At 46.4% G+C, this 520,147-nt stretch overlaps 1 protein-coding gene across 2 annotated transcripts; it reads left to right on the forward strand.

The window, feature by feature from the left end:
- The first annotated feature begins 69,112 nt into the window (after positions 1–69,112).
- Positions 69,113–362,248, forward strand: MDH1B (malate dehydrogenase 1B). Of its 2 annotated transcripts, XM_086955317.1 has the most exons (10): positions 69,113–69,157; positions 122,351–122,463; positions 136,994–137,128; positions 155,097–155,239; positions 174,465–174,964; positions 216,509–216,650; positions 249,437–249,591; positions 324,248–324,387; positions 354,200–354,698; positions 361,318–362,248. In XM_086955317.1, the coding sequence occupies exons 1-9, from the start codon at positions 69,136–69,138 to the stop codon at positions 354,677–354,679; spliced, it is 1,830 nt and encodes a 609-aa protein (XP_086811443.1). In that variant the 5' UTR covers positions 69,113–69,135; the 3' UTR covers positions 354,680–354,698; positions 361,318–362,248. The 2 variants fall into 2 exon arrangements, with proteins under 2 accessions (XP_086811443.1, XP_086811442.1); XM_086955316.1 differs by lacking the exon at positions 361,318–362,248 and having other exon boundaries at positions 69,122–69,157; positions 354,200–355,079.
- The last annotated feature ends 157,899 nt before the right edge of the window (positions 362,249–520,147 follow it).

A 520,147-nucleotide genomic window follows, 5' to 3' on the forward strand; every position in this document is an offset into this window, starting at 1 on the left:
ACCACCCCTTTTTGTAAATATTTTTGTCCACCCTAAGCGTGGAAGGGTATTCTCAGATGTGAGACCCTTGCTCATTGCACCATCAGGATTCAAGCAAACCGGGCCGAAGACGGCTGTAATGCCAGAAACCGGTCCCCGGGAGCTTGTTCCCTTCCCAGTGTAAGAATTGGCTTCTGTAGTTTGGTTTGTCCTGTTCCCATCATGCACTGGGACAGGAACAGACTGATTTGCATACAGTCAGGTTCTGAAACTGGGATGGTGCAGTGAGCTAAAAAACGGTGTTGGATCTAGCCCTGATCTTTTGACTGGGTGAGAGCTTTCTGTTTAATTCAGAGACTCTGTCCCTCACCACCCCTTTTTGTAAATATTTTTGTCCACCCTAAGCGTGGAAGGGTATTCTCAGATGTGAGACCCTTGCTCATTGCACCATCAGGATTCAAGCAAACCGGGCCGAAGACGGCTGTAATGCCAGAAACCGGTCCCCGGGAGCTTGTTTCCTTCCCAGTGTAAGAATTGGCTTCTGTAGTTTGGTTTGTCCTGTTCCCATCATGCACTGGGACAGGAACAGACTGATTTGCATACAGTCAGGTTCTGAAACTGGGATGGTGCAGTGAGCTAAAAAACGGTGTTGGATCTAGCCCTGATCTTTTGACTGGGTGAGAGCTTTCTGTTTAATTCAGAGACTCTGTCCCTCACCACCCCTTTTTGTAAATATTTTTGTCCACCCTAAGCGTGGAAGGGTATTCTCAGATGTGAGACCCTTGCTCATTGCACCATCAGGATTCAAGCAAACCGGGCCGAAGACGGCTGTGATGCCAGAAACCGGTCCCCGGGAGCTTGTTTCCTTCCCAGTGTAAGAATTGGCTTCTGTAGTTTGGTTTGTCCTGTTCCCATCATGCACTGGGACAGGAACAGACTGATTTGCATACAGTCAGGTTCTGAAACTGGGATGGTGCAGTGAGCTAAAAAACGGTGTTGGATCTAGCCCTGATCTTTTGACTGGGTGAGAGCTTTCTGTTTAATTCAGAGACTCTGTCCCTCACCACCCCTTTTTGTAAATATTTTTGTCCACCCTAAGCGTGGAAGGGTATTCTCAGATGTGAGACCCTTGCTCATTGCACCATCAGGATTCAAGCAAACCGGGCCGAAGACGGCTGTAATGCCAGAAACCGGTCCCCGGGAGCTTGTTTCCTTCCCAGTGTAAGAATTGGCTTCTGTAGTTTGGTTTGTCCTGTTCCCATCATGCACTGGGACAGGAACAGACTGATTTGCATACAGTCAGGTTCTGAAACTGGGATGGTGCAGTGAGCTAAAAAACGGTGTTGGATCTAGCCCTGATCTTTTGACTGGGTGAGAGCTTTCTGTTTAATTCAGAGACTCTGTCCCTCACCACCCCTTTTTGTAAATATTTTTGTCCACCCTAAGCGTGGAAGGGTATTCTCAGATGTGAGACCCTTGCTCATTGCACCATCAGGATTCAAGCAAACCGGGCCGAAGACGGCTGTAATGCCAGAAACCGGTCCCCGGGAGCTTGTTTCCTTCCCAGTGTAAGAATTGGCTTCTGTAGTTTGGTTTGTCCTGTTCCCATCATGCACTGGGACAGGAACAGACTGATTTGCATACAGTCAGGTTCTGAAACTGGGATGGTGCAGTGAGCTAAAAAACGGTGTTGGATCTAGCCCTGATCTTTTGACTGGGTGAGAGCTTTCTGTTTAATTCAGAGACTCTGTCCCTCACCACCCCTTTTTGTAAATATTTTTGTCCACCCTAAGCGTGGAAGGGTATTCTCAGATGTGAGACCCTTGCTCATTGCACCATCAGGATTCAAGCAAACCGGGCCGAAGACGGCTGTAATGCCAGAAACCGGTCCCCGGGAGCTTGTTTCCTTCCCAGTGTAAGAATTGGCTTCTGTAGTTTGGTTTGTCCTGTTCCCATCATGCACTGGGACAGGAACAGACTGATTTGCATACAGTCAGGTTCTGAAACTGGGATGGTGCAGTGAGCTAAAAAACGGTGTTGGATCTAGCCCTGATCTTTTGACTGGGTGAGAGCTTTCTGTTTAATTCAGAGACTCTGTCCCTCACCACCCCTTTTTGTAAATATTTTTGTCCACCCTAAGCGTGGAAGGGTATTCTCAGATGTGAGACCCTTGCTCATTGCACCATCAGGATTCAAGCAAACCGGGCCGAAGACGGCTGTAATGCCAGAAACCGGTCCCCGGGAGCTTGTTTCCTTCCCAGTGTAAGAATTGGCTTCTGTAGTTTGGTTTGTCCTGTTCCCATCATGCACTGGGACAGGAACAGACTGATTTGCATACAGTCAGGTTCTGAAACTGGGATGGTGCAGTGAGCTAAAAAACGGTGTTGGATCTAGCCCTGATCTTTTGACTGGGTGAGAGCTTTCTGTTTAATTCAGAGACTCTGTCCCTCACCACCCCTTTTTGTAAATATTTTTGTCCACCCTAAGCGTGGAAGGGTATTCTCAGATGTGAGACCCTTGCTCATTGCACCATCAGGATTCAAGCAAACCGGGCCGAAGACGGCTGTAATGCCAGAAACCGGTCCCCGGGAGCTTGTTTCCTTCCCAGTGTAAGAATTGGCTTCTGTAGTTTGGTTTGTCCTGTTCCCATCATGCACTGGGACAGGAACAGACTGATTTGCATACAGTCAGGTTCTGAAACTGGGATGGTGCAGTGAGCTAAAAAACGGTGTTGGATCTAGCCCTGATCTTTTGACTGGGTGAGAGCTTTCTGTTTAATTCAGAGACTCTGTCCCTCACCACCCCTTTTTGTAAATATTTTTGTCCACCCTAAGCGTGGAAGGGTATTCTCAGATGTGAGACCCTTGCTCATTGCACCATCAGGATTCAAGCAAACCGGGCCGAAGACGGCTGTAATGCCAGAAACCGGTCCCCGAGAGCTTGTTTCCTTCCCAGTGTAAGAATTGGCTTCTGTAGTTTGGTTTGTCCTGTTCCCATCATGCACTGGGACAGGAACAGACTGATTTGCATACAGTCAGGTTCTGAAACTGGGATGGTGCAGTGAGCTAAAAAACGGTGTTGGATCTAGCCCTGATCTTTTGACTGGGTGAGAGCTTTCTGTTTAATTCAGAGACTCTGTCCCTCACCACCCCTTTTTGTAAATATTTTTGTCCACCCTAAGCGTGGAAGGGTATTCTCAGATGTGAGACCCTTGCTCATTGCACCATCAGGATTCAAGCAAACCGGGCCGAAGACGGCTGTAATGCCAGAAACCGGTCCCCGGGAGCTTGTTTCCTTCCCAGTGTAAGAATTGGCTTCTGTAGTTTGGTTTGTCCTGTTCCCATCATGCACTGGGACAGGAACAGACTGATTTGCATACAGTCAGGTTCTGAAACTGGGATGGTGCAGTGAGCTAAAAAACGGTGTTGGATCTAGCCCTGATCTTTTGACTGGGTGAGAGCTTTCTGTTTAATTCAGAGACTCTGTCCCTCACCACCCCTTTTTGTAAATATTTTTGTCCACCCTAAGCGTGGAAGGGTATTCTCAGATGTGAGACCCTTGCTCATTGCACCATCAGGATTCAAGCAAACCGGGCCGAAGACGGCTGTAATGCCAGAAACCGGTCCCCGGGAGCTTGTTTCCTTCCCAGTGTAAGAATTGGCTTCTGTAGTTTGGTTTGTCCTGTTCCCATCATGCACTGGGACAGGAAGAGACTGATTTGCATACAGTCAGGTTCTGAAACTGGGATGGTGCAGTGAGCTAAAAAACGGTGTTGGATCTAGCCCTGATCTTTTGACTGGGTGAGAGCTTTCTGTTTAATTCAGAGACTCTGTCCCTCACCACCCCTTTTTGTAAATATTTTTGTCCACCCTAAGCGTGGAAGGGTATTCTCAGATGTGAGACCCTTGCTCATTGCACCATCAGGATTCAAGCAAACCGGGCCGAAGACGGCTGTAATGCCAGAAACCGGTCCCCGGGAGCTTGTTCCCTTCCCAGTGTAAGAATTGGCTTCTGTAGTTTGGTTTGTCCTGTTCCCATCATGCACTGGGACAGGAACAGACTGATTTGCATACAGTCAGGTTCTGAAACTGGGATGGTGCAGTGAGCTAAAAAACGGTGTTGGATCTAGCCCTGATCTTTTGACTGGGTGAGAGCTTTCTGTTTAATTCAGAGACTCTGTCCCTCACCACCCCTTTTTGTAAATATTTTTGTCCACCCTAAGCGTGGAAGGGTATTCTCAGATGTGAGACCCTTGCTCATTGCACCATCAGGATTCAAGCAAACCGGGCCGAAGACGGCTGTAATGCCAGAAACCGGTCCCCGGGAGCTTGTTTCCTTCCCAGTGTAAGAATTGGCTTCTGTAGTTTGGTTTGTCCTGTTCCCATCATGCACTGGGACAGGAACAGACTGATTTGCATACAGTCAGGTTCTGAAACTGGGATGGTGCAGTGAGCTAAAAAACGGTGTTGGATCTAGCCCTGATCTTTTGACTGGGTGAGAGCTTTCTGTTTAATTCAGAGACTCTGTCCCTCACCACCCCTTTTTGTAAATATTTTTGTCCACCCTAAGCGTGGAAGGGTATTCTCAGATGTGAGACCCTTGCTCATTGCACCATCAGGATTCAAGCAAACCGGGCCGAAGACGGCTGTGATGCCAGAAACCGGTCCCCGGGAGCTTGTTTCCTTCCCAGTGTAAGAATTGGCTTCTGTAGTTTGGTTTGTCCTGTTCCCATCATGCACTGGGACAGGAACAGACTGATTTGCATACAGTCAGGTTCTGAAACTGGGATGGTGCAGTGAGCTAAAAAACGGTGTTGGATCTAGCCCTGATCTTTTGACTGGGTGAGAGCTTTCTGTTTAATTCAGAGACTCTGTCCCTCACCACCCCTTTTTGTAAATATTTTTGTCCACCCTAAGCGTGGAAGGGTATTCTCAGATGTGAGACCCTTGCTCATTGCACCATCAGGATTCAAGCAAACCGGGCCGAAGACGGCTGTAATGCCAGAAACCGGTCCCCGGGAGCTTGTTTCCTTCCCAGTGTAAGAATTGGCTTCTGTAGTTTGGTTTGTCCTGTTCCCATCATGCACTGGGACAGGAACAGACTGATTTGCATACAGTCAGGTTCTGAAACTGGGATGGTGCAGTGAGCTAAAAAACGGTGTTGGATCTAGCCCTGATCTTTTGACTGGGTGAGAGCTTTCTGTTTAATTCAGAGACTCTGTCCCTCACCACCCCTTTTTGTAAATATTTTTGTCCACCCTAAGCGTGGAAGGGTATTCTCAGATGTGAGACCCTTGCTCATTGCACCATCAGGATTCAAGCAAACCGGGCCGAAGACGGCTGTAATGCCAGAAACCGGTCCCCGGGAGCTTGTTTCCTTCCCAGTGTAAGAATTGGCTTCTGTAGTTTGGTTTGTCCTGTTCCCATCATGCACTGGGACAGGAACAGACTGATTTGCATACAGTCAGGTTCTGAAACTGGGATGGTGCAGTGAGCTAAAAAACGGTGTTGGATCTAGCCCTGATCTTTTGACTGGGTGAGAGCTTTCTGTTTAATTCAGAGACTCTGTCCCTCACCACCCCTTTTTGTAAATATTTTTGTCCACCCTAAGCGTGGAAGGGTATTCTCAGATGTGAGACCCTTGCTCATTGCACCATCAGGATTCAAGCAAACCGGGCCGAAGACGGCTGTAATGCCAGAAACCGGTCCCCGGGAGCTTGTTTCCTTCCCAGTGTAAGAATTGGCTTCTGTAGTTTGGTTTGTCCTGTTCCCATCATGCACTGGGACAGGAACAGACTGATTTGCATACAGTCAGGTTCTGAAACTGGGATGGTGCAGTGAGCTAAAAAACGGTGTTGGATCTAGCCCTGATCTTTTGACTGGGTGAGAGCTTTCTGTTTAATTCAGAGACTCTGTCCCTCACCACCCCTTTTTGTAAATATTTTTGTCCACCCTAAGCGTGGAAGGGTATTCTCAGATGTGAGACCCTTGCTCATTGCACCATCAGGATTCAAGCAAACCGGGCCGAAGACGGCTGTAATGCCAGAAACCGGTCCCCGGGAGCTTGTTTCCTTCCCAGTGTAAGAATTGGCTTCTGTAGTTTGGTTTGTCCTGTTCCCATCATGCACTGGGACAGGAACAGACTGATTTGCATACAGTCAGGTTCTGAAACTGGGATGGTGCAGTGAGCTAAAAAACGGTGTTGGATCTAGCCCTGATCTTTTGACTGGGTGAGAGCTTTCTGTTTAATTCAGAGACTCTGTCCCTCACCACCCCTTTTTGTAAATATTTTTGTCCACCCTAAGCGTGGAAGGGTATTCTCAGATGTGAGACCCTTGCTCATTGCACCATCAGGATTCAAGCAAACCGGGCCGAAGACGGCTGTAATGCCAGAAACCGGTCCCCGGGAGCTTGTTTCCTTCCCAGTGTAAGAATTGGCTTCTGTAGTTTGGTTTGTCCTGTTCCCATCATGCACTGGGACAGGAACAGACTGATTTGCATACAGTCAGGTTCTGAAACTGGGATGGTGCAGTGAGCTAAAAAACGGTGTTGGATCTAGCCCTGATCTTTTGACTGGGTGAGAGCTTTCTGTTTAATTCAGAGACTCTGTCCCTCACCACCCCTTTTTGTAAATATTTTTGTCCACCCTAAGCGTGGAAGGGTATTCTCAGATGTGAGACCCTTGCTCATTGCACCATCAGGATTCAAGCAAACCGGGCCGAAGACGGCTGTAATGCCAGAAACCGGTCCCCGAGAGCTTGTTTCCTTCCCAGTGTAAGAATTGGCTTCTGTAGTTTGGTTTGTCCTGTTCCCATCATGCACTGGGACAGGAACAGACTGATTTGCATACAGTCAGGTTCTGAAACTGGGATGGTGCAGTGAGCTAAAAAACGGTGTTGGATCTAGCCCTGATCTTTTGACTGGGTGAGAGCTTTCTGTTTAATTCAGAGACTCTGTCCCTCACCACCCCTTTTTGTAAATATTTTTGTCCACCCTAAGCGTGGAAGGGTATTCTCAGATGTGAGACCCTTGCTCATTGCACCATCAGGATTCAAGCAAACCGGGCCGAAGACGGCTGTAATGCCAGAAACCGGTCCCCGGGAGCTTGTTTCCTTCCCAGTGTAAGAATTGGCTTCTGTAGTTTGGTTTGTCCTGTTCCCATCATGCACTGGGACAGGAACAGACTGATTTGCATACAGTCAGGTTCTGAAACTGGGATGGTGCAGTGAGCTAAAAAACGGTGTTGGATCTAGCCCTGATCTTTTGACTGGGTGAGAGCTTTCTGTTTAATTCAGAGACTCTGTCCCTCACCACCCCTTTTTGTAAATATTTTTGTCCACCCTAAGCGTGGAAGGGTATTCTCAGATGTGAGACCCTTGCTCATTGCACCATCAGGATTCAAGCAAACCGGGCCGAAGACGGCTGTAATGCCAGAAACCGGTCCCCGGGAGCTTGTTTCCTTCCCAGTGTAAGAATTGGCTTCTGTAGTTTGGTTTGTCCTGTTCCCATCATGCACTGGGACAGGAACAGACTGATTTGCATACAGTCAGGTTCTGAAACTGGGATGGTGCAGTGAGCTAAAAAACGGTGTTGGATCTAGCCCTGATCTTTTGACTGGGTGAGAGCTTTCTGTTTAATTCAGAGACTCTGTCCCTCACCACCCCTTTTTGTAAATATTTTTGTCCACCCTAAGCGTGGAAGGGTATTCTCAGATGTGAGACCCTTGCTCATTGCACCATCAGGATTCAAGCAAACCGGGCCGAAGACGGCTGTAATGCCAGAAACCGGTCCCCGGGAGCTTGTTTCCTTCCCAGTGTAAGAATTGGCTTCTGTAGTTTGGTTTGTCCTGTTCCCATCATGCACTGGGACAGGAACAGACTGATTTGCATACAGTCAGGTTCTGAAACTGGGATGGTGCAGTGAGCTAAAAAACGGTGTTGGATCTAGCCCTGATCTTTTGACTGGGTGAGAGCTTTCTGTTTAATTCAGAGACTCTGTCCCTCACCACCCCTTTTTGTAAATATTTTTGTCCACCCTAAGCGTGGAAGGGTATTCTCAGATGTGAGACCCTTGCTCATTGCACCATCAGGATTCAAGCAAACCGGGCCGAAGACGGCTGTAATGCCAGAAACCGGTCCCCGGGAGCTTGTTTCCTTCCCAGTGTAAGAATTGGCTTCTGTAGTTTGGTTTGTCCTGTTCCCATCATGCACTGGGACAGGAACAGACTGATTTGCATACAGTCAGGTTCTGAAACTGGGATGGTGCAGTGAGCTAAAAAACGGTGTTGGATCTAGCCCTGATCTTTTGACTGGGTGAGAGCTTTCTGTTTAATTCAGAGACTCTGTCCCTCACCACCCCTTTTTGTAAATATGTCTGATAAAAACAACATCAGACAGCCATGGTCCCAGTTATCTGCCATGGATTCAAGCTTTCTGGAATGCTTAAAAACCAAGAAATCTACGCCAGTCTCCCGAAGTATTAGACTAACCATTCATTATGACACAAAGCAACCAGGATCTGCTAAAAATAGCTGTTTCCAAATGTATTCAGTTACCACATGATTGAAGTTCAGTGGTGAAGTGCATTCAGATAGTCTATCACTGCAGAAGAAACCTGAAGTTCCTATATTTCTCATTTTCCAGCTCCTTGGTCTTCAGTTTTTAAATTACGTGGAGAGGAGACTAATCAGTTCGTAGGCACCAGAGGGTATCATCCTTTTTAGGTTGAGCCTATCAGACAGCGGAAGGTGTTAAGTTGCAAAAGACCAATTGGGGGCCTACCAAGAACTCACAGTGGGTTTAGATCCTGCCCATTGCTTACCACTGGTTGCCTTTATTACAAGTCTCATTTGCGTAGTCCTTATTAAATGGCTTTCCTTCTCCCAGCTTGCCCAACTTGTGTTTGTCCATCCCCTGGAAAAATGACTTGTGTGCCATATCTTTGATTGGCTGGTTTCTGTCCATCTACTATTCACTTTTAGAGAAGTGCTCTTTTGTATTTGCTCAAGCACTCAATGATTGGGCATGTGTTTTGACAACTCTCTCCCACATGTGCTTCTCCCACCCCTTTGTGCTGTGTGTTGCTGTCTCCATTGTTGGACACCCCGATTTTGAACGGCCGTGCCTAATATGATTATCGCTCAATGAAATGAAGTGAATTTTTCATTGTACAATCCATGTTTCCTCCTTTCAAAAAAACAGATAATCCCTGTATGTGACCTTTACATACAATATTGTGTATAAATAGGCACTGTGTGAATGTATCAGTATGACTGAATATTTACTGTAGGAATCATGTAGATGATGTAGACTTCATGTATATCATCACTGTACATATTATGATATTGTTCCTCCATTCTTTTATTCTCAAGAATGTTTTTTTATATGTAAATAAAAAATATATTTTTGATACCTAACACATGGGTGTGTATATATTGCTTGTACAAAAAATTACTTAGGTCCAATTTTATGATTACATTTTCTAAAGGTTTTTCCCACATGTCTTCATTGTGTTGCAAACGTTCTTATGTGCTTTTCCACCAGCCAAACGTCCTTCCTTGCTTCCGCTCTGTGCTGCTTTTTTGCTAGTGTGCTTCTTCCCCTGCCCCATGTTGCTCACCTTTGTGTGATGATTCTTTACACTACCCACCACACTCCCTGTTGCCTCCCCGCCCCCGTTACCTGCGTTGCCAACTGTCCTCTTTTTTAGGTCTCGCGACCTATCAATGCGCGCAAGCGCATTGAGCGGAGCGAGAATTCATGTCCTCAAAATCCACGTCAAAACAAGGGCTTTTTGCTGCGGTTTTCTTTAAGTTCACGTGAATCACGTGACCAAACAAGCACGCGCATCAGCCTCCCTCCCTCCCTCCTACTCGTACTTTCAGTTTCTCCCGCCCCCATCCGGCCTCTCTCCAAGCGCATCGCGCGCATCAGCCTCCCTCCCTCCCTCCTACTCGTACTTTCAGTTTCTCCCGCCCCCATCCGGCCTCTCTCCAAGCGCATCGCGCTTTCGCACACAGGCATTCCGCCTGCCACACTTCTCCTCCCTCGCATTCCCGCCCCCCCCACCAGGCTCTCCCGCCCCCATCCGGCTTGTTATTCATTAGTTGCAATTATCAATAAATGTTTGGGCCGGTACTGAATAATTCTCATGGCTCACTCTACCCTTCGTGTCTCCGCACCTTTCTACCACCTTCCACTAACCCCATTTGTGGCTTCCACATGAACATGGTTTCGTCAGCAGTGCGTATTCCTATTCCTCCAAACTATGTACACAAAACTTTTTTTAAAAACATCGCCACTGCCGCTTTAGAAGCGGCTGTTGAGTGTTTTATCAAATGCATCACAATTGAGTCGGTCAAAAACAGTATTCCGTGAACATCGTATAACCAGAAAAGGGAAGGTGAGGATGTATACAAAAATATCGATTAAGTGAAAAGTTAGAACTCACAAAGCCCCTATCGACTCTCGCAGGGTAGTAACATACATGTCGAACAAATGATCGACGCCGCCGCCATTCATTTCAAGGTCCACAGCCACAGGCAGCAGTTGATGCTGAAGGGACCGTCACCGAATTTCTATTTGTTTCTAAAAAAAATTAAGTTTTACTCTTCGCTTTTTTCCCCACACCCAATATATTATTCTATTGTGTTTTCTGACACACTCAACATCTCACCCACCCTTCAGGCTCTCTACTGGCTTTCCAGAGCCAGAAGTTAAGCTTTCAAGACTCTCTGATTCACTCTCATAGGGCCATCTGTGAAAGATGCCTGGCCTTCATCTAGTAATCTATATTGGAACCATAGCTGACAAAGCCTTCTTACAAGAAGAAATGCGTTGGTGGACCCTTGTTCTCTGTACAATCAGCACAACTCTGAATCGGTCTTGCAGCAAATTCACGAAACAGCAAAGATCACCTGTATTTCAGGAAGGCAGTGAAGAACTGATTCATTACAAGATGATCCCACAAGAAGCAGACTGAATCGCCTGCTATCGCTAGGAGTGTGAACAATAAAGAACTCAAAATGCTACATTCAGAAACCAGAACCAATCACCCAAAGTTTCACATGAACAACCACACATTTACCTGTATTTCACTCCCAAGCAAAGTCAACCTTCTTTGACCTCTTACTGCCTGCATTCTGTGCCACCAACAGGCCTAAGACGCAATCTTTGCTGCTGAGAAGAATGCTCCCTTCCGACTTGATGGGCACCTACTTTAGGGTTTTGCCAACTACCCTGCAGACACCATCAAGCACTGGCGTTGCCAATAGGTCTTGCAGTAGGAAAGTTGGAGCTATTGGTTTTGTAAATGACAAAGCCCTTTATGTTTTTAAAATGAAAACAATAATAAAAGGCATTGTTATTTGCAATTGTAATAGCCCCAACTTTCCTACTGCGAGACCTATTGGCAACGCCAGTGCTTGTTTTTTTAACCTTGTTTTTATTTGTTCTTAGGGGGAAGGTTCAGGCAGCAAACTGTTGACTGCTACTCCACCTTAAAAAAGCTCTTTCACACTACTCATTTTTCATTTTTATATACCATTCCAGCTCGAAACGGTAAATAAAAAAAATGTTGCCTGTGTCATTTTGCAGGTGAATGCTTAATGGATCGTGTACACATCATCACGCATACTGCCGCCTAGAAAAAGACGTGGCTCCGGCACATTTGTGTTTATTCTTGCTTTTTTTAATTTACTTTTGGCCATGGTACACAATGTTTTCCCGAAGCTGTACAGCATCACCAAAAGGCATGGCAAAGCTAATAGGTCCCAAATGTGAGACCTAATAGCTTTGACAGTGTTTGTAAGGTCTGACGTTAACCAAGATCTCTTGATTTTATTGAAATTATATGATTAATATACTTACTTGCAAGGGCTTTCAGCTAGCCCTCCTCATCCATTTGTCTGGTTTTATGTCATTCACATTATTCTTTCACCCACTACAGCGTACAGCATGGGGCAATTTACTTCAGACAGTGGCCACATTTACTGTGTGTGACAGCATCCAGCTCTTTCACAAAAAGCACATCCTCACACAAAGTAGTTATTTTCAGTGACACTGAACAGTAGGGCAAAGTGTGCTTTTTGAGACCAAAGGGTAGTATTGCTTTGAGACAAAAAAAATTTGGGGGGATTGACGAGGGCCAAGACAAGGACAAAACAAAAACATTGACAAAGCCAAAAGACTGGCAGCTAATGTCAGACCAATTAGCTTTGCCGGTGGTTGTCTACCATGACAAGAGGTCTCTAAAACAATACATGTAAGGAGGTTTTGATAAGGCACCTCATGCAATCTCTTAGTATACATTTTAAGAAAGCATTCTAGAGAAGAAAGCCTTGAAATCCATTTTGATATCAGAAGGACTTTATGCAATTTAGTCAGTTTAACTGTCAATCCAAGTTTCAGGTACCACTGAAGGATAATAATGTTTAATACAGTCTTCTTGACCGAATGTCATGTTCGGGCTGAGCATTAATTACCCTTGCCTCTCTGCGAGAACAAAAGCCATTGCTGTCCCAAAAGGATGCTTGTAAGTGGTCCTTACGTGTTACTACACTTTCAGAGTTCAGACCAACAGTCGCAGGCTGCTATTTCTATGAGAAACTTGCTAGATTTAAAATAAATGTATAATATGGAACATTTGTTACAGTTATTTCGCATGATTCTCCTAAAGTCGCCCCCTTTTATATACAAAATGACGAGTCATTAGGGCAAACTTTTCAAGGCATTTTCCACCAATGCCTACAAACCTTTACAAAATCGAGCACTCACTCCCTCTTTCTGTTTTCTTGGTTTTATCCGAAAGAGAATATGGAGTTACATTATGAAATATATGGCAGAAAGGAATCTTAACGTAATACTCGACAACCTTACAAAACAAAAGACGATGCCATACTTTCTAGCTCTAGCAAAGTGCCATGAAGCCAGCATCACGGCTGGTTACGCCTCACAAGCTTCATATCAAAGAAAGCAGAAGTCCTCGCGTTTACAGAACTTTAATGCAATTTTTTCATCTTAATCCAAATTGATATCCACTCGGTTTTTATAATGCGTAAGCAAAGTGATTTTTTTTCCCACTTAAAAAAGAACACTGAAATACGACGTCAAATAAAGTATGCAAATCCTCTTTTGTTACTGGAAAGTGTTCAAAATCTACTTCCCAGTTTACACAACTTTGAGTAACATCTGGTGTCATTTTGTTCCTCAAAACTGTTCTGCAGTGTTATGACTTCAACATAAGTGAAATAGACATTAATCAAACTGTTTTTCTGCAGTGGAGTTTAATTCCAGTACCATTATTATAGGGCTCTGGAGCACATCTTCGGGGGTGCATAAATGCTCCAGTGTACCTCATAACCATCAAGGTACTTCTGTTCAGTGCGATCTGCCTCCTAACTTCTGAAAACCACTGACCCCCTCCTGAGACTGCATCTCACACAATAAATTACTCCACTCACATTTTTAGGTCTTGAGCCAGCGCATTCGCTGTCTGTGAGACATTTAATGTGTGGCTCCAGAAAATGCTACCACACGCTTTTGCTGGTGGCGGCCTAGAGCTTGCGGTTACGCGCTTGTGCGCGCGTGCCTCACTCCGCCTCTCTAATGCTCGCTATGCCTCTCCTTCTTCCTCTTTTCTTAAGGCTGTAACAAAATGAGGCTCGACAATACTGCTGAGGGGGGCAGGGGGCATCAGGTGTGAGCGTGGTTGCTTTAGCAGACGATCGGGGATGGAAAGCAAAGGACAAGGACTCTGTCTCTTCCTTACTGCCCAGAGAAGAAACAGGCAATGGCCTCTTCTTTCCTGTGCTGGCAGCTGACACCCCCCCAGATTGGTTTTATTCACATCCAAACACATCAGCCTCACTTTACAGACTTTGCAGTGAAGCACTACTTTTCTTTTCTCGTCTTTCTTTGAACAGCATTGTTGTCCCCAGGTGGGGAAGTGCACTATTCCTGGATGCATTGGCATCAAAGGCATATTCACAGGATAAGCCCCCAGCCCAATTTTTATTTGCTTATTATTTTGATTTCATCATATTTGTGTGGTTAAATTGGGCTGAGAGATAACAACCACCGGGTCCGCCAGTGTCTCCTATTAAAGAAAACAGCATAACAGGTGGCAGAATATCACATTTGAAGAAATTGCTGGTAGCCAGCAGGTTAACCAGTCCCACGACGCGCAACCAAGATGAGTCCACAGGCTTTTGAATGTTTAGAACAATACACAAAACTTTGTAAAACCACCAAAGATGTGAAGGATTTCAATGAAAATTGCGATCTCACCGCAATAAAGTCACTATTGTGTTCTGAAAATTACAAATGTTCACAAAAACAAAGAAGATACAATTCCCATTAAAATAATAGGGAAAAAGCTTGCTGCACAGAGCCGAAGGACATGCGTCTTGTGTTAGCAACCAGTGTGGATTGGCCACCGCCAAAGGTTTTGCCTAGTGGGTGTTTGAAATTAAGCAGCAGGGACTTGCTGCCCACAGAGGCCAACCACTGCTGTGCTTGGCCAATGGCTGTGAGTAGCCAGTGTTAGCCTCCTGCAATGGATTGGACGAAGGCCTGTCTGAAAGCCATGCCACACAGCAGTTTCCCGCTGTGCACAGTAGAAGACTGTCTGAAAGTGTTACCCGACTATGGTGTAATGGGCCATGTTCTGCTGCCAACCGCGCTGTGCACAGCTGAAGGCCTTACGTTGTGGGGGGTTGAAAATTCAGTTAAAAAAAAACATTTGAAAAGTGAGTTATTGTCTTGCCCAATATCACTGAAATTCTCTAGTTTTCTTTAGCAATACACACAACATAACACCATAATACTCACCATTTACCATGCTCAAAGCACAAAACGGCATAGAAACAAAAACAAGCATTGGCATAGCCAATAGGTCTCGCTTTTGGGACCATATAAGTATTTATTTATGCAGCATAATAACCTTGGTGCAACAACATCAACTGTTCTGTGGCTAAACACTTATAAGGTCCCAAAGGCGAGACCTATTGGCTATACCAATGCTTGTTTTACCTGCCCTCCAACCAGACACCAAGCAAAAAACCTTTCCCCCTTTTAATTAATGCCTACTCTCTTCAGGGTGAATAGGACATATGCATTAATCCACTATGTAATGCCTCTGGTTGGCTGAATTTAATTTTGTTTCAGCTGTTGAAAATATAGGAATGTTTACATCATTGCTCTGGCTAATGCGATAATAAAAATATATATTTTTAACTTTTGCCTATCTTTACCTACCTACATCAGATATTCCCCAAACATGAAGTTGCCACTCACTCTGAATCTGCATTCCTGCCTTTCTATCTCAGTCTCTCTCCTCATTTCTCCCTCTCTTCTCAAGAGACTACTCCCATCCTCCCCTACCCAATCTCTGTAGAAGATGGGATTATTTCTTAATTCCCACTCTCAATTTTCTTTTGCACATTTTCCCTACTTTATGTTGTATGTCTTTGTATTTATGAAGTGCAAACCTTGCTGGATAGCAGTGGAGCTCTGTACAGGGGCAGGTCTCAGTGAGGAGACATAGGGAGGCAGGGGACAGAAGGATGAGGCAGAACTAGTGGAAAGGGTGAGAAGTCAGTCTGTCTGAAGTAGTGATCCTCAAAGAGGTGAGTTTTTAGTTTCTTCCTGAAACATAGGAGTATTGATGCTAATCTGGTGTTGGATTGGAGCATAGGCTGAGTTTAGTTGTTTTCTCCTACCTGCAGTGTTTCGCCTCTAATCTGGTGATGTTGGAGTTCCACGTATGGTGATGACCTCTAGATTCTTTTAGTTAGGTAGACAGAGGTTGTTAGCTAGGTAGACCAAGTCTTGATATAGAGAGAGGACGACTGCTAGAAATGTCATTTGAAGACTTCTGTGTCTATGAGAAAATATTACACTTTTTCCAGGAAGGAGAAAGATGGAACCAGACTGTTTTGGTCTTCTTGGCGATCTGCTCTTTGAGGGAGAAATGCAAGTAGAAGGTGAATCTGAGAGATCTGGCCTGGTCTGTCAGTTGCTGTGTTAAGCCCTTTAGGATTTAAGTTGGAGAGCCATGACTACATTTTATAGTTACATTATTTCTTAGAAAACTGTAATTTTGTATTCTTTGTAATTCGATGTTTTAGGCTATGAGCTGATTTCATACACTGTGAAATACGGAAGAGACAATGATGTGAGGTATGAGCTAATAGTAGAGGGACAGCATTACACTTCGGCTCTTTGTGCCCAAGTAAATGGCTTCACTCTACTCAGACCTAGAGTAGGCAAATCCCTCCTGTAGCACTGCTAAGGCCAGAGGCAGGAAAATAGGTAAATCATATTTTTATAACATTATTAGAACCAAGAAAAAAAGAAACTCTGCACAATTAATTTCTGGTGTGACTGAACAAATAAACAACAGAAAAGGACAAAATGAGGAACTGTCACTGACTATTTGTACAAACATAGGTCTAAAATGAATCCTGGGGGGCGTGGCCAAGATTGCGACGGTGTGAGGCCCATTACTCTGTCTCTTCAGCATGATGCAGTCTCCCCGCTGCTTCCAGTAAAGACTTATCAGGACAGAGCACGACAGAGGCAGAGCACAGGAGAAGGCCGGGGGCCCCCATTGGAGAGAGAGCAGCCCGACAAATCATTTGGGGCCAGGAAGACAAGGGGCGATGCTGGTCAGAGACGGGAGCACACAGGGCCGTCCCCATGGTTGGATAAAGTGCCCGGGAGCAATAGGCGGAGTGCGGGGCTCTGATCGTTGCACGGCCAAAAAGATCCAGGAGGAAGTGGAGGCCGCCACTGCGGTGCTACGGAGAGACAGCTAGCGGGCCCACTTTAGCGTGGCCTGTGGCAGGCCATCTTGAGCCGCAGTGCAGCGGCAGAGAAATAGGACCAAGAGGAGGTGGGACCACCAGTGGTGGAGCCCAGAGTAGCAGCTCGATCTCTGAACTGCCAAGCCAGGTCCTCCCTGGACTGGTCCAGGGAAGGCATGGCTTGGCAGTTCGGGCTGGACTGTTCCCATGAGGCACAGGGTCAGACTGATTTCCATATGGCCATGTCTGAACTGGGGTGGTGTGGAGTGCAAAAAAACGATGGATTTAGGCCTAGATCTCTGTACTAGGGTGAATGTATGACATTGTTCTGCATTCTGTCCATCAACTGTGGTTTTTGCATTTGTCACCCCGAGTGGGATGGGTATGCTCAGACGTGAGTCCCATGCTCTCCACACCACTGGATTCAAGCAAGCCGGGCTGAAGACGGCTGGAATGCCAAAAACTGGTCCTCAGAAGCTTGTTTCCGGTCCATGGAAGGCATGGCTTGGTAGTTCGGGCTGGACTGTTCCCATGAGGCACAGGGTCAGACTGATTTGCATATGGCCATGTCTGAACTGGGGTGGTGTGGAGTGCAAAAAAAACGACGGATTTAGGCCCAGATCTATGTACTGGGGTGAATGTATGACATTGTTCTACATTCTGTCATCAACTGTGGTTTTTGCAATTGTCACCCCGAGTGGGATGGGTATGCTCAGACGTGAGTCCCATGCTCTCCACACCACTGGATTCAAGCAAGCCGGGCTGAAGACGGCTTGAATGCCAGAAACCGGTCCTTAAAAGGTTGTTTCCGGTCCAGGGAAGGCATGGCTTGGCAGTTCGGGCTGCACTGTTCCCATGAGGCACAGGGTCAGACTGATTTGCATATGGCCATGTCTGAACTGGGGTGGTGTGGAGTGCAAAAAAACGATGGATTTAGGCCCAGATCTCTGTACTGGGGTGAATGTATGACATTGTTCTGCATTCTGTCCATCAACTGTGGTTTTTGCATTTGTCACCCGAGTGGGATGGGTATGCTCAGACGTGAGTCCATACTCTCCACACCACTGGATTCAAGCAAGCCGGGCTGAAGACGGCTGGAATGCCAGAAACTGGTCCTTGGAAGCTTGTTTCCGGTCCAGGGAAGGCATGGCTTGGCAGTTTGGGCTGGACTGTTCCCATGAGGCACAGGGTCAGACTGATTTGCATATGGCCATGTCTGAACTGGGGTGGTGTGGAGTGCAAAAAAACGATGGATTAAGGCCCAGATCTCTGTACTTGGGTGAATGTATGACATTGTTCTGCATCTGTTCATCAACTGTGGTTTTTGCATTTGTCACCCCGAGTGGGATGGGTATGCTCAGATGTGAGTCCCATGCTCTCCACACCACTGGATTCAAGCAAGCCGGGCTGAAGGCGGCTGGAATGCCAGAAACCGGTCCTCGGAAGCTTATTTCCGGTCCAGGGAAGGCATGGCTTGGCAGTTCGGGCTGGACTGTTCCCAGTGAGACACAGGGTCAGACTGATTTGCATATGGCTCTGTCTGAACTGGGGTGGTGTGGAGTGCAAAAAAACGATGGATTTAGGCCCAGATCTCTGTACTGGGGTGAATGTATGACATTGTTCTGCATTCTGTCCATCAACTGTGGTTTTTGCATTTGTCACCTCGAGTGGGATGGGTATGCTCAGACGTGAGTCCCATGTTCTCCACACCACTGGATTCAAGCAAGCCGGGCTGAAGACGGCTGGAATGCCAGGAACCGGTCCTCGGAAGCTTGTTTCCGGTCCAGGGAAGGCATGGCTTGGCAGTTCGGGCTGGACTGTTCCCATGAGGCACAGGGTCAGACTGGTTTTCATATGGCCATGTCTGAACTGGGGTGGTATGGAGTGCAAAAAAACGATGGATTTAGGCCCAGATCTCTGTACTAGGGTGAATGCATGACATTGTTCTGCATTCTGTCCATCAACTGTGGTTTTTGCAATTAGGACTAAAGCATGGGCTGAAAATTCGTTCCGCTTGCGGAATTTGCGGATCTTCCGCGATTTCGCGATCCGCGAATCTCGCGAAATCGTGGTAAACTCCGCGAATCAGCGGGGACGAATTTTCAGCCAAGCACTTACAGGGTTACAGCAGCAGGTGCAAAACTTGAAGCTAATTTTTTGCAACCTTTTACAAAAGGGTTACAAAGAAATTAACTTCAACTTGGGCACCTGCTGCTGTAAGCCTGTAAGTGCTTCCTGGTGCCTCAAGTTGCCTACTTGCAACTATTCTCTGACCCTGCTCTGACCCTTGAAGCAGGGTCAGAGGATAGTTACAAGTAGGCAATGAGGCGCCTGTCATGAAAATTAAACCTCAACAGGAAGCACTGACAGATATAAAAACAAGCATTTGCAATGCAATAGGTCTCGCATTAGGAAAGTTTGAGCTATTGGTCTTGTAAATTACATTTTTTTTATTTATGTGTTGGTTTTGAAAATAGCAAAATTATTAGCTTTGTCATTTACAATGCCAATAGTTATAACTTTCGCAAATGTGACACCTATAGCATTTGTAATGCAACATGTTTTGTATTTACGTGACTTAGATGTATTGATATTACAAATTACAATGGCTTTTAATGTTTTAAAATAATGAATACCTAAATAAAAGTGATTTTAATTTATAATGGCAATAGCTTAAACTTTTGTAAATAACTTTTGTGAAGATTATGTTCAGTGCATTTTATTGTGACGAAAATCCAAGAACATTAACCTCTTTTTGTGACATTTGTAATAAAGCTTGAAACATTGAGAGAACTTATTTGAACCAGTTGTTGTTGAATGGTCGAGCAGATTGATGCTGGGGTGGCGCTGAGTGGTGCTGTGGTGGTGCTGAGTGGTGCTGTGGTGATGCTGAGTGGCAATGTGGTGATGCTGAGTGATACTGGGATGGTGCTGAGGGATGCTGGGGTGGAGCTGAGTGGTGCTGTGGTGGTGCTGAGTGATGCTGTGGTGGTGTTGAGTGGTGCTGTGGTGGTACTGAGTGATAATGTGGTGGTCTGTCCGAACTTGCTTAAAGTTGATGTGAATGGAAGGGACAGCTGGCTCCCACGTCCTTCTTGCCTGATATTCTTTGTCTCTTCCTTTTCTACTTCTCTATCCCCCACTCTTGAACCCCTTTTTTTGATTGATTTCTGGATAGGTGCAGGCTTGTACCCTATCAGATAGTGAATTTGACCCCCCCTGGTGGTCTTGCTTACCTGTGTATATATTTGAATAAAGTTTTTCAGGCCCGGCTGGGCACTGAAATTGTTTGATATAGCACTGATTGCAGTCTATATTTCATTGTATTGTTCATGCTGTTCATCCTAAGGACCGTTGTTTTCATAAAAAGATAGTTTGCCCATGGTTCCTAGGTACCTTTTGGGTTCCCTTGTTATTATTAAAAAAGAGTTATGCTGTGGTGGCGCTGAGTGGTGCTGTGGTGGTGCTGATTGGTGCTGTGGTGGTGCTGAGTGATGCTGTGGTGGTGCTGAGTGATAATGTGGTGGTGCTGAGTGATGCTGTGGTGGTGCTAAGTGATGCTGTGGTGGCGCTAAGTGGTGCTGTGGTGATGTTGATTGGTGATGTGGTGGTGCTGAGTGATGCTGTGGTGGTGCTGAGTGATGCTGTGGTGGTGCTGAATGATAATGTGGTGGCGCTGAGTGATGCTGTGGTGGCGCTGAGTGATGCTGTGGTGGCGCTGAGTGGTGCTGTGTTGGTGCTGAGTGGTGCTGTCGTGGTGCTGAGTGATGTTATGGTGGTGCTGAGTGGTGCTGTGGTGGTGCTGAGTGATGCTGTGGTGGTGCTGAGTGGTGATATGGTGGTGCTGAGTGATAATGTGGTGGTGCTGAGTGATGCTGGGGTACCGCTGAGTGATGATGTGTGGATGCAGAGCACAGAAAGGCACAAAAAAGCAGTCTAACAAAGGGCAGAAGGGCAGAAAAACAAGGGAAAAACGAGTATAACAGAGGGCAGAAGGGCACAAAAAAAACAGTCTAACAGAGGACAGAAGGGCAGAAAAACAAGGGAAAAACGAGTCTAACAGAGGGCAGAAGGGCACAAAAAACAAGTCTACCAGGGGGCATAAAGGCACAAAAACGAGTCTAACAGAGGGCAGAAGGGCACAAAAAACGAGTCTAACAGAGGGCAGAAGTGCCCAAAAACAAGGGAATAACAGAGGGCAGAAGGGCACAAAAAACGAGTCTAACAGAGGGCAGAAGGGCAGAAAATCAAGGGAAAATGAGTCTAACAGAGGGCAGAAGGCACAAAAAATGAGTCTAACAGGGGGCAGAAGGGCACAAAAACAAGGGAAAAACGAGTCTAACAGAGGGCAGAACGGCACAAAAACAAGGGAAAAACGAGTCTAACAGAGAGAAGGGCACAAAAAACGAGTCTAACAGGGAGCAGGATGAATCCCGCCCTGCGTGTTTGTCCACGAAGATGCCACCTTTTTGTGCAATACCTCTACTCAACTGGAGTACTTTCGACTGTCTAATCATTAAGTGCTCCCTCGTTGGCTAAATGTATAGGGGCAGATTTACAATAACTGGCGCATCCCCAGGGATGCGCCAGTTATTGTGCGCCGCAGCTCCGCCACCCATGGTGCGCCGCATTTACAATGCGGCGCACCATGTGGCAAAGACGGCACAGATGCGTCACGCATCTGAGACGTAAAAGCAGCGCATTGCTGGAGCTGCGTCGCAAGCGTGACACAGCTCCATCAATGCTCTGGGGGGCCCAATCTCCCCAATGCTGCGTCAAGCCTTGCGCCTGCTTCAAGCAGGCGCAGGGTTTTGACGCAGCATTGGCCTAAAAGTGACTGAGTGAAATCTTGTAGATTTCACTCAGCCACTTTTAGGAGGCGTTCCTGTGCAGGAACGCCCTCCCCTGCGCCGGAACGCCTCCTGATGGCGCAGGGCTTTACACCGTGACTCATCTCTCAGATGCGTCACGTTGTTAATACCCAGCACCATGGCGCATCTTTTGTGCTGCTGCTGCTGCGTCACAAAAGTGACGCAACTGTGCCGTAAAAGCAGCGCATTGCTGGAGCTGCGTCGCAAGCATGACGCAGCTCCATCAATGCTCTGGGGGGCCCAATCTCCCCAATGCTGCGTCAAGCCTTGCGCCTGCTTCAAGCAGGCGCAGGGTTTTGACGCAGCATTGGCCTAAAAGTGACTGAGTGAAATCTTGTAGATTTCACTCAGCCACTTTTAGGAGGCGTTCCTGCGCAGGAACGCCCTCCCCTGCGCCGGAACGCCTCCTGAAGGCGCAGGGCTTTACAACCATCAATCAATCAATCAGTGAAACTTATAAAGCGCGCTACATACCCGTAGGGTCTCAAGGCGCTGGGGAGGGGGGGTGCCGCTACTGCTCGAACAGCCAGGTCTTCAGCTTCTTCCTGAAGGAGAGGTGGTCTTGGGTCAGGCGTAGGTCGGACGGGAGGGAGTTCCAGGTCTTGGCGGCCAGGTAGGAGAAGGACCTTCCTCCTGTAGTCGCTCTTCGGATGCGGGGGACGGCGGCGAGGGCGTGGTTGGCTGATCGGAGGTGGCGTTTGGGAGCGTAGAAGTTGACTCGGCTGTTGAGGTAGCTCGGGCCTTGGTCGTGTAGGGCTTTGTGTGCGTGGGTGAGGAGGCGGAAGGTGATTCTCTTGTTGATGGGGAGCCAGTGAAGGTCTCTCAGATGTCCGGAGATGTGGCTGGATCGTGGGATGTCGAGGATGAGTCTGGCTGAGGCGTTTTGGATCCGCTGGAGTCTCTTCTGGAGCTTGGCGGTGGTCCCGGCGTAGAGGGCGTTGCCGTAGTCCAGTCGGCTGGTGACGAGGGCCTGGGTGACGGTCTTCCTGGTCTCTGTGGGGATCCACCAGAAGATCTTCCGTAGCATGCGTAGGATGTTGAAGCACGCTGAGGAGACGCTGTTGACTTGCCTGGTCATGGAGAGGGAGGAGTCCAGGATGAAGCCCAGGTTTCGTGCATGGTCTGTTGGTTTGGGTGCGGTGCCCAGGGCGGGAGGCCACCAGGAGTCGTCCCAGGCGGAGGGTGAAGAGCCCAGGATGAGGACCTCCGTCTTGTCCGAGTTCAGTTTCAGGCGGCTGGTCGTCATCCACTCGGCTACCTCTTTCATCCCTTCGTGCAGGTTGGCTCTGGCGGCGGCGGGGTTGTTGGTCAGGGAGAGGATCAGCTGGGTGTCATCGGCGTAGGAGATGATGCTGAGGTGGTGTTTGCGTACGATGGTCGCGAGGGGGCTCATGTAGACGTTGAAGAGGGTGGGGCTCAGTGATGATCCTTGGGGGACGCCGCAGATGACTTCGGAGGCCTCTGATTTGTACGGTGGTAGGCGGACTCGCTGTGTTCTTCCGTCGAGGAAGGAGATGATCCATTCCAGCGCCTTGTCCTGGATTCCGATGTTGCTGAGGCGCTGCACTAGGGTGCGGTGGCAGACCGTGTCGAATGCCGCGGAGAGGTCTAGGAGGATGAGGGCCGCTGTTTCTCCATTGTCCATCAGGGCTCGGATGTCATCGGTGGCGGCGATGAGGGCGGTCTCGGTGCTGTGTTTGGCTCGGAAGCCGGACTGTGAGGGGTCGAGGGATCCGTTCGTCTCGAGGAAGGCGGCCATCTGCTTGTTGACGGTCTTCTCGATGACTTTGGCTGGAAACGGGAGAAGCGAGATGGGGCGGTAGTTCTTGAGGTCGGTGGGGTCCGCTGTTGGTTTCTTGAGTAGGGCGCTGAGTTCGGCGTGTTTCCAGCTTTCGGGGAAGATGGCGGTGTCGAAGGATGTGTTGATGATGTCTCGCAGGTGGGGTGCGATGACAGCGTTGGCCTTGTTGAAGACGTGGTGAGGGCAGGGGTCGGTTGGTGATCCGGAGTGGATGGAGTTCATCGTGCGGATGGTGTCTTCTGTGCTGATCGGGGTCCAGGCGTGGAGGGTGGTGGTGGGGGGGGGTGGCTGGTCGGTCGTGGTGTGCGTTGGTTGGTTGTTGAAACTGCTGTGTATGTCCGTGATCTTGTTGTGGAAGTATGAGGCGAGGGAGTTGCAGAGGTCTTGCGATGGGGTGATGTCGTTGTTTCCTGCGCTGGGGTTGGAAAGCTCTTTCACGATGTTGAAGAGTTCCTTGCTGTTGTGTGCGTTGTTGTCCAACCGGTCCTTGAATGCTGTTCTCTTGGCGGCGCGGATCAGCTGGTGGTGTTTCCGGGTGGCCAGTTTGTAGGAGGTCCTGTTGTCCGGTGTCGGGTCCCTTTTCCAGACTTTCTCGAGGGCTCGGCAGTTCTTCTTGGAGCTCTTGAGTTCGTCGGTGAACCATGGGGCCTTCTTGCTGCCGGGTCTGCTGGGCGGGGTCCTCAGCGGGGCGAGCTCGTCCGTGCAGATGCTGATCCACTTCGTGAGGTCGTCGGCGGCCTGGCTGGGGTTTGCTGAGCTGGCAGGAGGGTGTTGGCTCAGGGAGGTGGCGAGCTGGTCTGCTGTGATCTTGTTCCAGCTTCTGCGGGCGGTGTGTTGCTGGTGTTGGTGGGTCGTTGTTCTCTTGAAGGTGAAGTGGACGCAGCTGTGGTCTGTCCATTGAAGCTCTGTGGCGTGGCAGAAGTTGATGTCTGTGCTGGATGAGAAGACGGCGTCGAGTGTGTGTCCGGCGAGGTGGGTGGGGGTGGACACCAGTTGCTTGAGTCCCAGGTTGGCGAGGTTGTCGAGCAGGGTGCTGGTGTTGTGGTCGTTGTTGTTCTCCAGGTGGAAGTTCAGGTCCCCCAGGAGGATGTAGTCAGCGGAGGGGAGGGCATGCGGGCTGACGAAGTCGGCGATGTCCTCGCTGAATTGCGTGCGTGGTCCAGGGGGTCGGTAGATCAGGGTGCCTCTGAGGGTGGTGTTCGGGTTGGTGTGGATCTGGAAATGCAGGTGTTCGGCGCTGGTCAGGGTGTTGTCGGTGCTGGTCGTGAGACGGATGGTGTTCTTGTGGATGATGGCGATGCCTCCTCCTATCTGGTTGGCGTTTCGGTCCCTCCGGACGATCTTGTAGCCCTCCGGGATAGCGATGGCGATGTCGGGAGCTGAAGAGGCGTTCATCCAGGTCTCTGTGAGGAAGGCGACGTCAGGGGCTGTGGCGTCTAGGAGGTTCCAGAGTTCGATGGCGTGTCTGTGGACGGAGCGGGTGTTGAGCAGGATGCACTTGAGGTGGGTGCTGCTGGAGTTCGACTTGGCGGGTGCTGGTGCGGGGCTGGTCCGGATGCAGGAGAACTTGCAGGCGTGGCAGCTGAAAGGTCCGTGGGTGTGTCGTGGTGTGGCTTGATGGCATTCTGGGAGTCGGCCGGCGTTGAGAGCGATGAGGGTGGCGGCTGAGTACGTCAGGCGGGTCGGTCGGGGTCTTCGAGGTCCAGGGGTCCTGGCGCTGGGCGCGGTCCGGTTGCGGACGGGCGCAGACGGGCTTACCTTTGGCGCGCCTTCGGCGCACAATCGGCGCGCCCGCTGCGCGTGACCGCTGCGCGTTCGCATGGTCGCCATTTAAGGCGAAGTGCGCGGGTGGGCGGGGCAGCTGGGAGGCGGGAGCAGAGGGAAAGGGGGCGTGGTCAGCGGTGGTGGCGGGAAGCGGGGAGCGGGGAGGGAAGGCGGAGGGCGGCGCGGTAGGCGGGCAGACAGGAAGGAGAACGAAAAAACGGGCACTAGGTACAGACAGCAAATACAGTGGGGAGCAAGCACAGAAGTTGCAAGATAAACAAAACAGACGGCAGCGGCGACAGCCGGCCACGGGGCACAAAGAAACAAGCACAAATGAATTGCAAAAGAGAAACAAAACAGACGGCAGCGGCGTCAGCCGGCCACGAGCAGAAAGAACAAGCACAAATGCTTTTCAAAAGAAAACAAAACAGACGGCGGCGGCGTCCGCCGGCAACGAGGCAGGCAGCGAGGCAGAGGGCAAAGCGGAGTGGCACACGCAGCAGCTGGTGGCCGTGCGGCGCGGGGGTGTCCCACAAGTGGGTCACACTCACCTGCGTCGCACGGTCGCCATTTAAGGCCAAGTGCGCGGGTGGGCGGGGCAGCTGGGAGGCGGGAGCAGAGGGAAAGGGGGCGTGGTGAGCGGTGGTGGCGGGAAGCGGGGAGCGGGGAGGGAAGGCGGAGGGCGGCGCGGTAGGCGGGCAGACAGGAAGGAGAACGAAAAAACGGGCACTAGGTACAGACAGCAAATACAGTGGGGAGCAAGCACAGAAGTTGCAAGATAAACAAAACAGACGGCAGCGGCGACAGCCGGCCACGGGGCACAAAGAAACAAGCACAAATGAATTGCAAAAGAGAAACAAAACAGACGGCAGCGGCGTCAGCCGGCCACGAGCAGAAAGAACAAGCACAAATGCTTTTCAAAAGAAAACAAAACAGACGGCGGCGGCGTCTGCCGGCAACGAGGCAGGCAGCGAGGCAGAGGGCAAAGCGGAGTGGCACACGCAGCAGCTGGTGGCCGTGCGGCGCGGGGGTGTCCCACAAGTGGGTCACACTCACCTGCGTCGCACGGTCGCCATTTAAGGCCAAGTGCGCGGGTGGGCGGGGCAGCTGGGAGGCGGGAGCAGAGGGAAAGGGGGCGTGGTCAGCGGTGGTGGCGGGAAGCGGGGAGCGGGGAGGGAAGGCGGAGGGCGGCGCGGTAGGCGGGCAGACAGGAAGGAGAACGAAAAAACGGGCACTAGGTACAGACAGCAAATACAGTGGGGAGCAAGCACAGAAGTTGCAAGATAAACAAAACAGACGGCAGCGGCGACAGCCGGCCACGGGGCACAAAGAAACAAGCACAAATGAATTGCAAAAGAGAAACAAAACAGACGGCAGCGGCGTCAGCCGGCCACGAGCAGAAAGAACAAGCACAAATGCTTTTCAAAAGAAAACAAAACAGACGGCGGCGGCGTCCGCCGGCAACGAGGCAGGCAGCGAGGCAGAGGGCAAAGCGGAGTGGCACACGCAGCAGCTGGTGGCCGTGCGGCGCGGGGGTGTCCCACAAGTGGGTCACACTCACCTGCGTCGCACGGTCGCCATTTAAGGCCAAGTGCGCGGGTGGGCGGGGCAGCTGGGAGGCGGGAGCAGAGGGAAAGGGGGCGTGGTCAGCGGTGGTGGCGGGAAGCGGGGAGCGGGGAGGGAAGGCGGAGGGCGGCGCGGTAGGCGGGCAGACAGGAAGGAGAACGAAAAAACGGGCACTAGGTACAGACAGCAAATACAGTGGGGAGCAAGCACAGAAGTTGCAAGATAAACAAAACAGACGGCAGCGGCGACAGCCGGCCACGGGGCACAAAGAAACAAGCACAAATGAATTGCAAAAGAGAAACAAAACAGACGGCAGCGGCGTCAGCCGGCCACGAGCAGAAAGAACAAGCACAAATGCTTTTCAAAAGAAAACAAAACAGACGGCGGCGGCGTCCGCCGGCAACGAGGCAGGCAGCGAGGCAGAGGGCAAAGCGGAGTGGCACACGCAGCAGCTGGTGGCCGTGCGGCGCGGGGGTGTCCCACAACGTGACGCATCTCTCAGATGCGTCACATTGTTAATCGCCAGCACCATGGCGCATCTTTTGTGCTGCTGCTGCGTCACAAAAGTGACGCAACTGCGGCGCAAAAGAGGCGCAAGCTGCTTGTAAATCTGCCCCATAGTGCTTTTACTACACTGTAGCTGCGTAAAGGGCCAGAATATGTGTCTCCAGTGACCATGTGTGCCTGTGCCTGTGTTTCAGGCACACATGGTCAGTGGAGACACATCTTCTGGCCCTTTATGCAGCTGCAGTGTAGTAAAAGCACTATACATTTACCCAATGAGGGAGCACTTACTGGATTAGCCAGTACTAGAAAGTACTCACGGGCAAATCACAAAAAAAACAGGTTTCGCGGATTTCTTTTGCGATTTTGCGGGGAAATCCGCGAATTCACAGAACGCGAATTCACAAATTTCGCCCATGGCATCTAATATGCAGGAAGGATTGCCAAGGCTAATAATAACAGCAAAGAAATTTTTGCCATCGTTAAGAGTTTCCTCTCTCCGTGTGCTGAGCAACCTCTGTTGCCTTCCTCTGAACAGTGGTGTGAGGATCTGTCCTCTTTCTTTACAGATACAATTGTGAAGATCCAGGACAGCCGGCGCATAGCATGCCATAATCAGAGGACCTTGCCTTCGCTGCCCTCTTTGCCTTCCCTTAAATTCCCCAAATGTCAATTTGGGGAATTTTCTCCCTCTGCTGAAGTGGACATACTGGCTGTTTTGAGGTCCATGAAATCTGGGTCTCCCACCGATCCGCGTCCGGCCCGTGTGTTAGGAGGGGTGACAGTATTGGTATGTGCAGATTGTTAACCTCTCCTTTACAACTGCTATAGTTCCGATTTGTTGGAAGCAAGCCAAACTATTGCCGCTCTTAAAGAAATCAGGTCTGGACCCATCAGTTCCGTCTAACTATCGACCTATTTCCCTGCTACCGGTGCTAGCCAAGGTTTGTGAAAAAATGGTGTTTCGCCAGTTGGACGCTTTTGTGGAGGCCTCCAATGTTTTTCACCCAGCTCAATCGGGCTTCCGTGCTGCTTATAGCACTGAAGCAGCACTGGTAGAGATGGCAGAGGCTATTCGGGAGTGCCTGGACGAGGCGGCAGAGCGGCATTGGTTTTGTTAGACCTATCTGCCGCCTTCGACACGGTGCCCCATCAGCTTCTTCTCGCCAGGCTGTCTGCTATTGGCATCACTGGTTCCGCCTTACAGTGGCTGACATAATTCCTGAACAATCGGACCCAACAGTTGTGGATGCCGCCACATGCGTCCTCTGCCAGGGCACTTTCTACTGGGGTGCCTCAGGGGTCTACTATTAGCCCCCTGTTGTTTAATATTTACTTGACCCCTTTGATTTTCCTGGCAGAGCAATTAGGTGCAAAAATAATTGCCTATGCCGATGACACCGAGCTTTTGTTTACTTGGCCAGGTGATAATCTGGACACCTCCAGTGTCCAGCTTTGTCTCTCATCAGTCTTTCGTTGGCTTGCATTTGCCCAACTGAAATGCAATGAGGAAAAATCTGAAGTCCTCCTCTATGGTGATTTTCCTACTAACTTTAGAGAACTGCTGTGGCCACCGGACGCTGCTTGCCCTAACTCCATGGGTAGCCCGGCAAAAAATTTGGGAGTGTGGTTTAGTGAAAACCTTAAATTTGAAGACCACATAAAAAAATGAACAGGCGTCTGCTTTGGCACTCTCAAAGCCTTATCCAGATTCTTTCCCTTGCTCCCGAGGGAAGCCAAAGAGTCAATGTCACGTGCCCTTATCCTTTCTCTGCTAGACTACGCGAACGCTCTGTTCATTGGCATTCCAGCTTACCTGATCAAGCGTCTTCAGATCATCCAGAATGCGGTGGCTAGACTTCTTTTTAACATCTCGAGGAGGTCCGGCGTACGGCAATATTTGCGTAGTCTTCACTGGCAATATTTGCGTAGTCTTCACTGGCTGCCTGTGGCTCCACGGATTCTATTTAAATCTCTGGTTCTTTCTTTCAGAGCCACGCATGGTCAAGGTCCTTATTACCTGAGAAAGCGTATTTCCATGTATGTTCCCAACCGCTATCCTTCCAATATTCCAGCGCGCTCGGCTAGGAGGTCAATCTATCTCTGTAAAAGCAGCTAGAGCTTGGAACGCACTTCCACTGCAACTTAGTCCCATCCAAGATATTTTTGTCTTCAAAAAAGCACTAAAAACACTTCTCTTTACCATAGCATTCTAATTTCCATTTCCACCCATTCTGCCTTTCTGCACGAGCTTGCGCCAGGATACTCTAGAGTAGTTGAGCGCGCTATAAAACTTTTTATAACATAACATAACATAACACACAGAGACTCAACCACTGGTAGAGGAATGAACTATTAGTGTCCTTCCCGATCCAGGGACTTTGGATGTTCACTGTTATTGTTTTGGATTTGTTAACCGGTGCCGTCACAAAGTCAATGTCAATGTTTTTCTCCACACATGGGTCATAAGGAATATCACAATGTCCAAGAGGAAGTGCTAGGGACAGGGCTCTCGAAAGCCTATCAGCAGCGAGGTTGGCGACCCTTATGGCGTCATTAGCGGAAGCTTTGAGGGTACTGAGCCTCAATTTTAAGTGCCTGAACAACCCATTCAAGAGGAGGGCTAGCCTCTCATATCTGTAACACTCACAGGCGGATGTCTTTCTAGTACAGGAGACGCACCAACTATATAAAAATTGGAACAGACTCAAATCCCAAACGTTCCCACAGCAGTTCTTCTCCTCACTATCACATAAGACAGCTGAGGTGTTGTTGCTGATCTCCTGCTCTTTCCGTGGGAAGGTGGGGATAAAAGTAGGAGAAAGTAAAGGCCACCTATTGGGATACCGCATCCACCTTGGCGCTCACTCCATAATTCTAGGGTCCATCTATGCCCCTAAAGAGGGTCAGGAACCGTTTTTACATGGAGCTTTGGCGGAAATCATGTCCACACAGTACTGATGGGTGGTCTTGGGGAGACTTACATCTGTGTTCTATAACAAACTTGACCGGACGACCCAGAGGCAGGGAGCAGTGGGGGAGGTTAGTCCAGGGGGGCCCTATGGCTACAGGAAATTAGACTGAAGGATCTATGTTGGGCCACTCACCCAGAGTCAAAGGATTACACCTTCTAATCTCATGCACACAAATCCTTTGCTAGATTCGACTACTTCTTGGGATCCTGGGAGGTTCAGGCAGCGATAAGCTCGGTGGAGATTGAGCACTGTTCACTATCCGATCACTCAGTGGTCCTGCTGGACCTTACCCTCCCACCTCATAGCCAGGGGTCCCGCTAATGGTGGCTATGTAAAACCATACTCCACAGACCCGAGATAGTTAAACAAGGCGATCAGGGATTACCTGGTAGTTAACAACACCACTGAGACCCTGATTGCTATGGTCTGGGATGCACTGAAAGCGGTAATCAGTGGGGAAATTAATCGCCATCCCTGCAGCAGACAACAAAGTTAGGTGAGATAAGCGAACACAATTGCGGGAACTAGATTGCATACACCACCGCACTGGGGCACATAGGGTCTGGCGACAGGAAGCAGTTGGCTGGACTGGATTTAGATAGCGCTGAGTACTCAATATTATGCCTCAACCATGCATTCTACGTGGGGGGGAACAAATGCGGGAGAATCTTAGCAAACAAACTCAAAGGGCAGAGCCAGGGTAATGTGTTTGAAGCATTGATGTCAGAAGAGGGGACTGTGATGGAGGGAGATGAGGAGGTGGCGGCTAGATTTGGATCCTTCTACAAGGACCAATACTCGGCACAAGATTCCAACCTCGCCCGAATATCTTGGAGTATTTGCAGGGAGCTAAGGTGACACTTAACAGCGCACAAGGTGACAAGCCTTGATAACCCGATCAGAATACAAGTAGTCATAGCTGCGATCTCCAGGTTGAAGCCACATAAACCCCCCTAGCCCAGACGGCTTCCTGGCTACTTTCTATAAAACAGTCTTTTGAAACTCTGTGGCCCCTATCCTTACTAGGGTTTTCAACTCAATCACAAGCTTAGTGACACTTCCGCCTTCAATGACGGAGGCCTCGTTGTGGGCGAAGCAAAGCCAGGTAAAGACAAGAGACTATGTGGGTCCTATCAACCCATCTCGCTCTTAACGTTGATGCTAAATTGCTCACAGGGATTCTGGCGGCTCACCTCACTCCCCTCATGCCTGGGTTGATCGACCCAGACGAGGCAGGTTTTATTCCTAGCAGACAGTGCTCGGATAACACCAAGCAAATTCTTCATCTTATTGACAAGGCTACTAGCTCTCAGCGCGAGATGATGCTTTTCTTCATTGACACGTAGAAAGCTTTCAACTGCATTCACTGGCCTTACCTAGCAGCGGTATTGAAACACTTTGGTCTAGGAAAGCTGTTCTGCTTGTGGGTGTTAAGTGGGTATGGGGTACTGAGGGCTTCCGTCAGGGTCAACGGTAGAAGCTCGGATGGCTTCCCCATCCGACGAAGCACCCTGCAAGGGTGCCCCTTATCCCCTCTGCTATTCGCGTTCTACATGGAGCCATTTGCACAGAAGGTCCAGGATGCCTTGAGGGCTACATAAATATGCTTTGGGGGATAGGAAGATCTCATAACTCTATACACAGATGATGTAATTTTTTCCCTTGAAAACCAACAAGAGGCCCTACCGGGTTTTTTAGAGAAGGTTAGGCAGTTTGGGGCAGTCTCAGGATTTAAGATCAACCTTGCCAAATCACAGTCATTGAGTCTCACAGGAAACAAAGAAGTATATCACCTGGACCATTTCGATTCCGATGGACACAGGGCTTTATCTAGTACCTGGGTACCCAACTTGCCCTGAGAATTCAAGGCGTGGTGCCTCTCAACTAATGGAATTTGGTTGCAAGGGTGAAGTCTGATCTAACTTGCTGGCAGTTATGCTGACTCTTGTGTCTGAGACGGATTGCTGTGCTGAAGATGACAGTCCTACCTAGGATCCTATATATTTCCAGACACTGATGCTGTGGCCCCTGCCAGGGAAGCTTCAAACCCTGCAGAGCACTTTTAAAAACTTTGTTTGTGTGTTCCAGAAAGCAACGTGACCGTAGCTGGCGGGCTCTGGCAGAGACATTCTGCGTTTCCCATGAACACTACGCTACTTCCAGACCGCGTAGCTTACATTTGTAGTGGAATAGTCGTGCCCAGAATCAGAAAAGGGGTGGCGGTTCTTGGCTAAGAAGTTAGCTGGATCAGCCCTGTGGAAGATCCCTTTCTTGGGCCGGTCTCATTGTCCTACCAATCGTTACTTATCTGCGATTACAGCACCCACCTTGAGGGTTTGGGAGGAGGTGGCTACAAGGGAGGGTCTCTTATCGTTCCCCTCCCTGCTCACCCCGGTGAAGGAGAACCAGGACTTTACCCCAGGACTGGATTGCGTCATGTTCAACACGTGGAAAAAGTCTGGATGTAGATCAATTGGCCATTTCTTTGACGATGAGGGTCCCATCCCGTTCGACATGTTGAGGGCAGACTATGCAATCCCTGAGGGAGAGCAGTTCTGGTATACCCAGATTCGCCACTGGTTGATGCAGCCAACAGTGCAGAGGGTTGCGCAACGACACCTGACTCAGTTTGAGAGGTGGCTCCTCAGCACGGAATCAGACAGACGCCTTGTTTACCAGGCACGATGTACAGCTGCTAATGGGCCCAGGATAGAAACAGCAGCAAAAATCGCTACATACTGGTATTTAACCCTGGTTCGCCGTCATAGACAGAATCTGGATGGGGAGATAGGTGCTGGAGGTGCTGTGACTCCCCTGGGACACTGGTGCACATTCTCTGGTAGTGCCACAAACCAACACAATTCTGGGAAGAGATTTTGTCAGATATCGTTACACATTTTAACATCCAGCTTTCCCAATTTTCCTCATATCTTGCGCTGGGCCTTCGCAACCTGCTGACTTAACCACTTAAATCCAAAATAGACAGACATGTCGCTTTGGCACTAGGGGCGGCACACCAATCAAATCTGGCTCTATGGGGCACAGATAGGGTCCCGACTAGACAGACCTGGCTACACCAAATCTGGCATTTATTGGGGATGGAGAGGCTTTGCTTAACACTCAAGCTACAGGGGGACACGTTCCGGGAGATCTGGCAGCCATTCATTACACTTCTCTCCCAGGAATTCACATAACTCACCTGCCCTAGGTACCTACAAATGTTGCACCTTACTGAGCTGCTTGGACCGTAATTCAACTGGGGACTACCTCGGAGGGTACACACACGGTAAAACCATTGTGGTAATAGTAGTTTACACAGGCACCCAGGGGGGGGAGGGGTAGGGGTGAGTTAAGGGAGGGGGTAGAGGGAAAGTTCCTTTTCTTATAAGTTGCTCAAATAGCTGACAGTGGCTGAATGTGGACTCCCCGCCAGCTGATGAATAATATGCTTCATACGCTTACAAACAAATTTATACATAAAATGAATCCTGGTGGTGCCCACCAGCATCCACAGCTACCACCAGCTCAAAATAACCATTGTGGTTCAACATGATTAATGCTCAGAAGACTACATTTTTTACGATTTCCAGGTATCCTGAACATTGCACAAATGTAATTTCTTTCTACTTATCAAAAGCCTTCAACCAAAAACGAAGAACTATTAAATGCGGAGATAGTGATGGAACAATAGAAGTAGGTAATTGAGCTCTTCTCCCTGCTTAATTATAGGGAATTTCCAAGTCCTTAGGCTTTGGAACCTTATAATATCTTAAAAAACAAATGATTTTCCCACGGTAAATCACATGGACTTTTTAACTGTAATATATATTAATTCTGGTGAAAATATGCCACCAAATTCAAACTTTCATTTGGAGCAATTATAGTTATTTACTTACCATACTGATATGAATATTATTGAACCCTACGATTTTACAAACCCCCAGGGAGTCATTCAGAATACTGCTGGTGGGCCTCCTCTCCCCACATTTTAACCACGTGCTATATTCACAGTGGGCACATTTAGAGTTGTCTGCACACCTTTTCCCTGATACAACTTCCACTTCCGTGGCGGCAGCCACTCCAGGTTGAAATATGAGCCACTCCGGGAAGAAAAAAGAAAGCATAAACCGGAGTTCTGAAAGGCATGCCAGCATGGCGTACCTGTTAGTTTTTACGTTTTTATAGACAGACCATTAAAGTGGGGTCTTCCTTAGGAAAAATCATAACTAATGACCACACAGTACTTCCAGTGAGTGAGGGCACTTGTGTACTTTTCCAGTCCTGGAGCATGAGGATTACATGGCAGGCTGAGGCAGAAGTAATAATAATGGACATGGTGATGAGTTAAAAATTTGCTAACATTCGTGCCAAGAATTTTAAATTCTATTAAGGACAGGAGGCGAGGATTATGCTTTCTCATTTCTTTACTGGCAAAATACAGCAGCCAATAAGAACACAGTAAAGAAACAAAAGAACTCCATTTCCCATGAGTACACCTGATGACCATAGAGGTTGCATAGTATAAAGGGTACCATAGAGGACAACACTTCCTCTTTCTTTGTCCAGAAACAGTTCAACAACAAGAATAAAGTCTCAAAACCAAAGGATCCATGAAGGAGATCACGAAGAACAGACCACCGGAAGGCAGAACGAAGAAATTGAAGCGGAAGATCTTCCGTGCAAAGCACAAGCCTCAGGCAACAGGGAACACAAATGCAGCACATCATTTAGGATCTGAACCTGAAAGGTAAAACAGAGCCGTAATACAGAACCCACAAAGGTATAAATGCATAGAATAATCAAAATAGGGTGGGAAAAATAAGGCATAAAACAGCATGAAACATAGCATAATACAATTGCATACAAGGCAAATGTTATTGAACAATAGAAATGCAGATATAAACAAGAGTGGGATAATCCTCGCCTCCTGTCCTTAATAGAATTGAAAATTCTTGGCACGAATGTTAGCAAATTTTTAATTCTATGGCAGGACGGAGGCTCCGATTATGCTTGTTCAAAGCTTAGCCACCACAACAGAAGCAACATCCACAATAGGTTTGAAATAAAAGCTTTTAAACACAGACTCCGAAGACCAATCTGCGGCATTCATGATATCATGGAGACTGACACCCAAAGAAAAAGCTTTAGAGGCCATAGCGCCTCTTGCAGAATGAGCACCAAAGAGGGAAATGTCAATGCTAGCCTCAAGCATGAGCCAACGCACCCATCTCGCCAACGTACCAGGAGCCACAGGCTTGAAAGGTTTTTGCAAAGCAATTAACAGTTGACCATGTAAATCTTGCCGAAAAGGTGCAGTACTCACCTCGTAATCCTTGATGCATTGAACCACACAAAGTTGTGGATTATGTGGAAAAGAAGGGTAAGTCACAGAAGACGTGTTACATTTAGTACGCAGAGAAATAACAAAAGACACACCTTCAGGCGAGAACGTCCGACCCGCAAGGCTCAAAGCTCGAACATCTGAAACGCGTTTGCAGGACAGAAGGCACAACAACATAGTCAGTTTAGTCAGTTTAGCAGAGAGTTGCTTGCGTGTCAATAAGGAATTGGAAGGCCATGATTCCAAGAAACGCAGAACAATGGACACATCCCATAAAGCCACATACTTAGGATTAGGAGGTTTTACCATTCAAATGCCTCTGAGTAATTTGGAAACCAAAGGATGTTCCCCAACAGGCTTACCATCGATAGAAACATGCCCAGCTGAAATGGCAGAACGAAAATTATTAACAGTTCTATATGCCAAACCAGACGAAGCAATTGACGCTAGAAAGTTTAGAACCAAAGTTATATCCGCAGAAGCGGGATCCACCTGCCGCTGTGAACACCAACCACACCATAGTTTCTAAGATGACGCATAACGTTTGTGTGTGTTGGGGGCCCAAGCCTCACCGATAAATCTGGCAGCGTCGCTAGATAGGCCTGGGATTTGCCAGCAACCCCCGAAATCCTCCACGCCACCAGACGGAGATGACCCGATAGAACGAGGGGGTGAGGTTCTAGAAGAGGGTCCAGCAACAGATTCCATTTGTGGGGAAGAAGGAGCGGCGACGAGCAGCTCATCTCCAGAAGAACCGGAAACCAAGCCTGGGCTCTCCAAAGAGGAGTAATGAGAATAGAAAGTGCCTCGTGCGGGCCAGAACCCTAGGAATCATCACAAAAGGTGGAAAGGCATAACACAGGAGAGGAGGCCAAGACTGGAGAAAAGCATCCGTGGCAAGGCCTCCGGATCCGGACGTCAGTTGTAAAACCGGGGAAGTTGTTTGTTTCGGCGAGAGGCAAACAGGTCGAGGTGACAACGTCCCCAAATCCAGGACAATGTCAGAAATACCCGAGGATGAAACCTCCAATCGCTGTAATCCCGCAGGTGGCGAGAGTTCCAGTCTGCAATTCCATTAGTTGAACATAGTGATACTGAAGCAAATAAATCTGAAATGTCTTTACATGCTTAGAAGTTTGATTTTGTTTTTTAGGAAGTCGTGCATTGGATAGACATTAAATAAGAACTGGGCTATTTTAAGCTATAGTTAAAGTATATGCAAAACGTCACAGGTGCAATGTCAAATCAAGATGCAAATAATGTCATTTAGAATAGAATGGAAAGTAAAACAATGTATGTTATTGTTGATTTTCAGTTAACCTGACGAAGGGCTCACAAAAGCCCGAAATGCATTGGGTTGAAATAAAGAGATGCTGCTTTAAGCCACTGGTTGTATTGGACCCTATTTACAAAGAAGCCTCGATCGGCACGTGTGAATATGTGAAGTTTCTGAAATACAATTTGATTTAACCGTGGAATAGCAAATGAAAAATATGATAATACTTTTGTGAAAATATGATGATAAAAACATGACGAATTTTGAAGAATGCTAAAATGGATTAACAATGACTGGATTTGGAATCCAAAAATGTGCAGTGCGTCTGGGAGTGGAGCGTTAACCAGGCGCTCCCCACAGGATTGTACTTTGAAATAGTGCATTCAGGGCATGGCACTGCCCAGTTCTGCACGCGAACGGACTAAAATGAATAAAGATTTATGGATTTATTAAAAAAATGATTAAAGAGAAAAAATGCGGTGTGCATACCACCACATTCTTGTTGTAGTATATAAATGCCCCCCGTTGGTTTTGCACCCAAAGACGTAGTAAGATTAAAAGGAGCTCCTTGGATGAGTGATTCCACGTATTTTGAACAATGGGCTTACAGCGGCAGTGGATAACGGAGGCAACTTTGAAGGACATACATACAAATTGTGATATTATACGCACATTTTTAAATAAATAATCATGGTTTAGCTAATGTGAACAGATGCAACATGGGTATTGTAGTCATGTAATAAACGTAAGGAGTTTTGGGCGTTGTACAGCACGTAATGTGGGTGGAGCATATATTGTTTAAATCAAGCTGAGTTCTCGAGATGGTGAAACAGGCAAGATAACCTGATGTTTGTTGCTTCGCAAGGAGTTAAAGATGAATATTTAAGCAGGTACGCATTGAGCTTTGTTTTAGATCGGTCACACGTGGTGGTTAACTATAGAAGAGCGAATGACCGTTGGCAAGCGCCTGTTAATTGAGTTGAGTAAATATGCAGGATATTGTCCACGAGAGAGGGATAACAACACTTGGGGGAAGACGGAAAGCTTTTTTTAAACATAACGTTAACTGCATAAAGCATGAGTTCGGTGCACTTTTGGTAATGAACACGCGTTAGATTTGCTGGGTTCTTGCTTTGATCCAAGGGCACAATGCACGACTTCCTAAAAAACAAAATCAAACTTCTAAGCATGTAAAGACAGTTCAGATTTATTTACTTCAGTATCACTATGTTCAACTAATGGATAGACATTAAATAAGAACTGGGCTATTTTAAGCTATAGTTAAAGTATATGCAAAACGTCACAGGTGCAATGTCAAATCAAGATGCAAATAATGTCATTTAGAATAGAATGGAAAGTAAAACAATGTATGTTATTGTTGATTTTCAGTTACCCCTGACGAAGGGCTCACAAAAGCCCGAAATGCATTGGGTTGAAATAAAGAGATGCTGCTTTAAGCCACTGGTTGTATTGGACCCTATTTACAAGGAAGCCTCGATCGGCACGTGTGAATATGTGAAGTTTCTGAAATACAATTTGATTTAACCGTGGAATAGCAAATGAAAAATATGATAATACTTTTGTGAAAATATGATGATAAAAACATGACGAATTTTGAAGAATGCTAAAATGGATTAACAATGACTGGATTTGGAATCCAAAAATGCGCAGTGCGTCTGGGAGTGGAGCGTTAACCAGGCGCTCCCCACAGGATTGCATGGTATATTCAGACAAATGCCGCTTTAGTGGGGCAATGGCGTGGAACAACGCTTGACCCATCAAGTCGCTGTCCACGGAGCCCATGGGCTCCTCCTCGTCATAGTAATACTCCTCGTCGTCATAGTAGTCTCTCATTGTTCCAACTGAAAGCTGGTATATGCCCGCGAGAGGGGAAAATAATATAAACAGCCCAAAGGCCAAGTCAGGGGAAGTGAAACCCCAAAGCAAGCCAAAAAAGAAAAGTGCAGGCAAACCTGACAGCACTAGAAGAATTTAAGTGTGGAGGGAGGGCTTGCTTCAAGACCAAAGTCACTCTAGGCAAAGCCTATGCACAAGTTTACAACCCCCAATCTATAGTGAGTAAGGGCGTAGGAGGAGGCAACTCGAACTGGCTAAAGGGCATACGCTGAGGAAACCGCACTGAAAATGAACCCCTGAGGTGAAACGCCGGGAAAAATCAAAGCGCGACGTTCACCGAAGGAGAAAACGTAAACAAAGCTGCTGTGCATGCGCGAGAACAGCTGCCAGCCGAGAGAGAGACGCGCGAGCTATGCGCGCGTCTCGCTGCCCCGATCTCCCACTCCAGAATCTGAGGAACAGGCGCTGAAAACGCGAGCCTGCCACGGGAGGTGACACACGCTCCCGTTAATGAACGCCGAACGGGCGAAACCGAAACTCGAAAGCGGCAATGAACAAGCCGACAAAGCGGCGAAAGGTAATACAAATAGCGCACAGTCAAATATAACATGCACAATTGAACAGTAACTATAATAGGGAAAGTGCACTTAACTGGCTGCGAAGCAGCAAAGAAAGAGGAAGTGTTGTCCTCTATGGTACCCTTTATACTATGCAACCTCTATGGTCATCAGGGGTACTCATGGGAAATGTAGTTCTTTTGTTTCTTTACTGTGTTCTTATTGGCTGCTGTATTTTGCCAGTAAAGAAATGAGAAAGCATAATCGGAGCCTCCGTCCTGCCATAGAATCTAAAATGTGCATTAGAATAACATGTATGTTTTTTTTAAAGCCAGCTTGATTTATCTGACTTAGCCGTTAAATGTCTTAAACTAAACTGATTTCCAGGAGTTTTGCTAGGTATTCTGACACAAAGGGCTGGGGTATCTTTTAAACATCGTCAGACAGCATGGACTCAACATAGTCTCCTACGCAGATGTCACCCAGCTCATCCTACCCCTCACCAAGGATCCGGTCACCACCAAACTCAGCTTTCAGGAAGGAATGAAGGACGTTGCATCTTGGACAGCTGCCTGAAGCTCAACTCGGAGAAGACAGAAGTCCTCGTCCTTGGACCCTTCCCCACGGTATGGGACATTACCTCGTAGCCCACTGCCTTCGGCAGCCCGCCCATCCCCACAGACCACACCCGGAACCTCGACATCGTAATCGACCTCTCCCTCTCCATGGCCAATCAGGTCAATGCTGTCGCCTCCACCTGCTTCAACCCCCTCTGCATCCTTCGAAAGACCTTCAAATGGTTCCCCTCCCCCCCCCCGAATCAACAAAATCCGTCACACACGCACTAATAACTAGCAGACTGCACTACAGAAACACCCTCAATGCCGGAATCAACAAGTCTCTGCTCCGCAAACTCCAGACCATAATTGTAAGACTTAATGCACCGAATAAATGTGAATTCCCAGAATTCTTTTCTCAGTGTGGGTTTCAGGATCAGTTTGTCACACTTTATCATATATCTCAGGTCTTGCCAATAAACTCGTTGCCAAAGCATGGTGTTGTTCTGCACCAGAAAGATCATATCATCTATGTGTATTATCATTCAGACTCCTCTTCATCCTAGGTACATTGTCACAGGCTTGAGTAACTTTGTAAAATACAGTGGGGCAGATGAGAAACTGAATGGTAGACTGAAAAATTTCCATTTCTGCCCAGCCAAGCTGAACCGCAGAAATCTGCTCTGCAGATCCCAAATGTGGATCATGAATTAAGTATTCATTAAGTCCAGAAGCGCCATCCATTTTGAAGAACCGGTATAGTAGCAACCTATTTTATTCCCAGTAGTATCTAATCCCTCTTGGAGATCAAAAACAAATTGCTCTAGACCCTGGACCCTGCACGTTCGTCCCCGGACTCCCCTTCAGATACTGGCTCGTCCTCTTCTGACTCATCGTCTTCTGGCCTTGTGGTTCCTCCACCCAAGAAGAAGGCTCGTAAGGAGCACTTTGTGGACACCCCTTCTAATCCTCAGGTACTCACCTTTGATCCGTCGGGTATTGTCCATCCGAACTCCACTTCCTGGCTTCCCTCCCCTGAAGTGGCGGATTGTGTGCAGTCACATATTTGCCGTCCTTTTGATAAAGATGTTCAGGCCCGATTGCGATCGGAGTGTCCACGTCCAGATCTTTCTGATAAGTTAGCAGATACGCCTGACGTTGACCCAACCATGGTGACCTACATGAAAAAATACTCTAAAGATCCCAAGAAGGGTCTGGACAGGTCTTGGAGGTCCTGTCAGGACAAGATGTTGGACCTTCTCGGTCCACTTACAACAATTCTCGATTTGGTCTTCAGGGCAAAGGAATCTGATGGTCTCATCAATCCGGATGAGCTGGTGGGTTGGTCGCAGAGGGCTATCTGTATGTTGGGCAATGCAAATTGCGCTAATTACATTTTTTTTTTTTTTACCGGGGTCTGGGTTTCAACCACTGGTCTAATTAGCCTTAGTTGAGGAGGGTTATTGCAGAGATGTGCATAGAAGTACCCCAATGGGCGCACACATATACTGCTCTCATTGTATATCAGTGAGGATGCTCTTAAGAGAACAGTGGCCACGTGTTGGGGATGTTTAAAGTTCACAACAATGCAATCTCCACTTCCTATTTTTTTACTGCCATTATCTGGTCTAGATATGCAATTGGGAAGCCACAGTTTTTGTTGAGCCATGACACTGTTTTATTTTTAAGTGAGGCGTGCGATTCATCATGAGGTGAGGCAGGGTGGGTAGCGCAGGGTGGGACATTAGTCAAGACCACCACAAATGGTGCACAGTCAGATGGTAGATTAAGATAACGATTGCTCCTATGGGGCCTAATATCTACTCAATGCCTTGGGACTGGATTGGACTGAGTCTGCAGGTCAGCTGTTGCTGGGGAGGCTGGTGTGGTTACTGTTGTTGATGCCCTACTCACAGTGGTAGGTGCTACTACAGTATTACCGGTGTTCAACTGAGTTTTACCACGCACCACCACTGCCTGCCTTCCTTCCCCAGGATTGACCCTTGTACCGGTGGCTGCAGCCCGATAAGAAGATACCAGGCCGCCAAGCCTGGCCACCTCCGCAGTCAGGGTGTCTATCTTAGTGGTTAAAGGTCTGATCACCTCCTCTAACTTCACCTCTAATTTGGACTCAAGGTTTTTTATAAGAGCAGCAAATTGTTCAATATTTAAGTTTGAACTGTCTTCCTTATTACCAGTGAATACAAAGGGGTTGTTCAGTGGGGCATTACTAATTGCAGGTTCTACAACGGTTTTTTTTTAATTCTGTTTCCCACCCCTTTTTGTCTGCGCTTTCCTACAAGTGCGCACCGGCCTTAGGGCAGGTGGAACTTCCTCCAGTTCCTCACTCGATGTATCATGATGATCTAGGTGGACCTCAGCCCTCACCGCAATCGGTGTTATCGGATTTTCTCTAGCTGTGCCATTGGTACTTGCCTCACTCTCAGCGTCCACCGCTATCGGAGGTGGCTCAACCAGAACCGGTGCTGGGGTCCCCTTCCCTAGAGATGCTCGACGTTCACTATTAATCTGGCTAACTTTTTTTACCATGGAATTTTCAATAGTACTGTGGCCAGTGGCAGGTTTGTCATTTTTAGATTTAGACATCCTAAAATAAAATATAAACAATACGTGTTTAGATAACAATGCGACTTATACACAAATATTAAGAAATAATAAAGTCTCACTTGATGAAATATTAATAAGGGGTCTGTTCAGAAGGACCAGGGTCTCGGGTCCAGTCCAGTCTCTTCAGGCCTCTGAGGGCCACAGAGGGCCCGCCCTTTGACCGGGCTTCGCCCGGCGCGTTCCGCGCGCGTCCCGCGGGACGAGGGACTGGCGCTGCCTTTATGCACCTCCTGGCGCTGTTGTGGGCGTCACTGGTGGTGGGAGGGGCTCGGCGGAGCCAAGCCCGGCCGGGAAACAGGAGGAGCAAGGCCCGGCCCTTTGCGGCTGGTGCGGCGCTGCGGCGGAGCAATGCCCGGCCGTGAAGTTTCCTCGAACAAGAAATTGCGCTATTTCGTGTGAGCGCCGCCACTCTATTCTCCTTAAGCTGAACCCCAAACTCACGGATTTGGCTCCATCTGAGTCTGATTAGATACATCTGCAAATGCAACAGCCCATTTTTCTGCCATCTTTTGCACCACTTGGTGCATTAATCGGACCTCCTGTGGTGCAAAACTGATCAAGATTGGTGCCTGAGGCTGTATTAGAGTTCGGATGAATTGCAGGTGAAACTCTTTGTCTGTCTGCAGAACTCACATGTCCTGCATGATCTGTCGTCTACAGTGCAAAAAATACACCACCCTTCTCTATGAACATATCTTCGATGGTAGATCTTTCCTCAACAGTGAAACTTTTGTCATAGTTAATCTTTAACCTGTTGCAAATAGGTGTTTGCTTGGTAGCTGTTTGCCACAGATCCATCCATGGTCAACTGAGTGTCCCCTTCATCAACCAGCCATTACAAAAAACTTCAGAACACTATTTTTTGGGAACGTTGGGCTTTCTCCGGCATCGTTTAGATTCTTACAAACTTGGCCACCACCATGATGAAGGGGTCTCCAAACAATTGGCCTTGTGCAACTGGTCACACTTCTGTTGCTGCCAGGCCTCCATCATACCTAATCACAACCTTGATACAGGCATCTGCAAATAATTGGCATTGTTTAATTGCCGCTATTTCTGTTGCTGACAGAACCTTCCTGGTGAGGGTCTATCTCTATTTTAAGAAGGAAGCCCTTCCTCCTTTTTGCTGACAATGCATAATTAGCGTTAGCGATGCAAAGAAAGCAGACAGCTCTCTGGGCTCAAGATATCTGGGCCCAAGAGACTTCAGGTTTCACTGATCACCTCTGCAAGATCTACGATCTTTGCCAGGGGACCACTGATATCAAGGAGATGGTCCTGATAACCACACCATGCTTCTTGGGGCCTGCAGCATATTTTGCCATTATTATCAAGTGCTTACTGTATTCCATTTCCAGTGTGACTGCTTATTTTCCTACAATAGCCAGATGAGGACATTTTGCCTTGACTTTGAAGGATTACCTATCTGTGTTTAGGTTTTCTCAGGGTTGTAGACATGTACTAGATCATCTTATGTGATGGTGTCCAATCTGTGGATCTCAGGTGAAAAGTAATTGTGAAAAAAAAGACTTCTTACCACAACAAAATCTGGTGGTCAAGTAAAAAAAGAGAGCAAGGGAGAAAAACAAATATTTTCACAAGAGTATAAAGAGCACTGGGAGGTGACCCCAATGAGGAAAGTCGGATTTCCATCAACTGCCAAGAGAGGCCAGTGTCCTCATTTGGATACCCTACCACAACCTCTCTTGATGATCGCGAAAAGAAAGAGGTGTAGAGAAAGAGTTACAAGAATAACCAATGTAGTATTTAGATATAGCAGATATGATATATATATGGTTCGGTGATGGAAAATATTTCTGCAGTGCAAAGTAAGTGAACATTAAAAAGAATTTTAAAGAAAAAATGACTTTTATTCTAACATCTCTTCCAATCCCATTAAAAACGTGTCAAAAGTGACTTTAAACAAATAGGCCACTTATCAGATGTTGGCCAACTAGTTTCAGCCGCATGGGCCACTCGCCCAGGCGTTCTTCAGGACCGAATTCTTAAATAGCTACTGCATAGTTATAATTTGTGCAAATGTCAATACACTTATTCATATACAAAATACCGCGATATCAGCAGGGTGATCTTCCCACCTGTAGGAGAGAATAACAAATGCAAATTGTGAGATACTCGCCTCCTTGCTCTCATATATATGCCATTTCCGTCTTTAGCTGGCTATCTTGTAACAAAACAGTTGCACTCACCTGCTTTGTATGAGGTCTAGGCCTCACCTCACTTGGTAACAACTCAGGAATTAGAGACCCCGCCCTGTAATGAAAACAAAGTCACTAATCACAGGGCGATCTACTATATTTCCAATGTAAGGATTCAGAATTAAAATTTTAAATATTCCAGATACAGATCTGTTTGTTGTATCTTCTCCAGAAAAACGCCTGCATAGACCAATAATTCTTCTCATTGCTGTTAAATATTCTTTTGCTGAAGTTATGTAGCTATGTAAGTATAAATAAGTTAACCTCCCTCTATGGTACCACAAACCATCAACTGTGAGGAAGCCCAGAAGGAGTAAACAAAAAACACTGTACAAAAAACACTGTCTGCTATCTGTAAGTGCTCATCTTCAATATTCGGAGCATAAAGCTGTTCGAATCCCACATGATGAACAGGCTCATATGTAGCCCATCTGTTCAAGGCTTTGCCTATGTGTATGTTACTTTGAGGTTAAAAGTGGTTATTGTCAAAGGCAACCTCCTTCAGGTAGAGTGTTTATTGTGCCCAAAACTGCCGCCATTAGTAAGCTCCTATACCTCCTGTTGGTCTCTTTCTGAATTAAACAGAGCTTGTTAGCGCTTTTCAAACAATCCACCGCTTGTGCTATATAAGCCATGTCATAGTCAGGCTACATCGGATGTTTGAATAGTATGGACTATCACTCGAGTATTTCACAGAGCCCTCCTTGAAGCATGTATATGGAGAAATACCCACGACAACAAACGTGCATTTCGTTTAAAGAGCTAGCGTGATCTACTGCAACAGTGCTACTTATATTACTGAGTACATTCTTAGACTTAGTCGATGGCTCCGGCTTTCCCTAAATAATAAAGACTTCCTCATTCTTGTGTCCTTTGGTCACCCTGTTCCTTGCTGCTCAGCCTGGGTGAATGTGATGTAATAGAATGTTCATGAGTGAATAGTTTGTATGAGTGGTCAGTTGGAATGAGTTATGCTGCTCCCAGTGGGGAACTTTGTTACCATCTTACTTTTAAATGAATAAACCTACTTATTTAATCAACACTACTGGCTACTGGACTGATTACCTACTCACTCATCTCTTGGGTCTGAAACCTCTGAGTGGGTGCTGCTCCTTTGATCTTGATATAAAGTACACCTTTAGACGCTTTGGCTTTAGGGCAATGTCCCACTTTAACTCTGTATCAGTAACTGCAGGTGTGGTGGAATTATTGTGATCACTACCTTTGCCGTCTATGCCACCTCGAGAGTAATTGCAGTTGATGGAGCGGACTTTTAAAATAATCTTTGAATCAAGGCACGCTGTAATGAAACTCCCATAATTTTAATTTACTAATGAGTGTTGCATGTTTTGCACGTTTTTGTATACTGATTCAACCTAGAAATAATGTGCACCTACACAAACACGTGGGTCTAATTATATGTGCTCTTGACATGTTTGTCATTTTGTTATAAATAATACATTCACCTTGTCTTTTGTTTTGTTCAATATTAATTGCAGCTGTTTTAAATAAAAGCATGTGCATTCTTTTAAATGTGCTTTTGTTTATGTTGTGTCATTTTATGTGACTGTGTTATGTTTGTTCTTTTGTACGCAAAGCTAGGTAACATAGACTAATGGGTTATCTTTAGCAAAGGGGGTGGGTAACAGAATAATTATCATTTCTTGTATTAATTATTGTCTTGTGTTTCCTTGCATACTAGAGTCATGCTAAAAGAGGCCTGTGGTCTATTTCTAAAATGGAAGTCTGAAGTCCTGTCAAAGTTGGGCCTTGCACAGCAGCATTCGAAATTGAAAAATATATTCAGCAATAATTCTTTGAAAAGTCGCTCGAAGAAGCAAGACTGTGTGGAAGTAAATGTTCCTTGATAAACAAAGTTTTCATGGCCAAGGACAGGACGAGCAGTGGCGGAAAAGCTTGGTCGGAGCAAGCAAAATGGATATTTTACCTAATGTTGCCAGTCATGGAAAAGCCTGTGACACTTTAAGTCTATGAACAATGCCGCTCTTGAGGAAGCGTGATTTTCTCTATGCGAGAGTCTAATGACTTCATCGGATGACATTTTTTGACCAATCATGCTTCGTGCCGCTCGAATATTTGTATTCTTTTAGTTAGTTTTAGATAGGAAAAAGGTATAAGAATGCCCCCTTGGAAAGAGCACTGGTCGACTCGTTCCTGTCCTCCAGAGATGCTGCCAGATTTTTGACTCACGTAAGATCTATTCTAACTTATGTTTTTCCCTTTAGGTTTCTTAGCTAAGTTAGGGAAATAGGGTTTAGGGAATGAGTTCTATAATGTTTTAGCATTTCACATGCTGATTTGATTTGAAACTGACAGACTAATGTGCCTTTCTAATAAATTTAAGCTGCTTTATTGAAATGCAAATAAAAGAATCAATTTTATGAAACGCTCTTTACTTTGATAAATAAAGTTAATAAAATAGATTTTGAAATGAAAAGCTGGTCTTGTTTGTTTCTTTAAGTTACCATTAGTTAATCCATTGCCGATATTTGACTTAATAAATGTTTATAAAGTGTTCTGAATAATTAGGTCAAATGATTCAGTTGGTCAATCCATGTCTCTGTCATTAATGGGCCTAGTGATAGCTAGAGAATTATGGTGAGTATCATGGTGTAGAGTTGTTCTTATGAGACTGAATTTTCTTTGGCCCGCTGGATCAAATCTTTGGTAGCAGAGTTCGGTTACTATGGTAACTGACATGTTACATGGTAATTACATAGGATACATGTTTAACACATGTTAAGTTTTGTCTAGTCGTTATTTGTTGTTGATAGGTATTTCCAGCAGTGAGAAAAATCCTATGTGCCGGCAGAGTAGTGTAACAGGTGAAGTTACACAGTTCATTTGTTCTGTTTCAAATTAGTGGTACTGAAATATCACTAAGTGTTGTGGACGTACAACACAAGTTTAGGGATTTTTAGGTATGATAGGTTGCATGAATAGTGAGGTTTGCCTATGAAATCGTAGCTCTGAGTATAGGGACAAAGGGCCCGTTTTATAACTCGTTGCGAAAAGAGTAGTAGGATTTTTTCCGAGCTTGTGTGAAGGGTGAGATAGCGTCGTCTATTCTTACTGGCGTTTCTGGATCTCTATTGGCTGGTTAGAGTCCTGTCGAAGATTTCATGTATGCATGAGTAGGGTTTTCCGTTTAAAAGTTGTAAAACTCTTTTGTGAAAATAGCGTTGTCTATTTCACAAGAGTGAATTCTTGAATGTCTGGTAAAACTATCACTTTGTTTAGCGAAACGGACAAATGGTTTGTTTTTCTGTAGTTATTAACTGAAATACATTGAAAAGGATTGTTAAAAAATGGCGCTGTGAAAATATTTTGTAAAGGAGGGGTGAGTTTACGGAGTGACACTAATATGTGCAGCCTTGCTGCAGCGGCAGTATACGTCACAGGGTTTGCGCTGTGATTGGTCGACATACGTCACAGTGAGCGCGCTGATTGGTTCACGTGATCGTGACGAGCTGTTAGCCGATTGGTCCTTTCTAAAAACAGGATTCTAATTGGTTGAGCAAAGTGGTGACGTGGCTTAATCTGATTGGTTTGTTGGTAAGTTTCGCGCACGGATTGGCTAGAGTAGTGGAACAACAGAAAAATATTTACGATCTTTTCTAAATTGTACGGAATCGATTAAAAACATGAGTTATTGGTATAAAGAAGAGAAAAAGCCTTCATGGTTTCAGAAAATGAAAAATTTATTTAATCCTGACACGAAAATTGAAGCGCGTGGTGGAAAATTACTTCATAAATATAAGACACCTGCAGCATATATGGAAGGAGAATATGGTTATCATACTGTTCTCTGGTTTGAAAATTGGATGCTCTATACCAAAGATGATGGTGTTTTAGCCTGGCCAGAAGATGGATCATTTAATGTTAAGGTTTTAAGAAACTTGAGAGATAAAATGATGGCTCTTTCGCCAAGACCCAGACCCACTCAATTTGAAGCTTTAGTTGAATGGGAAGTTGAAATGATGGAACTTGAGAGAGAAAATTGGGGAAAGCCAAGAGGCATAGATAGGGAAACCCACCAAGATAAAGTGCGTCGTTGGAGAAAAAGAGACATGTATGAGGGATTGTATCCGGTTTTAGAAATGGTTGTAGGACAATCAGGTCAAAAGAATTCTCACAAAAAAGGTCATCTTGATCAAGAATTAGATGATGCAGTTTTAGAGGATATGTTAAATAGTCCTCCACCTTATCAGCCAGGTTGTTCACATTCTACCCCAAGGAGTCTTCCAGATATTTCTTCTAGTGCACCTAGAGAGATTGAAGAGTCACCCAGATTCATGAGATTACCTGAAAGAGCGAGATCAGGTAGCAAAACAACTACCCCAAGAGAAAGTTCGAATTCGAGAAATAATTTCCCGAGAAATGATAAAAAGACAGAGTTGCCTGGTGATATACCAATTATTTCAGAATATTTGAAAGCAAAAGGAGAATTAATTCAACAGTTAACAAAAGGCATGGAAGAGGTGACAGTCCCAGTTACAATTGGTCCAGTTGTACCAGTTTTTGACCAGAGTGGAAATAAACATTCTGTTGTAACAAATCCTTTAAATACAGAAATCCAAAAGGTGGCTAAAAATTTTTATTCTGAATTAACAGAAATTCACAAAGACAAAACAATGCCAAATTTAACTTTAAATCAAAGTTTGTCAAATGTCAAACCATCAGCTGCAGAATCAGATTCTGGTTCCATGAATAAAACAGATTTAACACAAATTCCTCAACAAGTTCCTGAGTCTAAACAACTTGATGTTGCAAGATTAAAAGCAGATTTAGAAGAATTAATTATTGGCACAATTGGTACTGACTGTTTGAAGCAATATCAGGATGATGAATTGCTGTTTATTTGCAAAAGCATTCTGTGGAAAACTAAAAATAAATATGAACAGTTTGAAGAAGTGGCTTCTGAATTAGAAATAGATTTGAGTCATCAAAAACAATTGCAAAAACATTACAGAGTGGATTTTACAGAGAAAGATATTGAAAACCTAAATACTACAGGCAGAATAACCCATGTAAAAGAACTAATTGTGTATCTAAAAAGATTAGGAGATTTAAGTAAATGGACAAAGAAAAGAGAAGAAGATAAGAGAGAAAGAGGAAAAGTTTTTGGTGAATTTCCTATGAGGGAAATAGCTGGTGGGGGTTATGTTCATGTCCCATGGACAAGACAGGATATTCTTATCTTTACAAATGATTTTCCACGGCTGAGAGAAAAGCTGGTGGAATGGTACCGTCAGGTTGACAGGTTTATTAAAGTCTCAAAAGTTCTGTGGATTGATCTTGATGGTTTCTTTGACATTGTTGTCCCATCAGATCTTTGGACAGAATGTAAAATTTCTGTCAGTTGGCCCAAAGAAGAACCAGCTCGACATAAAATAACAGGTGCTAAATCTTTGCAATGTGGGGTGCCACAAGGGTCGGCATTGAGTCCGACCCTGTTTAACATCTACGTGGCCCCACTTGCAAGACTAGTAAGATCTCAGGGGATGGAGGTAGTGTCGTATGCCGACGACACGCAGATTATGGTATCCCTGACTCACTCTGTTGGTGAAACTGCTTCTAACTTTAGAGCCTGCATGCAACTTGTTGCAGAGTGGATGATTGCCAACTCTCTAAAGTTGAACGGGGACAAAACAGAGGTCCTGGTCTTTGGCAAGGACCAGGGCATATGGTCAGATGACTGGTGGCCCCCTTCTTTAGGTAGCTGCCCAACACCGACACAATCTGCCAGGAACCTAGGCGTCATCTTTGACACCCAGCTCTCTATGGAGCTCCAGGTCAACAGAACGGTGGCCACCTGTTGGGGAGTCATCAAGACCCTGAAGAGAATCGTACACTACCTGTCCCCACAAGCACGGAAACAGGTGGTAATCGCCCTTGTTGGTTCAAGGCTTGATTACTGTAACTCAGTGTACGCAGGGGCCAACAAGGGTCTGCTCCTGCGCCTGCAGGTCATACAAAACGCGGCAGCACGGTTTGCTCTCGCTCTGCCCTGGCTAGCCTCCATGACCGCAGCGAGGAAGAACCTCCATTGGCTCCCCATCCCCTCAAGGATTACTTTTAAACTCCTTTGCCTTACTTACAAGGCCTTAACTGCAGGTTCAGCTGATGCCCTTGGATCATTACTCTCTAGATATGTTCCAAGTAGATGTCTCCGATCCAGTGAGCTTAATCAACTGGTCATTCCGAGAGCCAAGAAGGCTAGATGGGGGAGCAAAGCTTTTTCCATACTGGCTCCTCGGACATGGAATTCACTCCCCCTGGAAATCAAACTACTGCCCTCCCTGGACCTCTTTAGGAAGTCATTAAAAACGTGGCTTTTTATCAAAGCATACAAGTAGGCCCTGTTTCTTTCTGCGTACAGTTTTTATTTGGACTAGGCGCCTTGACGCCCACTGGGCATAGCTGCGCAATATAAATAAAGTTTCATTCATTCATTCAGGTGCTCCTTCAGACATTGTCATGGATTTCTATGAAAAAGTAATTGTCTGGTTGAAAAACAATTTTCCTCCAAAAAAAGTAGATTTGGTTAAAATAGACAGAACAAACCAAGAACCGAAAGAATCAGTTCATTACTTTTATGAAAGATTACTTCTGGTATTTAAACAATACAGTGGCTATGAAAAATTAAGTGAAAGTGACATGCGCCACTTCATTTACAGGTTTGTTTATGGACTTAGATCTGAGATTGGGGAAATGATTAAAAATGGTATTGTTGGTTGGCAAGCACTCTCAGTTGATGACATCCTGAGAAAGGCAAAATACTGCAGTGATGAGTTAGATGCAAAACAAAAGAAACTAAAGGAAAAGGCAATGTGGGCACAAGTGAAGGTAGCTGAACAGCAGATAGCAACCTTGGAAAATAAAAATTTTCAGCAGAATCCAGGGAAGTTCAAAGGGAACTTTTCGAATAAGCCAAAATTTATTATAAATATTGAAGAACTAAAACAAAAGTTACCTTGTTTTAATTGCGGCGAAATTGGACACTGGAGCGTGAGTGTAAAAATCCTCCGAGAAATTTTAAAAATTCATTGTTAAATCCACAGATGCAGAGTGAGGTAAATCAGCAGCAACAGATACAGCGACAGTTAAATGAAATAAGTCAGCAACAGCAACTACAGCGGCAGTTAGCGAATCAGCAAAACCAATTGATTCAGCAGAACCAAATTCCACAGCCACCCTTGCCAAATTGCAGGAATACACAGAGATACACTCTAGAGACGGGTTTCTGCGGAGCTGAACAGGTAAAAAGGTCACAAAAAGTAAATGTGTCAAATGTCTCTCAGCAATTTTAGCTAAAAGAAAATGAGACCAGTGATTCAGAGGATTACTCATGACGGTGCCTGAGAGAGGAGGAAGAGTGTGTGCTTGGAGCCACTCTTGAGGTAGATCAGTCAGGTCCATTTGTAAATGGTAAAGTGAATGACAAAGATATCACTTTTCTTGTGGACACTGGTGCTACCCGTTCTACTGTTAGATCAGTGGAAATTGAAAATCTTCCTCTCTCGGGTGAAACCATCCAGGTAGTTGGTGTAGCTAATCAACAGATTAAAACAAACCTGACAAAGCCATTTGATGTAGAAATTGGAAATTACAAAGACAAGCACAGATTCATTGTCTGTGACAGTAGTCCTGTTAATCTTTTAGGACGCGATCTGTTTTGCAAGATGAATTGTAAAATCTATTGTTCACCGGAAGGTATTGAGCTTCAGCCTTTAGAAGAAGATGGTCTGTATCAATTGACACTGCTAATGGTTGATGAAGAAAATAAAATGTTCCCTGCTTTTGATAAAAATAATTTACCTGAAGAATTGAAAGAGACAGTGAATTCAAAAATGTGGGATTTAACTTGTGACGAAATGGGTTTAATGAAACATGTGGACCCCGTAAAAATTACTGTAAGACAGGGAATTGATTTTCCAAACATTCCCCAGTACAAAATGAAACCTGAAACTATTGAGAGTATCATTCCTGTGATTGAAAAATTCATTAAGCAAGGTCTTTTGAGAGAAATTGAAAGCAGTCCATGTAATTCACCGATTATGGGAATTAAAAAGCCAAATGGAACGTACAGAACAGTTCAGGACCTGAGAAAGGTTAATAAGATAGTCGTTCCTTGCTGTCCAATTGTACCAAACCCAGCGGTAATCTTATATCAGTTTCCACATGATGCAGAATGGTACACGGTCATTGACCTTTGTAATGCCTTCTTTACGGTTCCACTGCATCCAGATAGCCAACAAATTTTTCCGTTCAGATTCCAGGATCGCATATTAGCATGGTGTCGTATCCCTCAAGGGTATACTGAAAGTCCATCTATCTTTATTCAGTTGTTAAAGAAATCCCTGGAAGATTTAAAATTACCTGGAGAGTCAACATTAGTCCAGTATATAGATGACCTCCTTATTGCTGGAAAAACAAGAGAAAATTGTGTAACTGACACGATTACACTCTTGAATCGGTTGGCAGATGAAGGACATAAAGTGTCACCTGCAAAGCTACAGTTTTGCAAACAAGAGGTTAAATACCTTGGTCACAGGATTGCAAAGGGAATCAGACAGGTGACAATTGAAAGAATAAAAATGATTCGAGCAATACAACCACCGACAACACAAAGGCAGATTAGGATGTTTCTAGGAATGGTTGGTTATTGTCGCCAATGGATTTGTGGGTTTTCAGTAATTGCAAAACCACTGCAAAGATTGACGAAGGCAGACATAAAAGACCCGTTTGTTTTGACAAAAACAGAAATGGAGGCTTTTGAGAAGCTAAAGAAAAGTCTCTGTTAAGCACCAGCATTGGGAATGCCAGATTACGACAACGAATTTGAGCTGTATTGCAGTGAAAGGGAAGGTTGTGCATTGTCAGTTCTCATTCAGAAACATGGAAAAATGAGAAAGCCTATAGCTTACTTTTTAGCTGTTCTTGATCCTGTTGCAAAAGCATTGCCGGGTTGCTTAAAAGCAGTGGCTGCAACATGTGTTAGCCTTGAACAAAGTGAGGGGATCATAATGGTATTTCCTGTTAAAAGTGTCAGTTGAAACTCTTCTTACTAGAATTAAAACACAGCACCTGTCGAGTAACAGGTTGACCAAATATGAAAAAGTTATTCTGGGATCAGATAATGTATCCATTGCGAGCTGTGTTAATCTCAATCCAGCTACACTTTTACCAGATACTGTAGTTTCTGAAATTGACAATGAAGCTGATGATGTTGATCATGAGTGTTTGGATGTTTTAGAATACTGCACTAAACCTAGAAAAGACATCAAAGATGTGCCTTTACCAGAGTCAGACATTGTCTACTTTGTTGATGGCTCCTGTTTAAGAACAGATGAAGGCATTCTGAAAGCAGCATATTCAGTCTGCACAGTTTCTGAAATAGTTGAAGGTTCAACTCTTGAAGGAATTCGTTCAGCACAAGTGGCAGAATTAGTTGCTTTAATTCGTGCCTGTGAAAAAGCAGCAGGGAAGAAAGTTACCATAGTGACTGATAGTCAGTATGGATATGGCGTAGTCCACGACTATGGCCAGCTTTGGTCTCAGAGGGGTTATTTGACCTCTGCGGGAACTCCAATCAGGAATGCAAAATTGATCAAAAGATTTATTGATGGCATTCAGTTACCAGAAAAGATTGCAGTAGTTAAATGCGGAGCGCACAAAAAGGGACAAGATTACATAACCAAAGGAAATGCTTTTGCAGATGAAACTGCACGTTACTGTGCGAAAAATAATCTTTCACTTAATCGGGAAAAGAATAATGACCATATAATGAACTCTCTCATGCTAATATCTGTGGTAGAACCATGGCAGGGAGTGAAAGACTTACAAGATGAGGCAAATGATGAGGAGAAAAACACATGGCTCAAAGAAGGTTGCAGACAGCAAGAGGAAGACGAAATTTGGGTTTACAAAGATGGCAGACCTGTTATGCCCAGTTGCATGATTGCTGACATGGCATGGATGTACCATGGACCAGGTCATTTAGGAAGAGACACAATGATCAGACTGTTCAGGGAGACTTGGTATAATCCAAAATTTAGGGTTATTGCAGAGTCACTTTGCCAACGTTGTTTGATCTGTCAGCAAATCAATCCAAACAGAAAAACAGTTGTAAGCATGGGAACCATAGGACGGGAGGGTGGTCCTTTTACTAGACTGCAAATGGATTTCATTGACATGCCACCACATAACAAGTTGCGATATGTCCTTGTTATTGTCTGTTTGTTTTCAAGATGGGTGGAAGCGTTCCCAACATGTCACAATGATTCAATTACTGTGGCAAAATTGCTTCGAAGGGAGATCATACCTAGATATGGATTTCCAGTAACTATTGAAAGTGATCGTGGCACACATTTTGGAAACAGACTGATTGGATTAATTTGTGAAGCTTTTGGCATTAAACAAAAACTGCACTGTGCTTACAGACCAGAAACATCAGGTGTTGTTGAACAAATCAATGGCACAATTAAAAACAGAATTTCATAAATGTGTCTAGCCACAGGAATAAAGTGGACTGATGCACTTCCACTTGTTTTGATGTCTTTGAGAAGCACTCCAGATAAAAGAACAGGTCTTAGCCCTCATGACATACTCATGGGAAGGGTAATGAGACAAGCTTTTGTTCCAGTTGGAAAACTGTTAGCAATAAATGATAGCTGCTTACAGTAGTCTAATATTGCACTATCTGATGTCATGACTTCTGTATTCCATCAGGTGGGAACAGATGTGATTTCAAAAGAAAAGGAGCAGGCTCATGATCTATTGCCAGGAGACTGGGTCAGGACAAAGGTTCATCGGAGGAGGAACTGTTTGGCACCCAGATGGCAAAAAGCAAGGCAGGTAATATTAGTGACAACACATGCTATCAAATGTAAGGGTCTGAAAAGGTGGGTGCATCCAAGCCACACAGTTCGTGTACTTGCACCTGAAAACCCTGATGAAGATAGTGACGACACTACAGCTGATTCAGATTCAGAAGATGAACCTGAAAATCCAGATTCTGAAGATCGACAAGGAAGTCGACATCTGGAAAATTCAGAAGTTGATCAAGCATCTAATAAAAAAGATCTAGACATCGTTGTTGTTGATGCAAAGAATGATGAAGATGTTCTAAGAAAAAGAACAGAAAAAGAGACAGAGTTGAAAGAGATCAAAGATCAGGAGAGTATTGAAAAGCAGATTGAAAGCTCTGAAAGCAGGAACAGAAATTCTGAAACTGGGAAGTTGGAAGCAATTCCAGAAGAGGAGGACGAATTGCCAAGTACCAGCTACAGAGATGTTGTTCCTAACAGAGTGAAGCTGCCGAGTGAAGAAGTTCCTAGATACAGGATTGAAATCTCTGAAACTGACTCTGATGAAAGTGATGAAGAATCTGAAATAAGAAAATTCAGAAAAAGAACTTGGAAAGCTCAATGTAATGAAATTGAGCCTAAGAAGAAACTCTTAAGAAAAGGTGATATCTGGCCAAAAGAAGACTTGAAGTTCAAATTGGTGAAGAAATCTAAGGAGCAAATTGATGAGATAACGAGTCAAAGGCGTGAATTAGATAAGAAAGAACAAGTTGGAAAGAAAATTTAAGTGATTAGCAGGAAGAGTAAAAGACCATTGAAGCCAAATCAGAAATACAAATCTCCAGAATGGGGCTATATAACTATTCCTCCAGTAGTTGAGGTTAGCAGTAGCAGTCAGGACGATTTGGAAGAAAATAGTGACATTGATTAAGTTTAATTATCTTTGAGTTGAGGTTTATTTTTGGCATAAGGCTTAAGAAATTGTGTTAGGTGACACAGGTCGAAGAAATTGTGTTAGCTGGAACCACTTTTATGGACGCAAGGTCGAAGAAAAGCTGTTAGAGGGTTACTAAATTTTTTTTTTAAAGAGGAGGATATTATTAATTAAATACTAGTTTTAAATTTTTGTTTTAAATTTTTGTTGTAAAAAAAAAGAGAGAATGCCTAATTCTAACAATTCAAGGTGTGTTATACTCAGAAGATGCTGTAAAATGTCTTCCATTTGTGTGATTTTAATTATTTTAGTTTGGTTAATTTTAGCAGTCATCTTTCCCCTTGGTATTAACAAAGAGGACTATAAGGTGAATATGACAAGCAAAGCTGAATCTAAACAAGCTGTTCATGGTGATACAGGCAAAACTAACAGGGTTATTGAGCATAGACCTGAGATCCATCAGGACAGATCTGTTGGAGATTTTTCTACTAATTATTTTTCCAGACTCCTATCGGAGTATGTTAGAGTCATGGATGTTAAAGATTGTTACGTGTGTGTTAAGCTTCCTACTTCAGTTTCTGAAGGGGTCAAGTATAATATGCTTCCCCTTACTTATGGTATAACATGCAGTGTGATAGCTAGCCTGTTTTATAAGACTGGTCGTTTGGAGTACTATTACTCAGACCACGATGAAATATTTGCTAACCTGAAGGACGAAAGTAGTTTAAATAAAGCTCGACCTGCTAAGCAGATGAGGGGATTCTTTCTGGTGACTAATGAACTGACCTACGAGTATGCTTACAAAAATAATTTAACCTGCAAAATGAGACCTGAAGAGAAAACTTTCCTTAATTTAGTTGAGGAGAGAAGAGCAATTTATAAGAGAAATGAGATGCTGAAACAAACAAAATCCAGGTTTTGGCAGCAAGAGGATGAGAAGCTTAATGGTGGATATACTAATGCTGCTATTCACATAGATGATCCAGTTAGTGGAAAATTCTGCATTAGAAGAGATAACACGCTTTACGACAATTATTTTGTTGGTGCTAGTCAATGTGAGGACACTTATCAGATTGTAGGGGGATGGGGATTTAAAGGTGGAAAAGACCCAATTTTCCCAGGAATCTATTTGGTCTGTGGGAACAAAGCATATTTCAGTCTACCAGATCACTGGTATGGTACATTTATTTATTTATTTATTTATTTATTGACATTTGTAGAGCGCGGCGAATACCCGTGGGCGTCTCGGCGCTAGTTAAGGGATGGATCAGCAACTGGGGTAAAGAAGATATACAAGGCTATTGGTCAAATAACCACGTCTTTAGCTGTTTGCGGAATGTGAACAGGGAGGGACTTGCTCGGATATGTGCAGGAAGGGTGTTCCAGAGTCTAGGGGCGGCAACCAGGAAACGCCTGTCGCCCCAGGTGACTGTTCTAGTGCAAGGCACAGCCAAGAAGTTCTGAATAGAGGAACGAAGAGATCGGGTTGGGACATGATGGAGAAGATTCTGTTTGAGAAAGTGGGGACCTTGATTATTGAGTGACTTGTAAACAATACACAGCGATTTGAATTTGATACGGCTGCGTATCGGGAGCCAATGGAGATCCCTAATGATGTTTGTAACTGGTGCGAACTTGGGGATCCCAGCCAGCATTCGTGCGGCTGCATTTTGGATTGACTGCATCTTATTTGTCACTCGGACTTGGGCATTTAAGAATAGAGCATTACAATAGTCCAAGGAGGACAGGACTAGTGAGCTGACCAGTGTTTTCCCGGCCGTGTTCGGTAGGAAAGGTAGTATTTTCCTAATCATTCTCAATTTCATATGAGCTGAAGCCGCAGTTTTATTCGCATGTGCCATAAAATTGAGGCCAGCATCGAAGATGACGCCTAGATTTCTCACTCTGCTAGCTAGCTGGACTGGGCAAGGTACATGTTACCTTGGTCTTGTCTTTCCTAAAATTTTTCATGTTGACAGAAATGAGGAAGGATCATTTGAAATTGGTAAACACCTGAATAGATTTAAGAGAGAAAGCTTCTCTGAGATCATGTGAGATATATTTGGTGCGATAATTCCTATGGTAGGAATCACTCTGAATGCAATCAAAATCAGAAAGGTTTCCACAATTGTTGACAGATTGTCCACTTATACTGCAAGTGGTTTTCAGTTGGTTAACACTGAGCTCGTTGCTACCAGAAGCATGGTTATGCAGAACCGGCTTGCGTTAGACATTCCCCTAGCAAAAGAGGGAGGAGTCTGTGGGATTTAGCATGTTCAGCACTGCTGCACATATATCCCAGACAAGAGTCAGAACATAGAATTGTTGATTAAGAATATCACTGAATTTCACTCAGAAATAGAACTTATGGAAAGTGACAATTTTTCAGAACGTTTAGCTAAAAGATTTGAGGCAATCAAGGAGTGGTTTGCTGAAATCGGCAGTTCAATCATTGGCAAAGTGCTTTATCCTGTAATAATCATTGTTATAGTGACACTTTTGTTAAAAATAAGTTGCATGATTCACAAGAGAAAGAAGCATGTGAGGGAAAAGAGACGCATTTATAAACTCAGAAAGGCTCAAGAGAAGGAGATAGAAATGGATGAATTTCGCAGGGCTCAATATGAGAGCTCTAGACAGACTGGACAGACTGATGAGACAGGAGTTTAGATTTACTAACACAGAGAGAGATCATTATATGACATTTCAAAAAGTAAAATTTAGAATAAATTTTTGGGTTTTGTTTGGTGATTTTTAAATCACCAGATGAGGGAGTTGAAGGAGCCGAGTTTTAAAATAATCTTTGAATCAAGGCACGCTGTAATGGAACTCCCATAATTTTAATTTACTAATGAGTGTTGCATGTTTTGCACATTTTTGTATACTGATTCAACCTAGAAATAATGTGCACCTACACAAACACGTGGGTCTAATTATATGTGCTCTTGACATGTTTGTCATTTTGTTATAAATAATACATTCACCTTGTCTTTTGTTTTGTTCAATATTAATTGCAGCTGTTTTAAATAAAAGCATGTGCATTCTTGTAAATGTGCTTTTGTTTATGTTGTGTCATTTTATGTGACTGTGTTATGTTTGTTCTTTTGTATGCAAAGCTAGGTAACATAGACTAATGGGTTATCTTTAGCAAAGGGGTGGGTAACAGAATAATTATCATTTCTTGTATTAATTATTGTCTTGTGTTTCCAAGCATACTAGAGTCATGCTAAAAGAGGCCTGTGGTCTATTTCTAAAATGGAAGTCTGAAGGCCTGTCAAAGTTGGGCCTTGCACAGCAGCATTCGAAATTGAAAAATATATTCTGCAATATTTCTTTGAAAAGTCGCTCGAAGAAGCAAGGCTGTGTGGAAGCAAATGTTCCTTGATAAACAAGGTTTTCATGGCCAAGGACAGGACGAGCAGCGGCGGAAAAGCTTGGTCGGAGGAAGTAAAATGGATATTTTACCTAATGTTGCCAGTCATGGAAAAGCCTTTGACACTTTAAGTCTATGAACAATGCCGGTCTTGAGGAAGCGTGATTTTCTCTATGCGAGAGTCTAATGACTTCATCGGATGACATTTTTTGACCAATCATGCTTCGTGCCGCTCGAATATTTGTATACTTTTAGTTGGTTTTAGATAGGAAAAAGGTATAAGAATGCCCCCTTGAAAAGAGCACTGGTCGACTTGTTCCTGTGCTCCAGTGATGCTGCCAGATTTTTGACTCACGTAAGATCTATTCTAACTTAAGTTTTTCCCTTTAGGTTTCTTAGCTAAGTTAGGGAAATAGGGTTTAGGGAATGAGTTCTATAATGTTTTAGCATTTCACATGCTGATTTGATTTGAAACTGACAGACTAATGTGCCTTTCTAATAAATTTAAGTTGCTTTATTGAAATGCAAATAAAAGAATCAATTTTATGAAACGCTCTTTACTTTGATAAATAAAGTTAATAAAATAGATTTTGAAATGACAAGCTGGTATTGTTTGTTTCTTTAAGTTACCATTAGTTAATCCATTGCCGATATTTGACTTAATAAATGTTTATAAAGTGTTCTGAATAACTAAGTCAAATGATTCAGTTGGTGAATCCATGTCTCTGTCAATAATGGGCCTAGTGATAGCTAGAGAATTATGGTGAGTATCATGGTGTAGAGTTGTTCTTATGAGACTGAATATTCTTTGGCCCGCTGGATCACAGTGTAATCCAGGTTGCGTCAGAATAGCCCACTTTCCGTGGGTGCTTCACTACTGGTTCTGTGTCATGGGAGAGGATGTGGTCGAACGGCTACAGCTGCCGTCTTTAGAGCTGAGAAAATCAAGGTTCCAGCCTCAGGGTCGACTCCACATCCTGTGATTCTGGGCAAATCACTTAATCTCCCATGCCTACTAAAAAATAAAAATGAATGTGTTCGTAACGTAACTGGTGCTCATGTAAAGCGCTTCAATACCTTCGGGTCAAGTTTGTGCTATATAAATCTGCAACAAAAAAATAAAGTCTGAAAAACAGATCTCGAAGCCTATAAGGGGAGTCTGTTTGGACAAAGGTCCTGCGTGTGGTTCATCCTGTCCTTTGGCATAGGGTTCTTTGTCCCTTACCCCCATACATGCTCACTTATTTTCCAAAGTCAGTCCTGCCAAGTATCATGCATTAGGTGTGAGACTAACGCATTTCAGTGTGGCGCTCCGCATCACCGCACTGAAATACATTGTCGCGCATAATCTGTATAGTTGCTCAGCTATCGCTGCCTAAAACCTATATGGACTAGTGTGGTACCTGGCAGCGTGCCGTCCGTGGCATGCGCACCCTGCTCCTGTAGGTTTGTGGCTCGCAGCTGAGCGAGGCTGCAGGGAGCAGGATCATTGCTACAATGTTTCATTTGTTGATTCTCACGGTGCTGCGAGTCTCTCAGGCAGCCTTACGTCACCCTGAGTTACTGCCCAACGGCTACTACCTAGACATCCGGGACAAATCCAGTTTTGTGAGACATGGCACCACGGGGGATGTCACGTTCTTCTGCCAGAGCAGGAGTTGTTGTGGGAGGATTAAGGCGGCTGGCTATGGTTTGTGGTGGCGCTGCAAACATGGTGCTTGTCCCACAAAAGAGAGCTTCAGCGCTGCCTACTGCTCGCACTGGCCCTGGCCTCCGTGTGCTGCCAGCATTTGTTATATTAAAAGTTTCTGACCCCGTGCCCAATTAAATTATTGCAGAGTGGTACATAACGGAGTCAGTGTCCCTGTAACAGCGGCTGTGGCGTGGGAGAGAGGCCCTGGAGTAATGCTACTGTTTTTCTGTCGGAAACATATCACTGATACCATCCCCAGCAAAGGCTCTGCAGGTTAATTTGAAATTATTACCTTTTGAGGGGCATTATCATACAGAATGTTATTGCGTGACAAACATGATTGTTCTTCCTAAAATGACTTTTCACATTATCGGCTGTATATCACAGTACTGGAAATACTTCCCATGGTTACTTTTTTAGCAATAACTCTTGAAAAGCTGCATTACCTTTGCAGCATATTGGCACCCCACCCAGTGGTCCTCTCCGTTTTCGGCAAAGACTCTGGCACTTAGAAAATAAAGCTTTACAATCTGCTACTTAATGAGCTGTTTGACAAATGGAAGCATTTCTTAGCCAGAACTGCTTTCACATTCCACTTGTCTTTCGCCAACATAACAGACATGCACTCGCTACTGCTGAAGCCCTCCAGGTTTTCTTGAGGTGATGTTGCTACATGCTGCATATCAGCCGTTTGACAATAGCATTCGAGCCTTTATGATACGAACTTGTCGCACTCTCGGTTTGACAATCTTTTATTTAAATTATTCTTTTTTGGGGGTATAAATGAGGCCAATATTACCACAATAGTTGAGTGCATAAAATGAGACAAACGACAATGCGTTGCTTTTCCACGCTAAACCCTGGATAATTCATGTTTTTTTTTAAGTACACAGTTTTATTGTTTCAATTCTGCATCTCTACATTAGCACATATTTTAAACACCTCGAGCAAGTGAGATAAATGCCACTTAACGCCAGTGATTGGTAACATTTTGTTGGCTAGTATTCCAATAGCCTGAGCCCTACAGCCTTTTACAAATACGTAAATAAAAGTGTCTGTTTTCCCCATTTTATTACACTCCCCACGTTTTTCGGTCTTGGCAGTAAATAGTTTTTTTTTTTTTATGTCAAGGGGATTTGCTAGAGCACTATTGTTTCCAGCTGGTGGCATCCGTACATTTCCTAGCTGAGTACAATGGTGAATAGGAGTGTCTTTAATTCCCCCGTGAACTTGACATGTTCATTCATTCTTTCATTTTCGTGGGAAGTTTCAGAGCATACCAGTTAAGAGGGAATCTTTTTACCACCGTAACACTGCAGGAATTTGGAAGCATTGCTTGAAGACGGGGCTTTCTGTTGTGATTGCACCATGCATTTTTCTGCCCCGGTTGTGGAGTGTGATATAAGCTGGCAATAAAATAGTTTTGGAAGTAATTCTTCCAGCAAAGTGTAGTGTTGTAGTCTAGTTTATGCACGTTGCGTGAGCACGCAACGTGCGGCGGCGGCCATCTTAGAGATGCGCGCGCAGCACCTATGCATTGGCGCGAACGCCGGAGCGCGAGACGGACGGCTCGGCGCTCTCTGTGTGTACCACTTGTTAAATAAATACTATAACCGACAAGCAAGTGTCGAATGGTCATTGGGGCAACAAACAACTTTACAATGGCGACGAGACCGGAATGGCAGTGAAAGAAAAAGAACCCCCCCCCACAAGGAAAAAGTACCTAGACAGCCAAGCTGGTCCAATTGACGAACCACCGGCACCAGCAGAACCACAGACCACCTCGACACGAGACTACACGCGGCAGTCAGGACAACAGAGATTGCGGCAGAGCCCATACCCCCAACAAGGTAGGCGACTTCAGCACAGGGGGAGGATATAAGACTGAGAAGGGAGCAAACCGACCAGGACACCCCACCAAGCCGTACTACATAGAGCAGGAGCGCTGGCGACCCCCAGGCACAGCGAAGGGGCAGAACAGAGAACCCCTCAAGCACAGATAGACCATCAAGAAGAGAACAGCGCACTAGGGAGCCCAAATAGCCGTGGTGAAGCCCCGACAACAGAAAGGCGCGAAAGGATGAGCATGCAGACAGCGTCAGCGACGGCCCCCGTGCAGTTCCGACCTAAACCAGGGGAACCGCTCATGAAGTGGGAGGATTGGAGAGACTACATTGACAACTTTATTGAAGTGTTGGAGGACGAGAGTGAGGAAAAGTTCTCCAGCAAACGCAAGAGACGAATACTACTGCACAATCTAGGCCCGGAAGGGGTTAAGGGTTTTCAAGAACTTAGTACCCAAACCACGAGAAAGCACGGACGATGATGTATATGCTCACGCCATTGAGGAGCTGAACGAACATTATAAGCCCACAGTTTGCGTGTCAATAGACAGGTACAATTTCCAGCAAAGGAAGCAACTTACAGGAGAGACGGTAGAGGAATATGTCGCTGCATTGAGGAAGCTGGCGTCCACTTGTAAATACAATACGTTCCAAGACGAATTCATTAAGGACCAGATCGTTATGCACACGACGAGCACTGCAGTTCAAGACAAGCTATGGGCCAGCGGTGACACCACACTACAGGAAGTGATGATAATAGTCAGAAGAGCGGAATTGGCACGGAGGTGCGCAGAAGCGGCGAAAAGAGAAGCGACGGTGAGTCCGATGGTGAACAAGATTGATGACGAAGAGCACCACAGGGAAAACAGGGGCAAAGGACCCCCTTCGAAAGGACCCAACAGGTGCAAGGGAACCCAGGACCACCGGGTAGACAGATGGGGAGCCACAAGAAATTGTGCTATAGATGTGGGAGTTGGGCGCATGAGGCCCACGACAGGAAGTGTCCAGCGTTTCGCGCCAAGTGTATGTACTGTGGAATCGTAGGGCACTATGAAAAGGTGTGCCGAAGGAAATCATCCAAAAGTGTGGTTAAATTCATTGACCAAGGACAAGAGGACAGAGAGGTGGAAGACCATGAAGAGGATGACACGGTACTCTGTATCTATGACCAAGTGTTGAGCGTGGACAACAAAAGGTCGACTAAGCCAGTACTGGACATGACCATTGGTGGTGTACCGATAAGTATGGTAGCGGATTCAGGGTCACCCTATACCATTGTACAGCGGGCAGTGTGGATCGACACCTTCAAGCCACACCTGGGACCTGAATTGGAGAAATTGGACATCAGGCCAGTCACATACAATGGCAACCGTATACCCATGTTGGGGTTCAGCCCACTGGAATTCGTATTCAGAGGACGCATGGCCTACTGCAAGTTGTACATATCGGAGAAAGGCCCATCAGTGTTGGGATGGCTGGACCAAGGTGACCTGGGCATCAAACTTGATCCGGGGGGCAAGGAGCAGATCTTGCACACCGACCTGGAGACATGGCCAGACCTGGAGAAGTGGAAGGCAGACTTTCCCAAAGTCTTTGGAGGCACGGTGGGCAAGCTAGAAAAGTTCGCGCACAAGATTATCCTCAAGGCAGGTGCCACACCGGTGGCCCACAAGTTGCGGAACGTACCACTGGCGGTGCGAGAGGCGGTGCAAGTGGAGCTACAGGAACTAGAAAAGAAAGGAATAATCGAGCCGATCACATGTGCCGAATGGCTGGCGCCATTGGTGGTGGTCATGAAACCCAGTGGGAAAGTCAGGCTCTGCGTAGACCTGTGCGAGCTAAATAAAAACATTGTGGTGGAAAAGTTTCCCTTGCCAAGAATTGAGGAAATGCTAGCCATGACGAGGGGCATCAAATGGTACTCAACCATTGACTTAACATCCGCTTACCATCAAATCGCCTTACATCCAGAGAGCAGAAGATTAACGTCATTTATAACTCCATTCAGGTGCTACCAGTTCCGCCGCATGCCGTTCAGGCTAGCCTCAGCGGCAGCGGTGTTTCAGAAACTTATGCACCAGTTGTTTAAGAATATGGACGGCATCCAGTACTTCCAGGATGATATTCTGGTGATGGGGCGAGACAAATTGGACCATGATGAGAGCAAGGGTTTAACGGCCGAATGGGAGAAATGCCCTTTGGGCATGAAATCTGTGACATACTTGGGACATGAGATCGGTGTGCAAGGCATCACACCCAAAACTGAGAACGTCAAAGCGATCTGTAATGCACCCCCGCCGGCCAACAAGGAAGACGTCAGATCCTTTCTAGGTATGACGGAATACTACAGTAAATTTGTGCAGCACTTCGCAACTAAGACAGACCACATGAGGATACTCACCAGAGACAGCTCAGTGTTCCATTGGACGGAGGAGGCACAAGAGGAGTTTGAGACTATCAAAAAGGAGGTAGTGGGAGCCATTCCCCTGCAAGGATATGACCCACAAGGGAAGACGGTGCTAATTACGGGCGCCAGTGACAAAGGCTTGGGCGCTGTGTTGATGCAGGATCGAGGTCAAGGGGTAATGGAAACGTTGAGCTTTGCCTCGCGCACATTGAGTGACACGGAGAAGAAATACAGCGTCATAGAGAAAGAGATGCTGGCCGTGGTGTGGGCCATGACGAGATTCAGACAATTTCTGCGGGGCACCCATTTCAAACTGAAGACAGACCACAAACCCCTAGCGAAAGTGCTAACGTCCAGTGGCCATGCAAGTGCCACCCCTAGGATCTCAAAGATGACACTGAAATTACTAGAGTTCAGATACGACGTGGAGTACATCCCCGGAAGTCGTAACAGGGTGGCGGACTACTTGAGTAGAGCGGCAGCCATGGAACCAGGGAAGGAAGACCAGGCCGGCGGGGAAGAGATGGTAGCATTGGCTGAAGATCAAGAGAAGGCCATCAGCAACCAAGAGTGGAGCGAAGTATATGACAAACACCCCATTACAGGAGATGAAGAGGTACATAATGCAGGGCTGGCCTGAGAAGAAACACACCAGCGAAGCTCTCAGACCGTTCTATGAAATAAGAGAAGAATTGTCGGTGGATGATCATGGAGTGCTCGTATATCGGGGAGACAAGGTGGTCCCTCCCAAAAGCATTGTAGGGAACTTATTGGCGCTACTCCACGAAGGACATATGGGAATAGTCAAAATGAAATTAAGAACCAAGCAAGGGTATTGGTGGCCGGGCATGGATCTAAGAACAGAAAGATATGTCAGGGAATGTCCGCAATGCCAGGGAGCAGACCAAGCCTCTGCACCCCGCATTAGGAAAATTTGATCCGCCACAAAACCCGTGGGAGGAGTTGTCCATTGATATCTTGGGCCCCATATTGGATGGACTGGGTATACAAAAATATGTATGTGTCATCATCGACAGATACTCGAAGTGGCCTGAGATGAAGGTGGATGAAATCATGGACACGGATACGATCTTAAACTTCCTGGATGACACGTTCCTGAGGGAGGGCATCCCCAAGTCGATCCTGAGCGACAACGGCCCACAATTTACCTCGGAGAAGTGGAAAAATGTCATGGGAAGAAATGGCATCCTCTCCAAGCATACATCAATCTACCACCCAGCAGGTAACGGCCTGGTGGAACGATTTAATCGGGTGGTGATGGGCTTGGTGCAAGCTGCGATAGCAAACAACAAGGACTGGGAAAAGGAAATATGGAGAATGCTGTGGGCCTACAGGATCACCCCCACAGGCACAGGATACAGCCCATTCCAAATCCTAAGAGGCCGTGACCCTTTCACGAAGGACAATAGAGTGTGGAAGGAGAAAACCATAGTGAGCCAATGGTCGCCGGCAGTGGTCCAGGCAAATCTGGAGAAGGCTCAGGCCATATATGCGAGGCATTACGATCAGCGGCGGAACGTAAGGGACACAGGACTGGAAGGTGAATGGGTACGTGTGAAGTTGGCAACGATGCAAAGAAAAGGGGACAGCAAGTATTGTAAACCGCTGCAAGTTAAGTAAGTGTACGATAGGGCTGCCCTGTTGAGCGATGGAAATGTGTGGTCGCAGGACCGCATGGCGAGATGCAACAAAGTGTTACAATGGGAGCAAACAGGAAGAAGAATGGAAGTAACAGAGGATTTGAGAGTTGAGGAAGGTTGGGTCGATGGAGAAATAGACATGCAAGGAGAAGAACCCGGTGAGGAGCGGAGCAAAGGAGGAAGTCCCAGAGCAGAGAAGAAGATCTGCTCAAAGGGGCCAAGAGAAAGCCTGGCTGGGCCGAGCGGCCGGGGAACCAGTGCAGAGACTCCCGTGAGAGAGACCATGGCCACCCCGGCAAGACTTACCCTCAGGGGCAGAGCAGTGGTCAAGCCAGCCAAGTTCCGGGACTATGACATGAGCGACGTACTGTGAGTTATATTGTTTCACTGTTTGGAAAAAGGGGAGATATGTAGTGTTGTAGTCTAGTTTATGCACGTTGCGTGAGCACGCAACGAGCGGCGGCGGCCATCTTAGAGATGCGCGCGCAGCACCTATGCATTGGCGCGAACGCCGGAGCGCGAGACGGACGGCTCGCGCTCTCTGTGTGTACCACTTGTTAAATAAATACTATAACCCACAAGCAAGTGTCGAATGGTCATTGGGGCAACAAACAACTTTACACAAAGTGCTGCTAGTAGAGAAATGTAGTTTGTGTTTAAGCCATACGCTAAAATCACATAGGCCATGCATGCCCCTTTTTGAGACCCTACTTTTTTCATCCCACTTAAACCCCTGATGTCAAGCACTTCCATTTCTGGTGCTTTGCAGCAGTTTTAAGACGTTCTTAGAGTTTCTGGTTCCTCAAATGGGCGTAAATTCTAATATTTCTCTCATCTTCATTGCTTGATTTTGCACTGAGAAAATGTCACTCATACTCCTTGAAATGTCACTCATAATTACACTGAAATTCTGAAAACGTCACACATAGCAATCTGAACCCTTGGCTGCTATGCAAAGTGCGTATGTCAGACGTATCAAATCCTCCTCCTACTGGGACCTGCCTTGGACCTTCCCAGCGGGTCTCTCGTATGGTAAGGCACTCACTGATAGTATTTTCACAGTTTATCGCAACCTCTATTTGTGATGGTAGGAGCACGGAAGAAAAACATCCAAATAACTTATTTGTTGATTTTTTAAATGTCATCGTGCAACGACGATCCCTCTGAAAGTTGTGAAAGGAAGCATAATATTGACAAAAAAGAAAGACAAATGGTAAATTAGATAATTGAAAGCGCGCCTTTAAACGGCCAAGGAACACGTTAAGAACGTCGCCATCTTGTAATTACCTTTTCGCTCAGTAAAATTAATCTTTTTACACGATATCCTGCAGACATTCAAAATAATTGTGCTTTATCTATCATGATTCAAAACACACTTTTAAAAGCAAACATTAAAAAACAATAAACAATTCTTAAAAATATATTTGCGTAATATACGTTGCATATGCCTTAACAACATTCTCAACAAAATAAAAGCATTATAAAGAGTCTCTTTTTATTTTAGTTTTAATTCATACGGCTTTTAGGAAAAAAGTGTCCCCAGATCGGCCGCCGACAAATACCAGTACGGAAATGGCCGCCTGCTTATGCTTTCTTTTTTGACACACTTATTTCGACAGGTCTCGTTTTACTTAGGCGTCTCGTTGCTAGGCAACGGAACACTCAATGAAGCCCAGGCATCAGGAGAGGCGTTATGGCCAAGTTTGTGTTAGCAGGTAAAAGGGTCAGTGGGAGGATTTTCCAGCCTGCCAGACGGGGAAAGCAAACATAAATGCCCTGTTCGCGTCTCTCACTGTTCTCAATTTAATATTTGTTTCTTTATTTTATTGTTTGGATTTCATTTTTTGACAAACCTACATCGCGCTCCTACAACTTAGCGTCTCAGGCGGTACTAAATTCTTAGGGAGAGGTTAGGAGGTATGAGAGGAGAAAAACTAGATTGGATTTTATTTGCATGTGTCCATTGTTTCTGTCTATTGCCAGTCACTGAAGCGTTCTGATGGTTAGTGTTAAGAAAACTGCAACAAGTTGAAGTAAGAAGGAAGCAGTTTATTCAGTCCTGTCCTCAAGCACCAACTCAGTCTCAACCTTCTAAGGTGAGCTCCTCACCAACATTCTAAGGTAGGGACAGTCCATGGGTATGGGTAGGAAGAGAAGGTTGGGGGGGGGGGGAGAAAGGAGGAACATACCAAGTGTATGATTAATACATTGTATGGAAAATATGTAAATCCAGTGACAGATTACAACAGTTAGCATGCTACTGTGAAGAAATGATTGTGTGAAAGGGGGTTGTATTTGATTTGGGCGCAGGAAGGGTACTAAGTCTGTTGTAGCCGCAGGTCCCATGCTAGTTTTATTGTTATTCAGCACAAATTACTTTCAACCACCTACTACTCAGTGGTGGATGTTGTGGGGTTGGGGGTTGGAGACTGAGGGCGGGGCGAGGCGAGGCGGGCGGGGGATGGGACATGTCGGGGGTAACCTGTGCACGACGTGCCCATACGTTTTTTTACATTTAGAGAACAGCAGTTCCCCTACTTTTTTATTAAGAGACAACCGTCCCATTACTGTTAATTCCGAGAGTTGAAATGCTTCAGCTGAAATGACAAGGCAGGCATTCTCCTGTGCTGTGTTAAACTGAGGGAGGGGCAGACAGTTAAAAAAAGCCTTCTAGCCAGTTAAACAAGCATTGGCATAGCCAATAGGTCTCGCCTTTGGGACCATATGTGTTTAGCAATGCAACAGTTGATGTTGTACCAAGGATATTGTGCTGCATAATTAAATACTTAATAAGGTCCCAAAGGCGAGACCTATTGGCTATGTCAATGCTTGATTATATTCTTTTGTGTTTCTGTTCTATGTAAATTCAGACATTAAATGCAGTAATTGTGTTCCCCATCTGGACTTGTATTAGATTAGGTATATCAAACATAGGTTCAGGGGGGTAGATACATGCCAGACTTTCAGGGTAGGCACATAAAATACAATAAACCTAATGAAGCTTGAATACATAGTTAGCTTTTAATCCGAAATCTGGCATGGGTTCAATCCTCCTTCACATTTGATGGGCACCCCTGTTTAAAATTGAGCAGAAAAAAAGTCAGTAATCGGTTATCTTTGTTTTATCAACTTCAAGAGGATGAAAGGCTGGATCAATCTTGTCATGAATGATCTGTGATATGAAAGTTACTCCCAGATTTCTGGAGCAGGCAAACTAAACCATAAAACAATCTTGCTGAAATTAGAACTTGTGACCTATAGACTGCACATATCTGTGCAGTACATGCAGAAATCCATCGAGCTACTTTATGAGTATATGAACCTGTCAATAACAAACTTCACACAGATGTCAGCAGAAAGCATGTTAACTCACTGAGCTATGTAACTGGCATTGAAACACATAAAAACATTATATACAGATCACTGCAGCATAGGCATGTTCTCTTTGGTAGTGTGTAAAAAAAAGTCATGCCCCAAAGGAGTTTGTGATAGATGTATGACCCTACAGTGTGAGCGAGTGTGCATCGCGGGTTCTTGTCATATGGCCTATCTGAGTAGGCTGAAAGTACGCTGGAGTCAATATGCTTTTTTACAATAGTTGAGAGGACAGTTTTAGGGAGAAATATTACTGAGTTGGGTAACACACTACACATCTGTTATTCAGAGCCTTGATGCCCATGGGTGAATGTGTGCTTTAAACTAAATATTATGTGGAATGTGAATCCATTCTAAGTCTATTACAGCATGCACCTCACCTGGTTGTTTTGTAATTTTGTTTCAGGACATACTTTCTGTTTTCATTTTCTGTTCATGTTTTCACTCAATAGAGTCCACTTCTGCCTTCCTCCAGACTAGGCCCTGTTTTGAGCCTAGGCCTGAAAGTGCAAACACTAGCCTCTTTCTGCATCCCACAGAACGACCTCCGTGTATTTTCCAATGGCCCTTTATGTTTCTTTTGTTTTATAGCACATTCAATGAGGCCTTGTGTACAATGTTCTGCAATAGGCCATGATCTAGGCTCCGAGCTAGAAGGTAAAATATATTATACTAGCAGCCCGCCCGACGTTGTCTGGAGCAGAAATACAATGTGTGCAAAGGTAGTAAGGGGGCAACACCGCTGCAGGAGATGCGCAGCAGAGCAGCCAGCACCGGGAGCAGCAGAGCCGGGGAAGGAGCTGACTGTAATCCGGAAGAGCCGTGAGGGGCGGAGGAGGGAGCGCGGCTGAGAGCCGAGGGGAGCGAGCTGGGCCGAAGACAGGCAGCGGACGATGCGGCTGAAGGTGGGCGTAGTATGCTGGTGATCGGCACGTACCTGGGGCTGGTGCTGCTCTGGGCGTCCATGTCCCCCAAGTTGACGGACGAGTCCGGGGCCCCTGTGGCCGGAGAGTGGGTGAGTGCAGCACGGCGACGCAGCGAAGGGGGCTCAGGGAAACGGGATCTTGGACCGCCGATGAGCGTGTGAGTGCAGCATGGCGATGCAGTGAAGAGGGCTCTGAGAAACCGGATCTTGGACCGCCGGTGAGCGTGTGGGTGCAGCATGGCGTTGCAGCGAAGGGTGCTCTGGGAAACCGGGTGTTGGACCGCCGGGCGCGCTGATGCCGGGCCCCCAGCGTTTGCCACACCCCCAGCACAACGCATACACGCCCACAAGGGACTACTTTGCTGGCACAAGTCTTTTAGCTTTTAAATGTATATGGTGGCCGTCTGCATAGCCTATGTCCTTCTGCTGCAACTGCCCTTTCCAATGCTGTATTGGGTGTTGTGATTGGTACTGTTGTTACTGAGATTACCCGCCTCAAAGGTTTGGGCTCTCTATCTTTATAATAGTAGTATAGATAGATAGATAGATATAGATATAGATATTCTGTGTCATTAGAGGTTCTGTTTCACAAAATGCCTCCATTGTGAATCTTCAAGGGAGGGAGAATTTTAGATATGCTCTTTCTTTTTGTCATTATAGTTTCTATTACTGCCCTGACCAATCCCACTTGGATTTTGTACTAGAGTTCTGACATGCGAGAACCAGAGAAGAGGATATGATTGATGCCATGTGAAATATACTGAGACTGAAAGTAAGCATTCGGTTTTCAGAGATGCAGTGTTTCCAGTCAATATCAATGTTATTCGCCATAAAACCCTTTATAGGCTTCATTTACGATCAATTTCTTCAAATATTAGCCCTCTGATACTAGCAAAGCAATATTTGGTGAAAGGTTGTGATACTAGTGAAGCAATATTTGGTGAAAGGTTGTGATACTAGCAAAGCAATATTTGATGAAAGGTTGTGATACTAGCAAAGCAATATTTGGTGAAAGGATGTGATCTGCATTATGGGTTTATTTTTTGGTTACTGAGGCCCATGTTTGGTCCCTGTCCGACTCTGACCCTGGATATTTGGTAGTCGACATCAGTGAGCCTTCTTTACTCCAAGCTATGCCACCCCAAATCTATGCAATAGGTTAAACTGCCTGGGACTGCTGTAAAGCCAGTCGGGGCGAGCCATTACTCAGAGGGCCACAGTGAAATGGCTCCACATGTTCCTTCTTACTCCTTCCCAGTCATTTGTTTGCCTCCATGAACTTTTTAATGACATTGGAGACAGCCTAAAGGGACTTTGAAGTGTTATTAAACCAATGTGTGCAACGCAGCGGGATTATGGCGCGGCCTAGAGCCCCAGCGCATGATGGCAGCCACCGCTCTGGGAAGCTGGTTTTCGTTTACCTCCGTGTTTTGGATGTCTTTGTCAACGGCTTCCCGCTGGCTTGGGGTGGGAGGCGCCTCATGTTTCCCTTGGTTTAGTCATATGACGCCTTTGCACTTTCTTTGCCCAGCACTCCCGTTTTCTATAAATAACCCGTTCAGACTAGCACGTACCTATTGGGAGGCTGCCAACCCAGAGAGGCCAATTAATCAACGCTATAATGGCGATCAGGGGTGTGAAGGGTCTTCTGCGAGTGCCCAGCTGCGTGCCCACTCAGCTGCTCCGCAGCTCGCTGCCCTGAGTCTTATTAAAATCCCACGGTGTTGAATGGCGGGTTATCAATGCTTTAATGTTGCTGAAACGTTCTCCGACAGGTTCCAAGGTTACTGCCGTGTGACCCAGGAATGGTCCAGGAGTGCCGTGCTGAAGATGGCACGCCCCCTTCCCGCATTCAGAGTGTACAGTGCTGAGGGTTTAGCGACATGGACAATGAGCTCACGCCTTAATACACATTTTGTTGACTGTCAGACTGCCCTGCCAATTTAAAGCCTGTTGGGATACTGTCCAAGAGTAAGACAGTGTTTCTATGAAGCTGGGATGTATCTATTAATAGTACTGCATGTGCACGGGATCCCAGGAATGCTAGGGGGTCCGGGCACACCTAATATAGCTGTTTTTCTCGCCACCAAAACACTAGATGTAACCCATTTACCTGCTTGCCCTGTTGTGCGTGGCACCTTTGCTATGTCACTATCGTGAGACTCAGCTCCGATTCCGCTGGCTGCATGACACAAGACAGAATTACTAGCACTATGGAAGTAGTTTACTCTCCGTGACAAACCAATTGTATCTCGGTACATGCAATACAATTTGGATCACGATGTCAATTTCCAGAAAGAATAAAGGGTTGTTAGTGGATAACCTGGACTCGGACAATTTGGCGGTCACGTGACATGGAGAACAAGCGCGCGCCTCTCGCGGCAGCAGGGGTAGGGGAGAGAGGAGGGGGCCTGCGCCGGTTTTCCTTGCTGGAGCGAGCAGCAAGGCGCAATAATTGCTAACAAATGGCACCGCTGCTTGCTCCCGCAAGGGAATCGCCAAACGTGCATGCGTTGCCATTGGAAGCAATGCAACGCGTGCAGGTTTTTGCCTGTAAACGTGTAACGATGGCTAAAGGACTTTTTCCTATGCAGCGCATGCACGCTGCGTAGGCGAGACCTAAAAAGCCTTCTTGCCAGGGCGCCTGCTTGCTGAAAGAAATTTAAATGTACACAGCTGTATATGTAAAGTGTGATTGGAAGCAGTTTTGGCTTTATGATGGAATTACTTGAAGCTTCCTGATAACTAAGCATGGGCGGAAAATCCGTTACGCTCGCGGATTTTGCGGATTTTTGGTAAATTCGCAATCCGCGAGATTCGCGAATTTCCCGCAAAATCCGCAAATTCGCACGCAGCGGATTTTTTTTCTTTGCGGTGTAAGTTCGCAATTGCGAACATGTAGGTGCGGCGGGCAGCAACAATCTCACACTCGCAAAATTACAAAAATTGCAATTCTGCACAAGAAATCTACTAGCAAGCAGCATAGACCTTCTGAAAATGATGATTTTTATCAGAATAACTCCTCAGGTTGACATTTGCCTGCACTTTTTTGGATTTGAGGCCTTTTGATTTTCTTTGGATAACTTTTGGATTAGAAATCAACTTTCTCATATAAGCTTGGTGGGATGGTTGCTGTAATGCTGTTCTGCAGAAAAACGAGTTTTGCAAAAGTGAAAGCAGGTTCAAAAGTTCAAACTCATCATTAGTAACCGTTCCCTGTAGTGCTTCCTGACAAGGGCCCCTCCAGAGTTCAGTTGCTAGTTGCAACAATTCTATGACCCTGCTCTGACCCTCACAGCAGGCTCATAGAATAGCTACAAGTAGGCCACAAAGGTCCTGGAAAAAAAATTGCACTGCAACAGAAAGCAAATTACAGATAAGGAAGCAGGTGCCAGACTGGAATTTTAAAACAGTGACACATTAATAAATCAACCCCAAATTAATTCATGTCAGTTGAAGCAGGCAGGTGTGCTTGCGTTTTCCCCCCATAATCTACAGTGATGATGAACCAGAGGGTGGCATAAGGGATTGATGTACCATAGGGTGGCATGGGTGAAAGAGAGGAGGCAGGGGTGAAACAGAGGGTGCTGGGAACCTGTGATGATGAACCAGACGTAGAAACAACATAATCGTGACCGTTGCGAGCCGACATGTAAGTTCGCAATTGCGAACTGTTACAAAACCCTTGCGAACTGTCAGAAATCCTTGCGAACTGGCAGAAATCCTTGCGAACACCAAAAAAAACAAAACGCAAATTCCCAGTTCAGTTGCTAGTTGCAACAATTGAATGACCCTGCTCTGACCCTCACAGCAGGCTCATAGAATAGCTACAAGTAGGCCACAAAGGTCCTGGAAAAAAAAATTGCACTGCAACAGAAAGCAAATTACAGATAAGGAAGCAGGTGCCAGACTGGAATTTTAAAACAGTGACACATTAATAAATCAACCCCAAATTAATTCATGTCAGTTGAAGCAGGCAGGTGTGCTTGCTTTTTCCCCCCATAATCTACAGTGATGATGAACCAGAGGGTGGCATAAGGCATTGATGTACCAGAGGGTGGCATGGGTGAAACAGAGGATGGCAGGGGTGAAACAGAGGGTGCTGGGAACCTGTGATGATGAACCAGACGTAGAAACAACATAATCTTGACTGTTGCGAGCTGACATGTAAGTTCGCAATTGCGAACTGTTACAAAACCCTCGCGAACTGTCAGAAATCCTTGCGAACTGGCAGAAATCCTTGCGAACACACAAAAAAAATCTGCAAATTCGCGGATTTTGCGGATTGCGAGTTCGCAAATTCGCAAAATTCGCGAACGCCAGATTCGCAAAATTCGCCCATGCTTACTGATAACACATTTATTATTTTTGAGTGGTATTGCAAGGGAGTTATCAGCTAAGTTGTCAAGTGTTTGCTTGTAAAGGACAGTTAAAAAAAAAGCACTACGTACAGTCTGGGTGTTACTGAAATCTATATTTTGGAAACCTTTTTTTATCTTCAACCTTTTTTTGCATTTTGTAGCAGTCAATGTTCTATTGTGTGTAAAGCAAGTTTTAAATAATGACTTGCATATTAACAGTGATTTCTGTTACAGACTGGGACCTCATAGCAGTAACCATTCCAAAAGTCACTATTCTGTTCTGTGGCTCTCTGCAGTACATTAACTAACAGAGGTTTCATAATGTGCAATAGTGCATTTCCCACTAATTAACTTAACTTGCATTTATTTTTCATTAAAGCAGTGCTTTATTTAATATGAAGTTACCTGAAGGTGAAAGACTGTAAAAAGTTTCTGAATATTTTCTTTTTCGCCACGCTTTTGACCCCCCCACACTTACCCTGCGCCCATTTGTGCGCTGCATTACAATTCCCATACTTTTTGTAATGCACTTCTGCTGCTACTACTTACTGTGCTGAATAGTGCTGACAGAAATCCACATGTATGGTCTGTATTACAGTAATTCCTTAAACACGTTACTGTTGCTCTTAAAGAATATATAATACTTTACAGTGTTCAGTTTGACACTGGTAAATAATGAGAGCAGGACCTACACGGTGTATTACATTCCTCCTAAATGCCAGCTACAAATAGCTGGTCTCCTTGGGCATTGATGCCTGTCCACTTCAGTACTAAGAGGTTTGGATTAGGTCGGATGATTGTGATTGCATGATGCTACAGACCTGTATTGTTGATTTAGATTGCATGGTGCCCTCTTATGGCTGCTCTCCATGTTCAGTGAAAAGGCAGAAGAGGATTGTATTATGATGCCTACCATAATAAGAACCCCCAATTGGGTGTAAAGTACAGCTACCACACTACTTAGTGTGATACATAACATTGGAGGCATTTGTCGTGCATATTCTACTAGTTATAGTTCGTCTTGCTGATTATCTCTCCGCTGTTACAGGTTTGATAGCAGTTGTCATCCAATAGTGAGGTAAGCCGCATGGAGGTAGTAAAGTTGGACCAGGCGTAACTTGGAGGATGTTGGCAAGGTTTTAGGTGCCTTAAGGGCGTCTCGTAAATCTGCATCTTCCAGGGGACCCAACCACCCCTCCCAACGAGCCCGGAGACAGTCTAAGGACGCAGGACCATTGTTCAGCAGTGACTGGTAGATGCGGGACACTCCTCCCCCCCCGCCCCCCCCCCCCCCAGGTTTCCCATCATCACCTGAACCTCCAGGGGACTGAATTCTGGGAGAGAGGTGGGGGATGGAATGTGGGTGTGGAGGGAAGAAGGGTGTGACATTGCTGTAGGTCAGCGAAGGAGCGAATGTGGTCTCCCACCCACACGTCTCCAAGCACCGAGAGCCCAATGAGGTCCCAACGAGGGAATCCCTGCAGGGAAGAGACCTCTCGCAACCAGGTCCCAGACCACAGCAGTGTCTGCCTGGTGAGCTTCTGGTCCCATTGCAAGTGGCGAAGGGCTGTACGCCAGGCCACGAGTACCGTCCTAGTGACAGGGGGCAGAGCCTGCGGCACCGGGCAACCATATAGGAATGGCTGAATCTGTGGGGGTCCATGTTCCTAAGTTTCTTCCAGTAGGCTGGGTCGGACCAGCCACCTGCAAACCAGTCGTGGATCACAATAAGTCTCGTGGCCAGGTAGTAAAGGTGGAGATTGGTCACCCCCATACCTCCATCAAAGGGGGGGATACGACAGTGCGCCAGGGACATTCGCGGCCTCCCTCCTCCCCATAAGAAACGGGTGAGGACGCCATCCAGTTCCCGGAACCAACTACCCAGGAGGTGGACGGTGATGTTTTGCAAAGTGTAAAGGAAGCAGGGAAGGATCATCATTTTAAAGAGTACACTCCTGCCTAGGGGGCTATGGGGAAGGGTCTGCCATTTCTTGAGGTCTGCCTTCATCCTGGTGACTAAGGGTGCGACATTCAGAGCCCATTCAAGCTCCGGTAGGAGGGCAACCCACACGCCTAGGTACTTGAAGGACTGCCTTCGTAGGGGGATGGTCCTATGCCAGTCAAAACATGCCCGAGAAGGGTGCAGAGGAACCAGGGTTGATTTTGCCAGATTGAGGCGAAGCCCAGAAACCCATTCGGTAGCAGGGAGTACCTCCAGGCACCTAGGGTCAGAGCGGTCCGGGTCTGCCTGGTAGAGCAGGATGTTGTCCGCGTAGAGAGTTATCTTGTCTACTTGACTCCGATCCCAGGCCCAAGCCCCGGATGAGAGGGTCTTGGCAGATGACCGCCGCCAGGGGCTCCATTGCCAACGCGAATAAGACCGGTGAGAGCGGGCACCCCTGACGGGTGCCCCTCCGAATTGGGAAGGTGTCAGAAGCTCACCAATAATGAGGACACGGGCCCTGGGGTTACTGTAAAGGACCTTGATCATGCGGCGAAGGGAAGGCAAAAGCCCATCTGTTCCAGCACCTCCTCGAGGTAATTCCAATCCACCATATCAAAGGCCTTTTCAAAGTTTATGAAAAGTAGTGCCAGATATGGGGTCAGGTGGTGTCGGCGGGCCATAGCCAAATGGAGGCGACAAACGAAGTGGCGGGTACCCCTGGCCGGCATGAACCCGCAATGGTCGGGATGGACTAAGTCCTGTAAGAAGGGGCCAAGTCGTTGGGCTATCGCGGTGGCAAAAATCTTAACCTCTGTATTAATCAACGAAATTGTACGGTAGTCTGCACAATCCAGGGAGGGCTGTTGCATTTTTGGGATGAACACTATAGTGGCCACATCGGTTTCAGGCGGGAAGGACCCCTCTTCCACCACGTGATGAAATAGTTTTACAAGGTGGGGGACCAATTCATCGCGGAAGGCTGCATAGTACTCTTGGGGATAACCGTCAGGCCCGGGCGTCTTGCCTGGGTGTAATGATGAGATCGGCCAGTGAATTTCTTCTGGGGTGAGGGGGTGGTCTAAGGTATGTGCAATCTCCCGGGGGAGGCATGGCAGTCGCGAACCGGTCCCGTCCAGCAGGTCCGCCAGAGGAGTACAGGGGGGCGAGCCTCATACAGGGTCACGTAAAAGCCAGCGAAAGTTTGCGCGATGGCCGTGGACGTTACGTGGTGAACCCTACTCCGGACCGAATCTCGGGAACGATACGGTTAACTTTGGGATAGGACACCAGGTTGTGGAGAAGCTTGCTGTTCTTATCGCCCCACCCATAAATACGCGCCACAGAGGAGCGCCAGAGCATTTTAGGGGACTCGAGCGAGATCCGGCGAATCTCCTCACGGACCAGTGCAAGTTGTCGAGAGGAGTCATCGTCGCCGTTAGTCAGCTGAAGTCTTTCTAAGCGTACTGCCTGATTCTCCAGCTGCACTAGCTGGGCGGTCCACTCCACCCGTTTCGCGTGGACTAGTCCTCGAGCCACACCCCAAACGACGGCCTTACCGGCCTCCCACAGCGTCCTTGGCGAGGGAACCGAGCTCGTGTTAGTAGAGAAGTAGTGATGCAATTCCTGCCCGAGGGACTCCACCAGCGCAGAATCCTGCAGGAACCAGGCGTTCAGCCGCCAAATCGCCCGTGGACCGACAGTGGGGGTGCCAAGGCGGAGGGAGACAGGGGAGTGATCCGAGATCCCCCTGGGTAATATAGTGACCCCAGACAGCAATTAGCAGTCGGTGGCGGGCATCAGAATTAGGTCTATACGGGAGTGGGTGTGGTGAGCCCCCGATGTGTGGGTGTATTGTTCCTTGTGGGGGTTCCAAACCCTCCATACGTCACAGAGGCCCAAGGCCGAAGACCAGCCAGAGAGGGCCCTCGCAGAGGCAAGACGATTTAGCGACGGGGTACCCGTAGCATCCCGTGCAGGTTGCGGAACAGCGTTAAAATCACCCCCAACAACAGTGATGCCCTGTGGAAAGAAGGAACCCACCGGCGTAAGGCACCGTAGGGAGGACGTCATGAGTGCAGGGGGAACGTAAGCGCATAGGAGGTTCACATGGTGTCCCTCAATCGTCCCTGAGATGGCCAGATAGCTACCCCTGCGTCAGTCTCGGCTCTAGCCAGGGTAAAGGGAAGCCCCTTCCTAAGTAGGATGGCCATCCCTCGGGAACCCCCCGCCAGACCCTGTCAAACTGTTAGCGAGCTAAAAAATTGCATGGTGATCCCAGGAGGTGCGTTTCTTGGAGAAAAAGGATGTCAGGCGTGTGGTGGTGGGCAGCACGGAGAACAGCAGCGCGTTTGATTCTGTCTGGGAGGCCGTTAAAGTTCCAGGAAAGGATGTGGAGAGGCCTATTGAGGGTGTAGGACATCTAGCGGAGTGGCATGTGGAGGAGCGGATATAAGCTTGGGTTCGTGTTCAGTCAAGGGGAATCTACCCACCCGGGCCCTGGGCCTGAAGATGAGGGCATGGGAAGTAGTGATCTGCTTGCCAGCGGCAGGAACATCGAGGAACGCGCGGCTACCAATGAGAGCAAAACACCGCTGCCTTTAGGCGGCTAAAAACAACAAACTGATAGGAGACAACAATCTCCTCCCTTTCCCTCGCCCCCCAACTTCCCCCACCCTACACCTCTGAAGTGGAAGCATCTGTCGCCCTGAAAAAACCCAACCATCAACTACCCCACAAAGATGTGAATCGCTAATCTAAAACGGTTAGCAAAAAGTGAACAGGGACATGGCTGACTTGGACCCCCCTCCATGTACACAGGTGAAATGCTAAAAGCTGAGTTCAGAAGATAATGAGCATACAATAACAGAGTGTATCAGTCCCGGGACTACACTGAAGGACCAGACCCCAACCGGACCACTCCATAGAGCCAGGTCGGCCTCGGCCCGTGGGGTCAGGAGCAGTTATGTTGCAAAGAGTCCCCCATGGGCGCATTGGAAGTTGCACAACATGTGGCGCCGGTCATACTCCACCGTCCCCGCCGGATCCGCAGATCACGGGTTTTGGACTTGGCCCTTCTGGCAGGTTCACCCCTAGACTTTTTGCTTTTAATGGTGACCTGGTGATGGTGATTTTTGGGTTGTGCGCACTTTCACTGTGTCCCAGTGGAAAGTGCGTGCGCACTCTGAGTTCGTGGAGTAAGGTTGGCCTGCCCTCCCATAGGAATGCATGGGGAATGTCTGTGTCCCTGGTAGTTACTGATGCGTGAGGTGTGCATGCTCGAATTTGGTATGTGCAAACTCGTGTGATTGAATGCTTCGCAATGATGTATGTGGCATGCTTGTGTCTTGTGCGGAAGTGCCACTTCTAGGAGTTGGCATATTAGTGTAAAATATGCCTGGAGTGTGATTGGCTGGCGCTGGCTGGTGAGCCTGGCTCCAGGAAGGCTGGATGGGTCTGCCCGGTGGTGAGTGGGAGATTAGCATGCTGATGGCTGGGGAGGAGTGCACCTGTGTCCTGAATGAGGCTGGGTTTTCCCCAGACAATGCTGGCTCCGCCCCCTGTGGTGCGACTGATGACCCTAGCCCTGCCAGTGAATAGAGTGAGGTGATGAGCACATTAAGGGTGCTCCAAAACCAGCTGCGACTGGTTTCTCCCCCACCCTGCACCTACAGACAAAGGAATGTGGTGTATAAAAATGGGGCTGTGTCCCCACACAAACGGTTCTCTTCCAGGATCCTGCCTGAGGGGGCTGCTGCTGTTGCTGGGCCAGAGGACCGCCACTTGGACTGTCTCCCTGCCTGGAGACCCAGTGAGCTGGCTCTGGGCCCAGCCTTGCCCCCTGCCTGCTTAAAGGAACTTCTGTGCTGGTCCCTGGACTTTTGGGGACCTGGTAGCGCTTTTGGTTATCCTTGTGGCGCTTAAGAGCGCTTGATCCTGCCCTCCAGCGCCTGGGAGCGTTGTGCTCCTGTTCCTAGCGCTGGGAATGCTGTGTTTGTCCTTGGCGCTTGAGAGCGCCTCCCTAGTGCTTTGCCGGTGCCCACCCGGCATTTGACTGTTTTTTCCGATCTGAAAGTCCCCTGGCAGGTGACCACCCTGCCTGGGATATTGCCGCCCTAATATCGAGTGCCCACCTCGATTTATTGTGATTTTAATCCAGCCGGTGCCCACCCGGCATTGCCCCTCGAAAATCACCGCCGCCGGCCCAGGGGATCCTCTGTGAAGCGCTGTCCCGCCTAACTATCCCCAGGGCCACGCTGCCATTGGCGGCCTCAGAGGAGAATCGCCGCGCTGCCATTAGCTGCCCCCGAACAGGAAGTCGGGCAGATTGCAGCGTGACGGGGCCAGGCCCGCCACGACCAGGAAGCCGGAAGCAGCCACTGTGTCATGCCCGGGGCTCCCAAGTGAAGGGAGAGCCCTGGGCCTCTCGCCAGCCCCAGAGGAGGGAGAGAGACCTGCCACCGCCGACCGGAGGCCGAGGAGAAACTGCACCGAGCCTCGCGGGCTCCACCTGCAAGGGAAGCCTGTCTTTGCCGTTCCCGGGTGCGGGGCTCTCAGAGTGAGGGAAGAGCCCCGCGGAGAAGGCCCCCTATGCCTGGAGAGTCCCCCAAGGATAGCCCGGTAAGTGTAGAAGGGCTGGGGGACTCCCTCGGGCAATTTGTTCGTGCCGGCCAGGAAGGAGTGAGGAGCCCAGAGGGGCTCAGGTGGCATCATTGTTGGTGTAGAGTCCCCGAGAGGCTCAGGGGGGCAATCATTTCACTAGCACGGAGAGGCTCTAGGTGCCCAAGTTACTTCGAGTCTCCAGGAGGGAGACTCCAACGGTGGGGGCCATTTTGTGTACAGAGAGCCTAGCGAGGCTCAGAGGGGCATCTTGGCAAACTCGAGTCCCCAGAGAGGGTACTCCAACATGGGGCATAGTCTTAATTTGAGCCCCGAGAGGCCCAGAGGCGCCATTGTGTATAAGAGCCCAGAGAGGCTCTAGGTGGCAATTAGTGTTCTTGAGCCTGCGAGGCTCCAACGTGTTGGCCCTCATGATCTACACAGCTGCCCAGAACTTCGTGGGCAGCTGCAACGTTTAGGCCCCTGATACTAGGACACAGGGCGTCCTAGCCCTAGAGAGGCCAGTTGGCCTAGGGACTGCCACAGGTGGTGGCTTATGGGATTTTTGCGCAATTGTGTTCTTGATACACCTCTGAATGTTTGTAGGCCTCATGTGTTTTCCTCCTACACCTCTGAATGTATGTTATGCATCATGTGTTTTCCTTCCTTACACCTCTGAATGTATGTTATGCATCATGTGTTATGTGCTTATACCCCTACAGGTATTGTGATACTTAGGTGGTTTTTTCTCCTAGTGCAGGTGGTGCTAGTGAGGTCCTGGTTACCAGTGGTTACTGGTTGTGTGCTTTATGTTCTATTTTGTGCTACATGATTATTTGGTGTTTAGCTATCTCCAAGGGCTTGATACTGAGCTCGCCCCCTGACCAGAGTCCCAGGACCAGTGGACTCTATTGTGCCTTCCCTGACAAATTGCTGGGACTTGTCTGATCTCCCTTGGACTCCTGGAGCCTCGCTGAAGTTGCCTCGCTCACTCCCCTCGGCATCTCGTGCACGGCAGCCCGTCCAAGCCTCGAGCAGCGCCGCTCTCCCCTGAGCCGCGCCGCTTCGCTGGGACGCCCGCATCCTGCCTTCCCCTCCTCTTCTGAGCCGCACACATTGGTCGCCCCAGAGAAACGCTTGTAGCTAGCCGGCCGCCCGCTCAAGCCTACTAAGGAGGTCACTCGCATTATCCCGCGCAACCAGGACGGAAGGTACTGTCCGATAGGCTCTATGTTCTAAGTTCTAGGCCTACAAGTATTGTATTCTAAGTTCTAAAAGTGCTGATTCCTGACAGTGGTCCAGGTTGCCCTGTCTTGTACATATCCCTTGTAAATTCTGCCGGTGCCTGTTGGCACATTGTAAAGTGTGTGTTTTATCTAATGTGTTTTGGTGTAATACAAAGGCTATTTTTATATATAACCTTGTGTGGAGTTTCCTTTGTGGTGGGCCTTGGGTGTTGTTGCTTGGGTGCGTGCGGAAATACTTAACTCATATTGCCTCCAAGTTTAGCCTTGCTGCTCGTGCCACGTTACCTAGAGGGTGAGCAGGGGTTATCTTGGCGTGTGACTCCCTTGCCCTGACTTAGGAGTGGTGGTCTCTGACTGACTTTGGCGCAAGCCCTGGCCAACCAGGGATCCCATTTCTAACAACGGGGCTCCCAGACAGGTCCGAATCCGACATGGCCCCTTGTAGTTTCCTCTGGTTCGGGGACACTGCCCAGATCAATCAGTGAGGAGGCCAGGGTGGGGGGGGAGGCTCCCTGATTCAGAGCCCCGGGCGGAGAGCGCTGGGGCTGCGCCTCCGGCGAACGGGATTCTCCTTCCCGTCAGTTGCCCCTCTTCTGGGACCCGGTGCGTCGCCGCTGGGACCTGGGCTCGTCCTGTCTTGGCTGTGTCGGAGCCCTCTGTGCAGGAGAGAGAGTCGCCCCTGGCAGGAGGGGACGCTCCTCTGTGAGCCATGTCCAAGCTGCCTGGGGGTTTCGAAGAAGAATGTCTTTTCCTGGAAGATCATCTTGAGCCTTGCTGGAAAGAGGAAACCATAGCGAAGACCCATGGCCCTGATTTTTTGTTTCCCTTCGTCATAGGATGCTCGTTGGGTTTGCACCTCTCGGGAGTAGTCCGGAAAGACCATAATTCTGGAGTTCTGGAAATGCAACGGTCCTAGCTCCCTGGACGCCCCCAGAATAACATCTCTGTCCCGGAAATTGAAGAGTCTAAGGATGATGGGGCAAGCAGGGACCCAGGCGGGGGTTTGGGAGTGAGTGAGCGGTGGGCTCGTTCCACCGCAAACCAGGGGGAAAGCTTCTCTTTGGGGATCCAGGAGCAGACCCAGGTCTCTATAAAGGTGGCAGTACGACCCTTCTCCACCTCCTCCGGGAAGCCCAGGAGGCGCAGGTTGTTTCTCCGTGCCCTATTTTTGGCGTCCTCGGCCCTGCGGTGCAACTCCGAGGTCTGCGTCTGAAGGCGGGCCACCTGGGATTTGAGGGTGCCTACGTCGTCCTCCACTGTGGAGATACGGGATTCTGCTTCTGTGATGCGTTCCGTGGCCTTGCGGAGGTCTTGGCGGATGAGGGCCACATCCACCCGCACCTCCCAGATCTTATTCTGAACAGAGGCCTGCGATGTACTTATCGCCTGTAGGATGGTGGAGAGATCCCCTCCGGCAACTCCAGGCTCCGCAGGCGTCCCTCCACCTGGGTCGCAGTCAGACTTATTGAACTGGTCCACTTTAGTTTGGGTTGGAGGATCGGGGTTCTGAGTGTTGCGGGTTCTGCCCATACTGTAGAAGCTCAATGCGTCCCGAGGGGGGGCGGGGAGGAGGCCGGCGTCCCGGTCCCAGCCTCCGCCACCCGGCGCAGTGGCCGAACCCTCCACCCGCGCACCGCCAGTGAAGAGATGAGGCAGCCTTCCAGCAGGGCCCAACAATCGGCGACAATGGCAGCTCCAGGCAGCACCAATGGCCCCAGAGCACCTCCACCGGTCTCTAGCCACCGGGCTCCAGGCTCCTCGGGAAAAATGAGGGGGGGATATGGTGGCCTACTTGCCCCCGCACCGAATCGTGGTAATTGCGCCTGGCGGCCCAATTAAAGATATGGAGCCGGCCACCGCAGCGGGCCACCCGCTGCCGACTGGTATCTTGGGGCCTCAGAGGATGGAGCACCCAGCCGCTCCCACACCCGGGTATCCACCGCAGGCGCCGCCGTGCACCAGAAGGCACCACCGACCGTGCCCGTCTTCAGTGACCACCGCGCGTCCAAGGCGCAGCAGACGCAATGAAGCCAGCAGCCCTCCGCGCCCCGGCACAGCGTTCCCAAAATGTCGGGGCACGATAGTCAGCGGCGGCCAGGCGCGAAATGAGTCCCACCGGGTCAGTCCCCCCGAGCCAGGAGCGAGGCGCATACCTCCGATAGTGATACTCCACACAATGTCCTTCGAGCCTCAAGGGCGGCCAGCCTGTCAGGGCACCACTGCAGTTCAAAGCCCTCCTATTCACGTAATGGGTGAGGACACGTGTGTGACTTCAGCAGTAGAAGGCCGTGCTCAGGGAAAGCTCTCAATCCCTACTCACTCCGCAGGGAGGTCCTCCAAATGTGACTGTTTGACTTCCAAGTGCTCCCGCTCGAGGAAGCGGTCATATAGTCAGTTTTTGGAAACCTGGACTGTTGTTGTACCTTTCTGTTTGAGACCATTAACAGTTTGGGAGCCAATGGGCCTAAGTGTGTGGCCATCTTCGATTTTCTAGTGAGTTGCTGCCTTCAGAAAGGCCATGCCGCCGATTCCAAGTTCATATCGGGCCCGCACATCCAATCAGCCGCTGCCCAGGCATCAGGGCCTCATGCAGCCCACACGTCTATCTTGCGCCGGGCACTTCGCACCACAGCAAGTCCGCCAATTCGCGCAGGCTCTGCCCACACTCACCGCGAGCTCCTCCGCGGGTCCGCTGCAGCGCGGGTCGGGCACGGCGACTTAGAGTGGCCCAGTAGTCTTCCGCCGCCGCCCGCTGACAGCCACACAGTGCGGGAGCGCCTCCTCACCTCAGGCGGCCCCAAATGCGGGACTGCCAGCCTGGCGAAGCCGCCGTCACCCCCGGAGCTCAGGGCGCACCTCCCCGCCTCAGAGCGCCTCCGCCAGCACCAGGAGCCGCCTCCCCGCTCTCCTCCGGGCCCGCAGACAGGGGAGGCGGGCCCCACACAGCAGCCCTGAGTCACAGGGCGAAGTCGTCAGGTGTCGTCACAGTGCACACCTGCCAGGTGAGTCTCGGGCAGCGGGGGCGAGCCAGGCGCCGGACTGGCATGGCTAGGGCTTCAGGCCCGGTGAAGGGACAGCGAGGCGGCCACCATCTTGGACCTCCAGGGCCTCGGGGGAGAGGGGGATGGGCAGAGGCAGCAGAGACACCGGGCAGCCCCAAAAGGGAATCTGGGCACAGCAGACAAGAGGGGTTACCGCCGCAGGCAGGTGTAGAGGCTCGGGAGCAGCTGAGAGCAGGTGGATTCAAGGCGGCTGACGGAGGGGGTCCGGAGCACTCTTAGAGTGCGACCACCATCTTGACGCCTCAGGCCACGACCCGTGATTCGAAATATTTAAAGTGATAATGTAAGTAGTGTAAATAAGAAAGTTTCATGGTCTCCTTTACAAACATTTCATATGTGCTTATATGCAATCCTTTGTATCTATGTATGTATGTGGTACATCTATAGCACAAGCCTAGCCAAAAGGCAGAGGAGTGCTGCACAGGGTCAAAGAAGAGCACAAAGTCAATAACTGATAGGAAAGATAACTGGTTTGTGGATTGTTAATGCATTGTGATGTAGTGTTGAGATGTTCTTTCAACTCTCCTAAATTGAAGCAGTGTTGAAGCGATTCTGCTGGATACCAGGATATTGTTCATGATTCTGGGTACATGGATGGGAATGGCCTACTGCCTTTTATTTTCATTGTTACACTTCTTAGTCTGAAATCTGAGTGGTTTGGCAGCAGGTGTGCTGAGAATCACTAGAGATGGTGAGCCTATTTGCAGAATAAGTGTGGGTGCTGGTTGTGATGGTTTAGTAAATGATGCAGCTGGTTTGGAAGATAATGTGACCCAGCAAGGTGAACCAATGGCATTCCATCAGGATGGGGGTGGTATGATCACATGTTTTAAGGCCCTGATGGTGCTGTGGTGTGTATGTTGTCCTCCAGGGTTACCAGTTTGGAATCTGGAAGGTAAGTATGGAGTTATCACCATCCATATGCAAGAGTACAAGGGTTTGAATAGCAGTTCTGAAGTCGCATTCTGGAAGAAACTAGCTTTTTTGAAAGAGAGAGGTAGTACCAGGCTGCCTTTGATTTGTTTTAGCAATGTACTGCTTGAGGGTAAGATTGCTGGCCAGGGTAAATCGAAGTGATTTGGCATTCAGTCAAAGTAGGTGCTCAAAGTCATCCAGGTTCATGTAATTGAGAAGCTTTGTACTGTTTCTTGTTTGTTTTTCTTGGCAGGGTTGAGCTTCAGGTAGGAGCTTAACATCCACGTCTGGATGTTATGGAGGCAGTGTGTGGGCAATTGGAAGTCTGAAGAAGAGGCAGAGCTGTGTAGAATATCAGACATTACAATGCAGTGGTTTACCCCACATGCCTACCTCGCTCCACTGCTGGCATTACAGCATGTTGAATTTACCAAAGGGTTAAAATACCAGGCTGGGCTTTTACCCTGGAATGTAGTTGTAATATATAGAAAAAAGGAAGCAGGGGACTAAGGGTAGTTCCCAAGCTTTAGGTAGAGGGCAGCTCCTTTATTTGGAGCACTCTACACCACTAACACAGTTCACCACAAATGTCTGTTTTTCAAGCTTTTTACTTTACCAATCCTTATTTCGAAGATGAACTTCATAAAAGATACATACAATACAAGTTTAAAGCCTTGGTAAAAATGGACTTAAAAGTTTAAAATGCTAAAGGTTAAAACATCGGGAACACAAAAGCAGAGTTTGTAAATATAGAATTCGCATAGTGCCAATCCTGTGGAGCTAGAAAGTCTTTTGCCATTTTTTCAGCAAAGTCTTTTAGAACAGGATAAGCTAGTGCCATCCACTCTGTGCTGATACATGAGAACTGCTTTTACCCCACTCTAGGGTCAGTTTACAGCGTTGGATTGGTAAAAATCCATTAAAGTCAACCTAATAAAAGTAGTTCTCGATAAATGTGTTTCGCTCTCATTACAGCCTGTCAGAGACATTGCTTTGTTCAGACACCCACTATAAGTGCTCCTTTATGTGTAGCAGTCTACAACACCATCAACACTTCAAAAATGTTCACCTCAAATGTCTGTTTTTTTTAGCAGAGTTTTAAGCACAGGATAAGCATAGTGCCACCCACGCCTAATCCTACGCTTAAAGACTTAGGGCCAGATGTAGGTAATCCCCGATTACCGATTCTTAAATACAGAATCATACCGATTCGGTATTTAAGAACTGGCAATCGGGATGTAGGTATATTTACCGAATCAATTACCGAATCGGTAAGATAAGGCCGCCTTGAGGCCCATAGGAATCAAAGTCAATTACCGAATCGGTAAATACCGATTCGGTAAAATTACCGAATTTACAAGGGGGACAGGGTGTCACTTTGACACCCTGTTGGACCCCTGATTCTGGCTTGTGTGCAATGTGACACACATACATGCCCTTAGGGAATCTATGTGTCCCACATAGCACAGGTGTACATGCACAGATGTGCATGTACACAGGAATTCGTTATTTACCATGAGATAGTATTTCATGGTAATTAACGAATTCTTAAGGGCCTGTGGCAATATTTTAAGTTCCAACTACATCTGGAATTACCGATTCGGTAAATATACCGAGTTAAATTTACCGAATCGGTAAATTTACAGATTCGGTAAAATTCGGGCCCCCTACATCTCAAAAACCAATTACCGGTCGGTAACGGACGAAAACGGCCGTTACCGACCGGTAATTGGCGACCTACATCTGGCCTTTAAAGTGCTGCCGGTGTAATAGCTGTGGGTACCATCACATCCCAACTGCAGCAGCCTAGGCAGAGCAAACAATGCTACTCCCAGACAGGCGCAAGCCTGCTTTACACCCTTACCTCCCACTGACACTACTGCTCATGTTTTAAAAAGGTAGAAAATGTCAGTAGTTTTCTCCTCGAGATGGTGAAAATAGGCGCAGACTCAATATTCCCGGGTCTGAGCAATTATTCCCCATTCTGGAGGAAAATCGCAAAGTAGCCAGTTTTGACGAAGGGATAATGGCCGTGATTAGAGAATCCAGCCCTCACCCATCAGCGCACCTAAAATCGGCTCGTTTATAATCAAGCCTTTAGAAGCCATGCTGACATATCACGGCGTATGCTTCTAGAAATATTTTCAGTTGAGATCCAGGATTAAACGTTTCTTCAATAGTACAACTTAAAATGTCTTCAGAGTAATATAATTTCAGTTCTGATACTGATCGTTATAAAACTTGTCAGCTTTATAGTCTATCACTCGTTCACCCAAAAACGAGCATTACTAACAAAATGTGTGTGCGTTTAGAATGAAACTATGAGATTGTTCCAGTGATAAAGTAATCAGCAGTTCACAATACATAAATGAATCTATTAAAATAATTGTATTTAAAGTCCTCATGGCAACTTGTTGCAGTGATTAAACCTAACATACAGGATAGAGGGATACAGATCTAAGACGGTGCTGATTCCTGAACTGAAGGACCTGGTGATGATATACACTCTAGCTTTGTGAATAATGTGTTTTTTTAACTTTTAGGATTATCACAGTTTTTAATATATATTTTTTAAATTATGAATTATCTGCATCTTGATGATATGTTGAATGCAATTCAGAATTAAATAATGGTCTCAATATCATCCATATCATCTACTAATTTTTACAATGGTAATTTGCAAGTCCTGACAATAATCTTGTGAAACATCGTTGGCTGTTTCTCATGTAAAACATTTGATTTTGAAAGAAAGACCATGGCTGTCTTTAATGAGACAATGAACAAAATATACGCATGTGCCGCTACTTATTTGTCTTAGTTATTTTCTCCAAAACATATGACCTAAAACACCATGTTTTGTGTGGATTACCACTTTTTATTTATTTTTAACTTAAGTTACCTTGTCACATTTCTTTTTTTGGTATCTGAATTAACCAAGTTCACATTTTTTAAGACCTTATGTACACAAAAAAAACATTTATATAACATAGACAGAAACATTGATTACAAAATACAGTTCACACTATGTTAGACCATTCAATACTGCATTCATTCATCAAGCACACCACCACAAACAACAAAAAAAATTACACTTTTGAATAGACACTGGAATAAAATTCTTCGCAGTTAAGCCACTTTCAACTAATATTCTCAAAAGGAATAAGTTTAGTAGTTCTTAGAATCCTTTTTGTTTTTTGGCTTATAACAAGGTCTACACGTTTCAAACTCGTGTAGTTATGGAGTTATCATCAGGACCATTGTCTGTGAAAAGAAGAAAACTTTCTTTTAGGTGTAATCTTTTCATTATATGTAGCGGCCTGCTCCGACAAAAACCTCTGCCTTCTTACCTCTAAGTATAGACTGGGAGTGCTCTGAATCAAAAAAGCTCCCGACGTGAACCAGGTTATCTGTTGAGATAATGTATATCTAATTTTTTTTTGTGTACATAAGGTCTTAAAAAATGTGAACTTGGTTAATTCAGATACCAAAAAAAGAAATGTGACAAGGTAACTTAAGTTAAAAATAAATAAAAAGTGGTAATCCACACAAAACATGGTGTTTTAGGTCATATGTTTTGGAGAAAATAACTAAGACAAATAAGTAGCGGCACATGCGTATCTTTTGTTCATTGTAGCTTGTGGCAAGCTGTGCCGTTGGGAGCCCATACCCAGTGGTGATTGTTTCATTTGTCTTTCATGTAAAGCATTATCGTTTTAAAAACAAAAAAATAATTAAATATAAAGAGAAATTGAATGTATAATAAAGAAATAAATTAAAATTAGATAATCAAGAGTGTTGACATTCTAAATTTGGAGGCAGCAAGGCTTACATTTAGAGGTGGCCAGGGGTCTCAACTGTGACCCCTAGCCTACCCCTTGTTACCCATGGCTGTGGATTGCAACCTCTGGCCTCATAGTTGGCAAAATCAGTGTCAATGCACAAGTTAAGCTTACTTAAGGGGCTCCACTCTCTTTATTTTGTGCCAATTTTTTATTCTACTATTCGTGATGTTACTGTAATAAAATGAAATACAGTTATCTAGACTTGGAGCTTCCATGGCCGTTGGGATAAGTAAAATTGCTTTTAGACGTCTGTTGTGTGCATGCATGTGTTGAGTGTGTTTATGTGAGAGAGAGCATGTGTATATGTGAGTGTGTTTGTGTGCATATTGGGGTAAGTGTGAGTGAAAATTAGTGAGAGTTAGTGACCGGTAGTGAGTAATGAGTGAGGCGGAGTAAGAGTGATTTCAAGTGAATGAGTACGACTGAATGAATGTGAGGGAGTATTGGAGAGAGTGAGTGAGTAAATGCTAGTGTGCATGAGTGAGAGAGTGGTATTATGCTTGCAAATCTGCTGATTGCCCTGGCATCATTTTTGTCTTAGAGGCCCCAATGCAAAATACTGGCCCTGGCATACTGGAAGCAATTCATAGTATGACAGACACTTGTGAAAAAATACTGGCACACGGGATCTAATTATTGGTATAATGAGCACCCATAGTAAAGATCTTGTAATGGCATACCAGAGGCAATTCTTGGTATATAAGAAATTCTGTGGTAAAATGCGGTTGGCATACTTGAGGAAATATTTGGCATTGAGGGCATCCATGGCAAGTTGTTGGCACTAACACATTGGAGGTAACTATTGGCATGAGGGAGGACAACCATGGCATATGGGACTGAGACAACCATGACAAAATGCTGACATAATATACTGAGGTAATTTTTGCCAGAAGAGTCAACCATGGTATGTGGATTACATTAATGGCTACATTCTGGGTCTGATATATTGCGTAGTATTTGTGGGTTCAGGGGGACCAATGGCATATGGAGTCAGGATGCACACATGAGAAAAATGCTTGCCCTTCCCCCATAGATGTAATCTTTGGCATATGGTGCCAATATACTACATTTTGAAAAATCCTACGAGGGTCACTGGACTTCACCACATATCTCCTGGGCATTATTTTACCGTCACGCTGCTGTACGAGTCCTCCCGCCGCCGCCTTCACCATCACTGCAGCCGCTGAGCGGAGGACTCGCTCTCCCTCCAACCCCTGCGGCGGGCGCAGGCTGCTCACGTCACCAGAGCGCCAGGAGGCGCTACAAAGGCTCTCAATACCCGACGGAGCGCGCAAATCCTACGAGGGTCACTGTACTTCACCACATATCTCCTGGGCATTATTTTACCGTCACGCTGCTGTACGAGTCCTCCCTCCGCCGCCTTCACCATCACTGCGGCCGCTGAGTGGAGGACTCGCTCTCCCTCCAACCCCTGCAGTGGGCGCAGGCTGCTCACGTCACCAGAGCGCCAGGAGGCGCTACAAAGGCTCTCAATACCCGGCGGAGCGCGCAAATCCTACGAGGGTCACTGGACTTTACCACATATCTCCTGGGCATTATTTTACCGTCACGCTGCTGTACGAGTCCTCCCGCCGCCGCCTTCACCATCACTGCGGCCGCTGAGCGGAGGACTTGCTCTCCCTCCAACCCCTGCGGCGGGCGCAGGCCGCTCACGTCACCAGAGCGCCAAGAGTCGCTACAAAGGCTCTCAATACCCCGCTTCGCGGGACGCCGGGCGAAGCCCGGGCAAAGGGTGGACAGTCTGAGACAGTCAGAGACTGTCTCAGACTGGGCTGGGCCAGGATCCTTGTTTGTTGCTGCCGGGGTCCATCTGTGGTATCCTTCTAGTAAGACCTACAGTTGTCAATTTCTTTTGTGGTACTTTCGTGCTTTCGTTCTATTAGCAACCGATATTCATTGTTTGCCCTAAGGTTACCTGTGCAAGCCTGCTACTATCCCACCTGGAGTAACATGTCCAAGCAAAAGTCTTCTTCTGTATCTAATACCATGGACAATTACCTAGTGCAGGTTGTGAGTAAAATCAATAGCAGGCGAAGGATATCGCTGGGCTTGAGTTCTCCACCCATTGCCTCCACACAGAGCTCTCTGCCAGAACCCACCCTGGTAGAAGTCCCGATACAGGTGCATAACAGTGATGCTCTAGATATTGAGTTTCTCCCTGATGACAATCTTGACCAAAATATACCTATTGCTGTTAATCTAGACAATGATTCCGCAGATCACTCAATCATGGTAGAAGATAATTCCCCCTCCCCTGTGTCCGTGCCTGCAACTATAGCAGTCAGAGCATGCAGAAAAGGCCAGAGTAAACGTGGCGGGTTACGCTCTAGTAGGAAAAGGACAGCCTCTCCACCCAAAAATATGGCTACAAAAGAGGCAAATGGGGAGTATGGTGGGAAGGAGATATTGGAGGATGAGCAAATTAAAAAACTAGTGAGTATGATCGATTCCAAGATCAAATGCATCATTAAACCGTTGGTAGCCAAAATTGACCAGCTAACAGCTGAGGTTAATAGGCTAGGGGGACTCATAAACAAGACTGTGGAAGAGGTGGGTAATATATCAATTCTAGTTTCAAACAGAGTTGAACCAACTGTGAATGTCCTTGGGGTAGGGCCAGGGGGTAGGGATAAAGTGGTATCAAATCCTCCCCCTATTCTGCACCCAGTGGATAAAGAAGTGCAGGTAACAGTCAATGAAGACCCCCCATTAAAATCCACTGGGACGGGTTTAGAGAAAGGCCCGGTCCAACTCATTGTAGAGGCCTCCCCCTTGTCCTTGTCCTGGCCAATGTACCTCCCTTAAAGCCATGTCAAGTGGAATCTACATCCTCCCTGATCAGTAAAGCATTCCACTGGCTATCCAACTACATGATGATATCCCCATGGGGTAAACAGCAGCTAGCCTGGGAAATTACTATGGCAAGAAGGGTGGACTGGATAGGGAACGTTGTGAAAAAATGTAAAGGAGATTGTGTAGTTCTGCATTTTTTAAGCCCAGAAGTACTCCCTGATGTCTTGAGAAACATATTTCCCCCACAACGCAGAAGCACTGACATCATCCCGCTAACTCTAGATTTTTTCTATCGTAGAGGCAGTACAGGGAATCCAAGTATATTAAAGACAAAGTGGAACCCGGTGACAAACAAATGGGGTAGGGTTGCCCAACATAGCGAATGGGGAATCAGTCTTGAAAATAGATATGCAGCACTGTCAGACTTGAACAATTGTAACTGACTTGAGAGGGCAGACAGTGTAGTGTTCAATGAATCAGCTGAGCTAAAAAGAACATATATTCCCATAGACAAGGGGATTGGTCTTACAAATGTTATTTCCATGACCCCAGGGAAAAGGGTAGATGATCCAATTCCTTTAGTAAATAGAAAGGAGAATAAATACTCTGAGCCACAGTCTGTCCCCACCTTGTCAGTATCATGTTCTGTTCCTGGTCCAGTAGCACCCTTACCCGAACCATCAGGTCATCATTGTATTAATATTGAACCAGAACCAGGGCTGGAGGCTGTAACCCAAGGTATATTAATAACTCAGGCCCTCTTATGCTTAGCAGCAGATGAAGTAGATGAAACAGGGTTGTCTTTTCTTTCCTGGAATATTGCTGGAATTACCAACAAGTTGTCATCACCAGAATGGTGTAACTTTATAGATCAATCTGACATTCTTCTGTTCCAGGAAACATGGTCATTGACCCCAGTACATCACCTAGGGTTTCTTAATTTTCAAATCCCAGCTACAAAAAAATCAAAGGGTCGCCCATCAGGGGGTCTGATAATCTGGATCCGCCAAATATTATGTTGTAGAATCCAGCAAAGGAGTTCTCCATTAGATGATATTTTGTCAGTTAACCTTACATGGGCTAACGGACAGGAGGTGGCTATTTTCAACATTTATGCCAGGGGAGTAGCTGGAGGTCAAACATCAGAAGTAATTGCCGCTCTTGACCTTGAGCTCGAGGCACTCCCAACACAGTTGTATTCTATTGTGGGGGGTGGTGATGTCAACACCACATTTGAACCGCTTGGCCAAGAAGACCAAATCCTAGCAGAAGGGGAGGATAGCAAGTGGGGTATCCCCCATCTAGAATTACCCGTAGTCAGAAGATGGACAGCGACGGCCATCCAACTGAAGGCTTATGTCTAGCAAGAGGACTCAGAGCAGCTAATGGACGCACCGCTTCTGATCGCCAGGGGAACAAAACATTTGACAATGGTAGGTTCTCTAGTCGAATAGACTATTTCTTAGTGGACATTAGAGAATGGCATAGGCTGACAGATATGGCTGTAAAAATCAGGGTTGAGAGTGACCACAACCCTCTCTGTATGGTCTTTAAAGCAAATATGGGGTTAAGAGAACCAAATCAAGGGGGTGGCAAAGTCACCTTAGATATTGTATCCTCGAATAACCTGCGCCACATAAAATAGGGTAGATTAATTGAGAACCCAGAGAGGTTGGAGGATCTTAAAAAAGTGGTGGTTGAAGAAGTGGGTAAGATAAATTCAAATACTACCAATCAAAACTTTCCTGAGATCATGCTTGAGGCTCATATGAACTTTTTTGCCAAACTTCAGGAGTTTTTCAAGAAGCCCACAAAAATCAGACAATGTTCATAAAAAATTACCCAAAATGGGATGGTACGATAAGTCCTGTAGAGTAGCCCGCCAGAACCTCAGCACCGAACTCAGAAACAAGAACATCCTAGGTGTGAGAAAGGCGAGAGATATATATAGGAAGGCACAAAAAGAGGCCAGGAAACAGTGGGATGAGGTCCACTGGCGTGATCTTAAATCCGCCTGTGCTGCAAAGAATCAAAGTCAATTTTGGGCCCTGGTCAAGTGGGATAGAGGGGGGGGGGGGGGGGTGGCACAACCCCCGCAAAACAATGTTGCTAAAAACCAGTGGGTAGACTTCTTCAAACCACAATACGCTTGTGATCCAGCGGAAGGAGAGTGTATACTACCTTCTACAGTTTTTTTACCAATGTCAGCTATTTACTAAAAAAGATGTTAGCATAGCGCTAGATTGTGTGGTAGGGGGCTGAGCCCCAGGAATGGATGGCATACCTGCTGATGTGTTTTTAAGTGATCGATTATCTTGGTGTCAGTACTTTGAGTGGCTCGCTAATTCTGTGGCCAGGGGTGCACCAATACCGACCCCATGGAAGGGTGCAGAAATAATTCCAGTTTTTAAAAAGGGAGACAAATCATTACCGAGTAATTATAGACCTATCAGTCTCATAGACTCTGCCCAAAAGTTAATAGGTCGACTAGTGCAAAATAAATTGCAAACTTGGATAGTAGAAAAAGATATTTTATCCCCTTACCAAGCTGGTTTCCGTCCCTGTACAAGTTCAGTCGACCAGGTCTTTTTTTTCATAGCTCTTTACTGGAGGAACGTGATGCTAACTAATGGGACTCTTTACGCTGTTTTTGTAGATCTAAAATCAGCTTTTGATTTGGTCCCTCGTTCTAAACTTTGGAGGGTACTCGCTGATGCTGGGTTGGCCCCGGAATTGCTGATGCTCCTTGTCCGCTTACATGAGAACAATTATGCTAGAATCAGGTGGGGGGCTCAGGGTGAGGTGACGGACACATTTCCTGTCGAACGAGGGGTCCGGCAGGGGTGTGTTCTGGCACCCACACTGTTTTCTATTTACATCAATGGCATCGTAGACCATCTAAGCCGTTCTCGCACCGATGCTCCTGTTCTAGCAGGGGCACGCGTGCCAGTCCTCATGTTTGCGGACGACACGCTTATAGTTTCTCGAACACCGAGTGGGCTCCAGAAGGCAGTTAATGCTTTCGGTGAGTTCTGTCAAACACGTGGACTTGAGATAAACACCTCCAACACCAAGTTCATGTGCTTGAACCAGCGGAACACCTTCAAGGGTTCAATCAATTTTAATGGTACTCCCCTAGAACAGGTTGAGGCTTTCACGTATTTAGGAATATCCCTCCAGTGTAATATGAGTTGGAAAAACCACATCGATATGGCTGTTTTAAAATTCCACCAGCTGGCGGGTGTAGTGGCTCTTAAATATAAAGCCTCGCTAACTAAGCCAATCACCCCTGCTTTAGAACTATATGATATGAAGGTGATCAGTGCCTCTTTATACGGCTCGGAACTTTGGGGATTCTCCAATTTGAAACAACTAAAACAGGCGGAAAACAGGTTTCTACGTCGTCTTGTTTGGGTTCCCCAAAGTACTCCAACCGTTCCACTGGCATACGACCTTGGCAGGAAGAACATTGAGGATCTGGCACGGCTGCGACTCTTATTAAACTGGAGACGCATCATGACTACCCCTGAACTTGTGCATTATGCCACTGCCCTGAAGGAGATCATCAGGGCAGATCGCTTCCATTTGATCCCGTGGTTAAAGGAAATAAGAGGTTTGCTTATCAAGCTGGAATTAGACCACCTATGGAACTCACCCAATGCCGAAAGCTTTCCATCAAAGGTAGCATTGAAAAAAATGTATTGTGAAAAGGTATGGTCGACCGCTTATAGTATTGGATCCAACACAAATTTAACAGGACGTTTCTTGGATATTAAACCCTTACCATCTTGTGAGCCATACTGGAACATTATTGAACGGCCGTTTGATAGAAAATTGTATTTTCAATTTAGAACCAGGACCCTTCCTCTAATGGCATTTACCCGCAAATGGTCAGCTATTCAGGATGACAAATGTCCCCATTGCAAAGACAAGATTGAGAATATTGCTCATATACTGTTTGTTTGTCCCCTTGATGTAAGCCCAAGACGGAAGTGGATAAAACCTGTGTGTTTAAACCTAGGCACACGTAGGTGTATAGAGGCGCTAAGAATCCTGGAATCAGACTGCACACCCTGCATGGCGATTGCTGTTGCAAAATTTTTAGGTTGGACATGGACTACACGCACCCGCACTTTACAACAGTTAGACACTGCTCGATGAATTAACTGTCACCGTTTATTGTAGATCAGTTTTTAAAAATTCATGCTTTATTGAACTATTTTTAACCATCATGTATAAATTGTCTTCTTGTTTGTAATATGACAGCACTATGGTTTAATGAGTTTTTTAAAAATAATTAATGTAACTTTGTAGTATTTATTGTGTAGTGTAGGATGTATAATTGCTTTTATGACTCGCTGTCAAATAAAGCTTGAAATTTGATTTGATTTGAATTTGAGTACGACTGAATGAATGTGAGGGAGTATTGGAGAGAGTGAGTGAGTGAATGCTAGTGAGCATGAGTGAGAGTGTGGTATTATGCTTGCAAATCTGCTGATTGCCCTAGCATAATTTTTGTCTTAGAGGCCCCAATGCAAAATACTGGCCCTGGCATACTGGAAGCAATTCATAGTATGACAGACACTTGTGAAAAAATACTGCCACACGGGATCTAATTATTGGTATAATGGGCACCCATAGTAAAGATCTTGTAATGGCATACCAGAGGCAATTCTTGGTATATAAGAAATTCTGTGGTAAAATGCTGTTGGCATACTTGAGGAAATATTTGGCATTGAGGGCATCCATGGCAAGTTGTTGGCACTAACACATTGGAGGTAACTATTGGCATGAGGGAGGACAACCATGGCATATGGGACTGAGACAACCATGACAAAATGCTGACATAATATACTGATGTAATTTTTGACAGAAGAGTCAACCATGGTATGTGGATTACATTAATGGCTAAATTCTGGGTCTGATATATTGCGTAGTATTTGTGGGTTCAGGGGGACCAATGGCATATGGAGTCAGGATGCACACATGAGAAAAATGCTTGCCCTTCCCCCATATATGTAATTTTTGGCATATGGTGCCAATATACTACATTTTGAAAAACAAATTGGGCCAAATCCCGGAGAGCATCACATTTAATTGGGTTGACACATTGTAAGAGGACTTTGACATTTAATGAGTGTTATTTCTGACTGTATGGCATTTTACCAAATGTTATGAAAGTTGTGCTGCAAATTGGACTATTTGACCTCTTTTTTTTCTCAAGCTTTTCTGAGGGGCACCCAAAACCATCCTACAAGAGATCTGGCTCAGCCACTCACTGCAATTCAGTGGTAGTATTATACGCAGGAACTTTCAAAGCTCATGTCCGCACCCTAAAATAGGTGTTGTCTAAATAGACATTTGTCCATATTGTGTTATTAGATTAATCATTCGGTTATTATGGAACTACATCAATATAATTTATTGTGATGTCATCAGGGTTAATGCCACATGACATACCTCCACTCTTTCCCATGTAACTGAGATGCACCCACTCGGATCCACGGTGCAAAGTTTTTTTTATTGCTGCCTGAATTACAACGTCAACGTGTTTGGACTTAAAAAGCTTTTTTCACAATGGTTGATGCCATTTTAACCACTCTATAAATACCTCTTGCTCACCCTCAAGTGATAAACATGTAAAAAATACTGCCCAAATAAATTGAAAACAAATACATTCTACAAAATAATTACAAATCCTAATAGTAATTAATTGATCTTAATTATAACATAATAGTGATTCATATTATCTATCAGACAATGTTTTTAATATAAGGGTTCTCCTGGAACATGTATCACAAAACATTTAATCATGCCCCAGTAGTTAGTCCTTCAGTCGTTGAAACCCTAAAATCTTTATCCAGTGAGCTAATCCTTATTTACCATTCTAAGGCTAAGAGAATAATTCATTGTAGGTCCATTCCAATACCACGGTCCTCAGCCAGCCTGCTACTGAGCAATATAATTTTTTCAGAAGTTCAGTCCTCAATTTCAACAGGCAGCAAATTTATAAATTACAAATATTCCTACAAAAATGCAATTTGAAAATGGGGCCAAGATTGCCCATTGCTTTAAAGCTTGTACAACAATTGGGAGGGTTTTGTTCTTGGATATCATCTTAATATATAATTGTGAAACTGCATCACCTCTCTCTCAATTTTTTTATAGTAAGTAATTAAGTAAAAAATGCATAGAGTGCACAAATGCTATGGTGTCTTGGCGCCGAGTGTAACAGGTAACATATATTGTTTCGGGGAGTGCAATGCTTCATTTCCCTATGGGAGAAATAGCCAGGTCTTAAGCATTTTCCTAAACAGGGGTCTAATAGGTAGTAACCTACTGGTGACCGGCAGTTCATTCCAGATCTTAGCCACCCAATAGGAAATACTTCTACCCCACCATCTGGCCTTTCGGATTTTTAGGAACTGCACTAGTCCTTTGTTGGCAGATCTAAGATGGTGCTGCAGGGAGTACCATCGGAAGAGTTTCTACATGTCAGATAACCAACTTTATTTCATTTATAGGTAGCGAGTTCCATCCATACATGACAAATATTAAGAATTGAGCATTCAGATCTGCAACACCATAAATGATGACCCACGCAAGGGTCAACCTACTTAGAAAGATAGTCGATGATAAGCCCACCATTTTCCCCAAACCTTCTCATGTTTTTCAGGTATGCTATGGCTTCATAAATGGGTTTTTCTTGCTGTGCGCATCAATCGACTCTAGTGCGCCACACTTAAAGCGAGGGGCATGTAGATTGTTCCCATAGGCGAGCAATCTCCCTCTTGGCCACCAAGCAGGTCATGCCTATAAAGGTTCGCTCAGCACGGGGACCTCCCAGCTCTTCCACCAGTTCCAGCAATGCTACCCTGAGGGATAACTCAATTGGGCACCCAAGGACCTCTGAGATCTCCTGCACTAACCAACCCACAATGGTTCTGTACTGCTTTGTACAATCTAAGTGACATTCCCAAGAAACACAATTGTCAAGTACTTAAGTTAATTAGTAGTTCAATTCATGGGATCTTGTGCAAAATGAGAACATTAACACACGTCTGGCAAGGGAAGCACATCTGCTTCAGCAGTAGTGATAATAGACACCCTTAGTTAGTGCCTCTGTGTAATGTAAAAAAAGCTACATTATTCCATTTGTTATTACGAACCCTCCATATTATCATATGTATGCTTTACTAAAATATTTATATTTTCATTAAACCTAAATCTAATTATTTTATTAACCTAATCATAACTTAATAATTAACACAATTAAAATATTTTCTGTGTCCAATGAAATAGGTATAATGGATTAATTACTATCCACTGTGAAGTGGAGAATATTTAATAATAGCCTTGCATTTATTTAATCCTCTCTGCCCCTCTAATGAACCTCATTTGTTGATGGTTTATTAATTTTCACACTAAGTTTTCTTTTTTTAATGTTTAAAATATTTTATTGAAGTTTCATATTAAACAACAAACAATGACAATGCAGACAAAATATTATGAAGCCAAAATACCTAATTACAATGCACAATTTACAAATACATCAAGTGAACTACAATAGGTAAGAAAGAATGAGTATTCATTCATAGAAAACATAAAAAGGAGAGGAGGGAGCCATTTATAAATACTATTGTAATAACTATAAATAGAGCTACTATAACATACAGTTAGTGTAATATAATATCAATAAAAAAGAAAAATAAGCTATAAATATACAATTAGGAAGATAAATATGCATCAACAGGTATCCAAAATGATTAAAAAAAGTTAGTTATGATTAATCCCATTCAGAGACAACTGAGCTCCTCTTCTTGTAAAAATAACCCATGACCACAAAGCATGAACTGATAATAACGAAACATCCTTCCAACAAAAAGTAATGGATTTTAAAGCAGCTGAAATTAGGAAATTAAAAAGTTTACCTTCTATGTCAGTTACATTTTGTGAAAGAACAACAGATTTGCATATTAACAGTTTGTAAGAAATATCATCTTGGATACTTAATATCTTTTTTATAATATTCCAAACATCAGACCCAAATTTATAAAACTAAAGGACAATCAAAAAGCATATGCTGCAACGATCCAGGATGTAATTTACAATGTCAACAAGTTGCGGATTGAAGAAGTTTAGCACAAAATAAATACAATGGAGTCCATAAACAATTGAATACAATATAAGAATTAGCTTGATAAAGCGAAACAGGTAACCAACCAGAAATACCATTAAGCCAAATATCTTTCCATGTATCAATAGACCTAGAAATAGAGAGTTCATTATTCCAGAATACTGAAATCATATTTATGTTGTTTCCTAGAGAATTAGATAATTTTTTATATAAAATAGAAACACCATGGGATGAAGTGAAGACCGTTTGAATATAGACTGCTAAATCTGCTTTAACATTAGACGGAATAACATGAGGTAGAGTCTAGAACTGAATTACACAAATACTCATGTTTGATAAGTTCAGATTTAGGTCAACTAAATATTGTTTGCAAAGCCTCAAATGAAATTAAAGCATTGTTGGAATAGATATCTTTAAGATAAAAAATACCAGCATTAATCCATGAATACCAGAAACTGATATTTCTATTTAATTTAATAACATTACTATGCCATAATGACAAATCTTCAGTATTAAACACTAGAGATAGAAAATGTAATATAAATCATTAAAAATGAGTTTAGTGGATTTAAAAATAAAATATTTGTGAAAAAATGCCAATTTATTAGTCTAGGTTAACAAGGTGGGTAGTGGAAATGGATTTATTATTGATTTCTCTATATGAAGCCAAGTAGGAGGATTATTTAAAGAGGAATGACTAAACCATATGGAACTTAATTTTAAGATAAAGGCTTTATGATAAAGAAAAAAGTCAGGTAGTCCGAACCCTGAATTGCATTTGGGCATTTTTAATTTTTTATAACCAATACGAGGCAACTTGCTTTTCCAAAGAAATTTGGAGAGAATTCTGTCAACATCTTTATAAGATTTTAATGAAAATTGCGTAGGAATCATGGCAAGGATGTAGAAGATTTTAGGAGCAATAGTCATTTTAATAGAATCTATTCTACCCCACGATGAGAGATGAAGTGAAGACCATTTAGACCATTTATCTTTTATATAATTTAAGATAAAGTTACAGTTCAATGTTCATGTTGATTTTATGGATTTTTTAAAGCAACACTTATTGGTAGTAATGTATAGGAGGCGCACCTCACACACATGTAAAATCAGGTCGGGTCAAAAGTAATGTATTCAAAGGTCACTATAGATATCAAAAAACACCATTTAGGGTTGGTGCCACTCGGGATGGATATGCACCCTACTACCTGGATGCTCAAGTTCACAGATCCTGCATAGCGTTTACTGTGAGACACAATATCTATATACACATATCCCGGCACTCCAATAGTTAACTTTTATAGTCTACATTTAATGCAAAATGCTTTGTATGTTACCCCAAATATCATTGGCAATAGACAAAGTTAGGTTCTCAAAATAAAGTGAATTTTAATTCAAAGCCGTATTTGAGACATCATATTTTGAGAGATATCCAAACATACAGATACATACAGTATCATATCGATGCTTTTGTAGTTAAACTCTATATTTAGGATCATTGGACGTAATAAAAAGTCTCTCAAATTTCGCAATTTGTTTTTCTACATTTTTAATATTTTCATTAAAGGTTTTATTTTCATAGGCCATAATAGAAATAGTTACACCTCTAAAGTAAGCTTCATAAGCATCCCATGGATTGACCGTAGAAGTGGAACCTTCAGGGTGAGTAAGAAATAATCTTGAATGGCAGTTAAGAGTTCTGGTTTATTATGTTCATTAAGAACGATTCCAGTATTCATTCGCCATCTAGATTGTTTTGTAAAAGTTGAATTTAAATTCAACACAAAAGATATCAAAGCATGATTTGAAATATCAATGTTACCAATCTTAGTAATCACGGATTGACTTAATTGTGTGGAGACTAATAAATAGTCAATCCTAGAATGGGAATTATGTGGGTTGGAAAAAAATGTAAAACTTTTTTCTGTAGGGAAGTAAAGTCGCCGAATATCAACTAACTTAGTGGTTTGAATAAATGATTTAAAAGCATGAAAAACCTTAGGAGGGTGATATTTAGTACTAGATAATCTATCTAATAAAGGATCAGCAATAACATTAAAATCACCTCCAACAAATAATGGAACTTACTCAAAATTTGGCAATGTAGTTTTTTGCAAAGAAAATAACCACACCATTTTTTTCCCATTAGCAGACGAGGAGACAATAGTATCAACCCACTTTTTCTTCATATAATTTAAGATGTTGTCGCAAATATGAGTCTCCTGAATAAAACAAATATCTGCTTTGCAACTACCTAAATAAACTAAAATTTTTGTACGCTTAACTGGATGACCTAACATTTAATGAAACAACTTTAATATTGTGAATATTGGCCATAATGGAAAAGGGAAAAGGAGGTCAAGAAGAGGAACGGAAAAAATAGAAAAAGAGTATGAGAAAATACTAGCTCCAGAACAAGTAAAAAGAAAGGGAAAAAATAAAACAAACAGAATACATAAATGTCAAGAATGAAAGCACACACGCTTTACAAGCATAACCGGAGCCGTTGGAGCCCAATGCAAGAATAAACCATCAATTTGTCAGAAAATACGTAACTTACAATATTCAAGTATTAGAGTCATAAGTATCCATTGAGTGCTGTGATTGTTGTTCCAAAAATCGTCTTAATTCTTCAGGACGATGAAAAGATTTTGAAAGATTATCTTTCCAAATACGCATTGTTGAAGGATCAAAAAGACCATATTTGACACCAAGACTTCTTAGTTGAGGATGAAGAGCAGTGAATTCTTTGCGAATTGAAACAGTCTCCTTGGCAAAATCCTGATGAATAAATATTTTATTCCCATTGACGGTCAATGAAGGGATTTCTCGTGCTGCTTTCCTGATCAAAACCAGATGGTGATGCCAGAGAACTTTAAAGATCATTTGTCGAGGTTTTGTGTGCTGAGGGTTGCGATGGGAAGGAATCCTGTGTGCCTTATCAATTTCAAATTTTTCTGAAAATTTGATTTTTAGGAAGCCAGGAATAATATTTTCATTGATAAACTAGCCATTTCTTTCTGCACAGTTTTAATCTCTGACGCATTTGAAACTGTATTAGCATGAAGTGCTTGAAATTCTTCCAGAATTAAAGTTAAGGAAGGTTGAGTTGACTCTACCACTTTTGATTTAATTGGCGGAGGTGAAACCTGCTGTCTCCTTTTATTATGAAAATAATATTTATTATCCATTTTCTTGTAGTTAGGATTACATTCGTAAATGAATATAAAGATTGTATAAAATATAGTGGTAATTGTGAAGAAAACCATAATATGGGTGGTGCAGCAGCTAAAATGGTCTGTGGGAGTGGCTAGGCCCAAGCCAGGCCCTTTTCTGAATGTTCAATCCGCCCCCCCTGACAAACAATCCTGGCAGTACCTGAAAGGCAGAGATGGGGTCAGAAGCTTGAAGAGGAAAAACACCACTTTCATCCTTCAAAAACATGAAAAACAACTTCACATCACAGGTACAGGATTCAGCAATGGAGCAACCTAATTTTAGCAAAAATTCTGACAAAATGTTGTAGTTTAGAGGCAAAAACGGGCGAAAACATGCTGGAGTTCACCAGAGGGTGGCCATTTTGTATCTCCCTCACACTAAGGGGCCATTAGGATGGCGGTCGGAAATCACCCCGACCGCCATTGAAGCCGAAAACAACCACCCGTTGGCACCGTGGAAAAACCGGCGGTCAAATTAGGAACAACCACCTAAAAAGAACGACCGTGGCGGAAGCGGGCAAATAAAAAATGCCCGTCGCAGGCGGTGATGTCTAAAATCCGACCGCTGAGGTCGGAAACGCAGCTCAGAATCTACAACCTGCTGCAAGCATAGCGGAGACACCGCATGGGAAATTAAGATAGCCCCAATGGACACAAGGTACGATCCGCTGTTTCCGACCGCCGCGGTCGCACACTGCAGTGAATGAAGAACCAGCGGAAGAGCTGCAGCACAGTCACCTCAGCGGACGATCCATACAAAACATGATGGACAATGCCAAAAGCCCATAATAATGCTAATTATTGCACAAATCAAAGTAGACATGCCCCCAAAAAAAACAAAAAACATCCCAATGAAACAAATACATGCCAAACTGAAACATACAATTCCCAGGACAACACCCACAACACACCTGACAGCAAATCCCCATTTGGACACACCCACATAGCGGAGTATAAAACCAGCCCCTTCACTGACCACAATCCTTTGCAACACCCCCAGAAGAGAAGGGCATACACCAGATCTGAGAGTAGAGGCAAAAGAACATAGCACACTCAACACCACCATCACCACCATCACATCCGCACCAACAAGCCCCCAGCACATAACACACCTCACACACCAACACCACACCCACCACCCACACCTCTGCATCCACAAACACTTTGCACACCACACACCATGTCCACACATAAAATGCCCAAATTCACAGAGAGTGAGTTGACAATCATGGTAAATGAGATAGTCCGAGTGGAACCACAACTGTTTGGTAGCCTGGTCCAACAGACACAATTAGCCATGAGGACGCAAATGTGGGAAAGGATAGTACAAAGGGTCATTGCAGTAGGGACCACCCCGCGATCCATGAAGAAGATCATGAAGTAGTGGCATGACATCAAGAGGGTTGTCAAAGAGAGGAGGAGCAAGAACGGAGAGCTGGTTAACCAGACTGGCAGTACATTCACACCATGGAGAAGGTACTTGCCATACTGCATCCAGAGAGTCCCACCGGAGTATCCGGGAGAGTGGAGGCTGGTAAGTACAAACATATGTTAACCAACACACTGATATGTACTGTCTTGCACAACCAAAAACCCACACCACCCAAAACATATCCCATCCATCTGCACCACACACCCAGAAAACCCTGTCTCACAGATCCAACCTTCACTCACTCCCATGTACCCTAAACGTAGCTAGCAAAATTACCATGGGCACATGAGCATAGGCAGCCTGTACTACTACTCTCACTATGCCCCCTGGCCCACATCCCAGCAGGATGGAGCACTCCCTCCCACCCACAAGCAGTTGGAAGCCATTGCATTGTTCACCTAACAGGTGCCTGGGAGGGATTTTGGGAGTAGGAGGCCTGTACCACTACTCCCACCATGCCCCTTGTCCCACACCCCAGCAGGATGGAGCATACCCCCTCCCCACCCAGAAGCATGTCAGCCATCACACTACCCAGATCAAACTCACAGGTATGTAACCATCTTCTCTGGGAGGGCTGTTTGGGGGTGGGAAGCCTGCACTACTATTCCCACCATGCCCCCTGTCCCACACCCAAGCAGGATGGAGCACCTCACCCCCTACACCCAGAAGCACTTGGAAGCCATTGAATTGTTCACCAAACGAGCAAACAGGTAGGTAGCCATCTTGCCTGGGAGGGTGATTGGGGTGGGAGGCCTGTACCACTACTCCAACCATGCCCCCTATCCCACACCCCCACAGGATGGATCACTCCCCCACCCCACCCAGAAGCATGTGTCAGCCATTACACTACCCTCATCAAATTCACAGGTACGTAGCCATTTTCTCTGGGAGGGCTGTTCGGGGGTTGGAAGCCTGCACTACTACTTCCACCATGCCCCCTGTCCCACACACCAGCAGGATGGAGCCCCCCACCCATCACACCCAGAAGCACTTGGAAGCCATTGCATTGTTCACCAAACGTACTAACAGGTAGGTAGCCATCCAGCCTGGGAGTCTTGTACCACTACTCCCACCATGCACCCTCATACCCCAGATGAGCAAGATGGAGCACTCCACCACCCACAAGCACATGGAAGCCATTGCAGTATCATAAACCACCTCACCTAACAGGTAGGTAGCGATCTTTCCTGGGAGGGCTGTTCGGGAGTGGGAGGCCTGCACTACTACTTCCACCATGCCCCCTGTCCCACACCCCAGCAGGATGGAGCACACCCCCTTCCCACCCAGAAGCATGTGTCAGCCATCACACTACCCTCATCAAACTCTCAGGTAGGTAGCCATCTGTTCTGAGAGGGCTGTCTGGGGGTAGGAGGCCTGCACTACTACTCCCACCATGCCCCCTGGCCCACACCCCAGCAGGATGGAGTACTCCCTCCCACACACAAGCATGTGGCAGCCATTGCAGTGTTCACCTTCCCCTAACAGGTAGGTAGCCTGTACGTGCACCCACACATTTTTCAGTAATGAAATGCTGCCATATGGCAACACCAGCCCTCTCATTGCACAAAAATGCACACCTACCCCGCTTAACACGCACAGTGTGCACACAAGTAAGCAAAGGGAACTGTCACAGATAACAAAGATTCGCACACCAATGTACATGCACAATGAAGACTGAGGAGCACAACCATGCACAGCACACACTGATGAGTGCATTGCCATGTGGCCCAATCAGCAAGGACCATTTCAATATTTAGGACGCATGTGTGGGCTTATGAATCAAAATATGTACATGACATGAAAAAGTCAGGCAGTACAATACAATGCCCAGTCCATGACCAGATGTGACGTCTGCAAGGTCAGACAAAACAACAAGGAGATAACAATGACAAGATGATGTGCTGGTCCCTACATGTCCTTACATGGCAAAAAGTCCTGGTGAACATGATTCCATTACGATTTGCATGGTATGCATTGATACCTCATAACATGTACAAGTAATGTATGTACCTCTGCACCAGATGTGCACATAGAAAACGATGTGATCTGTCAATTGTGTAGGGTACCGACAGTGGATGACACACAGCTAACATAATGCCTGCAGAGTGCACAACAAATACCATTCCCCATCTAATCCACAGGTGACCAAGAACTAACTGCTGAGGGCAACACCAACGAGCAGCAGAGCCATTCTCCCCCCCCTGAAACATGGACTCTTGGATGTAGAGTCCCAGGATTTTCAGGACGATGAGCTCGTGGACGGCCCATCTGGTGTGCCAGGGAGCAACAGGTCCCAGGACCCCCTCCTCCCCATCACCACGTCTGCTGCAACACCAACTGCATAGCAGACCCCTGCTATTACGGCCTGCGCGTCCACCTCCACCGCCACTACCACCACCACCAGTGCCACCTGCAACACCCTCCCTGTAACAGGGGAGGTCCACCACACACCAACAACTGAGGATGGCAGGGAGAGTGTGCGCGGACCCAAAGTGGCGAAGCGACAGGTCCGTAGCAGCAGGGCAGGTGGGAGGGCCAGGGTCACCCATCCCTGGAACACATCACCAGAGTCCTTGAGGCATACGAACAGGCCCAGGGACAAACCGGCCGGTCGGACTATCTTCTACGCGAGCTCATCCTGCTGATGAGGTCCATTGACACACGCATTGGACAAATGGTGGACCTCATGGGTCAGCAAGTGACGTTACTGAGGGACAGGCCTGCGTCCCAACCAACACCTCCGCCACCTCTGTTTTGCCGCAGGATGACAGTTCACCATCCAACCCTGCGGCCACGGAGAGGGGTGAGTCCTCAGACGCAGCTGGCACCACAGCAGGGCCCACCCCAGCCAAGCTACCAAGGGGCCGTCCGAAGAAGAACCTGGAAGTCTCTGGAGGCAAAGCACCAGCCAAACGCCAGTCACGGTGCCAGCCCTGGTGGCAGCCATCTTCCCCACTGCATTGACTGTTTGGACTGTCCTCCCCTACACTTCCTTGTGAATGGCACTTGTCTGTTGGACTGGGTCACCACATCAAAGTGGTATCTACTCTTACATCTCATTTACCATCACTGTCAACTCACTGCCCCATCACCACCTCCATGTAAATCTACGCACCCCCTCACATGTCAACTTTGTAAAGAAAATACCTTGCACCCTGTTTTTGGGTCAGATGTGTCTTTAGTGCAGGATGTTCAGTCTTCAAAAAGTCCATAATGTATCTGAAGTATGTACTGTATGTAGGCAAGGATAAGTCTGAGGCACCTAGGGAAACACAACAGAACAACATTCACTGGTGTGAGTGTGGCATCACAGACATTACACTACACCAACCATCTACATAAACCAACACGCAGACAACACAATCAGCAAAAAGTATCAACATACACATCCCGTATACGTTCACAGATGACATGTCACAGTCACATATCCACACACAGGTGACTTTACATCTGTCTGTTTAAACCATTCGCCCTTCACGGCAACAGCAATCTCTCCAGACAATGTATATGTTGGACTTCGTCACCCACCTTCAAGTGAAGTAGCGGGTGATGAGCTGTTGACGCATGTCACCACCTTCATCTTCTCCACTGTCCTCATCACTAGAATCAGGTTGTTGTGCAAGCAAGGGCATTGGGTCCTCGTCTTCATCCAGGAGCAGGGGAATCTGCTTGCGAATGGCCAGGTTGTGGAACATGCAGCATGCCACTATGATCTGACACACCTTCCTAGGCGAGTATGCCAGTGCACCTCCGGTTTTGTCCAGGCAGCGGAAACGTGACTTCAGCACACCAAAAGTACGCTCCACCAAATGACGTGTCCTCCCATGGGCCTCATTGTATCGGATATCTCCCAGGGTCCTGGGATTCCGCAGTTGGCTCAGCAGCCATGGACGGCTGGGATATGCAGCGTCTCCTAGGAATGACAAATACACATTGCAGTGTTGCACAGGCAGAGGGCAGCAAGTCACACACCCAGTACACCATACAACTAGGCATACTCACCCACAATCCATGCACGCTCGGGTAGCAGATTAGCCATCAGCTGGGGCACAATGCTGTTCCTCAGGACGTAGGAGTCATGGGCTGATCCGGGGAATCTGGCACACACATGCGAGATGATCATATCTGCCAGGCACACCACCTGCACATTGATGGAGTGGTAATGTTTTCGATTACGAAAAATGTGCTCACTTGCCTGTGGTGGCACAAGACCGACATGTGTGCAATCTATGGCACCAATAACATCGGGGATGTGCCCAAGGAGATAGAAGTCTCTCTTCACAGCTGGCAATTTAGCACCCCTGGGGAAATGTATATATTTGTCCTTGTAGATCATCATGACGGACAGAACATCACTCAGTACCATGCTGAACATCGTTTGAGACATCCCACCAGCGCTGGCCAAGATCTTCTGGAACGATCCAGTGGCAAAAAACTGAGGGCTGCCATCACTTTATGAGTTTGGGTGAAAGCTGTTGGATATGTCTGGCGAGGCTGCAGGTGGGGCTCCAACATATCACAAAGGGTCCTCAGGGTGGCTCTATCTAGACGAAATTTACGAATGATCGCCACATCCTCCATGTCCTCCAGCAGTGTCAAGTGACGAATCAGATTTGGCCTCCTCCTAGTTGGGATGAAAGGGGACACATGTCAATGACAACCATCAGGAGATGGCCGCAGCATATCCTGTACAGGATGACACAGAAAAAAACAAAGACTGACTTGACAAATGAGTGACACACCAGGTCACATGGGTAGTCGTTTGAGTCACACAGAAGGCACACCTCTCTATTTTCAATACACAAGTGCCTCAAACACCACCTAGGTCAATGTGAATGCACATAGTTTCAGGGCCACATTTTACATGTGCACGCCTGGGAGTATGGCATCCAGCCAATGTGCGACAAATCAACACTACTGTCTCATACTCATCTGCTGTACCTGTCACACCTCAATGCATCATTCAAACTTGGCACACATCCACAACACAATGAGCACAGTTGGCGGTGAACTGACAATTGCATGTATGAGCAGACAGAAAAGCACAAGTAAGTAACTACAACATACAGTGAGACAAGCCTTGTCGAGGTCATCACTGCCCCACAACACATTGATTAATGTACACATTGTAGAGTCCGCTACAACACTGTTCTGCCTCATCAACCATCTAATGCCTTTGTGACATGTTAGGGACAACAAACCAATGTACGTCACACATACACAACCATGGCACATGTAGGCACCTGTGGAGTCAATAGAACATTGGCATTGTGTGCACGATGATGTGGCCTTCACCATGTGGCCACTGTGCCCTTTTGAAGTGTTCCCGATGGACGTTGCCATTGTATGTGCCCCTAATCGCAGTAGCTATCGCCTGGCCCCAGCAGTGTCTCACCGGCACCACGCCTGACACATGTAAGGTAGTCATTGGCATGGAGACGTGCCCAAATGGCGCTTGGCATGCTCCGCCACCCAAATCGCGGTGCCTCATGCCATTGTATTTGCCCCAAATCACGGTAGCTACCGCCTGGCCCTGGCGGTGTCTCACCGGCACCCCCCCTGACACAGGTGCGGTAGTCATTGGCATGGAGACATCTCCAAATGGCGCTTGGCATGCTCTGACACCCAAATCGCGGTGCCTCATGCCATTGTATGTGCCCCAAATCGCGGAAGCTACCGCCTGGCCCTGGCGGTGTCTCACCACCATGGAGCATTCCCTAGAGCCAATGGCAATGATGATTGCGGTGGCATGCTGCAATTTTGAAAATCGCTGTAGGCGTGCTCCGCCACCGCGGAGGAGGACATTGGATGCTTTTGAAAGATGCACCATCGTAGTAGCGCACCCCGGGCCCCTGCCGTGTCTCACTGCCATGGAGCATGCCCTAGAGCCAGTGGGAACAATGATTGCGGTGGCATGATGCAATTTTGAAAATCGCGGTAGGCGTGCTCCGCCACCACGGAGGCGAACATTGGATGCCTTTGAAAGATGCACCATCGCGGTAGCGCACCCCGGGCCCCTGCGGTGCATCACCGCCATGGAGCATGACCTAGAGCCAATGGGAATGATCATTGTGGTGGCATGATGCAATTTTGAAAATCGCGGTAGGCGTGCTCCGCCACCGCGGAGGCGGTCATTGGATGCTTTTGAATGAGGCAGACCTGGACAACCAATTGCTGCAGCTTGGTACCTAGAAAAACGACCACAGGGGGCTATATATGTGTGCGAGTGAGCCTCACATTTCCACTGCTCCCAGAGCCTGTTGCCTGGGACCCCTCATCTGCTGCTGCCTACAGGGACTGCTGCCTGAGAGCCCTCATCTGCTGCTGCCTCCAGGGACTGCTGCCTGAGACCCCTTATCTGCTGCTGCCTCCAGGGACTGCTGCCTGAGACCCCTCATCTGCTGCTGCCTCCAGGGACTGCTGCCAGTGACCCCCCACCACCCAATTCCACCACAGGTGTTCCATGTCCACAGGGATGGCAAGTACAGAGAAGATCTGTGCCAGTCCATTCACAAGCGAAGAGCTGGAGGTACTGGTGGACGAGGTGCTCGCACAGTACCCAAGGCTGTATGGTGCCCCAAATGTTGTGGTAAGTAACCAAAAACGGAGGTGTAGGGCAGGGGGGGCACACATGTAGTTGGACTGCTGCAGTATATGCCTGACGGTGTGGGGTTGTGTCATGCACTGACAAACAAGCTGTCTTCAGGAGGAAGGAGTGTGTGTCCCAATGTCACAGGTTTCCCTACCTGCAGTTGTAGGTCTGAGGGAATTGTTTTGAATTGTCAGCCAGACAGTGACACAGTATGTTGGCCATGCAGGTGCCAGGACAGTGATTGCTTGGCTGAATGGCTATGTGTTCCCCTGTTGTCCAACTCAGTGTGAGCCCAGATGCTCTGCATAGTGCCCGCCCACCAAGATGAGATCACATCACTGCACTTACTGTGTCCTTACTCTTGTTTTTTCACAGTAAAATCCAACTATGCACCATCTCAGCCCTGTAAAATTGCACACAACCACACTTGTGTAGTTCTATATTGTGTTTGTGAGTCCATGTCCCCCAAGCAACACACATGACATATTGATATATTCACAGGGCATGCACATTGAGTGCTGCACAGTGAGCCTACCCACAGACACAGCTCGATACGTGATATATGTTGTGCCCAGACATGCATAGGACTGGAGATGTGTGCTTGCCAAATAGGGGGTTCAGTGCTGTCATCCTGCATGTGTGTGAGATGTGCAGGGACTCTGTATGCCCTCATAAATGCATGCAATCACATCAGCTTAGCCCATGCAGAGTGCCCATGTGAAATGTACCCCAGGGTGGGATGGACAGAGATTAGATTTGGTGATGAGTCTGTACATGACACTGTGTCACTGATCATTTCCTCCTCTTGTCTCCCTTGCCTGCAGCTCAAGGTACACCAGCGTAAGGCCGTGTGGAGGGCCATTGCAGCAAAGGTGCGAGCTCTGGGGGTATCTAACCGACGGCGCACCCACTGCCACAAGAGGTGGGACGACATCAGCCGGCTGGCAAAGAACGTGGCAGAGATTACCTTGGGGCTGCTTACTCGCACTGGGCGGTTGGCACGGCGCAGCATGACACCACTGATGGGCCGCATCTTGACAGTGACTCAACCTGAGCTGGATGCACGTCTGTAGGAGCATCAGCAGCAAGGCAGGGGTGAGTATTTGGGGAGGGTGATTTTGGCTGGGAGCGGATGCATGTGTACATGGCCTGTGCCAGCTGTGGCTATGTGATGTTTGTGGAGTGGTGCAGTGCATTGTCTTGTAAGTGGCTCCTGGGATGTGTGCCAGTGTCATGCATTTGCCCAGACTGTTCTTACTTACAAAGGTGATCCTCCCTGCTGGAGATTCCCATTGCAGTATGCATTATGCTCCTCATGGTTATTCAGCATTGGGGTAGTCTAGGGAATCGCTTTGGGAGAGAACAGCAGTGTTCACAATCTGAATGTGACTACATCTATGCGTACATTGCATGCACCATGGATGTTGAGGCCTACACATCTGACAACAATGTGCACTAGTCCTTGGGCCCCAGAGTACAACATGGTGTTTGGCATGGGCTATTAGCCATTGTGAACTGTCATGTCATAATAGGTGTCTGTGTTGTCCCCTCCTGTTCCCTCAATGTCTGTCTTTGGCAACAAGTGGTGTGCCCACATCATGTCCGTAGGTGTGGGCATAGCAAGTTGTGTGTCTGAAAGACTTCAGCCACAGGCAGGGTGTTGTGCTCTGTGGCCTTAACATGGCTCAGTCATGACAGATGATCAGGGTTACATGCAATGTTGTGGTCTATGTTGTGAGTTGTTGCAATGTGATTGTAGAGTGTGGTGTGCGACCGGTAGATTTGGGCATGTTTTGTACTGCATTAATTGCATTGCTATGTCCTGTTGATACCACTAACCTGACCCTGCATCTCTCTCTCATGCAGATTCGTCAGTGGTCACGGAGGGACACAAGCCGGACACCAGTGGGGGTGAGACTAGCACTACAGCTGCACAGGAGCCCAGTGACACAGAGGTCACCAGTGCCTCAGAGGGGGACCAGAGTATGCAGGAGGAATCCCTACCTGAGACACAAAGTACCACATCATCTGATGCCAGAGGGGTTGCATCCATGTTGGCGGACACAGGGAATGGAGAATCTGCATCATCTACTCCCACACAGCGGCCAGTGCCCACCATCCCATCCACTTCCCTGGTGCTGCCTGTCGGTAAGAGAGGACGAGTTACATTCACACCTGGCACCGCTGCCCTTGCACCTGTCCCCCCTGCTGCCCTCAGTGCGGAGTCTGTTGACCTTCTGTGCCAGCTTTGTGTGGGCCAGACAGCCCTCCTCAATGCCTTCAATGACCATGACAAAAAATTAGCCCAGGTGGTTGCTTACAAGGAGGGCATACACTCCGATGTGGGTGGGCTGCACCGTACTGTCCTGGCTTTGTCGTCCACAGTGACGTCTGCCCTTCAACAGGCACATACTCCCATTCCTGCTCCAAGGCCTTTGTCCACCCCCCAGTTAGTGGCCACATCTGATGATCGTGACCACGGTTCCCATGCGTCACAGTCACGATACAGCACAGGAAGCTCCCAGCAGAAACAACCCAAGCGGGCCCGCCCGCAGACACCATCCCCACAGAAGAGCAAAGCCACCCCAGAATGCAAAGACAAGAGCCAATCAGGGAAAGGCAAGTCCCAAAAAGCAAAGAAGCAGACCTCAGGCTCACATGCCTCAGAGGCATCCCCAGTTAAGGACTCTCCTGTCCCTAAACCTTCACGCAAAGCAAGGCATGCAGTTTCTGTGCCCACTGAGGAGGTCTTGTATGGCAAGGGTACACCTAGGAAGGGCTCAGAGCCACATTCCCCCACCCCTTGACTCCCATTCCAAGCCCAGTGAAGCAGGTGAAGGAGATCACTGTAGGGGGTACCCCTGGCAAACAGGTGAAGGAGGACACTGTAGGGGGTACACCTGGCAAACAGGGGAAGGAGGGCCAGAGGCGGAGCCAGACGAAGCGTTCAGCAGGATACAGCACATCACCAGAGGGAGTGCCAGTGTCTGCACCTCATGCGGCTCTGTTGGTGTGTGTGCCTGTACCCGTTCCCATTAACTCCAGTACAGGGAAGCCATTCCGAATTCCCAAGAAGTGGAAAGGCACCCCTCAAACCTCTCCCACCCAACACTGTCTCAGGTCTGCATGACTCCACCTCCACGTGCCACTACACCACCTGGTCCAAACAGCCCTCTGGCTTGCCAAGCCACTGATTGCCCTACCTCACCTGGGCCGCTCTCTCCCCAAACAGGTGCTCCTGATGTCCCCGACACACAGCCAGCTCCCAGCCAGCCTGACAGCCAAGTGTGAGTGCTAGTCCCCCTAATATACCTGGTCTCTCTCACAGGTGGGCCTGTTCTGCCCATTGTTACCCCCCTGACTGTGTTGCTGCCCATTGAAGGGTACAGCTGCACACACTCCCTGTGCAGATTCTCATGGATATGCTCTGCACTTTGCCATGCCCACTGTCCTTCCTGTCCTGCCCTTGCCTGTGAAGATTCTCATGGATATGCTCTGCACTTTGCCATTCCCACTTGCCTTCCTGTCCTGCCCTCGCCTGTGCAGATTCTCATGGATATGCTCTGCACTTTGCCATGCCCACTGGCCTTCCTGACCTGCCCTCACCGGTGCAGATTCTCATGGATATGCTCTGCACTTTGCCATGCCCACTAGCCTTCCTGTCATGCCCTCGCCTGTGCAGATTCTCATGGATATGCTCTGCACTTTGCCATGCCCACTGGCCTTTCTGTCCTGCCCTTGCCTGTGTAGCCTCTCATGTACTCACTCTGCACTTTGCCATGCCCACTGGCCTTCCTATCCTGCCCTCGCCTGTGCAGATTCTCATGTTCTCACTCTGCACTTTGCCATTCCCACTGGCCTTCCTGTCCTTCCCTCGCCTGTGCAGATTCTCATGGAGATTCTCTGCACTTTGCCAAGCCCACTGGCCTTCTTGTCCTGCCCTCGCCTGTGCAGATTCTCATGTACTCACTCTGCACTTTGCCATGCCCACTGGCCTTTCTTTCCTGTCCTCGCCTGTGCAGATTCTCATGTACTCACTCTGCACTTTGCCATGCCCACTGGACTTCCTTTCCTGCCCTTGCCTGTGCAGATTCTCATGGATAGGCTCTGCACTTTGCCATGCCCATTGGCCTTCCTGTCCTGCCCTCGCCTGTGCAGATTCTCATGGACATGCTCTGCACTTTGCCATGCCCACTGGCCTTCTTGTCCTGCCCTCGCCAGTGCAGCCTCTCATGTACTCACTCTGCACTTTGCCCTGGCCACTGGCCCTGTTGCTCTGCTGTGTTGGACTATTCCCTGTCCAGCCTCTCATGTACTTGCTGTGAAGTTTGCCCTGGGCACTGGGCCTGTTGCTCTGCTGTGTGGGACTATTCCCTGTGCAGCCTCTCATGTACATGCTGTGAATTTTGCACTGGACACTGGCCCAGTTGCTCTGCTGTGTTAGACTATTTTCTGTGCAGCCCCTCATGTACTTGCTGTGCACCCTGAACTGCCCCCTGGCCCTGTTGCTCTGCTGTGTTGGACTATTCCCTGTGCAGCGTCTCATGTACTTGCTGTGCACCCTGAATTGCCCACTGGCCCTGTTGCTCTGCTGTGTTGGACTATTCCCTGTGCAGCCTCTCATGTACTCACTCTGCACTTTGCCATGCCCACTGGGCTTCCTGTCCTGCCCTTGCCTGTGCAGCTTCTCGTGGATATGCTGTGCATTTTGTGTCTTTCTCTTCTCTACTGTTGGTGCCTATCTATGCAAAATGTGAATAAAGACAGTCACTCCTGTTGTCTGTTTTGTCAGTGTCCTTACTAAATAAAGGTATTTTGGTGTGTGCATATGTTTGGCTGTGCCCCATGCTCTATGTGGCACTTCAACATTGCAAAGGTATTTGCTCGCCTACTCTTTTTTCACAGGGGTGACAGGGACTTCAGTTCTTTCTGACATTGATACTTGTGGCATCTGTGGTGTCAATTTAACCTGTGTTGCAGTTCTCATTTTCCAGGCTTTCAATTGTTGGCTACATTGTTCACATGTCAGTTCGGGGGACACTGACAGCACAGAGTGTAACTCTGTGCACAGGTCTGCATGCAGGCTGGGCAATATCATCATGTATGTGGCTTATTCCTGTATGTGTGCCCAGCTGTGTATGTCAATGGTCATCTTGTGATGGCCCGCCATCCTGGTCCCATGGCCTACATGAGATGTGTGCTCTTGGATTGTCAAGACGTGTGCAGTGTGTTGGTATGTCAATGCTGTTCTGTCTGACTCCTACTTGTTGTTTGAGTCACTTGTGAGTGTGCAGGGTGTGTGACTGGCACATCAGTGTCGTCTTTGTTTGATCATCCATGTGTCTTGATTCTGTTTGTGTATACTGTGCAGACCTGCTGTTACACACTGCCATTGTGTTTGTGTTTCTCAGGCATTGCAGGCCCATGGTGCCTTTTATCCTCCTTTATGGCATGGTGTGTGTGGTGTAATGCCATCACCTATGTGTGCTTCTTGTACGTACTCTTTGTGGGGCTAGAATCCCTCTTATTGTGTTTTGTGCATTCCTGCCATGTCCACTGATGATGTGCAGTACGCTTCACTTGGATGTCGGCTGTCCCCTTGCTTTGTGTGTGTGTGTATGTGCCTCCTCATCACTTACTTTGTGACACTGTGCTGTGTGGTGCATTTGTTTGGGCTAGGGCTATGGACCACTCAGGTTCTTTCCCTGATTGTTCCTTTGTGGTGTTCTTGTGCTGTGTGGCAGTCATGGTTGCTCATCTGCTGTTCAGCTGTGTGTGCTTGCCAGTGCTATGATCAATTTGATTGCACCATTGTGTCCCAGATCTGTGCATCTGTTGTGGTTGTGTTGGATGTATGTGTGTTGGCTGTGTTGTTGCGTCACTTCCTGGGTGTGCTGTTGTGTTTGTGCTGATTTGTGTTGTATGGGTTGGGGTTGTGTCACTTATGTCTGTGTGTGACTGGTATGCTTGGTGTGCACACACTGCTTGTTGTGTGTATGGTGCTGTGTGTATGTGGCCTTGACTTTGCCTGATGTGCATCCCCTGATGTCCTGCAGTGTTTGTTCAGTTTGTTTGGCCTGTGCATTTGTAGTTGGTTTGATGTGGCTGTGTTGTTCTATGATGATGCACTTCTTTTGTGATTTGTGATATGTTGTGTGTGCTTTGTTACTGAGTGATGAGGTTGTGCACTTCTGTTGTGTCTGTGCTCACATTGCCTTGCCACAGTTTGGCTGAGAGGGTATGTCTGTTTTTGTTGTGGTTCTGTGAGTGTTTATTTTGGGTTGTGTGTTTGTGTGATGTTTTTGTGCAGAAACTTGCTGTGACATCCCTGTGTGTGATGTTTGTGGCTACACCCAGGGTGTGTGTTTTTTGTGTGTGTATGGACTGGCAATTATGGGCAGCCTTCAGTGTGTGTGGCACTGGTGCTGTGTGAAGCTGTTGTGAGGGGGGTTTGTGTGTACATTCCTCCTTGTGTTTGTCAGTGATGTAGTATGTATATGGGCCCTGTGTGTTGTGCTGGTGGTGTACTCCTGTTATGTGGTTATATGCACATGTGGCTGTTCCCAGTTTGACTTCCAGGCCTTCCTTTGTTCCGTGTGCCTTTACCTGGTATGCCTTGCTGTCTCTCTGTGTTGTTGCACTGTGGTGCCTGTGGTTTGACTTCACTGACTGTACCAGCCGTGTGTGGTTTGATGGCCTGAGGGGGGGTATTCTGTGTTCCTTCTCTTGCATGTGATGGGCACATGCTTGTTGTGTGTCTCCACGGCCTACCATTTGTGTACATCCCACTTTGGCTTTCCTATTTGTTGGGCTCCATTGCTGTTGGCATTTGCAGTATGTGGTTGTGTGTCATTGTGTGGTATGTATGTGTGGCTATGCAGGCTGTGTGTCCATTTGTTCCTTGTATGTGTTTATTTGGTGCTTGTACTAATGTTTGTTTCCATGTGTGTGGTGGTGTTGTGGTAAGTGTGTTTCCCTGGCCCTGTGCTACTGTGCTGTGTGTTGTGTGTTCCTGTGCAGCAACTCCTGCTGTGGCTGTCTCCCTGGATGTTTTTTGTATGGTACAGGGTGTGGTTTGACCAGGCTTGTTGTTGTGCATGAGTGTGCACTGGATGGGCACATGGCATATTCCTACATGGGTTGTGCTCATGTGTGGTGGTGGGAGGTGTGGCCCTGGGGTCTTTGTGCCCTGTCCATGACTGGGACTGGCCCTGCCTCCTTTCTTGTGTGCATGTATTCCCTTGTGTTCTCCGCTGCGGTGATGTGACCAGGACATTGCTGCATGATCGCGGAAGATGTGTGTCCAGGATGTAGAGTGGTGACTTGGTGACAGGTGGGTCATGTGTGGGTGCCCTTGTGGATGTGTTACTGCCCCAGCAAGGTGTCTGTTGTGGATTTGGACCCTGTGTCAGCCTGTTGTGTGTTGTGTGTTGTATTTGTGTAGTTGCGTACCTGCGGCGGCGACCAAAGCGGGCCATGAGTTCATAGTGATGCGGCAGGAACAGCACCGGGAACACGTGTAGAGCGGGGTCCATGGCGTCGTGACCGGGTGGAGGGGACCAGGACTCTGGTTTGGCACTCCGCTGTCGTGCTTCCGCCGTCTCTGATTGTGCGGCGTCTCCGCTGCTGTGTGTCTGCTTGTTTGGAGCTTCCTAATTGGTGGAGCGGGGCGGTCGTCATTCCGCACAGAGGTGAGTCTCAATTGGCTCACTCCGCCGCACTTTGATTAGCGGTGCGCGTGGCACCGCGGCGAACGGGAATTGACCTAGGTTTGGCAATACTAATATGGTGGTCGTCTTTACCGCTGCTCGCGGGTGGAAAATGCATTTTTCGGCATTGTCAGCACCACGGTGGTGCCACCGCCCGACATCCTAATGGACCCCTAAGTTTTCCGATCTGGTGGTCGATACATCAGTGTTTAAAAGGGATATAGGTCTGTAGTTTGCACATTTATTTTCAGGTATTTCCTTCTAATGAGTGAAAGTTATGAAATCCTTGCAAACTGATTCAGGCATTTTAAAGTTTAGTAGGCTTCCTTCATATACCTGGCATAACGCATTCATTAAAAACCCTGGAATGTAGAAACAAGCTCCACTGGAAAGTCCTGAAACCTATTCTGCAACGCGTTTATTTTTAAATGTTATTTTATTTGATTGTATATAGTATACGATCAATGGTTCTGAAAATGTCTGTAAGTTTAACCAGGAGCAATATCTTTGTCATAATAATCATTGTATCGTAGACAGCGGTAAAACTCAGTGTTGCAGTAAAAAAATGGGCAACCAAGACATATTTTACAACCCCCAAAATATCTCACTTCACCCGATACTGTTTTATCTACCTTTTTCATTCTACAGTCATATGATTCTGCCAACATATGTGTCTCTGCATTTTAAGATCTCTAAGCACATTATACAGTACATTCTGAGCATTTCTTTCATTCCCAGGGAAGGCAGATTGTCCATACTTTGCAAAGGCCGAACTTCTTGCCGACTATCTTCAGAAAAACTTGCCTAACTTCAGAATACATAAAATCACACAGCACCCCGATGATTGGGAGGTAAGGTTACTTAATTGAAGCACTTTAGTTGTTCAGATTCCTGAAATGCTCTCTCTGGCTGTTATTCTCTATGATCTAAAACGGAGGCTTGTTTTTCTTTGGTCCTCTACCTTAAGGCAAAGCTCCCCTGGGTAATCTTTTCTATACCATTTATTTAAATCAATGCTTCCCAGGTAACTCTTAGCGTCAAAGCTGCTCTTCGACACTTGTAACAACAGAGTATTTGCTCCTGTCGTGGTGTGTTTGCAATATGCACAAGAGATCACTTTGTAATGGTTGCATGTTATGTCCCCCAAAACATCTACACCTCCTCTCACCTATGTTTGAGTACGATGTTGAAGGACAAGCTCTTTTTAACATGTTTTGTCCGTTTGCTGCGACATAAGTACCTTAGGGGGCCATGCATATTTGCGAGGGCTCGAGTGTTCAAAAGTGTGTGTGATGATAGGGGCTGCTCAAGTTTCCAGCACAGACCACGACTGGTGGCCAGATAACAACCAAAAGCACATTCCTGGGGCGTGTCTAGCAGCCGACGGTGATGGCCGTGGACTAAAGGAGCTCCCGTCTCCCTATAGTTGATACTGAGCTATCCGCAGTCATCCACGACTAGGGAAATTAGCGAAACAACCAAAAGCACATTCCTGGGGCGTGTCTAGCAGCCGACTGTGATGGCCGCGGACTAAAGGAGCTCCCGTCTCCCCATAGTTGATACTGAGCTATCCGCAGTTATCCACGACTAGGGAAATTAGCGAAGCAGTGTGGTGCTTTACCCCCAGGCCCTATCGGAGACTCCCTAGACCTAAAACGGGAAAGAACGGTGCGCGGTCGGCGCGGCCCCACTCTCGGAGCCTCCTAACTGCGGGAACAGATGGCGACTCCCCGTTGTTGAAAATCGCGCACGGGTGCACTGCAAGGCCCGAGTACCCCGCGCCGAGGAAGCAGAGGTGCGGCGGATCGGCCATGGTGCCATTATATGCGGCGGGGGAGCAGAGGTACACTGTGGAAGGGATCGGCGCGCCCCCCGGTGAGCCCAGGAGAGGCGGGCCTACGCGAGGCCCCGGCGTCGGGGTCTAAACGGGGGGAACTGACTCGGAGATCGAGCCCCGTCTAGGAGGGAGCCGGTGAGTGGTGACGGCCGCCATACTTCTTTGTGGGCCCGCGAACTGGAGGCAACTGTGGGGGCAGAGACAACTGAGGTATGCTGCAGGTGCCCCGCGCAGCCACATGATCCCGGGTTCCCCGCTGTGCGTCCCGACCGATGCTTGGCCCAAATTGAGAGCCGCTTTTGAGAGACGGCCTTGCGGCAGGAGCGTGGTGCCCCCTCGCCCCCAGATTTTGGAGGATTTGGCTGATTTGGTCTATGTTGTGACGCTATACCGGTGGCCGAGGGAGCAGAACTCTAAGCAGAGTTCCGGTATGATAGTCAGACAGCTACATTTCGTGAATTCAGCTTGATGGCTATTTTGATGGGCACTATAATACCCTGTCAGGGTGCAGCCAAATGCACATATTGATGCTTAAGTTGGGGCCTATTTAAGAAAGATATTCCGCCACAGGGAAAACAATACAACGCGCCAGTTTGAAGATCACCGGGGAATATTGCAGGCTGGAGGGTGCCTGTGTCAGCAGCTACTGGCTCAGATAGACAGCGGAGCTTCAGAGACCTGATGAATTGCAGAGGCCCTGGATTGATCGCCGGCTATAGGGGGAACACCCCTGAGGTGGGGCCAGGAGCTGGGAGGTGACGGCCGGCTGTGGTGTCGGGTGGCATCCGGTGCGCTTTCCTCCACGGCTTGTGGCTTGCACCTACGGACGCATTTGGAGATCAGAGTTGTGTATGGAGGTATCCGCGGGTGTCAAGCGACAGGTGCGGAGGAGGAGGGGATTGATTTGTCTTCCCTGGCAATAGGCGAGTACATCCACTGCTTGTGATATATCCCAGGGGCACAGTAAACAAGGCCTGGTGGTGGATCCGGGGCTAGAGCGGCAGGCCGAGAGGGGGACGTGCACACTTGCGTTCTTGCCCTGGGTCGGACAAGTGGGGTTGCGTCCATACAGCGGCCGAGATACCATTGGGAAGATTTGTGGTGGCTTGAATCATCTCCTGCTCCCCCACCTGCGTCAAGGAGTGGTGCTACTGACGCAGTGTCAACATGGCAACTAGGGAAAAGGGCCTCAGAAACAATCCCCAAAAGCAACTGGCTAAATTTGCATGGGCTAAAACTGGCGAGATGGGCGACTCCCCGAGATCCGACAAAGAATCTGACACGACACCACAGGTGAAGCCCCTTGAACCTACCCTTCATGATGTAATGGCGGCCATAGGCGGAGTACGAACGTCCGTGGACTTGGTAACAGTGGAGGTTTCTCTCCTCCGAGCCGATTTTCGCAAAATGGACGAGAAAATCAAAGAAATTAAAATAGTTACTACAGCCCTCCATACAGACACCTCTGAGCTGCAGACGCAAATGCTTGAACTACAACGGAGGCAGTACAAAATGTCACAACAACTAGACGATTACGAAGGAAGGGCCCGCCGCAACACTGTTTGTATTTTGGGGGTTCCGGAAAAAACAGAGGGGCCTACTGCGGATCTATTTCTGTAGGACCTCATCACGAAACACCTCAAGCCGCAGACTCTGTCCTCCTACTTTTCGATTGAAAGTGCCCATAGAGTGCCAGGAGGCAGGCCGAAACCTGAAGCCCCCCGAGACCTATTATAGCGCGAGTGTTCAATTACCGCGATAGGGACATCATCGTACAGACGGCACGCTCGAACCCCCCTCTGAAGATAGAGAACTACGAGGTCGCCTTCTACCCTGATTTTACGGCTAAAGTTCAGGCACAAAGACGCAGCTTCCAGGCAGTGAAGAGGGAATTGAGAGACAGAGAGGTCAAGTATGCAATGCTTTTTCCTGCAAAACTGAGGGTCGAATCGGATGGTAAATTCTGTTTTTTTGATTCACCGGAGGTCGTCTGGGAGTGGGTGAGGGCTGGTCGACAGTTGGGAAGCAGAGGAGAGACCGTCGGAGCCGCCCATGGTCAGGAGTGGCCGGACAATAATCTCCGGACGATTACTCCAGCCGCCTGGAGGAACAGGACTGAGATTCAAGAATCTTGGGCATAGTCGGCCCATGCTAGGACACTCAAGACAACGCAAGTAATGGGGTTGAGGGGGTGGGGAGATGGGGGTTTCTGCTTAAAATTGTGTGATTTGTTATCGAGAAGTTACTCCGAAGTACAGATACGCCCTGTTTGTCTATCTGCATATATTATGGGTGAACTCCGATGTTTACCGAGTGGATGGCTATTCTTTCAGTTTCTATGACCAGACTCATGGGGGGGGGGGTAACTTTCCCCGTGCACTAGTACCTTTCTGGGGAGGGAGAAAAGCACTCTGCCAAGTTTGGGGGTGGGTAGTTTTGAATCCACGAGCAGGGGGGCAGGGAGGGGTGAGCGGGTGAGGGTGGGGGGAGTAGGGTTTCTTTCAATGTTGTCGGGTTTATTGATGATCGGACTGACTTGCTATGATGTTTGAATACGTTAGTGAATGTAGAATTGCATAGACTAATGTTGTTTATTAATGATCGGACTGATTTGCTACAATGTTTGAATATGCTAGTGAATGTAGAATTGCATAGAATAATGCTGATTATTTCCTATTTACAATATGGTAATGGTATATTGAAGGTTGAACGACGGTTGCCATGTACACAATATGATGTAGTCTCCTACGCAGAGTTGATCCGTAGACGGGGACGTGAGGTAAAATACAGACATGGGGAAGGGTAGTGAATGTACTTTAACTGTGATGTCCTGGAACGTTAATGGGGTGGGGCATAAAATTAAGAGGGGCATAGTGCAACACTACCTAAAGAGACGTTGCCCTGCTACAAGAAACACACCTAGTGGGTCAGATAGCCAAGGCCCCTACAAGATGGGGATATAGACTCTTGACACACTCGTAATACACAACGGGCTCTAGGGGCACGGCAGTCCTAGTGAAGAGGTCCACACCCCTAATAGTACGCAAGACGTGGACGGATAGAATGGGCAGATTTGCGGGGGTGGAGGCAAAATGGGATGGGAAAACTATCATCTTGTATCAGTCTACCTTCCACCTGCGGCTTCCAAAACGGCTTTGGAAGACATAGGCACCTATGTAGCCAGTCTTCAAGAGGGGGTGCTGATCATGGGGGGAGACTACACCTTGACGATAGACGATACGGAGTACCGACACCCACCTGGGCCCCGGGACAGGGCTAACAACCAACTACCGGATTTCATACAAGCACTAGGCCTCGCTGATGTGGGCCAGGCGCTCTACCCCACTGACAAACAATATAACTTCTTCTCCAACGCACACCGCAGCCTCTCCCTTATTGATTGCTTTCTTACACATCTGTCATCAGTGTGTTCATTTGCACAATACACCGTATTGCCTAGAGGGATTTCAGACCACTCTCCGATCTGCACACAATATACACATTGGGAATGCCAATCCACCGCCACCCTAATGATCCAACCATGGTTACTACGTAACTCGGATTTTCGAGACGAACTCCGCACACAAACGGGGAACTATGTCACTGAAAATATGAGTTCAGTGGACTCTGCACAAATAATATGGGAAGCATTTAAGGTGGTTATCAAAGGGTTGGTCCGGTCGTTAAAGACTGGATACCTTATTAAGCAACATGAACTCTTGGTCAAAGTGGAAAATGAACTCCTGGAAAGGGAGAGGGAACATTCGCTTACCCAATCGCCCAATACAAGTCATCGGCTGTTCCTGAAGCAGGAGGAATTCAGGATAAAGGCTAGGGAGCAGGCAGTGGCCAAGCAAAACGCGATACAACACAGATTATATGAACTCGGGATAGAACTGGCAGGACACTGGGTTGGCTGGAGAGACAGGAACAGGGATCCAGATGGGTCCAGATGCTGATGACCAGGGATGGGGATGAGGTAACACGCCCGGATATAGCGAACTTATTTGCAGATCACTTCGAGAAGGTATATACACCCTCGACAGCCTATACAGCTGACTACTACCGTCAATTACTTCAGGACAGTAACGTTCCCTGTCTATCAGACATCGAGAGGGACGCGATGGATGCCGACCTCTCCACGGAAGAGATTGGCAAGGCCCTGGGACAGCTCCACAATAGTGAACAAAATTCATAGGCAGTTCAATCGATAACCATTACATCAACATTTTTTCATCAGGAAACAACTGATAATAAAGAACTCAGTGTAAAGAGAATGGGTTTGTTAGAACGTACAAAGTTTCATTTTATTCATATTTTTGTTAAAAAAGAAGAAGAAATGCATATTGATAATGAATTTGAATACAGAATCTGTTAAACAGTTAATATTGTACATTCATGATTGTTGATATTATATTGATCACTAAACCATCATAATCAATCAAGAATACGAAAATATGATGCTGGAAACATTAAAACAAGAACTAGTGCAAAGTGGCTGTGAGATGGAAATTCTCGACGCGCGTTTCAGCACCATGGGTGCCTTCACCAGGAGTTTATAAGGCAAGGGGCTGCCCAAAGAAATGGGATAGGAAATGATCACACTGGAACAAATATAGGGGCGATCTGTGTGTCTCACCCACGGTTGAAATGGAACTGCGTAGACAGGAGAGGATGATAGGAAATATATCCTAAGCAACTATGTATAATGTTGAACTGAAATTTGCGGATAATGTACAAGATGTCGTTCAATCAGGTAATGTACTTTTGATTGCCTTCAATAAACAAAGTTTAAAAAAAAAAAAAAAAAAAAAAAAGCACATTCCTTCTCTGTGCTGGGTTTATAAAATAAAAATGATCTATGCCAGAAGGGGAGGAAGCTTTTAAACCAACATAACATAAGGGAAGAAAATGTACGTAGGAGGTTAATATTTTGCTTTACAAATTCACTTCATAGATAGACTTCTGACAGAACATATGCCGGAAAAGGCCACTTCTTTGACTTACAGGAAACTCATTAACAACCTCCCAGACACGACGTCCACATTACAACAGAACTGGGCCAGGGAAGTAGGCACCTTCGAGGACTCCGAATGGCAGGAGGCCCTCTCCTCCCCCCCGGGAAACAGCTATTCCCTCTAGGTTAAAACTGGTCCAACTTAAAATACTACATTGTACGTATTATACTAGAACGACATTACACAAGATAGGGAAAGCTACACATAAATTCTGCCTACGAAACTGCGGGGAGGAGGGAACGTTCTTCCACACTATTTGGGACTGTAGACACATGGCAACATACTGGATGGCGGTAATGCGCACAATTTCCCAAACTATGGATATCTCCTTGTTGCCGGAGCCTCGTCGCTGTTTACTAAATGTGTGGGAACCCAATGATCTAAACCACCGGCAACAGGACTGGGTAATGTTGGGCATGATGATGGCGAAGTGCAATATCGCCATGTTATGGGGTTCAGTAGTACTGCCAACACTTAGAAAATGGTGTAGAGACATGGATGAGGCGATGGTGGCGGAGAAAGCTATCTTCATCCACCGTGGGTGCCCAGGGAAATGGAGAAAAATCTGGGGGGCTTGGAACAAGTTTCGGGGTTATATTTGCGAGCCGCCACGCATTGAGGGGGAGGAGGTTGACTCAGACTAGAAGACTCTGGCTGTAATGGAATGATGAAGTGTTGATGTGTCAATGCGCTTGTTTTTTAATTTTAACTTAAAACTGAACAAAATTGAGCTGTGCCCGCAATAACCGCACTATATGATGCACCAACTGTATGTATCGCTGCTCCGATTGTTATGTTCATATAAAATAAAAAATATTTAAAAAAATATATATACTCTTCATGGCCAGTACATAAGGGATGCTACAGGCCTACATAAGAGCTGGCGGGTAAAGCCATTAAATATGTTTTATAGACATTAAAATAAGAATTTCACACCTGTGTGCAACACTATACTGGATGGAAACTGGTAGACTGTGTCTGGCGCAAGCGCAGGTGGACATCTTTACTAAAGCATTGTGGTGATTCCTTGTAGTGTGGACACATTCACTACACACAAAGCCCTGAGAGGCTCCTGCTCATTCTTCCCCCACTCAAGGACAGTAAAAAGGATTGCTTGTCTTCAACACACACCTACCAGCTATACCTCCCTCCTTGGTTCGCACAAGGGTGGGGTCGGGTTGAAGAGTGGTATCCTGGAACACTGTAAAAGGGCATAGCCACATTTGTGACTTCCTGTATGTTGATGCTAGCATGTTGCCTAACATGGTTTGGGACTCCGTGTACAAGTAGATCAAGTTCATTTACCAGTTTAAATAAAATAAAGGGCTGGGCGAAGCCAGCTATATCAGGCATCATCTCTGCGAAAAAATAAGATATTTGCGTATCACTATGCTCCAAACTTTCACCTGTTCTTTTGGTTTATAGAAAGTTGTGCTCCATTATCGCTGTTTTAACTCCTATGTACAGATGTATTCCCAAATGTTTGGTTACTTGAGATGTAGTCTAGTGAGCTTGACAACAGCAACATTTTCTGGTGGGCCAACTAATGTATGTACTACCCTAGCTGGGTGTTTATTATTTCGATAAAATGCTAAATAAAGTAGCATCATTCCCATCTTGATAGTTTTGATGGTGCTGTATTGAGGTCTGAATTGGTTGCTAGTGTTGAACAAACATTTGCAATGCAAACGGTCTCGCCTTTGGGACTATATGTATTTATCTATGCAGCACATTAGCCTGGGTGCTGAAACATCTACTGTTCTTTAACATGGAGGGAAAGTAAGCACCAAACTGTGTGACACGGCAGGTATGTGAACACATGGAGAGAAATATTTCATTTCAGCGGGCATTTCTTTATGTGGAATAACAGCAGCTCACCTGTGTCATCATAAGATGCCTTTTACACCATGAACAGGGTTACTAAATTCACATCTTAACTTATGCAACAAATATGTAAAGCTTTGCAGAGAAAGCTTTCTTTATGTGGACCATTTTTTTTTGTTTTGCAATAGATTTTACTTTATTCTTGAAAATCAAACAAAATTGGTGAGAGGGTGCAACACACGTTTTACTCCCTTTAAACCCTTCAGTGGAACCATCACACTGGCAGCTAGCTGCTCTGAAAGCTTGAAGATCTCCAGACAGGCTGGAGGAATCTCTAAATTGGTCAAGTGGTCCACTTACAGGGAAGGAAGACCATCGCTACCGACCAAGGTCCAAATTACCCTCTGGGAATGTAGGGAAAACATTTCTTTCAAAACACACATTTGAACTGTAATGTTGATCTGAGTGCATAAGTGATGTTTTGTTATATTTGATTGAGCTTTTGTGCAGCTTGTACGCTGAAACGGCTTCATGGTAGGTTATGAGACTACACTGTGGAACAGACAAACCCTCTGCCACATGCATTGTCACTGTACACTGCCAGTATGACTTTGTGAATGAAGTACAAGTGTGTTGACAGGAAAACAGTTTCTTCAGTCAGCATACCATCTGGCTAGCATGCCTCACAGTTGAGTCTGCAACTGACTCCAGTATTGTCATGACGAAAACTCCCAGAATTCCAAGGGGAGAAATGGGAGGGGCGAAGGGGAAGGTAGCTTCTAAAACATTAATTACAACAGTTACCTTAGGCAGTGAGATGGAACTCAGATTGAGAGAGCAACACAACGAAAGACTGATCTACATCTGAAAGTTAAAGGAAACTTCTCCGATTCCGGAGCTTCCTCTGCTTTTGGAGGCGAGAGTCTGTGTTTTCTCCACCGTACCAAATGTATGCTGGAATAAGTCACTTTCCAGATGAATCACTCTCGCAATCAGAGGGATTTCCATTACCGGTTCTCCCCATGGAGCGCTGCTCGTCCATACAGCGTGCATCGTTGGAATGCATTGTTAGTCCGCGCATTGCTAGACCGTCCGCGCCCTTCCCCCAACCGCGATATCTCTGAAAAACATGAAATCCCAAACCAGACACATTTTGTCAGAACCCTGCAATAACAAAGGCTCAGAGAGAGGCAAGGCCATGGCAGAAGCACAGTGTGAGCTTTGTTATGGCAGAAGCTGCATCGAGTCGCACTGTGAAAAGTCGAGCCGGCAGCAGAAATCAGCAGCACCTCCTTTGCGCGCATCATGATAAAGTGCGAGAGTGCATGTCATGCGTCACCCCGAAAGCACCCCGTCCTCATCCCACAGACGTTGTTGCTAACCTTCCCTCTCAGCTCAGTGAACTGTGATTATGATCTAAGCTGTGCTCTTTCCATTAGATCCACAGGAAATTTACGTTTTACAGCACCCACCCAAACAAAGAGTCTAACCGCACTAAAACCATGAATACCAAGAGACCTGATTCAGGCAGAAAACTCATGATGAAGTAAACAACTATTGGCAATGCAATAGGACTCGTATTTAAGCAAGACCTATTACATTGAAATGGGGAGTGTGGGCGGGCACGAGCATGCCTAGGAGGCTGTGGGAGGGGGGCAGGGGCCCCAAGAAGTCATGAACTGCGGGAGGGAGGGTAGGGAGGGACGGGAAGAAAGAAGTCTGGCCAGTAAAGGGGCCGGTAGCCATGGAAGAATACAAATGACTGACATGGCTGACATGAGGAGGGACTATCAAGCTCAAAACCAATCGAAAGGCAGCATTTATAACCTAAGCCAATGAAGAAGATAGGCTGGAGAGTGGGCGGAGCTTCCACAAAGCTTCCACACTATAGTGTATACTGCATGGCTCACAAAGCGATGGCAGCGCATTTGCGCTGCAAAGCTAGGCGAGACCGAAAAAGGCCTCTCTTCTTTTCACAAGGGCTAGTGCTTCCTGGGTTTCATAGAACCCACATACCTGCACTAACAATTCTTGGTTGACTTACACCAAAAAGTGCATATGTTACAGCAGCCAAGCTTTTTAATAATTGCTCCATTCTGCTTATGTCAGCAGTTTATGTATGTAGTTGTTCCCAATCAAATTTCGGACACCACGTTTGCCAGAGAGTGTTTGGCACCGAGTTGATACAGATGCTTCGGGTTTTCTTACCAGTCTTTCTGTTTTCTCTTTCACTATACAATGAAGTTCCTCCTTGAATGTCCATCGACCCCTAGTGGCTATTGTAGTGTTGTGTTCTATTCACCCTGTCCTTTACTTACTCCTTCTGCTAGAGGAGTGCATTGGTCAGAATCGGCCTTGTGCCTCCCTGTCTGCAGGTGTGCTGGCCTCTTCATGGTAATTCTCCAAAGTACAGAGACAATCCTGGGTTTGTCCACTGCTTTGAGGGCATCTTCCTTGAATGAAAGAAACTAACTTATGACATCCGTTACATTCCCCAAACCCATCTGCCTCGCACTCGCCAAACATGTCTCTTCTGCTCCTCCACTGTGAGAGAAGCCCCCCAGTTTATTTGTGTTCATCAGCCAATCACTGGTGAGTTCAACGCCCTTGGTCCAGCCTGAATCTGTAGAACTGCTTGCACACAGCTGCAGGACTCATTTGCTCAGTGGTTGTGACATGCCATCAGCTGCTCTATGAGGGAGGCCCCCCAGAGACTTCTAACTGTGAAAAGGAAGCGGAGCAACCTATTAAACAACTGTATAGTCTGGAAATCCTAAGGGCTCATGTCTTCCCAATAGAACAGTTCATAAAAATGGGCGTATAGTTTGGTGATTGGGCTTCTTTAATGTGGCTGCAAGATCTCAGGCAATCAAGTATCACAATAATTATTTAAACATACAGGCGATTTGAACAACGTTGCTTCTGCCTCCGCCCTTCACTACTGAATCTATAAGTGAATGTTCTGCACGTGTGCTTGTCCTTAGGGATGGATGGCCGCACCTTGGCACCATCTGTCAACAAGGAACTACTGTAATGTACGTGACACAACAATGTATACTTAAGCCCCAAACGCGATGACCTCACTAGGCGCTGGAAACGCCTTTTTTAGTTTCACAGAAAGGGAAGAAATGTTAATTTTTGGACCGTGTCGTGATTGGCCACTTACCAAAACCCGCTAGCTGAGGAGGGAAAAAATGAGTGTTTCAACTTTGCTCGTTCATAGTGTGTGCCTACTTTGAAGTGTGAATGCCAGGAATGAGGCATCTATCTCAAACAAACCACGAGCCTAATAAAAAAATAAAAAAAAGATTTATTTTAAACTATTTTTGCTCCGTGCCTAATGAGGAGTGGAGCAGGAAAGTTGTGCTTTGGACCATATTTCATAAATTAAATGTATAATAGTTTTGCCACTTAAGTAATAAGAAACGGCACAAAGTAATATTTATTTTTTAAACTTTTTTGATTCTTCTGAAATGCACACATCATCCATCGCCTGCAACCCACTGGTCGGTGAGGGCTAGCTTTAGGAAGAAAGAACCCCTTACCTCCACGTCTCCATCCCTCCACCCTTTTTATCACTGTGGTAGCTCTTCAAGGGGATATAAAGAGCTTGCCATTCAAACGCAATGAGTACCCGTTAAATCAGTGGGATCTATAATTCTGCAAAGGACGCCCAGCGGCACCCGTTGATGGTATCTGATGGTTTGAGACCTAAGGCTCTCAAAAATTTCGGGAGCTTCAACTTCCTATACTCTCTAGTCTAGAGAATCAGGTTCATAGCGGACAAATTGGTTTCACACCATATATTTGTGTTCTATGGAGAAGGCAATCCTTTTCATGGGAAGTATTTTCAATACCATAGCTGTGGGGCTTCTTTTTAGCCCCACTTCAGTGGCAACAGCCTATTCTCCTTTTGCATTTGCTTCATTGTCTTCAAAATTATCCTTTTTCACTCAAGCTTTTACACTTATCCTCCTTGGTTAGCCTAATCCCTTTGATTCCTTCTTCAACGTTTCCTCGTGCAAGGGAATGCTAATTTCCCAGGTTTCATATGTCTTGGTGGGCTCTCAGAACCTCTCTTCCCAAAGACACGACTGAAGCATGGTTCATTTCTAGCAGTTTATTATCTTCCAATGCATTTCGGACCTCATTGGTCCTTCGTCAGGGAACAAACTGCAAATAACAATGGAACATGTCTTACAAACTCATTTTAAAACCATGCATATGTTACATTTTCTGTCATTTACCCTCCATATCACGCCTGGTTACCACTAATCTACAACTAAATTGGTTCTTCGATTACCCGCCCTTTCCTGTGCCTTTCAACAACTCCCCTCTGGGTTCTCACTCAATATTTTCCCATTTACTTTAACCATTCTGTGGTTTCAACCCCCCTCGCAGCCTACTCGCACTCTGCTTCGCTTATACTGTTAATTTTGACCTCCTTCTGCCAACCTCGAACGTCTCCGTCCGTTTCTCCCGTTATTCCCACTTCACTACGGCATGCCTACTCGTTTCTATATCCTCCCTTCCCTTTGGACTCCCTTCTGTTCTTTCCCTTTAGCCGCCGCTCATACCTGCTGACTGGAGAACATCCTTCTTTCTTCGTGAATGCAAAAGCCCACTAATCCTCGTTACTCCGAGCTGTTTTAAATAGAAACCTCACTCCCTCCTTGCTATTGACCCACCCCTTCCTTAACCCGCCCTTTTGTTACACTTCCTCACTACCTTCTAATTAAACCCGCAACTACATCTCCCACAATCCCCAGCACAAGGCGTCTCGAAACATAGTTCAAAGTCTTATGCTTCCACATCGACCGAAACAGTTTGCAGCATATCCAGTGTAAAGACAGTCTTTAAAAAATATTATCCATTCTTTCTTGTACGTTATTTGTCCTCTACATCTGACTTGTGAGCATAAACTCGCTGGGATGAACCAAGTTCTTCCTCCTTGCACGTGTCCGTCTTTTCTCTGATCATTTTGAAACTCAAATACGTTGGATGCAAAACCCCACTGGGCTGAACATTGACATCTACACATAAACACGGGTTGCACTCCGTTTTTCTTCCACCAAGATTTCTTACTTTTTTTCATCGCTTTTTATAATCCATATTTTAACCCATGCGGCGTGCTCACTGCTTTTCGGGCCAGCCCACACTGCACGTGTTGAACATAAACACCATAGCTGTGGGGCTTCTTTTTAGCCCCACTTCAGTGGCAACAGCCTCGAAAACGTTGAAGAAGGAATCAAAAGGATTAGGCTAACCAAGGAGGATAAGTGTAAAAGCTTGAGTGAAAAAGGATAATTTTGAAGACAATGAAGCAAATGCAAAAGGAGAATAGGCTGTTGCCACTGAAGTGGGGCTAAAAAGAAGCCCCACAGCTATGGTGTTTATGTTCGACACGTGCAGTGTGGGCTGGCCCGAAAAGCAGTGAGCACGCCGCATGGGTTAAAATATGGATTATAAAAAGCGATGAAAAAAAGTAAGAAATCTTGGTGGAAGAAAAACGGAGTGCAACCCGTGTTTATGTGTAGAAGTATTTTCAATAGCCTGCTCTGCCTACACCCAAACCGAGGTCTTCTGCTTTCCCTATAGAGCTACACAGCCAATATATTCTGTCCCCCCCCAGCCCCTTAATGATTTGTGAGACTTCCCCTGGGTATTGTATTCCAGGACTACCCCTGGATGCCTAGGAGTCTGGACTACAAAGGCTGGTTCGATCTCAGCTAGCATAGGTCACATTCGATTTGTTCCCTTTCATTATCTTGTCCTCGATTGATAACGGTTTGTGAGATTTTATATTGGGTTTCCTTGGTCATTGCATTATGCACCAATGTGTGCGTCCTCTGATAGAGGCTTTCCCAATTCCTAGGAGATATGGGCACACCAAGGTCCCCTTCCCATTGTTTCTGGCCCGGTGTTTTCACAGTTGGAATGGGCACCAGCAAATATTTGTAAATAGCAAATATCACCAGTCTATCCCAAGATCCCTCCTTCTAAAGTAAACATTTTAAAGAAAGATGTCACAAAGCTTGTGGAAGAATCAAGTACTTTTCAGCCTTATTATCAAGCTATATACTGCACAATTAATTTGCTGTACTGTGCTCAGTGCAAACTATTTTGAAATATGGTGTAATAAACACACCTACCTTCATCGCCTCTACTACACCATGAGCTACTACATCAAGAAAATAGTTGAGAGTGAGCGCCATTTTATTTTTTAAATACCGTAAGGGATGGTTAAATAAATAGATAAACAAGGGAGAGTCTCGGGGCTCCATCGAATGCACTGTATTTCCCCGCAATGTGATGGAGGTGATGAAGTGGTCTGGCGATTTAGTGGCACGCATTAAAGTAGCAAACAAGTCTTCTTTGCTTATTGCGTAAGCAATACACACGGCGTAAAATACAATTATTCATTTTCCTCCTATGCAAAAAAGCTGTCTTCTGTCTAAAAGTGGTTTCAGATGACTTTGTGTGCATTTGGACTCCTGCTATGGTCTTGCTATGATTTACATATTTGGCTGCACGCAGTACATTGTTTTTTTGCGTTTAATGTACTTTTCAAATTGTTGTTCTAGATGCTGGCATCAATAACGCAGTGTCTTGTTGCTAGTAACCTAGACACACACTTTGCAGCAGCCACTGGTCTTTCAATAGTGCCTTCTCAGTTTAATGCTTTGAATTAATGTTTCATAGCTCTGGCTTCAAAACACGTGTGAGAAGAATGGGTGGAAGCACACACGTTCTCCAATTGTTTGGCGAGAATTGGTGGACAGAGGTGGAAAGGGCTTACTGCTGGGAGGATTTAATGAATTCATGGAGCATGCTCAGGTAAGAAACATTGAAAGAAATGTACTTGGGTGCAGTAAAAGGGTTCTTCACCTCAACTTCACAATATCAGCTTCATGCACATGTCCAAAGCAGCTCAGGCATGCCACATAGCCAGGAGCACTATGCCCACCCTTCACCTACAGAGCGACAGGTATCTCGTCAGCCTGAGGGATTTAGACGGCAATGGCAGTAACCTCTGGCTACACGTCTTCCACACTAAATTCATGCACTCTCAGTGGTTGACATTGCTATCCATCCATCTAGCATGACTACCATTAGCCCTTCTATAACTGAAATATATACTGAAACGGAACATCACACAATGGACACAACAACATCAGAGATGGCTAGAACAGAAAAAAAACATGATCATATGAAGACTGAGATCCCTGTCTGTGAGGATACCCCTGAATTACCTACAAAGACATGCCAGGCAACTCACAGCGCTACAAGATCATTGGAGTAACAGAAGCATGCTATGCAAATACCCATAACATAATATCTCTCTCCATCCTTTAGCGCAGCCCAAACTTCACATGATTCATAGACACTGCAAGTCATTCCCCTATTCTTGTAAAGTTGAATTGGAATTCTCTTGCTATTATAATTAATCTCAACAAAACTGATATTCGGTTGTATAAGAAATGTATATTGCAATCCAAAAAATCTAAAACTTTAGTGAAAATGGTATGCATCTTGATGGTATCTGTGAGAAACAAGGGCTCTTTGCAGTGTTCCCCCCCACTTTGTGCCCCCATTTTGACTACTAGATGCTGGCTTTCTGACTCTGATTACGCCCTGGGCCCTGCTAACCAGACTCAGGGCCTGTGCTCTGATTAAAAGTACATGGTGATTAGGTATAATTAAATGTAGGTTGTCAGTACCAACTGTATGTTCCTAGTATATGATAGGGCATGTGGGTTAGAGGCCCAGTAGATTTACTGCACTTTAGTGTGCACTGCGGTTCTAGGACAATTGTTTCCAGTCCAGGGAGGACCTGGCTTGACAGTTTGGGCTGGACTTTTCCCATGAGGCACAGGGTCAAGAATGATTTGCATATGGCCAAGTCTAAACTGGGGTGGCATGGTGAGCAAGATAATTATGGATTCAAGCCAGATCTCTTGACGGGGCGAATGTTTTGATTTGTTCTGCATTCCGTCCATCAGTAGTGTGTCATTTGCTTTCTCGCCCTAAGTGCGCCCGGTATGCCCAGACGTGTGTCCTGGGCTCACTGTGCCACTGGAATCAAGCTATCCTGGCTAAAGAGGAGTGAAACCCTGAGACCGTTCCTAGGATGCTTGTTTCCGGTCCAGGGAGGACCTTGCTTGGCAGTTCGGACTGGACTGTTCCATGAGGCACAGGGTCAAGACTGATTTGCATATGGCAAGGTCTAAACTGGGGTGGCATGGTGAGCAAAAGAATGATGGACTCAACCCAGATCTCTTGACTGGGGGGCAAATGTTTTGATTTGTTCTGCGTTCCGTCCATCAATTGTGTGTCTTTTCACTGCTGTGTTTCCTGCTGTCATTTTAAATACAGCCCTGCTTTGCAGGGCTAAATATTAGTGCTTTCTGGGTCAAGAATATGCCACACTTTGGAGGAACTTGTCATACTTGAAGGTGGCACCCTGCACCCCATTGGTCAGGGGGGGTGCACCCCTGCTTGTAACCCCAGAAGCACGGATTAATATGGAGAGCTGCCCAGATCCCTGCCTTGAAACTGTAGGAAAGCAGGATCTGCTTATTATGGTTACCCTCCCTTTTTGCTTGAAGTTGCACTGTTTTTGACTAGTCTGACTGGGATCCTGCTAACCAGGACCCCAGTCTATCTGCTTTCTCCTTTAAATTGTCATGCATGTACTTTGGTACAGTCCCGATTGGATACTGGGGTACCCGGCTTCATGGAAACATATCGTGTTTGATATCAAACACCTTGGAATTATACCGCCACACCGGTAACCGGTGTGGGAGGTATGATTCCACCCTTCTGAAGCGAGCTTCGTGAGGTCACTGGTCTATCCGGTGCCAGTCTTCTCGACCTGATTCAGAAAAGGGGGTGGTGATGAACAGAGTGTCTGAATTAAGCAGACCACTCTTACCCAGTCCAAAGATCAGGGCTTGATCCATCACCGTTATTTAGCTCACTGCACCATCCCAGCTCAGAACCTGGCTATATGCAAATCAGTCTGTCCCTGGCCCAGTGCATCATGGGAACAGGGCAGACTAAACTACCAAGCCAATTCTTCACCAGAAAGGAGACAAGCTTCCGGGGACCAGTTTCTGGCATTTCAGCCGTCGTCGGCCCGGCTTGCTTGAATCCTGATGCTGCAGTGAGCAAGGGACTCATGTCTGAGTATACCCTGCCACACCTATAGTGGCCAACAACGATTCAGAAAAGGGGGTGGTGATGAACAGAGTGTCTGAATTAAGCTGACCACTCTTACCCAGTCCAAAGATCAGGGCTTGATCCATCACCGTTATTTAGCTCACTGCACCATCCCAGCTCAGAACCTGGCTATATGCAAATCAGTCTGTCCCTGGCCCAGTGCATCATGGGAACAGGGCAGACTAAACTACCAAGCCAATTCTTCACCAGAAAGGAGACAAGCTTCCGGGGACCGGTTTCTGGCATTTCAGCCGTCGTCGGCCTGGCTTGCTTGAATCCTGATGGTGCAGTGAGCAAGGGACTCATGTCTGAGTATACCCTGCCACACCTATAGTGGCCAAAAACGATTCAGAAAAGGGGGTGGTGATGAACAGAGTGTCTGAATTAAGCAGACCACTCTTACCCAGTCCAAAGATCAGGGCTTGATCCATCACCGTTATTTAGCTCACTGCACCATCCCAGCTCAGAACCTGGCTATATGCAAATCAGTCTGTCCCTGGCCCAGTGCATCATGGGAACAGGGCAGACTAAACTACCAAGCCAATTCTTCACCAGAAAGGAGACAAGCTTCCGGCGACCGGTTTCTGGCATTTCAGCCGTCGTCGGCCTGGCTTGCTTGAATCCTGATGGTGCAGTGAGCAAGAGACTCATGTCTGAGTATACCCTGCCACACCTATAGTGGCCAAAAACGATTCAGAAAAGGGGGTGGTGATGAACAGAGTGTCTGAATTATGCAGACCACTCTTACCCAGTCCAAAGATAAGGGCTTGATCCATCACCGTTATTTAGCTCACTGCAACATCCCAGCTCAGAACCTGGCTATATGCAAATCAGTCTGTCCCTGGCCCAGTACATCACATATCGTGTTTGATATCAAACACCTTGGAATTATACCGCGACACCGGTAACCGGTGTGGGAGGTATGATTCCACCCTTCTGAAGCGAGCTTCGTGAGGTCACTGGTCTATCCGGTGGCAGTCTTCTCGACCTGGACAGCACAAAATGGATGCTGCGGACCAGAGACACATTTCTGCCCTCCTGCTGCTGAGCTAAGCTTGAGCAAGGAAAGGCAGCACAATAGGCATCCTGTCACATGGATTTGTGACCACCTCCCAGACAGGATTTAGTGTATTGGGGCTGGGTGGGTGCACGCTGAGACTGCTTGAAAGTCTGCACCTGGGGCACATCTGGTGTCCCTGTGCGTAGTCCAGTTCAAACCAGTTCTGGGGGCCGTTGGCTCCTGCTCTGGCGCAAAACTGGACAAAGGACAGGGGAGTATTATCCCCCTTGTCCTGACCTTCCCCTAGGAGGGTTCCCTGAATCTATCCAACCCTCTCCAGTGAGTACAAAAGGGCTTAGCTGGCTGTAAGACTTTAGATTGTTACGTGGACAAGATTCTACAAGAGGAAACCACTGACCTTCGACCGTCTGGACACGCTGGACTTCACTGGACCTCGGCTGGGCTCATCTTCATTCCCATTCTGTCTGAAGCTTTGTGTGTGCCCTTGCTCCCTAAGGCTCCGTGCAGGACCTCATGTGCACTAAGGACAACTGAAGAATCTCCCTTGGGGTGAAGGAGTCACTCCCCTGCATATGCAGGCACCTAAACGCCACTGTGACCGGTCTGCAGCTCCTGAGCTCCTGAGCTCCTGCGGACTCCGAAGACTTCAGCAACACAGGAGGTGGGTTATGTTATGTTATGTTAAATTAAATTTATTAAGCGCACGTACGCCCGTAGGCTTCATGGCGCTGTGGAAGACTGGCAAAACATAACATGTGACAGAAAGAAAAATTAACTAAGGATAAGCTTGCTTAAAGAGCCAAGTTTTAAAAGCCTGTCTAAAGGCTAACAGATCTTCGTGGAGTTACAAAGGTATATAAGGTCGATCTGCCCTCTCAGCCAGTTTGAGGCCAGTATCCCTCGTGGGGACTGCATAACCCGTACTCCTGTGCACCGCGACCATTTGCAAGTGCATATGCTTGTTGGCGATTCCCGAGCTTGTGCACTGGACTCCGTGTAATCCTGACCTTGAGCAGTCTTTGCACCTAAGAACTCCAGCCTCCTCGCACCGAGTGCACCATGGGCTGGAACTTTGCAATTTTGCTCTAGGTCCCCTCACAACTCCTGGTCATTCGGCCTGTGGGCCCTCCTGAGGGTCATCTTGATTTCTTTTGGGCTTTCCGGGTTGCTCCAGACGTGCCCTGACTTTCAATTGCTTGATGAGTCTCCTGGACCTTGCTGGTCCATATCGTTACCTGCTTGATCTTCCTGCATGGGTGGCTTTTGCTAAGGCTTGTTGGTGCTCCAGCCAGACACTGACCTCTCAGCACTCGACATCCTTCGCGGAACAGCTCACATCTGGCTCCTGGTTGTCCTCGACAATTCCTGGTCCCCCTGGCTGCAGAGTCAAAAATCCCTGCCTCACACCTGAAGCGCCTGACATCGGTGTGCATTCGTCTACCGAGCCCTTGGTCACTCTGAAGTGACCCAGACTCTATCCCCTCTGCTTTCAGGTTCCTTCCTTCCCGAATCCAGGCTTAGTTTCCACCAGACCCTTTTCACCTTCACAGCAGCAGTACTTCTTCACAGCCCTCCATTGAGAATGACTGCGATTTCCGGCACCAGTCCAGACCTATGCACCCGGCTCCTCTGGGATAGGTAACTCTGGTACTACGGTATCCACTGGTGGGGTGGCTCTCCAACCTCTTATGTCCCAAAGAGTTTGTTCGAAGTCTTCCTAGAAGGGTCCTTAAACTTGAAATTTCCAACCACGACTTTCTCATAGAGATCCACGGAGCATGCAGTTTCCTCACTGCACCCGTTTCCTCACTGCACCTGTCCTCTGTTGGGTCGCTGTGTCATCACCTTGGGTGGTGCCTTGGGGTCCCAGGTATTCTACTTGCACTAGGCTCTATCTCTAGTCAAATCTTGATTGTTATACCACTATTTTAGTATATGGTTTGGTCTCCCCCTGGAGCCCACTGTGTATTGTGCTACTTACAACAGTTCAATTGATATCATATTGTGTGCTTTGTGTTCTATCCTCGTGTAGAGGATAGTAGAGAGTGTTATATTAATAAATTCATATTTTTGTACAACTACTGTGTGGTACTCCTATCATTTGATTAATTCGGGAGGTGATAATCTGGTAAAACAAGCTGATTCACATTCCTTCAAGATTAAGCCTGAAGGCTGCTCTCCACAGCTACCAGTAGGATAGCTTTCTAACGGTTATCTTTGAGCTCAGCAGTGGACTCACTGAAAGGAACAGCTTAAAAGATCTCCACTTGCATCATCTCCACCAAGAAGCACCCAGCTGGCAGGGCCGTACAGGCCATAGCGGCCACAGGGAAATCCCCCGGTGCGCCGCACGGGTGGGGCCGGTTTTGGGCCCCTGGGGGCTGTTTTTGGTGGATGTATAATGTTACAACGCAGGCTATTACAACGCCTGCCTTTACAACGCGGTTTTTACATCGCATACCTTTACAACGCATAGCGCTTAGAGGTGCTGGATAGTGAAAAGTATAATTTTCTATTCCAACTCCAGTCCCCGTGGACACTAGGGAAGGTGTTGGATAGAAAATTAAACTTATTTCCTATCCTAGAGCGCCCCCTAGCGCAATGCGTTGTAATGGTTTGCTTTGTAATTACCGCGTTGTAACGGAAGTGCGTTGTAAAAGTTTTGTTGTAAAGGGTGTTTACCGTTTTTGGTACAGGGCCGCTTTCGCAGCATAGCTGCAAAATCGGCCCTGTACCAAAATCGGCCGAAAACCGGCCCCAGCAAAGTGCTCAGCGGCCCCTCCAAACCCCACCCCCCGAGTGGGGAGGGGGGGCCGGCCGAGTAATTTGCCGGGGCCGGTTGTGGTTCCCAGTCCAGCTGGACAGCTTTCCGTGTATTTTTAAGGATTTGGCCATGTGTGTTGTGGGTCTTGTTGTACCAACTTCCCAATGAGCAACTCAGAGAATCTAGAACTTTGGAGAGGTGTTGTGGACCTACCAAGACCCAAATGAAATGCCAGGAGTAGAAGGGGATTCCCTGCTGGAACCTTGAAATGCACAAAAGAGGACTGCACTCAAAAGGACTGCACCTGCAGCACTCACAAGGATTTACAACAAAAGGGCTTTGCCTATCTTAATGGATAAGGAGTGGACTGCCTGATCATAAACAGGTAGAAAAGTGCTAGAAGGGTTACCTGAAACATCGACAACGAGGACAAATCCAGCTGAGAAGCTTTACTTGGATTTTACTTGGATTGACCAAGTGCATTATGGAAGTTGTAGTCTCAGACCCCAAGAGGCAAACCAGAGCTTCTAAACCCTTGGCTGGTGCTTTGGACAACTTTCCTGTATCAAGAAACACTTCTGGAAGTAAGTGTAAAAGTGTTACATCACAGATGCCCTGGACTTTTGACCTTGTCCCGCTCCAGCATGACCTTTTTAACCCTGCGAGTGCTATTTGGTTCTAAGCGCTAGTTTTACTTTTAATCTTTAAAAACTCACATCTCTTGTTCCTTACATTGGAGTTTGGTGTCTTTCTAATCATAAAAGTATTTCCTATAGTTATATATTAGTGTTGGATTTTTATTGTGAGTTTTGTCTTACTTATTTAATGTATTCGTCTTTTTATTTGCTTTACACACCCGTCTCCTAAGTTAAGCCAGCTACCCAGGGTTGACCAAGGCAATCATTTATTGAAACCTTGACTGGACCTTATATTGTGTTTATGGCCTTATTACTAGTGGTAGGTACCCACCTACACCTACTAATAAACCACCTTCCAACATTTGGTGATCAGCCGTAAGGATAGTACTTGTGTTTGACCACACCATATGTGTATTTAAGTGAAGATATTTGAAAATCCGCTAAATTGACCTAGAGAAAAATTTATTTTGATTCATTTTTTAATTACGTCAAATTTGGATTTTTCTAAATGTTTCTTGTGTTCAATTGGTGCTAACATTTTTTGTGACCCAAAATAAGGGATACTGTGGAGCTTCATCTGGTTAACCTGACTAAACTCGCTGTAAATAAGCTTAGCATACAGGATAGTGCTTGAGGGCTGCAAGCTGCTAATGAAATGAGAAAGCAGAGATGGTTAGGTCCCTTAAGGCCTGGGCAGTTACAGCTCAAGATAATGAAGGGGAAGAGGACCCCACCAACAACTTCAAGAAGGAAGCAAATGACAACTCACCCATAACTTCTAGTACCAGCTTCAGGCTCCCAGCTAGCAGAGGGAGGGGAAGCTCCCCCACAGTGGAACCTGGGCTTTCCCTTGCAGAGAGACAGCTTCAGGCTCAGCTAGCATACATATCTATCGAAGAGATGAAATGGACTTGGTAAATAAGAAGAGGGCAAAGGGGGAAGAGAAAAGAAATGATGGCAGTGAAGATCAGGAAGGTGATGAGATGTCCAGGGGTGATGGGTTTGACCACAAGCTTCCCATGGGAATAGTGCCTACGTATGTAGAGGGTTACAACATTGGGAAATGGCTGACTGCATTTGAAAGGGCCATTAAGATGAGAAGGGTCCACTCCAAATACTGGGGTGCTCTCCGGTGGGAGATGATCCCAGTAGCTGGGAGGGATATAATCCTAACCCTAGAGGGTGATAAGACAGAACCCTACTCTCACTTGAGAAAATGTATAATCAGGAAATTTGGTCTCAGGGTGAAGATCAGGGACACCTAGAAAGTAAACACACAGTCCTGGGTGGACTTTGTAGACATCTCAGTGAAGGCATTAAAGGGCTGGATTCAATTTAACTAGGTGAGTACAATGAGGGGCCGTACCACTCATTCCTAAAAGAGCACATTCTGACTGTTAGAACTGGGAGTCTCTAGTTGGCAATGGTATACACCTTTGACCAAATAGGGACCCTTGCTTCTAAGTCCAGGAAAGGGGATTACACTACTGGATAACCCCTGCTCACCCCCTTGGTAGCTTGGCATGAGCAGACAGGCTTATCTCAGAGGCAGTGTGTTAAGCTTTTATGAATATGCACAGTAATACAGTGAAAACACTACAGATGGGACACCACACATGTTTTATAAAAATAAGTATTCTTTATATAGACTTAACACAAGAACACAAACGACAAAAATCCACAATACTGTACTTAAAGTTGACTTTAAGATGGAAGATGTTGACTAATTCAAGTTGATGGTAAATGCGACAAAGTTCTCACAAAAGTACCTGGATGCGTAGCGCAAAACAAACAAAAGGTTTGCAGGAATGGAGATGCGTTAGTTTCTTGCTTCGGGGTAGATGATGTGTCGCGCCTCATTGCTTGCGCAGAGATGGGGATGCGCCTCAGTCCTTACCAGAGGGGAGGTGATGCGTAGATTCTCGTGATGCGTTCCGGTTGCGTTGCGACAAGATGGAGCTTCGATGCAACGATCCGGTACGATGCGATAAGATGGCGCCCTTGATGCGATGATGCAAAGACAATGCATACACGCCCTGGCAGTCTTGCGACGACTCTGTACTTTAGAGCCACGATAGGCCCTGCAACACTCTTTTCCAATGATGCGACGGCAATCCTCTCGGTGGCGGCACGCTTCTCGGGTGATGCGAAAGCAGACAGATGCGACGAAGACACGCTTCTGGGGAGATGCGGTGGCAGCATGCTTCTCCGGCAATGCGACGACTACAGCTGCGACGGCGACACGCTTCTTCTCATTGCATCGTGCTTCCAGCTCCCAGCAACACGTAGGCTTCTGCAGATAGAATTCCCAGCAAGGAAATTCAGAGGGGAGCTGGTGGTGAAGTCTTTTGTCCCTGAGACTTCAGCAGGAGGCAAGCACAAGTTCAAGCCCTTGGAGAAATATTCTGCAAGATGATGAAGTACACACAAAGGGCCATATGTATCAAGCAAATTCGCATTTGCAAAGGCCGAAATTTGCGAATGCGAATTTGCTAAATGGAATGTATTAAGCAAAATCTGGTGCAAAATAAGGAATCGCAAAATTTGCTATTCCTTATTTTGCAATTGCATTTAAGGAATCACAAGTTTTGCGATTCCTTAAATGCAATGTATGTAGGAATTTTTTTTAGCAAAATGCCCTTAAGGAATCGCAAATTACCACCAACTTCTAGTTGGTGGTAATTTGCGAATTCCTTGAAAAATGCAAATTTTTACATTTTTCAAAGTGCCATGTGACACACATACATGCCTTTAGGGCATGTATGTGCACCACATGTGCACCCATGCATATTTCAAGGGTGCAACAGGGTGTCCTTTGGACACCCCTGCACCCTTGAAATTATTCCAATTTGCGATTAGCAAATTGCGAATCGCAAATTGAGAATAACTTCCTATTCATTCCTATGGGCCTCCTGGCCCATAGGAATGAATGGGAAAGTATCCCTTAATTGCGATTCGCAATTTGCTAATCGCTATTAAGGAATTCTAAGAAATCTCAAAATAAATGCGATTTTGTACATACATACCCATCTGCGATTGTCAAATAGCGATTTCTTAAAAATCGCTATTTGAGAATCGCAAATGGGTATCTTGATTCATATGGCCCAAAGTTCTTTCTCCTCTCCTTGGCACTGAAGACACCGCTGTAGGCCAACCCAGCAACACCGGACACTGGAAGGGGGGCAGTCTACTCCTACAGCTTCCTTTGGTTCTTCCCCTTGGCAGAGGTTTGTGTTGTTGTTCCAGGAGTGATCTAAAGTCTTGGGGTCTGGGTCCCCATATTTATACTACTGTTCTCTGAAGGCAAAGAGACCTTTGCACAGTCCAAACCAGTTCTGGTCAGTCCTGGAGGACTCTGTTTACATGACTTTTTCTTTTCTTTCACAGTGCAGGGCAGAGACATCAGACGCACCACAGGAGGTAGAGCCAGCATTGTGGAGGGAAGGCACAGCCCTATTAAGGTCCCAGATGCAACTCCTCCAACCCATCTGCATGTAGATCTCTCTATTCAGTCCTGTGCTGAATCACCCTGTCTCATGAGATCCCCCAGCCCCTGTCACTCACAGAACCAGACACACAATACACAACCTAGCAGAGGCGGGCTTGGATGGTTAGGCAAGAAAATACCTACTTTCTAAAAGTGGTATTTTCAAACACAGAATGTTAAAACCCACTTCACTCAATCAATCAATCACAGCATTTATATAGAGCACTACTCACCCGGAGGGTCTCAAGGCGCTAGGGGAGGGGCGTCCGCTACTGCTCGAACAGCCAGGTCTTGAGCTGCTTCCTGAAGGCGAGGTGGTCCTGGGTCAGGCGGAGGTGGTTCGGGAGGGAGTTCCAAGTCTTGGCGGCCAGGTAGGAGAAGGGCCTTCCTCCTGTGGTGGCTCTTCGGATGCGGGTGACGGCGGCGAGGGCGTGGCCGGTCGATCGAAGTTGGCGTGTGGGAGCGTAGAAGTTGAGGCGGCTGTTGAGGTATCCTGGGCCTTGGTTGTGTAGGGCCTTGTGTGCGTGGGTGAGGAGACGGAAGATGATTCTCTTGTTGACCGGGAGCCAGTGCAGATCTCTCAGGTGTCCGGAGATGTGGCTGCCACGGGGGATGTCCAGGATGAGTCGTGCTGAGGCGTTCTGGATCCGCTGGAGTCTCTTCTGGAGTTTGGCGGTGGTTCCGGCGTAGAGGGAGTTGCCGTAGTCCAGACGGCTGGTGACGAGGGCCTGGGTGACCGTCTTCCTGGTCTCGGTGGGGATCCACCGGAAGATCTTATGTAGCATGCGCAGGATGTTGAAGCACGACGAGGAGACGGCGTTGACTTGTCTGGTGATGGAGAGGAAGGAGTCCAGGATGAAGCCCAGGTTGCGTGCGTGGTCTGTTCGTTTGGGTGCGCTGCCCAGGGCGGGGGGCCACAGGAGTCGTCCCAGGCGGAGGGTGAAGATCCCAGGATGAGGACTTCCATCTTGTCCGAGTTCAGTTTCAGGCGGCTGCTCATCATCCACTTGGCTACGTCTGTCATCCCTTTGTGTAGGTTGGCTCTGGCGGTGGCGGGGTCGTTGGTGAGGGAGAGGATCAGCTGGGTGTCGTCGGCGTAGGAGATGATGTTGAGGTTGTGTTGGCGTGCGATGGCTGCGAGGAGGCTCATGTAGACGTTGAAGAGGGTTGGGCTGAGCGAGGAGCCTTGAGGAACGCAGCAGATGACTTCGGTGGCCTCTGATCTGAACGGGGAGAGGCGGACTCTCTGTGTCCTTCCGGCGAGGAACGAGGTGATCCATTCCAGTGCCTTCTCCTGGATTCTGACGTTGCTGAGGCGCTGCACTAGGGTACGGTGGCAGACAGTGTCGAAAGCCGCGGAGAGGTCTAGGAGGATGAGGGCCGCTGTTTCTCCGTTGTCGAGCAGGGCTCGGATGTCATCGGTAGCTGCGATCAGGGCGGTCTCGGTGCTGTGGTTGGCCCGGAAGCCAGACTGCGAGAGGTCGAGGGATCCGTTCGTCTCGAGGAAGGCGGCCAGCTGCTTGTTGACGGTCTTCTCGATGACTTTTGCAGGAAACGGGAGCAGCAAAATGGGGCGGTAGTTCTTGAGGTCGGTGGGGTCGGCTGATGGCTTCTTTAGTAGAGCGCTGAGTTCGGCGTGCTTCCAGCTCTCCGGGAAGGTAGCGGTGTCGAAGGAGGTGTTGATGATGTCCCGCAGGTGGGGTGCGATGACAGCGTCGGCCTTGTTGAAGACGTGGTGAGGGCAGATGTATTTTATCATTCTGAGTTCAGGCATACTAAACTTGAATTTCTACCATGTTCCCTGAGTCCGTTTGGATTATAAAATGTATTAATTAAACTGCCCATTCTGGCCTATGGGGAACAGATAGCCTTGCAATAGTGGAAAACAAAAGTGGCTGTAATTCACTATTAGGACAAGCACACACACCAGGGCAATGCACTCTGCCCTTGGGCCTACCATAGGGGTGTCTGATATGAAGAAAAGGGAGGGTTTAGGGACTGGCAAGTGGGTGCACTGGCAAAGTCGACATGCAGTACTGGCAGTACTGGACTGCCCATAGGGTCTGCAATGGCAGGCCTGAGACACACTTTACAAGCTGCTTCTGTGGGTGGCACAACCAGTGCTGAAAGCCCACTAGCAGCATTTGATTTACAAGCCCTGGGCACACATGGTGCACTGTACAAGGGTCTGACAGGTAAATCAAATAACCCAATCATGGAGTCACTAATCAATACATCAATTTAACATAGGGAGCACTTGCACTGTGGCACTGAATAGCAGTGGCACAGTGCCCAAAGCATCTAAACCAGCAAAACATATCAAAAACAGAGGAGCCAGTCAGAAAAAATGGAAGGGAGACTCACACCAATGGTCCCAGGTCTAACACTGACTCATTGTGTACAAGGGAAGTTACACTAGTATCTAGTAGACTCTAAGCTGTCTGGTCCCTGGGAACAGAGGGAGACAGCTGATGAGTGGGTGAGAAACCAGGTTTTCAATCAGCACCATGGGGTAGACTCCAAGAAAGGGGGGTTAGGCCTACAAAAGCCAAACGAGGGATGTGGTAAGCCCACCACAGAGACTCCCTCGGTACCCCAGAAGTCTAAAAATAGTGAAGTAGATCCCACCTCCACTCTGATAAGCAGAGGCAGGGGGACCCAGGGCTCCAAAGATATTTGGACAACAGGGTGTGCTTTGACTGTCCGCCGACAGGGTACTTCAGGGGTGACCCTGCCTGTTCCAAGAAGGTGATTCGCACTGGGCTGTCCATTGTAGCCGTAGTGGAGGACTCCTCATATGAGGAGGTCCTCATAGCATTGTGGTGGGAGATAGGTCCAAATGGTAAGCTGATGATCCCTGAGGGTGGAAGAAGGCACTTCAACTCCATTCAGGTGAATGGGATCCCTGCCATTGGCATGAGACATAATTGTGCCAGTCATACCCTAGTGAGTGACAGGTTGGTGCCGAACGACATATATGTGCCAGGAGAGACAAAAAGAGTGATGGTAGCCACAGGTGATGTAACAACCAAACCTGTAGCCTTGGTCCATCTAGAGAGGGAGGGCACATTTGACTGGTATAAGGTGGTAGTCTGTTCTAGTTTAGGCACCATGACCTTGTTGGTAATGGTGGGGTTGCTCAAGTGTTGGGTAACGTCTGTGGCTAAGCTAGGTGTTACCATAGCAGAGTGAGGGATAGTGGAGGTGGGCACTATACTACTCAAACTAAAAAGGGAGGAAGAAAATGAAACAGCTGTGATGTAGTTTCGGTTTCAATTGGGTCCTGTTACTGTAGAGATAGGCCAGCTTCCCAAAGGAAGTGACCTTGGCAGTGAGATGTAAGGCAGAATAGGCATTGCAATTGTGCAGCCTGGTTTCTTTACTTTCTTCCTCACCTGACAGAACAGGGAAAGTCTGCCAGGGTTGGGTTGAGTCTCCTCGGCTGTTGGCTGGGGGCTGGTGGGTGTACAGGTAAGAAACCAGGGCTGTTTGCAGTGTCCCCCCAACTTTTGCCCACATCTTGACTTCTTGATGCTAGTTATGTGACTTTGGTTGCCCCCTGGGCTCTGCTAACCACACCCAGGGATTTTACTCTGATTAAAAGTACAGAGTATTTAGGAATCATTGAAAGACTACTCATAACCTACTTGTAAATCCCTAGTATATGGTAGGTGATGTAAATGTTGCTCAAATATGAATTTATCTTAAAGAAATAAAAAGACAAGAGGCGTTTGGAAAACCAGGACCAAGTTGGTTTCATGAAACGCAGTGGCCGGGAGAACCTCAACAAAATGCGTCTGGGGAAAGACTCTCTGTGTACAAAGTTTTGGCTGACATTATGTACCTCTCGTGAGGTACAATAAAATAATTTCTGCATTCTTGAAAAAGCATCTCAGTCATAAATTAACCTTTTGGTCATCTGGTAAAAACACATTTGGCTCTTGACCTCCGGGAGAGCTTTTGTGGGCCGGTGTGTATGTGCTCAGATGCCTGGCATGAGGAGCGTGTGATCATTACAAGTGATGTACATGTTGTGTCCTGATTGGCTGAGTGTTTCTATCTACATGTGGTATTTTTGGGAAACAGAAGCCTTTGGCCAAACGTGTTTTTTTGGAGCCAATTTCCTCTGACCTTTTTTTGGTGCAACTATCTATCTAAGGGAACGATCAGGGTTTTCCCTGGGCCCGTTTGTCTTTGGGTTAAGATAGACCCCACCTGTGACCTGTTATTCAATAGGCGTGGGTATGGGCTGTAGGACCTGCCTGAACTCTAACTCTGGGTTTATGGGGCAGTCACCTTGGATAAATTTGACAGCAATGATACAAGTTCACTGGAACTCTTAAAAATAATATAGCAGTCACTGATATAATTGTTTGGGACATTCTCAACATTGTGTGTACAGTTGTCATAGCGTACACAGATATTGTCTTTAGTGATATTGAAATATTTATGCATTCCTAGATCATGGCAGTTACCGGTAACAACATTGCCATTTTTACATCTATTAAGGCATACATTGACAGTTCTACTGCAGGTATCGCCGCTGTTGTGGAGGCATAGATTATGGCATATATTGACATTGCATTTATTGGCATTGACATTTTATGTGGGCACAGATTATGGGTTACTCTGGCATTGCATTTATTGGTATTGCAGTTGTTGGGTTGCATATATCATGATATTCGTTGACATTGTATTTACCCATTTCAGCTCAGATTTCTAGTCTAGTAGATTTAATTCAGTGTGCACTACTGAGTTGGCTGCTGTCATTTTAAAGACAGACCTGCTTTGCAGGTTGCTTTTAAAATAAAATGATATGCAAATTCGATTTTGGCATCAAAGGTACTTCCAAATTCTTAAACTATTGTATTTTTACATATAGGTCACACCTAAGGTATATCCTAGGTGCCCCCAGGGTAGGGTTCCATTTAAAAATATGCAGGGACATTTTATAAGATGTTTTATATGCCCTGGTGAGGGAAAAGCTGCCACTTCCGTTTATCCCCATTGTAGCACATTGGCTAAATAGATTAACATGGGAATATTTTAATAAATTATAACTATTGACAGGAGTGAGCTTAAAATATAATTCAAAGACTTAAAAGAGTAGTTATGATAAATCCAACCACTTGCCATTGTTAGATTTATTATAACTGTTATAGAATAGCAGTTATAGAACTTGCTTTTCTGATGTGACAGAATCGAGCCTTCCAGCAGCCTCTCCTGATTGGCCAACTTTTGACCGGCTGAGCAAAACCGCTCTGATGAGGTGTGACGTGGCCTTACAAAGACAAAGGACATCTGGTGGGAGGAGATCTGCAGCTGCAGAGTAAAAGGCAGGATGAGGGTGTATTAGCCAAACTGGTTTTCAGAGAGGGAATGACTCATTCTCACCCCCACATTCTGCACCCCAAGCCAGACAGGAGACCCAGTAATTGAAGTAGCGTAGGGGCTGGAGGGGACGTGTTAGGGAAACGTAGCCATGACAGTGGTCCCAACTTCCCAAGGAACAACTCAGAGATTGTGGAATCTTGGATTGGTGTTGTGGACCCTCAAAGACCAAAAGAAACGTTTGGAGAAGAAGCACTGCGCTGCTGGGCTGTTGGACGGCACAAGAGAGGACTGCACCTGCTGCACTCATAAGGCTTCACAACAAAAGCGTTTTGGCTGTCTTGAAAGATGAGGAGTGGACTCCCTAATCAGCGACAGGTAGAATAGTGCTGGAAGGGCTACCTGCAACATCAACAAGGACAACTCCAGCTGACCAGCCTCACTTGGATTTTACTTGGATTGACCAGGTGCATTGGGAGTGGTAGTCTCAGACCCAAAGAGGCAAATCACAGCTTCTGAACCCTTGGCTGGTGTTGTGGACATCTTTCCTTTATCAAGAAACACTTCTTGAAGTAAGTGTAGAAGTGTTACATCACGGGTGGGGTCCCGGTCCAGCGCAACCTATTTTTAACCCTTTGAGCACTATTTGCTTCTAAGTGCTAGTTTTACTCTTAATCTTTAAAAATTCATATATCTTTTTCCCTACATTGGAATTTTGTCATTTTGGGGTCATTTTTATCCTAAAATATGGCTTATTGTTAGAAATTGGTGTTGGATTTTTATTGCGTGTTCTGTTTTACCTATGTAATGTATTGGTGTTTTTAAATGCTTTACTCCTAAGTTAGGCCTGACTGCTTGCAGCCAGCTACCAAGGGAATAATTTATTGAGACCCTAACTGAACCTTTTATTGTGATTGTGGCCTTCTTATGAGTGGTAGGTATCTACCTACACCGGCTAATCAACCTACTAATAAACCACCTTCCAACAGTATAGTTGTGACGAGTCACTATTCCCCCAAGATTAACCTTTCATGTGTCGTTCGAGGCAGCCCGTCTCCCCCATATCAATCACACTTCTGGGTGTTCACTCAGACCCCTAATGACATATTCCTTTAGCTGTTGGTTAGTGTCAGTCGTAGGCCCTATATACACTGCTTACCCCGTCATTGTCTCATCTTTTGTCCAATATCTGTTCCCTCCTCTTTTCCTCCTACGCCTCCTGTTTTTCCTTCTCTCATTGTGCTTTCTCGTCCTTGGTAAACAGCACTTAAAAACCGACCAAGAAGAAAGGGAAATTGACATGCAGTAAAGTGCTTCTATCCTTACAGCAATTCTGTAGCCCGTGTTTTTTTAAAATTTTAATCATGGCTTCGGGAAATGATCAAACTAGTAGCATCAGAATGCAAAATGTAGACCTATGATTGATCAGTTGTTGTTATGTGACCTCAACCAGAATGATTGGGGCTCTATTCCTGCAATAATACCTTGTCTGAACTGCGTTCCAGTCAGAAGCTTAGTGAAGCCAATACTGTCGCAACAACGCCTTATTTGAGGAGCTTAAAAAGGTGGGGGCAGCTGGACAGTGGTGCACAACATGGGCAATCTCTAAGCTTGTGAGATGAGTAGAAAACAGGCCTTTTCGTTTCTCAATTAAAGTGAAGTTTACCCACATTTTGCCACTGGGGAAAAGGCCAGGATGTCAGAGTAGGATAGGAATACCTTTTTTGTGACTCAATTACCCTTAGTCCACAGTACTTTCTTATTATCAGCACTGTCCCTCCAACAGTTCATTCTCACGTCAGACTGTTCATACAGATTGGCTCTTTTTAGTGAAAGAAAAAGCTCAGTCATAGATATAGGGGCGTCCTTTGTAGCAGACATTCATGTGTGGTTTCTGCGAAACTCTGCATTAACCTCTCTGCAGGCAGTTTTCGAACCCACCTCTTGGCGCAGCGAGCCTCAGCGAGTTAATAAAGGGAAGGAGCTTATAAACTCCTGGTAGTGGAGTGATGCTGAAGATAATGATTTTTCTTTTATCCTGGGCCTTCCATGCTTATCTGGAGATTAACAGCAATGCTTTGGAGGCAAGGGTATGGTGGAGTTGAGGAAGGAAGATAAACCTCCGTGGTAATATCACTTCACAGTGAGTAATATTCAAGCACTGTATTACTTCGTCTGAAGTCCTAACAGTAGAAAACAACTAAAGCCACCATAGTCTTAATTCAGGATGTTGAGAATAAACCCACCAAACTGCTGATACAGTCTCCTTTCCTCATTAGTGCTGTTTCTTACATCGGGATGAGTCTTTTTTGCTATCATATTGTTATCGCCTTGTATTTTAGCATTACTACTTCAACAGCTCCAACATGATGACAGATTTGATGCTGAAGATTGGTGAAGAGAATCTGAAGACCCATATAGAAATTCAAAAGGAAGAGGAGGAGCGCCGAAGCCTGATTAAACCCCTAGAGGTCTGGATAACCAGGTGAGTCTTTGATGGTTTTCCAGTCAAGTTTAGTAAATCGAAGAGGAGCGTGCGTTGATTGATTGAGTGATGGTGGTGTAAGAATCGGTGGTGCTGGTGCCAAGGATGTGACCTTGGCATCCAGAACAATGGAATTCTTCTGTCCTTGGTACTTCCTGTGATCATACTTTTACAGTAGTTTTCACTTTGCACATATCATGAAAGCACACACAGATGTGTTAGTGGGTCGAAATTGTAGCAAACGAACAGGATTAAGATTGCCATGAATTACCGTTTCCCTTTTCTAGGATACCCCCAGAGTCAGTCTGGGCTCCAGATTTTCATCCACGCCTTTCATTGGTGAGGGGGGCTTCTTGTTGCAGCTCAACCCCTGTTAGTCTCCAGGGGAGCCAGGACTACTGGTGGCAGACATTAAGGACACTAATAGAGGGCATGAGGCATGACCGAGATCAGAGGAGACTGACAACTATTGAGCAGTGTCGTAGAACTCAAAATCCAAAGCGAAGAAAGTGAAGGAACAAGAGGAAGAACTCCAAACGGGAGGAGAAGCATTGCCAAACCAGCATAACATAGCGTCTAGAGGCGTCCAGAGGAAGTCAGGTGGCACCTTAATGGAATATCTCAGTGACTAGTCTTCAGCCCCACTAGACCTGGCCTCTGAAGCCTGGGGTACATAGGGGAGTGGACTATGGAAATCACCAGTATACACCCACAATTTACTCTAAAATACATACAGTTTAAAGCAGGCCCTGTGCCCACAATAAATTATTTACTTACTTGCTTACTATTTTCATACTTGGGTGAGTCCGATTTAGTCTTGCATCTCTCTAAATTATTTGAAGACCTTTTTAGATAAATACATGCGTTGGAGCAATGGATACAGCACTTCTCAAGGTAGGTCCAGTATATATGAGTATCAAACATAACCAACCACGGCTGGCCATGAAAGCGGAGAAAGTCCGGGGACCCTGGAGGACACCCTTAGATATATATTGAATAAATAGAAGAAGGAAGAACTCAAAACTATTTACTGGTAGCAAAAATTAGTAGAGCAGGTTTATGTTGCATAATGTAGCAGTTCTGAAAAAATGCAGATTGTCTGAACAGAAATGAAGATCTTAAAAAACATTTTTAGCTATTATGCTTCATCTCAACAGTCCATAATCACAGCTGAGTTTGCAGTACACACCTAAAGACCGAATATAAATTCGTTCAGAAGTTGATGTTTAAGCTAGTCTCTGATAGGAATGCCTCCTTTTTACTTTTCCTCCAGCCTTGTTGATCCAATCCTTAAGTGCCCGGTGCAAGTACAAGAATATAAAAACATTTATTGTTTCTCCTGGGCATGGTTGCTTGTCAAGTTAGCAACACTCCCTACAGTTTGAATCATTCTTCACGTAAGGCAACAGATAATCCAGCTAATTGGTCATCTTTATTATTGCCTCCTACCTCCCAAAGCAATCTAGTTCAGCTTAAGTCCTCCACAATGGTGGGGTCTGACTAGAGTATAATGTGATGTTTTGTTTTTGATTCAATGTTCTTTATTGGATTTGCATTTTTCCAACCTTAAAGTTCTGTTAAGATCAATTTTTAGGCATCTTTGTTACAAAAACTATATAAGCCCATCGGGTTGGTTATGTTTTTCTGTTAGAAATTTGGGTCTCTAGTTGGCAGAGGTAGGTACATTTGTCCAAATAGGGACCCTTGCTTCTACTCAGGGTAAGGGGGATACACACTTTAGATAACCCCTGTAAGAAAGTGGCTCTGTATATACTGTACCAGAGTCCACAGCCTCCTGCGGTATGGCAGATCTAAAACTAGATATAGCCTTACTCTCCAAAGTGGTAGCTTGGCCGAGCAGTAAGGCAGTACCAGAGGACAGTGCAAAGCATTTGTTGTACACACTCAGCAAAAGGTTTGACACACTCAAGAGCTGAACTCTAGGCAATTGTTTTGTATCAAAAGATATAGGTATTTATTTTTAGAACCAACAAGGTATCAAAATATACTTTCTCAGCATAGATTACTTCAGTTAAATACTTTTCAAATAGGCAATAGTCTCTTTGAATACAATAGTTACAGTTTGTTACAATAGGCAACATAATTTCAAACACAATGCAACATTGAGCTCAATGGGAATTTTCAGTTAAATGCAATTGATTACTTTGTAGATTACTTTTCTAACCACAGGAATTGATCCTGGATTCAGTCCTGGAACATGAGTTGTAAACAGATAAGCAAAAGAATTTTGGTTACAGTACTGATTTTTAAGGAATATTATTGTATTTTAAAAGTTGACACTTAGAAACTTTTTCAGTTGAAATTACCAGTGTTACCCTATGGAAGGAAATTCAGTTTGCAGGTAAGGTAGGTTCGCGTTACTTTGTAACCCAGTACTGGACCCCCAGGTTCAGCACTGGGACCTTGGTCTAAAACAGATAAGTAATTACGTTTTGGTAGTTGGTACGATTTTTAAAGAATATTTGTAGTTTGCAAAAATCGACACTGAAGAAATTTCACAGAAAAAAATCAATGGTTTCCTATGGAAGAAAATTCAGGTTACTGGTAAGTACAGTTAGGATTCCTTTTTTACGGTTTGTACTGGGCTAAAAGGTGCATCACGGAGGTCCACACTTAAAAGAATTTCCAAGTGAAACCAGTTAATGTTAGCCAATGGAAGAAAAGTGAGTTATCGGCTTTTAGGTAAGTACTCGACTGGCAGAGTTAAGGTTCTGGGCATAGACTCAGGGGTCTCCCGGAGTCAGGTAGGTACAGTTGGTACACCCTCAGCGGCACAGGGAAAACCGGGTGCAGAGGTAGTTAGGCCCAATGTTATTGAATGAGAGGCAGGGGGCCTTCGGTTGGTGGCTGCTGGCTGGCAGGCCACGCGGCTGTGAGAGCTGGGCTCCTGGTCACTTGCCCAGGGCAAATGGGGGAGTAGGGTAAGGCAAAGGTTGCTCGGCCAGGAGCACTCGGACGGCTGGGTGCAGGGTGCTTTTGAGCCATCGAGCGCTCAATGTTATTCAGTGGGAATCGTGAAAGGTTTAGCAAAGACTGCAGGCTCAGGGACGGAGGATTTTTGGGAGTGACCAACACTTCGAGGGGTAAGTTGGGATCCTGGAGCTTAGGTGGGCACCCTGGAGTTGGGCACAAGGGGCCGGGGGCGCCGGGTGCAGGGGTGTCTTTTGGCGAAGGAAAATCTTACCCTCTACTGGTCGCGGTTGGAGGGGTCCCTGGTTCTGAGTCTGCAGGCGTTGTCTGGATCGTCGGGGAGGGTCCTTGGGCATTGGATTCCAGGTCAGGATCACCGGGGGGACGTCCTCATGGTGTTTGTCCACTTGGGCACAGGCCGGGCTCGGCGGGTGCAGAGTGGGCTGTGTTCGCGGTTCCTGGCTAGCACCAGGGGTTTTGCTGTTGGAGCAGAATCACTGCTCGTGAGAGTCCCAGTCTCTAAGTGGGTCAAGGCAGGCAGGTCCTCAAGGTTGCTATCCGCAGGAGACGCCGGGATTTAGCAGGAGCAGGTTCATGGATCAACAGGCCTGTAGGGCTGGGGCCAAGTCAGTTGGTGTCGTCCTCTTGTTAGCAGCTGCAAGGCAGGTCTTCTTCTTCTTGGTCTTCTTTCTTGTTTCGAAATGGGGATCTGAGGAAGGAAGATTCAGGGTGCCCCTAAATACTACATTTAGGGGCATTACAGGTAGGGTGAGGGCAGGGACTAATAGGTCCCTGTCCTGGGGTGGGTACACCCCCTAACCTGCTCCTCTCCTGTGGGAGGGGGCAGGAGCGTAGCTGTGAGTGGATAGGGCTCCCCATCCTCAAGATGGCGGTAGCCAGGGGTCGTGCCTCACCTCGCCTCCTCCACCTGAGGGGTGGAGTTGGCACAGGCTGGCACACCCCCTTTCCTGACGTCGGGTTTCCCGCCAGTCTTCCCGCCAGAATGGGGTCAGAACTGGTGGGGTCCAGTTGCTGAGTACAGCAAGTGGCCTGGAGACGCTCACAAAGGTGGCATTCCTTTGAAGCTTCCCCCTTCCCATCCTGGGCGAGGAGACCAAGCACCTCGCCCAGGATGTGCGTTGTTGCAGGCCCAGGAGAGTGGGGTGCTCTCCACCCAGGGGTCCAGCAACATGTCTGCTGTGTGGCAGCCTAGGTAGCCTCTCAGACAAGACGTGGATTGTAGGTTAGGTTTCAGGGGGCATCTCTAAGATGCTGTTTGTAGTGTATTTTACATTAAATCCCACACTGGCATCCATGTGGGTTTAATGTACTGAGAAGTTTGATATCATACTTGTTAGTCTTCAGTGTAGCCATTATGATGCTGTGGAGTTCGTAATGACAACCTCCAAGCACCATATACTCTTAATAGCATCCCTGCATTTTCAATGTCCAGGAATGGCCCTGGGTACTGTAGGGGCACAGGGCTCATGTACCTGTATCCACACCCCTGGCATAGGGCACCCAGCTACAGGGGTGACTGATGTATGCCAGGGCAGTGGGGATGTGGTCATAGCACACGTGGATGTGTGCCATGTCGACTCTTTGTTTAGATCTGCACCAGGACACTCGGCCTGCAAAGGCAGTGTGTGTGCATGTGTGTCAGGGTGCTGGGCCCCTTAGGGTGGCACAATAAGTGGTGCAGCCCTTAGGGCTCTTCTCTGGTCATAATGCCCTGGGTACCCATGGTACCATTTACTAGGGGCTGATATGTGGACAGAGATGCACCTGATTGGCAGGAGCCCAGGGCACACTCAGTCAAAGCACATCAGAAATTCTGCAAAAAGTGGGTGCATACCATGCAAGAAAGATGGCACTTTCTCACAACCCCTGCTCACCCCTGGGTAACGCGAAATGAGCAGAAAGGCTTATCCCAAAGGCAATGTGTCAAGTATTTGTACTCAAAACAAACAGTAATACAGTGGTAACAAAACAACAAAATCCAATATACATGTAATAAGAATATGACTTTTCAAAGTTTTGAAGCAACATGGTCCATAGAAAACTATGAATGCGTGATTCTACACAAAGTACCTATAGATGCATCAGAATTCACAAGGCCAAGAAGCCGCAGAAAAGGGAAGCATCTAGAAACAAAGAGATGCGTCAGTTCCTGAGTCCTTGGGAAGGTGATGAGACCGTTCTGCTGCACGTAGGAGAAGTGATGTGTCGAATCCGGACTGTAGTGGAAAGTGATGCGTCGACTCCAAGATGGTTCTGGTCTGTGGGTGATGCGTTGCGAAAACTTGCCGTACATGTGCGATTTGTGGAAATCCTGGATGTGTTGGCAATCGATGCGGCAGCAGCAAGCGGTGCTGCATCGGTTTCTTCAGCCTTAATCCCACAGTGCTTTGGTTCTTGCAGATTTGACAGGCGCAGTGTCGTGTCTGCAGCAGTGTGGCGGTGCGTGGAGATTCTTTTCGCACAGCGGTGCTACGTCAGAAAAAACAGCCGCAAGAAGGGTGATGCGTCGATTTCTCAGCTCTTCAGGTTTCTTTCAGCTCTCAACCGCTGGAACAACCTACAATACTGGAATAGGCACCTCCTGGCACGTCAGAACTCTCAGCAGCAGAGTTCAGGGGAGATCGGAGTGAAGTCTTTGTTTCCCTGAGACTTCAGAACAGGATGTCAGCACACACATGCCCTTGAAGATTCTGCTTCAATCAGGTTCACAGCAAAGTTCCAGTGTTTGCCCTTTCGTTGGCAGAAACAGCAACTGCAGGCCAACCCCACACAACACACAGCAAAGGAGCAGTACGCCTCATCACAGCTGTTCAGTTCTTATCCTTGGCAAAGGTTCCTCTTGAGTACAGAAGTGATCTAAAGTTCTGGGGTTTAAGGTCTACTACTTATACCCCATTTTGTCTTTGTTCTCTATGTGCAAGAGTCTCTTAGCCCAGTCTAAACCAGTCCTCTCCTCACTGGTCCAGTATGACCACAGGGGGTGGAGACAGCATTGTGCAAAGGAAACAGGCCTTATTCAGGTGCAAGGAAATCTAGTCCCACTACTATAAATGCAGCCAAGCCCCATTCAGCTCTGAGTCATCCAGGAAGTGCCAGGCACACCTCAACACCCTGTACCCTGCAGTGACTGTCTACAGTTAATGTGTATCCCCAGCCCCTGCCATTCCAAAACCAATCACTCAATCCACAAGCAGGCAGAGGCCCACTGAATGGTTAGACAAGAAAATGCCTACTTTCTAAAAGTCACATGAACTGTAAAGGGGTAACCCTGTGTCCCTCAGAACCTGGGCATTTATGAAATGAACTACAACTTGTTCTGTCAGGAGGGTCAAGTACTTAGCATTCAGTAATGAATATGCACTTTCTAAAAGTGGCATTTTTAAACACACAATTTAAAAACCATCTCTCGTAAAAGATGGGTTAATAAATTCAGAGTTCAGAGAGCCTAAACTTTATTTCTGTATCTTGTCCCAGTAGGAAGTTATACTTGTAAGATATTACAAAGTATCTCCCAGTCTATCCTGTGAGCAACTACATACCATACAGTTGTTCTACGGGATCTGTTCCCGCAGGTAAGAAGCCAACCTATGGAAGGAACATATTTAGAAAAACATAGGGGTGTTATTGAGACTTATCTAAACCTCACCTCAACTATGTAAGATCGTGCCTCATCAGTTGCAGCAGGAAAAGGACACACTTAATGTTGTGTCTAAATAAAAAGAAGTTTACAGGCAGTCATTAGCAGGTATGTTAGAAAACCGCCGGTCCTACTCGTGTATTTAAAATGACCCCTGTTTATCTTAGTCTAGGGCTCTGGTGCTAGCTCGGAATGCACTGCAGCTTGTGGGCGGCCAAACTGGGTCGGGCCCGGTACTGCAGTGCAGCTGAGGACCTTTGTGAGCCCATGTGAGTAAGCAGAAGGATTCAATAGCAGTAAGGACTGAGTTGTTATCTCTACAGCACTAGTCGCCACAACTGCTTACCTCCGCTGCTAGTAGGAGACATAGGAAGAATTCTCAAAGTGTATTCAGTACTCATCTGCTCCAAAAAGAAGCCCAGTGGGTGACCTACCCTGCACCGCTGCATCCGGGCTGGTAATGTCCCTCGGTGTGGGCTGGTTTTTATACCTCTCCTGATTGCAAACAGGGGCTGGACGGAAACTCAATGGTTTTCACCTGTGATGGAGCTAGTCATGCGGCGAATAATCTAGATGGGCAGAAATGAGGAGTATTATGTCGCCATCTTGGAGTGTTTCATATGCCTTGGAAAGGCACTTGTTAGATCAAGTGTGATATGCATATTCGTCGTAAAACGGCCAAATTTCCTAGTAATTGGCAGAAATTGGCACCCCACCAACAGCCGCTGGTTATTGGGTTGTAAAGCGGGTCTTAGATGATAAGTTCATATGTAATTTGGTGATAAGGCCGGAAGTATAATGATTATTGTCGGCCATCTTGGAGGGGCTAGGATGCTTCCCCAAAGCCTGCGTCTAATATGGTTTAGCATTGCAACCAGTCCCTTGTTTAAGGATGGGCATCTATAATGTCGTCATCACCCAATCTCATAGAGGAACGTGTCCTCTGGTGTAACAGGTGGTGCATTATTTATTATTGTTTCTTCTTGCCTGTTACGAGGGGTATGTGCGCATCCTATTATTGAGCGCATTGTATAAAAGCATGTCGGCCTGCGGTATGGAAGCCGCGTATTGACCTTTTTTAAGGAAGCCGCGTGTTGACATATGTTACTGGTACACCTCTCAATGGTCATTGTGTTAGGGAACACTGTGCTCGAAAACCAAGTAATCCGCTATTTGCAAGGGTCTCCCACGGGATATCATCGTTGAGTCCCTGCTGGTCTGTGCCCAAATGGTGAACCCATCTTTGTTCCATTCTAAAGAGGGTTGAGTGTGTAATAACAGGGTGGCTCTCTAGTACCACCCACCATACACTTTCTGGGGGTGTTTCTCTTCTTTAAAATGTGTGTAAGTCTTGTGGTGGTTTTTGACAACAAATGTTGCTTTTATGTTAAGTTATTCTTGTTTTAACTGCTCTCATGTCATCCCTATGTATTGTTTGTTACACTGGTGTTAGATCTGGGGGTCTCTAGTTGGCAATGATATTCACATTTGTCCAAATAGGGACCCCTTCTTCTAAATCAGGATAAGGGGATTATACTCCTTAATAACCCCTCCTCACCCCCTTGGTAGCTTGGCACGTGCAGACAGGCTTATCTCAGAGGCAGTGTGTTAAGCATTTGTGAATATACACAGTAATACAGTGAAAGCACTACAGATGGACACAACACAGTTTTTATAAAAATAAGTATTCTTTATATAGACATACACAAGACTACAAACGACAAAAATCCACAATAATACACTTAAGATTGCTTTAAAGATGATCAAAGTTACTTAGTTCAAGTTGATGATAAATGCGACAAAGTTCTCAACAAAGTACCTGCATGTGTAACGCAAAGTAAAGTGAACAAAAGGCTCGCAAAAAGGGGAGATGTGTTGGTTCCTTGATCCGGGGGAAATGATGCGTCGTGCCTCAATGCTTGCGCAGAGTAGGGGATGCGTCGTAATCCTTACCGGCGCGGAGGTGATGCGTGGATTCTCGACCTGCGGACCCGCTGCGGTGCGCAAGATGCGCCATGATGCGATGCGATGATTCGGTTTGCGATGCAAGAAGATGGCGCCTTTGATGCAGCGATGCGATGACGATGCGTAGGCGCCCTGGCAGCCTTGCGACGACTTTGTACTTCGGAGCCGCGACAGACCCTGCGACATGCTTTTTCAGTGATGTGATGGCGACTCTCTCGATGGCGTCACGCTTCTCCGGTGATGCGACAGCAGGCAGCTTCGATTAACACACTCTTCCAGGGAGACGCGGTGAAGGCTCGCTTCTCCGGCGATGAGACGATTTCAGCTGCGGCGGCGACACTCATCCTCTCGATGCGTCGCGCTTCCAGTTCCCAGCAACACGCAAATGTCTGGAGTCAGAATTCCCTGCAGGGAAATTCAGAGGGGAGCTGGAGATGAAGTCCTTTGTCCCTGAGACTTAAGCAGGAGGCAAGCACAGTTCAAGCCCTTGGAGAATATTCTGTAAATGATGAAAGTCCTTAAAAAGTTATTCTCCTTTCCTTGGAAATGAAGTAACCACTGCAGGCCAACCCAGCAAATAGCGCACTGGCAGAGGGGCAGTCAAACTCCTGCAGCTTCCTTGGTTCTTCTCCTTGGCAAAAGGTTTCTTGTTCCAGAAGTGATCTAAAGTTCTTGGGACTGTGTCCCAATATTTATACCCCAAAATCCTTTGTTCTCTGAAGGCAGAGAGACCTCTGCCTAGTCCAAACCAGTTCCTGAGCACTTTGTTTACATGACTCCTTCCTTTCTTTCACTGTGCATGGCAGAGACATCAGACGCCCCACAGTAGGGGGAGCCAGCACAGGGGAGGGAAGGCACAGCTCTGGATCACTTTCTTGACAAGATTCCTTCTCTCCTTTCACGGTGCAGGGCAGAGACATAAGACAACCCACAGGGGCTAGAGCCAGCATTGTAGAGGGAAGGCCCAGCCCTATTCAGGTCTCCTCCCTCCCATCTAGCTGCAGATCTCTCTATTCACCACTGGGCTGCCCCAGCCTATCTCCTGGAATCCCCCAGCCCTGTCACTCGCAAACCTAGACAAGGAATACACAACCTAGCAGAGGCAGGCCTTGACAGTTAGGCAAGAAAATACCTACTTTCTAAAAGTGGTATTTTCAAACACAGAATATTAAAACCAACTTTACTTAAAGATTTATTTGATCATTCTGAGTTCAGGCATACTAAATTCGAATTTCTACCATGTTCCATGAGTCAGTTAGGATTATAAGAATGTAACAATCGAACTGCCCATTCTAGCCTATGGAGAACAGGTAGCCTTGCAATAGTGAAAAACTAAAATGTCTGTAATTCACTATTAGGACATGCTACACACACCAGTGCATGTCCTACCTTATACTTACAATGCACCCTGCCCTTGGGCCTACAATTGGGGTGTCTAATATGAAGCAAAGGGAATGTTTAGAGACTGGCAAGTGGGTGCACATGCCAAGTCGACATGGCAGTACTAGACTTCACACAGGCCTTGCAATGGCAGGCTTGAGACACACTTTACAAACTGCTTCTGTGGGTGGCACAACCAGTGCTGAAAGCCCACCAGCAGCATTTGATTTACAAGGCCTGGGCACACATGGTGTACTGTACTAGGGGCTGAGAGGTAAATCAAATAACCCAATCATGAAATCACCAATTAGAACATCAATTTAACATAGGGAGCACTTGCACTGTGGCACTGAATATCAGTGGCACAGTGCCCAAAGCATATAACGAGCAAAAACATATCAAAACAGAGGAGGCTCCCAGTAAAAAATGGAAGGGAGACTCGCACCAATGATGCCAGGTCTAACAACGGGCATGTGATCAGATAAACACATCTGGCTGTGTAACAGTTTGTGTGTTTTGTGATCCTCCAGATGTAGGAGTTGGACAGGGTTAGCTCCTTGGTGGGTGTTGTTTGAGGGCACACTGTGCATGAGCCACATGGATAATGACCCTGGACCGGTGGTAGATCCCATAGTGATCTCTGCTCACTGGTGTTTGACGGTTTAGGTCTGGTGTGGATAAGTATATCCTTGATGTTTCTAGTGCGTTTAAACGCAAACCGAGGTTTAGAGATCTCTAGGGAACCTGTGTTGAGAATCCTCCAATGTTTGTTAGTAATCCTCTTTATTTTGTTAGAATCTGGGGTAAAGGAGATGACACATGTCAGTGTATCCTCCAGCAGAGCGTCTTGGTGATTATTCCTGGCTCTTTTCTTTGATGTCGTTATTTGCTTGGGTGGGTACTGTCTATCCAAAAGATTCTTAGATAAGGACTCTGCCTCCTTTTTGGAATCCTCAATTGAGCTGCAATTTCGCCGATTACGCGGAAACTGGCCAAATGGAAGATAATCTCTCAGGGCCCGTGGGTGATGACTACTGTACAGCAATAAGCTGTTCCTATCTGTTAGTTTTTTTATACATGGTGGCACTTAACTGCCCATTGTCAAGTCTAATGGTGAGGTCCAAAAAAGGTATACTATTGGGGGAGATGGTGTGTGTGAATTTCAGATACTCAGTCTTAGTGTTTATCCACCTGCAGAAGTCTTCACATGTGGACAAATGCCCCCTCCAGAAGATCAGAATATCATTGATGAACCTCTTCCACAGTCTCAGGTTATCTTTGAAGGGTTTGTTAGAGTGTTGGATGACCTCCTCTTCAAAGGCTGCCATGTAGAGGCAGGCCACACTAGAGGCAAAAGTGCTCCACATGGAAGTACCCTGAGACTGTTGGAAGAGTTGTTTGTTGTACTTGAAGAAATTTTCTGTGAGTGCCAGTGCAGGTCATTGCATTATGAATGTCACTGGTGTGGGTGATGTCCAATCTATTTCATTGAGAACTGATTCAATGACTGTAAGTGTCTCTCGCTGAGGGATGTTAGTGTACAGTTGTTCTACGTCTAAGGTCACGAGTAGGTTAATATCTTCCATGTTTCTCAATTCCCCTATATTACGTAGGATGTCAGTGGTGTCCTGTATGTATGAAGTTGTTGACTTGACCAGTGGCTGGAGGAAGTGATCACAGAATTTTGAGAGAGGCTGCAAAATGGAACCTATACCCGAAACCACTAAATTACTAGGAAAGTTGGCCATTTTACGACGAATATGCATATCACACTTGAGCTAACAAGTGCCTGTCCAAGGCATCTGAGACGGGTCAAGATGGCCCACATAATACTCCTCAGTTCCGCCCACCTAGATTGTTCGCCGCATGATTAGCTCCATCACAGGTGAAAACCATTGAGTTTCCGCCCGCCCCCGTTTGCAGTCAGGAGAGGTATAAAGACCAGCCCACACCGAGGGACATTACCATCCCGGTTGCAGCGGTGCGAGGTAGGTCAACCACTGGGCTTCTTTTTGGAGCAGGTGAGTATTAAAGACGCTTTGAGAATTTTTCCTACGTCTCCTACTAGCAACGGAGGTAAGTGGTTGTGGCGACCAGTGCTGTAGAGATAACAACTCAGTCCTTACCGCTATTGAATCCTTCTGCTTGCTAACATGGGCTCACGAAGGCCCTCGGCTGCACTGTAGTACCAGGCCCGACCCAGTTGGGCCACCCACCAGCTGCAGTGTGTTCCGAGCTACCACCGGAGCCCTAGATTATGATAAACAGGGGTCATTTTAAATACATGTGTAGGACGCGCGGTCTACCTCGCATCCTGCCTTGCCCATTAGCGCCACTGCACGGATTTGTTAGCGACTAAACGGGGCCACAAGAATGATTGAATTCCGGTTTTGTTACATACCTGCTCATGACCGCATTTAAACTTCTTTTTATTTAGACACATTACGTGTGTCCTTTTCCTGCTGCAACTGATGAGGCACGATCTTACATGCTTGAGGTGAGGTTTAGATAAGTCTCAATAACACCCCTATCACAGCCTACTTCCTCACCCCTGCTGGTTTTATTGTATTTTAAGTCACAGCTGTGCTATAATCATACCAGCAATATCACTGCACACTTTTATTCTCCACGTTTGAAAACTAGAAGTATCAAGCTACATTGATCAAGCCGTAGCTGATCTATATAGAGGTCATGTATATACTTAATGAATTATTGTCTGATGTATGATGAGCAATGCACAAATAATGGGAAACATCCTTTACGACGCAACTTTTACCACGCAGTGCCTTTACAACGCAGGTTTTTCAACGCAAGCTAATAATTCGGTAAAAATTACCGAATCGTTAAGATTCGGTAATTACTGAATCGGTATTTACCGATTCGGTAATTGCCATTCATTCCTATGGGCCTGGTGGCCCATAGGAATGAATGTCAATTACCAAATCGGTAATTACCGATTCGGTAAAATAGGGAAAGAGTCAAGGGTGGCAAGGTGTCACTTTGACACCCTGTTACACCCCTCAATAGTGCTTGTGTGCACATGTGGCACACATACATGCCCTATGGGCATGTATGTCTGTCACATGGCACAGGTGTAAAAGCTAATTATCCTGTTTTGGACTACCAGATGTCTCAACTCACGAAGCCCGCAAAGTTCCCAATTTTTTATATGGTTTAAATTTACTTGGAGACCTATTTGAGTACATTATTTAAGCTCAGATATTGGGAACCATCGGAGCCATATTTTTTAAATAGGAGCAGAAGTCTTGACGCATATTCTCTTAGTGTCTTATATCTAGTCCTCTTTGGAAATTTAGCAGTTTTCAAAAAAATTGGAATTCGAGAACCTGCCTCTTGTATCATCTTTTCAAGAAAAAAGTTATCTCTAGACTGATTAACCCTCAATAATCCTGCCACTATATAAAAAAAAGCTGCTTCATAGTAGGTCTTTAAATGAGGTAGAGCCAAACCTCCTTGATCTACTGAAAGTTGTAAATGTAAATGTAAATGTAAATGTAGGTGTACTTATATAGCGCAACCTGTCACCCAAAGGGCATCCTGGCGCTTGCTTAGGGAACCCGTCCTGGTATTCCCCTGTGAGAGGCCCCGGCAGGGTGTCCACAGGGTGAAAGCCAGGCATCCCGCCGCGAGGGGCCGTTGTGGAGATTAAGCAAGCTATTGCCCAGAGTTGCAGAGTGAGACCCCGTGAGTCGAGTAGGCACCGGAGCGAGAATTGTCGAGGCCGTGGAATTTTTGAGCCCGAGGCCCGCTGAGGCGGGGAATCGAACCCTGGTCCACGGTCGATCCCAGCATCCGGGTCTGCCGCCTCTAACCACTGAGCCACACTTCTCCACATTTTATCAAACCATTTTAATTGGGATGGAACCTCCCTGGATTTCCAGTTTTGGAGTATTAAAGATCGAGCAACGGCACATGATATAAATTCCGCTTTATTGAACCTACTCCTATCCTTGCATATACCAAACAAAGCCACAGGTAGCTCGACTCTCGATGCTTTATTGCCCCAGATAAATCCTCTCAGCATTGTTTCCAGTTCTTTAAAGAAACATAAATACATTTTAGTGGGAACGTTACTAAACAGAAATAGAAGCAGCAGCAAAACTGACATTTTTATCAATGATACCCTGCCTATTAATGAAAGAGGAAGTAAAAACCATTGATCTAAAAGTTTCTTAATTTTATTCTTCATTCTAGTATAATTCAGGACAAAATGTTTATGGTATTCGCAGGTCACGAAGATACCCAAATATCTAATTGGGTCCCTTCTTGCGGCTTGGGCCTGCAGATAAATAGGAAGAAAGTGTAGATCGATATTCAAAGAAAGGACCTCCGTTTTTTTTGCATTGATTTTATAGCCCGTTAACTTTTCATAGTCTTTGAGCTCGCTCATTACACTCTCGATATTCTCCTTTTTAGCTGTTAAATATAGGATAATGTCATCAGCAAACAACTTTAGCTTTGACATGCCGATGATAGGGGGCTAAATAGCCGCATTATCCCTAATCTTTACCACTAAAGGTTCAATAAAAAAAGTGAAAAGCAAAGGGGACAACGGGCAGCCCTGCCTAGTCCTCCGATTTACTTTTATCTTCCCGGCCTGTTTAGCGTTAATTATTACCTGAGCCGAGGCTTCCTGGTAGATATTATGTAACATCTCAATGATTAAGGCCGGGAATCCAAATTGGCCGAGAGAGTATAACAGTGCTGCCCAGTTGACCAGGTCGAAAGCCTTTTCTGCGTCAACCATTAAAATACAAGCTGGAGTCAAATTAATATTAAAATAGTCCAATGCCTGTATTAAGAACTTGGTATTGTCCGCCATATAATGTCCTGCAATAAAACCAGTCTGATCTTGGTGTATTACTTCCTGGGCAGCAAGTACAAATCTTTCCGCCCATATTTTCATGAGAAGTTTATAATCCGAGTTTAATAAACTAATCGGCCTGTATGAGTTTACGTCATCTGGGTTTTTATCTTTTTTAACAAAACATATAATTTTTGATTCTTTAAAATCCACAGGTACATGCCCACCTAGTCTAATATAATTAAAAAAAAATTTCAGGGGTACTACTAGTTCTTTAGAGAAAACTTTATAAAATTCAATTGGATACCTATCCTGGCCACCTGCCTTTGCCCAGGATGTTGCTTTTATACAGTCTAGTATTTCAGCAGTGCTTATTTAGAGCCCAATTTGATTAAACCGATTTTCCGGGATTCTAGGGAATCTCTATATTTGCAAAATATTCCTGGATAATTTCTTCCTCTACCTGGTATTCCGTAGAGTAGATGTTCTCGAAATGGTCTAGGAAGATCCTTGAGATCTTATCTCCATCTACCTCCTCCTGTCCGCTCTGGGGGTCTCGAATTTTAACTATCTTTAATGACTCCTGCCTCTTTCTCACAGAGTTAGCCAGTAATTTCCCTACCAGCTGGCTATCTTGATATACATTTTGCTGGTAGGCTTTCAAACTATTTATCCCCTCCAGAATAAAAAAATCCCTTAGAAGTGCTTTGGCCTGTTCCAGTTGATTTGGGCGCTGTTGGAACTGTAGGGCATATTCCTTCTCTACGGCAGATTGTAGCTTAGATATTTTTAGGTTTGTTTCGTTCGCCTATGCGCTAGTATAAGCGATAATCTGGCCGCGGGCTGCTGCTTTAAATCCACCCCATACTGAAAAGGGTTCAGCTGTATTATCATTAATTTAAAAATATTCTGTGATCCACTTTCTGAAGCCTGAAACCCAGTCCCGATTTTGGAGCAGGGTACGATCCAGCTGCCACCTGGGACGCTCCCCATCCCCTACTCTAAATACTAGCTCAAGTTCAATTCTGCCATGGTCGGAAAACTGATTGCATCCAATCTGAGTTTTAGAGATCTGAAGAGATCTAGATATGAAAAAAAAAATGATTCTGGATGCTGTACGAAACCGCTGGGAATAGCATGTAAAAAATTCTTTATCTGCGTTCCAGCAGCTCCAGGGGTCTCTTAATTGGTATTCAAGTAAGAGCGCTTCAAAAAACCGATTTGTTTTAGGTTTTAGTTGCTTCTTTTTGTTATTAGAAGTATCCATTTTCTGGTCTTGAATATAATTAAAGTCCCCTCCTAAAATAATCTGTCCTGGGGCCCCCCTTAAAACTTCATAAATTTCTGTCAAGCCTGAAATGTCATCAAGGACGGGGCCGTAATAGTTCACAAAATTCACTACTTTCCCTTGCAGTTTTGCTGCTACCCATAACCACCTACCCTTGGAATCTCTTTGAATCTGTAAAAATTCCCAGGCCAAATTTCTCAAAGTAAATAGCGACTCCTCTCTGGGCAACCCCTGCTGATGAAAAAAAAACATGTGAGAAGTATCTCGGTATAAACAACTTGGGGGCATTAGACTTGAGATGTGTCTCCTGGAAATAGACCACCTGAGGATTAAAAGATATTACCCACTTCAAAAGGGCCCCATACTTCTGTTTGTTTAGCATTCCATTAGCATTAATTGACAGGATATTGCATGTATTAAATTTCATCTACCAAATATCTTATGCTTGTTAAGTACCTACCATTAAAAATTGAGAAAATGCTATACCTACTGCACATGTTCCTTTTTACTGCATTTACCCCTCCCCCCCACCCTGCCCTCGAACGTGGAAACTCCCTTCCCTTCCTCGCTGTCCTCATTCCTCCCTCTTCTTCTGTTCTGGGTGTCATCTTGCTACACCCTGAGTGACCTGTTAACCTGGGACCGCCCCATTCTGAATAATATATTCGATTGCGCTGAGAAACACTTTGCTTTTACCCCCAAAAAGAGATTTTAAAAAAACCTCAAGAAGGATAAAGCATTGCAAACCATGGCTTAATTTTTCAAACACTGGCCCCTGTAGAAATCTCCTTAAGGAGAGATTGTGCCTCTTCTAAGTCGGTAAACATATAAAAAATTCCCTTGACCGGAACCTTAAGCTTAGATTGCTGTGCAATCAAGGCTTGAGCACCGTTTGCTTTGAATAGATGCAAGATTTTAACAAATTATTTTCTCCTTCTTGCAGCGGCTGCTGTCATGTCAGAAAATATCCGGCATTTTGATGTTTCAGACACCGAGAACTGCCGTTGTTGATAGGCTCTAGAAAGAATCCTCTCCTTAATCCGGAAATCGTCGAAATTCAATAGAATAGTTCTTGAAAATGTTGAATTCACAAAGCGTTGTGCCGGGACCCGATGAGCTCTCGTTATGGTCAAATCCCCCTCTAATTCAGGTAGAACTGTTTGCTGAATAAAAGAATTCACCCACTGCAGCGTATTGGGGCCTTCTACTGCTTCCGGAACCCCTACGATCTTTAGATTTGATCTTCTAGAGTGGTTCTAGAGCTCCTCCAGCTTGTTTTCCAGAGCGCTCTTCTTCTTGCTGCCTCCTTAGCTTCACCTATGACCAGGTTCATTTGATCTTCAAGGACAGAAATCCTTGCCTCCGCTTCCTGTAATCTACTAAGGAACGCCAGCATTGATTTCTCAAATTTATCCATCCTTGAATGTAAGGCAGCTATCTTCACTTGCTGGTTATTCATTATTTCACGGATTTCATTGAGGATCAAGTTCAGCATTTCACGTACATCTAGTTGATATCTCGCCTCAGTTTCCGGGAGACTGACTTTTTCTACCATGGAGTCAACGTTGGTATTTATGTTTCTCCCATTAGGACTCCGCTGTATATCCCCTCCTTCTTCTACTCCAAGTGTAGTTCTGCTTTGTACACTCGATATTTGGGAGGAATCTTGCACAGTCTCACACTCATCTCCCACCTCATTTAAAGATATTAGGGGTGATTTCGGTAGGGATGAGTGCAGAAGTTCTTTTCCTTGTTCATGGCAATGTGTCTTAGTCATGCTCGTCAGACTGTGTACACCTGTATCTTTGGCCAGTGAATTGTTAGCTGGCGTGGCAGCAGGAATTGGAGCTATAGGGGATTGTGTAGGCAGAGATTTTGGAGTGGTTTTCTTTGCAAATAGTGGGAAGTCTCTCATCTCCTTCCCTCCAGTAGCACTCTTTTTTCCCCTCATCATTCTGAGTTGGAGTTACTACGGTAGTTACTAAGGTAGGTGTTGGCACTTTTGCTACTAATTCAGATGGTGCAGGTATATTTAAAATGCTTTCACCATCCACAGCTGCATTTTCAGACTCTAGAAATTGCGGGGAGGTAGAGGGAATTAGTGACTCATCTTCAGAGGTCTCCAGCATAGTATCTTCAGCCTAGGTCTCTTCCCTATTCTTATTTTTACCTTTATCCTTGGCCACCTTGCGTGAAGCCTTCCTGGCTAAGACAAAATGGGTCTTAGTTTTCTGGTGGGCTGTTTCAGCTTTACTAGGTTTTTCAGCCCCTTCTCCCTCCTCCTGAGGCTTGCCCATTGTGCCCCTTAATTTAGCAGGAAAAGCAACCTTCCCCTCCTCAAAATTTTTCTTTTTTAATTCTGTCATACGTTACTCACAGACCGCAGTCCACATATGCTCCTGGATTCCTTTTCCAGCAACAGCGTCTTCAGAGTTTTAGAAAATCAGAGCCTCTTTCTCTCGGCTCAAACAACTTCCACCATCCGTGTGAGCAGAGCTGGTCAATTGAGGCCAAAGGCACACAGGCAGAAGTGCTCGAATTCGCACCCCTGCTCTTCGAGACCCAATGCTCAGTGCTCAGTTCACCCCTCCAGGCACCAGCAGTTTCACCGGTCAGTTTAGCGCCTTCAAACACCCCCGCACAACGCGGGACATCGTTGCTTTGGTGCCGCGAAAAATCACTCAAAGCTGTGGAAGCTGTGTAATCAATCGCCTCCAGCATCTCCTCACGGTTTGCTGGATACCATCACCTCGGCACCACGAAGACCCGCACAACGCCGTAACTCCAGGTCGCAGCAGGTCCCAGCAGAAAACCAGTCTACTAGCGCTTCACTGCCGCCATTCCAGGGGCGTGGTCACAGGTCACGGGAGGCTACACGGAGGCGTGTTACTCCGTAGCCATCCCTTCATTTTGATTCTTCATATTCAATCATGATTCAAATCTAAATGGATTCGTATACACATTTAACTATGATATTTCACACTCAGTTTGCGGTAGAATAATTTAAAAAAACGATCCTTGTTGGGGTTACGTCTATTCACCAACCATTTAGCTGAAACTGTGGCCACTACTGGTGCTTGAAAACGTTCTACTGACTTTTTATCGGAAAGTTTAAATGATTTAATTAAAGCATAAAATATATTTCATTAGTAACGTAAATGAACTTTTCTATTCGCAGTGCATCCGCCCGATCATGCTACAGCCTGCTGCCAATGCTGGCCAGTGGAGAGATCTTTGGTATGGCCCAAGACATCAGCATCCATCTGCTCGACAGCAGTGATTGCGAAGACACCTTGCAGGCTCTCGTGCTAGAGGCGGAGGACCTGGCGTTCACTCTTCTGCGGAGCGTCACCATGCACACAGTCTCCGAGGAGACCTTCCGGCTCGCAGACATCATCATTGTGCTCGATGACGTCCCCCTTCAAGAGAACCAATCGGTTGAAGACAGTGTCAGCCTATTGGCAGACAGATGCAAAGAGTACGGCGACCTGATTGAACGTAATTCTAACGCAGGAGTGAAAATCATAGTGGCGGGAGACACCTTTGTGAACCTCAAGGCCCTTCTCATCATGCGCCACGCCCCCTCCTTCCCGAAGCACAATGTGATCGCTGCAGCAACGCTGCTCGAATGGGAAGCAAAAGCTCAGTTGGCGAAGAAGCTTAAAGTGAATGCTGCAGGTGAGCACTCTTCAGGTGGAAAGCAGGAGTGTTAAAGTGGTAAATTGTAGCTTGGTCCAGAATACAAGAGATAACCTTTGTCACATATTTAGGACTTGTTAAAGCTCCTTTACACTGTGGACACTGAAGTGCATTCATGGTGCAGAGGGACCACGATAGTCAGAAGCTTTGATGGGCGGGGCCGGTGGCCAAAATATTTGTGGAGTTAGTTTTGTTTCTATTTCAAGAAGCAGCTGGTGATTAGGAAGACATGTACTATAGTGGAAATTGAAATATGCTATGTGTTGCCATCTAGTGGTGATGCCGTGTTGGGTGCATTAGAAGAGAAGTCAATACAGTTTTATTATTGAAACCTGCAGCAACAGGACAGGGGCTCCCCAAGTGAGAAGTGGGAAGTGTTTTGGTGTCATGCGTGATTGACCAATGAGGTGGTCTTGTATTGGAACATAGCACCTAGAAGTGACATAAACAAGGTAATGTAGGAGAAAGATGTCCAAGTTATCGAGTATTTAGCATTCATAATTTACTTGGGAGGTCCCATGTTGATGGATTGCCTTATATTTTCGGACCATATCCATCTCCTTTGAAGCACAACATGACAGGCACCACACGGTGCCTACAATGTTTTATTCTGAAACGCAGGGGGGGTACCAGAGGTACCCCCCATGTGCACCTACCACCCCTCCCTTCACCCTGGGAGCCAGCAACGGGCCCCCACAGCAAGGACCGTTTGCCATTTTGTGGCGGCATTGCGGCCACGGAAAGGCATTCCCCTCAGCCCATCATAATATGGCTGGCGGTGTCTGATAGACATCGCCGCCATATTAGACCTTTTCCTCTGCAGTCGCAAGCCGACCGCGGCGGAAAAGCGGCGGACGGGCTTCCCATCCGCCATGGCCCCCCGCCATTGTAATATGGCGGGGGAAATAGGTGCCAGACGGGCAAGGATGGCGGATGGATCGCCACCGCCTGCATGGCGATGGCGATCTGTCCACCATCCTAATCGGCCCCTTAGGTGACCCGCAGAGGATTCTAAGGTGACTATCCAGAACCTTTAGACACTCTCAGGCAGAGTGTGCTGTATTGATAGTGAATAATTTCATGTAGAGATCCTGTGGCTTTGGTCCCTCTTTTCCAGTATAATTGTTCGAAATGGGGTTTATGGTTGGCTAGAGTATGCACCTGAGCCAGGCAGAACCTACCACTCGAGTCAGGGCAAAAGAGTTACACACACAAGATAACCCTTGCGCACCCCCCTGGTAACTTGGCAGAGCAGTCAGGCTTATCCCAGAGTCACTGTGTAAAGCTTTTGCGCAACACACATTTACAAACCAGTGACACACTAGACACTTCACAAAAAGAGACTCCACACAAGGTTATATAAAAATATCCTTTGTATTGTATAGAAAACATTTTAGACCATAATCACATATATCATTAGGCACTCGTCATGATGTCACATAGATCATATAAACCACCTTGCCAACAGGCAATTGTCATAACATTACAAGTTAGTGCAATCCAGTAAATACGTGGAGGTTGCACACGTTATAAAAATAACACGATCGCTGCACATATAATGTATACTCTGAAATAATACTCATTATCCCTTCATGGTATGGCATAAAACTACCTCCCACTGGGAACCTGAAATGCAGCATGTAAGGGAGCATAAACATGAATCACCACTACAATATGCAACACTACTTCAGGGCATACAATGCCGATTAGGGATTAAAACGATACCCACACACCAACATTCGGGCATGTAATGCAGCAGAAGCCAATGACAGTGCACAAAGTGCTGCAGGTAGTGAATAAGTCCTAAAACTCCTCACATGTCGCAGTAAACAACACTGGCCACAGCACTGTTTGAGCCTCTATTACATGTTTTATGGTACATGAAACTCAAAATGTAGGGCCCAGGAGCACCTGCGCATCTACAACCGTTATGCGGAGCACAATTCAGCAGTCCCTTACAGCTGGTGTGGCAGAGAGATTCCTGCTTCGGGCTTCAGGAAACCAGGCGGGCTGCACTCTCCTTTGGTAGGTTGCTAGGCAACTTCCACACTCACCTCACAGAAGTCACGAGCAGGAATGGTGCTTCTCACTCCTCAGCTCTCCCCTCCCTTCCCTCCAAAATAACTTGGCCAGGGCGGCTGCACGAGCTGCTAGAGAGAGACAAAAGCGCCCTTCACATGCTGTGAAAAATGAAAGGAGAGCAGCCTTCATGCGCTTTAAGAATAAGCTGGAAAGCACCCGTCATGCATTGATTTTCCTGCAAAACACGGCAAGTCACTCAGCCCTGGGAGACCACTGGGCGCCCGGGAACAGGCTGCAGACCAGCACACAAGGCAGTGCAAAGTGATAGTCCCTCCAGCAGCCCAGCAATCAGCAACAGATCAACTCGGCAAAGCAAGTAGTCCAAATGGTGATCCTTCCTGGCAGTAGGACAGTTCCTTTTGCAATGGGCAGTTTGTAGAGCGAGCAGCTTCTGGTTACAATTCCACGCAGTGTATAAAGTCTTGGGGTCACATCCCCTGTACTTTTAGTCAAAAAGTATTTTTTCTGGTGGTATTTAAAACACTTTTTAGAAGTGCATAATACCCCCATTCAATCCCAAACCCAGGCTCCAGACACACAACAGGGGGCCGGAGACAGCATTGGAGAAAGTCAGACACAGCCCTATTCAGGTGCAGGTAAACTCCGCCCATCACTCTAAATGCAGACCAGGCCTATTCAGGTGCAAGGGAAGCTCCTCCCACCACTCCTCTAAATGCAGCCAAGGTCTATTGAGCCCAGTGCTGAGTCACCAGGAAAGGTAGGACACATCTCAACCCCCTTTGTGACGGTCTAGAGTGAATGCACATCCAATGCTCCTGTCAGTCTCAATCAGACGTTGAATACAGAACCAGGCAGAACACAAAGAGTCATAAGCACACAGAAATACCCACTTCTAAAAGTGGAATTTCTAAAATAGTAATAACAAATCTGCTTTCACCAATAAGCATGATTCATTACTACTTTCCAAACAGACCAAATATGGCCAAGCTACCCCTTTCTTATCATAATTACCACTGAAACATATATGAAGGAATTCCCAATGCAAACCTATGAGAGGGCAGCCTCACAGCAGTGATAAACCAAATAGGCTGTTTGTCACTACCAAGACACGCCATACTTTGAAGGCATATGTCTTACCTTTTACCTACACAGCACCTTGCCCAGAAGGCTACCTAGGGCATACCCTAGGGTTGACCTTTGTTTAGTGAAAGGCGAGTTTCAGACGTGGCAAACACTGTAAATGCAACGTCACTGCAGCAATACACTATACGTGCTGGCTCTGCACTGGCAACGGTCTGAGACAGGTTTGAAAGGCTACTTCGGTGGTGTTGAAAGCAGCGCTGCAGGCCCACTAGTAGCATTTAATTTACAGGCCTAGGTATATGGGATACCACTTTACAAGGGACTTACAGGTAAATTAAATATGCCAAAGAACTGTGGACCAATCTTACTAAGTCTGCAAGAGAGAGCACATGCAGGTTAGCACCGATTAACAGTGGTAAAGTGCCCAGAGTCATAAAACCAACAAAAACAGGTCAGACAGGAGGGGTGAAGTAATCTTGCTGAGATGCTTTGGCTCCCTTGTAGTTTTTGTTACAAGATGCATGCATCTAGGTACAAGTTGCAAGCTGTTGGTGTGCTCTTGGTACTATGGAATTGGCCTGCAGTATCTGACTGTACCCTAGGGAAGATAGGATTAATTGTGTAGAAGGTGCATTTCATAATTTCAGTAACATGTTTATTTAAGTCAGCAGATATAGCTGTAACATGTAAAGTTGAAAAATCAAGTACGGTAAGGGGGCAAGGTAAAGTTTAAACAGGGGGAGTGGAGATTGGAGAGATGATCAAGGCTTGTGGGACACTGCAATGCTTGGTGTTGCAGAGGCTTCACCCAAAGGGGGATCGCGAGCCGGCGCCATAACCCAGCGTCGTGCCCTGGACAGAAGGGGGCGGGGGACCAAAGTCTCCGCGCGAAGCAGACAAAGGGCAAAGGAAGCCCACAGGTCCTCCCTCCCCCCGCCAAAGGACTAGGTTTGCGCCAAGCCCCCCGGCCAATGGAGGCCAGGGCGGGATTCGAACCCCCCCAATGGGGGTTAACAGCGCTAGAAGGAAGGCACTGTGGGGGGCATATAAGCGCTGCTCCCCCAGGCAGGATCCTATCTACAAGGAGCGGGGAACCAAAACGCGGGAGCTTACGATCTTGTGAGCTTGGACGGCAGACCAGCAGAAGCGGTGACTACCCATCGACGCCGTGCAGAATGTCGTGCTGAGCAAGCTTAGCCCCCCCCACACGACGGCAGGAGCGACAAGTGGGGCCGGGAGGCAACAAGGAGCCCACCGGCAGTGAGAGAAGACCCGGCGGGTGCCTACCCCGCTGCGAGCCGTGGAGCCACTGCCGAAGCCCACCTGGCAGCGGGAGAAGACCTGGCGGGTGCCTACCCTGCCACTTGGTTCGAGAGTCCCGCCGGAGCCCACCCAGCAGCAAGAGAAGACTCGGTGGGTGCCTACCCTGCCGCGAGCCAAGGAGCTAATGCCAGAGCCCACCCGGCAGCAGGAGAAGACCAGGCCGGTGCCTACCCCCGCAAGCCGTGGAGCCACTGCCGGAGCCCACCTGGCAGCAGGAGAAGACCGGGCGGGTGCCTACCCTGTCACAAGCCGTGGAGCCACTGCGAAGCCCACCCGGCAGCAGCGGAGCGCAAGTGACACGACCAGCTGCGGGGAGAAGCACAGCGGAGTCCCCTAGCCGACAACACTGCAAGCGCAAAAATTCACCTCGCGCTGGGTCCTGGGAACGCCCGCCAGAACCATCGGTGAGGGGAGAGGCGTGGGTGCTGCCGAGCGGGAGAGTAGCTTCTTGCGGCCTGCTCATGGGCATTAGCGCACGGTAACCGAAACTGCCCTGAGAAGACACCGGGGATTTTGGGCAAACGCAGGACAGGGCACAGGGCACAGGGCTCCTGGTGAAGGGAACACTTGTTTGGTGCAGATAAAGAGCGGCAGCACCCCGCAAAAAGAACAGGCGGCAGCACCTCCCCCACAAAGAGACTGGCAGCAGGGCAGGGGAGCAGAAAACAGGGGAAAAGACTAACAAGGACAGGTTGTTGCACAAGGAGGCGGCAGCACCCCGCACACGGAGACACCCACGACTAGCCACTACCGGACAGCGGGGGCAAGTTTGGTGCAGAGCATTGGCGGCAGCACCCCGCCCATAAGCAAACGCCCGGGGACAAGTTTGGTACACATCATTAGCGGCAGCACCCCGCCCAGAAGCACCACAGGATAATGGCAAAAAAGGGGAGCACCCGGAAAGGGCAGGACAACCTACAGGACTTACTGAGACGGATAAGGGCTTCCTCAGAGGTGCACAGGAAGGATTGGCTGCAGCCTCACTTTGGGCTCGACCCAGGGTAGGAACAAGTGGATAACAGTGCAGCGATGGGGCTCCGCCGATCAAGAGGAAAAGGAGGGCAGCAGCGAAGCTCGCGGACACGGCAAAACCCGGGAAGGCCTCACAAGGATGAGCCCAGCTACCTGCAGCCATCGCGGCGGGACCAGACCTGGGGACCAAGGACACCGCAGCTAATGGTGAGCATATCAGCGCAATCATTCAAGAATGTAGCAGGACTATGGCGCCTCTTTTGCTGCAGGGGTTGGGGGTGCAGGGTACGGAACCAGCAAAGGCACAGGCACAGGCAGCAAGGAGTCAGGGGGAAGACGCCACAAGCGCCCAAGGGGAAGGGGAAACCCCAGGGTTGCCATGGTACTTGCTCAATCCCGGCCTGGCGCGGCAACGCCGGATAGGAGAACAGGCCGCAGCAGGAGCAATGGGGGAAGTGGAGGCACCCACGGCGGCGTGGGGGAATCCCCATCCAGTTAGTCTACCCAACCCAGGGAGAGAATTACCCGATACCTACGCACGGCCCTCGCCAGGCCCAGAGTCCCTGACCACCAGGGCCACAGGTCTAGCAAGCCTCATTCCATTAGCTGTTAAAGAAAGAATATGGAGGAAAGAATTTATAGACATCTTCTCATTACTCGAGATACAGCTGGAAGGGCTAGACTTGACAACCTGTGACAAAAAAGAGGAAGATAGGAGGGAAAAGAGAAGGGAGCAGAAGGAGAGGACCTTTGACAATTGGTTGGACGCATTCAGGATCATGGCATGCATCATAGTAGAGAAATTCCCGCGCTGGGCATCCGACCTATGGCTGTATGAGGTAAACATACACAGAGTGCAGAGGCAGTTCCAGGGCGACGCGTGGCTAGAGTATGACAAAGGATTCAGGCTAAAAATGCAGACACTCCCAGAGATGGAGTGGAACAAGGAGGACATGTCCGGCTTCAAACACAAGATGATGGTAGAGAGGGAGGTCAGGTCATGGGGTGGGAGGAGCGAGCATTCCTTTGTAGGGTCCTTTCAAAGAGGGAAGGGGAGGCCCTCCCAAAGACACAAACATGGCATCACGGGGAGGGGAGCACACTCCAGCGGCCCGCCAGCGATATGTTGGAAATTCAAAGCAAACAAATCCACATACGGGGCAACGCAAAACGGGATCAAAAGGAGAAAAAGAAGCAGTGACCCAAACATAGGGGACAGCGGGGGGATGACAGGGCAAGAGAGTGCCTCACTAGCATGGTACCCCATCAACACGATAAAACTACGCATGCTAGCCAACGGGTACCATAACAAGACAGACGCAGAGATATTAGTACACGGTTTTGAAAGCGGTTTTCCAATCCCATTCACAGGCCCCCTCCCCCCCCCCCGGATGCGAGAAAAACCTAAAATCGGCAATGCAGCACCCGGGGGTGGTGACTACAAAGATCGAGAAGGAGAGGTGCTTAGGCAGTATCGAAGGTCCCCAACCCGCCGAAAAAGGCAGGGACTTGGTTATCTCACCATTAGGGGTAGTCCAAAAAAAGGAGCAGGGCCATTTCCGCTTAATCCACCACTTATCATTTCTAGACGGTATGTCAGTTAATGATGGAATCAATTCGGAGGTTTGCTCAGTGAGCTGCTCCACAATCGATGACGCTATCGACTTAGTGAGGGCGACGGGCCGAGGGACCCTCATGGCGAAAGCAGATATCGAGTCAGCATTCTGCTTACTCCCGGTCCACCCCAACAGCTTCCACCTGCTAGGTTTCCAGTGGGAAGGGAAGTATTATTATGACAAAGCGATGCCAATGGGGTGTTCAATATCATGTGCATACTTCGAGATATTCAGCACATTTATCGAATGGGCCCTGCACCACATGCACCCAGCGGTTGGGAAAATCCATTACCTCGACGACTTCCTGTTCACCGGACCAGCAGCATCCCCTGAGTGCAGCTATACCCTGGAAGCATTCATAGACCTAGCAGACGAACTAGGGCATCCCACTGTCAAAAGAAAAGACTGAGGGGCCAACCACGAGAATAACATTCCTAGGGATCGAGCTGGACTCGGTCGCCGGTACGTCCAGACTCCCACCTAAAAAAGTGGAGGACTTCCGGCAAGACATAAGGAGCCTCCGCGGGCGCGAGATAGCTACCAGCAACTTATAGGGAAGTTAAACTTTGCAGCCAGGGTCATCGCAGCAAGCAAGGTCTACGACAGGCGATTAACACAATTGACACGCAGCCTCACCCAGAAACACCACCACGTCAGGCTCGGGGCCGAGGTAAAGAGGGACCTGGCTATGTGGAACACATTCCTGACAGATTTTAACGGGCTGCTGATCTGGAGGGAAGGTTGGGTGACCAGCAAACAAATCGAACTATGCACTGACGCATCAGGGAGCACAGGTTTCGGCACAATCTTGAAGGGGAAGTGGTGTGCAGACAGGGCATTACGGGCAACATTACCTACCTAGAATTATTCCCGATCATAGTGACATTAACGATCTGGAAGAACGAGCTGCGAAACATGAAGCTGACGCTATGGTCAGACAACATGGGCGTAGTGCAGGCCATTAACAGGGGTTCAGCCAGGTGCCCAGACACACTGCGACTAATGCACCGACTGGTTACTTTGCAGTTGGAGGGCAACATAGACCTATGAGCAAGGCACATCTCGGGGGTGGAGAACGAAATAGCGAACGCCCTATCCAGAGACAAGATGAGCAAATTCAGGGAGCTGTCGCCCGGGGCGGAGCGAAACATGACCCCCTTCCCGAAACAGCTGTGGGACCTGGCAGGATAGAATTATCGGAGCTGGTCCTCCACGCGCTCACCCCGGCAGCAGCAAAGAGATTTGAGAAATACGTAGCCACAGTGATGAAGGTGGGGGGCATCCAATCGCTAAGCAATGAAAGGGACACGCGCAGGGCAGCGGAGCTATTCATCAGGTGGGCGTACAAGGGCAAGAGATTACAGGTCATGGGCAGAGGGCCACCTGGCATTTTCCACGGCCTTCTTTGGGGCATTCCGCCTCAGCGAGTTAGTAGCCCCGGCTAGAGAGGGCCAGGCAGAGCAGGGCCTACAGGCAAGCGACATAACACGCAGGGCAGGGGGAGTGGAGATTATGCTAAGACGGTCAAAAACAGACCAAGCAGGTAAAGGGACCCTAGTGAAGCTACAGTGCATTACCGACCAAGGTTGCTGCACGGTGTGCTGCCTGCTGGCCTTCATGGCAGTGCACCCCGCGGGTGGGGTGGCCCTCCTCACACACAGAGACAGCACTTATCTGAGCAAGTTTCAATTCACATCAGTCATGCGACTTGCACTAGGCAGGGCTGGCTTCCTTCGAGAAGCTTTGGGTCCCATTCATTCCGGATAGGGGCAGCCACAACGGCGGCGCAACATGGAATGAGCGAGGCAGGGATACAGGCAGTAGAGAGATGGCGGTCACAAGCATATAGGACTTATGTGAGGCTCCAACTGCTATGACCGGAACTGCGCAGCGGAGGCGTAGGGGCCGCCCCCCCTCGCAGCAAACAAGGGAGTGACTGGTCGTTTTCCCATGACAGGAAGAAGACCGCTCCTGGTTTGGGTGGTGGGGCACTCATTTATCAGGCGAATAGAGGCATGGTGGAAAATCAGGGGCCGCACGCTAAGAGACCGGCCGGCACACACATACATTTGATGGTTTTCCCGATCGGGAATGAGATGGGACCAACTGCCGGCCACCCTTAATGACCTACGGAGGGACTCAGGGTGGCACCCGAATGTGCTAATCATACACCTTGGGGGGAATGATTTGGCCAGTGTAGGGCGGAGAGCACTCCTCCACGGAATTCAAAACGATCTCACAAAGGCGGCCAGCGCATTCGGGCACACTGCAATTTTCTGGTCTGAATTGATCAGCAGCAGGGAATGGCGAGGGGCGGAGTCTCACAAAGGCGTGGAGAACTTGCGGAAAAAGTTAAACCTCACAGTGAGCAAGTTCTGCAGGGCGAATGGCCTGGGAGCCATCAGGCACGGGCTCATTCACCCGGGCTGCCCGTAATACTATGCCTTGGATGGGGTGCACCTCTCGGACGAAGGCATGGGCATGTTTTGGAACAATCTTTGGGGCGCATTGGCGGGCTGCCAATAACGAACCCAGGGCGTAGTAGGGGGGAGCCGCGGAGAGACGGCAGCCTCCCCAACGGCATGGCGAAGAACTACGCCAATATTGGTTGGCACGGAGGCACACCAGAGTGCGGTGCGCCAGAATATGTCCACTCGCCTTCAGATGCCGCACGGCTGAGTGAGTTGGCCTAAGGACATCGACTCTGGGATGCCTCACGGCTGGGTAACTTGGCCTACCAAAGGAAGGGGTAGCAAACGGAGACGGCCCTCGCAGCCCAGCCCCCGCCAGATGGCAGGGCACAACAAAGACGGACAAGGTAGCGCGTCGGCCTAACCCCGGGACAGAAGATACTCCCTTCCCGAGCAAAAGGGGTGCAGAAATCCAATCTACGCAAAGAAATGGCCCAGAGGGGCCACAAAAAAGACAAAACCAAGGAACTGTGTGATGACGTAATATGCAAATGCAAAAGTAGATACATGTTTCCTTGTATTCCTAATAAGCTGCGGCCAACAAATGACCACAAAAGAGACAAGTATGTAGTTGGCCTTTTTTGCGGGAGATGGGATACCGGAAACAGGAAAGATGTGTTGCATGTCTATTGGAGTGGGGCAGAGTGCGAGGGTTATAGAAAACCGAGGTGAAATGGTTTATTGTGGTTATGCTTTGTCTGTCTACGACATAGGAGAAGGCCCATTTTAATGTATATCCTTGTATGCTGATGTTTTTTAGTCTCTGTAGGAGTGTTCTTTGGTGAATAGTGTTCAATGCTGTGAATAGATGCATAAGTAATAATACAGCAGCTCCCTTTTTGTCCATTGACAGCTTCCGGTAATTCCAGGTGGTTCCCAGTTCTGTCTGCCTGCCTCTTTTTTTGGTTGACCTCTGTCTGAGTAGATTGTTTCTCTCTGAAAAAGTGCAGGGCTGGGAAAACGCTCTCTCTACCAGTATTAGGAAAACAGCGTGTTGGCGGTGACCATTTAGTTGCCAGGGTTTGAAGGATCATGGTTCTTTTTGTTTGCGTAGTACTCTACTCAAACAGTACTTCAGTTCAAGTGTGGGGAAAACACTGTGTCCAGAGAATTGTTTAAAAATATCTCTTGCCATGGATCTGGCACATGTATGTACAAAAAAATCCTTTCTAAGGAACTTAAGTAAATTACCTGAGAGTACCCCCATGAAACCCCTTTTTAATGATCTAGGGTTATCCCCAATAGCGCTTATAGCATCCTGTCCAGTTTTATACTGGAGGAGGATCTGGACCACGCCGGAACTTGAGATCTTCGCTATGGGCTTGCTTGACATCATTCGTATTGACATCTTTCATAAGATCAAGTGGCTAGAGCACATTCGGGGTCTCCTGACTAGCATGGGTCTGCGGGATTTATGGGAGGCTCCTTCAATTTCAAACTTCCCGCCTAAGAAGACCCTAAAGACTTTGTATTGGGAGTTTGTGGCCTCTGGGTCCTACAGTACCATAGACCCAGGGTCTTTGACTGGAATGTTTTTGGATATCAAAGATATACCAAAACTGGAACCCTTTTGGGACGTTATCTCAAAACCTCTTGATCGTAAATTCTTTTTTCAATTGAGGATTGGGAGTCTGCCGGTAGGGGCATTCACCAGTAGATGGTCTCCGGGGGCTAAGGCTGTTTGTCCATCATGTTCAGCTCGCCCGGAAACTATTGGACACTTGCTATTTGAATGTCCAGTGTACACAGAGCCAAGGAGAAAGTGGCTTCGCCCGATGTGCAGGTTAATGGGTACTGACCAGGGGTCGGTGGCAGTTCGTATTATCCGTTCCTGAACTGATATGACAGTTTACACAGCTGTGGCAAAATTCATGGGCTGGTCCTGGGTCATCAGATGTAGAATGCTCAAAAACTAACATGTAATCATTGTACCGAACCTAAATTTTTATTCATGTGTATATTTATCCAATTTCTAAGTTGAAATGGTTTTAATTGTACTGAAATCAAATCTTAATTATGTATTATTTATTTAACTCCATATTTCCAATGGACTGAATTGTAATTAGTGAATGTATGGGTTTTATGTATAAATATGAACTATTCTTAGATTTTACTTGTCTGAACTTTGATTGCACCTACTGTTAGCTTTTATGACAATCGTCGAATAAAGCTTGTTTGAACTGAACTGAACTGTACAAAAAATGTTTTCAAAGATTTTTGCTGAAGCAGAGTCTATTGGTGATCCAGTTGTATTGGGTGCTTCGATGATGCCATTTAGTTTAGGGACCGATAGCTGTTTGAATGTTCTGAATAGTATTTAATTATTCAGGCCTTTGCCCTTCTGGTTATGTCCTTTGTATTTTGTGCAATTATTTTGTTAATGAGGTTCTCTTCTAGTTAATTTAGTAATATTTATTGAAGATATAATGCCAGATATCTTGTCAGGATTGTGTAGTTTAGCGGTTGTATTCTAGGTAGCAGCATTCTGTAAGATTCTTGAGTGGTTAGTTCCCAGGGATGCATTATGCACTGGCTATGGATATCTACTATTGAAGCTTCTTTTCACTCTGATTGCCATTTCATGTTCCCCATTTGTGATTAAGAAAATTCCTGTTACCTTGGCTAGTCTTTGGAAGGTGAGTATCACATCTCCAAGTTGTATCCTGCTGCATATGTTGGTCTCCTAACAAGCTGATGGAAATTGAGTGCCTCAAAGTTTCATATGATGAACTTTGATCTGGATGGCCAAAGCGAATGCTTATAGCTTCAGGCATCCATAAGTTGCTGTAATTAAAGATGGTCTTCCACACAGTGATAGTTAATTCATTCTTAAAAGTCATTTTGTTTGGAGGTTGTCTGTTAATAAGGAAGATTGAAAGCAAGCAGGTATAGCCATTGTTGTACCCCGAGTACCAAAAGGCGTAGGTGCACAAAGTGTAGAAGGGAGACACTACACACAAGATTCACAGTGCTTTTCATTGCACAGGCTGGTGCTGCCTGTATTCATTTTATACAAGTATGATTTGTGTATGAAACACCTATTTACATAATTTTAACTTATGGCAGGCATCGAAAATCCAACTTTGCAGAATTTTGTTATTTATTAAAACTGTAACTCATTAGTAAATCTTGTTTGTTAGTAAATATGCCACAGAAGATTTCAAAACATTTTTTTAATTTCTGCCTCACATTTTGTGCTTCCAGAATGGATCTAAAAGGTTCTAGGCCCAAATTGACTATAAGTTATTTTTTCCAATTCAGAGAAGAGTGTGAATGGCATACATCAAGGACATCCTAGAGAACAAAAAGGCTATTGGGGGCGGCTGCCGACTGTGAGATTCTTGGCAGGAAAATAGGTTGAGATTAATTTCAAGAACATCCCCTTCCACTTAACTCAGCGACATGAGAGGAGAGGTGAGAGACGCTATGTGTTTATGTAAAGGGAGAGCAAGAACTATGCTTATGTTACATCAGGGCTATAGTTTGGGTTTGTGTTTGATGCTGGCTTTCTCATTGTCAGATGGCCTCCAGTCACCTAGGAGGTCTCCTCGGCCAAGAACCACTCAGGGTAGGTTTTCCACTACTGAGGAGAGGGAGACTCATTATAGTAAGGTAGCCCATAGAAGGGGATTGTTATGTTGTAAATTTACACTGAGTGGATTGAACTGATTGCGGGCTGTTTCTTTAATAGGGTTATGTCGCATCACCAATCACTAGTCAAAGACGCTCACGAGAAAAGCTCCCACTCCAGATACTTCAGACGAGAAGGAGAGATCTGCTGCTCCCTGGCTGGGAAAATAATTAGGCTTTCGGTCCTTCTATCCCTTCTGCCAAACTTTGAAAGTGCTACCCTCAGGTCATAATCTTGAACCTCCATGCAGATAAAGGAAAAAAGGGCATCTTTTCTGAAGAACCAGCTCCACATTTTAATTGGACTTTAACTGTGGCCTGGGTATAATGAGTGGTAGGCCCTATCACTCATGCTAAATCTGCCCTAGTTTCCTAAAAGCTGACTCGAGCTGTCTGGGAGCTGTAAGAGTGGCCAGGAGGAAGATGTACAGCTTCCTGAGGAGTGTGGTTTTCGGAGATGTTTTGACATCTGAATTACAAGGACAAGGTATCAAGGATTCCCTAGATAGGCACAGCCCAGGTAGACAGATTTCTTCATTCAAGTTGCATGGAGCTTTCATTGCTACTTTCATTGCAAGGATTGCAAGACCAGATGGGAGAGTGCCTATGTGTGGTGTATTTCTGGAAGCAGCAAGGTTTACTTCAAGAAATAAGATTTCCTCTGGGTTCTATGGAGAAGGTACCCAGCCCCATAAAGCCATATTTGTCTAATGAAAGGTGAAAGAGGAAAGGTTAGTTTAGTGATTAGAGCATTTCATCAGCTAAGATGTTCAAGATTGTTCTGCTATCAGATTTTGGTGCCAAAACCCAAGGCTTCGGTGGGAACTCAAATCCAACTTATGCAGTAATGCTGGAGTAAATTTAAGTTCCAGAAAATAAGATTACTTCCTGATTACATTGAGACAGATAATTCTCTTTTTGAACAGTGATCCGGATTATGGTAAGTGTAAAGTTTACCATGTGAGTTAATTAGTGAGTGCGAAAAAGTACCCACCTCCAGCTATTTTTTCCAAGTACTTATCAGTATGTCAATACTCTTGATAGTTATTTATGGGTGGGAAATGCTTGGAAAATACCAGGACTTGCTGATTTTATGGATAAAGCACCAAAATGTGCATGCTATGCCCAATATTGAAGAGCTTAACCCACTATAGAAAAACATTTTGGCACCCATTAAATTCTGCGCCTCGGGGTATTAAAATTAACATTTTCAATAACTATTGCATCCGGGACAACAATTATTAAGGCTGATGTGTGAATGTGCATGTCAGCAGGAAGAGGCAGTCAGCTGGTTCCGGCAGTGAAATGACCTTGGTGACTTCTGATTCCAAGTTGGTCTTAATTGGAGCTTTTGGGTTTAAGTAATGAGGGTGACAGTGTAAACCCAGATTTCGCTTGACCACACTGGAGAACTTGGACTTCCACTAAACTAAGGCCAAAGGTAAAACTCTTGTACAGGGAGAACCATTAGACTTTATCTAAAAATCACAGTCAGTCATTTGAGTTTTACATTGCAATTGTTTTTTTGTTTTTTTTTACTTTTGCAACAATTGATAACACTGATTGATGTTTATCATTTTGCTGTTTCACTTAATTTTTTTCTTGCTTTTAATAAATTGTTTTGGGAATTTTGCAGTTTGATTTCTTGACTTAAATATAGTTTAGGTGCTACTTGGATAGCTTACTCACATATGTCTATGTGACTAGCTTATTGTGTAAGCCACAGCTACCAAGGGTTAGCCTAGCATTCTCTCTACTTCTTATCTTTGAGAGTGCATAGTTGCTCCTGCCACTGTAACTGTCCGGGCTGGGAAAAAAGCAGTGCGTACCTGTGCATGTTCCCATCAGGCTGTGTACTACAGCCTGGTGGGGAGCATGCAAAGTGCGCATCACTGTTTGGCCAGCCCAAGATGGCTTCCCAAACAGTCATGCACACTTAAGTGCCCATCACTCTTCTCCTTGATGGCTGACAACCAAGCACTGCCCCTAACCCGGAAACATACAAGGATAATAACATAGTGTTATAATCATTTTATTTTTCCTTTTTCCGCTGCTCAACATGCAGTGGAGCGATGATCCTCTGCCTTAGCGGAGGAGCTGCCTCTGTGTAGCGGGAAGGACACGATACCCAGACGGTAAATTCCCTTTGTCTATGCATCAGAGCAGCTGAAAGAAAAATCCTCCCAATGGAAATAAAACAAACATTGGCATAGCCAATATATCTCGCTTTTGGGACCTTCTAAGTATTTAGTTATACAGCACAATATCCTTGGTGCAACAACATCAACTGTTGCGTGGCTAAACACTTATAAGGTCCCAAAGGCGAGACCTATTGGCTTTGCCAATGCTTGTTATTTTTTGTTCTTGGGGCAAACCGGGCTAGTGCCAAGAGGGTCAAGGGGGAGTGGCAGGCAGGTGAGGAGTGAATGCCAGGAGGGACAAGGGTGACTGTCAGGCAATGGTGGTGAAGGGTGAGTCAGTAAAGCATAACAAAATACAAGTAAATATAAAGAATTCTTACAGTTTATTAAAGTTACAAATGTTAAAAGAAAAGTGGTGCCAGTGGAACCCACTTAACACAAATAAAACATTAAAAGAAATGTTTTACTTTTTGACTTTCAATTTTGCCAGCAAGATTGAGTCACAGAGACAGAAAAGACAGTAAGACATAAAATTAGTACAATACTTTTTGTATATTCAGACTCTATTTAATAAACTGTAAGAATTCTTTATATTTGCTTGTATTTTGTTATGATTTTTAACTGACATACCGGTTCTTCCGGTTAACATTTCTCAAGGGAAAATTTTGCTTTACTGGTTTGCCAACCCCACTTCCCTTGACTACAGTTAAGGGGTACCTCTCGTATTCACTTCCGGTGAAGGGTGAGTGCCAGAGAGGTGAGGAGTGAGTGCTAGGGAGATGAGACATAAGAGTCAGTAGGGTCAAGGGTAAGTGCAGTGAAGGGGGAAGTATGAGTACCAGGGGTTAATGGTAGCTGACAGGCCAGGGGGTGAAGGGCTAGTGCCACGGAGGTGTAGGTTGAGTGAGAGGTCAAGGGGATGAAGGGTGAGTGCCAGGGAGATGAATGTTGAGTGCCATGGAGGTGAGACGTAAGAGTCAGGAGGGTCAAGGGTGAGTGCCAGGGAGGGGAAGGGTGAGTGCATGGGGTGAATGGTAGCTGCCAGGCCAGGGGGATAAAGGGCTCGTGCCATGGAGGTGAAGGGTGAGTGCTAAGGGGGCGAGTAGTGAATGCCAGGAGGGACATGGGTGAGTGTCAGGGAGGTGACAGTTGAGTGTCACACAGAGTCAATGCTGAGTGCCAGAAAGGGAGAAGGGTGAGTGCCACGTGCGAGGAGTGACTGCCAGGCCTGATGAGTGAAGGGTGAGCTGCAGGGAGGTGAGGGGTGAGTGACAGACTGCAAACAGTAGTGAGCTGGGGTCAAGAAGGTGGTACGGAGATCATCACCCAGTGTGTGCCAGGCTTGGACGCACCAGTGCTAGGCCAGACTTGGGTGGATGCAAGAACCTCTGAAAGGCGGGTGCCAGGTCACTCGTTACCTTAAGACAGGAGTGGGGTGCGCAGGAGAGAGTAACATCTTCAAACAAGAAACTATTCAAAATCCTGAATACTCCACTTTATGGTCTTGCAACCTTATGTGGAAAATAATTAGCAAATGAATGGGCTTCCGTAGCGGGCTTGCAGCTTGTTACAGCAACTTTTTGTGATAAAGTTTGCATTGCAAATAAGCCAATGCTAACACAATTTAAATTAGTAACGGTAAGACTCACAATGAAATAGAAACAAGTTAAAAAACCACCCCAGAATTGAACCGAGGAAGCAGAATAATAAAAATGGGGGCAATATTGGTCTCCTTTTCACAGCTGACAGTCAAAAAAACAGAGTGTTGTGGAGGACTCGGATTCTGTGGAATCCGAATTTTAAAAAAAGTCAACTTTTCATAAAACATTTTGTTGCGGTTGTGTGTGTGGTTGTTGTAGTGTGGTTGTGTTTGTGGGTGGTTGTGGTTGTGTGTATGTGGTTGTGTGTGTGATTGTGTGTGGGTTTAGGTTTGGTTGTGTGTGTGTGTGGTTGTAATTGTGCGTGTGGTTGTGTGTGTGGTTGTGTTTTTTGTGTAGTTGTGTGTGTGGCTGTGTGTGTGGTTGTGTGGTTTTGTGTGTGGTTGTGTGTGTGGTCTTGTGTGGTGTGTGTGTGTGGTTGTGTGTGTGTGTGGTTGTGGTTGTGTGTGTGTGGTGTGTATGTGTGGTTGTGTGTGTGTGTGGTTGTGTGTTTGTGGTTGTGTGTGTGTGGTTTTGTGTGTGGTTGTGGTTTTTTGTGTGTTTTTGTGTGGTTGTGTGTGTGTGGCTGTGTGTGTGGGTGTGTGTGTGTGGTTGTGTGTGTGGTTGTGTGTGTGTGTAGTTGTGTGGGTGTGGTTGTGTGTGGTTTTGTGTCTGTGTGTGTGGTTGTGTGTGGGGCTGTTTGTGTGGCTGTGTGTGTGGTTGTGTGGTTTGGTGTATTTGTGTGTGGTTGTGTGTGTGGTCTTGTGTGGGTGTGTGTGTGGTTGTGTGTGTGTGTGGTTGTTTGGTTGTGGGTGTGGGTGTGTGTGTGGGTGTGTATGTGTGGTTGTGTGTGTGGTTGTGGTTTTTTGTGTGTTTGTGTGTGTAGGTTGTGTGGATGTGTGTGGTTGTGTGTGGTTGTGTGTGAGTGTGTAGTTGTGTGGTTGTGGGTGTGGTTGTGTGTGTGGTTGTATGTCTGTGTGTGTGGTTGTATGTCTGTGTGTGTGGTTGTGTGTGTGTCTGGTTGTGTGTGTGGTTGTGTTTGTGGTTGTGTGAGTGTGGTTGTGGGTTTTTGTGTGTGTAGGTGTGTGTGGTTGTGTTAGTGTGTGGTTGTGTTAGTGTGTGTGGTTGTGTGTGTGTGGGGTTGTGTGTGGTTGTGATTGTGTGGTTGTGTGTGGGTGTGGTTGTGTGTGGTTGTGTGTTTGTGGTTGTGTTTGTGGTCGTGTGTGGGTTGTGGTTGTGTGTGGGTGTGGTTGTGATTGTGTGTGGTTGTGTGTGCAGTTGTCTGTGGTTGTGTATGTGTGTGTGGTTGGGTGTGGTTGTGTTTGTGGTTGTGTTTGGGTTGTGGTTGTGTGGTTGTGGGTGTGTAGTTGTGGTTGTGTGTGGTTGTGTGTGTGGTTGTGTGTGGTGTTGGTGTGGTTGTGTGTGGGTGTGGTTGTGTGTGTGGTTGCGGGTGTGCTTGTGTGTGGTTGTGTGTGTGGTTGTGTGGTTTGGTGTATTTGTGTGTGCTTGTGTGTGTGGTCGTGTGTGTGTGGTTGTGTGTGTGTGGTTGTGTGTGTGTGGTTGTTTGGTTGTGTGTGTGGTTGTGTGTGTGGTTTTGTGTGTGTGGTTGTGTGTGTGGTTGTGTGTGTGGATGTGTGTGTGGTTGTGTTTGTGGTCTTGTGTGGGTGTGTGTGTGGTTGTGTGGTTTGGTGCGGTTGTGTGTGAGTGTGTGGTTGTGTGTGTGGTCTTGTGTGTGTGTGGGTGTGTGTCTGTGTGTGTGTGGTTGTGGTTGTGTGTGTGGTTGTGTGTGGTTCTTGTGGTGTGGTTGTGTTTGTGGGTGGTTGTGGTTGTGTGTATATGGTTGTGTGTGTGATTGTGTGTGGGTTTGGTTGTGGGTGTGTGTGGGTGTGGTTGTGTGTGGTTGTGATTGTGTGTGTGGTTGTGTTTTTTGTGTGTTTTTGTGTAGTTGTGTGTGTGGCTGTGTGTGTGGTTTTGTGTGTGGTTGTGTGTGTGGTCTTGTGTAGTATGTGTGTGTGGTTGTGTGTGTGTGGTTGTGTGTGTGTGTGGTGTGTGTAAGTGGTTGTGTCTGTGTGTGTGTGGTGTGTGTGTGTGGTTGTGTGTGGTTGTGTGTTTGTGGTTGTGTGTGTGTGGTTGTGTGTGTGGTTTTGTGTGTGGTTGTGGTTTTTTGTGTGTTTTTGTGTGGTTGTGTGTGTGGCTGTGTGTGTGGTTGTATGTGAGTGTGTGGTCTTGTGTGGGTGTGTGTGTGGGTGTGTGTGTGTGTGGTTGTGTGTGTGGTTGTGTGTGTGTAGTTGTGTGGGTGTGGTTGTGGTTGTGTGTGGTTTTATGTCTGTGTGTGTGGTTGTGTGTGTGGTTGTTTGTGTGGCTGTGTGTGTGGTTGTGCGGTTTGGTGTATTCTTGTGTGGTTGTGTGTGTGGGTGTGTGTGTGTGTGTGGTTGTGTGTGTGTGGTTAGTTGTGGGTGTGGTTGTGTGTGGGTGTGGTTGTGTGTGTGGTTGCGGGTGTGCTTGTGTGTGGTTGTGTGTGTGGTTGTATGTGTGGTTGTGTGGTTTGGTGTATTTGTTTGTGGGTGTGTGTGTGGTCTTGTGTGTGTGTGTGTGTGGTTGTTTGGTTGTGTGTGTGGTTGTGTGTGTGGTTTTGTGTGTGTGGTTGTGTGTGTGGATGTGTGTGTGGTTGTGTTTGTGGTCTTGTGTGGGTGTGTGTGTGGTTGTGTGGTTTGGTGCGGTTGTGTGTGAGTGTGTGGTTGTGTGTGTGGTCTTGTGTGTGTGTGGGTGTGTGTGTGGTTGTGTGTGTGGTTGTGTGTGGTTCTTGTGGTGTGGTTGTGTTTGTGGGTGGTTGTGGTTGTGGTTGTGTGTATGTGGTTATGTGTGTGATTGTGTGTGGGTTTGGTTGTGGGTGTGGTTGTGTGTGTGTGTGGGTGTGGTTGTGTGTGGTTGTGATTGTGTGTGTGGTTGTGTGTGTGGTTGTGTTTTTTGTGTGTTTTTGTGTAGTTGTGTGTGTGGCTGTGTGTGTGGCTGTGTGGTTTTGTGTGTGGCTGTGTGGTTTTGTGTGTGGTTGTGTGTGGTCTTGTGTAGTGTGTGTGTGTGGTTGTGTGTGTGTGGTTGTGTGTGTGTGTGTGGTGTGTGTGTGTGGTTGTGTGTGTGTGTGGTTGTGTGTTTGTGGTTGTGTGTGTGTGGTTGTGTGTGTGGTTTTGTGTGTGGTTGTGGTTTATTGTGTGTTTGTGTGTGGCTGTGTGTGTGGTTGTATGTGAGTGTGTGGTCTTGTGTGGGTGGGTGTGTGTGTGGTTGTGTGTGTGTGGTTGTGTGTGTGGTTGTGTGTGTGTGTAGTTGTGTGGGTGTGGTGTGGTTGTGGTTGTGGTTGTGTGTGGTTTTATATCTGTGTGTGTGTTTGTGTGTGTGGTTGTTTGTGTGGCTGTGTGTGTGGTTGTGTGGTTTGGTGTATTTGTGTGTGGTTGTGTGTGTGTGGGTGTGTGTGTGTGGTTGGTTGTGGGTGTGGTTGTGTGTGTGGGTGTGTATGTGTGGTTGTGTGTGTGGTTGTGGTTTTGTGTGTGTTTGTGTGTGTGTGGATGTGTGTGGTTGTGTGTGGTTGTGTGCGAGTGTGTGGTCTTGTGTGGGTGTGTGTGTTGTTGTGTGTGTTGTGTGTGTGTGTAGTTGTGTGGGTGTGGTTGTGGGTGTGTTGTGTGTGGTTGTATGTCTGTGTGTGTGGTTGTATGTCTGTGTGTGTGGTTGTATGTCTGTGTGTGGTTGTGTGTGTGTGTCTGGTTGTGTGTGTGGTTGTGTTTGTGGTTGTGTGAGTGTGGTTGTGGGTTTTTGTGTGTGTAGGTGTGTGTGGTTGTGTTAGTGTGTGATTGTGTGTGGTTGTGTTAGTGTGTGTGGTTGTGTGTGGGGTTGTGTGTGGTTGTGATTGTGTGGATGTGTGTGGTTGTGGTTGTGTGTGTGTGGTTGTGTTTGTGGTCCTGTGTGGGTTGTGGTTGTGTGTGTGTGGGCGTGGTTGTGATTGTGTGTGGTTGTGTGTGCAGTTGTCTGTGGTTGTGTATGTGTGTGTGGTTGGGTGTGGTTGTGTTTGTGGTTGTGTTTGGGTTGTGGTTGTATGGGTGTGGTTGTGGGTGTGTAGTTGTGGTTGTGTGTGTGTGTGGGTGTGGTTGTGTGTGTGGTTGTGTGTGGTGTTGGTGTGGTTGTGTGTGGGTGTGATTGTGTTTTTTTGTGTGTTTTGTGTAGTTGTATGTGTGGCTGTGTGTGTGGTTGTGTGGTTTTGTGTGTGGTTGTGTGTGTGGTCTTGTGTAGTGTGTGTGTGTGGTTGTGTGTGTGTGGTTGTGTGTGTGTGTGGTGTGTGTGTGTGGTTGTGTGTGTGTGTGCGTGTGGTGTGTGTGTGTGGTTGTGTGTGTGTGTGGTTGTGTGTGTGTGTGGTTGTGTGTTTGTGGTTGTGTGTGTGTGGTTGTGTGTGTGGTTTTGTGTGTGGTTGTGGTTTTTTGTGTGTTTTTGTGTGGTTGTGTGTGTGGCTGTGTGTGTGGTTGTATGTGAGTGTGTGGTCTTGTTTGTGTGGGTGTGTGTGTGTGTGGTTGTGTGTGTGTGGTTGTGTGTGTGGTTGTGTGTGTGTAGTTGTGTGGGTGTGGTGTGGGTGTGGTTGTGGTTGTGTGTGGTTTTATGTCTGTGTGTGTGGTTGTGTGTGTGGTTGTTTGTGTGGCTGTGTGTGTGGTTGTGCGGTTTGGTGTATTCTTGTGTGGTTGTGTGTGTGGGTGTGTGTGTGTGGTTGTGTGTGTGTGGTTGGTTGTGGGTGTGGTTGTGTGTGTGGGTGTGTATGTGTGGTTGTGTGTGTGTGGGTGTGGTTGTGATTGTGTGTGGTTGTGTGTGCAGTTGTCTGTGGTTGTGTATGTGTGTGTGGTTGGGTGTGGTTGTGTTTGTGGTTGTGTTTGGGTTGTGGTTGTGTGGGTGTAGTTGTGGGTGTGTAGTTGTGGTTGTGTGTGTGGTTGTGTGTGGTGTTGATGTGGTTGTGTGTGGGTGTGGTTGTGTGTGTGGTTGCGGGTGTGCTTGTGTGTGGTTGTGTGTGTGGGTGTGTGTGTGGTCTTGTGTGTGGTTGTTTGGTTGTGTGTGTGGTTGTGTGTGTGGTTTTGTGTGTGTGGTTGTGTGTGTGGTTGTGTGTGTGGATGTGTGTGTGGTTGTGTTTGTGGTCTTGTGTGGGTGTGTGTGTGGTTGTGTGGTTTGGTGCGGTTGTGTGTGAGTGTGTGGTTGTGTGTGTGGTCTTGTGTGTGTGTGGGTGTGTGTGTGGTTGTGGTTGTGTGTGTGGGTGTGTGTGGTTCTTGTGGTGTGGTTGTGTTTGTGGGTGGTTGTGGTTGTGTGTATGTGGTTGTGTGTGTGATTGTGTGTGGGTTTGGTTGTGGGTGTGGTTGTGTGTGTGTGTGTGTGTGTGGGTGTGGTTGTGTGTGGTTGTGATTGTGTGTGTGGTTGTGTGTGTGGTTGTGTTTTTTTGTGTGTTTTTGTGTAGTTGTGTGTGTGGCTGTGTGTGTGGTTGTGTGGTTTTGTGTGTGGTTGTGTGTGTGGTCTTGTGTAGTGTGTGTGTGTGGTTGTGTGTGTGTGGTTGTGTGTGTGTGTGGTTGTGTGTGTGTGGTTGTGTGTGTGGTTTTTGTGTGGTTGTGTTTTTTTGTGTGTTTGTGTGTGGCTGTGTGTGTGGTTGTATGTGAGTGTGTGGTCTTGTGTGGGCGTGTGTGTGGGTGGGTGTGTGTGTGGTTGTGTGTGTGGTTGTGTGTGTGTGTGTAGTTGTGTGGGTGTGGTTGTGGTTGTGTGTGGTTTTATGTCTGTGTGTGTGGTTGTGTGTGTGGTTGTTTGTGTGGCTGTGTGTGTGGTTGTGTGGTTTGGTGTATTTGTGTGTGGTTGTGTGTGTGGGTGTGTGTGTGTGGTTGGTTGTGGGTGTGGTTGTGTGTGTGGGTGTGTATGTGTGGTTGTATGTGTGGTTGTGGTTTTTTGTGTGTTTGTGTGTGTGTGGTTGTGTGTGGTTGTGTGCGAGTGTGTGGTCTTGTGTGGGTGTGTGTGTTGTTGTGTGTGTTGTGTGTGTGTGTAGTTGTGTGGGTGTGGTTGTGGGTGTGTTGTGTGTGTGGTTGTATGTCTGTGTGTGTGGTTGTATGTCTGTGTGTGTGGTTGTATGTCTGTGTGTGTGGTTGTATGTCTGTGTGTGTGGTTGTGTGTGTGTGTGTCTGGTTGTGTGTGTGTGGTTGTGGGTTTTTGTGTGTGTAGGTGTGTGTGGTTGTGTTAGTGTGTGATTGTGTGTGGTTGTGTTAGTGTGTGTGGTTGTGTGTGGGGTTGTGTGTGGTTGTGATTGTGTGGATGTGTGTGGTTGTGGTTGTGTGTGTGTGGTTGTGTTTGTGGTCCTGTGTGGGTTGTGGTTGTGTGTGTGTGGGCGTGGTTGTGATTGTGTGTGGTTGTGTGTGCAGTTGTCTGTGGTTGTGTATGTGTGTGTGGTTGGGTGTGGTTGTGTTTGTGGTTGTGTTTGGGTTGTGGTTGTATGGGTGTGGTTGTGGGTGTGTAGTTGTGGTTGTGTGTGTGTGTGGGTGTGGTTGTGTGTGTGGTTGTGTGTGGTGTTGGTGTGGTTGTGTGTGGGTGTGATTGTGTTTTTTTGTGTGTTTTGTGTAGTTGTGTGTGTGGCTGTGTGGTTTTGTGTGTGGTTGTGTGTGTGGTCTTGTGTAGTGTGTGTGCGTGGTCGTGTGTGTGTGCGTGTGTGTGTGTGTGTGTGTGTGTGGTGTGTGTGTGTGGTTGTGTGTGTGTGTGTGCGTGTGGTGTGTGTGTGTGTGGTTGTGTGTGTGTGTGGTTGTCTGTGTGTGTGGTTGTGTGTTTGTGGTTGTGTGTGTGGTTGTGTGTGTGGTTTTGTGTGTGGTTGTGGTTTTTTGTGTGTTTTTGTGTGGTTGTGTGTGTGGCTGTGTGTGTGGTTGTATGTGAGTGTGTGGTCTTGTGTGGGTGTGTGTGTGGGTGGGTGTGTGTGTGGTTGTGTGTGTGTGGTTGTGTGTGTGGTTGTGTGTGTGTAGTTGTGTGGGTGTGGTGTGGGTGTGGTTGTGGTTGTGTGTGGTTTTATATCTGTGTGTGTGGTTGTGTGTGTGGTTGTTTGTGTGGCTGTGTGTGGTTGTGCGGTTTGGTGTATTCTTGTGTGGTTGTGTGTGTGGGTGTGTGTGTGTGTGGTTGTGTGTGTGTGGTTGGTTGTGGGTGTGGTTGTTTGTGTGTGTGGTTGTGTGTGTGTGGGTGTGGTTGTGATTGTGTGTGGTTGTGTGTGGCTGTGTGTGTGGTTGTATGTGAGTGTGTGGTCTTGTGTGGGCGTGTGTGTGTGTGGGTGGGTGTGTGTGTGGTTGTGTGTGTGTGTGGTTGTGTGTGTGGTTGTGTGTGTGTGTGTAGTTGTGTGGGTGTGGTGTGGGTGTGGTTGTGTGTGGTTTTATGTCTGTGTGTGTGGTTGTGTGTGTGGTTGTTTGTGTGGCTGTGTGTGTGGTTGTGTGGTTTGGTGTATTTGTGTGTGGTTGTGTGTGTGGGTGTGTGTGTGTGGTTGGTTGTGGGTGTGGTTGTGTGTGTGGGTGTCTATGTGTGGTTGTGTGTGGTTGTGGTTTTTTGTGTGTTTGTGTGTGTGTGGTTGTGTGTGGTTGTGTGCGAGTGTGTGGTCTTGTGTGGGTGTGTGTGTTGTTGTGTGTGTTGTGTGTGTGTGTAGTTGTGTGGGTGTGGTTGTGGGTGTGTTGTGTGTGTGGTTGTATGTCGGTGTGTGTGGTTGTATGTCTGTGTGTGTGGTTGTATGTCTGTGTGTGTGGTTGTGTGTGTGTGTCTGGTTGTGTGTGTGGTTGTGTTTGTGGTTGTGTGAGTGTGGTTGTGGGTTTTTGTGTGTGTAGGTGTGTGTGGTTGTGTTAGTGTGTGATTGTGTGTGGTTATGTTAGTGTGTGTGGTTGTGTGTGGGGTTGTGTGTGGTTGTGATTGTGTGGATGTGTGTGGTTGTGGTTGTGTGTGTGTGGTTGTGTTTGTGGTCCTGTGTGGGTTGTGGTTGTGTGTGTGTGGGCGTGGTTGTGATTGTGTGTGGTTGTGTGTGCAGTTGTCTGTGGTTGTGTATGTGTGTGTGGTTGGGTGTGGTTGTGTTTGTGGTTGTGTTTGGGTTGTGGTTGTATGGGTGTGGTTGTGGGTGTGTAGTTGTGGTTGTGTGTGTGTGTGGGTGTGGTTGTGTGTGTGGTTGTGTGTGGTGTTGGTGTGGTTGTGTGTGGGTGTGATTGTGTTTTTTTGTGTGTTTTTGTGTAGTTGTGTGTGTGGCTGTGTGGTTTTGTGTGTGGTTGTGTGTGTGGTCTTGTGTAGTGTGTGTGTGTGGTTGTGTGTGTGTGGTTGTGTGTGTGTGTGTGTGTGTGGTGTGTGTGTGGTTGTGTGTGTGTGTGTGTGTGGTTGTGTGTGTGTGTGGTTGTGTGTGTGTGGTTGTGTGTTTGTGGTTGTGTGTGTGTGGTTGTGTGTGTGGTTTTGTGTGTGGTTGTGGTTTTTTGTGTGTTTTTGTGTGGTTGTGTGTGTGGCTGTGTGTGTGGTTGTATGTGAGTGTGTGGTCTTGTGTGGGTGTGTGTGTGGGTGGGTGTGTGTGTGGTTGTGTGTGTGTGGTTGTGTGTGTGGTTGTGTGTGTGTAGTTGTGTGGGTGTGGTGTGGGTGTGGTTGTGGTTGTGTGTGGTTTTATGTCTGTGTGTGTGGTTGTGTGTGTGGTTGTTTGTGTGGCTGTGTGTGTGGTTGTGCGGTTTGGTGTATTCTTGTGTGGTTGTGTGTGTGGGTGTGTGTGTGTGTGTGGTTGTGTGTGTGTGGTTGGTTGTGGGTGTGGTTGTGTGTGTGGGTGTGTATGTGTGGTTGTGTGTGTGTGGGTGTGGTTGTGATTGTGTGTGGTTGTGTGTGCAGTTGTCTGTGGTTGTGTATGTGTGTGTGGTTGGGTGTGGTTGTGTTTGTGGTTGTGTTTGGGTTGTGGTTGTGTGGGTGTGGTTGTGGGTGTGTAGTTGTGGTTGTGTGTGGTGTTGGTGTGGTTGTGTGTGGGTGTGGTTGTGTGTGTGGTTGCGGGTGTGCTTGTGTGTGGTTGTGTGGTTTGGTGTATTTGTGTGTGGGTGTGTGTGTGGTCTTGTGTGTGTGTGTGTGGTTGTTTGGTTGTGTGTGTGGTTGTGTGTGTGGTTTTGTGTGTGTGGTTGTGTGTGTGTGTGTGGTTGTGTTTGTGGGCTTGTGTGGGTGTGTGTGTGGTTGTGTGGTTTGGTGCGGTTGTGTGTGAGTGTGTGGTTGTGTGTGTGGTCTTGTGTGTGTGTGGGTGTGTGTGTGGTTGTGGTTGTGTGTGTGGTTCTTGTGGTGTGGTTGTGTTTGTGGGTGGTTGTGGTTGTGGTTGTGTGTATGTGGTTGTGTGTGTGATTGTGTGTGGGTTTGGTTGTGGGTGTGGTTGTGTGTGTGGGTGTGATTGTGTGTGTGGTTGTGTGTGTGGTTGTGTTTTTTTTGTGTGTTTTTGTGTAGTTGTGTGTGTGGCTGTGTGTGTGGTTGTGTGGTTTTGTGTGTGGTTGTGTGTGTCGTCTTGTGTAGTGTGTGTGTGTGGTTGTGTGTGTGTGTGTGGTGTGTGTGTGTGGTTGTGTGTGGTTGTGTGTGTGTGTGGTTGTGTGTTTGTGGTTGTGTGTGTGTGGTTGTGTGTGTGGTTTTGTGTGTGGTTGTGGTTTTTTGTGTGTTTGTGTGTGGCTGTGTGTGTGGTTGTATGTGAGTGTGTGGTCTTGTGTGGGGGTGTGTGTGGGTGGGTGTGTGTGTGGTTGTGTGTGTGGTTGTGTGTGTGTGTGTAGTTGTGTGGGTGTGGTGTGGGTGTGGTTGTGGTTGTGTGTGGTTTTATGTCTGTGTGTGTGGTTGTGTGTGTGGTTGTTTGTGTGGCTGTGTGTGTGGTTGTGTGGTTTGGTGTATTTGTGTGTGGTTGTGTGTGTGGGTGTGTGTGTGTGGTTGGTTGTGGGTGTGGTTGTGTGTGGGTGTGTATGTGTGGTTGTGTGTGTGGTTGTGGTTTTTTGTGTGTTTGTGTGTGTGTGGATGTGTGTGGTTGTGTGTGGTTGTGTGCGAGTGTGTGGTCTTGTGTGGGTGTGTGTGTTGTTGTGTGTGTTGTGTGTGTGTGTAGTTTTGTGGGTGTGGTTGTGGGTGTGTTGTGTGTGTGGTTGTATGTCTGTGTGTGTGGTTGTATGTCTGTGTGTGTGGTTGTATGTCTGTGTGTGTGGTTGTGTGTGTGTGTCTGGTTGTGTGTGTGGTTGTGTTTGTGGTTGTGTGAGTGTGGTTGTGGGTTTTTGTGTGTGTAGGTGTGTGTGGTTGTGTTAGTGTGTGATTGTGTGTGGTTGTGTTAGTGTGTGTGGGGTTGTGTGTGGTTGTGATTGTGTGGATGTGTGTGGTTGTGGTTGTGTGTGTGTGGTTGTGTTTGTGGTCCTGTGTGGGTTGTGGTTGTGTGTGTGTGGGCGTGGTTGTGATTGTGTGTGGTTGTGTGTGCAGTTGTCTGTGGTTGTGTATGTGTGTGTGGTTGGGTGTGGTTGTGTTTGTGGTTGTGTTTGGGTTGTGTTTGTATGGGTGTGGTTGTGGGTGTGTAGTTGTGGTTGTGTGTGTGGGTGTGGTTGTGTGTGTGGTTGTGTGTGGTGTTGGTGTGGTTGTGTGTGGGTGTGATTGTGTGTGTGGTTGCGGGTGTGCTTGTGTGTGGTTGTGTGTGTGGTTGTTTGTGTGGCTGTGTGTGTCGTTGTGTGGTTTGGTGTATTTGTGTGTGGTTGTGTGTGTGGTCTTGTGTGTGTGTGTGTGTGGTTGTGTGTGTGTGGTTGTTTGGTTGTGTGTGTGGTTGTGTGTGTGGTTGTGTGTGTGGTTGTGTGCGTGTGTGGTTGTGTTTGTGGTCTTGTGTGTGGGTGTGGGTGTGTGTGTGGTTGTCTGGGTTGGTGTGGTTGTGTGTGAGTGTGTGGTTGTGTGTGTGGTCTTGTGTGTGTGGGTGTGTGTGTGGTTGTGTGTGTGTAGTTGTATGCGTGGTTGTGTGTGGTTGTGTGGGTGTGGTTGTGGGTGTGGTTGTGTGTGTGTGTGGTTGTATGTGTGTGTGGTTGTGGGTATGGTTGTGTGGTTGTGTGTGTGTGATTGTTTGTTTGTGGTTGTGTGTGTGGTTGTGGGTGTTTGTGTGTGTAGTTGTGTGTGGTTGTGTTAGTGTGTGGTTGTGTGTGTGGTTATGTTAGTGTGTGTGGTTCTGTGTGTGTGGTTGTGGTTGTGTGTGTGGTTGTGTGGTTTGGTGTGAGTGTGTGGTTGTGTGTGTGTGAGGGTGTGTGGTTGTGTGTGTGGGGGTGTGTGGTTGTATGTGTGTGTGGTTGTATGGGTGTGGTGTGTGGTTGTATGTGTGCGTGTGTGTGGTTGTGTGTGTGGTTGTTTGTGTGGTTGTGTTTGTGGTTGTGTGTGTGTGGTTGTGGGTGTTTGTGTGTGTGTAGTTGTGTGTGGTTGTGTTAATGTGTGGTTGTGTGTGGTTGTGTGTGTGTGGTTATGCGTGGTTGTGATTTGTGGTTGTGTGTGGTTGTGGTTGTGTGTGGATGTGTGTGTGGTTGTGTGTGGGTTGTGGTTGGGTGTGTGCGTGTGGTTGTGTGTGTGGTTGTGGTTGTGTGTGGTGTGTGTGTGTGGATTTGTGTGTGGTTGTGATTGTGTGTGGTTGTGTGTGTGTAGTTGTGGTTGTGTGTGTGGGTTTGATTGTGTTTTTGATTGTGTGATTGTGTGTGTGGTTGTGGTTGTGTGTGGTTTTATGTCTGTGTGTGTGGCTGTGTGTGTGGTTGTGTGTGGTTGTTTGTGTGGCTGTGTGTGTGGTTGTGTGGTTTGGTGTATTTGTGTGTGGTTGTGTGTGTGGTCTTGTGTGGGTGTGTGTGTGTGTGTGTGGTTGTGTGTGTGTGGTTGTTTGGTTGTGGGTGTGGGTGTGTGTGTGGGTGTGTATGTGTAGTTGTGTGTGTGGTTGTGGTTTTTTGTGTGTTTGTGTGTGTAGGTTGTGTGGATGTGTGTGGTTGTGTGTGAGTGTGTGGTTGTGTGTGGTCCTGTGTGGGTGTGTGTGTTGTGTGTGTGTGTAGTTGTGTGGGTGTGGTTGTGGGTGTGGTTGTGTGTGTTGTTGTATGTCTGTGTGTGTGGTTGTATGTCTGTGTGTGTGGTTGTATGTCTGTGTGGGTGGTTGTGTGTGTGTGTCTGGTTGTGTGTGTGGTTGTGTTTGTGGTTGTGTGAGTGTGGTTGTGGGTTTTTGTGTGTGTAGGTGTGTGTGGTTGTGTTAGTGTGTGGTTGTGTGTGGTTGTGTTAGTGTGTGTGGTTGTGTGGGGTTGTGTGTGGGGTTGTGTGTGGTTGTGATTGTGTGGTTGTGTGTGGTTGTGTGTGTGTGGTTGTGTTTGTGGTCGTGTGTGGGTTGTGGTTGTGTGTGTGTGTGTGGGTGTGGTGAGTGAGGTAGTGTGGCTCACTGGTTGGAGGCGGCAAACCCGAGAGCAGAGGACGGCCCGGGACCAGGGTTCGATTCCCGGCGCGGCAGGTTTCCGGACCAGGGTCAGCGGACTTGATAATTCTCTCTCCTCGGTGCCCACTCTGATCAGCGATCACACTCGGCAACTCTGGGCATTAGCTTGCCTCATCCTCACTAACGGCCCCACCAGACCGCCGGGATGCCTGGTCTCACCCTGGAGATACCCATTAAGGGATCATCTCTCAGGGAAGCCAGGAAGGGTTTCGCAGCGGTCGAAGCGCCTTGGGACCCTCCGGGTAAGTAGTGCGCTATATAAATGCCTATACATTTACATTTACAGTTGTGGTTGTGTGTGCAGTTGTCTGTGGTTGTGTATGTGTGTGTGGTTGGGTGGGGTTGTGTTTGTGGTTGTGTTTGGGTTGTGGTTGTGTGGGTGTGGTTGTGGGTGTGTAGTTGCGGTTGTGTGTGGATGTGGTTGTGTGTGGTGTTGGTGTGGTTGTGTGTGGGTGTGGTTGTGTGTGTGATTGCGGGTGTGCTTGTGTGTGGTTGTGTATGTGGTTGTTTGTGTGGCTGTGTGTGTGGTTGTGTGGTTTGGTGTATTTGCTTGTGGTTGTGTGTGTGGTCTTGTGTGGGTGTGTGTGTGTGTGTGGTTGTGTGTGTGTGGTTGTTTGGTTGTGTGTGTGCAGTTTTGTGTGTGTGGTTGTCTGTGTGGTTGTGTGTGTGTGTGTGGTTGTGTTTGTGGTCTTGTGTGGGTGTGTGTGTGGTTGTGTGGTTTGGTGCGGTTGTGTGTGAGTGTGTGGTTGTGTGTGTGTTCTTGTGTGTGTGTGGGTGTGTGTGTGGTTGTGGTTGTGTGTGGTTCTTGTGGTGTGGTTGTGTTTGTGGGTGGTTGTGGTTGTGGTTGTGTGTATGTGGTTGTGTGTGTGATTGTGTGTGGGTTTGGGTTTGGTTGTGGGTGTGGTTGTGTGTGTGTGGGTGTGTTTGTGTGTGGTTGTGTCTTTTTTGTGTGTTTTTTGTGTAGTTGTGTGTGTGGCTGTTTGTGTGGTTGTGTGGTTTTGTGTGTGGTTGTGTGTGTGGTCTTGTGTGGTGTGTGTGTGTGTGGTTGTGTGTGTGTGGTTGTGTGTGTGGTTGTGTGTTTGTGGTTGTGTGTGTGTGGTTGTGTGTGTGGTTTTGTGTGTGGTTGTGGTTTTTTGTGTGTTTTTGTGTGGTTGTGTGTGTGGCTGTGTGTGTGGTTGTGTGTGAGTGTGTGGTTGTGTGTGGTCTTGTGTGGGTGTGTGTGGGTGTGGTTGTGTGTGTGTGGTTGTGTGTGTGGTTGTGTGTGTGTAGTTGCATGGGTGTGGTTGTGTGGGTGTGGTTGTGTGTGGTTTTATGTCTGTGTGTGGTTGTGTGTGTGGTTGTTTGTGTGGCTGTGTGTGTGGTTGTGTGGTTTGGTGTATTTGTGTGTGGTTATGTGTGTGGGCGTGTGTGTGTGTGTGGTTGTGTGTGTGGTTGGTTGTGGGTGTGGTTGTGTGTGTGGGTGTGTATGTGTGGTTGTGTGTGTGGTTGTGGTTTTTGTGTGTTTGTGTGTGTGGTTGTGTGGATGTGTGTGGTTGTGTGCCAGTGTGTGGTTGTGTGTGGTCTTGTGTGGGTGTGTGTGTTGTGTGTGCTGTGTGTGTGTGTAGTTGTGTGGGTGTGGTTGTGGGTGTGGTTGTGTGTGGTTGTATGTCTGTGTGTGTGGTTGTATGTCTGTGTGTGTGGTTGTGTGTGTGGTTGTGTGTGTGTGTCTGGTTGTGTGTGTGGTTGTGTTTGTGGTTGTGTGAGTGTGGTTGTGTGAGTGTGGTTGTGGGTTTTTGTGTGTGTAGGTGTGTGTGGTTGTGTTAGTGTGTGATTGTGTGTGGTTGTGTTAGTGTGTGTGGTTGTGTGTGGGGTTGTGTGTGGTTGTGTGTGTGGCTGTGTGTGTGGTTGTGTGTGAGTGTGTGGTTGTGTGTGGTCTTGTGTGGGTGTGTGTGTGTGTGGTTGTGTGTGTGGTTGTGTGTGTGTAGTTGCGTGGGTGTGGTTGTGTGGGTGTGGTTGTGGTTGTGTGTGGTTTTATGTCTGTGTGTGTGGTTGTGTGTGTGGTTGTTTGTGTGGCTGTGTGTGTGGTTGTGTGGTTTGGTGTATTTGTGTGTGGTTGTGTGTGTGGGCGTGTGTGTGTGTGTGTGGTTGTGTGTGTGTGGTTGGTTGTGGGTGTGGTTGTGTGTGTGGGTGTGTATGTGTGGTTGTGTGTGTGGTTGTGGTTTTTTGTGTGTTTGTGTGTGTGGTTGTATGGATGTGTGTGGTTGTGTGCGAGTGTGTGGTTGTGTGTGGTCTTGTGTGGGTGTGTGTGTTGTGTGTGTTGTGCGTGTGTGTAGTTGTGTGGGTGTGGTTGTGGGTGTGGTTGTGTGTGGTTGTATGTCTGTGTGTGTGGTTGTATGTCTGTGTGTGTGGTTGTATGTCTGTGTGTGTGGTTGTGTGTGTGGTTGCGTGTGTGTGTCTGGTTGTGTGTGTGGTTGTGTTTGTGTGAGTGTGGTTGTGTGAGTGTGGTTGTGGGTTTTTGTGTGTGTAGGTGTGTGTGGTTGTGTTAGTGTGTGATTGTGTGTGGTTGTGTTAGTGTGTGTGGTTGTGTGTGAGGTTGTGTGTGGTTGTGATTGTGTGGTTGTGTGTGGTTGTGTGTGTGTGGTTGTGTTTGTGGTCCTGTGTGGGTTGTGGTTGTGTGTGTGTGGGTGTGGTTGTGATTGTGTGTGGTTGTGTGTGCAGTTGTCTGTGGTTGTGTATGTGTGTGTGGTTGGGTGTGGTTGTGTTTGTGGTAGTGTTTGGGTTGTGGTTGTGTGGGTGTGGTTGTGGGTGTGTAGTTGTGGTTGTGTGTGGGTGTGGTTGTGTGTGTGGTTGTGTGTGGTGTTGGTGTGGTTGTGTGTGGGTGTGGTTGTGTGTGTGGTTGCGGGTGTGCTTGTGTGTGGTTGTGTGTGTGGTTGTTTGTGTGGCTGTGTGTGTGGTTGTGTGGTTTGGTGGCCAGCAGTCCGTCAACGATGAGTTCTTCTCGGTGTCTCTCGACTCCAGGATACAACTGCCCTCCTGCTCTGGAGCTGCCCCAGTTATAGGTCTGGCGGCCTTTGATGTCCGGACCCTCGCACTTGGAGGTCGGAAGGTCTGGGATGAGGGAGTCCAGACACCCAGCAGGGGGGTGGAGCCAGCGCCCGGGGAGGCTGGGGGCGATCGGCACCTGGCGGGGGAGAGCCATCGACACTTCTTTCTCCCATTGACCTGCCAAGTGGTCCGTTCACCTCCTGGGTGGATGGTGGTGCCGGGATGTCGGGGCCTGGCCAGGCCCAGGGTTGGGGTCGAGCTGAGGCCGTGCGGCCTCGTGGTGCAGTGTCCAAGATGGCAGCTGGGCTGGGCAATGGTGCTGACGGTGGCCCGGGCCCGGGATACAGAGATGTCCGGGAGTAGGAGTCCCGTAGGGGACGGGGTGTGGGTTGCTTCTGTGGGTAGCACCTGGAGAGCTGATGTCCGGGCTCTGCCATGCGGGGAGGGAGCGAGCCCTTCATGTGGCCTGTCCAACATGTGCGTGTGTGTGGCTGTGTGTGTGGTTGTTTGTGTGGTTGTGTTTGTGGTTGTGTGTGTGTGGTTGTGGGTGTTTGTGTGTGTAGTTGTGTGTGGTTGTGTTAGTGTGTGGTTGTGTGTGTGTTAGTGTGTGGTTGTGTGTGTGTGGTTGTGGTTGTGCGTGGATGTGTGTGTGGGTTGTGGTTGGGTGTGTGTGTGTGGTTGTGTGTGTGGTTGTGGTTGTGTGTGGTGTGTGTGTGTGGGTTTGTGTGTGGTTGTGATTGTGTGTGGTTGTGTGTGTGTAGTTGTGGTTGTGTGTGTGGGTGTGGTTGTGTTTTTGATTGTGTGATTGTGTGTGTGGTTGTGGATGTGGTTGTGTGTGTGGTTGTGTGTGTGGTGTGTGGTTGTGTGTGTGGTTGTGTGTGTGGTTGTGTGGGGTTGTGTGTGTGTGGTTGTGTGTGTGGTTGTGATTTTCTGTATGCTTTTTGTGTGGTATGTGAGTGTGTGTGTGTGTGTGTGTGTGTGGTTGTGTGTGTCTGGTTGTGTGTGGTGTGTGTGTGGTTGTGGGTGTGGTTGTGTGTGTGGTTGGGATTGTGTGTGTGTCTGGGTGTGTGTGTGGTTGTGGGTGTGGTTGTGTGTGTGTGGTTATGTGTGTGGTTATGTTTGTGGTTGTGTGTGTGTGGTTGTGGGTGTTTGTGTGTGTAGTTGTGTGTGGTTGTGTGAGTGTGTGATTGTTTGTGTGGGTATGTTAGTATGTGTGGTTCTGTGTGTGTGGTTGTGTGTGGGGTTGTGTGTGGTTGTGATTGTGTGTGGTTGTGTGCGTGGTTGTGTCTGTGGTTGTGTGGGGGTTGTGGTTGTGTGTGTGGGTGTGGTTGTGGTTGTGTGTGGTGTTGTGTGTGGGTCTGTGTGTGGTTGTGGTTGTGTGCGGTTGTCTGTGGTTGTGTATGTGTGTGTGGTTGTGTTTGTGGTTGCGTGTGGGTTGTGGTTATGGGGGTTGTGTGTGTGGGTGTGGTTTTGTGTGTGGTTGTCTGTGTGGTTGTGTGTGTGGTTTTGGGTCTAGTTGTGTGTGTGGTTGTATGGTTGTGTGCGGTTGTGTGTGTGTGGTTGTGTGTGTGTGGTTGTGTGTATGGTTGTGTGTGTTTGTATGTGTGTGTGTGGTTGTGTGTGTGGTTGTGTGTCTGGTTGTGTGTGTATGGTTGTGTGTGTGTGTGTGGTTGTGTGTGTAGTTGGGCATGGTTGTGGTGTTGTGTGTGTGGATTTGCGTGTGGTTGTGATTGTGTGTGGTTGTGTGTGCGGTTATCTGTGGTTGTGTATGTGGTTGGGTGTAGTGTTTGTATGTGGGTTGTGGTTGTGTGGTTGTGGGTGTGTGGTTGTGGTTGTGTGTGTGGGTGTGGTTGTGGTTTTGTGTGTGGTTGTGGGTGTGGTTGTGAGTGTGGTTGTGTGTGTGGTGGTGGGTGCGGTAGTGTGTGTGGTTGTGTGTGATCGTGTGTGTGGTTGTGGATGTAGTTGTGTGTGTGTGTGTGTGTGGTTGTGTGTGTGGTTTTATGTGTGTGGTTGTGTGTGTGTTTGTGTGTGTGGATGTGTGTGTGGTTGTGATTTTTTGTGTGCTTTTAGTGTGATCGTGTGTGTGGGTGTGGGTGTAGTTGTGTGTGTGTAGTTTTGTGTGTGGTTGTGTGGTTGTGGGTGTGGTTGTGTGTGTGTAGTTGTTTGTGTGTGGTTGTGGTTGTGGGTGTGTGTGTGGTTGTGGGTGTGGTTGTGTGGTTGTGTGTGTGGTTGTGGTTGTGTTTGTGGTTGTGTGTGGGTGTTTGTGTGTGTAGTTGTGTTAGTGTGTGGTTGTGTGTGAGGTTGTGTTAGTATGTGTGGTTCTGTGTGTGTGGTTGTGGCTGTGTGTGTGGGGTTGTGTGTGGTTGTGATTGTGTGTGGTTGTGTGTGTGCGTGGTTGTGTGGGGGTTGTGGTTGTGTGTGGGTGTGGTTGTGTTTGTGGTTGTGTGTGGTGTTGTGTATGTGGGTCCGTGTGTGGTTGTGATTGTTCGTGGTTGTGTGCGGTTGTCTGTAGTTGTGTATGTGTGTGTGGTTGTGTTTGTGGTTGCGTGTGGGTTGTGGTTGTGTGGGTGTGGTTGTGTGTGTGAGTTTGTGGGTGGTTGTGTGTGTGGTTGTGGGTGTGGGTGTGGTTGTGGGTCTGGTTGTGTGTGTGGTTGTGTGTGGTTGCGTGTGATTGTGTGTGTGGTTTGATGTATGGTTGTGTGCGGTTGTGTGTGTGGTTGTGTGTGTGTGGTTGTGTGTGTGTGGTTGTGTGTATGGTTGTATGTGTTTGTGTGGTTGTGTGTGTGGTTGTGTGTATGGTTGTGCGGTGTATGGTTGTGTGTGGTTGTGTGTGTGTGTGTGTGTGTATGGTTGTGTGTGTGGTTGTGGGTGTGGTTGTGGGTATGTTTGTGTGTGTGGTTGTGTTTGTGTGTGGTTGGGTGTGTGTGTGGTTGTGTGTGTGGTTGTGTATGGTTGTGGGTCTGTGTGTGTGTGGTTGTGTGTGTGGTTGTGTGTGTGTGTGGTTGAGTGTGTGTGTGTAGCTGTGTGTGTGGTTGTGGTTTTGTTTGTGGTTGTATGTGTGTGTGTGGTTGCGGGTATGGTTGTGTGTGGTTTGTGTGGTTGTGGTTGTGTGTGTGGGTGTGGTTGTGTGTTTGGTTGTGGTTTTGGTTGTGGTTGTGTGTGGTTGTGTGTGTGTGTGGTTGTATATGTGTGCGTACTGTAATCCATGGAAGTTGTGTTGCGTGTTGGGAGCCATTAAATTAAGCCCGATACCAATTTGTATAGTTGGTAGGCATGGACGAGCAGAGTAAATACGTGGTCGTGCACGGAAGAGACTACAAAGTTTGAGACCAATAAGTTTATTCATAAGACTAATAATAATAAGACTATTTTGATGCAACTCGAAAAAGTTTGCACACCATGGTAATTTACATTTGGATTCAAACGAAAGTGAAAGTGATCCGACGGATGCAAAGGGGAAAGCACGGGAAATAAAAACAAGCTACTTAATGACCTTTGACGAAGGAGACAGATGGCGGCTACGCGCGTGCACGCTCGTGTCAATGCAAGCAGTTGCCAGCAGTAGCACTTTGAAAACTCACCTACTAAATGTCTCGGACAGGCAGCACATGCGCTGGATCAGGCGAGACCTAAAAAACTGCCCATTTCCAAGGATTTTGAAACAGTAGACGGCTACAACCATTCAGGAAGACAAAAACTGCTGCACATGACATGATTTTCAGAACTGCAGTCATGGCACAGAAGTTCATGCCGAGTAGCTGGACGTGAAGCGCCTGTCCCACCGAATGGTAGGCTGGCAGCAGCTGCAAGAAGCACAGTGGAGATAAAGAAGAAGTAGGGCAGTAGTGACAGGCAAACAGGTGGTGCTGCGAAAGCGCCTGAGGTCCAGGAAGGAAAGGTAATCTACCACCCGTGGACCTTTTGGTAGTGAATGAGCTAAATGCCCTTTTGCAGGCACGGGCACCTCAAAGTATCAAGCTGAAATGTTTTACTCTGACGCACAAAGACAATGCACGTGAGGAGGGATGCAATCTGACCAATAAATGCTAAAAAGGACAAATACAGTAATACGTGTCACCCCATCACTCATAATGTAAGGAACCAATGTCATGACATGATCTAAGGTGTAAGGGAAAACTAAAAATAGGCTAAAAGTCAAGCGGGAACCAGAGCAACTGATGTCAGAAGTCCTTCCATAACATAAACCACTGAGCCTGAAGAAACGGCACTCCGGATCATCAGAGAGGGCCTGTCGGTTGGCACAGATCATGTGAAATGCATCACTGCACACCAAGGTGCAGATCACATTAAGTCTGAAATTGATCGCTCTCACTTTTCCACCTCAAAGTGACTTGTGTTATCGCTAATGGAGAAAACAAGATTTACTCCAGTTTATGAATCAACCCACCCAACAGCCTTTTCTCTGTGTTGTCTGTGCTTATCTTTTTAGGAATTAACCAAATTCGTTGGTGCTTTTGTAAAGTGAAAATGAAACTTTCTTTTAGGTAACATGAGTTTCCATCGTTTACAATTACAATGGCAGCACATTTTGTTTGCAGTTAGTTAGCTTCATTGGATTATCAAATTTGTTTATTCATGGATCGAGTTTTCCTTTGTTAAAAAGAGTATTTCACAGGTAAACTGATTCCTAAACAAACACGCATTGGCATAGCCAATAGGTCTCGCCTTTGGGACCTTATAAGTGTTTAGCCAGCGATATTTACTTTGCCTATGTCTTTAAGCTGTGCTGTACAGAAGTGTTCAGCATGCTGAAAAGTTATAATAAAGAAGTGTCAGAAGCATTTTTGTTACCTTATATGTGACCAAGAAGCATTATATACAACTGACTGACCATATTAAAAAAGTATTAACAATAAATAGTGTCTTGAGTTTTTTTGTCCTTTCAATACTGGCAACTTCTATCTGCCTGTCGCAATGGTTGCTTGTTATGGGTTTTTTTAATGGGGGGGAGGCGGGGTGGGCATAAAGACTCAGAGGGTGAAGGTTGGGAAATAGTACTTTTATAACAGTCATGGAGAGGCAGTCAGTCAGTCAGTCAGTGAGAGAGTCAGTTAGTCAGTGTGAGAGAGAGTCAGTGAGAAAGTCAGTCAGTGAGAGAGAGAGAGTCAGTGAGAGAGAGTCAGTCAGTGAGAGAGAGTGAGAGAGTCGGTCAGTGAGAGAGAGAGTCAGTTAGTGAGAGAAAACGTCAGTCCGTGAGAGAGAGAGGGTCAGATAGTCAGTCAGTGAGAGAGAGTCAGTCAGAGAGACAGTGATTGAGAGAGTCAGTCACTGAGAGTGAGTGAGTGAGAGAGTCAGTCAGTCAGAGAGTCAGTGAGAGTCTGTCAGCCATTGAGAGAGTGAGTGCGTCAGTCAGTGAGAGAGAGAGATTGAGAGTCAGTCAGTCGGTGTGAGAGAGAGTGAGAGATTAAATGAGAAAATAAGTCAGTGAGAATCAGTCAGTCAGTGAGAAAGTCAGTCAGTCAGTGAGAGAGTTAGTCAGTGAGATAGAGTGAGAGAGTCAGTAAGTCAGTGAGAGTCAGTCTGTCAGTGAGAGAGAATGAGTCGGTCAGTGAGTCAGTCAGTCAGTGACAGAGAAATTAAGAGTCAGTCAGTGAGAGAGAGCGAGAGTCAGTCAGTCAGTGAGAGAGTCAGTGAGTGAGTCAGTCAGTCAGTCAGTGAGAGAGTGAGTCAGTCAGTGAGAGAGAGAGTGAGAATCAGTCAGTGAGATAGAGCGAGAGTCAGTCAGTCAGTCAGTGAGTCAGTGAGAGAGTCAGTCAGTCAGTGAGAGAGAGAGTCAGTGAGTCAGGCAGTGAGTCAGTCAGTGTGAGAGAGTCAGTCAGTGAGAGAGAAAGTGAGAGAGTCAGTCAGTGAGATAGAGAGTGAGAGAATCAGTCAGTGAGTGAGTCAGGTAGTCTGAGAGAGAGATTAAGAGTCAGTCAGTGAGAGAGAGTCAGTGAGAGAGAGAGAGTAAGTCAGTCTGAGAGTCGGTGAGAGTCAGGGGAATTGCCGATTAAAACATTAATTTATAGTTCAAAACTCATGCATCTGAATTCTAGAACCTTGTAACTAGACAAATTTTACAAGAACATTTAATATAGGTCTTGCAAATGTTTTGCCAGTACGGATTTGTAAGCTAAGGCTGAACGGTTTGTTGGACCTGTAGATAAAAACAATTTGTTTTTATGTAGTGCTTCTTAACTGCAGCTCTGCAGCTTATAAGCACTGTGGGAAGCGGGAAAGGGTTTACCCAACTTAAATGGCTGAGTTAGTCTTGGTATGATTTGAACTTGTGCCCTGCAGATCACCACAGATGTTAGTAGCGGGAGATAACTCGCTGAGTAATCTTGAAATCCTGAAAACGGGGTTAGGACTATAAGTCAATACCTAGACCAGCCAGGCTGACTTTTAAACACAGAGGCCGGCGGAATGCATGCTAGTCCATCACACAGACCTAGGGCATGAACTGTGAGTTTAGCGAAGCAAGACAGGCGCATAAGTGCCCCCGTTTTAGAATTAGGTACTCATGGAAAATAGTCCACTTTTTTCAGGCCGTGCTAAATTCAGAGGAGAATCCACGCGTGCGGATCCTCCTTGTATTACCACCCAACTTCAATTCAGGCCACAGTTTGCCTGAAAAGTACCACTGGTAGCCACGTGGATGCGAGCGTCAAGGCTGGCGCGGAGCATGGTGCGTGTCTGTGTCACCTCAACAAGAAATCTAAAAGGGAAGGGGGCATTAATTGGCACGGAGCTAGAAGTGAAACACTCTGTTTGTATTTTGTGATATTCCTTGAATTTGAGCAACACATCACTACCCACCCCTGGCGTTTACATTTGGGGCCATAGACACTGTTTGTCTTATTTTAACACATGCCACAAGGCTAAGCAGGAAAGGTTCTCTTCCTTTGCTATGCAAATCCCAGGGAGTTAACCGGGTTGCCTGTGGGATTTGTCAAGCTGTGCAAAATTAACTCTATTCTGAGAATTAACGCCGCTAACCTAGGTGTTATTTCAACCAAGAACAAGGAGCCAAACCAATTGTGTGTGAGAGCTCTGTGGGAGGGTGTGAAAACATGGAGAGCAGGTTGCCATTAAATTGTGTAGGGTGGCGATGACGGGTTGGAGAAACACCGTGTCTAGAGCTGAGATTGGGAAAACTTGCAAGTGACGCTGTCAGCGAGTTGTAGGTAAACATGAAGTATGCATGTCTGAAACAGGAATCTTCTGAGTTAAATGGCATTTTCGAATTATTTGTTCGATTCTTAAGCACAGGTAGGCACAGAACAGCGTCATTAATCCACAGTGCCTGCAGCCTGTTTGCGTGTGGCATTTGTCCACTCCTTCTAAGCGAACGGTCGCCTCCTGTGAGCGTTCGTGCACACTGACCAGGTTGTCGGATTGTCACCTTAATATTTTGAGTTTTTCCTGCTGAGGTTGTACGAGGAGACATGCTTTCAACAACTGGATAAACTGTAATGAGCAGTCTGTCACGAAGAACCATTATCTTGTGTAGGGTGGCGATGACTGGTTGGAGAAACGCCATGTCTAGAGCTGAGATTGGGAAAACTTGCAAGCGCACTCGTGCTTGTGCTGGCAACCACCTTGCGGGAGCAAGCAGCAGCGCGCGGGCCATCTGTTTTCAATTAGCGTGGCTGCGCGGGCCACTGCTCGCTCCCGCAAGGTGGATGCCAGCACAAGCTCGAGTGCTTGAAAAGAGCTGACCAATTTCTAAAGGTCATGTCCTAGAGCAGTGCATGCGCGCTGCCTAGGCGAGACCTAAAAATCCGTCATAAGTGTTGCACTTGTGTCACTTCATTTTTTCCCTGTTTCATAAATGTTCATATTGTCCGGACTTTATCAACAACATTGTGCTCCATTCCACAAACAGTACATTTTCTCCAGTTATGCACCAGAGCAAAATTCATGTCATTTTCTACATGTTGTTTTCAGGAAAGTGGAGGGAGACCGTGTTGTATCCAGTGTTCAACAGTACACTGTGCGCTCATCAGTCGTATCAATGCTGTGTGCCTTGGGCAATATGAGAAAGTTGTAGTTATTAGCAGGACTGACATGTGTTAAACCGAGTCAAACTATTCCCCAAACCAGTGGTTCTTAATGTTTTGACTTCTGAGGACCACACTAAATCATTACTGGAATCCGGGGACCCACACTGAATCGTTGCTGGCATCCAGGGGACCCCATTGAGTCATTACTAGAACATGGGAACAGCGGTCAAAACATTTTCAATGATATTAACCACAAAACAATACACAATAAATACCGAAACGAGCATTTGTCGAACAAATACACAAATAATGGATTGTTTTATTTAATTAACACACAAATATATTAAAAACAAAATTCAACTTTTATAGTATGGTTGGAATTTTTGTAAATTCAAGTGATGCCATTCACCATCCATACTATAATTTGTTTAATGGTCCACACGGCCAAACACTGGAATCACCTCCCACGAAGACTGAGGACAGAATCGAATCACCTTCAGTTCAGGAAATCATTAAAGACTCTCCTCTTCCCTCAAACATAATTCTTTAGACGGCTGAAACCCCTGGAGATGCAGGTTAGCGCTGGGATGCTCATTGGGTTACTACGCGCTTTACAAAACCTTTAAATAAATAAATAAATAAATAAATGCACTGCTACCACGAATCAATCTGAGGATACTAACCTAATATTTACCCTCCAATTTCTTCCTTCACACTTACAGAGCGTTTTTTAAATTTTCATTTTTACATTTTGCTTCTTTATTTGCATACACTTTATTAATCTGTTGATATTATTTCATTTTCTAAGCAGTTGCAGACCCCCTGAATAGGCTTTGTGGACCCCCAGGGGTTCCTTGACCACAGGTTAAGAACCACTGTCCTAAAATATGCACCTACTCCCAAAGTGGTCTGAGTTGACAGTAGGTTGGAAAAGAGTGTTTTACAAAAAACACAAATAAAAGCATTAGCTAGTTTGCTTTATCCGTCAATATCATGTGTTTGCGTGCCACCTGTAGCTGTTTCAGGTCGTGTTCTGTGTACTGATTTTGTTTCATTCACCTTTCACTTCGGGAGAACACTAAGTTTGTTTTTTCTATCTTCTTTCTGACAGTGGTGAAAGATGTCATTGTGTGGGGCAACATCAGTGGTGTCAACTTTCTAGATCTGCAACTTGCCAAGGTCTACCACTATGACAGTGCTATTTGGGGTCCTCCCAGCTACTCCCGCCCCCTTCTAGAGATGATTTTTGACAGGTACAGTACTAAACCTTGCATGTATAATAATGGGATCACAGGTTACCGACTGCACGTCTGCTGCAACATCTAGCCTACAACATTGGGGTTGTACTCTTGAATAGGTGACACAGCATCCAACAGAGGTATTGTATATTTGTGGACAACTTTCTGAGAACACAAATATTTTAAATGTATTTAAGACACTGAACATGAGTTTTCTCATTTTATACAAGTGAATATTAAATTAAACTGAGCAAATATTGAGTGCATGATAAGTTCAAGTAGGTTAATAATGGTTGTAGAAGACAGCCACATAGGCTTGCATAATTTGCAGAAACCCATCATTTATCTTGTAATGACACCTTCATGTGTTTTAGAGCAGTGTAAAAGACATCTTTTTAAACAAAAACTCTTTTTATTGTTATTTTCATTTGCAGGAAAACATAACAGGTTCAATCTAATCCATACGACATAACATGATACTGACATTTTTCAAAAGAGCATAGGCCATGGAGTACAGATTACATCATAGATTATTCCATTAATCACACACCTTGTAGATAAATGATATTACGTATATCTCTTTGCATTCAATATTGATATTTTGCCCATGTCCATCCTTCCATTTCCACGACCAGCCCCATTTTTTTCTCTCGCTCCTCTCATATCTCCATCAATGGTTATTTTGTTGACGCCTGTGAGTGTGGGATTCTTGGTTTCTGCCGCTGATGTATTTGAACGTTATAATAATTACATTCTTAAAGGATCCCATATGTCACACGGGCGAGACGTGGGTGGCATTAGCTCAGCATATGCATTCAGTTTTTCCTGACAAAATATAAGATCATTTAGTCAGTTTTTGAACTTGGGTTCCCTTCCCCTTCCCCAATTACAGTCAACCCTGCGCTTGGCCAGGAGCTACCCCAAGGAAACATATCTTCTGATTGGACCCTCCAATCAGAGGATCGGTTAGACGGTTCTTAGATTCCTTGCCCTCAGTAGTCACAGACCTTGCTGCCACCTCTGCTAATTTCACACTGCTGGGCGATTTAAACATGCACTTTGATGATATTGGGGACTATACGGCCCAAGAGCTAATTGCTGATATGTCCGCACTACAGTTAGCTCAGCTTGTCCTACTACCCACACATACTAAAGGGCATTTGCTGGACCCTGTATTTAGTAACTGCCCCGATCTGAAGGCAGAACTCCCCATTGCGCTCCCGTGGACGGACCACTGGTTAGTCCCTCTAACCTGGAACACTCATAAACCCCCTGCTTTGATGCCAGGGTTACGGGACGCACGGAACTGGTCCAAACTCTCATTAGACAAGTGGGCCGCCGAGCTACAAGCCACAACACCATCTATTAACGTAGACCCCTCGGTAGCTAATGATGAATTCAATAACTGGATAACCAAAGCATTGAACATCATACTGCCAGCTAAGACAACTCTGGCAAAGAGATCTAGGACCTCGGCCCCCTGGTACTCTGAGGAGCTCAGGGATATATTAAACGCAAGTGCAAAAGGCTAGAAAGGAAATGGCGTCTGGGTTATACTGACCTAGATAAAACCCTGTATAGGAAATCCATCAGGGATTATAAGAAGGAAATAACGAAAGCACAAGCCTTGTACTATACACAAAAGATTTCCGAAGCCAGTTCCAGCTCTAAGGAGATATATCGGATTGTAAAAAGCCTCACTAAACTTCCCCAGCCGCCCGTAAATAGTGATGACTTACAAGCCCGATGTAATGATCTAGCGGACTTTTTTCATAACAAAGTGGATCTCATCTACTCATCCTTCTCAACCATCATCCCAAATGCCTCAGTAGACATCTTGGCGTATCCCAAGCAGAACACAACAGGCAATCTGTCTCCTGTGCTGGAGGAGTTCCCTTTGTTGCATACGGACCTACTGGCCACTTTAATGGCGCAGGTCAAGTCAGGCTCCCCTAGTGATCCTGCCCCTCCGAGCTCTTTAAAGGCTGTTAGCCATACTATCCTTCCTGTTTTGTTGGAGGTACTTAATGCCTCAATCTCCACTAAAACGATCCCACCAGCTTGGAAAGAGGCTAGGGTGAGGGCACTGGTGAAGAAACCCAACATGGACATTAATAACTTCAGTAATTACCGTCCCATTTCCCTGCTCCCTTGGATCAGCAAGATACTGGAGAAATACATTAACAGTCTCCTCACTAATTTTCTAGAAAATAATCAGTTGCTTGACCCCTCACAAATGGGTTTCCGTCCCAAACATGGGACGGAATCTGCCTTGTTGGCAGTTCTGTAGGAAACAAGGAGTATCTTAGATCGGGGAGGATCGGTGACAGTCATCCTCCTCGATCTGAGTGCCGCTTTTGACACTGTAAATCATGAAATCTTATTGCAGCGTCTCTATGACATCGGGATTCAGGGAGGAGCGTTGAAATGGCTCAGGTCATTCCTGAGCGATAGAACTTTCCAGGTCTTTGAGGGAAACACTATCTCCACTAGCAGACCTTTGGGCTGTGGAGTCCCGCAGGTCTCCTCGCTTAGCCCGACGTTGTTTAACGTCTATATGAGGCCGCTGGCGGGGATCGTCCGTCCATATGGTATTAAGATCATCACCTATGCGGACGATACCCAGCTGGTGGTCTCTCTAACGCGGACGGAGGGCTCTGCAGCCATGGCGGATCTGGCGGGTTGCCTGAGTGAAGTGAACAGCTGGATGACCCTGTCTTGTCTCAAACTTAATGGGGACAAGACAGAGGTCATGCTGTTGGAACACTCGGCCCCATCCTCGGTGGGCCCGTTCTGGCCAGCCTGTCTGGGCCCCCCCTCCAGCTCCCAAGAATTCCATTAAGAGCCTGGGCATTAGGCTGGATAGGTCCCTAACGTTAGACTACCAGGCTGTCAAGCTATCTGCCACCTGTTTTGGCCTTCTTAGAATGTTGAGGAGGATTCTCCCCCTGGTACCATTCAAAGCCAAACAAACTGTCGTACAGGGATTGATCCATTCTAGGTTGGACTCCGGAAACGCACTCTACCTTGGAGCCCCTGACTTCACATTGCGGAAATTACAAGTGATTCAAAACTGTGCGGCCCGGACCCTACTTCAAATCCCCCGTAGGCTCTCAGCCAAACCTGGACTAATAACACTGCACTGGCTCCCTATCAGGGACAGGATTAGTTTCAAATCCCTCTGCATTGCCCATCAATCATTCTGGAAAACTGGTCCAGCAATCAATCGTCCCCTGATTACTCCCTACCTCTCCAACAGACAGCTACGGTCCGCCAACGCGTTTCTTGCTGTCGTGCCTAAGGTTAAACGGACCAGATCGGGAGGCCGTTCTTTTACCTTGAATGTGGCCAAGCTGTGGAACACTCTACCCCTCCACTTAAGGTCCAACTCAGACCTAACTTCCTTTAGGAAACATTTGAAAACTTTTTTATTCAATAATTAGGTCTTCACATTCTCTGTGCCATCCGCCCAACTGTAAGAACACCTTTCAGTCATAGCGCTAGGACGCCTCCGGGCAGCTATTCGCGCTTTATAAAACGCATTTTCATTTCATTTAATTTTCACATCCTTTGTGTATCCCAGTATTGTGATGAGTGGCGTGTCAGGTATATGTGACCCTGTCATCTGATCTAGTGCCACAAGCAACTCAGCCCAGTATTGTCGGACAGGGGCGCATTCCCAGGCCACGTGTAAAAATTCAACTCCCTCCCTCCGGCATCTATCGCACTTGTCATTGCCTCTTAGTTGGAAGTGCATTAGTTTTGCCGCCGTGTAATAAAGGCAGTTGTTGGACTTGGCCCTTATGGCAGGTTCACCCCTATTTTTTTTGCTTTTAATATGTGACCTGCTTAGGTGATTGTTTTATGCTTCTTTACCTTTGCTAAATGTTACCTACTTAGGTGATTGTTTTATGCTACTTTACCTTTGCTAAATGTGACCTGCTTAGGTGATTGTTTTATGCTTCTTTCCCTTTTCTAAATGTGACCTGCTTAGGTGATTGTTTTATGCTTCTTTCCCTTTGCTAAATGTGACCTGCTTAGGTGATTGTATAGGTCCTGATAAAAAGGTCCTAGTTCCCTGCGTGATTTTCCTAAGGTGGTTAGGGTTGCTTAGGAGGTATTTACCCTTTACCAGTGATTACTGGTTGTGTGCTACATTTACTATTTTGGTGCTACAGTCATTACATGTCTATGTGCTAAGTGTTATACCTACAAGTATTACTCCTACAAAGTGCTAAATTACAACAAGTGCTAATTCTAAAAAGTGCATACCCCTGACAGTGGTCCATGTGGCCCTGTCCTGTACATAATCCCCTGTAAATTCTGCCCGTGCCTGTTGGCACATTGTAAATCTAATGTGTTTTTGCTATAATACAAAGGCTATTTTTTATATAACCTTGTGTGGAGTTTCCTTTGTGGTGGGCCTTGGGTGTTGTTGCTGGGTGCGCGCGCAAACGCTTTACACATCGCCTCCGAGATTAGCCTTGCTGCTCGCGTCACGTTACCTAGAGGGTGAGCAGGGGTTATCTTGGTGTGTAACTCCCTTGCCCTGACTTGGGAATGGTGATCTCTGACTGACTTTGGCGCGAGCCTTGGCCAGCCAGGGATCCCATTTCTAACATTGGTGGCAAGCGGTGTGGATTGGACTTGCGTTTGCGCTGTACCACAGTGGCGACAGGCCGCACTACAAAACTCTACATTTTTAGATAACCACATTTTGGGGATTATTTTTTTTTGGTGAAGTCCAGTATTTCTTCTCCTGAAAGGTGTCATTTTGTAATTGTGTCCAGTACAGTTGTTCCCCGCCCTGCTCCCAGAGTTTGGTACCTGTGTCGCTTATGTTCAGGTTGAAGTACAAGAGACTTAGGAAACTGTCTCACCAGTCTTGGGAAGACTTTTGAGGATGAATGTTGTGGAGCACTGTTTGATTGGGAAAAGGCTCACACGAAAGACGAGTCTGACGGATTGTTCAGCATGATTGTTAAAGAGCACTTGCTCAGTTATTGTTCATCAGGATTGCGCCAACACCTGTTTGGGTGTGGGTTGTCTACGGCATGGGAGCTTGTAGCGGAAGCAGACCGCTGGTAAAGTGTGAGAGGTTCTCTGGAGTCATTAGTGAGTGATCCAACAATAGTGGGTCAGGTGTCCTCCAGCCCAGCGTGGTGGAGGAGGGTGAGAGTAGCCCAGCTAGGTCCCAGTGCAGTGATGAGGGTGTAGGGGCTTACTACCTGTCTCAGTGGAGCAGGAGTGAGTGTGTGACCGAGAGTCCCCAAGCGCCCGAAGCCCTACCGCAGAGCCTGGATGGTTTCTTATGGGAACACCAGGATGGGAACCTAAGCTTACCTGTTAGTTCACTTGAGGGAGATCTCCTAGTGTGTAGAGGACCTGGAGCATCTGTAAGCGGAGCTTCTATGGTTCTAGAGTCTGGCAGTACCGCTCCAGTAGGGAGGGTACAGTAGTCCCGCGAAAGGAGTGATTGGGGAATAGTATGTGAGTCCCCAGAAGTCCTGGAGTGCCAGGCATTTATTCCACCAAAGGTTTTAGACCGGAGGTTGGAAGGCCAGTTTCAGGATCAGCCTGACCTGAAGGGTAGGACTACTGTAATCAGTATCCTGACCAGTTCTTCTTCCAGAGGTACCTCCCCGGTTGGGAGGGAGCAGGACTCTGGAAGGGGTGCAGAGGGTGGGAGAGCCCACCTCTGACCCCGGTGCAACCTGAGGGGTTAAACCCTAGGTTGGGAGAATGGTGTTTTTAGGGTACCCCTCGCAGGAGGAGGAGGAACCCTAGGAGAAGAGGTAGGGGGAGGAGAGCCTTCCCTGAGACTCCCGGTCCGCTTAAGATTGAAGACCCTAGGCTGGAGAACCAGTGGCAGTCTAGCCCTGTCTTGCAGACAGGAAGAGTGGAGAATGGCTTTTATGTGCCAGGAGTTACTACCCCCACTTTGTGCCTGGCAGACTTACTCTCTAATTGTGGTAACGGCTGTACTGATAAAGGAGAGGTTGTGAATGTAGTCTCAACAGGGATTCAGGAGGTGCAGCTTGCATGATTACGGTTGTTCCAATCTGAAAGGAGCCAAAAGGTCAAGGTAGGCCAGCATGGAAAAGTTATGTCAGAAGTTTATATAGGGGAGGGAGTACTTACTTATGAAGCCTGAGTGAAGGCGCAGATACAGGACTACTTCCGACTGGATGTAGTACCATGACGTGTAGGTCCAAACTAATTCTGGGACTTAATCAAAGCCGTTTGCGCAGTCAGGGCTGTAGAGAATGAGAGAGAGCCATGGAGGTCAAAAGGGGTCATGCGTGTAATGGAGGATGGTGTGAGTGAGTAAAGTAGCTGCTTACTTGAGCGTGCCTTAGTTAAAGCGTAGAAGGCAGAGTACTCACATTGTGAAGAGACTTCAGTCGATTATGAATTCTGAAAGGAACCAAGGCAGGCAGTAAGTTACGAAGCCTGCAAGCCTAATGGTGATTGAGGGGCAGGAGGAGCGGAAGCGTTGCTACTTACTAATTCAAGATCCCAGGGAGGAATGGAACACCTTCCTGGTAGATGCACAGCTGATGACTGGACTGCAGCGACAGAAATGTCAATGCGGGGGGCGTTTCTTAAGTAGCGGGCCCTGGGTAGTGACATCGCCTAATTAGTTGGGCAGGGAGCTCGCATGTGTGCTGTCAGCGAGCCCTGCAGCAATTGCGGTTATTATTGCAAATGGTGGTCACAGGCCGTTAGGGGCGCGTCTACTTTAGCTAGGTTATAAGGCTACATTACTGTCATGGAGGACTCGGCAGAATGGTCCAAATGACTAATGTACACATTCATAGCAGAGAATTTCAACACGTATGGTTAATAAACACGTAAACATTAAAGAACGACGCCGAGTTCTGGATGCAGCAGTGGTAACACAGAGTTTTGTAACATATTTGGATGGAGTACAAAGGTCTGTATTTTGTCCAGTTCGGCGCTAGGTACAGGTATTCCATTCATCAATGGGATTCAGTCAATTCTTAATAGTCTTGCAATTGAAAATCCATTTACACTGCAAGCTGTTGAGTATTGTCTGTTGGTTACCTCCCCTTGTGTTGGGATGGAGACTTTCAATCACTTTCCAGACAATCTCGTTCTCAGAGTGTCCTTGTTGTAGAAAGTGTTCCACTGGAGGTGCATTCATGATTTTGCAACGAATCCTGCTTTTGTGCTGGGAGATCCTGGTCTTGATTTTTTGTGCTGTTGGGCTGATGTGGCGCAATTTGCATGGGCATGCAGTGCAGTGATATACACAACATCAAGCCTTCGTTTAGACAGAGGAGCATTTTGCTGGCACTTAGAGGTCGATCTATGCCTGAATTCCAGCTTAGTTGATTCCTGTTTACCTCATGCGAGGGATGCTGTCTAGCTCTACACCAAGACAGGCAACTTGATGACACCGACTCATAGGTAATGGGGAGTTAGATCACCGTTCAGGGATTTGTCAGATTCCCTCACCCTAGACATGATAAGTTAGGATGCACTAGGTAGGAGTACAATATATTACTGTACTTGTATGCAAGCATATATTTCCTGTAGTCAGCATAATGGTTGAACTGTCTTTTTTTACCATTCTTGTAATGCTAATCACATTATTCTGTTTCTTTCTATTTATCATTGCAGCACCAGTATTTTATTCAAGAATCAGAATGCTTAAAAAAAAATGTAAACTCTTTTCTGTGCATTTCTTGTGTATCTCCCTGGGTATGAATAAGAAACAAGGTGAAAAGGTTAGAGAGCTGTTACCACGATTCCTTGGGGAGTCAGCATTGTCATGTTCTGAGGTTGCACATCCATTTGTTACCCGGTGGTGCACTATGAGCTAGCAGGACTTTGCCAACAAATCCGGACGGTGTGGGTGGAATCAGTCTCGCACAGTTCTGATGGTTATGTTGTTCATCAAACACACAGTTTTACTTGGGAAAGTATAAGCCATACAACACTTCTACTCTTTGTTCCTGTTCCACTACTTGACCGGTCTGAAATGTGGTATGGTATCTCTGCTGTAATTTGTACAGGTAGGACCTCTTTTAAAGCTGGGTGGTAATAAGATACACACTGAAAATTGACAGTTGGTTAGACCTCTTTTCTTTCAGATGCTTCACCTCATTTATATCAGGGGAGTGTGGTTTTCCTGATTATAGAGTCTCTGTCAGTTCCACTATTGAGAAAAAGGTTGCACACACCTGTGACTGGCAGGAATGACATCAGAGGGGAGTTCAATTTAGGGCATCCCCTCTAACGCCATTTTGACCAGTGTTCTGTCTGGGTCTGCCATGTCAACTTTGCCGGAAGTGGACAAAGAACCTTCGTAAAAGACCACCACATGCTAGGAGAAACGCCCTGTGTTCGTAGGCATACGTTAACATTTTCTCTGAAGTAAAAGATTATCTAGTCCTTCTTGAAGAATTGATGGTTATTAAAATTTAATACATATGTCCCAGATGTCGCCATAAACTTGCTGCATGTTCACCGGCCTCCCTCCTTCTAGCCTCTGACTCAGTCTCCACTGCTATTGCTCTGGGTGAGTCTTAGTCACTCTATGGTCCACCAGCTCCTGATGCCCAAGCGTGGAACTTGATTCTGTTGAGTGCTGGTTGAATGCTAGTGTGCCGTCTTCTGCTCTCTCACTCAGACACTGTATCTCAGCAGTGCACTGCTAGCAGCCACTGGCGGCCGCTACTTAACGGGGGTGGCGAGGGGAGAAAGTTGGAGGGTAAATGGAAAAAAATACATACCTGCAGGCCAGCCACCGCATCTTGGTCTTGTTCAGCTCTTCGGTCGACTCCAGGAGCAGGAATCGGGAACCAGGAATCACACAGGCTCCCAGACTCCCCTAGCAAATCATGACACTGCGTTACAGAGGGACTGGGAGGCTGTGCATGTTCGTCCGGCCAGGCTGTGCAATACAGGCAGTGGAGAAATTGCAAAGTGCACATGACTGTTTGGCCGGCCCAAGACGGCCGGCCAAACCTCCATGCTCACTTAGGGGCCGATTATGATGACGGACAGACCTGAGTCCGACCGCCACCATAGAGTAGGAGGGAACCTCCGCATGGCCTGCGGAGTTCCCTCCTGTGCAATTAGGATGTGACCGCCACCCTGGTGGTCACATCCTCTATTTTTACCATTGCGGCGGGTGCGGCTTCATGCTGCATCCGCTGCAATGGTGCAAATGCATACATTGCATTTGTATGCAGAAAGCGGCAGGCACTGTGCGGTGCCTGCCGATTTCTGCATACAAATGCAGGGGGGTACCATAGGTACCCCCCATGTGCACCACCCACCCCCGCTTCACCCAGGGGACCCGCAACGGGTCCCCGCAGTGAAGTTACACATGCTTTTTCACGACGGAAAACCCGCCGCGGAAAAGCATTTTTAACAGCCCATCCTAATATGGATGAAGTGAAGAAGTGTGGCTCAGGGGTTAGAGGCGGCAGACCCGGAAGCTGAGATCGGTCCTGGACCAGGGTTCAATTCCCCGCCTCGGCGGGTCTTGGGCTAAAAATTCCACGGACTCGATAATTCTCGCTCTGGTGCCTTCTCGACTCACGGGTTCACACTCTGCGACTCTGGGCAATAGCTTGCTTAATCTCCACAACGGCCCCTCGCGGCGGGATGCCTGACTTTCACCTTGTGGATACCCGCTGGGGCTATCACACAGGGGAATATCAGGACGGGTTCCCTAAGCAAGCGCCGGGACACCCAATGCGGGTAGCTGTGCGCTATATAAGCTCAACTACATTTACATTTACATTTACAATATGGCTGACGGTGTCTGAGAGACATCGTCACCATATTAGAGCTTTTCCGCCGTGGTTGTAAGCCAACCGCGGCGGAAAAGCTGCGGACGGAAACCAGGACCCACCAGCCATCCTAATGTGGTGGTGGGTCTTTGGTGGGTCCGCTGCGGTTTTTCCGCATCCTCCGGGCCGGCGGTGGCTTCCGCCGGCCCGGTGGATGCAGAAAAACCGCAATCATAATAGGCCCCTTTGAGTGTGCTCACCACTCCTCCCTCTACTCTGGACAGCCAAGCCTTGCCCCAACCCGCACTTAAGCAGAAACGAGAAAATAACTTGGTAATAAGATTGCATTATTGCATCATTTTATTTTTCTTTTTTAAACTACTCACAGAGCAGTGAGGTAGCGCTCCTCCGCCATAGCAGAGGAGCCGCCACTGCGAGCGGCATGCTCTTTCTGCTTTCCTTCTGCTTGTGTTGATGGTGGCAGCTCTTCTCGGGCAGCTTCATTCAATGAAGAGACTCTCACTCTGATTGAGCAGGATTTGATTGGCAGTGACAGCAACGTGAGGTGGAGACTAGAAAGCCCTTCTCAGAAAATGGTTCTTAATTCAGACCCTTCTCAGTAGGGCGGACTGGCAGTATCGGGCATCAGGCGTTTCCCTGGGAGGCTGGAAGGGTGGGCCCAGTTTTGTTACTAGGGGGTGGTTTTGCAGCAGTGTTGCAATATTTATTTTATTTTATTTATTTTAATTTCTTCTATAGCGCAGGAATCAATCCCGTGAGGGTATCTCCGCGCTTTGCTAGCTGAGGAATATTCAGATAGAGCAACCTGGGAAGTTATGTGGATAGGAATGCCTCTTGGTAGAGAAGGGTTTTCAATGCCTTTCTAAAAGACAGGTGATTTGTGGTGGTTCTTAGGTCAGTGGGAAGACTGTTCCAGAGGGCGGGACCAACAGAGGAGAAAGCACGGTCACCGTGTCTAATTTTCTTTGTGGTGGGAGGTTTTAAAAGGGCTTGATTGCATGAGCTGAGGGACCTGCTGGGCTGGTACAATTCCAGGGACTGGGATAGGTATTTAGGACTTACTCCATACAGGCATTTATGCACCGTGCAACAGATCTTAAAATTGATGCGCTGCCGTATGGGGAGCCAGTGCAGTTCTTTCAGCAGGGGCTTAGAAGGAGTCCTAGCGGGTACACCCATGACCAGTCTTGCAGCCGTGTTCTGGACTACCTGCAAGCGGCCTACAGCATCTGCATTAGCTAATGTAAGCAGGCCGTTACAGTAGTCCAGACGACTAGTTACCAAGGCCTGTACAAGAGTCTTTCTACATGTGGGCGGGAGAAAAGGAAAGACACGCCTGAGCAGACCAATGGTGTGAAAACACAGACCCGCAATATAGTTTGTGTGATCTTTTAGGGTCAGTTTTTGATCCAGCTTCACTCCGAGATTTTTAACGTGAGGTTTGGGTGCAGGTACTGGGCCAAGATCAAGTGGCCACCAGTCGGGGGACCAAAGGATACTTGCTTTACCAAAGAGCAAGACCTCTGTTTTTGTTACCTTACACTGGAGGCAATTCCTCGCCATCCAGTGTGACACCGCTCTCATGCCCTCAGCAAAGTTCTCCTTGGTTTTGAGGCCAAGGGAGCTGAAAGGGTAGAGGAGCTGGGTGTCATCGGCGTAGGAAACCGGTATGAACCCATATTTCCGCACAATCTCAGCAAGGGGGGCCACATAGACATTAAACAATGTAGGGCTGAGGCATGAGCCCTGTGGCACCCCCTTAATGAGCCCCCTTGAGATGGAACTGAAAGGGCCCAGGCTGATAGATTGTGACCTCCCGGAAAGGAAACTCTCCAACCAAGATAGTGCTACGCCTCCGATTCCTACTCCTTTCAACCGGCTCAGCAGGGTGTTATGAGACACGGTATCGAAGGCTGCGGACAGGTCCAACAGCACTAGAATCATAGAGCCCCCTTTGTCTTGTGACATTTTGATCTGATCTGTAACAGAGAGGAGGGCCGATTCAGTGCTGTGGTTGGGCCTGAATCCAGATTGGGATTGGTCCAGGCCCCCTGTCGCTTCGATAAAGTTGGAAAGAGTGGTGTTAACGTGCTTTTCTGCCAGTTTGCTGATGAAAGGAAGGAGAGAAATCGTGCGAAGGTTGGAGAGTGCGGACCAGGGCAAGGTGGAATTTTTACCTATGGGGTTCACTACCGCTTCCTTCCAAGCGAGAGGGAGCTGACCTTTGGTAAAGGATAGGTTAAGAAGTTTCTGAATATGGGGACCTAGTATCTCGATTAGCGGGGAGATGAGTTTGGCTGGTATTAGGTCGGCGGGAGAGCCGGACTTAGTTTGGTTAATGAGTGTGGTCAGCTCTTTAGTGGTAATTTCTGGAATATCCAGGAGAGTTTTTCCAGAAGTCGTTTGCGAGGAGGTTTCAAGGACATTAGTTTCCAAGGAGTCTGAGACAGAGGTGATTTTTTTATATATACCTTCAATTTTATCCTCAAAGAACTGGGATATTTCGTCGCATAGTTCTTGGGTGAAGGTGTCAGGGCTTTCACATACTTCCGGGCTGGTGAAAGTTTGAATGATTTTAAATAACTCTCTTGTGGAGTTGCCAGCCTCTGCAATTTGAGTGGTCAGACTAGTTTTTCTAGCTTTTTTAATATTTTTGTAATAGGAGGACATAGCCTCCAGGTAGCGGCTCTTATCCTCCCTGTTGTCCGTACGTCTCCATAATTTTTCCAGTTTTCTGCATCTCTTCTTTTCAAATTTAAGGTCTTCCGTATACCATATTTCCCTTTTCGCAATGGTGGGCTTTTTTGCATTTTTCTGAGGGGCTAGGGAGTCAATAGCTGTCAGTAGGGTGGAATTAAACAAGGAGAGAGCAGTGTCGATGTTGTCGAGATTGGCGAGTAGAGGCTGTTCCCATGTTTGAGTAAGTTTGGGAAGAGTAATTTTGTGCCAAGGCCTACGTTTAATAGGGTGAGTAGCTGGGTGGTTTTTGGAATTAGATAAGTGTGGTATGGAGAAGTCAATCCGTTTGTGGTCCGACCAATTGATATGTTTGGGGGGATAGCAATGGACATTGGGTTGGGTAGTAAGAATCAGATCCAAAGTGTGACCACCCGAGTGAGTAGGGCCACTATTTCTAGGATGTAATCCTAGCAAGGCAAGATTAGTGAGGAATACATTAGTATCCTGATGGTCAGCAGTGTCAATATGGAAGTTAAAATCTCCCAGTAAGATGAAGTTTTCATTAGCTTTCAGATGGGGGGCTAATAGTTCAGTGAGGGTAAGGGAGAAACCAGCATTGGGTCCAGGTGGGCGGTAAACTAGGGCTCCTTTCCATTGAGTTTTTGAATTTATTTTTAAATGAAAGATGAGTACTTCCATAGTAGGGAGCATCACTTGTTCTAGGACTCTAATATTCAGGGTGTCTCTGTATACAATAGCGATCCCACCTCCTACTTTCACAGGGCGGTCAAGGCGAAGGATTTTATATCCCATAGGTATCCCAAGGGTAATGGTAGGGATAGTGTGGGGTTTCAGCCATGTTTCAGTTAAGAAACAAATCTTGGGTTGAGTATTATAGATAGTGTCCCATAGTTCAATACAGTGTTTAGGGAGTGATCTGACATTTAGCAGAAAGCTATCCCAGCTTTCCTGAGCATCAGTATTCTTTGTGGGCCGTCCGGAGATAATATGGGTGTGCGTGGCTTGAAAGCCACATTTAATACAAGAAAAAGGACCCTCAGGACACAAGAGCGTTATGTTTTTGCAGCAGTGTTGCCGCGGAGGTTGGAGTGCCCTAAGAGCGTGTGATGCATACCTGATGCGAGGAGTTGATACAGCGCGGTCCATAATGGCAAGGGCAGGGAGAATGGCCCCTGGCCCCGTCCTGGCGCGGACGGGCGCAGACGGGCTACTCTTGGGCTAGTCTTCGGCGTTGTCTTCGGCACCCCTGCGCGCGACCGCTGCGCGCTCGGAGGGGGGCGAGGGCTAAATAGCCCCGGTAGACTCAGCTGCTAGAGCGCTAACCGCCAGCTATTTTTTCAGCTCATAAACCACTCTCATGCAACTACCTGCCAATTATATGCAAATGCCTATTTTAGTCACATAGTTTGCTTTTAATGGGTTATTCACAATTGTCCCTAGATTGGAGTGGGTGCTATGTGTTAGATTGAGGCCCTAACATAGGTGCGCTGTTTCAGAGGCACAAATCCTTCGTGCCACAAAGACAGGCAGGCCCTTTCACCCACTTATGGCCCTTTCACCCACATTAGCCCTCTCTTCACAATAACGAGCAACAGAGGCTGTCCCTTATCTGACGTGTGATCTGGGCGCAGAAGACGGTCCATCCTGAATATGTCATCCCCATTTCCAACAGTGACTAACCTACGTCACAACAAATTCTTAGAAATAGACCCTTAAGCTCTTGGGATTTTCCCTAGCACAGGATTATTGATTTCTCCAAGAACTCATTAAAAATGCATGAACCACTATTCCCTAAGGGTTCATTCCTAACGTCTTCCTCTCACCCTATCACCCTAGTAACAAAAGTGGTTCCCTCGGGGCTGGTCCTAAAAAATTGCCAGGACTGTTTATCAGTGTGGCCTGGAACCTCCAAAGCAATGTCATTGCTGCTTGCTTCCTTTCTACTGCAGAAAACATAGTATTCTCACGCAGCCCATGTCAATGTTGAAATACTAGGAATTTTCAAAGATAGGCAAACCATGCGCTTCACTTCTATGACACTCAGTCAGTCAACCTCAATGTTTCTGGGATGAAACTGCGTGAAGTATCGTTCCTCTGGGATGTCTAGATTTAACTTGCAATGCTGGGCTTTCCTGGCTTGAAATATTTTGTTGTCACTATGAATTACAAACAAATGAAGTTAATGAATGGACAGTTTAAAATATTTTTTTTGACAATATTTAAAAAGAAGGGACGCTGTCAGCAGTCCAATAGTGGCAACTGCATGCACAGTTTGTTACTGTAGAACAAACCACGCCTATAGTTCAGCCTTCCTAAAGTAAAATTACATACTTGTCTGATAATATTAAGTGATGCATTCAGAGCAGGGAGCTCTGTTGGTCTTTAAAGCCATCACTTTTTAAGACATAAACAAATGCAATCTATTTAAGTAATTAATGTTTAGAGTATTTGAAAATGACGTGAACAATGATAGGGATCAAACTGATGCCTACATACATGAATGGTATGGCTTTGTAGTGTAGTTCCTATTTCCCTTATAGGTTCTGCGCATTGGAATAACATACACAATAGGCTTGGCTTAGGACTGAGGTCAGTATGCCCCATTTATATTAAACTTAATTACTGTGTACCAGCTAGCTCAGAGGCCACTAGAAACTTCTTGAAGACAAGAAGGGAATAGCTTCTGGCAACCACATTACATAAATCCCTGACTCCTCAGGATCGTGGAAACAATATACTACTTTTTATTCAGTCACTCATCTCAGAGGACTACATAGAAGAAACAGTCGGGTGTGTTTACAATAAAATTTATTGCACAGTTGTTATTCTAGTACTGGTTATATGTGCTGCGACAACTGTTGGACAGTAGCAGAGAAAATATGGCCAGCAGTGCAGTTAAATAAAAAGGCTTTGTATAGTTCTACCATTTTGCAATAGTAATGAACACATACATGAAATACAGAATGCCTTAAGATAAAGCCGATACCCCTATGATGCCTAACTAGATGTACCTAAGTTTACTAGTATGTGTGTAGTTCTTAGAGAGCCAAGAATTCCCCTAGGTTTTAGTCTAAACCCATAACCTTAGTGGGACTTCATCCTGATCTCGAGCTGGACCCTCCAGGATGGGTGGATGGACTTCTGCCAGCTGGTGCTGTGGCATGACGCAGGTTGCAGTGTCTCAGGTCAGAGTGTCGGCATGGAAGTCTCGGTCTCCTCTGCTTTACTTGGGCAAAGGGAGGTATATTTATACCAGACAGGTGCCCTGGAATGTTAGTATTGACGTAAAGTCGGTCAGAGGAAGACGTTAGGTATGAACCCTTAGGGAATAGTGGTTCATGCATTTTTAATGAGTTCTTGGAGAAATCAATAATCCTGTGCTAGGGAAAATCCCAAGAGCTTAAGGGTCTATTTCTAAGAATTTGTTGTGACGTAGGTTAGTCACTGTTGGACATGGGGATGACATATTCAGGATGGACCGTCTTCTGCGCCCAGATCACACGTCAGATAAGGGACAGCCTCTGTTGCTCGTTATTGTGAAGAGAGGGCTAATGTGGGTGAAAGGGCCATAAGTGGGTGAAAGGGCCTGCCTGTCTTTGTGGCACGAAGGATTTGTGCCTCTGAAACAGCGCACCTATGTTAGGGCCTCAATCTAACACATAGCACCCACTCCAATCTAGGGACAATTGTGAATAACCCATTAAAAGCAAACTATGTGACTAAAATAGGCATTTGCATATAATTGGCAGGTAGTTGCATGAGAGTGGTTTATGAGCTGAAAAAATAGCAGCTGTTAAAATATGTAAAATTACTATAGACTCTGTGGAGACAGGAAAAATCTATAGTGTCATTAAAAAATACTCTTTAGAGTCAGCAGTTACTTACAAAGTTTATGTTTATAAAATTGAAAACTCTTACTTGCTGTTCAACAGACCATGCTTTCTTAAGAAAAAAATAAAAGGTCAATTTAGAGGGAAAGCTCCAAGCACTCAGTGAAAGTTGAAACAATAAGAGAAAAAATGTGTTTCAGGACATGTTTTTCAAAAATAGAGATAAAAAGTGCTGGCTGGGAGACACAACATTTTCGTTGCTAGTTGCTTCAGGGAACAGACCTTTTTAATACCTCACAGAATAGTTGTTGGAGCACAGAATGAACAGTGCTGCCAGTTGCTGGTTCTGCGGCAGCCGGTGTAGTAATCAATACCTTGGTGCTGCTAAAGGAAGCAAAAAGACACCCACTGGATTTGCAAGGAATGCTTTGGTTTGATGGGAATACGCTTGGGACACAGGCAAGCATGGGATTCTGCAGTTCCAGCCTGGTGGCAAATGCCACTGGCGTTTTCCTTTGGAAGTGTCAGACAGATGATGACCACGCATTCCTCACTGCAAAAAACAGGCATCAGAGAGCAGGTATGTTGCAGTCTTTTCAGACTGGTCTTTTAAATATTAGAAACGATGAGAAGCATAGTTCCTGTTCGAGGTATTCCCAAGGTGTATCACACTGCTTGTATGTGAAAGATAAAATGTATCAAAAAGGAAAGAGGGGCAGTCTGTATTTAAGAGTGCTATTTTGCAAAAAGGATAAAATATTATTTAGCTGATGTGAAATGAAAAATAAAAGTGCTGCACAAGCATGGTTTTCAGATTGCATTAAGCATTGAATTTTACAAAGGAATATTTTTTTTCTCTACGGTCAGTGTTGGGGCTTCTAGCCAAAAAAAGGCACAACTTCCTTACACTGTAGGATTTCACTACCTCTGGATGTTATCTGTAAATAACATAGGTCTGGCCTATGTATCCGAAAAGCCAAGAAAACAGCATTCAAGGATCGACTTGACAACAACGCCCACAACAGCAAGGAACTTTTCAACATCGTCAAGGAATTTTCCAACCCCTCGGCCAACTCCAACGACATCACCCCCTCTCAAACCCTCTGCGACTCCCTAGCCTCTTTCTTCCACAACAAGATTGCAGACATCCACAACAGCTTTGACAACCAACCCGGAAACCAACCCACCCTACCATCTGCTGACCATCTTCCCCCCGTAAACACCCTTAACGCCTGGAACCCAATCTCCACTGAGGAAACCATCCGCCTGATGAATTCCATCCACTCTGGATCCCCCACAGACCCATGCCCTCACCACATCTTCAACAAAGCAGACTCCGTCATAGCACCGCACCTCCGAGACGTCATCAACTGCTCCTTCAACTCCGCTACCTTCCCAGAAGACTGGAAACACGCTGAACTCACCGCCCTTCTGAAAAAACCAACAGCGGACCCCACCGAACTCAAAAATTACCGCCCCATCTCGCTTCTTCCATTCCCGGCCAAAGTCATCGAGAAAGCCGTCAACAACCAGCTCGCCGCCTTCCTCGAAGCCAACAAATCCCTCGACCCCTCACAATCTGGCTTCCGAGCAAAACACAGCACTGAGACCGCCCTCATCGCAGCAACAGACGACATTCGAACTCTACTGGATAATGGAGACACAGTCGCCCTCATCCTCCTCGACCTCTCTGCAGCATTCGACACAGTCTGCCACAGCACCCTTCTACAACGCCTCAATAACATCGGAATCCAAGGAAAAGCACTTGAATGGATCACCTCGTTCCTCACCGGAAGAACCCAGAGAGTCCGCCTTCCTCCATTCAAGTCCGAGGCCTCTGAAGTCATCTGCGGCGTACCTCAAGGATCCTCACTCAGTCCCACCCTCTTCAACGTATACATGAGCCCCCTCGCGGCCATCGCCCGCCAACACAACCTCAACATCATCTCTTACGCGGATGACACTCAACTGATCCTTTCTCTCACCAATGACCCCAGCACCGCCAAAACTAACCTACACGAAGGAATGAAAGAAGTCGCAGAATGGATGAAACAAAGCCGTCTGAAACTGAACTCAGACAAAACAGAAGTCCTCATCTTAGGTACATCCCCCTCTGCTTGGGATGACTCCTGGTGGCCGGAAGCCCTCGGAAAAGCACCCATCCCGACAGACCACGCACGGAACCTTGGCGTCATCCTGGATTCTTCACTCTCAATGAACAGACAAGTCAGCGCCGTATCCTCTTCCTGCTTCAACATTCTTCGCATGCTCAGAAAAACATTTCGCTGGATCCCCTCCGAAACAAGGAAAACAGTCACCCACGCTCTGGTCACGAGCCGACTGGACTACGGAAACACCCTCTACGCAGGTACCACCGCCAAACTCCAGAAGAAACTCCAACGAATCCAAAACGCCTCAGCCAGGCTCATATTAGACATCCCACGCAACGAACACATCTCTGGTCACCTTAAAGACCTCCACTGGCTACCCGTCAATAAGAGGATCACTTTCCGACTGCTTACCCACGCACACAAATCACTCTACGACATCGGACCAGATTGCCTCAACTCTCGACTGTCCTTCTACACCCCCTCCCGCCAACTACGTTCTTCCAGCCAAGCCTTCGCCACTGTACCTCGCATCAACAAGACCACCATGGGAGGCAGATCCTTTTCATATCTGGCTGCTAAAACATGGAACTCACTCCCTGCTTACCTTCGCCTCACCCAGAACCACCTAGCGTTCAGAAAGCAGCTTAAAACGTGGATATTTGACAAATAATCCTCCTCCCCTTCCTAAGCGCCTTGAAACCCTCTGGGTATGTAGTGCGCTATACAAATTTTATGACTTGACTTGACTTGACTTGGTGACGTTCAGTAATCATTTTTTTGACAGGTATTTGTGTCAAAAGGCCAAACCACCCATACTTCCCTAACTGGGTCTGTCCTGTAGTGTTGTAAATGGCATCTAATGTTACCCCTGCTGATGTATGTCAACTATGCCACCCCCGTGCAATGGCGTTTAGTGGTGTTTGGCAACGTTCCTATTGGTGTTTAAACGACCACATTTCTAGATGCATTAAAATTGTGTAGGAGTTGATATCCAAATTGATGGTAACAGTTACAAAGCGTCACAATAAGAATAAATCTGTAACATTTCATCATCTGAAAATGTAGCAATTATTCCTAAAACAGACAGCATATTATTCATTGTACCAGTAACCCAATTTTCAGAAACATTTACTGCAGGTAATGACATCACTGAATGAATGATAAAATGAAAAGTTCAAAATACATTATTCAGAATTAAAAACTGGATGATTAAGTACATCATTTAGAATACAAAGGCTTGTTCAGGCTGAATACATTTATCAATCTCTTTTGCATTTCAATTGAAAATGGAAGTGGCTTTAGTTTCAGTCTGTTTTGTAGAAAAGTGTCCACTAAGAGTCATACTAAAAGCTAGATCTAAGCAAGGCCAGAACAGAAAAGATGAACCCAGAAATACACCATAGTTCTACTCATGGTGAAGCCAAGTCTGTATCTTTTGGAAAAAAGAAAAGTTTCAAAAGTTTGTACTTGCATGTTTGTTGTTTGTTTTTGGGTGGCTGTTGCTTCCTATCCACGTGAAGCCATGGAAAGCGAATCACATTTAATGAAATAGGCAGTAGCTGTATGATCAATTGTTGAAATTGCATTGTATTTAGTTGAAGGTATTTGTGCTGTTTTTGTTGAAAAACATTAAAATGTTGAAGTTAATAGTTGATGTCTTTGCTGAAAAACTTTCAGATGTTGAAGTTAATATTTTATCTTTTTGTTGAAAAATATTGATGCATTTATTATTTGGTGTTTTTGTTGAAAAAACTTTGAAGCTTTTAATATTTGATGCTTTTGTTGAAAAACGTTGAAGCTTTTATTATTTAATGCTTTTGTTGAAAAACGTTGAAGCTTTTATTATTAGATGCTTTTGTTGAAAAATGTTGAAGCATTTATTATTTGATGTTTTTCTTGAAAAACTTTGAAGCTTTTATTATTTGATGCTTTTGTTGAAAAACGTTGAAGCATTTATTATTTGATGCTTTTGTTGAAAAACGTTGAAGCATTTATTATTTGATGTTTTTGTTGAACAAACATTGATGCTCTTATTAATTGATGTTTTTGTTGTTGCTTTTGTTGAAAAACGTTGGTGTACACATTTGTTTTTGGCCAAATTGCAACTTGAGTGTTGTCTTGACTTTTATTTTGAATTTGAAAGGCTGGTTTAAGGAGAACTAGTTCCATTGCATTGTAGAATAGTCCCCCACTCCATGGATTTGATTTCTCAAACCTGATGAGCTTTTCAGTTAGAATTTCTTGAATAGTAGTGAGAGGGACGTCTACTACTGTGGAGTTCACGAGGCCTACTGCTCAGTATTGGCCACACAGTTTTTGGTTGATTCTTTCATTTGAAATGAATCTGGTGCTTTAATCACAGCAGGATAGGGCAAAAGTAAAGTTTATGTTCCTTTCACTTTAAGGACTACCACATGTATTTCTGTATGAGGGGCCAAATTCCTTTGTGTCGGTGATCTTTTCCTCTCTCTGCCCAGATCCCCTACTTTTGGGATTCAGACAGGTCTTGCCGTGATTACCTCGACTTCCCAGTGGCGGCCTGTTTCACTTTGTCAAAATCTTTGTTTTTTTCATTGTTTCCTTTAGTTCCTGTAAAACAGCCAAACGATCATAGATACAGAATGGTTTTCATCCGCCACTGTGCTTTCACATTTATGATCAGGTTCCCACATTCGTAAATGGAGTGACACCTCCTAGAGAGCTTCTTGACTGAGTGTGTGTTGCCCCCTGAATCCATATAGGTGTTTGACCCCACTAATGTCCCACCTAATACCCTAGCTGTTAAGAATTTCTCTATGCCCCATTCCTTCCTCTCCTCTACCATAATTCCCCCAGGATGGCATTGGAGAGGAGAACCGCAATACTACGTCCATCCCTTCCATGGCCTCTTAGTAGGCTCGAGAGCCAATTGTGGAACCACAGTCAGGCTGTAACGTTGATTGCGTATCTCCTGTTATGTACTCTCAAATCTTTCTATTACAGTTGTGAACCTCAGCCGATTGCTGAGGCCATACCTATTGAAAACTTGAGCACGGATCTACTGCCACCAAGATATATTTTTAAGCCACCTCAAAATTTGAGCGGCCACAGTGGTCCTGTTACATGACACGATCAAGTGGACAGTCTGATGCTGCCTAGCAATGGGACCTGCGCTGGTCTTGTGATGGTGTAGCCTGGCATTTGTTTGCAGATGTTGCAGTTCAAGACAAAGCCAATAATCTGACTTCTGATCCCTGGCCACCAACAGCACTGTTGCAATGAAGAAATAGTGGCTATGACCCCTGAATGCGCGGAGCCCAAGCCCTTGCGTGTTTTAAATGATTAATTCCTGCCTACTATCCATATTTGGAAATACTCCATCTCCCACTCAAGGAACCTGAGCATACGGAATGTTGTTTGCACCTAATTTGTAGGAGTATTTGAGTGGAAATTTCTTAGGCACTGCTGTGCTGCCTTTGCGCGAAGCAATTACAGTCATCATATTCTAACCGTCTATTCTCGTTGTTGGACGAGTGTGCGCAGCTAAGAAAGCTTTGTGAACAGCCCCCTTTGTGGCTTCAACAGCCACTGAATTCCCTTCAACGTGCACGCCATCACGTTGATGACTCAGCGTGTTAATCACGTGAGTATTTGGTAGGTCGTTTTTCAACTCCACTACCTGTTCACTTAATTTTTGTGTTTAATTATGCCACTTTTTTCATCTTTAAAATCATTTTGTTCCCAATGGTGTAAATATTTATTATATCATTGCACACAGTAAAAGGAATCACACACAATGAGTGTGGGGAATTCTTGATCCGTGTTTACAAGTGCAAGTATCAGGGCTTTTAAAGCTGCCAACCAAGCCGTGCTATTGCCTAGAGGTCGTTTTTTGGTGCAATGAGGACGGAACTTGCCATTCAGCATCTGATCTTTAACAAAGGCGGCCGGTGGGGCAGACCCATCAGTGTACATTTTTAAAATTCATACTGATGTAGAGGCAATATTTCATTTGGTAGATGGTGTTCTTTTTCATATTGCAGGAATGCCTGTGTTTTTAAACTTGGATCAAATCTGCTTTCAAAGTCTGATGCAGCAAAAGAAATAGCCCTTTGTATCCATCCTGGATGTAAGGCTTTGGCATTAGGAATGCTAGCCCCGGTACTCGGGTGACGACAATAATGCATCTTCCCATGAGCCAGTGCTTCTTTCTTTTGCTACAGCAGTCTGAATGGTTGTCAGAATGTTTTCTGTTGAATTAAAACTCATTTCTGTTTTTGTGTACAGATGAGAATCGTTTGTGATTGATACTGTTTCACCTTCATTAAAGGTTTAATAAGTATACCCGCATCGACCCAAAATGATACTGAGTATCAAGTGTTGCAAGTTTACACGTGTGTGTATGTATTTTGGAAGCAATAATATCTTCCTGGAGTGAACAAAGAATATTGGTGTGTTCTTGTGTCCAGTGTTTGACGGAAAAGTCCGGTTTGAAAAAGGTCGTAGAAAGGTTTTACTCTTGCTGCGAAATCCAACATTTATGTTCTACCAAAATCTAGGAATCCCAGTACTGATTGGAAGTTGTTTGATGCCTTTGGAGGCTGGAGCAGCGCACACTTTTCTAAAAAGTTAGCTGCTAGGCTTTTCCCTTCACTTGAAAGCTCGTATCCCAAAAATAGGACACAGAGGTGGGCGAATTTTGATTTTTCAAAATTAAATTTGTAGCCCTCAGAGGCGAATCCCAAAATAATGGTGCTAACCCTGGTCAAGTGTTTCCCCAATAGGTCGTCCGTTAGATAAATATCATCCATACAGGACAACGCTTCTTCATCAAAGTGCTTTAGCAATTCAGTAATTCTTTCAAGAAAATACTCCTGAGCTGTTCTTATACCCACTGGGGGAAATTACAATAATTGTCGCTGGGACTCTAATATACTAAATGCTGTTAGGTACCTGTTTTCAGGTGCTATAGTTTGACAGAAACATCCATTTGAGACAACAAGTGTTGTTTTGTATTTTTTCCCGCATAATGTTATTCATTAATGAGGCACTATCTGCATGTTGGACAGCATATTTCTTTTTGCAAGTGTTCAAGTGTCTGTAAATGAAAACTAGACGAAATGTATTATCAGGTTTTGATAAGTGATGCAAGGGATTGTTCATTTGTGAAGTGCATTTCAAATGATCTCCTGGTATTCAAGTTGATCTAAGATCTCCCTGACCTGTGTTTTTAGCTTCTTGCTTAATAGGATATTGTCTTTGAGCACGTGGTGAAACTATTAACGGGATCACATGGTGGGTTGAGTCCTCATCCCATCCAGCGCTTTTTTTATACAATGCTGGAGCTTGGGCTACTGCCCACTCCTGTGCATATGTATGTATAAGGTGAACGGGAACATGGTTGGAAAATGCAGGAAAAATATACTTTCTCCCTTTGGGCGCTCCCTGACGGATGCTGGCAGCTAATCTTGTTCTGCTAACAGTATGTCAAAACCAGACTATAGGTTCTTTGTAAAGAGACCTTTTACTTTCCTGTGTTTGTCCTCCTACATGCGGAGTGCTAGATGGTAGATGGTGTTCTTTTTCATATTGCAGGAATGCCTGTGTTTTTAAACTTGGATCAAATCTGCTTTCAAAGTCTGATGCAGCAAAAGAAATAGCCCTTTGTATCCATCCTGGATGTAAGGCTTTGGCATTAGGAATGCTAGCCCCGGTACTGGGGTGACGACAATAATGCATCTTCCCATGAGCCAGTGCTTCTTTCTTTTGCTACAGCAGTCTGAATGGTTGTCAGAATGTTTTCTGTTGAATTAAAACTCATTTCTGTTTTTTTGTACAGATGAGAATCGTTTGTGATTGATACTGTTTCACCTTCATTAAAGGTTTAATAAGTATACCCGCATCGACCCAAAATGATACTGAGTATCAAGTGTTGCAAGTTTACACGTGTGTGTATGTATTTTGGAAGCAATAATATCTTCCTGGAGTGAACAAAGAATATTGGTGTGTTCTTGTGTCCAGTGTTTGACGGAAAAGTCAGGTTTGAAAAAGGTCGTAGACAGGTTTTACTCTTGCTGCGAAATCCAACATTTATGTTCTACCAAAATCTAGGAATCCCAGTACTGATTGGAAGTTGTTTGATGCCTTTGGAGGCTGGAGCAGCGCACACTTTTCTAAAAAGTTAGCTGCTAGGCTTTTCCCTTCACTTGAAAGCTCATATCCCAAAAATAGGACACAGAGGTGGGCGATTTTTGATTTTTCAAAATTAAATTTGTAGCCCTCAGAGGCGAATCCCAAAATAATGGTGCTAACCCTGGTCAAGTGTTTCCCCAATAGGTCGTCCGTTACATAAATATCATCCATATAGGACAACGCTTCTTCATCAAAGTGCTTTAGCAATTCAGTAATTCTTTCAAGAAAATACTCCTGAGCTGTTCTTATACCCACTGGGGGAAATTACAATAATTGTCGCTGGGACTCTAATATACTAAATGCTGTTAGGTACCTGTTTTCAGGTGCTATAGTTTGACAGAAACATCCATTTGAGACAACAAGTGTTGTTTTGTATTTTTTCCCGCATAATGTTATTCATTAATGAGGCACTATCTGCATGTTGGACAGCATATTTCTTTTTGCAAGTGTTCAAGTGTCTGTAAATGAAAACTAGACGAAATGTATTATCAGGTTTTGATAAGTGATGCAAGGGATTGTTCATTTGTGAAGTGCATTTCAAATGATCTCCTGGTATTCAAGTTGATCTAAGATCTCCCTGACCTGTGTTTTTAGCTTCTTGCTTAATAGGATATTGTCTTTGAGCATGTGGTGAAACTATTAACGGGATCACATGGTGGGTTGAGTCCTCATCCCATCCAGCGCTTTTTTTATACAATGCTGGAGCTTGGGCTACTGCCCACTCCTGTGCATATGTATGTATAAGGTGAATGGGAACATGGTTGGAAAATGCAGGAAAAATATACTTTCTCCCTTTGGGCGCTCCCTGACGGATGCTGGCAGCTAATCTTGTTCTGCTAACAGTATGTCAAAACCAGACTATAGGTTCTTTGTAAAGAGACCTTTTACTTTCCTGTGTTTGTCCTCCTACATGCGGAGTGCTATTTCATATAACTTGTGTGGGACGCTCATTCTTTTGTCTGGCTTTTCCACCGTGATGTAATCATTCAATTTTGCTGTCCAGAAATTCCTTCAGGTTCTTGCAAGCTATTTTTACTTCTGCCGCTCTGTCTTAGCATTGTTTGAGCCCAATCCCCGTTCAGAAGTTGAGTCCTTAGTATTCTTTGCATGCCTAACTTTGAGACCTGCATACTTTCTTCTTTTTTTTGTTGTTTTATTTTTTTAATTGAGTTATGGCTTGTCTTCTGTTTTAGAAGAGTCCTGAGCATACTTGTCCCTGGACTACTTGTGTTGTTTGTTGAGAGGAATGTGTATCAGTATCCTGATACCTGTCAGGTTTCCTAATATCATCCCTATTCTAAAGGTTATACCTCTTTGCGGAGGGTTCCTGTTGAGGAGACGTACATCGGGACTGAGAATCTTTTCTGAAAAAAATAGTTTTTTTATTATTATCCCACTTCGTTTTAGAAGAAGTAGGTGTTTGCTTAGAAGTGTCCTTCTCAGGACTGCCCATTAGCTGTGGTTTTAAAAGCTTTCCCGCCCAAACTGTCCCTTCCTAGTTTTGCATATGCAGTTTTAATTATTTGGGGAAGTTCTTGTGGTTGGTCTATAAGACTGACCTCTCTTAGGTGTTGGCGGATCGCCACTGAAGCTGCTTCCCCTTTAATGTTAGCTAGTATTATTGTTGATACCTGGTCATAATTACCTAGAAATTTCATACCTAAGGTCAGAACTTGTTCTGTATCTGTCGTAAGACATCTGGAATTACCGCTAAGGAAGGAATACCATGAGTTCTGGTATATATGGCAGCAAAGACTGTACCCCAATTGTTGCAGTCCTCTAACTGTGGTGTTATCCCTATGGGCAAACAGAGTGTTAGCATTACATACTTTCAAATGGTGTGGTATTTAGAAATACTGCTTCTTACTGGGTGATTTTCTGAGCTACCCAGAAAGGAATCCGTTCACGTTTCTTGGGCAGTCTACCCATTACTGTGTGTGTGTTTTGTGGAGTGATTTTAGTAGCAGTGCTCTGTGTAGGAGCTGTATCAATTGTAGCTACTGTGGGCTGGACACCTAGTGTCCTCATGACGAGTTGCGACATGGCTCTGTCAGAGTTTTACCAACTCTTTGTGTTGTAAGAGCAGTGCATCTTGTTTCATTATATCAATGTCAGAATGTGGTGTGTAGGGTTAATGTTGGTCATGTAGCTCCTGGTCTACCTAGTGGACCAAGCCTGGTTTTATTTATTTGTTGTAGGGCGCCATTAAACCAGAAATTGTGGTCCTGGTCAGTGAGCGGAATCTTAATCTCCGCCAATGGAGTGTAGACCGCTGGAACTTTTTCATGTATGTAAGAATTAAAAGTCTGAGTTGTTGCATTCACTGCTGGGAATGTAACCCAAGAATAGAACACATCTGTTTGATAATCTCCGTGTGCCTCTATTAATATTACTGTACCTCCTTGGTGTGTTAAACCATGTCTGAGGGGTTTTTGTGTGATTGTATGCCTGATTTCTGATGGATTCCTCACCTTTTGAATACCCCCTGCGCCAGCATTCTGCTGGAAATTCTTTCCTAGCTCTCCCCACGCCGATGAGGACGTCACAATGGGCCGGCTCCGCACGCGGCATCGCGTGACGTCACCGGAGCCACAAAAGGACCTCGTTGACGTGATGACGTCAGTCCCTTTTTTCCGCGCCGTCAACGCCAACGGATTTTCTGGGCTCTCCATTTTCATAGAGAGAAAATTTTGTATCCTTGTTTCTGTTTCTTTTGGAAATAGCTACTTCGAAGAAAACAGGTTTTAAAACGTGTAGGGAATGTGACGGGCACATGTCCATTACGGACCCGCACAAAGATTGCCTTTGGTGCCTTTCCTCGGACCACGATGTCGAGGAGTGCAGAAGCTGTAGGAAAATGAATCCGAAAGCGATCAAGGACCGGGAGGCCAAGTTATTTATGGCCAAAGCTAAAAAGGAGAAGAGAGGAAGGAAAAGGGCGAAGTCTTCGTCTTCGCACACGTCGAGGTCGAAAAAACATAAGAGGTCCAAGAAGAGACACGCTTCACGACATCGCTCTTTGAAGTCAAGAGCACCGATGTCAAAGACGAGGTTGCGGTCGAAGTCGAGGTCAGTGACTCCAGTTGAGCGATCTCGAAGAAAGCATTATATTTCTCCTTCGCTTTCTCCTAATGTGACGCCGGTATCCTCTCCGAAGCCGGTGGCGTCTACAGTTTCTGATGTCTCTTCTCATCATGATGATTCTCCGGCTCCAGCGACTTCTTCGACTCCGGGTGAGTCCTCTCCAGTCCATGAGACTTCCCCCGTGCGGGCGCCGACCCCGGCTCCGCAAGCTCCAGTTCAGCCTCAGGTGACACCCCAGGTGCAAGATCTTTAGGCCTCCAGGTGCAGTCTAGAGGCTATGGCTATAAATGATATCGAGGATTTGGGAGATCTGCTTCCTTACGTGGACGACAGCAGTCCCAGCAGAGTCAACAACAGCAAAATCTTTTGTACAAGTCTTACATGGGAAGAAATAAAAGAGGCTTCAGAGGAGCAAATCGCCAGCCATCTTCTTCGTCCTCCTCTACCTCCCATCCCACCACTGTTGATACAACAGGAAAGCAGCTCTAGATTCCCCATCTTGGAACATGTTGGCCCGGTTGGAGGTCTGGTGTCCCACTTTCTACAAGATTGGAGACTGATCACTTCCGATCTTTGGGTCTTGAATCTTGTAGAGAATGGGTACGCCCTCCCTTTCTTGGAGTTTCCTCCTCCCTACCCTCCTCGCCAGGGTGGGTGCTCAGACGACCACTTGCTGCTTTTACAGCAAAAGCTTTTGCTTCAAAAAGGTGCAATAGAGGTGGTTCCAGAGCAGGAAAGGGGTCAGGGTCAAGTATTTTTTGATTCTCAAAAAGGATGGTTGTTTGAGACCAATCTTGGACCTCAGAATTTTGAACCTTTACCTCAGGCAGGAGAAGTTGAAAATGTTGTCCTTGGCTCAGGTTCTTCTTGCGTTGCAACAGGAAGACTGGATGGTGTCCATCGATCTGCAGGATGCGTACTTTCATCTTCCCATCCTGAAGTTGCATCTGAAGTATCTCCGGTTCACGGTAGGATCGCAACACTACCAGTTTGCGGTTCTCCCGTTCGGACTTACTTCAGCACCTCAAGTCTTTACAAAGGTGATGGCAGTGGTAGCGGCTCATCTCAGAAGGTTAGTGGTACCTGTTTCCCCCTACCTGGACGACTGGCTACTCAAAGCGGAGACTCTAGAGTTGGTGTCGCGCCATTTGCAAGTAACAACTCAGCTGTTGTTCAGATTGGGTTTCTCGATAAATATACCCAAATCTCACCTGGTGCCATCTCAGCGCAGCCTGTTCATAGGGGCAATACTGGACACGTCTGTATGTCAAGCTTACCCGCCTCCACAGAGGAGTCTCGACATACAAGAAATGATTCCTTTGTTTCATGATGGAGCGGTTGTTACAATCCTGAAGGTTCTTCGCCTGCTCAGTCTGTTCGTTTCCTTCATTCTGTTGGTCAACCATGCACGCTGGCATTTGAGGGCACTCCAGTGGTGCCTCCGCAGGCAGTGGTATCAGAGCAACGGAGATCTCGGGGAGAAGATCAAAATCTCCAGAGAAGCTGCAGCGGCACTGTCTTGGTGGAGTGTGCAGGGCAACCTGTCTCAAGGAAAGCCCTTTCAGCCTCCTCCACCGGTGGCCACGGTTATCACGGATGACTCCACTCTAGGGTGGGGTGCTCATCCTGGGGATCTGGAGATCCCCCAGAAGAGAGGTTGCTTCACATCAACCTGTTGGAACTGCGGGCGATACGTTTGGCGCTCAAGGCCTTTCTCCCTTCCCTTACCTTTGTGGTCGGTCGGTTCAGGTTCTGACGGACAACACCACAGCGATGTGGTACATCAACAAACAGGGAGAAGTAGGGCCGTTCCGTCTCTGCCAAGAGGCGTTGCGACTTTGGTCCTGGGCTCAGGGTCAACGGATTTGTGTGTTTCCAAATGTCAGAAGGTGACATGTTTTATTTGATTCATGTTTAAGTATAAAGATGAGAAATGCTTTATGCTAGCTTTTTCTTTTTGCCTTAATTATGCAATTGTGATTTTGCATTTGTGCAAGTATATATTTGATATGTTATGGATATATTTGAAAATGTGTCGGTCCGCCCGTCTGCCTTGGTGGCATGGAAAAAATGGGTGGAACTGACGTCATCACGCCGACGAGGTCCTTTTGTGGCTTCGGTGACGTCTCGTGATGCGGAGCCAGCCCATTGTGAAGTCCTCATCGGTGTGGGGAAAGCTAGGAAAGAATTTTCCGCAGAATGCTGGTGCAAGGGGTATTCAAAACGTGAGGAAAGAACCTTGTTCTTTGGGTGCAAAATGTATTGCATTTGCCTTCTCTTCGTTGTTTGAGACCTGTGTCCTAGTGACAGGAGCAGCTTCCTCGACAGACATTGTTTTCTGAAAACAAAATGTCCTAAAAGGTTTTAAGATAAGGTTTTAAAAAGGCACACTTGTTCGGGAACTTTTTCCTTCAAGCTTGATTAACCAACAGCCAATACATAGGAAGTTTGCCTACTCAGCTGTGGCAGAATTTTGTGCCTACCCACTCCAGGCGTCTCTGGCGTTTTGTGAGTAGGGTCTCTGAGAATAAGCATGACTGAACTACTCAGATTCTACTGTTAAATAAGTGCCACATTCACGTTGGGCGCCAGGTAGTGTTGTTCCTATTTCCCATATCGGTTCTGCGCATTGGAATTACATACATGATAGGCCTGGCATAGGACTGAGGTCAGTATGACCCTATCATGTATGTTAAACTTAATTACTGTGTACCAGCTAGCTCAGAGGCCACTAGAAACTTTTTGAAGACAAGAAGGGACTAGCTTCTGGAAAGCACATAACATAAAACCCTGATCCCTCAGGATCGTGGAAACAATATACTACTTTTCATTCAGTCACTCATCTCAGAGGAGTACATAGAAGAAACCATTGGGTGTGTTTACAATAAAATATATTGCACAGTTATTCTAGTACTGGTTATATGTGCTGCGACAACTGTTGGACAGTAGCAGAGAAAATATGGCCAGCAGTGCAGTTAAATAAAAAGGTATTGTATAGTTCTATCATTTTGCAATAGTAATAAACACATACATGAAATATAAAATGCATTAATATAAAGCCTACACCCCTATGATGTTTAACTAGATGTACCTAAGTGTGTAGGTCTTAGAGAACCAAGAATCACCCTAGGTTTTAGTCTCTCCCCATTACCTTAGTGGGACTTCATCTTGATCTCGAGCTGAACCCTCCAGGATGGGCGGACGGACTTCTGCCAGCTGGTGCTGTGGCATGACGCAGGTTGCAGCGTCTCAGGTCACACTGTTGGCATGAAAGTCTCGGTCTCCACTGGTTTACTTGGGCAAAGGGAGGTATATTTATACCAGATAGGTGCCTTGGAATGTTAGTATTGACATAAAGTCGGTCAGAGGAAGACGTTAGGAATGAACCCTTAGGGAATATTGGTTCATGCATATTTAATGAGTTCTTGGAGAAATCAATAATCTTATGCTAGGGAAAATCCCAAGAGCTTAAGGGTCTATTTCTAAGAATTTGTTGTGACGTAGGTTAGTCACTGTTGGACATGGAGGTGACGTATTCAGATGGACCGTCTTCTGCGTCCACAGCACACGTCAGATAAGGGACAGCCTCTGTTACTCGTTATTGTGAAGGGAGGGCTAATGTAGGTGAAAGGGCCTTAAGTGGGTGAAATGGCCTGCCTGCCTTTGTGGCACCAAGGATTTGTGCCTCTGAAACGGCGCACCTATGTTAGGGCCTCAATCTGACACATAACAGTTTGCCCCTTTCCTACATGCCTTGTCTGCTGTCCAGAACTGTAAACAGAGATAATGTTTCCTTAATAGCGGGCAAGGAGTGGTGGCTCCTCGATATGGCGGGGTAGCGTCGCCCCACTGCTTTTAAGCAGTGCCAAGTATAAACATGAAATTATAATAACTTCGAGTTTTTATCATTTTATGCTTCATATCCTGCTGCTTTGCGGGCAGGCAGGTGGGCAGTGCTGCTCTGCTCTCGTAGCTTTGGGAGGAGGGGTTTGCCCATGCCTAACTGCGCAATGACTGTTTGGTTGGCCCTCTCGCCTAAACCAGTCATGAACTCTTTCCCCGTTCTCCATGCAGGCTGCATTACAGCGTGCATGGAGATCATACCCACCCCTCCAGCCCCAGTCACGGTGCTCAGACCAATCACAATGATTTGCTTAGGGGAGGGAGCCTGGCTTCCTGTTCCTAAAGTCAGGAACAGAAGAGCAGGAGCAGAGACGCAGGACCCGTATTCAAGGTACGTTTATTTAGTATTTTTTACTCCCACCCCCGTGCGACTCCCTCCCACGACCCCCCCTGAGATCCTCCGTGCTCTCCCTCTTCACAACCCCACGCGTCTGCCCCCCTCTTCACCCCCCACCCACGAGCCATGTCGGCCGCCACTGCGGGTCAGACACATATTGTTTTAAGGTGCTGGAAAAGAGTTAGAGCAGCTTTATGTTCGGGTTGAACAGATCTTTGGGTGCAGAGGAATCAATGCATCAAAGGTAGGTGGTGGTGTGGTGCACACAGTCTGTGTGACGCTAGTGTGCAGCTACTTCGTCTGTTTGTGTTGCAAAGAGAACATATTTAGTAGCCTCGACATAACCAGCCACAAAACAATAATCATACAGATGTAATTGACCCCCAGGTCATGTTATGCACTTTCATGGAATGTCAGGGTTCTCCTGATGTCATTTCCAGTGCTGTCAGTGGGGCTGGTGATTACATTAGGCATCTAACAGATCCCCAATATATGTTTTTCATTAAAGATATACCCTATCCTTAAACTCTATGTTAAAAAAAAGACATGCACTCTTCAAGTAACAAATGCTAATAATGTCACATCTTCACCTTCAAATACATAGATAAATATCAATGAGTATAAGAAACAACCATAATATTAACGTGTATTGCAAAACCCAACTACCATAAATCATAACGCCATGTTTCCTTATTGTGACTGCATCACTTCTCCCAAGATGTTAAATATGGTACTACATCAAATGTGCTACATTTGTAAGGGCTTGCTTTCTTTTAATTTATTTAACGTGATTGTCATTCAAATATGTGCTGAAATTATCACAAAGCAATGCATGTGTTTATATTTATTTTGATGTGACCACTTTTCTTGGCAGTAAGTGGCTGCAGAATGAACTTCTCCCTCAGTGGACATCTCGGAAAGAGCACCGGAGAGGCATGACAGCTGCCTACACCACCGCCACCGTCTTGCGCTACTGGTACCATGGGTCTCCTGCTGGGGAGATCGTTTCCTTAGGGGTGATCAGTGAAGGTATTGTTGGTCACTGTATTAAGTCATGTAACCGTTTATATACTATTCCTCTTAATGTGTTTAGGTTCTCTCTGCTGGTTTGATGTAAGCCGTTCCAGCGTTTATTCGCCAGTCTGCGTTTTATAAAGGACCGAAGATTGACTCCACCACTTTCGTTTTTAAGAAACATATTTTTCAGAATATCGTCTTACATAGATTAATATTCCGTAGATCACTTCCACATGGATATATGACTTTAGCACACAAAATATTTTACCACGCATCCTTTATCTTGCATGCCGTTACCACGAATAGTAAGTATAATTAAGGTAAGTAAAACCTATATATACATATATATATTGACTGAATAAACATAGGTTACAGGAACGTTATAGTTGGTTCAGATTTTATACACACAAAACCCTAGACATTCAGCAGTTATAGTTATCTCAAGTAACTATAACTCATGCCCTAAGGTAACTATAACTCATGCCCCGCCATGCAGTTTGCTCATCAATAATTTTACTGAAAATGTTGCAGTGATAATATCAATAATATTGTTGAAGATGGCATGAGTAATGCAATATGTGGGGTAATTAGCAGTGCATGGCAAGAGCACGAGTTATAGTTACCTTAGGGCACGGGGTCTCTAGATATGCATAAATCTTGTTCCTTTAATAACTCCAACACTGGTAGACACATCGCCACTCACCGTGGCACTGACCGATCCAGCGGGTCAGCAGGCCCCGCACCACAACGCCACTTCCTCATACAAGGACACCGAAAGAGAACTCCGAAACGCTGCTGGGGGGACTACAACCCCCAGCATCCTTAGCGCTGTCAAAATGCCCTAAATTGGAGACGTCGGCCCACTCCTAAAGCGCACAGCCACTCACCGTTGCACCGGCAGGTCCTGTGGGTCAGCGGGTCCAGCACATCAATGCCACGACCTCATACAGGGACACTAGAGGAAATCCCGGAAACACTGCTGGGGGGACCAAAACCCCCAGCATCCTTAGCACTGCCAAAACGCACTTTATTGAAGACGCCCGTCGTAGCCCGGAGGAGGCTGGGCTGGGCCCCCCTTCAGACAACTGGCCTCTGGGACTTGCCGCACTCGCTGCCACAAGGTACTGTGCCTTTATTTTATTTTGAGGACAACCCACCATTGATCTGGTGATATAATGGTCAAATATAAGGGCCTCAGTGACTAACCTGGGAGAAGAACTGTGGGGACACTGGATGCTTTCTTAACAAGGGCAGAGTCTGTACTTACGCACGAGATACAGATAGCACAACAGCAGCTTTTGCTGGGGTCTCTGATTTCTCAGAAGCGCTCTACCCTTGATAGTATTCCTATGGATGGTGACAACTTAAGCACGTCCCTAAATTTGCCCACAGTCCCTCTGCCAACCGCACTTGAAGCCTCCTCTCCCTCCCAGTGGAAGTAGCAACGGGCACCAACATTGTCACCAAGGTCCAGATGGACAAATCCCAGGCTGTAATTAAAAGTGAGCCACCGGTTAAAAGGAGGAAAACTGGAGGACCCCAAAAAACTAAAATTCTCTAAATCCGTTTGAGCGGGCAAGAACAGAGGGACTGGAGAAACTGGGTCTGGACAAATCGACTCTGAGAGTACTACACCAACTTTGACTTCAACATTGGCCCTCGGATTGCCTGTTGATACATGGAAAAGATTGGAGTCTCTGGTTACCGCGCTCCTGGAACCACTCTTAACCAAACTAATACAAATTGAAGAGAGACTTCAAAAAAACATTGAGCGCGCAGTCATAACTAATTCCTCCTCTACCCTCTCTTAAGGGCCTGGCCGGGGTTTTGTCACAATGACAGACCCAGGGCCAGGGGTGGGGGAGGGGGCATCTCATGATTCCACCAACATAGAGAAATACCTCATGCCATCCAAGTATTAATATAGATGTCTCTGGCTCCATCTCTCAATAACTTCCCCACCCACCTCTTGACTCCGCATCAACCTGCTAGAAAAGTCCCGACTAGCTCAGTGACTAATTTAAGGGTAAACTTAATAGAGGATAGAGAAAACAATGACATAACAAAGCAACACTGACCAACCGTGGGGACCAATGTGGGTCTATCGGTTAGTCCTTATCAACTGCTTCACCTCCCTCCAGCATCCTCTCCTCTTGTACTAGTTCTGGGAAATGTCCAGACTCTTAAGGAGAGACAGCTTGAAACCAGGGTCCAAAAGTTGGACAAATCCTTACACTGGCTATCCCGCTACACACTTCTCATGGACAAAGGGTGTGCCCCACTGGCCATAGAAATCATTATGGCTAGAAGGGTACCCTGGTTGGGCTCAGACAGGAAAACATCAGACGGTGACTGTGTAGTAATAAATGTGAACAATCATTATGTATCGAGATTCATTTTAGATCAACTGCACAGACACCCCAGAGGGGTATACAGATTGTGGGACACCCGCTAGATCACTTTTACAGACTCCCTCCATTCCCTCCTCTAAGACCCTAGAGCAAATTCAATAGGCAAATTATCGATACCTATATCCAAGTGTAATAGGGATGTTGTAGGGGTAGGAGTCCCCGTTACAAACAGATTTGCGGTACTCTCTGATTTAGATCATTGAGACTGACTACCTTCTTTCACAAGTCAGGTGCGTGCTGAAGAGAACTCTGTACCCTCTACTCTCCCAGTGACTTCTAAACCAAATGAGATCAAACAAGAACAAAATAGCCCTTTCAGAATTACCTCTTGGAATGTGGCAGGTATCAGGAGTAAACTGGGTAACGTGCACTGGCAAAAACTATGGCAGGATAATGACACTGCCTGCTTTCAGGAAACATGGGCCACGGAACCTGTTTTTGTTAATGGCTATCAGTCATTTCAGACAAAGGCAACCCCAACAGCAGAAGGAAGACCTATGGGGGAGTCTTTTAATGTTAATTCCAAATACATTGATACCAAAAATAAAGAAGTTTGATAGCAGAAGCCCTTTCTTTCACCTCCTAACTCCTTGAGTTTCCCAAGGAAGGCCCCTGGGTTTTGATAAATTATTACAATAACAATTTTGGTCCAAAAATGCACTCAGTTGTAGATGAGGTAAATACGTCAATCGATGAAAGTAAAAAAAAGAGATGGCGCACTAACCATAATTTGGATGGAATTATTTTTTTAATCACCCATTTGGCACAATCAAGATAATCTCTGCGGCCTGGTAGAATTGGTGGGAAATCCTGCTTTTCACTTCTCTCAAAGTAATTATGGAAACAGTCTTAATACTGCTCTGTTTACCAGGAATATGGCTATAGTTAGCATTTGGAATAGCCTGGAGGATTCTCCCTCTAAAACTTTCTGCCGTGAAGCTCAGAATCCACTATTGATTTTATAATGGTTCCCAACTCTATTGAGGGTAGTTTTAAACACCCAGTTGCCCAATTTACTAGCTTTAGCGATAACGCTATTTTAACCGGTTAATTAACTCTGAATGCTAGGGAGAAGGTGACATACCAGAATGTTGATCTCCATATATTTGCCAGGAAAAACAGCTACCAAGTAAAATGAGCCCAAATTGACAAGCCCAAATTCATCCCCGAAATAATAAAAGCCAATCAGACGACTATTGGTAAATGTCTAGATCTAAGATCAGTTCCAATAGCCTTAGTCTCCTCCGTGAAGATTCTATTAGAATACATAAAGGGGCACATACCCGCTGTTAGAACTGGGATCTCTAGTTATCAATGCTATACACCTTTGACCCTTGCTCTAAGTCAGGACAAGGGGATTACACTCCTAGATAACCCCTGCTCACCCCCTTGGTAGCTTGGCACGCGCAGACAGGCTTATCTCAGAGGCAGTGTGATAAGCATTTGGGAATATACACAGTGATACAGTGAAAACACTACAGATGGACACCACACAGGTTTTATAAAAATAAGTATTCTTTATATAGTCTTAACACAAGACCACAAAAATCCACAATACTGTCATTAAAGTTGACTTAAAGATGATAAAAGTGGCTTAGTTCAAGTTGGTGATAAATGCTACCCAGTTCTCAACAAAGTACCTGGATGCGTCACGCAAAACAAACAAAAGGCTCGCAGAGTGGGAGATGTGTCGGTGCCGTGATTCGGGGGAGATGATGCATCGCGCCTCAATGCTTGAGTAGAGTGGCGGATGTGTCTTGATCCTTACCGGTGCAGAGGTGATGCGTAGAATCCCGTTCTGCGGCCTGGTTGAGATGGGCAAGATGGCGCCTATTAGATTTGGGGATCTCTAGTTGGCACAGGTAGGTACTTGTGACAAATATGGACCCTCTCCTCTAGTCAGGATAAGGGGATTACACTCCTAAAATAACCCCTGTTCACCCTCTAGGTTGCGTGGCGCGAGCAGTCAAGGCTTATTTCAGAGGCGTTGTAAGTTAAGGAATTGTGACCACATACAGTTACCCAGTGACAACACTACAAATGGACACCACACAGGTTTTATATCAAAAATAAGTAAACTTTATATAGAGTTACCACAAGACCATAAACGACAAAAATACATAATATGATTACTTTAAGATGGTAGATTTAAGCTTCATTCAGTTCAGTTATTAGATTCGACACTGTGAGTCCATGTACCTTAAGTTGCGTTGCGCTTCCACGACAAGCAATGTCGCAGCAATGGGAAATGCGGCAAAGTTCAGATACAAAGAAATAAAGACATGAAGATCTTCCAGATGCGGCACGCTTCTCGGGATGCGAGAAGTTCTCAGTTCGATGCATGGCCTGCAGTGGCGACACCCTTACGATTCGATGACAACAGCTCCAGTGGCGACACTCTTCTCCCACGATGCGTGCCGCTTCCGCTCTTGGTCGATGCGGTGCAATGTGACAGTTCCAGCGGCGACACCCTCCTTCAGAGTTGCGACGGCAGGCACTGTGATGGCGACACGCTCCAACCTCGTTGCGAGATTCTTCTCCTGATGCCGTGCACTGCGACAACTACAGCGGCGACACCCTCCTTCGGAGTTGGGACGGCAGCGATGGCGACACGCTTGCTCTTCGTTGCGGCACACTTCTCTCCGATGCCGTGCAGTGCGACAGTTCCAGCGGCGACACCCTCCTTCGGAGTTGTTACGGCAGGCACAGCGACTGCGACACGCTTCTTCTCGTTGAGTCGCGCTTCCAGCTCCTTGCGACACGCAGTTCCTCAGAAGGCCCAAAACAGCAGCAGGCACTTCCACAAGAACTCTGGGGAGCTGGGGGTGAAGTCTGTTGTCCCTGAGACTTCAGCATGAGGCAAGCTCTTTTCCAAGCCCTTGGAGATCCTTCACAATTTGAAAGCAGAGTACACAAAGTTCCTTTCTCCTTCCTTTGGCAGTAAGGCAACCACTGCAGGCCAATCTCCCAAGCTGCACTTCAGCTTGGGAATAGTCTCTCCTCAGTTTCTTCAGGTTCCTCTCCTCAGTAAAGGTTTCTTCTTGTAGTCCAAAGTGATCTAATTTCATGGGAACAGGGTCCCAATATTTATACCCCAAAATCCTTTGTTCTCTGAGGGAAGAGGCCCTTTGCCCAGTCCAAACCAGTTCTGAAGCACTCTGTTTGCCAGACTTCTCCTTTCCTTTCACAGTGCAGGGCAGGCACATCAGACGCCCCACAGGAGGTGGAGCCAGCATTGTGGAAGGCAAGTACAGTCGTGGAGCACTTTGTTTACAGGACTTCTTCTCTTCTTTCAGTGTGCAGGGCAGAGACAACAGCCGCTCCCCAGGGGGTGGAGCCAGCATCATGGAAGGCAGGCACAGCCCTATTCAAGGTTCAGGTGCACCTCCTCCCTCCCATCTAGATGCAGATCTCTCTATTTAGCACTGGGTGACTCAGCCTGTCTCCTGGAATTCCCCAGCCCTGTCACTCACAAAACCAGACATAGGAATACACAACATAGCAGAGGCAGGTTTGAATGGTTAGACAAGCAAATACCTACTTTCTAAAAGTGGTATTTGCAAACACAGAATATTAAAATAAGCTTTACTAAAAGATGTATTTTATTATTCTGAGTTCAGGCATACTAAACTCGAATTTCTACCATGTTCTCTGAGACAGTTAGGATTATAAAATGTAATAACTCTAACAGCCCATTCTGGCCTATGGAGAACAGGTAGCCTTGCAATAGTGAAAAACGAAAATGGCTGTAATTCACTATTAGGGCATGCCACACACATCAGGGCGTGGTCTACCTTATACTTACAATGCACCCTGCTCATGGGCCTACCATAGGCGACTGATATGAAGAAACGGGAAGGTTCAGGGGCTGGCAAGTGGGTGCACTTGCCCAGTCAGCATGACAGTACCAGTCTGCACGCAGGCTCGGCAATGGCAGACCTTAGACACATTTTACAAGGCTGCTTCTGTGGGTGGCACAACCAGTGCTGCAAGCCCACCAGCAGCATTTGGATTTACACGCCCTGGGCACACTCAGTGCACTAGACTAGGGTCTGACAAGTAAACCAAATAGCCAAACATGGAACCACTGATTAATACATCAATTTACAATAGGGAGCACTTGCACTGTGGCACTGGATAGCAGTGGCACAGTGCCCAAAGCATCTAACACCAGCAAAAATACATGAGGCAACAGCAAAAAATGGAAGGGAGACCCACGTCAATGGTGCCAGGTCTAACAGCGCCTCGATGCGATGCAACACTCCGGGCGCCCTTGATGCGACGACGATGCGTTCACGCCCTGGCAGCCTTGCGACAACTCTGTACTTTAGAGCCGTGACAGGCCCTGCGACACACTCCTCCAGCAATGCGATGGCGACCCTCTCAATGCCGTCACGCTTCTCCAGTGATGCGACAGCAGACAGCTTTGACGAAGACAATCTTTCTGGGAGATGCAGCGGTGGCACACTTCTCCGGCGATGCGACGACTACAGCTGCGGCAGCGTCACGCTTCTTCTCATTGCGTCGCGCTTCCAGCTCCCAGCGACACGCAGGCTTTTGTAGACACTATTCCCTGCAAGGAAACTCTGAGGGGAGCTGGAGGTGAAGTCTGCTGTCCCTGGGACTTCAGCAGGAGGCAAGCACAAGTTCAAGCCCTTAGAGCAATGTTCAGCAAGATGATGAAAGTTCTTTTAAAGTTCCTTCCCCTTTTCTTGGCAATGAAGCAACCACTGCAGGCCAACCCAGCTAACAGCACACTGGCAGAGGGGCAGTCCAAAACTCCTGTAGCTTCCTTGGTTCTTCTCCTTGGCAAAAGGTTTGTCTTGTTCCCAGAAGTGATCTAAAGTTCTTGGGTCTGCGTCCCAATATTTATACCCCAAAATCCTTTGCTCTTTGCAGGCAGAGAGGCCTCTGCCTAGTCCAAACCAGTTCTGGAGCACTCTGTTTACATGACTCCTTCTTTCCTTTCACAGTGATGGGCAGAAACATCAGATGGCCCGCAGGAGGTGGAGCCAGCATTGTGGAGGGAAGTCCAGCCCTATACAGGTCCCAGGTGCAACTCCTCCCTCCCATCTAGATGCAGATCTCTCTATTCACTACTGGGCTGCCTCAGCCTGTCTCCTGGAATCCCCCAGCCCTGTCACTCAAAGTCCAGACAAGAAATTCACAACCTAGCAGAGGCACGCTTGGACAGTTAGACAAGAAAATACCTACTTTCTAAAAGTGGTATTTTCAAACACAGAATGTTAAAACCAACTTTACTAAAAGATGCTTTTTATCATTCTGAGTTCAGGCATACTAAATCCGAATTTCCACCATGTTCCCTGAGCCAGTTAGAATTATAAGATGTAACAATCTAACTGCCCATTCTGGCCTATGGAGAACAGATCGCCTTGCAATAGTGAAAAACGAACATGGCTGTAATTCACTATTAGGACATGCTAAACACACCGGGGCATGTCCTACCTCATACTTACAATGCACCGTGCCCTTGGGCCTACCATAGGGGTGTCTGATATGAGGAAAAGGGAAGCAATGGCAGGCCTGACACACACTTTACAAGATGCACCTGTGGGTGGCACACCCAGTGCTGCAAGCCCACCAGCAGCATTTGATTTACAAGTCCTGGGCACACATAGTGCACTGTACTAGAATCTGACAAGTAAATCAAATAACCCAATCCTGGAGTCACTAATCAGTACATCAACTTAACATAGGGAGCACTTGCACTGTGGCACTGAATAGCAGTAAGGAAGGGGTTAGAGGCATGCAACATAGGGAAAGCCCCAAGCCCGGACCAGGTTCCAATAGATTTCTTTAAGGACAACTGCGACGTGTGGGCTCCACTACTAACCATTGTTTTTAATAGTATAGCCATACTAGGTCCCCTTCCTGCCTGGAAAACAAGTATAATTGTCCCAAGGGTGATAAGGGATGCCTAAAAAATTACAGGTCAATATCACTTTTAGAGACTACAGCGAAACCTATGGGCCGATTACTTTTATCTAGGCTAGAAGCTTGGGCACTAGACAATGAATTACTGATGCAATCTCAGTATGGGTTTCAATAGGGAAAAGGCACTGTAGATCAGTGTTCAAACCTTTCACTAATCATGGATAAACAAACCAGGACTAAGGGTGGGAAAATCTATCTTGCCTTTATGGATCTTTCAGCAGCATTCGACTGCATTTCCAACTCCAGGCTCTGCTCTATAATGGAAAAAGGGGGATTGACCTCCCAATGATTGATTTTATTCGGCAATTATACACTGACTCCTCCACGACGGTCAGATATGGGAAAAATGTGAAGTGCACTCGGCAATTCAAGATTTTAAGGGTGATAAGGCAGGGCTGTGTCCTCGCGCCGTTCCTTTTTTCCATCTATACGAACAGCGTGGAGAAGGCCCTTCTGGGCGCAACCCTTGACCTCCCTGTGTGTGATTCCACCCAGCTCCCAATTCTGGCTTACGCACACGATGCAGTCTTCATTGCCAGAATGGGGATAGGGCTGCAACGTCTAATTACCGCCTATACAGCCTTCATGGGTTCTCTGGACTTGACAGTTGTCAAGACTAAATTATTAGTAATTATGGGGTGGAGTCCGACAGAAAACGCCAAATTTTTATATGGAATCTGGGAAAATTGAGGTGGTGTAGTCTTTCCCCTACCTTGGGGTACTCTTTGATCAAAATCAAACCTGGTCACGGGTAATTGTCAGAAGGGCCATGTGTATAGACAGGTGCTTAACAGCGCTAAAAGCATTTATGTCTAGGATGGGTGCCAAATCTTTAGCTGTTATCAAAAACATTTACTATGTGAAAACTAACTCTGCGGCTACTTATGGGGCGGGTGTTTGGGGCATGGCCCACGCTGACCTACTACAATCCTCTGAGAATAAATGTTTCCAATCCCTGGCCTCTCTTCTGCAGTCCATTTCAAATTATATATTACATATGGAGCTAGGCCTACCGTACATTACGGATACAATCAGATTGGCCCCTATCCTTTTGTGGCTTTCCATTTGGCGAAGGGACACAGTGCCTTTAACTCAAAATATAATAAGAGACTGCCTGAGGCTTGAAAGCTTCAAAAGGATTAGATGGCTAAACTATGTCGAATTAGAACTAACTGCGATGGGACTGAAAGATTGATTTAAGGACCCAATGGCCTGTAGACTGATGTCAAGACAAAGGTTTGTGGATATATTTATGCAGAAGGCTCAATATACACGTAGGAAAAAGAACTATATGGAAAAAAAAGTCACTCCTTGCCTATCAACCACTTCCTACTGTTTTAACAGGAGGATATCTTATCTAGAGGAGGTCTCCATACCGCAACATAAATTTATATTCTGGCGGTTCCGCTTAAATTTGTTAGCACCTTTACTAAGGTTACCGGCAAAAAGGTTTAGTCCCTCAGAATTGACCCCCTGTGCCTGTGACATGAATTCTTCTCAAACTGATCTCCATCTAGTATTTTTCTGTGGATATTACCACAGAGAAAGGAAGAGTATATCGCACCGATCTTAAGGAGACATGACTTTAAACAATGTAGGGTCGCACTGTTCTTTTTAAAATCACTCTCTTACCACTTAGTCTGCTTCTTGGTAGCATCATTCTTATGGGCCTGAATGAAAAAACGAAAGTCTCTGGGACTATAACTGTTTTTGGTACTTACTGTTAGAGGCGGCAGACCCAGAAGCTGAGATCGGTCCTGGACCAGAGTTCAATTCCCCGCCTCGGCGGGTCTTGGACTCAAAAAATTCCACGGACTCGATAATTCTTGTTCCGGTGCCTACTCGACTCACGGGTTCACACTCTGCGACTCTGGGCAATAGCTTGCTTAATCTCCACTACGGCCCCTCGCGGCGGGATGCCTGGCTTTCAACTTGTGGATACCCTGCTGGGGATATCTCACAGGGGAATACCAGGACGGGTTCCCAAGGCAAGCGCCTTGATGCCTTCGGGTGATACGTGCGCTATATAAATCGCAATACATTTACAATACATACATTTTACAATTTTATAGAAATTTTAATTATTTATTGTATTTTAGCCTATATTTAATCTGGAACAGTGTATGCTTATATTTTATTCCAGAATTAACTTTGTAACCTTTTTTAATAAGTGTTTTAGGAATTATGAATTATTATTGTACATTGTATGTGGGAGTAATTTATAGTTTACTGTTGTAGTATGCACTTTTATGATGTTACTTGCTAATGATCGAATAAAGTTACTACTGAACTGAACTTCAACACTACTGAACAGATTTACACCACATTACAAAAAGACCTCTTTCTGGACCAACATCTAGCTTTCTGCCAAATTTGGTGTAATTCCTTTCAACGGTTGTAAATTAAATTGGGAAAATGAGTTTTGAAACCCCCATTTTTCTTGGCCCCCGCTTGACGGATCACCCCAAAACTTTCCAGACAGCAGCTGAAATGATTGGCAAACTAGTTTTGAAAATTTTGTGAAGATTTGTCAAAGTTATTAGCAAAATAACACAATAGCACAATAACTACCTACTGGGGATTTATATATATATCCCTAGTCGGTAGTTATTATTAGGACATAGTAGGATATATATAATTTATACTTTTTTATAAATTCAGGAACCGCCCTAAACCCCCCCTAAATGAAAGTCTCCTGCTGCTAATTTTGTATTCCTTTTGGTGTCCTGGTGCCCACCCGGTACAATGTGTTTATATTGAGGAGGGGGCTTGTGGGCCCCCCTTCCTGAGCCTTGACAGGCTGGGACCCCATCCTCTGGGGGCTTCGGTTTTTATAAAGGAGAGGAGAGTGCACAACTCCCCTACTAGAGCCTTTACGGCCCTGGGGGCCCCATCCCGTGGTGCTTTTCTGTTTTTTATTGGGAAGAGGGCACGCCGTCCCCGTCCTGGAGCCTGTATGACCACAGCAAACCCATCCCTGGCGCCTTTCAGGGGAGGGGGTGTGCAGCCCTCCTTCCCTAGCCAGGGGTGCCTTGTGGACCCCATCTCCCAGAGCCAAAACAAACATCTAAAGAGGAAAGGGTGCACGTTTAGGGAGGAATGAGGCCCCGCCTAAGCCAATATTGGCCCCAGGGACCCCACCCCCTGGGGTCTTTAAGGGTAGTTTGGCATGTTGCCCTTCTGCCCGAGCCAGTTGTGACCCCATGGAGCCTATCCCCGTGGCCTTATGTGGTACTCCCGGTGCCAACCCAGGGCACACTATGCTGAGGTCCAGTGGCCATGCTGGTTCCCCGCATGCACCCATCCTGGATGTTACAGGAGCCAGCATTGCTCCAGTCAGACAGGAGGAGCTGTTCTTGCTCCGGCCGGGCAGGAGAAATCTGAGATACAAACGTCCGCTCCCATCTGGCAGGAGCATTTGAAAGCTTCTGCCAAGTAGCAGCACACACTTTTATCTCCCATCGCTATTGCATGCAGGGAACCTACTGTGTCTCAGGGGTGGGCTGCTCGAGACACAGTCATTGAGCCAGCCCTGGGGAATCTCACCAGTCTCCCCTATAACTATCTATGTCGGCCCCCGAGGATGGGGCCTCAGTGAAGCTCTGGGAGTGGGCCGCGCGTCTTCCTTCCCTTTTGTATTGCACCGGGCCTCTGGAGATAAATTCCCCAGAATCGTGATCAGTTTAGGTAGGGGGCCGTCCACCCCCTCCCTTACTATTACATTTTGGCTGGAGTTCCCAGGGCCTTCTCTATATTCCTCCTTCGGGTGCGAGTTGACCCACGAGAAAAAAGCCCCCCCTAGGCCAATCGGAATGCTCTATTTTTTAAACTGGGTTCAAGGGACTCTCACAAGTGTCCCTCAAACTCAACCATCCAACTATACAAATATTTTTAACCTTAATTTCTCAAAAACAACTGAACGGATTTCCATGAAATCATAAAATGCATGCTTTCTAGGCCAAGATCTAGTTTCCTGCCAAATTTGTTGTAATTCCATTCTGTAGGTTTTGCTGTTTCGCGTCCTAAAAAAAGTCTATGGAAATAGTTTTTTTGATTTTGCGTTTTGGGACCCCTTCAATCTCACCTGGAAAGATAATTCCATGAAGAAACTAGCCAAAAAAGGCTGTTTTTTTTTTAGAAAGTTTTGTGAAGATTCCTCAATGGCCGTTCTGTAATAACAGACCCATAATACCTCAAGCAATCCTAGGAGTAACCAGGCCTTCTTCACTGATCTTTGTCCCGGGCTTTTTCCCATAGACAGCATTTTTATTCCTGGGGTGCAATAGCAGAATTATTCCTCAGTATCCTCAAAACCATACACCATTGCAGTCGCCCAGCAAATCTCCCACTTTCCCCTTGACTCACTGCAGCATTGATTTTCATCAGAGCACCTTTAGTACTAAGTATTGTGGGAGTCCCTTCACTCACCAGTTATATCCTTTTATTAAAGTGATGACATTTTAGATGTGATAAAAAACGTCTGTTAAAAAAATGAAGCTATCGGGATCCTCTTTGCTTGAGGCAATATATTACACTATATTAATCAGCTGAGGATACCTATTCTGGAGAACTGTTTTTAGAACGGTTCTTTTTGGCCCTAAACTTTGCAGAATGCTATTTCAGAATTTTTAGAAACAATAACAAATCTATAAATTACACTACTGGACTCCCATAATGAACAGATTCTTTGCGTGAATTACTTTCATGGCCTTTGAACATACTAATATGACAAAGTCATCACAAATGTTATGAGGATTTTCTAAAGCACCAAACACACATATTACAAAGCCAATTAGTACAAGCATGTATGTATGTATGTGGTATATTAATAGCACACACTTAGACAAAAGGCAGTGGAGCACTGTAAAGGGTCAACGGCACATTACAGACTAAAAGTGATTGAATTGGCATCTTAGTTCTGGAGGCAGACATGGACTGTTACTGCACTGTGATGTAATATTCTTTAAAGAAGTTCATCTTCAGCTCTTTCCTAAATTAGAGCGAGTGGGGTTGAGTCTTGATGAATTTAGTGATACTGTTCCAGATCCTATTTGCATAAAAGAAGAAAGGCTGATGCCTTGCTCTTTCTTTTTTTTAATACTCATTTGCCTTCAGTCTGATGTTGTTCTGGCTGTGACTGTGCTGAGAGCCACCGGAGATAGTGAGCTTGTCAGCCAGCTAGGAGCGAGGGTGTTCAGACAAGATAATATTGTAAGCAATGCAGCTGATTTTGAAGGTGGCTTGGGCTGGCAAAGGGAGCCAATGCAGTTCCATCAGGATGGGTGTGATGTGGCCATCAGTGTTCATGCTGTAGATGAGACATGCTGGAGCATGTACAATGAGCCTCTTAGAGGTCCAGTGGGAGGTTGTGGAGTAGGGAATTGCCTCCATCCAGATGCTAGGGTGTAAGGGTTAGAATGGCAGTTATAGAGTCGCTTTGTGGTAGGGAGGGTTACACTGTCTTTACTCGAGACAGCTGGTTTCAGGCTGTCTTTGATTGCTTAGCAATGTGCTCCTTGTGGGTAAGGTTTGTGGCCAAGGTGAATCCAAATGACTTGGCATTGGATGAAAGTTGGGACTTGGAGCTGTCAAAGTATGTGTGATTTAGCCAGGTTTGGACTAATTGCTATTACAATTGTACATTCTCATACCGATTTATCACATTTATTTGGAGGGCGGGAAGGGAAAAAATTGGTTTGGCCATTTAGTCTTCCACTAAACCCACATCTGTGATTTCTTGCCCTTTTTAGGTGTATAGCATAATATTTTTTTGCGATAGTTGGTTCCTGAAATGTATCTGGTTTTGCACAGGGGCGGAGTGTTTCCAGCTAACTTGTCTTTGAATTATAAAATGTGTTCACCTCTGTCTGAGAGGGTTTACTGGGATTTTTTTATGGCTCAATATTCATGTGAAGTTGTACTTTATGAAGGAAGATGCTGAGTTGGGACTTTTCTGAAAAAATATCCTTGCTCAACAGGCTTTTGATCATGATTCCTAAGGTAGAGTACTTACTCCCTATATACAAGGGAGTGGATGTAAAACGAGGAGGTGATCGTGAATTAGGTTTGGTAAAAAATTTAGAAAATTAATTTTATGAGCTGGTAGTAAGGTCCTGAAGAGGATGAACCTTGTATGCTATGATGTATGGAAGATGTTTTAAAGCTACAAGAATAACAATCATTTGCAATGCAATAGGTCTCTTATTTGCAAGAGTTTAAGCTATTGGCATTGTCTATAACAATGCCTTTTATTTATCTCTTTTGAAAACCAACAAATAAATAAAAAGCATTGTCATTTTCAATGCCAATAGCTCAATCTTTTGCAAATGTGAGATCTATTGCAAATGTGAGACCTATGCATTGCAAATGCGAGGTATGTCCAGCTCACCCGCTACCTTGAAGACAACAGCATTCTGGACCCCTCCCAGTCAGGTTTCCGCAGCAACCACAGCACCAAGACCGCCCTCATCACCGCCACAGTCGACATCAGGGCCCTGTTGGACAGCGGCGAGACGGCGGCCCTCATCCTTCTGGACCTCTCCGCCGCCTTCGACACCGCCTGCCACAGCACACTAAGCACACAACTCCATGACGCAGGGATCCGAGACAAGGCCCTGGACTGGACCTCCTTCTTCCTCTCTGGAAGAACCCAGAGAGTCCGCCTCCCCTCATTCCGATCCGAAGCCTCCGAGATCATCTGCGGCGTCCCGCAGGGATCCTCCCTCAGTCCGACGCTGTTCAATGTCTACATGGCGCCTCTCGCACGCATCTCCAGACAGCACAACCTCAACATTATCTCCTATGCCGACAACACGCAACTGATCCTTTCCCTCACCAAGGACCCCCTCACCGCAAATCCAACCTCCACCAGTGAATGAAGGCCGTCGCCGAATGGATGGAGCATAGCCGCCTCAACTGAACACAGACAAGACGAAGATCCTCATCCTCGGGCCCAACCCCTCAGCATGGGACGACTCCTGGTGGCCCGCATCACTGGGGACACCCCACGCACCCATCACCCACGCACGCAATCTGAGAGTCATCCTCGACTCCAAACTCACCATGACCAAACAAGTCAACGTCGTCTCCTCCACTTGTTTCAACACCCTCCGCATGCTCCTCAAGATCTACAGATGGATCCCGACAGACACAAGGAAAACTGTTACCCAGGCCCTAGTCAGCAGCAGACTCAACTACGGAAATGCCCTCTACGCTGGAGCCCTGACCAAGCTCATCAATCGGCTGCAAAGAATCCAGAATGCCTCTGCACGCCTGATCCTCAACGTCCTGCGCCGCAACCACATCACGCCCCACCCGAGGAGCCTGCACTGGCTCCCTGTTGACAAAAGAATCTCCTTCAAGCTCCTGATCCACGCACACAAGGCACTCCACAAGACCCGCCCAGCCTATCTCAACAGCCGACTCCTTCTACGAACCCAACAGGAAACTCCGCTCCGCATGTCTCTCCCTGGCTACCGTCCCACGCATCCGTAAAACCACAGCCAGAGGCAAATCCTTCTCCCACCGCGCCGCCAAGACCTGGAACACCATCCCCCTTATCCTACGACAAAACGAAGACCTTCTATCCTTCAGGAGACAACTGAAGACCTGACTGTGTGACCAGTAGCAACAGCAACCCCTCTCCCCCCGCTTCAACGCCTTGAAACCCTCGCAGGATTGTAGTACGCTTTACAAATTATTTGATTGATTGATTGATTGATTGATATGTGAAGGAGGCAGACAGAGTGGCGGAAAAAAAAGGCAACAGTAAATGAAATACAGTGTACAGCAGGGAAATGGAGCACGGGGATCAGAAACACCCTGTTCTAGGTGTCATGGGTGATAGTTGATTTATCCTGAAGCAAGAAATGTTATATCTGCAGCTCACCCTAATAGTAACAAAGTCCCCTAAAGTTTCCAGCACTTTGCTTGTGCTACTATGGGAGACCTCTCTAGCATTTTATGTAAGCCTATGCAATCAAATCGCAGATTTTTTTGTAGATAAGATTGCGAATATCCAGAAAGACTTCCCTTCTCCTCTAACCACCTCCAAAGAGGTAACAGATAACTATCCTCCGCTCTCTAGTTTTAAACCCGTTTCCCTTCAACAAACACGTAAGGCAATTCTGGCATGCAAATCAGGAGCCCCCACCGACTCTTCCCCTCCCAGTATCCTCCATCACTTGATTGATACTGTCAATCCCCTCATCAACACCATCATTAATGAATCTTTTGAATCTGGGATAGTGCCCAATGACTGGAAGAAAGCCATTGTGAAGCCTCTGATGAAGAAGCAAAACAAATCCCCCACTGATCTTACCAACATGCGCCCCATCTCGTTACTACCTGTTCTGGGTAAGATCACGGAACAGTTAGTACACGGAAGAGTTAAAAACTTTTGTAGAGGCACGTAACATTCTGCATCCTCAACAGTCGGGATTTCGTTCCGGTCATTCGACCGAAACAGCTTTAGTTGAACTAGCTGACTCCATCAAGTTCCTGCAGGATGGGGGCAAGCAGGTCGTCCTCATCCTGCTTGACCTAACAGCAGCATTCGACACTATCTCACATGTCATCTTGATCAATAGACTGCGAGAGATCGGTGTGACAGACACAGCTTTGGGATGGGTTAAATCTTTCCTATCTAACAGGTGCCAAACTGTGTCCTTGGGTCCCTTTCTGTCCAGCGAGAAACCAATAACATCAGGTGTTCCTCAGGGGTCCATATTAAGTCCTCTCTTCTTTAACATCTATATGGCTCCCCTTCTCGCTGTGATAGAATCTCATGGGATCCTTGTCACGTCATACGCTGACGACACACAACTTGTCGTCACAATTGACAAAGAGTATGCGGGCGCAGAGTTGCGTTTCCAAAACTGTCTCTCGGACGTTTTCCAGTGGCTTAACAAAAATCACCTAAAATGTAACAGTGCCAAGACTGAAATCATCCCGCTGAGTAGAAACCTATCTTTCTGTCCGAAAGAGTGGTGGCCCGTAGGATCTGAGGCCCCCCCCAGCGCGGTACCTTCAGCACGGAACCTGGGCGTGCAATTCGACTCATCTCTTTCTTTCGATGACCACGTCAGGATCACTGCGGGACGTTGTTTTGCAATTATAAAATCCCTACAAAAATTCTTTACTCTTCTCCCCACCGCAGCTCGAAAATCAGTCACGATAGCTGTAATACTCTCCCGCCTTGACTGCTGCAACGGACTAATGGCGGGAGTGAAAAAATCCACCCTAAAAAAACTACAAAGCATACAACATGCAGCTGCCAGACTGGTGCTGGGACTTCCTAGAAGGTCATCAGCTTCAGCGGCGCTGAATACCCTCCACTGGTTACCTCTACATAAAAGGATTCTTTTTAAACTTCTCCTTACTGTCTTTAAATCCCTGAAAAATACAGGACCTCATTATTTTGCAAAGCGTTTTACACGTTACAACCCCTCACGTTGCCTGAGATCCTCCGGTACAAATCTTATTACCATTCCACGATTCAAGTACAAAACCCGGGGTGGAAAAACTTTCACCGTACTGGCAGCAAGGGCATGGAACAACCTTCCAATTAATCTTAGGCTAACTGACAAGGAGAGCCTCTTTAGGAAACTCCTAAAGACATGGGTGTATCAACAACCAGACACCTCTGTATTGGCAGCCATCTAGTCTCAGTCTTTTTTCATTACGTTTTCACTTAACTACCCCCTGCACGTCAGCTTAGCGCCAAGATGCTCCTTTGGAGCGAATGTTTGCGCTCTATAAATACTCATAAATATCAAATAAATATCAAATTTTGTCAGCTTTAGTACTGTTGGTCTTTAAGCTCTTTCCTATTATCAGCATTCATCATCCTTGCTCCCTTCGCAGCTTGAGGTATGTGCATTGACCTCCAGATACCAGTGGAAATGTGGCCTGAAAGCCAAAGAAGCGCCTGAGAGCAGATTTGGGTCATCCACACAGCGGGATCCATACATTGGCGACCAGCATATGATTTTAGTACTAGAGCTGCATCAGAAGGAACTATACCACTGGCCCTGCAGTCTGTGTACTGCGTGGCAGACTAGTAAAGGTTTGCCAGAAATGGATTTCATTTGTATGCTTTTTGTAGCATCCATATCGCGATGGAATGGTTCACACCTGAGAGAAAAATCCCCTAGTAGAATTTGTCTGTTATTAGCTATTGACTGTAATGAACGCTGTATTGCCAGGTATTTTACAGGAGTTTAACAGACTTGGTTGGTGGTGGCAGCACCAGAGGGACACTTGCTGTTGCCAGCCCATTATGAAAATAATGGCCTTTTCTTTGTACCAAGCAAGAAGGAAGTAAGAAGGTGACAATGCGTTGACATCATAAGCACAAACACTTGTTACATACCATTGTAGGACACTTACCTCTTCTGTTGAATGCAGTTTTGAGCAGGTAAACAAGACACAAGCCTTCTCTGCTATGGGAAGAGGGATACATGTGTCTCTCTGGGTACAGCGGCCAATAAGTCTCTCTTTTGATTGTCGAAAATGATTTTTGTTTGCCACATCTGAAGGTTTTTATAATTGTTGCTTTACATTTGGTCAACTACACTTATTCTGGGAGAGGGGTAAACGGTTCTCCAAATTTAAAAGATGCTTTCCCTTTTCTGCATTTGCTGCAGTTGCATGGGTAAGATCAAAGAGACAGGTGGCAAGTTTTATTCAGTGAAGTGTTTCCAAGAAATAGCTGCATATTGCCTCATGGGTACCTCAAGGATGCCATTACCAAACTATAGATGACTTCCAATTGTCATAATATCAATAACCATGAGGTGGGCGCGGTTTTTATAGTCGGTACTGGATTCTATGAGCAGTGCAGGGCCCTCTCTAGCCATCTAGTGTTAGGTTTCTAATATTAAACGTTGTTTCTTCAAAGTCTTACTTTCTGTTGGAAGCATGCAGCGAATTACTTGTAATACTTGATTACTTTGGTCGGCCCTTCATAGGGTCTGTAATGTATGTTCATTGCGGTGCCTAGGTTAAGGTAAGTATTCAATGTGTAACGCTTTTCAGTGCTGGCGCTCACCTGAGAAGGTGCCTGAGGCGTCACCATGTCTCTCTTTTTTTAGTACACCTTTCTTTATTGAAATTTTCATTATACATGAAAAGCAATTGTAATGAAAAACAAAGTACTCCTCAAAGTACTGCACTCCAACATAAATACTATAGTAATTGGAATCCCAAAAAGAACTTAAAGAATGAATAAGATTAGAAAAAAAATCCAATAAGGAACAAAAGAGCTATCTCGTATACCAAACACAGGTTAAGCAATGCCTGAGATAACCTATTCCCACACATAACATACATCTCACAAATAACTTAAGCCACCAACCTCAAACATCTCATCCCAGATAATAAACAAAAGCACTCCAATCACCTTCACCGTTGATCGGATAATAGAAGTATACTACACAAAGGAGGAAGACAGTTAAAATTTACCTAAGCTCGAAAACGGACCCCAAACCTCGTTGAATACTTGGATTTGATTCTGAACCTTGCAAATCCGGCGTTCATTCGTAGCTAAATGTGAAAGTTCAGTTAGCCATTCCTGATGTGTGGGTTCCTGTGCTGTACACCACTGCAATAAAATGCATATCTTGCGCTGGGAGTCAGTTGACTTGAGAGCTGATCCCGCAACTGGATAAAGTACTACCCAAGTGTCTAGGGCCATCTCCCTCTCAAGAACAGTTTGAAGATGTCTGTGAGGCAATGCTATGTCTCTTTAGATCTTTGTGGAATCCCTCTGGCATGCCTTTGGGTCCCAAGGAGCTGAGAGGCCTTCCATCTGGTATACCGCTGGTGGATTCGCCATCGGCACTAGTTGGACCCTCTGAGCCCATAACGGTACCTCCGGCTCTGTTTCTGACCCCTCCTTCGGGGATGTGATACACACCGGTGCCTGGAACTTCAGCGTCAGTGACAAATCCTTCAATGCCTCATTAGGATATACCTATAGTATTCTCTTGGTTAGACCGAGTTGGCGCCGTTCTAACCTTGGCCAAAGCTGTGCCTAACTACTGTTGAGAGGCCGCTTACCCCACTTGATCTGTCACCTCCACAAGGGAGAACACTCACCTTGCACTTGCTTTTTGGCATAGACTCAAACAACTATTACGAAATGTGTGATATTTTTGCTCAGCTCTATCATGAAAACAATTAGTGCAATGACTTCCAGGAGGCCAGCAGCCTCGATACTTTCCCTGAATCAGGTTTTTATCTCACCTTCTAGCCCAGCCAATGTGAATCTGCTCCCAATGCCATGCTCATGTGTAAGGTGATTGAAGTCCTTCATCTCCATGACCCCACCTTGGAGGTTAAAATGAATATGCTGACGGAAGACCTCCAGTCGGGGCAAATATCTTCTGAGCCCCTTCTGCCATTGAATAAGGCATTAACTGATACCTTTTTGGGAGCCTGGGCCAAACTGTCCTGTGGCCCACCTGTTAACAGACTAATAGCGAGATGCCATCGCCCTGCCCCTGCAACCCTACATTGCTATTTCAGCACACTGCTCCCGAAAGTTTGTGGTGCAAGCGTCCATGAGCGGATTTAATCCCCAAACTTTTCTGACTACTCCCTCTGATAGGGAGTCCAAACATATGGAGACATTTGGGAAGCAAGTTTTGTCTTCCACATACTTGGATCTTCATTTAGTAAATGCCAGCTGTCTCGTGGGATGCTACTCCCACACCCTTTTGCTCAAGCCCTCCTCAGGTGTCCCTAAAGATCTCTGACATGTTCTTGCCCAGGGCATTCAAGCGTTGGTGATGAGGCCAAGTTCACAATTTGTTGTTGCTTCAGCACCACGTATTCCATCAGGCGAGTCATTGGAACTAGTGGTGCCATTTGCCACCATACATTGCAACAATCAAATTGGTTCTCAGGCGTTGTCTAGTCCTCCCTTATAGACATTCCCTTTGAAGGGACTCGGCTGTTTAGGGAGAAGGCTGATTTGTCTTTAGAGTGATTCAAACACAACAGGGCCACAGCAAGCTTTGTGGGCTTATCCACCCACCAGCCTTGCCATCCACACTAAGTACACCACTCCTTTTTCGGCTTTTGCAAAGCTGTCCCATAACGTCAGTCTGTTCAGCCTCAGTAAGGTCATGGTTACTGGACCATGATTTAATCTGCGTCAGACCCATCTCCCTTGCCCACCTAGAGCTCACAGTGGTGACTGATGCATCGCTTCTGCGTTGGAGTGACATCTGCGAGAGGTGAAGATCAGATGCCTCCAGTCCCAGCTCCATATCATTCTTCTGGAGCTGATGGCTTTCCACTTAATGTTGAAAACCTTACTTCCATCCATCAAGGGGAGGCTAGTTCAGATGCTCCCGGACAACCCCACAACTGTGTGGTCCTGCAACAAACAGGGTTCGTTGGGGTCACAGTCCCTGTGCCAGGAGACCCTATGCCTTTGAAAATTGTTAAACCAACTAAGAATTTTCTTGGTGGTGAATCACCTGGTAAGCTCTTTGAAAGCCAGGGAAAGCAAACTTAGCCATCGACTCCTAGCTGATAACAAGTGGTAATTACTCTTGGAGGCGATGCAAGGTCTCTTCCGTAAATGGGGTAAACCTTGGCTCGATCTATCGCCACTGCAGAGAACGTGCAATGCCAGCACTTGTGGACATTGGAGTTTCCAAGGCGTATCTCACTCACAGCCAAATTCAACTTTGAGTGGAACTCTGGACTCCTGTATGCCTTTCTGCTGACACCACTCCAGTACCGAGTACTCAGGAAGACCAGGAGTGACCAGGCCAATTCATCCTAATGGCTCTGGATTGGGCATGGTGACTATGGTCTCCAGAACTCCTGGACTTGAGCATCTGTCCTCCGATCAGGCTGCCCTCAAGGAGGATCTGCTGACACAGCAGCAGAGTAGAGTTCTGCTCCTGAGCATTCACAATCTCCACCTCCATGCTTGAAAGTTGATTGTCTCCAGTGGAACACCATCAGCCTTCCTCCGGAGGTGGTTGATATCATTCAGGCCTCCCTTGACGAAAACTGAATACACCTTTCCTTGTGACAAATTTGTGGTTTGGTGCAGTGTGCCTGATTGACCCCCTCCAGCCCAAGTTATATGATGTTGTGTCGTTTTATTGTCCCTCACCCCTACATTGCTTTGCCCTGGGCACAGATAAAGGATACCTTATGGTTTTTTGTGACTGCTGGATCAGCGGTTATTATTTAAGACTCCATTTATGCGTTTCTTGAAAGGGTTATTTGTTTTCTCTCGCTTCCTAGTCATGCCACACTGGGACATTACCTTGGTCCTTAAATTCCTGATGGATACTCCCTTCGAGTTGCTTAACAGCTGCCCTGTGTGGTTTTTCACCCTCAAGATGGTGTTCTTCATGATAATTCGCCATGACCTGTGTGTGAGCTTCAAACTTCTTGTGTCAATCTGCCACATTTTTTCCAGACAAGCTGATATTGTGGACAAGGGCATATTTCTTGCCTAAGGTTCTGACATCGGTGAAAACGTTGGTGTTCTATGCTTCGCCACACCCCTCTAAGGAGAAAAAGAGATCCCTCTCTGGGAGCGCTGAGCTTTTACATCAATTGTAGAAAAAAATCACAGGGTAGAGGATCAGCCATTTGTGGGGTTCACTGGAGCAAAAAAAAGGCAAGGTTTTGCAGAAGAGAACCATTTTTAGCTAGATCGTGCTCTGTATTAGGATCTGCTAAATGTTTGTCAGAAAGAAGCCTCCGCAAGGACTCTGTGCTCATTCTACTGGGGCTATAGCTGTTGCTTCTGCTTTGGCCCACAGAGTCCTTGTCCTAGACATTTGCCAGACTGCTACTTGTGCGTCCCTCTATACATGGATGAAGCACTATTTCTTGGACAGTCAGGTTCACCGAGAGGACCATTTTGCCTGCTCTGTCCTACAGGACTTTCAGGTTTCAGTCCATTCACAAACCCACCTCCAAATAGGTGCTCCTTTGGTATATATTCAAAAGGTAAGAAATCTGTGGCTAGAAGTCTCTATCAGAAAGAGAAGGTGCTTACCTTTGATGACGCTGTTTCTGATAGAAACTCTATCTAGCCACAGGTTCCTCACCAACCTTCTCATCCTCCCCTGTCTGTGAGTATTGTCTACCTTTTAATCAGATCCTAAGTCTAGGAATGAGCATACTGGTCTCATCAATTTTTTTTGGGGCTCTGCTTCTGGGGGCGGACACCCTCAAAAGCAACTGATGTCCGTGCTCCACAGTGACACCTAAGTTGCCCCACACCTCTTCTCCAGAGCATCTGTGCGAAGTAGAATGGCGCCTCCCACCGGCACACAGAGGTACGGCTGAAATGTTTCTGGATCTAGTCTGGTACCTACGTAATATTCAAAAGGTAAAAGGTCAAGGAAAGTAACTTGTTCTTTCGTTATGTAACTTAAACATTACATTATAGTAAAACAAAGAAAGAAAGGGCATAGCAGCTGCTTCCCAAACCTCATCACCATTTTTTGTATGGTACTATCAAATTTGACAAATTTGACATTCATTTCAGCTGTAAAGCCCGACGCATTGGCATTGCCATTGCTTGTTTTATGTTTCTGAACTATATCACCTGCAACGTACACCCAATCATGAACAACAGTGAACGTTAGTGTGACAGGAGATCACCTTGTAATAATACAAATGTAATTCTTTTCTCTTCAGTCCCCTCACTCATTGCTCAGTTGGAGTGTAGTTCACATGCTGCATCTGCCCAGAGAACAGCATGCATTCAATGGGGGCATTAGGTTAAAGTGACGTACCATAAAAATTACAAGAGGATATACCTACCAATAGCCCCAATACCAATTACCAAATAACCAGTCAGTTGGCAGTGAAGAAAGTTCAATCGTTTATTATGCAAAATACTCTATAGAGGAGCCTCTCCAACCCTCACCCATCAGGTGCGCGGAGGAGACTGCTGACTTACATTCAAAACAGCACATATATACTTTCAGTACAGTACATGAAGTCACCGTAAATGGAAAAACACTACTTGGCCCTTGGGCCTCGAGGAAGGACCATATATGGCACACATGATTAGTTTAAAGCTCTGCTTAGTTATTATTGGGAAGGTCAGGAGGGGTGACTCCCTTTCGTCCCGGTGCCTGGGAGTGCAGGCACAGCTCCTTCAGGAATGCGCTTATCGCACCCAAAGCCTGATGCGACCTTGAGTCCCAGGACAGAAGAAGAATGGTGTGCATTCAGCTGCTCTCAGTATCTCAACCAGAAAAGGGCCTGACAACTATTGGAGAGTAACACGTGATCACTGCTCGGGCCTGGCACAGGCAGAGGAAAGATGGCGTCCGTATGGTTCTCGGCCTACTCGATGCAAACATAACACACGAACAGCATATACCCTTATTAACTAGCTAAAACAGATATAGGTTAGGCATTAGGCATATAAACCGCAAAGAGTATATAGATACATCATGCTAACACAATATATAGATATGGCTAATTCTGCTAATATAGGGGAAATTGGATTTTTATCCCTCAGAACCACCCTATTAGCATGATCTAGCTAAGTAAAAGAGAAGTCAATCTTCAAAAATCCCTTCATCAATCTGCATGATATCCTTTATTTCCTGCTGAACTAATTGAGCTGCTGCTGGAGAAGGACTAGTTACAGAAGAGGCAAGCTTAGCAGCACAGTAAGAGCAACAAGCAGGCCCACAATGTATACAGAGACAACCGGTGAATATGATACCAGCTATACCCGCTAGCACCATCAAGATTTTTCATCCCCAGGTGGACAAAAGACCCTAAAACCAACCAGATAAGGACCAGGTTCCAGTATCTGCATGCACTTTAGAGGCCAAACGGTGTAATTTTTGAATGGCCAGATGAACAGAATGGGCGGAGTCAGAGATATATACACAACAGGAGCTGCCGATCATGTGACATGCTCCTCCTCGGTTGGCCAGGATAACATCTAAAACCATTCGATTCTGAAGCGAGACGAGTCTCGTCACTTGAAGTTCTACGGTTAGATTGGTTAATATACCAGCAGTGGTTAATATACCAGCAGTGGTATTGATCACCCTTTCGACTACTCTAGGCAGACACCTCACTTCCTTACTGGTAATGATGGGACCCCAGATAGGAAACACCCCCTTCGCAATGTCAATAAAATGTTGCCCAGGAGTATCGGTCTGATCTATATCGGTGGTATCAATCTCTCTCTTATCTCTGACAAGTGGCAGACTCCGCTTATCTAATCGATGATCGTTATGATAATTAGAGGGGGCTATGTATCCTGGAGGATACAAAAAGGACAAATAACAACTGCCAGCCCAACCACGGGGAAGCCACGTATATGCATTTTCTCCACAGACGAAATAGACATTAGGGGGAGTCAAGAATGGAGGACTACCGAAGGTGCGCAGCCGATAGGTATAATTAAATTGACTTTCTCCTGCTGAAATGCATCCTGTCCCTGATTACAGAATGTTGAAGTACTGTTTAATATGGGCACTGGGATGGCTTTGTCATCTGTAACATTTCTTTCCTGTAATTGCTGAAAATACTGGGTAAAATTAAACTCCTCAAAGTTGAGTATTTCATTTTTCAACCAGGTAACATTTTCATGTTCGGTATATAAATTCATACAGGCATTTGGATCTAATGACCCCTCCCCTTCATTTCCCTGCGGGTCAAAACCTTGATGTACTTCTCTGTATGCTAGGATCATCTCGTAGTCTTTTTCTGTATACCATTTAGTATCAACAGTATAATGCATGTACATCATAGATAACAACTTAAACCAAGCTTCACAACTTCCTAAATATGATAATGGCAGAGAGATAAATAGATCATGTTTGTGCATTACAGAGGGCAGAAGGCTGCGAACCCAACAGTTTGTTGTATTTGTAGCACTATGCGTTTGATGAAGCATTTCAACAAATACATTTTTAGTATAAGAGTGACAGTGCCTTTCTTTATGCGGGGCTAAAGTATAAAATAAATGTTCTGGGGCGGGGTAGTTGTTCCCAGGACAGCATGCATAGGATGACGAAATTCCAAATATACAAAAACACTCATTAATATTATTAATAAAATCGCTATTGTGACCACAAAGGCTACTTTGACACGCATGGTCCAACTAGAAAAAATAGGCATAAATGTAGGGTGATAGGGGGGTGCAAGAGGACCTTTCTCTTCATGAATAAAACGGGCAAAAGGGTAAATGCTAGCTAAAAGTCAAACAATAAACTCGGGCAATGCAGTCCAACCTGCCAGAGGGTGCTTCTTTCCTGTTTCCTTCTAGAGCCTCACAGGCAGGCTCTTATCGTTCATCACAAAGAAAACTAAAAAAGATCCTCGCGTGGGAGTTACGTTGTCACTTAACTCTTGAAGAAAACACAATCTGGGCCCCTTTTTCAAGAAATTCAGTCTTTCTTTCTGAACAGAGCAAACAAAATGTTCCAGGCTCTCAACGTGTTCAGTCCAGTGTCTCACTCAGCACCCCAGAAAGGTGTCTAACAAACCCTATAACTCAAGTCTTTCCCTATCTCCTTCCAACTTCATATGGGGTACCGTGTTGTTTTCTGGGCCGCAGATTGTATCAAACATGGCCAGGCGTTTCCTGATCAGAGAATAAGACAGAGGAAGGTACATCTGTTGCAATAGGAATATCATGAAACTTTCGTTCCACTGTAGGAGCAACAGAATCTGTGGCAATTACTGGTGCAGATGACGAAGCCCTTTCTGAGCCCACTGCTCCTCCTCCTTGTCCTTCTCCAACTTCCAGGGCATCAGAAAAAGGGACAAAGCAAGGGACTCGTTCGCTTTCCTGAGTCAAAATTCCTTCCTGGTTCCGCTGATCATAAAAAAGCGGGAGAGGCAACTTTTTAATGTGGAAGACATGTATCCAATGGCTCTTGCCGTCCACGTTGTAGGTCTTGGGACACCCCAAACATTGGCTAGTCATCCGAAGACGACCTCATGCGGTGACAAGCCAGATCGGGAATGTGGGGTAACTCGTAAACACATCAATGCTAATGGTAGTGCATCGGGCCACTTCAGCCCAGTACCCTTTTGAATTTTGGCAAGTTTCAATTTCTCAGTATTCCATTATATTTCTCTAACAGTCCAGCAGACTGGGGGTGTCCTGCAGCATGAAACTTCTGCTTGATTTGCAATCCATTACAAACATGACTGATAAGATCTGCATTGAACTGTCCCCCGTTATCTGTCCAGATCACCCGAGGTAATCCATAACGTGGGGAGAACTCCTTTATCAAAGCTTTTGCTGTTGCCAGAGCAGTTTTTTCTTTGGTCGGGTAGGCCTCACCCATTTACTAAAGGCGTACACCACGACCAGGACATACTTCAGATTATTCACACGCTCCAGTTGGATATAATCCATTTGGAGCACCTCAAAAGGCAAAGTTGGTGGTGCAAAGTTCCCACTGAGAACAGGCTCCCTGCCTCCAGGATTGTGTCATAAACAAACCATGCAATATTGAACCAAATGAGTAGCAGTCTTTGGGATATTAGGATTATTCCACACAGGATCCAAACGTGCACAGATGCCTTTTGCCCCGATGTGTGCTGTACCATGTGCCATAGTTACTACAGCATTAACCAATGCATTGGGGAACAACCATCTCTGTTTTTCCGTCAAATCAACCCAACAGTTGTTTTCATCTAATCTCCCCACTTCCTTTTCCCAGTGAGCCAGTTCAGCAGGAGTAGCTTCTTTCTGTATCTCTCGGACACTCTCCATAGTGTTGTCAAACATCTCTGTTTCTGCAACCCACCTAGCAGAGGTAGTTACAAACATCAAAGACATTTTGGATTTCGCAGTTTCCTTTGCTACCTGATCGGCAAAAGCATTTCCCTCACCTACTGCATCTACTACTGCCTTATGTGCACTGCATTTAACTACAACCACCTTCTCTGGTAATGTCAATGCTGTTAATAATCGTAAAATCAAAGGGCCATTTTGTATTCTTTGACCATGGGAAGTGAGAAAACGCCTCTCTGCCCACAGCCGGCCGAAACTATGAGCCACGCCGAAGGCGTATTGTCTATCTGTGTAAATGTTTACTCACCATCCTTCACTCAACTCACAGGCCCGCAGCAATGCCACTAACTCAGCTGCCTGTGGTAACTGATTGGGTACTCGAGAAGCCTCATCTACAGTCCGGAGGGTCGTAATCGCATATGCAGCTGTTGTTGTGCCATCTGGTAACTTAAAACAAGAGCCATCCACATACAATTCCCCCTGGGGGTTAGATAGAGGAATGTCTGTGAGATCTACCCATCCCTTCGTGTCTTCTACGGTCCGAAATATACAATCATGTACGTGATTATTTTTCTCGTCCGAAGGGAGGGGTAGTAACGTGGCAGGATTCAGAGTGGCACACCGCTTAATTTTAATATGAGGAGCAAACAAAGTCAATTCGTATTCAGTAAGACGCGCACCTGTAAGTTGCTGGGTCTTCGTTTTGTTCAATAATGTGTCCACAGCGTGCAGTACCATCACTGTGAGGTCAGTGTTCAGAACGAGCCCTTCCGACTGTCGAATGGCAACTGCAACCGCAGCAACAGCCCTTAAACAGCTCGTAAGAGCTCTGGCGACGTTATCCAACACCGCCGAGAAATAAGCACAAGGTCTTTGCTTACCACCAAATCCTTGTGTTAACACAGAAAGCAAACAACCGTCCACCTCGTGTACATAAAGCACAAAAGGTTTTCGGTAGTCAGGAGTACCCAAGACGGGTGTAGAACAAAGCGCAGATTTTAAAGAGTCAAAAGCTTCCTGACATTCATCAGTCCAGGGTAGAGGTTCATGCACATCTTTAGTGGTTAAGTACAAGAGAGGTTTAGTCAGAAAAGAAAAATTAGGAATCCATTGGTGACAGTAAGAGGTTATACCAAGAAATGCACGAATATCACGCTGAGTATGAGGTACAGACATATTAGAGATAGTAGTCACATGTTCAGGGGTTAGTCTCCTCCCCTCTTTCGACAGTAGATGACAAAGATAAGTCACCTCCTGTCGACAATATTGGAATTTTGAGAGGGATACCTTAGTACCATTGGCTGCCAAGTGAGACAACAATTTAACAGTGGCTTCCTTGCAGCCTTCCTCAGTATCAGAAGCCACCAACAGATCATCTACATACTGGAGGAGCACATTACCAGGGGACAGGGTGAAATCATCTAATACTGTTTTCAAAGCTTGGCTATAAATGCTAGGTCTCTCAGTGTACCCCTGGGGAGCGTGACAAAACCGGAAGCTGGGCCCAGATAAGGAGAAGCCGAAAATATGACGGCTATCAGGATGGATCGGAATGCTAAAGAAAGCATTTTTTTGATCAATAACTGAGAAATACTTGGCAGTGGGAGGAATCATAGTGAGAATAGTAGTGATGTCAGAAACAACAGGGTACTGCGGCACCACTATTTTATTAATTTCTCGCAGGTCAATTACAAAACGGTAAGTATCGACATGGTCACGATCACTTCCAACAGGGGCCTTTTTCAAAATTAGCAATATAGGACTATTACATACATTGGCTGCCGTTTCTTCCACTACTCCCTTATCAATCAGGTCCTGGATAATAGCGAGCAGAGCCCTTTCACCAGCCGGTGAAATTTTGTACTGAGGTATACGTGGTAAACGAACATTTGGTTACAGAGTAATAGAAACTGGCGAAGTCTTCAATCAGTATCCCCGGTCGCCCACAGAGTCGATGGGATAGCAGCAAGCTCCGGAGGGAGGGGCTCATTTTTAGCAAAGCATTGCAGTGTATGTTTACCAGGAGGTTGTATGGTCAAATAAACACCATCAGGGGAACAATGAATCTTTGCATGCAGTTTCTTTAGCAAATTCAACCGTAATAGATTTTCTCCGCAATGCGAAGGTAACAAAAACGGAGTCCACTGTGACCGGACCAATTGTAAACGGGATAGGTTTATAAATGGGGCTCACCACCGGGATTCGAGAAAATCCTACCGAAACATTATTCCGCCCGGACAGAGCAGCCTCTGGGACCAGCGAACGAACAATAGAGCTATTCATTGCACCCTTATCAACTAGAAAGTTTTCAGAAGTCCCCATCAACCGCCCTCTCACATATGGCCCTTGCTGAACGGGTACCGACACCTGGCCCCCAATCTGTCCGTGGCTGTCCTATGTGTAAACATACCCATCGGCTCCATCAATCACACATTCTTCATTATAATACTGCCTTCCTCTCGGATTATCAAAGTAATTCTTCTCTGACTCACCGTGCGTTGCTTCTTCTCTTCACATATCACTTCGATCCACGCCACCTCGGCCTCTCCCTCTCCCTCTTACTGCCCCATTCTTAGCTAACAACAATGGACACTGAGCTCGCCAATGCCCTTCCTGTTTACAGTAAGCACATTGGTTTATTCCCAAAGCAACAACTGAACCGCTGCCTCGTCCTGTTCCCGCCCCCCTCGGGACGGATCCTCTACCGCCTCTGTCTCTGCCTCGTCCCCTGATAACTTGCTGTAGCAATACTCGTGTCTTAAGATCTATTGCTTTGTTTTCTGACTAATCCTTGCTCTCATTTTCCCTATGCTCATAATAATGAGCCATACTCAGTATAACCGAAGGTGTGGAAGTGGTCCAAGTACTCTCAGCAGCTTGTAGCCGTGCGGAGATCTCGGGCAACAGATTTGTCACAAAATGATTAACAAATAATCGTATACCACCTTCCACTGACAGGTCCTGTCCACTAAAGTCAATAAACATACCTTCAAATCTGGTGAAAAAATCAGAAACACTCTCGTCCTTTTTCTGCTTACATGCTGTCAATTTGTCCCAATCTACCTTATGGGGCGGAATTAAGGAATGCATGTAGGTAATAATCCGACCTGGCAAAGCCAATATTTCAGATTTAGGTTTATCACCAGGCTTTCGGTCCTTGTCCCATTCTTTAATCTGATCCCAAGTATCTCCCAACTCTGTGGCATGATTTTGATCATGCACCTCTGATCATGCACCTGACGCCACACATCAACAGGGACCAGTAAACCAAAAAATAACTCCATGTCAGCCAGGGTAATAGCGGCGGAAGAGGCGGCCCCGGTGAGCTCTTTATAGTAAGCAGTAGGATTTTTACAGGGATCAGGAAGTTGCGACTTCAGGGAAAGGACCTCCCTCTTTTTCCAAAGGATGTAGACCCATTGCTCCTGAAATCGTGCCTCCACACGAGCTCTAGTTTCCTGATCCTGATCATTTCTTAATTCTGGTATTTTGGGATGATAAATAGGATGAACTTCCCGCATAGGAGGCTGGGAATCCCAATTTGGACATTTCAAGTGCAGCCGCCCTCGATATTTGACTAAAGTCTCGACATTCCTGTACACATCTTCCAATCCTAGTTCAAACTTATGAGCCCGGTCCAGAATATCATACATCACTTGAGGAGCGCTTCCGTCCGGGAAACACTGTTCCCATAAGGAAATAAGACATGTAGCCATATGCTCCAGGGCGAGTTGCTGCATAACAGGCTCATAATCTCTAAGAGTACTCCATATATTAGTTATAGTATACACGGCATTCCGCATCCATTGGGACGCCTGATCCGTAACCATCTGTTTCTCATCTAGCCCTACTGCTGATCGTGTATACAACCGTCGTGCGCCAAGATTTCCCGGAACACGAGAAGGAGTTGGGTCAGCTAGGGTGAGGGTCGTGCTCGAAGACTGAGAAGCCCAGGCTGGAGTTGGGGAAGACAAAACAACTGTGGACATGGTGGGAGAGGACAACGCATCGGGCATTAGAGTAGCCGATCCAAATGCTGGGGAAGACAAAACAGAAGTTCCCAAAGGGGCGGGGGAAGAGGATACAACGGGTGCCGAAGCCATTGGGGCCGAGGCAGGAGTCAAAGAGAACGCTGGATATATGCGTTGGGGGGCATAAGGGGGAGGCGGACGCACATCTTATAAATCCTCTATTTCATCCTCTGGCTGAATTGTCTAGTCGTGCAATCAATATTTTTCTCAGTCTGATCTTTATTATAAGCTATAGCTTTCTGTGTAATCGTCTGACCTCCTTTTATCTTACATAACTTCTCCTCCCTAATGGGTCTACGCTTTGCTTCTTTTTGCCACATATTTAAAGAATCAAACATGGCCTGTCGACTACGTTTGGAAAATAATCGATCCTGCAAATAATGTATTTTTTTCTCATCAAAAGAACCGGTTAAGGGACATTGCAGTTCCACATTGTCTTTAGTGTATTTATGCCAGAGCGTATTAAACAAAATGGGTGAAATACCATGTTTAACATACATATCATAGCTCGGGCTACCCTCTGGTGGGGCAGGCTGACTTTCATCCAACCGCTTGCCTTTCCTGCAGCAACAACATCCAAAACATAATTTACTAAAGCACGGCATCCTTATTCACTGGCAGTTCAATCTCATTCAGGAAAACGATCTTTCAAACATGGCCATGTTCATACATTCTCAACATTCCATTCACCATTCGAAATCAAAAATACAGACAAGACAATACATACATAAGTATATTCAAAAGGAAAATTTCAAAATGACATGTCTTTTCCAAAACAGAAGAACGGAGCCCGTCGACTCCCGTTCATGGAGAACTAATCAATTCAGATTTTCCAGACCAACAGATACCAAAATCAGGCAGTCCAGAGACTACCAAGAGACCGTCAGACAGGGGTTAACCACAGACCGTCCTACAGACCATCCCGCAATCCTCCTGGTTTACCCTCAGGGCTATTCTGACTAAGCCCGCTGAATTAGCGTCGTTTCAGATGTGTCTCAAAGGCCACGGGCTTTTCCGAGAGCAGTCCGGCCGGGTGTGCACCTCACAAGCCACACCAAGGCGTCCGATCGATGTCTCTATTATTCACCAAACAAGTCAGTGGAGCATCTGCCCATGCAGCCACAATGCTGCCCCTTCAGACCCCCAAAGTTCTCCGTGGTACACCGACTACCAAATCCAATACAGTTAACTGCTTCAAAGCACTGCTCAACAGCACGTTCCCAAAAACACCAATAACAAATCACTCACCTGGTGTATGCAGATACAATTGAGTATTCTCCACTGCCAACTCCTGAGGACCAACACGGTCAGCCCCTGTGTTACGGCCGTAGGACTCCGGCGAAGAGTCACTAGCAGCTGGGGCTCCCTGACCGCGAGAGCGGAGTAAGTCAGAATCTCTGGGCAGTCCATCCACTCGACCAGGGCTCCCCTTTCTTTGTCCTTTCTACCCAGTTACGGGAGGACGACGAGTCCCACCAGAGTTGCCAACTGACGTACCATAAAAGAGAAGTGGAGAAGTGTGGCTCAATGATTGGAGCGGTAGACCCTGATGCAGAGGTCTAGCCCGGGACCAGGGTTCAATCCCCTGCCTCGGCGGGTCTTTGGCTCAAAATTCCACGGACCTGATCATTCTTGCCTAGGTGCCTATTCCAATCATGGAGTCCCACTCTGCAACTCTGGGCAATAGCTTGCTTAATCTCCACAATGGCCCCCACAACGCTAAGGATGCCTGGCCTCCACCTTGGGGATGCCCAGGAGTAGACGCCTCACAGGGAAAGCCAGGATGGGTTCCACAGCGGTATTCGTACAAGCGCCTTGAAACCCTTGCTGGGTGAGTAGTGCGCTATACAAGTATCAATTTACATTACATTTACAATTTACAACATAAGAGGCTATACCTACCAATAGCCCCAATACCAATTACCAAATAACCAGTCAGTTGGCAGTGAAGACAGTTCAATTGTTTATTATGCAAATTACTCTATAGAGGAGCCTCTCCAACCCTCACCCATCAGGTGCGCGGAGGAGACTGCTGGCTTACATTCAAAACAGCACATATATACTTTCAGTACAGTACAATAAGTCACCGTAAATGGAAAAACACTACTTGGCCCATGAGCTTTGAGGGAGGGCCATATATGGCGCACATGATTAGTTCAAAGCTCTGCTTAGTTATTATTGGGGAGGTCAGGAGGGGTGACTCCCTTTCGTCCCGGTGTCCGGGAGTGCAGGCAGGGCGCCTTCAGGAATGCGCTTATCGCACCCAAAGCCAGATGTGACCTTGAGTCCTAGGACAGAAGAAGAATGGTGTGCATTCAGCTGCTCTCAGTAACTCAACCAGAAAAGGGCCTGACAACTATTGGAGAGTAACACGTGATCACAGCTCGGGCCTGGCACAGGCAGAGGAAAGATGGCGTCCGTATGGTTCTCGGCCTCCTCGATGCAAACGGAACACACGAGCAGCATATACCCTTATTAACTAGCTAAAACAGATATAGGTTAGGCATTAGGCATATAAACCGCAAAGAGTATATAGATACATCATGCTAACACAATATATAGATATGGCTAATACTGCTTATATAGGGGAAATTGGATTTTTATCCCTCAATGGCCTGTCAGCCTTTAGTTGTGCTGCTGGTGTCGTTCACAATTTAGATAAGCTCACACAATATTCATTTGTGGTTTGGAGTGTCTGGAAGTGTGAGCAATGGTATTTTGCCTTTTTATGGCAGCATAACTTTTTTTTGGTCAGCTATAGCATTAGCTTGCCTATGGACTCGGCAGCCATCTTAAGAGTGCCTCCGTTTTACTCCATTGATGCTTTGGAAATGTAAAGAGCTTTTTATGTCTTACAGTGAAGAGATGAGAGGGCCAATGCATCATGACACTCTTTGGAGGCACTGAGGGCCAGGTGTACGACCGTTTTTTGTGGTCGCAAAGGGGTTTTAGGACTGTTTGCGACTGCAAAAAATGTGTGGTCAATGTACCGATCATATTTTGCGAGTCGGTAATCGATTAGCGACTCCCTTTTAGGAAGGGGCGTTCTAAGGGTGTTCATTCTTAATAGCGACTCCAAAACCTATGTATGAATGTTTTGCAACCACCATTGCGGTTGCAAAACCTTTATCGTTTACAACGCTTTTAAAAAGGGTGGTAAGCCACTTGCAAACAAGAAGGGATCTCCAGGGGACCCCTTCTCCTTTGTTAATGGGTACGAAAACAATTTTTTAATGCAGTCACTTTTCCTTTAACACCTTGGCTCCGGCTGGAATTCCGCGCCGGTGCTGGACATCAGCACCGAAAGGGTTAAGGAAAGCAGGTTGCATTTTTTTTTAAAAACTGCTTTATTGACAAAGCAGTCTCAGACATGGTGGCCTGCTGTCCACAGCAAGTCACCATCCCTGGGAATGCCAACCAATCCCAACGGGGTCGCAAATTGCGACAGCCTCATTAATATTCATGAGGCATGCAATTTGCGGAATCACAAACAGTGTCTGAGACATTGTTGTACATTGGATTTTGTAACTCACAGATTGCGACTCGTTATTTGTCACTAATTGCGAGTTGCAAAATCCACCAGTCGTACATCTGGCCCTTCGGGTCTTATTAAGAGTTTGGCAGACACTGTATTTTGCCAGAAATATGACAGAGTACCATGCCATCCAAGCTCTAGGCCTACCTGATCTATTTAGTCAGATGAACCATCATGTTTCCATTTCCTCTGTCTCTGCCAGCAAACCCCTTAGAGCAACAGCCACAAGGCATTGGGACTTTGATCTAAGTACCTGTTGAAAGATGGTTTAATAATAGGTGCAGGTAGGTATCTACAACAAGTAAGAAGAACACAATCACAAATAAGGCCCAGTTAGGCTCTCAATACATTATTCCTTGCTCAACTCTTGATAGCTTGACTGTGAGCAGACACTCTTAACTTATAAGACAGCTGTGTAAAGCATTTAAAAACACCAATTCATTAAATAAATAAGACATACCACATAATAAAAATCAAATACCATTTTATAAGAATAGGAAATAATTCTCTGATTAAAATTACACCAAAACAACAAAACTACAATGTAGGAAACCAAAGATCTGACTTTTTAAAGATTAAAAGTAAAACTAGCGCTTGGAGCAAATAGTTCTCAAAGGGCTCAAAAAAGTCCTGCTAGACCGGGACAAAATCTAGAGATCAGGCCTCCCGTGATGTAACACTTTTCCTCTTCCTTCCAGAAGTGTTTCTTGATGCACCAGCCAAGGGTTCAGAAGCTCTTGTTTGCCTCTTGGGTTCTGGGACTACGACTCCCACAGTGCACCTGGTGAATCCAAGTAAAATCCAGGTGAAGCTTGTCAGATGGAGATGTCCTTGTTGTTGATGTTGCAGATAGCCCTTCCAGCACTTTTCTTCCTGTTGCTGGTCTGGGAGTCCACTCCTTATCCTTTAAGACAGGCAAAGTACTTTTGTTGTGAAGCCTTGTGAGTGCGGCCGGTGCAGTCTTTATGAGTGCAGTCCTCTCTTGTTCAGCAGGGCAGCCCTTCACCAGATATTTCTTTAGGTTATTTGACACCAATCAAAGGTTCCAGAACCTCAGAGGGGCTCCTTGGGAAGTTGGGACTATAAGATCTGCAATGCACCTGGCCATATCCTTGAAAGTCTACTGAACGCAGCCCAGCTGGCTTCTTCTTGGTGGAGAGAATGCAGGTGGAGCTTGTTTAACCTGTTACTTTCAGGGAGTCAGTCAAAGTCCTTCTTTTGCTGAAGCCCAAAGTATGCAGCAGGGGCAGTCCTTCAGAGTGCAGTGCACTTGATGAAGGTCAGGGATTCAGCAGGGCAGTCCTTCTTCTTGTTTCTTCCAGGTAGGGATCTGAGTTACTGGTCATTTTTCGCATATTTATCCATGCGCCTTGGTTGACAAGCAGGTGGGCACCCCTGACCAATGAGTTACAGGTTGCCACCCTCAGGTATGACTCTTCCAAAGTGTCTCCTTTGTCTGAATGTAGGTCACTTCACACCTCAGCAAAACCCTGTCAAAGGTGGTCAATTAGGAGAGGCTGCTACAAGACTGGATTTTGGCACAACAGAAAAGCAAGTTCCATAACTCTTATTTTGTCATAGTTATAATAAATTCAGCCACAGCAAGTTGTTAGATTCATTCTTACTATTCTTTTGACACTCTGAAGTATTATTGTCGCTCACTGTCAATAGTTAAACTTTAATAAAGCCTTCCCATATTAGCCTATGGAACTAATGCACTACAATGATAAAAAATAAAATGGGCAGCTTTCCCTCACCAGGGCTGATAAAACATATTTTATAATGTCCCTGCTTATAGTTAAAAGGCACCCTACCTCTTGGGTACCTAGTTGAGACATTAGAGGTGACATGTAAAAATAGGGAAGTGTAAGACTTTGGAAATACTTTTAATTCCAAAGTCGAATTTGCATATACTTTTTTATTTAAAAGCAGCCTGCAAAGCATGGCTGGCTTAAAATGATAGCAGGCTACACAGCAGTGCACACTTAAGTTCAATAAACCTACTTGCCCTACCATATACAAGGGACGTACAGGTAGATTGCCAGTACCAATTGTAATTATACCTAATTACCATTTACCTTTTACACAGAGCCCAGGGCACAATCAGAGTCAGAGAACAGGCATCTAGTAGTCAAAATGGGGGCAAAAGGTGGGTGGAGACTGGAAAAAAAACAGTTTTTTCACAGTACCCAAGTCTGTCTGCTATATTTGGTGTGGGTGGTGTTCTGATATACTTCTGCTGTAAGAGTTTGTTTTTGTAAAAAACAAAACACTTGCTGAGCGGCCTCAATAATCATGGCAGCCGCTCAACTGTTGCAGTGCCTTCAGAGGAGCTGCCATGGCGGTGGTTCCTCGGGAGGCACAAAGACCTCTGTTAGGCAGGTAGAGCTATCTGAATTTGGGAGGTGGTCATCTACAAGGGTGGGGAGGTTATGACTTTCGTTACCCTGGCAGGATGGCAGGCTAACCGCCATTTTCTATACTGTTATTCTTAGGGCTGAATGCAGCACCAGGCAGTTTTAACGTGTTGGGGCATATTTTTGTTTTACACTTTTTTTGCACATTCAATATTTCATGTGCATTATTAAGTTCTGGAGAGTTTTTGATGGTATCTTCTTTGTGCGCCTTAATATAAAGTAATAACTGATCTGCATGCAAGGTGGAACTATGAAGTTCAGATGATCTAATATTTGTCAGAAGGGCACACGCCCTTTACAGTGGTGTATTACATTAGGGCCATCAATCAGCGATCAAGAGCATTTATATAGCGAAGTAAAGGTGCACAGAAAATGACCACGAATCAATGTAAGCAAATGGAGAGAAAAGCCTGCACATTCACAATATATCATCACAAATTGTAGTAGCTTTGGTACGTCCGGGGGACTACAGCTCCATTGAGGGAACCAAGCATGATCTAATATGACTATCATGTGGAATTGGCACAATATACACAGATAAATATTGGTAATCGAGAGTGAGAATAGACTCTAGAGTAGATGTGAATTGTCATGGGAGTGTTCGAATAAGTATGTCTGTAACAGGCCCAGATGTCTCTTGGGCGGGAGGATCTTGGGAGCAGTTCAGCATAGGTACAGAGTTGATCTTGCCAAAATATCATGTCTGACAGCCAGTCTTTTAATTTAGGCGCTCATCCCCTTCCCCATCTGCAAGCTAGATGTCGCTTAGCCATGGCTAGGCTGAAGGAGAACATTTACGGTGTTGGATTGGGATGTGCTCAGTATACCCCAGCAGGGCCACGAGGGGGGATCTTGAAATGGGCAGCAAGGTCATAGCTTCTAACGCTGTGAAGACGTGACTCTAATATGTGTGTACATCTGAGCATTCTCAGGCTAAGTGCAGAAAGTCTGTGTTGTTTATGTTACACCTATCACATCTATCTGTGTCTCTCAACCCAAATTTGTGAAGCTTAGCCGGTGTATGGTAGCTGCGTTGCAGAAATCTATAATTAATAATTCGGAGCCGGCTATTGGAGGAAATCTGTTCAGTCTGTTTAGAGCAAAACAGCCATTGCGTGTCAGTGATGTCTTGCCCTAGTTCCAGTGCCCCCTTATTGCGCGCCTCATAAGGGGGGTATTCAACGTCACTATATAGAGTGCGGTAGAGCGTGGTGACAAAATGTGAGGCAGTGGGTGCCCGTAAAATATGATGTAAAGGAGCCAGTGTTGCAGGTTCAGAGAGATATGATGTTTTGCTAGCCTGGACCTCGTGACGGAGGTGAGCATACAAAAAGGTTTCCATTGTGGATGGCGGTGGATCAGGGCACATTTGTTGGAGTGTGCGAAATTTCCCATGAATGTACAGGTCTCCCCAGCAGTGGAGGTTTCTTGCGCTGGCTACTTTCCTGAAGATGCCCTACTGTAGCAGAGATATATTTGGATGATAAGTGAGTGGTAGGAGAGGGGAATACAAGCAAGGTGTATGCTAAAGATTTTGGCTACAAGACCAGGCCATGATCGTGCAATCCACTGAGGAGGGGCAGCGCATCCGAAGGGAGGTGCTAGATAGGAGGACCCCATCAAGGGGGATAAGATCAGCCAACCAGTGTTCAGTGGCTATATGGGGAGTATAGCGAGGTTGATGGAAGCAAAAGTGTGCATAGTGTGCCTGGGCGCAAAGATAATGCAACTCGAAATTGGGTATGTCGAAGGCCCCTTGGGAGTAAGGTCTCATCAATGTATCCCATTGCATGCGGGGTTGCTTGCCGCCCCAGACCAGGCGAATCAATTCCGACCTCAGCAAGGGAAAAAAATGCCTGCCAGGATCATAAGGAATGTTAAGGAAGAGGTATAAAAGTGTAGGGAGGATCACTATTTTGATAAGGGACACACGACCAGCCATAGTTAATGGAAGGGCAATCCACCGAGTAATACAGTTTGTGATGTGCTCTATTGCACATCCATAGTTCGTCCTCATCAGCTCGTCCGGATCCGAACAAACGTGGACACCTAGATATCTGACATCAGCCTCACTCCACTTGAGTGTATAGTCAATATCAAAAGGAATAACAGAGTCTGTCAATGGGAACATCTCTGACTTAGTCCAGTTGATATGGATACCCGAGTGGCCGCCGAATCTGACAAATTCTCGCAATAAGGAATTGAGATTATGATATGGTTCTTTAACATAGCGAGTCACATCATCCGCGCAGAGCGAAATAAGTATCGGACTTAGTAGACACCTAAGGCCTATATGATTGTAATGCTGCCTAAGTCTTGCCGCTAGGGGCTCCATAATTAAGGCAACAAGGAGGGGAGAGAGTGGACATCCCTGATGTGTGCCGCTGGATAAAGAAATGGAGGAGGAGGTGCGTCCGTTGATCGGGACTTTCCCTGTTGGTGTAGTGTACATAAGCCGAATCCACGAGAGAAAGCCTACGGAAAGACCCCTACTCTGCAAAATGGTGAAAAGGTAGTCCCATTCAACTGAGTCAAAAGCCTTGGAGGCATCGAGGAATACCGCCTATAACTTCAAGCGGGGTCCACAGCTTGTAGAATGGAAAATAACGTTCTAAGATTATTGGATGTGGCTCTCCATGGGATGAACCCAGACTGGTCGGGGAGCACCAGCTTGTCCATCAGTAAACAGAGACGGTTTGATAGCAATTTAGCCAGGATTTTAGTATCCGTATCTATATTATATTATTATTATAAGGGATAGTGGCCTATAAGATTTGCACCGATCTGCAGGTTTGCCCGGTTTCAGCCATGATGTAATCAGCGCTTCTCTCCTAGATGTGGATAAGATCTGCGCCTCCTGGGCCTCTAGGAAAACCTCCTTTAGCACAGGAAGCAATTGGTCAATATATGTTTAGTAGAAGTCAACGGGAAGGCCGTCAGAGCCCGGAGCCTTCCCTGACGCTATTTGCATTATAGCTTCGCGTAGCTCGTCATCCTCAAAGGGTGCTGCCAAGAATTCATGCTGAGAATCACCTAGCCAGCCAAGAGTTATATCCTGTAAATAAGGAGAAAAACCAGGGAGAGATAAGCGGTGTGAGCTATATAAGTTTTTATAATATGTGACTAAGACATTAAGTATGTTAAGACTATCTCTGTGCTGTTCCTCGTTTTCGTCTATCACGTCATGTATATAGCTCGAAAACCTGGGTGTCTTGATGGCGCTCACCAATGCTCGACCGGGTCTCTCACTCTCCCCATATCTACGGGCAGTGAAGTATTTGCCTCTGAACCTCACCTCCCTAGACGCTGTGTCAGTATAGTCTGTGAGTTTGTCATGAAGAGTGACCTGCTGGGTATTAGAATTTGCCACCGACATATTGGTTTCCAGTTGTTTTATCTCTATTTCAAGACGTCGCAGTCTATTCCAAATGTCTCGAAGTACTCCAAAACTTTTTGATATACAGATGCCCTTGACCGTGACTTTAAAAGCCTCCCAAAGTACGGCCATGTCGTCGACAGACCCCTTATTCCTATCGAAAAAGGAGGTGATCTCGTCTCCCAGTTCCTCGTGAAACACGGTGTCTAGCAATGCCTCAGGTATGAGTCTCCAGCACCATAGGGTGGTGATCGAGTTGGGGGGTAGCAATTCAAGGTACGCCGGTGCGTGGTCAGAGTGTGTGCGAGCTAGGACGCCACACATCAACAGGGACCAGTAAACCAAAAAATAACTCCATGTCAGCCAGGGTGATAGCGGCGGAAGAGGCGGCCCCGGTGAGCTCTTTATAGTAAGCAGTAGGATTTTTACAGGGATCAGGAAGTTGCGACTTCAGGGAAAGGACCTCCCTCTTTTTCCAAAGGATGTAGACCCATTGCTCCTGAAATCGTGCCTCCACACGAGCTCTAGTTTCCTGATCCTGATCATTTCTTAATTCTGGTATTTTGGGATGATAAATAGGATGAACTTCCCGCATAGGAGGCTGGGAATCCCAATTTGGACATTTCAAGTGCAGCCGCCCTCGATATTTGACTAAAGTCTCGACATTCCTGTACACATCTTCCAATCCTAGTTCAAACTTATGAGCCCGGTCCAGAATATCATACATCACTTGAGGAGCGCTTCCGTCCGGGAAACACTGTTCCCATAAGGAAATAAGACATGTAGCCATGTGCTCCAGGGCGAGTTGCTGCATAACAGGCTCATAATCTCTAAGAGTACTCCATATATTAGTTATAGTATACACGGCATTCCGCATCCATTGGGACGCCTGATCCGTAACCATCTGTTTCTCATCTAGCCCTACTGCTGATCGTGTATACAACCGTCGTGCGCCAAGATTTCCCGGAACACGAGAAGGAGTTGGGTCAGCTAGGGTGAGGGTCGTGCTCGAAGACTGAGAAGCCCAGGCTGGAGTTGGGGAAGACAAAACAACTGTGGACATGGTGGGAGAGGACAACGCATCGGGCATTAGAGTAGCCGATCCAAATGCTGGGGAAGACAAAACAGAAGTTCCCAAAGGGGCGGGGGAAGAGGATACAACGGGTGCCGAAGCCATTGGGGCCGAGGCAGGAGTCAAAGAGAACGCTGGATATATGCGTTGGGGGGCATAAGGGGGAGGCGGACGCACATCTTATAAATCCTCTATTTCATCCTCTGGCTGAATTGTCTAGTCGTGCAATCAATATTTTTCTCAGTCTGATCTTTATTATAAGCTATAGCTTTCTGTGTAATCGTCTGACCTCCTTTTATCTTACATAACTTCTCCTCCCTAATGGGTCTACGCTTTGCTTCTTTTTGCCACATATTTAAAGAATCAAACATGGCCTGTCGACTACGTTTGGAAAATAATCGATCCTGCAAATAATGTATTTTTTTCTCATCAAAAGAACCGGTTAAGGGACATTGCAGTTCCACATTGTCTTTAGTGTATTTATGCCAGAGCGTATTAAACAAAATGGGTGAAATACCATGTTTAACATACATATCATAGCTCGGGCTACCCTCTGGTGGGGCAGGCTGACTTTCATCCAACCGCTTGCCTTTCCTGCAGCAACAACATCCAAAACATAATTTACTAAAGCACGGCATCCTTATTCACTGGCAGTTCAATCTCATTCAGGAAAACGATCTTTCAAACATGGCCATGTTCATACATTCTCAACATTCCATTCACCATTCGAAATCAAAAATACAGACAAGACAATACATACATAAGTATATTCAAAAGGAAAATTTCAAAATGACATGTCTTTTCCAAAACAGAAGAACGGAGCCCGTCGACTCCCGTTCATGGAGAACTAATCAATTCAGATTTTCCAGACCAACAGATACCAAAATCAGGCAGTCCAGAGACTACCAAGAGACCGTCAGACAGGGGTTAACCACAGACCGTCCTACAGACCATCCCGCAATCCTCCTGGTTTACCCTCAGGGCTATTCTGACTAAGCCCGCTGAATTAGCGTCGTTTCAGATGTGTCTCAAAGGCCACGGGCTTTTCCGAGAGCAGTCCGGCCGGTTGTGCACCTCACAAGCCACACCAAGGCGTCCGATCGATGTCTCTATTATTCACCAAACAAGTAAGTGGAGCATCTGCCCATGCAGCCACAATGCTGCCCCTTCAGACCCCCAAAGTTCTCCGTGGTACACCGACTACCAAATCCAATACAGTTAACTGCTTCAAAGCACTGCTCAACAGCACGTTCCCAAAAACACCAATAACAAATCACTCACCTGGTGTATGCAGATACAATTGAGTATTCTCCACTGCCAACTCCTGAGGACCAACACGGTCAGCCCCTGTGTTACGGCCGTAGGACTCCGGCGAAGAGTCACTAGCAGCTGGGGCTCCCTGACCGTGAGAGCGGAGTAAGTCAGAATCTCTGGGCAGTCCATCCACTCGACCAGGGCTCCCCTTTCTTTGTCCTTTCTACCCAGTTACGGGAGGACGACGAGTCCCACCAGAGTTGCCAACTGACGTACCATAAAAGAGAAGTGGAGAAGTGTGGCTCAATGATTGGAGCGGTAGACCCTGATGCAGAGGTCTAGCCCGGGACCAGGGTTCAATCCCCTGCCTCGGCGGGTCTTTGGCTCAAAATTCCACGGACCTGATCATTCTTGCCTAGGTGCCTATTCCAATCATGGAGTCCCACTCTGCAACTCTGGGCAATAGCTTGCTTAATCTCCACAATGGCCCCCACAACGCTAAGGATGCCTGGCCTCCACCTTGGGGATGCCCAGGAGTAGACGCCTCACAGGGAAAGCCAGGATGGGTTCCACAGCGGTATTCGTACAAGCGCCTTGAAACCCTTGCTGGGTGAGTAGTGCGCTATACAAGTATCAATTTACATTACATTTACAATTTACAACATAAGAGGCTATACCTACCAATAGCCCCAATACCAATTACCAAATAACCAGTCAGTTGGCAGTGAAGACAGTTCAATTGTTTATTATGCAAATTACTCTATAGAGGAGCCTCTCCAACCCTCACCCATCAGGTGCGCGGAGGAGACTGCTGGCTTACATTCAAAACAGCACATATATACTTTCAGTACAGTACAATAAGTCACCGTAAATGGAAAAACACTACTTGGCCCATGAGCTTGGAGGGAGGGCCATATATGGCGCACATGATTAGTTCAAAGCTCTGCTTAGTTATTATTGGGGAGGTCAGGAGGGGTGACTCCCTTTCGTCCCGGTGTCCGGGAGTTCAGGCAGGGCGCCTTCAGGAATGCGCTTATCGCACCCAAAGCCAGATGCGACCTTGAGTCCTAGGACAGAAGAAGAATGGTGTGCATTCAGCTGCTCTCAGTAACTCAACCAGAAAAGGGCCTGACAACTATTGGAGAGTAACACGTGATCACAGCTCGGGCCTGGCACAGGCAGAGGAAAGATGGCGTCCGTATGGTTCTCGGCCTCCTCGATGCAAACGGAACACACGAGCAGCATATACCCTTATTAACTAGCTAAAACAGATATAGGTTAGGCATTAGGCATATAAACCGCAAAGAGTATATAGATACATCATGCTAACACAATATATAGATATGGCTAATACTGCTTATATAGGGGAAATTGGATTTTTATCCCTCAATGGCCTGTCAGCCTTTAGTTGTGCTGCTGGTGTCGTTCACAATTTAGATAAGCTCACACAATATTCATTTGTGGTTTGGAGTGTCTGGAAGTGTGAGCAATGGTATTTTGCCTTTTTATGGCAGCATAACTTTTTTTTGGTCAGCTATAGCATTAGCTTGCCTATGGACTCGGCAGCCATCTTAAGAGTGCCTCCGTTTTACTCCATTGATGCTTTGGAAATGTAAAGAGCTTTTTATGTCTTACAGTGAAGAGATGAGAGGGCCAATGCATCATGACACTCTTTGGAGGCACTGAGGGCCAGGTGTACGACCGTTTTTTGTGGTCGCAAAGGGGTTTTAGGACTGTTTGCGACTGCAAAAAATGTGTGGTCAATGTACCGATCATATTTTGCGAGTCGGTAATCGATTAGCGACTCCCTTTTAGGAAGGGGCGTTCTAAGGGTGTTCATTCTTAATAGCGACTCCAAAACCTATGTATGAATGTTTTGCAACCACCATTGCGGTTGCAAAACCTTTATCGTTTACAACGCTTTTAAAAAGGGTGGTAAGCCACTTGCAAACAAGAAGGGATCTCCAGGGGACCCCTTCTCCTTTGTTAATGGGTACGAAAACAATTTTTTAATGCAGTCACTTTTCCTTTAACACCTTGGCTCCGGCTGGAATTCCGCGCCGGTGCTGGACATCAGCACCGAAAGGGTTAAGGAAAGCAGGTTGCATTTTTTTTTAAAAACTGCTTTATTGACAAAGCAGTCTCAGACATGGTGGCCTGCTGTCCACAGCAAGTCACCATCCCTGGGAATGCCAACCAATCCCAACGGGGTCGCAAATTGCGACAGCCTCATTAATATTCATGAGGCATGCAATTTGCGGAATCGCAAACAGTGTCTGAGACATTGTTGTACATTGGATTTTGTAACTCACAGATTGCGACTCGTTATTTGTCACTAATTGCGAGTTGCAAAATCCACCAGTCGTACATCTGGCCCTTCGGGTCTTATTAAGAGTTTGGCAGACACTGTATTTTGCCAGAAATATGACAGAGTACCATGCCATCCAAGCTCTAGGCCTACCTGATCTATTTAGTCAGATGAACCATCATGTTTCCATTTCCTCTGTCTCTGCCAGCAAACCCCTTAGACCAACAGCCACAAGGCATTGGGACTTTGATCTAAGTACCTGTTGAAAGATGGTTTAATAATAGGTGCAGGTAGGTATCTACAACAAGTAAGAAGAACACAATCACAAATAAGGCCCAGTTAGGCTCTCAATACATTATTCCTTGCTCAACTCTTGATAGCTTGACTGTGAGCAGACACTCTTAACTTATAAGACAGCTGTGTAAAGCATTTAAAAACACCAATTCATTAAATAAATAAGACATACCACATAATAAAAATCAAATACCATTTTATAAGAATAGGAAATAATTCTCTGATTAAAATTACACCAAAACAACAAAACTACAATGTAGGAAACCAAAGATCTGACTTTTTAAAGATTAAAAGTAAAACTAGCGCTTGGAGCAAATAGTTCTCAAAGGGCTCAAAAAAGTCCTGCTAGACCGGGACAAAATCTAGAGATCAGGCCTCCCGTGATGTAACACTTTTCCTCTTCCTTCCAGAAGTGTTTCTTGATGCACCAGCCAAGGGTTCAGAAGCTCTTGTTTGCCTCTTGGGTTCTGGGACTACGACTCCCACAGTGCACCTGGTGAATCCAAGTAAAATCCAGGTGAAGCTTGTCAGATGGAGATGTCCTTGTTGTTGATGTTGTAGATAGCCCTTCCAGCACTTTTCTTCCTGTTGCTGGTCTGGGAGTCCACTCCTTATCCTTTAAGACAGGCAAAGTACTTTTGTTGTGAAGCCTTGTGAGTGCGGCCGGTGCAGTCTTTATGAGTGCAGTCCTCTCTTGTGCAGCAGGGCAGCCCTTCACCAGATATTTCTTTAGGTTATTTGACACCAATCAAAGGTTCCAGAACCTCAGAGGGGCTCCTTGGGAAGTTGGGACTATAAGATCTGCAATGCACCTGGCCATATCCTTGAAAGTCTACTGAACGCAGCCCAGCTGGCTTCTTCTTGGTGGAGAGAATGCAGGTGGAGCTTGTTTAACCTGTTACTTTCAGGGAGTCAGTCAAAGTCCTTCTTTTGCTGAAGCCCAAAGTATGCAGCAGGGGCAGTCCTTCAGAGTGCAGTGCACTTGATGAAGGTCAGGGATTCAGCAGGGCAGTCCTTCTTCTTGTTTCTTCCAGGTAGGGATCTGAGTTACTGGTCATTTTTCGCATATTTATCCATGCGCCTTGGTTGACAAGCAGGTGGGCACCCCTGACCAATGAGTTACAGGTTGCCACCCTCAGGTATGACTCTTCCAAAGTGTCTCCTTTGTCTGAATGTAGGTCACTTCACACCTCAGCAAAACCCTGTCAAAGGTGGTCAATTAGGAGAGGCTGCTACAAGACTGGATTTTGGCACAACAGAAAAGCAAGTTCCATAACTCTTATTTTGTCATAGTTATAATAAATTCAGCCACAGCAAGTTGTTAGATTCATTCTTACTATTCTTTTGACACTCTGAAGTATTATTGTCGCTCACTGTCAATAGTTAAACTTTAATAAAGCCTTCCCATATTAGCCTATGGAACTAATGCACTACAATGATAAAAAATAAAATGGGCAGCTTTCCCTCACCAGGGCTGATAAAACATATTTTATAATGTCCCTGCTTATAGTTAAAAGGCACCCTACCTCTTGGGTACCTAGTTGAGACATTAGAGGTGACATGTAAAAATAGGGAAGTGTAAGACTTTGGAAATACTTTTAATTCCAAAGTCGAATTTGCATATACTTTTTTATTTAAAAGCAGCCTGCAAAGCATGGCTGGCTTAAAATGATAGCAGGCTACACAGCAGTGCACACTTAAGTTCAATAAACCTACTTGCCCTACCATATACAAGGGACGTACAGGTAGATTGCCAGTACCAATTGTAATTATACCTAATTACCATTTACCTTTTACACAGAGCCCAGGGCACAATCAGAGTCAGAGAACAGGCATCTAGTAGTCAAAATGGGGGCAAAAGGTGTGTGGAGACTGGAAAAAAAACAGTTTTTTCACAGTACCCAAGTCTGTCTGCTATATTTGGTGTGGGTGGTGTTCTGATATACTTCTGCTGTAAGAGTTTGTTTTTGTAAAAAACAAAACACTTGCTGAGCGGCCTCAATAATCATGGCAGCCGCTCAACTGTTGCAGTGCCTTCAGAGGAGCTGCCATGGCGGTGGTTCCTCGGGAGGCACAAAGACCTCTGTTAGGCAGGTAGAGCTATCTGAATTTGGGAGGTGGTCATCTACAAGGGTGGGGAGGTTATGACTTTCGTTACCCTGGCAGGATGGCAGGCTAACCGCCATTTTCTATACTGTTATTCTTAGGGCTGAATGCAGCACCAGGCAGTTTTAACGTGTTGGGGCATATTTTTGTTTTACACTTTTTTTGCACATTCAATATTTCATGTGCATTATTAAGTTCTGGAGAGTTTTTGATGGTATCTTCTTTGTGCGCCTTAATATAAAGTAATAACTGATCTGCATGCAAGGTGGAACTATGAAGTTCAGATGATCTAATATTTGTCAGAAGGGCACACGCCCTTTACAGTGGTGTATTACATTAGGGCCATCAATCAGCGATCAAGAGCATTTATATAGCGAAGTAAAGGTGCACAGAAAATGACCACGAATCAATGTAAGCAAATGGAGAGAAAAGCCTGCACATTCACAATATATCATCACAAATTGTAGTAGCTTTGGTACGTCCGGGGGACTACAGCTCCATTGAGGGAACCAAGCATGATCTAATATGACTATCATGTGGAATTGGCACAATATACACAGATAAATATTGGTAATCGAGAGTGAGAATAGACTCTAGAGTAGATGTGAATTGTCATGGGAGTGTTCGAATAAGTATGTCTGTAACAGGCCCAGATGTCTCTTGGGCGGGAGGATCTTGGGAGCAGTTCAGCATAGGTACAGAGTTGATCTTGCCAAAATATCATGTCTGACAGCCAGTCTTTTAATTTAGGCGCTCATCCCCTTCCCCATCTGCAAGCTAGATGTCGCTTAGCCATGGCTAGGCTGAAGGAGAACATTTACGGTGTTGGATTGGGATGTGCTCAGTATACCCCAGCAGGGCCACGAGGGGGGATCTTGAAATGGGCAGCAAGGTCATAGCTTCTAACGCTGTGAAGACGTGACTCTAATATGTGTGTACATCTGAGCATTCTCAGGCTAAGTGCAGAAAGTCTGTGTTGTTTATGTTACACCTATCACATCTATCTGTGTCTCTCAACCCAAATTTGTGAAGCTTAGCCGGTGTATGGTAGCTGCGTTGCAGAAATCTATAATTAATAATTCGGAGCCGGCTATTGGAGGAAATCTGTTCAGTCTGTTTAGAGCAAAACAGCCATTGCGTGTCAGTGATGTCTTGCCCTAGTTCCAGTGCCCCCTTATTGCGCGCCTCATAAGGGGGGTATTCAACGTCACTATATAGAGTGCGGTAGAGCGTGGTGACAAAATGTGAGGCAGTGGGTGCCCGTAAAATATGATGTAAAGGAGCCAGTGTTGCAGGTTCAGAGAGATATGATGTTTTGCTAGCCTGGACCTCGTGACGGAGGTGAGCATACAAAAAGGTTTCCATTGTGGATGGCGGTGGATCAGGGCACATTTGTTGGAGTGTGCGAAATTTCCCATGAATGTACAGGTCTCCCCAGCAGTGGAGGTTTCTTGCGCTGGCTACTTTCCTGAAGATGCCCTCTTGTAGCAGAGATATATTTGGATGATAAGTGAGTGGTAGGAGAGGGGAATACAAGCAAGGTGTATGCTAAAGATTTTGGCTACAAGACCAGGCCATGATCGTGCAATCCACTGAGGAGGGGCAGCGCATCCGAAGGGAGGTGCTAGATAGGAGGACCCCATCAAGGGGGATAAGATCAGCCAACCAGTGTTCAGTGGCTATATGGGGAGTATAGCGAGGTTGATGGAAGCAAAAGTGTGCATAGTGTGCCTGGGCGCAAAGATAATGCAACTCGAAATTGGGTATGTCGAAGGCCCCTTGGGAGTAAGGTCTCATCAATGTATCCCATTGCATGCGGGGTTGCTTGCCGCCCCAGACCAGGCGAATCAATTCCGACCTCAGCAAGGGAAAAAAATGCCTGCCAGGATCATAAGGAATGTTAAGGAAGAGGTATAAAAGTGTAGGGAGGATCACTATTTTGATAAGGGACACACGACCAGCCATAGTTAATGGAAGGGCAATCCACCGAGTAATACAGTTTGTGATGTGCTCTATTGCACATCCATAGTTCGTCCTCATCAGCTCGTCCGGATCCGAACAAACGTGGACACCTAGATATCTGACATCAGCCTCACTCCACTTGAGTGTATAGTCAATATCAAAAGGAATAACAGAGTCTGTCAATGGGAACATCTCTGACTTAGTCCAGTTGATATGGATACCCGAGTGGCCGCCGAATCTGACAAATTCTCGCAATAAGGAATTGAGATTATGATATGGTTCTTTAACATAGCGAGTCACATCATCCGCGCAGAGCGAAATAAGTATCGGACTTAGTAGACACCTAAGGCCTATATGATTGTAATGCTGCCTAAGTCTTGCCGCTAGGGGCTCCATAATTAAGGCAACAAGGAGGGGAGAGAGTGGACATCCCTGATGTGTGCCGCTGGATAAAGAAATGGAGGAGGAGGTGCGTCCGTTGATCGGGACTTTCCCTGTTGGTGTAGTGTACATAAGCCGAATCCACGAGAGAAAGCCTACGGAAAGACCCCTACTCTGCAAAATGGTGAAAAGGTAGTCCCATTCAACTGAGTCAAAAGCCTTGGAGGCATCGAGGAATACCGCCTATAACTTCAAGCGGGGTCCACAGCTTGTAGAATGGAAAATAACGTTCTAAGATTATTGGATGTGGCTCTCCATGGGATGAACCCAGACTGGTCGGGGAGCACCAGCTTGTCCATCAGTAAACAGAGACGGTTTGATAGCAATTTAGCCAGGATTTTAGTATCCGTATCTATATTATATTATTATTATAAGGGATAGTGGCCTATAAGATTTGCACCGATCTGCAGGTTTGCCCGGTTTCAGCCATGATGTAATCAGCGCTTCTCTCCTAGATGTGGATAAGATCTGCGCCTCCTGGGCCTCTAGGAAAACCTCCTTTAGCACAGGAAGCAATTGGTCAATATATGTTTAGTAGAAGTCAACGGGAAGGCCTTCAGAGCCCGGAGCCTTCCCTGACGCTATTTGCATTATAGCTTCGCGTAGCTCGTCATCCTCAAAGGGTGCTGCCAAGAATTCATGCTGAGAATCACCTAGCCAGCCAAGAGTTATATCCTGTAAATAAGGAGAAAAACCAGGGAGAGATAAGCGGTGTGAGCTATATAAGTTTTTATAATATGTGACTAAGACATTAAGTATGTTAAGACTATCTCTGTGCTGTTCCTCGTTTTCGTCTATCACGTCATGTATATAGCTCGAAAACCTGGGTGTCTTGATGGCGCTCACCAATGCTCGACCGGGTCTCTCACTCTCCCCATATCTACGGGCAGTGAAGTATTTGCCTCTGAACCTCACCTCCCTAGACGCTGTGTCAGTATAGTCTGTGAGTTTGTCATGAAGAGTGACCTGCTGGGTATTAGAATTTGCCACCGACATATTGGTTTCCAGTTGTTTTATCTCTATTTCAAGACGTCGCAGTCTATTCCAAATGTCTCGAAGTACTCCAAAACGTTTTGATATACAGATGCCCTTGACCGTGACTTTAAAAGCCTCCCAAAGTACGGCCATGTCGTCGACAGACCCCTTATTCCTATCGAAAAAGGAGGTGATCTCGTCTCCCAGTTCCTCATGAAACACGGTGTCTAGCAATGCCTCAGGTATGAGTCTCCAGCACCATAGGGTGGTGATCGAGTTGGGGGGTAGCAATTCAAGGTACGCCGGTGCGTGGTCATAGTGTGTGCGAGCTAGGTGAGTGGCATTACAAAGGGTGTCACTCGCCTGGAGAAAACCCAGTAGTCCAGTCTAGACCAAGTGGAGTGTCCTGCCGTATATAAGGTGCCCTCCCTGTGTGTGGGTTGGACGTATCTCCACGCGTCAACGAGTCCATGCTCCTCAAACATGCCAGATAAGGTCTCCCAAGTGTTGGTATAATGATGCGGGAATGGATTTGAACGGTCCGTGGATGGGCAAAGTGCGGTATTGAAATCCCCACCACATATGACATGCGTGGAGCCCATTTTTTGTATTTGTCCCCGGAGGGTGGCTAAATAACCAGGATTTTCTGTGTTAGGGCCGTAACTGCAAGCTAAGTGACAGATTGTGTAGCCAGTATACCCCAGATTATACAGCTTCGGCCAGACGAGTCATTAAATGTTACCCCCAATTTGAATGGCGTATTCTTCTTAATACGTATAAGGGTGCCACCTGAGTATGTGGAGTATGATGAGTATACGCATGTAGAGGCCCATTTCGTGCCAAAGAAGGGAAGACGTCTAGGGTCCACATGTGTTTCCTGAATCATGGCTATTTGGATGTGGTGCCTGTTGAGGTATGCTAATACCTGTTGGCGTTTGCGGGGGTCGCGGGGTCCCCTAAAGTTCCATGTGAGTAATTTGAGACAGGGAAGGTCAGCTTGTGTCATCCCTGTAAGTGTAGCGGTGTTACGTGTTGATGTTGCCATTGTCGGAGGACAGTGTGTCTGTTCACATAGTGATGGCCCTGTCTAGCTGCACTTATCAAACGTGTATGAGAACAATGAAATAAATCCCTCCCCCAAACCCCACCCCTCTTTAACGAAACACTGTGAAAAATAGACCCCGTAGGAACGCAGCACAACCCATTCCAACGCCACCCACCATGGCACCCCAAACGTGCTGGCATATCGTAGTCCACCCAAAAAAAACAGCTATGCAATTGCATTTTGTAACAGTAAAGAAAAAAAAACAATGACATACGGGAGCTCCCATAGGGGGGCGCCAGGGGGCAATACTCCCTTCCGGGGCCTAACTCTATCTGCATCGCAGTCCCTGGGTGTCAACCCATAATGGGAAAGAATGGCGCAAGGGGGAAGGGCGCTTGGCCAAATGGCAGTTACAACTACTTTACATGTAGCAGGCAATACAAGATGTAGTCTGGGTCCCAGTCAATGAAGGAAGTTCGCAGGGCACTTATCAGCTCATGTTTCTGTTCAGTAGCGACAGCAGTGCAATAGCCATGATGGTGAGAAGTTATCCGTAACAAGGTAATGGCGCGGGCATTGGCAGCGTCGTAGTATACAGTCACCATGAAAAGGGAATAGCAAATTTGGCACATGTCAGATGATCATCCAGCATATGGTTAGCCAACTGACAGGGAAGGCGATCTGGAGGTACAGTCTCGGAGTGGAGAGCGTCTTGAGATGGTCTTTAGAAAATCATCCACCTGTTGTGGGTTTGTACAGAAGACATGTTTCTCATTGTGCATAATCTGAAGCTTTGCAGGGTATAAGAGAGCATATTCTATCTGAGCTTTCCGGAGTTTCTGCTTAACAGTGAGGAATTTCCGGCACGCCTCCTGCACCGCCATTGTGAAGTCCGGATACACAGTAAATGTATTTCCTTTGAAATGCAGTGGTTTTAATTCACTGGCTGTCTTAAGTGCTATGTCGCAATTTCGGTAATTTAGAAGCCTAGCAATGATGAGCCTCGGGGCTTCCCCTGGGGGTGGTCATGGGGCCAAGGAGCCAAGTGGGGCGAGAAAGAATCCTCATCAAAGTTGACTTTTAGGAGACGCCCAACATAGTCCTCCATACGTCCTGTATTTTTGCATTCAGGATGCGAACGTTGTTGCGACGGCTTCTGGCTTCAATGTCCTCATTCTTAGCCGCAATGACTTTTAGAAGTTTATCCATTGGAGGACCTGAGTCTGCATCCGAGTGGTGACATCTTTGTTCTCAGAGATGCAGCGTTTAATTGCCCATCATGCTAGTTGACCTTTTGCACCAAGAAGTCTAGTCTATTGTTTAAAGTGTCCATTTTCCCGGATAAGTCCTATAGGCTATGCTGTACTGCCAGGAGCAACGACTTAACATCATCCTTGAAGGTGTGCGGGGAGGATTGCGTTTGGTCCATAGCTACAGATTCAGTGTCGTCAGTGGTGGACCTCGTCGCGTTTTTTTTAAATCAAAGGTCAGGTGTGGTTGACGTCCGTCAGGTTTCTCCATCGCGGTTAGTCCCATGGCGCAAAGGAGCAAAAGCCAAATAGTTACAAGCAGGCACAGCTGGTGAGTTTGTAAATCTGTACAAGTGAGCAACAGACTGGGCTGTCCGCGGAGAGAGAAGACTTGTCTGGAGGCACTGGGTTAGAGTGAAGGGCGCCCCAGCACGCTATTGTATGTGGTCTTTCATCAATTTGGATTCACTCCCAGGGCAGAGTATTGCATGAAGGGGGACTTCCAGTGGAGATCAGCCAGTCCGCAGATCTTGTGGAAGGTTGATGGCCCTTGGACCGCAGTGTGGCAGCGCAGAGAGGCACCACCGATTATCCCCCCGTAGATTGCAATGTGTGCGCGAGACAATACAGATGAGGTGCCCAACAATGATGCAGCAGCAATAAAAATGGTGTCAACAGCAGCGGCAAGGTACAGCAGGAGCCAGGGCAAGACTGCAATTCACAACAGGCAGTGTAGCAATCCCTGAAGGAGGGCACAGGAGCCGCGGCAGCAAACCCAGAGATTACAAGCGGCGCTGAGAACGTGGAGGATCAGACAAGCTCCAGTATGCGGCACAGTAGGGTAGCCTCGCTGATCAGCGACGGTGGCGCCAAGAAGACAGGAAATCGCCCTCAGGGCTAGTACTCGCGTATCTTGCACAGCCCCCAAATCTGGTACAGGGGTCACGTCTTGCAGCAGTGGATAGTGTCCCTGAAATGCCACTGACCGCGCTCTCTCAACGCCGATGGCAGGCACAATTCACTGGACCTGGGGAGGTAACGGCCGATACAGGCAGAGGACGGCAGGAGAGGGCTGCAGTGCAGCACGGAGGTTGCGAGCCAATCCAACTGGGAGACAAAGTGCTCACTGCAGTTTGCCGCAACTCCCGCTTCTGCTAGCTTTTTAACCTTATCTTTATTTTAATTTTAAATCGCCATAACCTGGCTTTTGGTCACGCTTCGCGCTAGTGCTGCAATTTGCGCAGACGCGCCTGTGTTTGGAGGGGAATATTAGAGAGGCTTACTTGCACGATAATTTGTGGAAATCCCACCCACATTTGTGGGATTTAGTCAGTGGGCTACTTTGAGACTCGGGAGGCATACATCGCGGCGCTAGCCGCCATCTTGGGTGAGTGGGTTGGGAAAGTGGACCGGTGACTAGGCGCCATCTTGGTTGGCGGGCTAGACGATCGCATAGGCAGTCTCCCGCGCTCTGCTTCCGCATCTTGGTATTTAAGGTGAGCCCTTACTTCTGCAGGTAGATCTTATAGAACCTGCACGCACGCTACCGCTTCTGCTAGCTTTTTAACCTTATCTTTATTTTAATTTTAAATCGCCATAACCTGGCTTTTGGTTACGCTTCGCGCTAGTGCTGTAATTTGCGCAGACGCGCCTGTGTTTTTTAGGGGAATATTAGAGAGGCTTACTTGCACGATAATTTGTGGAAAACCCACCCACATTTGTGGGATTTAGTCAGTGGGCTACTTTGAGGCTCGGGAGGCATACATCGCGGCGCTAGCCGCCATCTTGGGTGAGTGGGTTGGGAAAGTGGGCCGGTGACTAGGCGCCATCTTGGTAGGCGGGCTAGACGATCGCATAGGCGGTCTCCCACGCTCTGCTTCCGCATCTTGGTATTTAAGGTGAGCCCTTACTTCTGCAGGTAGATCTTATAGAACCTGCACGCACGCTACTGCTTCTTGGTTGGCGGGCTAGACGATCGCATAGTCGGTCTCCCGCGCTTCACGGTGATAAATAACTATGGAGGACCCAGCGCGCAGGTTTAGCGCGCAGCGGGCGCGTCGTAGGCAAGCCGGAGGTGCGCCAGAGGTAAGCCCGTTTGCGCCCGTTCGCGCACAGGACGCGCTGGCGGCTGGAAATGCTGCCTCGGTCCCCCTCACGACCCTAACACATACCAAAGAAGATCTATTAGTCCAGTCCCCTGTTGTCACGGGAGAAACTCTTCCTTCTATTACTGCCGAAATACTCAATTCTCTGGTCTGCGGCCTGCTGAATATGCGATCTTTATGCAGGCATCATACAGAGATAGCGCTACTCATAGAACAGCATGAGTTAGACGTCTTATTCATGACTGAAACATGGACGAGGACAGATAGTGGTATAGAACTGGGACAAGCCTGCCCCCCAGGATACAAGATTAGACATAACCCTCGGGTTGGGGCTAGAGGAGGAGGTGTAGGACTGATTTATAGGGACTCACTGGACTTCCCCAGTTTGAAATCAAGCAAATCAAGGATTTGATGGGGTTCTCTCTGAAGGGACAGGGTGGGGTACTATTAACTGGTCTCCTGTGTTATAGACCTCCGGCTGGCGGTACATCGGCTGTGTCCGACCTTACCGACCTAATATATGACCTTTTTAACTCCCATGCCAGACTGATGATACTGGGGGATTTGAATATGTGGCCTAATGGACCTACAGACTCAGCCTTTACATATCTTACACAGGCTTGCCGCAATATCAATCTAGAGCAGTTGGTTCTTTCTAAAACTCATCAGATGGGACATGTTTTGGATTTGGTATTTGGTGACGCTGGCCAGGTAAAGGTTAGCAATATCCTTCCGCAGTGCTGGACGGACCACGCCCTAGTCCTCTTTTTGGTGGCTCTCCCGACGGGCTGCTCTAAAACTAGTAACACAGGAATGGCCAGGACGGGGAGACAATGGTCCAGGCTTCTGAGAGGCGCAATCCTTCCAAAGCTGCTTGCTGAAGTTTTTCAGCTGGCAGACAATGCGGATGAAAGCTATAACGCGCTCACCCAGCAAATTAAGACCACCTTGGATAGGCTGGCTCCGCTAAGAAAAACGCGAGACAGAACAAAAACTGCCATGCCATGGTTTTCGAGGGAACTTCTTCAACTTAAACAGCAGTGCAAACAGGCGGAGCGGAGATGGAGGAGACATTATCTGGCATTGGATAAGATTCTCTTCAAACAGGAACTGGCAGCCTACAAAGCACAGATTAAGTGTGCAAAAGCGAGGTTTCTGGAGGAGACTTTACTGTCAGCCTCAAACAAAGCACAAGCTTTGTTTAAAATTGTCAACGAGCTGTCACGACCGGCCTGTGCTACCACCGCCATCCCAGCCTCTCAGCTACTATGCGATTCATTGGCCAAGGCCTTTGAAGACAAGATCGCGACCATCCTGAGCAACCTAAATCCCACGACACCTGGGGCTGCTCACTTTCCTATATTGGAGTTGGAGGCTGGGAAAGCCAGGCTGGAAAGTTTCCCTCTCCCGTCTTTTGCAGAGTTTGGTGTCCTAGCGGATAGTGTATCCTCTGTTTCCCCCCTTGATGTACTTCCGCACAAACTCTGGAAAGTCTTTTGGGAAGAGTTGTACCCTCCTCTCCACGCAATTTGTTGCCAATCTCTTAGCTCCGCCCAGGTTCCGGACAGCTGAAAATTAGCAGTTGTTTCTCCATTACTGAAGAAAGAATCACTGGATCCCTTATGCCCCGCTAATTACAGACCTATATCATTACTTCCCTTTCCGATCAAGATCCTGGAAAAACTGGTCACAAGACACCTGTCCAGCTGTTTGGAAGTTAATGAATGTCTGGATGCGGCGCAGTTTGGTTTCAGACCAGCGCATGGAACCGAATCAGCCTTGGTGACTGTTTTGAGTGACCTTCGTTCGCGTGCCGACTATGGACGAGCAGCTTTTTTAGTGCTGCTCGACATGTCGGCAGCGTTCGATACGGTCAGTCATGCCATCCTGACCAGGAGACTGGAGGAGGTTGGGGTGACGGGCCTGGCCCGGGATTGGCTTGTCTCATACCTGGCCAATAGACATCAGGTGGTTGCCCTGCCCCCCTTTAATTCCACCGTTAAAAGGGTTGGTCAGGGAGTACCCCAGGGCTCGGCCATCAGCCCCATTCTTTTTAATCTGTACCTCCACCCCCTGGTCAAGCTAATCAAATCACTTGGCATCTCAGTCACAACTGACGACACCCAGGTTATTTTCTCCTTTGAAGGGGAGAATGCGGTGTCCCTGGAGACCTTTCACCATTGCATGGTCACCACGGCAACATGGCTGAGCAACAACTCGCTGCAATTTAACAGCTCAAAGACTGAGGTGTTACACTGCTCAGTGGACCGGGTCCCTCGATCTCTACCTCAGGACTTCTGGCCCCCCTCCTTTCAGGGCACGGCGGCAGCAGCTACCTCGGTTCGGAATCTGGGAGTGACAATGGAACCGAGTCTTCAACTGGACGGTTTCATTGACAAAACAGTATCCACCTGTATGGGCCTGTTGCGTTCTCTCAGGAAGATTCTTCCTCTGCTCCCCATCAATGCTAGACCAGAAGTAGTGCGCAGCATCATTCTAAGCAGACTGGATTACTGCAATGCACTACTTCTGGGGGCACCTGCTATGGCGATAGGTAAGCTACAAAGAGTGCAGAATTTCGCGGCTAAGCTAGCACTCTCTCGCCGCTGCTCTGACTCATCTTCTGCAGCTCTTAGAGACTTGCATTGGCTCCCTATCCCTCAACGGATCGAATTCAAGGCGCTATGTCTGGTCTTCCGGGTTCTGCATGGCTCGGGACCGTTGCCCTTACAGGAGATGTTCACTTGGTACACCCCCGCAAGAGCTCTCCGTTCTGCCTCTGCCTATTTGGCGGTTGTTCCTAAGTTCCGGAGAAAGCGAATGGGTGGCCGCTCGTTTAGTTTCACGGCATCTAAGCTGTGGAACGATCTGTCACTGTTGCTTAGATGCTCAGGAGACCTCCTTTCTTTTAAAAAACTATTAAAAACCCATTTGTTTCCTAGGTCAGGATAATTGCTCTATGATCCTTCTTCGATCGTGTTTCAGGACCTGTTTGATCTCAGCGCCAGGATGCCCGTCGGGTGACAGAATGCGATTTATAAGTGTGTTATACAATACAATACAATACAATACAACTTCTGCCGCACCACCGTCAGAGACAGATCTAGGGCCCCACAGATGAATGGATACGCTGCAATATCCGGAGCAGTTTCTGCAAGTGAGTAGCAGAATCGGCGCGGCAAGGCCATGGCCGGGGTCCGATGATGTTGAGGCCCAACACCTCGTGGCAAGCTGTAGGGCTCGAGTAGACACAGCAGCCGCTCCAAGACTCCAGCAGGCACGGCTGTCTCACACCTCACAGGTCGCACCTCGCCACAGCAGGAGCAGGGAAGCCCCGGGAGCCACAATTCTTGCCCTGCAGGTAGTGGAGTGTTCAAGGGCCAATTAGGCTGCAGCAAAGATTATGCCGCCATAGTAGAAGTAAGGATAAATTGCGGATAAGTTCACCAAGCTTCCCGAGCCTCACAGGCGTGCGGCCATCTTGGATGTGCACCACCTAGCGCCCCCCCCCAAATGTCACAGAAATAGTGCTACATTTAAACTTTATCACGTCTTAACTCTTTTAGGTTGCGTCAACACAATTCATTCCTATTTTAAAGAATTGAGGGAGGATCCACACATCCTTATAGACCATTTTAGATGTTTTATTAGTTGCTGAGAATGTATTGTTTCCCTTTCAAATACTCCTTGCCAAAGGAGAACTGTGAGGCAAAGAACAACACTGCTGTATATTTTGAGGAAAAGAAACGTTTTCTTCTTCAAAAATGGATTCTGGGCTAGAAAATCAGAACTGAAAATATCCCCAAGAAGAGTAGCAAGAAAAAAAAGAACAGGAAATTGGTAAGCTTAATGTTTCTAGATCACTTCGGAATCCACTGCATTGAAGTTTTTCACCATTCCAACGGGAGAAAGAACTTGAGCTCCAAATATTCCGCTTTCACTATTCAAGAAAAAGCTGAGCAGGGGCCTCGAAAGGGAAATGTAGTTTTGGGCCCACATCAATGCATACGCATCCTAATGCACGGGATGAAAGGCAGTTCATTGTCTAGAAATTGAAGATGAAGAAGATGCAGAGGATAGTACACCTGCCGCAACCATGCCTTTGGCCTTTCCTGATGTAAATCAATTACCTGAACTAATTCTACAGAAAGAACAGGAAGTCATCGATCCCTATTATAAAGCAGTGGTATAGTATTGTTTGGCGCAAGTAGGGCCATGTCCTCTCGTGAGCAGAACCGGGATGCTTGCCTGAAGCAACTTTAAGGACACCAGAAGGTTTGCAAACATTTTATTTTCTTCAGGTACCCCAGTTCCTTGTTCCCGTTTTCAATTTTTTCAAAAAAACTCGTCATAAAGCTAGGACTGCTTTTGTTTTCCCAAAAAATGAAAATCTTGAACTATTCTGATGGATACTTCTAGCTGCAGACTTGCCACCTTTAGAATAATTCCAGGTACTCGATTGGCTGGCTCTAGATTTTCCACAGCAATTGCTCTCACATACCAGTAGTTAGTCATGTCGGCTGCTGTGATGGCTTCATGCCGCCACAGAAGTAACAGCATTGAGCTACATAGAGGCACCACACCTGCTCACTTATCTCAGTTTCTTTTCTTTCTACACCTTTCAACGCAAATCGAGAGCACTGCTACCAACCTTGTCTATTGCACCGGCTCCAAATTTCAACAATACATGTGTTTCAGATCTCAGTCATAGTTCTACTTGTTTGTTTGTGGTGCCATGATTCTGGTCATGATTTAAAGTCATGGAGAAAATGTGCCATCATGCACCTGAAGGCGTTCAGGGTGTCTGGGAAGTAAAACTCTGCATTTGAGACAGTTATTCAGTTCCCATTCAAAGTTGTAGGACTGTTTTTGCTATAAGTTGCAGGGCCATTTCAAGTCACACCACAAGCTCAAGAAGGCCAAGCAGAATTCGTCCCCCTCTTACAGCTCTAGAACAGGCATGGAACCATGCAGTGGGCCTCCCAAGGGCCCTTTTCTGCAGATGTCCTTGGAGTCAATTACAAGGATAATCCTGGCATGCCAAGAGTTGGCCTTGCAGTTGTCGCCCCCAGCAGCTGTAAGAGATCTTTAAATATCTTTGAGTCGATGCCGGCTCCCTCTTGCCCTTTTGAGCCTTGGAGACCACCAGTCTCACTTCTGCTGGTGGTCTGCCCCCAGTGCCAACTGACCCCTGTGGACTTACTCCTGGTTCATGGCAGTTTCATCCCACAATTCCATTCCAGGCACTGTTGCAACACCAATCCATACTGCACAGGTGCTGATCCTTACTCCAGCAGCCCCCATTCCGATCAGGTCACTACTTCGATTTCAGACACTGAGTAAATATCAGTCCCCTATAGGCCTGTTTCACTTTATAAAATCACCAATGCGCAGCCTCACACAATAAATACTCCACAGCCTTACCCTTGATGCCAGTGCTATGGGACACCAAAGGCACTGCTTGGCTCCAATTCAGGCACAGTTTAGGGGCTTTAGAACATACAATATGATAATGAGGAGCTGGACATCTTGAACCTGATCACTGTACTGATCCTGGATGGAACATGGACTTAAAACATGCTATTGGGTTGGACACGTCCCCTAAGATCTGAATAATTTAAATCTCCAGCGTCCACCCATTGACGAACGTGCCTCTTTTGCAATGGCTGTATGCAAGGCAGCTGAAATACTTGATTTAGGACTACCAATAGATAAAACAAAATCAAACCGGTTGACGGAAATCTTTCAGCCTGCTCCTTCCTCATCTGAGCCCTTACGGCCTCCTAATGTGTCCCAATCAGATACTTATTTGCAAAAACAGTATGTATTCGAATTTCATAAATCAAAAACTGATTGGCCATTATTTATTCAATAATATCTGTACACAATATGCAACTGGAATGTTAACAGTGTGAACGTGACGCAGAATAAAACGGTGCTAAGTTTACAGGTGCTAACTGTTGTACTTGGCCCTTTTTGCAGGGTCATCCCTGAACTTTTTTCTGTCCTGTTGTTGGATGTTTTATGACTCTGGGCACTTTATCACTGCGGATCAGTGCTAAAGTGCATATGCTCTCTATGTTAATTTGATGTATGGATTAGTGACTCCATGATTGGCTGGTTTGGTTTATTTGTCAGACCCTAGTACAGTGCACTGCGTGTGCCAAGGGCTTGTAAATCAAATGCTGCTGGTGGGCTTGCAGCACTGGTTGTGCCACCCACAGAAGCAGCCTGTAAAGTGTCTCAGGTCTGCAGTTGCAGAGCCTGTGTGCAGTCTGGTACTGCCACATTGAATGGCAAGTCAACCCAATTGCCAGCCCCTAAACCTTCCCTTTTCGACATATTAGCCAACTCTATGGTAGGCCCACGGGCAGGGTGAATTGTAGGTAAAAGGTAGGACATGCCCTAATGTGTGTGGCATGACCTAATAGTGAATTACAGCCATTTTCGTTTTTCCCTATTGCAAGGCTACTTGTTCCCCATAGGCCAGAATGGGCAGTTTGATTATAATATCTTATAATCCTAACTGACTCAGGAAACTAGCTAGAAGTTCGAGTTTGGTATGCCTGAACTCAAAATGATAAAATACATCTTTTAGTGAAGTTGGTTTTAACATTCTGTGATTGAAAATGTCACTTTTAGAAAATAGGTGTTTGATTGCCTAACTGTCTAAGCCTGCCTCTGCTAGGTTGTGTATTCCTTGTCTGGAGTTTGAGTGACATGGACTGGGGGATTCCAGGAGACAGGGTGAGTCAGCACAGGGCTGAATAGAGCTATCTGCATGTAGATTGGTGGGTGGAGTTGCACCTGGGTCTAAATAGGGCTTCACGTCCTGTGGTGCGTCTGATGTCCCTGGCCCCCACTGTGACAGGAAAGAAGGAGTCTTGTCAACACAGTGCTCCAGGACAGCACATAACTGGTTTGGACTGGGTACAGGACCCTCTGCCTTCAGAGGACAAAGGATTTGCTAGTATAAATATTGGGACCCAGACCCAAGAACTTTAGATCACTTTTTTGAAACAAGAAGAACCTTTGCTGAGGAGAGGAGCCAAAGAAACTGAGGAGCAGACACGTCGCATCACCGGAGAAGTGTAACGCCGCTGCGGCTGTTGCCATCCCATCCCCCGAAGCGCCTCGCATCACCGGAGCAGAGAGTAGCCGTCGCAGCAGACACTGACGCATCACCGGTGAAGCATGTCACAGGGCCTGTCACGGCTCAGAAGAATCGTTGAGGCGCCGCACGGCCGTCGGGCATGCACGCATCGTTGTTGCATCAAGAAGAAGACGCCATTTTATTTCATTGCACCGGATCTTCATCGCATCACAGCGCTACTGCTCTCATCGCCACGGAAGCACAGTAAGAAGCCAACCCCCCCCCCCCAAGCAGAGAAGAACCAACGCATCCCCTACGCAGCAGTAGGGACCCGACGCATCACAGTTCCTGCATGCAAGGAACCGACGCATCACCATTCCCTGCAACACTTTCATTATATAGCGTTATGCATCCAAAGGTACGTTGAACTTAAAGAGTCTCATTTCACATCTAAAGAGAACTAAGCTCTTTCTACCATTTTTAAAGTACAGTATTGTGGATTTTTGTCGTTTGTGGTCTTGTGTTAAGTCTATATAAAAATACTTATTTTTATACTATAACTTGTGTGGTGTCCATCTGTAGTGTTGTCACTGGGTTACTGTATGTGTTCACAAATGCTTTACACACTGCCTCTGAGATAAGCCTGTATGCCTGTGCCAAGCTACCAAGGGGGGTGAGCACGGGTTATTTTAGGAGTGTACCCCATTACTCGGTCTAGACACAAGGGTCCCTATTTGGTCAAAGGTACCTACCTCTGTCAACTAGAGAACCCCAAATCTAACACTGACAATAACACCAAATGTTTCACAAGCACCATTAATCGAATAACGAGTCAAGACAAGTAAAAAAACAAGACAAAACCAATTTCAGGCGAAATAAATAAAATAAGGGTCGGGGGGAGGAGACGGGGAAAATAAATGTAGGGATAGTTTCTTCCAGAAGTGATTGTAGTAAATATAGGGATAAATGTAATAGAGCCAATAATATGCTTTTTCTATAGATGTCAAATTTGCGTCAATTGAGGTTTAGAATTTGTAAGTTAAAATCCTTGTGTGACTGTGTGAGAAATTGTCTAGTTTCAAGTTTTTAGTAATGCCTTAGTCATGGGATTGAGTGTGCCCAAGAAAGGAAATTTAGAAGCATGTGTGTTCTCAGTCCCAAAACGTTTTATCAAGGATAATAATTCTAGCCTGGTCCATAAAAGGGTGTCTTGTAGCTTGTTTATAATGTAAATCAGTTGCAAGAGATTGAGGCTCTGTGATGCAGTATGGCCATGTAGTTTTCATGGTTTTACACGTGATCTGTCACCATACCACAAATAAAGTTTATTATCTTGGCGATTCTACTTATCTAGTCTAGTCTAGTCTGGATACTTGTATTGCGCAACATATCACATCCCAAGGGAGTCTCATGGCGCATGCGGACGGTCCTGAGATGGGAGAGTGAGTCAGAGGATGGAACTAGCAGAAGAGCCATGTTTTCAGTTTTTTGCGGAAAGTCATGTGTTCTGTTGTTGTACGTAGGCTAAAGGGAAGTTCATTCCATAGGGATGGTGCCCTGAAAGAGGAAGCACGACCACCATTTCTGGCTGTTTGAACTCTGAGCGGCGTGAGCTGTGATTTGGTGCTTGATCTCAGCTGTCGACCAGGCAAATACCATGTCAATTTTTGGGTCCAGTATTTTGGTCCTCGAACGTACATGTTTTTATGAACCAGGCACATGGTCTTGAAGATAGTTCTTTTGTTAACAGGCAGCCAGTGTAGGGTTCTCAGGCATGGCAAAGAGGGGTATCGTCTGGGTAGGCCTAGAATCAGACAGGCGGCCGTGTTTTGGACGACCTGCAGTTTCCTGGTATGGCACTCGTTTATGGCGAGAAGCAGAGAATTGCCATAATCAAGCCTGTTTACGATGAGGCCCTGGACCAGAATTCTGCGTGCTTCAGTTGGTAACCATTTAAAGACCTTACGTAGGCTCCGCATAATTCCGAAACAGGTGCCCACCGTATGGTTCACTTGGTCTCTCATGGACAATTTGTTGTCTATGCGGAACCCTAAGTTGCGGACTGATTCCTTTGGGACAGGACATTCCCCTAATTCCGTAGGCCACCAGTCTTTGGTCCATGTTCATTCGCTCGCCCATACCCAGAACATAGCTGAATCTAGGTGCTATCACCATCTTGACGGTTTGTACCTTAACCAAAAACAACAGCTGTAGTGATTTCCCTTTTCAAAATTAGGCAGTTATTTTAAGCATTAGGTGTTTCAGATTGTCCACACCATGCCTGGCAGTCCAATGTATTACAAGTTGCGCTTCACCCACCTAAAAAAATTTCCTGTAGAGATGCCCTTGTTGGAGTCCGCAACATTGGTAGGGCTTCTTATTTAAACCAATTACTTTCATATCTATTAAAACTGGAGAAGTACTCTTTCACAGCAATGAGGGACTGAAGTTAAGTTTTGGGGTATGCTAATGTGAGCAAGATGTCTTCAGTGTATAATCGGGCTTCTGTCTCCCATAGATCAGTTTTGATTCCTTTAATTGCAGACGTCTTACTAAGGGTGGCAAATGAAAAAAGAAAAATTGATCGACAGGATGCAGAACAATGTCATACACTCACCCCAGTACAGAGATCTGGGCCTAAATAAATCGTTTTTTTGCTCACCATGCCATTCCAGGTTGGACCCAGCCATATGCAAATGAGTCTTGACCCTGCACCCAATGGGATATGTCCAGCCCGACTGTCAGGCCAGGTCCTCCCTGGCATGGAAACAAGCATCCTAGGACCGGTTTCGGGCTTTCAGTCCTCATTAGCCAGGATAGCTTGACTCCAGTAGCATGGAGAGCCCGGGGCCCACGTCTGGGCTTACCCATCCCACTTAAGGTGACAAATGCAAAAAGAACAATTGACAAACAGAATGCAGAACAATGTAATACATTCACCCGAGTACAGAGATCTGGGTCTAAATCCATCTTTTTTTGCTCATCATGCCATTCCAGGTGGGCCCAGCCATATGCAAATCAGTCCTGACCCTATGCCCAATGGGAACAGTCCAGCCCGAACTGCAAGGCCAGGTCCTCCCTGGAATGGAAACAAGCATCCTAGGACCGGTTTTGGGCTGTCAGTCCTCATCAGCCACGTAGCTTAACTCCAGTGGCAGTTCGGGCTGGACTGTTCCCATGAGGCACAGGGTCAAGACTGATTTGCAAATGTCCAGGTCCAAACTGGGGTGGCAAAATAATGATGGATTTAACCCAGATCTCTTGACTGGGGGTGAATGTTTTGATTTTTTCTGCATTCCATCCATCAATTGTGTGACTTTTGCTTTCCCTTCCTAAGTGCGCCAGGTATGCCCAGACGTGGGTCCTGGGCTCACTGTGCCACTGGAATCAAGCTATCCTGCCTGATGAGGGTTGAAAGCCAAAAATTGCTCCTAGGATGCTTTTTTTCCAGGCTAGGGAGGACCTGTCCTGGCAGTTCGAGCCAGACTGTTCCCATGAGGCATTTAGTCAAGACTGATTTACAAATGGCCACCCCAAACTGGGGTGGCATGATGAGCAAAAGAATGATGGATTTAACCCAGATCTCTTGACTGGGGTGAATGTTTTGATTTGTTCTGCATTCCGTCCATCATTTGTGTGTCTTTTGCTTTCTCGCCCTAAGTGCGCCAGGTATGTGCAGACGTGGGTCTTGGGCTCACTGTGCCACTGGAATCACGCTATCCTGGCTGATGAGGGTTGAAACCCGAAACCGGTCCTAGGATGTTTGTTTCCATTCCAGGGAGGACCTGGCCTGGCAGTTCGGGCTGGACTGTTCCCATGAGGCACAGGGTCAAGACTGATTTGCATATGGCCAGGTCCAAACTGGGGTGGCATGATGAGCAAAAGAATGATGTATTTAACCCAGATCTCTTGACTGGGGGTGAATGTTTTGATCTGTTCTGCATTACATCCATCAATTGTGTGTCTTTTGCTTACTAAGGGTGGGAGGCAGTGGTTTGATAACTAATATAAAAAGTAAAGGTGAAGGAGCAGCCCTATACTGTTCTCTTTTGAGTCTGGAACTGTGCAGATATGAACTTCAATTGTTTCATAGTTTCTAAATACAGTGTGCGGACTTTGAATATGATTTTTTCTGCCAGGTTGAGTTCCTCTAAGACTTGAAACAGGTAGTTTCACTACACCCAATCGAAGTCTTTCTTCACATGGAGAGAGTAGGACACTATCTGATCCGTGTAGTCCCTGGAGATCCATAGCAGATGGGATATGTACATAGATGGTGTCTCGATGGTTCTACCAGGGCCAATCCACACCTCTGCCTCGTGGATAAAGGAGAAAATATGTTTATAAAGTTAGGTTGCCAATATCTTCATGTACATATTCAGTACAGATACTTTGGACCAGGGGTCTTCAACCTTTCTGTAGTGAGAGCTACTTATAATCAGTGAAAATCATCATCAGCTAATATAAGCGAAGCAACTCATGTATTTTTTCCGAGAGACACCCCACGCCTAGCTTCACTGACTATAAGCCTTGTATAGAGTGGTTCTCTACCGCGGCTTACACCCGGGCCCAGGGTATGACTCTGTCTATTGGACTGAAGGTCTAGCTTCTTTGCCAGTGGCAGACACTGCCTGCAGTGCCCAGGTCTGTGGTTGCTTACCATTGGCTCACACTAGTTGCAGGGCCCACACCCTGATGTCCTTAATAGTGGTTCATAAGTTACAGGGCCTGGGGCTGTGGTTACAGGGGTTCAGACCTTGCTCCCCCCAGGCCTGTGATTCCCTACCAGTGTCTGACACTGTCTGCAGTGTCTGGGACCAGTGGCTCCTTACTATTACCTCACACTCTGCTGGGCCCGGGCCTGTGGTTCCTTAATTAATCAAACAGCATTTGTGCAGCGCAGCACTGGCCCCTCTAGGAGTATATCAGCACTGTGGATGCGACGTCTCGGACGAAGATCTAGGTCTTTAGTTTCTACCTGCAGTCCTCCTGGGAGGATGGTGGGGGAGGGCGGAGCCCTGGAGATGGGAGGGGAGTACGGCAAGAAGAGGGGGGAAACAGGCAGAAAGAGGCATGATAAAGGTGAGCGAGGGGCAGAATAAAGGTCAGAAATTAGCAGAAAGAGGCAGAATAAAGGTCAGAAACTAGCAGAAAGAGGTAAAATAAACGTCAGAAGTGAGCCAGTGGTTTCTAACTAGTATCTCAAACCTTCCTGTCCTGAGGCTGTGGTTCCTTACTGATGTTTGGCACTGCTTGACAGTCTCAGGTCTTGTTGTCCCTTAAGGGTGCTGGTAACTTGGCCCTCTGCGCCAGTTGACCACCTAACGGGATGCTAGGCCTCAGGGGTTGCCAGGCCCTGGGCCTTTGTTTAAGGGGCACGTGTCCCTCTGTATCTCCTTCTCGGCCCAGGAGCGGCCTCCCCAGCTCCTCAGGCCTCAGCTAACCCCACAGCCACCTGCAGGAATTACGGGCCTCTGCTACAAGTACCATTGCCAGCTCCTCCCTTCAAGAGGGCACAGATGTCTCTGAATTACACGCTGGCCCTGTGAGTCGCCAGCAGTAGCACCAGGCATGGGGTCTCTCCCCTGTGTTTGGCCACTCACACGCAGAGCGAGGACTTCTCCACCAGGAAAAAGTGCAGGCGGGAGGAAGGGAGAGGACCGTAGGGGTCCAAGTTGTCCCAAAAGTCAGTGCTAGAATGGGAGAGAGGGACAGAAGTGGCAGTTTGGGGTTGGAGGGAAGAGCCGGGGCGTTGGCACTTCAGGAAAGGGCAATAGAGGCCGGGCAAGAAGGATGGCTTTGGAGGGAAGGAGTGGGTAGGCGAGGGTCATGAGTGGTGCCTCGAACTAGGGGTGAAGGGGGCATGGGGTGCTTGGGAAATACAATAATTTCTAGGTTACGTCCAGAGTCTTCCCCTCACCCCAAATTGGGAGCATTCCAAAGATGTAAAAAAAAAGCATGACTCTGAGTTTCTTGTTGACTGCAGATCCTCTCAAAAACACTTCTTGTAGCCCTGGCACTAGCTGCTGCTGGCAAGCATTACAATAAATCATAAAAATAACTGGCCCCCCTGTGGCTTATGTTTGCAGCAGATAAATGAGCCACTTCTGTCACCAGCACTCTCTCAATGCCCTCTGCCACTCATTCTGGTGAGCCTGACTGTCTCTTCCAGTCGGTGTGGAGCTGATCAGGCCAGCCTCCCAGGGTTCATTAAGCCTTTCCTACTATGTGGGTCAAATTAACTGGTGACAGACTGGAAAAGGCAGGTGGTGTAGGTTCCAGTAGCAATTCAATACTACTTTTGCCACCTCCACGCTTTCCTGCACCGACTGCTCGGCTCTGCCACACCTGCTTCTCCGCTCCAGAATTCATGGTACTGGATGAAAAGCTAGGTGCTAGGGTGTGAAAGGAAGGTGGTTATATGTAGGCCCCCTTGGCCTTTTTACGTTTGTCCTGCTCTGTGTAATGGGTGTCAAATGGCCACTGAGCGTATTGTGCAGGGCCTGGCCAGCGTACAACTTTGAGACTATTGGTCTCACCCCACTGCAGACAAAGGCTGACCTCTAAGGACATTAGATGCACAGAAATGGTGGGTTGCAGGAACTACCCAGCACCACATCCTCTGCTGCGCACGGCCATAGGTTGCCTGTTAACGTTGCTGCTCAGGGTCTGGCGTGCAAGCTCTGGGGTCTACCTCAGCTATGTGCAGTCAAAGGAAGTACACAGGGACACAAGCTGACCTAAGGCCCCTCACTGTGTCTTTGTTTCATGACTTGGACTTTGTGGGTTACTTAAAGGGTCTTTATCGAGCCCTAAAAGGGCATACTGTTTAATTTTTAAGGCATATAGGATGCCACAAGAAAGATTCAGTACTTGATTTTTGTGTCTTCAGATTCCTCGTTATATCTTTGTTGAATGAAAAGGGGACATTCAGTGAAAAGAAAAATGGTACAGTTCTGTTAGAAATGGAGGTCTCTAATTGGCAGTGGTTTGCACCTTTGTCCAAGTAGGGACCTTTGCTTTTAGTCAGGGTAAGGGAGTTACTCCCTTAGGCAACACTGCTCACCCCCTTGCTAGCTTGGCACGAGCAGACAGGCTTATCTCAGAGGCAGTGTGTAAAGCATTTGTACACTCATACATTAACACAGTGGAAACACTACAAATGACACCACAACAGTTTAGAAAATGGGAAATGTTTATCTAAACAAAACAAGACCAAAATGACAAAAATCCTCCATACATATATCAAGATATTATGAAAAATAAGTTAATCACAAAAATAAAGCTTGTAGCAACAAATAGCTCCACCTGGGGCTATTACAACTTCATACGAGCTGAAAAGCCCAAAGTACGGTGCAGACTGCGAGGTGCACGGAGTCTGGCCCGGACTCACACAGACCCCAAAGAACAGTAATTTGGTAAACGATGAAAACAAAGACGGTACATGGCGTCATGGAGGTGATGCTTCATTGGCACAGTGTGGTGTTGGTTCCTTATGACCACAGGGTAGGTGAGGCGTCGGTTCCTTACTGCAATTCAGGGGAGGCGTCAGTTCCTTACTGTTGCCAGGGAGGTGACGTCGCAGTGGCGTCGAGGTGTCAGTTCCTTGCGACAATGTGGGGTCCATGGATTCGGGAGGTCACCCACGTCAGATATTGGCTCTGTGGTGATGAATCATCGGTGTACGTGAGGTGAGGCTGCGGTGCGTCGTGAGCATCCCGAGCTGTGCCTTCAGCTCCGGTGCAGGCAGCGGCCTCTGTGATCGTGTTAGAGTCGGTACAGTGCGGCGGCAAGCATCGGGCTGCAGCGTAAGTCAGGGGGGTGTGTTGTGCACTTCATGAGCAGTGCCCACAGCTTCATTGCAGGTTGGTTGTCGCACACTGTTGTCGGTGTTGCTATTTCCCTCTGTGGCAGCTGAAACAGCAGTTCCAGGTGCAGGAGGACAGAGGAAAGGAAGTGTTTGTGTCCCTGAGGCTTCAGAATAGTAGGCAATCTCTACACCATGCTCTTGGAGATCTTCAAGCAGGATGCACAACACACAGCAAAGTCTTGGTCCTTTCCTTGGCAGAAACAGCCATTGCACTCCAACCTCACACAGGACACAGCAAAGAGGAAGTACTTCTTTAATTTTCCCAGCTCTTCTCCTTGGCAGAGGTTTCTCTTGAGTGCAGAAGTAACCTTAAGTCTGGGGTCTGGGCCTCAATATTTATCCTCAATTTCTCTTTGTTCTCTGGTGACAGAGAAGCTCTGTGCTCAGTCCAAACCAGTTTTATCCTTTCTGGCCTAGCTTCCTGACAGGAGGTGGAGACGGCATTTTGTAAGGCAGACCAGGCCGATTCAGGTGTAGGGAAATCTCCTCCCACTACTATATAGGCAGCACAGGTCTATTCTGCCCAGCCCTGACTCATTCAGGAAAGCCAGGACACACCACAACCCCCCCATTGGCTGTCTGAGAGAATGCACACCCCCAGCCCTGGTCACTCCAAAGCTATACAGTCAATCCACAAACAAGCAGAAGCACCCTGGATGGCTAAGCAAGAAAATACACACTTTCTAAAAGTGGTATTTTCAAACGCACAATATAAAAATCATCTTTACGAAAATATGCATTTTTATGGTTTGAGTTCAAGCATACTAAACTACACCTTCCTACCTGGTTCCAATGGGAAGTTATACTTATAAGATGTTATAAATAAACTCCCATTTTCACATATGGGACAGATAGCCTTTCCATAGTGAAAATCGAAATAGACTATATTTCCTTATCTGGATATGTCACACACACCAGTACATGTCTTACCTTTCACATGCACTACACCCTGCCCACAGGGGTACCTTGGGCCTACCTTAGGGGTGTCTTACATGTAAGAAAAGGCAAGGTTGAAACTGCGTGCAGGCTCTGCAGTGGCAGGTCAGCGACCCTTTTAAAAGGCTGTTTGCAAGGCTTGCACAATCAGTGCTGCAGGCCCCCTATCAGCATTTGACTTACAGGCCCTGGCACACACAGTGCACTGTACTAGGGGCTTAGTAGTAAGTCAAATATACCAATCATGAAAACCCCAAACCCTAAACACAATGTACATGGGGAGCATATGCACTTTAGCACTGATCAGCAGTGATAAAGTGCCTAGAGTCATAAAACCAACAAAAACAGTTGAGAAAATGGAGGCCAAAAGACAAAAAGTCTGGGGATAAAGCCTTATGAAAAAGCCAGGTCTAACAAGTTCTCTTTCCCAAAGCCAGCAAAAAATGACAATCCCGGAATGTTCATTTGCTTGGTGTTGATGGTTTTTGAGACCTACTCTATTTTATTTGTCTCTTTTTTTTTACTTGGGTGTATTAATATGGCACAAACCTAGTTACGAAATGCTTCAAAGCACTTTCAGCGGTATGAAGGAGGGTTTCTGCTTTATAGTGCAGAGGAGAACGAGTACTTATAAATGGCTATGCAATTGGAGGAGAAGCTTACAAATGTATACATAGAACATGGGTCCGAAAGCGAAGGGAGGCCTTTTCTCAAAAAGAGGAAGCCAGAAAGGTTGTGTTATTGTAGATATTTGCTGTAAGCTCAATAAGGCTCCACCAATACCATAATCTGCACTAGATACACGGAAAAGGCATAGCATATTGCAATGTTATTCATTGGATGGCCACCTATCTCCTCTTAGGGCCTAATTTGGATTGCTGTCGGACCACAACCGATGGTTTGTCGGTTGTGGTCTGACCACCATCTACTGCTGCGGTCTGACCGACGCATTACGATGCGTGTGGTCGGAGGCAGCAGTCAAAGTGATCCACTGACGCTTTCCAGCGGGCTGAAGGAGCCCATTGGTCGGTTGGAAACTTACCATATCCCTTAAGGGCGAAATTTCTGCAGTCGGGATTATGATGTCGGTTTCCGACAGCCATTCCATGTCGGCCTTTGTGACATGGAAAGGCTGTCGGAAAGTGATATTGGGGGCCCTAGCAGGGCCCCTGTCCCTCTGCGCTTCCCCATTTGGGCCCGTCCCTGCACCGTGTGCAGTACCTGCCACACGGTGCAGGGATGTGCGCAAACTTGAATTTTTCAATGGGAGCTTGTGCTAAAGGCGTTTTCAGCTCATCACACAAGCTCTCATTGACAAATGGAAGTTTCCGTCCTAATTGGGGTGTAGGAACACCCAGCCTGTGGTCAGACGGTTCCTTCCATCCGACCAACATCATAATCATGGCCTATGTTGTAGAGAAGTGGGTCGCTTCATACTAAAACTGGATTGTTTTGTTATTAGTTAAAATTTAACTAACTCTCCTACATCATTCATAAAGAAATCCTTCAAGAAAATCGGAGATGCTCTATTGAAAGATGTGGTAATGCTAATGTCTCCCTGCACCACATTGATCTAAAGGAATGAATCAGAAAAGGCCTGATAACATTAAGATGTTTGTTTTTCTATTTATTGGTTTTGATGGTGCCGTTGCCACGGAAACCTGTTGCTAGTATTGCTTTCAATTATTGTTTTTTGGACCAGTCTCTTTCAGCCATGGACTTGAGACTTTGTCAATTACATCTTGTAGAATATTTATCTTTCACCTAATACTATTGGCTGTTTGAGTGTATTCTTCTGCCTCTTTTTGAGTGGTTACCTAAGGGACGACTTCACAACTGCAGTTGTCGGTGCGCTCCCGTTGACTGCTTCCTGATTGTGTCACTATAATATTCTAATGCTAAATATGTAGCACATTAAACCAAGACCCTATGGCTTTGTCTATGCTTGTTTCATCAGTTCAATTGCTGGAGGGTAAGCAGAGCTCTTTGTAGATGCAGTTTTTTACGCTGACTGTTCTATCATCAGATACTATTTTTACTGCTCTCTGTAACACAGATATAGTGTCAAAATGAAATAATTATATGGCTTTGTTTGGAATTTTCCTGATTATTTACTGGTAAAGCATCCAGGTACTTCTCATGTTATCAGCCTATGAAGTCCTCGCTGAGAGGACTAATTACATTTCCGTTGAACTCAAATGAGACATTTGTGTTCAATGGATTGATAAGCCAGAGGAAGATTCATTTCTTTAATCCTAATGCCAAACCAGGCAGTTGGTCCAGCAACGTTTCAATCTTGTATGTAGGCGTGAGCGTTATTAATCCAGAACAGAGTTATTATGAGAGCCAGAAATGTTCATATGGTGCTCTTCATCCAGCTATACATTGTATATATTGTATTCTTATAATAGGTAATTAAGAATATGTCTTCCATATCTCTATTTTGTCTTCTTTGTTGCAGGACAGTTTGGTATCCCTGAGGACATTGTCTTCTCCATGCCGGTGAAGTTTCAGGATGGAAGATGGGAGGTACTTTCGGACATGGCCATTTCAGATGAGATGAAAGAAAAGCTTCTAGAAGCAGCTACTGAACTGATACAGGTATTCCAGTTATGGGAAAATTAGACCATAAACCTCTTCGAAATAATATGCATTATTGTTTTTTTTTGTTTTTTTTTAATTTTTGAAAACCTTTATTCGTGCATATTAAAAGAACAAATACGGGCCTACAACCTTCAGGCCGGCCACGATACAATTAAGCACTGATATAAACATTACGGCCCCTTTGCTTCAACGGTCAAAATTAGCAACGATTTATGAATAATACACTGGAGAGACCCTCGACGCCAGGGGGAGGAGAAGTGAAGGTTAATTTTAAAGTTTATTAAAGCAATTTTATCAGGGAAAAAGTCAGTGAAGAGTAAGAACCAAGGAGATTCGAGTCCGCACGATATCTTCACCACACGGGAGAGCGGCAGCATCATTAAAACAGCAATGGAAGTAAAATCTCAGGCAGTGAGGCAATGCAGTTCTACAACAGGATAGTCACATCAGCAATTACGCACCCCTCCAATGCCGCCCCCACTCAGTCAACCCCACGCCCGGACCCAGAATCGAAACAAGTATAGCGCAGAAACATAAAAGGAAAAAAAGGCCCATAGAACTAATTAGAAACAGTAAATTACCCCCCCACCCTACACCAATGCGGAGGCTACGGCCTGCCCCCCCCCCCAGCATAGTGCCTGTCGCCCAATAAACCCGAAATATAGACAGGAAAGAGAGTAAGAATAGAATAAAGAAAGATAAGAAAAACATTACACCTATGATAAAGGGGGTAAGAAAAGAATAGGACTATTCTAATCTAAACTCCCAAAAAGAAGAAAGTGGGGAGGAGCCTACGTATCCTCAGAACGCCCTAAACCCTCGGCCATCTATAGCTTCCACACACTGAAAACCCACTGCACCAAAAGCGGTCGTGTGAAAATGAATTGTCACAACATTAGAGATGAAGGAAGACAGATCGCGACGAGCGCGCACAACATATACATACAGTTCCAGTCCCAGTCCAGCCCATCCGTGAAACCATGGCGATATAAATCAGTCTAGCCCTGGCCCGATTGCGGGCTTGAGATTAAGCCAGCCCCTACATGAAGGCCCCGCATCCCGTGCAGACAAAGACAATATGGCCGCTTGGGAGAAGATGGTTAAATAGGATCACAAAATGGCCACCGACCATCTGTAGAGGTCCCTTTGTCCACCACATAAAGTCCCAAATTGGCATTTAAAGTACAGGAGTTCCACAGGAAAGAAGACGAAGGCCACTGTGAACGAGTCCTCGAGGATGTTAGGTGCTGCCCAGCTGGATACTCTTGCAGACGCGGTGAGGCAGGCAACAATGAAGCAGGCAGCAATAAACGGGGAAACAAAGTATCCGCAGTTGAGCTGGAGAGCGATTGATCCTGGGTGCCGGGAAAGCCAGTTGCAGGCACCAGTGTAGCACGATCACATGCAGTCATTGTGTCCCCGCAGGAGGACAAGGGCACTGGCAGACCCACGCCGTGTTGGTGACAAACGGAGCGCTCACGACCCGCAGCCGACAGCATGGAGTCAAACTGCTCACTTAGCGCCTGCAAGCCAGCACACATTTGTAAACGAAAGTCCCGTAGGACAGCCAAAACGGAGCCGCATGTCAGTGGAAGCTGCACCCCCACATCAGCAGCAATCCGGGACGGCACTGTGGAGCTGGTGTCTGGTGGAGGGAGGGCGAAGCAGGCAGCGGGCAAGACCGGGGTATCACCCCCCAGCCGCGGGCAGGCAAACAACGCCATGTTTACCGCCGGACGGTACAATGGCCAGGGGGGGGGGTCGCAGCAAAAAGTCAGTTCTCCTCAGGTCTGCGCCGCCGCAGGGAACGCCAACAGTCGCCACCCTTCCCTCGGGTTCCCTTTGCAGCCAGCTAGACAGTAGAAGAAGGGGGTCAGCAGCCTCCCACAGCGCGGTCCACAGATCGGGCAGGAGACCCGTTTCACCGGGGCTTACCTTACAGCCCCAGCCCTTCAGGCGCAGGGTGCAGGAGGTGTCTGGCCGTCCCCCCCAGGCACAGCTGGCGGCAGTCCGTGGTGTGGGGTGAGGTCGGGACCGCGCGGCTCGGGTTGGCGCTAGCGGGTCCGGTGACTGCGGAGCTTCCAGGGGGCCGGCAAAGGCAACAATGGAGCAGGGGTCCAGGGCGGAGAACAAAAGCACCAAGAACTCCGGCATCCGGGCGGGCAGAGACTTCGGGGAAGCGGCGGCGTGGACAGCGCGTCGTCGCACACGTTTCACCTCGAGAAACGGCGAGGATAGTAATCAGGATGATATTACGGGGCCAAGGGCCGACGGAGCCGGGCGCTCAAGTGTCTGCTCCGGTCGCCATCTTGGCTCCTCCCCCCATGCATTATTGTTTTAATCCATTTATTGAGTAACCCTCATCAGGCTTAGCGGGTGTTAGAGGCCTGCAGCCAAAACCTATGTGGTGCCCTTTGGATGCTGCTTCCATTTTGGCCACATGTGATAAAAAGAAAACATGGCGTCTGGCACCTGGTAGTGGGGTAGTGGTGTGGCCACAATCAATCAATCAATCAATCCATCAATGCATTTGTAAAGCGCACTACTCTACCGTGAGGGTGCTGCTACTGCTCAAACAGCCAGGTCTTGAGTAGATTCCTGAAGTTAAGTAGGTCCTGGGTCTGCCGCAGGTGGATGGGGAGGGTGTTCCAGGTCTTTGCGGCGAGGTAGGAGAACGATCTGCCGCTGGAGTTCGCTCTTCGGATGCGGGGGACGGTAGCGAGAGCGAGGTCAGCTGAGCGTAGTTGGCGGTTTGGGGGTGAGTCGTCTGTTGAGGTATGCCAGTCCGGTGTTGTGGAGTGCCTAGTGTGCGTGGGTGAGGAGCTTGAAGGTGATCCTTTTGTTGACAGAGAGCCAGTGCAGGTTTCGTAGGTGAGGTGTGATGTGGCTGTGGCGAGGGACGTCGAGGATCAGGGGTGCAGAGGCGTTCTGTATGCGTTGTAGTCGTTTCAGGAGTTTAGCTGAGATTCCTGCGTAGAAGGTGTTTCCGTAGTACAGTCTGCTACACATGCTGTTTTATTATTAATGGAGATTGCAGGCTTGTTTGCAATTCCAAATCTATAAATGTTGCTGAAGGAGAGCGTCGTGGCCCTTGAAAGGTTAGAGCCTGGACTACAATGCCCCATCTGCTCTCTGCCCCATTAGCAATGGCCCTGACCACTTTTTAAGTGTATTTGTCGGGAATAAGTCCAATTATGTCCAAAGATGTCTTCAGTTATCGGTCGTAGACTGCATGATGAGTAATGGTGAAGGGAAACAGTGGCATTTTAACATAATTAACATACATAATGCTGTTAGTAAACTACAAAGTCACTTTTTTTGCATCTCTTTCCATTCTTGAAGCAACAACCACTTGTGTCTGTGAGAGAGTTTATTGATATTGCACCTTTTACTGGCTCTGCACTGGTACATATATGACTTGGCCAGTTAAAACGGATTGCAGCTGTAAGGCTTTCGCTGGCACATTAGTTAGCAAGCTATAAGTTAAAAATAAAGATTACTGTCAAACCAGATCTTCATCTAAATCATAAGGATAAACCACAGCTTGCTTACTTCTGCTCTTATTGTTTTTGGGTGTCAGAATCAAATCAAAACATTTCAACTACCTTTAGGAGAAAAAAAAAGTAGTAGAGCCGTAATCACTCAGTCACAGAATCGCCTATCCAGACATGGTTTACAAATCTGCTGCAATCGCATAAAAAAGCACGGCAGACTTTGCTAATTTTAAAGTCTTTGCCCACTAATGGGAGGGAGACTATGTCTCACGGAGATAAAGATATTTGTTCGATCGCCAACCAAAACAAAGACTGCAAACAAGCAATCAAAATGCTACGAAAATGCACTTTGATCTTAATATCTGAATAATGTAAACCGCACGAAAAGCATGTTTTACAAACGCACTGAACAACACAGTGATTCAAAGCTGAAAATGTAGAGCAGATACAATACAAAAGAAAATTAATAGAAGGCAGAAATTAACATTAATAAGCGTTTGAAATGCAATAGGTCTCACATTTGCGAGAGTTTAAGCTATTGACATTGTAAATGACAATGCCTTTCATTTATGTTTTAAAAACTAACATGTAAATAAAAGGCATTGCCTTTTACAATGCCAATAGCTCAAACTCTCACAATTGCGAGACCTATTGAAGTGTAAATGCTTGTTCTTCCCAGCATCTGGTGAGCTGTGAGGCGCGAGCCCTGGCAGGGGCAGCAGGGCCGGACTGGGAACTAAAACCAGCCCTGGCAAAGTGCTCGCCCGCCCCCTCTTCCCCCCTCTCCGAGGGTTGGCGGTGCCGCTGAGCTCTTTGCCAGGGCCGTTTTCCGGCCGATTTTGTTACAGGGCCGAGTATGCTGCAAAAACGGCCCTGTAACAAAATCACCCCCCAGGGGCCCAAAACCAGCCCCCACCCATGGGCCGCACCGGGGCATTGCCCGGTGCCCACTACGGCCAGTCCGGGCCTGAGGGGGAGGCAGAGCTGTCCGGCAGCTCCTCCTCTGACGCCTGGAGATGCAGAGTGCGCGCACTGCAGGGGCTGGCAGGGGCTGCAGTGTGCATCTGTGCGGCCGTCTTTCTCAGTTCCTTACCTGCAACATGCCAAAGACAGCCGGGCTGCAGAGGAGACAGGCAGGGGGGCAAGAGAGGCAGGGAGACGGAGCATCACCGAGAGACCGAGGGGGGGGGGTAGGGGGGTCAGCAGCAAGAGAGAAGGGAGAGGAAAAGCAAGGGGAGACAGAGGGAGAGGAAGGTAGAATGTACAGAGAGATAGAGAGAGGATGGAGACAGAGCGCCGACGAGAGGGAGAGCGCGAGAGGGAGAGTGCAAGAGAGAGGGATGAGAGAGACAGGGACTAAGGAGACAGCGGGAGGGAGGGCAAAGAAGGCAGAAAGATAAAAACGAAAGAGAGGGAGAACAGTCAGGTTAAAGAGGCAGCAAGAGGGTAGAAAGAGGGGTTGACAAGTGGAGAGAGAATAAAAAGTAAAGAAAGAGGTAGGAGAGGTCGGGAGAGGAGAAAGAGGGGCATGGCAATATAGAGTTAAAGGAGAATGTTCACGTCGGAACATGGAGAGATAGCGACAGTATAGATAAAAGAGAAGAGACAGGTGAGGGGAGAAGCAAGAATAAGGAAGAGAAAAGGGAAGGATGAGAGAAAAAACAGAGTCAAATAGATAGGGAAGAGACAGAAAGAGGGGCAGCAAAGTAGCAGTGGATAGGTGCCAGGGGGCAGGGGTGAAGAGAAGGAGAGATAGAAAGTGAGAGAGGAGGAGGGACAAAAGGGAGAGATGGGGAGAGAAGTGGCTTAGAAGCGAGCACTAGAAAGGAATGAGTAGTTGGGGGAAGGGAGATGGTCCGTGGACTTTATTTCCCTGTTAAAACTTTAGACCGATTCGCCCTGCGGACTGCTCGGGTTCCGGCCTCTACCTACCCTTGCACTATTTTTATCCTTTGCCTTTGACCGTCTCCTGTATTCTGATTTGGCGTTCAGGCGCGTCTCACCTCTTTTGGGCGCTGGACTATATGAAGATGGTGTCACCTGAAGGGGCCAGCACCTTGGACCCAGGGCCTGCCTGCAGGGGAGCCCTACTGCTGCTGATTGTGCCTGGCGGCTGTAGTGAAGTGGTGGTAAGCCTTGCCATGCCTTAAATACAGCGTGAAGCATTTTGTAAGCGGGGAAGTTTAAAGGAGGTCACCGAGCTGCGTGCGCACATGCAAGCCTTTGTTTACAGGACAACGAAAGTGCCTGGGGACACCCTGTGCGATAACGATGCCACCGCTCCTTGCGATACTAAAGAGGTGACCAGATCTCTGGCAAACCTCAAAGTCCCCAGGCCAAACTTTTAACGAGACTGGGAAGGGTGGAGGTATAGAAAAAACCCAAGAGCGGACGAGATGCAAACAGGGTCTCCAGACGTGAAAACAGGAAGTTCGGCAGCATCACGCCTGTGATGGGGCGGGACTTCCGCCTTCTGCGGGAAGTTCGCGTCCACGGAGTGCCTGGCAGAGAGCAGCAGTGTTGTGGTGGGACTCCCATGCCTGAGGGAGAGCCCTACAGTGGCGGCAGACGTGGCGGCCGATGCAAGTGCGGGGCTCCCATGAGTGAGGGAAGCCCCGCGTGTGCCAGGTAATGCAAAGCGGAGGAGATGAGAGCAGAGGAGTCCTGAGGCTGACGGAGTTTGTAGCAGCGACAACAGAGCCCGGTGAGTGGGGCTTAGTTGTACCGTGGGGGCTGGTGCGTATGTTTGTTTTGTAGTGATTGAGTACGCTTGCACTGGCTGGCGGCTGCTATGTGTGTATGTGTGTGTGTGCACGTTCATAGGTTGCTTGCCTAGGCTACTGGGGTGTGTGTGTGTGTGTGCGCGCGCGCGAGAGAGAGCATTACAATAATGCTAATGCAGGAGGCTGACTTGCCTCGGAAGTGGGACAGGAGATGTGCACAGCGTGTGGCTGTACGTGCGCATACTACACCAGCTCAAATCGCCAAAAGCTAACATCTCCTTTCCCACTTCCAAGGCAAGTCCCTAACAATAGAGCTCGCTGGCGACAGCGCTTCTCGCGGCGTACGCCAGGCTCGACCTAAAAAGAAAGGAGCACACATATAAAGGCAATAAGGGAGGGGATGGAGCCTTACGGCTAGAGCGATCGACCTCGAAACTGACGAACCGGTTTCGAGTCTCTGCAGCGACGCTCAACATCCTGTGATTTTGGGCAAACCACTAAATCTCCCGTGCTTAACAAAAAAAAGTGTCAATCTGTATAAAAACTGAGGCCGGCCCACTCGACCGAGACCGTTATCACCGCTGTTATGGACTCTCTCCGCGACAACGCGGATAAGGGAATCCCTCAGGCTCTGGTCTTATTAGATCTTTCAGCCGCGTTCGACAAAGTCGACCACGCCATCCTTTTGGACGTGTCAAACAGGCAGGTATCCGGAGCGCTGCCCTTAATTGGGTCAGGTCTTTCCTTAGCGACCGTACCCAAGCAGTTCGTCTGGCTACTTTTACTGCCCCTACAATTCAGACGACCTGCGGGGTGCCTCAGGGGTCATCGCTGTCTCCCCTTCTGTTTATTCTGTACCTTGCCCCCTTGATTCAGTCCTTAGAAGAGTTTCAAGTCACCACATTCAACTATGCGGATGATTTACAGCTTATCTTCTCGATCAACGGTTCCCCTAACTCAATCAGGGACTTTCAGGATACCATGCTACATATCCGCCATTGGATGGATACTAATCATTTAAAGCTGAACCCCTGAAAAACGGAAATAATCCTCAATGGAAAAAGCCAAGTACTTTGGGGCCCTCAATATTGGCCCCCGGAGTTGGGTCTTGCATCCCTCCCTTCGGCATCTGTCAAGAGTCTGGGAGTGGTTATTGACAGTAATCTCACATTAAAAACTCAGGTGGACATGGTGGTATCCTCGTGTTTCTACCAGCTGCACAGGATAAAGAAAATCAGCCGGATGTTGACCAAGTCGGCCTTGATCCAGGTGGTGATTGCTTTAGTTCTGTCTTGACTGGACTACGCCAACTCCATTTATCTGGGTCTCCCCCTGTATCTCGGCAGACGTCTTCAACTGGTTCAAAACCAAGCCACCAGACCTATTCACCACCACCCCCGTTGGCAGTCTGCCAGGCCCATCCTGAGGCAGCTTCACTTGCTTCCTTTCTCCCAGCGAGTGCAATTCAAAACTGCCTGCATGGTCTTTAAGTCACTCCACACCTGCAGCCCTCAGTTCATTAACACTCTCCTGTCTAGGTATACCCCCTCCCGCTATCTCCTCTCTGCTAGTCTCCATCTACTGTCTACGCCAGCTTTTAAGCTTCATCGTCAGGGCGTACGCAGGTTCGCTGTGCTTGCCCCCAAGCTCTGGAATTCCCTCCCTTTGGGGATTCGTTCTTGCACGGACCTCCTAGTATTCAGGAAACAGCTCAAAACCTGGTTTTTCCATTCAGCTTAGGTCCTACCCTTTGCCATCTGGGTCTTTCTGTTCAGTCAGCGCCATGAAGCCTCTGGGCGTACACACGCTTTATAAAAGGTTATTAACATAACATAACACAACAAGTGACATTTGAGTATAATCAATGAGCAAACGCTCGCAGTAATGTATAATTACCGGTGCATCATAATCGGTCTAGGTGAGAGTAGAGTCAAGAACACTCGGCGTGCCTGTGCCAGGGCGCCTAAAGAGTGTCTCTGATCTACAAGCTCTAAATATATATATATAAACTCTAAATATATATATATATATATATATATATATATATATATATATATATATATATATATATATATATATATATATATATATTCCCGAACAGTCCACTCCAATTACGGCTAGACATAAGACCAGCACACCATACCTTCGGCTTCACAAGAGTTTATTAAATTAAAGCCCCTACCCCCACAACAGACGCGTTTCGCCCGGAGGCTTCGTCAGTGTTCACCCGTGTGACATTACCAAACGCCATTTAAAGCTCACTCGTCATAGACATGAATGACGGCATGTTATCTTCAATTGCAATGTGTAGCAGCCATCTTGTAATGTGCAAATAAGCAAAAATTCAACATTTCATGGCGTAAACATCAAATAAAGTGCTCAGTGCAATTTTAAAAACATGAGGTGATCAATGAATACAATTTTCTAAAGTGCATGCAAGTTATTATATATTGGCAAACATCCAAAATTCTGCCTATTGTGCAATAGTGCTCTTTCTCATTACAGCTTTGTTGTTGTTACATATTGGCAGAATTATATCCCCAAAATTGAGCCCTGAATGGGCTTATACACCCTTTCTCATTTTATTCCAACATACTGCCCTGGATGGGCTAGGGTGAGAAGGGGAAGGGAAGGGAGGGAGTTTTCGTATTATTGGATGCGAAGATGTCATAGAGAGTACAGAGAATATAGAGATGCAAGGCAGTGCCTGAGGAGTCTGGAAATTGTAAAATATTATACAATGCTTAAGGTCTTATTCCAGATGTATCCACATCTCCTCATTGTTGTTCAGACCCCAGGGGACTGTGGTCTTTAGCCCGATTATGTATTTTGACTCTAAAGTCCAGAGTCTTTTTTCTCTGTCCCCACCCCTCTCATTGCGTTCCACTTGATCTATGCAGTAAAAGCTTAACAGGTCCCTGTCGCTTTTGTGGAACTCAGCGAAGTGTCTCGCTACGGGGTAGGCCTTATCCCTGTTGGTGATTGCGCGAAGGTGTTCTAATATTCGCATTTTTGCAGGCTTGATCGTACTGCCTATATAGCGTTTTTTGCAGGGACAAGTAAGACAATAGATAGTATACTCAGAATTGCAATTGAGTAGTTTCTTAATACATCTCTCGGGTTCATTTTCGTCAGTTTTCCCTGGGTAAGTTTTGGTTAGCTTACTATTTTTACATGCCTTGCATGCTCTGCACGGAAAGAACCCCGTAGATTTTGTGATTTGGCCTTCTGTAAAGCAGGGCAGCCACGGCTCTGAAAATATGACATTAACTCACCTGGATTTTAATTTCTGCAAGAATGAAAGTTTGAAAAGCGCACCCACTGGGGAATATTGGCGCACGAACTACAAGCACCATGAGGCTGCAGTAGCGTCCCGCCTATCAGAGCAGGTGTTATGAATATAAACTGTCCGTGTGCAAAGCGAACCTTTTGATTTCTTTCTGCTGCCACTGAGGAAAGGATGCTAAGATCCTGAAACGCGTCTGGCTTTAATCAGAGATGTCAATTTCTCGAGCAAGTTGACTGCTGGCAAGTTGTTTGAATAAATAATGAAAGACACTTTATGAAATCTTCCGATGGTTTTCCTTTTTGGTGCGTCCTGAAGTGTTGGATATATATATATATATATATATATATATTACCTACTGGCGGTCGCCAGTAGGTAGTTATAGTTAGGACCTAGTTTCCATAGGAAATCCTCAACATTCTATTTGGAATAACTTTGGCCCTGGTTGAAGAATCTTAGCGAATTTCTCAAAGAAGATGGCTCGGTCCGCTGCGCTCCTTCCCTAAAAGTTTGGGGGAGATTGGTCAAGTGGGGGCTGAGATAAAAGGGGGGTCCCAAAACGTGTTTTCTCCATGTTATTTTCCATAGGACCTTTAGACTCGGCTACAGGTCGAACGGGTGAATGGATTTATAAGGAATTTGGCAAAACTGTACAGTCCGGCTCGCAGATTACGCTTTTTTTGGAATGGTGTAAATCCGTTCAGTAGTTGCCGAGGAAATTAAAGTTAAAGTCAATTATATATCTATACGCGCGCACGGGTGCGCGCACTCAAGCGGCTGCGCGCGCGAGCGGAATTTTGCTGCGTGACGTCTGTTAACGTTCGATTCGAAGGAAATCAGGAAGTGTTGACCGCCATTTTGTCATTGCGAGTAAATATATTGTTGATTTCAAAGCGTTGGAACATGGAAAGGGGAGAAGGTAGAGATTGTTTTGCTGCGTAGGTTTTCTCAGGGTGTGCAGTAAGGCCCTTAAAGGCGAAAATATATATATATATATTTTTTTTTTTTAAGTTGCGTGGTGCGCGCACACCTTTTTACAAGAGTGTGAAAATGGAGATAAATCAGAAGTTTGAGTGCTTAGATATAAGGTGGCTCTGAAAAGAGCCCTTGTGTTAATTGAGTGTTTTCTGCATTTATAAGTAAGTACCGATGCAGAGCCTGATGTTGCAGAGGAAGATTCTGTTTCCCTCATTCGTGAAATGAACACCGTCTCTCCTATAGACATCTTGCATGTGGTATCGCAAGTTGTTGTGGTAAATAGAACCCATGCTATAATCTCTGAGGAACGCAGAAACAGATTTATTTACATGTCTCCTTGCTTTCTCAAATTGTGCACAATGTTGATTGGACCAATTCCATTTCTGTCTTTGGCATATATTGGAATATACCAAGGCAGATCGAGGAAAAAGTGTCATCAATTGTCGAAAGGTGTCTTTTAGAAGCATTTCCAGACCTACCCCAGTGATTGTGCCTAGATCGTTCCCACCACAGTGCACAATTATAAGGTCTGGTTCTGGGAGATTCATAAAAGTTTTCACCAATGGAATCAATTGGTGACATTTCAATCCTCTTTTGGAAATCCATGTTATGTGTACATTTGGTAAGCTGAGGTTGCAAATTCGTCTGCTTACTGCATATTTTTCACTCCAGTGAATATAACTGTGTCCTATTAGCCAGACCTTTATTTTCAAGGGATTTGTAGTCGTCCTCCGATCGGTTCTGGAAGTGGAATGGTAGTTAGAAGTTGAAATTCTAAATAAAGAAAAAGGAAGAGGCTGGGTGTGGTTTAAAAAATAAAAATGCTTGGTTGATTGTAAGAAGTGGAGATTGAACAGTACGTTGCATGTTAATGTTTATGTTAAACGAAAAGTACTATTGGGTGTGAAAAAAAAAGACATGTAACAGAGCTGTGGATTGGCAGGTGTTTCTGGAGGGAAAACCGTGTTGTTACTTTGCTGTAGAACGTTGAGACATGAACTTTTGACCTCTGCCTTCAGCCAGGTGCAGGATGAGGTGTTACCATGGAAACAGCCAGAGATGGCAGTGGGTGATGGGTGACTTTTATGTGACATTGAAAATATTGTGAGGGAGAACCAACTGAAATGTAAATGCTTACGTTACGCGCTCCGCGCCGCGGATTGCTTCCGGGAAGCTGCGCTTCGCGCCTCGCGCACCGGAGCACTTCCGGGTGCGCTAACGCGGCGCGTCATATGACGGATTACGCAACAACGCGATACGTCGTTGGGGCTCCACTGGAACTGATCGAATTGGTAGTCTACAGTGTTTCTGGATGTTTCAGACTGAAGCTGGCGTCAGCATGAGAGCACCCCGTGGCTACGTCGTGGCCATTCCGCGAGCAATCATGGCAGTCGCTCCCCACCGGAAGTCTGCAGGAGTCGGGGGCCTCGGTAACTCTTGTAGAATCTTCAAGGCTGAGGGGACACTTTTGGGAATGGGGCTCATGCCATAGCAGTCAAGCGTCCGAGTTCCAGGGTTGCCCAGAGCCATCCTTGCAGGCCAGGCCCAAGTCTGTGGAGTCGACCGCCATTTCCTGAGCTCCGTGGCAGCCGCCTGTCGCTGTATCGGAAGAGTGGGTGCAATTCAGCCGGATGGCGGGTGAGACGGTGTAATAGCAAGAGCAGGCGTAATTCAGCTGGCCGAGCGAGGCACTGTGCCGCAGGAGCAGGCGCAACTCAGCTGGCCGAGTGAAGCGCTGGGGTGTAGCTAAGAAACCTCCACCTGGTGAGGTGGGAGAGGCTCGTTCGCGCCGCCTTTCCCTTCCAGTGCACCCCACGCCGTCTCCTGGCGCAGGTATATGTGATGGTCGGACCAGGGCACCGCAGGACGTGTCTTCAGGTCAAACGGATTGTGGGACAAGGTCCAGAATGGAAAAGGCATCAAAAGGCAAGAAGTTCCGCCTGACCCCGGGAGCCGGCCGCCTATGTCGGGGGCGATCTCAGGCCATACCAGGGGAACAAGACTTGGGGAGGGGGCAGGAGCCAAGCGCCCCCTCCGAGTCCGCATTTCTTGGACCCTGAAGTATGGCACTCAACATCCAGAACTTATGACATTTGTGCAAGGCAGGGACATCGAAGCCTCTCAGGGACCAAGCATATCCAGAGTCCTTCCTACAGAAGGTGGTGGGGGTGGCGGCATTAGCAAGGCATCCCCCCACACAACTTGTCGGACCCTGAAGTATGGCACTCAACATCCAGAACTTATGACATTTGTGCAAGGCAGGGACATCGAAGCCTCTCAGGGACCAAGCATATCCAGAGTCCTTCCTACAGAAGGTGGTGGGGGTGGCGGCATTAGCAAGGCATCCCCCCACACAACTTGTCGGACCCTGAAGTATGGCACTCAACATCCAGAACTTATGACATCTGTGCAAGGTAGGGACATCGAAGCCTCTCAGGGACCAAGCAAATCCGGAGTCCTTCCTACAGAAGGTGGTGGGGGTGGCGGCATTAGCAAGGCATCCCCCCACACAACTTGTCGGACATCACCTCAGGATGTACTGGGTGTTCAATTTCAGAATTGAAACTACTAAGAAGCAATTAGAAGTGTTGTTTTCATGTTGCAGCAGGCTGCCATGTAAATAGTTATTTAATAAAACGTTTTATCCTGTTACTTTGCTGGTGTGTTGTATATATTTATAATATTTGCATAGTGTTTGTCGTTATTTTGGGCGGGGTGGGCGGCGGAGCCGAGCTGTGTTGCAGCCATCATGGCGTCGAGCTCGGTTCCTCTCTCTAGTTTCATGTTTTTCTAACGATTTATATGTTATAGTTTGCTAGCACGATACAGCGGATAGTCCGCATTTTATATATATGTCCTTTTTATTAGGGGGGTCCTCCGGTGGAGTCGGACGATCTACCTGTAATAAACGGTCCGGGTTGAACCAACTACCAACAAACTGGGCAGAGATAGGCATGACGGGTTACAAAGGGGACAAAAGTGTGCACTATCTATCCTTCACTATCTGCAAAAACTAAACAGAGTATTGCGACTCTGTGCTTATTTGTGAACAGAGAATGACCCAAAGAGAACCAATTTCGAACAATCATAGGCTATTGGCAGTGGGCAGAGAGGCCATGACACAGAAAATGGCTGTTACTTACGTGCATGATGGGGCCTAAAAGGGACTAGATGGCGTGGCCACTGTTTCGCGACTTTCACTTTACTTTTAACAATGGCTGTGGTGAACATAAATGAACGCCGCTTAAGTATACCTATTTTTTGTCATTTTCCACAAAAAAGCTTTTGATATTTGCTATTAAAAAACCAAAGAAAATCACTGAAAAAACCATAGGTTATAGACCATATATAGTTAAATATCTGAAGTCCATCTCTGCGCTCGATGGAGATACAGGTCGTCGATCAGAAGATGTGCTGGCCACCTCTAATGGTAATAGCGTGGCCAGGGCTCTTGTCGTTGCCTCTGCAAATTGCAGAGGGTGCACTTGTTTGACATGCCGCACCATGGTATGTATGGAAAAGGAATATTTTTTCTGCTGGATTTCTTCTTGAGAGAACCAAGTCACATATCGTGCAGGTTACTTTTGGTGCATTCGCTTTCTTTTGATCTTCAGGATAAGTGAAAAATTGCCAGATGAAAGATTTATTTTTTCTTATTAAAGGTAGTCGATCATTTTGGTCAGATTCGGAAGATGAATGAGATACGGTAGACATTTCACCAAAGTCTTCCGAAAGATGTAGGACGTTGTTCTCTCTTGAGAGTAGAAAAGATAGTGAGGGAAGTGGGTGGAGTGCTGCGTGTAAATTCCAGAATTGAAACTTTTAAGAACCAATTGAAAGTGTTTTCATGTTGCAGCAGGCTGCCATGTAAATAGTTATTTAATAAAACGTTTTACCCTGTTACTTTGCTGGTGTGTTGTATATCTTTATAATATTTGTCGTTATTTTGGGTGGGGTGGGCGGAGGAGCCGAGCTGTCTTGCAGCCATCATGGCGCCGAGCTCGGTTCCTCTCACTAGTTTCATATTTCTCATGAGGGGTTGTTCCTAATTTTTCTATTTTAGCGAGGTCAAAAAAAGATCCCATCAGTGGCCTACTGATTTTGCTCGATTCCTTTAGTTTTTTCTAACGATTTATATGTTATAGTTTGCTAGCACGATACAGCGGCTAGTCCGCATTTTATATATATGTCCTTTTTATTAGGGGTGTCCTCCGGTGGAGTCGGACGATCTACCTTTAATAAACGGTCCGGGTTGAACCAACTATCATCCTGATTTTGTATATCTTCTGAGCTGGATTTAAGCACACAATTGTTAAAGTATGAAACGTTTTATATTTCTGAAAAAAATACCAAGGTGTGTACATCCGGTAACGCACGAAAGTTTAAAAAGACATTCGGCTCCTTTTACTGAAAAGTTTCATAAGAATAAAAAAAGAAGTCTAGGTACAGTCTCTTTGACGTACTATAAGTTCTTTGAGGGGTGTATGAAGAAATTCAATAAGTTCAAATTGCAAAGTTTTCACGAAATATATAGGCAGGTGCGCGCACTCGGTCGCGCACGAAAGCCTGGAAATGCGATATCCATTTTATTGACAACTGTTGCCGAGAGTGCGCACACCGGGTCGCGCACGAAAGTTTAGTAAGGCTATTTTTATTTACAGACAAATTTTAATGTGTTTAAAAAAAGGCAAGGTACAGACTTTCGAATTCTGTATCGCTTTACAAGGAGTCTCTATGCAACTTGAACAGTAAAGAAAACGGCTTGTTTTCGAAAAAAATATTGCCAGAACTTTATTGACAAAAGTATAGGTTGCATACACGACATTTTTCTGAATTAGCATTTTAAAAACCAATGAAATTCACAGAAAAAACCATAGGTTTTACACACGTTATAGTTAGGAAGTAGCATTTAAAAAACCTATGAAATTCACTGAAAAAATCATAGGTTTGACACGTTATAGTTAGCTGGAAATTTTACTGATATAAAACCAATGAAATTCCACGTTATAGTTAGTTGAACTCACTATAACTTGCGCGTGCAATGCACTGCTGATGACGTCACATATTACATCACTCATGACATGGTCAGTGACATCACTCATGACACCATCCAGTGAATATGTGTCTTTCTGGAAAATAAATATTAGTGAGTAATGTTTAAATATTTAAATATATATATTAGTGTTTCACTTTGTGTATAAGTGGCTACATGTGTTGGTAAGTAGCTACATGCGTATGTATATGGGTTATTAGATGTTTCTCTTAGTATCTGTATGAGTGTCTATATGGTTTGGTGGGGGTATTACTTAGCACATAGATGCATGAGTGACTGACTCTCTGTTTGTATGTGTTTTGAAGACAGCATATGTGCAGGACTGTATGGGTGGATGAGTGTGTATATGTGTTTGTTAGTGAGTGAATGACTGTCTCACTAGTGTCTTTATCAGTAACAACATATGTTTTAATCTAGTATATGTGAATATTGATGTATATAAGTGAGTATATGTGAGAGTAAGAGATTGTAAGAGTTCCTGTTTAAATAAGTATGTGTTTCTATAAGTGATTGTTTAAGAGAATAAATATGTGTAATTTTCAATAGAAGTAAGGTGGAAGTGTGTGTATAACTCTATATTCAAATAAATGGATGTTCAATAATTTATTTGCACGTGTGAGTATGTGTGTGAGTAACTTTTGGATGACTGTCTGTGTGTAACAGGATGTATAGGTGTATCACTTCATATGATGAGTGAGTATATGTATGAGTGACTATATAGAACTGTTGGTGAATGAGTGGATGTGTATATAGATGGTGGAATTACTGAATTACTTGTTGTAACTGATATGGGTATCTCCATTTTTTTTTAAATTTCAGTTTCTATTTTTGAATATGTGTTTCAAGGGTTACATTACACTGAAATTAGGTCTGTTACTCTGTCACAAGGATGGTGTCATCAGTGATGTCATGAGTGATGTAATATGTGACGTCATCAGCAGTGCATTGCACGCGCAAGTTATAGTGAGTCCAACTAACTATAACGTGGAATTTCATTGGTTTTATATCAGTAAAATTTCCAGCTAACTATAACATGTGTCAAACCTATGGTTTTTTCAGTGAATATATATATATATATATATATATATATATATATATATATATATATATATATATATATATATATATATATATATATTTAGAGTTTGTTTGTAAAAAGTACTTCATTGAACACAAGAGTAAATACTACACACAGACTAACAAATAGGTGCAGGCTGGTAGCTGGGTCTAGTTCGCCCTATATAAAACACATATATATATATATATATTCACTGAAAAAAACATAGGTTATAGACCATATATAGTTAGGAATTAGCATTTACAAAACCTTATTTTACTCACACAAACCCATTGAAATTCGCATATATAGTTAGTTACACTAACTATATATAGTTAGTTACACTAACTATATATCGCGCACCCGCAATCCACTGCTGATGATGTCACATATTACATCATTCATGACATGGTCAGTGACATCACTGATGACATCACTGATGACATCTCAAATGACATCACTGATGACATCACTGATGACATCTCAAATAACATCACTGATGACATCTCAAATGACATCACTGATGACATCACTGATGACATCTCATTTGACATTACTGATCACATCACTGATGATATCATTCATGTGATAATACGATGAACCTCTTCAGACTCTAATATAACCTTAGATACAATCAGTGTAAACGGACACTCACAGACTGTCACAGACTGTCACTCATCCATGGAGTTACTCACACACCTAGTCAGTCATGCAATGATGAATGAATGATGAATGAATGAATGAATGAATGATTACCCATTTCTATAGGTCATGGTTACCCTGAGGCATCCCAGTGCTTACGTGGTCCAGTCATCACCATTAATTTTAGCAGAATAGGAAGGTTTTCAGCATTTTTCTAAACCTGAGATGGTTCTCCTCCAGGCGGATAGCATCTGGAAGATTATTCCAAAGCTTTGCAGCCTGTAGAGAGAAACGTCTGCCCCCGGTGCGCGATCTCCTGATCCTGGGGATTGCCAGTAGATTCTTATTGCTGGATCTCAGGGTTCTGCATGTTTGATAAGGAGTAAACAAGGGTGCCAGAATGTCTGCTCCGGAGTTATGCAGGGCTTTATGAGCAATAGTCATTGCTTTAAATTCAATTCTTTGTTGCACAGGCAACCAGTGTAGTTGCTTCAATGCTGGTTTGGCAGAGGTTCTGCGTGGGATATTTAGTAGCATTCGGGCAGCACAGTTTTGGATGGTCTGAAGGATCTTGATTGTCCCTTTAGGGGCACCTAGATAGACTGCCTTGGAGTAGTCTAATCGTGATAGTATCAGGGATTGTACTAGGATCCTTCTAGCCTCAAAGGGAAGTAATCCTAGGATCTTTCTGAGTGCTCTCATGAGGGCATAACCAGTCCCTGCTACCTTCCGGGCTTGGACCTGAAAGTTGAGGGCTGGATCCAGCCACACTCCCAGGCTTTTAATTTGCTCCTTGGGGGTTGGAGGCTGCCCCAGGGAATCCGGCCACCACATATCCACAGAGGTAGGTGGTTTATGTCCTAGAATCATGACCTCTGTTTTAGCTCCATTAAGCTTCAAAAAGGAGTCATTCATCCATTCCTGGACTTTGCTAAGACAAGAGGAGAGATTGTTATAAGTCGTCTCCTGCCCAGACAAGGAGATGATAAGCTGAGTATCATCAGCATATGTTACCAATTGTACTCCCCAAGGTTGCACCACCTCAGCCAAAGGTCTCATGTAAATATTAAATAGGGTCGGGCTGAGGGATGACCCCTGGGGAACACCACATTGGAGCTGTATTGGGGCTGAAACTATATCATCCTCAAACACTGAGAAAGTCCGATTGGAAAGAAAAGAGCTAAGCCAGTTCAGGGCGGTCCCAGTGATACCTACATCACTCAATCTCTGAATGAGAATCATGTGATTAATGGTATCAAAGGCCGCACTGAGGTCTAATAATAGTATGGCCGCGCATTTCCCTTCGTCCAGAATCTTTCTGGTTTCCTCAATTACTGCCACAAGGGACGTTTCAGTACCCTGTTTACATCTAAACCCGGTCTGGGTGTAGTGCAGCAGATTATTAGCTTCAATGAAGGTAGATAGAAGAGAGTTGACATGTTTTTCAGCAATCTTGCTAACAGTTGGCAACAAGGAAATAGGGCGATAGTTGGAGCAATCGTCGGGGTTAAGGTTGGGCTTTTTTAATAACGCTCTTACTCTTGCTTGTTTCCACATAGGTGGAACTACCCCAGTGGTCAAGGATGTATTAATCACATCCTGTATCACGGGGGCCACTGTGTCTGAGACAAGCTTGAGGATGGTAGGTGGGGCTACACCACTAGGTGACCCAGATTTCAGATTGCCCAAAAGCAATTGGGCCTTGTCGCCCTCCAGGGGAGAGAATTCATTAAGCGTAGGTAGGTCTTGTACCAGGGGGGGGTTGGACCTATTGCAGTCACCTGTGGCAGTCACCTGAAAGGATGCATAGATGTTTGCAACCTTTGTGGCAAAGAAATTTGCCAAGTCCCTGCAGCGCGGGAGTGCCATAGTTGAGTCCATAACGGGGGTGGGAGGGGTAACCAAAGCTTTAAAAAAGAATCAATCACACCTCCATTTCCTCAACTATACAGTTATACACACCTTACTTATTCAAACATATACTAACACATATTTACTCTCTTATACAATCCCTGATACAAGTTCACAATGATCCATACAGCCACTCACACATTCACTAGCTCTTATGCACAGTTATTTATATATGTCAACTCTCACATGTACTGTGTTTTACATATGTACTTACTTTGACATGTAGCACTGAGATATCATTCACTCACCAATACACTCATGCACACAGTCAACCGCCCATACAGCTGTTTCCACATGCACTTTTGAACCCATACATCTAGTGAATCAACTGCTCACACATCTATGCACAGAGTCATACACCTCCCAGCCACCCACACACACACACTCAGTCTCCCATACAAATACTTGGGCAACCAATCAATAACCCATATAGTTACTCATATAGCTACTGATCAACACATGCAGCAGTTTACAGAACAACAGACATAATGATGCACAAATTAAGACAGTTTAGTCACTAACCCATGCACTCAGTGAGACACATTTAATCACTCACTCATACAGTCAGTCATGCACCTACTAAATCCTTCATCCAGACACTTATACATCCACTCATTCTTCAATATGTAAGACATATTTTAACTTTACAGAAACATACAGTCACTGGATGTTGTCATCAGTGATGTCATCAGTGATGTCACTGACCATGTCATGAATGGTGTAATATGTGACATCATCAGCAGTGGATTGCGGGTGCGCAATATATAGTTAGTGCAAATAACTATATATGGGAATTTCAATGGTTATGTGTGAGTAAAATAAGGTTTTGTAAATGCTTATTCCTAACTATATATGGTCTATAACCTATGGTTTTTTCAGTGAATATATATATATATATATATATATATATATATATATATATATATATATATATATATATATATATATATATATATATAATTTCTATGGCAAAATGAAACCCCTCATTTTGTTCCTTTTCAAATTAAATGTATTAAGTGTTACCACTTTATTCCAATCAAGGTGACTTCAGGTGTGCCATACTTTTGTCATAAGTAAGACTGTTAGCGTTCTAGTTGTTCTTTAGAACACTCTTGGACATTCTGTCATTGGGCTATAGTTGGGCTACATCTGGCTGATATTTGGGCTACATTTGTTATTTTTTGTCTCTGGTGGCCATCTTTGGGCTACATTGGGCTACATTTGGGCTCTAACATATATATAGCCCAATGTAGCCCAATATATGTTTTTTAAAGTAAATTTTCGGAAAAACCACTGGAGCATATATCTTGAGACATAGCAAAGGCACATCGGGGTACCAGTCCCTACAATTTTGCCAAGTTTGGTGGAAATCCATTCAGCCGTTCGGGCTAAAAGTGAGTCCAACCGCCCTATGGAAAACTCAATGTTAAAAACACGTTTTGGGACCCCCCTTTTATCTCGGCCCCCGCTTGACGAAACCCCCCCAAACTTTCAGGGGACGCTCAGAAACAAAGTCAGCCAATTCCGTCCATCAACGCCAAAGTTATTCAACATAGAATTTTCAGAAATCCCTATTAAAAAAAATCCTAACTATATATACCTACTGGCGACCGCCAGTAGGTAATATATATATATATATATATATATATATATATATATATTCCAGCAGCCCCTCCACACGAGAGGGTAAATGAGTCGCAACCTTAGTCAGTTTTAAAAATGCATTTATTTTTCTTTTCAAAAGCGGCATGGTTCTGTTTGGCTCCAATGCATTTCGCTCACCACTGTGAGCTTCGTCAGGGAGAAGGCGCAGCAGGAAAGGGTGATTACAGCTCACACACACGGCCAGGAGTGTGTCGGTGCTTCCGTTTGTTTGATGTAAATATATAATTTACCGTCGTAATTTCTATGCAGATAAGTACTTAATTAATAATAACTCAATCGGAAAGAAAGAAGACAGAGTCCGTGGTGTTAGAGTTCTTAGGGGTTTTATTCCTTAAAAAGGAATGGTCAAGACCAGGATATCATGTTCTTCCCACCACAGGGGTGGAAGAAGGGATAGAGCACCGTTTTATTAACAATACATAGCTTATATACTTATTTTACATCATTGGAAGTAATAGAGTAGGCGTAACAGCTGAGAGTAGACAAGATAACAGCACCCACGTGTTACTAGTGCGTAATCAGAAGGCGTGGTCTAGGCGTAACTGAAGGTGTGTGCTAGAAACGTCACAGATAGGTGTCACAAAGGGGTGGCACTAAGCAGAAAGTTGCAATGTCAGCAGAAATCAGAGGCTTGGATGCGCGCGCAGCTGCATGACGTGTGATTGACGTGAAACTGGAGGGTGCAGGGGGTTTGACATTTGCACTGACGGAAAGAGACAGAAGTCTGGCATGTCAGATCAACTTGTGCTTCTATCATATCTGATATCTGGTGTTTAGGAACTGAGCTATCTGGGCGGAAAGGTCTCTGGGGCAGAAGCTATTCTATACTGACTGTGAGTGCGTGTATAAGCGCCTGAGTGTCTGCATGAGAAGCGTGGGGGCATGGGCCTTCCATGGGAGCATGGTAACAGAGGCTATGAATTACTTGCATGGGGACAGGCCGGCCCTTTGGCTCTGCAGCTGGGGAATGTTTACTGAGGCTAGTAGGCAGGAATGTATTTTCGAGGAGCGGAACAGATAACTCGAAGGTTGTAGTCAGTCTTGGCAGGCAGCAGGCTGAGCTAAGCGTGGTGGGCCGCGCTAGAAGTAAGGCAAAGTTCACGGGTACAGAGGCAGCCTGGGCTGAGGCTTTCAGAGTCAGGAGGAAGGAAAAGGCTCGATGGCAGAGATTCTGGGCCTACTTTGCCAGAGCTGAAAAACATGTAGAGTACACTACAAAAAGACATTGGCATAGTATACTTAGGAACGGGCTATCCAACCCATTCAGGGTGGGTCTGAAAGAGGACATGTTAACGTTGGACGCAAATGTATTTGCGTCTTCATAGCTGGCACAGGAGGGAAGTTACATGCACTTTAACTCGTACATGGAGACGGTGGGGTACACGCTAGGGAACACAACTTGACCAAAATTTATATTTCCTCATGTTAACCCCTTGTTGGGTACCGCATTTCAGCTGTTCTTTTCAATGCTGCATGCTGGGCCATGTGGTTTACTGCAGCCTTCCGTGCGTGTTGATTTGAATTTTGCGCCTTCAATGCCACCCGGAAAAACCCTGACAATGTCCTTTTCTAACATCATCTGGGACCCTACCATAGTCCAGTCTATGGGAGCACCTCACGCCCTTCGTGCTTCACACGTTCAGCAAGGCGGTCCAAGTTCGGGTGTGAATGGCGCTCTTTGAGGGCGGTGCGTTTCTCTTGGGCCGGACCTTGGCCCATATGTATTCCAGCAGCCCCTCCACACGAGAGGGTAAATGAGTCGCAACCGTAGTCCAGTTTTAAAAATGCATTTATTTTTCTTTTCAAAAGCGGCATGGTTCTGTTTGGCTCCAATGCATTTCGCTCACCACTGTGAGCTTCGTCATATATATATAAAATTATTTACTCTTTTCTATATATATATATATATATATATATAAGTATGTATATATATATATATATATATATATATATATATATATATATGAGTAAATACTTTACTCTTGTTTGCCCTAGTATTTTCGAACACAGATTTCGCACAGAGGACATGTCTCTGCTTCCACTGCCTACATCTCCGGACTTTATGGGGTTTGATCTCTTCTTGATCTTATGTTTATTACATTGTCTCAGCTTAGGAACTCATACTTTTACAATGGATATTTCTTCACACCCCAACAAGTTGGGTGCACTAGTTATAAAGTGACCAAACCTGCTTTTGGCACTAGAAGAAGTGGTCTTGCATGCTCCACCTTTCAGGCCTACGAGTTTTATAATTTACTATATCTCTACATCAAGAAATCATTCTTGCATTCTTGTTACGGGTTCCATCCAGTACTAAGGAAAGCGATTGTCATTTGTCATATTTTTATAGTACTATCAGGTTCAATTCAGTGTAAATTGTTCCTTTTATGGCTTCTGATTCGTCATGTGTTACTTTTTCCCAAGCCATATGGGAAAAAAACCCTAAAGCTTGATGCGTCTCTGGTATTGGGCTTGGTTAAGTGAACCTTCCACTTTTAATCCACTGTTGCTCTACCTACAGGATGATGAATAAGGTGGCTCTTTCTTTCTTTGCCTATTAAGTGATTTTTGTAGCTGCATCCTCGTTGACTTTTGGGTCTGCTGTGTTGGCCTCGCTCTAATTCCATAGTGGTTGTAGTTTGGATATTCAAAACTTTGTGCACGGTGCCTTTGACTTTGTGTGTTTTTTGTGTGTGTGTTTTTTTTCCACTTCATACAGCTTCAAATGATAAAGATATCGTTGTGGTAGAAGGACAAAGTGGTAATGCTCAAATTACTTACTTATAATCTTTAGTAGAAAGAGTTTCACTCTACCTACTCACAGTCCTACTACTCTCCTGTTCTATATGTAGTAAGTAGGGTGGCACATTGGTCCTATACGCACTACCTGTCAAACTCCAGGTTGATTGTGGAAGATTAGCCTTCGTATTCCTCAACTGAGGAAGGGAGAAGTTAAGGTTTTTCATCTAGTCCCCACCGTCACATGTCTTTAATTTCTATATTTCTTTTTAACTGGGGCAGTTTTTTGCCCACAAATAATAAGGATTGCGGCAAGGAAGAAGAGGCTCAACCTAATGAAGGAGAGGGCTGAATGTAATGAAGAATACTGGTAGGTCACCTAGGGGCACATGCATCATTGTAGAATTTGCATTTCCTAAATTGCGAAAATTAAGGAATCGCAATTTAGGAATTGCAAAATCCTATGCATCAAGAAATCCTAAATTTTTTTAGGATTTCTTAATTTTCGGAATTTGCAATTCCTTAATTGCGAATCGCAATTAAGGAATGGCATTACATTGATTCCTATGGGCCTAGAGGCCCATAGGAATCAATGCCGTTTTGCATTTCTATTTTTGGGAATTCGCAATTTGTTGATGCATTGCAAGGGTGCAGAGGGGGGTCCAAAGGACCCCCCCCCCCTGCACCCCTGAAATGTATTTTAAAGTGCATGTTTCACACACACATGTCCTAAGGACATGTGTGTCTGTAACATGACAATTTCCAAAATGCATTTTTGTGCTTTTTTTCAGAATTTCGCAAATTAACACGAGGGTCAACCTCGTGTTAATTTGCACTTCCTATTTCAAAATTCGCATTTTAAAAAAAATTGATGCATTGCATTTAAGGAATCGCACAAATGAGATTCCTTAAATGCATTTGCATTTTTAGGAAATGCAAAAAAAAGCGAATTTTGAAAAATTGTTTCATGCATCCCAAAAACGTATTTAGGAAGCGTAAACGGCCGAATTTACCGATTCGCACCGTTTGCACTTCCTAAATAGGTTGATGCATGTGCCCCAGAGATTCTGCAATACGCTTTTATAAGAGGCATACCATTTGATCACACCACACCATTGCTACATCTACATTGGTTGTTTTTAGAATTTTGGAATTTATTATTTCTATAGCCAAAGTGGGTGTCAGATGTTCATTCTGTACAGATATCTTAAAGATTATTAACATTTGAGGTGCTTGTGGTTCTAAATTCTTTAAAAGGCTATTGATTTGGCTCTGTCCTTTTATTAAAGCTACAATTCAGACATATATTTATTGCTGGCTCCGTCTGCCATCTTATGAACCAGGGCATGGCTATTAGTGCAGGTATTTGTCACTTAAAATAGTTTTCTAACGACCATAATATCAGCTGGATGAATAAATAAGCTGCAAATGTTGTAGGGGCTGGGAGATTTTACTCGCATAATGTCTTATAAAGAACAGGCTAAGACTTTGCATGAAAATGCAATTTTTGCCAAAGTGTGTTGCAGAGTTTTATCTAAATCATTATATTCAACTTTGTTTTCTGCCACCTGTATATCTATCTAAAGCCGAGGGGAGAATAGGCAGATGTGGTCGAAATAGGGCCCCAAGTCACTGAATGACATAAATAATCAGTTTTTTGTTGGTGGTGATTCTTCCAAGTTAGTGTAGTTATCCAAGCAAATAATTTCTCAGTGGATAGTGACTTCCAGCACTTGTAACGATGGAACGACAACCGGGCGCCGCAGAAGGACTACAGGTCCAAGGAGGAACCAGATCGACAGTTTCGGTCTTTTTCTCTGCCAGGCGACCCAAGGAGGCTTTGAACAGCTAAATACTGTCAAAGCGAGAGGGAATCCCCTTCTCACCCATATAGCACCTTAGTGCGTGCTACACATAAAATCTAAAAACACTCACTGTAAATTAATTTTATAACACAACACATACTCACTTGGTCCTGAGGAAAGCCTGTTTTAAATTAAGAAAGGCCAGGCTGAAACATGTAGACCACACAGGACACTGGAGGTCATAATCCATACTCCACCGTGTCCGTCTGCCTTTTAATGTGCCAACAGATACCCAGTTTTATTAAAATAGTTTTTACCCTCGGGTGCTGGGACTTTTGTATGTCTTTTTAATCTTCACCTTCACACTCACCACATTGCACACTCAGTAATTATACCAGCTCCGCAGTAATCTGGCGTCGAAGCACACCCGGGGCACGTTAGGTGCCACTGTGGTGGGCCCGATGATGAAGCATGCCACCAACTAGGTTGGTGGGTGAGGGCTTTCTAATAAAACCTACTGGTTTTCCTTGACATACGTACTCCATTGAGTCTTATCTGTAAAAACTTAGCTAGTCTTTCTTGATTTTTGATATATAAAAGTGGGGATTCAGACTAGCTTATCTAGTCCTCCCTCTCTCCTTTGATTTAGTGATATTAAATAGATTTGTAAGGAAGTATTTCTGCCGTCACCGCACAAGGCTCCTGAACATTATTTCCTTATCACTGGGTGGGAGGACGTTGTTTTAGCACAGCTTATGGTAATGCATAATGTTATGTGAGATATCAGAGTTTTCTCGTTCGAGATCCTTAGCAGTTGCTGGGGGACATTTTCAAAGCGTAACAACTCTGTAGAGGATATAATATGTTTTAGAAAAGGAAGTTACCTACTGTTCATGTTTATTTAAAATAATTGATATTTATTTGTTTATTTATATAGAAGCTTATATAGCGCACAGCTACCCCCGACGGGGGCGTCCCGGCGCTTGGACAGGCAAAGGAAGGAGTGGACTCAGTGGAATTTAGTCGCTGGAGGAGAGCCAAGTCTTAAGGTCTCGGCGGAAGATGGTTTTTGAGTTAGTAAGTTGTAGTGTCAGGGGTAGGCTATTCCAGATTTTGGGGGCGGCCACCGCAAAGGCTCTGTCTTGCGCGTCGAAATGGGGGGCTTGATAAGGAGTCGCAGATGGTTGGATTTAACAGCCCGGTTAGATTGGGCAGCCTTAGCTGAGCTCTCAGATAGGCCGGGACTGTATACCGTAGTGCTCTAAAGACTAAGACCATAGATTTAAATTGGATGCGTTTAGCCACTGGGAGCCAGTGTAGCTTCTTCAGATGGGGGGAGATCGAGTGACAGAAAGGGATATTACGCGTTCTGGACCGTCTGCAAATGTCTAATCAGGAAGGCCGGAGCCCCTCCGTACAGACTATTTGCGTAGTCTAAATGGGAGGTGATAAGTGTGTGAATAACGGTCCAACGTGAGTTCTGAGGGAGGAAGGGGAATATTTTCCGGATCATGTGGAGTTTTCCAAAACAGGCTGCCGGTACTTGGTCAATTTGATTTTTACATGAAAGTTCAGTGTTGAATCTGACCCCTAGCTTTTTCAGATAGGGGGAGATCGAGTGACGGAAAGGGATATTACACGTTCTGGACCGTCTGCAAACGTCTAATCAGGAAGGCCCGAGCCCCTACGTACAGACTATTTGCATAGTCTAAATTTGAGGTGATAAGTGCGTGAACAACGGTCCAACGTGAGTTCTGAGGGAGGAAGGGGAATATTTTCCAGATCATGTGGAGTTTTCCAAAACAGGCTGCTGGTACTTGGTCAATTTGATTTTTACATGAAAGTTCTGTGTTGAGTCTGACCCCTAGGTTCCTAGCCGATGTCACAGGTTCAGGAGGTGGGGACAATTCTGAAGGCCACCAAAGGGAAGAAGGGGGAGTGCTGGATTGGTTAAAGAATAGCACCTCCCTTTTATCAGAATTGAGCTTGAGGGTGTTGAGGGCCATCCAGGAAGAGATGTTGCGCAGGCAACGTTGAAAGTTAGAGAAGGTAGCTTTGGAGCGGTCCCTGAATGAGAACACTAATTGGGTGTCGTCAGCGAAGCATGATCACACAGACTCAGCAGGCTTCAACTACTTGAGCTAGGGGGATAGGTAAACGTTAAAAGGTAAAGGGCTAAGTGCGGAGCCCTGTGGGACACCTCAAGTCAGCTGTTTCTCACTGGAGACAAAAGGCTGCAGGGAGACTAATTGAGAGTGGTTAGTTAAGAATGATGTGAACCAGGATGGAGGCGGGCCTTGGATCCAGAGGCTGAATAGTCTCCCTACCAAGATGTCATGGGAAACCGTATTGAATGCTGCAGACAAGTCAAGACGCACTAGCATAGCTGTCTCGCCTATGTCTATGCATTTGCCGATGTTTTCCGACACCTCCAACAGTGCAGTCTCGGTGCTAAAGTCTGGTCTGAAGCTGGACTGAGAGTCATGAAGGAGGTGGTTGGCTTCAAGATAGGTTGCAAGTTGCTCCTCGACTATTTTTTCAAGAACCTTCGCCGGTTTAGGTGGAAGGGAGATTTTGGTGATAGTTTTTAAAAATCGGAGGGTCTGCATCAGTTTTAAAAAAAATAGGTATCAGCTTGGCCTGTTTCCAGGCAGAGGGAAAGGTGCCGGACTGTAGTGAAGTATTCCAGATGGAAGTCAGCGGAGAAATAATAAGGGGGGCAACTAAGCTAAAAAGTGACGCAGGGCAGAGGTCCATAGGCTAACCAGATTTGCAGGAGAGCCATTTTTGAAGAGCAGCTTCGTCGGAGATCATGGAAAAGGAGGTGAAAGAGTAGTCATTGGAAGGTTCTGTGCTAAGTTCAGGGTGTTGCAAGGAGGGGTTGAAGGTAGAGTATTTTATCGTGAAAAACTTTAAAGTCAGTCGCAGAGCTCCTGAGTGGGGGGGTTTCTACTGGATAAGGCGTCAGGCTTAACAAAACCTTTTACAATTTTAAAAAGGGTTTTGGATGAGTTGCTGCCCGAGTTGATCTTTTTAGCATAGAAGTCTTTCATTTCAGCACGCTTTAATCTGTGAAAGTTCTTGATAGCAGCTCTATAGGTGGCTTTTTCCTCTATACTATAGGTGAGTCTCCAGCTTTGCTCCAGTTGTTTGCACTGGCTTTTAGCGGCATGTAGTGCGGAGGTGAACCATGGGGCGGAAGATTTAAGTCTGGAGGAGATAAGAGGTCGGATAGTGGTAACCTTGTCAAGTTCAGAGGAGAGGCAGGCGTTGAAGCCGGTAACATCAGGATCCACGTCCCCACTAACCCAAGGTAGAAAGTTGCCTAGGGCAGAGGCACGGGTGGAGCAGGTGACCTTGCACCATTTTCTGTAGTGCTACCATGGAGATGGGGGGGTGCGGGTTAGGAGTGAGATGAAATTAAATATAAAAGGGATCAGAAAGTGGTCTGACCAGGGGAGCGGCAAGGGAGTGGTAGTGAGAAGTTTGGAGTTGTTCATAAACAGCAAAGCTAGAGTGTGGCCTGCCCGATGGGTGGGACCTTTCACCCTTTGCTTAAGATTAAGGCCATTCATAATTTCTAGAAGATACTGAAACTGAACTTTCTCTGCACATCCTGTATTTTTAGCCTGCCCGCCTTTCTTTGGTTACTTCCCATTGGTCGTGGATGACTTCCTGACAAGAGGAATCAAAGAAAGTGAAAGAATGAGTGAGCCAGCACCATATTAAATATATTTCCAGTCAGTTCAGTACGGTAACCACATAAGGCTGTGGTTCACTTATGATTCTCTCCAGTTTGTTAAAGGTTTCTAGAGTTCCAATTTGGATAGCTAGGAATATCTAATAAGGTAAAATTGAGACATAGAAAGCACATGTTCATTAGCATTGAGGCTATTGAAAGTACTAAAAGTTTTCGTCTCCTTTACTTTGATGCCTCTCTTGAGCATCCCTGAACTGCTTCATCATTTCGAATTTGTCCCACAACTTGTCTCCGCGTTTGATTAAGACATAGCCAAAGTGTTTGAGAAACTAACAGATGTTATTTTAAATGAACATTTGTCTTAAGAGGTATATAATGGTGATGAGTAAAAATCAAGTATTAATTGTTTATTAGATAATATCAACATATTTCATAACAGATTATTCTGTTGAAATAGCCTAGTATTAGTTGTCCAACTGTAATTGTCTTAGAAATTAACTCTTTCTTTGCCAGCAACTGAAGGCTATAAACTGTTTTCTTTACCTATGGACTATATTGTGTGGTGCTACTGGATTTGGTAAATTGTCAGCTCTGCTGTATTATTTCCATGATTTTCCATTGTGCTGTGCTTTACAAATCTTCAAAACAAATACATTAAATTGGCTGTCAGTGCTTGGTTTGGTGTCATATGTTGACTATAAAAATTGCACATGTGCATCAGATTGTTGTGACATTGAAATCATGCTTTGTTCACAGGAGAGAAATATTGCACTGCCGTCTCCAGAAGAAAGTGAGCCTTTACCTGAGCCTGAACAAGCAAGCGATACACAACAAGAAAATATTTTTCCAGATCAGCAGGAAGCTGGCTTAGCATTGACAGAAGACCTTGGCATACCAACACATTCAAGCAGTTTTCTACCTGTTTCTCAAGGGAGTGCCGTTATAACTTCAAAAGAAAATGTCCATGAAACTCAAGACGATGGTATACAAGCAGTCCAGAATGCAAGTGTTGTACTAACTCAAAAAGAAAGTACCCAACCAAATCAAGAAACTGCCCTGTCGGTTGAACAAGAAAGTCCCTTTCCAGCTCAATCACAAAGTGCCCTACCAATTCAGCAAGAAGATGCCTTACAACCTGATCAAGATGGTGGCCTACCAACTCGGCAAGAGAGTACCATACCAGTAAAAGAAGAAAGCAAACAATCAATTGATCAAGATAATGAGTTAAGAAGTTAACAAAACAGTTTCTATTAAGGTAATAACTTGTATTCAATTTAGGGGAATTCATGAAAAATCCCTGTTCACTTATATATCAAATGTCACTTCATAATGAGTCACTGAGATGGAAGTTTACATCGCATGTTCACCGTTTGTTTGGTCAAAGGTGTCATTAGATCATACATTTTGTTGACTACTGCATTAAATTAAAACACTATTTAAGTGCATAGGTGATAATTTACAGATCAGAGACTAAACAACTTAGAATATAAATAACCACCAAGCAGATATAAAGCTAAGGCTACAAAACAAACAACTTTGTTCGCCACCACTATTTACCAGTCATATCAGACCAACAGCATTATAATGCTGAGCTCCAGTATCCTGTTCATGAAAATAAATATTGCATTCTACTTTTCTTCAAATCGTTTGTGAAATCATGTTTTTTTAGTTTACATATTGAGTACACTTAAGGACAGTAGTGCACTGGTATGTGAATTAACTAACAAACTTTAGGTTTAAATCAATAAACATGTAAAAAAGACATCTTAAAGCCTGATGCACTAAAGGAGTTTATAGTCACAAAACCTACATGTACCAGAATTGCAAAACTCAAAGTCACAAACTACATTGTGTATCTCAAATGTATTTGAGAGGTGCAATGAACAAATTGTGATTCCTTATGAATTGTAGTAATAGGGGTGTGAAATGGATGCACGCATTCCTAGTAATTAACAATGAAATGCATCACCAGTTTGCTGTCAATGATCACTAGCCATTAATTGATCACAAACTATGAATTGGATAACAAAAACTGAAAGGGTATGGTATCCATTCAAAAAGTGAAAGCTATTGTAAAATCTCTGCCTGCATTAGGGAAATTGATTACATTGATTAATGTTCTCGATTAATAATAGTAACATGAAGATTCTCACTCAGAGAATATTTCCTATTTCGAGCATCACGTCTTTAGCCCTTAATGTTGTGAAATACATATTACACTCATAGGGCAGAGCATTTGGAAGGCTGTGCATTCGCAGGTTTGAGTTGGATATTAATAAATGATTCAGGTCTGTTTGCACCATCCACTCTGAAGGCTGATTCGAGGGCAAGGTTGATCTGTTCTACAATTGGATTTGGATGTGTATCTGCGGTGTGAACCTACCCAACCACATGACTTATTCACGGCACCATTTCATTCCCAGTCTTTGCATTCAAATATAGAAGATGTCCCAGATTATTATTCTTGGGTGGTATCAAACCACAAATAATTCCGATTTATACCAATATTAGAATTTGGAGTATCAATATTATTGTTTGTCTGAAAATACAGCTGCTCTAATTAGCACATTTGCTTTTGAGAATCAAATGGGACATACATTTAATTTTTTGAGATTACTTATTTTTGTGGTCAATCTAGCTGAGGCCTTCAAATTGGGACATTACCACTGTTTATTCCGTACTAGCAGTAAATAGCCTCGCTCATTCCCATGAACTCACCAATGGGCGGGCTGGTGCTACCCCTTTTTGTTCTTCCACCTCTGCGGACTATCTCGTTCGTCTGAGGGGCAAGAGAAATCTACTGGACGAGACAGATCTTTGGCATGCATCATCTCCTGTTCTCGAGATATGTAGATAAGAGCTTGAAAATCAGATTTTTGTATGCAAGCGCATATGTTGGTGGCTTAATACTTGCAACAAAGCTTACCAAATTAAGCTTGTGCACGAAATGGGGCAAATGGGTAGGCTAATAAAAGATTGCTAAAGTTCTGATTTTCATGGGAAAGGCCAACTAGTTATAATTACGCATGCTTCACATATTTTGTGTAGTTTCTGTAAGTAGACTTAGGGTGTTTGAAATGAAACCTGGGTACCTTTGCACACCTCTACACATTTTCAGGATTTGGCCACATTATATTCTGATATCTACACACAGTTAACAGGTGAAGTAATTTGTGGAATCAGCCAATAAATAGCAATATTGGCCACCCTATTTACTCATTGAATAAAGATGTTTTAAATAATGTGGCAGCTTTTTATTCCTAAGAATAAATCATTTTCTTTATTTGACTGACACAATGAGGTTCGTGTAATAGTGACTGTAGTATGAGGTATCTGAACATCAGAGATAGCAAGATGTTCATTTTAGTTACGTGAAGCAAATGTGAATGACATTTTATTTTAGGATCCTTCAATTTAGTTATGAATATAAATATATGTATTCCTTTAGACTTTTTGTTGATATCTTAGATTTTGATAGTCAAGTGGTGGTGATTAGTTAAAAGCACAATGTTATATCAACCTTTACCAGTTTAAAGTATATTAGGTTTGGACAATTTATAATAAAGGTCTTTATACCAATAACACCCTTGCTACGCAAGCAAACCATTCATACATTTTCTAATACCTGATCCTAATATAATGTATTAATAAAAAAATACACATAAGAACGACCTATTCAATTCTGCTATTCTTTACAATGTATGTATTTGTTTAATAACACATAATTGTGCTTCAAGTATTTAGCCTGCATTTAAAAGACTAAGGGCCATATGTAGGAAGCCTAATTGCGGTCGCAAATGCTGAAATTCACAGAATTTCAGCATTTGCAATCGCAATTAGGGCAGTGTGGTATGCAGCACACAAAAACCCACATGCAAAATAAGGAATTGCAAAATTTGTGATTCCTTATTTTGCAATTGCATTTAAGGAATTGCAAATAGTGATTCCTTAAATGCAATGTAGGAAGCACCCAAGTAGTGCAGATTTTGGCTTAAGGAATCGCAAAATACTACCAACTTCAGGTTGGTGGTAATTTGCGATTTCTTTGAAAAATGCACTTTTTGGCATTTTTCAAAGTGCCATGTGGGTCACATACATGTCCTTAGGGCATGTATGTGGGCCACATGTGCACACATGTTAATTTCAGGGGTGCAAAAGGGTGTCCTATTGACACCCTGGCAATCCCGAAATTGCATTCTCAATTTGCGATTCTCTAATTGAGAATCGCAAATTGGGAATGTTTTCCCATTCATTTCTATGGGCCTTCTAGCCCATAGGAATTAATGAGAAGGTATTCCTTATTTACGAATCTCAATTTGCGATTCGCAAATAAGTAATAATTGGGATTCGCAAAAATGTGCTAATCCTACCTACATTTTGTTTTGCGATTCTCTAATTGCGATTCTCCAAAAATCGCAATTTGAGAATCGCAAAACAAAAATTACCTACATAAGGCCCCATGGGCCTAAATTAGATCTTGGCAGACGGCTTACTCCATCACAACAGCGATACCTATTTTTCTGACCTTGTTTTCATTGTCTATAGGATTGTGGGCACTTTACCAGTCCTGATCAGTGCTAAAGTGCATATGCTCTCTGTATAAATTGTGACAATGGTTGGCTATTCATGATTGGCACATTTGATTTACTGGTAAGTCCCTGGTAAAGTGCACGGTGTGTGTCAGGGCCAGTAAATCAAATGCTACTAGTGAGCTTGTAGCACTGGTTTTGCCACCCACATGAGTCGCCCTGTAAATGTGTTGGAGAGAAAAGAGTAAATTGGGGAGAGGAGTTGGCCTAATGGCTAGGGCGGTCGACCTCGGAGCTGGGGAACCAGGTTTATGGTTTGGCAGTGATGCTCATCATCTTGTGATTCTCGGCAAATCACTTAATCTCCCAGTGCCTAACAAAAATGAATGTGTCCTTGTGTAGCGTAACTGGTGCTCGTGTAAAGCGCTCTGATACCTGATACCTTCGGGTTAAGTTTGTGCTATATAAAACTCTGTATAAAATATATATATATGTGTCTCAGACCTACCACTGTAGTGTCTGCATGCACATGTAAGGCATCCCTATGGTAGGCCCAGGTACCTCCACGGGCAGGGTGCAGTGTATGCGAAAGGAAGGACATGTACTGGTATGTGTGACATGTCCTGATTGTGAAATACTGTATATTTCGTTTTTCATGATTGAAAGGCTACCTGTCCCATAGGCTTATCATTGGGGTTGCACTGTAACATTATTACATGTGTAACTCGTAATAGGGACAATATAGAAAAACTGAATTTAGGCTCTCTGAACTCAAATTTTATTAATGCACTTTTTGGTAAAGCTGGTTTTTAAATCCTGTGTTTGAAAATAACACTTTTAGAAAGTGGACATTTTCTTCCTTTATCATTCTGTGTGCCTCTGGCTGTTTGTGCATTCAGTGTCTGGTGTTATATTTACAGGGAATGTGCATTCACTCTAGACAGTCACTGGGGGGTTGAGGTGTGCCCTGCTTTGCCTGGGTGACTCATTGCAGAGCTGAATACAGCTGCTCTGCATTTAGTGTTGTGAGAGTAGTTTTGCCTGCATCTAAATAGGCTGTGCCTCCTTTTTCACAATGCTGTCTTCGTCCCCTCTGGTCATGCTGCACCAGGGAGGACAGGACTCGTTTGGACTAGCTTCAGAGACCCTTACATTAAAGAGAACATTTTGGTGTATAAATATTACACCTAAAACCCCGAGACATTAGATTGCTCCAAAAAAACAAGTGAACCCTGCCAAGAAGAATGACTGTGTGAGGAGCGCTGCCTTTTCTGAGTGAGAGATAGATTGGCCTGCAGTTGCTGCTTCTGTCTGTGGTGGAGAAAAAGGACTGACTCTTTTTGCCCTGCTGCGCTGTCCTACTTGGAAAGAATCTCTAAAGGCTTGTGTGTGCTTGCTCCTGTTGGAAGCCTCAGGAATATCAAAGGCTTCATGGAAGAGATCTATGCCAGATTTAAAAGTAACCTGCCTGGAAAGAAAACTGCAGAACTGTGTGAGAAGCACTAGCCCTGATGCTTGTGGGGTGGGATGGCCTGCAGTTATTGCTCCTGTTTGGGGAGTAGGAGGAAGGCTGGATTGTTCTTCCGCCTGTTTATTTTAAAGGAGTGTGTGGAACGCTTTAGGGTGCTTCCCTCGCCATTTTTTAGTGACTAAAAAGTGAAAGCGCTTCTTATGCAGACCCAGCGCTTGGGAAGCGTGTTATGCCTTTTTCCTGCTGGTGAAAGGCAAACGCTACGAATACCTAAGGGATCAGCTCTTGGCAGATCCTCCTTTTGTACGTCGGGGAAAATGCTTCCTGCGGCTCAGGTTGGAAGCGCGTGGTGAGCCCTGACCTCAGGCCCAGAAACTAGCTTAGATCCTCAAAGGATTTCCCTGGCCTGCAGAGAGAAGCCACGGCGGCAAAGGGCCTCTGGCATCTCCCGAAGGACACTGTCTGAGCCGAGAGCGAGGTGGGCGGACTTGTAGCAGGGACCGGTGTTCCCCATTGCATCGCACTCAAGAGTGCGGTAAGCGCAAGGTATGTAGTTTTAAATTTTTTTTATTTGATGTTACTTATCCTGTCATCTGTCGACTTCCCCGACTGTCTCCCCGCCTGTCCAACTGCTCTTACCTGTGCCGGCCGCCACTGAGAATATCTAATACAATATTTAAAAGCATCTGTGGATTGTATATTTGAAAGAATACATCTCCTGTTCCTAAACCTTGGGAAGGAAAACTTCCTAAGGCTGCGCTTGGGTGTAATTGCGATTAAACTCCATCTTCCACCATGGTTAAGGAAAGGAGGAATTTTGACTTGTCGTCTATGCGGAAGCGGGAAGGAGGACATTATTCATATAATTTGCAACTGTCCCAACTTAAAGGATATAAGATGTACTTTGCTACGTCCCTTTTTCACGTATTACGGCAGGCAATGAAGCAGACGTCCAGCTTAACAGTCGGCTAACAAAATTTTTTGAAACGGTATCCAAGAGACTTAAAAACCTGTAGTTATCCGAAATACATTAAAGATAAGAGTACAAAGGGCTTCTGGAGGGAGCTTTTAAAAAACAAAAACTTTATAGTTGAACCAGTGGTTTGTTTTTTTACTTACTGCCCAAAGGTGGAATGCTTCTCATATGTAAAATTAACTTTATATCTTACTTTAGTTGCACTCGCACTTTAATTACCAAGCTTCTAACTTGAACAATGGACCTGGTTAAGCTGTGTTATCTGGCTTGGGAATTAATGGTAGTCATTGTCAGTTCCACACTACCTGAGATATAAGAACTTATGAGTACTGCTTTTAAAGCAGCTAATTGTATAACTTGGGAATATTTTATCGATGATCCTTTTTAATGTTGCTTTTAAATATAATAATTTGTGTACATTGGGAATTTTGTATTGTTATGTATTTGCAAAGATTTTAATTAATCAGGCAAAATAAACATTATCTTATCTGTTACTAAACCAATAAAAAGAAAAAACAATGAAATCAAGGTAGTGTATTCTTGAGGAATGTGGTGGTAAGTGCATTCAATGTTAAAACCAGCAGACAAGAAAAAGCACATTGTATGTTTGGTCTATTAAAAATGTATGTTCTCTTATGACGGGGACAGATAGTTAATGTGAAATGCTCTTTCAAACATTATGAAATAGATCGATTTTAGTCATAGACTGTGAGGTGGAGGTAAGACCTTGTTACAGAAATTCCATTTGCTTAGTGTTTGTTTAGTATTATTGATGTATCTTACTTTAACCATGCATTTATTCCGATATATAGAAAACTAAACAAATGAGTTTTTGTAAACAATGAAGACGGTACAAATGTATCTAACTCTAATGATAACAGTTATTTTTGTGTTTCAGAATCCAGTGATTTGTCCAGTGACTACAACAAACTATTGAATTTAGAAGAGTTCGATGTGACTGTCACTGTCTTACAAATCAAAGGCATTACATGCTCTATAATAGTTACCTGTTACACAAATAACTTCTCTCTTATACTTTCACATGACAGCCTTGAACAACGAAATCCACTCAGCTATCAGTATTTATATTTCTTGTTATTGATACGCTGATGTTGTTTTTTCCAATAATCTATACTGTATATAGAGTTGGATGGGTTTCTCAGGTACTGTATTTTCTATCATAGGCCACTTTTATTCCATCTTGAAAAAACCTCATCTGAACAGATTCTGCCAAATGTTGTGACCGAAGATATGTGTTTCAGAAATTATGATTATGAAAGACTCGGTATTGGGAATAGTTGTCATGGACTCGTCCATTTCATTTGGAAAGCTCCAAACTGCTCAAAAACAACAGGCAATTTATGAGTGGTTTGTACTGAACGAATGCGTATGACATCATATCTTAAAATCTTAATGTTAAGGTAAATCGTTGGTGTTGGTATTATCCTTCATTTCTCTGGTGTAGTCTGCTGTCTGACATATTCCTGGTGTGATCTATGATAAATGCCTGCAATAAAATGTATTGGCCTTTAAAGTCAACAAAACAATTTTCCTTTGTTTAGACATTCCGTACACAGAATGCTCCTTGTTATCTTTGTAGGTGGAATCGAGATGTTGCTCCAAGCAATTGTCAGGTGTCAAATGTTTCTTATTACTTTTATTCCAACTCAACATTCTGGCTTTTTATGTTGGAGTTTCGCTTTCTCTTGAAACAGTGCATGTGCATAACCGTTAAATTAAAATTGCAATCGCAAGTGAGTCATATTGTTCGAATTTATTCACCTTTTCAAATGACCAGCAAAATTAATAAAGAAACACACAATTTTAAATGTTCTTTTTCTCTTTTTACTCACTATTTTATTCACTCAAAATAATAATCATTTGTACCACACACACACACCGATTTACAATAGCCACATTTAGTCAGAATAGCAAATTTATGAGGTACGTGATAACTGTGAAATTATATAAACAGCAAAAAAACCACTTTGTTTATAAACAACATAATTGGCATTTTAGTTGCACACAACCCTCATCTTTGTATCATATTCCTCCCAAAACCTCACCCAACCTGTTTGATGATCTGTTCCTTCCCGGTATAATGCAATGAGCCCGCATACTTACACACCCATATTTGTTAGTGCATACAGAATTGCTCAAACTGCCCCTCCCCCATATTATTTTAATGTCTCACTCTATATATTAATTTTTCATCCCCATACACCTTTTTATGTTTCTTAATGATTCCGGCTCCACTGGCGCATCTTTGTCTCTCCAGTTGCCACAATCAAATCCATATTTATCAAATGTTTAGTGCTACTTGCTAATTCCAGATCATATCCCATTCTTTAAAGTACTTGTTGAGGCCCTAATTATATATATTATCTTATCTCCTCTGATAATATGTACATTAGCACCCTACTAACCCCTTACACAACTCTACAGATCAAAACCAAGCACAAGAAATTGCCTTTTTCCATGACGGATCTTAAAGAAAAATTATTATAATAGGGCTACATGTCTTCCTCCACAATGTTACCATTGCATATGCCATTTCGTGAGGTTATCAGAACTGGGACCTGACAACTATTGCCACGTCTTGGGATGCCATTTTTATTATATGTAATTCCTCCTGGCATAATTTATCTTGGTCCAACTCCTTTGAGTCTTGTTCTGGAAATGCTATATACTAGTAGTGTTTTTAAGTCATTTTATAGTCTTCTAGCCAGCGCTGTTCTTCTAGCGTCATAATTCTGATCAGATGGCATCCTTCCAATCCCTTTTTTTTGTTGGATTTTGAAGCGTTTCCCTGGTAGACTTATCATACACCCTAAAGCTTTTAGTGTTGCACACTAGCATAAAATTACCATTAGCGCAGTAGATGGAAGTCACCCAAGCAACTGACCCCCATATGCCACTTGTAAAAAATGTGTGTTTCCCAAACCCACCTTTCTCCCCTTATGGATGGTCCATTTTATGGTTCAAGCTGACGATCATCTACATTACTTGCTGCAATGACCTATAGAAGGATTGCCTGTTTGGTAACACCAAACCACCATCATATCCTATCTCATACACAATTTTCATTGACATCCTCGTGTTCCTTCCTGCCACGAACACCTTGAGATAGCTTAAACAAATTCTTCCAATTGTTCATAATTATTTTACCAGTATCACAGAGAGACTATTCTGCAACACATACAGACATCTTGATAAACGTACTACTTTAAATAAGGCTCCACCTTCCGTTATTAATAGTTTGAAGCTTTGCCGATGTTTTCTGTCTTTCCAAAGTGTGTCAAATAGTTTGCGAGAACCTCTGCTTCTATATGTATCCAGAAGATTAGCTTGTATGAGGCTCACACCCCATGTCACGTTCGTAGCCTTTGTCAGGTGTCTCAAGAAACTCTTTGCTCCTCCAACCCATTCAACATGCCCCGCATATATTCATTGACCTTCTTACTCTTCGTTTTTAAGAATTCTGGTAAATAGTTTGAACTTGATGATTCCTGATAGATTTAAGTTTCTCCATAGTCTCACCAAATAATTCCAACATTTCTTACTTCTTAAATGCCTCCGTTTTTTTCCTGATTTAAATCATTCCTTGCTAAATAACTAGTTCTAGTTTTCAACAAATACGTCTGCTAACTGACATGCCCTGTCACCAGGTTACCCTCAGCATTTGTAAATGTGCTTAGGCATACTGTCTGATACCCAACATGTGGATCAATCTTTCCACCGTGTCTCCAGTCATATATGTGAGATTGAGATGAAAGCCTCCTCATTCTAGGCACATCATTTACCCTATTCTTCGAGTACAGTTCATCTGTTTCCAAACTCCTTAGCATGCTGCCCTCCCAGTCCACACATAATGTATTTCTATTTACAAAGGGGTTGTCTTCACCTCTGTTATATTCCAAACTTGCCATCTACTTCATTCTAATGTTCGCCACCTCCTACTCTGTCGAAGCGGATTATAGACCTCCCAAAGTATTGGTTGGGACTGTATTGAGCAATAGTTTATTTGAGAATACTTCCATGTTTCCATTCTCAGGTACTTAACATTGGCCACATCCACCAAATACCATATCTTCAGGCACTGCAAACCTTACCACACCCTTGGACTTGGTCCACCTCATCCATTTAGAAAGGTACCTAACATACGTCTTATTAATATTGATGTGTATCAACCTTTTCAACCATAGCATTCAAATCTAGGCGTCAGACTGGATCTGTACATTTTCTAGCAGTATGCTTGTGTGCTGGTAGGTGGCGTGCTGGTGTCAGTTCAATTCTGTTTGCGCTGTTTGTTTGCCATTTTACTCTTCACAAGGCATCTTTTCCAAATTTAGATATTCGAATACTAGTGCGCAAGAGAAAATGTTGCCCCATGAAACCACAGGGTTCAAGCGTGTAGGGACTGTTGCATGAAAATGTCTGCAACTGTTCTCCACCAGATTTGCTTTTGGTGCTTGGAGTCAGACAACAACTCCAGTACCTGTAGCAACAGCACCTTGATGAATCCGAAGGCCACCTGGGATGGTAAGGTGTAACTGTATGTTGCCAAACACCACAAGACTCCGCACTGTGACCGGTCGAAGGGAAGGTCCTGTTCCCGCTAACGAAGTTGTCCCCGCAGCAGATCTTTGTCACATTCAAAGTCATTGAGTAAGTAAAAAAAGAAGCATAAATGTCCAAATGGGACTCTGCTCCTTCCTGCCACTCTTGAACTCTTGAAAAGACGCAAGGGCGTAAATGTGCCTCTTGGTCTTGCTCACAAACTCAATCTCTTTCTGAGATGGTTCCGGCTTTAGTCCCAGGGCTGACTGAGTTCCAGGTACTTCAACGATACTGTAGCAAATCCATGCATTCTGTGAAGGCATGCTGCATCTCTTGAGCATGCTGCTGTATTCCTCTGGCCTGCCTGCACCAAGGACCCACGAGGACTTCAACTGGGAAACTGCCAGTGGGTCTGTACTCGGAGCCAGTTAGAACCTTTGGACCCGTTTCTAGCCACCACTCTGGCTTCACTGCTGACATCTGCTTGCGCCCCACCCTTATGCAAGCCATTCAGAATGATTGCAATGCAGCAAAATACAAAATTTGCTGTAGGTTAGATACAACCCTCAAAACATGGATATTCAGAGTAACCAACAGCCTATGCCTATCTTTAATTTAAGGCCTCAGCGAGCAAGACTTTCAGGAGTCTCCAAATAGCGCCAGGAGGCTCCTTCCGGAGCGACAGTTTGCGCTTTATAAATGTTCACTTACATTACATTACATTACAACAGATTGCCTTGGTTTTGGCAATCTGCATTAGTATGGTACTCAGGCGAATCGTCTGGACGAGATCTATGAGCTTCTTTGGGAACTTCCAATCCTACCAAATGGACATGCCCTTCAATGGTTCTGACTTCTTCAATGGGAAGGCAGATTCACCCTTTAAACACTTTAAAGAAAATAGGGCCACGGCACCCTCCTTGGGTCTGTCTGCTCCAATGTGTTGGTTTCACCAGCGGTTTCGCCCCATCTGAGGCTATGGTAGGGGCTTTCAATAGCACTAGCACCCACACATTCATTCAGCCCAGCAGATCCTACAGCCTTTTGTGGCTGAGGCCACATTGCCCTCAGGCAACGTGGACAAGGGAAGCGAGCAGCCCAATCCCCAGTTGCCCCAGCTGCTGCAGCAACAAAACCTCTTTAGTGAGATCTTCCGGACACACAGCCGCCCTGTCAGAGGCAGGAACTGGCATTTTTTGTTCCAAGGTGGCAAGCAATCACTTTGGACAAGTAGGTCCCACAATATGTCAGTCAGGGTTATACCTTCCCATTTATTTCCACCCCACTGTACCTTCCACTGCATTCAGGATGGCTGATGGAGGACCACCTGTACATTTTATTACAGGAGGAAAAGGCCCTTCTGACTAAAGGACCCATAGAGTGGGTGCCAGTATGAGAAGTTGGATTGGCCTGTTACCTGTGGTTCACAGTAGGGGCAGGAGCATTTTCTGTTGGCTGTGCTCCCCTTTGGCCTCACCAGTGCCCCGTCGGGTGGTGGTTGTAGTGCACCTTTGGAGCGCATGTTTTCTAGACTTCACATACCTCTATGTGCCCCCAGGCAGTCATTACCCACCTCTGAGTTATGATAAACCTCTTAACATCATCAGGGTTCACAATCAAAATGCCGAAGTCTCACCTGACTCTTCACAAATGCTGCCCTTCTGTGCTTCTCCTACTGAGGAGAAGAGTCTAGGTCATTCAGGCTGTGATTCAGATGTTTTAGTCTCTGTCCTGGAGTGAACATGACTTTGCGACTTTTGGGCACCTGGTTTCCTACATCCTGCTGGTAAAGCATGCAAGATGTGCCCTATGGGCACATCATCAGGGAGATCTGTCCGACTATGTCCAGATTGCAGAGGAGACTGCAAAAGATCTGCAGGGCTATCTAATGGACCGTGATTGGGTCAGTGGCACCCCCCTATACCTACCACCTCCTAAGCTATCAGTGGTAACCGATGCATCGCTTTTGGGTTGGACTGGCCATCTCAGACAGGTGGAGATCAGCCGCCTATAGTCCCTGTTGGAAGCCCGGCTACACATCAATCTTCTGGAGTAGCAAGTTATTTGCTTGACATTGAAAGCCTTTCTGCCATCCGTCAAATGGAGGCTAATGCAAGTGCTCATGGTCAACACCTCTGCCATGTGGTATCGCAAAAAGCAAGGCAGGGTGGAGTTCTGGAGCCTTTTTCAGGAGTTGCTATGCCCCTTGAAGTAACTGGGACACCAGTGGATTTTTTCAGTGGCCCAGAACTTGGATGGATCTTTAAACACGAGGGCAGATGAACTCAGCCACTGATGCCAGCCACACCCAGAGGCGGTGCAACGTCCCTTCCATGATTTCTCCGCCTCCATTGAGAAAACGTTATGTGAGCATTTTTCTGCATTGGAGCTCCCAAGACAGCTCACTCTTGAGGAGACACATTCGTCCTAGAGTGGAACTCTGGGCTCCTGTACCTTTCCTGCCCATGTTCGGAATAAGATCAAAAACAACCAGGCTCAAGTCATCCTAGTGGCACAAGATTGGGCAAGGAGATTGTGGTACCTGAAACTCCTGGGCTTGAGCATCTGTCTGTAGATCAGTCTGCCTCTTCAGGATGATCTTTTCTCACAGCAGAATGGCAGAATTCTGCACCTGGGCATGCATAATCTTCATCTCAATGGCTGGAGATTTAGTGGAAGCGTTTGATCTTATTCAACATTTCTCCCAAAGTGTTTGATTTCATTCTAGCAGCCAGGTACCCCTGCGCAAAATCAGTATGGTTGGGGGGGTGTGTCCAAGGTGGCTGCGGCATAGGACGTCTTCCTCAGAGCTCCGCCGGTCTACAGGACAAGGCTATACACCCGCGGGGCACCGACGTCCTGACCCGGTTTGGGCGACACCCTGAGGTCAGCCGGTAACCGGGAGAGCCCCCGGATTGCGGTGGGGGAGGAGCGGGGTTGGTATTGGAGCATGCACCGGCGCACCAGCCTTACGCTGCTGGTGGGGATCGGGTCTGTGGCCTAGTCCGCTGTCTTGTGGGCCCCTACCGGACGGCAGGGCAAGTGGATTCCAGACCCTCCCTCACTAGAAGGTCCGACCATCCATGAGTGCGTCCCTGCACCACGTGCTACGGCCTCAGGGGAGGGGCCGACAGTGCCCGCATTTGACAGCACACGAGGGGCTGGGCCCCTAACTATCCTTGCGCCTGTGCTTACTGTGGCTGTTGGAGGCCGTCTCAGCCTCCGGTGTGGCGCTGTGATTGGGGGATGGGGCTATCCGGCTGTGCGGTGTACCCCGCTTTGTGCGCTGGCTTGCAGGGCCCGTGGGTGTCACCACTGGAGGCAGTTCCCTGGCCTGGGAGGCAAGGGCTCCGCTGCAGGGCCTGCTGCGGCCCGCTGCTGCGGACCAGCCTACCTCGGACGACATGTAAGGGGCTGAGCCCCCATCCACCTCTGCCCCTGCAACTAAACATGCTGACGGGTGCGCAGTGACTAGAAGATAGCCCCATACACTGAATTGCCCGGGATTGTAGAACCAGTGGGTGTGGCAGCTGGCGATAGACTGTGAGACCACGAGGTGAGGGCCCCGTTGCTGGACCTGCTACGACCCGTGGTCACGGAACGGCCCCCCTTAGACCACCGGTTAATCATGCCGCACCTGCACCCCCCTCCTTTCTATGTCCTAGCTGTGACATTTGGTGTGGCCCCCTCGGCTGGAACCCTCTTTGCCTACTCCCTTGGATGCCTGCGCGAGCGGCAGCCTGCGGACAGAGGGCGGAGACAGGAGGTGCACACTATTGAGTAGCCAGTGGAGCAGGAGAAGGCCCGTGTGAGGCCCAGTGCTGTGCCGAACTGGGCCATGTCGGGGGATTGTTGGGGCATGTCCCCTAGACTGTTGGTGTCTGCTCCTCCTACTCGGCCTCCCTTCACTGGAAGCGAGGGCCCGGGTTTGCGTCCTTCTGCAGCACACGCTTGGTGAGCCGGCCCGCCTCCCCCTCCCTGGTGATTTACCACCCTAAGACTGGACACAGCGCCCTAGACCAGAGCTCTCCTGTGGCCCCCCTGGGTTGCTGCGGTGGCTGCGTGTGGAAGACCTATGGGGGACAATCTCACACAGCTGGGGGCCACCCGCCTGTCACTTGGAGCTACACCCTAGGGCAACAGAAAAAAGACTCCTCCATAAAGGACATCTTCGCTCACACGACCACGAAAAAGATGGACCCCTGCTGAGATGGATAATCATGCTGATGGGCCTGGCAGCAGTGGAGGAGGATGCAAGGAGTCCCCACCGACACAGGCCTTTATAGAACGTCAGTTTGGCACCCTCCGCGCAGACTTCGCAGTGCTAAAACGGGACATAGCCGCAGACATCAAGGGGCTGCGACAGGAAGTTGCCGCCCTCGACCAAAGGGAGGAGGAGATAGAGTGTCATCATCAGGAACTCCTGGAGCTTCGCGACCAGAATGTAAAATTGCGGTACCAGATTGAGGACCTTGAGAATAATTCTCGACGCTCCAACATCCGCATTAAGGTGGTTCCAGCATGGGCCATCTCAAGCGATCGTGGCCAGGCTTTTCAAACACATGGCGTTCGCATTTCAGGATCAAGTAATAATACTCGACCGTACACATCGTTTGGGTAGGCCAGCGACCACCCCTGGCAAACCCCAGGACATTCTCACATGTCTCCACTACTATACCCAAACGGAAGCAATAATGTCTGCGACCAGGGATGTGAGAGTCCTGGACTTTGAAGGATATAAAATTGGACTCTACCAAGACCTCTTACCAACAACGCTGCAAAGCAGCAGAGCTTTGAAACCACAAACTGACTTCCTCCGGACCCAGGAGATTTGCTACAAGTGGGGACACACGCTATTCCGGGGATGCCGGATCTGCAGTAGGCAGACCCAACCGAGTCGGGAGAGGTGCTTGTCCAGAAGGGGGCCAAAGAATCTCAATAAGCCCACAGAGGCCGATAGCAGAGAGGAACGTGCCCAGCTTCTCCAGCATCTGCAGCATGAGTGTGAGGTAGGCACCACTGCCAATGATCATTGAAATGTTATATTAAATAGTATCCTGTGCACGGCTGATCAGAAGTGGTCCTACATTAGGAAAAGGACTGACCCTGACCGGTGTCCAACGTCCAACGAGATGGCACGTCACTGCAGACTCCCGAGCTGCTTTTCCCCTTCTTCTTTCTAGTCCTATGCAGCAGCAACACAGACCCTAACCTCATGATTAGTTCGACCCCCTGTTGGGGGATATGGTTGGACTTATTGGTTGTGTTGCAGACTGTTTTGTATTTTTACTTATCTCTTTTCCTTCTCTCCTCTTCCTGTAACGTTCCAATTTGCCTCTTTCCATGGTGGAGGGGATGCAGAAATGTGGGGTACCCGATTGTGCAGGAAACAGGTGGCGACGAGATGAGCAATGGTGTCGATACTTAGCTTCAATGTCCAGGGCCTTAACTGCCCTGCGAAGCGCCTTCCGATACTGTCCATCCTTAAAGACACTAAGAGTGACATATGCTTTCTGCAGGAGACTCGCCTGGTCCAGCAGGACTGGCGGAAGATGCAATTCCACTGGTTCGACATGCAATATTTCTCCTCGTGTAACTGCAAGGGGGTAGCTGTCCTGCTTGCCACACACTTTGCAGGAAGAGTGGAGGGGATCTTCATAGATGTTCCAGGCCGCTTAATGGTGCTGCACATACAGGTCCGGGGGTCCGATACACGATAGCTGCTATCTATGCCCCTAATGATAGACAGGAAATGTTTATTAAGGATGCCCTGGAACAATTGATCTCCACGCCAGTGCTGGGGATGGGGGGCGATTTTAACATCACAATGGATGCTCACCGTGACTGATCCCATCCCAGGATGGCCAGACTGGGGGACTCACCTCGGCTACAAAAGAGTGGAGGATTGAGGCGGGGCTCACAGACACCAGGTGCCATATGCACCCCACAGAGGTTGAATACACGCACTTCTCCGACACACCAAACATACACCCGAATTGACTACTTTCTGACCACACCAGGGTTAACAAGGGCTACACTAACCACAGATATTGGAGCCACCGCCCTCGCAGATCACTCTCCTATTAGCCTGCGTTTCTGCCTAGCACCGGGAACCCTAGCTCCCCAGCGCTGGCCCCTCACACGTAACTTCTCACATATGAACAGGTGCGTTTGTCCACTCTCACAGCACTGACCACCTTCCTAGAACACAACAACACCGCTGGGACAACTATGGAAACACTCTGAGAGACGCTAAAGGTGGTCCTGCGAGGACACTTCATAGGTGTCGTGACAAAATACAATAGGGAAAGGCGGGATAAGCGAGCACAACTGGAGGGCCAGGTCAAAGACTTGGAAGCAGCACACATACGCTCAGACATGGTGATGGTCATACGAGAACTATTGACAGCTCGTAAACAGCTGCGGGCGATAGACATGGGACTGGTGGAGTTTGCCTTGCTTCGGTTGCGCCAAAGGTATTATGCTGGTGGAAAGAAGGCGGGATGCATGCTGGCCCATCGCTTTAGGGAACAGGCAGTCGACAGAAGGGTATCAGAGATCCGGGTAGCCGATGGTTCCTGGCAGGAACACAGACGAAGGTATCGCACACGAATTCAGAGCGTTTTATAAAGCATTCCATTCAGCGAAACCGCTACGAGACCCGGACGTCGAAGCCTACTTGTCTATGGTATACCCAGCTGGGCTGGATGTACCTATTTATGGTGCCCTAGAGAATGATATTACAGCGCAATAGGTCCTCGCTATCATACAGAGGCTACAACCTCACAAGGCGCCCGGCCCCGATGGCTACTGCGAGAGTTCTACAAAACATTGCCTCCCATCTGGCCCCGATTCTTGCATGCCTATGCAACTCCTTAGACAAGCAAGGATCCCTCCCGCAGTCTATGTGTAACGCCACTATCACTGTAATTCCCAAGCCCGGCAAGGACCCTAAGAGCTGTGCTTCATATCACCGGATATCCCTGTTGAACGTGGATTCAAAAATCTTCACTAACGTGCTGGCACAGCAATTGGCGCCCTACGTCCAGGGCATAGTGGACCCGGATCAGGCGGGGTTTATCCCTGAACGCAGTTGCAGCGATAATACAAAACCGTTATGCCATCTCTTGGGCAAGATTCAATGCTCTCAGATAATAGATCTGGTGCTTACGATGGACGCCAAGAAAGTGTTTTGATCGTGTCCACTGGCCATACCTGTATTGGGTTCTGGAGCGTGCGGGATTTGGACCCTGACTGTGCGGGTGAATACGAGCTTGCTATCCAGCCTCACAGGCTGACATCTATGTCAACAGTATACAGTCCCCCACTTTCTCCATTGAGTGCGGAACCAGACAGGGTTGCTCCCTTTCCTCCCTTCTCTTTGCGCTCTACATGGAGCCACTAGCTGAGTGCATACAGGGCAATCCAGAGGTGGCTGGAATCCCGATGGGAGGGAGCACAAGATTATACTATACGCGGACTATGTCCTTCTGACCCTCATGCAACCGCCTACCTCACTAGCGGCGGCTATGACGGAGATCACATGCTTCGGGCTTGCATCGGGCTTCAAAATAAACCCACAAAAATCCCTGCTACTGGACCTAACAGTAACGGAACCCAGTCGTGCACATATACGCCAGCATTTCCCATTTCTCTGGGCCGGCAATAGTATCCCGTACCTCGCATGTAGGTCTTTCCCACAGTCAAAGCCACCGCAGACTATAACTATGGCACCATACTTACACTGATACGGACTGAACTCGGCAAATGGAAAATCGCAGAACCTTTCCTGGCTAGGACGGCTGGAAGCAATCAAAATGACGTTACTCCCTAAGCTACTCTACGTTATGCAAACTCTACCAATGCAGCCTCTGACACGGGTTCTAGATAAACTACAGGCTCCAATCTTGTACTTTATTTGGGAAACTAAAAGAGCGAGAATGTCCAGGCCACAAGCCTACCTTTCCTTGGCGGAAGGCGGGTTGGGGGGTTCCAAACCCTAGCAAGTATTATAAGGCAGCCCAACTGCGCTACATGGTAGAATGGTCTCGCACACTCACAGAAAAACACTGGTGCTTCATAGATCAGGCCATAGACGGGATACATATCTGGAAGGTGCCCTGGCTACCTAAACAGTATAGGCCCCCGAGTGTCTATGCCTCGCCCGTTACATGAGCGACGGTGGGAGTTTGGAACAGGGTGCAGCAAAAACATAATCTTTGCACCCCATATCCCTGCCGACCCCCCAATAGGTAACCCGGACTTCCCCCCAGCGTTAAATGGCGCAGATTATAAGGCATGGCAAGAAGCCAACTGTAAGAGAGTGAGGGACCTGTTCAACCTCGATGGTTATGTTATGTTATGTTATGTTAATTTTTTTCTTCTATAGCGCTCGGCTACTCCAAGGAACATCCCGGCGCTTTGGCGAAGAATATCAGCAGGAAGAACAACAACATAACAGCTAAAACGCAGACTAAGAGAGAAAAAAACTATTTAGTAAAAAGCCACGTTTTTAGGCCCTTCCTAAAAACAAGAAGGCTGGTAGCCTGTCTCAGGGACAGTGGTAGTTCATTCCAGGCCCTCGGGGCTAGGTAACGAAACGACCGGCCTCCCATTCTTACGCGCCTAATGGCAGGAACTGTCATTTTGGACAAGCAGGATGACCTCAGGGTCCTGCTAGGTTGATACAAGGAAAGGCGTTTCCCAATATACTTGGGGCCTATGCCATGTAGAGCTTTGAAGGCCAGTGTCAGGCTTTTGAAGAGGATCCTCTTTGGAGTAGGTAACCAATGTAAGGTATTCAGTAATACAGTGGCACCTGCTCTTCTCGGGAGTCCATAGATGGCTCGGGCTGCCAAGTTCTGTACTACTTGCAAACGGGTCAAAAGATACTTCGGTAGACCCAAAAAAAGAGCGTTTGCGTAGTCTAGTCGTGATCCAATCAAGGCCTGGACAATTATTTTCCTATGATGAAGTGACACTAAAGGAAGACATTTTCTTCCCTGAAAGGCCCAAAATATGTGGCCCAAAGGACAGTTCACTGTCCACTATCACTCCGAGGTTCTTGGCCTTGAAAGACACACTGTCAGGAGGAAACATATCTTGTGGCCACCAAGATTTCCAATTTGGCTCGGGTGCGCATCCAAAGAAGAGCAGCTCCGACTTATCGGAGTTGCACTTCAGGCCATGACACCTAAACCACTCAAAAACAGCACCAAGACAATCCCTGATCTGTATGCCTTCAAACGTCCCGCCCCTGTCACATGTGAATAGGAGCTGGGTGTCATCGGCGTAGGATATGATCTGGGCGCCAAAGGACTCCGCCACCACCGCCAGAGGGGCCATAAAGATGTTAAAAAGCATGGGGCTAAGAATGGAACCTTGTGGGACCCCAACCTCTAGCTGTGTCATATCAGTGGAGAAAGGGGGCGCCCAGATCGTTTGCCGGCGGCCGGCCAGAAAGGATTTGAACCAGTTCCACACCGTTCCACGAAGGCCACATTCCCAGAGTCTTAAAAGGAGGCCATCGTGAGGAACGGTGTCGAAAGCCGCCGACAAATCAAGCATGACTAACATGGCCTTTCCCCCAGAGTCGAGCACATCCCTGATGGCGTCAGTGACCTCGAGTAAAGCCGTCTCCGTGCTAAAATTTGCACGGAAACCAGATTGAGATGCGTGCAAAAGGTCGTTTCCTTCGATGAAACTGGAAATCGTCCTATGCACGTACCTCTCGGTCACTTTCGCCAATGCAGGGAGGAGGGAGATTGGCCTGTAGTTGGTATGAATGAGGGGGTCTATGGCAGGTTTCTTGAGCAGTGGTAGGATCATGGCGCGCTTCCATGCCTGCGGAACCACACCTGTAAACAGGGAGGAGTTCAGAAGAGGGTTCAGCAAAGCATTTAAGGCAGGTGCCACTTTTCCCAGATATTTAGCCGGGCACAAGTCAAGTGGTGAGCCAGATTTCAAACCTGACAGAAGATCCAAAGATGTGTTGAGGCACATAGGGGGGAATTCAAAAAGAAAAGGGCCCTGACCCTCCGAAAAGGATGACGAGGATGAAGGACTCAAATCCAGCTGTGGGCAGGAATAAGAAAGAGAGGCTTGAATAGTTGTAATTTTACTGACAAAAAAGGTGGCTAGTTGTTTTATCCAGGGTTCTGAGTGTGTATGAGTAGGGGTACACATGGCAGGAGATGTAAAATCCTGAACCACTTTAAAAATCTTTTTGCAGGTGTTCTCAGCCTCATCAATACGGCGCTCAAGATAGGCCTTTTTTTCTTCCCAGATCGACTTGTGGTAAGCTCTGGTAACCGCTCTAAATTTCAGTCTTTCAGTTGGGTCGTAGACCCGCCTCAAAGCTCTCTCAGCCTTCTTACAGTCCTGCCGTAGCGTCCTCAACTGGGGAGTAAACCACGGGGCCGACGCTCTTCGCTCACCTAATTTAGGCTTCTTCTCGGGGATTAAGGTCTCAAATCTGGCCATAAGCCATTTTTGGAAGAGAACAAGATTCTCCTCTAGGTTGTCCAAAAGAGGACATGGAAAAGTAATGAGAGCCTCAGATAGCATATCCACCGAGAGCAAATGAAAAGGCCGCGAAGTCCGCGTGGCCTCTTTTGTAGGTCTCACCCGTGTAAGGGCGGTAGCGAGCAAAGAAAAAGAGATTAAAAAGTGGTCAGACTATAGTACTGACTGTAAGGAGGATACGTTAATAGGTTTCGTTGAAAAAACCTGGTCCAAGGTATGGCCTTTGTTGTGTGTCGGTCCTTGAATGAACGGAAACAGCCCTAACGGGGCCGTGATATCAGTAAGTTTCATGGCATCAGGGTCAAGTTTGTTGTCCATGTGAACATTGAGATCCCCAAGTAGGATACAGTGATCTGATCTGAGAGATGGAACTGAGAGTGCTACTTGTAATTCATCAAAAAAAGGCCCAGTGGGTCCCGGCGTTCTATATAGAAGAATCCCTGTACAAGCCTGAAGGGGAGAGAGATGAAGGGTGAACCCAAGGGCTTCGCATCCCTGAATATTCTCTACCGGAAAGGTCGAGCAGGGGATGTTTTTATTCACAATAAGCGCTACTCCTCTGCCCAATACTCTATCCCTCCTGAAGATGTTGTAATCCGAAGGGATGGCGTTGGCTAGGTCAGGGGCAGAGCAATCGCCCAGCCAGGTCTCTGTAAGGAATAAGCATGATACATTGGAATTCTGTAGCAAGTTCCAGATATTAAGGCAATGGCAGTTCAGAGACCTGGTATTAAGAAGAAGACACTGAAGGTGAGCAGATATATTAGCCTGCGAGGATCCATTGGGGTCCGGAAGACGCCAACCACACTCCGAGCAGCCTTTTCTGAGAGCCCGGCCGCCAGGGAAAATATGATGGCAAAGGCCTCGAGGGAGGCGTAGAGTAAGAAGATCTGCCGAAGTATAGGTGATCATACTTACAGAGCAGCACAGAAGTGCGACCGAATGAGAAGAAGCCAGCCGTCCTGCCCCGTCCGCCACCGAGACGCTGACGAGCGCAGACGGGCAGGACTCTGGCGCGACTCAGGCGCAGGGAAGGCGCATCCCCTACGCGTCACCGCTGCGCGTTGAAGAGAGTGGAGCTTTAAGTAGGCCGGCGCTGCCTGTAGGTCCAAGCGCCGAGACCCGCACCAAGATGGCGGCGTCTGGCTTCAAAGAGCTGTCCCAATATGGCGCTCCCACACCTACCCTAGATCGAACCCGCAAAATAGCGGTGGGTCTGGTTGTATTTTAAAGTGCAAGTAAGGGGCCGCTGCGGCACTGTTTTAAAAACCGGGTAGAACCAACTAAACATACAAAGTAAATACAAAACAGGAGATTTTAAAATAGAGCATAAGCGCTCGCGAAACGCGCGACTATCCTGCAGCAGCAGCGCTATGCAGCCACTCTGCCTGAGGACACCTTTTCCAGGCTGCCCCCGCTTCTGGTTCCGCCTTAAGTAGGCCGGCGCTGCCTGTAGGTCCAAGCGCCGAGACCGGCACCAAGATGGCGGCGTCTGGCTTCAAAGAGCTGTCTCAATATGGCGGTCCCACACCTACCCTAGATCGAACCCGCAAAATAGCGGTGGGTATGGTTGTATTTTAAAGTGCAAGTAAGGGGCCGCTGCAGTACTGTTTTAAAATTCGGGTAGAACCAACTAAACACACTAAGTAAATACAAAACAGGAGATTTTAAAATAGAGCCGAAGCGCTCACGAAACGCGCGACTATCCTGCAGCAGCAGCGCTATGCAGCCACTCTGCCTGAGGACACCTTTTCCAGGCTGCCCCCGCTTCTGGTTTCGCCTTAAGTAGGCAGGCGCTGCCTGTAGGTCCAAGCGCCGAGACCCGCACCAAGATGGCGGCGTCTGGCTTCAAAGAGCTGTCCCAATATGGCGCTCCCACACCTACCCTAGATCGAACCCGCAAAATAGCGGTGGGTATAGTTGTATTTTAAAGTGCAAGTAAGGGGCCGCTGCGGCACTGTTTTAAAAACCGGGTAGAACCTACTAAACATACAAAGTAAATACAAAACAGGAGATTTTAAAATAGAGCAGAAGCGCTCGCGAAACGTGCGACTATCCTGCAGCAGCAGCGCTATGCAGCCACTCATATTCCAGACCTATTACCCCTCCCACACTCAGCAAAGTGGCAATATCTGGCCGTATCACATGGGGTCACTAGCCCATTGATTCAGCTGCATGCAGGCAGACCACTCCTGCCTTTTGAGAAGTGGCTGCTTACGCGGAGCTCTGATAAGAAGCTACTATCAGACATCTATGCATTCCTGACACAACCCGTGCGCCCTGTACACTCTCCCCCCAGGGCCAGATGAGAGATAAAATGCTACTACACATTCACAAACAAGGAATGTAGCGACATCCTCCAAAGCGCCCGCTCGTCTGCCCTCAATACAACCAATAAGGAAATGCTCCTTAAAATAGCCCATTGCTGGTACCCAACACCAACGAGAGTAGCTGCTTGGGACCCCGGAGGGACGAGATGTGCTGGCGAAAATGTGTGTAAAAGGGTACCCTTACCCACCTCCTATGTCAATTTCCCCATCTTGGCTCATTCTGGTCAGAGGTGCTGGACGCGGTTGACATCATGTTTGACACAGAGATACCCAAACTCCCCACCTTCACACTGTTGGGTCTCCCTAATCCGCTCACCTACCCGCTGAGGTCCCTATGACACAAAGTCATAACCCTCATACTGGGGGCCGCAAAACAACTACTGTTGGGACTGACAAGATCCCTTCTCATTAGGACTGGCTGCACAAAGTCTAGGACGTCCTTGGAATGGAGAAGCTCACGGCGGTAGCTACACAACAACTACCGCAATTTGATCAAATGTGGCAGCCATGCATAGCATACCTGGCAGACAAATTCCACAAATTGCCATGCACCCAATACCTACGAGTGCTACGCCTTACCCACACCGAACGTAACACACAGCAATGGGCAGCACCCACTTCCTAGACATAACAACATTACGAGAGCGAGGAACTCATGCTTCCCCCCCTCCCACTCCTTCTTCTCTTGCCCCTTTCTCACTTTTCCCGTTTTAGTTTGCATTCAAGAAAGAGGTTCTAAAACTTGTAAAGTTCAATATTATTATTATTGTTTTTTTTACGCCAAACTGCCGTACATGTATCTAAATGCACGCCCGCCGGCCGGTGGATGTAGGCGGCTTGGTGCAGTATTGGGAGATCTACCTACTTCAAGCCAAACTATCTGGAGTGCCTAGAAATGCTCTGCTCTGGTCACAGTTAAAGGTTATTTGTCTGCTCTTTTGGCTACAACGTGGTGTTGAGAACTCAATCTTTCCTTTCTTCTGAAAGTGGCGGCTCCTTTTTATGTTAGGCAACATATCACCCCCCAGCTTTCTTCCTGCCACCTCTCCCCTCTAAAGTGGAGGAAAGACCTAATCAGCTGGATCGCAAAAAAGCTCTCAGCTTCTGAATTCATCATACCAGGGAGCATTGTGTGGGCGAGCATCTGGTTGTCGCATTAGCTGGAGTGAAGAAGGGCAGATCAGAAAAGGACCATTTCTCACTGGATCGCTCTTGGCATCAAAATCTGCTACGCAGTGGCTAAGAAGCGACCCCCGGAAAGCGTTCCTGCTTATTCTACTAGAACTAAAGATGCTACCACAGGATTGGCACGCAGAGTGCCTGTTTTGGACAACTGCCAAATCGCTATGTGAGCATCACTCCACACATTCAAGAAACACTACTGTCTGGACAGCCAGGTCCGATGAGAGGGGCACTTTGCCCGTTCGGCCCCGCAGGAGTTTTGGTTTGAGCCACTTCACAGGTTCTGTTTTGGTATTTATTCAAAAGTAGAGTAATCTACAGTTAGAAGTATCCATAAAAAGAACATGTTACTTACCTTCAGTAACAGCCTTCCTGAAGACAATCCTAAAATGAAATTATAAAAGTTTAGTATTAATGTACCATGTCATTTAACAGCACAGCTAGCACCAGTGCAAAACTTAACAAGCATTTGCAATGCAATAGGTCTCGCATTAGGAAAGTTTTAGCTATTGGTATTGTAAATGACAATTTTTTTATTTGTGTTGGTTTTGAAAATAGCGAAATTAATAGTTTTGTCATTTACAATGCCAATAGTTTTAACTTTCGCAAATGTGACATCTATAGCATTTGTAATGCAATATGTGTTGTATTTACATGACTTAGATGTATTGATATTACAAATAACAATGGCTTTTATTTTTTTTAAATAATTAATACTATAATTAATAATTAATAATAAACGATAACAAGGGTCAAAACCAAGCAAACAATTATATTTATATCTGGAAACACATCTTGCATTGTAAAAAAGAGCACAACAGCAACTTAATGAATAATGAAAAAGTTAAAAAAGCGCCATGACGCAGCCATGATTAACTGCGTAATAGTGTTATTTTTGCAAAAACAGCAGGGGGGTTTGGGTCTGGCAAAACAACAAGAATGAGGAGGGTGGGTAACAAGAATGTGCAGCAGACATACACATTGTATTCTTTGCCATCTGACATGGTGGTCAGAGTTTGATATTCCCCCACATCCTCATCCATTGAGTTTGTGCCACACTGGATGTAAGACGGAAAATTGCCGGCTCGCCATGGCTACTTTATTGGGTTAGGGTCGCCGTCCTCTTGCACGGACTACAGTATGAGGAAAGAGCACAGTGGACTCTCTCTGATCTAGAGCTGTTGCTTCACACTCGGATAGGCATAATGTAGGTGTGGCCTGCATTAGCTCCACCAGTCTAAAAATTGTCACTCACTAATCCACATATGGGTAGGAAGCGCTATACAAATATCTTAATACAATACAATACCTTGGATACTATGCCTAATGCGTGAGCACCTTCCCATGTTGTCTTTGTTTGATCCTCCTCCGATTCACACCATGGGTGCATACATGGCCACGCCTTCATGCCAAGAGCCCGAACTTTATCGTGTAAGCCCACTCTGTTGCCAAAAATGCCCAGTATTTTTCTGTACGATCTCCTGTTGTATCTTCTCACATTGACTCTGCACGCTGATCATCTCCCAATAGCATTCAATAAAGCACATCGAAAGAGAGCCAACTTTCCCACTGCTTGCAAATAAATGTATCATTTGCAGTGCAGTAGGATCCCAACACTGGAAATTGGAGTGATTATGGAAATCATATGCAATAAAAAACAAAACAAAAAAAAACTGTATTCTGGGTGTTAACGACGCTAAAATGATGTTCACCTGTTGTACAGTTTGAGAAGTCTCGACCTATGGTAATCATATCCAAGACGCTTATTGCATCTGGGGCCGGCCCATTTGTTATTTCTAGGAAAACAAGCAATACACAATACGGGAGCGGCAACCGGAGTCACAGAGTGTAACAAGAGCTGCCTTGACCCCCTCCACCCAGGTGTCATAACTTAATCTCAGCACGCCTACCAAAAATGAATGTGTTGTTCTGTAACATATGTGGTATGCATGTAAAGCACTCCAATACCAACGGATCGAGATCGTACCTTCTTAAAAAAAAAAAAAAAAAATGACAATTCTTTTCCAGGTCCGGCAGCGGGGGCATAGTGCAGTGTTATTTGCCCGACTGACAATTCTTTTCCAGGTCCGGCAGCGGGGGCATAGTGCAGTGTTATTTGCCCGACCCTAGTGAAGACAGAGCAGGCGCCACTGGGAACCAGCAGGACAGGCACAGCAAGTAATACAAAACGCAGGGGTGGCAAAGGGAGTCACGGAGGTAGTGACATCGGCCCTGACTCCGCTCACTCAGGCGTTATGAAGAACTTAATCTCCACGCGCCGACCGAAAATGAATGTGTCCTTTTGTAACGTTTTTTTTTTTTTATAGAGGCTTTTATAGCGCGCTCTGTTACTAAGAAAATAGTATCCTGGCGCGGGAGAGGTGAGAGGCAGAGCAGAGTGAATCCAGTGTAAAGATAGGAGTGAGAGCCCTATACAGTGATGTTAAAAAGGTGGGTCTTCAGTCCTTTCTTAAACACAGTGATGGATGGGGCTGTTCTTAGATGGAGAAGAAGGGTGTTCCAGGCTCTCGCAGCTCTGACAGAGATGGATTGGCCACCAAGCCTGCTGTATTTAAACTTTGGTACAGTCATTTGGTACAGATTAGTTGACCTGAGAGGTCGGTTGGGAACATACAGGGAAAATCTTTTTCTCAAATAGACTGGACCGGTTTGATGGACAGCTCGATATGCGAGGACAATGATTTTGAATAAGATCATGTGAGCGACTGGGAGCCAATGAAGGGTGCGAAGAGGTTGGCGGACACTTGAGCTTTTGGGTATGTTAAACAAAAGCCGCACGGCGGCATTTTGAATAACTTGGAGACAATGAATCAGGTAGGCCGGTAGACCGCAGAAGAGGCCATTCGCGCAATCCAGTCTGGATAATATAAGGGCGCGAATGACAGTCTCCTTGGCCTCTCTCGGGAGCAAAGGGAAGAACCTGTGTAATGTTTTGAGTGTGGAGAAGCAGATCCCAGTGAGTTTTTGTAGATGATCCTCAAATCTGAGGTCATTTTTAAACCAGACTCCTAGGTTTTTTGCAGTGCCGCCGATGGATTTGGGACATGGCAGATCGGCAGGCCAAAGAGAGTCGCTAAAGTTGTCTGGAAAAGAACCATACAGCAGGATTTCTGATTTACTTTCGTTACATTTTAGTTGGGCGAGAGCTAGCCAACGAAAGACAGATGATAGGCAGGATTGGGCTCCCGACGTATCCAAGTTATTTTTTGGCCATGTGAACAGAAGTTGTGTGTCGTCGGCGTAGGCCATAATTTTTGCTCCCAGCTGTTCGGCGAGATAAATGAGAGGGGTCAGATATATATTAAAAAGCAGGGGGCTGAGGGTAGAGCCCTGAGGTACACCAGTTGTGAGTTTTTGGGGAGAGGAGGCAAAGGGCGGCATCCAGACTTGTTGAGATCTATTATCTAGAAAAACAGAGCCGCTCTGCCACCTCCATCCAGACAATCCCGGATAGCCTCGGATATTTCAACTAATGCCGTCTCTGTACTGAAGGCTGCTCTGAAGCCTGATTGCGCTGGATGGAGTGCCCGGGAAGTTTCTACAAATTTGTCCAGCTGTGTAAAAGCAACAGTTTTTGGTGCGTATGTAAAGCACTTCAATACCTATGGATTGCCGCTGACCGCGCAACACGCAGGGGAGCATGGGCGGGACAGCGCCCTAGTCCCACACGACAGGCGAGCAGAGCCCTTAGCGTGGCACCCCTCCCTGAGCCATCCTCTATGCGCTATTAGCCAATTGTGAGGGCTCACCTGGGGATGGGGGCGTTCCTTACTTAGCTCGGCCTCTCTTCCCGCGCCAGGATTCCCTTAGGCTCTGCGCTTATCGTCGTGCGTCGTGTACATCGTCGGGTGATCTCAAGGTACATTGCTGCTACTTGGCCTCCCCCTGGCCCCGTCCCTGGGCATGACCAGGTTGATGGGGCCCAGTGGTGTCGACCACGGGGGGGGGGGGAGGGATGTTTATAGTAGCGGTTCGCGGTCAGGGTAATGAGCCATTGGTAAGAGTGACCGGGCGGGTTGGGAGCGCGAGGCGGTTTAAAGGGTCTTGGCGGCATGGCGGACGGCGTTGCATCCACCACGCCAGCTATTTCACGTTTGTGGGCGCACGCATCACTCCACAAGTCCGACTCAGCTTGTTTTTTTAAACGGTCGATGTATTCGTTGTACGAAATTCCAAAAAGAACGCCAAATTGCCGCGGCTATGTCGTAGTACATCCTGGCAATTTGTAGTGCAGCCTTCCGGGTAACAAGACTAACGCGGTCGTGCGTCAGTCTTAAAAAAGCCAATTAGTAATACGGCCTTTTCATTCGGTGGGGGGTTTAAGGGCCAAGGAATAGCGCTCACAATTGCAAGGCGACGCCGCAGCCCTTTACGTATGCTTTAGAGCCACACTGCATGGCCATGGCGTATTGCAGCGTTCCGCGTGGGTTTTGATTCAGCTTTGGTGTTAAACGGCCGGTTTATTGGTTTGTACGAAATATCAAAAATAGCGCCAAATTGCCACGGCTATTTTGTAGTACATCCTGGCAATTTGTAGTGCAGACTTCCGGAAAACAAGACTAACGCGGTCTTGCATCAGTCTTGAACGCCATTTTGTAATACGACCTTTTCCGTTTAACCGCCTCTCCGGCTGGGCTGGTCGGACGCAAGGGTCTCAAAATGCACAGTTACTCCGGGCTTGCCATTAATCCTAAACAAAGACTGCCAAAGTATTTGCCAAGCACGAGCTCGTAAGCCTTACGCTAAATCTTATCTCATGTTAATGCTTCCTGCTAATTCAAATATTCAGCTAGCGTTAATATGCTCCATGTGTATGTGCGCAAACGGGAAGAGCTGTCGTACTTAAAAGTGGATTCGCTATTCCCATGGCGGCAATGCATAAATAAACACTGCCCCATAATTCGGCCCCCCTTGCTCCATGAGTCTGTCTCGGTGTGAATGAGTGTTATATATCGATCAAGGTCTTAGCTAGTGCCACACCATAAATCACAAGACATCGTTTGAGGGATCGAGATGCGACACGTATAATATCGGTGTCTTGTTTCCACTCCAGTCGCCACGGGTTTTAACAGATAGGGCAACTGGTGCGCATAGGATGCAACGGGTGTTGTCCAATTGCCCTTGAGGTTACATCCCGGAAGCAGGGACTCGAGTGCTTGAATAGAGGTGTCACACACCTCACAACTCTGGCTACGTACGTTACATAAGACCTCAGTCAAACCCGTTGCCTCGTTAATTTGAGAACCTTGATTCTACCTGGCTTTACTTTCCTCAGTCTCGTTTCATTTCGACGAGGCCCCCTTTGTAGGGATTTGGGGTTTCGCTCCGAGCTGGTTTGCCTGAGGTGCTACCACGCCTGCGCAACCCGAGCCCCGCACCTTCCTGACTCACCCGCTCGCTCACTTGTTCAGGGCGGTTTTGTTATTGAGAGGGGGCACGACACATCCGTGCACCATGTGTTCGTACTAAGCCTGCCTGCACCGCCCTTAAAGCACAAAGTCCAACTTTCGTGAGTATTGAGAACATATAAATGTTACCTCGGCCATTCGGTGCTGTATTTTGGTTTTGAATCGGCACATTACCCGGTGTCTATATAGGACCCTGGAACCGTTCGTGGGAAGGTAGCCTAGTGAGTTCGCATGACCTGCAATGACAAACCATAACACTTTATCATTTTAAGAGAACCGACTAGTTGCCATTACAGTTTTGTATTCAGCTCTTCAAATGACAAGTATACTGAGCTTAGACACAGTATGACGACACTGCCTCGGCCTGTAAGGTAGCGAAAAGAGTCGGCTTACTTGTCCCACGCGCCCGAAAATGGTAGTTGCTTCTCCTTCCGCCATGATTGCACCACCGATGTGGAGGATTAGCGGATGGCGGAAAATACGTAGTGACTAGAGCGGGACCTCACAGTTCCCTCGAAGTGATCTCGAGCCGTGCGACTAAGGCTGCAGTACCGCCTAGGTGCTGTATGAATGTGTTATACTTGTAGTCAGAATATTAGTGACATTTGCAATTTTCCTTGTGCTGCTCATTGTGCAGTCTCTTTTCCTAGTGCTTCTCCCGGCGTAGTCTCTTTTTCTTGTGCTGGTACAGTCTATTTTTCCTTGTGCTGCTCTCAGTGCAGTCTCCTTCCTTGTGCTGTTCTCAATGTAGTCTCTTTCCTGGTGCTGCTATCAGTGCAGTTTCTTTCCTTGTGCTGCCCTCGTAACAAGCATTGGCCATGCAATAGGTCTGACCTCGCGCTGCTGGAAAAGACAAACAATGCACCTGTGCGCTATTAGTAATTTAATCACAAGCCGGTCTGGCTAGACGCTTCGGTTCCCCAATGACGAGGGGGTTTAGGGCATGTAACGTTAGTCATCGCCTAGGGTAAAATGTTACAGCATGGCAAGTTCGAGTGCACGTGCAAGACGTTGGAACAGAGTGCAATGTACACAATGAGTAAATGTTTGTTCTTTCAGATCACGCATGAAACACGTCGGAAGGATTAGCGGCGCATAGGAGGAAGGAGTAGATCAGCAGGTAATATAAGAGTACGAATAGTACTAGGCAACTCAAACTGACTCCTCAACTAAGGGTCTTTTTGCGACAGCGCGTTGGGCGAAGGGACAGTTTGATCATGAAGTACAATTTACACATGAGTAACGCGGTGTCGTGAAAGGCAATTGCACATTGATTAACGTGGTGTGGTTTTACGGTATTTAAGTGCAATTTACACACAAGCAACGCGGTGTCTTTCAATGTACTTGCACATTGTAGTAACGCAGTGTTGTTTTACAGATTGCGCTCGGGTACACGTACAAGGACTGGCAGCGGCGTAGGATTGGACAGTGATCAGCAGGTAATTCATGGGGTGCACGCGTCGGTTGGTGGTATTGAGAGGGAGGTATTTGCCAGCATAACGGATGCTGTTGGCAGCTGATTCTGCTAGGTACGGCAAGATCCCACGGGTGGTCAGTAGACGCAGCAAGGTGTGGCACAACCTCATGTACTTTCTGATCCTTAGGAACCCGGAAGGGTAGAAGCCATCTCAATGAGCACCCGCAGCGCCGCGTTGCCACAAGATGGGCTATGGGCGGAATTTCTGGCAGTCGCGCAGGCTAAAGGGCCCGCATGGGCACAGGGTTTCATCGAGGCGCGTAGGCTAGAGGAGGCCGGCCGACCTGGGGCCACCGAGGACGCTCCATGCACTTCGGGAGAGGGGACGCGAAGGTCCACTCGCAAGCGGAAGCTCACCCGAAAGGAATTCCCGGCCGTGCCGGCACGAAGCAACCATCCGGCGTCGCCACCCCCCGGCCGTGGTGCCCTTGGAAATACTGACAATACTTGCCGTGGTGCACGAGTCAGCGGCGGGAATAACAGACTTGACCCAAATGGGTAAGACTATGGACGATATGATGGGCTTAATGGCATTGTTTCAAAAACATTTAGACGCCATGGCAGCAGCACAAGAAAGGCTGGCCCCCCCTTCCGAGCTAACAACAGCTGATCCAGTGATGCAAGTATGGGCTCAGCCATTGCCAGCGGGGCCACGATTGCCAGCTGGACCACCAGTGCTGCCGCCTGCCACCCCTGTCACCCCTCAGAGTGTCACCCCCATCACCCCGTCACCCCGCAGAGTGTCACCCCCATCAACTTTCAGAGTGTTACACCAGTCGTCCATCAGAGTGTTGCCCCCTCTGTTCCACAAAGTATCGCCCCCATTATCCCTCAAGTTGTCACCCCCCTCATTCTGCAGATTGCCGGTCAAACACCTGCCATAGACGGTGCGGCAACGAGCGCGGCGAATGGTACGATTAATGGCGGGGCTGGCTCAGCGGGGCTGGCTCAACCTGCTTCCGGTGGGGCCTCCTCGGCACAAGTGGGGGCGTTACAACCGGCCGGCCCGGGTAAACCTGGCATGAAGTCAAAAGGCGGCTGCTCCCTGGCCAGACAGGTACCCCAAGCTGCCAAAGAAGGTATATGGAGGAGGGAATATATCGATATTTTGACACTGTTAATGCATGACAACGCAGGTGCAGACACAAGGAGGATGGGGAAGAAAGAGGAGGACAACAAGGTTAGATATCAGCGTTGGCCTGAAAAGACTATTGAGAACTGGACTGAGGCGTTTAACATACTAGCAGCAATCATAGTACAGAAGGATCCAGCTCAGAGTGAGGCCCTGATGGAGTACGCCAACTCCATCCAGCAAGGGGCAAGGGAATCCGGAGGGATGGGCTAGTTCTGGTACGACCAAGAATTTAGGAAGACCATGGCTGGCTGCCCAGACATAGGGTGGGACAATACGGACATCCAGCTCTAGTTTAAACATATGTGCAGGACAGGAAATAGTAAGAGGGAAACTTTTTATAAGACACAAAGCGAGGGTGACACTAAAAAGTGGGAACATGAACAGAAGTGGGAACAGTTTTCAAGGCGGTCTTTCCAACGGCCCTTTCGGGGGGGGCGGGGGAGGGGACAGGGAGCCGGACCGAGACGTTTTAACTCAGGAACCTGCAGAATGTTCAACAATGGGACATGCACCTGGGGTAGAGCGTGTAAGTTTGCCCATGAGTGCAGCAAATGCGGTGCCCAACACGCAGCAATCGCCTATACCAGCGGCCAAAACCCCCCCGCCACACCACAGGGAGCGGATGGAGCACGAAAATAGGTTACCTGAACAGCAGAAAGGACGGACTGAGCACACCAATAAGACAGGCAACAATTTACCTTCACAGCATAGAAACCAGTCGGAGCACACCAAAGGCCTATCTCCCATAGTGTTGCAGAGCAGGGGACGGACTGAGCACATCAATAAGACAGGCAATAACTTACCTACACAGCAGGGAACAGGGACGGAGCACACCAAAGGCCCATCTCCCATAGTGTTGCAGAACATCTTACCACTACTCAGAGTGTATCCATTTGTAAGGGAGGGAATGCTATTGGTTGATTTTTTTGGGAACGGCTTTAGGATACCTTACAGAGGCCCCCTGGGCTCCAGGGACGCTTTGAATCTCAAATCGGCCAGGGACTTACCACAGGTGGTCAGTGACAAGATCAGGAAGGAGGTTGATCTGGGGAGGGTGGCAGGGCCATTTTCTTCACCCCCTTTAGAAAATGTTTTAGTCTCTCCACTAGGAGTGGTTCCCAAAAAGCAGCACGGGGCATACAGGTTGATCCATCATCTATCCTACCCGGAGGGCAATTCAGTCAATCATTGGTTAGAGGAAGGGGCGTGTTCGGTCTCCTATTGCTCACTGGACATGGCCATAGACTTGATTAGGAGGACAGGCAAGGGAGCGTAGTTAGCCAAGGCAGACATCAAGTCAGCGTTCCGCCTCCTACCTGTTCACCCAGACAGTCAACACTTGCTGGGTTTCAAGTGGGAGGGGGCATTCTTTTTCGATCGCTGCATGCCCATGGGCTGCGCAGTCTCGTGCGCCTACTTCGAGGCATTCAGTTCCTTCCTCCTGTGGGCCCTCACGGCCAGGCATGGTATTTCCCAAGACACCCACTACCTAGACGATTTCCTGTTTTTTGGCAGGGATGGTTCCCAGGAATGCGCAGAGGCCCTGCAGGCCTTTGAGGAGCTGACGGAGCAGTTAGGTGTTCCCCTAGCCCCCAGGAAAACCGAGGGGCCGGCACAGATTCTGACATTCCTGGGCATAGAACTCGATACCATTAGAGGGGAATCCAGACTCCCAGATGACAAGGTTCGCGACCTGAGGCAGGACATTAGTTCAATGGTTGGGAGGAGTAAGGCAACACTTGAAGCGGTCCAGAGTCTGTTGGGTAAACTGAACTTTGCAGCGCGTGTCATACCGGCAGGCAAGGTTTTTTCCCGCAGGCTGGCAAGGGCTATGGCCAGCGTGAAGAAAAAGCACCACTTAGTGCGCCTGGGTCCGGGGTTGAAGGCAGACCTACAGATCTGGGTTTAATTTTTGAGGAATTTCAATGGCACAGTGATATGGAGGGCTCCCTGGGAAAGCAGCCAAGGCCTCTGTCTGTTTTCAGACGCATCCGGTAGAGAAGGTTTTGGGGTGATCTTTAGAGAGGAGGGGTGTGCCATGAAGTGGCCTGATGCCTGGCGCAAGAAAGGGGTGACTGCTAATATAACTGCCCTAGAACTGTTTCCCATTGTAGTTGCACTGCATATATGGCCAGAGGGATTGGGCAACAAGAAAGTGGTGTACTGGTCGGACAACTTGGCCGTGGTCCAAGCTATCAACGGTCTGACTGCCAACTGCACGTTAGTCTTAAACTTGCTGAGGGAATTAGTCAGGGCTGGGTTATGGAATAACATCGAGTTTAGGGCTAGGCATATCGAAGGTGTTAAGAATGTGGCAGCTGACGCTCTCTCTCGCTTTCAGTTGCCACGATTCCGAGAGGCCTGGCCACAGGCAAGGGAGGCGATGACACAATTTCCGGCAACTCTATGGTGACTCCTTCAGTGGGGGAGCGGTTCAAGAGGATGGGACAACGTTCTCTGGCCCAGGCCACCAGAAGAAGATATGCGGCCCAGCTGACCAGTTTCCGTGCATAAACTATGTCCCTGGGAGCAGCGGCCCTAAGTCCTATAGAACAGGTGGAGACTTTTGTGGTATAGGCGAAGGAGGCTGCCAAGGCACATTCCTGGGTGTGCGGCCACCTGGCGGCACTCAAACATGAGACCCAATTAAATGGAGACGAGGACCCCACGAGTGCATTCAAGATTAGGGCAGCATTGAAGGGATGGGCTAGGGACGAGGTCAGGTTCCCCGACAGAAGGGCAGGAATTGAGTTACCCGCCCTTCAGCGCATGCTGGACGTGGTGCCGTCCATCACGAAGTCAGCGTTCGAAGCTCAGCTTTTCTCAACAGCCTTTTGCTTAGCGTTCTTTGGCGCCTTCCGGGCTAGCGAGCTAGGGGCCAAGTCCAAATTAGATGGATCAGGGAGGGCCTTGGACATGATGGATGTTTGTGCCAGGGATTCCTTGGTACTGTGGTTACGCAAATCCAAAACGGATCAGGTGGGGAAGGGAGTGTCCATCACGTTGCTGGCACTAGAGGACTCCAGATACTGCCCAGTCGCCACGGTCGGGAATACCTGAAGATTAGGCCACTACTGGCAGGTAACTTCCAAATACATGCTGACGGCTCACCACTCACTAAATTCCAGTTGGAGCGGGTAATGGCCGCAGTGTTGGCCAAGGCTGGTTTGTCTGCTACAGGTCAGAAATTTTCCAGTCACTCATTTAGGATAGGGGCAGCTACCGCCGCTTTCTGGGCGGGGCTAGGCGAGGATGGCGTTAAGAGGGTAGGGAGGTGGTCGTCCTCTTGCTACCAGCGTTACATTCGTCCTTGAATACTTCTGGCCACAATAAGGGCCATGCCTGTGACATGTGACATATGTGAAAGAAATGCCATACTTGAGCGACAAGCATTGTATTTATAGGCATATCGGAAGTAGATCTTGTAGTATATATATGTATGAAGGATCACGTTTGCAAGTGGATTGCAGTGTTCAATTTAAATAAATCATTGTAGTATATATGTTATGAAGGATCACGTTCTTCGTGTGGAGTGCGGTGTTCACTTTAAATAAAGCATTAATGAACAGCGTGGTCTCCTCCCTTTGTTAGTATAACCCAATGGTGTCTTGTTTCTTGCAGCCGAGTGTTGCGTGTGGGTGATGGGCCATTCTTACATTCCCAGGCTGGAGCAGTTGGCGTTATCCAGAAGATGGGATCCGGCTTTAGCAAAGACACAAATTCTATGGTTGGGTTTCCCTGGAATGAGATGGGGTCAGCTGCGGCGCAAGCTTGAACAATGTCTAGCAGTGCGGGCGGTCCTCCCAATATCCTCATTATCCATCTGGGAGGAAATGATCTGGTCACGGTGGGGAGGAGAGCCCTAATGGAAACCATGCAGAGGGATGTGACGGCAATAACAAACCGATTGGGAGCTACTGAGTTAATATGGTCAGAAATTGTCCCTCGCAAGGTTTGGAGGGGAGCTCGATCAGTTGTGGCAATAGAACAGGAGGGTCAATAGGTCAATGCAGAAATTTATGGAGAGGAGGGGCCTGGGGTTCATTAGGCACGCACTGATACAAGAAAGAACTGAGGGGTATTACGAGAGCGACGGGGTACACTTGTCTGGGCTGGGTATGGATGTCTTCCTCCTAGACATACAGGAGGCTCTGTCAGTGGCGGGTTGTAAGTAACTGGGTAGGTGGGGGGCTCTGTCATCAACGTAGGCCTCCTCCAGAGCTGTGGCGGAGTACAGGGCGATCTGAAAGCAGATGGACAGTAAGGGTACCTCTGCGGCAGAAGGATACAGTCTAGATACCTCTGCCTGGCACAGTAAGGGTGCCTGAGCCAAGCACCTGGAGCCGAAGGAGGTCCAGGAAACAGCGTTGGTGCCCCGTTAGTCCTTCGGGCGGTTGGGGGGCCTGAACCGACCAGGGGTGTGCCTCATCGCTCCGCCCTGACAGGGGGGGCGGGAGTATAATGAAATGGTAATTACTGCACCGTCAGAGCATCGACTCGCCGTGCAAGATGGCTCCTTAGGCATGCGGGTCAGCGAGGGGCTGCCGCATTGGATCGCCTGTAAGATGACCCACCTTAACAACTACCTGTTTGTACGAAATAAACCTGCAGCACTGCTTTCCCACAATTATGTCTCATGAGTTTCCTTCGGTATATAAGTGTGTAAAGTGCAATGCGGAGCGAGCGCTGGCGGTGTGGGCACTATGCTGCTGACCGCGCGACACGCAGGGGAGCATGGGCGGGACAGCGCCCTAGTCCCACACGACGGGCGAGCAGAGCCCTTAGCGTGGCACCCCTCCCTGAGCCATCCTCTATGCACTATTAGCCAATTGGGAGGGCTCACCTGGGGATGGGGGCGTTCCTTACAGTATAAAATGGCGCAGCAACTTGGCTCGGCCTCTCTTCCCACGCCAGGATTCCCTTAGGCTCTGCGCTGATCCCACCCTGACCCATGACCCAGCTGCAGAGCGGCAGGGTGAAAGTTGTGAATTTTTAATGGTCATGTTTTGTGTTCCAGGCGGAGTCACAGGGCGATCTGGAAGCAGATGGACAGTAAGGGTACCTCTGCGGCAGAAGGATACAGTCTAGATACCTCTGCCTGGCACAGTAAGGGTGCCTGAGCCAAGCACCTGGAGCCGTAGGAGGTCCAGGAAACAGCGTCGGTGTCCCGTTAGTCCTTCGGGCGGTCGGGGGGCCTGAACCGACCGGGGGGGTGCCTCATCGCTCTGCCCTGACAAGGGGGGCGGGAGTATAACGAAATTGTAATTTACTGCACCGTCAGAGCATCGACTCGCCGTGCAAGATGGCTCCTTAGGCATGCGGGTCAGCGAGGGGCTGCCGCGTTGGATTGCCTGTAAGATGACCCACCTTAACAACTACCTGTTTGTACGAAATAAACCTGCAGCACTGCTTTCCCACAATTATGTCTCATGAGTTTCCTTCGGTATATAAGTGTGTAAAGTGCAATGCGGAGCGAGCGCTGGCGGTGTGGGCACTATGAGTTCACGCTATATACAAACAAGGCTTCTGGACGCTGCTTAGGGGAGCAGAGAGAAGGAGGGACGCGCAGCAGGTACATTTTGCCATTCTGTGCCAGCGTTGCCTCTGTATTGAAGAGTAATTGCATTTATTTATCGTTTCATGCACCTGACAGGGCGCCGAAGCGTCAGCTAGCAGAAACCCAGCGTCCTGCACACACTACGAGAAGCCGCAGCCTCCCTCTCCCACCCATACTGCGGCAGGCAGGCCTGCTCCGGGCAGCTGCTGCAGTGATGTGCAGGAGTCCTCTGCCCGCCCCCACCTTCTCCGGGCAGAGCATTGATGTCAATGTCAAGCCGGGCACACACAACGAGGCCGCCGCAGGCACCACAGTCTTGAAGCTATGTGAGATAGCATGACAAACATTTGTCTTACGGGCTTCCTCACAAAGCGCATTATCTTTAGCATGTTCTGTGTAAAGGGGATTCAGAGTTGTGACTTCCGTCTCCATCTCTGCCAGCTTGCACCAACCCTCATGTACTGTATTGCAATCAAACAGTGGGGCTGAGTTTTTTTGTGTAATGCTCATTTAGGGTGACAGCTGACTCTTCCAGCTGTTTGTGTTGAGACTCAAAGTCTGTCAGTGTTCACCTGGGATCTCTTAGTTTTGACTCTGCAATGCCGGTTGATTGCAAAACTGACAACTTCCTTACATTGTTTGGACAAAAGGCCGTGAACAATAAAGAAACAGAGCTGCTCCAGCAACAGGAAGGAGGGGGCCTCTCAAGGTTAGGGCGACCAGAAACAAAGAGCACGTCAGCGAAGCTTTTATCAGCGCCACGCGCCTCTCTGCAGACTCCCCCTGCATTCCAGAGAGGCACGCGACGCGATCCGGTCTGCCATGCCATTCTGTGGAGACAAGACCTGGCCGCGTGCACAACGTTATCCTATGGAGAAACGCTGCGCGGGGCCAGGTCTTGTCTCCCTTCGTGGTTCTCAGACTGCTGAGACGCAGACTATAGTTCTCGCTGCGAGAACGCGCTTTCAGCGCGTTCGTCGTAGGCGAGGCCTAAAAAGGATACTGAAATGAAAACAGCAAATTTCAAGTGACAACCTCTCCTACCACATATTCTGATTTAATTAGGGGCACTAGAGATCACACGGCAAGATGGAAGTACCATAGTGCAGCTCTGCCGGCCGGGAGCCTGCATTCGTAAATTATCCTGCATTACGGCTCACATCTACACTGAACTTGAGGGGCCTGTTGTGAAGGAGGGTGCTGGGGATTTGTGTATCCTAAAAGCAGAGAATGGCGCTCTCTAGTGAATACAATTTGATCTGCAAGACTGTGCTGCGTATGACCCCTGTTGCAACAAAGAAGGCAGCCGCGTGATCTGCTGAGGTATTGGACTGCTGGCAGGGCTGGATTGGGAACCAAAAGCAGACCAGGCAAACTGCTCGGCCGGCCCCCATGAGGGCTAGTTTCGGTTGATTTTGTTACCGGGCCGAAATTGCTGGCCCCTAGTAATGAAAACGGCCCCAGGGCCCAAAACCAGCCAGCACCCTGGCGGCCCACTTGGGAAACACAGGGTGCCCGCTACAGCCATTCCAGCCCTGACTTCTGGGCTGAGGCACCCTATCACTCCTGTGGCGGACCTGTGGCTGGGAGTCACCGCTGCAGCCTGGGTTGCTGCCCCAGGCAAAACATTGGTGAAACCTGGGTGGCCTGCGGTGTTAGGTTGCAGTGGCAGTGTCGCTCGTTGCGAGAGGGGTGGCAAGGTGGTAAATGGCTGTAGCGAACTGCGGCCTTGTTGACTGGCTGTGGCAAGGGCTGAACACCATGACCAGCAAAGAGGCAGTGAGGAGCCCTGAGGCCTAGCATTTAAGAAGTCCCTATTTACTGAAAGCCTAGTGACATTGCGAGCTGCATCGTGTTTCATTGAGTCAGCAGCAGCGAGGGGCACTGCTTGGCCAATACTACCTAGGCTTGCCGAATATTGTAATTAGTGCAGTATTTCATACTTCCTACCAGCTGAGAGCAAGGAGAGCATCCAGCTGGGGGTTCTGTGCTTTGAGTCCTGACACCAACCTGCGCTTTGCAGCTTACTGCTGTTCTTGTGTCTGAGGTTACTTATCGCTCTAGGGCAGGGGTCTCCAAACCGGTCCTGGAGGGCCGGATCCATGCCACATTTTTAAAATTACTACATGTATCTCAATGGGGATATCCCAAAAATCTGGAATGGATCCGGCCCTCCAGGACCGGTTTGGGGACCCCTGCTCTTGGGGGGTCACATTGCTTGTTACTGAGGAGTGTGGCTGGCAGTATTCAAAGCGACCCCCTGCCCCCATTGAGCTGCTGAGTTTCTTGTTTGTCTGTGTATACTAAGAGGTTCTGTTAGAAATGGGGGTCTCTAGTTGGCAAAATAAGGACCCTTCTTCCTAAGTCAGGGCAAGTGGTCTACCCCTTTTGATAACCCCTGCTCAACCCTGTGGTAACGTAGCACGAGCAGTTACCACAAGCAGTTAGGCCTATCTCAGAGGCAGTGTGTGAAGCATTTATGGTCACGTACAATAAGGCAGTAATGACACCACAAAAGAATACAACTCAGGTAGATATAGAAAGTGAATATCTTTATCTAACAGTTTACTCAAAACTCTCAAAGCATTTCAACAACTTCAATTCACGTCAACCCGTAGGGACTCAAAGAAACAACTACGTATTCACCCAAAGCATGACACTGACTGAGTTCAGGGCTGGGGCCTATGCGACCCGTTGTGCACCAGATACCCGCAGTTGGAAGGGAATACAGCACTCAGCTTCTGGAAGAAGCCGAGACAGTGACAGGCGGACTCCCAGCAACCACAAGTCTTGGAGGCTGAGGTCCGCAGCGTGCACTCACAGTGGTTCGGGCACTCGGGGAAGGCGGGCGCTCAATGGCAGCAGCGTGCGGCTGCGGTGGCCTGGGCTGGTGGTGGCGATGACTCTCGTCGCGCAGCTCCGTGGTGGGCTCACAGTGGCAGCAGCTCTCTCTTAGCTGCGCGGCCCACAGAACAAATCCCAGGAATGCAAAGTTGTCAATGGTGTGGGCGCTCAGTGGCCACAGCTCTCTCTCAGATGCGGCGGCCCGCAGGGCAAATTATGAGGATGAAAAATAGCACAAGGTGTAGTCACTCAGCGACTACAGCTCTCTCTTGACTGCGGCAGCCCACACAACAAATCACGATGATGCACAGTAGCAAAGGGTGTGGGAACTCAGCGGCTACAGCTCTGTCTTGGCTGTTGCGGCCCACGGGACAAATCACGATGATGCACAGTAGCAAAGGGTGTGGGCACTCAGCGGCTACAGCTCTCTCTTGGCAGCGACGGCCCACGGAACAAATCACGATGATGCACAGTAGCAAAGGGTGTGGGCACTCAGCGGCAGCAGCTCTCTCTTGGCTGCGGTGGCCCACAGGACAATCACAATGGTGCACAGTAGCAAAGGGTGTAGGCCCTCAGTGGCTACAGCTCTCTCTTGGCTGTGGCAGCCCACGGGACAATTTACGATGGTGCACAGTAGCAAAGGGTGTGGGCCCTCAGCGGCTACAGCTCTCTCTTGACTGTGGCAGCCCACACGACAAATCACGATGATGCACAGTAGCAAAGGGTGTGGGAACTCAGCGGCTACAGCTCTCTCTTGGTTGTTGCGGCCCACGGGACAAATCACGATGATGCACAGTAGCAAAGGGTGTGGGCACTCAGCGGCTACAGCTCTCTCTTGGCAGCGACGGCCCACGGGACAAATCACGATGATGCACAGTAGCAAAGGGTATGGGCACTCAGCGGCAGCAGCTCTCTCTTGGCTGCGGCAGCCCACGGGACAAATCACGATGATGCAAAGTGGCAAAGGGTGCGGGCAATCAGCGTCAGCAGCTCTCTCTCAGCTGCGGCGATCCGAATGACAAAGGAGGGTCTCGACCTGGCGGGCACCACAGTGGGCGCTCAGCGGCCACAGCTCTCTCTCAACTGCAGCTGTCCACACGGATCCAACAAAAGGGTTGAAGATACAGATTTAGGCAGGCTCTCAGTGGCGGCAGCTCTCTTCTTAGCTGACTAAGTTCAGGGCCGGGCCTATGCGACCCGTTGCGCACCAGATACCTGTCGTTGGAAGGGAATACAGCACGCAGCTTCTGGAAGAAGCGGAGACAGTGACAGGCAGACTCCCAGTGACCACAAGTCTTGGAGGCTGAGGTCCGCAGCGTACTCTCACAGTGGTTCGGGCAGTCGGGGGCAGGCGGTCGCTCAGTGGCAGCAGCGCGCGGCTGCGGCGGCCTGGGCTGGTGGTGGCGATGACTCTCGTCGCGCAGCTCTGTGGTGGGCTCACAGTGGCAGACGCTCTCTCTTAGCTGCGGCGGCCCACAGGACAAATCCCAGGGATGCAAAGTTGTCAATGGTGTGGGCGCTCAGCTGCCACAGCTTTCTCTTAGCTGCGGCGGCCCACAGGGCAAATTACGTGGATGAAAAATAGCACAAGGTGTGGTCACTCAGCGGCTACAGCTCTCTCTTGACTATGGCGGCCCACACGAGAAATCGCGATAATGCACAGTAGCAAAGAGTGTGGGCACTGAGCGGCTACAGCTCTCTCTTGGCTGCGGCGGCCCATGGGACAAATCACGATAATGCACAGTAGTAAAGGGTGTGGGCACTCAGCGGCTACAACTCTCTTGGCTGCGGCGGCCCACGGGATAAATCCCGATGATGCACAGTAGCAAAGAGTGTGGGCAGTAAGCGGCTACAGCTCTCTCTTGGCTGGGGCGGCCCACGGGACAAATCACGATGATGCACAGTAGCAAAGGGTGTGGGAACTCAGCGGCTACAGCTCTCTCTTGGCTGCGGCGGCCCACAGGACAAATCATGATTATGCACAGTAGCAAAGGGTGTGGGCACTTAGCGGCAGCAGCTCTCTCGGCTGCGGCGGCCCACAGGACAATCACAGTGGTGCACAGTAGCAAAGGGTGTGGGCACTCAGCGGCTACTGCTCTCTCTTGGCTGTGGCAGCCCACGGGACAATTTACAATGGTGCACAGTAGCAAAGGGTGTGGGCCCTCAGTGTCTACAGCTCTTTGTGGGCTGCGGTGACCCACGGGACAAATCACGATGATGCAAAGTGGCAAAGGGTGCGGGCACTCAGCGGCAGCAGCTCTCTCTCAGCTGCGGCAATCCGCATGACAAAGGAGGTTCTCGACCTGGCGGGCACCCCGGTGGACGTTCAGCGGCCACAGCTCTGTCTCAACTGCAGCGGTCCACGCGGATCCAGCGAAAGGGTTGAAGATACAGATTTAGGTGGGCTCTCAGCGGCGGCAGCTCTCTTCTTAGCTGACTGAGTTCAGGGCCCGGGCCTACGCGACCCGTTGTGCAACCGCGTGATAAAGGAGGGTCTCGACCAGGCGGGCACCACGGTGGATGCTCAGTGGCCACAGCTCTCTCTCAACTGCAGCGGTCCACGCAGATTCAGCGGAAGGTCCGAAGGTGCAGATTCAGGCGGGCGCTCAGCGGTGGCATCTCTCTCTCAGCTGCAGCGGCCCACACAGATCCAGTGAAAGGGTTGAAGAGACAGATTTAGGTGGGCTCTCAGCGGCGGCAGCCCTCTTCTTAGCTGACTGAGTTCAGGGCCCGGGCCTACGCGACCCGTTGTGCAACCGCGTGATAAAGGAGGGTCTCGACCAGGCGGGCACCACGGTGGATGCTCAGTGGCCACAGCTCTCTCTCAACTGCAGCGGTCCACGCAGATTCAGCGGACGGTCCGAAGGTGCAGATTCAGGCGGGCGCTCAGCGGTGGCATCTCTCTCTCCGCTGCAGCGGCCCACACAGATCCAGTGAAACGGTTGAAGAGACAGATTTAGGCGGGCGCTCAGCGGCTGTAGCTCTCTTTTAGCTGCAGCGGCCCGCACAGGTTCAGCAAAAGTTTAGAAAGTCTCAATTCTGATCCAGGCGGGCTCTCAGCGGCGGCAGCTCTCTCTTAGCTGCAGCGGCCCACACAGGTTTAGCAAAAGTACCGAAGTGCCCAGTCCGCGGTCCTCAGAGTAGAACTAGAGGCTTCGGATTACTCGACCGAGGCCTCACCTGCAAGCGGAACTCCTCGCACAGGAATCCGAAGGCGGACAGGGTGAAGTCTAATGTCCCTGAGTCTTCTGCAGGAGGGGCTCTCGATTTAGGCCCTTGGGTAGTTGCAAAGTCCTTTCCTCTGTTCACTCGGACAGAGTTTCGTCTGGACATCCAGAAGGAACACACTTGGCCAAAGTACCAGCGCAGCATTTTATACCTAAAAAGTGTTTGCTCTCTAAGGTTGCAAATCACTGACTCCGGTCAGAACCAGTTCCGTGGTGTCGGGGAGCACTTGGTTTACGAGGTGACATCATGCCCTTTCAGAATGAGGGGGTCTGCTATCAGACACCGAGTTGGAGGTGGAGCCATCATTCACCTTGCCAGGCACTGCCCTGCTCAGATCAAAGAGTCACCCCCTCCCCATGCTCTGAATACTGATCTCTCTCTCCAGTCAGGTCTGACCCAGCTGGCCCTGCTGCTCCAAAACCAAAAGCCCAATACATATACGTGCAACAGCCTACAGTAAAGCTGAGACAAGAAACTACCACGAAAGGTATTTCAAAACATGTATTATATAAAAGGTCCTTACTAAAAGGTGCCCTTCAATGTCCTGAGCATATACATATCAAACTTGAGGGTCCTATCAGGTTCCTAGGGCCCGATAGGATATTAAAAAGCAATCTTTAACCGGCCCATCCTGGCCTATGAGAATGGATCGTTTCGGAGTAGCGACAGTGAAATGGAGGGTAACTCACTATTGAAACAGGCTACACCGATGTAGGTATTATAGTTATCCTTATTCATACAGTCATTTATATACAAGGAGCATTCGCACTGTGGCACTGAGTAGCAGTGGCACTGCGCCCAGAACATCTAAATCCAACCAATATAAAAGACAGGGAGAGTAGAGAGGAAGGGAGACCCACTCCAATGTTGCCAGGTCTAACAGGTTCCTTTCCTGGCCCCTTGCACTCTACTCTGCTATATTACGTGTCCTGCCGAAAGATGGGGAAAACTGACAGAAGCGAACCCGCCTCACGTTGGAATCGAAGTGTGCTACTAAATACCAACAAGATGTCCTCTCAGACCATGAGCAGGACTCTGAACCCTAGGGCGCATCTGCGCTAGAGACCCCGCTTATAGCCATGCAGCAGAGTCTCCAATCTATAGATGGCAAGATCAATTACTGAATTGTGCATGGATCATATGTTGGCTAAACTCTACAAACAGATGACATGCATCATGGTGGCAGAAAAGTTCATATTGACAGCTGAAGACCACCTGCAGTCTGTGACCATGAAATGTTTGATCCTGGAGAAGGTGTTTGCTGTTATACAGGCTAAAAATATGGACCTGGAGGCAGGCTCCCTCCATAATAACTTGTGCATTATTGGTATCCCAGAGTCCACCAACATCGGCAAGATGGAACACTTAGTAGAAACCATGCTGAGTGACATATTTGGCTCTGAGACCCTGTCAAACATGCTGGTAGTGGAGAGGGCACATAGGTCTATTATGGCTTGACCAACACTGGGGGGCACCTCTGCGTCCAATCATAGCCAAACTACTTAATTGCAGACACATTGATTGAAGGCCATACAATATCAGGGCAACAGCAATGCATTCTTCCTTGATTTCATGGCAGCAGTGCAGGCTACCTGGAAAGAATTTCTCCCCATTAAAAAGAGATTACAGAAGGCGGAAATACCAAATGCATAGACCATTAAAGGGCGCAGAAAATATTTGCAACACCTAAAGCAGCATTAGACTTTGCGAAGAAACTTGCCCCAAAACTCTGTGAGCACAATCAGAGTTGGATGATAATGATAACTAACGGGTGTGACTTAGCGCCCAGCGGAGATGGCGGCGTTCATGTGAGCGCTCCGTGGTCGCTGGGGTGAAGGAGCGGTTCACGGACTTGTTTTTTTACCGGAGATGACGGAAAGACCCTTCGGAGAGGTCCAGGAATGCTCCGACGCCCACTTCGCTGCTTCTGGTGACTCCCTTCTCTACTTCTGCTGAAATTCCTTCATGACGGCCGCAACCGCCATTTTGTGGCTCTGAGGCTCGTTTCCCGAGCGGCGCTCTCCTTACGGCAGCGATTATAACTGCATCCCTTTTCCTTCCCCAAACAAGGTTGGCCCTCATTTCTTCATGCAATGCCTTCATTGTCTATTATGCTTTTACCATTTCCACAACACGCTGTTTTATGGTGTTTTTCAACTCAGTAGCCAATTTGAACTGTATGTTACTTTATGAAGATTCAATATTTTGACCAGCTGAACTTGATGCTGAGCCTTCCTCCTTCATATAAAGCTGGCTATTGCTTCCTTTTCATATGTTTTTTGTGATTATCGCCTCACGTCCTCATGATACAGCCAGGTTTGCCTCTTTCAATTTTGGGTGACCACTATATTTTTCTCTAACGTTCCTCTACATGTTTTTTTTTCCTTGCGTACTCCTTCAGCCCTCACTGACCTCTCTTGTTACTTCGTGCTGCCCCCACGGTTTCAGAGGTCCAAGTGCTAATTTTTCTCTCCTGTGGGGGTCTTTAACTTATGGATAGAGGCACAAAGGGTCGTGCTAACAAGACTCCACGGCGCACCTTTATTAAGAACTCAAAAGTGTTTTCTGAACTGGCTCATTTTGAAGCCTCTCAGGCATCTGTTGTCCACATGTCGCTGTCCAGCGCGGAACATCCTGTGCAGCCCTCAGGAAAAGTCACCACGAAAAGGCTTAAAAAGGATCCTCCTTCACCGTCTAATTCCACTTCAACCGTATCTATGGAATTATTATTGGAGGAGATACGAGCCCTTCGTCCTTTTATGGAAGAAACGAACGCTAAGCTGCAAGTTCTAATTTATAACTGGTCGCAGATGGACGCTAGAGTTACGTTGGTGGAACGCAGTGTCTCTACTCTCCAGGAATCATCCTCCAAGGTCACCCATATGCACTCGCAGATCTCTTCTCTCCAGAAACAGGTTGAGGAGCTTGAAACCCGGAATAGGCGTAATAATGTACGCATCTACGGCCTGGCGGAGGGTTATGAGGGGAGTGATCCTATTGCCTTCTTCAAATCCTTTCTTCCTAAACTCCTGCATCTACCAGAGGACACTTTGCTCAACATACAGCGAGCCCATAGGCTTGGCCGCGCTCCTTCACCTGCTTCCACCTCTTCAAGACCAAGAGGCGTCATCATGTATTTCTTGGAATATACCGACCTTCTTAAAGTCCTCTCAGCGGCCAGAGCTTCCCCCCGCCTTACATGGTCGGGACCCACCTTGTTTTTTGCGCAGGATTACGCTAAATCTGCAGCCAGTCGCCGCAAAGCTTTTTTGGATATGAGGCCAGAGCTGCGTTCCATCTGCACTAGATATGGCCTCTTCCACCCTTGTTTCTTCAGAGTTACTCACAATAATAAGACAACGACTTATGAGGATCCTGTGCGACTTCGGAGCTTCCTGAATTTCTGCAATGCAGCCGACATGGACACCTCTGGTTCCTCCTCCGCTTTCCTCCATGACTTTCTTGAGTTGCGGTTATTTTCTTCTAGTTCAGTTGGTTCATGCTAGTTTTGTCATACTAGTTCTGTTTTTCTCCAATTCCCCTTGTTTATCCCTCCCTTGTATTCGTATATGATGTTTATTCATGTACCATCCTTATTATGTACCCTTCTTTACTTTTTCATTTCCTGATGTTTTCCTCATGTCTCCACAGAATTCGCTTTTTGTTCCGTGACGCTCCCCCGGCTTGACGGCCCGCTGACAATGGACGTCCTGACTTCTCCAGTTTGCTCTACCCCCCTCAACCTTTCGTTCATTCTCCCTTCTGATTGTCCTCCCTCGCTTCCCTCCCTTGTTAGTACACTCTCCTTCTTTGCCTAACATGTTTGCCTTTCCCTTTTTCTCCCTCTCCATGTTCTACTCCCTACTTAACTTTGGTTCACAGGTGTCACCTTTCTTCTATTCGCTTCACATTTCTACTACTCATTCTCTTCATATATTTCTTTACTCTTTGATTGGGTTTTCCTTTTTTATTTATCTATTTGGATACACTTCATTATAATGTTCTTCACCTTTGTCTTTTGCCTTTGCTCATATTCTTCTTTTTTCTCTTTCCCCCTATTTTTCTTTTTTCTTCTGCTCATTGTTCTATATTTTCCTTTTTTTCTTCTCCTCTCGTTCATAAATTTGATTTCTCTTTGCTCAGAATATCTCAGCAAATACTTTTTTTTCTACTTCTTCTCCTTTCCTTCCTTACTTTCTTCTTCTCACTTTCTTCCTTATACTTCTCTCTCTTCTCCTCCATTTACGGCATTTATGATCATTTCTTTCTCCTTCACTCATCTTTTTTCATGAGCTTTCATTTCGAATCTACTTCTTGTTTTCATTTTCTTCTATTTTGTCTATTATGTCATTGAAAATCATTACATGGAATGTTAAGGGCATTAATTCTCCAATCAAACGACAAAGAATCTTATCTCATCTAGCTAGATTAAATGTTGATATTGCATTTTTACAAGAAACTCATTTATCTGATGCAGAATCCGTTAAACTTAAAAGAGGCTGGGTGGGTGAGGTTTACTATTCCCAGGGTGATGGCAAACGAAATGGAGTAGCTATTTTATGTCGGAGAACTCTCTCCCATTCCCTGATTACTCAGGAATCGGATGCTGAAGGCCGGTGGATACATGTTAAACTATCTCTTAATGGTGTTCCAATTTCTCTTCTGAATGTCTATGCCCCTACAGGTGGTGATCCGGCTTTTTGGCATGACCTTTCTCACCATATCACCAGATTTGTTTATGATAATTTCATCTTGGCAGGTGATTGTAACCAACCTCTTGATCCCTTTCTCGACAGAAATTCCAAAACTCCCTACACTCCCTAAACTCTTTGCTCAAGCCATCTCCCAGCACAAGCTCATTGACACCTGGCGCTTGTGCAATCCGTCGACAAGAGAATTTACTTTTTATTCCCCATGTCATCATTCCCAATCTCGGATTAATTATATTTTTGTTACTCACAATATTGCCTAGACTCCTACTAATGCCGAAATTGGTCCAATTCTACTCTCGGATCATGCCCCTACTTTAGTGCATCTTGATATCCTTCCTAAGCCTGTTGGCCCTATGAGGTGGCGTTTTAATAATACCCTTATGTTGGATCCCAAATTCACTGCTTCCTTTACTACATTTTTTGACACATTTTTTCTGTTTAATGATACTCCTTCCATTTCAAAACACACCATATGGGATGCTTTTAATGCTGCGGCCAGAGATTTTATAATTGGACATGTGGCAAAGAAAAGGAAAACTGCCCGCAAATTTACTATAGATCTTCTTCGAGACATTAAGAAATTGGAGCACGCTTATTTTACTTCCCACTCACAAGACAGTTTAACAGCCCTGGTCAAGGCCAAAATGGAATTCAACACAAAATCCATAGAGGATGCTTCCTTATATTTATTGAAATCTAGTGCAAAGTTTTATGGAGGTAGAAATAAAGCCGGGAAAATCTTAGCCAATTATTTGAAAGTCAAGCATAACAAATTGAACATTGAATCCATCTACGACACTCAGTCTACTCTTGAACACAAAGACGCAGATATTCTCACTGAATTCTCCATTTTCTATAAAACCTTATACTCCTCTGAAACCCAACCCTCTTCCCAATCTCTTGATCATTTCTTTTCTACCATACACAAGCCAGACCATTTCCCTCTCGATCTTTCTCGCTTAGAACTAGACATTTCCCAACAAGAATTACTTACAGCGCTCCAAACCCTCAAAAAAGATAAAGCTCCTGGACCAGAAGTCTTACTGTTGAATTTTTCCTTCATTTCTCAAAGCTCCTCATCCCAAAATTACAGTCTCTTATAGACACATTTGTTACCTTGGGTGCTTCCTCAGGTTCTTTTTCTGACGCCCACATCTGCTTTATACCCAAGGAAGGAAAGGATGCTCACTACTGTAAAAATTACAGACCCATTTCTTTGGTCAATATTGACTACAAGATATTTGCTAAATCACTTGCAACACGTCTTGACCTTTTACTCCCAGATCTCTTAGGACAGGAACAATCAGGCTTCGTCAAGGGTCGATTTATCACTGATAACACTAGACTCTTGTTTAATGTATTATAAAAATCCCATAATTTATCCCACTCCCTCGCAGCAATTGCTCTAGATGCTGAGAAGTGTACAAAAATGAGGGTCCCTGTGAACCGTATATTATTCACATTTATTAAAGCAATAGTAATAAAGCAATAAACACACTGTAAATTAATCACAATGAGCAAATAATACAATTTATAAATTTTGGTAACAGTGCCCCAAAGGAAAGGAAGTGAAATAGCGTGATGCTGTGAGAAAGGAAAGGAAGATTGGGAAATGATAATAGTCGTGACAAATAAGTATATCCAATTTCTTAAGATTTATACACACTAATTGGCTTCAGGTCCCTGAGCCCAAGAAAGGGTTCATAACATATCCCATTAGTTATAAAAATTGTCTATATTGACACTGGTATGTAAATATCCAAAAAATGCGGGCGGTGTCAACTGAGGAAGAAAGGAGGTAGCCGTCGACGTTTCGACCCCACGCTACAGCAGTAGGTGTACTTGTGGCCTTACATCGGGGTCTTCATCAGGACAAGGGTGTAAACGAGGTGCACTACAATTTCATGGTACGTAGAGGTATTTTCATACGGTAATCAATTGAAGGAATCCACTTTTCATTCATCAAAATCTGAAGGTAAAGCACAAGTGGCGTCTAATAATCTCAGCGTATTGTCAACCAATGGTGGATAAACGAAAAACCCCGACCTAATCGGGGCACTTGGGATGCGTCGTATTTGAATCAAATCGCTCTCATCAAGGGTATTTAATACCGGCGTGGAATTCCTACGAAGTTCTCCGTAACGGGAAGAGTAGCCTCTCTGTGTGCAAGGGTGTAAACCCCGTTTTCACCCTTGTCCTGATGAAGACCCCGATGTAAGGCCACAAGTACGCCTTCTGCTGTAGCGTGGGGTCGAAACGTCGACGGCTACCTCCTTTCTTCCTCAGTTGACACCGTCCGCATTTTTTGGGATATTTACATACCAGTGTCAATATAGACAATTTTTATACCTAATGGGATATGTTATGAACCCTTCTTGGGCTCAGGGACCTGAAGCCGATTAGTGTATATAAATCTTAAGAAATTGGATATACTTATTTGTCACGACTATTATCATTTCCCAATCTTCCTTTCCTTTTTCACAGCATCACGCTATTTCACTTCCTTTCCTTTGGGGCACTGTTACCAAAATTTATAAATTGTATTATTTGCTCATTGTGATTAATTTACAGTGTTTTTATTGTCTTATTACTATTGCTTTAATAAATGTGAGTAATGTTTATACAGTTCACAGGGACCCTCATTTTTGTACACTACATAGCACCCAGGTCCCTTGTGGATTTTCTTGGGTAAACCCCCCCCCCCTTTTATCAATCTAGATGCTGAGAAAGCATTTGATAGGGTTGAGTGGACTTATCTTTTTCATACCCTTAAATGGTTCGGTCCCAAATTTATTTCTTTGATTTCTTTACTGTATTCTAATCCCCGTGCGGCAGTTTGCGCCAATGGCCTAGTCTATTCCTTTTTTGACCTGGGGAGAGGCGTGCGTCAGGGCTGTCCTTTGTCCCCTTTTCTTTTCAACCTGGCTTTAGAACCTTTTTTTATCCAAACTTCGCCAAAACCCCAATATTCATGGCTTTCAAGCTTTGGATTCTCAAGTTAAGCTCGCCGCATATGCTGACGATATTTTACTTCTTATCTCCAACCCCGTTGAATCTATCCCTTCCTTCCTTGCCGGAGTAAAAGATTATTCCCAGATATCTGGCTACAGGATCAACAATGATAAATGTGAGATCCTACCCTTGACGAAGTACACCTTTAAACCTGATTTTAGCACTTCCAATTTTACATGGAGCTCTTCACACATTAAATACCTTGGCCTACACATTACCCCCTCTATTTCAGGCACAGTCTCCCTCTGTTTAAATAAATGCATTCAAAAATTATCGATTTAACATCTAGATAGCATCCTCTCTATTTATCATGGTGGGGCCGCCTAGATTCAATCAAAATGAGGTTATCGCCCATAGTCCTCTACACTATTTCTAACATCCCTGTCTCTATTCCTTCTAAATTTTTCAGGAAGATCAACTCAATTTTTATATCCTTTCTTTGGAGCAATAAAAAACCTAGAATGTCTTTAGCTAGGCTTATACGCCCCAAATCAGAAGGCGGAGTTAATTTCCCAGATTTCCCAGCCTACCACAAGGCGTTTTTGTTGCGACAGGCTTCCTTTTGGATGCAAGACACGATCTCTCCTTGCCCCTTATGGGCTAAGCTTGAACGCTTTTTTCTTTCCCCCTTTTCCCCTGCTGAATATCTTTCATTCTCACGTAAACCCTCTTCTATTCCCACTCCCATTCACAAATTCACCATTAAATTACTTCTATCTTCTTCTCCTGCTCCCCCAACGACCGTTGCTGATTTCCTCACCTCTACCATTTGGCACAACACCTCCCTCTTGATTCGCGACAAACCCTTTTACTGGAAGTCGTGGTGGCAAAAAGGATTAATATGGGTTTCCCAATTATTCTCACACTCTTCTTTCAATCCCTTCCCTACACTTCGTACCGACTATGGTTTGCCTGCTTCTTTTGCCCACAAATACCTTCTTCTTAAAGAGACAGTAGTGGCCACTTACAACCGTCTCCTGCTAACTCCTCTCCCCTCTCCTCCTTCACTCACTCCCACTTCACTACTTCATTCCTTTTTGCGCACTATTCCTAAAGCCTCCTCTATTTACAAGCACCTTCACACCAAAAATACCGTTAGACCCAAATCTAAAGTGGAAGAATGCTGGAAACACGATCTAGCCACATCTTGGCCCATTCCTTTTTGCAATAAGATCTGGAATAAGATTTGCAAATCCTCTAGAGCAGCAACCTTGACACAATCCTTGTTCTTCATTTACAACAGACTTCTTTTCAAGCCATTTGACCTCCATAGGCGCTTGCCAGCCACTCCACACATCTGCTGGTCATGTTCCTCCCCGCAAGCAACTTTATTACATATGCTGTTCCTATGTACATTTGTTCACGACTTTTGGTTGCAAGTTTGGGCCCAAATTAATGTAATTTTCCACACATGTATTCTTTTTTCATACACTAACATTTTCTTGGGTAGTCTTTCTCCTTGTTGGGAAGATATTGATCTTAATACTAGGATTATTGATTTTTTGTTAGCTGTTGCGTTTCAGCAGACTACAGTCAACTGGAAGAACTTCTCTAATATTTCCTTTAAGGCATGGTGGTATAATGTTTGCCATAATCATAGACTGGACACTGCTTTTGTTTTTCCTGCTCACATGGCTGCAAAACGTATGGATTTATGGCTTCCTATTACGCTTTATCTTAATGTATGTGCTAAACGCTCATTTCACCCGCGTCCCTCACAGCAAGAAGTCTTAAAACCTCCTTAAATGCCCTCCTCATTCCATTTTTCCTTCAATATCAACTATGTGTATTTCCTTTTGCATAATCTTATTACTGCAATTATTGTTTCCACTTTATTTAGTTTTTGATGCTCATGATTAGATTTATTATTGTTTACAATGTTATTAGGCTCACTGCTTACTGATGTAATTATATTTTATATTCTTTTTGCATTATATATTGACACCTTTTTCTTTTCTCCTTTTACCAAATACAATTCTTTTTTGAACTTAAATAATGATAACTAACTCACCATACTTCTAAAGACATCAGGACAGACTTGTTAGTGGTCAGATTTGCCTCAGTGGTTGTTGGCACGCTGCAGGGAGTGCACATTACATGAAGTGGCACCTCCCATTGATGCCAGGGGAACACCTTGTACCAGTAAGCCATAATTGACATTGCCTTATTTGTGACCTGTAGATTACTAGACCAACTGTTCCGTGGAATATACACCGTCTGAATGGCCTGTATGGATGTGTGCAGCTCCTCTTGGCACTTCTCACCCTTCATACAATGTGCCACTACCTAGCCGATATACTGATGTTACTCCTGGCTACCTCTGACCACATGGAGGGGTTCTGGGCCTCTTCCTTCCCCTACGAGGGTACACCCCACATGCCTTTATACTGTGATACAGCACTTGCTATTGTGAGCTGTGATTTATTTTAGTACATATGTCTTTTTCTCTTTTAGGTAGTCTGGATGTCTTTGGCATGGCACAGATGCTGAAGGGGTTGGGGAGAATCATTGTAAACTATTTTCATTGCCACCAATGTGACACTATTTGCTGTTCCGATTGAACATTCTGTGTACAGTCTCTGAAGATGTTTGGCTCAGTAAATGGCTATGAGATGTTCCCATGATTCTGACCGCAGTTCATATTTCTTTCCTAACATGAAAAGTCAGCTTAACAACCACAGGAAAACACACCAGGTACTCCCCTACTTAGACAGGCATCATGTTCAAATTGCTTTCTTACAAGAGACGCATCTCACACAGCACACAGACAGAGTCATTGGCGCTCATTGAATGGGTTTCGGAGTGGCCTCATTCTACTCCTCATACTTTGGGGGAGGGGTACTACTATAGATCAAAAGGGTGTGCCTTTCACTATCACCCTTTTAGAGACAGATAACCGTGGCCTCTATGTGATAGTACAGGGGAGCATTTATGGTACCTTGGTGACCCTAGAGAACTCCTACGTGACTACTACAGATGATCCTACAGATGATCCTGAATTCCACATACAGCTCTGGCTCCGCCTGCACACGCTACAGCCTTCTGCGATCATATGGTGTTGGGACCTCAACACATATTTAGATCCATCGCTCGACCGGTGTGCCTCAGCAGATTGGCAGGGAAAACACTCCACCCAGGTTCTCCGTGAGGGAATGGAAGGCTTGTTTACTTGTGGAGATTGCGGAAGCCAGCAGGCTGAGAGTGCACTTAAACTCTTTCAGTACAAGGCTCATGGTCTCAATTGCACTATTGGCTGATGACCTGGGAGGTGAGTGCTTGTGCGGTGGATGTGGACATATGCTCAGAACGCTGTCTGATCATGCACCAGTGTGTCTTTTGGTTTCAATCTGTACCCTCACACCAACACATTTTGCACAGCACTACTAGACCCAGTGTTGCAGGAGGGATTACACACAGCAATACTTGAATATTTTGAGAAAAATGTGCACTCTGTGACCGAGGCAGACACCCTTTGGAATACATTTAAGGTTATCATGGAGGAGGGGTGGGTGTATAGGCACATAGCCAGGTGCCTTGAGGGCCATTTGGACACAGCTACAGAATATAGAACATGACTTACTGAACCTGGAGCGCACTTTTGAATCCACACCCAGCCTGCTTGCTGTCATTAGGGACCAGATCACGAACTATACATTCAAGGTGGTACAGGAAATGTGCCACCTTTCCCACTGATTCGTTGCTGGAGAGGGAGGTGTCCCGGGTCACAATTGGCTACCAAGTTGAAAGAGCCCTGGGCATATACACCTATTGTAAACGTAACTACCACATAGGATTGGACCTGTTATGACACACCTCCTGTTCTGTCCACATTTACAGACTTTTATACCCATCTGTACGAAGCCCGAGACTTAGCTCTGGAGGCAGAGATAGGAGATGGTTTGGACGATGTGGCCTTGGTGGGGCTCTCCCTGGGTCAACGGGAATACTTAGTGCAACCTATCATGGTGGATGAGATCGACAAAACCATACGCTGGCTCACTAATGGAAAAGCCCCAGGCAAGGATGGCCAAACGGGCACATTTATAAGGAATTTGTTGAGATAGTGGCACTGCACCTTCATGCAGTGTATGAGGAGGTATATGCTAAGCAGGCATTGCCCCCATATCCCTCATTATCACATTAATAAAGCCCCACAAGCAGTCTGATTGCTGTGAGTCTTATACACCATTATCGTTGATCAATGCAGATGCAAAAATCCTGGCTAAGAAGCCACCAGGCTCCAACCGCTTCTCAATAGTCTGGTCCTTCAGTCCGGCTTTACACCTTCAGCAGGGCATAATTTGTGCACTCTGTTTGCACTGCTACACTAATTAGATCCCTCCATGCAGGCGGCTACTATCCTGCTGGACGTCACCAAACCATTTAACTCAATTGAGTGGACTTAAATGTTCACGGTACTGCATCTTAAGGGGACCCCGCAGACCTTTCTGTGGTGGATACGCCTATTGTACACTAGTCCGTTGGCATGGATGTTGATAAATGGTAACACATCAGAGGCAATACACATATACAGGGGCACACAGCAGGGATGCCCTTTGTCACAGCTACTATTTGTGTTGGCTCTGGAACCTCAGGGACGTGTGATTGGTCAGTAACATGCCACCTCTGCACTATGATTCCGCCTGCGACCGCTAACCATTTCTTTATACATGGACAACACAGTGTTATATGTAAGGGACCTGGCCACACACTTGGTGCCGGTCATTTGGGAGTACAGGTGCTGTGAACATTATTCAAGTTTAAGCATTAACTGGTCAAAAAAGACTGTCTGTCTTTCCTTTGACTCCAGATACTGTGCTGCATTCGCTGGACTTTCCTCTGGAGTGGAGCACAGACCCTGTCAAATATTTAGAGATTTGGGTACAGAGACCTAAAGTTGGGTATTTGATGTAAATATGTAAATGTGTAAATGTATTGGCATTTATATAGCGCACTACTTACCCGTAGGGTCCCAAGGCGCTTCGACCGCTGCGAAACCCTTCCTGGCTTCCCTGAGAGATGGTCCCTTAATGGGTATCTCCAGGGTGAGACCAGGCATCCCCGGCGGTCTGGTGGGGCCGTTAGTGAAGATGAGGCAAGCTAATGCCCAGAGTTGCCGAGTGTGATCGCTGGTCAGAGTGGGCACCGAGGCGAGAGAATTATCGAGTCCGCTGACCCTGGTCCAGAAACCTGCCGTGCCGGGAATCGAACCCTGGTCCCGGGCCGTTCTCTGCTCTCGGGTCTGCCGCCTCTAACCAGTGAGCCACACTACTTCACAATATGTTAGCGGTCATTTCAAAACTCGAGGACCAGGTGGCTCGGTAATCTCGGCTACCCCTCACACTGTCAGATAGGGTGATGGTCATGAAAATGACAGTACTGCCCAAATTTCTCTACCTCTTTACTAACATACTAATTAGTCTGAAATGGAACTTTTTCAAATCATTCAGATTCCACATGAGAACTTTGGCTTGTGCAGGAAAACAGCCTAGAATCAACTGGTATACATTCACCCTCCCATAGGATCCGGACGGATTTGGTGCTCCGGACTTATACCTGTATTATCTGCGTGCACAGGTGCCGTGTTGTATTCTGCTTAGCTTCTTCTGTGTTAGCCTTCTAGATTGTTCAAGTGTTCTTCCTGTGATGTCTTTCTCTGTTCCACGATCTGGCAGTTTGTGCTTTGGCCAGATAGGTTACAGACCTGTATTCTTCTGTGCTGCAATAAATATACCTATTGCTTACCCCCAACGTGTGAGATTGCTGTCTTCACTTACTTCATTTGGCGACTTGGCTGTGGATGCTTCTGGCCATTCTTCAAGTCTTCTGGATTGCAGCGGAAATTGAATTTCACGGAAGTACAGCGCTCTGTTTCCTGATAAACCCGGCGTGTCAGGCGGTAAAAGAATGTGACGTCCCTTCAGTACTCTCATCGAGCGGTACGGCGAAAAACGAAGAAAATTTCATTTTTTCCATTTTCTTTGGTGTTGGTAATGCCATTGCCCAGATCTCCCGACGTCATTCCTGTGTTGCCGTAGCAACTGCTCCGCGGTGAGTCCATTGTTTCCTTGTCTCTTAGCAACTGAGTGTCTCCCGCACCCGGCACACAGCATTCTTTGGTATCTTGGCAACCAGTTGATGTCTCGCGTCTTCAGCACAAAGGCAAACGTGTGACGTTTGACGCTGACGTGACATCTGACCATGGCGGCCATCTTTCGGAAAGCGTATCGGCTTTCGATGGTCTGAGAGAACACTGTGTCTGGATTTGGTATCCTAGCAACCAGTTGATGTCTCGCGTCTTCAGCGCAAAGGCAAACGTGTGACGTTTGACGCTGACGTGACATCTGACCTTGGCGGCCATCTTTCGGAAAGCGTATCGGCTTTCGATGGTCTGAGAGAGCACTACGTCTGGATTTCAGTTTAAAAGTGGATTTTACTCGGCCATTCATCTGAATATTTTCTCATCTCTCATCCTATCAACAGTAAGCGCGCACTTCTCTAATGTCTCTCATGGTTTAAATGAGGTGTTAGTTACTTTAAAGACCACTGATTCTGGCGAATTACTTTCAAATGCTGACCAGCTGCATAATATAATCAAATTAATCGGAGTATTTCATGACTTGTTAGTTTCACCTCAACTGTGACTTTTTCACTTATTTTAAATTATTTTTACAGAGTACTGTTCTTACATTTGTTTGAAGATTTTTGCTGGCATATTTTCTTGATTGTACTAAATATGGCACAGCCAGTCAATGTTGCTCTTCCTCCTCAATTCCTCAGTGAACTCGGAAATCCATCTACCGCATGGGAAGATTGGATTGCAATGTTCAATAACTATATAGAGGCGTTAGATGGGGAGGATTTTTCACCCAAAAGAAAAAAAGCTCTTCTCATGACAACATTAGGAAAGGAGGGACAGCGCATTTTTAAATTTTTGCCACAAGTTTTATCTTCTGATTCATCCTCATCACTAGATGAGTTTAAAGAAGCAGTCACAAGATTGGAGACAAGATTTGGAAAAGAAGAGAATTTAGTTTTACAGAGATTTAATTTTCTAAGAACAAACAACTTGAGGATGAGAGCATCGATGATTTTGTTGCGCGTTTGCGTGAATTATCTGTTAAATGTAACTTTGGGCATATGGCAGATGAACTCATTAGAGATCAGCTTATAGTGCAGGCGAATAATCGCAAAATACAGGAACGTTTATGGGCTGCCAAAAACCCTACTTTGAAAGTGGCGATTGAATTAGCTAAAATAGTCGAAGAAAGCGAAAAGTGCATGAAGGAACTACAGAAAAGTGGGTTAGAGACAAAGGTTGCTGAAATTTCGCATAAATTAGCCAATAGTGATGACAGTGACAGTGAAGCGGCTGCCATCGCTATTGTAAGAAAAAAAGGTTATGTGCTACAAAAGAAAAATGTTTCACATCAACTCTCTAATAAGCCTCGCTCCAAAATGTGTTCAAGATGTGGTAGTTATTCACATTCTTCTGAAGCAAAATGTTGCTTTGCGAATAACAAGGAGTGCTTGCAGGGTGGTAAGCTTGGACACTTTGCCAAGATGTGCAAAAACAAATCTAATTCAAGGGTAACTGTTGTGGATGAGTTTAGTGAGCTAAAGCGTGATGTGAACAAAATTCTGGTTTTGTGTGATTCAGTGTGTTCTTGTCTAGGAAAAAGAGAACGAGTTCCAAAGGCTGATTTCATTATTGACGATAAGTCAGTCAGCTTAATGGTAGACACTGGTTCAAAGTGGACCATCATTCCTGTGTCTTTATTAAAGAGTGTGTGGGGTGACAGGCGTCTCCAAGAGTGTGACATCTTTCCCTCTGGGTATCAGGGAGAGAAAATTAATCTCCTTGGTTACTTTGAAGGGAAGATTGCTTTCAAAGACAGATCCTCTTGGGGTAAGGTTTACATATCTGTCGATGGTCCTGCCATTCTTGGTCGTTCTCATCAGTATGACCTACACATTGTAGTAAATCCAAGGGCTGAAGAACCTGTCATGATTGTAGACAATCTCACTGTCAATGATATTCTTTCCACTTATGTCAATGTTTTCAGAGAACAATTGGGTGAGCTGCAGGGGTACTCACATCGTATTGTGTTGAAAGAAGGCAGTATTCCTGTTCAACATAAGGCCAGGCGGGTGCCTTTCGCTTTCCGTAAGGAAGTAAAATCTGTTTTGGAAGAAATGTTACAAGGGGGCATTATAGAGCATGTAGAAGCCTCGCCTTGGATTTCCCCTGTTGTGATTTCTCAGAAGCCTGACAACAAGATTAGGTTCTGTGTGGATTTGCGCTCGTTGAACAAGTGTGTAGTGGCTGATGTGTTCCCGTTGCCTAATATTGGGGAATTTATTTCCACTCTCAAAGGTGCCAGATTTTTCAGTAAGTTAGATCTGAAGCATGCTTATCACCAGATTCGTTTAGAGGATGCTTCCAAACATCTGACAGCGTTTGTTACTGGGGAGGGGACTTTTCAATTCACTCGTTTACCATTTGGGCTAATTTCAGCTGCGAGTGTTTTCCAGCGTATGGTTACCGAGGTGTTTAAAGGTCTAGACAAGGTAATATACTTTCAGGACGATATCCTGATTTTTGGGGATTCTCTTGAGGAACACAACAGTATCTTATGAAGTGTTTTGTGCAGAGTGGCTGAGGCTGGACTCACTCTGCGCAAAGAGAAATGTGCGTTCTTGGTCAAGGAGGTTGAATACTTAGGTTTTTGCTTGTCTGCTGAGGGTATTAAACCGAAGAGAAACTTGTTGGAAGCCATCGAGTTAGCTCCTCCTCCTGCTGACAAGGAACAGCTAAGATCCTTCATGGGATTGATCGAATTTTATGCTAAATTCGTTAAAGATTTCTCAACCAAAACTGCTCCTATGAGATGTTTGTTAAAGAAGGGGGCTAGGTTTTTGTGGTCTGGTGAGCAAGATTCTTGTTTCAAGGCGATCAAACTTGAACTTAAGTCTGCAAATGTTCTTACTCCGTTTGACACCTGTCGCTCTTCTATATTGATGGTTGATGCAAGTGGAATTGGCCTAGGTGCGGTTCTTCTCCAAAAACACGGTGGGGTGGAGAGAACTATAGCTTTTGCATCCCGACCTTTGACTGCGTCTGAATTAAATTATTCAGTTATTGAACGAGAAGCTCTTGCAGCAGCTTGGGGAGTAGGCTATTTTAGAACGTTCTTGTGGGGTTCTCGATTTGTCCTTCGCACAGATCATAAACCTCTGCTCAATGTTTTGGCTCCAGGAGGTACTGTTAAGGGCTCACCCAGGTTGGCCAGATTAGCCTCTCGTCTTCAAGACTATCAGTTTGAAGTAGAATTTGTTCATGGCTGGAAGAACGTCCAAGCCACTGCTTGTCTCGTCTTCCGGTACAGTCTATTGGATCACCAGGTTTCTTAGAGGACGATGCTGCTGTTGCTTGCTTGCAGGATGTTTTATTCTTGGGAGAGGGTTCATTTTCTGCTGAAGAATGGTCTAAGGGCATGGAGGAGGATTCTGTCTTGAAAGCTGTAGTTGACCTTGTTGTCAAAGGGTCCAGAAGAGAGAGTACCGTTGAGCCTTCTGTTAGGCCTTTTCTCCGAATTTTGAATGAGTTATCGTTATCTGGCAAGAATGTTCTAATGAGGGGTGATCGGTTTATTCCTCCTCATTCTTTGAGGAGTAAGATTCTTAACTTAGCTCACGAAGGTCATTTAGGGCAGACCCTCACTCAAAGACGTGTGAAGGAAAATTTTTGGTGGCCTCTGATTGACTCTGATGCTGTGGAATGTGTAATTAGGTGTAGTTTCTGTAAGGAAGGGGAGAAACGCCCCAAAATTGTAGGCTCTCGTTCTATTGGGAACATTTCCTTTAAAAATCTACCTTGGCACAGTATTTGCCTTGATTTCATTGGTCCAATGAGTGAAATGCCTACCAATCAGCGTTTTGCTGTTGTGGTAATTGATTGCTTTTCTAAGTGGTTGGCTGTTCATTTTATGAGGGAAATCACTACTGACTCCACTATTGCATTTCTAAAGAGTGTCTTTGTCGATGAGGGTTTTCCCTCAGTGTTGATTACCGACAACGGCACTCAATTGACATCTGCCAAAATGGCTTCTTTTGTTCGGGAGTGTGGTATAGAACATCATCGTACGTGTCTGTACAATCCTGAAAGCAATGGTTTGTGTGAGCGGGTTAATCGTCTGGTTAAAGGCGTGATTCAAATGTGTGTTGCATCTGGATGTTTCTCGAATGAGCGTGTCCAGGAACTTGTGTGGGCTTATCGCTCTACCCCTCACAAGCATGGAGAAAAGTCTCCTTTTGAGCTGATGTGTGGTCGTCCTCCAGTGTCGAGGTTGACTCCCTCTTGGCTGAGACATCCTGACAATTCGTCTTCTTCACCTAACTTGACTTCTTCACCAATCTCAGCTGGTGATCTTGTCAAGGTCAAGCCTGGCCGTTGTTCCAAAGGTCTTACCAAATTTAGAGGTCCTTTCTCGGTTAAGAAGGCTTTTCCCCATTTTTTCCTACTTGACAACGGTGAGAAATGTAACTACAGGAGGGTGGCTCTTTACCAAAAAGGTGGGAATGTTTCCAAAGGTGGGACTGTTTCTAAAGGGATTTCTGCAAATATGTGTGATAAGAGCTGCAATGGTTACTCATTATTTTCTCACAATTCTGATGTTTCTTCTCCGTCTCATGTACGGGGGGAGGTGGGTAGTGGTGATGCTTCAACTTCTTTGTGTAGTAATACTTCAACTTCTTCTTCTGATGATGCTCTTGTTGCTGGTTCCTCTGTTTCTGTTCCTGTTCACTTAGCTCCTCTAAGTGTCAGTCTGAGGAGTCCTCGCTCCCGTCACCCTCCAGTTTACTTGGATGATTACATTCACTGATGGTTCTTTTGCTCTTTTGTTTCTTCTGTTTTCTGTTGTTTTCTTTTATTGTCCAAGGGGGGAAGATATGTTGTATTCTGCTTAGCTTCTTCTGTGTTAGCCTTCTAGATTGTTCAAGTGTTCTTCCTATGATGTCTTTCTCTGTTCCACGATCTGGTAGTTTGTGCTTTGGCCAGATAGGTTACAGACCTGTATTCTTCTGTGCTGCAATAAATATACCTATTGCTTACCACCAACGTGTGAGATTGCTGTCTTCACTTACTTCATGCCGTTTGCCCACTACCGAAACTTACATACAATCTTTAGCGATAGAAAGGAATGACACATATTCCATTCTCCTCAAAGCTATTTTACCACACAATCGAATGGACATGGCCCCCGAGGAGATTAACACCATCAATTGCACTATGATGGCGTGAAAGGCCCTTGGCACATGTGCAAAAAAGACCCCATTATATGCACTTCTACTGCAGTGTCACCCAGCCATTTTGGTCCCACATGCGACCAGAGCGATCGCCATGCTCGGGAAAACAGGGGCAGTGTTGAAGACAGTGAGAGATGATTACCCAAGGGAGAACTTGGTTGCCCTGGCCGATGTATTGCAGTTGCGGCGCAGGACCCCGCTCCTGACCTTCACAAACTATTGCCTTCAGTCTTCCCTGAGGGAGTTGAATCCCCAATTCCCTGCTGGACCTCCTGCGTGCTCCAAACTCTGTTCATTAGCACTACATGTAGAAGCCTAACTTCTAAGTTGTACAACACATCACAGAGATACAGGCCGGCAGCCCCAAATATGACCTTAGACAAGTGAAACGCCATGCTGGATGCACCGATGAGCCCGGCAGGCTAGGGTTTTTGTTGTGCACTAGCAGGTATGCTCACATCCAGTTGTAACCTACACATTATACATTTCAAATATTTGTAGCAAATATATTATACTCCTGTTAAATTGTTCAAATGTGGGCTCAGAATAGATGTGAACTGTGTGCGGTGTGGGGCCTTGGAGGTGGACTTCATGCACGTGGCTTGGCTGTGCTCTCCTATCCTTTACTTCTAGGAGCAGGTTGGGAAAGCTCTCATTGATATGGTGATGGAGCCGGTGGAGTGCACCCTCAGATGTTCTTGCTTGGCCTATTTAAGCCTCTCTAGCCAATCGTAAACTGGTGGCAGTGGCCCTGCTCTTAGTAAAGAGGAGGATGGCCATAAACTGGGGGGAAATACAGTACCAAAAACGAATCAGTGGCTCAATGACATGACTTACTGCAGAGACCGAATAGAACTGGTTGCAGAAGAACTACCATGACCCTCGAGGCCGAAGAACATTTGGAGCCTGCTTACAGCGTACTTATTGTCGATCCCAGATGTGTCGTCGTAGTAGGTAGAGATATCCTTGTACTCTAGAGCCCAATGACCAGACTTCAATCTGCCTGAGCTTGTGTGTATGGCATTGTACGGCATATGTGATGAATAATACTGCATACAGCAAAAAATAATTACTCCAGACAGGCTTAAATTCACTTATCAAAAAGTTTAATTTACTGTATGACAATTGAACAAAAGAGAGATTTCTAATGTTTTCCAGTTCCGAAAATCTACACATTCTACAAAGCTGTGAAATGTGGATGATGGATGTGACATTTAGAACACGTTCTTAACCTTTTGGATACAATTATACTATGCATAGCAAATAACAAAATAACAACATTATTTTAGCATGCTCTGCACTCCCAATTTACCTTGATGCTAGACCTGTCAGCCATAGGGTGGTCTACCTCCCCAACTTTTTGCCTTCCTCCCTTCTTCTGACCTCGTCGTTTCTGGCATTAGGACTCTGTACACTTTACCAGTGCTGAACTGTTTGTACACTCTCCTCTAAACATGATAATATTTGCCTTTCCCCAATGATCATATTTAATTTACTTATAAGTCCTCAGTAAGGTGGCATTACCTGTGCCTGGACCCTGTAAATTAAATGCTGCTAGTGGGTCTGTAGCACTGATTTTGCCACCTCCTTAGTAGCCCTTTGAAAATGACACGTCTGCCTTTGCAGAGCCTATGTGCAATTGTAAACTGTCAATTTGACCTGGCTAAATAACCGTTTGCTTAATTTTTCATGCTTAAATTTATCAGCTATAAATGGATATGGGGAAATATCTTTGTGGATTAGGACAAGTAGACGGTGTACACTCAAAAAGGATTTACCCTGCTTACTTCTGAATGCAAAAAGATTAGTAAAATCATAACTATTGAGAGAGCGCAATTTGAATGAAATGTATGAATACGCCATATTTACAAACCAGTTGCGTAAAGTTAGCTAAGGTAACTAGAGATATGAGAATATGTATCCGCATTTACTCACGATTGCTTTGTTAGATATAGAGAGCACATATAGAGTGTGGGCTAATATAGAAATGTGTGGAAATGCTTAGAAGTGTTAGATGTGTTAATCAGGTTCCACGTTATGTAGCTGCTAAATGAAGAAGGATGTAAAATGTAAAATGAAGAAACGTGCAGACCACATGGCACTGTATAAGAACGAAATGTACCATTGCATCTTTCACGTAACATGGATTCAATATTATTCAATGATTTTTGCTTATATGCTAAAGGCTATGTTTTATAGAAGTGTTCTTGTATAACCAGAGTGTGGTGTGTTAGCATATTATTTTAAGTTAAGAAATAAGGGTTCACAGGGTGCAGGCTACTGCACCTAATTTAGTAGGCCTGGAGAGATAAAGTGTCTTCTTTGATCTGCACGTGTTAGTTAAAAGTCAAGCCTCGTTAAAATAAATTGCCAATGCTGGTCGAAGTTTTATGGCCTAGCCTGATAAGGGGAGCCTGGAATTTGGGGCCCTGCTTCGGAGTGTCTGTTTGCAGGTGCGAGGGGGGTACCAATCAAAGAGCTTGATGAATAGAGCTCTGTTCGAGGAGATAGGCTTGGGTCCGGAGGAGTCTACTGGAATGTCATGGGGGTACCAGCATGCTGGAGACGGAGCCTGGGAAGCAAGGTCAACTTTAACAGACGGCCCAAAGAAGCGAAACTATGGAAAAAACCAGAAACAAGACCACGTGAATTGTGTACGTGGTGGGCGTCTCAGAGGGGCGTTCCACCCATACTGTGATTTTGTATTAGGGACAGCACCCTGGGGAGGAGACAGAGCAGACGGCCTGAGGACCCTAAGAGAGCGGATGGGTAGGATGACTGCTATGCATAGGGTTTCATCTAAGACTAAGAGAAGTGTGTGATCTTCTCTAGAAGTCACCACGGCTGACACCTTTTTAGGTAAAGAACTTGCTAAGTAGGGATGTCATCTAGGCTAGTGTAGGGTCAGTCTAACCTGATTTGTTTCTTTTCTGTAAATGACGCTCAAGATTCATCTTGTGTCTATGATATTTAACTTACTGATTTTTGAATTGGTTTTGGTAGTTTTCTTCTGTCGATTAAGATCTCTCAGAGAGTTCATGTTCATCTTACTGCCTGTGTATCTTTTGAATCTTATATTGAGATGTTTGTACCTGCAACTAATTTTGGCTTTATAATCAATCTTTAAACTTATCCGGAGTAAGTGGTTCTTTAGAGTTGTGTCAGTTTGGGCTGGTTTGACCTATGTAGGGTTTGCCTTTTACTCAATGACAGTCAACAATCGATCCAAAAGACTTAAGTGAGATAGGAGTTAGGGTGATCTGATAATTGATCAAAAATCTCACGTTCCCAGTTGGTAGCAGAGAAAGATGGTTGGCTTCTTGAGGAAGGCGACCTAGATTAGGTCAAGATTACCCCAAGGCCCCTAGTGATCGACGACCAGAAGAAGAGCCACCTGCCGAAGAAGGTGCTGACGGTGCGAGAGAGAAAAGCAGCAGAAACGGTCGAAAGTGAGTATAAGGGTCATGGGTTGTCAGATTGCGGTGTTTATGTTGTACCTGTGTTGTAATGTCAAGCGGAGTTGAATGCCTGTAGTGTGATTGTGAGACGGTTGTGAGCGCGCGCAACCTGGTGAAAATCTTAGGTTCAGAAGAGGAACTTAAGTGGTTCGGGTGTATCGGACATCCAGAGTAATTGTCTACCATTGTGAAGGGGGTCATGAGGTACCATTGATCGGGGGAACGTAAGAGTGAGTGTATGAGTAACGGACGCTGGTCGGACGTTTACTGTGTGTAAGTAACCTATCAGTTAAGGCGATCGTCTGACGGAAGACGTTTCGTCGGTTGAGGTGACAATTACAGTTAGACTGTGGACGTACAGTCAGGAAAAGTGATCGCTTGGGCGGAAGTAATCATTTTTTCGGGGTATGAATGAGACGCATGCATGACCGGGAGACGAGCTGAGAGAGGAGGGGAACTGCTGCAAAGGGGACGAATGACGTCAGAGCGAGCCGCGCTGGGATAGGCTGGTTGACGCGAGCCGCGCTGTGATACGCCGGTTGGGATTGGTGAATTGTCATCAGGAAGTAAACAAAGGAAGAGAATTAAGGAAAATTGTAGATTTTGAACATGAAGTGTTTTAAATGTCTAAGGGCGATCTTTAAGAGAGACAGAAGGAATTCTTATGACGGGGAAGAGGCCCCGCCGGAGGGTACACCAGCTCATTATATGGCTGTGAATGTTGGGTTACATACTATACTGTGGATCTCTGAGTGGAGCAAGATAACGGAGGGAAATGAGGAACTGACGTTCCCGAAATACGGAACGTTTAGGCTGGAAGCATTGAACCAGCTGAAAGCAGTAATGCTTGCGACGAGACCTCTACCCAGACCAACACAGTTTGAAGCCCTTAAAGCATGGTTCAGGGCGGCGTACGATCGGAGCTTGAACAGGCGCCAAGAAAGAGTGAAACGATCGGTAAGAGCAGTGCAGGATGCCAAATGGGATGAAGAAGCTAAAAAGTGGAGAGTGCAGAGAATTGAAGCAGACAAACTGTATCCAGTGATAGAAGTCACAGGAGAAAAGAAACCCCTAGTGGAGGACGATGAGAGCGAGACAGATGACAGCCTGATAAATAGGTTATTGATGGACAGACCACCTCCGTACAATAGAGAGGTTGAACGTCCCGAGCTCCAAAAGGGGGACGGGACTGGTAAAGGGGAACATAGACCGCTCCCTGTAACAGATTGGGAACCCAACAAAGGCGAGGAAATACCTCAACCTAGTCCAGTGCAGAGAGTAGTCGGAAGGTTCGTGGTACAAAAGGTGCCAGAAATGGAGCATGCTAAATCCTACCAGTTACCAGACGCTCTCCAGGTACCTGTTACCATAGGTCCTGTAGTGTCGATCTACAACCCAGAAAGAGCACGAGAGGAAGAACAGGTACGATTGGACAGGGAAAGAGCAGAAATGGAAAGCAGGAACAATACGATTAATTCACAAAGGCAGTTGCTGGGACCAAGAGGTCGGAGCACACCATTGGATTCGGTAGTGGATCCCATAATAGATCAAGGGGGCCAGAGAGGGCAGATGGATCTGAGAGGACCACGGCCGAAATCCTTTAGGGAGTTAAGGGAGTACTTGAAAGAATGAGATACGGCTGTAGAAACTCAAAACAACAGGTTAGGAGCGGAAGCGGAATGGGGAAGCCGAGAGAACGGAACCCTGTCTCAATGCGGGGCTGGCGAAAGCGGTCCAGAGTGGGACGGGAAAAGTCAGGACGGTAAAGGAGACACTCGCCACATCGGGAGTGGAAGTAGACAGGAGCATGAGTATAGGAATGCAGGATGTGGAGGGGTGCCTCGCCCCGTTCTCAGTGAGGGAGATCGAAGAACGCAGGAGTACGGGGACAGTTACAGGTGCACTCACCACACACCGGGCGAAAATGTACAACATTGGAGTCGCGGCAATATGGAGAGTCGCGAAGGGTCTCACCATGCATCCAGTGATCACGGACGGGATCGCGGGAACATGGAGAGCTGTGAGGGACCTTATCATGTACTGAGTGACACTAGACAGCAAGGGAATTGCGAAGGCTTACAGAATAGTGCAGGACCTTCGAAAGATTAATAACATAGTTGTTTCGTGTTGTCCAGTGGTACCCAATCCATCAGTGATATTGTTTCAGATACCATTCCAAGCTGAGTGGTTCACAGTGATAGACCTTTGCCAGGCCTTCTTTTCAGTCCCCTTAGATGAGGAGAGACAATATCTTTTCGCTTTTAAGCTGGAAAATCGCGTTTTAACATGGTGTCGTATCCCACAGGGGTATACAGAGAGCCCATCGATTTTTAACCAGCTGTTGAAGAAAAATCTTGAAAGTCTAGTACTGCCACGGAACTCGGTTCTGGTCCAGTACATAGACGACCTACTTGTGGCGTCAGAAACTGAGGAAGCTTGCAAATTAGACACCATCACCTTACTGAATCACTTGGCTGAGAACGGACACAAGGTGTCTCCGAGCAAATTACAATACTGTTTGACAGAAGTGCAGTACTTGGGTCACAGAATTGAAAAGGGAAAACGAAAGGTGTCACCAGATAGGATTGAGGCGATCATGAAAATGAATTCGCCCACGACACAGAGAGAAGTCAGGATGTTTTTAGGAATGGTTGGTTATTGCCGGCAGTGGATAGCTAACTTTTCACTGAAGGCAAAACCTTTACAAAAGCTGACACACAAGGAGGTGAGTGATCCGGTACCATGGGACAAGGATTGTTTGATGGCATTCTTGCAGTTGAGGGAGGACTTATGTCGTGCCCCTGCTCTAGGAATGCCGGATTACGAGAAACCATTCTTACTGTACTGCTGTGAAATAGAAGGTTGTGCATTGTCAGTTTTGGTCCAAATCCATGGAAATGCCCGTAGACCAGTTGCATACTTCTCGGCTACTTTAGATCCAGTAGCCGCAGCGTTGCCAGGATGTCTCAAATCCGTTGCGGCAAGGGGTGTCAGCATTGAGCGTTGCGAGAACATTGTAATGGGACACCAGTTAGTGGTGTATGTGCCTCATTCTGTAGAACTGTTAATGACCAGGACCAAGACACAGCATCTGACCAATAGCAGGCTCACGCGCTATGAGCAAGTCATTCTGGCTGCCGAGAACGTGACCCTCAAGAGATGCTCTGTTCTGAATCCTGCCACTTTGATGCCACTTCCAAATGACATTGATGATGATGTATGTACATATCATGACTGCCTTGATGTGACTGAACTATGTACCAAACCAAGACCAGATATCGTGGATGAGCCCTTGACTGACCCTGATGAAATATTCTTTGTTGATGGCTCATGCGTAAGAGACGATATTGGTCAGCTGAGAGCAGCTTATGCCGTTTGCACCATTACCGGAGTTGTGGAAGCCGCTTGCCTGGAAGGAGTACACTCCGCTCAGGTAGCTGAAATCATTGCATTGACACGCGCCTGTTTAGCAGGTAACAAAATTCGAGTCACCATTTACACCGATAGCCAGTATGGTTTCAGGGTAGTTCATGACTATGGGCAGTTATGGTCTCAAAGAGGTTACATGACCTCTTCAGGTTCACCTATTCGAAATAGGGAATTTGTTCGACTGTTGTTGGAAGCACTGCAAGGTCCGGCAGCCATTGCCGTTGTAAAATGCACTTCGTTATAGAAAACAAAGGCGCCTAGCTTATTCAACATAAATGCAATACAGTATAGGAACACAATGGAAAACTATACGATTTAAGGTTTCCTGACCCAGCCGGGAAAGGAATTTATTCTCAAGAAGCAATGTCCAATATACAGTACAAAAATAACATGACACAAGCCTGTGCCGTACCGAAAGAGGAAAAGGAAAATAGGAATAGGGTGAAAGGGGTGTTTTTCAGGCAAAGGAAGGGAGCAAAGACAGGGCACTGTAGATAAATTCAAGATCAATAGCAGTGTCGCCTGGAGTGGAGTGTACACAATCTCAATTGACAATATTGTGAGTGTAAACCCACTCATGGGTGTCGACGTTTCGATCCCTATTGCTCAACTAGATGCATGGGATCCTCATCAGGACTTTAACAATAAACAAAGCATGCCTGAATCAAATAAAGCATGTTAGGTGAAACAAAAAGATAAAGATTTTTTTAAAAAAGGTTACCACTAAGGAGTAGTTTAAAACTTATCTGCCCACGTTGTAACACAGTCGAAATCGCAGTGTGTGAACCGGTGCAAGGTGCTTGTGCCAGGTAAGAGAACATAACAATGCTGTTTTTAAAGTATTTGGAATTGCAGTGGCATGCGTGGATATGCTGCGTTTAACGGTTTGTGCAGTGATGGTGATTGTTCCAGTTCGTCTTATGATCTAATGGGATTCACATTGTGCAGTGATGGTGCAAGTTTTCAAGTTGTTCTGGTTATTAAGTGGTATCGAGTGGATAAGTGGCTGGGGGTGACTCTAGGAGTCCTTTTGTTGGATTGGTTATAATGGAGAAGTAGTTCATACCTCTGTTGTTCGAGGTAAGAAGCCTCACATTGGAGGTTTCCTGCACTTCTAGGTTATGGCGGAAGTAGTCGCGCCAGGCTGGGGACACAATTAAAGACGAGTTAGTTGGGAATCTACCTCTTAATTGGGCAGTGAAAAGTATACATACTAAAACATACCACGGGGTTGTATGTCTTGGAGGTCCTTAATGGGGTCCAGTCACAATGTTAGTTTTAACAATTGAAAATAAAACTCATCGCCCGTTTCCGTTTTTGTCTGGTGACCGCACTGAAAACAATTTAAACGTTATTACCATAAAAGGGTGACAAGGATTGGATTTACTTCAGAGTGTTTAAAGCCTTGGGGCTCCGAACAATCGTAGTAGGAGGGTGTCGAGGGACCTACCTTTCTCCACTCTGCGTGAGAGCGAGGTACGGGATTTAAAGTGTAGGCATCAGTGGCCATACACTCAGGGCACCAACAATGTGGTGTTCAGGCTCTGAAATAAATAAGGGAGGTCGGATCAGTGCGCGGCTCCATAAAGGGGCCCTGACTAGAGACTGCTTTTAAGTTGTAAAATGCACAGCTCACACTAAAAATACCGATTTTGTGTTGCAAGGCAATAGGTATGCCGACGAGGTTGCACGCTACTGTGCAGAACAAGGATATTCCTTTACGGAGGTGGAAGTGAGTGGGATTCAGGAAAGGACCGAATTAACCATGTTGTTGGAAACTGTAGACACTTGGGATGAGTTAAAATGCTTACAAGAGAATGCACCTGACTTCGAGAAAAAGACATGGGAAACTGCAGGTTGTACAAAGAGTGAAATGGATTTTTGGGTCTCCGCAGATGGGAGGGCAGTGTTACCAAACGAACTAGTTAGTCCAATGGCAAGGAGAATACATGGGCCAGCACACATAGGTAGAGATGCAATGGTGAGGGTATTCAGGCAAACATGGTACAACCCCAAGTTTAGAGTAGCGGCAGAAGCAGTATGTCAACGTTGCGTGATCTGCCAACAACTGAATGTAGAAAAGAGAACACCAGTCACATTGAGTCACATACGGAGGTCCGGGGGACCATTCAATAGGATGCAATTAGACTTTATTGAAATGCCAAGGTGTAACCGCCTCAGATACGTCCTGGTGGTTGTCTGCATTTTTTCGAGATGGGTTGAGGCTTACCCCACACGCAGGTGTGACACACTCACAGTAGCAAAATTGTTGCTTAGAGAACTGATACCGCGCTTCGGGGTGCCGGCCTCTTTGGAATCAGATAGGTGAACACATTTCAACAGCGAAATTGTGAAGATGCTTTGCTCAGCCCTAAATATAGACCAGAAGCTGCACTGTAGTTATCGACCAGAAGCTTCAGGAATTGTGGAACAGATCAACAGCACGATCAAGTCCCGAATTGCCAAAGTTTGTTCATCGACATCCTTGAGCTGGCCTGATGCACTGCCACTAGTCCTTATGAGCATACGTAGCACACCAGACAGAAGGACAGGTCTCTCTCCACATGAGGTGTTAATGGGGAGGGCTATGAGACTGCCATCAGTCCCAACTACAGCACTGTTGAACATCACAGATGATTTGATCCTGGACTATTGCAAGGGACTCTCTGACGCCATTCATTCTGTGTCTCTTCAGGTGCAGGCCGCTGAAGTTCCATCGTCCCAAGACTTGTGCCACGACCTGTGCCCTGGGGACTGGGTCGTGGTGAAGAAGCACGTCAGGAAGAATTGCTTAGACGTGCGCTGGCGTGGGCCCTACCAGATCATACTGGTAACGAACACTGCAGTGAAGTGTGGAGGCTTGCCCAGCTGGATCCACGCCTCACACACCCGAAGAGTTCCAGCACCTCCGGAAGAAACAGCTCCTCCCTCGGATGAAAATCCAGCTGAGAACGGAGAATCCACAGGGGAGACCAGTCAAGCTGTAGAGGTGCCAGAAGAAACTGGGAGTGTGTCTGACCAGGCCGAGGACGGTCAATACACCAGCGAAACTGAAGTTGCCACAGAAGGAGAAAGTAGCTGGGAGTACGAATCAGACACTGATCAAGCTGCAAGTGGTCAAGAGTCGAGTGCAAGAACAAGGAGCAGGAGAACAAGGAGTGGAGAGGCTAGCTGGCCGGAAAGAAGGAGAAGGCCAAGCCTGAGAGCAAATCCAGAGAGGACTCTTGTTCCAATTTCTGAAGACTCAGACCTAGACGAAGGTGCAGTGGACTCAGACTCTGAGGGTCCAAGAAGATCAAGGAGGGTACGTGTGCCCTGCAGAAGATACGCCACTCCTGAGTGGACCTACTTGGCGGCAGATGTCTTGGGGACAGAGATCCGGGAGGGTGAGGGAAGTGCAGGTGACCAACCTTGATCCAATCGTAACGGTGGAAGTAAGACTGTTGACACCTGGAATTGAGACCGAAGGGTTGTTAACGTTCACTCTCCCCGTCCCTCTGTATTTAAGCAGGATCAAAGACCTGGTGCTGAACAGATTAGAATTTCCAACTTTGGGTCACCCAGTACCAGAGCACGAAGAAACCATCCTTTGTTTAGAATTACTGGAATATGCTATTAGAGCCGCTGGAACAAGAATCATCGTAGATACCTAATAGACTTTGTAAATAAACCAGAGAGAAAGGATAACCTAGCGCCTAGTGGAAGAAGAAGAAAATTAGGGACATTTTCATTTAGTGGACGGAGAAGGGCTAGGGTTGTCTGTTGTTGAAATTAAAAAGACTGAATTGCAACAAAAAAAAAGACTATATCAGCTTCCAAAGTGTGGTTAACAGACTGAGAAAGCAGAATGAAAGCAGAGTGAAGAAATCAAAAGAGACTTTTCTGAAAGAAACTACACTGTTTGATATCATGGAGGCCGGTGGTCCGAACCGCAAGGCAAAATGCATAGTAGGCACACTTATAGCAGTAGTGATTTCCCTTATAGTCATAGTAGTTACTGTATCATACATAGTGGGACATGCGAGTGTAACAAAGGCAACAGATGCAAAGCCTGTAGCGACATCGAGACCTGCTGTTGCTGGTAAAAAGGAGGAGGACAATGCAATTCAGGAGAAAGCGTTGCTGGCAGCAGAGGCCCGTAGGTTACATGTAGATGAGTCGCAGGGAAATTTTAAAACCAATGCTTATGCCAAACTGTTATATGAATACATTGACGTCATGGAGGCCAAGGATTGCTATGTCTGCATGCAATTGCCGGCTTCTGTAGATGAAGGCATTCGATATCATCACCTTCCATTGACTTATGGTATTACATGTAGTCTATTGCTTAGTATATTTTATGGACGAGATAGTTTTGAGTATTATTTCTCGAATTATGACTCAGTGTTACCAGAAGTCCCGAACTATAAGCAGATGAACAAGTGGGACTATTACAAGAAGGAAGATAGACTGGCGAAATTCTTCCTTCCTTGGGACACACTAGATACACCATATGCACGCAGAAACAATCTAACTTGCAAAGTGTCAGATATTGAGAAGAAGTTTATAGGGCAAGTTGATGACCGTTACAGAAGGCAAAAGATTCTGAAAATGTCAGGACAATGGAAAACAGATTGGACCGAGGAGGAGAAGGCACACAAAAGGAAGGGTAGTAATGGTCCAATAGCTTTAGATCGAACACAGAAAGGAAAGTTATGTTTACACAGGAGTAAAACTTACTATGAGAATGTGTTCGTAGGTGAAGTCAGTTGTGAACATGCTTTCAGATTAGAATACTATACAAAGGATTTCTTAAAGGGAATGCAAGTGATTCCTAATGTATATTTTGTATGTGGAAGAAATGCCTTCGTGAAACTACCTGACAACTGGTACGGTTCATGTTATTTGGCAATTGTCTTCCCCAAAATATATCATGCCAAGGATTTAGAGGGAAAAGCTTCAGCAAGGGGGAGAAGAGACGTAGGCGATGCTGAGGTAGTGGGAGATGTATTTGGCGCTATGTTCCCTCTTTTAGGATTGATACTTAATGATGTCAAGATCAGGAGATTGGCTACAGTAAAAGACAGATTGTCTGCAAGTACTGCAAGATCGTTAATGTTGGTGGAAGGAGAGATGCAATCGATAAGGGCAATGGTTCTTCAGAATCGTCTTGCTTTAGACGTTCTGTTAGCCAAAGAGGGCGGAGTCTGTAAGGCTTTGAAGGTCCAGGAATGCTGCACTTACATTCCAGACAATTCAAAACCTCTTGAGAAGGAAATACAGAATATAACCAAGATACACCAAGAGATTGAGGACCTAACAAGGGTAAATGTCTGGGAAAAAGTAGGTCATGGGATGGGTAAAGTTGGAGGTTGGTTTGCCAATCTCGGGAAGAGTTTTGTCTGGTATATTCTGAAACCTATCATCATAATTGTGATTTGCATAATCATATTGTGGGATTTAGTGAGACTGTACCAATGGTATAGGTCGAACAGATTGCAAAGGTCTATGAGAGAGCAGGAGCAGAGGTTAGCTGCTATGCAAGATCATCAATACAGGAGTCTGAGGGCTCTGGAAACGGTCAAGAGAGTGTTATCCTCTCCGTCCTCAGGATCAGCTTGTGGTACAAGCAGGCCACCTCCAGATCTATCCAAGCCCTGAATGCTGTAATAGCCGTGGGCTAGAGAAGGATCAGGTGAGGGCAAAAATAATAAACGGGAGGGAAAGGAAGGGGACTGCAGGGAGGGAGAGCTGTGAAGACAGAAAAACAAACAAAGGATTGGTGTCAAGTCTCATGAAAGTACTCTCTTACTCAAGCTACCAATAAGGCTATACCATGCTATACCTGTATGAATGAAACTGACCGCCCGAACTCAGAAGATGCCTCTCTATACTGAGGTTACGTCAATCAGCCTGTGCTTGCCTTTCCCTGTGAACACAAAACTTAACAGTAAAACACCCCCTAAGACCCTGCAATTAGCAATACCTATATGGGGAAAGAAGTACACTACGTACCCTAATCTTTGTGCTTCAGAGTCCTGAAGAAACGTAGACCAGGTTCTAAGGAATGCGTAGTACGCATACAGTAACTCCCACAAAGTAAAATAAGGGTTACGTCACCCAAAAACAAAGGAGACAAAGGTTACCTGAAGGCAGGTGATTTCAGGTGGTGTAAACTCTTCTTCTCAGCCTGGAACTAAATAAAGTAGACCCTCTGCAATAGCCGGTGCAAGAAGGCTGTCCAACAGAGGATCTGGTATTTCAAATAGCGCGAAAACAAACAACTGTTTCCTCCGCAATAGCCGTAGCAAAAAGGCTCGCCAACGGAGGAAACGGGAAGAAGCAAAAGCGTGTCCTCCGCAAGAGCCTTTAGCAATGGGGGCTCGCCAACGGAGACACGCGCACAATACTAGGAAAACACAATGACTGTCCTCCGCAATAGCCAATGACAAGGCTCTCCAACGGAGGACAGAACTGAAGAAACACTGCCAAGAATACAAAACAGTCCTCCGCAATAGCCGGTGACAAGGCTCTCCAACGGAGGACAGGACGGACGCAACAGCGCCGGAAATCACACACCTGGCACACCTGGGTGAATCCGAGATACCGAGGTTACCAAAAAGCTCAGAAGAAACCTCACCGCACAGTCGACAGGAACGCCAGGAAACACGAACCGGAATATCCGACACCGGCTCCAGGAAGTAGCGTCTATTTATGCTCCGCCTCTCGGCCGCCAAGCCTTCTGGGAAATGTAGTCTTTTCCCCGGCGGTACCCGTTGGTTCCTTGCGGCGCGATAAACTCTGACAGTACATCCCCCCTCACCTAGAGCGCCGAAGGGGACCAGGGCGCTCAGGGAAACGGCGATGATAAGCAGCCACCAGGCGCGGGGCATGAACACCCGATGCAGGTTCCCACGAGTTCTCCTCGTGACCGTAGCCTTTCCAGGCCACCAGATATTGAAGGCCACGGCCACGCCACCTGGAGTCCAGAATCCCCTCCACCTCGTATTCCAGACCTTCAGGAACCAGCAAAGGGGGAGGGAGGCGTCGCACCACCGCAGCTGCAGGCTTGAGCAGGGACACATGGAAAACCGGATGAATACGCAGATGTCTAGGTAACAGCAACTTCACTGCCACTGGATTGATGCGCTGCACCACACGAAAGGGACCTATGTATCGAGGGTTAAACACACTGTAATGTCTAAACCTGAAGTTCCGGGTGGACAACCACACCCAATCCCCCACACGATACAAAGGACCAGGACGACGTCTTTTGTCAGCCGTGTTCTTATAAGCCACCTTGGATGACCTCAGGGAGTCCTGCACCTGCTCCAGAATTCTTTTGAGTCGAGAAACCCTTCTGGCGGCTTCAGGCACGGTCTCCTCTCTGTACGGCTGCACAAAAGGGAGAAATCGGGGATGATGACCATAAGTGCAGTAAAATGGCGATACTCTCGTGGCAGAATGTGTCGCATTGTTGTATGCCACCTCAGCAAGCCAAAGGTGCTCCACCCAATCTCTTTTCTCCTGAGAAACATAGCATCGCAAGAATTGCTTCAACGTCTGGTTGAGGCGTTCCGTCTGTCCATCGGTCTGGGGATGGAAGCTCGTGGACAACGCTGTCTTGATGTGGAGAGAGGAGCACCACGCCTTCCAAAACTGGGCGGTGAACTGAGAGCCCCTATCCGACACTATGACCGATGGTAGGCCATGCAGACGTACGATATGTCTCATAAGAAGCAGTGCCAATTGACCTGCTGTCGGCATCTGAGGACAAGCAATGAAATGTCCCATCTTAGTTAGATAATCAATGACTACCAACACTGTTGTGCAACCCTGATCCCTGGGAAGACCTACCACAAAGTCCAAAGATATACGTTCCCAGGGAGTAGAAGGGGTAGGCATGGGCTGCAGTAGTCCTGCAGGCCGACGATGATCAGACTTGGCGCGAGCACAAACATCACACTCAGTCACCCATTTTCTTACATCAACCCTAATAAGTATCAGCTCTCCTATCGAATACCTTTGTGAACTCTGCTTGGAATGCGTCCCAGTCATGTAACATTGGGTCGTTTCTCTGAACCATGGGAACCGCCCATTGAGCCGCATCTCCTACTAAATACGAGATGACAAACGCCACCTTTGACTGATTGGTAGGGAATGACCGGGGTTTGCATGAAAAATGCATCAAGACTTGCGTCAAAAACACTTGCACTGATCCAGCATCGCCGTTGAATCGTTCTGGATGTGCTAACGGAATGCTAGGGGGTATCTCCACCACCACCGAACCGGCTGTACCAGACCCTGAAGCCCCAGCACTAAAGGGGTTTTTCTGGATGTTATCCAACCGGTTCCGTAATTCAGTGCTTTCTTGTCTGGATGCTATCAATTCAGATTGCACCACGACTAACGCTGCCATCACCTCGTCCAGGGTTGCCATCACCCTAAACTGATCGGGAGGACTAAATAACTTGGGTCGGATATTCTGTTATCCTCTCCGTCCTCAGGATCAGCTTGTGGTACAAGCAGGCCACCTCCAGATCTATCCAAGCCCCGAATGCTGTAATAGCCGTGGGCTAGAGAAGGATCAGGTGAGGGCAAAAATAATAAACGGGAAGGAAAGGAAGGGGACTGCAGGGAGGGAGAGCTGTGAAGACAGAAAAACAAACAAAGGATTGGTGTCAAGTCTCATGAAAGTACTCTCTTACTCAAGCTACCAATAAGGCTATACCATGCTATACCTGTATGAATGAAACTGACCGCCCGAACTCAGAAGATGCCTCTCTATACTGAGGTTACGTAAATCAGCCTGTGCTTGCCTTTCCCTGTGAACACAAAACTTAACAGTAAAACACCCCCTAAGACCCTGCAATTATCAATACCTATATGGGGAAAGAAGTACACTACGTACCCTAATCTTTGTGCTTCAGAGTCCTGAAGAAACGTAGACCAGGTTCTAAGGAATGCGTAGTACGCATACAGTAACTCCCACAAAGTAAAATAAGGGTTACGTCACCCAAAAACAAAGGAGACAGAGGTTACCTGAAGGCAGGTGATTTCAGGTGGTGTAAACTCTTCTTCTCAGCCTGGAACTAAATAAAGTAGACCCTCTGCAATAGCCGGTGCAAGAAGGCTGTCCAACAGAGGATCTGGTATTTCAAATAGCGCGAAAACAAACAACTGTTTCCTCCGCAATAGCCGTAGCAAAAAGGCTCGCCAACGGAGGAAACGGGAAGAAGCAAAAGCGTGTCCTCCGCAAGAGCCTTTAGCAATGGGGGCTCGCCAACGGAGACACGCGCACAATACTAGGAAAACACAATGACTGTCCTCCGCAATAGCCGATGACAAGGCTCTCCAACGGAGGACAGAACTGAAGAAACACTGCCAAGAATACAAAACAGTCCTCCGCAATAGCCGGTGACAAGGCTCTCCAACGGAGGACAGGACGGACGCAACAGCGCCGGAAATCACACACCTGGGTGAATCCGAGATACCGAGGTTACCAAAAAGCTCAGAAGAAACCTCACCGCACATTCGACAGGAACGCCAGGAAACACGAACCGGAATATCCGACACCGGCTCCAGGAAGTAGCGTCTATTTATGCTCCGCCTCTCGGCCGCCAAGCCTTCTGGGAAATGTAGTCTTTTCCCCGGCGGTACCCGTTGGTTCCTTGCGGCGCGATAAACTCTGACAGTACATCCCCCCTCACCTAGAGCGCCGAAGGGGACCAGGGCGCTCAGGGAAACGGCGATGATAAGCAGCCACCAGGCGCGGGGCATGAACACCCGATGCAGGTTCCCACGAGTTCTCCTCGGGACCGTAGCCTTTCCAGGCCACCAGATATTGAAGGCCACGGCCACGCCACCTGGAGTCCAGAATCCCCTCCACCTCGTATTCCAGACCTTCAGGAACCAGCAAAGGGGGAGGGAGGCGTCGCACCACCGCAGCTGCAGGCTTGAGCAGGGACACATGGAAAACCGGATGAATACGCAGATGTCTAGGTAACAGCAACTTCACTGCCACTGGATTGATGCGCTGCACCACACGAAAGGGACCTATGTATCGAGGGTTAAACACACTGTAATGTCTAAACCTGAAGTTCCGGGTGGACAACCACACCCAATCCCCCACACGATACAAAGGACCAGGACGACGTCTTTTGTCAGCCGTGTTCTTATAAGCCACCTTGGATGACCTCAGGGAGTCCTGCACCTGCTCCAGAATTCTTTTGAGTCGAGAAACCCTTCTGGCGGCTTCAGGCACGGTCTCCTCTCTGTACGGCTGCACAAAAGGGAGAAATCGGGGATGATGACCATAAGTGCAGTAAAATGGCGATACTCTCGTGGCAGAATGTGTCGCATTGTTGTATGCCACCTCAGCAAGCCAAAGGTGCTCCACCCAATCTCTTTTCTCCTGAGAAACATAGCATCGCAAGAATTGCTTCAACGTCTGGTTGAGGCATTCCGTCTGTCCATCGGTCTGGGGATGGAAGCTCGTGGACAACGCTGTCTTGATGTGGAGAGAGGAGCACCACGCCTTCCAAAACTGGGCGGTGAACTGAGAGCCCCTATCCGACACTATGACCGATGGTAGGCCATGCAGACGTACGATATGTCTCATAAGAAGCAGTGCCAATTGACCTGCTGTCGGCATCTGAGGACAAGCAATGAAATGTCCCATCTTAGTTAGATAATCAATGACTACCAACACTGTTGTGCAACCCTGATCCCTGGGAAGACCTACCACAAAGTCCAAAGATATACGTTCCCAGGGAGTAGAAGGGGTAGGCATGGGCTGCAGTAGTCCTGCAGGCCGACGATGATCAGACTTGGCGCGAGCACAAACATCACACTCAGTCACCCATTTTCTTACATCAACCCTAATCGTAGGCCACCAACACCTACGCTGAATCAGATCCATAGTCTTATCTAACCCAACGTGTCCAGCACTGGGTGAAGCGTGACACCACTCAAACATTTGTTTACGCAAGGATTCAGAGGGCACCAGCATCCGTCCTTGGTTGATTGGAAAGCCATGTTGCAGTTGCCATTCAGGATGTGTCTGTAGCCATCTTTTCCACTGATCCGTTCTAATCCCATATCGAATACCCTGCAGAAAGGCATCAGGTTGTATGCCACAAACCACCTTGACAGGGTCCACTATAGAGGTTTCTGCTCTGGCCTCCGAGACCTTTGTAGATGATTGACGAGACAAGGCATCCGCCTTTCGATTGTCTGCTCCGGGTCTGAAAGTGATAATGAAGTTATATCCCGAAAAGAAAAGCATCCACCTCAACTGTCTGGGGGTTAAATGTCTGGCTGCTGACATGAACTGTAGATTGCGGTGATCGGTATAAACCGTCACCACGTGCTTTGCCCCCATAAGGAAATGCCTCCATTCAGTGAACGCCTGCTTGATAGCTAAGAGTTCTTTCTCGGCTATGCAATAGTTAAGTTCCGCCCCCGTAAGTTTATGTGACATAAATGCCACGGGATGCAATTGTCCTGTGTTTTCATTTCTTTGTGAAAGAATGGCTCCGGTAGCTACCTCTGAAGTGTCTGCCTCGACTACGAAAGGGACATCAGTATTGGGGTGTGTCAATATTGGAGCTGTGACAAACGCTTCCTTTAAAGCAGCAAACGCCTCCTGAGCCCTCATATCCCACATGAACCCTTGGTCTTTTTTCAACAGTCTAGTTATGGGAGCCACCACTTTCGAAAACTGGTTAATAAAACGTCTGTAGAAATTGGCAAATCCTAGGAAGCATTGGACATCCTTGACGTTTCTTGGACTTGGCCAATCTCGTACTGCTTGGATCTTCCTCTCCGCCATTTCCTGTCCCTGAGGGGTAAGCATAACCCCCAGAAACTCAACTGTAGTGACGTGAAAGTCACATTTGGACAATTTGCAATAGAGATAGTTTTTTTGTAGTATCCTTAGAACAGACTTGACATGTTGTATGTGCATGTCCTCTGATTCTGAATAGATGAGGATATCATCTATATATACAAAGACATGTCTGTCCAATATTTCTCTTAACACGTCGTTCAGGAAAAACTGGAATGCAGCAGGGGCATTGCAGAGCCCGAAGGGCATGACCAGGTATTCGAATAACCCATACCTGGTCTGGAATGCTGTCTTCCATTCATCCCCTGCTCGCATTCTAACCAGATGGTATGCTCCCTTTAAGTCTAATTTGGTGAATACCTTGGCTTTCTTCACCTGCTCCAGTAAGACGTTTATTAATGGCAAAGGGTATCTGTTCTTGATTGTTACCGCGTTGAGGGCTCGAAAGTCTACACAGGCTCTCAGATCCCCGTTAGCCTTAGGGATGAAAAACAAAGGGGATGCTGCTGGCGATCTTGAAGGACGTATGAACCCTAATTCTAACAGCTTGTCTAAATAGGATCTCAAGTAGGCGTTCTCTGGCTCTGTCAGTGCATACAGCCGTCCCTTAGGGATCACCGCCCCTGGAATTAACTCGATTTGGCAATCGTATGGCCTATGTGGGGGTAATTCTTCCGCTCTTACTTCGTCAAACACCCCTTCGAAGTCCTGATATGCCATTGGGAGAGACACTGCCTTTTCTGCGGCCGTGGCTATTACACCCCCACCGGCCAAAGCAAACGAAGGACATTGTGCATATTTAAAACAATGCTCTTCACAATGTGCAGAATTCATCGAAATATTGCCGGTTTCCCAATTGATGTCGGGGTTGTGTCTTTTCAGCCAGGGAATGCCTAAAATCACCCCATACTGCGGTGCCTCTATGGTGCTGAAAGACACTCTTTCTCTATGACGACGGAATCTCATCTCAGTTAAGGCCGTTTGATAACTTATGGGCCCTGTGTTCAGTTTCCTCCCATCTACTGCAAACACATCAGTACCGTCTTCCTTGTGGATTAGAGGAATGCCTAACCTTTCTGCTTCTTTCATATCCATGAAGAAACCCGTAGCCCCGGAATCCACCATGGCCTGTGTATGTACCTCAATCATGCCTATCATCAAGACTATCTTAACGAATAGATGTTGCGCTCCTACTACCATACTCAACATGGAAGGGATAGTAATCTGACTCCAGGGAACCCCTTCAACACCCCCAGAGCTCTTCAGTTTTCCGCCGGTTTCTCAGTGGCCGCTGACACCCCCCTATTCAAGCGAAATTTGGAAAATTTGGGTTTGACAGGGCATTCTCTAACATAATGGCCTTTTTTGCCACAATAAAGACAAAGGCCCAACTTGCGCCTCTGTTCCTTTTCAGTGGCGGTCAAAGCGGCACGAACTGCTCCTATATCCATGGGCTCAGCGGCATGCGATACCGAACTATCCGGGGTCTTTACCGCCACGGAAGAGGGAACTGGTCGGTTCTTTGCTCCACCACCCCCTTTACGATTCTTCATCCTATGGTCTAGTCTTAATACCAAATTAATCAAATCTTCACATGACACCGGTTGGGGGTCGATTTGAGCGATTATGTCTTGCATTTCTTCGGTTAAGCCCTGATGAAAGATAGACGCTTGTTTGGCTTCCGGCTACTTAGTTTCAGCAACTAAGCGTCTGAAATTATTCAAATATGTTACCAGGTCTTGATTCCCTTGACGTAGGCCTAAAAGTTCTTTATCTGCCGTATAAGTATCAGCTCTCCTATCGAATACCTTTGTGAACTCTGCTTGGAATGCGTCCCAGTCATGTAACATTGGGTCGTTTCTCTGAACCATGGGAACCGCCCATTGAGCCGCATCTCCTACTAAATACGAGATGACAAACGCCACCTTTGACTGATTGGTAGGGAATGACCGGGGTTTGCATGAAAAATGCATCAAGACTTGCGTCAAAAACACTTGCACTGATCCAGCATCGCCGTTGAATCGTTCTGGATGTGCTAACGGAATGCTAGGGGGTATCTCCACCACCACCGAACCGGCTGTACCAGACCCTGAAGCCCCAGCACTAAAGGGGTTTTTCTGGATGTCACCCAAAAACAAAGGAGACAAAGGTTACCTGAAGGCAGGTGATTTCAGGTGGTGTAAACTCTTCTTCTCAGCCTGGAACTAAATAAAGTAGACCCTCTGCAATAGCCGGTGCAAGAAGGCTGTCCAACAGAGGATCTGGTATTTCAAATAGCGCGAAAACAAACAACTGTTTCCTCCGCAATAGCCGTAGCAAAAAGGCTCGCCAACGGAGGAAACGGGAAGAAGCAAAAGCGTGTCCTCCGCAAGAGCCTTTAGCAATGGGGGCTCGCCAACGGAGACACGCGCACAATACTAGGAAAACACAATGACTGTCCTCCGCAATAGCCGATGACAAGGCTCTCCAACGGAGGACAGAACTGAAGAAACACTGCCAAGAATACAAAACAGTCCTCCGCAATAGCCGGTGACAAGGCTCTCCAACGGAGGACAGGACGGACGCAACAGCGCCGGAAATCACACACCTGGCACACCTGAGTGAATCCGAGATACCGAGGTTACCAAAAAGCTCAGAAGAAACCTCACCGCACAGTCGACAGGAACGCCAGGAAACACGAACCGGAATATCCGACACCGGCTCCAGGAAGTAGCGTCTATTTATGCTCCGCCTCTCGGCCACCAAGCCTTCTGGGAAATGTAGTCTTTTCCCCGGCGGTACCCGTTGGTTCCTTGCGGCGCGATAAACTCTGACAGTACATCCCCCCTCACCTAGAGCGCCGAAGGGGACCAGGGCGCTCAGGGAAACGGCGATGATAAGCAGCCACCAGGCGCGGGGCATGAACACCCGATGCAGGTTCCCACGAGTTCTCCTCGGGACCGTAGCCTTTCCAGGCCACCAGATATTGAAGGCCACGGCCACGCCACCTGGAGTCCAGAATCCCCTCCACCTCGTATTCCAGACCTTCAGGAACCAGCAAAGGGGGAGGGAGGCGTCGCACCACCGCAGCTGCAGGCTTGAGCAGGGACACATGGAAAACCGGATGAATACGCAGATGTCTAGGTAACAGCAACTTCACTGCCACTGGATTGATGCGCTGCACCACACGAAAGGGACCTATGTATCCAGGGTTAAACACACTGTAATGTCTAAACCTGAAGTTCCGGGTGGACAACCACACCCAATCCCCCACACGATACAAAGGACCAGGACGACGTCTTTTGTCAGCCGTGTTCTTATAAGCCACCTTGGATGACCTCAGGGAGTCCTGCACCTGCTCCAGAATTCTTTTGAGTCGAGAAACCCTTCTGGCGGCTTCAGGCACGGTCTCCTCTCTGTACGGCTGCACAAAAGGGAGAAATCGGGGATGATGACCATAAGTGCAGTAAAATGGCGATACTCTCGTGGCAGAATGTGTCGCATTGTTGTATGCCACCTCAGCAAGCCAAAGGTGCTCCACCCAATCTCTTTTCTCCTGAGAAACATAGCATCGCAAGAATTGCTTCAACGTCTGGTTGAGGCGTTCCGTCTGTCCATCGGTCTGGGGATGGAAGCTCGTGGACAACGCTGTCTTGATGTGGAGAGAGGAGCACCACGCCTTCCAAAACTGGGCGGTGAACTGAGAGCCCCTATCCGACACTATGACCGATGGTAGGCCATGCAGACGTACGATATGTCTCATAAGAAGCAGTGCCAATTGACCTGCTGTCGGCATCTGAGGACAAGCAATGAAATGTCCCATCTTAGTTAGATAATCAATGACTACCAACACTGTTGTGCAACCCTGATCCCTGGGAAGACCTACCACAAAGTCCAAAGATATACGTTCCCAGGGAGTAGAAGGGGTAGGCATGGGCTGCAGTAGTCCTGCAGGCCGACGATGATCAGACTTGGCGCGAGCACAAACATCACACTCAGTCACCCATTTTCTTACATCAACCCTAATAAGTATCAGCTCTCCTATCGAATACCTTTGTGAACTCTGCTTGGAATGCGTCCCAGTCATGTAACATTGGGTCGTTTCTCTGAACCATGGGAACCGCCCATTGAGCCGCATCTCCTACTAAATACGAGATGACAAACGCCACCTTTGACTGATTGGTAGGGAATGACCGGGGTTTGCATGAAAAATGCATCAAGACTTGCGTCAAAAACACTTGCACTGATCCAGCATCGCCGTTGAATCGTTCTGGATGTGCTAACGGAATGCTAGGGGGTATCTCCACCACCACCGAACCGGCTGTACCAGACCCTGAAGCCCCAGCACTAAAGGGGTTTTTCTGGATGTTATCCAACCGGTTCCGTAATTCAGTGCTTTCTTGTCTGGATGCTATCAATTCAGATTGCACCACGACTAACGCTGCCATCACCTCGTCCAGGGTTGCCATCACCCTAAACTGATCGGGAGGACTAAATAACTTGGGTCGGATATTCTGTTATCCTCTCCGTCCTCAGGATCAGCTTGTGGTACAAGCAGGCCACCTCCAGATCTATCCAAGCCCCGAATGCTGTAATAGCCGTGGGCTAGAGAAGGATCAGGTGAGGGCAAAAATAATAAACGGGAAGGAAAGGAAGGGGACTGCAGGGAGGGAGAGCTGTGAAGACAGAAAAACAAACAAAGGATTGGTGTCAAGTCTCATGAAAGTACTCTCTTACTCAAGCTACCAATAAGGCTATACCATGCTATACCTGTATGAATGAAACTGACCGCCCGAACTCAGAAGATGCCTCTCTATACTGAGGTTACGTAAATCAGCCTGTGCTTGCCTTTCCCTGTGAACACAAAACTTAACAGTAAAACACCCCCTAAGACCCTGCAATTATCAATACCTATATGGGGAAAGAAGTACACTACGTACCCTAATCTTTGTGCTTCAGAGTCCTGAAGAAACGTAGACCAGGTTCTAAGGAATGCGTAGTACGCATACAGTAACTCCCACAAAGTAAAATAAGGGTTACGTCACCCAAAAACAAAGGAGACAGAGGTTACCTGAAGGCAGGTGATTTCAGGTGGTGTAAACTCTTCTTCTCAGCCTGGAACTAAATAAAGTAGACCCTCTGCAATAGCCGGTGCAAGAAGGCTGTCCAACAGAGGATCTGGTATTTCAAATAGCGCGAAAACAAACAACTGTTTCCTCCGCAATAGCCGTAGCAAAAAGGCTCGCCAACGGAGGAAACGGGAAGAAGCAAAAGCGTGTCCTCCGCAAGAGCCTTTAGCAATGGGGGCTCGCCAACGGAGACACGCGCACAATACTAGGAAAACACAATGACTGTCCTCCGCAATAGCCGATGACAAGGCTCTCCAACGGAGGACAGAACTGAAGAAACACTGCCAAGAATACAAAACAGTCCTCCGCAATAGCCGGTGACAAGGCTCTCCAACGGAGGACAGGACGGACGCAACAGCGCCGGAAATCACACACCTGGGTGAATCCGAGATACCGAGGTTACCAAAAAGCTCAGAAGAAACCTCACCGCACATTCGACAGGAACGCCAGGAAACACGAACCGGAATATCCGACACCGGCTCCAGGAAGTAGCGTCTATTTATGCTCCGCCTCTCGGCCGCCAAGCCTTCTGGGAAATGTAGTCTTTTCCCCGGCGGTACCCGTTGGTTCCTTGCGGCGCGATAAACTCTGACAGTACATCCCCCCTCACCTAGAGCGCCGAAGGGGACCAGGGCGCTCAGGGAAACGGCGATGATAAGCAGCCACCAGGCGCGGGGCATGAACACCCGATGCAGGTTCCCACGAGTTCTCCTCGGGACCGTAGCCTTTCCAGGCCACCAGATATTGAAGGCCACGGCCACGCCACCTGGAGTCCAGAATCCCCTCCACCTCGTATTCCAGACCTTCAGGAACCAGCAAAGGGGGAGGGAGGCGTCGCACCACCGCAGCTGCAGGCTTGAGCAGGGACACATGGAAAACCGGATGAATACGCAGATGTCTAGGTAACAGCAACTTCACTGCCACTGGATTGATGCGCTGCACCACACGAAAGGGACCTATGTATCGAGGGTTAAACACACTGTAATGTCTAAACCTGAAGTTCCGGGTGGACAACCACACCCAATCCCCCACACGATACAAAGGACCAGGACGACGTCTTTTGTCAGCCGTGTTCTTATAAGCCACCTTGGATGACCTCAGGGAGTCCTGCACCTGCTCCAGAATTCTTTTGAGTCGAGAAACCCTTCTGGCGGCTTCAGGCACGGTCTCCTCTCTGTACGGCTGCACAAAAGGGAGAAATCGGGGATGATGACCATAAGTGCAGTAAAATGGCGATACTCTCGTGGCAGAATGTGTCGCATTGTTGTATGCCACCTCAGCAAGCCAAAGGTGCTCCACCCAATCTCTTTTCTCCTGAGAAACATAGCATCGCAAGAATTGCTTCAACGTCTGGTTGAGGCGTTCCGTCTGTCCATCGGTCTGGGGATGGAAGCTCGTGGACAACGCTGTCTTGATGTGGAGAGAGGAGCACCACGCCTTCCAAAACTGGGCGGTGAACTGAGAGCCCCTATCCGACACTATGACCGATGGTAGGCCATGCAGACGTACGATATGTCTCATAAGAAGCAGTGCCAATTGACCTGCTGTCGGCATCTGAGGAAAAGCAATGAAATGTCCCATCTTAGTTAGATAATCAATGACTACCAACACTGTTGTGCAACCCTGATCCCTGGGAAGACCTACCACAAAGTCCAAAGATATACGTTCCCAGGGAGTAGAAGGGGTAGGCATGGGCTGCAGTAGTCCTGCAGGCCGACGATGATCAGACTTGGCGCGAGCACAAACATCACACTCAGTCACCCATTTTCTTACATCAACCCTAATCGTAGGCCACCAACACCTACGCTGAATCAGATCCATAGTCTTATCTAACCCAACGTGTCCAGCACTGGGTGAAGCGTAACACCACTCAAACATTTGTTTACGCAAGGATTCAGAGGGCACCAGCATCCGTCCTTGGTTGATTGGAAAGCCATGTTGCAGTTGCCATTCAGGATGTGTCTGTAGCCATCTTTTCCACTGATCCGTTCTAATCCCATATCGAATACCCTGCAGAAAGGCATCAGGTTGTATGCCACAAACCACCTTGACAGGGTCCACTATAGAGGTTTCTGCTCTGGCCTCCGAGACCTTTGTAGATGATTGACGAGACAAGGCATCCGCCTTTCGATTGTCTGCTCCGGGTCTGAAAGTGATAATGAAGTTATATCCCGAAAAGAAAAGCATCCACCTCAACTGTCTGGGGGTTAAATGTCTGGCTGCTGACATGAACTGTAGATTGCGGTGATCGGTATAAACCGTCACCACGTGCTTTGCCCCCATAAGGAAATGCCTCCATTCAGTGAACGCCTGCTTGATAGCTAAGAGTTCTTTCTCGGCTATGCAATAGTTAAGTTTCGCCCCCGTAAGTTTATGTGACATAAATGCCACGGGATGCAATTGTCCTGTGTTTTCATTTCTTTGTGAAAGAATGGCTCTGGTAGCTACCTCTGAAGTGTCTGCCTCGACTACGAAAGGGACATCAGTATTGGGGTGTGTCAATATTGGAGCTGTGACAAACGCTTCCTTTAAAGCAGCAAACGCCTCCTGAGCCCTCATATCCCACATGAACCCTTGGTCTTTTTTCAACAGTCTAGTTATGGGAGCCACCACTTTCGAAAACTGGTTAATAAAACGTCTGTAGAAATTGGCAAATCCTAGGAAGCATTGGACATCCTTGACGTTTCTTGGACTTGGCCAATCTCGTACTGCTTGGATCTTCCTCTCAGCCATTTCCTGTCCCTGAGGGGTAAGCATAACCCCCAGAAACTCAACTGTAGTGACGTGAAAGTCACATTTGGACAATTTGCAATAGAGATAGTTTTTTTGTAGTATCCTTAGAACAGACTTGACATGTTGTATGTGCATGTCCTCTGATTCTGAATAGATGAGGATATCATCTATATATACAAAGACATGTCTGTCCAATATTTCTCTTAACACGTCGTTCAGGAAAAACTGGAATGCAGCAGGGGCATTGCAGAGCCCGAAGGGCATGACCAGGTATTCGAATAACCCATACCTGGTCTGGAATGCTGTCTTCCATTCATCCCCTGCTCGCATTCTAACCAGATGGTATGCTCCCTTTAAGTCTAATTTGGTGAATACCTTGGCTTTCTTCACCTGCTCCAGTAAGACGTTTATTAATGGCAAAGGGTATCTGTTCTTGATTGTTACCGCGTTGAGGGCTCGAAAGTCTACACAGGCTCTCAGATCCCCGTTAGCCTTAGGGATGAAAAACAAAGGGGATGCTGCTGGCGATCTTGAAGGACGTATGAACCCTAATTCTAACAGCTTGTCTAAATAGGATCTCAAGTAGGCGTTCTCTGGCTCTGTCAGTGCATACAGCCGTCCCTTAGGGATCACCGCCCCTGGAATTAACTCGATTTGGCAATCGTATGGCCTATGTGGGGGTAATTCTTCCGCTCTTACTTCGTCAAACACCCCTTCGAAGTCCTGATATGCCATTGGGAGAGACACTGCCTTTTCTGCGGCCGTGGCTATTACACCCCCACCGGCCAAAGCAAACGAAGGACATTGTGCAGATTTAAAACAATGCTCTTCACAATGTGCAGAATTCATCGAAATATTGCCGGTTTCCCAATTGATGTCGGGGTTGTGTCTTTTCAGCCAGGGAATGCCTAAAATCACCCCATACTGCGGTGCCTCTATGATGCTGAAAGACACTCTTTCTCTATGACGACGGAATCTCATCTCAGTTAAGGCCGTTTGATAACTTATGGGCCCTGTGTTCAGTTTCCTCCCATCTACTGCAAACACATCAGTACCGTCTTCCTTGTGGATTAGAGGAATGCCTAACCTTTCTGCTTCTTTCATATCCATGAAGAAACCCGTAGCCCCGGAATCCACCATGGCCTGTGTATGTACCTCAATCATGCCTATCATCAAGACTATCTTAACGAATAGATGTTGCGCTCCTACTACCATACCCAACATGGAAGGGATAGTAATCTGACTCCAGGGAACCCCTTCAACACCCCCAGAGCTCTTCAGTTTTCCGCCGGTTTCTCAGTGGCCGCTGACACCCCCCTATTCAAGCGAAATTTGGAAAATTTGGGTTTGACAGGGCATTCTCTAACATAATGGCCTTTTTTGCCACAATAAAGACAAAGGCCCAACTTGCGCCTCTGTTCCTTTTCAGTGGCGGTCAAAGCGGCACGAACTGCTCCTATATCCATGGGCTCAGCGGCATGCGATACCGAACTATCCGGGGTCTTTACCGCCACGGAAGAGGGAACTGGTCGGTTCTTTGCTCCACCACCCCCTTTACGATTCTTCATCCTTTGGTCTAGTCTTAATACCAAATTAATCAAATCTTCACATGACACCGGTTGGGGGTCGATTTGAGCGATTATGTCTTGCATTTCTTCGGTTAAGCCCTGATGAAAGATAGACGCTTGTTTGGCTTCCGGCTACTTAGTTTCAGCAACTAAGCGTCTGAAATTATTCAAATATGTTACCAGGTCTTGATTCCCTTGACGTAGGCCTAAAAGTTCTTTATCTGCCGTATAAGTATCAGCTCTCCTATCGAATACCTTTGTGAACTCTGCTTGGAATGCGTCCCAGTCATGTAACATTGGGTCGTTTCTCTGAACCATGGGAACCGCCCATTGAGCCGCATCTCCTACTAAATACGAGATGACAAACGCCACCTTTGACTGATTGGTAGGGAATGACCGGGGTTTGCATGAAAAATGCATCAAGACTTGCGTCAAAAACACTTGCACTGATCCAGCATCGCCGTTGAATCGTTCTGGATGTGCTAACGGAATGCTAGGGGGTATCTCCACCACCACCGAACCGGCTGTACCAGACCCTGAAGCCCCAGCACTAAAGGGGTTTTTCTGGATGTTATCCAACCGGTTCCGTAATTCAGTGCTTTCTTGTCTGGATGCTATCAATTCAGATTGCACCACGACTAACGCTGCCATCACCTCGTCCAGGGTTGCCATCACCCTAAACTGATCGGGAGGACTAAATAACTTGGGTCGGATATTCTGTTATCCTCTCCGTCCTCAGGATCAGCTTGTGGTACAAGCAGGCCACCTCCAGATCTATCCAAGCCCCGAATGCTGTAATAGCCGTGGGCTAGAGAAGGATCAGGTGAGGGCAAAAATAATAAACGGGAAGGAAAGGAAGGGGACTGCAGGGAGGGAGAGCTGTGAAGACAGAAAAACAAACAAAGGATTGGTGTCAAGTCTCATGAAAGTACTCTCTTACTCAAGCTACCAATAAGGCTATACCATGCTATACCTGTATGAATGAAACTGACCGCCCGAACTCAGAAGATGCCTCTCTATACTGAGGTTACGTAAATCAGCCTGTGCTTGCCTTTCCCTGTGAACACAAAACTTAACAGTAAAACACCCCCTAAGACCCTGCAATTAGCAATACCTATATGGGGAAAGAAGTACACTACGTACCCTAATCTTTGTGCTTCAGAGTCCTGAAGAAACGTAGACCAGGTTCTAAGGAATGCGTAGTACGCATACAGTAACTCCCACAAAGTAAAATAAGGGTTACGTCACCCAAAAACAAAGGAGACAAAGGTTACCTGAAGGCAGGTGATTTCAGGTGGTGTAAACTCTTCTTCTCAGCCTGGAACTAAATAAAGTAGACCCTCTGCAATAGCCGGTGCAAGAAGGCTGTCCAACAGAGGATCTGGTATTTCAAATAGCGCGAAAACAAACAACTGTTTCCTCCGCAATAGCCGTAGCAAAAAGGCTCGCCAACGGAGGAAACGGGAAGAAGCAAAAGCGTGTCCTCCGCAAGAGCCTTTAGCAATGGGGGCTCGCCAACGGAGACACGCGCACAATACTAGGAAAACACAATGACTGTCCTCCGCAATAGCCGATGACAAGGCTCTCCAACGGAGGACAGAACTGAAGAAACACTGCCAAGAATACAAAACAGTCCTCCGCAATAGCCGGTGACAAGGCTCTCCAACGGAGGACAGGACGGACGCAACAGCGCCGGAAATCAAACACCTGGGTGAATCCGAGATACCGAGGTTACCAAAAAGCTCAGAAGAAACCTCACCGCACAGTCGACAGGAACGCCAGGAAACACGAACCGGAATATCCGACACCGGCTCCAGGAAGTAGCGTCTATTTATGCTCCGCCTCTCGGCCGCCAAGCCTTCTGGGAAATGTAGTCTCTTCCCCGGCGGTACCCGTTGGTTCCTTGCGGCGCGATAAACTCTGACAGAGAGGGAGCCTTGCAACAAGTTCTGTTTAACTCATTCAAATTGGTGTACTAGTGATGACCCCTAGAGGTCATCAAAGGGGGGAACTGAGAGAGCGCAATTTGAATGAAATGTATGAATACGCCATATTTACAAACCAGTTGCGTAAAGTTAGCTAAGGTAACTAGAGATATGAGAATATGTATCCGCATTTACTCACGATTGCTTTGTTAGATATAGAGAGCACATATAGAGTGTGGGCTAATATAGAAATGTGTGGAAATGCTTAGAAGTGTTAGATGTGTTAATCAGGTTCCACATTATGTAGCTGCTAAATGAAGAAGGATGTAAAATGTGAAAAGAAGAAACGTGCAGACCACATGGCACTGTATAAGAACGAAATCTTTCACGTAACATGGATTCAATATTATTCAATGATTTTGCTTATATGCTAAAGGCTATGTTTTATAGAAGTGTTCTTGTATAACCAGAGTGTGGTGTGTTAGCATATTATTTTAAGTTAAGAAATAAGGGTTCACAGGGTGCAGGCTACTGAACCTAATTTAGTAGGCCTGGAGAGATAAAGTGTCTTCTTTGATCTGCACGTGTTAGTTAAAAGTCAAGCCTCGTTAAAATAAATTGCCAATGCTGGTCGAAGTTTTATGGCCTAGCCTGATAAGGGGAGCCTGGAATTTAGGGCCCTGCTACGGAGTGTCTGTTTGCAGGTGCGAGGGGGGTACCAATCAAAGAGCTTGATGAATAGAGCTCTGTTCGAGGAGATAGGCTCGGGTCCGGAGGAGTCTACTGGAATGTCATGGGGGTACCAGCATGCTGGAGACGGAGCCTGGGAAGCAAGGTCAACTTTAACAGACGGCCCAAAGAAGCGAAACTATGGAAAAAAACAGAATCAAGACCACGTGAATTGTGTACGTGGTGGGCGTCTCAGAGGGGCGTTCCACCCATACTGTGATTTTGTATTAGGGACAGCACCCTGGGAAGGAGACAGAGCAGACGGCCTGAGGACCCTAAGAGAGCGGATGGGTAGGCAGAGAGGACATGACTGCTATGCATAGGGTTTCATCTAAGACTAAGAGAAGTGTGTGATCTTCTCTAGAAGTCACCACGGCTGACACCTTTTTAGGTAAAGAACTTGCTAAGTAGGGATGTCATCTAGGCTAGTGTAGGGTTAGTCTAACCTGATTTGTTTCTTTTCTGTAAATGACGCTCAAGATTCATCTTGTGTCTATGATATTTAACTTACTGATTTTTGAATTGGCTTTGGTAGTTTTCTTCTGTCGATTAAGATCTCTCAGAGAGTTCATGTTCATCTTACTGCCTGTGTATCTTTTGAATCTTATATTGAGATGTTTGTACCTGCAACTAATTTTGGCTTTATAATAAATCTTTAAACTTATCCGGAGTAAGTGGTTCTTTAGAGTTGTGCCAGTTTGGGCTGGTTTGACCTATGTAGGGTTTGCCTTTTACTCAATGACAGTCAACAATCGATCCAAAAGACTTAAGTGAGATAGGAGTTAGGGTGATCTGATAATTGATCAAAAATCTCACGTTCCCACTATTTTCGTTTTTTCTTGTAAAATATTTCTAGCTGATGAATGAAATATGTACTTTGTCTTTATTCCCAGCTTCAGATGCGGGAAAAACAATAAAAGAGCTTCTCAGCATTGTTAAAGCCACGGATGTGTACTTCAGCCATCGAAGCTGGGACTATGGTGGCAAGGAAGAGTCACATTTAGAGAAAGGACCGGGGACTGGACCCGAAGAATAGTGTGCTAATGCTTCCCTTCCATGAATAACAGCAGCTTGAGTCACAGCTGGAGAGCTGAAACACAAGTCTTTTAGAGAAAGGATCCCTGCCTTTCTTTTTAGAGATTACTCCTGGACTTCGCTTTTAAGAAGGTAGTACTACTTACCTTCGGTGACCTCCAAAGGCAATACCATCTGGCGCAAGGAGAACTATACAGATATTTACAGATTAGACATGCGATGCAGGCGGCGTTCCCGTCCCTCAAAGATATACCGGAATCGTCACCACTGGAAGACCGTTTGCTAGATGGGCCTCTCCGTTCAAAGGCAATATCTTTAGCTTATAAGAAGTTGAGGACTAACCTGCCAGACACCTTTCCGAAGCTCTGGGAGCGGTGGCAAGAAGACATAGATCCTATAGATGATGAGGATTGGCAAGCCGCTCTAAAGTCCCCTCAAGAAGCGGCCATCACACAGAGATTTAGGCTGATTCAGCTTAGGATACTCCACAGATCAGACGTCATGGGGAAAGTATTGGCAAGAATAGGAGCTAGACCTGATGACCTATACATGAGGGGGTGTGGTCAGGAGGCCACATTTTACCATGTTCTCTGGAGTTGCCCAAAGTTACATACCCTATGGAAGGGAGCGTCGGACCATATGCAGACAGCCCTAAGAAAGGACATAGTACTGACACCACAATTGGGACTGTTGAACATATGGGAGGCGACTGATCTCACGGAAGTTGAACAGCAATTTGCAACACTAGGATACACATTGGTGAAACGAGAGCTGACTAGAGGATGGGAGGAGAGAGCCCACCTCTCGTCACCCAGTGGGCCAAAGAAATGGATAGATGCGTGTTGGCAGAGGCCGAGGTTTTTAAGGCTTGAGGGTGCCCCAGGAAATGGGATAGGAAATGGTTGTACTGGAATAAAAATCGAGGTGATCCCTGTGTGTCGCCTACTGTTGAATAGACAAGGGAACATGTGTGGAATGGTAATTTTTGCAATGAGAATAAATTTCTGCTCGGATATCATGTTGATTAGCTTGTAAATGCCGTCCAAACATGTATGTATTGCTCTGATTGAAACCAATAAATAAATATATATATTTTTAAAACAGAGTAATCCCAGGTATATCCTATTCTATTATCGGCCATATTACCACAGTGCCTGCCTCGAAGCCCCACTGCAATTCAGACATTACCCACTACGTGCTGGGCATGGTCAAAACTATGAAGATATTTACAAGGTGAGTTTTTATTCTCCGCACACATACCGCACTTACACAAACCCCTGGCTACCCCCCGCCACAGAAACCCTCACTAAACATACACTGACCAGACTCGGGTTACGGGAAGTGGGAGATTTTTCTAAGGATTCACGACTGTAAAATATGGGGGAACTCACACCCCATGGAGCTATATCCTATATGGACATATTCCTCCTGCACAGTATCCACTTCTCCCTTTTAGGGGCGCTTCCAGGCACGGCGGCGGAGACCGGCTGATTTTTCACTGCTTACATTAGTCATAACTGCACTGGACGGGGAGCACTTTGTATCACGATTATATCATTTATCTTTGACTCTCCGCCCTGCAGGCGGGGCGAAAGCACGTATAGCCCAGGAGCAGGATTTAAGTCTATTATTAACTGACAAGATGTGGTATTATTGCTGTGAACACACACGTTATGTATCAAATAATCACCGCCCTGAACTCTTCCATTTTAAATATTTACATCAAGCATACATAACCCCATATCTGTTAGCCAAAATGGATCCTAACGCTTCACATGCATGTGCCAGGTGTGCTGCTGCTGATTTTTTGCAACTTGCCTGGAATTGTGGGCCCATCCTGGCATGATGGGGGGAGGTTTTCTAGCACTTCTCTCTAATGTTCGAACATATATACCCTGCACCATTGTTGGTGCTGCTGAGATATGAACAGCCTCTGAAGAAAAGTATAAGGCGGTTTGCCTCAATCGCCCTATTGATTGCGAAACGTCGAATTTCCCTGCACTGGGGCAAACCACAAACACTGGCAGTGAAGACCTGGCTCAGAGACCTGGTTTATTTGGACACTACGAGTGAAATATATGCCACATTACTGCCACTAATGTCGTGTCCACGAGACATTTGGCAGCCAAGTAAAAAAACTATTTACAAACACCCCTTGGAAAGTGACTGATAAAGCAAGATGGCGGATGCGCGCGCATCTGTGTGAGCAGTCGGTGATGCGGCTTACCTCTGATCGGACCCTTTCTCCCTGGTGGCCGTTTGACTCGCGGTTTCGTGCTGTGGATTTCTCCATTTCTCCATCTCTTCTTTTTGGCATGATTGGGGACTGGATTCGCCTTTGCAGGCAGGTTCCGCGTCCATTTCGACAGCTTCGCTGCTGCGGGTGCCAGCGCTGCCGAGCTACCGTTCAGCATTCCACAGGTGTGTCGAGAAAAGCAACGTGCAGGGCGGCGCTTACTTCCCTCGGCTTGGAGAAGAGAAAGGCGGTGGCGGCAACGGTTTGTTTAAACGCCAAACAATTCTTTGGTGAAAATATCAACCCTTGTGACAGCAAAGCTGAGAGTTTGCAGTGGGAGCAAAGTGTATGGTGTATGAAGATGCCTCCAAAAAGCAACAATACAAACCCTCAAAATAAAATGGGCAGACCACAAACTCGAGCGGTGGCTGCAGCAAGTGAAGCTGATATAAGGAGCCCAGAGGGGAGCATTTCGGAGCAGGAGACTGCTATACTCTCTGTGAATAATGGATCAGCAAATACCACCACAATTACACCTGAGATACATTTCGCAAAAAGTGGACCATCAGAGGGGGCTGTCCCGAAAATCCCGGGAATGTTTAAAAAGAAGAACTTACCTAAAGGTAAGCAACAAACGCCGGTAATTTCAAATAAAGGTTTGAAAGAAGTAGTAAATAGTAACTCTATAAGCTTAACCATAGAAGCTTCGCCTATGTCTGAAGAATGCGAGATAACTTTGGATGAGGCACAGCCCAATTCAGTGCCTGCGGCCGGTAACTTGCAAGGCGAACCTGTGAGGTTGATAATTCTGCAAGGAAATACAGGGAATTCAGGGGATACAGTTGATGGAGCAAGGATTCGCACGTAAAGCGACTTGCTCTGATTCAAGAACCTCGCCTAACTTGTAATCATATTAATTCAACCCGTCCGACATTTATTTAGCGTTTTCCCCAACACGCGGGTGTCCCCAGGAGGCTTGCCTGTGTGTCTTTTCATCCTAACAATGCTTGCACTACGGAAAAGGCTGCTTTGCAGAAATCCAGTCTGCGCATGCGTCGGTCATATTCACGTGATGTGACGCACTCGCATTTTGGAGGGACTTTGTTGCTCATGCGCACTGTTGCAAACATGGCCGCTTGTCTCTCACCACGCTCTCTGCTTGCCACCGCTGCTTCTGCCTATCTGTCTTTTTGCACTAAACTTTAATGCTATAGATATTATGAAATAAGGGGTGCAGTAAAGTCTATAACGGTATACAGTGTGATCATTTTTACGTATGATTCTAATTTGTTTTCGCTTACTTTTCATGTACCGTGTATCTGGGGGCCGGGGAAAACAGGAGATGCACCATACTTGAAGCTCTTCTGAACCCTGTCACGTGACATGGGAGAAACCCCACTGCGCAGAAGCTAAAACCAGCCAGCTGGCTCCTGAAGCTCGATGCGCCTGAGAACCCACCTAGAAGACACAGCATTTTTCCTTGACTGTCCAACAATGTATCTGTAACATGCTCTCTCTCATTGTCTTCTATATTCCTATGCCTGGGAACGTGAACCCAAGGGGCGGGTATGCAAAATTGCATAATAATGATGGGAACACTAAATTCTAGGAGGTGACAATGACCAAATCACCTCTCCTGACCAATCATAATGTGGGAAACTGTCACTTGCAACATTTGTGGGTGGTCTAAGGGTCCCCAAACCGTATAACTGGCCTAATGTAGCTTAGAGAAATTGTCCGACTTGTCCGAGTAGCAGACCTGTCACTGACCCTACGAACTCTATAGGTGATCACTCTTGAGTGCTGCGGAGCACTCTGTCCATATTTTCCACAAACTCCCAGGGGTGGAAATAGTCCTAAGTACTGGCGAAGCACTTTGCTGGGGAAATTTGAAACCCAATCGGGGTTGCTGGCGGATTACTTGCAGAGAGGGGTAACGCAGGCGTTGCATCCGAAGCTGTGGGTGTTGGTCGTACCTTGGTGAGCCCAGTCCTGACCTAAAATCCTGAGGGGTATCCTGTCCTGACTGTCCGTGAGCTGTACCTGCTCTCATTCTGGTATTCCATTCCATGAGGGTCCTTGTCCCCGTCTTTCCAAACTGACCCGTGGCCAGGGTTAGTCCTCGTTCCTATTTAGGTAATTATTAATCTGTGGGTTTACGTCTTCCTATATCTCTCTCCTCTTCTAAATAAAGCACACTTGCCTGTGATATTGCTCTATCACCTTTGAATGCAAATTATATACAATGGTTTATTAGAAATGTTCCATTTCTCTCCCTACCTGTAGGATATTATTAAAGTGTCGTATTAAATTAGTGTGTTCCATTTTTCCCTTCCCTTTAGTATGGTTGCAGTGAACTTAGTAAGAATAGCATAAGTAGTCTAGTTTAAGTACACAATTTTAGGTCCTGTTCATGTCCCATGCCCTAGCTTAAACTTATGGTGAATAGCTCTGTTCCTACTTCTCGTACCCTGTAGTGTTCTCACTTACCCTAATGGTACTTGCCCTAATCCATAGTTACATTGTGGTATTAGTTTTAATGATTGATGTGTTAATTTGTATTTGGCTTATCGTCTTGGCATATTCATTCTGAAATTTCTTGATAAATCTTTAAAACTCATCAGGTGTCTGTGGTCATTTATAGCATAAAGTGTGGATAAATGTACTAAAGTATATTTTGAGTTCTACTCCCTTTTAAGGAATCCTGTCACCTGTCCACTGCTAGCTCCTGATCCGTCAGGAGTAATGTGCCTGTGGTAAGTCAGGTACATGAATAGTAAGTGGGGTAAGAGTCACCCCCTGAATTACTCATAGTAGCGTGTAAGAATCACCCGGTTCACGCAAACTAAGTCATCGTATGCACGCCAGGGCCCAGTGCGTGGAAAAATTGGTCAATTCGGTGACCCGGGTGACCTGCGCGCTCTATCAGTAATTTTCTGGTAGCAGAGCTATGGTTAGGACTAGTTAAGATAGGTAGATAGGATAGTTGATAAACAAACCGTGAAAATAAAATGTGCTGCTGATATTTTTATGCTGTTCTATTGATTATATTGATTCAAATATTGCGCAATTGTTTAAAGGATTTATATGTATATGTAAATGATTTTTTGCATTGCTGCTATAAGTGTTATATGTGATATTAATCAAAATTGTTTGTAAGTGTTCAGTGTAGTCCGAATCCCCGGGGAAGTATATAGCTAACGATGAGCAGAATCCGGTTGGCTGTCAAGGTCACTTGTTATGAGTTATTAGTGCAGGGTTAGGAATACCTGGAAGCACTAATTAGGATCTTTTTGCATCTGAATAAATGATAGCCACGGGTCCTTTTTTTTTGATAAAACTTCCATTGCGATATCACCTAGTAAGGGTCACATACGGAAGGAGTAGTAGGGTCTCCGAGGCTTGAATGGTAAGTAAATTAGTCCGCTGGTGAAAGCCTGACTTAGTATATATCCCAGAAAGAAGTGGATGAGTCAGGGGAATAACAGGTTCTATATTACTCGTGTGAGAGGTTAGGCAGAGAAGTCTATCCGGAGTGAATGAAAAGTAGACAGAAGTGGTTTACTTGTAGTGAAAGAAAAATTTTCTATCTATTTAGAACACTCCGACACAGTGGCAAACGTTGTGTGTTGTTAACTAAAATTTGCACTCGCACTTTAGGAAAAGTTAAAAGTTTCCGTTACCTTGTGAAGGAGGGAGTAGGTCGAAAGGCTGCTCTGACGTCACTCCGTGCCGCGCTGGTATTGGTCAAGACAGTGGGTGTGTAGTGAAGCTGAAATTGTAAGGGAGGGGTGAGTGCTGGAGCGTGAGACCTCGTCTCGCGAAAAGGCCGCGCACCCATTGGACAAGAGCTTTTTGTAATCACTGTGTTGATTGGCTGCCGCAAAATAAAAGTTGACCCAGCATTGGAAGCACAAAGGTAAACAAAATTAATCAAGCCGAGTTAGAAGCTAGTTGGAAAGGTGTATGTGGTATCCAGAGTTTATACCTAATCCACAGTACCTAGGATTTCATAAGGATCAGATTCTACGAGGTAGACCGCGCATAATGTACGGAGTAAAAAGAAAATTGTCCTTTTCCGATAAAATAAATAATTTTTTTAAAACGGACAAGCCTATTAGAACAAGGGAGGGTGTGCTCATTCCTCCACCAAATACTCCTGCCTCCTTCATGATGATTGATAAAGGGTATCATACCTGTGTATGGTTAGAGAACTGGGCAAAGTATACTGCAGATGACGGAGTCCTAGCATTCCCTATGGATGGTACGTTTAATGGCAGAATCCTGTTTAACTTGAGGACCCGTATGAACGAATTACATCCCAGACCCAGATTGACCCAGTACGAAGCCCTAGAAGAATGGGAAATTGAGGCTCTAGAAAGAGATAGACCCCGGATGGACAAGGGAGTAAGCAAATGGTATCCGAGGGTCCATAGAGAAACCAAAGAGCAGAAAATGAAACAGTGGAGGCAGAATATGATGGTTGAAGGGTTATTTCCCATGATGGGAGTACTTGAACAAAAGAAGGGAAAATGTACAGAGAAAACCCGCCACTTAATGGCTATGGGAGACTCGGAAGATGAACATCTAGAAGACTTATTGATGAAAAACACACCTCCCTATGTAGCAGAGTCAGAGCCTTTGAGTTCCCCAAACCCGTTTTCAAAATATCCTAAATGTAGAAGGAATAGTGAGACCGATGGAACGGGTACAGATAGTAAGACCAGTGATGGGGATGGATTTTGCAGACCCCATTCTACAGTCCCGAATTACCGTCCTTTCGGAGAAGACCCCCCTCGGTTGGTTACTCCGACAGCCCCGAATATTTACCCTACTTTGGTACCCCAAGTATTGCATGACAATTCTGCAGACAAGGCTTTGAGAGAGCGAGAGAAGGAAGCCCTGGCGAAACAGCAAGATGATTTAATTCGGACCATAGCTCAGATCCATCCTCATCCAGATTCCCTGACTATCCCAGTAACTATCGGTCCGGCTATTCCTCTTTATGGGGATAGATTGGCCAGTCCTCAAACTCCTACTATAACCCCGATGGTCCCTAATGCTAGTGTCCCAACCCCGAGAAGAGAGCCACTCATAGATGATGATCAAGAAAGTGAATGTGAGTCGGTGGTTTTGATGGATCTGCCTATAGGGGGACCTGGACCCAGTGTATCAAGGGCAAGAAGTCAGAGTAGGGCAAAAGAAGTTCTGATTGAGAGCACATCTGGGGTCAGAAGTGCCACGGTAGTAACTCCAGAAGAATTGGACAGATGGACAAAAGAATTAAAGAAAGAGACCACCCCCCAACCAAAACCCTTAGAAATTTATATGCTAAGGATCGAAATTGAAGAACTATTGGCTGGAAATGTAGGATTAGACAGGTTAAACTCCTTTAATGAAGAAGAGTTACTGTTTATCAGCAAGAACCTTACCCGAAACAGTAGATTACTACATGAAAGATTAATGGACACCGCTGCTGACATGGGAATCGATGCTAGTAAATCCAAAATCCTTCAGAAACCCTACAGAGCGGATTTTTCAGACAAAGACTTAGAGAGCTTGAATGTAGTAGGGAAACAAATCCAGATAAAAGAATTACTGAAACTGCTACAGAAATGGGGGGATGTAGAAAAATGGAAAACCAGATGGGCAAAGAAAAAGGAAGACAGTAGGGCAAAATCCCAAACTTCAGAATTCGTGCTCAAAGAAGTAGGTCCCGCAGAAAAATTGTGTCCCATGAGAGAGGTCCCAGGGGGAAAATACGTCCATGTCCATTGTGTCATTTACAAATGATTTTCCGAAATTGCGAGAGAAGCCAGTTGACTGGTACAGACAAGTCGAACGCTTCATAAAGGTTCAGAAATGTCTCCTGAAAGACCTGGATGGGTTTTTCGACATTGTAGTACCTGTAGATTTATGGACTGAATGCAAAATTGAAATTGATTGGCCCAATGATGAATATCCGAGGGATAACAGAACCGGAGCTCCCTCACCCGAGGTAATGAGGAAGTATGATCAAGTCATACAATACCTCAAGAAAAAAGTGCCCGCAAAGGAAACCGATTGGACCTGGACAGATAGAACTACCCAAGAGCGCGATGAAACTGTCCACTCCTTTTATGAAAGGTTGCTGCAAGTGTTCAAAACTTACAGTGGAATCGATAATGTGGACATGAAGGACATGACCCATTTCAGTTACAGATTTGTGCTGGGATTAAGGCCTGAAATATCCCAATGGATTCGAGACAATAAAATCAGTTGGCAGGGAAAGCCTATAGATGACGTCCTTAAATACGCAAAGTACTGCGAGGATGAGATAGAAAACAAGAAGAAAGCCCTCAAGGAGAAAGTTATGTGGGCACAAGTGAAGTTGGCCGAACAGCAAGAAAAGCAGTTAAGTAAACTGAATTCTACTAATAATGCCCAGAATTCCAACGCTGGGGGAGGAGGGAAGCCCAGAGTAAAAATGAGTCGAGAGGAGGCTATGAAAAAGTTCCCCTGCCACGGGTGCGGTCAGATAGGGCATTGGAGAGACAAGTGTCCACACTTACAGGCCGGTAATGCCCCTGTAAATGGTTTAAATCCACAGGTGCAGAAAGAGGGGACGAAAAAGAACCAGCAACAGGTAAAGCTACCTCCAGTACCTCGCGCTCCTAGACAAAATTACAAGAATCAGGGTCTGCAGAATGAAAGGGCGGAAATATGGGAAGGAGAGAATGAGAGAAATGCAGCAATCCCACAGTACTTGTTAAACGATTCTTTCCTCTGTGATGAACAAGATTGACGGGGCCTGAGGGGGGAGGATAAGGAGTGCGTGCTTGGCGCCTCCTTACCGGTAGACCAGACTGGACCATACATTGAAGGAAAGGTTGAGGGAAAAGACGTCACCTTTCTGTTGGACACTGGTGCTACCCGGTCCACTGTGAGAACAGTGGATGTTCCTAACCTACCCCTCTCGGGAGAAGCAATCCAAGTAGTGGGTGTCTCCAATCAAATAATCAGTACTCCAGTAACTGAACCCATGGAAATCTCTATAGGGAATTTCAAAGAAATGCACAGATTTGTGGTCTGTGATTCCAGTCCTGTGAACCTGTTAGGACGCGATTTGTTGTGCAAAATGAATTGCACCATCTTTTGCACACCAAAAGGTGTCGAAATTCAGACCCCCGATGAAGATGGCTTGTACAAACTGATGTTAGTGAGACCTGACACTGATATTAGACCCTTGTCCGTTGAAGACTTACCTGAAGAGCTCCAGTTAAGAGTGGTACCCGAAGTGTGGGATTTCACGGGAAAAGATGTAGGCCTAATGGCAAATGTGGACCCAGTTAAAATAGCAATAAAAACAAATGCTGTATACCCCAGAACAAGACAGTACAAAATGACTTGTGCCATGCATTCTTTTCCATCCCATTGCATCCCGAAAATAAGTTCCTTTTTAGTTTTGAATTTGACAGCCATATCTATGTCTGGAATCGTGTCCCTCAAGGGTACTCTGAAAGTCCATCGATTTTCAACCAGATCCTAAAGAAATGCCTTGAATCTTTAGTACTGCCAAGAGAGTCCGTTTTGGTGCAGTACATAGATGACCTTTTAGTGGCATCTAAAACTCAAACTGACTGTGTCACAGACACTATCGCCTTGCTAAATCACCTAGGAAAGGGAGGACATAAAGTATCACCTGACAAATTACAGTTCTGTAAAAACTCAGTAAAATATCTGGGGCACCAGATAGAGAAAGGGATCCGAAAAGTCACTACAGAAAGGATCAAGATAATTAAAACCATGGACCTACCCCGAACTCAGAAAGAGGTAAGAATGTTCCTAGGAGTTGTGGGGTACTGCAGGCAGTGGATTGTAGGATTCGCAGCTCTAGCCAAACCTTTGATAAAAATGACCAAGAAAGGAGTAGAAGACCCAGTCAGTTGGGACAGTGAAAGCATGTCCGCTTGGGTAACATTGCGAAATTGTCTATGTACCGCTCCTGCATTAGGTATGCCCGATTATTCCAAACATTTTGAACTGTTCTGTGACACAAGAGAAAATTGTGCTCTCTCAGTCCTGACCCAGGAGCATGAGTTGGTCAGGCGTTCCGTGGCCTATTTTTCGGCCACTCTAGATCCAGTGGCTGCTGGATTACCTGGATGCCTGAAGGCAGTAGCTGCTACTTGAGTCAGTCTAGAACAGAGTGAGAATATTGTCATGGGACATCCTGTCACCGTATATGTTCCACATTCTGTTGTTATCCTACTGACAAGAACCAAGACCCAGTATCTCACACCTAGTCGGCTGACTGAGTATGAGAGAATTTTGATTGGTGCTGAGAATGTAACAATTTCTCGGTCCAATGTCTTAAACCCTGCAACACTGTTACCTGTTCCTCTGGATGTAGACGCCGAGGATGAAATGTATGTATTGGCATTTATATAGCGCACTACTTACCCGTAGGGTCCCAAGGCGCTTCGACCGCTGCGAAACCCTTCCTGGCTTCCCTAAGAGATGGTCCCTTAATGGGTATCTCCAGGGTGAGACCAGGCATCCCCGGCGGTCTGGTGGGGCCGTTAGTGAAGATGAGGCAAGCTAATGCCCAGAGTTGCCGAGTGTGATCGCTGATCAGAGTGGGCACCGAGGCGATAGAATTATTGAGTCCGCTGACCCTGGTCCAGAAACCTGCCGCGCCGGGAATCGAACCCTGGTCCCGGGCCGTCCTCTGCTCTCAGGTCTGCCGCCTCTAACCAGTGAGCCACACTAACTGCATCGATTTAACAGAATTCAGCACTAAGCCCCGTCCTGACATCCGAGAAATAGCCTTACTTGATGGGGATCTTACAATCTTTGTGGTTGGCTCGTGTTTAAGACATGAGAGTGGAGGTCTGTGTGCTGCCTATGCTGTAGTCACATTGACAAACACCCTGGAAGCATCTTACCTATGCGAAGTGAAATCTGCGCAAGTCGCAGAACTCATCGCGTTGACTAGAGCATGTAAGAGGGGTAAAAACAACAGAATAACTGTTTATACAGACAGCCAGTACTGTTATGGGGTTGTTCATGACTTCGGCCAATTGTGGTTACAAAGAGAATTCATGACTTCCTCAGGTACCCCTAGCAGGAATGGAAAGGTGGTACAAGACTTACTGGAAGCTATTCAATTGCCCAAAGAATTGGCTGTGGTCAAGTGTGCGGCTCACAGATCCGGAAATGATGATGTGACAGCCGGAAACCGATACGCTGACCAAATCGCCCAGTTTTGTGCCAGACACCAAATGTCCCTCCAAATTGGGTTATGGGGTGGAAACAGCTGCCAACTGATGTTGTTTGAAAATGTGTCCACGTGGGAAGAATTGAGAGACTTACAACAGGCAATAGACAGGGAAGAAAAAGGTAGATGGTGGGCGAACAAATGCAGAATAAGGGATGATGGAGTGGTGGTAAACTCGACTGGGGTGCCTGTACTGCCCGACAGCCTGATAGATCCCATGGTCAGGATGATACATGAACCAACACATATGGGAAGGGACGCAATGTGTCGCGTGTTTGACAAAGTGTTCTATAATTCAAAGTTCAGGAACCAAGCGGAAAGGCTTTGCCAGAGGTGCCTAGTGTGTCAGCAATTCAATGCAGGAAAGAGGACTGTAGTGGAACAAAGTACCATTGGAAAGGCAGTAGGTCCCTTTGTCAGGATGCAGGCGGACTTTATAACAATGCCCAGATGCAAGGGATATAGATATGTCCTGGTCATAGTGTGCCTGTTTTCCAGGTGGGTGGAGGCTTATCCAGCAAAGAAAAATGATGCCCTAACAGTAGCCAAACTATTGCTCAGAGAGTTGATACCTAGGTATGGAATTCCTGAGACGATTGAAACAGACCAAGGTGGGCATTTTGCCAACGATGTCCTAGACGAACTCTGTACCGCATTTAAGATGAAGCAAAGGCTGCACTGTGCATACCGTCCAGAGGCTTCTGGAATAGTTGAACAGATAAATGGCACACTGAAGTCCAGACTGGCGAAAATGTGTGATTCCACCAAAATGAACTGGATAGAAGCTTTGCCCCTTGTGCTGATGAGTTTGAGAAGTATTCCGAATCGAAAAACAGGCCTGAGCCCCCATGAGGTGCTAATGGGGAGAGTGATGCGACAGGCATGGGTACCTGGACACAAACTGCTAAGCATTTCTGATGATTTGGTGCTAGAATACTGCAAGCAGCTGGGTGACCAAGTGCGTTCTCTCTCTCACCAGATTGGAGAGACAGCTGACGACTGGCCCAAGACTCCAGCACATAAACTGCAACCAGGTGATTGGGTGGTGTTGAAGAAACACACCCGGAAGAGTTGCCTTGGACCAAAGTGGGGAAAGCCAAGACAAGTGATCCTTGTCACCACTACTGCTGTAAAGTGTGCTGGTGTACCGAAGTGGATCCATGCCAGTCACACGAAGCGGGTAACTGGAGAAAACGCGACTGAAGCTGAAGGCAGCACAGCTGAGGAGGCTCCCGAAGAGAGTCCGGATCTCGCTGACGTCGAACTGCCGAGCACAAGTCGAGAAGTTGATTGGTTCCCTGCCGATGACCAGGTTCTTGGTCCAATACGAACCAGGAAATATTCCTACCTAGACAGTGAGTGGGATAGTGCAGGTGAGACAGAACTAGAGGACGAAGGTCAGGTCAGCGAGACTCACATCACACCTGATCAGGAAGTAGGCCAAGTAGGGACAGACCAAGACATCGACACTCCTCCTGAAACTCCGGAGTCTGGAAAGGGACAGATAGTGGTCAAAGTTGAAGTTCATGCGGAAGAAAATGAAAGGAACGAAGTGCATGAACAGGAACAGATAGAAATAGATGAATGTGTTCAGGAATCAGAATCCAGATCGCCTGAAAGCAAAGAACACATACAAAGCCAACCTGAACAAGGCCAGCATAGAAACCAGGCAGAAGAAATAGATGAAAGACCTGGGACTAGTCAGACAGGAAGGGAAATAGACACTGTCAGACAGAAAGCACAAAAACAAAGTGAAATAAAAAGAGTGCACGAGGAAGGCCAAGTGTCCTCGACCACTGAAAGTCACAGAAGTAAGGGTGAACCCCGATACGTCAAAAGGCTGAGACTCCGAATAAAGACAGTTGAAGAAAAACTAAAAGACCGAAAAAGGGCTGAAAGTGAAAGAAAAGCTGCCCGAGGCAAGTCTCTGAGAAAGAGCGACAGAGTAAAGAAACAGAACAGGCTGTATCGGAGCCCTGAATGGACATACTTGGTGTTGGAGGAAATTGATGAGCCCAACCCCAGTGGCAAGAGTGACGAAGAGTCCGGTGCTGATCAGAGTTCTAATGAAGACCCTCCTTGAGAAAAAGCCAAGTGAACCCTTGGTGTAAGAAAATAAAGAGGGGTTGCAAAAGCCACCTGTAAGCTATAATGTCTGACTCAAACGTAACTGGAAGATCCAGATTTAGGTGTTGCAAAACTTGTTGTAAAGTATGCTTATGTAGTGTAGCTATGTTGATAGTGATGTGGATAGGACTAACAGTCTTTATACCTTTTATGATAAGTAAAGATCCTAACTTGTCCCCTACTGAACCCGAAACGTTAGACACAGACGTTGTACATACTGTAAAGACTCCACGAAGCTTAGAACGACGTGACAACCTAGTTAGTCTGAAACACACACCACAAAAATTAGAAGCATCAGATGAGGGCGGACTACATTTTCACAAGATGAGAAACCGGACACATTTAAATGTTTTCGCTAACCTTTTAGTGCATTATGTAGAGGCTATGGAAATAGAAGATTGTTATGTCTGCATGAAGCTACCCACTTCTGTAGCTGAAGGTGTGACATATCACCACTTACCCCTAACCTACGGAATTTCCTGTAGTATATTGGCAAGCTTGTTTTATAGAAGCACTTTACAGTACTACTATTCCAATGCTGACGTAATATTTTCTGAACTTCCTATTAGGGGGCACCTGAACCGTGTACATATTAGGAGTGAGGTAACCCGTTATATGGGAGAATATTTCCTGACTATAGGTGACATAGACTTAAATGAAGCAAGACAAGCTAATCTGACCTGTTCTTTGCAAGAGCAGGAAAAGATGTTTATAAAAATGGCAGACAGAAGGAGGGAAAAGTTTCAGAAAAAGGCGAATGATGAAAAGGATAGAGTCCCTAGGTGGGCAGAGCACATGGACAACACCTTGCAAGGTGAAGCTACTCCTGCTTTGTTGCTGGATTTTGAACGGAAAGGGAAACTTTGTCTACATAGAGAAAGGACAGAATATTATAACAATGTATTCATTGGTTCCAGCGAGTGTGAACATAATTACAAGGTAATTGGAGGTTGGGGTTTCAAAAATGGGTCAGAACCTGTGTTTCCCGGAATTTATTATATATGTGGGAACAAGGCTTATTTCAAATTGCCGGATCACTGGTATGGAAGTTGCTACTTTGGCATTGTCTTCCCGAAAGTATACCATGTGAATAATGCTGCTGGAAGCAATGAAGAGACTAATGGCTTAGCGCGTAGTAAGCGAGAAAGTGTAGGCGAAATTATAGGTGATATCTTTAGTGCACTGATACCTGGAATGGGGGTAGTTCTGAATACTCACAGAATCTGCAAGTTGTCTACAGTAGTGGATCGGTTATCAACTGACACTGCTGCTGGATTCCTGCTGGTCAATACTGAGATGGTTGCGATCAGATCAATGGTTTTACAGAATCGCCTTGCTCTTGATGCCTTATTAGCAAAAGAGGGCGGAGTCTGTAGAATGCTGAAGGCGCAACATTGTTGCACCTACATACCTGACAAGAGTATCAAACTTAAGAGATACGTAAGAAACATAACTAATTTGGAAAAAGAACTCAAACCATTGGAGGTTGACAGTGCCTGGACGAGACTGACTGGAGGTCTCTCCTCTATAGGTAGTTGGTTTTCTAACTTAGGTAAAAATCTTCTGTGGAAAATACTGATGCCAATAGCTGGAATAGGTGTGGTTGCACTGATCATATTCATTTGCTGTAAATGTCAAAAATGCAAAAAGTACCCTGTGAATAAGAGGGGAGTGAAGAGAAATATTGATGAGTTAGAATTAGAAGAATTGAGGAATCAAATCTACAAAAAGGTGAAGAATCACCACTCTCATAGAGAAGCTGAAAGAAAACTCAACAATAAGTTTGTTGAAATTGAAATGCATGATATGGAAGAATGAAAGTTGGCATCCGTTTCCTTTATAGTGATGATAGTAAATATCATCAAAGAGGGGATTGATGGAGCAAGGATTCGCACGTAAAGCGACTTGCTCTGATTCAAGAACCTCGTCTAACTTGTAATCATATTAATTCAACCCGTCCGTCATTTATTTAGCGTTTTCCCCAACACGCGGGTGTCCCCAGGAGGCTTGCCTGTGTGTCTTTTCATCCTAACAATGCTTGCACTACGGAAAAGGCTGCTTTGCAGAAATCCAGTCTGCGCATGCGTCGGTCATATTCACGTGATGTGACGCACTCGCATTTTGGAGGGACTTTGTTGCTCATGCGCACTGTTGCAAACATGGCCGCTTGTCTCTCACCACGCTCTCTGCTTGCCACCGCTGCTTCTGCCTATCTGTCTTTTTGCACTAAACTTTAATGCTATAGATATTATGAAATAAGGGGTGCAGTAAAGTCTATAACGGTATACAGTGTGATCATTTTTACGTATGATTCTAATTTGTTTTCGCTTACTTTTCATGTACCGTGTATCTGGGGGCCGGGGAAAACGGGAGATGCACCATACTTGAAGCTCTTCTGATCCCTGTCACGTGACATGGGAGAAACCCCACTGCGCAGAAGCTAAAACCAGCCAGCTGGCTCCTGAAGCTCTATGCGCCTGAGAACCCACCTAGAAGACACGGCATTTTTCCTTGACTGTGCAACAATGTATCTGTAACATGCTCTCTCTCATTGTCTTCTATATTCCTATGCCTGGGAACGTGAACTCAAGGGGCGGGTATGCAAAATTGCATAATAATGATGGGAACACTGAATTCTAGGCGGTGACAATGACCAAATCACCTCTCCTGACCAATCATAATGTGGGAAACTGTCACTTGCAACATTTGTGGGTGGTCTAAGGGTCCCCAAACCGTATAACTGGCCTAGTGTAGCTTAGAGAAATTGTCCGACTTGTCCGAGTAGCAGACCTGTCACTGACCCTACGAACTCTATAGGTGATCACTCTTGAGTGCTGCGGAGCACTCTGTCCATATTTTCCACAAACTCCCAGGGGTGGAAATAGTCCTAAGTACTGGCGAAGCACTTTGCTGGGGAAATTTGAAACCCAATTGGGGTTGCTGGCGGATTACTTGCAGTAACGCAGGCGTTGCATCCGAAGCTGTGGGTGTTGGTCGTACCTTGGTGAGCCCAGTCCTGACCTAAAATCCTGAGGGGTATCCTGTCCTGACTGTCCGTGAGCTGTACCTGCTCGCATTCTGGTATTCCATTCCTTGAGGGTCCTTGTCCCCGTCTTTCCAAACTGACCCATGGCCAGGGTTAGTCCTCGTTCCTATTTAGGTAACTATTAATCTGTGGGTTTACGTCTTCCTATATCTCTCTCCTCTTCTAAATAAAGCACACTTGCCTGTGATATTGCTCTATCACCTTTGAATGCAAATTATATACAATGGTTTATTGGAAATGTTCCATTTCTCTCCCTACCTGTAGGATATTATTAAAGTGTTGTATTAAATTAGTGTGTTCCATTTTTCCCTTCCCTTTAGCATGGTTGCAGTGAACTTAGTAAGAATAGCATAAGTAGTCTAGTTTAAGTACACAATTTTAGGTCCTGTTCATGTCCCATGCCCTAGCTTAAACTTATGGTGAATAGCTCTGTTCCTACTTCTCGTACCCTGTAGTGTTCTCACTTACCCTAATGGTACCTGCCCTAATCCATAGTTACATTGTGGTATTAGTTTTAATGATTGATGTGTTAATTTGTATTTGGCTTATCGTCTTGGCATATTCATTCTGAAATTTCTTGATAAATCTTTAAAACTCATCAGGTGTCTGTGGTCATTTATAGCATAAAGTGTGGATAAATGTACTAAAGTATATTTTGAGTTCTACTCCCTTTTAAGGAATCCTGTCACGTGTCCACTGCTAGCTCCTGATCCGTCAGGAGTAATGTGCCTGTGGTAAGTCAGGTACATGAATAGTAAGTAGGGTAAGAGTCACCTCCCTGAATTACTCATAGTAGCGAGTAAGAATCACCCGGTTCACGCAAACTAAGTCATCGTATGCACGCCAGGGCCCAGTGCGTGGAAAAATTGGTCGATTCGGTGACCCGGGTGACCTGCGCGCTCTATCAGTAATTTTCTGGTAGCAGAGCTATGGTTAGGACTAGTTAAGATAGGTAGATAGGATAGTTGATAAACAAACCGTGAAAATAAAATGTGCTGCTGATATTTTTATGCTGTTCTATTGATTATATTGATTCAAATATTGCGCAATCGTTTAAAGGATTTATATGTATATGTACATGATTTTTTGCATTGCTGCTATAAGTGTTATATGTGATATTAATCAAAATTGTTTGTAAGTGTTCAGTGTAGTCCGAATCCCCGGGGAAGTATATAGCTAACGGTGAGCAGAATCCGGTTGGCTGTCAAGATCACTTGTTATGAGTTATTAGTGCAGGGTTAGGAATACCTGGAGGCACTAATTAGGATCTTTTTGCATCTGAATAAATGATAGCCACGGGTCCTTTTTTTTTTAATAAAACTTCCATTGCGATATCACCTAGTAAGGGTCACATACGGAAGGAGTAGTAGGGTCTCCGAGGCTTGAATGGTAAGTAAATTTGTCCGCTGGTGAAAGCCTGACTTAGTATATATCCCAGAAAGAAGTGGATGAGTCAGGGGAATAACAGGTTCTATATTACTCGTGTGAGAGGTTAGGCAGAGAAGTCTATCCGGAGTGAATGAAAAGTAGACAGAAGTGGTTTACTTGTAGTGAAAGAAAATTTTTCTATCTATTTAGAACACTCAGACACAGTGGCAAACGTTGTGTGTTGTTAACTAAAATTTGCACTCGCACTTTAGGAAAAGTTAAAAGTTTCCGTTCCCTTGTGAAGGATGGAGTCGGTCGAAAGGCTGCTCTGACGTCACTCCGTGCCGCGCTGGTATTGGTCAAGACAGTGGGTGTGTAGTGAAGCTGAAATTGTAAGGGAGGGGTGAGTGCTGGAGCGTGAGACCTAGTCTCGCGAAAAGGCCGTTCACCCATTGGACAAGGGCTTTTTGTAATCACTGTGTTGAATGGCTGCCGCGAAATAAAAGTTGACCCAGCATTGGAAGCACAAAGGTAAACAAAATTAATCAAGCCGAGTTAGAAGCTAGTCTGGAAAGGTGTATGTGGTATCCAGAGTTTATACCTAATCCACAGTACCTAGGATTTCATAAGGATCAGATTCTACGAGGTAGACCGCGCATAATGTACGGAGTAAAAAGAAAATTGTCCTTTTCCGATAAAATAAAGAATTTTTTTAAAACGGACAAGCCTATTAGAACAAGGGAGAGTGTGCTCATTCCTCCACCAAATGCTCCTGCCTCCTTCATGATGTTTGATAAAGGGTATCATACCTGTGTATGGTTAGAGAACTGGGCAAAGTATACTGCAGATGACGGAGTCCTAGCATTCCCTATGGATGGTACGTTTAATGGCAGAATCCTGTTTAACTTGAGGACCCGTATGAACGAATTACATCCCAGACCCAGATTGACCCAGTACGAAGCCCTAGAAGAATGGGAAATTGAGGCACTAGAAAGAGATAGACCCGGGATGGACAAGGGAGTAAGCAAATGGTATCCGAGGGTCCATAGAGAAACCAAAGAGCAGAAAATGAAACAGTGGAGGCAGAATATGATGGTTGAAGGGTTATTTCCCATGATGGGAGTACTTGAACAAAAGAAGGGAAAATGTACAGAGAAAACCCGCCACTTAATGGCTATGGGAGACTCGGAAGATGAACATCTAGAAGACTTATTGATGAAAAACCCACCTCCCTATGTAGCAGAGTCAGAGCCTTTGAGTTCCCCAAACCCGTTTTCAAAATATCCTAAATGTAGAAGGAATAGTGAGACCGATGGAACGGGTACAGATAGTAAGACCAGTGATGGGGATGGATTTTGCAGACCCCATTCTACAGTCCCGAATTACCGTCCTTTCGGAGAAGACCCCCCTCGGTTGGTTACTCCGACAGCCCCGAATATTTACTAGCCCTGGGCGGAGTTGGCGTAGTGGGGCTTCGCGGAGCTACGCGAAGTGGGCGAGAAACTACGCCCACCTCCGCACTCCGCGTAGCCCCACTCCGCAAAACCACTGGCCGCCAGCCCCGCCACCCGCCTCCCTCCCGCCCTCCCTAAATACTTTGAAATAAAGGAATGAAATAATTTAAAAAGCACTTACCTTGCCGCCGCTGCCCGCTGCGTCCCCGGGGCTCGCTATCTTCAGTAATGCGCATGCGCGGGCGGCCGCGCGTGCGCATTACTGAAGAAGACGGAAGACGGAAGATAACGAGCCCCGGGGACGCGGCGGGCAGCGGCGACAAGGTAAGTGCTTTTTAAATTATTGCATTCCTTTATTTCAAAGTATTTAGGGAGGGCGGGAGGGAGGCGGGTGGCGGCCAGCTACGCTCCGTCTGCGGAGCGTGCGTAGTGCCGCCTGGCTCTGCCAGCTCCGCAAAATGCGGAGTAGGCGGCACTACGCACACTCCGTGCACGGAGCGTAGCTGGCCGCCCACCCTTAATATTTACCCTACTTTGGTACCCCAAGTATTGCATGACAATTCTGCAGACAAGGCTTTGAGAGAGCGAGAGAAGGAAGCCCTGGCGAAACAGCGAGATGATTTAATTCAGACCATAGCTCAGATACATCCTCATCCAGATTCCCTGACTATCCCAGTAACTATCGGTCCGGCTATTCCTCTTTATGGGGATAGATTGGCCAGTCCTCAAACTCCTACTATAACCCCGATGGTCCCTAATGCTAGTGTCCCAACCCCGAGAAGAGAGCCACTCATAGATGATGATCAAGAAAGTGAATGTGAGTCGGTGGTTTTGATGGATCTGCCTATAGGGGGACCTGGACCCAGTGTATCAAGGGCAAGAAGTCAGAGTAGGGCAAAAGAAGTTCTGATTGAGAGCACATCTGGGGTCAGAAGTGCCACGGTAGTAACTCCAGAAGAATTGGACAGATGGACAAAAGAATTAGAGAAAGAGACCACCCCCCAACCAAAACCCTTAGAAATTTATAGGCTAAGGATCGAAATTGAAGAACTATTGGCCGGAAATGTAGGATTAGACAGGTTAAACTCCTTTAATGAAGAAGAGTTACTGTTTATCAGCAAGAACCTTACCCGAAACACTAGATTACTACATGAAAGATTAATGGACACCGCTGCTGACATGGGAATCGATGCTAGTAAATCCAAAATCCTTCAGAAACCCTACAGAGCGGATTTTTCAGACAAAGACTTAGAGAGCTTGAATGTAGTAGGGAAACAAATCCAGATAAAAGAATTACTGAAACTGCTACAGAAATGGGGGGATGTAGAAAAATGGAAAACCAGATGGGCAAAGAAAAAGGAAGACAGTAGGGCAAAATCCCAAACTTCAGAATTCGTGCTCAAAGAAGTAGGTCCCGCAGAAAAATTGTGTCCCATGAGAGAGGTCCCTGGGGGAAAATACGTCCATGTCCCTTGGTCCCGCCAAGACATTGTGTCATTTACAAATGATTTTCCGAAATTGCGAGAGAAGCCAGTTGACTGGTACAGACAAGTCGAACGCTTCATAAAGGTTCAGAAATGTCTCCTGAAAGACCTGGATGGGTTTTTCGACATTGTAGTACCTGTAGATTTATGGACTGAATGCAAAATTGAAATTGATTGGCCCAATGATGAATATCCGAGGGATAACAGAACCGGAGCTCCCTCACCCGAGGTAATGAGGAAGTATGATCAAGTCATACAATACCTCAAGAAAAAAGTGCCCGCAAAGGAAACCGATTGGACCCGGATAGATAGAACTACCCAAGAGCGCGATGAAACTGTCCACTCCTTTTATGAAAGGTTGCTGCAAGTGTTCAAAACTTACAGTGGAATCGATAATGTGGACATGAAGGACATGACCCATTTCAGTTACAGATTTGTGCTGGGATTAAGGCCTGAAATATCCCAATGGATTCGAGACAATAAAATCAGTTGGCAGGGAAAGCCTATAGATGACGTCCTTAAATACGCAAAGTACTGCGAGGATGAGATAGAAAACAAGAAGAAAGCCCTCAAGGAGAAAGTTATGTGGGCACAAGTGAAGTTGGCCGAACAGCAAGAAAAGCAGTTAAGTAAACTGAATTCTACTAATAATGCCCGAAATTCCAACGCTGGGGGAGGAGGGAAGCCCCGAGTAAAAATGAGTCGAGAGGAGGCTATGAAAAAGTTCCCCTGCCACGGGTGCGGTCAGATAGGGCATTGGAGAGACGAGTGTCCACACTTACAGGCCGGTAATGCCCCTGTAAATGGTTTAAATCCACAGGTGCAGAAAGAGGGGACGAAAAAGAACCAGCAACAAGTAAAGCTACCTCCAGTACCTCGCGCTCCTAGACAAAATTACAAGAATCAGGGTCTGCAGAATGAAAGGGCGGAAATATGGGAAGGAGAGAATGAGAGAAATGCAGCAATCCCACAGTACTTGTTAAACGATTCTTTCCTCTGTGATGAACAAGATTGACGGGGCCTGAGGGGGGAGGATAAGGAGTGCGTGCTTGGCGCCTCCTTACCGGTAGACCAGACTAGACCATACATTGAAGGAAAGGTTGAGGGAAAAGACGTCACCTTTCTGTTGGACACTGGTGCTACCCGGTCCACTGTGAGAACAGTGGATGTTCCTAACCTACCCCTCTCGGGAGAAGCAATCCAAGTAGTGGGTGTCTCCAATCAAATAATCAGTACTCCAGTAACTGAACCCATGGAAATCTCTATAGGGAATTTCAAAGAAATGCACAGATTTGTGGTCTGTGATTCCAGTCCTGTGAACCTGTTAGGACGCAATTTGTTGTGCAAAATGAATTCCACCATCTTTTGCACACCAAAAGGTGTCGAAATTCAGACCCCTGATGAAGATGGCTTGTACAAACTGATGTTAGTGAGACCTGACACTGATATTAGACCCTTGTCCGTTGAAGACTTACCTGAAGAGCTCCAGTTAAGAGTGGTACCCGAAGTGTGGGATTTCACGGGAAAAGATGTAGGCCTAATGGCAAATGTGGACCCAGTTAAAATAGCAATAAAAACAAATGCTGTATACCCCAGAACAAGACAGTACAAAATGAGTGCAGAAGTAAACACAGGGGTCGCAATTGAAATTAACAGGTTGCTTGAAGCAGACATTATACAGGAAGTAATGAGCAGTCCTTGCAATTCGCCCATCATTGGGATCAAAAAGCCTAGTGGAAAGTACCGGGTAGTGCAGGACCTGCGCAAGGTAAATCAGATTGTTGTACCTTGCTGCCCCATTGTGCCCAACCCTGCAGTGATACTATATCAGATTCCTTGGAATACGGAATGGTTCACTGTCATTGACTTGTGCCATGCATTCTTTTCCATCCCATTGCATCCCGAAAGCAAGTTCCTTTTTAGTTTTGAATTTGACAGCCATATCTATGTCTGGAATCGTGTCCCTCAAGGGTACACTGAAAGTCCATCGATTTTCAACCAGATCCTAAAGAAATGCCTTGAATCTTTAGTACTGCCAAGAGAGTCCGTTTTGGTGCAGTACATAGATGACCTTTTAGTGGCATCTAAAACTCAAACTGACTGTGTCACAGACACTATCGCCTTGCTAAATCACCTAGGAAAGGGAGGACATAAAGTATCACCTGACAAATTACAATTCTGTAAAAACTCAGTAAAATATCTGGGGCACCAGATAGAGAAAGGGATACGAAAAGTCACTACAGAAAGGAGCAAGATAATTAAAACCATGGACCTACCCCGAACTCAGAAAGAGGTAAGAATGTTCCTAGGAGTTGTGGGGTACTGCAGGCAGTGGATTGTAGGATTCGCAGCTCTAGCCAAACCTTTGATAAAAATGACCAAGAAAGGAGTAGAAGACCCAGTCAGTTGGGACAGTGAAAGCATGTCCGCTTGGGTAACATTGCGAAATTGTCTATGTACCGCTCCTGCATTAGGTATGCCCGATTATTCCAAACATTTTGAACTGTTCTGTGACACAAGAGAAAATTGTGCTCTCTCAGTCCTGACCCAGGAGCATGGGTTGGTCAGGCGTCCCGTGGCCTATTTTTCGGCCACTCTAGATCCAGTGGCTGCTGGATTACCTGGATGCCTGAAGGCAGTAGCTGCTACTTGCGTCAGTCTAGAACAGAGTGAGAATATTGTCATGGGACATCCTGTCACCGTATATGTTCCTCATTCTGTTGTTATCCTACTGACAAGAACCAAGACCCAGTATCTCACACCTAGTCGGCTGACTAAGTATGAGAGAATTTTGATTGGTGCTGAGAATGTAACAATTTCTCGGTGCAATGTCTTAAACCCTGCAACACTGTTACCTGTTCCTCTGGATGTAGACGCCGAGGATGAAATGGAACATAACTGCATCGATTTAACAGAATTCAGCACTAAGCCCCGTCCTGACATCCGAGAAATAGCCTTACTTGATGGGGATCTTACAATCTTTGTGGATGGCTCGTGTCTAAGACATGAGAGTGGAGGTCTGTGTGCTGCCTATGCTGTAGTCACATTGACAAACACCCTGGAAGCATCTTACCTATGCGAAGTGAAATCTGCGCAAGTCGCAGAACTCATCGCGTTGACTAGAGCATGTAAGAGGGGTAAAAACAAAAGAATAACTGTTTATACAGACAGCCAGTACTGTTATGGGGTTGTTCATGACTTCGGCCAATTGTGGTTACAAAGAGAATTCATGACTTCCTCAGGTACCCCTATCAGGAATGGAAAGGTCGTACAAGACTTACTGGAAGCTATTCAATTGCCCAAAGAATTGGCTGTGGTCAAGTGTGCGGCTCACAGATCCGGAAATGATGATGTGACAGCCGGAAACCGATACGCTGACCAAATCGTCCAGTTTTGTGCCCGACACCAAATGTCCCTCCAAATTGGGTTATGGGGTGGAAACAGCTGCCAACTGATGTTGTTTGAAAATGTGTCCACGTGGGAAGAATTGAGAGACTTACAACAGGCAACAGACAGGGAAGAAAAAGGTAGATGGCGGGCGAACGAATGCAGAATAAGGGATGATGGAGTGGTGGTAAACTCGACTGGGGTGCCTGTACTGCCCGACAGCTTGATAGATCCCATGGTCAGGATGATACATGAACCAACACATATGGGAAGGGACGCAATGTGTCACGTGTTTGACAAAGTGTTCTATAATTCAAAGTTCAGGAACTAAGCGGAAAGGCTTTGCCAGAGGTGCCTAGTGTGCCAGCAATTCAATGCAGGAAAGAGGACTGTAGTGGAACAAAGTACCATTGGAAAGGCAGTAGGTCCCTTTGTCAGGATGCAGGCGGACTTTATAACAATGCCCAGATGCAAGGGATATAGATATGTCCTGGTCATAGTGTGCCTGTTTTCCAGGTGGGTGGAGGCTTACCCAGCAAAGAAAAATGATGCCCTAACAGTAGCCAAACTATTGCTCAGGGAGTTGATACCTAGGTATGGAATTCCTGAGACGATTGAAACAGACCAAGGTGGGCATTTTGCCAACGATGTCCTAGACGAGTTCTGTACCGCATTTAAGATGAAGCAAAGGCTGCACTGTGCATACCGTCCAGAGGCTTCTGGAATAGTTGAACAGATAAATGGCACACTGAAGTCCAGACTGGCGAAAATGTGTGATTCCACCAAAATGAACTGGATAGAAGCTTTGCCCCTTGTGCTGATGAGTTTGAGAAGTATTCCGAATCGAAAAACAGGCCTGAGCCCCCATGAGGTGCTAATGGGGAGAGTGATGCGACAGGCATGGGTACCTGGACACAAACTGCTAAGCATTTCTGATGATTTGGTGCTAGAATACTGCAAGCAGCTGGGTGACCAAGTGCGTTCTCTCTCTCACCAGATTGGAGAGACAGCTGACGACTGGCCCAAGACTCCAGCACATAAACTGCAACCAGGTGATTGGGTGGTGTTGAAGAAACACACCCGGAAGAGTTGCCTTGGACCAAAGTGGGGAAAGCCAAGACAAGTGATCCTTGTCACCACTACTGCTGTAAAGTGTGCTGGTGTACCGAAGTGGATCCATGCCAGTCACACGAAGCGGGTAACTGGAGAAAACGCGACTGAAGCTGAAGGCAGCACAGCTGAGGAGGCTCCCGAAGAGAGTCCGGATCTCGCTGACGTCGAACTGCCGAGCACAAGTCGAGAAGTTGATTGGTTCCCTGCCGATGACCAGGTTCTTGGTCCAATACGAACCAGGAAATATTCCTACCTAGACAGTGAGTGGGATAGTGCAGGTGAGACAGAACTAGAGGACGAAGGTCAGGTCAGCGAGACTCACATCACACCTGATCAGGAAGTAGGCCAAGTAGGGACAGACCAAGACATCGACACTCCTCCTGAAACTCCGGAGTCTGGAAAGGGACAGATAGTGGTCAAAGTTGAAGTTCATGCGGAAGAAAATGAAAGGAACGAAGTGCATGAACAGGAGCAGATAGAAATAGATGAATGTGTTCAGGAATCAGAATCCAGATCGCCTGAAAGCAAAGAACACATACAAAGCCAACCTGAACAAGGCCAGCATAGAAACCAGGCAGAAGAAATAGATGAAAGACCTGGGATTAGTCAGACAGGAAGGGAAATAGACACTGTCAGACAGAAAGCACAAAAACAAAGTGAAATAAAAAGAGTGCACGAGGAAGGCCAAGTGTCCTCGACCACTGAAAGTCACAGAAGTAAGGGTGAACCCCGATACGTCAAAAGGCTGAGACTCCAAATAAAGACAGTTGAAGAAAAACTAAAAGACCGAAAAAGGGCTGAAAGTGAAAGAAAAGCTGCCCGAGGCAAGTCTCTGAGAAAGAGCGACAAAGTAAAGAAACAGAACAGGCTGTATCGGAGCCCTGAATGGACATACTTGGTGTTGGAGGAAATTGATGAGCCCAACCCCAGTGGCAAGAGTGACGAAGAGTCCGGTGCTGATCAGAGTTCTGACGAAGACCCTCCTTGAGAAAAAGCCAAGTGAACCCTTGGTGTAAGAAAATAAAGAGGGGTTGCAAAAGCCACCTGTAAGCTATAATGTCTGACTCAAACGTAACTGGAAGATCCAGATTTAGGTGTTGCAAAACTTGTTGTAAAGTATGCTTATGTAGTGTAGCTATGTTGATAGTGATGTGGATAGGACTAACAGTCTTTATACCTTTTATGATAAGTAAAGATCCTAACTTGTCCCCTACTGAACCTGAAACGTTAGACACAGACGTTGTACATACTGTAGAGACTCCACGAAGCTTAGAACGACGTGACAACCTAGTTAGTCTGAAACACACACCACAAAAATTAGAAGCATCAGATGAGGGTGGACTACATTTTCACAAGATGAGAAACCGGACACATTTAAATGTTTTCGCTAACCTTTTAGTGCATTATATAGAGGCTATGGAAATAGAAGATTGTTATGTCTGCATGAAGCTACCCACTTCTGTAGCTGAAGGTGTGACATATCACCACTTACCCCTAACCTACGGAATTTCCTGTAGTATATTGGCAAGCTTGTTTTATAGAAGCAATTTACAGTACTACTATTCCAATGCTGACGTAATATTTTCTGAACTTCCTATTAGGGGGCACCTGAACCTTGTACATATTAGTAGTGAGGTAACCCGTTATATGGGAGAATATTTCCTGACTATAGGTGACATAGACTTAAATGAAGCAAGACAAGCTAATCTGACCTGTTCTTTGCAAGAGCAGGAAAAGATGTTTATAAAAATGGCAGACAGAAGGAGGGAAAAGTTTCAGAAAAAGGCGAATGATGAAAAGGATAGAGTCCCTAGGTGGGTAGAGCACATGGACAACACCTCGCAAAGCGAAGCTACTCCTGCTTTGTTGCTGGATTTTGAACGGAAAGGGAAACTTTGTCTACATAGAGAAAGGACAGAATATTATAACAATGTATTCATTGGTTCCAGCGAGTGTGAACATAATTACAAGGTAATTGGAGGTTGGGGTTTCAAAAATGGGTCAGAACCTGTGTTTCCCGGAATTTATTATATATGTGGGAACAAGGCTTATTTCTAATTGCCGGATCACTGGTATGGAAGTTGCTACTTTGGCATTGTCTTCCCGAAAGTATACCATGTGAATAATGCTGCTGGAAGCAATGAAGAGACTAATGGCTTAGCGCGTAGTAAGCGAGAAAGTGTAGGCGAAATTATAGGTGATATCTTTAGTGCACTGATACCTGGAATGGGGGTAGTTCTGAATACTCACAGAATCTGCAAGTTGTCTACAGTAGTGGATCGGTTATCAACTGACACTGCTGCTGGATTCCTGCTGGTCAATACTGAGATGGTTGCGATCAGATCAATGGTTTTACAGAATCGCCTTGCTCTTGATGCCTTATTAGCAAAAGAGGGCGGAGTCTGTAGAATGCTGAAGGCGCAACATTGTTGCACCTACATACCTGACAAGAGTATCAAACTTAAGAGATACGTAAGAAACATAACTAATTTGGAAAAAGAACTCAAACCATTGGAGGTTGACAGTGCCTGGACGAGACTGACTGGAGGTCTCTCCTCTATAGGTAGTTGGTTTTCTAACTTAGGTAAAAATCTTCTGTGGAAAATACTGATGCCAATAGCTGGAATAGGTGTGGTTGCACTGATAATATTCATTTGCTGTAAATGTCAAAAATGCAAAAAGTACCATGTGAATAAGAGGGGAGTGAAGAGAAATATTGATGAGTTAGAATTAGAAGAATTGAGGAATCAAATCTACAAAAAGGTGAAGAATCACCACTCTCATAGAGAAGCTGAAAGAAAACTCAACAATAAGTTTGTTGAAATTGAAATGCATGATATGGAAGAATGAAAGTTGGCATCTGTTTCCTTTATAGTGATGATAGTAAATATCATCAAAGAGGGGATTGATGGAGCAAGGATTCGCACGTAAAGCGACTTGCTCTGATTCAAGAACCTCGCCTAACTTGTAATCATATTAATTCAACCCGTCCGTCATTTATTTAGCGTTTTCCCCAACACGCGGGTGTCCCCAGGAGGCTTGCCTGTGTGTCTTTTCATCCTAACAATGCTTGCACTACGGAAAAGGCTGCTTTGCAGAAATCCAGTCTGCGCATGCGTCGGTCATATTCACGTGATGTGACGCACTCGCATTTTGGAGGGACTTTGTTGCTCATGCGCACTGTTGCAAACATGGCCGCTTGTCTCTCACCACGCTCTCTGCTTGCCACCGCTGCTTCTGCCTATCTGTCTTTTTGCACTAAACTTTAATGCTATAGATATTATGAAATAAGGGGTGCAGTAAAGTCTATAACGGTATGCAGTGTGATCATTTTTACGTATGATTCTAATTTGTTTTCGCTTACTTTTCATGTACCGTGTATCTGGGGGCCGGGGAAAACGGGAGATGCACCATACTTGAAGCTCTTCTGAACCCTGTCACGGGACATGGGAGAAACCCCACTGCGCAGAAGCTAAAACCAGCCAGCTGGCTCCTGAAGCTCGATGCGCCTGAGAACCCACCTAGAAGACACAGCATTTTTCCTTGACTGTGCAACAATGTATCTGTAACATGCTCTCTCTCATTGTCTTCTATATTCCTATGCCTGGGAACGTGAACACAAGGGGCGGGTATGCAAAATTGCATAATAATGATGGGAACACTGAATTCTAGGAGGTGACAATGACCAAATCCCCTCTCCTGACCAATCATAATGTGGGAAACTGTCACTTGCAACATTTGTGGGTGGTCTAAGGGTCCCCAAACCGTATAACTGGCCTAGTGTAGCTTAGAGAAATTGTCCGACTTGTCCGAGTAGCAGACCTGTCACTGACCCTACGAACTCTATAGGTGATCACTCTTGAGTGCTCCGGAGCACTCTGTCCATATTTTCCACAAACTCCCAGGGGTGGAAATAGTCCTAAGTACTGGCGAAGCACTTTGCTGGGGAAATTTGAAACCCAATCGGGGTTGCTGGCAGATTACTTGCAGAGAGGGGTAACGCAGGCGTTGCATCCTAAGCTGTGGGTGTTGGTCGTACCTTGGTGAGCCCAGTCCTGACCTAAAATCCTGAGGGGTATCCTGTACTGACTGTCCGTGAGCTGTACCTGCTCGCATTCTGGTATTCCATTCCTTGAGGGTCCTTGTCCCCGTCTTTCCAAACTGACCCGTGGCCAGGGTTAGTCCTCGTTCCTATTTAGGTAATTATTAATCTGTGGGTTTACGTCTTCCTATATCTCTCTCCTCTTCTAAATAAAGCACACTTGCCTGTGATATTGCTCTATCACCTTTGAATGCAAATTATATACAATGGTTTATTAGAAATGTTCAATTTCTCTCCCTACCTGTAGGATATTATTAAAGTGTCGTATTAAATTAGTGTGTTCCATTTTTCCCTTCCCTTTAGCATGGTTGCAGTGAACTTAGTAAGAATAGCATAAGTAGTCTAGTTTAAGTACACAATTTTAGGTCCTGTTCATGTCCCATGCCCTAGCTTAAACTTATGGTGAATAGCTCTGTTCCTACTTCTCGTACCCTGTAGTGTTCTCACTTACCCTAATGGTACTTGCCCTAATCCATAGTTACATTGTGGTATTAGTTTTAATGATTGATGTGTTAATTTGTATTTGGCTTATCGTCTTGGCATATTCATTCTGAAATTTCTTGATAAATCTTTAAAACTCATCAGGTGTCTGTGGTCATTTATAGCATAAAGTGTGGATAAATGTACTAAAGTATATTTTGAGTTCTACTCCCTTTTAAGGAATCCTGTCACCTGTCCACTGCTAGCTCCTGATCCGTCAGGAGTAATGTGCCTGTGGTAAGTCAGGTACATGAATAGTAAGTGGGGTAAGAGTCACCCCCTGAATTACTCATAGTAGCGTGTAAGAATCACCCGGTTCACGCAAACTAAGTCATCGTATGCACGCCAGGGCCCAGTGCGTGGAAAAATTGGTCAATTCGGTGACCCGGGTGACCTGCGCGCTCAGGGGATACAGTAAATACAGGTACAATAGGAACTCTATCAGAACGTGCTGTAGATACAGACTCTGTTGACTCCGCAGGCACATTTTACTCAATGTCAGACCTCTCAAATGCTTTAGAAGTGGGGAGCTTGGAGGGTGAAGATGAATGGAGAGACAATAGGAGCCTGGCCAGTACTACAGGCACGGCAGGCTCTTTACAGGAGGTGGAGGAGGATGAGGAAGGGGACGCGACACCAGCAAGGATGGAGGAATGACCTCCTGAGGAAAGCACAGTTCGTAAAATCATGCATTCCCAAGCTCCTCCAATGTTACCTGGCACAATAGACACTGAGGGATCACCAACTGGGAATCAGTCTGAGGATGCTATTAAGAGCTTGAACGAGATATATACAGGGTCTAATATCACCCTTGAAACTGTCTATCAGGTCATGCTGCAGCACCGCGAGGATACTAAATCTGAGAATCTAAGAACTCAAGTAGCGGTGCGGAGACTCCAAAACACAGTCCGAAGAGTTGCTAAGACCTGTAGTGTACTCGCATCCAGAGTAGTGGAGTCTGAAGAAAGAATTTCATCGATGGAAGATGCAATGACCCAACAGAAGACGCAGATTACCAGCTTATTGTCCTGCCTGATGACATTGATTGGAAATTTGTTGACTTAGAGAACAGGTCAAGACGGAACAACCTACGGTTCCTGGGTATACTGGAGGGAAGCGAGGGGAAAAATATCCGCCAGTTTATTATAGATCTCTTTACTGAAGCCTTCCCCGAGTTAACCCAATGGCAATGGGATGTAGAAGTCCAAAGGGCACATCGATTTCCTTTCCATATCAAAGAATGTAGAGGGGCTGCGAATATGAAACCAAGGGCAATCCTGACATGCCTGAACAACTTTCTCGCAAGAGAGGCACTCTATGACCTAGCCAGACCTGACCGAAAACGGAGGGGGAAAGGTACAGAATTCTTTGTAAGGCCTGACTATTGTTAAGCGACAGTACAGCAAAGATGGCATCTGCGGCAGCGCATACCCCTCTTCCAGAAAAAAGGAGCACAGGCGGTTTTGCTTAATCCTGCCAAGTTTAAGATATACATAAGGAGAAAACTCAATTTTTTGCATCAGAGAACAGCGCTAAGGAATTCTTGGCTTCATTATAATAACTCTACAACTGAATGGAATTAATTGAACTAAGTGATGATGATGCCAATATCTGTTGTTTATCTTTAAGAAAGAAGTGAAGTCTTTGTTATCTGTGTTTTCCTTCTTACCTGACCAACTCCTGTGACCAACTCTTCATTGTCTAGTGCTTTTCTCTTTGATATGATATGGGAGAGGGGGAAATGGTATTGGGTAGAATGGGTAGAATGATAGTGAGGAGCTTTATTGTCCATAGACATGTATCTGAAGGAAAGCTATTAACTTGAGTATCATGAGCACTGTTCTCTACTCCAGGTCTTAGGCTCATTATGTATCTCGCTGTTGGGGGATTACATATGATTAGAGGTATGCACACCTTACTTCTCTTTCCATCATATTTGGGGACCCAGTTGTCCCTTTGCCTTTTGTGGGAGGGTTCTTGGGGAGGAGTGGGTGGGTGTGGGGGGCGGGTGTGGTTGGAGGGGGGACAAGCAAGTACAAGTACAGAGCAGAATGTTTGTTGGTACTGCGATATTTCAAGTTATGTATCAAGTTATTGGTGATTAAAAATGGATGCAGGGTGGATATTCTCAGTCTGATAGTCAGTAGAAATGTATTATTGTATAGATTCATTCAGACAAGATATATGATTTTTGATGATGGCTAGGCTTAGGATCTGCTCATGGAATGTTTGTGGGCTTAATGACATGAAAAAGAGAGGAATCGCCGCACAAATTATACAGATGTGACTTGCTTTGCTTACAAGAAACTCACCTGTCATGGAATAACAGACATTTGCTCTCGGATTTGGGGATGGAGATCGTAGGAGCCTCTAGACAAGGCTCAACAACTAGAGGAGTGGCAATTTAAAAAAAGGGGAAGTGGTATCTGTAAATGAGTAAAAACTGATGCTTGGGGGAGGTGGGTGATTACGGATTTCTGGTTAGGGGATAAATCCTGGACAATCTGTGCCATATACGGCTCAAATGTTGACGACCCAGAATTGTTACATTTTCTCAGTTTAGAACTCGCAGAATGGCTGGCTCTGCTTATATTGTGCGGGGATTTTTATATTCATCTTGAGGCACAATTTGATATTATTCATGATGAAGGATATCCCTGTAGAAAAGTTAAAGTTTATAGAGCCTTAAGAGGTCTAGTGAATGAATTTGGTCTGGGTGATGTTGGTTATTTAAAAAATATGGGTGCTTTGGGATATACTTTTTTTTCATCCCCTCACCAGAAGTTTGTACGCTTAGACTACTTTTTTGTAACATCTAGAATAATTACCGATCTTGATTATTTTATCTTCCCTAAAATAATTTCGGATCATGACCCCATCTTGATAGAACTCCCCACAGAAGGATTAGCAAGGTCTTCACGTAATCAGTGGACATTTGAACGTAAATTACTAGCAGACACTTCCTATATAGAGCATATGGGGAAATGGATAAACAATTTTATGGTATTTAATCGTGGCTCTGCCTCTCCACAAATGGTTTGGGATGCATTGAAATTGGGGATACGGGGTTAAACGCTCTTATATTCCATAAATAAACAAAAACAATCTCGAGTTAACATGGCTTTGCAATTTAAAAAGCTACAAGACTTTGAATCTAAGCTCATAACAGCAACAAGGCTTTCATTAGATACGGAAGATATAAAATCTGAATTAGCAATCCAAAAATCAAGAGTGTATGAGAATTTTTCTCAGAAACTAGCTGAACAAATAGCTGTTAATCAGGCTAAAATTTATGAAGTAGGAGAAAATACTGGACGAATTTTAGCTAAGAAAATTTGCCAAAAGGAGGCTAATAATTCAATAAAAAGTATTCAGGATCACTCTGGCCAGAGTGTGGAAAAATTAGAAGAGATTCTTGAAGTGTTTAGACAATACTATTCTGACCTATATACGGAGGAGAATCTCATGTATACAGTAGAAAGCTTTTTGGATTATAACAAAGCTGGATTGTTGTGAATGTATCTAGGACCCTAATTAAATATTCCTGATTCATGCCCTTATGTGGTTATGATAAACCGTGTCCTTGTGAAGGCATAAGAATCGTACCCATATTTAGTCATAGCCCACGCAGCCCAAATACAGCAAGGCTACTTCCTTAGATTCCTAGAGAGCACAACGAGTTCTTTCGACACACCAAACTTCCAGCAACCTGGGAATTCCCCATGTCTTTGTTTTGATTTGTCATTGAACTCCTGTGAGCACTAAAGGAACTGTCAGTTCTTAGTGACATCTTTTATTGATGTCTTATGTCCAACCTTACGTCAAACACGGCACCTTCCAGGTATAAATATACCAACACTTGCCTTAAGCAACACACGGTGGTGTGGAGCAGAGCGGCTATCTACTTATCCAAAGCCCAGCTGATGCGAGAGCCGAAGGAAGCCGTCCCTCCCCTTTTTGACATATCGAGAAAGAAGCTGCCTTTCCTCACGCAGAGAAATCCAGCTCCGGTGTTTCCAGTCACCCTCGCGGGTTACTGGGAGATCGAGTCCTGAGAAACGAGATACAAGACCTCCTTCATTTTATAACCAAGGTACGGAGCTGATTCAAACCTTAGAGAGAATTCTTGATTCAGATTCTTGGAAAAAACCTAACTTAACTTAAAACTGCAACTTACTTACTCCTTCCCACGTATTAGGCTTAGGTCAGGTACATCGGGGTAGGCGTATCTTAGGAGCACCAGTTGAGTTTGTTAGTCAATGTTTTTATGTATGTAAATATTTTATCCGTTTTAAAGTATCATATGGCTAAGAAACCATATCAATGCTTTTACAGTATTATTTCATAATACCCCTTTTACTGTACGCACTTTACTTCATGATAAGTATTGCAATTGTGGCAATTCATTTCTCTTGCATGAGAAAGAAGACTGCTCAATAAAATAACACCTTTCATTGAAAACACCCGTCTCTCTATTTCTCTGCACTCTGGTGAGAACTAAGTATGCTCGATTGACTGAGTGAAATAGCTGTCTATTGTTTTCACACAACTCTGGAGATATACTCCTTATTCTGGGGGAGTAAAGTTGTCATGTTATGTGGTTGTCAGAAGCTAATCCCTTCTTGTCTAAATCAGGGAACCCCTCCCTATTCATTCGAGAAAGTTTCTAGTGACTTCTGAGCTAGCTGGCAAAACTAATTAAGTCTAACATAGTCAGTAGAGACCTAGATGACCTCAGTCCTACGTCTACACTGCTGTTTATGTTATTCCAATGCGCAGAGCCTATTGGGAATATAGGAACTACACTACAGGATTTATGACTAGATTAACAAAAGAGCAGTCTTCAATCCTAGAAAGAGATATTACTTAGGAGGAAACGGAAGCGGCTATTCTCTCTTTGGCATCAGGCAAGGCCACAGGGCCTGATGGAATTCCCTTGGAATTTTATAGGATGTTCCGACATATACTAAAAGAAGATATAATCTTGAGTTTTATAGAGGCACAGAATGGCAGACCACCAGAGTCATGGAGACACTCAATCATTATGGCCTTCTTGAAAAAAGATAAACCATCTATCTTACCGTCCTCCTATAGGCCGATCTCTTTAATAAATGCCGATAGCAAGATCTATTCGAAGATTCTGGCCTCCAGAATTCCCAAGCTAATATCTCCTATAGTTTCAAATTTCCAACATGGTTTTATCCCTAATATGGATACCACAGACCATATTCGACGTCTTATTGCTGTTATGGACTGGGCTCAGGCGACAAAGACGCCCATAGGAATTACCCTGTTGGATGCCAAAAAGGCATTCAACAGGGTAACATTGTTGTATTTATGGGACGCGGTGAGCCAGAAGGGCTTTGGACCTAGAATGTTGCAGGCTTTGAAAGCTTTATATATAATGCCAACTGCCTCCATTAAAACAGTAGGAAATGAATCCGTTCCTCTTCCGATATCTAGAGGAACCCGACAAGGGTGCCCATGTTCCCCGCTTTTATTTGCTCTTTATATTTATGTTAAATAAATTGAATTCGGCTAAAGATATAGAACCTGTTAAAATTCCTAGGATGAATTATAGAACATTAGCATATGCAGACGACATCGTAGTAATCCCAACAAACATTCAAAAAACAACTCCAGTTATAGAAAATTTGGCATGTCAATTCGGCTCCTTTTCTGGCTATAAATTGAACATCTCTAAAACCCAAATATTATATCTAGCAGAAGATCCTTTGCCTCCTACACATTTTAAAACGGTGTCAGAGGCTACCTATTTAGGTATTAAAATTGGCACCACATTGTCTGATATCACGCGTACAAATTTTGAGCCAGTTTTAAAAAAAACTAATTCAATGCTGGAAAGATTAGATCACCTTCATTTTTCATTAACCGGTCGGGCCAATATCTTAAAAATGGTGGTCCTTCCAAAGTTTTTATACATGTTTCGTGCTATCCCCTTAGAATTTCCTCCTAGTTGCTTTAAAGAGCTAGAGAGAATGTCGACCAGATTCTAATGGAGATATAAACGACATAGACGAGCATATAAAAGAATGATTCTACATAAAGAAAAAGGAGGGTGGTGTATTCCTCACTTCTTGTATTATTATTTGGCTGCTGTTTTACAGTATATAGGTCCACTGGTGATTGGCGATAAAGCTAGATTAGCTCTGTGTCACTCCCCATCCATCTATGAATTTGCTTTGGGGAAGGAGTACAGAGCAGGTCTAACAAAAATAATTGAGCCTAGCTATTTTAAAAAGACGAGATTCAAGGTTTTGAGAACTGCTCACAAGGTATGGAGACTAATCAAGCGCCAAAGCGGGATATCGAATATAACACTATATACTCCTCTTGATGCTTCGCACATCCTGCCATCGATTTGGCAAGATAATGTGATGTCTAGATGGCGGTTGAAGGGCATTTGCTGGCTTGGTGATATAATTTTTAATGGGTCTCTTTTATCTTTCATGGCCCTACAGGATACATTTAATCTATCTAGCTCTGACTACTTTAAGTACCTGCAAATTCAAAGCTATATTACTAAACTAAAATCACCTTTAGATAGAATACCTATTATGGACAGCCTACATAAGAAAAGCAGTCGGCGTGTATTATAAATTGCTCTTAGAAACCTGCCCGACGATTTGGAGTCAACTCAAGGAAAATGGACCGTAAAATTGGAATTGAAATTAGTCCATCTAGAGGAATCAATCAAATTAGCCAAAGAAGTCTGTTTGAACTGGCCCTTCTTGCAGGGTCATCCCCAAACTTTTTGCTTCTTCCTTCCTTATTTTTCCTGACCCGTGGCTGTTGGCAATAGGACTCTGCGCTCTTTACCACTGCTGATCAGAGCTAAAGTGCATATGCTCTCTGTGTGAATTATTATTATGATTGGATATACATGATTGGAATATTTGTATCACCATGAAGTCCCTAGTAAAGTGCACTGCGTGTGCCAGGGCTGGTGATGACAAATGCTACTAGTGGGCCTGCAGCACTGATTGTGCCACCCACATGAGTAGCCCTAAAATGGTGTCTCGGGCATGCCACTGCAGTGCCTGTGTGCAGTCTAGGAACTGCCATGTCCTCCTGGTCAGTGTCCCCACTGACCAGGCCTAACCCTTCCTTTTTTGTACACATTAGTCACCCCTGTGGAAGGCCCAAGGTACCCCCCTGGGCAGGGTGCAGTGTATGTGAAAGGTAGAGCATCTACTTGTGCAGGTGACATGCTCTGGTAGTGAAAGGCAGCTATTTTCGTTTTTCACTATTGTAAGGCTATCTTGCTCCATAGGTTAACATGGGGGATGCCGGCTACAGTGGCTACCAGCATTTCTTCCCATAGGAACAAGATAGGACATAAGTCTAGTATCCCTGAACTTAATAACACTTCTTTTAGGAAAGGTGGTTTTTAAATCCTGTGTTTGAGAACAGCACTTTTAGAAAGCTGCTGTTCTCTTGTGTGACCCTTCTGTGTGCCTTGGCCTGTTTGTGTTTGAGAGTGACAGGGGCTGGGGATTCCCCAGGAGGCTGGCTGAGTCAGCGTTAGGCTGAATGACTGCATTTGCAACCTGAGTGGTGGGAGGAGTTAGCACCTGGGCCTGAATAGGGCTGTGCCTGCCTGCCACAATGCTGGCTCCACCTCCTGCTGGGCAGCTGACAACCCTGCCCCTCACTTTGAAAGGAAAGGAGAAGCCAGGAAAACAAAGTACTCAAGAAACACCCAGAACTGGTTCCGACCGGGCTCAGGGGCCTCATGCACAAAGAGAACAAAGACTTTTAGGGGTATAAGTACAGGACCCCTGACAACAGAAAATTTGATCATTCTGGAATCAAAAAGGAACCTCTGCCAAGGAGAAAGCTGAATCTGAAGAAGGAAGACTGTCCTGCTGTTGCTCTGCTGGACTGACCTGTTGCTTTGCTGACAAGGAGAGGGGAAGGACTTTGCTGTGTGCTGTGTCCCCTGTCTTGTAGGAATCTTCAAGGGCCTGAGAAGAGCTGGCTCCCTGTTCTGAAGTCCCAGGAACAAAAGGACTTCACCCCAACTTCCCTGAACTCTGCTGAGAGAGTTCTGTCCTTCCTAGAGTGCTTGATCCAGTTGTGGGGCCTCTGGAAGTTGTACCTGTACTGGGAAGCTTGAAACTAAGCTTGAGAGACTTTTACAATTGAAAAGTTATCGCATCGCTTGCTGTGGAGTGCATCCCCGACAGTGCGAGAAGTTTCCCGCCGCTACGAAGGTCGAGATCGTCGCAGCGCCTGTTGCCACTGTCAGAGCCGTTGCATCCTTCGTTTGCGGGACGCACGCGAACGGTGCGGGAAGCCTAACATCGCTGCGAGTGTCGTCGCAGAGCCTGTCGTCGCTGGGTGAGATCGCCGCACTGCTTGCTTGCGGACCGCATCACGTCGCTGCGAGTGTCGTCGCAGAAACCATCGCGTCGAGGAGCTGCGAGAGAGAAGATCACCGCTGGTCTGCGCATTGTCGCCCCGTAGATCGTCACACCTCCAATGATCGCCGCATCGTGTCTTTGCGAGAACAAACCTCCTACAGAACCTACGCACCGGAATCCATACAAGTGGCCTTCCTCCCCATACAGACTGGATTCGCCGCATCACGCCCGCTGCTGCAGCGGGGCTGTCGCATTGCCACCCCAGGGTCTCAGGAGCAACGCATCGCTTATTTTCCACCGCACCAGTTTCTGCTTTTGGAACTTTGTCGCAACTAAAGGTACTGTGTCTGAAACGTGACGCAACTGTGAACTTTTCACGCAACTGTGGATTATTTTATCGCAACCTAAAGAACTTACATCACAACCTTAAGAACACTTTTGAAACCATATTCTTGAACTGTGTATGTTGGATTTTTATTGTTTTGGTCTTGTGTAGTTTAGAATAAATACCTTTATTTTTCTAAACTGTTGTGAAGTCAGTTTGTGGTGTTTTCACTGTGTTACTGTGAGTGTTGGTACAAATACTTTACACATTGCTTCCTGAATAGCCTTGACTGCTCGTGCCAAGCTACCTAGGGGGTGAGCAGGGGTTATCTCAGAGGGTTTCCTCCTTACCCTGACTAGAATCAAGGGTCCCTATTTGGACAGTGGTACCTACCTTTGCCAACTAGAGACCCCCAGTTCTAACATTGTTGGTCAGCGGTGGGATTTGAACTTGTATTTGTACTAGCCCCACAGTGATTGGTGTACATCACTAGTGAGTGCAGACCACTATGCCACCACATACTGTTTGTTTTTTCCGGTGTCCTCCTGGAAGTATTTTTTGGATATTGAGACTCTGGCTAGTGTTGCACCTGAAAAATCCTGCCAAAATTGAAGTCAACTTTTTCCACCTGTGCATCTACACAGAAGAGGAGATAAAAGCCTTTTGCAAGAAGAGGGGGCTGCCCGTGGAGAAAGGTTCCACAAGGAGGGATCTTGAGGCATCCCATGAGGCCAGAATTTGGGAAGCAACATTAGCAGATGATTCTGAGGAGTAGGACTTCTCTGACAGTGAGGAAGAGAAAGATGAGTGGCTCCTTGCTGCTGAGCAAAGGTGCAGAGAATTAGACCGGCTAAACAAGGAAGGTATGATCCGGTGGTCCTTAGCCCAGAAAGAAAAATGGGACGCTCAAGGAAGGAGCTTTGCTGAGTTGGAGGTGGAGTCCAGCTCAGATGGTGGCAGCATGATTATGATATCTAGTGCGGAGAGAAAGGTACAAACACCCAGAGATGTGGCGCCTGACTTGAGGGAGGGGGTCAAAATACACCAGGGGGTTCAGGTTTATGATGTAGTTCCAGTGGAGTGCAGTGTCCCTGAAGTAGATTGGGGGATGGCACAGGGGACATATTCCTAGTGGTGGGAGGGACACTCTACTGACTCTAGATGAGAGGTACAGGGAGAGGGGTTCCCCCATGGTAGAAACCTTAGTGTGTGTGTGTGAAGACCAGCCAGAAGAGTGGGGGTTGTGTGACAGAGACAGTCAGATACTGTCTTGCCAGTCTCAGGAGAGTGGTGTGGGGTACTTGTGTGAGGCACTGGAGGGTGAGGCAAAGGGTAGCTTGGTCAACAACTGTGGGGGGCTGTGTGATTCATTTGTTGGAGAGCATATTTTAAGTCCCTGTTTTCCAGAGCTATGCCAACACCCGGTGGAGTGTGAGTTCTCTGATCCCAGAGAGCTTGCGTTGGAGGCAGACCTCTTGGTGGATTCCAGAGAGTCTGAGGAGGAATTGGGGAGTGATCCCAAAAGGAGTGGCTTAGATATCTTCCAGACCTGTGAGGTGGAAGAGGTTCAGTGTAGCCCAGTTAGATCCCAGTGTAGTGGGAGGGGTGTAGGGGCTCATGTCCGGTCTCAGTGGAGAAGGAATGAGTGTGAGACAGTGTGTCTCACGGTGCCCGAAACCCAGTCTCAGGGCCTGGAGGGTTCCTTAAGGGAACATCAGGTTGGGGACCTAGACTGTACTTGTAGGCCATTTGAGGAGGATCTCCTAGTGTCTTTTGAATGGGGGGTACCTGTAACCAGGCCTCCATCAGTTCTGGTGTCTGGCAGTGCCACTCCAGTTGGGAGGTTGCAGAAGTCCAGACTGAGGGGTGAGAGGGGGAAGGAGTCCCCAGTGGGAGAACCAGTGGGTCAGGGACCAGTCAGAAGGGCTGAGTCTCCCAGGAGTGACCATGGTGACACCACTTCTGTCCTGGGGGATCTTCCCGCACTGTCAGGTGGACAGGGGTCGGGAGATCTGCGCCAGGCAGACTGTCACGGGACACAAGAGTTCTGTGTCACCCTCAAGGGGGTACTGTGTGAGTCCCCAGAAGTCCTGGCGTGCCAGGCAAGTGCACAACTGCAGGTTTTGGTCCCTGGGTTGGGAGACAAGGTTCAGGATCTGCCTGACCTGGAAGGAAGTGCATCTGTAACCAGTGCCCTGACCAATATGGTTCCCAGGTGTACCCCTCCAGTAGGGAGGGTGCAGCGCTCTGGAAGGGGGTGCAGAGGGAGAGAGTCCTCGCCTCTGACCCTGGTACAACCTGAGGGGTTAAACCCTAGGTTGGGAGACCAGTTGCTGGAGGGAGGTCCTGAACTGGTAGGAAAGTTGTGTCTTTGGTTGCCTTGGTGGACAGGGCTGCCCCTGGAAGGAGGGCAGGAGTCTTACTCTGGGGGTGGACTAGGCCACACCCTTGTGTTGGCCAGGTGGGCACTGTCTACTAGTGTGGGCACACCAGTGAGTGAAGTCCTGGTGCGCCAGGCAAGTGTTCCACCGCTGGGGTTGGTCCCTAGGTGGGGAAGCCAGGTTCAGGTGTTGTCTGACCTGGGGGAGTTGGAGCCTAGGTTTGAGGGCCTGGTCCCCCTGACCTGGAATACCAGTTGCAGGATAGAACTCCTGAACTTGTGGATGAATGGTGCAGGGTACCTGCCACAGGTGCCTTGACTATTCTAGAAGGGGGTACCGCTCCAGGTGGGAGAGTACAGAGCCCCAAGGAAGAGGAGGACCAGGTGTGGAGAAGCCCACCTCAGCCTCCTGTCCAGCCGCCGGATACAGTGGGTCAGTGCCAGAGTGTCAGACCTGACCTGACAAGAGAGAGAGTGGACAAGAGAGAGAGTGGACCAAGGATATCTTAACACTGAACTTTATAAGAAACCTATGGCGAGAAATTCATTGTTACATTTCCAAAGCTACCATCCTCAGGCACTACGAGAGAATTTGCCCTTCGTACAATTTCTAAGAATCCGTCGTAATTGCTCTGATGTCTCGAGTTTTAAGGAACATGCAAACCTTTTGTCAACCCAACTTCGAGATCGACAATACCTAAGGAAAACAGTGAAAGCTTCCATGAAGAGGGCCTACAACAATCAAAGGGATGCCTTACTTGAACCTAGAGTGACGCCTACACCAGATCCCTCCACCCAAAGAATCACTTGTGTCAACACCTTCTGTAGCTACTCCAATGCCTTGAAGAAAAGAATTTTGAAGAACTGGAAAGTACTCAAGATTGACGGCAAGGCATTACCTCCACCACTATTTGCTTTCAAACGTAGCAATAACCTGAAGGACCAGTTGGTGCACACCCGCCCCAGAGATAAGAAATCCACTACCACTGAACTAAGCCTTTGGGGTCTTCCTCCAGTGAAGGGACATTTCCCTTGCGGAAATTGTTCTGTTTGCCCCCTGACTAGTCATCAGACTGAGGTTGACATAGGTACTCCCATCCCCTGGGTACTTAACAAACATACCAATTGCAATTCTGACCGTGTTATCTATCTGATAACATGTCCATGCCACAAGAGATACGTGGGCATGACTTCACATAAAATTAAGGTTAGAATCTCTGAGCATAGAAGCACCATCCGGTGTAAAAAGAGCGCGACCAAACTCACGAATCACTACCTAGCAGCAGGACATTCCGACACAGATCTCCATTTAATTTAATGTAATTTAATTTGCGGGTTTCTAACGCGCTAGAATCGACTCCCGAAGGAGTATCTCTGCGCAATAGACCGCTGGGGAACCCGACCTGGCTTTCCCTGTGAGATGGTCCCTACTGGGTATCTCCAAGGTGAAACCAGGCATCCCCGGCGTATGTGGGGGGCCATTGTGGAGATGAGGCAAGCTAATGCCCAGAGTTGCCGAGTGTGATCTCTGGTTAGAGTAGGCACCGAGGTGAGAATTATCGAGTCCGCTGACCATGGTCCACGACACTGCCACGTCAGGAATTGAACCCTAGTCCCGGGCCGTCCTCTGCTCCCGGGTCTGCCGCCTCTAACCAGTGAGTCACACCACTCCACTCCATTGGGAAGTTCTGGAGAAACCTTACATCCCAGCACATGTTACAGACATTCAGCGCTTTCTATTGCATAGGGAGCAAAGATGGGTATATAGACTGAAGAGTGATCGCTTCGGGCTCAATGATAATATACCATGGTTATCTCTTTAACACCTGCTCAAACAGATAATAGCACTGTCTATAGGATTTTTGTCCATGGATATTCTAGCCGCCTCTGAGCCATTCATAATTGATTTGACGTCTCCAGTGGCTCTGTATCATGATGTATACACCTAACTATCTACATTGTGCTAAGCTTGTGTTGACTCTGTATTCTACTTGAAAGTACTTCTCTCTTCAACTATATGGTATCTTTATGGACACTCCCATTAATATGAAAAGAGATCCATATTAGTTAACAATCAATGCGTTTTGTTAATATGGCACTATGCTTGCCTTTGATGGATCTATGGTGAGACTCATGGTATCTGTATGGAGGCTCTTATTAATATGTCCCGAGCTCCATATTAAGTTAACTATCAATGCGTCTGGTTATTATGGCACAATTCTTGTCTTTCGGTGTCACACTTTAATAAAGTTTTACAAAGATCAGCATTCCAGCACTACTCGTGCGCGGGTGCATTGACTGACACATGATCTAACAACTATGCGCCTATCAGGGAATACTTTCTTTCCTGACATGCGCAGTTGCTTCCCACAGCGGCTACCTTGCAGGCAGTTGTTTGGAGTCCGTTTTTAGGACCCCAACGTTCGGGAAAAGATACGCATGATGGGCGTCGTCGATACCTTCGGTCATTACTCAAAGACCATCCCGGGGTACCGACGGAGAGGTAAGGCCATCTTGTTGCCTCTCGCGATCTCTATCAACCCCTGCCCGTACTTGTTCTTTGCCGCACTAGAGACATGACTTCAACTGAGGCTAAATCAAAACTTGCGATTCTTGTAAACACTGAGTCGTTGGTTCTTACGTCCTAGGTGCTCTCAATTTTAGACACTTAACAACTTTAACAGCGAACCGCTCTTATAATCACGTTACTTTTGTCAGTATTACCTCATCTTGCATGACAGCTGTAGGGACTCTCTTGTCACGAAGGCCAGGAACCACAGGAGTCGACGTAGGTCCAAACTCCCCACCACCTCAAGGGCCACCCGAAAGATATTTAAGGTAGCCCCTGAAGCAGGGGGGAAAGGGGAAGTGGATAAGAGAGAGAGCCCGCCCGAGACAGCGGGTGACAACCTTCTGTGCTTCGTCGTCGTCACCTTGGTTCTTGCGGGCGTGGTAGTTAACACCTGCAGACAAACAGATCATGTAATCACAGTTCCACCATATACTCTGTTACTTTAACCTTAATTTTTGAAATCTCTTACCCTTTGAACCTGGGCTATAGCTTCTGCCTCGTTGTATTGTTTGTAAATTAATTCGCCTGAACCTGTGTAACACGATATCATTAAGACACCATCCAACAGCTTATAATGGACTCTTAAGCACAATTTTTATCTCTTGTTACCTTTTAACTGACAGGCGATAGCTGGAATGAAATTCAACTGTTGGGAAATAAATTCTCTAGGACTCCAGATTTCTGTACACCTAACTATGTGTAAACTAAAGAGGCTTGGCTGAACACGGAAAGTTACTCCACCACAGAGTTCTCCAAGAACAATAATTTAGTCTCTGAACAAGAGTGCGAGACGCACCAAAAGTCACACAATTTCACAACTGGTGCGTTTAGCAGCCGCTAAACTGAACACCGGAATACCTCACTTGCTTCTCCCTCGTTGCGCATGCGTTTATTCTTCACCGGCAAGAGTCTAGAACAAGAATTTTCAGCTTGACTGAAGTCGTCAGGAAAAACGTGGCGCTTGCTGGAACTTGACAGTTGAACTGCGCTGTTCTTTAATTGAACATGCGCTTTGTTACTGTTACTGTGCGCATGGGCAAAAAGACTAGACCGGCTATTCGTTTCTGGCCGCGTCCATCTTTGACAGCCATTATTCAATGTCAGACCACTCATCTCAGTCATACATCTTTTGACAAACAACGAAGTGACTCGATGGTTTCTCCGCCACTGCGGATATTTGGACTTGATTCTGAAATGTTGATTTCTCTTGTTTGATTTCCTGACTGAGCTCACAATGGAGACGGAGGTCTTGACAGTACCTCCCTCCAAAGGGGTACCTCCCAACTTGGGCTTCTTAGGATGTGCTTTATGGAAATTCCGAATCAATCTTGGGGCATGAACATGAGAGGCAGGCTCCCACGACCTTTCCTCTTGGCCAAATCCCTTCCACTTGACTAAATAGAACAGTCTGTTTTTTGTCACTCTAGAATCTAAGATTCTACTGACCTCAAATTCCTCTCCTGACTCTACCATTACTGGTTGAGGGGTTGACTTGAGTCTAACATTCTCAGGATTCTTTTTTAGTAAGGACACATGAAATGTGGGATGGATTTTTAGTGAGTTTGGCAAGTGGATTTTAACTACCACTGGGTTTATGATCTTCAAGATTTTAAACGGGCCAATGAATCTAGGTTGGAATTCCCTATTCCCTTTTAACCGTAAATGTTTCGTGGACAACCACACTTGCTCACCCACTTTATACTCAACCCCTTTTCTTCTTTTCTTGTCTGCCTGGACCTTGTATGATGCCTTAGCCTTACTTAGATTTTTTAAAGCCTTCCCATAAGACTTCCTTAATTCATTTAATTTGCTTGTAACAGCTGGTACATCGTTATTCTGGCTACCCATAATCATCTTTGGATGACGGCCTGAATTCAAATAAAAAGGGGTGTAATCAGTGGAATTATGCACTGCGTTATTATAAGCAAATTCTGCGGTCCACAATAAGTCAGACCAGTTCCCATCCTGCTCTAGCAAATAGAGGCGCAAATATTGCTCCAACTCTTGATTCAGCCTCTCTGTCTGACCATCGGTTTCAGGATGATAACTGGTTGAATATCGTGAATCGACCCCTAAATTGTGCATGAAAGTCTTCCAAAACTTTGACATAAATTGGGTGCCACGGTAAGATATGATTACCTGAGGGATTCCATGAATCCGTATGATGTGCTTATTAAATGCTTGTACTAACTGCATGGCTGTGGGTACTGACTTGAAAGGAATAAAATGGCCCATTTTTTAAAAGGAATCCACCAGCACCAAAATCACTGTGTTACCCTGACTGGATGGCAAGTCGACAATTAAATCGAGGGATACTGTGTGCCGAGGATAAGGGGCGTTTGGCATGGGTTGTAGCAAACCTTGAGGGGCTTGACAACTAGGTTTTCCCTTAATGCATAGCTCGCATGTCGATACATACTGCCCTATATGAGCTGCCATGCCAGGCCACCAAAAATGCCTTTTGATTAGATCAATGGTTTTCTTCACTCCCTTGTGACCAGCCAAACGGTCGTCATGACAGCCTCTCATTGCCTTCTCTTGCATGGTTTTAGTTGGCAGGTACAATTTTCCTTCGTAGTAAGGCAAGCCATTAACAAGAGTTTTCTTATTTCCAGAGTCTGTCCACACCTTTAACTCATCCGAAGAACAAGTATTTTGTATTTCTTTAGCAAATTCTTCCAAATGAATAGTTCCTATGATTTTATCCAATGGCGCAATAGGCTCGGGGGCTGGTACCCGGACTTCGTCAAAAGAGTTCATTCGCGACAGAGCATCGGCCTTGCCATTTTTCGCACCAGGTTTGTAGGTTATCACGAAGTCAAACTCTGAAAAGTACAGCGACCATCTTAGTTGTCGTGGGGTCAGGGTTTTTGCAGATTTTAAAAATTGCAAGTTGCGATGATCCGTGAATACGGTTACTGTACGTTTCGCTCCAAGAAGATAATGTCGCCAGTCTTGAAAAGCTTCCTTGACCGCTAACAGTTCTTTGTCTGCAATGGAATAGTTGTATTCAGGGTCCGACAATTTCCTGGACCGGTACGCGACTGGGTGGAGTTGGCCAGTTTTTTTGTCTCGCTGGGATAACACCCCACCAGTTGCAAAATCTGATGCGTCAGTCTCTACATGAAATGGTTGATCTGGGTCTGGGTGCATCAAAATGGGTGCAGTGATGAAGGCCTTTTTCAAGGTTCGCTTCTGGAGACCATTCAAACTTTTTCCCTTTCTTTAACAACTGAGGGATGGGTGCAACATTGGTGGAAAAATCAGGAATGAATCTTTGATAAAAATTGGCGAAGCACCACAGAGTTCTCCAAGAACAATAATTTAGTCTCTGAACAAGAGTGCGAGACGCACCAAACGTCACACAATTTCACAACCGGCGCGTTTAGCAGCCGCTAAACTGTACACCGGAATACCTCACTTGCTTCTCCCTCGTTGCGCATGCGTTTATTCTTCACCGGCAAGAGTCTAGAACAAGAATTTTCAGCTTGACTGAAGTCGTCAGGAAAAACGTGGCACTCCCTGGAACTTGACAGTTGAAATGCGCAGTTCGTTAATTGAACGTGCGCTTTGTTACTGCCACTGTGCGCGTGGGCAAAAAGACTAGACCGGCTTTTCGTTTCTGGCCGCGTCCATCTTTGACAGCCATTATTCAATTTCAGACCACTCATCTCAGTCATACATCTTTTGACAAACAACGAAGTGACTCGATGGTTTCTCCGCCACTGTGGATATTTGGACTTGATTCTGAAATGTTGATTTCTCTTGTTTGATTTCCTGACTGAGCTCACAATGGAGACGGAGGTCTTGACATCTCTACTGCTTGGATGAACACAACATTTATTAGATAAACAATTAGAGATGAAGGCATTTCTTCTATCTGCAAATTATACCGCACGCCTTGCTAGAAAGTGACACTCAATAGTAGCTTCATCCCCTGGCGCATAGTGCTTGTGTGAATGAGCACAACTATGGGTGTTTTGCTTTCATGTCTAAGCGTCTTCATAAAGTCGATTTTTAATCAATGGAGGATGACGTTTGGTTTGAGAGTGCATTGCTATTGTGTAGGAGTTTACCATCGAGAATCATGTGATAGAAAGGTATGCCATGATTAAGTGTATCATGGACATTGCTGTTTTTGTTACAGAGCGGGCCCCCTTCCCTGAGTAGCCACCAGGTAGAGGTGAGGGTGACACCCAACTGTTGTGGGTAAGTGTATGTACTGTATGCACTATATGGACAACTTTGAAACCACATTTGGTTTCACTTCAGCCTTGTAATTCGATGGGGGCTGTTTGTGTGGTGAATTTTGAGTGATAGGGCTAGCACATCTTTAATATATGTATATTGTCTTTTCAGGTAACCGATAATCTGTTCCACTGCTGCTGAGTTGGATATTATCGGTGGAGTATATGAACTGTTTAATTTGACATTCATCACTGTTTTGTTTTTCACTCCTTGATATTTAGCAGCAGCTTTATATATTACTAGCTCTTTTGGTCCTGAGGAATGCCCCGATACTGTTAGATCCTTGTGAGGGCAGAAACATGTCGACCTCATTCATCACTTAACACTTGACTCTTTCAATTGTTAACAAACTGCTTTTTAACCATGACAAGGGCACTCTGATAATAAAATTGGTATGGAGCTCCTTTAGTCACTTTTAACACACTTTTTTCGTATTATTTAACGCTGCACTTTTCTTCTTTTTTAGAAACCCTCTTCACTTAGCAAGAATATATGCTAATGTGTTCTATGTTGTACTCTGTGGAGTCATCAGCCATCCTCTAGCCTTGAAAACAACGCAGGGTAACTTAGTCATTTTCCAAGACTGAGTGCCCTAGCGAGAGGAGGCCAGACCCAAATGATGATACCTCACAACTTGTGAATGATGGGTTTTGGCAATTAAGTTTCTCCTCCCTAACTGAGGTGGCTGTTGACATATTTTCATCCTTACTTGTCCCTTCCTTCACTCATTTTTCACCTCCTTTACTAGACCCAAGGTGTTGTGTGGTATTTGAATGTTATATAGGGGAAAGACACCTTGCAGGTCTTTAAAATTTCCCTGAGACCCTCCTTAATGTTTTGTGTTCCGTGTTGGCAATAGGACTCTGCGCACTTTATCAGTGCTAAAGTGCATATGCTCTCTGTGTAAATTGTTATTATGATTGGATATACATGATTGGCATATTTGTATCACTATGAAGTCCCTAGTAAAGTGCACTGGGTGTGCCAGGGCTGGTGATGACAAATGCTACTAGTGGGCCTGCAGCACTGATTGTGCCACCCACATGAGTAGCCCTAAAATGGTGTCTCAGGCCTGCCAATGCAGTGCCTGTGTGCAGTCTAGGAACTGCCATGTCCTCCTGGTCAGTGTCCCCACTGGCCAGGCCTAACCCTTCCCTTTTTGTGCACATTAGTCACCCCTATGGAAGGCCCAATGTACCCCCCTGGGCAGGGTGCAGTGTATGTGAAAGGTAGAACTTGTACTGGTGCAGGTGACATGTTCTGGTAGTGAAAGGTAGCCATTTTCGTTTTTCACTATTGTAAGGCTATCTTGCTCCATAGGTTAACATGGGGGATGCCGGCTACAGTGGCTACCAGCATTTCTTCCCATAGGAACAAGATAGGACATAAGAATCTAGTATCCCTGAACTCAGAATTTAATAACACATCTTTTAGGAAAGGTGGTTTTTAAATCCTGTGTTTGAGAACAGCACTTTTAGAAAGTTGCTGTTCTCTTGTCTGACCCTTCTGTGTGCCTTGTCCTGTTTGTGTATTGACTGTCTGGTTTGAGAGTGACAGGGGCTGGGGATTCCCCAGGAGGCTGGGTGAGTCAGCCCTAGGCTGAATGACTGCATTTGCAACCTGAGTGGTTGGAGGAGTTAGCACCTTTTCCTGAATAGGGCTGTGCCTGCCTGCCACAATGCTGGCTCCACCTCCTGCTGGGCGGCTGATGATCCTGCCCCTCACTCTCAAAGGAAAGGGGAAGCCAGGAAAACAAAGTACTCAAGAAACACCCAGAACTGGTTCAGACCGGGCTCAGGGCCCACATGCAGAAAGAGAACAAAGACTTTTAGGGGTATAAGTACAGGACCCCTGACAACAGAAAATTAGATCATCCTGGAATCAAGACGGAACCTCTGCCAAGGAGAAAGCTGAATCTGAAGAAGGAAGACTGTCCTGCTGTTGCTCTGCTGGACTGACCTGTTGCTTTGCTGCCAAGGAGAGGGGAAGGACTATGCTGTGTGCTGTGTCCCCTGTCTTGAAGGAATCTCCAAGGGCCTGAGAAGAGCTGGCTCCCTGTTCTGAAGTCCCAGGAACAAAAGGACTTCACCCCCAACTTCCCTGAACTCTGCTGAGAGAGTTCTGTCCTTCCTAGAGTGCTTGATCCAGTTGTGGGGCCTCTGGAAGTTGTACCTGTGCTGGGAAGCTTGAAACTAAGCTTGAGAGACTTTTGCAATTGAAAAGTTATCGCATCGCTCGCTGCGTAGCACATCCCCGACAGTGCGAGAAGTTTCCCGTCGCTACGAAGGTCGAGATCGTCGCAGCGCCTATTGCCGCTCTCAGAGCTGTCGCATCCTTCGTTTGCAGGACGCACCCGATCGGTGCGGGAATCCTAACATCGCTGCGAGTGTCGTCGCAGAGCCTGTCGTCGCTGGGTGAGATCACCGCACTGCTTGCTTGCGGACCACATCACGTCGCTGCGAGTGTCGTTGCAGAAACCATTGCGTCGAGGAGCTGCGAGAGAGAAGATCACCGCTGGTCGGCGCATCGTCGCCCCGGAGATCGTCGCACCTCCAAAGATCGCCGCATCGTGCCTTTTGCGAGAACAAACTTCCTACGGAACCTACGCACCGGAATCCATACAAGTGGCCTTCCTCCCCATACAGACCGGATTCATCGCAACACGCCCGCTGCTGTCGCATCGCCTCCCCAGTGTCTCAGGAGCAACGCATCGCTTGTTTTCCACGCTTGTTGTCGCAACTAAAGGTACTGTGTCTGAAACGTGACGCAACTGTGAACTTTTCACGCAACTGTGGATTATTTTATCGCAACCTAAAGAACTTACATTACAACCTTAACCACCTAGATGCTTGTGACAAGGTCTACTCGTCATGGGTGTTACCTGCGCTGTGCTTATGACGAGTTGACCTTGTCACATAACAAGGGATTTTTAAAATTTCAGCGCAGCACGGGAAAATGCTGTAGCAATGATGCGGTTAAGAACTCTTTTGAAACCATACTCTTGAACTGTGTATGTTGGATTTTTATAATTTTGGTCTTGTGTAGTTTAGAATAAATACCTTTATTTTTTAGGTCTCGTGGCGAACAGCGCGTCAGCGCTGTGTCCGCCAGGAGATCTTTTGTTACTGACTCTGCTTCCCAGGAGACAGCACCTGGCCGCGCGCATCTCGCAAAAGGAAATTGGCGCAGGCCACGCGCGCGCGAACGCGCTCGCCGTGCCTTTCTCCTGGGAAGCGCATACATACACAGGCACACTTCCCCCTGCACGCATGCGCACACACAGACACACACACGAGCGCACATACACGCACGCACACATACAGACACCCCCACCCCATGGTGTCGCACACATGCACACACACACAAGCGCACCGAGAGACCCCCCCACTTACCGCCACTACGGACTTCTTCAGCCTCGGCGGGGCTCCCAGTCACCACCTCTCCTTTGGCCAGGCACTCCGTGGGCTCGGGCTTCAAAAGACAGAAGTCCCGCCCCACGATAGGTTTCGTTTTCTCTGATGTTGAAGTTCCGCCCCACGATAGGTTTCGTTTCTCTGATGTTGAAGTTCCGCCCCACGATAGGTTTCGAATGCTGAAAGGCTGTTAATATGCAGATGGAGCAGAGGTGAAGGGGCTGATTCTTTCCGGTAAGGGTCTCCCATATCTGGAGTTAAAATTCATCTTAAATTCACTGGCAATTGTGGAACTTAAAATGAAGTATGGCATGCGGGAACACGTGTGTAGGCTGTGAAAGTACACAAAAAGCAAAGAACTTTACAGCGTACGGTAGGTGTGTTGTGTTAAAGAGAATTATATTTCATTTGAGTTTATGAGCAACCCATTGCAGCTGGAGGTCTTCTCCCGGCATACACTTTGTGTTATACCGTAGAGTGCAGGTGCCGTAGGTGCAATGTGGAACCGCAGAAATACAATCAAAACAAGGTTTTTTATTTATTATGTGGGATCTCCCACTCTTCAATCTCACTGTTACTTTTGGAGTCGAAGCTGCTTCAAACGTTTCATCACTCACTTTTGTCACACTTTTTATGGTTCGATTTCCTTCAGCAAGTTTACCAATCACCTGCTGCACTTGAATATGCAGAGTAGTGAGTGTAGAGTAGTGAGTGCAGAGTAGTGAGTGCAGAGTAGTGAGTGCTGAGTAGTGAGTGCAGAGTAGTGAGTGCAGGGTAGTGAGTGCAGAGTGCAGAGTAGTGAGTGCAGAGTGCAGAGTAGTGAGTACAGAGTGCAGAGTAGTGAGTGCAGAGTAGTGAGTGCAGAGTAGTGAGTGCAGAGTAGTGATTGTGCAGAGTAGTGAGTGCAGAGTAGTGAGTGTGCAGAGTAGTGAGTGCAGAGTAGTGAGTAGTGAGTGCAGAGTAGTGAGTGCAGAGTAGTGAGTGTGCAGAGTAGTGAGTGCAGAGTAGTGAGTGCAGAGTAGTGAGTGTGCAGAGTAGTGAGTGCAGAGTAGTGAGTAGTGAGTGCAGAGTAGTGAGTGCAGAGTAGTGAGTGCAGAGTAGTGAGTGAAGAGTAGTGAGTGCAGTAGTGAGTGCAGAGTAGTGAGTGCAGAGTAGTGAGTGTGCAGAGTAGTGAGTGCAGAGTAGTGAGTGCAGAGTAGTGAGTAGTGAGTGCCGAGTAGTGAGTAGTGAGTGCAGATTAGTGAGTAGTGAGTGCAGAGTAGTGATTGCAGAGTAGTGAGTGCAGAGTAGTGAGTAGTGAGTGCAGAGTAGTGATTGCAGAGTAGTGGGTAGTGTGTAGTGAGTGCAGAGTAGTGAGTAGTGAGTGCAGAGTAGTGAGTGCAGAGTAGTGAGTAGTGAGTGCAGAGTAGTGAGTGCAGAGTGCAGAGTAGTGAGTGCAGAGTGCAGAGTAGTGAGTGTAGAGTGCAGAGTAGTGAGTGCAGAGTAGTGAGTGCAGAGTAGTGAGTGCAGAGTAGTAAGTGCAGAGTGCAGGGTAGTGAGTGCAGAGTAGTGAGTGCAGAGTAGTAAGTACAGAGTAGTGAGTAGGGAGTGCAGAGTAGTGAGTAGTGAGTGCAGGGTAGTGAGTAGTGAGTGCAGAGTAGTGAGTGCAGAGTAGTGAGTGCAGAGTAGTGAGTAGTGAGTAGTGAGTGCTGAGTAGTGAGTAGTGAGTGCAGAGTAGTGAGTAGTGAGTGCAGAGTAGTGAGTGCAGAGTAGTGAGTAGTGAGTGCAGAGTAGTGAGTGCAGAGTGCAGAGTAGTGAGTGCAGAGTGCAGAGTAGTGAGTGCAGAGTGCAGAGTAGTGAGTGCAGAGTAGTGAGTGCAGAGTAGTGAGTAGTGAGTGCAGAGTAGTGAGTGCAGAGTGCAGAGTAGTGAGTGCAGAGTGCAGAGTAGTGAGTGCAGAGTAGTGAGTGCAGAGTGCAGAGTAGTGAGTGCAGAGTAGTGAGTGCAGAGTAGTGAGTGCAGAGTGCAGAGTAGTGAGTGCAGAGTGCAGAGTAGTGAGTGCAGAGTAGTGAGTGCAGAGTGCAGAGTAGTGAGTGCAGAGTAGTGAGTGCAGAGTAGTGAGTAGTGAGTGCAGAGTAGTGAGTGCAGAGTAGTGAGTGCAGAGTAGTGAGTGCAGAGTAGTGGGTAGTGAGTAGTGGGTATTGAGTAGTGAGTGCAAAGTAGTGAGTGCAGAGTAGTGGGTAGTGAGTAGTGAGTGCAGAGTAGTGAGTAGTGAGTAGTGAGTGCAGAGTAGTGAGTAGTGAGTGCAGAGTAGTGAGTGCAGAGTAGTGAGTGCAGAGTAGTGAGTGCAGAGTAGTGAGCAGTGAGTGCAGAGTAGTGAGTGCAGAGTAGTGAGTGCAGAGTAGTGAGTGCAGAGTAGTGAGTAGTGAGTGCAGAGTAGTGAGTAGTGAGTGCAGAGTAGTGAGTGCAGAGTAGTGAGTAATGCGTGCAGAGTAGTGAGTGCAGAGTAGTGAGTAGTGAGTGCAGAGTAGTGAGTGCAGAGTAGTGAGTGCAGACTAGTGAGTGCAGACTAGTGAGTAGTGAGTGCAGAGTAGTGAGTGCAGAGTAGTGAGTGCAGAGTAGTGAGTGCAGAGTAGTGAGTACAGAGTAGTGGGTAGTGAGAAGTGGGTAGTGAGTAGTGGGTAGTGAGTAGTGAGTAGTGAGTGCAGAGTAGTGAGTGCAGAGTAGTGAGTAGTGAGTGCAGAGTAGTGAGTCCAGAGTAGTGAGTGCAGAGTAGTGAGTGCAGAGTAGTGAGTAGTGAGTGCAGAGTAGTGAGTAGTGAGTGCAGAATAGTGAGTGCAGAGTAGTGAGTAGTGAGTGCAGAGTAGTGAGTGCAGAGTAGTGAGTAGTGAGTGCAGAGTAGTGAGTAGTGAGTGCAGAGTAGTGAGTGCAGAGTAGTGGGTAGTGAGTAGTGGGTAGTGAGTAGTGGGTAGTGAGTAGTGAGTGCAAAGTAGTGAGTGCAGAGTAGTGAGTGCAGAGTAGTGAGTAGTGAGTGCAGAGTAGTGAGTGCAGAGTAGTGAGTAGTGAGTGCAGAGTAGTGAGTGCAGAGTAGTGAGTGCAGAGTAGTGAGTGCAGAGTAGTGAGTAGTGAGTGCAGAGTAGTGAGTAGTAGGTGCAGAGTAGTGAGTGCAGAGTAGTGAGTAGTGAGTGCAGAGTAGTGAGTAGTGAGTGCAGAATAGTGAGTAGTGAGTGCAGAGTAGTGATTGCAGAGTAGTGGGTAGTGAGTAGTGAGTGCAGAGTAGTGAGTAGTGAGTAGTGAGTGCAGAGTAGTGAGTAGTGAGTGCAGAGTAGTGAGTAGTGAGTGCAGAGTAGTGAGTGCAGAGTAGTGAGTGCAGAGTAGTGAGTAGTGAGTGCAGAGTAGTGAGTGCAGAGTAGTGAGTAGTGAGTGCAGAGTAGTGAGTGCAGAGTAGTGAGTAGTGAGTGCAGAGTAGTGAGTAGTGAGTGCAGAGTAGTGAGTAGTGAGTGCAGTGTAGTGAGTGCAGAGTAGTGAGTAGTGAGTGCAGACTAGTGAGTAGTGAGTGCAGAGTAGTGAGTGCAGAGTAGTGAGTGCAGAGTAGTGAGTGCAGAGTAGTTAGTAGTGAGTGCAGAGTAGTGAGTAGTGAGTGCAGAGTAGTGATTGCAGAGTAGTGGGTAGTGAGTAGTGAGTGCAGAGTAGTGAGTAGTGAGTGCAAAGTAGTGAGTAGTGAGTGCAGATTAGTGAGTGGTGAGTGCAGAGTAGTGAGTGCAGAGTAGTGAGTAGTGAGTGCAGAGTAGTGAGTAGTGAGTGCAGAGTAGTGAGTGCAGAGTAGTGAGTGCAGAGTAGTGAGTAGTGAGTAGTGAGTGCAGAGTAGTGAGTAGTGAGTGCAGAGTAGTGAGTAGTGAGTGCAGAGTAGTGAGTGCAGAGTAGTGAGTGCAGAGTAGTGAGTGCAGAGTAGTGAGTGCAGAGTAGTGAGTGCAGAGTAGTGAGTAGTGAGTGCAGAGTAGTGAGTGCAGAGTAGTGAGTAGTGAGTGCAGAGTAGTGAGTGCAGAGTAGTGAGTAGTGAGTGCAGAGTAGTGAGTGCAGAGCAGCGAGTACAGAGTAGTGAGTAGTGAGCCATCAGTGCACACATCAATTGTTAACGCATCCACAAATAACTATTGTAGCAATCGCAGTATGGCGCACTTTACTTTCAAACATATTCATCTAAAGCGCAGCATGCCACCACTGCTACAAAAATAAATACACATTTTTTGGGCCTACAATTTATAGACTTTTGGTGCAATTGGTGTTGCAATATTAAGCAATGCCAATAGCTCAAACATAATTAACACGAGACCTATTGCATTGTAAATGCTTGTCTAAACTGTTGTGGAGTCAGTTTGTGGTGTTTTCACTGTGTTACTGTGAGTGTTGGTACAAATACTTTACACATTGCCTCCTGAATAGCCTTGACTGCTCATGCCAAGCTACCTAGAGGGTGAGCAGGGGTTATCTCAGAGGGTTTCCTCCTTACCCTAACTAGAATCAAGGGTCCCTATTTGGACAGTGGTACCTACCTTTGCCAACTAGAGACCCCCAGTTCTAACAAAGTCTTAATTACAGGACGCTCCAGAGCACAACATTACATGGTATATGGCAATCTTCCATCTCTATTACACTCCCAGTAAGATATCGAAACGGCAGACCTCGGTGGAACAGCGTGTAGCAGATGTGGGGCGGTTGCTGCAGATGCAACACATATGTTTTTCTTATGTTCAAAACTGAAGGGAACTTTTTTCTTCTATTGAAAAATTCTTGACTACAGTTCTGCACTCAGTAGTATCCATCACGGGGGAATTAGTTTTGTTTGGAGTAACATCCGAAGTAATGCCGTTAGAAAGAAAACTATTCTTATTTATTTGCATGGCGGTTACCCGATCTTGCATTACGCGAGAATGGATTAGCACTGCCCCGCCTGCCTTTGAGACTTGGCGAGCGGGTTTATTAGCTAAATTTAAGCTTGAGCTGGCGATATATAGGACTAAGGGACGGAGGAAAAAGAGTATGGGGCTGAAAATATGGACACCTTTGATGGATTGGTGTAAAGAGTAAAAATATTTAGATATTTAGTTATGATTCCGGATTATTTCAATGTATGAATTCTATAGGCTGTTTTATTCGGCAATGCCTGAATGTTCTAATTTTTTTTCTTTTCTTTTTCTTTCCTCAATGTATATTGTAACATAATGTACTGTGTTGTCTCTTGTACTTGCTTGTATAAAAACATAAAAGATTCAATAAAAAAAAAAGGAAAGGTACTGACAATCCTGCAAAGTTAACTGGGTGCACGCCTTGACCTGCTTGCTAATAGGGAGACTGGGCTGTGGTAGGATGCTCTCCTTTGTCAATGGTTATTAGACTAAATGCAAACTTTGAGTACAAAAAGAAATGTGAAATTGATTGTATTAGATGAGCCATCTTGTGGAAGCGACTGTCATTAACGTGAGAGAAATACTCTGTACGTTGTTTTATTTTTGGGTAATTTTGTTTGTTATTAATGACCAACTCTGGAAGATTTGTGAAGATGTATCTTAATAGACACTCACATGTATTATTGTACATTACGAATCTCAATAAAGAAAATAAAAAAAGACGAGTGATGTGATCAATTTGCTTGTGTACTAAAACAAACTGGGCAGCCATGTGAGGCATCACAGCGCTGGAAAATTGGGGGCGGTGGAATAGGTGAATTTTTGGCAGACCGAATGGGAGTGAGTTGCTATAGTTCAGTCAGTCAGAAAATAGACAAAAATGTGACAGAATATTATTAACCCTTTTCCTGGCTCCTCAGCAACAAACAGGTGGCGGTGGGGTAGGGGGAGGTGCGGAGCTAAAGGACGTGAAAAAGGTTCAACCCTCTGGTGTCATCGGCATTTGTGATGTCACTTCTGCTACCACTAGCAGTTTGGTGAAATGACGTCAATGTTGTTACCCTGGGATTATTGAAAGCCAGATACTGGTGGGCGCAACTTGCAGCATTTGCTTGTTATTTGCAGTTGATATCCGTTGCCTACAGCATTGGTGCTTTATTTGGCAGCATGAGCTGTGCTCCCCACAGCACAGGGCCTTCGCTTAGGGAACGACTTATACAGCTTCCGCATTGGAAGTCATCCTCTCTACCTTCCTTGCCCTGCACAATAGCTACTTGTGGTTCCCATAGTAACCGGACTTTGCCTCTGTGTCTGCTCCTCTGGGCGACTTCTTTACACCGCCTGTCTGTAATGAACATAAAAGGGATCTTTGAAACTGAGATGGAGGACGTTGACTCTACTGAATAATTGAATCTATTTATTATTAATTTGCGCCACCAATCGTCTGATTGGGCCGCTGTGGGGATGATGGATTGCACCTTGACCACAATGTTTAGTTCCAAAGCATCACATCCAGAGCTGCCTTCTCTGGAGCAGGATAGGGCACCCTTTTAGCTGCAAGCCAGAGAGAAGCTGGTCCTACTTGGTGCGACCTTTATTGAATGTGCGTCACTGAAAGGTAATGTACTTGTTGTCTCTGACTTTGACGAGAGATTTTATTTCATGAGCTACAAATAGGGGAGCATTCTAAAAGCAAATGGCTCTGTGCCCAGCGTGGGCTGCAGTTTGAAGTCGAGTGGGTCAGAAGTATATAGTATTCTTCAAGCTCTTTAGAAGTGCGTCCTTTCAAGTGAATTTGTGGGACGTAATAGGGTTAAGAATATAAACGAAGACGGTAGTTACCAAGAGAGAAAGAGAAGAGGGATGTGGTTGCAGCACTCACTATGCAACATTTTGTTTATCCATTGTTAAAAATCGAAGTGATATATTTTGCTTTTATTGGCATGTTTTGCATATAGCTAGGTAATTGAATTCAGAAATTCATGTGAAATATTAGAGCGAAAGGCCGAGTTTCAAATTATCAGGCCCAGTTCTACGGTGCGATAAGAAAGTGTGTTTATATAGTTTGCACAGGGCACATTAGAAGTCTAGTATCGTTTAGACAGTCGTGTGCCAAGGCTGCCATTCGCACCAGCTCAAGCAAGGAAAATGCCCCCCACCACCACCCCCACCCCTTTGCCCTGGTTTGTCAGTAAAATACTGTACTCGCGCTTTGCATCGCGCTATGCGCCTAAATACTGCGCTATCTTTTTTAAAGCTACCCTTATAACTATTTGTGTTCTTCTTAGTTGTATTTTGCCCTGATTTTAATAGGACTTATTGTAACCCCCTCACCTGCACTCTAATCGGCACCTTCACCGCTGTTTTGGCGGGTCCGGTTTCTGGGGTGGGATTGGCTTTGGGCGCCATCTTGGAGTGGTGTTCACTTTGGGTGGGTGTTGCTGACGAGCGATCTAGCGCTCCGGCTGAGTGGAGGGACGCCTATTTAAGGCGACCTGCCCTGTGGACTGCCCTGAGAAGGTACTCGCGCTTTGCATCGCGCTATGCGCCTAAATACTGCGCTATCTTGTTTAAAGCTACCCTTATAACTATTTGTGTTCTTCTTAGTTGTATTTTGCCCTGATTTTAATAGGACTTATTGTAACCCCCTCACCTGCACTCTAATCGGCTCCTTCACCGCTGTTTTGGCGGGTCCGGTTTCTGGGGTGGGATTGGCTTTGGGCGCCATCTTGGAGTGGTGTTCACTTTGGGCGCCATCTTGGAGTGGTGTTCACTTTGGGCGCCATCTTGGAGTGGTGTTCACTCTGGGTGGGTGTTTGCTGACGAGCTGTCTAGCGCTCCGGCTGAGTGGAGGGACGCCTATTTAAGGCGACCTGCCCTGTGGACTGCCCTGAGAAGGTACTCGCGCTTTGCATCGCGCTATGCGCCTAAATACTGCGCTATCTTTTTTAAAGCTACCCTTATAACTATTTGTGTTCCTCTTAGTTGTATTTTGCCCTGATTTTAATAGGACTTATTGTAACCCCCTCACCTGCACTCTAATCGGCTCCTTCACCGCTGTTTTGGCGGGTGTTGCTGACGAGCGGTCTAGCGCTCCGGCTGAGTGGAGGGACGCCTATTTAAAGCTCCCTCCAACGCGCAGTGGTTACGCGCAGTGGGCGTGCCTTCGCTGTGCCTGAGTCGTGCCAGAGTCCTGCCCGTCTGCGCCCGTCCGCGCTAAGGAGGCGTGGCCCGCGGCAGAACTCTGGACCTGGCCATCATGACTGTACCTTTGAGAACTTATAGTAGGGCCGATCTACTGGCCCTTCGGGACCGATGTACACATTGCGAGTTTTCACCTGTAGTCCCGCTTTGTGGCCCATATCATTGTAGGTGTGGGGCTTGGTCATTGGAACCCCCCTCTCTTATACGCTCCTTGGGGCCTGTTATAAAGAGGGTAGGACAAAGGGACCTGAGTATCTGGAGCTTAAACGTCAGATCTGTGGTAAAGCACCATCAGGAGGTTTACGACCTTCTCATTGATGGTTCGCCGGATGTGCTTTTTCTGACGGAAACGTGGCTCCAGGACTCTGACTCCTCGATAATTAACCTAGCCTTTCCCCCAGAGTATGCTATTTTTACTTTAAATCAGACGACTAGAGGTGGAGGCATTGCGATGGCCACCAAACGGTGTTATCCCTGCGAGTGGAAAGCCGCTGAACTTTTGGGGTTTGAGGGTGCCCTATTTAAAATAGCATTTAGTCACCAGTTTACCTTCTCTGGTTTATTAATTTACCGGCCTCCGGGCTGTGACTCTGTTTTTAGGGCTGCTCTTCCTGAGTACATTAGTACAGAGGCACTAGGATGCGCAAATTTTAATGTTGTGGGAGATCTTAATCTCCATTTGGACTGCCCTTCTTTACACTCTATTAGGAGCTTTCTGGCGGATCTTGAGGCTCTACAGCTCTCGCAGATGATTACTTTCCCCACACATAGAGGTGGTCATACTCTTGACCAGTTCTTCACAAGTCTAGAAGGATTCAGAGTTCTTGGTTCCTCCCAGTTGGTCTGGACAGACCACATGCTGGTGAAAACGGCATGCTCTTTGTCTGACTCTCCTTTTCTATCTCAGGACAGACTTGTTCTTAAACGACACTGGAACAAATTAAGACTGGAGGATTTTTACCATCTGCTCGAGGAGGTTCCTTTAGGTCCGCTCACCGAGGTCGACTGTGGATACGACTCCTTCTGTGAGTGGATATCTGGTGCCCTCGATTCTCTGATTCCTATGTGTTGGTCCAAGTGTCATCGGAAGGAGCCGAGTCCTTGGTATGACACTTCCTTGGCATCTCTTAAGAGGGCCTGTAGACAGGCCGAAAGATTATGGAGGAAGTCGTACGACCCAGATCTGAAGATATGTTATCTGGCCAAGGTCAAGATCTACCACAGGGCAGTGTGTCAAACTCGCGCTTCCTTTTATGCTCAACAGTTTCAGAATTCTGCCAATCCATCAAAACTTATTTTTAAAGTATTAAAGGACCTGATGGCGAAGAGAGCAACTGCAGTGGAAATATGCTCAGACTCACATTGTGAGGATTTGGCCTCTTTCTTCCATGAAAAAGCGCAAGCCATCTATCGCACTTTTCCAACGGGTTCCCTGATGCTAGAGCAGGTTGGTCGCACCTTAGGTGAGGGGGAATGTCTTTCTATCTTACCTCCCTCATCTCTGGAGGTGTTTGACTCTCTCAGCGCCAAAATCAAGTCTGAATCTCCGGCAGACCGGCTGAAACCGGCCCAACTCAAGACCCTGGCGCCGGTTTGCCGTACCCCGGTGCTGTCCTTGATCAACCTGTCCCTCTCTTCTGGAATGGTTCCCGTCAGATGGAAGCAGGCAGTAGTCACGCCAATTCTGACGAAGGCGACCCTTGACCCCCTTAAACCTGAAAGCTATCGCCCTATCTCCCTTCTCCCTTGGGCCACGAAAATAGCGGAGGCCCATGTGAATGCCACTCTTACAGACCATCTTGGTAGGCTTAACATTCTCGACCCTACCCAGAATGGGTTCCATGCGGGTCACAGCACGGAGACGGCCCTTCTCTCGATGGTCGAGCATCTGCGTTCTGTGCTGGATTCCGGTCGGACGGCGGCACTATTGTTATTAGATCTCAGTGCCGCCTTCGACACGGTCTCGCACAAGATTCTGATTCGGCGTCTTGAGGAGGTGGGCGTTTCTGGCTCTGCCTTGCACTGCTTTCGATCATTCCTTACGGATAGGTCATTCCAGGTGGCGATCCCGCCCGCCCGGTAAGTCGTCATCCTACCCGTTAGACCAGGGAGTCCCACAGGGGTCATCACTGAGTCCCACCCTTTTTAATCTGTATGTGAGACCGTTGGCTGCGGTCGTCAAGCGGTGGGGCCTAACCATGGTCTCTTACGCAGATGACACGCAGCTGGCGGTCACACTGAGTGGGGACTCAGACCTGGAGGCTCCCAGGTTCTGTGATAGGTCTGCGGGAAGTGGCTAACTGGATGAATTCCAACTGTCTCCAGTTAAACACCAAGAAGACGGAGATTATGGTGGTTGGTAAACAGGTGGCTTTGTGGGGTGACAAATGGTGGCCTTCGGAGTTGGGTGTGACTCCCCTCCCAGCGGCAGAGATAAAAAACCTGGGGGTGTGGCTTGATCCTTCTCTGAGTTTCATCTGTCATACCAAGAAGGTGGCGGCTTCTTGCTATGGCATCATCAGAGGACTTCGACCCATCCTCAAATTCTTTGATGCACCCACAAGACAGCTGGTGGTCCAAGCATCAGTGCTGTCCAGGCTGGACTATGCCAGCTCCCTACTGGCGGGGGTTAACCAGTCAGAATCTCTGCGGCTCCAGCGGGTTCAAAACGCTGCGGCCCGACTGGTGACAGGTCTGCCTAGGCGGTGCTCGTGTCCAATGCCCTGCGCTCTCTCCACTGGCTCCCTGTGCAGCAGAGGATTAGATTCAAGGTTCTCTGCCTTGCATTTAAAATCCTCAAGGGTACTTCCCCACAAATCTTGGAGAAACTGCTGATCCCCTATGTCCCCTCTCGCACTCTTAGATCTCTAGGCCAGAACTTAGCAGTGGTCCCGCGTTTTAAGTTGAGCAGAATTGGTGGCCGCTCCTTTCGAGTCTTGGCAGCGAGCTGGTGGAATTCTCTTCCTCCACAAATCCGGGCCATCGATGAGCTCCTTCAGTTTAGATGGGCTATCAAGACCTTTTTATTTGTTTAGCTCATCTGTTGTGTCTCTTCTCCTTTCTGCCCGCTTTTAATGCTGTGTTATGTTTACCTTCTCAAAGCGCCAGGACGCCCCTTTGCTGGGGCAGCTGTGCGCGGTACAAATAAAAATAACATAACATAACATAACATAATTGATGTTCGGCGGCCCCTCACAGCCATGGGCCCTGGTGCCACTTCACCTGCAATATTATTTGTAGTTGTGCCACTCTCTAAGTGCTGGAATACAAACACTGCTCAGAAGGGATCACAGAAGGTGGGTTTTCCGAAGGGTTTTCTTAAAAGGACGTGACTACTGAAGTTAAATACAAATAAAACTGAGATCCTGCTCTTTGGTGGGGCCCATCTAATATGGGATGCCTCTTGGTGGCCCGATTCATTGCGGGATATGCCCACACCTAACAAACCGGCCAAAAATCTTTGGATGGTTGTGGATGATTCTCTTCCTATGAAAGGACATGTCAAGGCCACGTGTGGTAAATGCTTCGGCATTCTCAAGTTGTTGAGAAGGTTGTTCAAGTAGTTCCTGATTGCGTGGAAGAAAACCACAGTCCAAGCTTGTTAAACCTGGCATCCTTGGCGTGATTTCCCCTGACTTTTTTTGCCTGTACCTTCTGCATTTTTGCCTGTGTGCTGGATTTCGTTTTTGCTGGTTTAGATGCTTTGAGCACTTTACCTTTCAACAAGTGCAATGGCAGCAAAGGATGATTATAGCTGCACTCACCCTTTAATCACTATGGGGCAGATTTATGTTGGTAATGCGCCACGTTTGCGTCACGCAACTGCGGCGTAAACGGGGCGCATTCCTACGACCCATTTACAACGTTACGCATCTAGGCAGATGCGTCACGTTGTAAAGCCCTGCGCCACTTGTGGGCGTTCCGGCGCAGAGTGCGCGTTCCGGGGCAGGTGCGCCTCGCAAAAGTGGCTGAGTGATATCTATAAGATTTCACTCAGCCACTTTCAGGCCAATGCTGCGTCAAAACCCTGCGCCTGCTTGAAGCAGGCGTAAGGCTTGACGCAGCATTGGACAGATAGGGCACCCGAGCCTTGCTGGAGCTGCGTCGCACTTGCGACGCAACTCCAGCAATGCGCCACCTTTACGGCACAGATGCGTCACGCATCTGTGCCGTTTTTGCCCCATGGTGTGCCGCATTGTAAATGCGGCACACCATGGGTGGCGGAGCAGCGGCGCAAAATAACTGGCGCATCCCTGGGGATGCGCCAGTTATCATAAATCTGCCCCTCTATGTCTTTAGAATTATACGTACACAGGTGCCCACCTCCGAGGTCCACTGCCACAAGACCTAATACAATAATGAATACACAGTGCAAAAAGAGGCACACAACAAAATAGCATATAATATGCACAATTGACTAAACTTTCAGGGACTTCAATGTGTTGAATTCTTCTTTATTGGTAACAAAATTCTCTGATACGCACAGCCTCAGCCAACGCATTTCACCCAAACAAGCTTCCTCAGGGCTAAATCACAAACACCTTGCTTCTCAATCCAAAGTTTGGCATCCGAATTCAAATCTCCAATAGCACTCCACTCTTCCTCATTATGTTTATTATGTCAATGGTCCACAGTCTGTTAGAAGTACTACTATGTCACATGAGAAAAGTGGCTGATTCCTTGAACAAAACTCGGAGCGTTCACCAATATGCACCAAAATTTAAGCCATCATTGCCTCGCTGTTGAAAACACGATCCGATTGTCATGTTTGTTTGGCCCTTCGCCTCCTGTGTAAAGTGTGATTATGATTAGTTATCCAGGATTGACATATTTGATTTACTGGTAAGTTCCTAGTAAAGTGCACTGTGCGTTAAACAGCCATTAAAACAAGTTTTTTACTGCGCAATACCATTACAACGCATGCATTACCGTGCATGCTTTGTACATCGCAAAGTCATTACTACAGATTTTTTTTATAACGCATGGTCATTTACCACGCATGCCCTTACAAGAATTTCATTGTAAAGGTATGTATGGTAAGTGACCATGCGTTCTAAAAAAATGTAGACGATCCACATCGTTGTAAGGAAACAGAGGCTGTTCCGTTTCCTCATAACAACGTGCACCGCCCCTCAGAGACAACGTGAAGCAGGAACCAGGAGGAGAGATGAACCACCAGGAGAGAAAGGTAAGGGGGATTGGGCATGGGGTGGAGGTTACTTTTTTAGGGTTTAGGGGTAAGTGCTGGGGGCAGTGTTTTAGGGTTTAGGGTAGTGTTGTGGTGTTTGTGTAGTGTAGGGTAGTGTTTCAGGGTTTAGGGTAGTGTCTGGGGGTCGGAAGAGGCTCATGCTGGAGGTAGTGTTTTAGGGTTTAGGGCAGTGTTGTGGTGTTTGTGTAGTGTAGGGTAGTGTTTTAGGGTTGAGGCTAGTGTTTTAGGGGAGGTCATGCAGGGTAGTGTTTGAGTGTAGGAACCAGACTGGGGATCAGGGGGGTCGTGCTGGGGGTAGTGTTTTAGGGTTTAGGGTAGTGTTGTGGTGTTTGTGTAGTGAAGGGTAGTGTTTAAGGGTTTAGGCTAGTGTTTTATGGTTTAGGGTAGTGTTGTGGTGTTTGTGTAGTGTAGGGGGTAGTGTTTTAGGGTTTACGGTTGTGTTGTATGTGTAGGGTAGTGTTTTATGGTTTAGGATAGTGTTGGGGGTCGTGCTGGGTAGTGTAAATGTAGTGAGAGGACTGTCACTTACCTTACAAACTTTTACCACGACCATACCTTTAGCACGCATGTTTTTGCATTGTAATGGCATGCATGGTAAAGGCATAGTCGGGGTAAAAGTTGGCGTTGTAATGGAATCTCGTTGTAATTGACAACGCATACTAATACTCGCGTTGTAATGGTACGCTTTGTATTGGTATGCGTTGTACCGAATGCTATTCTCACTGTGCATGCCCATGACCTGTAAATCAAAGCTACTAGTGGGCCTGCAGCACTGATTGTGCCACCCACATCAGTAGCCTTTCTAAGGTGTTTCAGACCTGACACTGCAGTGTCTATGCCTGCAGTTTTTAACTGCCAGGTCTACCTGGCAAGTTAATCCACTTTCCAGGCCCTAACCTTCCCTTTTCTTACATATAAGTCACCCGAAGGTCAGCGCAAGGTTCCCCCATGGGCAAGACAGTGTATGTTAAAGGTAGAACATGTACTGGTGTGTTTTGCATGTCCTGATAGTGAAATACTGTGCACTTCCCCGCCTGATACGCCGCGTACCGCGACTCTGCTACCGGCATACCCCGAGCCGCGATTTAGACGGCCTCGTAGAGAAACGCGAGATCTCTCCCTACACAGACCCGCCACTGAAGGGCTTCCCAATGCTTAAAAATCGTGCTTTCTGACTGGATTAACGGTCCTTTGACAGAAACCAGCCTTGTATGAAAGGCAACTGTTAATAATTTCCAAGACAAACATGATTTATATACTTGTCCTGAAGATGATGCCATGTATCTAAGGTTTCGGCATCGACACATCAGTGCCATATGTACCTAAAATATTTGTAAATGCTCTGTACAATGGTACCCTAAAACGCAATCAAGTCTGTTCACTGATTACAAGTATACAGACCGCCTTGTTCACTCTTGCCTGAACTCTGTTGTTTTGTCTTGTTCACTGTGGGTCACGGGCCGTGCCCTCTTGACATTACTCTAAGATTAATTTCTAATTGTGTGCATTTTTCAAATAAATTCCTGTCCGGCTGGACAAAGGACATACTAACTATCTAGTGTATGTCTATTCTTACCCTGCTCTATCAAGTACTAGGGTCCACTGTTTTTTGTAACAAGTTAACGCCCAAGGTCCCTAGTGTATTACCTTCCGATTCCCTTGTCTCCCGATAACAGCATTTAGAAAGTGGGCCTTTTCTTGTTTAACCATCCTGTGAGCCTCTACTGGTTTGTGTATTCACCATTTGGTTTTGGAGTGACAGGAGCTGGGTATCTGCATTCACTCTCATAAGTCACAAGGGGGGGGTTGAAGTGTGTTCTGCCTCTCCCAGGAGACTCATAGCCAGGCTGAATAGCCAGTCTCCTTTGTACAATGCTGTCTCCACCTCCTGTGGTCACGCTGGACAGGGGAGGGCAGAACTGGTTTGGACTGAGCTCAAAGACCCTTGCCACAAAGAGAACAAAGAGAAAATGGGGGATAAGTAATGGACTTAAAACTCCAGGACTTTAGATTACTTCTGGAAACAAAAGGACCATTTCAAGAAGAAGAGCTGAAGAACTGTGTGAGGAGCCCTATCCTTTCTGGGATGTGAGGGGTGGGTTGGCCTGCAGTTGCTGTTTCTAAGTGTGGGCAGAGGAAAAGGACTGCCCTGCTGTTGTATCCTGCTTGAGAATATCTCCAAGGGCTTGTGTGTGCTTGTCTCCTGTTGTGGAAGACTCAGGGGCAACAAAGTCTTCCACTTTTTGCTCTTCTTGAAAACCTACTGAGCACTCTGCAACATCTGCTTTCCTCCCTCCCATCGCCAGCACTCGAGGCACTGTGAAAGTGCGTGTCATGTCAGGAGCAGAGGCACAGTGTAAGCGTTTGCCGTGTCTTTAGCTGAAACTGTGCCGGCATGTGCCATGTCCGGAGCTGAGGCAGTGTGCAAGCAGGTGCTGTGACTGAGTGGATGCGAGGGAAGGGTTCCACTCGTCAGCAAAGCCAGCGTACTCCAAATAACCAAGTGGATATCCCCTTCCTTGCTGCCCAGCAACCGCAGCAAGCATTGTGCAGGCGTGGGCTGAGTTGGAAGGCTGGAAGGAGCAACATGAAACCAGCCCCGTCCAATAACAAAGACCTGCGCATGAAGATTCCTGAGCATGGCTCCCCTGCATTGCTAAGCAACTGCCGGGTATGAACAAATGTGCCTGCCCCGTCTGTCCAAGATCCGCAGCGAGAGAATCTGCAGCTGTGTGCGACGGAGGCCAAGGCGGTGTCCCTGTTCCGACCGCCATGAGAGACGGCTGGCCCCACCTGAAGGTCCAGCGATGGGAGGCCAGAGGTACGTCGGTGCTCTACACTACCCAACCTAGGGGCACTACATCAGTGGAGCGAAGGACCCCTTGTGTTCCGGTTGTGAGGACAGCTTCGGGAGCTGTGGGGCTGCCACGTACGGCTTGATGATCGACTAAAACCACTGTTGAGTGAGCAACATCATGCTCCCTCTCATGTAAACAGATCCCTACCGAGTTTTATCGGGCCCAAGTGGGCTGACACTCTTTTTAGGTCTCGCCTACACAGCGCGCATGCACTGCATAGGAGGACCTTTAGCGGTTGTTCTGCTGTTTTAGGATGCACATACTCGTGCTTGTGGGGGAATCCGCCTTGCTGAAGCGAGCAGGGTCGCGCCACAAGCACGAGTATGTGCTTCCAAAAAGAGCAGACTGTGCGCACATGCCTCGCTCCGCCTCTCGTCTTGCTCGCGCTTCTTGTTTTCATTTGTTGCCCATCAGGCTTGTGTGTTTTTTCATGCCTCCTCTCAGAGAGAATCTAAGAACCTAGACATGGGGGTGTCTTGTCGGGGCCCGGCATGAAGGGCACAAACAGATCATAACCTCTAAATGAAGGAGAAATGAAAGCATTAAGACAAATTAGATATATCTATAGGGGGTGCCCGACTGAGGCAAATTAGCATTTCTGAATAATTGGGGCAGCGGCGTTTCATTATGTAGCTGCGTTTCAGGCACAGAGTGCACTGTCCTAATTTTGTTTGTTTAACTTTTTTTCTCTTTTCAGACAAACATATTTTTGTCTAGTGATGGCATTTAAGCCTGAATGTGTGTATCGTAGGAGATCGACCTCTCAAAGTGAAAACGTCCAAAGGGATGGCGCGCATCTCCATATTCTCAAAAGGAAGCATTCATGCAATGTTTTGTTAGGTTTTCTTCACGTCTTTTCAGATGGGAAGAAGTAGTAGTGCTTGGAAATATTGCATGCATGATTTCCTATTTCGTGGGGAGGGGTGGTTGGGGGGGAAATAGTAGTTAACAAAAAAAAGTTTCTATCTTTGCAAGCTTAGGCCCACTGATGGTTACAGTTTTGACACTGCAGATTGTTCAAGATGGAATCAAAGCCTATTAAATCCAAGCTTTAATAAAAACTGACCATCTTGCGTCATTTTTGTGCAGCCAATCCATGGCATTTATCTATTTTATAATTCCACTTCTTTGATCCAGTGTAAACTGGCTTGTTGATGTTATCACTGTCACATATGAGAATATGAGAACGTTAGTTTCTGTTTGCAAACTAGTTACCAGCTTTTCAAGGATTTGAATTTGAATTTTAAAATATTTATAGAGCGCTCTTATACCAGAATCGGTTTCATGGCGCTAGAAGGCAGAGGACCAGTGGGTGCGGAGGAAAAGGAGAGTAAGTTCTTTAAACGGATTTAATGGCAATCAAGAGACAGAGTTATTCACTTTGTGAGTAAATTACTTATTCTGCTGCAAAAAAAGCACATTGAAACTTTAAAAATAGAACATAAATTAAGCTCCTAGGGTCCTGATGTAAAAATAAAATTGTATTGGATTCCTGAAAGAAGTGTTAATTCAGTGCAGATTCGACTACCAGAAAGTAATGTGGATTAAACTCAACCAATGGATACCTCAGTTGATTTAGCATTTCCTCCACGAATCAGGATTTTCTGTTACACCTAACTCTTAATCAGGCCGCTAATGTGTATGGGACACACATCTTTCTTTCCTTCTCTTTAGCCGTTGAGTCTCTCATTCCTCTCTTTAATTTGAGAGTTGGTCAGTTTTATGTAATACATTCATCAATGGATACAATAACAAGAATTTGCTTCTGCACATACTGGATATTTTGGTTTAATTGACGGTGTGGAATATTTGAATGATATGTCCTTTACTTTTGTCTGTGCTGAATGTCGTTTATTTCAATCTGATGCCCTTGATACTGGAGAGTTACAAATTTCTGCAGGATGTCTTGAGTTTGGGAGGTAGGCGAATCTTGTTAGGAACTCCCATGGTCCCTGCTTCTCCAAAGTCTTTGGCCAGGGATCTGTCCATTTGTGTGCTACAAGGTTGAGGACCATATCCAGGAGTTGACCTTTCAAATATCCACCAGCCCTCTGTTTTTTAGGTCGAGCCTGGGCGGCACAAGCGCTGCTCCGCGAGGCATGCTGTATTCGAGTATGGACTTGTAGCCTCGCCCACACTCCGTACATATTTGTCATTGGATTATGTCATTGTCCTTTATAAATGCTGGCTTCTAATTTGTTCATAGGCTTGTTAGTCCTTCTTTAGTGCCGCCTTGTCTTCATTTGTAACCATGAGGACTGGCCCTTTTACTTCGTTGTTACACGGGACGTCCTATTTAGTATGCAAGCACTATTTTCTTTAATGCTTTTCACCCACTGCATGCATGACATGCTTTCCTGCAACATTCCGGTACAAAAGAGGGTGGTGATGGACGGAGCATCTGAGCCAATCAAACACTCACACCCAGTCAACAGATCTGGGTTTAATTCATCACCGTTTCTGCCACCCCAGTTCAGACATGGCCATATGCAAATTAATCTGACCCTGTGCCTCATGGGAACAGTCCAGCCCGAACTGTCAAGCCATGCCTTCCCTGGACCGGATTCAAGCTTCCTAGGACCGGTTTCTGGCATTACAGCCGTCTTCAGCCAGGCTTGCTTGAATCCAGTGGCAAAGTGAGCAAGGGACTCACGTCTGAGCATACCCTGCCAACTTATGGCGAACAAAGCGGTACAAAAGGGGGTGGTGATGGACGGAGCATCTGAACCAATCAAACACTCACACCCAGTCCACAGATCTGAGTTTGATCCATCACCGTTCTTTAGTCCACTCTGCCACCCCAGTTCAGACATGGCCATATGCAAATCAATCTGACCCTGTGCCTCATTGGAACAGTCCAGCCCGAAATGCCAAGCCATGCCTTCCCTGGACCGGATTCAAGCTTCCTAGGACCGGTTTCTGGCATTACAGCCGTCTTCAGCCAGGCTTGCTTGAATCCAGTGGCAAAGTGAGCAAGGGACTCACGTCTGAGCATACCCTGCCAACTTATGGCGAATAAAGCGGTACAAAAGGGGGTGGTGATGGACGGAGCATCTGAACCAATCAAACACTCACACCCA

The sequence above is a fragment of the Lissotriton vulgaris genome, chromosome 2_1 (genome assembly GCF_964263255.1).
Source record: "Lissotriton vulgaris chromosome 2_1, aLisVul1.2, whole genome shotgun sequence".
NCBI lineage: Eukaryota > Metazoa > Chordata > Amphibia > Caudata > Salamandridae > Lissotriton > Lissotriton vulgaris.

Excerpts from the sequence above, each read along its gene's own strand:
- MDH1B (XM_086955317.1), top strand. The coding sequence starts at position 69,136 with ATGGCCAAGTTTGTGTTAGCAG. Across the intron at positions 155,240-174,464 it reads CTAGAGGTCTGGATAACCAG|TGCATCCGCCCGATCATGCT; the intron begins GTGAGTCTTTGA and ends TTCTATTCGCAG. Across the intron at positions 324,388-354,199 it reads CAGCTACTGAACTGATACAG|GAGAGAAATATTGCACTGCC; the intron begins GTATTCCAGTTA and ends CTTTGTTCACAG.